Genomic DNA, 487587 nt, shown 5'->3' with positions numbered 1-487587 from the left:
CACACACACATACTTTTTATCATCTTGTTCATCTTTATACAGGAAGAACTTACAACATAAGGAGGGGTATAAGAGTTCAGTTTTAGTGGAGTTGGACTTTCCCTGTATTGGAAGCCTCCACCTGGGACTTGGCTTTCAGCCCCCTCTATCCTCACAAGCTTCAAGTACGTAGGCCCAGTAACTTCAGCTCTCTTGCATGAGAGGAGATCTGGATTAGAATAACACCCTGGGCTCAGCTCTGATGGGCAAGGTGGGAGTACACAGGAAAGTATACTTGCTGCTCATTGCTATATGTGTATGTGTGTGTTGGGGATCTGAGGACTGGATAGTGGGTGGGCTCCAGTCCCTTGAACGTGGGTTAATGTATCTTCAAGTTTGAGTTCAGTCTTCCTATAGGTAAGAGTAATGAAGGAGTTGTTTTCTTTATTAGTTGGCTTTATAAATCAGCACAGTTTTCAAAGATAGACATTATTTTTTCTTGGACAAGTCTTAGTGTGAACTAAGATTGCTATTTGCCTGCTAACATGATTCTGATTCTGCCTTTAGAAACAATAGTTCTCATCATTATACTGAGCTGCTTTTGTTTCTTTCACCTTTGCCCCTTGGGGAAACAGTAGCACTTAGGAGGACCTTTCCTGACTGCTCTCTGCCTCCTCCTGCCCCAGACACCAATCTTTCCAAAAGTATCTTGAGTCAAAGGCTTTCCCTTTTACTTAAAGGGGATAGGGAAGGCTGCAGTTGAATTTGCCAGGTGTGGCAGTCTTAAGAATGGGAGAAATAGCCTAGAAGCTTCTCACCTCATGGTTTGCATTGATTTGTCTTAAGAATAAAGTGGGGGAAAGCCTGCCAATCACAATCTGATTTCCTAAACTTAGGCACTACTACTAGGAGTTTAAGCAAAAACTTTTTAATGGATTATTGATTATATAAGTGTTGAAATTAAGACAACTGAGATGCAATTTTGGTTGTTTTCCTTTGATTTCCCCGTGGTGCCCCACATCAGGATAGATACCCAGAAGGCATTCCCAGCACTGGCTTGGAGGTGACGCTAAGACAGAACTTTCAGTCTCTCTCTTACGGTTACCAGATTCTTGCTTCCAAATATTTACTGGCTTTACTTCCAAATTTGAGCCAGCAACTATGAAATATTGCCTCACCTGGCAATGCTGAGAATATAAAATGTTTTAGGGAATAAACATACTTCATAAATATTTACTAAGTACTTTAGTTATTCATTTGGTTTTTATGAACATAGCTACAATTGAATATATATAAATGTTGGACTATATATATGCATATATACATATTTATTTCAGGTTATTTAACTCTTGAATTTTTAAGTGCTCCATTCAAGTACATACTTGATTGGCTAGCAAATATTTTGGCTTTTCAATATTTGCCATTGAAAATTTCCATATATTTCATTGATTTCAAGATAGCTATTGAATTTTAAATAGTACATTAAAATTGTGTCCAACAGAGAGATGAAAATTGTTGCTTGTTATTCACATAAACTAAGAGGTAAATATATAAAATGCCCTAGCAATGAAAGTACCATCTTTATCTCTTAAAGGCACAACTATTAAAACATATTTTTCTTCCTTAATACTTTGTAGCTTCATTAGGGCTAATGGAAAGTCTAAACAACCTTGAGCAGTTTGGAACAGTGCTTTTAAATAACCTGTTTATCTTTCACAGAATAAACACTCCAAAGTCCTGCTACTTCTTTCCCTAAGCCAATGCATTCTGGAAAGAATTATGTCATGAAAATCCATTATCTCTAATTCCAGAAAGTAAGCATTGATGTTTTAGAAGAAGATATTTTTCTAAAATTTCTAAATTTGTCAAAAACATTTAAAATTAATACATAGCATTTATCCTATGCATAAAATTATAAACTATAAGTTTACTGTTAATCTGTTTTATTATTAAACTAGTAATTCTCAAGTTCATATTATGTAAATAAGCCCTTGAGAGGAAGAAAATTACTGAGGATATCAGGAATTGATATATACCACTTTTATGTCATAGTAATTATTGTGATAGTTTACATATTCTTATAGTTAAAATACTCACATGAGCAGCATGTATATGTACATATTAAACACAAACAAAATTATAAAAGTAATATGATTAAAATTAGTAATGTTATGCTAAAATTAAAGGGCATATGCCGAGGTTAATTGTTAGATTTAGTCACCTTTTTATTTGCTTTTTAAAAAATTTTAAGCACAGTAGATTATCATTTGAATCATTATTATTTACATAGATGGTTTTATTTATTTAGATTTTAAAAATGACTTCAGCTGGCATGCTAATGAATTTAATTGTTCATTCCACCCCCCCAAAAGAGTGAAAATCTAACTGAAAGCCCTCACTGTATATTTACTTTTACACACACTGCTTATATGCTAGGGCAAGTTGGTAGATCAGAAGACATAATCAAAGCAACACTTCTTATTGTGATACTAATTGAGAACTGGTTGGATGGGCTGGACAGGTTGTTTCGACTCATGAGTGTCTTTTGAATAACCTATCCTGTGGAAACTCCTGACCTGCCACAACTCTCTATTCCAACTACTGTGAAATCTTTCTTTGCCAGCAAACTGAAGTAGTATTTGTCATATTTGACTCCACTGAAACTTTTTCATGTTTGAGCTCCCCTGATGTACTCAATAAAATAATGATTAATTTTTCTACACTGTCTTCACAACATCAAACCAAATCTTTATTTACTAAATAAAGTTTTTTTTTTTTTTTTTCTTGAAGTACTAGGGGTTGAACCCAGGGCCTCACACATGCTAGGCAAGTGCTCTCCACTGAGCCACACCTCCAGTCCTACTTATTAAATACCTTAAGAAATTAAAGGTTTATTTGTGAGAATATCTTGTAATTAAAAATTATGACTTCAAGAGAAAAACTAGTTATTTCTTTATAACTGTTGGGGGGAAATTTGAATTGAGATTTGGATTTTCCAAATCCATGATGGTAGTGCAGGGTGATGGTTGACATTTTTGACTTTAAAACCTGCAAATCAAAGAGCAACTAGACATGGTTATCAATACATTGCAAGCCAAATCATGTCATTTCAGATGATCACATGACACTAATAGGATTGGTGTCACATGAAATGTCTTGCACTGAAGCTAAATGGAATTGTTTGGAAACAACCTTTCAACTGAAACAGGATATGCTTGTTATTAAACTTTTAAAGTTTACCATAAAAAAAAGAAGGAAAAGTGAAAAAAACTGGAAATTATAATATAATGAAGGGGACCCATCAATGTGTTGGAGAAGTCCTGGATTCAATCATATAAATGAAATTGTTTTGAAAATTATAATGTGTTCTACAATTGTCAATATCATTATTAGGAAGCAAATATAATTGAAAAAAATATGGTTTTAGTATGTTGTAAATAAGATTAGATTATGTTTACACAGCAGACAGAAAATTCCCCCAGTGAAGGTCATTAATCAGAGTTTGTAGAAAAGCAGCTGCTCCTATCATTCCACTGGAGAAAGCACAAAACAATTCAATCCCTTCATGAATGTTCTTGGGGGAAGATTGACCTTGGTTCTAAGAGTTGCTTGTGTGGCTTATGTACGTCTATGGATTAGGGAAGAGGTGGTATTAAGTTGGGGAGGAAAGGACTTCATCCCTGGGAAAGAGGCTGGAGCACTTGATTTGGGGCCCATTGCCTGGGGTCTCATGGGGGCAGAGTGGCCTAGAAAAGAGAACAGTAGGTGAGAAGCCTGTCCCAAGTACCTACTCCACTGCTTCTGAGTCACTGACCTAAAATATTTAAACTCATAAGAAAAAAGCATATTCCTCCTAGAAAGATGAAGTTTTTGCCACATGAACCCTGGTTGATGGATAATGTTTTATTGTTCAAAGGGAAGAAAATGCCAGAGAGGTGATCCCACATGTTACTTCCTTTCCTTTGTGTCCTTAGGGAAGCCCTCAACATTGATTCTGAAGTGTTTGATCCTGAAGTGTTTGATCAGTAGAGTAAGGTAGATTCATTTTTCATTCCTTGACTTCCATTTTCTGAAATGTTAAGATCATTTTCCAGTGGAGAATGCTAACTTTTGGACATGATTATCAATCAGTTAGTCAAGCTGGAGTGAAATCTTGGCATCACAGTAGGATCATATTTACACCTACTTCAGTTTCCAAAAATCAGCCAACTGAGAGAAAATATTTTGATCAGGAATTTCAATGGGAAAGCCAAAATCTAGAGTGAAAACACATCTTCTGTGGAGGATTACATCAGAAGGCATATGAGAGCCCATCTGGAATTAGAGATAAAAATAAAAGAGTTCAATTCAGTTCAGCGGACAGCTACAGAGTGCCTGTTCTGTGCCAGGGACTGGGTGGAGGCTGGGAGGCAGGAGCACAAAAATGGATGAGGATAGTCTTCTTGGTTTCAAGCTGCTCACAATCTAATAATCACTCTCATATTGAAAATTGAAACACTCTGAGTAGTTTGAACCTAAATAGAGAACAAATGTTTCTAGGATCTTACTGGCCCCATGTGAAATTACCGATTCACTTTAGAAGTTCTCATTTAGCAGGTTATATGGACGGTGCACTGGAAAATATCATCAATTATAAAGCATAAAATAAAATTGTATTTGAGGATAGTTTCTTGCTTATTTAGATTTGTGTGTGTGTGTGTGTGTGTGTGTGTGTGTGTGTGCATGTTGCTGTCAATTGAACCCTGCATCTTCTGCATGTCAGGCAAGTGCTCTACTGCTGAGACACCAACAGCCACTTAGGTCTTTTCTTAAGCTTTTTCCAAATCATGCCTTTAAACATAAATAAGGTGATTTTAGGTAGATAGGTCTTGCACAGTGGATTTAAGTCTGGCTTAAATTTAAATAGAGGAAGAATAAAAAGGGACATTCTATCAAATTGTTAGGCACTAAATGGATTTTGTGTTTGCTAGAAGTAGGTATTTCTTATAATCTTACCATGCTCTGAGCTGGCATGAATAATTGGTACTGTAATAAAATAAACTCTGTCAAAGAGTTAGTCTGAAATGTCTCATGCTACGGTGCCTGTGACAATTATCTACAAATGATAAGTATTGCTCATAACTATGGGTATTTAAAATTATTTTGCACAGCTAAATCAAGGTCACAATTTTTTTATTGTATTCTTTTTTAGTCTCCATGTCTATAAATAGGCCCAAGAATGAATAGTTTTGCTGTATACCGTGTTCAGGGTGATTTCACCTCACCCTCCCTCACTATATGAGTAATCTCAAAGCCAAGATATTGGATTAAACCTCATATGATTTCCATACAATACTCTCCTGCCCTAGGCCCAGTCTTAAGAGTCTGTGATCATCTCTACATTATGCTACCCCAAGTGAGAAGACTTGATTAGTACATCCAATTTCTTCCTATCACCACACCTTCTAAATGCGTCTGAGATGCTGAGAAGCTCCAGGTAGGACAAACTACCTGGGAGGTTTAAGTGACCTCCTATCAGGTCATTAAAACTAAGGGAATTTCATTGGCAAGTGAGGGTAAGAATTTAGGTAAGGGAAGTAAGTGACTCTCAGTGAAACAAACCTTTGGATCTTGACACCTAAGGGGCTTAGAGACAAGGAAGATAGGCAAGGAGGAGTGTGGGGAGCCATCCTTATTTAGCAGAAACAGATGAGGTTCAGCCATGGGACACAGAGGCCTGACTTCTAGGAACTGGCAGCCATGGAGGTCTGTCCCAGATTTCTAGGAAGTCTGTGGTGCTGTGTGGGAGTGTTCCTTTTCTAGTTCTGATAGTTTCCCTGAAAAAATGGCTCCCCTAACTCCACCCCATCCTGTTCATCACAGAAGCAGTTCCTGCCCGTCTTGGCCCCCTCTACCCCTGTGACTATAAATAATGGAGTGGTAGGCTACTCCATGTTGTTAGAGGTCAGATTTGGTATGGCCCGATCCCATCACATCCCCTCTCATTTAAAAAGAGTATTGGCTCTTGTGTGTTTATTGATTAGATAAGTTTATGGATAACTGGTTGATTTACAGTCAACATCATCCTCTGGCAGTTAACCCTTTTCTCATCCATGTGGGACATGGCTGAGAAACCCCCACAGAGGAGGATCTGTGTCATCAGGGAGAGGTCCCATCACAGACCTTGGACAAAAGTGGCAGGGGACCTCATGAGTATAAAGTTTGCATCTCAGGAAACCTCCTCACCCAACCTTCAGCAGTCCATGCTTTGAGATCTCAGTTCCTATTTTAGTCAGCTTTTTCACTGCTGTGACTAAATGATCTGACCAACACAATTATAGAAAAGGTTTATTTGAGGGCTCACAGTTTCAGAAGTCTCAGTCCACAGAAGGCTGGTTGCATTCCTTGGGGCTCGAGCTGAGGCAGAACATCATGGTAGAAGAGTTTGGCAGAAGGAAGCAGCTCACATCATCAGGAAGAGGAGAGGTAGAGGCAGAGGGGGAGGAGGAGGGGGAGAGGGTCACAGGAGAGACAGCACTCTCAAAACAGGCTAATTCAAGGACGGTTTTTGCAGACATTATTTACAAAGGCACAGGAGCAGGGAATAACAAGTAATCAATGGTGCATCAAGGAGGGCTTACTAGAAGTATATCACTGTCTCTCTGGATGACAGAAGAGATTTGTTACCTGACCCATAATGAGAGGGTCATTTGGGACTCAGCCACCTTTAGAAGAGCAATGACAAGTTGAGGGACACAGGTAACCTTGTTGGGAGGCAGTTATGAGAATAAGCACACTGATTTCCTTTCCCTCTCTCCTCCGCATCTCCTTTTGGGACTCCTGACTAAACCTAAATGTAAGCAGCACAGAAAACTATTTAAATATTCCATTTAAGACAGGATCAGAGAACAGGAGAGAGGACTAAAGTGCTTTTAGGTGGGGAGTGGGAAATGAAAAATACCCAGTGCATACATATCTTCTCTCACAACTTGCTTTTTTATGTTTTTTTAAATATTTATCTATGTTAAAGTGTTCATTTAATTGTAGTTTGTTCATTTTCACTATTTGGTTTTTTAAAATATTTCACTGTGTGAATAGACCATAACTTATTTACCCATTTTTCTGTTGATGGATCGTTTCCAGTGTTTTACTATTTTGATGTTGCCATGAATATTCTTGTTAATGTTTTTCATATCTATGCACAAAAATTTCTCTGGAGGATGTATGGTACTTAAGAGTAAAATTACTGTACATGGATAAAGAGCTATATACCTTTAAATTTATCATGTGATATCATTCTTTCAAAGTAGTTGTATCAATTAATACTTCTACCTGCAGCATATGAGTCTTATTGACAATCCATATTTTTTTGTCCCTCTGGTGAGTGTACAATGCTATTCCACCATGATTTTAATTTGAATTTACCTAATTGCCAGTATGGTTGAACATATTCTCCTATGTTCATTGTTCATTTTTATTTCTCTGTTGTTAAATACCTGTTAAAGCTCCCCCATTATTGTATTAATTTTTTAAAATTTTGATTATGTTCTGATACTAATCCTGTGATACTTATATCCTTCTCCATTTTGTAGATCATTAGAAATATATCTATACATATTTAAAACTTATTAATTTTAATGTAGTTAAAATTATCAATCTCTTTTAATCTGGGCTTTTAAAAAACATGGCCAAAATATACATACCACAAAATTTACCACTTCACTCAATTCTAAGTGTATAGTGGCATTAAATACATTCAAACTATTGTGCAGTCATCACTCTCATACATCTCAGTACTGTGTGTCCTTTTTCTGAAAATTTATTTAAAATTTTTTTTTAGTTGTAGATGGACACAATGCCTTTATTTTTATTTATTTATCTTTTTATGTGGTGCTGAGGATCAAACCCAGGGCCTCACACGTGCTAGGCAAGTGCTCTACCACTGAGCTACGAACCCAGCCCTTAAATTTTCTTTTAAATGGGATTTTGCTGTTGCCCAGGCTGGCCTCCAACTCCAGCCCAAACCATCCTCCTGCCTCAATCTCCAAGTAGTTGAGACTACAGGTGAGTGCCACTGTGCCTGACCATTTATGTTTTGTTTCAGAAATTCTTTGCTATATCAAGAATGTAAAGACCATCTATATATTTATTCTAAATTCTTAATATTTTTACCTTTCATGTGTAAGGCTTTAATCATCTGAAATTTATTTTTTTATGTATAGTGAAATGGAGTGAATGAAGTTCACCCCCACATGGATAGCCAGTCATTCCAGTATCATTTAGAATTGTCCATCTTTTTTACATGGATTTGTACAATGGATCTGTCATATACTGGGCTTCTTCATGGGGCCATTCCTGGATTCTCTGTTCTGTTCCACTGATTTGTTTATTCCTGTACCACGAATAAATACTATGGAATTATAAGAAGCCCTTCATCCACCTGAATGCTATTTTTCTAAAGATACATGTGAATAAATCTAAAAATTTCTGGTTTCTGCTTCATGGTCACATTCTTAGTCTTTCCTGGATACTCTTTCTAAAATTTCAATGCTTCCTCCAAAAACTTTATAGCCTTCGTCTCTGGTTGATTTTTCTGCTTAGCAGTTATTACATAGTAATGTGTATTTTTATCTTGTTTATTGTTTCTCTTTCTCACTAGAATGTAAGGTTTCTAAGGACAGGAATTTGGGGTCTTTCATCACTTTTGTGTTTCCAGAATAGAAAACATTGCTTGGTACTTAGTAGGTGTTCAATTAACATTTCTGGAATAAATCAAATGATGTGGATATATGGACGTTTAATCCTCCCTCCCACATGAGAGTATGGTTTCTTCTAGCTTTCTTGCTTATTGCTTTAAGATTAATAAATCTAAAACAAAATGAGAAAGAATGAGATAAATGCTCTTTCTTTCCTAACCAACTCCTAGAGGTGGGTAGTGAAGTGGGGAGGTGATGGGACTACAGGTTTGCATTAGCTTTTATGGGTCCACTATTCTGCTAGAAGGGCTTCCTCTTCCTCTGCTTTCCATGGCAAGCAAGGCTGGCTGGATCTAGAGTTCATAGCATGCTCACTTAGTAAAGAAATTTACCACACCCCTGTTTTTTAGGGCAACACACCCTGCACAAGGGAAGAATGAACACTCACTTTGATTTACCAACCATGGCAACTAACCTCTTAACTGTGTGACACATTATGGGACAGAAGTCCAGGGATCTGGAGTCATCTAAGGGTGAAAGCTCTGTGAACCATTCTGTCTATAGCTGGTATTACCCAGGGCAGGCACTGAATTGAGCAATTATGATTCATGAAAATTCTGCCAGAAAAGGTACTCTGTGCTTTATTATAGGCTAAAGTTAGGAGCCAAGTCATTCTGGAAGGAATGTGTATGAAATTTTCAGATGAGGACTTGAAGTTTTTTAGGATGGAGTCACATTTGATTCAAACCATCTGTTTAATGTGAAGCTGAACTTAGCAGGTTTTAAAAATACATCTCACAGCATTTATAAAGTCCATTTCATAAATATTTGTTGAAGGCCCATGGAGTGCTAGGAACAGGGGTTACAAAAATGAATGCCATACTCATTCCTGTTTTTGAGATAATTATGGTTTATTGGAAGTAAAATTTTATGTTTTCTTCCTTTTGATTGTGAGGTATCTGTAATTTATAAGAATTTGGTTTCCAGGACTGAGAATTGTATCAACCCATTTTTGATTTTGAAATGACTACATGAAAGCCCTAACAGTGATTACTTAAAATGTCTACTGAAATGTATAACATTATTTTGCATTACTGCTGATGTGATATGTAGATTCATATTGAAATTGCCCCTGGATACAGAAAATACTTTTCAGTCAGGTAGTGATCAAAACAATGGTTTTACAAAATAATAAAGATTTTGGGATAGTTGACAGACTTGGGCTATTTTGTTCCCTGAGATTTAAAATAGATTTTTAATATAATGGAAAGGCAACTATTAATGTGACATGGTAAAAAGTTGTTAATGTTAAATATGAACATATTTTCCAGTTCTTTTTGCATTGGTCATAAAAATGACATTAGTTACTTCATCTTTTAATTTGGAAGATATTATGGTATGCACTTTAAGGATCACAAAGATAAACAAAAGGATCTGCCAGAAAAAGAGCTTAAAATCAAGTAGTGCTAGTATTTTTAATGAATTGCACATAGTGATCATAAAGTTTTTGAGACAGCGTACAAACTTGGTGTGTTGGTGAATTTTTCTAAAGGAGACAGATTGCCAAATTGTTGAGTAGCTCATGTTTCCAAAAGATTCAGACCTTCTGTGGTAGAGGAATAATATGATGAGAAAAAAATGACATTGTATGGGAGTCATAAATAGCCTCAGGGACTTAAATGAGCAACACAGATAGCCACATTGAGCATTTTCATTGTAAAAGTTTTCCTGCTTTTGCTGGGGAAAATTTCTTTGCTGCCAATGAAAATGTTTACTTTTCCTACTTTATTATTACTTTGTTTTTTTTCTTTCCCATTTCCAGGTTGTTATCTTGAATTTTTCTTTCAATTTGATTTAAGTTCTTTGTATCCTAATAGTCTGATAGTATTATCCTTTTTGACAATGTATTTATGGTAAGCTTTTGATGACTACACAATAGTTATGTGACCTTTAGAGATGTATAATTTTATATTTTCATGGTTAAATCTTTAGACTTTTTTCTTAGATTACTTCCCTACCCACAGATAAGATACTCTCCATAAACGTTCTTATGGTCTGTGCTCCAGATTATATATATATATATATATATATATTTTTTTTTTTTTTTTTTTTTTTTTTTTCAGGCAGTTCATATGTTCTAAGGTGTCTTTGGGTCAGGTGATGTTTAATATTAAACCTGACACAGAAAGGAAGGAAATTAGGGGAACCTCTGCTGTCACACTAGTGGAATTAGGACAGTGAGATAGTTTGCACAGTGGTGCCTGGATAGTCCTGTTCTTCAGTTTATCTGTAAAATGGGGTAACATTAGAACCTACCTTAAGTGATTTTGAGAATAAAAATCATTATGTAAAACTATTAAGAACAGGTCCTGGCACAAAGGACATTCACAGTTTAGTCCATACTGGGTAGGTGCTTTGAATCTTGATACTGCATCAATATACTGTGCATACCTAAAAATTTGATCTTTTCAAAGGGTTCTTCACCTCCAGCGATTACTTTTTCCAGAGCTGCCCGGCGCCAAAAGTAAGGGAGACACGCCTCCTAGGGGCCAAACGCGAAGTTAACTGCCAGCTCTTGAAAACCCTGGACCGCTGTCGGAGAGCCAGTGTGGCTTTAATGCGTTTCCACATTTGTTAAGGAAAGGACGCATCCCTTTGCTCCACATCGCTTCCACTTCTTCCACCCTACTTCCCTCCGAGGCTGATCTGTCCTAATTCCCGTGGATTTCTGCGAATAAGCGCTCATTCACTCATTCTAGTCCATTCCACAGACATTATGTGCAAGGTGTTGTGGGGAGTGTCCTATGAACGTGGAACCTGCCCACATGGGGCTTGTAGCCCCAAAGAAAAACCAAAATACGTATCCTAGGTAGACGGGCACACTAACAATTACTTTTCGCTTCTGCTTTCTCATTGCAAAATGGGGTAAATGATCGTTGAAAGATTAAACAAGGGGAAAAAGTACCCCTGTGAGCCAGAAGCAAAGAGGAGCTCACCGTCTGTTCGTTCTTCATTCCTACCCTCGTTAAGAAGTGATGAATGCCATCCCTGCGGTTAAAACGCCACATATCCCTCAATTAATGGGACCGTCGTCCGTGTCTGCAAAGTTATAATCGTCTGTGTGGTCACTTTTGCCGCTGGCATTATCATTACATCCCAGTTTTAACTGCCAAAAATCTACAACCGCACATACCGGAGTAGCGTCTTAAGAGTTTGGTGGGAGGAACTCCCAAACACTTATATTCAAGAAATTTTAACCAAAAGGACGAGCTACTCTTCGCCAGCTGCGCCCCACTGAGCACGCGCACGGTCGGAGCGGGGTGGGCGGGCCGTGGGGGGCGGGAATTCTGCACCAGCGACTTCCGCTTCCGGTCTCAAATGAAATCTCCCGCCACCCGGGAAAAGTGGTTGTCAGCGTTTGTGTTTTCTCGAGTTTGGGCGTTTGCAGGTAAAAGAAACTCCCGGGATTGATTTAGCACGGAGAGTAGTCTTGTTGTAGAGGTTTGCAAGTCGAGGAAAAAAAGGAGATCACTTTTCTGACTGTGGGAGCAGAAGATTGTGGGGTTGTTTAGGGCGAGAAGGGGTGCAGGAGGGGAGTTGGGGAAATCGGGGGTGGGAACTTTTATAAAGCACCTTTGAATGCATCCTAAAAGGATTTCCCAAAGACTGGATCAAAAAGACAGTTGTTCTGTTTTCCCAGGGTCATAGTATAGAAAGTTAATAGGACATAGTCCTTTACGTCTCTGATCTAGCGAGAATCTACCGCGCTTTCCTCGGACTTTAAGATTGCAGTCCGCTTACACCCTCATCTTAAGTCTTGGGATTGCAGATATCTAAGGGCAGTGACACAAAGACCACAGCGAGCAGGTTACATCACCTAATTTTAATTTTGCTTAAAGTTAGGACCACCACCTGCATCTTCCATTAGTACACCTCCCCCCACCATTACAAAAATTATTACAGGTGTATGTATAAAATCTGGAAAATACATCACTCAGGGATAACCACTGTTAACATTTTGTGCCTGCCTTCAGTTTCAGTATTCATTATGTGGAATGTATTCATTATATTCAGTATGTGGAATCGTTTTTTGGTGTGTTTTGTTTGTTGTTTTCTTTTCAATTCCATTTTCCATTTTTCTGTGCGTCTTTCCAAAGGCGATCCAAGATGCAGTTTTCTGGAGGAAGGAGGAAGAAGCTGGGGTTGGCAGGAGACCAAAGGAATGCTTGTTACCCTCATAGCCTTCAGTTTTACTTGCAGCCACCTACTGAAAACATCTCTTTGATAGAGTTTGAAAACTTGGCTATCGATAGAGTTAAATGTAAGTGCTATTTAAATTAGATTGTGTATATCATAATTTGTGGGAATGATTCAAATTAATTTATCTCCCTCATTCAGCAATCTGTTCAACAAATGTTTATTGAGGATTTTCATTGAGGGCTTGGTATTTATTTATAAATGCATATTTATTGAGTATCTTTGTATTCTAGGTGGCAGGAAGTTTGAAGTGAATACTGTAATTTGTATCTTTGTTGAAGCTGCATTCTAGAACGTAGAGAGAGACCTAAAATAATAGTCATAAATCAGCATTTTTACTGCTTTAGTAAAAGTAAATAGTGCTATTGAAGCATAGAAGTGGGAGTAACTGATTTAGTCTGATTAAGTAAGTCTTCTTAGAGAAGTATAGGGTGGATGGAGAAGTGTGGATAACCAAGGGCCTTTGTGTCATGCTGATGGTATGGTATTGCAGTGCAGGGAGACGTGCCCACACTACTAGGGCCTGCTTATCCTCTGTGTGTTGATGAAGAAAGGAATGAGTTAGACATGAACTGAAACAGATGTTAGTACTGTCTTCAGATTTGATGTTACATGATAATCTGTGGCAAAATCAGAAAGAGGGTTGAGATACTGTCATTCATACTTAGAGGAGCAGGGTATGAAATGCTAATATTGAGATGAGGGCACTAATTATCTGTTTGATGAATGTGAGAGTGAAAGCAAGGGAGAAAAAGTTTTAGAAAGCTTAGTCATGTCAGATGATTCCTAGTGATTGAGATGATAATAAATGCATTCATTGGGTTTGGCACTTAAGAGATGAAATGGTAAGGCCCTGAACTGAAGTAATGACAATGGCATTGATAGAAAGGGAAAGATTTAAGGGATAATAAGGAGATGATACTATTTTTTTTGTGTCTGGTGAGAGACACAAGGGCCTTATGCATGCTAAGCATGTGCTTTACCACTGAGCTATACCCTAGCCCCCAAAGAAAGTATTATTGAGAGGATTTGGTGGTTGTCTGGATATGAGGAGTGAGGGAGCAGGTGTAGGGTAGCTGAAAATCCATCTTGGATGATCTAGTGGATAGAAACTCTGCTAATGTAGCTGGGAATGGCAAGAGGAGGAGCAGGACTAAGGGGAAGATAATTTGGTCTGGAAATCATAATAAGGAGCTACCCACAGAACATGGGTTCAGGAGATAATTTACAAGATTTTCATTCTTGAATTAAAAAATGCCTCAAGAGAAGAATCCATCTGAGGAAGGATTGATAAGGGACTTTAAAGGCTCTTTGAACAGTATGTGACATCTATTTAGAATGGTTCATTGGTTATGATGGTCCTGCTTCCTCACTGTTGTCTTCCCCTTCTCTGTTTCATCAGGAAAGGAACGCCTGGGCCTGTTTTTTTTTTTTTAATTTTTTTATTTTATTTTAAATGATGAGTCTTGCTGAGTAAATGAAGCAGATTGCCAAACAGCCAGCTCCACATGAAGAATGCAAGCAAGGGTGCTTGGTTTATTTTCCATACTAATATAATTTTCCATTCCTCAACAATAGTGGCTTAGTACAACTGGGATTATCCTTTATCCTCTCTCCCCTGGTTGAGATTCTCTGGCATGTTAGACTTTGCTGTGGAATATGAATATTTTCTGCATGTAGTTGGAGATAATCTTCCTAGAAGCATGTAAAGAAAATAAAACTGTTATTTTGTTATGTTCTAAAAACAAGCAATTAGGAAGTTGCTGTCCACAGTTTTGGTGTTGAATTTTAGTTTTAAAAATTTATCTTACATGTTTATTTTTTTGTTTTTTTCTCTTTTTCAGTGCTAAAAGCAGTTGAAAATCTTGGTGTAAGCTATGTGAAAGGAACTGAGCAGTATCAGAGTAAGCTGGAGACTGAGATTCGAAGGCTTAAATTTTCCTACAGAGTAAGTAAAAGAGGGAAAAACTTCTTTCATCATGTTTGTGTTCATAATATTTTATAAGTTACGGGAAAGGTCTTAATATTAAGCACAGGCTTTTATAAAGACTTATGTAGCATAGGCTGCACAAAAGTACCTAGGTCTACTGGGGTAATGGACATGCAGTCATATGATTATAATATGTTGGAATTTCTCAACCTCAGAATTATCATTATTTTGTTCCTAGTAATTCCTTGTTAAAGGAACTGTCCTGTGCATTGCAGGATGCTCAGTAGCATGTCTAACTTCTACCCACACTCACTGTATGTCTCCAGACATTGTCAAATGTATCTGTGTAATACAAGATGATGAATGTGGTTGTTAGAAGTGTGTTCAGGAACTTCAAGAGCACGGATGATGACCCAGCTCAAACTGAGGATTTTTGGGAAAGCTTTCCAGAGGAGGTGGTGCTGGAACTGCATCCTGAAAGATGTGAAGATGTGCTAAGATTTTTATTTTGGGAAGATGAGTGCCAAGAGCAGATTGATAGGGTCCTGTCACTCGGGAGTAAAAACAGGAGACTGCAAATAATAAGAGTTGAATTAATGAGAAAAGGGGACTGATTGAATAGATATTAAGGAGGTAGAATTAAAAGATTTTCATAACTTATTATAGGGGAAAGCAGAGAGAAAAGTTAAGAGTTACACACAAGTTCCCCCCTCCCCCAATCCCTATGGTATTGGGGATTGAACCCAGGGTCTTATGTATGGTAGGCAAATGCTATACCACGGAGCTACATCCCCAACCTTTTTTAAAATTTATTTTGAGTCAGGGTTTTGCTAAGTTGCTGAGGCTGGCCTCAAATTCACAATCTTCCTGCTTCACCCTCTTGAGTAACTGGGATTACAGGCATGTGCCACTGTGCCTGGCTGACGTATAGGTTTTTGATTTAGACAATTAGGTGGATGGTGGTGATATTTTGAGATGTGGGATCCAAAAAGAAAGATGAGTCTTAGAACTAGGATGTTGCATTTAGTTCTGGACATAACTTTGAGGTGCCTGTGGCAAATTTAGGTGGACAATTGGATATACAAATCTGGACTTAGAAGACATCTTTAGTGGGAGTGCAGGTTTAGGGGAGGTTTGGAATCATAAGGAGTAGGTGAGAATATCCTAGGGAGGTAATTTAAAAAGAGAAGATGATGTAGGATATGGTGTGAAGAATGCCAATATTTAAGGTTAAGTGGAATTGGGGGAGTCTGGGGAGAAGATTGAGAAAGAGCTTTCTGAGAAGTAAGAGATGAATCTGGATAGTAGTGTCATAGAAGCCAAGGAATGCTAGGATTTCAACAATAGTTGTCATATTATAATGATAATATAGAAGTAATAACAGCAGATAGTTGTATTATGCTTACTATGTACCAGATTTTGTTCTAAGTATATTTATATTAACCCATGTAATCCAGACAATAGTCTTTTTGCATAGGTACTATTGTTGTCCCTATTTTACAGATGAGGAAACTATGTTATTTACTGATGGGCTAACTAACTTGCCCAAGCCTTTAGGATGGTAAGTGGTGGAGCCAAGGTTCTGATCTGGGCATTTTGTGTCTATGGTGGTACTCTTAACCACAGCAGTCTCAGATGCTTAAGATAGATCTTATAAGGTGAATAGTAGAGTGTCCATTAGATTTAATAGCTGGATGGACCCTCATAGGAGCAGATTCAGGATGGTGGTTGGAAGAGAGAGGTGAGAGGTGGAGACGTGGGTATGAAATATGATCTCTTCTAAGATGTTTAGCCAAAAAAATAGGAGAGAAATAGGGTAGAACTTAGATGTTTCACAGAAAAGAGAAGTTGTACACATACACTCACATGTACATGTAAATGGTGTGTGCATATATACGTTTATGTACATAAATGTAATATATACATTTATGTAAATATATACATGTATGTACATATATATACACATGACAAGAGATACTTAAACATGTTTATAAGTTGAAAAGAAAGATCTACAATAGAAAGGAGGGGAGCTTGATACTTTGATAGAACATTAGGTAAATCAAGGTCATCCTTTAGAGGCAAGAGCAAATGAGTTAGAGGATTTGGGTGTAGGGATTAGTTTTAGGTACAAAGAAGGAGAGGTGCTGTGCCCATGGAGATGACAGGGAAAGTAACCCAACAGGTGGATGCAGAAACTTGGAGCTGAAGGGGTTTGCCTGATGACCTGGTGAAGTCATCTGTTCAGAGAGAAAGGAAAGGGACTGTGGTAGGGACCTTAGAACAACTGGTGAAGATGAAACAGTCTTTCTAAGAAATGAGGAAGGAGACAATTATGTGTCAAATTGTCACATTGCTGGCAATATGTAACTGCTGCTTAAGCTTTGTACTATAATTTGGATCTGGAATGTTGTCCCTGGGCACATGTATTAAAGTCTTGATCCTCAGCTTGGTGCTATTTGAATGTAATTCAAACTTTAAGAGGTGGGACCTAGTGGGAGTTTGTAGACAATGGAGGGTATGCCCTTGAAGGAGATTGTGGAGGCCTGGTCTTTTCCTATCTTTTTGTTTTCCTGGTCTTCACAAGGTGAGCAGCTTTGCTTTGCCATAGATTCCCTGCCGTGATGTTCTACCTTGATGTAGGACCAAAAGCAGTGGAGCCAAATGACAGTGGACTGAAATCTCTGAAACCATGAGCCAAAATCAACCTTTCTTCTTTTTAAGTTGATTGTCACAGGTACTTTGTTACTGTAACAGAAAGGTGACCCTGAACAAGCTATATAACCTTAAAGTGCCTTAGTTCTTTAAAATAAGGGTATAGTAGTACCTACTTCCTAGTTTATTATTTTTTTTTAAAGATTAAATGAGTTGCTACGTTAAAAATGCTTAGAACAGTGCCTGGTACCTAGTGTGTGCCTGAAATGTGTTTGATCTTACTATTTTGGTCTTAAATAAAGATTTGTTGGCCTTGGTAAGGGTCTACTTGAGTTTGGAGGCCATCAATTTTTATATTCTAAATTCCTGAAGTTGTGTATGTTGTTTCCCCAGAAATTCTCAGCATTTTGAACATAGGCCTGCAGACTGTAGCTACAGATTAATTTTGAATTTTGGTTTTGCCAAATGGTTGGAATTAAAGAAGTTGAGGATTGGTCTAAGAAATGGTTGAAGCAGTGAGTAAGTACCATAGGTGTAGACTGGATAAGAAAGAAAGCTAAGAGAAAATAGTTGAGTCCAAACCTGGAAAGTTTTGATGAGATCAGTTCAGTTCTTAGTTTCAGTTGGTTGTGCCTTAAGTAAAATGATAATTATTCCAGAAAGCATATTAAGAAATGTGTTTTTGAAACTTTTTTACCTTACCTTGACTTTTGCTGTCTCAATAGTTCTTTATACTTCTTTTCATTCTCATGCATTAATTTTATTCATGTGCCATTATTTTTAAGGAAAACTTAGAAGATGAATATGAACCACGAAGAAGAGATCATATCTCTCATTTTATTTTGCGCCTTGCTTATTGCCAGTCGTGAGTATACATTTGTACTCTCACAAATTTGAAATCTTGGGTTATAAATTGGTACATGGGAAGCTGCATATACTGAACATAGGAGAACTCAGAATAACTTCAGGAACTGATGTGTCATGGTTTGAACACTGTTGTGAATTGTTCAGAATTGTCTGAAACAAGTTGCTTTCTAAAAAATGCTGAAAATTTCTATTGCAAATTTTTTCCTGATGAAATAGTTTTTAACTTTATGAGAGACATTCTTCATTTGGAATTTAAACTAGAAGGGATTTCATTAGGTAGAAGATCTTTTGATACTTTTCCAGAAAATAAGTTGGAAATATTCATAAGAAACAGTGAATCAAACACACACTTGAGTTTGATACAGTTTTTTGGAATTTGAGATATATGGGCCTATTAGACTAGATATTTTCAGTTGGTACTTGGTTTCTTATAAATCAACAGTGCCACCCAGAGGGAGAAGGAGTTAGCTGCTTTTTAAAAAAATCTATTTTTTTCCTCTCCTACCAGTTTTGGCCAAATAATATAGTTATGGTTGTTTTTTTTTTTTTTTTTTTTAAATTAGTAGTCCTATCCAGAACAAATCTTGCATTGCTTCTTATCCCAAGATCATATTTGAGAAATTTCTAACCAGCTTTGGTTCTAGAGTTTTTCTTTTTATAAAAAAGCCTATGTAGTTTATGTAATTTGTATAGTGGATAAATTGCTGAAAGTCTGTAAAAGCAAAAAAATGAAATTGTGTTTTACATGCAGTAGGATAATTATTCTATAATGTTAAAATAAAGATCTATCTGCCTTAGAAGGCATGCTGTATCTGCCTTACAACTGAATTTATTTTCATGTTGGCTTTGAAATATTTAAGTCTTGTACATATTAAATTTTGTGAAATTATAATCTGCAAAGCTTATAGTTTGGTTTGTAAAATGTACATAGATCATAATCTGTTTAAAGATAAAGCTGCCTTTAAAAATTTCATTTATTGGTAGTAGGCACTGAATTAGAGCAAAATGTATTCCATGCTTGTATAATTATGTCAAAATGAACTCTAATCTTATGTATAACTAAAATGAACTATTAAAAAGTTTAAAAACCTTTATTTATTTGGCTTTTATGAAACCAACTCAGACCAAAGGAGTACCCTGTTTTCAAATGTAAATGAATAGTTACAGTAAATGCAGTGTGCTATTTCCTTTTTGTTATTCAGTAATAATGCAGGTAGACTTAAAGTATTCCTTTTTTTTATTTTTTAAATTTTTTTAATTTTAGTACCAGGTATTGAACGCAGGGGCACTTAACCACTGAGCCATATCCCTAGCCCCTTTTTTATATTTTATTACAGACAGGGTCTCTCTGAGTTGCTGAGGCTGGCTTTGAACTTGGTATCTTTCTGCTTCAGCCCCCCGAGTTGCTGGGATTACAGGCATGTGCCACTGTGCCTGACTTGAAGTATTCTTTATTTTAATCTTTTATGTTCATTATACCCCTTGACCTCATACCCAACATATCCCTGGAAGAGTGTGGTTTGAAGTATTGGTATTCCGTTTATCACAGTAGAAGACACATCTGCTTTTAACTGCTGTCTATTACCACCTTGCTCATCTTTGAATATTGTTTCATAAAAAATTCTCGTATTTAATATTCATTGAATTTTTAATTTATACTCATAATTTTGTTTCCATTTCAGTGAAGATCTTAGACGCTGGTTCATTCAACAAGAAATGGATCTCCTTCGATTTCGATTCAATATTTTACCCAAAGACAAAATTCAGAATTTCTTAAAGGATAGCCATTTGCAATTTGAAGCTGTAAGTATTTTTGTAGTTTTTTTCCCAGTTATTTTCACTATTTATCCTTCCCTTTTGCCTTAAGTGCTGGTAGTAATGTGAGGAGTTCATTCTCTTTACATTCTGAAGCTCCTGCATAAAAGACTAGCAATAGCTTTGCACATAAGTGATATTTAATTTGCAGTAGTGAAGTTTGGAGGAGGTAGTGATTTATTTAAGTCAGTTGTCAGTAGACTCTACCTGGTTGAATAGTTCTAAAAAATAATTTTTGTAGGTAAATCTGAGTAATTATATAAATATAATTATGTATTATAATTATGTAAAAAGAAATGTGTGGGATATTTAGCAGGGATAAGTATTGTAAGAGAATTTATATCTAGATAGATCCATGCTTTGGTGGACAGTAAAAATTCTTTTTGTAAGATCTAGAGTAGTCAAATCGTAGTGGGATTGGGTTGGACCCTATTTTGCTCTTGGAATGGGTGGCTTAGGCCGAATATAATAAAAGTAAAAGTTGGAGTAGGTGAAAGACATTTGTCCTGTCTGACATATCCTGTCTGAGGACATACTCACTATAGCAAGGAACAGTATTATTATATGAGTTGGGAGAAAGAGATTGCATGAAGGGGAGGGGACATTTAGTGGACATTTGGTGTCTATTATGTATTAAAGAGGAACTTTTCAATAATTCTGTCATTTACTTCTTAAAAGTACCTCTTCTGAGGTCTCTAAATAACCTACTTAGACATAGTCAAGTGTTGTGTACAGACCATGTGACCGAAACCTATTGCTTCTCCTCTTTGCTTTTAGCTTTGATCCTTGGTAAAGCTCATTGTTGCTATTATCTATTCCAGTTAATTTATCCTTTCATGTTAGAAATAGTATTTTATTTTATTTTGCTGTTGTTTATATTACTGATTTTTATTAGATCATATAAAAATGTCCTTGGAAAGATCCATTCTTTATAATAGAATGTCTGAACACATTGCCATGTATAGTTTTTTTTTTTTAAATAATGCATCTATTGAAGTAGAATTTACATATCTTGAAATTCACACTTTTAAAACATACAGTTCATTGATTTTTAAGTATAATTCCAGAGTTATGAAACCTTTACCAATATCTAATTTGGGGACATTTTCATCACCCTAAAACGAAACCTTGTACCCATTAGTAGCCACTTCTTGTTCCTTCTCCCAGTTCTTGACAACCACTAATCTACTCTCTGTTTCTGTGAATGTGCCTGTTCTGGCATTTCATATGAATGGAATCATAAAATATGTGGTCTTTTGTGAATGACTTCCTCCACTGAGCATAATATTTTCAGATTTTTATCCATGTTGTCACATGTATCGGTACTTAATTCCTTTTTTTGCCAAATATTTTATTTATGTATGTGGCTGTTCATGGACATTTGAGTTGTGTTCACATTTTAACCATTGTGAATAATGCTGCAGTAATACTCATGTACAAGGTTTTATATGGATATATGTTCATTTCTCTTAAGTATATACCTAGGAGTGGAATTTCTAGGTCATAGTACAAGTCTGTATTTAAATTTCTGAGGATCTGTCAAAATGTTTTCCAAAGTGACTTCATACAACATCTTCTTTTTGGTACCAGAGATTGAATCCAGGGGAGCTTCACCACTAAGCCACATCCCCAGTCCTTTTTTATATTTTATTTAGAGATGGGTCTTGGTAAGTTGCTTAGGGCCTCACTAAGTTGCTGAGACTGGGTTTGAACTCATGCTCCTTCTGACACAGGCTTCTGGGGTGCTGGGATTATAGGTGTGCACCACTGGGCCCAGCTACCATCAAACATCTTACTAGCAGTGTATGAGGGTTCTAGTTTTTCTATATCCTTACCAACATTTGTTATTATCTTTTTTTAAAAAATATAGTTATCATGGTGGGCATGAAGTGATGTCAGTATGGTTTTTTTTTTTTTTTTTTTTGGTGGGGGGATTGAAACCAGGGGTGCACTCCCACTAAGGTACATCCTCAGTCCTTTCTACTTTTTATTTTGAGACAGGGTTTTGCTGAGTTGCCTAGGCTGACCTTGAACATGCTTGTCTCATCCTCCTGAGTTGCTGATATTATAGCTGTTTGTCACTGTGCCTGGCCTTGATGTGGTTTTGATTTGTGTTTTTATTGATGTTGGACATCTTTTTGTGTACTAATTGTCCTTTGTATATCTTCTCTAGGGAAATGTTTACTTAAATTCTTTGTCCATTTTTTTTCCTTTTTCTTTTGGTGGTCCTGAGGATTGAACCCAGGGCTTTGTGCATGCTAGGCAGTTGCTCTACCATTGAGTTACACACTCGACCCTTTTTGCCAATTTTTAAATTCAGTTACATTTCTTTTTATTGTTGAGTTCTTCATATATTTCTCATACAAGTCCATTATCAGATTATAAATATTTTCTCCCATTTTCCTCATGGAAAGAGAGAATATGGCTCTGGAGATTGAACACTGTGGCGTGGGTTCTACCACAGCCTTCTCTTAGGCACTGACACACAAGCTGTTCTGGGGCATGAGTTTTCATGTGTTGCTTCAGGTAATCTTTCCGTTTAAATGTTTTCTGGCATACTTCACATGATATTTCCTCATTGTGGGTTTCTCTCACTTGTTTTAGAAGTTCTGTCCATGTTTTTGCCACAAAGTAACATCCCTTTTGACATACATAGCCTGAATGGGGGCTCATTGGTATGTTTGCACTGATGGACTTTCAGTTGCTGATGTTTCTTAAAGGTATTCTTGCAACCTTTGAAATTACATACATACTGTTTTTGCTGATTTTCATGTTTGTGTTCAAAATGTTTCTTCAAGTTTGATTTTGTGTTGAATTTCTGATCACAACCATTAGCTGTACAAATAAACGGTTTTTCTCCAGTATGAATCAGGATGTGGTGACTCAGATGGTAGTCAGACGAAGGCCTTGCCACAACCTTCGTAGTCACAAGCAAATGGTCTCCTCCTTGTGCTTGCACAGGTGTGCGTGCAAGCTTCCAGGCCTTGTTGTAACTGGCGCTGCGGGAAGGATAAACCGCCTAGGGAGTGCGCGGGGTGGCGCGGGTGGTGCTGGGCTTGGGCAATGGTCAAGGATGACACCAGCACACCTAGGCCCAGGTGGCTGCTCCAGGGCTTTCAGGTCCCTGACAGGCACAGGGCCAGGTGCCACGAACCTGAGGGCCGTGGAACGCTTGGGACACCCCACCCACTGCCTGGAGCAGTTCCTCTCCATGGTCCATTTTGAGTTAATTTCTATACATGTTGTAAAGTAGGGGTCTGTTTTACCTGTTTTGTAATTCTACAAAAGAATACCTAAGACTGGTTAATTTATAATAGAAAGAAAGCTATTTGGCTTATAATTCCAGAGGCTGGGAAGTCCAAGAACATGGTACCTGCATCTGATGAAGGTTGTTGTGATACATTGCAATATGGTGGAAGGTCATCAATGTTAAGAGAGGGTCAGAACCTGAAAGCAAGAGGGAGCTGAAATCTCTTTATAACAACCTACTCTCCAATAACCTACTTCTGTGATAGTGGCATTAATCTCTCATGACCTAATCACCTCTTGTGAGGCCCAATACTGTTGCGTTGGGAATTAAATATATGACACATAAACTTCATTCTTTTACATGTGAATAACCAGTTCCACCCCATTTGTTGAAATGGTGAAATGTCTTTGGTACTTGAAGACTCTTAGTTTTATTTCATTGATCCTTAAGTCTATCCTTATACTTGTACTACATGAACTTGTGTTTTGGTTACTGCATCTATGTAGCAAGGTTTTAATTTGGGAAGTATGAGTCTTTCAAGTTTTTTTTTTTTTTGTCCTATCCTAGGTTTCCTGTATTTTCTTTTAAATTTTGTGTTCAATTTGTCAGTTTCTCCCAAGAAACCAACTATGATTCATATTGGGATTGCATTTAATCTGTAGGTCAATGTGGGGAGTATTGCCCTCTTAAAAATATATTGTTAAGCCATCTAATCTATGAACATGGAATGACTATTTATTTGGGCCTTTCATTTTTTTAAACAAAATCTTGTACTTATTAAATTTATATCCAAGTACTTTATACTTTAATGTCATTGTAAGTGGAATTGTTTTCTTTACTTCATTATTGGTATGTTCCTTGCTTGTGTATAGAGATTCAATTGATTTTTTTAATATTAATCTTATTTCTTGCAACATTGTTGAATTTTTTTTTTTTTAGTTCTAATACTTTTATAGTGAAATAATTCTTTTTTTTGTTGTAAACAAATGGGATACATGTTGTTTCTCTGTTTGTACATGGTGTAAAGGCATACCATTTGTGTAATCATAAATTTACATAGGGTAATGCTGTTTGATTCATTCTGTTATTTTTTCCCTTCCATCCCACCCCTCCCACCCCTCTTTTCCCTCTATACAGTCCTTCCTTCCTCCATTCTTGCCCCCCTCCCTAACCCTAACTCTAACCCTAACACTAACCCCTCCCACCCCTCATATGTGTCATCATCCACTTATTAGCGATATCATTTGTCCTTTGTTTTTTTGAGATTGGCTTATCTCACTTAGCATGATATTCTCCAATTTCATCCATTTGCCTGCAAATGCCATAATTTATCATTCTTTATGGCTGAGTAATATTCCATTGTATATATATGCCACAGTTTCTTTATCCATTCATCAATTGAAGGACATCTAGGTTGATTCCACAATCTGGCTATTGTGAACTGAGCAGCTATGAACATTGATGTGGCTGTATCTCTGTAATATGCTGATTTTAAGTCCTTTGGGTATAGGCCAAGGAGTGGGATAGCTGGGTCAAATGGTGGTTCCATTCCAAGTTTTCTAAGGAATCTCCACACTGCTTTATAGTGGAATAATTCTGAGATCATCTCATATAGACAGATATAATCTTATTCCTTAATTTCCAATTTGAATTTTTAAATTAGCTTTTCTTAATTGCCCTATCTGGAATTTCCTGTCCAATGTTGAATAGAAGTGGTAGTGGTCATTCTGATCTTAAAGGGAGAACATTCAATCTTTGACTATGATATACGATGTTAGCTTGAGTTTTTTTTTTTAATAGATGACTTTTATCATATTGAAGAAAATTTCTTCTAATTTAGCTTGACCATTTTCATCATGAATGATGCTGTATTTTGTTTATCTACATTTACTGAGATGAAGTTTTTTTGGTCCTTTATTAATATTGTATGTGACATTAATTTGTAGAATTTTAATCAACCTTGCATTCCTGGTATAAATTCCCTTTGGCTGTAGTATATAATCCTTTTTTATATATTGTTGGATTTAACTCGCTAGTAGTTTGCTGAGGGTTTTGCATCTTTATAGATAGGGATATTGGTTTATAATTTTTTTGGTTTTGTTGTTTTTTCCTATTTTTTTCTTTTCTTGACTTTATTAAATAATTTCTTTTCAAATCTATTATCTGCTTTTACTTGCTTTGGATTTATTTTATTCTTCTTTTCTAGTTTCTGAAGGTAGAAGTTTAAGTTGATTTGAGATTTTTTTTTTACATGTAGATGTTTACAGTTCCAGTTTCCCTCTGAGTACTGCCTTACATCATCATGAATTTGGGTATATTGTGTTCTCATTTTCATTTATTTTATTCCTTATATCTTTATATTGGTTATTTGGAGTGTTGTTTAATTTTCATATATTCTTGAATTTCCCAGACTTCTTTCTGGTACTGGTTTTGACTTTATTTCATTTTAGTCTGAGAACATATTTTTTATGGCTTCCATTTTTAAAAATTTATTGAGCATTATTTTGTGACCTAGCATCTAATCTTTTCTGGAGAATGTTCCATGTGTACCTGTGAAGAATTTGCTTCTAGTGTTCTTGGCTGGAGTGTACTTTATGTGGTTTGTTAGGTCTAGTTGATTTATATTGCATTTTCAAATCTTCTGTTTCCTTGTTGATCCTTTCCCTGTTCTATCCATTATTGAAAGTCATATACTGAAATCTTCAACTTTGATCATTGAATTATTTATTTCCATCTTTAATTATGTCAGTTTTTGGTTTATGTATTTTGGGACTCAGTTGTTAGGTGTATATGCATTTATAATTGTTAAATTTTCTTGATGGAGTGAACCTCTTATTATTAAGAAATGTTTCTCTTTATCTCTAGATCATTTTTTGTTTTAAGATGGATCTGTTTTGTCTGATAGTAGTATAGATATTTCAGATCTTTTATAGTTGATGTTTGCATAGTATGTCTTTCCCTTCCTTTTACTTTCATCCTATTTGTGTGTTTGACTATAAAGACATCATATAATTGAATTGCATTTTAAAAAATATTCATTCTGCCATATCTGTCTTTTGATTGGGATATTTTATCCATTTACATTTAATGCAGTTTCTATAAGGTAGGATTTACATCTGCCATCTTGTTATTTATTTAATGTATGTCTCATTTTTTTTATTTATCCTTTTCTGCCTTTTTCATGTTAAATGGATATTTTCTAGTGTGTCATTTTAATTTCCTTTTATTTTCCTATTTTTTTGAATTATTTTCTTACTAGGAATTATAGTCACCATTTTATCATAAAAATATAGTTGGGATTAACCTTAAATTAATTCAAGAGTGTCAAAAAACTTTGCTCCTAAAGTCTGTTCTCTCCCCTAACATTGTACTATTATTATCATATAAATTACATCTTTATACATTAACAGAGAAATTTATACTTTAACTCAGAAGATTTTGAGTTCGAGTTATGGAAAATGTCTTTATTATACTGGAGTTAATTTTGCTTTATTGTGATGTCTTTATTATGTGGGACTTAAGTTTGCCTTGGCATACAATTCAAGGTTGGGAATAATTTTTCATTAGGATTTTGAAGGTATTGTTATGTGTACATTTTAGCTTTGAAAGTTGTTTTTGAGAAACTTGATTCTACTTTGATTTCTGGTTCTTTGCATCTAACTTTGTGTACTTTGCTATTCTCACTCCCTCCCTCTTGTGGAATTTCATAATGTCAGACTTTTTTTCCTTTGGGATGGAAATGTAGTGGGCCCTTTTTATCTAAAGATTTGGGTTTTCCAGTTTAGGAAATATTTTTTGTTATTGCTTTGCTAATTCTCTTTCATCTATTTTCTACATTCTCTCCTTATTATCTCTTGTTAGTTGTAATTTGAGCCTCCTGGGTTGGTCCTTTTCTGATCTCTTGTGCAGTGACATTTAATCATACCTTTTTGTTTTATTTTCTGGGGAATCTCTTCAACCCAGATTTTCCACGTTTGTTTACATGTTTTCAACCCAAATTTTTCCACATGTTTATTTACATTTTTCCCCCCCTCTCTCCTGTTTTTAATTTCTAACGTTCTTTTCTGGGTCTCTTTTTATAGTCTTTTGCCTTTGTTTCATGAATATACTATCTTCTGTTTCCTTTTGAAGGTTATTTATTTTAGCATTCTTCAACTTCTTTCATTGTGTTCTTTTCATTTAGTTATTTAGTTCATCTTTACTAAATAGCCTTTCATATTCATTATTTCCCTCAAATATCTAATTCTTGTCTGTTTGTTCATGTTTAATGTTAACATACTGAAAAGGCGGATTGGAAGATAGAGGTTTGTGTGCACGTGTGGGTGCATAAGACATTTACTTACTATTATACCTTGATCAGTCACTTAAAATTTTTTTAAATTATTGAATGACCCCTGCTAAAGATTCAGAGAGGAAACCTCCCATATCCTACCATGAACTATGTCTTAATGCTGACATTCTTATACCAGTCTATGGTGATTTTTCTTAATTACTTATTGTTTTGCATTCCATAACTCACATCTTTCATCTTCCGTATTTGATACTTGTAATTTGTGAAAGTTTCTGGTGCACTTAGAGATTATATCAGCTCCCTTCTTTTCTCAGGGACTTAGGTTGTAGCTTCCTCTTCTGAGTCAGTTAACACACTTTCCAAAACCTGTTGCCTCTCTATTCCACTATTTTATTTCTGTGTGTTTTAGAATCTCTTTTTATTGTTATTTTTATTGGATTTTAGAGGTGGTGGAAATAAATATTTCTGTTCAGTTTGCCATGGTTAATTATGGTTAACCAGACATCTCAATGACCTCAGTAATCACAGTTTTGAATTTAGGAAACATAGTTAAAATTTTGGAATGTGTTTTATTAACCACTGTTAACCCATCAGGCTTTGCTGCTGTATTGCTGTGTTTGATTCCTCCCTCTAGTGTGTATCAATGTTAATATAGATTCCTCCATAGATTTCTTGTGCTCCTACACATCTTGCTATGTATGTCAAGACTCTGGTCCAAACTGCTCTTCACTCAGGCCATTTCTTAGGTGATTTTAGTAAGCACCTTTGAAAGATGAGGTAATATCTTCCTTTGCCATATAGAGGAGGCTTACTGCTTGGTATAAAAACTACCAATTGCCAGTGTTCCTTAGCTGTAGTGCAGACCTACTGCACAGGGAGATCCATCTGTGCTATATTATGTTACCCCCCCATGGGTCTCGGGGTCAAGGAGAGTGACCAAACTTACTGGTTCTCTTGCTGCTTCCTGTGATGTCAATACTAAAGTTCTTTGACTTTTTATAGCTTCCCATAGGTAGTATAGGCTAGCATATTGGCTAGGTGTCTTAGTTCTTTGTTCTATTGCTGTAACAGAATATTGGAGACTGGGTGGTTAATAGAGAAAAGAGGTTTATTTACCTCTCGGTTCTGGAGGCTGGGAAGTTCAAGATTAAGCTGCAACTTCTGGTGTGGGTCTTATGTTGTGTCTTAACATGGCAAAAAAAAAAAAAATGAGTCATATGCAAAGAGAGGGGACACAAAGGGCATCCTAGCTTTGTAACAGCTTGCACTTGTAGTTAACTAATTTGATCCTCTGAGAGTGAAAAATCACTCCCATTAGACTCCATTAATTTATTCACAAGGGCTCCACCCTCATGACCTAATCACATCCAATACTGCTTCACTGAGGAATTGAACTACAATATAAGTTTTGATGGGGACAAACCATAGTCAAACTGTAGCATGAAATTAAATCTTAGACTTAACAATTAATTTTGAGTAAATTTTCTAATCTGTACTTTTTTCATCATCTTTAAGATGGGTATAATAACAATCCTCACCTCACGGATATTTGAGGTTTAAAAAAGATAATGTGTAAGAGTATTTAGTATTGTGCCTGGATTGTATATTAACTGGTCATATTATGGAGAAGACAGAAGAGCAAATGCCTGTATGATGAAGTTTGGAGTCAGTTATATTGGTATATTTTGCTGCAATTAAAAAAAAACTATTTTGGATCTTTTATTTTAGGAAACTGGAATTTATGAGAAGTACATGCAAAATTTTAACAAGTATGTTGGCAGTTAGTATCATGATTTTTAATATTACTCTAGTTGCTTCTTGTCTGTTTGCTATGATTTATCTTTTATTTACTTATATATTTATATCCTGTTTCACTCTGTAGTTCATTGAGGTATGTTAGAATAAACATAAAACTTTAAAATAAGGTAAGAAACATGAATAAAATTGAAAGGTTGACTGAAGGGAAAATTAATATCTACATTTTACATACTAGGCAATCTTACACAATTTCTCTAGGGAACAGTAATTTTGGCTTCTTGTGTGACTGTTTTGTTTTTTCTGGTTCAGTGATCCTCAGTGGGGAAATAGGATAAGAAGGTATTCCTTTTAGTGGGTACATCAGAAACTGGGTGGAGGTTTGTAGAATATGGGAAACATTATGCCTTATGCTTTTGAAATTTAAACTAAAGAATGTACATTTTGATCAAGTGTATATAGTTGGTGGGGATTCATGGAAGCCAGAGCGAGAGACTGTTGCGGGAGGCCTGACAGAAAAGCCATTCCTGTGGTAGGCTGCAATCATTTCCCCATGATAGAACTTTTTTCCCCACTTCTTCTATGTGCTCTCTCCCATGGTATCTGATACTAGTAATTAAGGCACTCGAATTTGGGTGCTGTTGATTAGCTTTGAAGTAGGTGCTGTAAGAGTTCTTCCCGCTTCATTTTAGTTTTTCCTAACTTTTACCGTTTCAGTAATAGGAACACACATATTTTCTTCATTTTAGTTTGTATTTGAAAACTATTATATCAAAACAGGTATTAGTGATGCATTTAGACTCAGAACAAAGCAAGGGTTGGGCAAGTTATTAGCATTTGTCACATGAGATAGTCTCTGATATGTGACCTGCTGCCTGTTGTCCAGACAGAAGGAAATAGTGGGGGTTGGAGAGCCATGGTGCCATCTTGTTTTCATGTCCCAGAAGCTGGATTATTGGCACACATGTTTTAGAGTTTACCTGGACTTAAAGTGCTGGTATACTGTTTGGGCACATGTCTTTGTCTTTTCAGTTTCTTTAATGCTACAATGATTTTTATATAATCTTCTTATGTAAAATAAATATTTTTACATTATGAGGAGTTGCAATATTATAATTAAGTTGCATTGTGTTTGCTTTGATGGAGAAATATGTATAGAAAAAAGATCATTTATTCCTTTGCATAGATTTTACTCTTAAATTTTATTTACACATTCCTGTGGCTTCTGTGCTTTTACTGGACAACAATTTGCAAAATATAAACGAACCCAGTTATCAGATCTGGAACTATGTTCTACTATAGACTCAGGCTGTGTGTCTGTACTTTAGCTTTTTTAGTCTATACTTGAATTTGTAGAGGATAGTAGATCTTTATGACATATGAGAGAAAAATGTCCAAAAGGAAAAACTGATATTTTTCATTCTTTGTCTTTTATGTAAATAACTTGGATTTTAAATATGAAGTTTCTATGAAGGGTTAGAAATGAGGGAATATTGCCATGTGTGGAGAGTATTTTGGATCACTTATTACTGAGTTGATTGAGTTGCGAGAAAGGTGAATTGGTATGGTTAAACAGATTCTATTTAGGTTTCTTCAGTTGGTCAGTTAGGAAAAGGTCAGGCTTTGACAGCTGTCAGCCATGTAGACAAAGGGTTTCTGTACTGTTGCTGTCCAGAGTCTGATAGCAACTTATAATTTACTTGGATGCTTTTTGAAACTTGCTTAGAGCAGTCAAAACTATTTTTTTTTTAATTTTTTATTTGAAATACCAGTAGATCTAATGGCAGGATACTTTTCATTAGAGTACTGTGGAACGGCAGGGACAGGAAAAATTCGGAGAGTATTCTGTGTTCCAAATGGAAACTACATTGCATATTAAAAAGAATTAGCATCGTTCAATTGCCTTTATGTTCAAGGAAGTGAATTTTTTAGTAAAGGCAAGTAAGGTTGGCAACTTTATGCTTGACTCTGTGCAACCAAGTTCATGTAAAACTTTGAATTTTTTATTTTTGCTTATTTTAAAATAGTTTCTTATTCTGAACCTAGCATTTAACATTTCTTATCCTTTGTAGTTTGAAAACTTAATTTCTTCTGTCCTAGAAAATATTTCATGTCATTCTTGGCCGGTAACTTCTTTTCAATGACCATGAATTAAAGTTTAATTTGTCATTTATTACTGAAAATGTCAATCATCAATTTATTAGGAACTTTTAGATGCTTTTTTCCAGTTAACATTGGAACATTGATTTAATTTTTACAGGTGTGTAATCTTAAAAGTTGTTTTGGTATTCACTTGTTAATCATTATTTCATAGATATTTGCAAAATGGCCTTGAGACAGTCATGGGTTTCTGACCATTTTGGCCCTTATTATTGTTGTTTTCATTGTTAATTGGGTTGTTATAGCTCTTTGGGAATGTGTGTTCATCATTGCTATCTATTCCATTTCTGTTGCTTAAAATATGAAAATGCATTCACCTGATATACACAACTTTTATACCTACCATTGGGGTCTCTAGTTATTATAAGCCTATTCATAAGTTGCCAAGTGATTTTAGTGTGGTGGTTGCAAATTGGTAAGATATGTGTTCCTTTTATCTTTAAAAAATTTTTTTAGTTATAGATGGATGCAGTACCTTTATTTTATTTATTTATTTTTATGTGGTGCTGAGGATGGAAGTGCTATACCACTGAGCCTGATCTTTATATCTTTTGATCTAATAAATTTCAGCCAATAAGGGATCTGGTGATATAGCTGAGGCAGTACATGCAGATGTGAGAGTAGAGCAGGCTAAAGAACAAGTATGTTTGATGAGTCTGGAAACTCTTCATAGTATCCTGTTAAGCTGCTGGCTGTGAGAGGTGTAGAAACGGAGACTGGTGAAGAGGGAGACTGGTGAAGAGTGAAACGGGATATTAAGACACACTCTTTGAATACTCTTTATGGCAGTTTCAGACATAAAAGAACTGAAGGGGAAAGGATTAATATCAGATGAAGGATATTAAAGAAAAAATGTTATTCATGACACTTATCAAAGATTAAGTAGGGAAGACTTTATTCAAGTGTTGTGGGGGACTATGGTAGGGTTTTGTAGTATGGGAGATAAATGAGCTGAACACTCAATATCATAAAAAGAATAGAACTTCATAGCCAAGGAGTTGGGTGGTGGGTAGCGTAGGCAGATGGGAAGTGAGGAAGAGATAGGACAACTTTTTGCTAATCTGACTTTAGGATTTTTTGCTAAGGGTGGACAAAGGTGATAAAATGTTGAGGGTGATCAGAGCAAGGGTGAAGGATTTTTCCCAAAATGACTGTGTAGGATTCTTTTTAAAACGGATAAATATGTCCTAGTCAAAAGGAGATACATGAGCCTGACTAGAATTAGGTCAAGAAGAGAATCCTTGTCAAACATCAAACTTGTCTTCCGAGTGGGGAAGTAAATTGTTTTATATTCCAAGGCTGTGCAGTAAGTTAGTTTGATAGTTCCAGACATAGTGCACTGAGAAATTTAATTTTGAGTTAATTTCTCAAGAAAATAGTAGTAACATTGCAAAGATTTGCCTGTTTTGTGAATATTAGATGTCTTAAAGATGGGTATAAGTAACATGGAATTCTTATCCTTTTTCAAGGCTAAATATTAGATGATAGAAATATAATGTTATATATAAAATAAGCTTTTTTTCATTGAGTTGGTTTTAAGAAATTATATTGTTTAGCAAACTTCAACCTGTTTTGTATATAAATAGAATAATTTATGATTTAGACAGAACTCTTTCTGCATTTGTTACAATTGCATAGCTTTGACTTCTTTCCAAATGATTAAATGAAAATATTCACAGAGGATTCCTTTTTATAAGTATATTCAACAAACCTAATACTATTGTTCTCATAGTGGTTTTTGACATCAAAAATTATAGAATCCACTCATATTATTTTGTTTGTTTATTGTGTGGCTATAGTTAAAATATTAGTAAATTTTATATAGAGAGAATAGGAAAACATTCATTGAACTTTTAGTTAATTGAGGCCTAACTATGTAACTGTGTATAGCTGAAAAAAAAAAAATGGCAGATGGTCTTTAGTGATAATATTTTAGAGTTCACAGAATTTGGATTTTCCTGCTCATTATAAGATAGTTTAAACCTAGAGATACTATGGTTAAGTGTGAAACTTCAAATCGAATTACCCTTGAAGGCTAAAATTAACATGCAAAAATTTTCAAAATAACTTGTGAAAATCATTTCTCTTTTTTAAAGTTTTCATGTGGCTTTTATATATATATAATATATTCTGATTGTTTGATGGCTATGCCTATGACTTTGCCCTTGAAAAAAGTATGACTTTAAATTAGTTCCCTATAGAGAGTTTTGTCCTAAATGTCTTACAATGTTCTGTGTACATACATATACATACATGCATATATTTAGATCCTAAAAGAATGAAACTAATTTTACTATATATGGTCTATAGTGGTTAAGTATTCTCTGTAATTAAACAATAAAATTGTGAAGTGTTATTCATGTTTTTTGAAGATGTTCTGAAAAAGATCCTGAGCTTTTGTATATAGACATTATTTTTTTCATTCCATAATCTTCCTAACCTTTTCCTCTTGCCTCCAGGTTCCCTTGAAATTTAATCGTTTTTGGTTAAATTCCTGTGTCATGGACTAGTTCAGTTCTTGGTCAGATTGCCTTAACATAGGTCTTTTGCATGAGAATGAGAATCAGGCATGTGGAGAACTAATGGAGTTGTACAAAATAGTACTTTTGTGTTCTTAATCATTAGCTAAAGTCCGAGTTATAATTACAGAACAACAACTATCCTAGTAGCCCAGGCCCTATGTATATACCATTCTGCTACTTCCCACCCTTTAGAAAGTGTAGAAGGAACATGGACTTTCTCCATTTATTCTTTGTGTGTGTGTATGTGTGTGTGTGTGTGGTGCTGGGGATTGAACCCAGGGCCTTGTGCTTGTGAGGCAAGCACTCCTCTATCAACTGAGCTATATCCCCAGCCCTCTCCATTTATTCTTTACCTGCTGCTGGTTGCTAATCTCACTGGCTTTCAAGAAATTAGTGCCATCCTTCGCCTATTGATATCTGTTTTTGTTTGCTTTGTATCCTGTTCATCTCTGGTCAGAGGATGTGTCTCCATTCCCATGAAGCTTTTGGGCAAAATATTTCTTCTGTAATCTCTATTGAAGCTTAATAGCCACATATATTTTAACTCCCTTTTAGTTGATTCACGGCTTAAAACTGCAATATGAATATTAGAAAACCCAGTGGATTGACTCCAAACTTGCATGGGGTCCTTGTTTCCTTACGAAGGATTATTTATTGATGACTGAATAAAGAGTGGATTTATTAAGGTCTGGATTTGCCCAGTGATGTAAGGAGGCTGGAGAGAAGTTAATCACTAGTAGCTAACCTTCCATATATGTTTACTGAGTATGAGACACTTGGCTCAGTGCTTTATATAGATTACATAATTGAATCCTTGCAATAGCTCCAGGAGGAACTTGAAGAGCAGAGAGGTTAAGTAACTTCCCCCCTAACCCAGACTTCTAGATATTTTGATACGTGTAAATTACAAAGTATGTTACTAAATATATGAGCAGATTTCTTCACAGCTAATACTTCACTAGCACTGAGATGAAGTGGGATAAATGCTGACATTTAAGGTGACAGGACTCATCAGAAGGGATATACAAACACAGGTGTGAGTTTAGAGATTTACATTAATGTAGAAAATTAAAGCATTAACTGTAATTTTACTGATGTTTTATTTTAACTGACAGTTCTTGGCAAAGCTGGAAACTAAATACATTAAATATACCATAAGTAGTTTTCCCAGTATGATGTGTGTGCTGACTCTAGGGAAAACATTATATTCATACAACTTAGTTGTTGAGGGATTTGTTACCTTGCCCCTGACTTTTCTACATTCTTAGCTTTTCTTCTCTAGTACCGTTTACCCCTTTAAGAATCTTTTGGTGTTATATTGTATGTTTCAGTTCATGATCAACAACTGATGCTTATCAAAGATCATTGTAAACCAAATTTTGGTCATTAAATTCTGTGCTTGAGGTAGGATAATTCAATCACTTAGGAAAAGATAGTTAGGGACTTGTAGGTTTTCTTCTTAATACACAAGAAAGAACATCAAGGGAGTCCTACTGATTGTTTTAAACTGAGCCTTTCGAGAGGATGGTTTAGTCAAGGGGTTCTGGATCATAGGGGATATAGCTTCCCTACTAGTATTCTAGACATCTTTGTGGTACTTTTGATGGTGATAACCATGATTGGCAGGTATTACAGGCATTTAGGAGACAGGAGACAGGAGTGTTGGGATGCCTACAGTGAAGGCACTGGATATAGTTCTGTATAAGAATGCATTTTCTCATGTCTTGCTTAACTTTTCACATTTATGTGGTCAAACACGGCCAAACGGTTTGTAATCATCTGCATATGAAATCAAACATTGTTTTATAAATCCACATAAATTGTTTTTTCCCTCTTTTTTGTATACCTTGATTGTTCTTGGAATTAAAATGTCTTATGAACTGATAGAAGATAATACTTGGTTTTGTTCTGAAAATTTCTGTGAATTGTTTACCTTTTTTTTTTTTTTTTTGAAAAAAAGTAACAACACCCATGCTATACCATTTTGTGCTGGTAGGTGGCTTCCATTAATGAATATAATATCAAACTTACTCCACACATGTCCTTGAGTGCTTTTATTTACTTTGCCTTTTTTATATTTAATTATGGAGTTCTATTGATTTAAAAAATATCTCTGAATTTTATCTTGGGTAGTAAAGTAAGTATTGTAGCATATTTTAAACACTAAAATATTAAAGGGTAGCATTGTGAACCACTAATTTCATCCAAGCTTTGCAGATCCCCAAGTTTGATTCTATTAGACCCTTAACTATAGTATTATAAAAACTGGCCATAGCATGTTTCTTATTTTTCTTTTCGGAAGATTTAGGTAGTTTTGGCCTACAGTTATACTTTTTTTTTTTTTTTTGAGATTTCTCCTTCTTTTTAAAAATAATCTTATCATTTACCTCACTAATGCTAAGTAGTTATCATCCCAGACACATTGTGTATATAATTAAAGTTATATCTGGTTGTTTTCCTATTTCTTGTGAAAAATAATCTTAAATTATTATTATCATCCCAGACACATTGTATGTATAACTAAAGTTAAATCTAGTTGTTTTCTTATTTCTTGTGAAAAATAAGCTTAAATTAAGCCCTCAATATCACATACTGTCAGTACCCATAAGCACTGTGAGCACAGCAGATGAAGGAGAGAGCCAAAAGCAGCATGACAATAATACTTCTTTGTAGTCTCCTTCATAAAGAGTTCAGAGCTCTTCATCTATTGTGAATGTAGAGTGTCCCAGAATCCCAGTGGAATAGGGCGAGCAAATTCTCAGCTAGGAAAGAATGAGGCTGGTAGTCTGCTCACAGAGCCTGTGGAGGGACATCCAGTTTAGTCTGTTCCCCTTGGTGGTGTCTTCATAGAGCATTAATTAAGATGCCTTATTCTTGGGATTGTGCCATTTATATAGTAAGGTTTCTAGTCTTTGTATCACTTTTGTAAAGGTTCCTAAAAATCATCTGTTTATAATTGTGATTTAAAATAGCCAGTCTTGAAGACAAGAATTTCAAATTAATTTTATTTATTTCCATTTTAATTGAGGATGACAATAGTGTAACAGGAAAGAATTTCACACATTCTGAACCATAGAGAAAACTTTGCCTTTGGACTAGGGAACTTCTGAGAATTAATTTGCCAGTCTAAGTTCCTGAAGATAAATATGAAGAAGGCCGAAGGATGGTTTGGGATGAGCTGGTTGGGTTAGGGTGATCTCTTTGTCTTGCTCCTTTGAGAAGACTCACTGGTGCCAGGGTGAGCTTGTGATGGAGGGGCCTTGATTCCTTCCTTTCTTTGTCCAGCAATAGCAAAACCTGTTTTTCCTGAGTACAGTGTAGTTTTCTCCTTTTTCGAGGTTGAACACAGACATAGTTCTATCATCTCATCTTTTTCCTAACCATAGTATAACCCCATCTCTCTGGAGGTCTCCTCCTTGTCATATACTTTATTTAACATTATTTTAATGACATCTTCACCTTTTTTATTTAAAGGAAATACATTCATGTGTTTTCCATGTTAGTGGGTTGTGGTTGTACATTTTTATAAGCAAGTTTGTCAGTAAATTATGGAAAAGAGTCAGGGATGAGGTTAGCTAGATAGAAGAAGTGCAGGAGGGAATTGAGAGGTTTTGAGTAAAGGGATGTGTTGTAATTTACCATGATGAAGATAACTGCAGCAGCAGAGTGAATAAGGAAATGAAGGGTTGAGACCTAAGTTGAGATCTAAAAAAGTAACAGAATTTTGACGAGACAGAGTTCTCAGGAGGATAGTGCCAGTGTCTGTGTTAATGTTAAGAATTGTTTGCTGAGTGAATGTCTGATCAAATGAAGGACTGAATGAGGGTCTGAACTATAGCAGTGGCCATACGAAAGGGAAGAAGTGAGTTGATATGGCAGACATTATGGAAGAAGTCTGAAGAATGATGACTAATGGAATGTGAAGTGAGAGTGACGCCAAGCTATGTGATGGAAGGCAAGAGTTGTGTAATATTCGTGATGAAAGGGAACATAAAAATAGGAATATGTTTTTGGGCTAGGCTCATACATTTGGTTGTGAAAATGGTGACTTTGAGTCCTGGGGGCCAATAGAGATAGGCAATAGACAATTCAAAAAGACTGAGTTTAGGAGGTTATGGTTGGAAATATATAATCAAAATATCACATAAAATACTATTTGAAACTGTTGAAGTTTGCTAAGGGAAAGAGTGGGAGTGAGAAGATTTGGGAAAATTGATCTAGTGGATTTCTTATGCCCCTAAGTTACCTAACTTTTCAATGCCTCATTTTCTTTGACCACAAAATGGGGAAAATCATGGAATTGTTGTGAAATGTAATGAAATCATCTCTGTAAATTACATAGTGTATGGAAAGCATGTAGTAAATGCTCACTAAAACTTAGCTAAGTTGTTGTTATTATTTTGGTACCAGAGATTGAACCTTAACCACTGAACCACATCCCACCCTATCATGTTTCCCTGCCGGCAGAGAGACACGACACGTATCCTGGTTCAAGGCTTTATTGTTAAAAGGAGTCCATCCTACTTCTTCTATTCTCCTTTGTTTTCTTCCTCCTCTCTAAGGGCTACAGCGAAGCATATATACACAACATCAGCCAATCAGAGCACTGTCCATGAGGGAAAAGCATGGACGATATAGTAAGTTACCTGGGGCACAAGGTGATCATGCACAGAGCATGCATAGGTACAAACCAATCATAGAAACTTCCATATATGATGCCATTTGTTTTTCACAATAGAGCCTTACTGGAACCTTACTGGCAACTTGCCAGCCGCCATCATTAATGAACAGCCTAAAAAGGGTCTGGGGTCCCGGATACCCCGACACCACCCCTTTTTATTTTTTTAATTTTGAGACAGGGCCTTGCTAAATTGCTGAGGCTGTCTTTTTTTTTTGTTTTTGGGTGCTGGGGATCGAACCCAGGGCCTTGTGCTTGCAAGGCAAGCACTGTACTGACTGAGCTATCTCCCCAGCCCCAGCTGAGGCTGTCTTTGAACTTGTGATCCTCCTGCCTCGGCCTCCTGAGCCTCTGTGATTACAGGTGTGTGGCACTGTGCCTGGCAGCTGTCTTATTGTTTATTAAGTTCTTTGGCTCTGCGTATGAAGTTGAACTGATTCTAATACTTCTAATTCTAGAAGTTGTATTGAATGTTTAAAATTACAAGTAATCTTATTAGCAGTGATTTTTATTTCTCAAATTAGAACATTTTAACTTTTGCAGGTGTGGACAGTAATAATCTTGGATTTTTTTTGATAAATATGTGATTCACTTTTAGGTATTTTTACATAAAACCCTTTTCTTGACATTTAATACCTCTTGGGACTGTAGTTTCACCTTCACTTTTCTAGATAAACTCTCAGAATATCAATAGGACAACTAAAATGTAAATATAAAAAAGTTTAAATACTAGGTATATCTGTGCTTATTAGCACTTATTTCTATTCATTTACTATTAACAAATCCCTGTACTCATTTATTATTAAAGCAAAAGAAACACACAAAATATTATTATATTTTTTGGATTAGGTGGGGAGCAGAATAAATGAGAGGTGATGATATTAAAACTGATCTAGTACTAGACAGATTTCTTCCAATGAGGATGAGCTACAAGGAGCCCCTTTGCATTTGGTATCAGCGTATCAGCTTTTTTTTTTTTTTTTTTTTTCCTCTCGTGTCCAGTTTACTATGCTCTAGAAGTGTCGTTTGGGGGAGCCAAAGTACTGTACTTCAACTTCCAATAGTCCATTCAGTGTAGAAGGGGGAAAAAGTTCTCCTTTTTTCAGTGTTTGTGTGTTTCTTTTGCTTTAATAATAAATGAGTACAGGGATTTGTTAATAGTAAATGAATAGAAATAAGTGCTAATAAGCACAGATATACCTAGTATTTAAACTTTTTTATATTTACATTTTAGTTGTCCTATTGATATTTTAAGAGTTAAGAGAAATTAGTATTTTTAGTTGAATATGTGTCATATCACTTCAGAACTGTAGTAGCTCCAACTTAGATCATTGATTCCTTACCTGATTGAGACTGACATTGAAATGCCTAAAAAGAAAGCAGCTTTTGGAGTTTTCCAGGCAGTGAATCCACTAATATTTTCTGAGTGTCTGTAGGTGCAAAGCACTGTAAATTACATTAAAAATATTACCACTTGAATAAGTCCTTAAAGAAACAATTTTGGAACTGTTTGATTAGTATACATCAGAACTATTGTTTGGGCTCTATAGATAGAGGTTGCTCAGGGATGTAATAGAATCTACATACAAATAGATGAGAGTTTGAATTTAGAAAGGATAGCTTTCTTATTCTATCTGTCCTGGTTTTCATTTAGTTCATTGTATATTATTTAAAATTGTTGTATATTATTTCTTTTTAGTATAACTTTGGCATGATTATTTTTCTTTTCTTTTTACCATTCCCTTTGCAATGCAGGTGCATGTTCATGCCCACACACAAAAGAAGATCCATAATTTAGATAGTATTTATAGCAGGATAGACACACGATTTATTTAAAGTTTTTAGTAGGTTGCTACCTCTGGTCATGAGAAAAGTCTATTTTTGAATTCCCCTCCCTCCCTCTCTCTCTCTCTCTCTCAATTGGATTCTAGAACAGAGGACCTGTCTCCAAGACCATTTCTTTATCAGCAACTGTGGTTAAATATATCTTAGAAAAGGTAGGAGAGAAAGAAAAGATACTTTCTCAACCATCTCTTAAGGTTTTGCTATTTATTACCTGACTTTTGTTTGTAAGTTCCAGCATTACTTTCATTTTGTTAGTGAATAGGGATGTTTTGGGCAGGCTGAGAAGGAAATCCTTTTTAAAAAGTCAGCATCATTCTTTGTGAGAGAGAAAGTAATCAACTAGCTTAGCATGTTATAATGGCAGCTTTGCTACTTTGTCCTCTGCTTTCTCTCTTTGTCTAACAAAGAAAATTGACAGGCTGCTTACATCTCTGTGAGTGCTTTTCCTTAAAACTGTGTGATTGAATGCCTGGTGAATACAACCCTGGCTTCTGTAGCACCAAGTGGCAGAAGTGGAAAGAGGCTCTTTTTGCCCTCCCTCCGCCCCTCCCTTTTCCCTTCCTTCTTTTCTTTTTCTTAAAAAATGCTACTTGATTGTAGCATGGGTGAAGTTGACCTCTGGGAAGTTACTAAAAACTGAAATAAATTATTTTTCTTCTCTTCTGAGTTTCATATTTAATTTTCCCCAAATGCAGAATTAGCCTAAATGTTGCTAAATGCTAGTTTTCAGCAAATGAAGTTCAACTGAATTTATATTTCTTTATTTTTACTGTATATGTGATAAAATTAGATAATTAATAAAGGTTTAAAGGAATTCTAACTGACAAATTCACCCTGTTTCACCTTCTTAAACCTAAGAAGCATAATTTGCCTAAATTATGCAAATGCTAATTAAAAGGTTTAATTTGCTAATCATCTCAGTTTGATTAGAGGCAGATGCTGATTATCTGCACAAGCCTAAATGGACCTTTCAGAGATGGCTTTCATTATTTAAAATCAACTTGTCAAACTAATTAAGACATAAATTTAAGAAATAACAAATATCAGTTTTCTGTATACTTTCAGTATGTTGTAGGGCAGGGTAAATCACAAATGCCATACACCAAAGACTTGTATACAACGTCATCAAGAATTCCAGTATTCCAAAGTTTAAGGGATGAACATTGGCCTTTTTTTTTTTTTTTTTAAATACTGAGCTCATTAGATTCCACAGTCATACCTTTGTTAGTCCTGTGGGTCTTTGATTTTTTTTCCCTCACTTTTTTTATTCCTGCTGTGGGTTAAAACTACAAGGGAGCAGAGAATTGTGTATGTGCATTCAAACCATGCATAGAAATTTACAGAATGTATCGGACAGGTATGCCCGTCTTCCCTTACAGGTGATCAGACCTTCCTCACAAAGCTGAGATGGAGCAGGAAACAGACATCAGGTCACTGTTAATGCAAGGAGACAAGAGGATCTTCTTAGTTAGGATTCCTTTAAACCTTTTTTAAAGATCACCTTAGTTTAGTAATTGACAAGCAATTGGGTCCTTGCACTTAGCTTTTGTATTCTTCCTGGATTGTCTTTTCTTTCTTTTCCAGTATTGGGGATTACACCTAGGGGCACTCTACCACTGAGCTACATGTCCACCCCTTTTTATTTTATATTTTGAGGCAAGGTCTCTCTAAGTTGCTGAGACTGTTCTTGAACTTGCAGTCCTCCTGCCTCAGTCTCCCATGTAGTCGGGATTACAGGTGTGTGTCACTGCACCTGGCTTCTCCCACCTGCTCCTTAGAACAAAGAAAACTATAAATTGGTCAAGTGCCTATGCCTGATTAAGGTCAAGACTAGGGAAGCAGAGGAAGAAATTGCATTACCCCTAATCTGAGTCAGATATACATGGCTCAGTATCAGAAAATGTTTAGGGTTTTGTGTTTGAGATTCAGGGTATTAGAAGATCTGAGGTATAGACAAATGAATTCTGCTTTGAACTGCACCAGGATCAAGGGTAGTATGATGAAGTAGCATACTGTCTAAAAGGGGATAATCCAGAGTTAGTGTATTCTCATGCGAAGAGCACAGGCTCTGCTGTTATGCTACATGGGTGTGTTGATTAGCTTGTCATCACTGTCATAAAAATGCCTGACAAGAACAATTTAGAGGGGGGAAGTTTGTTTTGGCACATGGTTTCAGAAATTGAGTCTCCGATGGGAAGACTCCATTGCTATGGGCTCAAGGTGAGACAGAGCATCATGGTGGAAGGGCATGGTACAGGAGTGCTGCTCCACTCATATTGGCTAACAAGGAGAGAGAGCGAAGGGGGAAGGCACTTCAGGGAAGATAAACCCTTCCAGGACTTATCCCTAGTGACCCACTTCCTTTAGTTATGCCCCTACCTGCCTACATTACCACACAGACATTCCATTCAAACTAGGATGGACTGATTAGGTTACAGCTCTCACAGTTTAATCCTTTCACCTCTTAATACTCCTGCATTAACACAGGAGCTTTTGGGGTACATTTCATATGCACATGATAACACTTGGGTTGAACGCTGGCACTGCCACTTACTAGTTGTTTTTCCTCTTTGATTTGGTTTTCCTATCTGCAAAATAAAGAATAGAGGTACTTACTACCTTATACTCACAAGGTTGGAAGGCATTGATAAGTTAATATATTTTATAAAACATTTAGAATAGTGTCTGGCACTTAGTAAACACATAATAAATGTTAACCTTTGTTCATTATTTTTATTTGTTACCGTTACAACTTTTGCACAGATTTGCAAAATGATTGTATGTGTGTGTGTGTATGTTTGAGTGTGTGTGAGTGTGCATGTGTGCATATGTGGAGAACATTGATGGAATCCGGTACCTACTTGAGTCATTTAAAAGTGCTCCAAATTATGTACAATAATAAGAAATTATGAGAACTTCAGTTATATAAGCTAATAGAATTTGAAATACTAGTGTCTTATTAAAATGAGTAAGAACAGATTTTAGTCCAAATCTTGCTTCTTTCTGTGTAGTGTGGGCAGGTTAGGTTATGTATAGATAAACGTGTTGATGCTAGATCAACAGCTGAACGATTGGGGAGCTTGATCATGAGTCCTTTTTGCATTTGAATTTTAAGTGTAAAAGGGAGGTTCGTTTAAATTCAGTTATTTCTCCCTAGAAATGGTTTGGCCTTTTGAGTATTCATTATAAAGTTTAAATATTCAGCAGTTTGTTCTTTGGGCCTAAGTTTGTGCTAATAGTCATATAAAATGAGTGGATCAAGAGATACTGTGAATTAGCAAACTAGATCTAAAACTCAAGATTTGAATCACTTTTTTTTTTTGCTAATTATATACTTAGGGAAATCAGATTGATTTTGTTGCATTAAAACTTATCAGGCAAGACTTGAGGAGGAGGATGAAAATAGACAGTGGAGAAGGTAAAGAATGGAAAAAATGTGCAGATTGATAAGATTTCCAAGAATCATATGTGCTCTATCTTTCAAGTTCAAAAGCTTTCTAGAAGGTTGCTTGTTTGCTGGATTTCAGAACAGGAAGAATGTTTCCAGTTAACACCCAGCCCAGCTGCAAACTAGATTGTCTAGAGTTTGCAAAGTAGGTTTTTCAATTATATCTCATCTTGAAGCTTTCATGTGGGTTTAACAGTTTCTCAGTGTGACTGAAGTAAATGCTGCCAAAATTGCATATTATTTTTTAAGTATTAAGAATGAAAAATAGTTTCTGTCAGAAAGGGTGAGTATGGTAATATTCCATATTCAGTATTGTATTAAAATTTATTTATAACCTGGTAGCCAAGTATCCTATAGATAATGGAGATATTTAGGAGGGAGTATTTATGCTTTTTGATTTTTGCTTATGTTTTATTATTATTTTTTAATGAGTCTTACTAATGAATATTTTGCCTTCCAAGATGTCTCCTCAGCTGGTGTAGTGTTAAAGATGTAGTTGGGCTAGGGATATGGCTCAGTGGTAGAGCACTTGCATAGCATGCTCCAGGCCCTGTAGCACACATGAAGCCCTGAGTTTGATCCCTAGCACAGGAAAAAATACAACAAAAGATGGCCACAAATTATTTAATAAATTTTCACTAACAGGTGGGATCTATGTCACCTGTCCTTGAATCTGAGGGTTTTTTTCCCCCCTTTTATATTTTGGTTCAATATCCATAACATAATATATACCAGAAGTATATTCACAGTGTTATGCCACTCACCTTTCTCTATTTCTAGAACTTTCTCATCTTCTCCAAATGGAACTCAGTATCTAATAAGTATGTTCTATTCTCCTCTTACAACCCCTTGGCTTGAGTGTGTTTGCAACTGCTTTGACTAATAAAATATTGGGAAAGTGTCGTTTTAACAGTTTCTGGATAGAGAACTTAAGAAAATGGTATTTTCCATTTCCTGTCTATGCAGCACTTTCCTTTTGGAGTCCTAGTAAAAATCTTAACTAGATCTGCTCAGACAGATTGCTGGAGAGGTCAGTTCTGAAACCCAGAATAAACCAGCAGCTGCCGTGTTGGAGGGGCCATGTCCACAGTTCTAGTTGAGCTCAGCCTTTTAGCTGAGTTAGGCTAACATTTCCACTGGGTTAGGGTGGACTTAACTGGGACTCCTGTACAGTTCCAACTGAGCCCAAGCCTTTTAGCTATTCTCACCAAGGTATGATACATGGAGCCATTTTAGATTCTTCAGACCAGTTTGGTCAGTGGCTCAGTACTTCTACTAAGCATTTTTGATGTCACATACAGTTCTTTTTGAATACCTGCCTTACCAACAAAATTGGGATCTTTAAAAAATGGTTTTTGTTTTAAACTGCTAAATTTTGGATTAGGGGCTGGGGAGATAGCTCAGCTGGTAGAGTGCTTGCCTCGAAAGCACAAGGCCCCGAGTTTGATCCCTAGTACCACAAAAAAAAAAAAAAAAAAAAAAAAAAAATGGATTAGTTTGTTATTCAGTAATAGGTAATTGGAGTTGATAGCTAAGTTAGAGGCTTTTGGCTTCTTGAATTTGAGCTGAAAACAAAACAAATATTGTACACCGAGTACTCCCAAACAACACTACCATAATTTGGAAAGACTTTATGAAATGTAATGAAGTTAATATAACTCAAGACTACTAGTAGTATGGATAGTGAAATTTCAGTAATGAGAATGGAAAAAATAACTCTGAGGGAGCTCAGATTAGAAGGGACAGAAATGGGATAAATGTTGATAAATGCTTTTCACCTTTCAGAAATTTGATGGGTGAAGATGCTTAAAAACAATGAGCTGAAAAGTTTATGGCTTTTTTATTTGAAGAAGAGATTTGCCAGGAGTCTTTAAAATCTTTTGAGGTCTTTACTTCTAAAGACTGTTTTGTATGTTTAAGGACTCTGGAAAGTGAGGTAATAAGGTATGAAGCATAAGGTATAAGTATGAGATAATATAATTTATGTTTTAATATGATACTTTTAGCCCTTCAGAGTTTGACAGAATTTAAGGTGAACCAAATTAATGAGCTTATTTCATAGCATAGGTTACAGATGGTCCTTTCTTCTTGCTAAACTCAATTCAATTAAGAAATGGTGCATACACAGTATGTTCAGCATACTGTGTAGGTGCTATGGGGAATTTAAAAAGTGTTTTTGTAAATAGAAAGGAATATAAATAAATTAATAAAAACAATGATAAGTTACTGTTGACACCACATCATACAAGCTTCTAAATATTTGTGTCCCCTTTTGAAATAGTTGTAGATTTTTATCCTATTTTCATTTTTATCATTAAATGCTTTCAGTTGGTTCTTTTCTTTTGGTATTGGGGATCTAACCCAGGGGCACTTTACCACTGAGCTTTATCCTCAGCCTTTTTTATTTTTTATTTTGAGACAGTCTCACTAAGTTGCTGAGGCTGGCCTTGAACTTGTGATCCTCCTGTCTCAGTCTCCTGAGTTGCTGGGATTACAGGTGGTGCCACCATACCCAGCTTTCAGTTGTTTCTTGATGTATGGAGTTTGTATTGTGGTAGGTAAGGGGGAGATTTTGATTCATATGGAAAATCTGTAGAAATTATTTCTTGTTGAAAATACATACATACACATGCACACATACACAACAAAACAAAACAAAAAAACCTCCCAAAACAAAAGCCAACTAAACCTACTTTGTAAGTCTATAGGAAAGCAGGACAGTTAGGCCTAATAAAACCCTTTTATGTTGGCAGACACTTTCCCTACCATTATGATACTTTGCATAAGGAACAAGAGAATCATGGGTGAATGCAAACACATACGCAGCTGTTTGAATTTGCTGCTCAGCTTTCTGGATTCCTTAAGCTATATCACTTTTGGGTTGTAATGATCTTACTGGAGGCAAGATACAAAGCGAAAAAGATGCAGCATAAAAATTCTCTTTTAAGTGTTCAAGACTGCTCTTGTTTATTTCTACAAAATAGAAATAAAAATACTGCCTGTTCTTTTTTTTTTTGGTAACTCAAAACTAACAATAGGAAGGAAAGAACAGATAAGATATAAGTGACTGTTATTTTCAGAAAGAAATCAAGGTCAAGATCATTATAGAGAACAAAATAATGGATCCAGGGTGAATAAATTCAGTATTTTCTCTTTGCATTTTTGGAGACAGAAATAAAATGGCCACATTTAGGTAGGTTAGGGGGACAGACTTTGGAAGGAGGAGGTATTTTTCTTACAGTGAAAATAAAATACATATTTAGAACATTACAAGAATGATGGCTGGTACAGGGAAGTTTACAGTATTATTATAGGCTACTCTGGGTTGATATGAGCACTTAGCCTTCTTACCCAGGGGCACTTTACCAGTGAGCTATATTCCGAGCCCTTTATTTATTTTTTATTTTGAGAAAGGATCTTGGTAAGTTGTTGAAACTGACCTTGCACTTTCTATCCTTCTACCTCAGCCTCCTGAGTTGCTGGCATTACAGGCGTGCGCCACCACGCCCAGCTCATGTTTTTGATGATGAAGCGTAAAGCAGGGCTGGGTCTGAAGAGCATAGAAGGGTGGCCCCTGGGAGGTGCAGGTAGTGCTGCTTCCTGTCACAATTTAGAGTTGTAGCACTTGAGAACTGGATGCCTCTGAGTACCACTGTCCTTTCTGAGTGGCATCATGACTTCTTTCTGAAATTTGTGTCTTAAGCACAGATAAAGCTGTTAAACATCATAGGACTCTAATTAGGGTTAGAACTGTAACCTGGGATAGTGGTATAACCAAGAGGAAGAAGCTGGTTTTGAACTTTGAAGTAGCATAAATGTGTGAAGAGCCTCTTTCTCCTCCTTGATTCAGGGTGCATGAATGAAATGGTGAGGTAACACTTTTAAAAGTCCCTTTTAGTATCAAGAAGTGACTTGGAGGGGGCTTTAATCTATCAACTCCTTCCCTATTGAGTTACTCCAAATTAACTCAAAATTTATAGAAAGTGTGCTTGCTGTTAAATGTATTTTTAAGATAGGTCCCCTAGCAGAATCCCAACTACATCCTACATAGAAATCCTCAATCCACTGTTGTCCTTTATATTACTTTATGACTGATATTTAAGAAATACTTTATATGTACACAGCAATATGTTGCATGTGATAGAAGATTTACATTAAAATGTTTAGTTTGGGAGAGCAGGAAAAGAGTGGTTTTTAGGAAACAGAACAAGGTAAAATGATAGAGTGGTAGAGTGTTTGATATGGTGTATAAAAGTTATGAAAAAGAAAAGAAGGTATTGCTATGTGTTGGATTCATCTAGAAAAGCAGAATTGAGCTGACAGTATTTGAACTGCATCTTACAAGATAAGAAGGCTGAAAGGAGGTAACAGATATTCTGAGGGATGGAATATTGTGTGTCAAATGCAACTTCAAATGTCTGAATAATTTTCTGAAGAACTGAAAGATTGAATTGGGTTAACATATAGGACTCCTTTGTCAAAGCCATAAAGCTGACTTCTAATATTTTTAGTTACAAATGTATGTATTTGAACATCTTCTTATCCATTTATCCCAGGCACAAAAAATAACTAGTATTCTGTTCATCTAAATTTGAAATATACAATGGAAATATAAATTTACTAACATCTTTCTTATTCAAACTTAATTCCCAAATATTTGATTTCTCAGTTTATAGAGAAAATCATAACAAATCAATTAAAATTTCTCATCTTATTTTTCTTACTATTTTCTTTTATGCTCTATTGGCTTGAATAAACATGACTATACCACTGACCTGTTTTGACTGTAAGCAGGTTTCTACCTTTCCTCCCTAGCTAAGTAAAGCCCTGTTTTTGTCATATGCTACTGATAGATGCTTGACTTGGAAGACTCCAGTCTTTATCATATCTTTCATGAATCAGAGTTTGGCTGCCTCTCTTCTAGTGATCTTGAAAATGACCAAGGTGCTGCTACATAGTTTAAAAACTTAGAGCCAAGTGAAGCTGAACGATTTTCTACTGGGCTGCATTGTAAAAATGGGGAAAGAAAATTACTTTCTCTCTTATTTGTTTATTTATTTTTTGGAAGACATTTGCCAGTTGGAGCTTTAAAGAAGATTGAGTTTGGGAGACCTTTAATTGTGCACCAAAAGGTTATTGCAGGAGATAACATAAGGGAGATGTCATAAAGAGGAAAATTTGAAGCTCAGTAAAAGAAAACTGAAGAAATCAGCATTCTGCCAATTAACTGAGTACTTGAAATAAATAGTTTGGAATTAAATAGTTTCAGATTTCAAAGACTTGTTAACTTCGTTCATAGGGAAACTGGGCGGGTATGGGGAACAAACTAGGTAACTTTGGTTGTAAAGCATACTTACCATTCATTAAAGTTTTACTTTTAAATATTTACTAATTATAATTCTTAGTGCTAGAAAATTGGAGTCTTATTTTATGTTAAACCATTAAAATAATGTTCTACGAATATTTGGATAAAAATGAATTATTATCATAGGAGTTCAGTGTTTAACCATTGACCATCATCAGTCAATAATTATTTCCCAATCTGGATAAAGCGTACACGTGACTATGTAGAAGGAAACTCTAACAATGAATATAAGTGGTCTATTACCCTTGGGTTTTTCTGCATCTGTCAAAAGAACCATGGCACAATTATATAGATAACCAATTAGTAAATGTAAAGATGTGTTTATGAATACTGGTATAAAGGAGATATTCAGGAATACATTAAATCTTTCCATAAATATCCAGTTATTCTTAAGTTGCATTAGTTTGAAGTGAATTTTTAGATTTTATTACTATACATTTAAAAAAATTGATTAAAATTTCCCATTCACCCCAAATCAAAAACAAGGAAAGAGACTGCACTGGTTATTGGAGATATTTTTGTTGAATGTAGAATGCTATGTTGGCTGGTAATTTCTTTTAGCACGTTAAGTTATGTCATTCTGCTCCCTTCTGTCTTTCATTCTTGCTACAGAGAAGTCAGCTGTTAGTCTCACTGTAGCTCCTTTGAAGGTCAGATAGCCAGCCTCTTTGCTCCTAAGCTTCTGTTAAGATATTCTATTTGATTCACTTCTCTTTGACTTCAGTCATTCTCGGATCATATGGGAGTTTTATTCTTTTCATTCATTCTGCTTGGGTTTCATTAGGCTTCTTAAATTGTAGATTGTTGTCTTGTATTAATTCTGAAAAATTCTCAGCTGTAATTGCTTTTAAACTTCCTTTCTCCTCTGTGTCTGGGATACCAGTCAAATATGTTAAGGATCTTCTTAGTGTTTCCCATCTCATTGTCAGGTCTGTATTTTGTTTTGTTCTTTCTCTGCTGAATCACAGATTTTTTCTCTAGAACTATTTCCCAGTTTGGTATTTCTTTATTCTCTTTTTTCCATTCTATACTCCTTCCATCCCCATTCTTTGTGGTGTTGGAAGCCCAGAGCCTTACATATGCTAGGCAAGTATTTTGCCACTGAACTGTACCCTCAGCTCCCACTGGGTTTTTAATTTTGGTTATTGTAATTCTTAGAAGTTTTTTTTTGGTTCCTTTTCATTTCTGCTTTGTTATTTTTTTATGGATTCCTTGCAAATATTTAAAAAAAAATTTTGTAGTTGTAGATGGACAGTATGCCTTTATTTTATTTGTTCATTTTTATGTGGTGCTGAGGATCAAACCCAGTGCCTCATATGTACTAGTCAAGTGCCACTGAGCTGCAACCCCAACCCTCCTTGCAGATGTTTTAATGTTTGTTATTCTTTCTCGAATTTATTGTAGGTTGCTTCTTAATTCGAAATTCAAAGATTTAAAATCTTTGTAGTCTGGTCTTGCTGTTGTTTGTGGGTTTTTTTTTGTCTTAGGGACAGGGTCTTGCTATGTTGCCCTGGCTGGCCTCAAACTCCTAGACTCAATTCCCCAAGTCAGCCTCTTGAGTTGCTGGGGCTATTGATGGAGTCCATCTTACCCTGTGTCTGTTTATGCTTTTCCTCTTTCATGTTTGCCTGATACCTTGTGTGTCTGGTTATCTTTGACCAGTAGTTGCCCTCTTGCAGGTTTGTGTGTGTGTGTGTGTGTGTGTGTGTGTGTGTATGTTTCCAGAATGAATGTGTTCATGTGTTCTCCTCTGACAGGTTCTTTGTTTGCTTCTGTGAGGCTTCTGGAGTGGGGGGTTATTACCCGTCAGGGATCTTAAAAACTGTATTTAGTATTGTGATTCCCTGGTCCATTCATACCATATATTGTTGGGAGTGACTGCAGTTTTTCAGAATCTTTGTTCTTCCTTTGTTGTTCCTTTCCTGCTTTCCTCATTGTCAAGACAACCTGCTTTTCTCTCTCATGTGGTTGGGAGAGAGATGGTGGGCCAATTCTGGTTCATTCCAACCTAAGGAGGTCATCTTTTGTGGGCTCAACTTCCTGTATGTGGGGTCTCCTATAGACTACCTGTATTGGCACTCCCTAATCTTTGTCTTTGTTCACCTTGTCCCATGAGGCTAAAGATCTGAGGTACAAGTGGATGGTATTGGCTAATGTCTTCAGGGCAAAAGTGACTTTTGTTCCCCTTAGTTCAGGTTTGCCTCAAAATTTGACTTGACAGTTCTACTGTTTTATATTTTTAATACTGTTAAATGAATATATTTTTTGAATGGTTCGTTTTGTGCTTTTTATTGTTTGCAGTGAGACATAGATCTGAGTAACTTAAGAGTTCAGGAACAACTCATGGCCCCAGCGCCAGAGCCCATTGGTTTCTGCACTCCTGGAGATGCTGTTGCATACTGTTCTTCTTTCCCCACAACCTATTATTTTTTGAAAGCTAGACTTCTAAGCTGGAGAAAGGATGGTCTTAAGATTAACAAAACAAAACAAACAAACTTAAGGTAAAATACTTACTTAAATTGATATATCAAGTAAATAGAAAATAATAGTTTAATTTGTCTAAATATCTATGTGCTCATCTAGAGAAATTGTGAAGGAAAATGATTTTTATTAAAGATATTGCTAGCTAGTCTTACATTGACCCAGACCCAGGTGTGTGATTTTTGTCATCCGTAACTTTCTCTTTTTTTTTGATGGTGCTGGGGATTGAACTCAGGGCCTTTTTTCATGTTACGTAGGCACTCTACCACCTGAACTATATCCTCAGCTCCTGATGTCATCTGTAACTTTCTGTTGGCATATTATAGTAACTTTTTAAGTGCTCTTTAATTACTAGCAGAATTGAATATCATTTTGCATATATGAACTTTTGTGTCATGTGAATTAATCTCTTTTTATCTTTTGATGGATTATATCTTATATCAATCCATTGATAATTTTTAATCTATTGGGATTTTATTATACAGATTATTTTTTCTCTTATGTATTTTTTCATTTATTCAGGTTGAATATTGTTATCTTAGTTTGTACATGTTAGTCAATAGACATTTGGTCATGTATTGTACTAAAAACTGGGAATATAAGTATAACATATCTGTTTAGGTTCATATTCTAGTGAAGGAGGCAAATTCTTTATAGTGCATGAACACTATAATACATATGTTCAAGGATACACAATATGTACAAGCATAAAGAGAAAGTAGTGATGATTGAGGAAAGTTGGGGAAACTTTGCAGAGATAATATGTTGGCAGAAATTTTCTAGTAGAAACACAAGGTATGGAAGGATATTTCAGATATGAGAAATATGTCTAAAATCAGAGGTCAAGTCATGGTCTGCTACAGGAAGTGCAGATAGGTTGGTGTAATTGGAGGACAAATATTCTGGGGGAAGCAAATTAAAACTAGGAAGAATTTAAAGTTCTGAGGAGAAAAGGAACTTTGATGAATCCAGAGAGCCTGTGTATTGGGGTAATGGAGTGGGCGAGCAGGCAGTATAAGGAGATCTGGTAAGGGAGAATATGTGGGTAGCAGGGTGCTCATGGGTTGTGCTGTGACTATGGGAATGGATGCCGAAGTTAGGGTGAGTGGGGCAGCGTGTGCCAGGAACTGTCAAACTAGTGCTGACTGCATCATCCATATGAATGTCCCAGTCACCATGGGCAGGGGCAAGAAGGTGGATGTTACAGTGTTGACAAGGTTTAGATTTGAACGATGTCTGTCCTGGTTTTAGCTCTGGAGGTCCTTCCTCCTGAGAAGCCTGTAGTCCTGGCAACCTGGGATGGTTAGTTGTTGTAGTGTCAGAGGGCTTAATGAGTTGGAGGCATTGAATGTAGGAGTGCAATAATCTCTAAGAAAGGAGGGGTTGCCCAGAGTGGAGGGATAAAGGAATGAATAAGTTTATGTTAATTTATGCCAGGGACGCGTCCTCACAAGATACTAAGGAGGCAGAGAAGCATTTAGAAAAGAGTTTGAACATGTGTGAGTAGGGGTTGGTTAGTAGAGGACAAAGTAGAATATACTTTGGAATGAGATCAGCAGAAGGAGTATGCAAATGAGCAAAGTGGTAGGTGAGGGTTGTGGCTGAAATAATGTGAATGAATGTAGGAGCAATGCCATTCTCCAAAGTCAAGGATGAAAGATATGGATGGAAATATCTGAACAAAGTATTCATTGAGAACTTTGGTATAAAGTTGCTTCAGTTCTTAATCCAAGAAACCTATCAGACTCTCCGCTTCCTGTTTGGCATGGAATGACACAAGGACTATATTCTAGTCTTTCCCCTCTACCCACATTTATTTTTCTAAGATTTGATACTTTCTTTCATATTTAGCCCATTGTCTTTTGTAATAATTTTTTCATTTGGTCCAGGAATAGGTCTAAGTTTTTAAATATGTTAAATATCCTTTTTTTTAATTAAAAAAATTTTTTTAGAGGTTGATAGACCTTTGTTTTTTTGATTTGTTTAGATGTGGTGCTGAGAATTGAACCCAGTGCTTCACACTTACTAGGCAAGTGCTTTAGCACTGATCCACAACCCCAACCCCTAAATATTCTTAATATTGATGTCATTCAGTATAATTTATTATATAATAGTTTGTTCACTCATTGTTACTTTATATATTGTTGTAAATTATGGCATTTTTCTAGGATATTATCTGTCTAGGAGTGACTCAGCCCATAAATTGAAGAGAGGGCATTGAAGAGGGAAGAGGAGGGAGGGAGAGGGAGAGGGACAGGGAAAGGGAGAGGATAATAATTGAGAGTTATAATTATAGATATATTGGATGATTGGAAATTACTTACGTTTTCAGAGCCTCACATGGGCTTTCTAGCTTCCTGGGCTGCTGGGGAGGCATCGAGCTATTCTCAGTAAATCTTACTTTGTAATGCTGCCTTACTATCCCTGAATGGTGCTGTTCTTAAGTCTCAGCCAAAGCCACTTACCTTAGCACACCCATGGTGACTTTTCACCTCTTTTTAGCTACAATTTGAGCAGTCTCTGAGCTGGTTTCTCGAATTAGGTTCCTGGGATGAATCACCTTGTTCTCTCTTTATTGCATTGAGTATGCTTTCCTTTATCCTTCTTATCTGTAGTTCACGTAAGCAAGGCTAAGCGCCAGGCCAAGGGGCATTCTGACACTTCCTTGGTCTGTTTTGATGGTTTTCTCCCTACTTGTCTTGGAAAGTCTTAGTAATGTGCTCTCTTTCTCTCCTTGTATTCTCTCCAGTGCTGATGAACATTTAGAGAGCTTTGCTCTTCTTCATTTGCATAAAGAAAACCGGGCATTTCCCTCTTATGAGTGTTCAGTTCTTTCAGATTTTAATATTAGTGGAGTCAACTTGTTTTATTTTCTTAGCTTTTGTTAAGGTTAAATAATATCGTAGTCAATTTATAAGGTAGCGTCTCACTTTTGTGTTACCTGTGAGTATAAACCTGGCTCACAGTGATGCTAAAGGAGCATATGCTGAATGGTTAGAATGGAATGTGTATTTTATGTGTCTAGTCAGATTGTGTGGTTCTAACATTTATCTGGTCCTAGTGCTATTTTGATTTCTTTAGGAGATTTTTAACTGTTTTTTTTTTTTTTTTTTTTGTATAAATTACCCATTTAAAAAATTTTTTTTCCCGTAGAAGAGAAGAATTATGTTTGAATAAAAGTATTTAGTCCTTTCCTTTTTTGCAGGGTGGGATGTGCTGGGAATGGAACTCAGGGGCCCTAGACCACTGAGCCACATCCTCAGCCCTTTTTTTGTGTTTTATTTAGAGACAGGGTCTCACTGAATTTCTTAGTGCCTCACTTTTGCCGAGGCTAGCTTTGAACTCCTGATCCTCCTGCCTCAGCCTTCTGAGCCACTGGGATTACAGGCGTGTGCCTCTGCGCCTGGCTAGTCTTTTCTTTTTAGTGTAAATTTTGATATACTCCAAATGTGCCTGTGCTGGTAAGAAAAAGCAGTAATATCTGAGAGACTCGGGAGATTGAGGCAGGAGAATCTCAGGTTTGAAGCCAGACTCAGCAACTTAGTGAGATTGTAAGCAAGCTAGTGAGACCCTGACTCAAAATTAAAAATGAAAAGAGCTGGGGATGTGACTTAGTGATTAAGTGCCCCTGAGTTCAATCTGGTACAAAAAAAAAAAAAAAAAAAGGCAGTAATAAAGTAACCATGCAATTAATTTTTACATAGATCAACTTGGTAGTGCTATTGAGACAGCAACATACTAGATGTAATGTCAGGATATATGTCACTCATTTTCTAATTTTTAATATTTTGGGTAATCATAAATGACAAAAATTTGTGAGTGAAGTATTTCATCCTATCAATTTTAGTTAATTAATATGTCCATCCACATAGTGGTAATTATTTCCGTTTTTATTTTGTTTTTGTGTGTTTGCCAAAGATTTTCTGATTACATTTTTTCCTATTGTATGACTTTCTTTTTCACATTTGAAGAAAACATGTTTTATTGATTGAATTATAAATAGAAAAATGTTTAAAACTAACTTTTTACTTTAGGTTTATAAGAGTTCTATTTATTTATTTATTTCTATGTCACAACCACTCCCAAACCTAAAGTAGCAGTTCCAGAAACTTAACACCTAATCTTAAAACCAAAACTTAACCCTAAAATGTAAACTGATACTAATTTATCATATCTCATAATTTTGAGTTTCAGGGATTCAGTTTGGGTTCAGCTACACATAGGGTCTCTTGGTTAGTTGGTTAGCAACTCTTGTCCAAGAGCTTCATTCACATGCCTGGTGCTTAGATGAGGACTTCTAGAAGGCTGGACTCTATTGGGACCCTTTCCACATGATTCCTCAAACAGGTTGATTGAATTTCATACTTGGTGATCATGGATGCAAACAAAAGTCTTTGGAAGGACAGTCAGTCATCTCAAAGAGCAGTCTGTGACTGGCGTGGTATCACTTGTGCCTGGTCAAAGCAGTAACAGGCCAGCCAGATTCAGGAGGAGGTCAGATAGATCTCAACTTTCAATGAGAGAATTGTCAAAGAATTTGATCTCTTTTTGATCCCCACAATAAGATGAATGACCAGGTTACATTGCATTTGAGAAACGAATTGTCCTTTATGGATCACCAGTATAGAGTACATATTTACTAGAAGTAACAAAAGCAATATTATAAAATCATATTTGCTTTTAGCATTTGCTTCATCTATGCATTCTAATTTTATTATAAAAGATATGAGGTCATAGTTGTTTGACTGTACATCAAATGTCTTAAACAGTCTTCACATAAATAATTTAGTCATAATTTTAATATTGTTGAATTGGTTATGTGCCTTCTTATTTACCTTTGTGGCTGTGTTTCACTTTAAGAAAAACTGATACTTAAAATCCTTTATTTTATTTATGTCTTAATCCCTTGCACAAAAGATTCAAGGCAGCTTATAGCAAGACACATATGACAAATCTGTTTAGAAGTAAAATATGAATAGCAGTGGATCATCAGAATCCAGAAAACAATGGCATTACCATCTACCCTGTGACTTAAGCCCCAAGCTTGGGAATCTCTCTCATCCTTCATTTGCAATTCATCAGTCTCTATACCTCTAAAATGTATCCTAAATCTGGTCACTTTTGTTTTTTCACCAATGCTTTTCTAGTTCAGACCACCATCATCATCTTTTCGCTAAACTATCAGTTTAACCTCTTAAGTAGGTCTCTTTCTTTCATTTTAATCTCTCCCATGACTCACACTTCATTCAGATAGCAGGCATTTTTTTAGTGTAGTCAGGCATGCCTGTAATCTCAGTGACCCTGGAGACTGAGACAAGAAGATTACAAGTTTGAGGCCAGCCTCAAAAACTTGGTGAGGCCCTAAGCAACTTAGTGAGACCTTATCTCAAAATAAAAAACTAAAAAGGGCTGTAGGTGTGGCACAGTGGTAACCCCCATCCCACCCTGGGTTCAATCCCCTATTTAAAAAAGAAAAAATAACTGCGTAAATCAAATCAAATTTTAGCTTTCCCCTAAAAGCTCTGTTTAAGGCTCCTTTCCTCTCGTTTCTCTCCTCCTGCGTACTACCTGCCACTGTCCTCTGTTGACCTTTCTTTTCTTCCAACCTGCCAGCTCTTTTCTTGGACCTTAATGCTCTTACCTCTGCTTGGGATGCTCTCACTTCAGGTTTTCTTTGAAGTTTCCATTTAAATGGCACTTCTTCAGAGAGCCTTTAACTGACCACCCAACTGAAAGTATAACTCTGTCCATTCTTAGCACTGCCGCCATTTTATTTCCATCATGGATTTATCGTAGATTGCTGCTCGATGCTTCCTTTTTTCCAGCTTATTACCTGTGTCACTCCATAAATGTAAACTTCATGAGAGCAGGGTTTTTTTCCTTATTGTTGTTTATGGATGAATCCCATCTGCCTGTGGGTACATAGTAGGTCCTTAGTATTTTAGAAGGAATACAGGAGTTCTAATAAAAAAAAAATCAAATGCTAGAAAAGATGCAGGTATTTGCAGAAAATCACGAGCTTCTTTTAGAAAAGAGGATTCTTTTTCTGGGATGTGCTCTTTAGATCAGTGATTGATATGTACAGTCAAAATCACTCCTGGACCTTTTAAAAAAGCATACACCTCAAGGCTTCAAACTGTAGGTGTGGTGGTACTAGGAATCCATAATTTTAAAATATTCTACTGGTAAATACAGTACACATACTTGTTTAAAGACCAGGACCTGAGAGGGAGAGCTGTGTAGATTCAAATAGAAAATTCCTGGCCAAATTATTTTAAACATGATTGAATATTGATGATTTGAAGCTTATAGAAACCTGCATTTCCAGGAAACCTTATGTTTAATCATTACAGTCCAGTGTAATAAACTAGTTGTTCCAAAGTGGTGTGCCCAAGGTGATCATTTTGGGGTGTGTAAAGGAAATACAATGTGTATGTTTTAGATCTCTACCCTTTCACATTTTGGGGGGTAGGCATGTTTTAAATACATAATATACAGTAATTTATAAATGCACATGTACCGGGCATATGTGCTCAAAACACTTTATTGATGAGAATGTGTGATGCAAACCAAGTGGAGATCACTATTTCAGCTGGTATGTACTCTTTATTGGTAACACACGGCCCTCAAACCTCAGGGACTTATGAAAAGGCTTGTTTCTTGTTCATGTTCTGTGACTTCTGTTGGCCATCTACAGCCCTGCTATGTCATTTTGATACTGGGACTCAGGTTTATGGAGTAACCTTTATATGTTGGAACATTACCAGTTGCTGTGGCCGGAGGAGAGTGAACTGGGTAAAGCACTGGTTCATAAAACTTTGAGGGTGACACATGTCTCTTCTGCTGAAATTTTACTGGCCAAAGAAAGTTGCATGACTATGCCTGAGTTGAACAGGTAAGGAATGTATGATCCTCCCTGGACTGAGGGACTCTGCCCAACTTGAGGAGCAATACAGTTTACTCAGCTAGCTTCTTTCTATTTACTGTGCAGAATGTTTGCCTTCTTGATCCCCCGTCAGAGTTTCTGGCAGTGACATTGCTCTCTTAATTCCTGATTTGATGAAGAATATGAAAAGTGAAAAGATACACATTGAATCCTTCATTTTATTATACAAGGCAGCATGTAAAACAAAATAATTATAAAATATTGAATTATTACTTTACTAAAACATTTAAAGCTCAGTGTGGTTTTTGCTTGACTTAAATGTTGTACCATTATATGAATAGCATTGAAATGTTCTGGTACTGACCCTTGAGTAGGTGAGTGTGAACAGAAGGAACTGATGTGTGGGGAATTGTGAACAGTGGGGACAAGAGCAGAACTTCAGATCTCAAATATTCAGGGTCTTTATCATTGAAAAGTAATTAAAGTGAAGGTTCTGCATCTCTGGAATAGCGGAGTAAGTTACTCAAGTAATGTGATTCCATTTACCTTTTTTCAGGAAGATGTTTGTTTTGTGAAGCATAATAACATTTACTGTGAGATGCTTCAGTGATAGCTTGCTTTTTTATGTTTTTTGAATATCCCGTAAAGACCAACTCCTGTGTTAGTTTAACTAATAAGATGGCAAGTTTGTAGAAACTGGAGTTTTTGCTATAAACATTTCCCTTTGTTACCTAATAAAAAAGTCTAGACAACAGAAACGTATCAAAATGTATATTACAGATAATAATAATGAATATTTACCATTTATTAAGGGAATGCTATTTGGTAGATCTATGGTGGATACCTTACATACTGTATTTTATGTAATCCTGACAAAAGCTACATGAAATATATATTAGTTTCTTCATTTTGCCAATAAGAAACTGTAGCATGAAAAGTTAATTAACTTATTTAAAATTTAAAGGCGGGTTGCTGTGATTTTAAAAACCATATACTTTCTACTTTATTACTTTACTTTTATATAATTGTTCCACTGTCTGTTTTACTCTCATGTGATTCTCTGTTAGTAGAAGCAGGAAGACTTTTAATCTTGTCTTGGTTGTTCAAAGGATGAGTATATTTTAGGCATGAATCTAGGAGAACCTGAGCAAATGAAAAATGTTCATATTTTCTCTAATAGTTTTTAAGGAGAAAGTAGGTGAAAAGAGAACACTCAAGATTATTTTAGGAATTTAGAATAATTAAGTTGATAGCATTTTAATTAGTAAAGTTTTAGGTGGTCATTCTGCATTTTTCAGTGAAAATTTTCTTACTCTGGCCGTTTAAATTTTGGTTATAACTAAATGGATGAATGAAGATTTTGAATGTGTGTGAAAAATGAATGAACTTTTTAATTCACCAAGGAAAGATATAATATTTACTCACAAGCTATAATGTAGGGAATAACATGAATTTTAGATCGGATGTGCATGATATGTATTTTATTTGGTTATTTTGGGAATATTGAAATTCTTTAGAATTTCAAACACATTGAATTTCTCAGAATTTTATTCATAATTTCTAATCTAAGCAAGACTGTATAACTTCTTTCCCCTCTTTATTTGGAAGGTAGATTTCAGTGATAGGAAATCTTATTACATTCTTTAATAACCTCTAGTTTTTATTTAAGTTTTTGAGGTTTTGTTTGCTTTTTAAAAATTCTATCTGGACTGTATTTCTAAGACAGAAGACTGAACACATAAAGTCTCTTGCAACTAGAGTGTTCTGTTGTATGGCAGTTGAATTATTGTGTGCTTCCCTAGTATTTACTTGGTAAGTGGCTAATTGCTTAGAAATAATCATGATTTTCTTAATACAACCGTTTGAAATTAGGGAAAGATACTATATTGCACTAGGTGAAGTATTAGTGATACTTATATATTGATGTAGGATTGTTTAGTTAGAACCTAAAATATTAGGACAAACACCTGTATGTTCGAAGATACTGATACTAATTTTTTGGTGCAGTAACAAGTGATTTAAAATGTCTGTGACAAGTTAACACATTTGGCCTTAAATTCTGTCTTGCCAGATTCAATTAAAATTAATCTGGCAAAGAGTAATACGTGCAATTAGTTATTCTCATTAATGGTAGGGAGCACAGACATGCATATTAAAATTTCACTTAATTTCAAATAAATAAGTGAGAAAATTTAAGTTGGATATTCACTTAACAAATGAGAGATTGCTGTTAAAACATGAAGATTCTTTCTCCTTTTGCCCTATCTTCTTGATTATTTTCTTCCATTGTCAATTGCTATTTGAAATTTATAGCTTGGTTCAAAAATTGGTCCTATAACATAGCTACCTCCTCTTAGATATTCTCTGCAGTGTGCATCTTGTTGTATATTTGAGTTTCAAAGGATTTCCTGTATGGAATGCAAAGTAAGAGGTAAATAGTCAATTAAGTAGAGAAGTTACTGTCAACAGAAATATATGTAAACAAAACAAATGCTGAAGCAGAATAATCTGATGTTAGCTCTTAGAGAAATATTTGCTATTGCTAAACGTTAATTTAAACACTTCAGAATGAGTGGTGATTATATGTAATTTGTGCACTGACACCTTTTAAGTTTTATCTATAAGATTTTTCATGTCATCTAATTGTATTACATTTTCAGTTTCTGATTCTTTATCTTATTCATTACCAACATGAGGTGAGGTAAAAATTTTCAGTTGGTGATCTTGTCTTTGATTGCTTTTTATGTTACAAATTCGTTCAATTCTCTTGCAAAGTGAAATCTTTATTTTTTAAAAAAATTTGGAGATCTGTGGCATCATGGGTTTTAGGGTCAGAAATACTTTGATTAGTAATCTAGTTTGATTTTATTCATATTAATTAGCTGTAAAACTAAGATAACACCTACCTCATAGGGTCTTTGGTAGGATTAGATGAGATAGTATAAGTAAAATAGTTAGGATAGTAACTAGCAGGTAGTATGTGTAGATTTCAACCTTCATTGACCTAGAATGTGCAGATTGACACACCTAAACTCCTCCGTGCTCTATTTCAACTATCATATAACAACAGTGAGAGACATTTTGAACGAGTGCACAGTGGTGAGATAGCTATCATCCATTCACCTCTTCTGTTTCTGTAGCACTGCCATCCTTCTTTCTGTGTAGTTTCTTACCTCTTCCCCCCCACCCCCACCCCCCGACTGTTCTTTTGGGAAAGGCACAGAAAGAACAGGGATGGAGAGGTGGTTGGTGGAGTGGGCAGTGCATTCATTCAGAATAGGTTTTTTGTTTTCGTTTTCCTTTGAGGGAAGGTGTTTGCTCCTAGAAAATACATTTAAAAATCAATTTTCCATTGGATCTTTACCTGTGCAAACACAGAGAAAGAATTCTGTAGTTAAGTGACAAGAAATATAGTCTTAGACTCAATAGGTTTGGACAAATGTTGAAATTATTAGATAAGCATGACAGTAATGTCCGTATCTTACTGGATTTAAGTTGGTAACCAGGATCTTTAATTTTGAGCTAATAGAACAAAATTTTAAAAATATGCAAGAAAGTAGCAATTTGAAATTGAAATAAGTATATAACAATATCCAGATCATGACATATCTAATGGGTAAATTTAATATAATATATACGTATATAAAGGAAAATAAAACTTATCTGTAATCTCTTTTCCTAGGCAGTTGTATTTTATTTTGGGTTTTCCCCCGAGTATAAGCTCACATGCATACATAGACACTTTCTTTCTCTCTCTTAAAGATTTTATTTATATGTTTTTGGTTGGTGCTGAGGATTGAAACCCTCCAGGATCTAGAGCCTCATGCATGCTAGGAAAGTATTCTACCCTAGTGCTATGTCCCCAACCCCTCAAAGATTTATTTTAATTTACCATCACCTATTTACCTGTGCCTAACAATATTTTTTGAATATCTGTGATAGTAATCATAAATCTCCTTAATTTTAAAAATAATTTTATTGACTGTATAATATTCCATTACAACACAATTCATTTCCTTTTATTTCATTTTTTAACCTTTTAAAAATGATTAAGTATAATACATGTCCAGAAAATGAGATAAAACAAAAGCATATTGTTTAGTTGAGGACTAAGTGAATATCAGACTGTCATCCAGGTGAGGAAATAAAGCATTGCTGTCACCCACAAACTGTCCTGTGCTTTCCTTCTCTGTCTGCTAGAGAAGACCACTACTCTAACTTAATGCAATCACTTTTTTACCCCCTGCTTTATTTGACTAGTTGAGTATCCATCTCTAAACAATATGGTTTTCCTAATTGAAACAAAGTTTTATATAAATGGAATAATTCAGTGTGTTTTGTGTCTGTATTATTCTGCCTAATGTATTTTCAAGATTTTTGTGCATTGTGTGGGGTTTTAGTTTGTTTATTTTTGTTACTGTACTTTATTCCACACTATGAATATACCATATTTATTCATTCTACTTTTGATGTACATTTGGGTCCCCACTTTTGGCTATTTTATATAATGTTGCTCTATGGTTATATGACTAATGCTTCTTCATGTCATGATGTCTGAAATGTATGTTTTCCTAGGACTGTTGTTCAAGAACTGCAACATTCCCATCACTTGGAAACTTGTTAGAAATGCAATTTCCAGGACCCACCCTAGACTTTATGTATCAAAAACTCCAGGAAGATGCCCAGCAATTTTATGTTGTAACAAGCTTTCTGAGTGATGCTCAGGAATGTTGCAGTTTTAAGTCCATTGCTCTAGAGCAGAGGCTAGCATAATACTGTCCACTGTTTTTACATGGTTCACAGAGAATGGTATTTATATTTTTAAGCAGTTGAAAAAAATTAAATAACATTTCTTGACTTGGAAAATTATATGAAACGTAACTTTCAGAGTCCATAAATGAAGTTTTAGTATAACATAACTGTCTTCATTTGTTTGTGTATTGACTATGACTATTTTTTGCTACACTGGTAAGCTATTGCTTGTGACAGAGACTGTACAGCTCACAAAGCTTAAGACTTTAGCTATTTGGTCTTTTCTAGGAAGTTTGCTATCTCGGCTTCAGAGTATATGCTTAGAATTAAAATTGCCAGGGGCTGCGGTTGTGGCTCATTGGTAGTGTGCGCTTGCCTAGTGAGGCACTGGTTTCGATCCTCAGCACCACATAAAAATAAAATAAAGGTATTGTGCCCATCTATAAATAAAACAAATAAATAAATATGTATATATAATTATATATATAAAATTTTATATATATGTAAAATTGCCTATAACCTATCATATATATATATATATATATATAAAACCTATCATATATATATAAATATATATATAAAATTGCCAGGTTATAGGGTTTTATATATGATAGGGTTTTAAACCCTATATATTATAGGGTTTTATATATGATAGTTTATATATATATATATATATATATATATATATATAAAATTGCCAGGTTATAGGGTATGTTCCTTCAACTCCTGAGATAATTTCTAATTTCTAAAGTGGTTATACTAATTTCCACCCCTGTCAGTAGTGCCTGAGAGTTCTAATTGCTCTGTATTCTCATCTGTATTGGTGGGTGTGTGGTAGTGTCTTTATTGTGTTACTTTGCCCTCAAAATTGAAAATGAAAAATTTAAAACTTACAGAAAAGTTGCAAAAGTCTCTAAAAGTGAAAATCTACATCCTACCTTTTACAATTTACTTTTTACTGTAGTATTTGTTTTATCGTGTATTATCCATCGTGCTATCAACCCCTCAGTTCATTTCAAGATAAGTTGCAGAAGCCAGTATACTTGCCATGGAGTACTACAGCAGGCATTTCATTAACCAGAGTTCCATATTTAGCATTCTCTTTATTGAAAGTAAAATATACATACTGTGAAGTGCACAGATGTTAAGTGTATTCGTTTATGAATTTTGACAAATGAATCAACTTGTGCAACTCAAACTTATTACCAAGACACAGAACATTGCCATTACCCTGCAAAGTCTCCTCCTGTTCCATTTGTAGAGTGGGATTAGTAAATACAAAAATGGGCTTTAAATGCAGAGCTTTCCTGTTGGTCTGGCAATTCTGAGTGAACAGAGAACTTCGATGCTTTGTTTTACCTACCAATCCACAGTCTGAAATCTAAGGTGTTTCTTTATGATTTCATTCAGTTTCATTTTTACTCCTGAAATTTTTATTTGTTTTAAAAAAGTTTGTTCTTTCTCTTCATCTCTCTTTTTAAAAACAAATCACTTTTTACAGTTTCATCTTCATACAGTTACCACTGGGTTTGTCTTTTATTTCTTTATACATAGTAGCATAGTTATAATTTTTATGTTTTATGAATCTTTTTTCCTTAGTTTTTTCTCATGAAATGTAGTTTTATTATGAGCTTTGTTATAAAATACAATGTGCTTAACATTGTATTTCAGAATTTATTTGTAGGAATGCTTTAGGGCATACTGTAAAGTTGCTTTCTTCCAGAGAGGATTTGAATTTGCTTCTGCCAGGCGCCTAGAATGTTTGAACTGGGCACTACCTTATAACAAGTTGAAGGCCTGGGCCGTGACCCACAGCATTTGAACATGATGGTCTCTTGTTAGGTACCCTACTTTGTATAATAACCTTCTGTGTTGTTAAAAAGACATTTTTTAATTTTCAGAGTTTTTTGATTGTTTTCTGTAAGAGGTTGACCTAAATAACTTGGCTGCTTTACTGAAACAGCAAGTTCAACTACAATATATTTAATTAGATACTTCTTGTTGGACATTTAGTCTTTTTTCTAATTATAAATAACATGGTAATGAAGAAACATTATTCCTATTTATATACTTGTCCTGTTATTAAGATTAATCTGAAAATTAAATCATTAGGGTCTTCATTTTTTAAAGACTTTTTGATATATATTGTTAATCTGCCATGCACAAAGATTGTATATTCTAAATATTTCTAACTTTTGTCGTTTCATTGGTAAATTATTTTTGCACATATAATATAATATTGACTGTTTGCGTTTTACTGTTTTTGGGTTACTGACTACTACTTACAGAGAGGATCTCAGATGTTAGATGATGTAACGGGTTCCCTCAATTTGTCATTTATATTTCATTTTTTATTTATGGATTTTCTGGGTATTGAAGTTTGAGGTTTTTGTTTAGTAGATGTATCAATCTTTTCTTTTATAAAGCTATAAGAAGTCTCAGATAATAGATTTGCAGTTATTCCTAGAAAAAATAGTGTTTCAAGTTTGGATTGTTTTATATGACTAGAAAACTGAGAAATAATTAAACCACTCTTAACCTTAAATAGGCATTTTAACAAATTATCATAACTCTTGAATTGAAATAATACTCATTTTTAGTGTATTTTAACCTCAGTTTTTATTATAGTTCCTTTCCTTTTGTTGTAATACTTCGTTTCTCTGCTATTGTTCTTGTGATATACATCTTCAGAAATTGGCAGATAAAAAATTTAAAGATTATTGAGTTTAGATTCTTCCATATTTTTGCCTTCGTTAGTGATAATCATGATTCTGTAATCATATTACAAATGCTTTGAAATATTAGGATATTAAATTTTTTATAAAAGTATAGGATATTCATTAGAACAGGAGAACATTTTGTTTTAATTGAAAAAGGCTTAATTTTTAAAAATGGTATAAAATATGTTTCCTTTTAGATAAGCGATGAAGAGAAGAGTCTTCGAGAAGAGGAAATTATTACCTCTTCAAGTTTAAATGAGGCTCAGTGGGAGATGGAGTCAGTATATAAAGTATGTAAATATTTAAAGTGTGTTCTAGCATTTGTTAAATATGTTACTTTGAGCTTTGTGCATGTTTAATTAATACATTTGTATAGCACCTCATCACCACCTCTGCTCCCTCTCCTGCACAGATCTTGTCTTCACTGCACTAAGGCTGTGCCAACATTCCCCACCAGACTGTTGACTTACACAGATATCCTCCTAACTGCTGGAGCCAGACCACCACTACAGGCCATTCTTTTAAAGGAATAAACTCCTTGCATTGATTGGGTTCCTGTACCCACAAAGCTCCTGCAGAATACCCTCATGTCTTATTTGGCTCTAACACTCTATTCAAATCTCTGCCTTGCATGGAAGCCCTCTTTGCTGCTTTGGGCTTTGACACCATGCTTCCTTATGTGGTCTCTACTGTATTCTGCTTGGACTGTGATACTGTAAGCTACCTGCTCTCCTTCCTTAACCTACTCAGATTCCTGCTTCCTGTGCTAGGTCCCCTTGGCTTCCCCAGCCCCTCAGCATAGATACTGTGTATGAAACTACCAGATAGCTTTTGGCTTGAATAGTTCTGAAGGGGAAGAGGAGAGAGCTGAAATTCAGTTTAAAATTTGATAACTCTAACCTCACAATTTCCTTTGAAAAGACTATGCTGTTTATCATTGAGAGTGCTAGTAGTTTAAATCCTTCCTCTGCATTAGCTCCTCATTCTAGCCTCCCTGTTGCTAACTGTTGGACCATCATTTAGTCGGCCTTTCACACTGGGAGTATGGGGGTCACTTTTCCTCCCACATCATATATTTCCCATTACTCTGCCTTTATATCATCTTACACTTCTGCCTGGACATTTTTATTTCCTCTGTGACCACCTTAATAAGCTTGAATCATGGAATGTTATTGCTAAAGAACCTCTAAGTATCATTTAGCTCTTCTCTTTCTCCTCTCTCCCAGTTTCACAGATCTGAATGCTGCATTTGAGAAGCATATATAAAGTTAACCAATCTTGTCACTAGGAGACTTGACAAGATTCTAGACTTAGATTAGAACTGTTATTTCCAAACTTCTGTCTCCTTTTCTCACCTGTTATTGTGTTAAATCCTCTTACCTGTTCCTCTCCTGTGTCCTGTTGAACCACGTGTTTGATGCAGTATCACACATGATACCACCATGTAGAGCTATTTGGCTTTTCAAGTATTTGTCTCTTGCTGTTCTCAGTTATGTGATGAACTCCTTGAGGACAAGGACAATTGTAGTAATAGAAATTGGTACATGTATCAAAAGCTATTTGGTTAAAAATCATGTGACCTGTTTATAGCATGAGGTGTCATCAGACACATGGAATTGTAGGCATATAGATTTCACTCTTCTAGAACTTGGGTGAGTAGACATGTTTGGGGATCAATTTTCACCTAATTTTTTAATCTTATTATAAAAAGAAGAAAAATGATATTGGAGAGTGAGGATGGTTTTCATAGTTAACTAATACCATATTCTACTTACCTATTAAAATTTCAGGATAGTTCATAGGATCTAAAAAACCTAGAGTATTATTTTTAAGTAGTTAAGACATTTATTTTAATAACTAAACTGAACACTTATTATTATTTCCATTTCTTAGTGTGAAGTTTAGCTTTTCCAATGTATTTCTCCGGGGAAAGAATAGCTGAAGAAATTTGAAATTACTTTGCTTACAAGTAATTTTCAGTGCCGAATTTGGTGTATACAAGTTAGGATTTTTGGGGGGACAGAATAAAATGTGGGATGTATCCTGTGAGGTGAATGTAACATGCTAAGAGATCTTGAATCAGAAGTTTGAAATCCTGAGCATTATAATTCGTTAATACATAAGTTATGAATAAAAGAAAATATTCTAATTTGCCTCTTTCTTATTGTTAATATTATTTTTTGAAGCATTTGTTCTGAAACAAATTATTTTTATACTGCTGTTCCTTTTAATGATAATTGTTTGGTTGTAAGGAATATAAATTCATCTTTTTGTTTTTGTTTTGGATCTGCTAAGACTAATGAATTTCTCTGTTTAGACCTAATATTTGTAAAGACTTCGAGGATTTCTAATGACAGGCACTGACTATTTTTTCCTGTGTCACCCTAAATTCAGATCCCTTTTGCTGATGCTCTAGATTTGTTCCGAGGAAGGAAAGTCTACTTAGAAGATGGCTTTGCTTATGTGCCACTTAAGGACATTGTGGCAATCATCCTGAATGAATTTAGAGCCAAACTGTCCAAGGCTTTGGCAGTAAGTGTTTCACTTCATTTCTGTATTTGATGTGCTCACATTTTAAATCATACACCCTTGGTAGTTTTGTTTTGTGCTCCTTTAGGGAGTAAGTTAATTTAATTTTCATAATGCTGTTTAAATTGCTTATGACGTTATACTGTTCATTCCAGAACCCCCAGGTTTTTATTGGTTACTACCCACAGTTGGTTTTCTTTTTTTTTCTTCTGTGAGTACTGATGGCGAGCTTATTAATTTCATGAGTGGCCTCTGGATTTCTTTAGGGTTGTGGCTTTTTACCTTGATGATGAACTTCATATATGATTCTTGGTAGATATAACCCCTGGATTTCTGTTCCAAATTAGTGTTTTGTATCAGTAGAGGGCAATTTAAAAGATAGTTTTTTTTGTTTATTTATTTGCAGTGCTGGGGATTGAACCCAGTGCTGTGTGCATTCTAGGCAAGCACTCTACGGCTGAACTAAATCTCCAGCCTAGAAGGAACTCCTTATGTAATGTATTAAAAACTCTTGTGCCATGTGCTAGTGCTGCAATAACAGTCCAGTGCTGGATGCAGCCAGAGGTACTGTACAGAACAAATGACAGAATTAGTGTGTTTAAAGTAGTTTGCTGAAAGCATGGCACTTGAGGTGACATCTTAAAATTGTACACGTTTTGCATTATTGTTGTCTTCTAATGTAGGTCCAGTCTTTGAATTTTTTTTTTTTTGATACTTAATATGTAAGAGGGAGAACTTCACAGTATAAAGATGAGACTCTTTTAAGCTATCCTGATTACTTATAAATATATACTAAGCTCTCCTTTTCAGTTAAAAATCATAGCATTTCTGGTATAAATAAGTTTTATTATTGACTCTCTGGGGTTGCCTAAATATGTATCATTGGCACTTGGGAAGACTGAAGTATTAACTTTACTTTTATTAAATGAGATAATTTATGAAAACACCTTGTAGATTTTAAACTTGTATGTGTGGTGTGTTTGTGATGCTGTGTGTGTGTGTGTGTGTGTGTGTGTGTGTGTGTGTGTGAGTTTGTGGTGCTGGGAATTGAACCCAGGGTCTTGTGTGTATCAGCAATTTCTACCACTTAGCTACGTTCTCACCCTTGATTAAGTGTTTATTAAAATTCTTTTTTGATCCCTAATCCTATGTTACTTTTTTACCTTATTCTTGTTGCTGATAAATTATTTCTTCTCTTGTCTGAAACAGTAGTTAGTACTACTTATAGTCTCTTTATAGGTAAGAATAGTGTCTTTCACCACTGAGATCATCTGTGGAAGACACGAATATTAGTCTATTAGATGGATGTTCCCCCTCTTTTATTATTCTTGGTTTTGCCTATTTTTTCTTTGTTGACATTTTGGATAGCACTTCTTTGGGTAAATCAGCCATATGTTTTTTAGGACATTAGCTAAATGTCATCCACTAAATGCCTATAGTGACCCCTAGTCTCCATGACGATCATAGATATCACCATACATTTCAGGAAGTTTCCAGGGTATTAGTACCACCTTCAGGCCAATTACGATGACTCCTCCCTCAATATTTGGTCCATGTATTTGACATAGTGTAGTTCTGACTGAATAATATATGAAGTTGTTTGGGTTTTCTGCAAAAAAATCTTCTTGCTAAAAAATGGGCACATGGGATGAAATAGTCCTTTTTTTCTCTTCTGAATAGTATTATAACTGAATGTGATACCTATAACTGCTGCAGCCAGCTTGAGATAAGGCAGATGACTATTGAGGATAGCCCAGTTTGCAGGATAGACTTGTAGAAAGGTGGAAAGAATCTGAGGGCTTACTGATGCCATTGAATAGCTGAATTCACCAGCTGTGGAACCACTAAGATTTCTTATTATGGGATAATGATGTTTCAATTTTTAAGTAGCTAATTTAGGAATTCATATTTGAGTGGAATTGTGTTTCTGGCAGCAGAAAACCTCTTGACACTAGCTTAATGTCCCCATTAGGTAGTTTTTTTTGGTTTTTTTTTTTTTTTTAAACCCCAGTTGCAGGTAACAGAAAACCAGCCCGGGCTACCTTAATCAGTAAATGGTAGCTCATGGAATTGAGCAGTCCAGATGTAGTAGTGGGAGTTTCATACATAGCTTGACTGGTGTTCTAGCTTTTTCTTTGCAGTTGCCTTTTCCCCTATGCACATGCTTTGTTCCTTGATTGGGCTTCTCTAATGGTAGCAAAAGTGACTGTTGTTGGGTCAGACTTTATGTATAGCATATCATCCAAAAAAAATTGTCCCAGAATTTCTATCCTTAGTCTTAATATTTACTGTGCTTCTAATGACTTAAGTCATATGATGTAGTAGCTTCCTAAGACTGTCATAGCAAAGTACCACACACTGATGTCTTAAAACAATAGAAATTTATTGTCTCTTGTTTGGAATCTTTGCATCAATGATTTTTCCCTGCCTAGAATGAACTTTTCTCTATATTTGTGCAGCCGACTCTTTCATGTCATTTATAATATTGATGTGGGTGCTAGAGAAGGGTGTATTTTGGGTGTCTTTTCTAACTTCTGGTAGTTTCTTGGCTTGTGACAGTATAACTCCAGTCTTCACATGGCATTCCATCTGTGTAGCACACATTTCTACTTATTACGAAGATACTAGTCATATTGGATTAGAGGCTCTCTTACTCTGGTGTGACCTGTTTTTAATTAAGTATATCTGCAGTGACTCTATTTCAAAATGAGGTCATACATTCTGAAGTACTAGGGGTTAGAGCTTCAACATATGAAATTTGGGGGGACACAATTCAGCTATCATCTTCCTAACACTTAATCAGTTATTGTAGTCAAAGAAATTGCCTGGCCTAAGGTCATGGATCTGCTCCATTAGTCGTTGTTAGTTGGTGGATAATGGGTCCTGACAGCATATTCCTGAAACTACAATATTCCCAAAAGATGTGGAAGACTGACTGCTAGTAATGGGGAGAGGGGAGAATGATAACGGGGAGGCACACAACCTCTGTCTGCTATGTATTGGACACTTAATGTGTATTAAATGTAATTCGTAATTTCTGTATAAGCCAAGCTGTGTAATGCCTAATTTACTCATAACTGTGGAAATGAATCTGAAATTCTTTTACTTTTGGGGCTTCAAACATTTCTGATTTTGTGTATTGCCATGTTTAAATAAATTTTTAATAAATTTTAACTTTATTTTATAATTTTGTCTTAAACTCTTTTTTTTTGCATTTGCTGTACATTTTTCTTTCAGATAATTCAAGACATTTTACATATATTTGCTATCCAGTTTGTCTTTCTAATAATCCAGTGTAGAAAGAAGGATATGTGGCAGGTTTTCACAAAATTTTACAATTTTTTTCTACTTTCTGGGTAGAAGATAGGGGATCTAAGAATACTGAGAGAAAAGAAAAAATTTAGGGCCTGCACTGTAGCTAAGTGGTACAGCACTTGCCTAACACATGCACAATGCCCTGGATTTAATCACTGGTACCAAAAAAAACAAAACGAAACAAAAAACAAAAAGATAAAATTCTATGAAATCCTAAGTGTGTAATACAATCATTTTTCAGCAAGTTGTACTTAAACTTTATATTTTTTGGATAAGAAATACAGCATATGAACTTTGAATTCCTTTCTTCTTCCCATCCTGCTGCTCATTCTTCCCCTTCCAGCATCCTTTTTTTTTCAGATTTAAAAAATTGGTTCTTTTTAGATATATATGACTGTAGTGTATTTTGACACATTAAACATACATGGAGTAAAATGCATTCTAATTAGGATCCCATGTGTGTGTTTGTATGATGTGGAATTTTACTGGTGGTGTATCCATTTATGAACTTAAGAAGGTTATATCTGATTCATTCTACTATCTTTCCTATTCCCATTACCCCTCCCTTCCCTTCCTTCCTCTTTGTCTAATCCACTAAACTTCTTTTCTCCCTGCCCCCACTTTGTTGCGTGTTAACTTCCACATATCAGAGAGAACTTTGGTTCTTTGGGATTGTCTTATTTCACTTAGCATGATAGTCTCCAGATTCATCCATTTACCAGCAAAATGTCATAAAGTCATTCTTTTTTATGGCTGAGTAATATTCCATTGTGTATATATACCACATTTCTTTATCCCTTAATCTGTTGAGGTGCACCTAGGTTGGTTCTATAGTTTAGCTACTGTGAATGGAGCTGCTATAAACATTGATGTGGTTGCATCACTATAGTATGCTGATTTTAAGTCTTTTGAGTATAAACCAAGGAGTGGCTTAGCTGGATCAAATGGTGGTTCCATTCCAAGTTTTCTGAGGAATCTCTGCTTTCCAGAGTGGTTACACCAGTTTGCAGTCCCACCAACATATATGAGCCCAACATTAATTCCTAAATTTAATTTTTTAAAATTTGAAAAAATCACAAATTTACAGAAAAGTTTCAAGTAAAAAAACAGTAACTTTTTCTCTAAACTATTTGAGGCTAAGTTCCCATTCTGATTCCTTGTCACTGCTGATACTTTTTAGTGTGATTCCTATAAATGGGACATTTCTTCCCATAATCCCAAAATCAACTGTAAAAATAAGGAAATTAATATCAGTATGTTAATATATTCTAATCCTCAGACTCCATTCAAGTTTCACTAGTTGTCTCAATCATGTCCTTTATTGTAAAAGGATCTAACCTACATTACATGTGCCGTTTAGTTGTCATATGCCTCTTTAGTGCCCTTCAGGCTGGAACAAATTCCTAGGTTCTTCTTCACTTTCATGGATTTTGTTGATTTTTAAATTTTTAAATTTTTTGGTAACAGGGATTGAACCCAGGGACACTACCGCTGAGCCACATCCCCAGCCCTTTTAATTTTTTTTTTTTTTATCTGGAGACAGGGTCTTGCTAAGTTGCTGAGGCTGGCTTTGAATTTGCGATCCTCCTGCCTCAGGGTCCTGAGCCCTTGGGATTGCAGGTGTGGGCCACTGTGCCTGGTGACTTTGTTGCTTTTGAAGATTATAAACTAATTATGTTGTTGAACATCCTCCAGTTTGTGTGATGTTTCCATGTGTTTAGATTCAAGTTATAAATTTTCAGAGTATCATAGAAGAGAAACTGATTCATTGCATTCTGTCAGATGGCATGATTCTGATTCATCCTAATTCTGATTGATTTTGTCAAAATTTATTTGCTCATCCTATTGTTGATAGGCATTTGGATTTTCTTTTCTTTTTGGTTATTATTAATACTGCTCTGAATATTCTAGTACATCTTTTGACAAGCACATTTCTGTTGGTTATGTGCCTTGGAGTGAAATTGTACATGTGTGTTTAGTTTTAGTGGATTCAGATTTACTTTAAATGAATTTGTCCTGATTAATGGTGGGTTGTGCAGAGTTTTGGCCTCAGTGTCTTGACTTGATTGAGGAGGGACAGAGACCTGCTGTCTTAGGCAGTGCTTATCTTTCACTTGTGTGTCAGGGCCTGGCCTCGTTAAGAGGAAATCCAGAGAACCCTTTGCCTTATCCTTCAGGAGAATGGATAGAGTGTATTGCTTGGGAACCTGTCCTGACAACTGTGGAGGGGGACAGCAAAGAGGAGGAGGAGTTTCTTTTAGAGCTGTTGGTGCAGTAGAAATCTAAAACTGTTGCTATGTTCTCTGTATTACTGTCCTTTCCAGTGAGGGAGGTTTTGACCTTGGAGTATGTAATTGAAAAATTTCAACTTTATAAATGGAAATATTCTTGTAGGATGAGAAAAAGTGCCCTAAAGTAGATTTAAAAGGCATTTTAATTCATGGTAGAGGATGAAATAAATGGTTTTGGGGAAAGTTGTAAATTGATTGAAGAGTTTTACCCCAGGTGATATCTGAAAACTTGTTCTTAACTTGGATCATGTGATTTTTATAATATAACTAATCTGGCTTTTAAATTGCTTTAGGACTGGTAAAATTTTGGCAGTGCCTTCTCCTTTGATATGAACTCTTTTTTTACCCTATAGAACCATATAATTCAACTGTGACTCTGCCTCCTCTGGGAGCCCAGAGGAAGTGTTTCCTTTGTGCTCTGCATGCCACCAAACTATGAGAGAATCATTTTCATTATGTGTTTTTCTCCTCAACTAAAATGCAAGCTCTTAATTCAGATTTTCTTTCTAGTGTAACATCTCACACATGTGGTCAGTGCTCAGTGAAATTCTATTGAACTGATAGACACTATGAGAATAAAGTCCTCCTGGGTTCATAGATTATTGTTGGTGCATATGTCAGTTGATCCTCATTACAAGTTTCTGAGATAGGCAGGGATTGTAATCTGCATTATACACATGAGGATAATGTAGCTCAGAGAGACTAAGTCATTTGTCCCAGGTTACATTGGCCAGTAATTGCTGGAGCCATGGCTGGATCTCAGATTTTCTGTTTATAATTTTTAGGACCTTTTGATGACAAATGTTTGTGTAAGTTTGTGTTTGTGTAAGTTATATAATTAGGGGATTTAGATATCCAAACTCAGAAAATATTGAAAGGTACAGTTTTAAAGTAGGCAAAAAGGGTGAATTTGGATTTATGATACACTAGATTGGTAACCAGGTAGGGAAAACAATGAGAGAAAAGTGTATTTCTTTGCTTCACATAACAGTTTTAGGAACTGTGACCAGTTCTTTCATTTAGTGGTTTACTTCTTATTTGTTCAACCATACATCATATACAGGGGATATAGTACTTAAGATAGATGCAGTTTCTTCTATTGTAAAGCTTATATTCTAGTAGAAAGTAGATAATCATCAAAGAAATAAATAATTACAATATTATATATGACATGAAAGAGTCAGCCAAACAAATATAGAGAAAAGTTCATGCTAGGCAGGGAAAAGTCATTGATGCAGGGTTCCAAAGAGGGAAACTTGACATTTTTATTTAGAAGAAAGAAGGCCAGTTTGCTCCAACATGGTGTGCTTGAGTTTGGTTTTTTTCAGCTTAATGTAGCAGAAAGCCATTAGTTGCTTTTCAGTAAAAGAGTGATGGGATCTGATTTCTATTTTAAATAGATTCCTGGGGCTGGTGCTTGAAAACCATTTTGGAGGGTCAGGAAAGAATGGAAGCAGGACGACTGGGTTGGAAGTAATCTGGATTGTGACTTGCAATGAGTGACTGCTAGTAACCACTGAGAAGTCAATGGATTGCAGTTACATTTCTGAAGTATTGTTGACATGGTGGATTGGTATGAGAGAAAAAGAAGAATCAGATTGATAGTGATGATGATAATGATTATTTAAACTCAATAACAATTTGATATTTGCCAAGTGCTGTTCTAAATGATCTACATGAATTAAGACATCTAGTGTATATAGTAGCCCCATGGTGGGTGCTATTCTCACTCTGAATTTTACCATATCCTTGCACAGGTAGTGATGAACAGAGGCAGAGTTTGAGTTTATATAGCCTGGTCTCAGAGACTGTTCCTTATTATTGTTAGTGACTAAAGTTTTGGCTTGAAAAAAATCAGTATTCAGTTTAGTTCCTTGGTGCCTGGGATTGAACTCAGGGTCTCCTGAATGCTGAGCACATGCAGTACCACTGTGTGCATAACTATACTGTGTGCATAACCTCCCCTGCCCCCCGTAGCTTGTAATTCTCTTGAATGCTTGCTTACTTTGGATTAATATAGGAGTTTCTGCATCTTATTTTTGTCTGCCTAGTTGACTTCTTGTCTAACTACTTGAGTTTTTGTTGCTTAGTATATCTTTTCTAAAATTACTTCCTGATTATTTCATGTCACTTTAAAATGGATTGCTGTGAACCAGTGTTGCAGCTGATTGATAATCAATAGGCAAGGAGTAAGAAACACCTTCACCTCCACCATTAATGTCAGGCACCATTTGTTCTCATGGTAATGATCTGTAGGGAAATGCAGTTAAAAACTATGAAATCATTCATTTTGGAAGAAAAAAGGTAAACATATTCTCTTTTGACTTCGACATGTTTATTGACTGAATATGCTAAGCTGAACTTGATCATTGTTCTAGTTGTGAGATACTGGTTTTTAAAGTTCTATGTAAGGTCCACTAAATAATTTGCTATCCGTCCAACAAATTTCTTTAGCAGGTATCAGGCTTGTGCATAGTGGCTGGGTAATACTGGGAAATGGAACAGGAGCGTGACCCTCAAGAACTCTCTCTTCTAGTAGAGGGAGGTAAGACGTATGTAAAGGACTCAGTGAATATGTAGAAAGAGAGGAGCGTCTGCAAGTGGTCACCACTTAATCTCAGGGAATTTTGAGACAGATAAAATTGATGCTGGCTTCAAATGACTTGGCTATAGGAGATGAACAGCTTGCTGAGAGTAGTAGAAGTTAGTTGCTGGACTTTTTTGGAAATTGATAGTCGTGTGTCTGTAAAGAGTCACAGGAAATAAAAATTGGAACAGTGGTTGTACCAAGCTAATGAGTTTGAGTTTTAGTGTATTTCCTTCATTGAAAAAAAATCAGTGATTTATATGAAGGTGCTTTGAAATTTCCAAAGTGCTATGTACATTAGATGTTCATTTGAAGGGACTGCTTCATGGGAAGAATAATGTTTTAAGAGGTTTTGATTTTTCTTTTTATTTCTCTCTATGGTGCTTTGCACGGTTATGTATTTTGTAATTATGGAAATGACTTGAGACAAGAATTTTAATGATTGCCTCATTTCAAGTTCTGTCTGCTTTCTGGCTGCCAGCAAATGTAAGTATTAGACATAGAAGTTTTATAGCAGGAAAGGATTTTAGAGTTGTATGGTAATCATTTATGTACCATCTTGTCCTTTTCCTTGACAACTAGAATACAAAGTTTAGTTTTGTAGATATGTGTTAGTTCAGACTCCTCTAACAAATGACCATAAACTGTAAGATCTAACAACAAATATTTATTTCTCTGTTCTGGAGGCTGGAAGACCCAAGACCAAAGTGCTTGCAGATCTAGTATCTGATGAGGGCTTGCCTGTATCCTGATTTGCAGGTGACTGTCTTCCCCTGGTATCCTCACATGATAGAGAACAGAGAGAAAGGGAGCAAATTCTCTTCTTGTCTTTTGTTTTTTTTTTGGGGGGGGGGGAGCCAGGGATTGAACTCAGGCACTTGACCACTGAGTCATGTCCTCAGCCCTATTTTATATTTTATTTAGAGACAGGGTCTCACCGAGTTGCTTAGCACCTCACTTTAGCTGAGGATGGCTTTGAATTTGTGGTCCTTCTCCCTTAGCCTCTCAAGCTGCTGGGATTACAAGTGTGTGCCACTGTGCCTGACTTCTTCATGTCTTTGAAAAGGACAAAATGCCTGGTGTGGCGGCTCACACCTGTTTTCCCAGTGACTTGGGAGGCCAAGATAGAAAGATTGCAAGTTGGAGGCCAGCCTCAGCAATTTAGGGAGAACCTGTCTCAAAAATAAAAAGGATTGGGAATGTAGCTTAGTGATAAAGCACCTGACTTCAGTGTCCAGTACCAAAGTAACTAACTAACTAAATAAAATTTCACTAAGTTCATTCATGAGGTCTCCACTTTTTTTGTGACCTAATTATCTCCCAAAGGCTATTGGATATGCTCATACCTATCATGTATGATAATTCTGCTTTCTGTTTTACAAGGCTCTCTCTAAAACTTGCCACTCAGGCTTCTTCATTTTGTCCATGAAAATTTAACCCCAGATAGGTTGGATAGCTTACCAAAACTCACCCAGCTAATTAGTGAAGGACTCAGGTCCTTCATTATGTCTCCTGGAACTCCTTGAGTTCTGTGCCCTTTTTGCTATAGTTTTGCTATAGTTTCTTGCTTCTCTCCAGGTCTAATCAAATACCTCTCTCCTACACTGCTTTCTGGTATTCACCTTCAGGCAGGTGTTTCTTTGCCTATTTTAAATTGAAGCAGTTCCAGGGTAGCAATTGTGCCAGATTCCACTTAATTTTCTCTGATACCTACTACATACTCCTTTGTGAAGAGTAGGTGCTCAGGTTCCGAGGAATTACTGTGTGAGAGCTGCATGTTGGCATTCTTCTGATTTGTTGAGAAAATAGGTCACACATTAGTATACTGTCTGTAAAAGGAAAGAGCGAAGTACCCAGTAATATGTGCCAAGTGCTGTATGTGCAGAATATTTCTGAAATCTTAATTGCAAATATTTATGACCTCAGAGTACTTCTGAAGCTCTATCCAGGTTGGCTATAGTACTTAAAATTGTTACTCTTTTGACAGTTTTTCTCTGGAGTATGTATGACTTGAATTTTTTATTTTGCTTTGAAACTATATCGTAGCATAAACCAGGTTTAAACTGTAGCTACCTTGAGAATAACAGCTTCATTCTTCATGGTTGAACTCTCCAGAGTAATCCTTCAGTAACTACTTTTGTGTTCACCATTGTGATCTCTCCCATTCACAGAAAAGATAAGATCCCCCCTTTTTTGTAAAGACTCTTGTTTTCCAGATCATTTATCATATTTAAGAATTGTAATTACCCATTTTAAAACCTCAGCCTAGATAGGCTAGAAAATACTTAATAGTTTTACACGTTATTTATGCTCTATTTTTTTTAACCTTCATTGACTCAGAATGCACTGAGACACAGATTTTTATCCCTATTGCCTATCTGTGATGAGAAAATAGCAGATTCCGTTGCTAGGAAACAGCTGAATACTGAAATAGTTTTGTGAGGGGGTACTTGTAAATTCAGTTCTTTGACAGTTCTACTCACATAGAGCAAAAATTTATTCAGTTACTACAAAGAAAGATGTATCACCTGTTAGTTTTCCAATTTAAAAATTTTGCACAGGGGGAGCTAGGAATGTGAAAAATGTTATAGGATTGATTAAGTGTTGAGAATATAATTTTTAACTGTGACTGGACATTGAAAAGTAATGATTATGTACAAATATTCCTTTGAGTTTTCAGTTTTGTTCAAGTTTTCTGATTTATCATTAATGAGAAAAAACTAGATTGATACACACTACATACACATGACACATTGGAACTTCAACTAAAGTAAAATTCTGTATTGATTAAATCAATTTTATCTCATAGAAATAGGAATGGTTATTACCCTGTGTTGGCTATTTTGTGTATGATGTTTGATAATACATTCCAGAGAGAGAATACATATTAAAGTGTTCGGTTATTCTCAGTTTGGCTTTCCTTTTAAACTGATAGTCATTTGATTTTGTCATAATTGTAGTATAAAAAATTTTATTCACATTCAATTAAGTAATTTTTCTTGAGTATTTACTATGTGCCAGGCGAAAAAATTGGGAACACAGATTTGATTAAGCTTTCAGGGTGCACAAAATGTGTGAGAAGAGATAGCCATGGGGGAGAGATGTGAATGGTTGTCCTATTTTGTGGTCAATTAAGAGTGTACCAGGTAGAGAGGAAGCACAGAGTAGATAGTGGCAAACTTGATCTGAGAGTTGCAGAGAGCTTCCAAGATGTCAGCTTTGGGTTTTGCAAGGCTCTTTGTTAGATCTAAGCTATCTCTTGACCTTGACTTTTTGGGAGAGTTAAGGAGTGGGGACCAAGACCGCTTATTATTTTTTTCTGTATTTTAAAGTTCTCTTCTTGTTTATTCCTTGTTCATACTGTTGGCTGGTAATGAGCCTTGGCATTTATCTTCCTGCTTGCTCCATTTAGTCAGGTGAGTGCAGTTCATGTACCAGTTTCTAATTCGGTACCTTCAAATTTTACTGCTTGTCTATTTAATTGCACATATACATTTAGGAATTTGTCAGCGAGTGCAGAATCTATCTTCTGATTTGCATGCATTGAGAATCTTGTGTCTTAGAAATAAAAATCCTATTAAGGCTTTATGTCTTTATCCAAGTGACAGAATCTTGTGAACTTATGTTCGCAGCCTTATATATTAAAGTTGCAGTGATGTAGGAAAAAAGTATCTGAAATGTTCTCGAGAGTAATGTGTGATTTTAAACTAAATATAAAAACAATGAAAATTATCTAAGATTAGTTGATACTAGAAATAATGAAGGAATAATAGAACTGAGAATTACCAAATGTGTAGACTTGATTTTTCTTAATATTTATAGAGGCACTATGTAGAAGTAAATTATTTATGAAATTTGCTGTTTTGTATAAATATTTTTATTTTTTATAATTTTATTTTTTATGGTATGTTTTAAAATGTGATATTAGGTGAGTTTCATTGTTGTCATATGTTCATTGTAAAATAGAAGTGTATAATACATTCATAAGATTTTAGAAATATTATGGAAGTACTTAAGCTCTGGTTTAAAAAATTATGATTGCATTTTGTGAACTATGTTTTGTTCATATACAAGATTATATTTGTTGAGTTGCAAAACAGCCAGGTGAACAATGTCAATGAGCTTACCAAATTGAAGTGTGAATGGGGTAATGATCTAGAAAATAGAGAATTGTACCTGGAAGAAGATATAGAAGACAGATTACTTGCTCATCAATTTGAAACAGAATAGTAGACAAGACTGGTAACTGGAATATTATCTTCTATAACTGTTCCATCAGAAATCCAGAGTTATCACATTGACTATTAAGTGATAAAATAAGAAAACAAAATAATATTCAATCTTTGAGGAAAAAACAAACTAATATAGCTTTAGATTTTGACAGGGTAGCTATAATCCTAAAGAAGGAGAATAAAAATTTGCATTTATAGTCTTTGCCTCCAAGTAGCTTAAAGCTTCATAAGTACATTTTCATTAATCCTTTAGACTACTTTCAAAATTCATTTAAAATATTAAGAAGGAAATCATGTCTACTTTTTGAAGACTGAATAAAATGACAAATCAAAGTCAGAAATTATTTCTTCTTGACTCCAGTGTTTTCTTTGTTATTCCTAAACACTTTGACTAAGGAATTGTTTTATCCTTCAGCAAATGTTTGTCAGGTACATATTATGACTTAGGTCTGAAGCAGTACACACACATTTACACACACACACACACACATATATATATATATATACACACACACAGGGGTGAGGGGATATGAATTTGAAACTATACTTTTCTTTGTTAGTTTATGTGGTGTTGAATTGTTCTTTTGAGGCCTGGAGCCTCTGAACTTTACTTATTTTAGTTGAAGAATTGGCTTTCTGGTTGATTGTGGTAGAAGGAATTGTTAGTTTTTAAATATTATGTGCCAGAGGCTATTGAATCTATTATATGGATGGCCAATTTAATTCTGTGAGCAACACTATGAAATGGTTGTTTGCATGACTTTTGTATATAAGTAAACTGTGCAAGGATAAGTAACCTGTCCAAGGTCATAGTTTTAGTTGCTGAATTCTAGTCCATTGCACCTGAACCCATGGTTTCTCTGCTTATGATCCTTAATGATCTTTCTTTTTGTGCGAAGTCGCATCCAATAAGATTCCTTTTTTTTTCTTTGATCAGTGTTGGGAAGCATAAATACATGAATCAGTCCCTTTGGAATTTTACCAGTTAGGCATATCTTAAACAAATAGTTTAATGGTGACTTAAAAAAGTAGGAGTCATTTTTCTTTTTGAACTTGAGATAGGTACTGCTCAACAGTGTCAGGATGTGTCTCTTAAATCCTTTATAAATTTCTCATTGTTGCCTCTCAGTTGCAATAATAAGGACACATGACTACTTAACTTCAGTTATCATGCTCACCTTAGAAAAATCAGCTGTCTCTTCTGTTTGGCTGTCCTACCACATTTTGTATTGGGACTCTATATTGCATTAATTTGTTTTTACATGTCTGTTTCATCTCACACTTACTTCATGTCCTTAGTGCTTCTTAGTATAGTATTTGGTGTGTAGGAGGTACTTGAAGAGTGTTTCTTGACCCGGACATTCACTTCCCAGGTTTTCTAAATTATTTCTTGAATTTTCCTTGAATGATATGTTAATATTATGCAGTGTAATAAATAGTAAGCATTAATATATGAATAAATTATATCAATAAGTATATTATTACTTATAAAATAACATTAGTAAGCATCTCATTAATTTCCTTTGAAAGATATTAATATTATGCAAGGTAATAAACTAAATATTAATATATTAAATTATATCAACAAATATATCATTACTTATATAATAATATATATTAGTAAGCATCTCATTAATATTTCCTGAAAGAATTATCAATATTATATGACTGACCCTGAAAGAGTGATGAGTGTTTCTTGACAGTTTAAGTTTGGCACAATAAAGTGTGCAATTTATAAGGTGTTAATAAAGAGGTGTCATTACAGATAAATTGTATAATAAATACTATGAGAAGGTAAATTCAAGGTATGGAGTAAATTGACAAGTCAGAAGTTTTTGTTGTACTTTTGTAAAGGCATGTAGGGAGAAGGTAAGTCATACCTTACAATCCCATATATATTTAAAATTATTTGAAGATGCAATTGACTTTTGAAAACATTGTAGTCTTGTAAGTGGGGAAATCACACCTGCTTTTGATTTTCATAGGAGGTGAGTGTCTGATAAGGAGAGCTTCTGAGTAATGATTTGCATCTGTGGAAACCCATTTGGTTTTTTTTTTTTTTTTTTTTCTGTTTCTCTTGATAAAATAGTTGTAATTTTTTATTACTTGGTCTTATCTTTTATTAACTTTATGGTATTTTTTGTGGTTCAGTGATTCATGGTGCCTCCGGTTCAGATTATAATTCCTGCCTGTACCATTGCTAAAAGTATGTAATTCATAAGCAATTTTAGGAAAATTTGCATGCTACTGGGTATTGAACTAGAAAGCAATTTGACATTTATTTTTCCTTGTTAAGTTCTCAACTTGTGGGAATACCATATATTTCAGTCAGCTTTGTGTTGGTGTGACCAAAAGATCTGAATAGAACAAAGAGGAGGAAAAATTCATTTTGGCTCATGGTTTTAAAGGCTTAGTCTACCACTGGCCGACTCTATAGCTCTGGGCCCAAGATGAGGCAGAACATCATGGTCAAAGAGCATGGCTGAGGAAAGCAGCTCAGTATATGGCAACCAGAAAGCAGGGGCAAAATATAAAGTCCAAAGTATGCCCCAGTGACCTGCTTCCTCCAGGTACACCACACCTGCTTACTGTTACTGCACAGATTAGTCCACTGATCAGGTTACAGTTTTCATACTCTGATCATTTCACTTCTGAACATTCTTGCATTTTCTCATAAGTGAGCTTTTGGGGAACACCTCGTACATAAACTTTAAATAGCATAAATAATACCATATATTTGAATCCATCACTTTTTTTTTCTTGAGGTGCTGGTGATGGAACCCAGAGCCTCTTGTATGTTAGGCAAGTGCTCCAGCACTGAGCTATACCCCAGTCCAAACCCATCATTTTTAAGAAAGAAAAATCAGTGTTCAATAGGATATTGTGAGTATCTTTTAAAAAATAAGATCATGGGACTTCAGAGTTTCATATTAGTGTCATAAATTTCTTCACTATGTTCTTCATTCTTGATTATGTGACTAGACTATTTCAACATAGTTCAGACTTCATAATTCAGTATGTTTTGGACACAAATCCATATATAAGTGTGAATGCATATGTACAAATACAGTTTCCAATTTTGGTTTTTAACTCTTACCCAATGACACTGCTGGTTCATCACAGTACTGTAGATAAAAAAGCATAAGATACATCTAGGCAATAATAGGTAACAAGTTAAAGTAGCTTAGAAGACAGGATTTGTCTTCAGTTTAGATAATACCTGAGTTTATGTAAATATGTATGTTTTCACTGAAATAATCCAAATGTAGATTATATTTTACTTTGTGGTTGAGAACACTTTAAGAGTTATGAAAAATTTGGATGCCAGAGTTCAAATTCTCTCTCTTGTTGATTTTACTATAAGCTTTGTTAATCGAAAGGTGTTCTGCCCTTTGTATGTATTGTAGGCTATTCTGTTCTTTCCTTCGGAAATTATTAAAGCTCTAATTCCCAGTTGTCTGCGACTGTGTGTATGTGTGTGAACAATGGAATAAGGAACAATGTCTGTTATCTTCTTATTAGTCTGTTTGCTTTGACTGTGCTTAGTGTTTCTCTTTAAGGCCATGCTTGGTATCTGAGACATTGAAACTGACATTTTGTTAAGAAATGCCTCACAATGGGGCCTTCTTTTCAAAAGCAGCTAGCCCCAATTCACTTAAGAATCCCTCACTCCTGGTTTCACAATCTGGTTCCTTAAGGACCAGATATACTCTTCCCATGACTAGCAAACAAGCCATCAAACAGAATAGAAGCTATTTGAAATAAGAGTAGATACTTTTTTACTTGTTATAGATTTGCAGAATTTCCTTAGTGAATAAGTAAGTATAGTGAAGATTAAAATTGCACATGACCACATTATTCCTTAGATGAGTAACATATTTAGGTTATTTAAAAAAATGTTTATTTGCTTTGTTTTTCCTTTTTAATAATAGTTCTTCCTGTTCTCTTTTTATAATATGAGCACTGAATATGCTTTTTATTAGTATCGTGTTATCGAATTTTATTTATTTATTATTTAGTGGTGCTAGGCATCAAACCCAGGGCTTCTTAAATGTTAGGCAGGCATTCTATCACTGAGCTGCATCCCCAGCTCCTATATTTGTGAATTTTACTTTACTTTTTTTATATTTTGACATGAGGACTCACTATCTTGCCTGGGCTTGGCTTGAACTTGTGATCCTCCTCTCTCAACCTACGGAGCAACTGGCATTACAGGTATAAGCCCGAGTGTCTAATGTGATTTTGAACTTTATAATCATCTTTATTAAAGTGTAAGTTTCATACAATAAAATTCACTGATTTTAAGTGTAGAGTTGGGTGAGTTTTGACATGTGTATATAACTGTGTAAGCACAACCATGGTTAAGATTTATTTCCATCATCCCCCAAATTCTCTTAAGCTATTTAGCAGTTAGTCTTTTCCCTCCCCCCTGATCCTAGGCAGGCACTCATTTGCTTTCTGTCATGATAATTTTGATTTTTTTAGACTTTCATATAAATTGAATCTCCTGGTATATATTTTCTGTTTGTCTTATTCTGAGCTGTGGTATTTTTGATATTCCCATATGTTGTTTCCTGTGTTGGTAGTTCATTCCCTTTTCTTGTTGTGTTGAATTCCATTCAATGAATGTACCACAATTTGTTTATCCAATTTTTACGTGATGGATATTTAAATTGTTTATAGTTTTTGGTTCTTATGAGTAAAACTGCTTTGAACAATTGGATAAATGCCCACGAGTAAGATTGCTGGGTTGTAGTGGGAAGTATATTTAAAGTAGGGGTAACTTTATGAGAAATTGCCAGATTATTTCCAAAGCAGCAAGACCCTTTTAGATGCCCAGCATTAGTGTTTGCATTCGGTAGCTTTACAGTCTTGCCAATGGTTGGTATTGCTAGAGTTTTAAATTTTAATCATTTTAGTGTGTGATGATACCTTCTTGTTTTAATTTCCATATCCCTAATGACTGATGATGTTGAATGTCTTTTCCATCCTTATTCATATGTCTTCATTGTTAGTCTGTTCATATCCTTTGCCTCTTTAAAATCTTGAGTTATCTTCTTGTTATTGGTTTTTGAGTTCTATCTGTAGTCTATAGATGAGTCGCTATGTTTGTATAAACATACATACACACATGTATATATACATATAAAGATGAATGTATGTGTATGGGTTTCACAAATATTTTCTCCCAGTGTGTGATGTGACTTTTCATTGTTTTAACATCTTCTGAAGAACAAAGGTTGTAATTGATTGCCCATTTTATCCATTTTTCCCCCTCTGTGGTTCACTTTCCATCTAAGAGGTATTTGCCTAAGAGTACAAATATTTTCTCCAGTATTATCTTTTTAGGAATTTTATAGTTTTAACTGTTATTTTTAGCTCTATGATCCATTTTCAGTTGATTTTTAAATACAGTGTGAGAGAAAGGTCAGTTTTTTTTTTGCATATTGATTTTTAGTTGTTTCATCACTAGATGAAAGAAGTTTTCTTTTCCCATAGGATTTCTCATTTTTTTGCATTGTCAAGTCATTTGATATTTACATAGTTATGTTTCTATATTTCGTACTATTTTATTGATGTATGTCTGTCCTGATAATACCATTCTATCTTGGTTTTATTTCTTCCTAATAAGTTTTGAAATTAGGTATTGTATTTCAACTTTGATTTTTCACAATTTTTTTGACTTTCTGAGGTCTTTGTTTTTCCATACATATTTTAGAATCAACTTGCTAATTCCTATGTAGGGGCCTGACAGAATTTTGAAGAGGAGTGCCTTAAATGTGTAGATGAATTTGGAGAGAATTGACATCTTAGCAATAATGAGTATTTTGGTATATAAGCATGATATATATGTAATTTATTTAGTTATTTAAAATTTTTTTTCAGTAATGTGTGATAGTTTTCAATGTAGGGGTTTTTCATTTTCTTTTTTGGTGGTACCGAGGTTCTTAGATAAGGCCTTGTGTTTGATCGGTAGACAAATGCTTTGTCACTGAGCTATATTCCCAGCCCATACATATATTTTGTTTACTTCTAAATATTTTATGTTTTTTATACTTAAATAGTATTTAAAAATTTTCATTGTTATTTTTTTATTGCTAGTATCTTGAAATAGGATTGATTTTTAAAAGATTTACTTTGTATCTTAGAACTATGCTAAACTCATTTACTTATTTTAGTAGCCTCTTGGTAAATTCTTTGGTATGTCCTACATATATGCCTTGTAGTCTGAATGAAGACAATTTTACCTCTTCCTTCCAATGTGTATGCCTTCTATTTTTCTTGCAGCGTGCAGTGTTCTACAGTGAAGAATAGAAGTAGTGAGAGTATGCACCTTAGCCTTGTTCCTGATCTTAGGGGTGGGGTGGGGATACATTTAGTGATTCAATATTAAGTATGGTATTAGCTATACATTTTCCCAAGATTCCCTTTTATCAGCTTAAGGAAACTGCCTTCTTCCCAGTTTGTTTAGTTTTTTTGTTTTGTTTTGATTTGGGAGGGGGAGATTATGAATGGACATTGAATGTTTTCTATTGCTTTTCTTTATTCATCTGTTAAGATGATCATGTGGCTTAAAAATTTTTTATTTTGTTAATGTGTTGAAGATATTGATTAAAAATATTACTCTTACATTCCTGGAATAAACTTACTATGTAAAAATATATTATAATTTTTATAGTTGTTGAATTTTTACGTTATTGCTCAAGGGAGAGGTTGGCCTAGAATTTTCCTATAATATGTCTACTTTTGATATCAGGTTAATGCTAGCCTCATCAGGAATTAAGAAGAGTTTCCTCTTTTCTATGCTGTTTATATAGTAGTGTTTTAAAAAAATTGTACAGTTTAATCATTTTATATATGGAATTGTGTATGCTGTTATTTTTCTCTTTCTCCCCTTAAATAGTTCTTAATCAGGTCTGTTACATGCTTGTTTAATATTTTACAATTAAAAACTAATATTTTTAACATTAAGATAGTTTTGAGAGTATAGGGGAAAAAACTAATTAAAAAATAAATTGGGTGTGGTGACGAACGCCTGTAATCCCAGCCACTTGGGAGACTGAGGCAGGAGGGTTGAGTGTTCAAAGTCAGCCTCAGCAAGAGCGAGATAGTAAGCAGCTCAGTGAAACCCTGTCTTTAAATAAAATAAAAAATAGGGCTGAGGATGTGGCTCAGTGGTTGAGTGCCCTTGAGTTCAGTCTCCAGGTACAAATAAAAAAAAAGTTTGCTACTAATTTTAAGACTGGGTCTTGTGGGAAATTTGTAAAGTGTAGGTATGTGTGAAGACAAAATTATATAGTTTACATTATTGAGATAATATGGTATTTAACATTTGGAATTCCTCTTAATATTCTTTTCACAAATGTTTTTCAAAATATTATAATTTTTATTAATAGCATTTAATACCAACATCTATTGTGTAGGTTTATCATAATTTGCTTATTTATCTCATTGATATTGGAGTTTTACCCTGTTTGTAATTTTTTTGCAATCATGTATAATGTTGCGATGTGTGCACCTCTTATGTGAGCCTTTTTTTTTTTATTTCTGATGTTTTTTTTTTTTTTTTTTTTTTCAGATGAACTTAAAAATTAAATTATTGGATTGGGGTTTTAAATATGTTAAAGATCTTGATTCATATGTGGAATTGTTTTTATATATACTACTTCAGTCTCTGTTTTCCCAAGCAGTGTATGAAATTGTCTGGTTTAACTCTTCAACTGTACAGGATTTTATTATTAAAATTCTTGACTAACATGATAGGTAAAGGTAGTATCTTATTGCTTTTAATTTTCCTTTCTTTAATGGGAAATAATTTTAGAAATCTTTTGAAGGCTTTAAAACTAGAAGAGTTATGCAAGAGAAGTATTAAGAAAAGTAAATATTTGGGAAAACAAATTTTGGGGTAAAAGAAAAATAAAGATGGAAAGCTATATAATTTGCTATGTCATAAGGAGTTTATATATCATAAAGAAAGAGAAAGGAGTTTTAGCTTGTCTTAAATGATCTTATTTCTTTACTGGGAAGTTGAGTAGATTGATATAGATTCTAAGAGTCATGGGCCTTATGTTCTGATTTCTTGGAAAATATTCTAGCACTTAATAAACTTAGTGAAGGAACCTCAATATTTGTAAATTTGCATTTTATGACATGTCATTTACAAAAACTTTTGGGGAAGAGCTACCTGTTATCTAAAAATAGTTATCAGCAACATGAAGAGAGACCTCATTCAGCTTTACACCTATGATAATTGATCTGTGTAAAAGGAGTCATTGGAAAGAAGTGACAGAAAATAGTGAAACTCAAAATACATGAAGCCTTAGACAGAAAATTTGGCTTTTATAGTGAGTTTGATAGACACAGTACTATTTAAGATCATGGAAAACTGACAAAAACAGGGGAGAAGGAAAAAAGGAGGGGAATGTTTGAATAGAAGTGTCTTTCAGTGGATAAAAGAAAGTTATGAACTTTTAAATAGAAACTTGGTGTGTCTTTTCCATAGTAGGTTAATTCATTTAAAATTTTTTTTTATTCAAACTCAAGGTGTTTATTGAACCCACACAAGAACTTATGTGAACTGTGAGATGAAAACATGAGCAGAACACACAGAGGCTGAATATAGGTCATCCCTGGACATCCTTGTGGATTGATTTGGGGACACCCATCCTCATCCCCTGAAGATATCCTAATCTGTGGGTGCTCAAGTTTCTTAAATAAGATGGCATAGAATTTGTATATGACCTATCCTCTCCTGCAAGTATTTTAAATTATCTCTAGGGTACTTACAATGCTTAATACAATGTAAATGCCATATAAATAGTTTGCCATTAAGAAATAATGGCAAAAAAACCCCATTTACATGTTCAGTATAGATGCAACTTTTTTTCCCCAAATATATTTGATTAGTAATTTCTTTTTTAAAAATGTATTGGTTCTTTTTAGTTATATGTGACAGCAGAATCCCTTTTGATATATTCACAAAAGCATGGAATATATCTTCTTCTAGTTAAGACCCATTCTTGTGTACATACCTGGTGGTGGGATTCACTGATGTTTTCATATATGTATATAGGAAAATTTTGTCAGAGTCATTCCGTTGTCTTTCCTCTTCCTATCCCTTCTCCCTTCTCTCTATTCTCTACTGTCTAATCTACTAATATTCTCTTCTTTCCCTTTTACCCCCACTATACTGTGGGTTAGCTACTACCTCTCAGAGAAAACATCCGACCTTTGACTTTTTGGTACTGGCTTATTTTACTTAGCATGAAAGTCTCCAGATCAATCCATTTGCAGGCAAGTGTCAAAGTCATTCTTCTTTATGGCTGAGTAGTATTCCATTGTACATGTATATATATATACACACACATATATATACATACATACATATATATATGTATATGTATATATATATACCACATTTTCCTTATTCATTCATTTGTTGAAGGGTACCTAGGTTGGTTCTATAGCTTAGCTATTGTGAATTGAGCTGCTATAAACATTGATGTGCCTGTGTCACATGCTGACTTTAAATCCTGTAGATACATACCAAGGAGTGGGATAGCTAGGTCAAATGGTAACTCCATTCCTAGTTTTCTGAGTAATCTCCATCCTGCTTTCCAGAGTGGCTGAACCAATTTGCAACTCCACCAGCAATGTATGAGTGTACCTTTTTGCCCACATCCACGCCAATATCTATTATTGCTTGTGTTTTTGATAATAGCCATTCTAATTGGAGTAAGATGAAATCTTAGAGTTGATTTAATTTGCATTTCTCTAATTACTAGAGATGTTTAACACTTTATCATTTATTTGCTAATTGCCTGTATATCTTCTGCTGTAAAGTGTCTGTCCAGTTCCTTGGCCCATTTATTGATTGGTTTCTTTGTATTTTTGGTGTAAAGTTTGTAAGTTCTTTATAAATTTTTGAGATTAGTGCTCTATGTGAAGCACGTGTGGAAAAGATTTTCTCCCACTCTGTAGGCTCTTTTTTCACATTATTTATTGCTGAGTAAAAGCTTTTTAGTTTGAATCTATCCCATTTATTGGTCCTTGGTTTTATTTCTTGCGCTTTAGTAGTCTTATTAAGGTTGTCTGGTCATGAGGCAACATGATGAAGATTCAGGCCTACTTTTTCTTCTCTTTGGTGCAGGGTCTCGGTCTAATTCCTAGGTCCTGGATCCATTTTGACTTGAGTTTTGTGCAGGGTGAGAGATAGAGATTTAATTTCATTTTATTACATATTGATTTCCAGTTTTGCCAGCACCATTTGTTGAACAGGCTGTCTTTTCTCCATTGTATGTTTTTGACTCCTTTGTCTAGTGTGAGGTAACTGTATTTACGTGGGTTTGTCTCTGTGTCTTCTATTTTATACCATTGGTCTACCTATTTTGGTGCCAGTACCATGCCGCTTTTGTTACTATTGCTCTATAGTAGAGTTTAAGGTCTGGTATTGTGATACCTCCTGCATCACTCTTCCTACCGTGGATTGCTTTGGCTATTCTGGGTCTTTTGTTCTTCCAGATGAATTTCAAAACTGCTTTCTCTATTTCTATGAGGAATGTCATTGGGATTTTAATTGGAATTGTGTTAAATCTCTATAGTGCCTTTGGTAGTATGGGCATTTTGACAATATTATTTCTGCCTATCCAAGAACATGGAAGATCTTTCCATCTTCTGAGGTTTTCATTAATTTCTTCCTTTACTGTTCTGTAGTCTTCATTGTAGAGGTTTTTTACCTCTTTTGTTAGATTGATTTCCAAGTATTTTACTTTTTTTGAGGCTATTATGAATGGAGTGGTTTTCCTAATTTCTTTTTCAGAGGATACAGCACTTATGAATAGAAGTGCATTAGATATACATGTATTGATTTTATATCCTGCAACTTTGCTGAACTCATTTATTAGTTCTAGAAGTTTTCTGTTATAGTTTTGTGGATCCTCTAAATATAGAATCATGTCATCAGCAAATAATGATAGCTTGAGTTCCTCTTTTCTTATTTGTGTACATTTAATTTCTTTGGTCTGTCTAATTACTCTGGCTAGTGTTTCAAGGACGACGTTGAATAGAAGGGGTGAAAGAGGGCATCCCTGTCTTGTTCCAGTTTTTAGAGGGAATGCTTTCAGTTTTTCTCCATTTAGAATGATGTTGGTTTTGAGCTTAGCAGAGTCTTTACAAATATTGAGGTATGTTCCTACTGTCCCTATTTTTCTACTGTTTTGAGCATGAAGGGTTTCTGTATTTTATCAAATGCTTTCTCAGCATATATTGAAATAATCATATGATTCTTAACTTTAAATCTATTGATGTGATAAATTACATTTATTGATTTCTAGATGTTGAACCAACCTTGCATCGCTGGGATAAACCCCACTTGATCATGGTGCACTATCTTTTTAATATGTTTTTGTATGCTGTTTGCCAGGATTTTGTTAAGGATTTTGTGTCTATGTTCATCAGGGATATTGGTCTAAAGTTTTCTTTCCTTGATGTGTCCTTGTTTAGTTTTGGTATCAGAGTGATACTAGCGTCATAGAATGAGTTTGGAAGGGCTCCCTCCTTTTCTGTTTCCTGGAATACTTTGAGGAGTATTGGTATTAGTTCTTATTTAAAGGTCTTGTAGAACTCAACTGAGAATCCATCTGGTCCTGGGCTTTTCTTGGTTGGTAGGCTGTTGATGGCTTCTTCTATTTTGTTGCTTGAAATCGATCTGTTTAAATTGTGTATGTCGTCCTGATTCAGTTTGAGAGGATAATGTGTCTCTAGAATCCTATCAATGTCTTCGATATTTTCTATTTTGTTGGAGTATAGATTTTCAAAGTAGCTTCTAATTATGTTATGTATTTCAGTGGTGTCTGTCGTGATCTTTTTTCATCATGAATTCTAGTAGTTTTGAGTTTTCTCTCTCCTCTTAGTGTGGTTAAGGGCTTATCAATTTTGTTTATTTTTTTCAAAGAACTAACTTTTTGTTTTGTCAGTTTTTTAAATTGTTTCTTTTGTTTCAGTTTCATTGATTTTTAGCTCTGATTTTAATTGTTTACTACTACTTTTGCTGTTGATCTGTTCTTTTTCTAGGACTCTGAGATGTAATGTTAGGTTATTTAGTTGTTGACTTTTTATTCTTTTAATGTATGAGATCAATGCAATGAACTTTCCTTTTTTAGTCCTACTTTCAGTGTGTCCCAGAGATTTTGATATGTTGTATTGTTGTTCTTGTTTACCTCTAAGAATTTTTAAATTTCCTCCTTGATGCCTTCTCTTATCATTGCATTATTCAATAGCATATTATTTAGTCTCCAGGTGTTGGAGTAGTTTTTATTTTTTATTTTATAATTGATTTCTAGTTACATTCTATTATGATCTGATAGAATACAAGGTAGTATCTCTACTTTTTGTGTTTACTGATGGCTGTTTTGTGGCATACCATATGGTCTATTTTGGAGAAGGATCCATGAACTGCTGAGAAAAAAGTGTATTTGCTCAATGATTAAGTCTAAATCATTGATTGTATTATTTAATTCTATAGTTTCTTTGTTTAGTTTTTGTTTGGAGTATCTATCTAGTGGTGGGAGTGGTGTGTTAAAGTCATCCAGTATTATTGTGTTGTGATCTGTTTGTTCCCTGAAATTGAGAAGGATATGTTTGATGTACATAGATGTGCCATTGGGGCATAAATATTTATGATTGTTATGTCTTGCTGGTTGATGGTTCCTTTAAGCAGTATGAAATGTCCTTCTTTATCCTTTCTGACTAATTTAGGTTTGAAGTTCACTTTATCTGATATGAAGATGGAGACCCCTACTTTTTTACTGAGTCCATGTGCATGGTATGTTTTTCCCCTCCCTTTCACCTTTAGTCTGTGGATATCTTTTTCTAGAGATGAGTCTCTTAAAGGCAGCATATTGTTGGGTCTTTCTTTTTAATCCAATCTGCCTGTCTGTGTCTTTTGATTGAGTTTAGGCCATTAACATTCAGGGCTATTATTGAGGTATTATTTGTATACCTGGTCTTTTGACTTATTTTTGATTTTTAACTTGACCTTGTTTTTCCTTTGATTGGCTATTCCTTTAGGGTAGTTCCTCCCTTTGCTGACTTACATTGTTGTTTTTCACTTCCTCCTCATGAAATATTTTGCCAAGAATGTTCTGTAGTGCAGGCTTTCTATTTGTAAATTCTTTTAACTTTTGTTTATCGTGGAAAGATTTTATTTCATCATGAAATCTGAAGGTTATTCTTGTTGGGTATAAGATTCTTTGTTGGTATCCATGTTCCAGGCCCTTCTAGCTTTTATGGTCTGGGCTGAGAAATCTGCTGATATCTGTATTACTTTCCCCTTATATGTAATCTGATGCTTTTCTCTTGCAACCTTTAAAATCCTATCTTTACTTTGGATATTAGGCATTTTCATTATATTGTGCCTTGGTGTGGATCTCTTGTAATTTTTTGCATTTGGTGTTCTGTAAGCCTCTTGTATTTGATTTTCCATTTCATTCTTCAGGTTTGGGAAGTTTTCTGATATTATTTCTTTGAATAGATTGTTCATTCCTTTGGTTTGTATCTCTGTGCCTTCTTCAATCCCAATAATTCTTAAATTTGGTCTTTTCATGTTATCCCACAATTCTTGGAGGTTCTGTTCATGATATCTTACCATCTTCTCAGTTTGGTCAACTTTATTTTCAAGATTAAATATTTCATCTTCACTGTCTGAGATTCTGTCTTCCATGTGATCTATTCTGTTGGTTATAATTTCTGTTGAGTTTTTAAATTTGGTTTATTGTTTCCTTCAATTCAAGAATTTCTGTTTTTTTCAGAATTTCTATCTCCTTATTGAAATTCTCTTTTGCTTCCTGCATTTGCTCTTTTAACTGTTTATTGGAGTGATCATACATTGCCTGCATTTGCTCTCTTATCTCATCTTTTGCTTCATGGATCATTTTAATTATGTACATTCTAAACTCCTTTTCTGACATTTCTACTGCCATCAAAACAGCATCTTGGTTTGTTAGGGATACTTTCTTCCTGTTTTTTCTTGTTGTTCCTGTATTTTCCCCTCTAGCAGTGAGAGCCTGAGGTATTGCAGTTTCCCCCCTATAGGCTTATTGTGACCCTGCAGGTTTCCAATACCTCTCCTTTGAGGGGGAGATCAATATTAGCACACCCAATATAAGCAACATGCATCCCTAAACCAGATAGCCACTATAAAGATGTTAGCAGTATTGTAATAACAGATAGGATGAGTTTGATTATTATCTACAGTATAACCAGTAGTCTTAGAATGAACTCTACAATTTCTAATGGTGGATCAAGAAGATGGGGAGGGTTGCAGGATGTAACTCTTAATGGAATAAGAAAAGAGTATATAGAGGTACTAGATCATGGGAAGTGTAAGAGTGGGATCAAAAAGAAGTTGGTTGTTAGCATGAGAAAAAGAGAAAGAAGAAACTCGGAAGAAACAAATAAAAGGAAAATAGAGAAAAAAAGAATAAAAAATAAAAAATTAAAACAAAAATCTATGGTACAACAGGCATCTACCACTCAAACCTCCCAGTTCTCAATATCCAGATGCAAGCAAGGTACCTGTCAAAGTGCCTCCAGTCTCCAGCAGGCATCTCAGGATAGTAACTGCCCCACCTAAAGAGGGCAGCCTCCCCCTCAGGGATAATTCAAGATGGCTGCACCAGCCTACAGACATGCTGGGAATCTGCAGCCTGGGCATCAAGTCCGTGTGGGGCACAGGTGTGGTCCGGGATCCAGAAGTGGCACGTGGTCCAAATTCATTTATTACCTGTTTATTTCCATAAAACTCAGACAGCTTACAGTAAAATAAATTGATTACATAGCAGAAGAAATAGAAAATTAAAACTAACGAGCAAACCTTAAGTGTTGAATGGGCTTCATACTTGGCCAAAAGCTCTGTGGGATTAAAAGCAAAAAAGGAAACCAGTCATTTATATAGAAAGGAGGGACTTACACCAGTTTCTGAATTCTAACACTTAAGAACTGTGCTGTACTAGTGCAAAAAATTGTTTCTGAGAGAGGAAATATAAATGAATATAAAAGGCAGTAAACACCAAATGGTCAAATCTTTTATATGGAGACAAGTCTTTCATTCTTTTTTTTTTTTTGGTACCAGGCCTTGAACCTACAGATACTTAACCACTGATCCACATCCCCTGCCCTTTTAATTGTTTATTTATTATTTTGAGACTGGGCCTCATTAAGTTACTTAGGACCTCATTAAGTTGCAGGCTGATTTTGGACTTGGGATCCTCCTGTCTCATCTTCCCAAGTTGCTGGTTTTACAGGCATGTATCTCTGTGCCTGACTGAGACAAATCTTTGTGAATACTGTAGTAGATACATGTAGTTTTGACTCTTATGTATCTGTCTAGGTATTTATGTATTTGTCTGATCTGTGTAGTGTTCATTGAGCAGTTACTATACATACTCAGCATTGTTTTCATGGCTTTAAGAATACAGATGCACTTAATGTTGTTTCTCTTTTGAAATCTAAATGCTAGACAGAAGTCAAATGAGCAGTAGTAAAAAGGCAATAATTAATATAAGGTGAAGGTATTTAAATACATTGATGTGGACTATGCATAATACTTGATGTGTGTCTGTAAGCATTTGGTTAAATGCAGAGTAAGTGTTACTGGCTAGGGAGAAGCTCTTTTGGAGTTCTTCAGGGAGAATTGAGGTTTATCTGAGCTTCATCTTTTAATTCAGTTCACTGCCCAAATAACATCAGAGCAGAGGATGTTAGAAAGCCACTTTTCGGGCTGGGGAGATAGCTCAGTCGATAGAGTGCTTGCCTTGCAAACACAAGGCCCTGGGTTCGGTCCCCAGCACCAAAAAAAAAAAAAAAAAAAAAAAAAGAAAGCCACTTTTCATATACTCTGCAAAGGATAATCATAAATGATACCTGTTTGAAGGACATGAATAGTTGAGAAACATAGGCCCAAAGGAATAAGTCGTTTTTCTATCTTGGATTTTCAGTGTTTACCATACTGCAATGCATATTATAAAGGTTTAGGAAATGTCTACTGAACCAACAACTAAAATGAGAAAGTGGGAGAGAAATATTCTATAGTGGTTTGTAAGTTAAATAAAATATCAAGTATAAAACAGAAACCTGGGAGTTTTAAGAAAAAAATGGAGTGTTTTTTTTTTATTTCTAATGTTGGTATGGTGACAACTTGTCAGTAGTGTTTTCATTAGAATCCAGTTTATCTTCATTGTTTAAGTGAAACGATATTAACTTGTTGGAAGTTATATGTGTTTACAGAATTATCCCATATATTGAGTCATTTGTCACTAACCTGGTAAAGAAACCATAGATTTTAAATAACTGGATGGTAATAGTTGGTGAAGCATTGTTTCTTAATATCAGAATTCATTGATTGCCTTATTTATTGCCAGTCAGTCTCCTGGGACTGTTCTATGTTTGATATTTCTGGCATCTAGCCTAGTATCCCATTCAGTATTTGTGGGATGTGTGAACAAACATTTTGTGTTTTATACATATGAGGTGCAGAATAGAAGCATTTTAATCAGGATTCTTGATATGTAGCTTATATACTCATCTGCTTGACAGGAAGAGATAATAATTAGTATAATATAATAAAAACATCATTCAGAAGCCAAGAGCTGGGCCAGTTCAGAGAGGGAAACGATCTCTGATGTTAAACACTGTGAGAGCAACACTGATTCATCTTTAAACAGAGATAGGAATTCACTAATTTATTCAATCACTTTTTGCTGGTTAAAGAAAGGGAATTACACATTTCCCTTCATTTGACAAGTATGTGTACGGTCACCTAGATCCTTACTAATCTGTTAGAACACAAGGATTACAAATCATTATTTTAACAGGAATTTATCCTCATTGCAAATAATATGAGTATTTGTAGCCAGAAGGTTGCTGTAGGGCAGCTCTGAGGAAAATTGTTGTGTAAGATAAATGCCTCACAAAAAAATGCCTCAGCAAACAAAGGAGAATAGGAGGTGTTCATAAATAGAAAGACTTGAAGTGGCAATGTACAGTTACCATAATTGTAAAATTGAATGGGGAAAATAACTAGGCAGAGGACTATAAAAGGTGGGAGAATTTTATGGAGAAAACTCGGGTAGGGTAAATTTATATTAGTCAAAAGTGATTTTTAAAAAAAGAAACTTAGGACTGAATTAAAAAGATAAAGGATGATTAAGGACATATTTAAGGATGATAAATTTAGGGATAGTGATGGGGTAAGGTCATATTTCCTATGAATTTTTTTTTGGTTACTGGGGATTGAACCCAGGGTGCTTTGCCTTTTAACCACACACCCAACCCTTTTTATTTTTTATTTTGAGACAGGATCTTGTTAACTTTCTTAGGGCCTCACTAAGTTACTGAGGCTGGCCTTGAACATGAGCTCCTTCTGCCTCAGTCTCCTGAGTCACTGAGATTGTGGGCATGTGCCACTGTGCCCAGCTGTTTTTGTGTTCTTATTAATTCATTAAATATTTCATGATTTCCTCCTTCGTCCAAAGTCTGTAAGGAGGAATTTAGGAAACGTTTTTCATGTTTTAGTTTTGTTATGTTAGTCAGAAAGGAGTTAATGTTTTTTGCTTGCCACACCTGAGTATCTTTCAGATCTCTAAGTTGCACTCATTGTATAAAAGTGATTAGGATGATGAAGAACCAATTGTAGATACCCTTTCTTCTAGGAATGTACTTTAGAAAACAAGATTTAATGATTTTGTAGTGTTTTCCATACTGTTTTTGGTATTTACTTTTTTTTTTTTTTTTTTTTTAGGTTCACTAAATTTATTTTAAAAATCATAAAACGTTTCTTACAAAAGAGCATTACATTCTGCACACTGCTTTGAACAGATGCCAGGGACATGTGGACTATTGTTACTTTCCTCCCTGTCCCACCCCCCAAAATGTTTACAGTGACCACAAAGCAAAGTGCTCACAATAATTACATGGGGGAATTTTTTTTAAACCACCAAAAATGAACAAAAAATAAAATTCACTCACTCTGCTGCTGTTTCAAAATTTCAATGTTAGTTTTTGCACGCCCTTCCCCCCCCCAACCCTGTTTGTACGGAACTAAAACATTACATCTGGTGAACAGCAAAGATTTCACTACACCTCAAATGCACAACACCTATGATTGTTGAACCTAGACTTACTTTAGGTTAGTTTTGGTGTCTTAGAGGGTTCACTTTGGTGACAAGAGTTTCTCATTACTGCTGGTGCTTGATGTCTGAAGTGGCATCATTGTAAGTTTTGGTGATCTGCCTTGTGTGGAAGAGGAAGGAGTTATGGTATTAGTCTTAGAAGCAAGGTGTAGTCTCCCAGGGTGTGGTGGCTGGCACTACTCAGACAGGCATGTGATGTGGGCTACCAGCTGGGTCCAGTTCCAACAAATATATTGACATGTATTTACTAAACTGGTAGAATCTTAGATTCATTATAAGCAAGGCATGTAGTAATGGTAACAGTACTTGCATTCGTATTTAACTGTCAGCTTTTGAGTAGTCATTTATATGTGGGAAAATTTTCCTAATGTAAGTTTAGTCTTGGTAATAATATATAGGAGTCAGTCTCACCAATATAGAAGGTAGTCCTCAAAATCTTATCTTTTGTAGCCAGGTTGAAGGCATAGAGTTTGACTTCACAGGACTTTGATTTGGAACTGAAGAAAATAACCTACATAAAGTTTCCATTTTTGGTGGTAGCGGTGGTTTTTTGCCCTTGGTGGCAGCAGTGTCTTCCCCTTCATTGCAAGATTGAGTTCTAAGAAGCAGCAGGGCTGCTTTTCTTTGGCTCCCTGTCAGATGCTAAACAGCATTGATGGTCATTTTCTAGTTAGTCCTGTTTTGTGACATGGTCTGTGACATGGAAACTTAACTTTGAGTAAGTTCTTCATCTTCCCAAAATTTCTGTGAGAGGCCCAATAGCCTTTTAATAAACCCTCTTCTGCCAATCAGCCAGGGATAGCTTCTTTGCTGTTCAGATGATACCCCTAATTGGTCCTGGGTTGGTTAGGAAATAAGGCAGCAAATGAAGGTGAGACTTTTGGGTGCTTGCTTGGCTTTATCAGAGTTCACTTAAGTGGCTTCAGCTGAGTCTCCTGGTGTTCAACATCCAGTGCTTACTGCTAAGTGCACTGAGAGTGAAGATGGCAAGAGATCCAAGATTCACAGGAACTTGCTGTGAGATTGTATTTTGAGGTGAATTGGAGGAGAAAAGGAAAATAACTGTGGTGACAATAGGCCTGTTTGGATGTGGGAGTTATGGAACAGTGGTTTTAGATTTGGACATGTTTAGTTTGAGGTGCCATAGAAATATTCACCTGTGAGATGCCCAGCATGTAATTAAAATGCAATTGTAACATTCAGAAAATAGTTTGGAGGTAGAAGGGGCAGGTTTTGAAAACTGAGATGAAGTTGGATGAGGATGATGATAAATGGGGAGAGAGGACGTTGAGGAACCATCTCTTAGGGGATATTCATAATTAGGGGGCAGATGAAGGAAGGAGAAAGTGAAGAAATCTGAAAAGGAAAGCCCTAAAAGAATGACAAGAGCTCAGAGAGCTTAGGAGTATTCCAAGGAGCAGATAGTCAGAGATGTGAAATTCTACCAAGGAGGGTGAGGACTGAGAAGAGACCATTGCATTTTTGTGACTTTGCATAAGAGAGCTGAACAGTAGGAAAAAACAAACAAACAAACAAGGGTACAATAGTAGAGCAAAGGACCAAAGTGATACCTGCAACAAAAGAGATTAATTGGATATTCTGGTCAAATATTATTAGACTGATTTGGAACCTAAATCATAAAATAAAGTCAGAAAGCAGAGTACAACCCTTATCATTTTCCTTAACAGAATTTTTATCAGTCTAGTTGCTAAGTTTGTCTGTTTGAATAACTGCACTGATGTATCAGATTCTTGTGTTTTAATGAGATGACAGATCACTAGTGTGGAAAAGTTGGGAAAGTATTTTGCTTTACAATTTTAGTGTTCATTAAGCATTATTATGTAAGCTGTAAGCAAGTATTAGAAAATTTAAACATTTGTGACATCTGTTTTTATTGTGATGTGAAAAGTTTTCTTAAGTATTCTAATGATCCTTGTTAACAGTTTGACTTTGCATTCCAGTTTTGCCAGACTATTCAGCAACAATATTTGTATTCTGTCTTTCCTTCCTTTTATTCTAGCCTTTCCAATAAACAGTGACTTCCTTATTGCTACTGAGAAGCTTGACTGCTGGTGGTTAGAGCTCCTGCCACTCAAGATTTTCATTTTTCTGTGTTTTGAAGTGCTGTCTTTACATTTTCACTTTTTCTGTTTAAAGAGCTGTCTCTTTACATTTCATTGTCTGATAAGATTTATCTGTTCAAAATGAAAAGTCTGGGCTCCTTGAATTCTGGCTTCAAAATAATCATCTAAAGTAGATATGAGATACCAGAGCAAGATGAAAGATGCAAAGATGCCAGTCTTAATTTACAAGAGTTTATTATCAACAAGACTGGATCTTGACTTGTACTAGTCTTAAAAATATATCTAGCATTATAATTTGAGCTATGGTGTTTCATCAGCCAGTTTAAATTTATAGAACTCTATTTTTTGCATTAATTTATGTAGACAAATAGAAGATATTAAATTCAAAAAGTGTTTCTTAAAAATGTTTATATTTTCTGTAATTATTTTTGTGTAGTGTTTTAAAATTAATAGCATTGAACCAGACATGGTAGTGTACACCTGTAATCCCATTTACTCAGGAGGCTGAGGCAGGATGATTGCAAGTTCAAGGCCAGCCTGAGCAATTTAGCATGACCCAATCTCAAATTAAAAAAAAAAAAAAGGACTAGGAATGTAGCTCAGTGGTAGAGTGCCCCTGAGTTCAATCCCAGTACTTAAAGTAATAAATAAGATAGTGATTTTCTTTTAATTTGTGGAAAATCTGACTATTAATAAGTATCACAGAACTTTAAGGATATTTCAATGTTCATCTCTTTCAGAACCTAACCCCCTCATAAATTATTCTTTTATGTAGATGAAAGTTTAAAGCATCTCTGTATAATCTGATTTGATCCTAATGGTAGATCCTACCCTCATCCCAGTGATGAGGAAAACGAGGCTCATTGAGTGACCTGCGTCTCCTCAGATGTCTTCTGAAGACTGGATGTATACTAGGGATTTGGTGTTCTTATCCCGACCTTTGTTTTGTTTTATTAAATAAATTTAACAGAGGTATTTATATTTCACATAGTCTAAAAATTAAATCTTTTTTCATTAGCTGACTACTGAAATTTGTAATTACTTAGAGACCAAGTTGCTACATGAAAAAGGACTCTGGAATAACTTTATTAGAATTTATATGTTAGAATTTCAATGGCAGTAATGCTGTTTACATTTTTCTTAATAGAATTATTTTTTCCATGTTGTATGGCCATTATACAAGTGACAGTGCTTTATGCTAAAAAGGTTTTTTCCTAGATGCAGCAGAACTGTGTTTACACGGTGACCTTTCAGAATAAATTGGCAAGCATGTCAGATGCTAAGAGCTAAGAAGGGATGGAAAAAAATGTATTTTACAGGTAAATCTTTGGGATGCCCCATTTACTTGAAATTTCAAACAGTGAGATAAAAGACTTTATGTTAGAGTGTGAATGTTTCAAAATGATGATTAATGAGGAACTAGTCACTTGGAATTCACTTCAGGTACTGTTTCCAGTGTTAGCCCAAAGTAATTCCTTGTAACACAAATGGATGATTTTTATAATATGCACACACAAGGTTAGTGCTGTTTGGTAATAACAGCATTTCCTATAAAAATCTAGTGTCCTTTTTTCACTTGGAGGTTGACTTGTTAACCTATCAGAGTGCTTATTTTCATTTCTTTATTAATATTTTACCTTGATATTTTCCTAATAATTTATGACCCTTAAAAAAGAAAAATCTGGGAATTTCTGGTTTTAGGGGCATGCTTTAATAGACTTTAATGTACTTTCAGATAGCTCCTTATTTTTTTTTTCACTTTTCAAATAAGCACGTATGTAAAATTCATTTTAGGCTAGTAACCTTCACAGTTGGAGTGATGTGAATGCAGTGGATAAGACTATGGCAAATTCAGGAAGCTTGGGAGAAGTGGGATTAGTAATAAGTCAGCAGTGACTAGGCAGTAGGATTTAAGTTAAAGATTTAAGACCTGCGATATGGTCATTGTCAAGTCCTCTGAGGTAAGTATTTTGAAGGAACAAACTGAACTTGGTGTATGCAAACCAAGGGAAGCTTCATGTTGCCTTAATAAACATTCCGGATTAATTTAATATTGAAGGACCCAGAGCTGACTAGTGGGCACAGCCACTAGAGTAGTACTCATGGTTATTAAAGGGTACATGTCAGTTCAAGAACTGATCCCCAAGAGGCAGCGAATCATCCACTCAGGGCAGGAATTTTAGGAAAGTATGTCTGAAGGTGGACTTACTCCTGAAGCTCCTAGTGTGTGCCTGCATATATGGTGGTGTTTGCCTGTTGCAGGTGTGTGTGTAAGTATGTATCTCAGGGTTTCTGTTTGACTAAAGCCCAGTTACCATATGTTCAAGAAACTAGGTTCCAAATACTTTCTTTTTAAGACTGTCTTTTAGAAGTGGCATGCTTGCTTTTGACTGACAAGGAATCTTTGTGAGGATGGTGGTGGGTAGAGAGGAAGGAATGGGTACCATTGAGCCAGCAAGGGTTGTGAAAAGGCACATTTATTTTAATAAATTATGAGAAAAACAAAACAAGGATTTAATTTAAATATTAGATAACCCTAGAAAGTAGTGATTCTTTGTTTATTCACACTTGGTTAGCTATCCATGTTTAACTCAAAAAACTGAGATAAGTTAAATTCTTGCTTGTCACAATTGTATCTTATAGTACTTGAAGTAATAATGTACTTTATTAATTTATTAAAATGGTAAATTTCTAGCCAAAGTAGAGGATGTAAAAAAGAGTTTGTTAGGCCACATCAAAGAGGAGATTAAATAAAATTAAGAGTCTGGGCAAAGAAAAGTAGATTTTAATTATTTATTAAATTTTGTAAGAACAGATGCAAAATATATGAGTAAGTGCCTGATTCTACAAGATAACATGAGTGCTAGAATAATGATAATTAAACTTGCCTAATTTTTGGTAAACAGTATATCAAGGATAAAAATCTTTGCAGTAATTCTATTAAAAACTGTCAAATTTGAGGAGGTCTTATGTTAAGGAGATTAAATTACTATTAAGTCATATAAATGCTTAAAAATAATACTAGGCTGTAGTTTAAGGGTATCTTTGTGCAGAATAATACATTCAGGTTGGGTAATTTGAATGGAAGAGATTAGAACATGCATTTAGACTTTAGTTATTTCACTGAAACAAGACATGCCTTTTTTGATCAGCAAAGTCTTTACAAAGAAATTATTATTAATTGTAATGCAATGTAATTTGAGACAACTAAAATATTACTATTAAATGAATAGGAGTAACGAAGATCTTGTATACTTATGCAAATGACAAAACAGCTTAAAAATTTTGATGTTTTTTCTTAAGTATAGGGTAGAGGAAGAACAAAGAGTGAAATGGGTAAACATACATACATATAACATTTTTTTTCTTAAGTAGGTAGCTATAGAATATTTTCACTTAGAAATAGCTTTGAGTTTTCAAGTTTTCCTCACTTAAAATATGTACTATGTGTTGTTTTTGTTGTGTAATTGTGCCTTTAAACTTTGTTTTCAGTTCCTTTTCTTTTTAAATAAGTAAGATTTGTTCATTTGATTTGGAGTCTAAGCACATTTTTTCCAGGAATTGTTTACATTATTTTACAGAATTATTAGACCATATTTAATATGGTCTAATTTATAACACCAGTAGATATTTGAAATATTACTCAGAGATCAGAAATCTCCTTCAAGCATATAAAACAGTTGGTCAACCTAAGTTTAATGACCTCTTTAAAGAGCAGATAAATAATTGTCAGAAGCCAGAAATCATTAATAGTTTGAATAACAATGAGGGTCATATTAGAAGTATAATTTCAAGGTGGTCTGATGAGGCCAAGGATCTGAGGGACAGAGTGGCAGAGACAGAGGTAATCATACCTCTCAGAAATAGTATCTCTTGTTGTAATTCATTTCCTCCTTAGTGGTCAGATAAAGTTTTGTAAAATAAGTGGAAATTCAGAATGACAAAGTCTTTTAGTCAAATGTAACCTCTTCATGCCCAGAAGGGACTCTGAACAGACTTCAAGATTGGTTAGTTTCCAGTTATGATGGTGTTTTAAAAAGCTTAAGTATATATGGACAACTAATAATTCAGTATTTCTTTTCTGGCAAGAAATGTAATTCACATATGATGTTCAAGAAATGTAAAGTAACTCATGTACTCTTTACTCCAGTATACGTTACATATACTAAACTGCAGATTTTAAATGCACAGATCTATATATTTGGCAAAGTATACACTTTATGTAACTATTAGACAAAACAAGATATAGAACATTTTCATCTTTTCCAAAAGTAACCTTGTGTTCTTTGTAATCATCCTTCTTCAACTCTATCAATGGTAAACAGTGGGTGAGTTTTAATATTATAGATTGGTTTTGCCTATTTTAAGGATTTATATAAACAGAACTATATACTATGTACATTTTTTGTCTAGTTTTTTTTCTTAGCCACATATGTATATGGTTCATTTTTTGTTGCATCTTGTCCTTTTTTATTTGAGTAGTGTTTTATTACACAAATATGCCAGAGAAGGAAGAGATTTGAACAGATATTTCAGAAAGGCATGCTAGTGCCTTTAAGTTTGTAAAAAAGATTCTCAGCATGATTAGTCATCACAGAAATGCAAATTAAAGCCATAAGTGAGATACAACTCTACACTTAGGTTGACCAAAATTAAAACTCTTAATATCAAGTGCTGGTCATCAAGTTGTACTCTCATGGACTGCTGCTGGAGGTGTAGAATTGTGTAGCCACTTTGCAAAATAACTTGACAATTTCTTATAAAGTTTAATATATACTTACCATATGATGCAGTAGTCCTATTCCTAGATATTTACCCCAAACAAATGAAAACATCTTTTCCTAGAATTGTTTATCAGAATTCATAATAGCTGCATTTATAGTAATCCCAAACTGGAAGCAACCCAAATGTCCATCAATATTGGAATAGGTAAAAACATTCTGATTTACAAAAAATAATTATGAGTTTTCTCCTATATGGCTAATGTAGAAATGTGTATGAGTTTTGGAATTTTTGATATGGAAGATTTCTTGAAAAAAAAATGGCTAGATTTTTGTTAAATCCAAACCCATAATAGAATCCTACTTCATTTTATATCTAATACCTTAAAAAGCAATGAATTTTCTACATGTAATGTAGAATATACTTGTAGAACTTGACTGAAAATATGGCCCATCCCTGTTTTGCTCATGTGAAAATAGCTGCCTGCCAGAGTTTTCTCTTGGGCTGTAAGTGAATCATCTAGAAAATAGAATGGACTTCTGTATCACCCTGGCACAAACTGGCATAAATAGCAAAGCAATTTGTTTAGATTCCTCCAAGATTCTTTCATTCTCAGTTTTTATGTTCTAAGTTTTCTTGCTTTCCAAATTTCCTAAGTATTTAATGAGATTTTGGGAGTCCGAAACTGTTACCCAGTTTTTATTTTAAGCTATAGAGTTTTCCAGAATTGTATTTTAACTGTTTTACTCAGTTCTCAACCTCACTATTGTTTGTATCATAATCATAATTTTGGAGTGGTTTGTGGCTTATTTATAAATGTGACTAAGCTGTACTGTATGAACGTGTTAAGGATGATGAATCAAGTGACTTATTAGGAAGACTTACTGAGATGATAGAAAATTGATCAGTTCAGAAGTCAAAATTTCTGGATCCTTTACTCATGGATTATGTATTGTAATGCTGCTTTTTCTTGAAATAAGAATACTATAAGTTTGAACCTTATTCTTATAGATGAAACTTTGAAGATTAAATGAAAGTTTCAAGCTGTTTCAAATTAATTTAAATTTGGGTGGAAAACTCAGATAGTGATTATTTCCTAAGGGAACTCTAGGAATCCTGTGGCTACATTTATATAGGAGAGAAGATAGATTAAACATGAACTTTAAAAATAAGAATTACAATAGGCATGTGGCTTAATTTTAGGCATTTAGAAATTTTTTTCCTTTAAAAAAATCCACAGTTTAGTTATACCCTGGAAAGTAGCTTAAAAAAATTTTTTTAAACTTACAAGAAATATGCTAAGCTTATTGTTGAGTTATTGCTAAAGCAAAATCATTTTTGAGGCAATTCTCAAAAAATTGAGTATAAATCAGTATCAGAATGTAAAATTGTTACTTTCCCCTTCTATCTTACTTCATTATTTTCAAAATTAAATCTAGGGAAAATAAAATTAACAAACAAATTAGTGTGAAATTGCTTTTTAAATTGAGGTCTATTTATTTTAAGGTGAATTATTCAAATCCTCATGTAATGATACTTTGAAGAAAGAAATAATAAAACTTGATAATCTTTTCGCCTGAAACATTGATTCTGAAATACTTTCTACTATGTCCACCTATTCAGGTTTTCTCAACCTTTTGACAGCATACTCAGAAGTATTGCATACCCAGTATATGAGTGTTTGAAGACATCCTACTATTATAATTGTCTTGTTTTGGTGCTTGACTGGAGGGAGGGAACTGTGCCTGTTAGCATAGTCTCTAAATAAGGTTCTTTAAGCTTCTCCCACAGATTCTGTGAACTATGGAGATTTTTTCTGGTTTTTTATTTGGAAATGATATTAGGCTCACATAGAAATTGCAAAAATGGTACAGAAAATTTCCATTGTACCATTTATTCAGCTTTCCTCAATAGCATCTTACATAACCTTAGTGCTATTGTTAACTATGTGCCTTATTCAGATTTCACCCATTTTCACATGTATTCTTTGTATGTGTTTATGCTCTATGAAATTTTGCCATATGCAGCAATACTTGTAACCACCCCCACAATCAAAATATAGAACTTTTCTGTTACTTAAAAGACGTTTGCCTATGCTATTCCTTCATAGTAATACCCTTTTTTCAACCATAGCAATCATTAATTTATTTTCCATCACTATAATTTTATCATACCATGTATATAAATGGATCATATTGTTAAAGAAAAAACAATTCAGTCTCTTTCCAAAGGCAGTAAGGCAGACTTTATTCAGAGTTGCTACTACACTGGGATTTTGCATTAGGAGAGATCAGTCTCAACTCTAAATCTAACCATGGTAAGTGGTTAGAACTCTTTCTAGACCAACTCAAGAGGATTCATGCTAAAGGCAATTCATGGTGCTAAGATGCTTGATGGCAGTAGATTTTCGTGAACTGACTTAGCAGAGGAGTCTTGCTAAATTGGACTAAGTGGGCCGGGGACAGAGCCCAAGATTGGGACCTACTCAGGAAGATGACTCAGGGAACCCTATCAAGCTTGACCAAAGAAAGGTTTTTTTGTCACTGTTATGGACTGAATGTGACCCCCCAATCCATATGTTGAATTTCTAGCATTCACTTTTCTAAAATGTGACTGTTTAGAAATAGGGCCTTTACTGTCATCAAGAATACAAAGAACATACGCTGGCAAAGATGTGGAGAATGGAGGGGAAGGAGCCCTTATGTACTGTCAGTGGGAAGAATATCATTTAATATAGCCACTGTGAAAATCAGTGTGGAGGTTCCTAAGAAAGCAAAAAGCAGAACTACCATATGACCTAGCTATACCACTCACTCCTTAGTATTTATCCAAGATAGTTAACATCAGCATAGTTGAGAGATGTATGCATACCTATGTTTATTATAGCACAATTCACAATAGCCAAGATACGTCTGTTGGTGTTTGTCAACAGATGAATATGCTGCATAAAGAAAATGTGGTATATATACACAATGGAGTTTATTCATCCATAAAGAAGAATAAAATTACATTATTTTCCAGGAAAATGAATGGAACTGGAGATCATAATTTTGAACAAAAAAAGGTCAGACTCAGAAAAGTATGGTTTTTTCACATGTGGAAACTAGAGGGGGGAAAAACAGGGAGAAAAAGGGATGACAGGAAAGTAGAGGGTGACCATTAGAGGAGGTGGGGGGGGTGGGGGAATGGGCAGGGAATGGTGAGAGATATTGGAGGGGTAAATTGATTGAATTGTGTTTTTATATATGTTTGAATGCTCCACAATGAAACCCATATCTGTATAATGAAAATGTACCAATAAAAATAAAACAAGAAACAAGAAATTTAAAGAGTTGATTAAGCTTACAGTGAGGTTGTTAGGAGTGGTTCCTAATTCAATCAGATTGTTTTTCCTATAAGAAGAAGAAATCAGGATACCCGGAGACACACCAGGGCTGCATGCTTGGAGGAAAGACCATATGAGGTCATAATGAGAAGGCAAGTATCTTAGTCTATTTGGGCTGCTGTAATAGAAAAATCTCATAAGCCAGGTAGCTTATAAACAACTTTGGAATCTGGGAAATCCATGTTCTGGTGCTAGTAGATTTGGTGTCTGGTGAGGGCCTGTTTTCAATTTCAGACAGGGCCTTCTTGTTGCTGTGTCCAATTGGTTGAAGGAGTGAGGGCTGTCTCTGGGATCTTTCTTTTGTAAGAGCACAGACCCTATTCATGCTTGTTCCATGCTCATGACTTAGTTACATCCCAAGTACTCCACCTTCTAATCCCAGCCAGCATCTTGGGGTTTATTAGAATTTCATCATAGAAAAAAAATTTTGTAGGGGCATGCATTCAGTCTATTGCAGAAGCCAACAAGAGAGGCCTCAGAGGAAAACAAACATCTGACACCTTGATCTTGGGCTTTAACCACCTGCCAAACTGTGTTGTTTTAGCTACCCAGTTTGTGGTATTTTATCATGGCAGTGTGTAATCTTTTATGAATATTTTATAAACTTACCATAATTCTCCATCCAATAGTGTATCAGTAGTTTGTTTTTCTTTATTGAGTAGCTTTCCACTTTCTGAATTTATCACTGTGTAGATGTCTGTATTTATTTTCTCATTAAAGGACGTGTAGATTGTTTCTAGTTTTGGGCTTTCATGAATAGAGCTGCCTTGAACATTCATGTACAGGTTTTTGTGTGAACATTAGTATTTATTTCTCAAGGCAAATGCTGAAAATAAAATGGTTCAGTGATATGTCAGGTGTGTGTTTAGCTTTATAAGAAATTGTCAAGCTGGTTTCTAGAATAGATGAATCATTTTACATATGTATTGACAATATGTGAGTCCCAGTTAACCTGCATTCCTGACAATACTTAGTATTAACAGTATTTTTATTAGAGTTATTCTAATAAGTGTATGTGATCATGGTGGTATCTCATCATAACTTTAATGTACATTTCCCTAATGACTAATGCTGTTGAACATCTTTTCATTTGTTCATACACCATTGCTGTTTCCTTTATTGGTGAAGTAATTGTTTCTTATTGTTGTTCAGTTTTAGAGCATCACAAACTGTTTTAGTCAGCTTTTTTGCTACTGTGACTAAATGATCTGATCAACACAATTATAGAGGAGGAACAGTTTATTTAGGGGCTCAGTTTCAGAGACCTTAGTCCATAGAAGACTGGCTATGTTCCTCAGGGCTTGAGGTGAGGCAGAACATCATGGTGCAAGAGTGTGGAAGAAGGAAGCAGCTCATATCATCAGGAAGTAGAGAGAGACTCCACTCGCAAGATACAAATATATACACAGAGCCACACCCAGTTCCCACCACACTCTACCACACCCTACCACTTCAGTTACCACTCAGTTAATCCCCATTAGGGGATTAAATCACCGATTGGGTTAAGACTCTTACAACCCAATCATTTGTCCTCTGAACCTTCTTGTATTATTTCACATGTGAGCTTTTGGAGGATACCTCATATCTAAACCATAATACAAGCTTAGAACCTGGGCCAGAAAATTGAAATGGGAATGGAAATAAAGGTCATTTGGCATTAGGGGAGTGAGAAACTTCAGGAAGTGGTAAGCTCTTAGTTTGACCACAAATAGCCCTTCAAATCAAGTTCTGCAGTTGGGGGTCTGCCCTCGATATTGTGATAAGAAAAACCAGTGTTTGAGTAAACTATACATTTTGCCATAGGCTGTTTGTAAGAAAAATGCAGCTCAGCTCAGGTCCCAAGGCAGCTCAGACCCTTAAATCCAGGGGAGCAGGCACTATGGGTGCCTGGTCTGAGTCACGGTCCAGTGACAGCACCTGGAAAGCCACTCCGGACATGGGAACTCACACCAGAGATTTTATTAGGTGGACAACTAGAGCTTCCACTGGGGGCTGGAAAGAAAGGAAAAGAGAAAGAATGGGCAGGAGCTTCTCATAAATATTGGAATCCCGTGGGCTAATAAGGAACCAGTAACTGAGGAGGAGACTTGCAGGCTGACTGATGAACCAGTAGCTAGCTGGGATGTTCACAGACTGACAAGCTAGTTGTAAGATGGGAGGTGGGAAAATGGCTGCAGCGTAAGGGGGAGCAGCTTTATATTACTGTTAAAATGCTAGGATGTTACTCATGAAAGGTAATAGATAAACTAATTTCTACCCCTTTACACATTTGCTTATTGTATTCTATGGGTTAAATGGTAAGTAGCTGGTAAAGACGAGAATTCTAAAGATACTACATTAAATGCTGAGTCTATAGATAAGTAATGGAAAACAGAAAGCTATTTATATGAAATGTTAGCTTTGTTTAAGAGTATCTCAAATCTTGAACAGCTACTACTGATAGAAACTAATGAAGCCAAAGGACTCTAAGTAATACATATAAATAATTCCTTTAATGTAGGTTTTGTAGATTATTTGATAATGAGTAATTTTTAAGTATATCCTTTGCTGACTTCAGGCATTTTCTTCAAATAATTTTATCTTAGTTTTAATAAGAATGGTTGCAAAAAACCAAAACAGAAAAGCTTTTGCATATCTTAAAGATATATCATCATTTCATATCAGACCACTTTCACACAGCATTTATAACTGTGTGTGAATTTGTAGATGGCAGTTTCAGAATTTTAAGAACAAATGTGCATGCACGTGCACACGCACACACACACAGGCAGTCCTCATTCAGTTCTGTTTTCTTTCTTTTTTTGTTTGGGTTTGACATTTCTCCTCATCTTTTTTAATGTGTTCACATAGAAACCTGTAAAGTGCAATTCTTAGGACTTTGTAATCAGTAACACCATGGAGAGCAAAACTCAGAGAAGTATTGACTTTTCTTAGGTGCCATATAACCAGATCATCCATCCCCACTTTGTATAAAACTGTGAACAACCTCAGTTCTGTTAAGTAGACTTCTTAAAGACCACCTAACACTTGTCTCTTTCATCTTTGATGAACTGGACTGTCTTGACATGTTTTTAAAGACAATTTGAGCTGTTCATTTTTGAGAGATAAATCTAGCAATTGTTAGTCATGATGCGCACCTAATGATACTTTCACAGAGGAACTGCTAAATATATGCTGGCATTGTGACCCAGATGTAGCTTTGAAAATGTCACTGTGCTTATCGCTCTTCCTTTACTCATGAACATAATGTTGTTTTTTTATTCTTGGAAGATTTCTTAAAGGAATGAGTATTTATTATCTGAAGTTTTTGGACCCAGAAATGTTTCAGATTTCAGAGTTTTTTGACTTTGAAATATTTGTATAGACTTCACAGGTTGAGCATCCCTAATTTGAAAATCTGAAATCTGAAATGCTCTAAAACTTTTGAGCACTGACATAGTACTCAGTAAGTTTCAGATTTCAGAACATTTTGGATTTTCAGATTAGGGATGCTCAACTTACATCTTGTGTGTATGTGCATGTTTTATGTTTATATGTATTTTAGACTTCATAGAAATTGATGAGTAGCTGTGGCTAAAATGCAACAAGACTGAAGCCATCTTCTTAGACCACTTTGGTATTTGGGTGTACTATAGGAATTGTAAGATACCCAAAACATTTATTTTTTTCCTTAATAGAAATGTAGTCTATTCCAAGTAATGTCTATTTTTCACCTTAGCCCTTGTACAAGTAAGATGAATGAAATACTGGCATTTGAATTTCTTTTTCTGTGAAAAGGAGAGGGATAAGATTATACATCTGTCAACTATTGGACCAAATGGACTTTAAAATGAGAAAAGTTACGTTTTGGGGGTGGTATAGATTATATATAATTGCTTTTGTGAAAGAAATTAGTTTAGATTCTACTTACTCTGGCAAAGTAGAAAAATTTCAAAACTTATGATTTGTCTATTAAAATACCAAGAATTGTATTTGTCCACACACACCATACACACATACACACACACAATGCATATATATATATATATACACACACACATATATATATATATATATATTTTTTTTTTTTTGCAAAGCAGATCTAAAGAGAGTGGACGTTTTAGTTTTTAAACAAAAGAAAACCTGTTTGCCTTGACTTTTAACCAATTAGCAGGCATTTTAAAAAGCTCCATAAATAAGAAAGGAGGGCTCTCTTATGCTGTTGGTAGGAATGTAAATTAGTGTAACTAGTATGGAAAATAGTATGGAGGGCTCTCAAAAAACTAGAAACAGAATTTTCATTTGCTCCATCAATTCTACTTGTGGGTATATATCCAGAGGGGATGTAATCAGTACGTTGAAGAGACATCTTCACTCCTGTGTCTGTTGTAGCACTATTGCCAAGACATGGAAACAACCCAGATGTCCATCAATGGATGAATTGATAAAGAAAATGTTGTATATATGAATCCCACTATTATGTATAACTATAAGGCACCAATAAAAAAGAAACTGCAGTGTACACACACACACACACACACACACATGCGCGTGATTTACATACAGTGCAATATTATTTAGCTACGAAAGAATGAAATTCTGTCATTTGCAGCAACATGGGTTTGTGGGGGTCTTTATCCCCCTTGCTCCTCTCGACCAGCGACAAGGGAAGGGAGCGCTCCCCAGCAAGGCCAGACGGGGAAAGGGAGGGCCAACTGACCGCCACACCCAACCCTCCGGGCGGAGGACAATCAGACTGGATAGGGAGACCAGTCACAGCAGGAACTCATTTATTGAGGAAGTCATACAGCTTTTATGTAGGGTGGAGGCTAGGCGGGAACCAATCAGCCTAAAGGTCAGCAAGGCACGGGGTTCACGCAGGCGAAGAGTCCCATAGGACTATATGGCAAGCAGGAGCTGATCACATTCGGGGAACTGTTGTTAACCAATCCCTGACGGTGGTCTGCTTTTTTGAAACCGCCTTTGAGGCCTTGATCTTGCTCACTCGCCATGGAGTAAGGAGTCAGCCTGAATTAGTTAAAGTGTCATTAGTCCCAACATGGGTTGAACTGGAGGACATTTTGTTAAGTGAAATAAATCAGTCACAGAAAGCCAAATAAAGCATATTCTCATTTACATGTCTAAGCTAAAAAGTTGATTCCTTGGAAGTAAGAGTAGAATAGTGGTTACCAGAGGCCTTCTACACAAAGAGTGTGTAGGAAGGGGGGATGGAGAGAAGATGGTTAACAGGTACAGAGGAGCATTTGGATAGGAGCAATAACCTCTACTATTCTGTAACACAGTAGGAAAAGCATGGTTGACAATAAGTAATTATGTATTTCAAAATAGCTAGTAGGAAGGATTTTGAATGTTCCCAACACAAAGAAGTGATAAATGATTGATGCAATGGATATGCTAATTACCTCAAATTGATCATTACACACTGTATACATTTATTGAAATGTCACACCATACCTCAGAAGTGTGTAAAACATGTCAATTAAAAATAAGGAAATTTAAAATCTCCATAAATAGTGTTATAATGACATTAAATTTTTCCAGTTTATTCTTATGCATGACAGTTAAAATTAGTCTAGAGAAGAATTTCGGTAATTCACAGGTGCATATAACAATGTTTTCAGTCTTCTTTTTAAAAGAACCTCATATTATGTGCCTCATTTTAAAATTCCTGTAGAACTTTATAAAGAAGTGAGTAGGCCTTTGTTGTGTTTATAGCAAGAAATCAGATACTTGTTCCCTGATTTGAAAAACTATAATTTTGCTGTAGCTTAGCAGTGTTAGCAAAATACTTAGAAGAATACTCCTTACCACATTATAACCTAAACAGGAACATGTACTACAAGTAGTTAGGAATTTTAGTTGACAATATAAGTAATACAGCTTTTCCTAAATTCCTCTACCATACCTGCTAAATCTGGAGTTGGCGCATAGACTGAAATCCCACAGGCTAAATATAGCCAACCGCTCATTTTGTAAGTAAAGTTTTATTGGAAGACAGTCATGCCTATTTGTTACATGTTATGGCTTCAGTGGCAGAGTTAAATAGTTGTGACAGAGACCTTGTGACCTTTACATCCCAAAGTATTTACTCTTGGACTATTGATCCCATGTTAAATGATGGCATGAAAAATGTATATAAATCTTCATTCTGTTTTAAATTTTGTCGAAACACTAAGACACTTTCCTGCTTAAAAGTGTCAGACTGTTGCTTTATATGGAAATGAGCAAGACCTATCTGTTGTCAACTTTTGGAATTCTGTGTAGGGCAATTAATTCTCTGAGTATGAAGCAGAAGTTATCAAATGAAATTTACTTTAACTTGAAGGTATGTATATTCTTGAACCAGTTACCAGAAGTTTTAGTGGTTAAATAAAGGTGGTCAGAAATTTTGATGGTTGTGTAAAGATGGCCAATGGGTGTCTCTAGAAAAGCTCATATTTAAAGTAGACATGACACACAAAGCAGGTGTTAGGACCATCTCTTTACTTTTTCCTTTTTTGTGTGGTGCTGGGATTGATCCAAGGCCTCACACATGCTGGGCAAGTGCTTTACCCTGAGCTATACCTCGGCCCCTCTTTTCATATATCATTTCATTTGCTTCACAGTCTATAATAAATTTTCTCATTTATGTTTTATAATAATGTAAAAATCAATTTTAACTTTTACCAAAGGTTGAGGGGGTCCATTATGTGGCATGTCTAGAGAGACTTGGGTATGAATCTACTTTCTCCACTTACTAGTTATGTGGGCCAGTAAGTTAACTTCTCTGTGTCCTAGTTTTCTTATCTGTAAAATGTATAAGACCTTTGTCATAGAGTTGTTAATACATGTAAATCACTTAGTTTGGTGCCTTGTTTACTCTAAATGCTTGGTATATGTTACTGTCAGTATGGTTTGCTTTTATCATACTTTATTGAAGTTCCTTGAGTCACAAGATGGCAGTCTCTGTTATTGAAAGCCATGGACTTGGATGAAAGTAAAAGAAAATATCACAAGAATTCTGCAACCCTAGCTTTTATATAATAGAAATAACTGACAAATGGTACTGCTCATATGAGATACTGGAGTTGAAAACCAATTAAGGAAGTAACCAATCCTGAAGTAACATGGTGATTACCTATATAGTACAGTCAGTTTTAACTATTGAGTAACAATGAATAGAAGCATGTATTTCTTTCATTCCTTTATTTATTTATTTTTAAACAATTTTTTAAGTATAGATGGACACAAATACCTTTATTTTATTTATTTATTTTTATGAGGTGCTGAGGATCAAACACAGTGCCTCACACATGCTAGGCAGGTGCTCTACCACTGAGCTACAACCCCAGCCCATGATTTATTTTGTTTTCCTTTCCATTGTCTGCCTTCTGCCTTTCTCCACTAGCCTTGACTTCTCAAAGTGTGGTGTATTTAATATATCAGACACCTGGGTCTGTGTTCTTATAGTTCTGAATCAAAAATTTCTGGGAATGGAGCCTAAGTGATCTTAGGCATACTGAAATCTGAGAACCAGGTATGGGAAATAATTAATGATTTGAAATGCAAACCATTGAATTCTCTGACTTTTGCAGTATCTTTGGTAAGTGACCTGATTATGGAGGAGATGGAAACTATTGATAGAAAATAGATTTTGGTCAACATCACAGAATTTGCCAAGATTGAGTAGGTGCTGTGGAGTGAGAACATTCAGAAGAGATGGGATGTCTGAACTGTGTGACTGTCTTCCTTCTTTTTTTTTTTTTGCTATTTTTTCCTGGGACTTCCATCTCTTGCTTGGATTATTCTGTCTTTTTTAAGCCCTACCCTAATCTTATTTATACTGAACCCCACCTATTAAAAATGACCTGATAGGGGCTGGTGGTATTGCTCAATAGTAGAGTGTGCTTAGCATGCACTAGACCCTGGATTTGATTCTCAGCACCAAAATAACAAGTATACAATAAAGGCAACCTGATAATTCCAGAAGAACTTCTGAAACTAAGAAAAAAACAATGAGTGAAGAAACACTATATGCTTTTGACACATGGGCTTCTGCTCCTAAGAATCCTAATACAGGAACTGTCTGTTGCCATACCATGCTGAATGTGCTCATTCTTGTTTATCTCAGAAGCTAATTCAGGGACTGAAGAAGTTTATTGAGCTTCAGATCCCTTTCTTAAAGCACTTGATGAGCTGGTATAATTTAGATGACTGAACTTTGCCTCCTATCTTCATTTCAAACTTACCTTCTTATTTATTGCCACATTAATGGCACTTACTGCCAAGATAAGCACTGCCAGGCATTAAAGTGATGCAAATAGATTTTATTCAGTAACTACTGAAGGTAGAGGAAAGATCTCCATTCTGATTTGTGCAGAAGTAGATTGAGCATTTAATGGACATTTATTCGTTTAGAGCATCAATAGGGCTACACCTTTGAGTACAGTTACTGATCATTTTAAATTTAGAATTGTTTGAAGCTGCTGGTTGATTCTCCTTGTCAGTACTTGGCAAATTACATTCAGATTCTAACAAAATTATTCTATTTTCTTTTCATTAATGAAATTAGTCCTAAATTTAGCCTGTGACCTTTAAATACTTATCCTCCTATCTTCTCTTGTTCTGTCCTCATCTTCTCTGTTTATCTCTTCTTTGGATTCACTCTCTCATGTGTTAGAATAAAGAATCTAATGTTAGATCTCAAGGCTTTTGCTGAGTTTGCCAACAGTGGTATTGACTGGGTTGTAATTTTTAAAAACCATAGGGACAGCTTTATTTTGGTTGAGGAGGACTTGAATGAATAAAGGTGTGAGCAGTCTACATCATATCTTATAAATCCTTATAAGGTGCCTAAGCATCTTTCAGAACATAATGTGATTTGTCATTTGTCACCCTTTGTGAATCATTAATCTTGAGAAAGAAAAATTTCTATTTAAATATTTGAGCATTTATCTTCAGAAAATGTGATTTTTCAACTTTTTTAGAGTCACAAACCTTATAAAGCAATAATGAGTTGGATTCCCATTGGCAGTACTGACCACTGGGGAATGTTCATGAGTGAAATACAGGCTGACTTGACTTAGATTAGATGCTGCTTACATAGCTCTTGGGGCTTTTGAGTTGTGCATTAGGTTTGAGTGTTGATGTGCAAGAACTGGTAATGAAATATATTTCTGTTTGGTGCATTTCATGCAAAGGTTTGACCCTTTTTGTTGTTGTGATAAGTAGATTTATTTTGCCATTGACCAAGCACTTGAATGAAAGAATAAAAATGGGTATTCCCCCCTAGATTATTTAATTTAATTTAATTTCACAAGTCCTTTGAGATTCATGGGTAAGTGTAGTTAATAAAAAGCATTATTTTGTGGATTGACTTTGAATTACTTTAAGATTCTATATTTCTCATTTTTGTAGTGTTTGTAAAAAAATGATTAAACACTTTATAAAGAGACTAGATATTTTATTTTTTTGCTTAGAGGTAAGGTTGGAAATGCTGTCATAGTCCCCCCACACCTTTATTCACTTATTCTTTGGTGTCTTAGATTTCTGTTTTCACCTGGTTGACTCTTATGTGCTCTTGTTCAAGCTTTTCCTCCTAGAAACTTTTTGCCTAGCATAGAGGTAGAATAACAGACACATAAAGCTAGAATGACAGATGTACGAGTGGTAAAGTGACAGACGGGAAAATTTGGGGGGTGGAAGGGGAGGGATAAGACCTAAATTTCATTTTTAGTGTAAAATTTTATGAGATCAAATAGATGAACAAAATTGATTTTATTTACATTAGCAACGAACAAACAACCTGAGGGGTTTTTTGGTTTTGTTTTGTTTTTGGTGCTAGAAATTGAATATTGGGAAGGATTTTTAAGTACATCCTTCTCCTGATTCCTTTCCCATTTAAATGGTATTGTTGATCACTAAAAAAAGGGATTTTAATTTTTCATAGTAGTGTTTTAAAATTGGCTAAAATTATAGTTTTCAATTTTGAAATATCTTTTGTATAGTTTTGGTTTAAAACAGTCAGTCAAAATTCCGTTATTTCTCAAATGTATGGTTTGTTCTTTAAGGTTTTTTCAAAACCCCAAAGAATCCAAGACTCACTTTTTAATAGTATATCAGAGATGAGCTTTCCCTGCAGAAATGCTTAGCTTTACAAACTTTGTTTTTAATACAAAAAATTACTTCAAGGAAGGCTTATTGTTTGGGGCTGGGTTCAAATACCCCTGAATATTAGAGACAGAATGAAGAGAAAAGAGAAGGAAAACTGTTGCTAAAAGTAACATAAAAAATATTTTACTGGCTCTTACACTATAATAGAGTGGATTGGAGATGGTCTCTGAAATTAGCAACACAATGAATGTGAGCATATTTTAAAATTAAGATATTTCAGGAATCATCCTAAATCTGGATATTGGTAATTAGAAGTTATATTGCTTCAAGTACTAAGGGAAATGGAATACACTTAGCTGTGTAGTTTCAAATGATCAGCTTCTGAAACTTGGAGAATTTTATGAAGTCTGTTTAAAGGCAATGTTCATTTATGTGGGCAGAAAATGATACTAATATTATCTCTGGGAGAGGGTGTCTCTGACTTTCTTGGTTTATTCCCCAAATTAATGAACTGTGCATTTTATTTTTGAGCTTTTTAAGGAAACATTGTATCTCAGGACCAAAATCACTTAGTCACTTAGTCATTTTTTTAAGGGAGTTCACAAGCAAGCCATAATTTGAATTTATTATGTTGTTTAGATCAGGCTCTTAATTATTTAAAAGAAAAAATAGTCATGACTACTTTGACTTTGAATTTGTGGTTGAAGGCTTTAGATTTTTGTCTTTTCAATGGAATTGGCAATACTGTATGGAAAAATAACATTTCTTTTCTTTTTTATTTAATTGAGTTTTAATTAGGCAAATGTTGTTATTTGTCAAAATTCTCTCCATCTTGACCAGTAGTCCAGATTAATCTACTAACTTTGTCTTATGGTGAGAATGAGGTGGCCATGAATGTTGAATATAAGTACTCTTTTTTTTTATTGTGAAAATTTATGTAAATTCTGTCACTTTATATGTTTTATTTCAGATTATGTAAAATATACTTAGAACAAATGCCAAAATTTTTGTTTTTATGCATTAAATATTGGAGTTGGCTTTCAGAATTTGTTAAAGCTTTTAATTTTTTTTAAAGCAGATATCTAGGTAATTCAAAATTCAGGCTGATTTCCTAAATTGTTTTGAAAATGGAAGACTTTGGAGTAGTTACTACTTATTCTAAAATATGTAAATTTTAATTTATAATAAAAATTAAATATGAAATATATAAAATATTTTAAATTATATATGTACTTGTTTCTGATGACTAGAATAATATATTTTCCCTTTGGAAATTTTAGAAAATATTGAAAATCTCCAATAAGAAAATTTCCATCACATAGAAATAATCACAATTTGCATTGTGATAAATAACTTTTCATTATTTTTTCTAGCTCAAATTGTATTTAATCTTTAGGAGAACCTTCTAAATCCACACTTGCAACCAAGGATCCTGTAAACAGTCTGGATTATTCATTGACTTTAAGGGAGAATGTAAGAAAAGGGACTAGAGATAGGTTCTTGGTTTAGGATCTTTCTCTTCCCCTTAAGTCCCTCTTGAAAAACGGACTGTAGTTGTTTGTAGATGGTTGATTTCCTTTGAAGCATACACATGCGTACATTTCTTTGTGCCCTTGATTCAAAAGAGTTTTCTCTGGGTTTCAGGATATCCAGTTCTGACTAAACCAGTCTTCATGAACTCTCCTGACATTGAGGGAGTACCTTTGACTTTTGACTGGCATCACTTTGACTGATTCCATCAAACTAACAAGGTTTTACCGTAACTATATTTGTTGACCAAATTAAATTGCTTCCCAGTAGCCTTGTTTGTTCATTTTTTGTGAAGCTCACTGTCTAAATCTTCTCCCTATAGAAATTCTTGCAGAAAAATCTTATAGTAAGACCTTTCTATTTGTCATTTAAAGCAAAATTTAGATAATGCCCCTGTGCAAAATTAAATACAGCAGAAAAGATATCCTACTGGTTTGGCATAAATAACATCAGGGCCCCTCAAATCAGTATCAAGGAATATCTGCATCTCTGACTTAGCATCTCTGTGAAAGCTACCAGAATTATAGGTTACTATTACTGTTTGCTGAAGCGGAGTGCATTGCCATTTAATAAGAGTGATATTGTGCTCATTGTAGCTGACTAGGTCCCTATACTCATCAATCCCTGTATTTGTATTTTTTTCATATCTCTCTGCACTCTTTCATTCTCAAGCATAATTTAAAGAAAAGCCCCAGCCAACTGCCAGAGCTGTACAGCTCTCCTCTGTGAGTTGTTCATTTCTGCCAGACTTAATGGTCAACACCTTTTTTCCCTAGCATTTTTTATTTTACTAGGGAAATTGTAATAAACTCAATGGGAGGAAATGAACCCAAACATTAAAGTTTCTTATTTTGTTTTTCCACACTGAAAACATTCTAAAGAAGGCAACAGCACATGAAATATGCAAATGGTTGCATAAATAGACCCGCCATTATTCTGTACACGTTTTTTTTTTTTTGGGTGCTGGGAATCGAACCCAGGGCCTTGTGCTTATAAAGCAAGCTCTCTACCAACTGAGCTATCTCCCCAGCCCCTGGTTTTTGCTTTTGTAAGTGTTAAATTGTAATTTTCAGAAAGGTAAAATCATGTGTCAGATTTTATTTAGCTTATTTAATTAATGAAAAGATCAGTAAGATGTTATGACTGGTTCAATGAACATTTAAGAATTTAGACATATGTAAGCAACGTAACAAAGAAATGTATTCTGAGTTAGCAAGATTGGTCAATGCCTAACAGAGCCATTGCTTTTTATGGTTGTCTGTTCCATCAGACAGATATTATTTACATCTCAATTGGCTAAAAATCTCAAAGTTAGCAAATGCCTTCACTAAGTATGGGACTTCAGTTAATAAACAGTGAGTTACATGGCTAGTTGTGCTTCTAGTGAGTACCTTTTGCTTCCCCACATAATACTAGACTGACATGCCTAGCTATTTTCCATATTTGCAAGTCTCAGATATTTTTTTCTGATATAAGCAAGAAAAGAAAAAAAATAGGACATGATGTTTGCTTTACAAACAAGAAAACAAAAGAAAAGGAAAAAGATTAGGCTTTACAGATGGATTAGACAAGGCATTTTTACTTTGGCAATGTTTCATGTAAAAAATCACCCACATTTTGTATTATTTCTGTAAAAACAACTTCCCTTTTTCTCCTGGTCTATAGTGTAGGTGCTTCTCCAAAAACCAACATGAAAACTTACCTTTGTTGAATTCCGGTCCCATGGCCTATGCTTGTCTTATAACCAAGTGGAATGGAGTCTTGGTAGAACCATGACATAGTTAGCAGTTCAGTAGTTTACTTAGTCATTTTACATTTTGATTCATTTGTGAGACACAACACTTTTGGATGTTGAAAGTATGGAAAATGGCCATGTAGTTTCACTAATAATGCTAAATAAACTATTTACTCTGTGATGTAGAATTGTAGACTTTTAGAACTGGGAAGGACTTCACAAGTCATTTCTTTTTATGGATGGAGAACCTGAGTCCCAGAGAAGATAAGTGACTTATTAGACTAATTCTAGGAAGAATAGAACTGAAATCCATGTTTCTTACTTCTGAACCACTGTGACCTCTTTAATGCATGCATGATTGTGAAGAATAGCATTTAGAAAACTGTAATCCTTTTTTAATATTTACTGTGAGCCTATTATTTTGGTAACTGTGCAAGGTATTTAAACTACAAAAAGATAATACACAGTTCCTATTGTTGAAGGGCTCAAGACCTAGCTGAAGAGACTGAATTTTATTCTTGTATTTCTAAGAACTCACAACACGAGGAAAGATTAGTGGGAATAAGTACTGTAGGAATTGACAAGAGCAAGTGATCTGTGATGAAGATGCTAAAAAATGTAAATAATCATGCAAAACAGCATACAGTTAAAGGTCTACCAGAGGGCAGAGAATCATGTTTGAAAAACATTTGTTTTTTTCCCAGAAGGAAACATTATATGCAGTACCAAGTCTATTATTGCCAGATCATTTAATCCTGGCGGTATCATTTTGGTTTTTCTATGGGTGTAATGATTTTACTTGGTGGTGTTACCTAACATTAATTTAAACTGGATTTTGGTTGTGTTATTCATATATTTAGAATTTTGGGGTGACCCAATCTACCAGAGTGTATTTGTTGATAATGTTTGGGGTGGTGGCTGTACACAATCCTGTCTATATGGTCAGTAAGCGCTACTTAAATATGTATTTCCTTAGAAAATCATTGAGTAAAATAGGAATTATAGTCTAATTCTACATTTGTTTCTTGTGGGATTAGCAAAGTTGTAAAAAAGCAGCAGAAGAGTTCAGAGATAAACACTCATTTTATAAGGGCATTTTGTATATCAGTTTTAGCAGAAAGGTTAACATTTTGATTGATGTATTTTGTCAAGGGTAAAAGAAGCAAAAGCTGAAATTAATATTTCACAATTCTAATTGCTTTTGCTTGGCTCCTCTCCACATGTATGTATTATGTTTTTTAAATATTTAAAATTTCATCTCTTCTGGTGTGAAATGGAAGTGAAATAATTTAGGGTGGTAGAGTTTTATCAATGATTATCCCCTGTAACCCCTTGTAAAAGCAAGGTAAAGTTTATGTTGTCTTTCTAGTTTTAAGCAAAATTATTTGTTGAGGTGACAATTTCTGCAAGTACTAACAACATCTGGAGAGTGAACATTTATGTGTTCCTTTTGTTCTGTGATAGATATAATTGATATTTGGCTTTCTCATCAAATATCTAATGTCTAACTGTTATATATGTCTTTTTAAAGTTTTTTTTTTTTTTTTTTTTTGGTGGTGAGTGGGTGGGATTGAGGAAAGCCAGATATCTTTGTGCCAACAACCTAATGTCATAGTGGTTTGTGAGAGGTACAAGTGATTTAGAAGGATTCTAAGTTATACCTTCATTTTTGAAACTGACAAATCTGAGATCCTATCCAGGAACAGAGTTAGGAGATAGAACACAGGTGCGTGTGCATGTATACACACACACACACACACACACACACTCACACACTCACACACACACACTTCTGAGAGAGAGAGAGAGAGAGACAGAGACAGAGAAAGTGAGCGCACGTTTAGTAGAACCATGAGTTCATGCTGATACCTTCAGTTCTATTCTAGCATCTTGGAGTTGTTTGCAAATACCTTCTCTGGCAGTGTGTGTGTGTGTGTGTGGCGGGGAAACAACACCTATTGTCCTCAATATATTTTCCTTTTGCTCAGTCAGAAATAATTTACTGTATGTAGATTTCCCAGTCACACTGCTGTCTTTGCTGCTTACCACCTCTAGAACCTGCTATCACTGTGCCTTTTGCTTCTGATCCTGCATTGAACTCCAGCTAGCTGCCCTGTGTCCTTAGCCACCTCAGCCACTATGCTGACTCCTCCATGCTGGCAACAAAGAGGAAGGCAAGCAGGAAAAGGAAGCAAGGGCGGGTTATAATTCTTCAATCACTCACATGGACCTCTCCCAGCCCTATCATATTTTCTTGAGAATTTTTTAAATTTTATTTTTTAGTTTCCTCTCAATGTAGTAGCCTGAGTATCCCCAGCTGCTTACTGATTCCTAGAATTGTTCTGGGTACTGTTTTTATAGAGGGACATAAAGATGTGATTATTTATCAAAGAGGTTGTGTTCCCTGCAGCTCAGTGCAAACACTGTTCACTAGAGAGAACAGGGCTCTCCTAACAGCCTGAAATACCACAATGTATGTATGCCCTGTCACCACTGGTCCAGCATATATTTCAAATGGTGGACTGAGGGTCAGCCATGGTCTTTCAGCTCTTTAGTTAGAGCTTCTTCATAGTGCACAGGCACAAAAAGTCATTTCTTGGTATTCATTCCCTCAGAACCAGGGACTTATAGCCCTAATAGCATTATGTCTGAAAATACCCCCTGTAAAACTTCAGCATCCTGGCTCTTGAGGATGGAGTACTTTTTTTTTTTAAACCTATGGTCTTATTCTTTTTTTGCCTCAGGATGATAAATGTTGCAGGTGTAGAAAATTTGCCTCAGAGTAGCTTAAACAAGAACAGTTTTGAGGTTCAGAGTAGAGTGGTCAGAGGAGGGAGTTCAAAAGAATGCATGTTGTTCTGATGACACTTAAAGATGCATTGTTAACTTGGCATTATGCTAAAAGATTTTAAAAATCTTTAAATTAAATTGAACTTTATGTTTTCATTTTGATCAATAGGGATTAATTTGGAAACAATAATGGGCTGATATCCATGTAAATTTCTAACCTAAAGATGACTGTTTAGCCCTTAGGTATTGAATTTGTATCGAAGAATTATTATCAAATAATTTCTCATTAAATTGGCAAACATTTGCTAGGAAATGTCTTTAAACAATTCTCTTGAACAATTAAAATTACTTTATTGGTTTTCTTATGTTTGACTCTAAACTTGAGAAATTAAATCTTCTCATTGCAAGGAGAATAAAATGACAAAATGTGTCAGTTAGGATTATTCAATTATTTTATGTAAATACAAACCCATTTACTCTGAGGAGAACCATCATACCTTTTAAAATGAGATCAATCAACACCTTTCTTAGAAATGCTTTCATTGAACTAATGAATAGATATTTTTATTCTTGAAATATTGCATTTTTATTCTCCGTATTAATGGCCCTTCCCTGTGTATGAGTAAATAAATCATTGGGCTGCTAGGAGTTCTAAGTGCTTTTCAAAGAGCATTTAAGTGCTTGTAATCACTAAACAAAGGAGTACTATAGATTAAATGTGTTGTAAACTACACATGAAAGCAATGTCTTTTTTATTATCTGTAACTTTAATGGAAAGAAAATGTTAATTTAGGGTAATGAAATAGACCTCCAAGTATGATCGGTGAATAGACCATTAGGTTAATTAAAATGAGGATATGTATCACTGCTGTGGTGGAACTACCATTGTGGAGGAGACAGATTCATTTAGTGCTTGAATAGTAAAATTCAGAATGCATCACTCCCAACCTAGATTTACTACAGAGAGAACAAGATTAATGACAAGGGTAATTCAGTTTTGTCTCATTTACTTTTACCTGTCACATTACTTGTCATTCTAGCGAGATTGTCACTTAAAGGTGAAAATTTATCCCATCTTTTAAAAATCAATTAAGGGTAAATTTTGTTACTTTCTATCTATCCATCATCCAAGATGAATTAACTACAAAACAAGATTAAGTAATAGTGAAATATGCAGATTTTGTAACATAATATTTAAATAGCTGGTGACTTAAAATTTATTGATCTGTAAAAATAGTTTTGAAATGACCACTGCAACTTCTTAGTTATTATTTCTTTGTCTACTTACAAACCTGTTGGAAACTAATGTTGTAGTTTACTATCCACTTAGCCAATTTCCTGTTTGAATTTACTGAAGAATTTAGTGTTTTACTATTGTATGTAGTTTAGAAAAGATATTTTGAGTGCTTTTTGATTCTTCTTTATGAAGTCTTAGCATAGTGCCAGCCATGAAGTAGCTTTTCCATAAGTGCTTCCTATTTTGATTAAAAAGTCTTGGCATGTGTTTAAACATTAATTTCAATATGCTCTTGAGCTATTGACTTTCTCCCAGCATATGCCTAATTTAACGTATTAATTTCTCTTCAGATCTTAGCTCTAATATTACAGCATCTGGCCTAATAGTCAACCAGTCTAATCATTAATGTTAGCTCTTTTGTATGCCATCTAAAGGATGAACACATGTGCCGAGTGATTTATAATGCAAAAGATGATAAACCTAATGATTTATATGATCCATCAGTCAACCAAATATTTATCAAATTCTAGTTCTGAGCTCAGTCTTATAGTAGGCACTTTCATGTGCATAAAGTTTTCCTTGGGAGGTTGAATAGGATCAGCATCTGTTTATAAGAGCAGCAGCTTCTCTTAACTTTCCAAATAGGAAAACTATTTTAGGATGGTAAGAATCTCTTTCTTTTGTTGTAACATCTTGGTTCTGGGAAGGTCATTTCATATTCTTATTCTGCTTCTCATTTTTCTGAAATTGCCCTAGATGATAGGAGGAGATATTTAGTGAATTTATATATATATATCCATACATATATCCATATATAAATACTTAATTTTTTTATACATGTGAACATTATCTTAACTAAATTTGATGTAGTAAAATTTTAGGGCTTATATTAGAAAGGGAATCTTTACTCCGTAAAAATTCCATAGAATTTTTCTAAATAATTTACTTAGAACATTTAGCAGGACTCGTTTTGTCTCACTTTTTTCATTTAAGACTCATTTGATCTCTTTAAAGAAAAAGGAATTGTTAAGATTCATTCAACCTGAACTGGGCCACAAAGCTATAGCAATGAAGGCAGGCAGCTCTAGATTTGGAAACTTACCATGTATTCATGGTCTTTCCTGATATGTGTTGTTTCTTTCTTTATGTTTTCTCTTTTATTTTCTAACTGCATATCACCTTCTTTATTTTTTACTTTGTCTTGCTGTTTTTTTTTTCCCTCATAGTTTCTGTTTACTCATAATTCAGTTTTGGTTTCTCTTAAAGAGTTTTAGATTCAATTTTGGCATTTATCACCTTGCCGATTATCTAGTTGTTTTCTCTGAGTTCACATTCCTGGAGAAATGAATCTGATCAATTTGTGTACCAGTCAAAAGAAGGTAATTTAGCCAGCTGTGGTGGTGTACACCAGTAATCCCAGCCAGTTGGGAGGCTGCAGGAGAATTGCAAGTTTGAGGCTAGCCTGGCCAATTTAGTGAGACCCTAAACAAAAATAATAATACACACATATATTTTTAAAGGGCTGTAACTCAGTACAGTGCACCCCTGGACTCCAGCACCAGGATTGCAAAAGAAAACAAAACAAAAACAAAACAAATACCTAATTTATGATATAGTAACAGAAATGACTCACATACCTATTTCTCATTCATGCTACATATTCTTTATAGGTTAGGGGGCTCTGTTCTGTACTCTCTACATTCTAGAATCCTGACTGCTTTCATGATTTGAAGTGCTGCCAGGAGAAACAAAAGTGGTGGAGAGTTCAGTCATATGCTGACTTATACAGTTTTTACCCATAAATGACATATTGCATTGATTCATATTCCATAGACCAAAGCAAATTAACTATCCATTAATGGGATAGGAAATTCAATCCTTCTGTGTGTCCTGGAAGGGAACTATAGTTATTTGGTGGAGAGCACTAATGAACACTTCACTTTTTCCTGTACATGGAATACATACTGTTTCTTCAAAGGAGACAATTTAAAAATCTTCTTGGAGGAATTACATATTCACTCTCTTAGCCATGTTGACTTCTGGTAATTTCTAGTAGTAGAGTGTACCTCTTCCCCCAAGGAAAGTCTTGGTCACATAACTTGCACTGGCTAATGGCACATGGGTAGGTTTGATGTGTGCCAACTTTTAGTAGAACTTGAAATGTAGTTCTTGTGCTTTGGTTTGAATTCTTGCATTTTTACCCACCACTGAGAGAAGAACGTATCCCAGACAGGGATTGTTCCTTCAGCTTGAATCCCAGAATGAGAAGACATGCAGACTTGCCTCATTGAGCAGAGCTTTACTCAGCCCTTAACTTTTATTTAATGTGAATAAAAAAAAAATAAATATTTTATGTCTTAAGTCACTGAGATTTGGAGTTTTTATTAACAGCAACTGACTTGATACAATGAACTGTGGATCAAGCTAACCTGGACTCGTGTGTTAACTCTGCTAGTTTTGTGATTTGGGATAAGTTAAGTTTTTCTGAAACTGGGTTGTTTTGTCTTTAAAATTAAGATAATAATGCCTATCACACATTCTGATGTGAGGATTAAATTGGATGACTTTTGTAAAATGCTTAGCATGACACTCAACACGTGAGAACAGTTCACTTTACTTTCTATCTAGCTGTCCCTTTTAGAATCATTCAGGTGAACTTTTTTTTTTATTGTAAACAACTGGGGTACAACTTGTTTCTCTGTTTGTACGTTAAGTAGAGGCATACCATTTGTGTAATCATACATTTACATAGGTTAAGGGTGTTTGATTTATTCTGTTATTCCCCCCCACCCTTCCCACCCCTCTTTTCCCTCTATACAGTCCCTCCTTCCTCCATTCTTGCCCCCCTACCACACCCCATTATGTGTCATCATCCGCTTATTGGTGAGATCATTTGTCCTTTGGTTTTTTGAGATTGGCTTATCTCACTTAGCATGATAGTCTCCAATTTCATTCATTTGCCTGCAAATGCCATAATTTTATTCTTCTTTATGGCTGAGTAATATTCTAGTGTGTGTGTGTGTGTGTGTATATATATATATATATATACATATATATATATATATATATCACAGTTTCTTTTTCCATTCATCAGTTGAGGGGCATCTAGGTTGGTTCCACAATCTGACTTTGTGAATTAAGCAGCTATGAACATTGATGTGGCTATATCACTGTAGTATGCTGATTTTAAGTGCTTTGGGTATAGGCCAAGGAGTGGGATAGCTGGGTCAAATGGTGGTTCCATTCCAAGTTTTCTAAGGAATCTCCACACTGCTTTCCAGAGTGGCTGCACTAATTTGCAACTCCACTAGCAATGTATGAGTGTACCTTTTTCCCCCACATTCTCGCCAACACCTATTGTTGCTTGTATTCTTGATAATTGCCATTGTAATTGGAGTGAAAAGGAATCTTAGGGTAGTTTTGATTTGCATTTCTCTTATTACTAGAGATGTTGAACATTTTTTCATATATCTGTTGATTGCTTGTAGATCTTCTTCTGTGAAGTGTCTGTTCATTTCCTTAGCCCATTTGTTGATTGGATTATTTGTGTTCTTGGTATAGAGTTTTTCAGGTGGACTCTTACTTGCAAAAAATCTCAGACAGGAATTAATTGTGAAATTAGGGATTATATAATATGGTCTTTTTAGATAAACCTTTTTAGCACAAAATTAAGAATTTCCTTTCAACGAGAATCTAAGATAGTTTTACCTGATCTTTTCCACAAATGATAGATTACTGTACAGTGGTAAGTCAACCGGTTTTTAGCTGAGCTAAGTAGGCCCCACTACAACATACCTACCAAACTTTTAATCCCTCTAGGAAAGCCTAGAATAGTTACCTATCAATTAGTTGGGCTTAAGAACCTTACTATCACCAATAGTCTCATCAATGGATGTTGACTTTACAGCTCTGGAACCAAGAACAGTTAATATAATAACTGATCAGTGACCTGTGATTTGCCCTAGCTCTAGAAGATGAGATACTTGTGGTGAGATCATATACCTAGTGAACTTGTACTGGTGGGGGAAGAAAGAAAACAGAACACTAATAGTGCATATGTTGGCTGTTGTTAAAAAAAAAAAAAAAAGGTTATCTGTCCAGTTCACAAGTAGGAATGAAAAAAATATACAGAGGACTGGAGGTATATAGCTCAGTAGTAGAGCACCTGTGTGAGACCCTAGATTCAAAAAAGGAAAAAAAAGAAAAAAGTACTTGGAGTATCTTCAAATTTAGAGATTTGAGGGTAGTAAGAGACAAAGTTTTTATCAGTCCCTAAAGTAAAGATAAATCTGAAAGGAATAATGACCAATCAAAGCACAGTCTTGTGGCAGGGTCAAATCAAAGAGTATGATTTTTTACCTATGGTAGCTCTATAATATGTCTAAAAATTTGATATGGTTTCCTTCAAAAGATAAAACTAATTCCCCTCAACTAGAGTTATATCTATTAATTTGAGTTTAATGAACTGAAGTGTGACTTCTACCACCAGATCATAGTTGGCATTGTGTTGCCCTCTTGTTCTTACTCTTGTTCTTGGATTGGTCACTGAAGAACTGACTGCCATGTTGTAAGGATGCTCAAGCCAACCTGTGGAAACATGTGAGGAAGAACTGAGGCCACCTGTCATTAATTGGGAGGAACTGAGGGTACTAGCTGATGTGAATGAGAAACTTGGACACAGGTCTTCATACCTCTCTTTCCTACTTAGATCTTCAGATGATCTCAGCCCTTGACACCACCATCTACATGCAACATAATGAAAGATCCTGAGCCAGAACACCTAGCAAAGCTGTAGTTGAATTCTTGACCCTCAGAAATTGTTTGAGATCATAAATTTTAAAGTAATTTATTGCATGGCAATAGATAACTAATACTCATGGAAATCTCTGACTATTTTAAAGAATCTTTTCAGTGACCCCAATGTATCCTTTCACTTAAATGACATGACTACAAAAAACTTGTCACATCTATAATTTATGTTTCATTTGTTCCTGGTTAATATGATATTTTTAGTAAAATGATAAAAGTGTTTATAAGGATGAAAAAATGTGACCAAATTTGAAAACTATAAGGTGCTCTGTATTTTCCTCATCTGAATATTATTTTTAATTGTTGATGTTTCTTCTCTTTTGATTTTTCTGCCCCATTTATTTTCCTAATAGTTCCTGAGCCTGCTACCTAAAACAGGCTGTGTCAGTTAGTGTTTGTAGAGAAAAAGAACCAATAGGAGATATATATGGGGCAGTGGGTGGTGGGAGAGTCAGTTTAAGGCATTGGCTCATATAATTGGGAGTACTGTCAGGTGTGCAATCTGTAGGGCCAGCTGGAGACTCAAGTAAGAGTTGAAGTTGCCATCTTGAGTCTGGGATTTGTTAGGAATGTCTCCTTGCTGGAAACTCAGGCAGGATTTCTATAATACAATCTTGAAGCAGAATTCCTTCTTGAAGAAACTTGCTTATGCTCTTAAGGCCTTCAACTTATTGGATGTGGCTTACCCACATTATTGAGGGTCTCTCCATAAAGTCAACTGACTATAAGTGCTAATCAGATTAGATCTACAAAATACCTTCACAGCAACATTTAGATTAGTTAGGGTTTAACCCAATAGCCAGGCACCATAGCCTTACTAAGCTGAAGTATAAAATTGATCATCCCACAAGGGGAAAGGGATTACCTGCTGCAGAAGTGTGCGAGAGGCACACAGACCCAGAGATCCAGTTGTATAGCTTTGATGGTTGTGGCAGCCTTATTCTCTGTGCCTTTCAGTATATTTGGTGCTTTCTAGTTGGGGGAGGAACAAATAAACCAATGGGAATGACATTTGTTGTGATCTGCGCGCACATGCACACACACATACGCACACACACACACACCGCTGAAAGAAAAGTAGAATGTTTTGTTGTTCATAATTAGAACTACAGGTGACTTTTTAGATCTCAGAAGGAGGATGGGGGTAGAAAAGATTTTCTGCTGCTGGCTAGTTGTTACCAACAGAAAAGTCAGAAACACGTTTAATTTCTTGGCGTGCTTAATTTAGTGATAGTTGTTGGTGAGCTTTTGCAGAGCTTTTCTAGGGATTCAAGATTATACTTGAGTCTCAGGAAGCTGCTCCTTTGAGAATTGAACAGTCTCTGCAATTTCACAGATGGCAATACTTCTGCAAACCATTAAGAGGATATTATTCTGTAATGCTCGTTAAGTTCTGTCTTCTTTAGCAGGTTAAATACAATATCTACTGGATTTTATACTTCTGTCAGTTTTAAAGAGTCTTTTAAGTGTTTATTAATTTAAGTATTTTGATAGACCAGTCTTATGACTGTTGGTCTGATTTTAATTTTGTTTTATAAACAAAAATGCCAAGTTAAACTTTACAATTAAGTTTAAGTTCCGTGTGTAACTTCTAAAACCTCTCTATGGGTTTGATTTACTGTAAAAATGTTATTATTAATTTTATAAGACTGTTCCTCAGCTGTGTTTTCCTTGCTTTTGGATTTTCACAATGAAAAATGAAGGAGGACTCCTTAAACCAAGTTTTATTGGGGGTAAGATCAATTTTATGAAGCCTGACGACTTCTTATTCTGAATTTTACTTGAGCAATGTTCCAGCTTAACTGAATGGCTCATAATATTGAGTGACTCTCTCGTCAGCTCCTTTATTGATTAATGACACAGATAAGAAAAATGTACCTGGTAGCAGGGGGATTAGAATCAAGGAAACTGGTAGTCCCTCATCTCAAGTCAGCTGAAAGTCTGTATTTAAGGATGACATGATCCATGAAAGAGAAGAAAAGTCAGGGTTTAGTTAAGCAATGTGCAGAGGAGAGGAGAGGAAAGGGAAAGAGCAAGCCCATGCAGTGATACAGTTTTGAAAATAACTTGTGGGAAAGGGAGGGGCAGTCAGCAAAACATTATATGAAACCTTGGTAAGTAAGTGGCTTTGCTGACATAGTAGAAAGATGAGCGCTGTTACTGATTGTCTTGTTGTTTAGCTGTCAGAGAAAATTGTGCTGCTTCCTGCATCTGCCCTCACATGCTACTTCACCTGCTCCTTCTTACTGAGATGGATAAACCTTGTAGTTTAGGACTGTCAAGGGCACTGTAATTAGTACTAAATCATTCTCGCTCTGACAGGTTCTGGCAACAGGAGCTTCTGGCAGATGTGTAAGTGCATTTTCAGTTTTTCTGAATATCTGAGTGGTATAGTAGAGCTCTTAGTATGCTGGGTAGCTTAATCTGATAGTGAATTCAGTGTGAGTCAGCTTTCAAGAGAGAAGATATACTAGAAACCAGGATGGGCTATTCTTTTGCTAATTATGATCAATTTTGGTTAATTTTGAAAGTACATACATTTAATAAAAGAACAGGGAAATTCTTGTTTCTTTGAGACTCGAAATAGAATTTGAATATAAAAAGTGATATACTTCAGTTACAGTCAGTGCCTGCTTTTCTCTTGTCACTGGATTGAATTAGCTAGTACTAGAATGGCAGATAAATGATAGTAATAAGAATCAATCACAAAGAATAGTAGCTGGAAAATAGGAAAAAATACCTGGGGAATTAAAACATTAAAAATTAAAAAATGCCAATCTGACATGAAAGACAGCTATAATGCAATGGTTAAAAGTTTTGGCTTTGGGACCAGGCTAGATAGATTCAGATACTCTCTCCTTTATTATTTAAAGCACTGCAGACCATCATTTCTTTTTCTGTATCCTAGGGAAGGTGGAAGGATTGTTGAATGGGATATTAGGTAAAAAGGTGCTTGACACATGCCTGTTGACTGCATGTTATTTGTCTTCCTGATGGTCATGAAGAGATGATTTCTGTTCTGTGTGCTCAAATAAGTAAAAAAAGTGCAGCAAGGTGAATAACATGGATTGTTGGTGACTATTTGGCCCAAAACGAGAGGTAAAAGATTAAAATAAAACCAGGGAGGTATGAAAAGATGAAAGTAGCTGGGTGTGATGATGTACACCTGCAATCCCAGCAGCTTGAGAGGCTGAGGCAGAAGGATCGCAAGTTCAAAACCAGCCCCAGCAACAGAGTCACTGAGAAACTCAGTGAGACCCTGTCTCTATTTAAAATATAAAAAAGGGCTGGGGATGTGGCTCAGTGGTTGAGTGCCCCTGAGTTCAATCCCCTGTAACCCCCCCACCAAAAAAAAGGGAGTAGAAAAAAATTCTCTAAGAAAATTGAAGGAATGACGAAAAATAATTTGTAGACTTTTAAAACAATTGATTTGTTAGCTTTTTCATACTGTTTGAATATGGTTTTGGATTCACTCGACCATTATCCTGAAATCTTTGAATTAATGAAATAAGTTTACATGTATGTTTTATCCTGTTTGACAAGAGGTCGAAGACCTTCATGGACATAAGAAAAATGATATTCACTAGCCTCTTGGTTCCCAGTTATCAGAACTACAAGTATTTCTTTTCTATGTGTGGCCCAACCTTGCTGTAGGATTTGCCCAGGGAATCTGTGGGGGTTTCTTGCCTAGTTTTGTTCTCCCTGACTTGCTTCTGACCCTAGTCTTTGACCTCCATAGGCTGCTGCAGCAGGAGAAGACCTCTGTCTTGTCACTTAAAAGAACACCACATCTCCCTGCAGCTGCCAACCTCATCGAGATGTCTTTCTGTGTTGGGGTTAATGTAAAATAGTCACTCAGCTTCCAGTAGAAGTTTTTATTCTCTCTTTATCTCGCTCTAAACAAAAAACCTGTGTCAGTCCTTTGCTTATCATGTGATTCCTCTTGAAAGTGGAGTCTTTTAACAAAAAAAGGAGTAAGTTAATCAAGATTTAACTACTTTGGAGAAAAGCTGACAGCTGTTAAACAAATGTAGTCTGACATCCCCTGCTAGGTGCTACTCTTTAGTTTCTGGTTCATTATGTTGCATGTTAGTATTGTTTATATCAAAGCAGCCTGGTGCTCAGCAGTGAGAAGTGCACCATCTTCCTCAATGTTTTCAGGCAGGTTTGGCCTCTGGGCAGCTTAAAGAGATGGACTCTTCTGAGTGGCAGATTGAATTTGTAGAACTGAGTTGTAGTTCTGGGTTAGTCAGTGATTACAAAGTGATTTCTTCAACTAGAAAGTGCAGGAGATTAAGCTCAATATGTCTCTAATTCTTTTTTAAAATCTATCCTTCTTTGGCTCTATGATTCAAAACACGTTTTTAGACAATAGAGGGCATAAGTGCTACCAAATGTTTTTAAAGCATCTTCAGAGGTTTTAAAACTGTTCAGGCCTTCTTCACCTCCATGCTCTGAAACATATGGGAATTCTAGGTATTGACAACCTCTTAATCCCACACAGGCTTTCTTCCATACAGGGAGGTAGTGATGATGATGGTGTTGGCTGGTTAAAGAGAAATATGGAGCTGTTGCCTCCCTTGGTGTTGGCTCAGGGTCGCTTAAGTGATTTGGGAGTCTCTTCATAATCTGGTTCCTGCCTTCTTTTTAGTCACACTGACCTTTTTGGTTGCTGGAATGCAGATTCCCTGCTTCTGACACAAGGTCTTTTTTATGCTTGCTACTCTCTCTGCCAAAAATGCTTTTTTTTGGGGGTATACTCTTTTTATTTTTGGTACAGGGGGATGAACCCAGGGGCACTTAATCACTGAGCCACATCCCAGCCCCTTTTTTATATTTTTATTTAGAAACAAGGTCTCACTGATTTGCTTAGGGCTTCACTAAGTTGCAGAGCCTTTGAACTCATGATCCTTCTGCTTCAGCCTCTAGAGCTGGGGGGATTACAGTCATGTACCACCTTACCCGGCTCAAGAATGTTCTTTCCTGTTCCACTTCCCTCGGTGGAATGCTCTATGACTGGCTTACCTCTCTGTTCACTCTCCAGGCTTTCCTTCAAGCATGATTTAAATAGGATCACTCCCCTGGCCTGCCTGGTCATTTGTCCTTGGTATACATGCTTATGGTACATGTACCTTTCCCTTGAGCACTTGTCACAATTACAATATCACATTTATTATGTGGTTGTTTGGTTAATTACTCCCTTCCCCCCTAAGCTCCGTGAGAATATAGATCATGTGCATTTTTTGCTTTTATGTTTCTAGTGCCAATTTCAGTGACAGAAACACAGTAGGTACTAAGTATATATTTATTGAACAAATGATTGAACCAAAGCCTACCAGAAACTTTTGACTTGGAATATATAATGATAATAGCAAGAAGAGCCACAATAACGGCAGCTATTTAATATGTACTTTCTGTGTGCCAACCACGCTTCTCCTGCTCGTTTCCTTCTGCACCATCAACATTATCACTGCCAGCACTTTTTGAGTAATTAATATGTACCAAATATGTGCAAAGTACTTCATTTATTTAATGTGTTATTTCATTTGACTTTAATAGTGGACATGTGAGCCCCGTGTCTTTTGGGTCCTTGCTGCAGTCATATGCCAATAGAAATTCCAAAACAGTGTTAGAGTCGAACAAAAAGGAACTTAATTGAATTGTACAAATCAGTGACTTCCCAAGTTCACTGAGGACACAGGGTTGTTGACTTTTTGGGATTTTAGGCTACTCAGGGGAGGGAGATTCCCAAGGGAAGGAATAAGGGACAAGCTGTAGGGGAGAGCTTATTATGTGTTCTCATGTTTTCTAGAACATAGGGCCCAAGTTCTCGGGGTAGAGATTTTAGCAGTAGTCAAGTGGGCTGTGCATTTGGTTTCACTGTTTGGAAGGGTGTTCTTTTTTATTTTACTGTTCATGCTCTCTCGTTTCAACTAGAGCAGAGGTCATGGTCAGTGCCTTCCACCTTAACTGTTTATTAGGTTAAGCAAACGAAGGCCATCACTGCAAGAGGTTAGTGAAGCTGAAATGACAAGAATACAAGAAATAGGTGTGATGACCTTGACTCTCGGGGCTCCTCCATCCCTTCTGGTACTGTAGCTATCCTAATTTATCAGCTAAGGAAATTGAGGTTCAGGGAAGTTTAATAACTGACCTGTTATTTTTAACCCAGGTTTGGACTCTATGCTCTACATCCTCAGCAACTCTGCTTCCAGTTGGAAATTTTATAGGAAAAGATCAAAAGTTTACTGTAGCATTTGTTACTCTGACCTGTGTAACACAATGTGACATTGATCAATTCACTACTGCCATCCAAGTATAGTGGATGTCTTGTCACTTATTTTGACCACCAGGCATCTAATCCTGTGTGTGGAAATCTTCCCTTTGCCCCACCAGGGCAGAGCCTACTTGCTATTACATAAGCAGAAAATGTCAGATGCTTACTTTCTCAGCTTTTCTTGTAGCTAGGAAATGGGCAAATGATGCATTTGTCCCAGTTTCTGAATCAGAAGCTATGACACAAAGAAGAAAGTACCAGGGAGAATCCATTTAGCTGAGCATCAAGCAGGAGCTGTAGCTGCACCATTTCTGGAAACAAGATCCAGGGCCCAGTGTGGTCTGTGTTGGTGGTGCAGACTATGCTGTCTGTACCCAGAAACAGGAGTTCCCTCAGATGCAAAATAGGAAGTAACAACATGTACCTCATAGTGTTGTAGTGAGGATTAGATGAGTAAACCTAAGACTTTCAGAATAGTCTCTGACTTATTTATTATAATAGTGCTTTCTATTGCTTTACTTTAACTCTCTAGATATTGTGTAAGTACATATTTTTTAACAATTATTTTCTGATCAAATCTATCAATTGGCATGTATCACTTAAACAGCTAAAATATACAACACATACTTACTGAATGAGAATGATGTGTAGGGTATGGCACAATCATGGTTTTGGGGCTGGGGTTACACCTTATTGGTAGAGAGCACTTGCCCAGCATGGGTAAGGCCCTAGGTTTGATTGTCCCAGGATTACAGAACAGACTACAGACAAATATTGTGGTATAATGGGTTTCTTTTGATGAGAATCATTTCCTTATGTATGTCCAAAGTTAAGGCACATGGTATTTTTATTCAAACCATTAACTCTTTACTGTCTGCTTTCTTTTGTATTCACTTAGTCTTTCAAGACCTCAGTCTTTTGACTCCAGGCCTATTGCATTATTTATTCATGAATCCTGAAGCAAAGATGAAATAGTCTGGAGGAGAGCTTTTCCTGTGAGGATGTGCTGGCTGGTGTGTGGCAATGATTTCGTGATCATCACCATTGAGATTATGCCAGCATACATTTATTGCTGGTAATTGGTGTTCTCTATCAAGAGTCTATTTAACTCACTTCTCATCCCAAAGTGAAGGGCCATCCAGAGCCCGAGTTCCCTCTGGAACGCTCTCTATCTTGCTGAGGAGCACAGTGCCTCCTGGCACATTAGCTTTCAGTCTGTGAAAGCAGATACTTTCAAATGGGAAAATGTCATGCAAGGTGAACTATTGATATTTTCACAGCAGGCAAATTCTTACCATCCTCAGAAAAAAAATACTACTGAATCACATTTATGGTTTTGTCACCATTACAATGAGAACAGACAGTGACATTTAAATCTAGGAAAAATCCAACCCCTGATATTGACTGTTAATATGGAAAACTTGAAGAAACTGGTAGAACGCTGTGACCTTATGATGTGAATTCTCTAATCAGAGTGTACAGATCAGTCAAATATTTGACTTACTGATTTTTGGAGAACCAAACTGTTTTGTATGCAGAGTATGAAAATAGTACGAGTTTTTGCCCTTGATTCTGAATAAGCAGTAAGAGTCAAGGTCTTATGTAGTAGATTTGAATTTATGTTAAGTAGTATACTTTTAATATTTTAATATATATTAGCAGAAGGAATAATTAGTTTTTTCATGTACTTATAGCTATATATTTAAAACAGTACTATTTGCATTTATGTATTAATTTATGTTTTGAAGCAGTATTAATTTATTAATTAAGATCCTAGTGTCCTATTTGAAATTTTAAAAAGACCCAACTGTACAAGATTATAAATGTCCCCTGCCCACATTTGGACATACTTCTTTTCTGTACTCTGATCTCTCTAAACTTTGCTCTTTTTTGTAAAATTACCCATCTACAGCTTTTCCTCTCCATTTCTGCTACTTTGGAGGCTAAAAATACCGTAGATTGAATTACCCTGACCTGTTAAAAGAGCCTTTTCAAGTGTTCAATAAATTCTGCTTTGTAAAACAATAAAATAGGAAGATTCGTTTTTGAGCAGTTGTGGTGTTTTATCAGAACTATTTCAGTTTTCCCCTGATCTCTTCAATCATATCCTTCGGTGTTTGAAAACACTGATTTCCTGACTCTGGATAACCCTTTTGTCCTCTGGACCTGGTTTTCTTCTTCACACTGTGTTCTGTAGCTGGATCTTCATTTAAATCCCATCACAGATTAGTTGGATTTTAGTGTGTTAGTTGCTTTAAATAAAACAAAGGGGTAGTTTTTCTTCTGATATATATATATATATTTGGCAAAGGGTAATCTTCAGGCCATCTCTGACCAAACTTACGATGGGAACATTGCTGTATTGCTGTTTTGGTAGAATAATGTGTAGAGAGGGATTAGAAACTGCCATATTTCAGAATGATGTTGAGAAAACTCAAATCCCAGAGTTCTGCTTTAATCTTTAAGTGCTACTGAGATTTACACTGAAAAGGTAATTATTAAATAATTATATGTAGCCTTTTGCTAAAGGATATTAACTCTATTCGGTAGGATTAATATACATTGCATTTTTAAAGTTGGTGTATTATATTTATACACAATAGTGGATTCATTATGCCATATTCATACATGCATGTTATATAATTTGATCAGTTTCACTCCCCAGTATCTTCCCTTTCCTTTCCCTTCTCCCTCCCTCTTCTGCTTGCTCTACTAGCTGATCTATTCTTACTCTATTGATGTATTATATTATTGCTGTTATTTTAATTGGTGCATTATAATTGTGTGTGTGTGTGTGTGTGTGTGTGTGTTTGAGTGTTTGCGATTCATTGTGGTGTATTCATACATACATGCACATACCATAATTTGGTAGATTTCATTCCCTAGTACTTCCCTATGCCTTCCCTTCTTTCTCTCTCTATCCCCTTCCTCTGCTCTGTTGGTTTTCCTTCTGTTTTTATGAGATCTCCCATTTTAAATTATTATTAATTATTCTTTTATTTTCTCTCTTCTGCACATATACATTGCCTTTTTTTTTTTTTTTTTTTGTTCCAGGGGTGCTTAACTACCGAGTCACTTTTTTATATTTTACGTAGAGACAGGATCTCACTAAGTTTGTTAGGGTCTCTCTAAGTTGCTGCTGGCTTTGAACTTGTGATCCTCCTGCCCTCGCCTCCCAGGCCTCTGGGATTAGAGGCGTGTGCCACTGCGCCCAGCTACATTGTGTTTTGAAAGCTTACTAGATTTCAGTTACAATTAGCTTCAGTGACAGTCTGTTATCTTGTGTTTTCATTTTTATGGTTTAAGTAGTGCCTGGGTTCTGGATTTTCATGAAGACCACACTATCTTCTTAGTGTTTGGCACTTTAGTTACTCCTTTTTTGCTAACTACCTTTTCCTCGTGTAAACTTCAAATATTAAATAAGAGGAAGTCAGAATGAATCCCAGTAATATATATGAAGGCACACCTACAAAAATGACTAAAGCTACCTATATAATCCTGTAGGATCAAAATCTAATTAATCTCTGTTCAACTTTTGAAAAAAGTATTGGTGGGAAATCATAGAAATAGGTGAGTTGGCCCAGTGTGACACAGATATATAGTGTAAGATATTAGGGAAATTATTATTATTATTTTTCCATTCAGACTAGTTTTTTTAGTCCCTAGGAATTTTAGATCTTGCCTCTTTCCAGGGAGTACCTGATTTGGGAAAGGTACATGGCTTTAGGCTTCGTCATTAAACAAATAGTGAAGAGAGATGCTCAGAGCAGGAGAGTCGGGGGAGGGGGATAGTAGGGCAAGAAGAAAACAAGTGGGGTAGTTGGTGGAGAAGGGAGCATAGAGAAGAAGAGGAGGAGGTTGGGAGAGGGAGACTCTAAAGAAAAGTGGTGAAAATAGAATGGAAGAAGAATGGTTTCAAAGTAAAGCAGAAAAACTAGTACTAAAAGTGGTTAAATGAAAGTAGGAGGTTCAGAGTATGGGAAAGTGAGAAAAGTAAGATTAGAAAGGTGGCAGAAGAGAAGGAAGAGATTGACCCATCTAGTGTTCTGCTAAGGTTGGCAGTAGTCATTCATTGGGAATGACTGCTGGTCAGTTCATGGTGAAAGTGAAATCCTAGCAGTGTAGGGTAGGTCAAGTGGTTGTTTACTGCTTCACAGTTCCTGGAAACAAAAGAGATAAACATTGAATGATTTGTATTCCTTTATTTTTTCAGAGTCAGAGTTAAACCAGACTAGGTGAATCATCAGACGACCTTATTTTTCTTTGAAAAAAATTAAGCATACTCTTTGGTAAGGTAGTTTCTTTGTGTAACAGTCATGGCTCATGACATACATGAAGTGTTAAATTTTACCTATGTCATTCAAGAAATGAGAGAAAGGAAACTTAAGCTGAAACTTTAAAAATTGTAAAATATTAAAAAACCCCTTTTGGTAGCATTTATTGTGGAGTGCTTATTTTGAGATATGCTTGTTTTCTGGAGAACTCATTATTGATCAGGTTTAAAATTGGAAACAGGTACTTTTAAAAATTAAAAAAAAATTCTTTTAAAACATGGAGTCAGCGGCCATCTGGATAACTTTGATGAGGGTAGAGCAAGAGAGACCTCAAGGATATACTTGGAGCAGCAGGTGTGAATTTGACCAAGGTGGCAGAGTCCCTTGAAGAGATCCTTTGTGTGGAGAGCAGAGTTCTGCCTAGGGCTGGCCCTTTCTGCCTAAGGGAGGTCTGATGTGGAATAGAGATTGCCTTCCTGTTCCAGTCAGTTAGTTACCTTTTGCTGAGTTCTAGCAGGATACCCATCAATGCTTGCACATGGTAAAAATGGTGTCTTTCATATCCTTCTTGATTTTATTTTAATGTTGGCGCAATTTTACCACCTAATCTGTCATTCTGTTCAGGGAATGGAGGAATTTAATCAGTGTGAAATCTTGGAATGTTCAAATCTCAGAGTAACTAATTAAATATATAATAGGCAAATGTGAAAGTTTGGCCCTACTATCTTATTACATTGAATATAAAAAGGGGCTGCTGAAGAATAATTATCTTCCTAAAATAAAAGCATACTTTTAAAATTTTGCTTTGGAAAACAGAAAGCAATTGTATTCTAAGTATGTGTAATTATCTGCTTTCCTTTCTAACCTCTTTGGGATCGAATTGGTTTTCTCCAGGAAAGGCAATTATATGCGGGAGGCCACTTTTTGTTGAATTACTGTATGTTCCATGCAGCGCATCCTACAAACCTGAAATCAGAGATGTACTGCTATGATTTATAATACCCATTAATTACAGCTTTGTATTAAAGGCTTTTAGTTTTCTGCTTCAGTAAACCTAAATTCTCTTTTTGAAGAATTGCTTACATTAGATCTTATGCTAACTAGTGAATCCTGTCTTTTAGAATCTCATCAAAGGTACTTGATGCAGCTGGAACTTCTCGGTTGGCTTTAAAAATGCTTTACAGGCACTGTTTTAACATTGCATTGTGATGAGATAACTGGAAGAGATTTGGTCTTGTGATGGGAATACAGCCCAGGACATGGTTCACAGTGTTAATCAAAAAGTATTTATCCACTGATGTTTGTCATCTTTAGAGCCCCATGCAGGGCTTATACTGTACCTGGTATCAAATCTTTCCAACTAGTTCAGCACCAGCTATTCTTTAGTTTCAGCTGAGGTGCTTTAAAAAAATCCTCTGGTTCTAGCCCTTAATAATTCAGTACTACTCACAGATTTGGGGTGGGGTGGGGCTTGGGTACTAGGGATTGAACCAGAGGCACTTTACCACTGAGTTACATCCCCCATCCTTTTTATTTTTTATTTTGAGACAGGGTCTTGCTAAGTTGCCTAGGACCTGAGGCTGGCCTCGAACTTTTGATTCTCCTGCCTCAGCCTGTAGAGTCCCTGGGATTCCAGGCATGTGCCACCACATCTAGTTTGGATTGTTTTTTTAAAGGAAGCTTGTTGAATCTAATATATAGCCCAAACTGACAGCACAAGTCTCTTCAATCCTTCTTGGTGGCTTTTCACTTGAAAAGTTAGATTTCTTCTTCTTCCCTTTGTTTTTAGTTTCGTATTTCTTCCAGAAGTAAATAATGTGACCAAGAAAAACAAGTGAACAAAACCAGGTTGCATTATTTTCTCTTGGGTTTCTGTGATAGTCTCATTCTATATTTTGGGACCAATAATTCCTTGGCAACTCCCTTAAATTTTGTAAATTCACCCTGCCCCCATTGGAAATATGTCTAGATTAAAAGTTTCTTTGCTAAATTTTTCATGTAACATAATTTGATCAATTTCTTTCCTCAGTATATTCCCTTCCCTTTCCCTTCTCCCTCTCTCTTCTGCTTTTCCAAAGTCGAATACTAAATTTTACTGTTTTATAACCTTGTCAAAGACCTGCTTGTCAGTGGAATTTTGCCATTCCCCCTTCTGTGAATATTTAAAATCATGTTTTGAAAAGTTTTCAAATTAGAATAATGGTATTTTTCAGTACATATTTCTTGCATTACTCATTTTGTTTAGATTTCATATGCTTGAGAAATTTATAAGTATTATCCATCCATTTTATAAGGAAGGAGATATATTAGGTATAGATTCATCTTATGAAGATTTAGGTTGTCTTTTTGAAAGTGGGTTTAGTGTTTGCTCACTGCTTCTGATAGTATGTTACCTTTTATATGAGTATATTTGGAAACAATAGTCTACTTGTAGCAGGTGTTCCTAAATGAAGATGTAAAAAGTTAAGAAGGAATGATAATACTGCTGTGGTTGGAGCGAGTTTTCTCCAACATTCAGATGTTGCCAGTGTGATATATGAAGAGGTGGGACCTTTAGAGTTGATGAGGCCACGAGGGCTCCTGCCTTGCTACTGGGATTAGGTCCCTTTAGGGGCTTGACGGAGGCTAGAGTAGGTCTTCTCTGTCCTTTCACCATATTGAGCTGGCAGCCTCCTTCCCCTCCTCAGGTTTCAGATCTCTATGAGGCACAAAGTGCAGGCACCTTGATCCTGGACTTTCCAGTCTCCAGAACTGTGAGAAATATGTTTCTGTTCTTTATAAAGTACCCAGTCTCCATTATTTTGTTGTAGCAGCACAAAATGGATTGAGACAGTGACTAATACTAGAATAACAGTTAAAGTTTTTTCAAAGCTTACTTGGTGCTATCAGTTATAAGGGTGCTTCACATGCTTTGGTCAGTTGAAGCCTCACACTTATCTTATGAGGTGTGCGTACCATTATATTCCATTTTTTAGAAGAGAAGAAAATGGAAGCTAGCTAGTGTGTCAAAGAGCCCAAATTTGCCAGCCACCAAAACTGAGCCTTTGACCTGTGCTGCTCAGCCTTTTCTCCTACCTCTCTATACTTTATTGCTGAAACACTAGAGCATAGAACTCCTGCTAGCATGCCCTTCCCTTCCAGAGGAACTCATTAACTTGATTTGTCTCAGCCTCTGTTTTCTTGCCTCTCAACCTCAAGCATCAAGTAATCAGGTGCTCAGGAAGTCTTTATTCACAGGTAGTGAACTAGGCACCAGGGGAATGCAAGCGTGCTTTGGAATCTGGCAGAGTAAAGGGAGAATCAGAGGGCTGTGGAGCACATTTAATATATTTCTTTCACAGATGTAAATAGTTTGATTGGTGACCATATTCCCTCCTCACCTTTACCTTTTCTCCTACCCTCTCCTTTTTTGTTTGCTACCAGCTTTGAAATATAATTCATGTCCTGTTCATCCACTTAAAGTGTATAATTCAGTGATTTTTTTTTATATTCAGAGTTGTGCAGTTATCACCTCCAGTCAATTATAGGACATTTTCTTTCATCACACTCAATAGAAACCCTGTATCTTTGAGTTTTTACCCATTTTCCCCAGGCTTAGGCAAACACTGACCTATTTTCTTACCATATAGATTTGTGTATTCTGGACATCTCATATAATACGTGATGGTCTTTCATGCAGCATCATGTTTTAAAGGTTCGACCATATTGTGTCATCTATCAATATTCCATTTTTATTGTTCAGTTACATTCTATTCCATGTATATACTGTATATACTGTATATACTACAGTGGTGACACTCTGTCCCCTACCTCTCACGGCTCTAATTCTCAGCCTTGTGTTGACTACCACAACCAAGAATGTGAAGAATTTTCCAAAGTCGAATGGCTCGATAGGGGTAAAATGTAACCGTTTATTCTTTTGCACATTTATTGCATTTATAAGCAAAGTCAGGTTCAGTGGAAGGAGGAAATTATTTCTATTTTTGATTTGTGGCTACCAGTTCTATTGGCTCCTAGGTCAGTGGTGGGTATGTGTTTAATCATTATCTTACCCCAGACTGACTTTGGACCTTTTAGATTTGTGTTATATTCAACAAGTTTCTTCCTGACCCTACAACCTTGAATTTAAGTATTTAAATATTATTTTTTGGATTTTTTTTTTTAGTTTAAAACTAGTAGATATTAAAAATCTGTTAGAATATTGAAAGTCATAGGTCATAATAGATTTAAAAACTTAGTGCCACTACCAGATTATATGGAAATATTCAGAAATGGTAGATGAATTTACTTGCCAAAAATGCACAGTGATTATATTCTATTTAATTCTGCTGGAATTTAAGTTAAGGCAGGCTTAATGAATGGCAGACCTTGTAGCTTCTGATAAAGTGTTACATTAAATACCAGTTGCAGCCTCTTGAGTGAACTATAGATCTACAAGAGAAATTCTCTTCAGGATATTTGAAACACCATTCATCTGCTTCAATTAGATATTAGGTGGCATGTCATACTTTGCTATTTTGTTATATAAAATTATTTATAATAATGTAACAACCTTTGTATTTGCAATATAACATGATTAACTGAGAAAGATTATTCTTCAATTGTATACTTTAGTATTCTTTGCTAAAAACTGGGCAGTCTGGATTCACTGGTTGAAGTATATATATTAAGTAATTTGATTATGTGATTTCAAACATTAAGATAAACTGTAAGAAACTGGGAAAAGATTTTATTTTCAAATTTGTGAATAATTTGGATTTTAAGAATTTTGTAAGCTGAGTGCCAAGGTGTGTCTGTAGTCCTAAGTCAGCTTGAGCTGAGGAGTTCAAGGCCAGCTTGGTCAGCATAGTGAGAATCCTCCCCTCCTCCTCAAAAGGTGAAATTCCTTGGGGTGGTTTTTTTTTTAATTTATTTTTTTTTATTTTGGAAGATGATAAGTTAGATGTGCTCAATAGTTACAGTTTAGGGTATATATACTTATTTATAAATTAATAACATAGGTATAGAAATGTCATACTAAAACTCGAAATCCATAGAAAATACTGTTCCTTTCACTTATCAAAGAAAACTAAAATGCCTTCCACTTGTTAAGCATTTGTTGCTTAAAACTTTAAATGAGTGGTTTTTATGTCACACCCACATATAATTCTTTCACACTCACGTTTCTCCAGACTGTGGGCTATGACTAGTAGCAATTCCAGCTGGTTGCTATGTTAGTATTAAAAGACTGTGGGTCTTTAAGGGTAGGCTGACAGACAGGAAGCAATAAGAAGGGGAGTAAGTGGTGATAGGGGTTGGACATTCTAATGAGGAAGGACATATTTGTTTAAAGCCAGATTATAGCCTCTGTGGAACATTAAGGCAAGTAGAGAGTGTATGTGATAAGCAGTATTTTTTTTTTAAAGTATCATAAACCCCAGTATTTCCGTGGTTTTATTACTTTTTCTTGTACTATCTTAGTAAAGAGAATCAATTAAAACTTTCTGCATCTTATATAGCATGTCATACCTTGCACATAGTAAACAATCCATGTGTCATTGACTGTTTAGAATCTTAAACTAAAATAAAAATACATAATAATAATAGTAATAGCCTAACATTGATCATTTACTATGTTTAGTATGTATGTATATTTAACAGTAATAGTCTCATCAAAGGTAGGGATTTCTCATTTTTCTAATGAAGAAAATGAGTGAAAAGACATTAAGTTTGTGAAAGTTTACTTAAATTTGACCAATTCCATTTTCTGTGTTCTTGATCATTGTTATATTCCCCCACCCTTTTAATTCTGTTGGAGGTCTGGAGATGTAGCTTAGTGGTAGAGCACTTGCCTAGAATGTATGAGACTCTGGTTTCAATTCCCTAGCACCACCAAAACTAAAGGATTCCTTTTTGTGAATTATGAAATATTTGTTGGTAACAAGTCAAACTAAAGGCATATTATCTTTTACCTGTACATTTCTTGATACCTACAAAAACACAGGAGAGATTAACATACCCTATTAATTTCATTTAATTTTGACATTGTAAAAATGTACTTTTTAAAGCTGGAAATTTACAAATGTATTTCAGTTGACAGTGTGCTAGAATTTATATCAATTTTGGATGAACTGGGTTTCAATTTTTGGCCTGCCAACCTACTGTGTTCTCTTGGGTAAGCTCCTTAATAGTTCTGAGCCCAAATTTCCTCATCTGTTAAGTAGTTATTAGTATTTCTTTGGTTCTATTTCTAGAATTGATTAAACTGTATTCCAGGTTAAACATTTATTATAGTCTTTCCTATAATTTTTAGTTACTGGTCTGAAAATAGGAAGGAATCCTCATGAATTAAGAATAGATCATTTAAACAGTTTTATTTGAATGTTGATAATTCAGAGAATTTACTGATGTCTCTTTTATACAGTAATGCACTTGAAATTGATTGGCCATAATTAGTTGGTTAATGTGTTGTGAACTGCTCAAAAAAAATGAGCTACAATTTAAAATAATTCTTTCAAGAGTAGCAGGAATAGGGAAAGTTGCTTAAAGACTGCTTTTTATTCAGTCTTTTCATGATTCATCTTGTTTCTCAGGTCTTAACTTGAGCAGAGAACTAATGATTTTTTTCCTATGTGAGTAGAGTATAATTTGCAGCTGTTCCTTGGAGATTTTTTAAAGGCACATTTTTTAAGTATAATCCAAAATGTTCTTATTACTGTTTTACGAGGGTAGAGGAGCTTTTCTTCTGCCTCTCTCTTGCAGCTGGATATATTGTCCAATATACATGTGGCCAAGGAACATTTTAGTGCATCACTGTCCTAATTATGGGACTCATATAACTGAGGAAATGGTAGATAAAGAGCTGGCAACATATTTAAGGGCGTGTGGGTGGTGTCTCCCCCCAACCCCGGTTTTTTGATTCATAAAACACTTTCCCAGTATGTTTCAGAGGATCATCACTTAGATGGTAGATCAGGTAAGAAGACTATATATGGAGATCCATGAAGCCAAAACGGATGTTAAAACAAGTAACTACAGTATCAGACAGAATATGTTAATATCCATTAAAGAGTAAGTATATGTGGTATTCAGAGGAAGGAGAGAGAATACCTGGATGAAAAAGGCAGAGAAGGTTAGTTATGGCAGAGGAAGCAATTTGGAATGTACCTGAGGAATATATAGGATTTCTTGAGATGGAATGGGGCGGAAAGAGTTCATTAAACAGGTAGAGAGAACCATGTAGGTATCATAAATGGCAAGTTGGAGTCATAAATGAATGATGTGTATTTGGGATGTGAGGAAAGAAGGTGAAGAGTAGGGGACAGTGAGAGGACTTTAAAATCTCAGTACATTTGTACTTATGCTGTAGAAAAACATGACTTTTTAAATTGCTTTTTTCCCCTTCATCTTTTTATTTTAAAAATGTCTTATTGTGAAATAATTGTACATACACAGGAAGTTGAAAAAGAAATGTACTGAGGAGTCTTGTGTATCCTTCACCAGTTTCCCCCACTGGAACACATCTTGTATAACTATAAAACAAGATCAAAATTGGGAAATTAATATAGGTGCAATCCACAGAGCCATTCATATTTCATCAGTTTTACATGCATGTGTTTGTGTATGAATTTTGAAATTTTTCATATATGTTGATTTGTGTAACATTATCACAAAGCTTTCCCTTTATCTGTCACTCCACCACTCACCCCCACATCCTAGAGCCACTAATCTCTATTCCATTTCTGTGATTTTGGTATTTTGTAAAAGTTAGATAAGTGGAATTGCACAATATTCTGAAATAATCATAGATTTATAGGAATTTGCACATATAGTACAGAGGTCCCTCCCATAAATTCTTCATTCAGTCTTCTCCAATGATTGCATCTTATATAACTATGATATAGAAAAGCAGAAAGCTGACACTGGTAGAGCATGTGTACATTTAATTTTGTGCTGTCCTGTCACGTGTGCAGACTTGTGTAACCACCACTGCAGTGAAGATGCAGAACTGTTGCATCACTGCAGATTTCCCCCATTCAACCTAGGTAGTCATCTCCTCCTGCCATCCCTAATTCCTAAACCCTGGCAACAACTTATCTGTTTTCCTTGTAATTTTATCATTCCAAGGATGTTATCTACCTGGACTCAAATAGTATGTGACCTTTCAAGATTGGCTTTTTGTTGTTGTTGTTCAGCATAATTCCCTCGAGTTCCATCCAAGTTGTTGTATATGTTGATAATTTGCTCCTTTTTATCACTAAATAGTATTTGTTTGCTTAACCATTCACCTGACATTTGAATTGTCTTCGGTTTTTGGCTGTTATGAATAAAGTTGCTATCAGCACTTGTGTACATGTTTTTGTATTAATATTGGGTTTTAAAAAAATCTGTGATAAATGCCCAAGACTACAATTGCTGGGTACCATGTCAATTGCGTATTCAGTTTAAGGAACCGCCAAAGTACTTTGCACAGTGGCTGAACCATTTATATTCTTACAAGTGACATGTGATTGATCCAGTTTTTCTGCATTCTTCCTCACATCCTATAGAAGCTTGAGGAAGAATGCAGGTATTGATGTCACTACCATTTTTTTTTTTTCTATTCTGATAGGTGTGTAGTGATATCTCATTATGGTTTTAATTTGCTTTTCCCTAATGGCTAATGATGTTGAACATTTTTTGCCACTTAAGTCTGGGTTAGAACAGATAGTTTCAGGACGGATTCCACCCTTCTCCCCATCCCTGACTTGGAGAGATGAAGAGAAAAATTGGAGATAAATTAATTTGGAAGCTACCGAATAAGTGGGAACCTTTGAAGACTTATTGGGTGATCAAAGTAAGAATAGAAAGAACAGAACTGGTGCTGTAGCTCAGTGGTAGAGCACTTGCCTACCATTTGTGAGGCACTGGGTTCCATCCTCAGAACCACATAAAAAATAAATAAATAAAATAAAGGTATTGTGTTCATCTGCAACTTAAAAAAAAAAAACCAGTGGATGTCTGCATGGATGTGGATGGGAAGGATACTGGAGAGAAAATATGAAAATTTAGATATTAATATTGGATTCTGTTGACAAAATAAATCAGAATTTCTTTCTAATTTAGGGGAAAATGATAAGTTTGGTTTATATTATGATCATTTTGAGTGCAGACAGATTATTTGGATTAAGGGGTCCAGAAAGAAGTTATAAATCTGAATCTGTAGCTTAGAGAGTTTAGAACTTGAATTTATCTGAAAATCAGATATGAAGAGATGATAATTTCATTTTGCTGGGATATGGGTAACAGTAAGCCAAGGAAATATGTGCTGCAGATTTAGAGGAAAACCTAAGAGGGAACCAGTTTAATAGACATTGGTGGCCTTCACAGTCACATCCTATAGAAGCTTGAGGAAGAAAAGGATAGAAGAAATGTGTTGAAGACTAAGTTCAAAGGCCACATCTCAAGCGACTGAGGTGTAAATATGAAAAGTAAATTTGGAGAACTTCTTTTTAACACATGAAAAATAAGCATGTTATACAAAGAGAAAAAAGGAACCAATAGAACCATGAAAGATTAAAGATGCATGTGAGAGCGAATCATCTCAAATCTGCAGAGTAGAAATAATAGAAAGAAGCAAGATGTAAGGGGCATGGTAAGGAAAGTATTGAGGCAGGAGAAGGCATCAGCATTGTCAAGATTAAATACATGTTTCATGAACCCAAGAGGGAAGAAAAAGAAAGTTGTGCTAAACAGATTTTTTTTTTTTTTTTTTTTTTTTTGAAGAGGGAGGTCAGGGACGAGTATAGAAGACCTCTTTGAACCTCTTATTAAAAAAAAAAAAAGTAGATTGTTTTTTATAAGATGTTTTGGATGATACCAGATTATTTTGAAAACTTTGACTTCGATTTTAGCCTTAGGATTTGAGCATAACACAGTATTTCATTAAAATGTTTAAACAGCAGCAGCAATAAAAAGAAATGCCAGCAGCATAAACACTATGTCTAATAGTCCTGTCAGTGGTCTTGTTTTAAAAAGGACACACGTGTCTATCTTGCCAGAAAAATATTGTGTTTTAAAAGATATTATGGTAAACATGAAAATACAAGTCACATAATGATGCATACTTTTAAAAAATAAAAGTCCCACACAAACCAAAATCTATGTCTTGGAGAACTTGGAAGCATGTGTCATTAGTGATGCAGAGTAGATGAAAGCATCACTGTGCAAAGTGTTGTTGATATTGGCTATTAATTCATCGCAGATAATGAAGTGAGAGAAGAGAAGACATGCAGCAGGAAAAGAATGGCAATGGGGAAGGAAGATGTCATTTGTTGCATTTCAAGTTGGGTTTTCAGTGAGGAGAGGGCATGGTTGCTACCATTGATGTAGTGTCATTCATCACTGACTTGGTATTTCATCCAACAAAAGTACCCTTGTAAAATGCAATTTTTATTTTCTTACATAACACCTAACATAACACGTAATTAAATGTGAGCCAGTATTAGTCTAAATTAAGCAGAGATAGAAGACATTTTGTTGTTATGTAAAAGTAGTTAAAGTAACCTGAGTTTGATTTAGAAATGATTAAGGCATTAAATCATTCTAATGTCATTCTTTAAAATAGCATGAGGCTTTATATCATTTTATTCACTGATTTAATAATACCATTTGTGATTTTGAATACTTGGTCCGATGATTTTGGTTACAGTTGATAGTAAAAATCTATTTTCTTCATTGAACTTGTTCACAAGTTTTTGACTTGATTTTGAGCTTCATAGATTTAAAACCTTTAGTACATGGAAAATTAAAATCATGTTTTTCACTTGGATAATTGCATGAGATTTTTTTAACAGGTTCTAAACCAGATGCACGAATATTTACACAGATTTTCAAAAAGTAAATAAAAATGGAGAAAAGATAGCCTCTTCAACAAATGGTGCTGGGAAAACTGGAAAACTATATGCAATAGAATGAAACTAAACCCCTATCTCTCACCCTACACAAAACTCAACTCAAAATGGATCAAGGACCTCGGAATCAGACCAGAGACCCTGCATCTTATAGAAGAAAAAGTAGGTCCAAATCTTCAACTTGTTGGCTCAGGATCAGATTTCCTTAACAGGACTCCCATAGCACAAGAAATAAAAGCAAGAATAAACAACTGGGATAGATTCAAACTAAAAAGCTTTCTCTCAGCAAAGGAAACTATCAGAAATGTGAAGAGAGAGCCTACAGAGTGGGAGAATATCTTTGCCAACCATACCTCAGATAGAGCGCTAATTTCCAGAATCTATAAAGAACTCAAAAAACTCTACACTAAGAATACAAATAATCCAATCAACAAATGGGCTAAGGAAATGAACAGACACTTCACAGAAGAAGATGTACAAGTAATCAACAGATATATGAAAAAATGTTCAACATCCCTAGTAATAAGGGAAATGCAAATCAAAACCACCCTAAGATTTCATCTCACCCCAATTAGAATGGCGATTATCAAGAATACAAGCAACAATAGGTGTTGGCGAGGATGTGGTGAAAAAGGAACACTCATACATTGCTGGTGGGGTTGCAAATTAGTGCAACCACTCTGGAAAGCAGTGTGGAGATTCCTCAGAAAGCTTGGAATGGAAACACCATTTGACCCAGCTATCCCACTCCTTGGCCTATACCCAAAGGACTTAAAATCAGCATACTACAGAGATACAGCCACATCAATGTTCATTGCTGCTCAATTCACCATAGCCAGATTGTGGAACCAACCTAGATGCCCTTCAGTTGATGAATGGATAAAGAAACTGTGGCATATTTATACAATGGAATATTACTCCGCAATGAAGAATGATAAAATTATGGCATTTGTAGGCAAATGGTCGAAATTGGAGAATATCATGCTAAGTGAGATAAGCCAATCTCAAAAAACTAAAGGACAAATGATCTCGCTGATAAGCGGATGAGGACATATAATGGGGGGTGGGAGGGGCTAGCATTAGGTTTAGGGTTAGGTTTAGAGTTAGGCTATGGAGAGCAGTAAGAATGAAGGAAAGAAGGACTGTGTAGAGGGAAAAGAGGGGTGGGAGGGGTGGGAGGGGTGGGAGGGGTGGGGGGGAGGGGAAAAATATAATAAACATCATTACCCTATGTAAACGTAAAAAAAATAAAAAAAAAATTAAAAAAAAAAAAAAAAAAAAAAAAGTAAATAAAGGAGGTTGGGATTGTTGTAGGGATTATGTGTTAGTCAGCTTTTTACTGCTGTCACTGAAATGCCTGACAAAAACAACTTAAAGGAAGAAAGCTTTATTTTGGCTCATGGTTTCAGAAGATTTTAGTCCATGGCTGACTCCAGTGCAGAAACATGGTGGAAGGGTGTAGCTGGGGGAAAGCTGCTCAGCACATGGCAATCAGTAAGTTGGGGAGGAGAGACAGGAAGGGTCCAGGGACAGACAGAGTCCACATGGTCATGCGCCGCCCCCATACCCTCTAGTGTACTTCCTCCATCCGTGCTCCACCTGCTTACAGTTACCACCCAGTAGTCCATTTAAATTATTAGCCAATCAAATGGATTATTGTACTGATGATGTTACAGTTCTCACAATCTAATTATTGCTAACACATGAACTTTTGGGGGGTCATTCCAGATCCAGATCATAGCAGATTATGTTGTATTAGCCATTGCAGTTACTTTCTTTTGTCTCCCAGAGTATTAAGAAGGGCCAGACTTAAATTTCAACTGAAAGTAGTTTGCTTGGAATAAGAAGAAATGCACATGATGTTTTCTTGTATTCAGAATTTAAAAAGTCCCAATTCTAAACCAAGATCCAAAGGCATACTCTGGTTCCTGTCTAATTTCATTTTTTAAAATCACTATTTTTTTCACTTTCCTAGATGTGCCATTTTATTCTTGTTCCAAGGTCTTTGCATTTGTTCTTTTTTCCCTGTGGACCATTTCCTTCCCCAGTTTTCTGTGGCCCCTTGAACACTGATACTTCAGGCCCTTTGTGTTTGCTTTTTCTTCTTGCAATGCCCCCTGCCCCCATATTTGCATAGTTTGTGCTCATATTTAATTCAGATCACTCTCCTTTGATGATATCTTCTCAGAGAATTAGAATTTTCTTCCTATCTAAAATAGCCTTCCCCTCACCAGATTGTATTCATTTGTAGTACTTAATTGTGCCTAACATTAAGTTTTGTATATGTTTTCACCATTAGAAAGCAGACTGCTCTATTCATATCTCTACCCTTAACACCAGAAGCAGTGATGTTAGGGACTAGGTACTAAAATAGGAACTGATGATACTTAAGTAAATTGTAGACAGGTTATTGTAGACCTTGTATTTTGGAGGTATTTGGATAGTGGGTTAGGTGATTAGGAGAGGGCTAAATATTCATGTTCTGTGAACATGTGTCATAGTACAGGGGAAAAATACTTACATTCTTATAGCCACAGTGCTTAGTCTAGAATATCTTGACACAAAATGAGTCAGTGGGCAGAACCTGGCTTTGTTCTGTGAGGTTCTGCTGTCGCCCTGCTTACTGTAACATCCTTAGATTCTGTGAACTTTTCCAGTCTGGATCCCTTTTAGCAATTGCTGTTCTCCCTCCTGGGTGGTTAAGTTTGGTCTTTTTTCCTTGTCCCTGTTAAGAATTCTGCTTAATACCAACAGGCAGAGATGGGTCCTGTGAATTAGTTCAGAATTTACAATTTTCTTATTTGAGAATTCATTAAATGTACTGTTACAGTAATTGTCTCACTGGTAAGCATATTAGTTCTATGTGAAGTCCAGTCAGCTGATTTGAAATAGTACAAGTGATAGTAATCATGGTAGTGGTATTTTTAATAGTGGTTAGTACTAGCAGCAGCTACTAACTCTTAGTACAGAGAATGTTGTTTTGCATAATACTTATTTGCTGAATATATTGTTGAAGGCATATTATCTCTTTCATTTATTATTTTTAGTTCTTACAGTTACCATACAAATTAGGGACCAGAACCCTCACTTGACAGATGAGGAAATTGAAGCTCTAAGGAATTACTATTTCAAGGTCATATAGCTATTAAGGGCTAGGATTTGAATCTAGGAATGCCTGACTTTGAGGTTTATGTAGTGTGTTACTATGTTCGTTCCACCTAATTTTTGACTTTAAGTCTTACATATGTTGAAATACTAATGTATAACCCATGTCTACCATTAGACCATGCACAGTTTTGATTTTCATATTGGAAATAGTTGGAAAAGTATAATCACACTAGAACGAGGCCAACAATGATATAGGGTTTGCCAGTGGTGCAGCTTTTCCTGTCTTTCTCTCACACCCTCATCATCTGCACTGTAATGTGCACCAGGGAAAACGTAGAGTTTATACAGTAGGGTTTTAAAGCTGTGTTCAAAAGTAGAATATCATTTAAACGCTCGAGTTCACTGATACATTTGTGATTCTGAGAATGCTTTTGTACTTGTAAAGCATGTAAGACCCCTTACCACCTTTGGGGGAGGAGCACCCTCATGTGGAGGACAGCAAGGAGCATAGCAGTTCTTACTGCCAGGAACAGCAGTCCCAGGATGACAACTCACTGCATAGTTTGTAGGTGTTGGAGTTGTCAAGATTGGCAAAACTGACATAGGCACTGGATGGAACAATGCTTTGTGCACAGAGGAAAAGAAGCAAAATTGGCTTGAGAGCATCAGTCTCCCATGGCCAGCAGGTCTTGCACTGCAGTCATGAAGGGAAATGATCTGCATGTGCCCTGCTTATTCTGCAGGTGAAGGACCCTCTTCCCACCCTGCCAGTTACAGTAGTGAGGTTGACCAAGTACCATATGATGCATGTGTATAAGCTGAACAAAGAAATAGATGTTAATTCTAGAATAGGGAAAGATAGTTCATAAGAGTTATGTCCAGCACAGGGTGTGAAAGCTGTTAGTCCCTTTGAAAGGAAATATTGGAGGTTCAAGTAATATAGGAATATTCTTATGAGGCTGAGCAAGGAGGGTGAAGTTGCACTTAATTGCTCTTTCCAATAGTACTTAAATCGTCTCTGAAACATCTAGTGGTTAGGAGTTGTATAGCAGAGTTTACTCCATTTTAAGACCCCCATCCCCAACCCTGGCCCCTTAGTGGTTCTGGGGATTGAACCTAGGGCCTTGCCTGTGCTAGGCAAACACTCTACCACTGCTCCTTCAGAGGTATTCTTAATTATTGGTATTGGTCGAACAATTGGATTAGAGAGTTTATATTTTCAAGTGTGTGTGGGGGGTGTTTCAGAAGTATTATACTCAGTGTCATCAATAAAATCCTCTACTTTGCCTGTTTCCTAAACTGTAGTTCAGGGAGTTATTTGAGATTCTGTCAAGATGGAGAGTTATTGTGGGCTCTTGACTCCTTCTCCCAAAACCATGGAGAAACTACAGAAGTAAGAGGAAAACATGGATCTAAAGAAGTACCTAAAATAACTGTGAAAAGTTGTAGTGACTTAGGTTGTTGTGAATAGATGTGCATGTGTAGGTAGTTTAGCCTAGGGTACAGGGTGACCTGAGGCATCAGGAGAAGATAAATTGTTCTAAGCTGTTTTTCTTTTTAGTTTTGTTTTTGACCTGACTTTCGCCAGCTACCTTGAGATAATAATTGCTTGCCCCACTGCTACAGAAATTGATGTCATTAGGGTCGTGTCAGGGTAACATGTAAGGTCTGCTGGGGTGAGGAGCTGATGAAATCAGATATAACCAACCAGCCACCCCAGGGCACTCACTCCTCCTAGAGTTTGCAGATTATACCCCACAGAGCTTGCCTTCTCCCAGTGTTGCTGCTTTATAACTTCCCTCAAAGGAGTTACCTGGTGGATTATTTGGTGCTTGTGACTGATCCCTCCAGCCTCAAATTCACCTAGAGTGACAGTACAGATCTGTGTTTTGGCCATGCAAATTTATAGAAATTTTCTTACACATTTTTAGTAGTTGATAGCTTTTGGTGAATTTGACCTTACAAGCCAAAATCATGATAGGGAGAGCACAGCCACCGTTGAAAACAAAGAGAAAACAAACAATACAGAAGTACCCCCTTATTCATGGATTCCCTGTCTATGGTTTCAATTACTCACTGTCAGTCATGATTTGAAGTGATTGAGTGAAAGATTCCAGAAATAATTCGTTAATTTTTAATTGTGCACCATTCTGTTCTGAGTGGCATGATGAGATCTTGTACCATTTTGTTCCCCCCGACCTGGGATGTTAATCATCCCTTTATCCAGTGCACTCACACTGTATACATGCCATTCTTCCATTAGTCATTTAGTAGTGATTTCAATTTTCATATTGATTGCAGAGGTTATCACCATTACTTGGACTCAAGTGATCCTTATTTTACTTAATAACGATCCCAAAGTACAAGAGTAATAATGCTGACAGTTTTATTACAGTATATTGTTTAATCGTTCTATTTTATTATTTTTTAGTCTTTTAGGGTATTTAATTTATAAATTGAATTTTACCATAGGTATGCATGTATAGGTAAAGTATACAAATAATAATGAACCCTGTGTATACTAATTTCAGGCATCCACTGGGGGTCTTGGAATGTATCTCCTATAGATACATCTCCTATGTAGTGTAGACCTCATAAAGCAGAATTATTAGAACAGAGGGATCAGTAATTTAAACATAAGAAATGTACTTATGATAAAGAACAATAGTAGTAATATTAAGGAACAAGAAATTATAAAAGAACAAAAGAGAAAAGCAGATATGACAAATATAGTTGAAGTAAAGAACTTTATAAGACATAATTAGAATGGATATCGGTAAAAATGTATTATTGAGCTTGAATATCATATTGTTGAACTCTGAAGGCAGAAAGAAAAGTAGTGGTAGAAAATATTGAAGAAAGCTAAGAAATTTGGAGGAGAGAGATGCTGCATGCAAATAATGGACTTCTGGGAAGTGAGGAGAGATTTGAGAGAGAAATATTCAAAGAAATGATGATGTTAAATTACTCAGAATTCAGAAAGAACAAAGACATCATAATGAAAGGGCTAATACTACACAGGGAAGATGAGAACACCCACATCTTGATAGATGATATAAAGTTTAAGAATCTCAAAAGGAAAGAAGTCTAAAAACATTTAGAATAAAAGAATAGATTATCTGCAAAGGAACATGAGTCGACCAAATTATATTTTCAGCCCTGAGGTTCTCAATCATTCTGCATATTTGCAGTGAGGGAAATCATCTATATAATGTATAATTCAACACTTATGAAATAAATTCATAAATTCATGTTCCATTTGATAAAGTATTTCTCAATGTTACCTGAGATATATTTTCTTTCTAACTTTCCTGACAGCTGAAAGCTATAGGGCAACTGGTTATAAAATGTGGTTTTATAATTTCATATAAATATTTGGGAGAAGTTGCTGTTATTTTCATTGAAGAGGTACGTCTCTCCTTACTTTTGGGGGGCAAGGAAAGGAATGTGCTGATTTTTTTTTTTTTTTTTAATCTCATTTTGGAGCACGTATTTTTAAAAAAACTTTTTTTTGCAGCCATAGATGTAAAATAGATGATTTTCTGTTTCTAACAATAACACAAACCTTCTTTATTTTTAAAAAAATGGTACTGGGTTTGAACTCAGTGCTTTGTGCGTGCTGAGCAAGTGTTGTACCACTGAATCACACGCCCAGTTCACAAGTGATTTGTTTTTTTTTTTAATTCTCCCTTCTTCATGCTCCTTCATTTAAATAGTGTGTTATTACAGCTTGTGTACCAGAATGAAGTCCCATTTATCATTGGTTCAGAAATCCCCTGTTCAACAGAAATATAATGTAAACCATATTTGTAATTTAAAAATTTTCTAGTATTCACATTTAAAAACTTGTGAAAGGATGAAATTAATTTTAATCTATTTGATTTAACTCAGTATATGCAAAATGTTATCCTTTGAATATGTCAGTATACAAAATTATTTTTGAAATCTTTTCTCTGTAGAAAGTCTGAAATTTGGTATAAATTTTATAGCATATCTCAGTTTGGACTGGCAACATTTCAAGAACTCAGTGGTCACGTGTGGTTAGTACATACCATTTTTTCTGTACGTTCCTAAAGCAAATAATTGTTCACTCATATGAGAATTGTTGATCTAGTTAGGAGCTGCCTTTAAGACCTTCATTTTATTAAGGGTCTTGGAACTGTGTAGTTCTGTAGCTAGTGATACTATTATTCATTAATTGTAGCTAATTACATAAAGGAGCTCTAAGGCTGCAAGATATTATTTAATTACTCTAGTTTTCAGGGTAGAAATTGCAGTAAAGCACAAAAATCTATGGAATGTTCTGAGACTGATTTGATTTTTATGATTTTATTTAAGTCCAGATAATTCTGCCTGAATGTCTAACAGGCAGTTCAGACTTAACCTTGGCATCTAATCTTTCCTTCCAGAATTGTGCTTATTTATATTGGTGAACAGGATCTTCATTTTATCTTTGCACAGGCACCAACAAAATTATCTCTGACTTCTAGTTAATGTTGGTGAAAAGTCAGTCTGCAAATGTCAATTTCCTTAAGTCCTTTGTTGTCCATATATTTACTATGATGTGCATTTAATTAAATACATCTTCTGAACTTTTAGGTAATAATGCCATTAAAAAAAGTTAGTGTTGATTTATGGTTTTGGGTAGTTGACTTTAAAATTTTGTCTAATGGATAATTCACATGACAACCTTGTTGAAGTATCTTAGGACACAGTTCATGATGACATTCATTTACATTTGAATAAAATGAATAAACTGAGGGGGAAATAAATGAGGCACTAATAGAACAGGAAAAGTTAAGCTTTACATTTGGTATACTGTGCTTTTGTCCAGGGCATCTTATGACCCATTCATTCAAAATATTTTATTAGAGAAAGCAAAATTTAATGAAGAATTGCACGATTCAAGTTTTTCTCTTTTTCTAATTTTATAACTGTTGATGATTCTTTAGTGCCCACCCCCTAAACAAAAAGAGGTCATGGCTTCAAAGTAGACAATTTGGAGCTTTCTGTATGTGGTGAGATCTTTTGGAACTAGTATTGCCTATGGGTTTTTGTTCCCTCTTTTCCTAATATATCTAATAAAACATGAAGATGTCAAATATAAAGGATGGCGATTGCTCAGACTTGTCCTTTGCTTGTCTGGTTATCCATCAAACACTATCAACCCGATTGTGCCAAAAAGTATGAAATAATGTCATTGGAAAGCAATCAGTCAAATATATGTCAAGGTCTTTTAAAAGTCTCAACTAGCTGTTCTGATATCAAAGAATGTTTTACAAATAAGCTGAAATGTTTACTCTTAGGAAGTGTATCTCAAAACATGTTTTATTATCCCCACCGTCGATTTCATATGTTGGTGCTTTGGGCTGGTAGGGGTAGGTGCAAATAATAATAATAGTATTTCTATAATCTACACTTATTCTGCTGGCAGGAATATACCAGTTAGGGTGCATTCCATCATTAAAATGGCAGCTCATAATTTTGTGTAGTTAACAATAGATGGTTGTTGAAATAGTAAGTGAGTTTTTAAAAACCTATGCAAGTAGGTAAGCATTTTTTCACTTTTCAGACTGGTGTCCTTTCTTTACCATGGAATCTAGTTATTATATCACCTAAAAATTAAAAGAAAAAGAGATAACCAGAAAGTTAGTAAAGAATAAGAAAATATCTACTTTTCCTATGAGAATGAAATTTTGCATACCATTTTGATTTGTAAAATGTTCCAGATTAGCTTATTTTGTTGGAGTTAGTACATTAAATTCAGTGGCTTGGGTATGTGTTTTAAAAGAGATCATATACTATTTGGAATTTCTAGGAGTTTAGAAATGAGAAGACATCAAGTGGTCCAGGTTGCTACTTATGATATAGGTTGAACATTCAAAATCTTAAAATGCTTCAAAATCTGAAACTTTTCGAGCATCATGTTGGCATTCAAAAAGTTTCAGATTTGGATTAGAGATCCTCAACTGATAAAATCTGTACAGCGATCCCCAAATCCAAAAAAACTGAAATCTGAAAACACTGGTGATCTCAAGCATCTAAGATAAGGGATATTCAATCTTTAATTCTTAATTTGGAAAAAAAAAATGGTGAAGAAGAAGGAAAAGGATTTGAGAAACCCTGATATGTTTTTGGAACATTCAAAATACATCTATTTCCTTTTCCTTCTTATTCTGCAGTCATCTTAAGTGACTTTTGGTTCTAAATTTGTGATTGGAAAAAAAAAAACTTGAAAATGCATTTTATATACTGTTACATCAGAATTCTGAAAGGTCTAGATGGCATTATTTATGTCCTTAACACAGTAAAGGCATTATACTTTGATATTTTCATTTCATAATGAATGGTTATTTTTACAAGACCAGAGGCACTTTACCACTGGCCCGTATCCCCAGCTCTTTTTATTTTTTATTTTGAGGTGAGATCTCACTAAGTTACTGAGGCTGGCCTCAAACTTTCAATCCTCCTGCTTTAGTTTCCTGAGTTGCTGGAATGATAGGCATGCATCACTGTGCCCGGCCTGATTTGTCTTAAATCAGAAAAAAATTTAGAATTAATCACAAGATTCTAGTTTTAGTAAGCAAAATGTGTGTGTGTGTGTGTGTATGTGTGTGTGTGTGTGTTTGAAATATGGTCCAATATTTTAAAAAGCTCCTGTTTCAAAAGATCTTTTAAAAAGAAATTCTTTGGTAGAAGAACTAAAGTATAGCCTCCTTTATTTTTAAAGAAAAATTGTAGAGCTCCTTCATGAGCAATAATATAGCTTAAATTTCAGCTAAACCAAATGAATCCAAAACCTGCAATATCCGATTATTTCAGGTCAGGGAAATAAACTGACATGTGAGACTCATTGGGCTGTTTCACACTTAAAAACATTTCTACACTTTCAAAGGTCTCTATCAAGAAAGACGTCATTGTGCTTTGGGACAGCAGGGAAAATTAAGTCACACAGACAGGGAAAAGTAGCTGAAGTACTAAGCAAATGAGTACTTCGTGCAGCATCTGTTAACAAACATTAGAAGTATGTTGTTAGCCATCTGGGGCTGCTATCCTTGAATTATACATTTGGAACATTGGTTTGAGGGTTAGCTGTTGGGGAAATGGAAATCTCTGTGTATCCTTGTTGATTACTTGTTTTTAATCACCTAGGGCCCTCTAGTCCTTCAAGAGCATTTCCAAGGACTATGTAATGTTACCTAACATATCACTATCTTCCAGGCATGAATAAAAATCTCATCCACCTACTTTGTTCCATTCTCCATTATTCTACCTCTACTCCAAGTGTTAATAAAAGTTCAAGTTATCGGAAAGAGAGCTCCTACTGAAAGATGAAAGTGTGTATTTATTCATACATAGCTCTTCTGTGTCTCTTCACTTGGGTAATTAAATGAAATGGTGGGTTCTGTGATATTAATTCTGGATTATTTAATAAATGATATTCAAATGTAGTATAGAATAGATTGTTTAAAGTTCCCAACATTGAAAGTAGTACACTGTTTATTCCTATTTAGAAAAGGGATAAAATTGCCAGTGAATGGGCAGTTTACATGTCTGACATTTCTTATGGGAAAACAGACTCAGCAGGGAGTTAAAGGAGTTGTGGACTATCCGTGAAGAACGCTGTTCTGTTTGCGAACTTTCTTAAACCTTTTCTGGAAGCCTGCAGATACTGTTGGCAACTCCAGTGCACAGAGTAGAATTGATGTGCATATTAAGGAAGTTTTGTGAGAAATTCCCACATAATAAGATTTTTTTTCTTTTTTTTAAATTTATTTTTATTGTAAACAAATGGGGTTCAACTTGTTTCTCTGTACATGAAGTAGAGGCATACCATTTGTGTAATCATACATTTACATAGGGTAATGGTGTTTGATTCATTCTGTTATTTTTTCCTTCCCCCCACCCCTCCCATCCCTCTTTTCCCTCTATACAGTCCCTTCTTCCTCCATTCTTGCCTCCTTCCCATCCCCCATTATGTGTCATCATCCACTTATCAGCAAGATCATTCATCCTTTGGTTTTTTGAGATTGGCTTATCTCACTTAGCATGACATTCTCCAGTTTCATTCATTTGCCTGCCAATGCCATAATTTTATTCTTCTTTATGGCTGAGTAATATTCCATTATTTATATATATACCACAGTTTCTTTATCCATTCATCAGTTGAGGGGCATCTAGGTTGGTTCCACAATCTGGCTATTGTGAATTGAGCAGCTATGAACTTTGATGTGGCTGTATCTATGTAGTATGCTGATTTAAAGCCCTTTGGGTATAGGCCAAGGAGTGGGATAGCTGGGTCAAATGGTGGTTCCATTCCAAGTTTTCTAAGGAATCTCCACACTGCTTTCCAGAGTGGCTGCACTAATTTGCAACCCCACTAGCAATGTATGAGTGTACCTTTTTCCCCACATCTTCGCCAACACCTATTGTTGCTTGTATTTTTGATAATTACCACGGCCCCTGTGCATGCTAGGCGAGCGCTCTCCAATGTGAGCTATTTCTTCAGCTCCACATAATAAGATTTTGCTCAAGATTTGTGCTTAAGGAAATTTTGATTCTGGAAAACCCACATAAGTTTTTTTTTTTTTTTTCCTTTAAGAAATTGATAAATGTATCTTTAAGTATGGTATAGGACATTTGGGGAGATTGAAATGATGAATGAAAATACAATAATAATGGATAAGAACCCTAGAATAATAGTTAATACCTCACAAATTTATTAAATAAAAAATCTAGAACTTTTAAATGATTTTTAGAGTCTCTGTATGTAATGATTTATGACTGAAACAGATGTCAGGTTTACCTCTGTAATTGTGGTAAACGCGTGAAGGACACAGTGAAGTACCAAGACCCAGAATTGTTTCAGCCAACTCCAAATGCCTAACATGCCATCAGAGACTTTTTTCTGGGACTTACAAGTACTAAAAATGTAGTGCTGTTTTCTAAAGTAATAAGATGGCCAAAATGTGTTGGGCTAAGTATACTAGAGAGTAACTATATAGAGCCATTTTACTCCGTGGTAAAATAATTAAACATTGTTTTTGTAGTAAAACCAAGAACATGTTCTAGAGTCTAAGACAAATTTTGTGTACATTTTTAAGATACTTTATGAAACTAAAGGCAGCTGATGCTTAGCGCATTAAAGTTCACTTATTCACTCTCCCTGGATGTTTCAAGTACCTTTGGTTCATTAGTTCAAAATAATATCATGGATAGGGATTCTGTGAGGATCGAAGTCTACGTAGAACTCGGAGCAGAGTGCCCTGCCTGTAGTAAAAACACTAGAAGTGCTGTCAGTTTCTTATTTTGCAAGAGCAATCCTTATGCCAACTTAATAAACAACACAAGTTGAATTCCACTTGCCGGATCCTTGTTAATGAGAAGTCTAATTGTGAAACTATTTGCTGTAGCTTAATTCTGAACTCAAATTATCAGAGTATTCTAAAAGTAAAATGATTTTATGGGGGTTTTACTATGAGGAGAAAATTCAGTGATCCCTGTGCATCATTACTATGTATCTCTTACACTTTTTTCCCCCCTTGCTTAAACATTTTTAAATGATGTAGAGCTTTAGTAAGGTGCTTAGGTTGGGCTTTGAATAATAAGCTGCTTCTCACACCATAGGTTTCATGATCAAAAATCAGCACTGGGATATCTGCTTGTACTATTCCCAGGTTTGCTCCCCTCAGTTCTTCATATCATCCAACCCCTTGAACTGGAAATATCTTGTTAACTCTGCACTGTTTAATATTCTTTGGAAATTAAACTACTTGGCATGTTTAGAGCTCAAATGGAATATATGCGTTTTGCTTGACAAGATCGTTGGGTGCTTTTTAGAGCTTACATATTGAAAATCATGTTTGTGGCCAGCTGATAGAGAAATTTTCATGTACTGAAGCGGTGTACTGATGAAATCACCTCTGTTTTGAAGATTAAGTGAGATAATGTGCGCGGGAGCCCTGTGAAAACCAAAAAGTTCTGTGGGTATCTGAGCACTAGACTGTTACCATTAGTGATGAACGGCATCCCAGCCTGCCAAGGGAGAACATGAAACTGGAGAAAAAATTTGGTTCCAAGAGCAAAGGGAAATGTAATGTGGAATTTCACAGTTTGGGGTTTGTAATTGGGATCTGTTGCTATTATAAGAAAACGTAGTTCAAAAAGACACAGGATTTTCTGTTGTTAAAATCAATGAAGTTAAAAGAGCAGCTGCTTGTAAAAGTTAATTTTATTTGACATCTGCCTTGGTCCCCGTAATAAAAGTGATAGTTCTGTTGAACAACCTGTTCTCTTTAAAGCTATATTTTCTGTTACTATGAGGTCTGTTATAAAAGTTCTTGCCTTTTGGTTTAAAAAATTTTCTAAATCTATGAATTATATTTCTTAGTGAATATATATGTGTACACACACACAACATACCACACATCTTTCAGTAGAAAAGAGTTGGCATTCTAGATTTCAACTTTGCTCTTAGGAAGTTATAAGATAATAGTAGGGCTATTTCAGATCCTGTAGGAAATAAGAATGTCAAGGTAATTTGAAAAATATTTCCTATTTGTTTTTACTTTTTAAAATCTAAATTTGAATCTTTTTGTTACTTGGAAATATATATATATATATATTTATATATATATACACACACACACACATACATATATATGCACCACTGTCCTAATATCACTGATAGAGAATACTATTCTGCTTATTTGAATAGAACTCTGCTATACGGAGAAAGAAGTGCCTAATTTGTGCTGATTACCTGTCTTGGATTTCTTTTAAGATACAACTTTGATATCAGTGGATATTGTCATTCTGCTTGAGTTTTGTGAGGGAGCGGAAGTGAGTTGGTAGAGGGTAAAAACACCAGAGAACAAAATTGAGCAATATTTTCCAAGTGAGCATTGTTTTCCTGTCATTTTTATGTGTTTTAATTTAGCCAGTGTTGGGTGAGCAGTTCAGAGGGAAGGGATTTATTATTTTCAAATGAAGCCACCCTCTTGTTCTTCATTTTCAACTGATTGAACCACCTTTGTTTTCAAAATGTTTATTGACTAAGAACTGTTCACCCTATATGCCCAGTATTTACTTCCTTGTTTATTTGTGTTCCCTCCCTTCATGCCCATCATTTGGAGAGGAAAATCATGAAAAAGATTTTCTTCCTATAGTCCCCTATCTGCTCCTTTAAAAAAAATTCTGTTGCAAAATAGCAACTGGCTGACAGCAAAAACTCCTTTAGGGTTTTAAGAGCAATAGTGAACCTCACGGTGGGAGGCAGAGTGCTTTCCTGGGGGAATATTTTTTCACAAACTAGAATGCATTTATTCCAGGTGTGCAACATAAGAGTTAAGTTAAAGGACATGCTGGTTGTGTTCCTAAATAAAGCTATAATTACTTAAAATAAGTGTTAGAAAAGTTTTAAGTCTTATTTACAAAATTGCTTATTCTTGTATCTTGCTCCAACTAAGGATAGTAAATACCTAGCAGATATCTCTAATTGCCTATTCCACATCTAGAACAGACACTGGTAATCAATCCTGTATTGTTTTCTGGGTATAGCTAGAACTGATGGGGTTCAGGATGTACTACCCCCAAATATGGCACCTTGGTGTTTGGGGAAACAACAGAAGCAGGAAGATCACTCTCACCATCTTGATCCTTCTCCCCTGAAGCAGACCATGAAATCTTCACTGTAGAATTGTCTGCCTCCAAGTCCCTGATTCCCAGAAGAAAGGAGTGTCCTTAACTCCAAAGGCACCAGAACACAGAAGAATCTGAATGAATGGGCCTTGTGATGAGTCCCCCTCAGTTTATCACCAATTAGATCATGCCTTTTTGCCTCAATCACACTTCTGCACATCTGTCCATAAAAATAGACAGGTTTCCCTAGCTCTTTGGGTGTTCATTTCTGAAGAATCCTTTTGTCATAGAAACTTACATTAAATAAATTTGTATACTTTTCTCTTGTTGCGGGAAACACTTGTTGAGAAGCAGCAAGCAGAACTTGGAGAGGAGGAGAACTCTGAACTCTTTCATGCCAGCAGGCCCAGAGGAAAACAAAACTCCAAATTCTGAGACCCCATCCAGTTTCTTACAGCATTTTATAGGTTATTTGGCATCATCTTAGACCCATCCTATCACTAGGGCTTTTTTTCCCCTCTTTTAAAAAAATTCCTAATCTCAGTGACTGAAGCCTTGTGCAGGATCTCTAACATAAAGCATGTTTACAGAAACAGTTAAGAAGAAATGACTCTTTTCACAGGCATCTGTTACATTTTAAGAGGGTCAGACTTCTAGGACAGTTATTTACAATCCAAAAGGTAAGGGACCCATGGTTAAATAGGCTTCCTGGAGAAAGACTGAGAGAGGGGAGGGGAATTGACCCTTTCCCCAGGCATTGGTTTCTTACCCTAATGTTTTTATAATTTCATTTCACAACCAGGTCTAGTTTTGCTGTCACATTGTTAGTCTGTCTTTGGTTGTAAGCATCTCAATCTGAATTTAGCAATAGGAAAGAAAGACATTACTTTTTTCCCTTCAGAATGAACCCTCAACACAGTGCTCCAATAAGCTACTTGTAGGGAATGATGGCTGGACATCCCTGCTCCATGCATTCTGTATGGGAGATTTAGGTAGTTCTTGGCTTTTCCTGCTTCACGTTTGCTGGTAACATTTAAATCTTTAGCCCCATTTCCTCTTCTTGGCTCTAGATCCATGTTATATTCAGTTGCCTCTTAGATACTAAAAAAATCTCAAACTTACCTTGCCTAAAACTCATAATTACCCTTCTTTCCCAACCTCCTCTTCCATTGCCCCTATTTTGCCATTAATTCAACTCTCTACCTAGATGGATGTCCTCCAGATTTTCTCTTTTAGTCCCTGAGTTCTATGGAGTATACCTCATTCATATTCCTCATGTTCATGTCCTCCTTTCTACCACTTCTGCCTTTGCCATACACTTTTCATCTCGGATCTCCAGATTGCTGCATGTGCCATTGTTTCGTTCTTTTTCCCTTTGTCCTATCGATCTCTGCCTCTGCACTCCTCCATGCCATTCTTCATACTGCTCTCCAACTATTTCAAACACAATCATATGCAAAATGTATAACAAACACCTCTGTTTTTACCTCCAGGAATTAAGAAAGGTTAACATATTGTCATATTTGCTTCAGAACTTCCTTCCTTTGAATGTAAGGAAAAGGAGAGAATATCTCTAAGAAAATTGAAACTTTAGTTATTTTCAGTCTTGTTTGCCCCCTTGCTTTTCCTAGATGCAACCAACGTTGTGTCTTACCCAGAATTTTTTTGAAGGTGCTATTGAGTAGAGAGCATAATTCTAAAAATTACTTTTTCCATATGGATCAAGTTTATTTTTAGCTACATCAGAGATCTAATTTACATGAAAAGTCAAAGAAGAAAATATTTTCTTTGTTCACTTTACTCTTGAAAAGACATAAGAGTCAAGCATGCTTTAGATCCAGATTTACCCAACCTTGAGGAGATTAATCTTCTAATTACAATTTGGATTTCAATTTTCAGAAAATTTAGTCCTTTTGGGGTAGGGTTATTTCGAGAGAAATATTTTAGATTCCCTTTCAAAGTAACTTATCTATCAAAAATTGCAACCCATGTATTTAGCAATAATACCTTGAAAGCTATTTAAATACACACTTTAATTTTAGCATTGTGACCTAAATGACAAAGTCTGGTTCTTTACAGTGAATGAATGAATTCATTGTAATGATCTAAATGAATCTTATTTGAATATAGTCACATTTACACTATCTGTCCCTCATTCACTTTCTGTAAGTTAATCACTTTCTGTCAGTCTGTTTTGGCAGATTTTTTTTTTTAATGTTCGTTTTAAGACTTTGAACTTTGTATATTTTAAATTAATAATGTTGGAAAAATATGTTTGTGATTGCTATTTGTTTTATTTGTAGCTATCATTTAGTGATCAAAAACTTGGAAAGAACTATGTTACAGTTACTTTTTTGGTTGTACCTCCATATTCTGTGTCCATATTTTGAGTTCATAGGTACTCAAGTAAACTCATTGAGTTTATGTCTATATGTTTATCCATTATTTGAGTTTTGAACTGTTAGTTTTGGGCTTCTTTTCTGTGAATCAGGGAGTCATACTTTCAACTGTGAACCACTTGCTCTCCTTCTAAAGAACTTTAGACTTTCCATTTAGTGGGAAATGAAAGGAGAAATGTGTGTGTTCCTTCTAGTTGATACCTCATGTCGTTAATGAAGACATTAGAAATGTAAGACCAAGAGGACCAGTGTTTAGGGCAGGGCACTTTTTAAAACTCATGCTTCTGTTGGAAATATTTGAGAGGGGGGAACCTCTTATTCACTCTGTAGCATTTATGGATTGCCTACTGCTTACTGTACCACATGTTGTTCTAAGCAATGGGGGAAAGTGGTAGACCAGGTAGACAAGACAAAATGTTCCTGCCTGATGCAACTATGTTCTTGTGGGGAGAGAGTGACACAAATGAGAAAATAAGATAATTTCAGGTAATGATAAATGTTATGAGATACCGGAGTACTAGAATACCTGTGGGAGGAGTGCTGCTTTACCAAGGGTGGTTAGAGAGTACTCTGAGTAGATGATGTTTCCCAAATGATGTGAAGGAACCTTTTAAGCAAAAATTAGGTTATCTTCAAGACTGCAAATCCATAGGTGAAGTAAATCTTGAACACCAACCCACTTTGAGAAATGAGGGATTAAGAGGATACGGAAACACCTGGGGTCAGTCAAAGGATCCTGACCAGCTGGCATGCAAAATGTGGAGTGCTATGAACGGTGGTGTCACAAAGGAAAGTGCCTGTACTGTGTGTCCTAGCACAGACTTGGTTCACATGCTACAACTAGCCATCTGTGGCACGAGGAACCCCATTTCCTGTTATGTGAAATGGCAAGATTGGAACCAGGTAACTCCGGACTTTCTTATAAGACCTTTTTTTTTTTTTTAAATAAATTTTTATTTGGAAATTTTTATTTGTTCTTTTTAGTTATACACAACAGTAGAATGTATTTTGACTTATCATACATACTTGGAGTACAACTTACCGTTCTCTTACAAGAGTTATGTTAAGACTCAATTACCTGTCAAATTTATCTATAAAAGACACAGACCTTGTTTTGGCTAATTAAGTGTGCCAGATATATTAATTATGACAGGTCATTTGAACTCACTTCTAACCTTCCACCAATAATGAGAAATAGGCTGTTAATTATGCCACCTTTTATGATGGCTCCCACAAAGTAACCCCAACTCAAACAGACCTTCCAGTTTGGGCTATCTTTCTCTTTGGTTCTTGGTGATTTACAAGTCAAGGACCTTGTTGTGTTTTGTATTTAAAAATCAAAAGCAAACTAAAATAAATATGGAAACCATATTTAGATATTTATTTCAAGTTGTTAGAGAAATACTAAAAATCTCTAATGCTAAAAAATCTTGTTATGATAGCATATTGCTTTCTTGAAAGGCTAATGATTACAATTTGGTTTAGTTTTGATTTAGATTTAATTTTGCTCAAAGCAGAAATTTGAAAAACTTTAATGAAATGTAGAGAGAGATACTTTCATTTTATCAATTAATGGATTTGCATAGTTGTAGGTTCTTAGATTTGTCACACATTTAATAAATACTTATTAGACTTGCTATGTCGCAAGTACTAGGGATGCAGTGCCCCTCATGGTGGAGTGATGTGGGTAGTAACTACACAAGCATAGAAAGGAGTTTCAAAAGAAATGAAGGGACTGTAGTCTCTAAAGTTTATTTTCTGTTAACAAAAGGTCAGCAGATGCATTTACTGCGTTAAAGAGCTTTAAAATAGCTTTGTTGCCTCATTTCCTTAAGATGAAGAGGTATCCTATTTTAAAGATGCAAATTGTTTTAAAAGTTGGAAGGAAAACCATCGGAAGACATTTTACTCAGCATTGATTCTGGTTTGGAAATCATTTTTGTTTGAGATTCAGAGTTGAAAATAAGTTGAAAGGGTAAGGAACTGATAGGGTGAGGTGCTCAAATCATTGAGCTCCAGAAACTGGAGCTATGATAGATTCCTACCTGGCATTTTCCCATGTCTCTTGTGGAGCTGACTGAGTGTAACCAGTCATTTATTCTATGCTTGGTGTTTTGTAATGTGGCCCAAAAGGAAAATATTAAGAAAACATTTGATGAAAGTTCATTGTAATAACTTTAGCCTGAGAGCCTAAGGGAATTATTAGATGATTTTAATTAGGGGAGAGGTTAACTTTCAATCTGAAAATTTCACTGCGACCTTGACTGAAGAATAAATTATGGAAGAGGCAACAATGGAGGCAGACATAAGAGCGACTGGAGATATTAACACTTCAGGAAAAAGGAAATGAAAGCTGAGATTAAGATAAAGGGATAGATTTGAGAAATGTTTCCTGTATGGAATGGACAGGTGTCTGAAAAGTCTTGCAGTATTTTGGTGAGATGTTTGCTTGTTTGCTTTGTTTAGAAAAGACAGCTTAATTAGAAAGTATGCTATATAGTTGATAGATCTCACTGAAAAAGCTCTGTCTGCCTGCTCTGTTTTCAGAGAATTGACTTTTGAAATATCTAGATAAACCATTTAAATATTTTAGAGCATAATTTTGGTTCTGAGACATGAAATATCTTGAACAATGAAAATGACATTTTGTAGAGGGGTTTGACATTAACAGATACAGGATGTATTAAAGTGTTTTGTTTATAGAACTCAATAACCTTGATAACATTTATATGTCATGAAATACTACTGAAAGTGTTAGTTGTGCCAAAATTGCAGTATGTTAATTGGCTTACATTGTCTTTTAAATTAAATCAATAACTTTGTTGATATTTCCTTTATATGATTTAATAAAATGATGTGGCATTTTTGTCAAATTTTCAAAAATGTTTTTTAAAGAGATCATTTCATTTTTGTTTGCATAATATCACAAATTGGGTTTGAGGAATTAAATTTCTGTTTTCCATTTTGAGAAAATTTTAATGTATGAAAAAATCAGAATGAGGATATCCTAAATAATACCATTGACTATCTTTCAGTTTGTTACTTGTCTTAAGGTTCTCTTCTGTGAGTTAGTAAATAAATGTTTTATTAGTAGAATCTAAGAATTACTGATTATTATTAAATCAAAGAGTTATCTTCTAATTTTGCTTTGTTTTATTAGGCTTGGTTCAAGCTGATTACTTTGAATGTCTTTAAATTCTTTGTGACAATTTCTTAGGACAGAAGACAAAAATAGAGATACATAGAAATGTAACTAATATTTCAATAAAAAACAAATCAGAAGTTTATGCTTCCTTGATATACTGTTAGCTTAATGCATAGTATTTAAGACTGTAGTTCTCACCATTTCCTAGATTAATTTGAGATCATATTTCAATATTAAATGCTTTCAGTTATTCTTGTATACTTAAAAGATATTCTTGGTTCCTTATAGTAATATGATTGTCCAAATGAAGGAATGCATAGTAGAGTGAGTATATGATACACACTTCTGCAAATTACCAGTTTCATAGTGGCTTAGCTATAAATCAAAATTCCCCTTCTCAATGTCACCATTGCAGGATTTAGTACCATAAGATTGGTTGTTACACATATTAACATTTAAGAGTTTTATTTACGCAGGAAATATTTTCGTGAGTAGATGCTTTTTCATGAACTCAAATGCTCAAATAGGTGCTATCTCTTACTCTTTTTTTTTTTTTTTTTGAGTTCTAAACTTGGTAACATATTCTGTATCCTTAGAGTCATGTGGTTGTCTTTAATCACATAATGTATCTGCCTTTTATATAATTCCTTGATTTTAAAAAAGAGAAACATTTCTTCACATTTTATGTACTGCCTCCCTGGTCTGCTCTTCCTGACCCCATTTTGCATTTAGTGTTCATGTCTGTCCGGCCTTTGCTATTTTCATTAACTTTGTCTTCTTTTCTCAGTTAACAGCCAGGTCCTTGCCTGCTGTGCAGTCAGATGAGAGACTTCAGCCCCTGCTCAACCACCTCAGGTAATGGAAGGCACAGCCTTGCTATGCTTTGAAATGCAAGTGCACTAATGTGGGTGAAGTATGTTAAAGTGGTTAATAATGCTTTCAATTATTGAAACTTAAATGTTTTTTTCTTGTTTTACTCTGTTAATCAAATGGAAGTTCTTAATATCATGTACTTGTTACCCTCGACTTTAGGGTACTATAGAAAGCTCTTTTAATAAAAATATGTAGAACTACTTGATAAGTTTAAGTTAAAATGAGTAGAGATTACTAATTGTACAGAAAGATCTAAAATGAATGTACTATTTCTTTCACCATAAGGCTAAGGCATACTGTTGATTGATGGCAATAGATTAAATTAGTGGGGTTTGTTTTCTAAACACAAACATGGTATTTTAAAAATAAACTTAGAAAATGCAGGAAGAGAAAAAAACCATCATTACTAATCAGAAATAATTCCCCCCAATGCTGTTTAAAAACCCAGCATTTAAATTACACTTCTATAAAATTGTGTTTTTTCCATTCTTTTTATGAACATGAGATTTTTTCTTATTAAAATAATTATAAAAATATCCTTTTTAGTTACTATGATTTTTCTTATATGACTTTATTATAGTACATTTACATTTATCTCCCTTAGGGAGGCATGTGGGACCATTTCTGATTCTTTTCCCTACTGTAAATAATGCTGTATTCGAACTTTATATTTTAGTTCATTTCCTTAGGGTAAATTTTGAGAAGTAAAATTACTTTGTCAGAGTGTGAGCCATTAAAAAATTTAAGAATATAAGTATTTCTTTTTCATTTTTAAACCTTATTCTATTTATATTCTCATATTGTACAAGACTGCCCCTTTTACTATATCCTGAATAAGATGGGGAAGCCAAAATTGTTACCAATTTAATAGCTTAATAATAGACATGAGGTTGTTGTCAAATGCATTCAGTTATTATGAAAAGTGACTGACATTTTATTCATTATTTTGTTGTGAGATTAAGGATCTGTCTTTGTTCACTTATTAATAGCATTTCCTGTTTTTATTTGTTCTTTTTTTTGGTACTGGGGATTGAATTCAGGGGCACTTAACCACTGAACTACTTCCCTAGCCCCTTTGTTTGTATTTTATTTAGAGACAGGGTCTCACAGAGTTGCTTAGCACTTTGCTAAGTTGCTGAGGCTGCCTTTGAATTCTTGATCCTCCTGCCTCGGCTTCCTGAGCTGCTGGGATTACAGGTGTGCACTGCTGTGCCTGGCTTTTGGTTTGATCTTATGTGCTTTAGATATAATGAATAGTAATTTATATTTGCTATAAACTTAAAAAAGTTATTTTCTGTTATTCAACATACTTGTATTTACAAGTTTTATTTAGTCAAGCACCAATAATGTTTTCTAGTTTTTTTTTTTTACTCTTTTTAAACTTAGAATATCACTTTTCATTTGGAAGTTTTAATAGATTTTACTCTCATATCTTTGTTTTCCTTATTTTTCCTTTTTCCCTTTTCTTTCCTGTCCTTTTATTCTTCTCTGTTAGCTATTCTTTACAGGCAGGTAGTTTTTTAACCTTCTATATAACTGTTTTGTTGGAATAGAAGAGAGGGAGGGGATCAAGATTACTATTTTAGCAGGGACTGAATAGCATGCATATTATACGCAGTTGTTTAATTTTCTAGATCTCTGTTAAACCCAGAAATCATGTTTAAGTCTTTTGCCTAATCCTCACTCCTACCCATCCAAGTCTGTTGCTGATTTTTGTCTCCTCAATTTCTCTCTTAATGTGGTAGCCCATTGTCTGTTCTCCTTGATGCCTGCTTTCCCATCTAATGTATTTCATATCACTACCGTATGTGGTCATATTATCCCTTGACTTAAAATCCTTCTCTGCCTCTCCAGTTTAATTCTGGTTGAAACCTGAACTCCTTAGCTTGGCATATGAAACTCTACTGATAAGGGCTTACATCTGTCTCTCTCTTTGAACTCTTCTTTCAGTACTGGGACCCTCACTTCTAGTCCCATTCAATGGCATGAAGTTGCTCTAACACAACATTCTTTTGTGAACCTCTATGCCTTTGTAGATACTTTCCCTCCTGCTACTTCTGTTTATACATGTGAATTTATATACATATATAATCTTAAAATACATTTTAAAATGAATTTCACATGTAATATGTATTTTAAAACTTAATTTATATACATATATTTATATATACAAATGTATTTGCGCTTTACCCATTTCTACAACTTGCCTAAAACTTTTGCTTTTTTGCTTATCCTTTAAGACTCAGCTCAGGTGTCACCTCCTCTAAGTTTTCTCTCATTTAGTTCTCTTCCCCTTAGTCTGAATCAGATGCCTTTTGTTGGTATTTTCATAATATCCCAGGACCACATTTGTATTACAGAATTTGATACTGTTACTGTTTACTGTCTGATTTCCTCATTATCGCATGAGCTACTTGGCTTTGAACTCACAAATTCTTTTGTATTTATATTCCCAATATCTGGGCCAATGATATATATTAGGTGTTTTGTTGAATGAATGCAAATTATGTCAGTGATGTTTTATTGTTTTCTTCTGTGTGAGTTTTTGTATTTTATAAATCTTATTGTCAAAAATTCTTTCCTAAAAACCACTGCTTCAAAAGATATAAGCCTAGAGGGTTGAATCTCACCTCTAGTTAATGCCTGATTCTATGAGATAATGATGGATTCCCCTTCTTCCAACTCAGTATGGTGATTTTGTACTAGAATTTAGATTAACTACTGACACATCTCTTTGAGTCCTTGAAACTTGCACAAACTGTACTTTCGTTTAGGGCTTTTATTCTCAGTGGACTTCACTCATGATTGGTTGCTAGGCAACCAGGACTAGATGCTACAAGTAATATGCACCAACTGATGTTGCCTTTTTTATTATTATTAAACCAAATGTTTTTCTATTTTATCACCATGTTAGTGACATCTGTATGTAGGGTGGCAGCTGATGTGTGTAGTTTGACACTTCCTGTTCTATAAAGTGACCTTGTGATATGCCTTTGAAGCATATTGATTGCCGTTTTGACTATTCACATGTAATGTTTTTCTTATATCATTTTTTGTGTGTGTGTATGTGAAGAGAGGAAAGGATACTATTTGATCTCAGAGAGTCTAATGATAATCTTGTTAGGAAAAAATAATTATCATTGATTTGCATGAGCTATATAATTTAAATGTTACCTAGAGGGGATGGACATTAGAAGGTTGAGACTGAGATCATTATTAGGTGTAATTTTGTTTAGTGCCTCTAATGATCAAAGAGGAATGATGAATAGCATTTTAATTAAATTTGTCAATAAAACTAATTTGGGAGCTGATACAAATATCTGTAAACATTGAAGGAGCAATATAGAAAAATTTTCAAATTATTTTGCAGGACTTAGACACTCAAAGAGAATTAGTGTAATACTTTGCCAGTCTGATAATCCGGGATATTGCTTAACAATATGTGTTATTGAGACTTTTACAGTGATATGTCCATTTTTATTTTTAGTCAAACCTAATTCTCTAGTAAAAATTTAAATTATGCACAAAAAACATTTTGCTTCAATAGCTTATGGAAATATGATGTTATTTTGATTTAATAGTAACATCTACCCATTCATTATTTGCTGAATGCCCATTATGTACTTGCAATAAAAATAAAGATACAATCTGTTATCAAGGACCTTAAGAAATGGGACCATGACTTGTTTTGGTTTTTGTGCTTTCTAACATGGTAGTGGCTTATGTTGGATGCTCAGTGGGCTAAACTTTAATCTTACTTGGGGAATGTTTTCATTAACTAAGAAGAATAAAGGAAGACAAGGGGATTAGGGAATGGATATGGTTGCTGAGATGATAAGTTCAGTAGTTCCAGACATTTTAAGCTTGAAATGCCTGTGGGACATATATGGGGATGTGTAGTAGTAAGTAGCAGAATATAAACTCATAGTTTAAGAGCAAGGTTTATATCTCAGAGACTTGCTAATCATTGTTGTGTAGGTGGTTCTTAAAATCAGGAGACTGACTGAGATAACTAAAGTAGAGAGTGTATAGAGACACACACAGAGACACATGGAAATGGCAGGAATAGAACTCCCAAATATCAGTGTTAAAGTGACTTGTGATGGGCAGCAGTGGAGATGGGGAGTTGATTTAGAAACCATTAAATAGACTGGGGAGGAATCTTGAGTGAAAAAGGAACACAGCAAAAGATAGTAGTATCAAAGATGCTAAGGGAAATTTTTCAAAAAAGGATGGTAAACACTATCAAATGCATTAGGGAAGTCAGGTCAGAACTATACTGGTTTTATTAGGCACCTGGGAGCCACCAGAGACCTAGCCACAACATTGTAATAGCACAGGTATGAATCTGAGTTTTGGGAGAAGTCAAGGAATAAATGAGAAATGAGGTTATGGAGACATAGGGAGTGTAGACTACTCTTGTTAGAGCTTAATTCTGAGGGCATAGAACAAAAGACAACTGTGTCCTTGAACTTTACAGTTGAAGAAAGTGTTTTATTTGTTCTTTAAGATTGAAAAGATGAGTATTTACAGGTTAAGGGAGAAAGGAGACTGTGGGAGTGAGGGAGTAATCGAAGGGCAAGATTTTAGAAGTTATTGGAGTAGGACTAAGAAATCAACTGGTTGGTATTTACAAAGTACCTTCCAACCTAGATTTTTATTTCATACTCAGAAGAACCCAGTGAGGATAGTAGATGTTCATTTATCATTTATTGAAAATGTTTCAATTTTAAAGGTTAACAAGAACGTCAGGAAGTTCTCATTATGAAAGTCTAATTTTTCTAATAAAAAATACTGCACTTTCTTCTCCTCTAAAGAGATGAATGCTCAACACAGTGGGATATACCTGTAGTCCTGGCTACTTGGAAGCTTGAGGCGGAAGGAAGACTTGAGCCTAGGGATTCAAGAATAGCCTGCAACATAGCAAGACCTGTTTTAATTCATTCATCTGTTTTCTTTTTTCTTTTTAATTTTATAAGATGTTGCCATTTTTAAAATTGACACCAGGAAATCTTCAATTAGAAAAAATAAACTTGCTTATTAGATTTACAAAAATGTAAAATTCCAGAATGCCAGAAATTTTTATGAATCATTATTTCTGCTTTCCCTCAGTTATGTATCATTAGATATGTCATCTAGTAACCTACATCTCCCACTGGGACTCAACTCTCATCCTCATGGTTACATGTCACTGGATTTTAAAGGGTGAATTACTCCTCATTGTACTGATATTCTTTCTTTCTTTCTTTCTTTTTTTTTTTGGAGCTATATAAAGTTCTTTCAGATGTGTTCTCATGAATATAGAGTTTTATTGTAAACAAGTATTTTTGCTACCCTAACAGTAGTACCCATGGGATAAAATATATAAAATTGAATTAGGCTAGTAAGGGTGTGTGTTAAAGATTGTTATTTTTACTTATCTCACTTATAAATGTAAAGTATAAACAGATAAGACTAGAGAGGAAATCTTGCAGCCCATATTATACATGTGATAACTTTGGTTTTGTAATCAAAAAATTTTTTTTCCTTAAAAATAATGCCTCTGTCCATAGTGTTAATGTATTTCTCCTTCATTCCTCTACTTCAAGATATGGGGTGGGAGACAGCATGTTACAGATCACTTTAATGGTTGCTCTTATTTAACTTTTGGTCTTTAAAGAGTGTCTAATTTTAAAAATGTATCTGACACAATTTCTTCTAATTTTATCAGCATCCTTCAGCCCAACAATGAATTAGAAATCAAATAAAGATAAAATATGATAACAAAGAGTATTACTGAATCCATAGACTGTTTCACATAGCTGAACTTGTAGTGCATCTTGAATTTGTAAGGAGATGCTTATATTGACCTTTCTTTTAAAAATCATTTAAAACAATGAAAGCATCACCCTTCATTTAGTATTATTACAGACTAATTTCATAAGATTCCTTTTCCTAATGCAGTCCACTTGCCTAATATTGGCATGTTTCTGTTTATTCCATTTAAGAATATGCTGTCACAAATTTTATTTCAGGATGCAACTTCTGTAAGAAAACTTTTCCTAGTAACCATGGTACAGTGGTACAGTGGTACAGTGAAGTATTTTCTTTTTGAATTAGTTCTCATTTTTAATCAGAAAATTATGTGAACATTCATGTGTCTATGTGGCAAATATTATATGTTGGGGCTTCCACCAGTTGTTGGGGCTTCCACCAGTTGAGAACTGACATGAAAGCCTCATTAATGTGGGACACATGCTTGAGTTGTTTGCTAGTTCTTTCTCAGCACCTGTTTCCAGTCTCTGGCTGTGCCTTGAACTATTTTCTTTTCTACGTACAGCAGCACAAGGTTTTAGTTCACTGATTATTATGAAGGTTTTCCAGCTACCATGTAAAATATTAATAAATTAGAACATTGTTTTCCCTTATCAAATTATAATATTTTTCATGCCAGTATGAAAACCATTCATGTATTCTAAGAGATATATTTGCCAAGAGTGTGCATTTTGCTAGAATCAACCTATTGTGTTAAGAACCCTATAATAGATACTGATTATAAAGGAACTAGTATATGCAGTCCCTTAACTCAAGAAGTTTATGTTTTCAAAGGGAAAAAAGTCCAAATTTATGAACAGGAATACACACACACACATACACACACACACACACACACACACACCCCTACCTAGGATTGCTCTGGAATAGTGCTACAGCTTACTCAAACAGAATAAGAAAAAGATGTGAAGTCTTATGAGTGGCAGTATAGATTACAAATTTAATGTGATTTAGTGTTAACAGGTAAAATATATAGTCTGAATATATAAAATTTGGGAGGGGGAACAAAATTCATCTCCTTAATACAACTACTGGTTAGTCTCTTGTTCTAATCTATACATTTTTTTTGTAATTTTAATTTAAAGAGGATAAACTTTTAAACAGTTCTTTCACTTAACTAGGTGATAAAGTAGACAATTTTCGTGACTCTAAGCATCTGTGTAATATTCAGTTGAGGTTAGCTATATCTGTTTTTACTTAACCAAGCCATTTTATTGGATACTTAGGCTCCTCTGCTCCCTGAATAAACCTGTAAAGAAAAATTACATAATGGTAACTGTTTTTTATCAGACAAGGAGAAGCCTACTGGGGAGCACAAGTGCTGTTATGATTTCATGAGGAAGGAATTGCAGAATAGATGCTTTCCAGCAGATGGAGTTATGAACAAAGAACAGCAAACTAGGTGTCTCATAGCTTTGAAGGCTCAGGAGCATTGTTTAGTCTAAAGGTGTCAGATTGCCCAGATGAAAAAGTGTTAGCCTAAGGAAAACAACTCACTTGAAACAATGGAATTCAGAAAGTTAAATTTAAACTTTACTAGTATGTCTAGACTAGAACCTTTATACCCATCTTATCAACCGTCCTTTAGAAATTTAAAAAATCACACACAGTTTTAAAGTGTGTCTATGTAAGTACAATAAATATATGTGTGTATATTTAGAAATGACACTAGGATTTTAGATATGATTAAAATAAAACCTGGTAAGTTAATTAGTTTTCTAATACAGCCATAATAGATTACAACAAATTTAGTGGATTAAAATAATGCCCTTTTACTATCTTATAGTTTTATAAGTTAAAAAACTGATATGGGTCTCTCCAGGCTAAAGTCAAGGTATCTGAGGACTGTGCTCCTTACTGGAGGCCCTGGGGAAGACTATACTTACAAGCTTATTCATGTTCCTGGCTGAATGTAGTTCCTTGCAGTTGTGACACTAAGGTCCCCCCCACACTTTTTTTTTTTTTTTTTTTTTTTTTGCTTCTGGAGGCTGCCCATATTCCTTCTCCTTAAACCCATTTTCCAATAGCTCCTCGAGGCCTTTGTTTTGGGATCCCATCTCAGAATCTTCTCATGCTTTAAGTCTAACTTCTTTTGCTATATCCCTTTGCCCCCAACTTGAGTGTTTTCTGCTTTTAAAGACCTTTGTGATTATATCAACCTGCAGAATGCCCAGGATGATCTCTTCATCTCAAAACCTTGACCCTTAATTATTCTGGCAAAGCCTTTTCTCCATGTAATCTAATGCATTCATAGGTTCCAGGGAGTAAAGTATAAACATACTTGGGGCATATTATATCTAGTATTATAGTGAGGGGTTTTGGGAGGGAGTGGGAAGTGAAACAACTTTTTTGTATCACTTTTGATCAGTTTAACAAGTAATTCTCACTCTTAATTTATTTGGAATACTGAATTTTCTTAGATTTTTGTAGTTAGGTTAAATCAGTCTTAAAATTTAAAAATGGGGTAAAATGATTTTTTACAGAAATAGAAATAAGTTACTAATTTGCTTTTTAATAATATGCAAGATAGAAAAATCTTTCCTGTCTCTTCAACTGACTACTTAGTCAAGGCAAATATATACTTTGTAAGTAAATGACTTTGTGATGAAGTTGTACATAGTGGCTGTGACTTAATGGCAGTACTTAGTGTGAGAGCCATTTGGTAATACTTGCTTACATAACTTTTAGCATTCCAAGAGTTTATTTTTTAAACATATGTTAAGGGAACTCCTAACAGCATATGTATTTATTTCTGTCTTTGTAAGAATTAATGTATATAGGACAGAAATTTTAATTAAAGTCATTAGAACAAATCATGATGACTATTATTATATTATGATCCTTTGGGAGCACATAGCATCATGGAAATTACAAATCTTTGAATGTCACAGTGGTCTTGAAGCTTCTCTCCAACTAGACATTTTAGATTTCTCTTAGTCCTGTGACTCCAGAGTTTGTTAGGAATTTCTGGGTTATCAATGCTGGCAATTTTCCTGGAAAGCAAAATTTGTGATTTCCTATGCTTTTCAAGTAGTTTTATTATCTATAGTCATTAAGTTTCCTATTCAATCATTGGGTTTCTTTAAAACATTTGATTACCTTCTCATTAAATAATAAGGAAAATTAGTTGTTTTACACTGTTAGTCATAAAGCACTAATTCTAAAATGATAATGATGTTATGGGAAATAACTTTCTTAAAAGGCCTGAGAAAGCACTATGGTAGTTACTGTGATATTTTTGCAACAACCAAGTAACTTGTTAAGTGCCTGCAATTGAACTCTCTGTGGAGATGGGAATGTTGTATACCTGTGCTGTTTAATACAGGAGCCAATAGTTATTGAATGACTGAAATATGATGCATACAACTTAAGGACTGAATTTTAAATTTTATTTAGTTTTAATTAAAATTTAAATTTGCACCAATTTGCAACTCCACCAGCAATGTAAAAGTGTGCCTTTTTCCCCACATACATGCCAATATCTATTATTGCTTGTGTTCTTGAAAATAGCCATTCTAATTGGAGTAAGATGAAATCTTAGAGTTGTTTTAATTTGCATTTCTCTAATTACTAGAGATGTTGAACACTTTTTTATATATTTATTAATTACCTGTGTGTCTTCTTCTGTAAAGTGTCTATCTATATTGTGTACACCCATAGAAACAAAATGATGTACCCCATTTGTGTACAATGAATTAAAATGCAGTCTGTAAAAAATCAAAAGATAAATTAAATTTGAATCACCAGTTATAGCTAATGGTTATTGGATTGAACAATACTGTTCCATGTATATTTGAAATACATTTTGGTGATAAATCATGAAGTTTTTTTAATATCAAAAATTTGGGGCCCAGAGCTCCAAAACTGAGGTGGCCATGGAGAAACTGTATGATGGAATTGTTATAAGATGTCGTGGCTACAGAGGCTCATGAGGCTCCTAAACCAGGGTAGCTTTCTTACCTTATATGGATTTTGCCTCTTTGCACTTGAGCTATTTGCATTTCCGGAGGGCTATAGCAAAGACTCCACAGAGGAGGAAAACTTAAAGCTGCCCAACTGGTGAGCTGATTGTGTCTGAAATCTTTCAGATTGGACTGTTGCCACACGTGGCCTGTGATATTCATGTGCATGTACATGTAGAGTTAGCCTGAAAACTCCCTGTAGCATTCCAGAACCAATTAACCTGCATTCACTCCATGAAAACAGAATTCAATAAATTGGGCTGAGATAAAACAGACTACCAAGCCTCACCTAAGGTGTAATGCCCTCTCAGTTGTTTCTAATTGCTATTAGAAACTAGTGCTAGGAAAGATAATACAAGTTAAATAAAAAAGCCTACTTTTAAAAGTGCTACCTTGGTTCTTCACTTATTGCATGCATATGGTCCATTGGAGGACACTAGGAACAGTTATCAAATATGTACAGTAGTGTATTTCCTCAGAGCTTATTGAGGTGAGCTCCTAATCATCTAGTGTAAAATCACTTCCAAAATGCTTTGTCTCACTATATTTTCTAAATAGCAACATCAGTAGTTGTGTGATCATTTTTATACATTTGTTTATTTGCTTCGAAAAAGCAAATAATTTGTCCATTTTCTTTACCACTATCTCACCATTAATTATAAAAATGGCTGGAATAACAAGACCTTAGTAAGCACTTGACTGGATAAATGAATGTGTAATAGAAAACATTTAGGCTTTAAAAATTTACCATTTATTTAGTTTTTTTAAATTGCCAAGTGTTGATACTAAATACAATGCTAATTTGGACAAAAATTTGTTGAATTTTCTGATATTTCCAAGGGCAAGCTCCCAAAGAAAAACTCTTTACCTTTGCAGAAATTCAATGTTGGTTTTGGGACTTGGGACTAGTTTTGGGACTTGGAACCCTTTTTCATGGAATCAGGAATAGTCATGGAGGACAGAGAATGACTTCTATTCTTCTGTGACTTCAGAAGAGAAGCATATTTTCTTTTTTCCTTCCCAAAGATGTACTCAAATTGTGAAAACTTTTATTTAAAAACAAAAGCAAAACTATTATATACCTTGCTATTTTGATCTATGATACAAAATCCTTGAATATTTTGAGGCCCTTAGCATATGAGGCTTGCATATGAGACTGAAGGGTGATATATGAAGAAAGTGTATAATGTGATTTCTGGACTGTGACTTTTAGTAATAATCCTCATTGACTGCCCATCATTCCCTTCCATACCAACCAGCTACCACCAACAGAAAGCCCAAACTCCCAAAACATTATGTCCCTAGTGCTCTCCTATTTGGAGGAAACTGATATGAGGGGATAATACTAAAATGCCGTAAACCTGATAACTATTCTCAGAAGCATTGCACACTCTGTAAATTATTTGTGGGAGATTGATAAAATAATGTCAATCAGTTCAATGTGTTGATTCTGCTGGATATTAACAGTTTATTCCTCTGGTCCCTCACTTTTTTGTTACCACCCTCTCAGGCATCTCTTCTATATTAATCCATTTAACTCTCTTGGACCCAAACCTACAATGAAACAACCTCTATTAGAGAATTATTGTATTTCCAGTATGTACACTACAAATATAGAATAAAGAAATATAAAGAATTTCCTTATGAAAATAGAGATATTTGTTGGGGGACTTAAATGTGTAAGGTGAAAATACCTATGTTTGGCTATTGTTTGAATATAAACTATAGGAGTGAGTATACTTTACTTTTAAAATCAATTTTATAGAGGCTTACTTTACATGCAAAGAAATCCATTTTAAGGGTACTATTCAATGACTTCTGATGTGTAAGGTGCATATATTTTTGACACAGAAACATGAAATGCACCTTTAGGTCTATTTTGTTCATTAGATTGTTGTGGTTATAGATTGGAATAAATTAAAAATATGGACCACATGGGGGAAGATGAGACCAACCTAAAATAAAGTAGCAGTTTTACCATTTATAGTTCTTAACTAATATGGAAACTCTTATGGTCATGATTTTTATTGGATATGTGAGCCTCTTGGAATCACAGTTTCTCCCAGTTATACAGAAATATAGATTATTATATTGCATACTGCCTGATGGGAGTTTTCTGCGGAGATTTAAAAAAACAGAACTGAGTAAAATTCATGCTTGTGGAAAAATAATTTACATTCAATTTAAAGCAGAATTTTATTGATTGTGTTCTCATTTGGAATAACTGCAGGGAAAATCACCTGGACCTACACAAGTTTGGTATCATTTACTAGACTTAGCTGTAAAAAGAAAGTCATTTCTCAGTGGTGATGACTGTTGAGCGAATTTTCTTGTGGTATCCTTCACTGCAGGTAATGATAGATTATAGTTTTGGATTCCATGATTTCCTGCCCACCCAACATCCAAACTACAGGGATTATGCATTCTCAGTGTTTGAATGGCCTAACTTATGTGGACAGAGTATTTTTTTTTTAATGTCCAAGATGTTTAAAATTGATTGCAAAAGTGACCTATATGGGTGATGTACAGAGCCTTTGTTTTCCTCTTCTTGAAATTGTTTTTCCATTTGTGCCATGATTTCACCTGGCTTTATTCAAAGGGCCAGGTATGGAGCTTGGTATGTTTTTAAAGAGTGATGTAGGAGATTGCATTTTATTTTGAAAGGTGTCTTAGCTAATTTTAATGGTTCAAATAAATGTGTTTCTTTGACGCAGAGATCAGTTTTGATAACTTGTGCTGCTTTCTTGACTGCTTTGTTTTATACTAGTTTTAAAAATATGGATAAACTATAGCCTTCCAGATAGAAAGGAGTAAATAGTGTTAACCTTTTTAGATTCAAGAGTACTGGGAAATGCTTGACAAAGAAAGGAAATGTGTTTTGTATGTTATTGTTTTATAAACCTCAGAATCTCTATTTGTTGGTGGGGAAGGAGGTCATAGAGGCACTTCTCCAGGATGAGAGAGGAAATCTTTTTGCTGTTGCTTAGGATCTTGCTCTAATCCATATTTGCATCCCACCTTGCATGAAATGAATAAGAGAAGGGACAGGTGCAATTAGATGTTGAGGTGAATAAAGCAGCCCCAAAGACATTCAGATAGGAAAATGTCACAGCTTTTTTCCCCCCAAAGAAAACATTTAGGTATCTCCAAACTAATGAGAATTCAAGATTACTTCCCTAATGATACAAATGGCCAAGTATAGCTAAGTTAAATGCTTGATTCCCAAGTAAAAGGTTATGAAAATAAACATTATTTGCAGTAGACTTGAAGTGCTCTCTGTAGGACCCAGTGCCAGTTTTTATCTGTTTATGGCGGGCCGAGATTGATCTTAATTGGCAAACAGGAGTCAGGGTAAGAAGAGTGGACTGCTCTGTGCTGTACTAGTCCTTCAGAGAATCATTTGATTGTCTCATGTCATTATGTCCTCATTGTACAACAGTGCTGTCCAGTGGAAATTTGAGAACAACCAGTGTGAGCCACATATGTAATTTTCAATTACCCAAGTGAAATTAATTTTTATACCACATCTTATTGAACTTGTATCCAAAATACCATTTTGATAATGTAATTGATATGATTTATGTATATAGTGGTGCTGAGGATTGAACCCAGGGCCTCACACATGCAAGGCAGAGCATTCTGCTACAGAGAACTTGATATGATAAGCTGTTAATGAAGTACTTTACAATCCTTTTTCATATTAAGTCATATATTATGCATATTGAACATCTCAATTCAGACTAAGGGATATTTCTAGGATGCAATAGTTACTAGTGGATACTATAACAGCGCAGATCTACAAAACTGAATTTCACTTAAATCTTTCGTGTATAAGGTTAAATTTTTGCACTTGGCAAACTTCTGACAGGGGTAAGTATAGACTATAATGATAGACTCAAACTCTTTCAGATAATCAGGTTATTACAAGGACATTTATGTCCTGTCCTCCTATTTCAAGGTTAAGTATTTTATATTACAGTATCAAGAAAGTAGATAAATTATTATTTACTGGAATTTATGGGAAGAAATTGGTGAATAATTAAGAATAGAGAAAAGCAACAAAAATGTGTTTAAGTGTCATAAATTTAGGCCTGGATGAAAATGATGATGCTTACAATTATAATTTGAGTGAAAAATACAGTGATAAACTTTACAGACATCTTAATTTGATCTTCACAAGAGCCATTTGATGGTAGTAGTTTTATAATCCCTTTTATGATCCCTATTTACCCATGATTAAACTGAAAGAGATGAAATTTTATAAGAGTCCTACAGACAGCGAGTGCATGCAAACCCAGGACTATTGGTTTCTGTAACCTAAGCTCTTAATCATTCTTCTTTGTTACTTCCTTGTTCATTTATGCCTCCATGATTGTCTTGGACAAACTGAACTTGGAGAAGTTACATAAGTGAAGAATTGCGACTAATTCCTAAACCATTGCCGCAATTCTACTTCTTCTGTTTACTCCCTCAAGTTTTCATCAGTAGTCTGAAAAAGAGAAAATGATTGGAGATGTAATCACCCTTGAAAAGCTGACTTTTGCCCTCTCATTTTGTCAGTTATGCCTTGTGGCATTTATGTCACAGTAGTGGAGCTTGTGAATACCACTCTTGGAGCTGAGGTGTGATGACCCATCTTCTGTTAACGATCAGTGCCTCAGCATGAAAAGATTATTTTTTTTCTTAACCAGCTAATCTTGCCGTGAGACCCACAAATCCACTTTCGTATAATTTCTGCTTTTTGTTTTCAACTCTTGGTTTCAACACTCAAAAACAATTCCCTGTTGAGTGCTTCAGTGCTCATATTGATATTTGTGGTACATTGAACAGGACTTAAATTTCTTCTGTTTCTATAAAGTCCCGGAGTAGGTCTGCTTTTCACTTAGGATTCACAGATCAGACGTGTGCAGATATATCTGTTTCAGATTTATCTTTTTATATATCCACAGTATTTTTATTCTGTAAATTAGACATTTGTGTGATTGTGTGTGGGAAAACTCTGGTTCAGTGTGAATGTGATGAATTTTACCTTCTTGTTTGATCATCACTCAACCCCAGCATCCCACATTATTGGATTGATGTGATCAGGTTAAAAATAGATTTTTGTAAATTTGTTTACATAAATAGGCTTTGGATATTTTGGGTGTTATATCTTTCACCTGTGAACTTTAAATTATAAAAATTGTTAACTTTATAATTTTATGTTTACTGTGTTTTTAAGCTGTATTGGAAAACTGTGCTTACCTCGTACTGGTTAATAAGCCAGACAATAAGGGAGGAACAACTTCCTCAGGTGTGACTGAGTTTTAATTAAGTTGTATGCAAGTTTATTGAACAAATGCTACAGTAAAATTGTTTTTATATCATATTATAGATTAGGTACTTTATGACCATCACTTCAAAACAAAACCAAAAAATAGTAACAAATATTGAATTACTTCTGAGCAAAACATTTGTTATTAACCATTGCAATTCTGTTTTCTTAAAAAATACTATTATGCTTACTTTTAGTATTTACAACTTGATACAGCTTCAATTTTTCATTAAAACGGACTTAGCACTAAGTTATTACAAAAGGAAATAGGATAAAAGTTTGTTTCTTATTTTAATGGTTTTTGTTTACAGACCTATCTCACTGACTACCTCGTTTCCTATCTACCTAATCTGTTATTTTCTGCCCCCTTGCCTTTCTTCTCTTTTTGTCTGAACTAACCCCTTCATCTGTAAGTTGTGATTTAGAAATTTCCTTGGCTTTGCTTATTATCTCTTTCTGCCCATCCATCTACTAAATGGTAGCCCTTCAAATCCTAAGAAAAATAGACCTTTTTATTTTTTCGAAATGCTATCTCCTTATCACATGCTTCCTTTAAAACCCAACTTTCATAAAATAAAATTGCATACTTTTATGAACTTGGCCAAAGTTCAGAATGTTTTAATGGATACAGAATTTTTAAGCTACAAATGCTAAAATACTAAAACACCAGACATTTGAGTTGTTTGCAATCATATCCTACTTCAAAGTCTTGAAACTTAACATTATTTTCTGACTGCAGTCTCTAATTCTTCCACCTCACTCCCCAGTCCCTCAGTCCCGCTTATTATTGTCTTTCATCTTAGCCCTGAGTCAGTCTCCCAGATCACCTTGCCCTTCTGCCTTAGCATGCTTCCCAATTCAACCTAGACCAGTGTCAGTCATTTCAGCAACATTCCTAAAAGCATTCTAGAATCCTGTAGTCTGTTTCTAAAACTAACTCTATGCTCAGAACCCTTTGATGCTGCACATGGCTTATGTTTTTCTCCCTTCATTTTTAAAGAGACATCTCTGAGGATTTCAGAACAATTGTTTTGAACATTATTATGGCAGTTATCACATTGTGTTCCGTGGATCCTTTATCGATTGGACCTTTCCTTGATCAGAATGGTGCTTCATGAGTATATGCTGAGAGGTCTAGGACTCTTGACACTGTTTGTTGTTGTTGCGTTTAGAAAGTGTTACATCCAGTTAAGGACAACCAGGGTGTGAGTGTATGTGTTGCAGAAGACTGGGTGGGGAGAATCTGTTAGAGTCCGACAGTCTAATAGCATTAAAAATAAAAGCTTATTCTAGGTTTTACAGTTGGTTCTGTTTGGGCAGTGAAGGTGTTTGTTTTGCAGATACAATGCAATAAATGTTACATTTTAGCAAAAGTACACTATATCCTTTTTACAACCCATTGTCTTCAGATAGTATTCTTATGTATTTGAATAATCATTGAACCTTATCTTTATTATTTCTGCTACTTTTCTATAACTTGAGAAAACTCTGACATTTCACCCTTAGTGTGTTTTACCAATGTTCTAGTAAATAAAAGATCAATCATGCATAGAACTTGCAAGTAAATCCATGCAGTTCCTAATCCCTTACCATCCATAGTTATGAACAAAACAAGTTGGTGCATAGATTGACTTGCCTTTTTCCTTTTATACTTGTGGCAAATTAGTGGCTAACCTGAGAATTATGAAGATCCAATCCTGATTTTTTCAAGATTCTCTGATTAGCTAATCAAACATTCCTTTATATAGTCAGTAAAATAGTGATTAGGCAAATAATTTGAAATTTTTTTGACCCATAAACTTTTTTGGTGCACTGTGTTAAAAAATGACATTCATGATATATCTTACTTTATTCTTTTATGAAAGTTTAGGAGTAGAAAAGCTTTTATGTTTATTGAAATCCCCCATGTTAAAAAATAACAAAAAAATTCCACATTGGCAATGAGTTGTCCTCCAAATAAAGCTGAAATTATTTTAAATGGACAGAAACATTATTTTCTCCTGGGTTTATATGTTGGTATCTAGTTATAAATTTTTGTTGTTGTTGTTAAAATGTATTAGTACTGGACTGGGGTTCTAACTCAGTGGTAGAGCACTTGCCTAGCATGTGTGAGGCACTGGGTTACATTCTCAGCACCACATATAAATAAATAAAATAAAAGTCCACTGACAACTAAAAGAAATTTTTTAAAAAAATTGTACTAGTACAGTTTTATTTCTCCAATATAATCACCAAGAAATACCCATTTGTAAAATTGATCTATTTTTAAAGTCATGAAATAAGAATATTCCTTAAAGAAGAATTTAAGCTGTCACTATTTGGTGATGGCATGATTCTCTATTTAGAGGATCCAAAAAACTGCTCCAGAAAACTTCTAGACCTCATAAATGAATTCAGCAAAATAGCAGGTTATAAAATCAATCACATAAATCTAAAGCATTTTTATACATAAGTGATGAAACATCTTAAAGGGAAATGAGGAAAACAATTCTATTCACAATAGCCTCAAAAAAAAAAAAAAAAAAAAAAACAACCTTGGGAATCAATCTAACCAAAGAGGTAAAAGATCTCTACAATGAAAACTACAAAACATTGAAGAAAGAAATTGAGGAAGACCTTAGAAGATAGAAAGATCTCCCATGTTCTTGGATAGACAGAATTAATATTATCAAAATGGCCATAATTCCAAAGGCGCTATACAGATTTAACGCAATTCCAATTAAAATCCCCATGACATTTCTCATAGAAACAGAAAAAGCAATCATGAAATTCATCTGGAAGAACAAAAGACCCAGAATAGCCAAAACACTCCTAGGTGATGCAGGAGGTATCACTATACCAGACCTTAAACTCTGCTATAAAGCAATAGTAACAAAAACAGCATGGTATTGGCACCAAAATAGACAGGTATATCAATGGTACAGGATAGAAGACACGAAGACATACCCACATAAGTACAGTTATCTCATACCAGACAAATGTGCCAAAAACTTATAATGGAGAAAAGATAGCTTCTTCAACAAATGGTGTTGGGAAAACTGGAAATCCATATGCAGCACAATGAAACTCAACCCCTATCTCTCGCCCTGCACAAAATTCAACTCAAAATGGATCAAGGGTCTAGGAATTAAACCTGAGACCCTTCACCAAATAGAAGAAAAAGTAGGCCTGAATCTCCATCATGTTGGCTTAGGACCAGACTTCCTTAACAAGATCCCCACAGTGCAAGAAATAAAAGTAAGAATCAATAAATGGGATAGATTTAAACTAAATTTTTTTTTCTCAGCACAGGAAACAATCAAAAGAGAGCCTACAGAGTAGGAGAAAATCTTTTCTACACACACTTCAGAGCACTCACCTCCAAAGTTTATAAAGAACTTAAAAAACCTTACACCCAAAATACAAAGAACTCAATCAATAAATGGGCTAAGGAAATGGACAGACACTTCACAGAACAAGATATACAGGTATTCAACAAATATATGCAAAAGTGCTCATCATCCCTAGTAATTAGAGAAATGCAAATTAAAACTACCCTAAGATTTCATCTAACTTCAATTAGAATGGCTGTTATCAAGAACACAAGCAATAATAAGTGTTGATGTGGATGTGGGGAAAAAGGCACACTCATACATTGCTGGTGGAGTTGCAAATTGGTGCAACCACTGTGGAAAGCAGTATGGAGATTCCTCAGAAAACTTGGAATGGACCCACCATTTGACCCAGCTGTTTGGTTTAGAGCCAGTGGACTTAAAATCAGCATACTACAGTGATGCAGCCACATAGTGTTCATAGCAGCTCAGTTCACAATAGCTAGATTGTGGAACCAACTTAGATGCCCTTCAGTTGATGAATGGATAAAGAAACTGTGGTATATATACACAATGGAATATTACTCAGCCATAAAGAAGAAAAATTATGGCATTTGCTGGTAAATGGATGAAGTTGGAAAATATCATGCTAAGTGAAATACGCCAAGCCCAAAAAACCAAAGGCGGAATGTTTGATAAGTGCATGACAATATATAACGATGGGGAATGGCAGGGGTAATGAAGGAACTTTGGATGGTGTAGAGGAAAAAGGGGTGGGAGTGGGTGGGAATGGAAAAAAAAAAGAATATTCTTTTACCATTCATTAATGTAGCATGTATGTTCATTTGGAAACATGTTATATAAAACTGACAACTCTGAATGTAGCAGAGAGATTCCTCACTTTTCTTGGTCATCTGTTACAAATTTGTTTTAGAAACACCCATTGGCACCTCCAAATAAAAGCCAAAGATGCAGTTTGATTAGCTAACATGAATTGCTAAGGATTTAAAAAAAATTTTTAAAATTTGTTCCAATTAGTTATACGGGACAGTAGAAAGCATTTATGTACTTTGCTATATATCTTACATAAATGGGGTATAATTTCTCATTTTTCCGATTGTCATGTTGTAGAATCACATTTTTCATGCAAGTCGTCATATATGTTCATAAGGTAATAAAGGATTTTTAATTCTTCAATAACAACATTATTTGTTCCATTATCTTCTGAATTTTGAGCTTCTCCTCAATATTTATTATCACGAGGAAAAACAGTTCTCCTGGAAACAGCCTAATGACTTAAGAGATATTTGTTATTTCAATTTGTATTGAAGTTTTAAATCTAGTGAAATGGGTTTTATCCCTTGGAAAGTGAAATGGTATCTTAAGAGCACTCTGTTACTCAGCTAGAAACTTCAGTGTTGCTCTTACTGCTTTACCTCTTGCATCACATTGTATCCATTCTTAAAAAAGCTTTATGATGTAGTTCAGAGATGGAGTGCTTACCAAGCATTTGCAAAAATCTGAATGTATCTGTTGCCACTACTTTGCTTGAGGCCCTCAACTTTTCTTGCCTGATATAATATTGTTAAAAATATTCTTCCAATTTATTTTCCTTGCCCTTTCCTCTCCATTTTAGTCATTTTCCCATATTGTTTTCTTTCTTAAATGTAAACTTTTTATGTTAGCTTTCACCTCAAATATTTTCATGGTTTCTCATTTCTGGTAGAGAGAGCATGGGACACGAAGCTTCTCATGACCTTTAGGTATTTTATGTTGTGTGTGACAACCGCCCTCCAACCCTTCAGCTACTTCTTTCCATTACTAGTTAAAATAGCTGTTAAATAACTCTGATATTTATTAATTATTAACTACTCTAATCAAGACATAAGTAAATCCTTCTGATCATAGACGAGAAGAGAAATCCCATTCCTAATTCAAACATTTTGTACTTTCATTCAGGCAAATGTGTATTTCTTTATATGTCTTTTTTTACTTAGTATATTGCAGTAATCTAGGCCAACAACAACTTCCTTCTGGAATAGGAATCATTTGACTCCATTTCCACAATAACTATAAGCATGATAGTACATCATTTTACCATTACAGGGAATTTTTGTATTTATTTGTTTTCTCTGAATAATTCTGTTAAACATTATAAACACCACCTTCAGTTTATAGACAAGGAGCTGAGGCTTTACAAGTGTCAATGGCATTGCCTAGTACCTCCCAGCTGGGTCATGGTTCCTCTACAGGATCATGCAGTTCCCCCCTTATGTCCCATTATTTCTGTACTTAATTGTCAAGACTACAGTTGCTCTGTGTACTAGAAAATACTTTACCAATCTTAATTAGCACTTCAAATAAATTATTTCATTTGTTTTCCCCAACATACTTCTCTTTGTTAGATAGGTCTGACCTTTGTTTTGTTCTTTCTCTTTTCTTTTTTGGTCACACTGGGGATTGAATCCAGGGCTTTGTGCATGCTTGGTAAGCACTCTCACCAAACTATATCATAATCCTTTTTTAAGCTTTGTTTTGAGACAGGTCTCATGAAATTATTCAGGCTGACCTTGAATTTGCAATCCTCCTGCCTCAACCTCCCGAGTAGCTGAGATTATAGACATGTGCTACAACCCCAGCATGCCTGACGTTATTAATGCCGTTTTACAAATACGGATCATGCAGATCAGGATGATCAAATGACTTGCCCTAGTTTGTGTAGCAAAAACAAGAATGGTTTTCAGACTCCTTGCTTACTGCTCTTTCCTTTTTCCTATGCTGCTTGTTTGTTCCACTGTAATATACATTGGAAGGTGGAGTTCTTTTTTTTTTTTTTGCAGTGCTGGGGATTGAACCCAGGGCCCTGTGCTTGCAAGGCAAGCACTTTACCAACTGAGCTATCTTCCCAGCCCCTGGAGTTCATTTTTATTCTTGGGATTCCACTGAAATAATTTTCTGGTTATGCTCTGTGTTAAAATGTAGAATGTTAAAGTTAAATGACAGGTATTGGTTTAACTTAGTATGAGTTTTGTATCTTAGTACTACTCTAATGGAATAAATCAAATCATATGATACATTAGTTGACAGAAATTTGTTACTCAAGGGAGAACTCATACAAGAGAAAAGAGGTGTTTTAGGACATGAGATTGCAGAGAAAGAATAATTTTTTGTTCAATCCTTATAGGTTCTCAGTTGAATGAGATTCCTATAACAAAAGATAGATTAACAAGAGAAAAACAAACAGAAGTTTATTAACATGTATATGTCATATGTACATGGGAGACATCCAGGGAATGAATAGTTTTCAGAGAGGTGACTTTGAATTCCAGCTTTTATAGTATCTTCAACAAAGGGCAGTACATTTGTAGAGAAATGGCAAAACAAAGGAAAAGACCTTTGAGTAGCAAGGGGTAATGACATGTAAGAAGGCAGATAGGGTAGTTAGTAAAGTCTCTTCATGTAGATTCCTCTGGGACCATCTGTAGATGACAAGGGCCTGAAGTTGTCTTCGGTCGGTAACTTTTGTTGTGCCTGGTAGATGAGGGGCAGGACAACTTTTTTCTTTGTAATTCTGTATCCGGTTTTTAGGAAAATGGGAGAGATCTTTCCTAATTCTGATTTTTCTTTAATTATCTTCAGTTCACTGTCCTTCATATTTTGGGGCTGCATATTCTGGTTTCCCTCATTCTGCTCTCAGAGTAAGTCTCAGGCCCTTCTTAGCCCACAGACAGAGGACAATGGGAAGGGAATTCTCTACTTATTTCTGATAGTCCCCTAGCTCCTTGCCTGCAGCATCCAGACACACTACTGTAGTTTGCTTCATAATCCATATCCTTTGTTTCATCATTAAAATGAATTGTGGAAAACGGAACTTTTGTCTAGAGCATCATGAGTGTATAGGTGGTTCAGGAGGAAAAATCTGTACTGAGCAGGCAGAGAGCCTGGCATTCTTTATAATCATAATGATACTTCACTCCAGGATTTTCCTTTAGTTGTAGTGTCTGTAGAAACCATGGCTTGATTGTGGTTTTCTGTGTACTCTATGAGCTGTTTTTTTGCCTTGACACACCTGAATGTACCTGACTCTGTGTTCATGGAGTTGGCCATGAATAATATATTATGTCAAGGAGATGAAAAATTACAAAGGTGGATGGCTTTAGGTAGTGTATTTCAAGTTATATTTCCTAATTCATCAACAGTACCTTTACTTACACATTTAGTATAGGGAACAGGATGGCGTGGCATAATGAGGAAATGGGAAATTAGAAGTCAAAAGGTTTAGTTCCCACTGCCCTGCTGACTTATGTTCTCATCTTAACAAGTTTCTAACTCCTCTGAGCCTCCATTTCCTCATTTGTCAAATGTGAATAAAAACATTCTCTCAGGATGATTGTAATGATTTAGAGAATGTTGATGAAATCTCCTTGAACATAAAGAGCTATCAAAATATTATTTAATAAGAAATTGTTCGTTGGGCCCTTTAACAAAAATGATTTCAATGCAGATCTCCTGTCAGTCCTGAAAGCAGACTTGTCTCTATTCCACAGATAGGAACCTGGAATGGAGTGTCTCAGTAGCTGGTCTGGGCCTGCTGTTTCTGTTTTGCTGTGTTGCTTTGTTATAATAAGGGAGAAGTAGCAGAGGTTTGAATTTTAACAGCAATTTGGGTTATGCTTCTGAAAAATGGAAGTAGTGCTCTACACTGGGAATCAGGGAATCCAGACTGTTAGAATATTTTTGTGTTATTTTTAGATGTTACTTAAATGTGTTTTAGTAAATGCATTTAAAGCACTGTATTTCTGCTATGGAATATATGTAAAGTGTTTTCTTATCAGGACTTTATTAATCTTTATTAGAAAGAAAAATTTCCTTTGAAGTGATCAAAAGTATTTCAGAAATCCTATCTTAACACTTTGTTCCTTTTGTTTTTTCAGTCATTCCTACACTGGTCAAGATTACAGTACACAGGGAAATACTGGGAAGATTTCTTTAGATCAGATTGATTCGGTAAGCATCATATCCTTTCAAACTCACACCTTTGTTAAAAACACAGATTTTTCTCAACCAAAGATTTTTGGGTGGGAAGATGGGAAAGAATGTTCTTTCATTGCTTACTGGAAACTTTTAAAGAAAATCTCATGCATATGTATATGATTTTTCTTTTAACCATTGGAAAACCAGTTAATGAAAAAGTTGTTTAGAGTTTAATGAGCAATTTGAATCAGAGTTGACACAATTATTCCAAAATGGAATTTTAAAAAATAATGATAACTAAGTGGCATTTATGTGTTAATATTTAAATACCATATACACTTAGGAAAGGAAAAATGGGAAACATTAGGTGAATAACCAGCTGGAGCAAAAGATTCCTATTGACATAGTAATAAACTGAGCCCCTCCTCCCAGTGTGTGCTTCCATGGCATTTGATTTATGCCCTAGTTAGAGTCCTTATTATATAATTTTTTAATGAGTTTTATATGAGTTCAACTTAGAATATAATTTTTGATGTCTTTTTTCTTAACTGAATTAAAGGGGAAATGATATCTTATTCATCTTCCTGTTTTCTAAAATACTACATAAATATTCTGTTACATATAATCAAAAAGTGATTAGTTGTCAGACTTTGAGGGGATCTTGCATGTTTATACTAAGGATATTGAATATTCATTTTTTTTTAATTAGGACACTGGTTAAGAAAAAATAATTACAAAATAAATAGTATAAAGGGTCAAAAACGGCGATGTGAAAATGTCCTGAAAGGCTTTCCGGTGGTCCTGCCAGGGAGGATAGAGGTCTGAATGAACCAAGTTGGGGATAAAAATTATAATAATTAGAATCTTTTTCAAAGGTTGAAGAAAAATGGGATGTTCACTAGAGGGAGCAGCAAAATCAAACAAAGTGAGCCCTGCTCTTCCTCACAAAATGAACTTGCTGAGGAATATGAGAGCAGTTAGAATTCAAGTGTAGGGGGAAGGATATTTCAGGAAGTCAGAATGCAATTGAGATCATAAGTTGAAACAGTTGAATTAAAAATGGGTAGTGATATTTCATTCTGACACTGAAGGAAAGATCTGCAGTTTTTTATAACTATTGATTTTTTTAACACATTGATTTGAATTTTCCTTTTGAGAATGATTTCTCTTATTTTTGTGTTATACTCTATATTTATTTTATGAATTCATCTATTACCTAGTAGTTGTACTTTTGAACATTTATTTCAGGGAAATGATTTCTTGTGTTCACACTTCTTCAAGAATGTTCATAACAAGTGTATTTGAAATAAAAAACCAGAAATACCCAAATGTTCAGTGAGTGAATGGTTAAATAAATTGTGGTATATCTATACCATGGAATACCACTTGGTAAAAAACAAAGAATGAGCATAGATTTAACAGATTAGATACATCTTAAGGGGATTATGCAGATTGAAAAAGCCAATTCTCAAACATTATGTATTATGTAATTCTATTTATGTAATACCCTTAAAATAGCAAAATTATAGATGTGGAGATCAGATTAGTGGTTGCCAAGGATTATGGAACTGGGGAGGAGGTGGCAGAGCAGAGTGTAGAAAGCAGGTGGGGTGGTTATAAAAGGGAAACTTGAAAGATTCTGATGGAGATGGAATTATTCTGTACCTTGGTTGTGGGAGTGGATGCATGAACACACACATGTGGATAAAACTGCATAAAATTAAATACCCATACAACTGAGGAAATCTTAAAGACTAGTGGATTATGTCAGTGTCAGCATTCTGGTTGTGACTACAGTTTTATAAGATTTTATCATTGAGGGAAACTGGGCACATGATATCTCTTTGTATTATTTCTTATAGCTGCATGCAAATATGTAGTTGTCCCTGTAAAGTTTAATTTAAAATTTCAGGAAGAAATATGTGAAATTAATTTCTTAAAATATAGTTAATAATTTTTGTTTAACTCAATATAGTCAATGCTATCTTTTTTTTTTATTTTTATATTTCTGATACTGGGCTTTGAACACAGGGGCACGCTACCACTGAACTACATCCCCAACCCTTTTTTAATTTTGCTAAATTGCTGAGGCAGGCCTCAAACTCAGAATTCTCCTTCTTCAGCCTCTCAAATTTCTGGGATTACAGGTATATGCCACTAAGCCTGGTCCAAAATCAGTAATTTATAAGAAAAGTTTGTCTATGATCACAGTAATACAGTAATACTTTATGATTTTTGATGTTATCCGATTAGACTGAATTTACAATCACAATAAATATTATGGGGGACCGGGTATGTCTTCCACATAACCAAATATCTTCCGCATAACCAAACACTATTTTTTCTTACAGCTTTCTACCAAATCATTCCCACCTTGTATGCGTCAGTTACATAAGGCCTTGCGGGAAAATCACCATCTACGTCATGGAGGTCGAATGCAATATGGCCTCTTTCTGAAGGGCATTGGTTTAACATTGGAACAGGCATTGCAGTTTTGGAAGCAAGAATTTATCAGAGGAAAGATGGATCCAGATAAGGTAATTTTGAAAAAATTAGAGTGGTAATTGAAATTTTAATTTGGTCTGAAAACTAACAGGTCTGTTTTTTTGTTTTGTTTTGTTTTGTTTTAAATGTGCTCCTTGAAATGTACTTGAAAATTCTGAAAGTTATATTTGTATACAGTTTAGTAGTTAGGTAAAAAGGAACTCACATATTAATCTAATCTAATATATACTAAACAAAAGATCGGGAAAGCTGTCATCTCATTTGGAGGTATGCCACCAGTAGTCACTATAAGAATAAAATTGCTTTGAGTTTAAAAAAATGTTTTTTTTTTTTTTTATTTTTTTTATTTTTTAGTTGGACACAATGCCTTTATTTTATTTACTCGTTTTATGTGGTGCTGAATATCGAACCCAGCACCTCACATGTGCAAGGCAAGTGCTGTACCACTGAACCAGGATCCTAACCCATTGAATTATATTTTTGTAGAAATGTTTACATATACCCCAAAGAGACAGAGAGAGAATGTCCTTTTGAGGACTAGAAAATATTATAAACAAATGAAGCAAAAGCAATTAAAATTTTTTCTCCCGTACTATACAGAATCTTTAATAGATAATTGTTAGCTAGTAATCACTATAAACCTGAGCATCTGCTTTTAAACCTGTGCCTAGTACTCAGATTCTCATTCCTATTCCTTATTTCTTTTTCCAAAGTACTAGCTAGTAAAATTTTGCTAAGAAATGTGATTTCTTGCCCCTTTTATGCCATGTGCTTTGGTATAAAGTATATTTTAAATTCTTTGTTTCTTCCTGAAAATCTGTTAATTATAGAAAAAAGAATATTTACCAAGTAAATTTTATACTAAACATTTTATTATGCCTTGTATTAGTTTGCTAGGGTTGCCATAACAAAATTCCAAAGACTTAATGGCTTATACAACAGATATTTATTTCCTCACAGTTCCAGGATCAGGAGATTCAAAGTCAAGATGTTGGCAGGTTTGGTTTCTCCTGAGGCCTCCCTCTCTCCTTGACTGGCAGATGCACGGTCTTCACATGGTCTTTCTCTCTGTGCGTGAATCTCTGGTGGTGCCCCTGCTTCTTTTAAGGACACTAGTCATATTGAATTAGGGCTACACCCTAAGATCTAATTTAACCATTTTAGTTGGACACAATACCTTTATTTTTATTTACTCGTTTTATGTGGTGCTGAGTATCGAACCCAGCGCCTCACGCGTGCAAGGCAAGTGCTGTACCACTGAACCAGGATCCCAACCCATTGAATTATATATTATTGCCCCTTTTAAAGATCCTTTCTCTAAATATAGTCACAATTGGGGTTAAGACCTGAACATAAGAATTTTAGGATAACACAATTCAGTCCATAATGTGTCTTTATGTACTGTACTTTAAAACATCTGAACCTTTTAATTATGTTACAAAAAAATTCCACAGTTTTTAGAGATTTACTTTTAAAAATTGCCCTCATTGGTAATTATCTACAGTATCCTAAACAAGTGATTTCAGAGGGATTTCTTTTAAAAGTTTTGGATACTATTTCTTAGACTTGTGTTCTATTTCTCATATTTTAAAAGCAATATTCTGATTATAGAAAATATGAAAAATATACAGAAAATTTACCTTTTATCTCCCCATTCAGAAAAGACTGTCAATGTTTAATCCTTTCTCTTTAGTTTAGGAAACTTTCTCCAGTTTTAGTCGGCTTCTTCACTGTTGTCACCAAAAGACCTGATAAGAACAATTAGAGGAGGAAGTTTATTTTGGGACTCATGGTTTCAGAAGTCTCAGTCTATAGATGGCTCTGTTGTCACGTAAGGCAGGACATCATGGCAGAAGTGTGTGGTGGAGGAAAGCAGCTCAGGACATGGCACCAGGAAACAGAGACAGCTTCCCTCACCAGGGGCAAAACATGTACCCCAAAGGCACACCCTCAGTGACCCACCTCCTCCACCCACACCATACCTGCCTAAAGCTAACACCCAGTGAATTAAAGCACTGATTAGGTAAAACTCTCATAACCCAATCATTTCTCCTCTAAATGTCTTGCATTGTCTCACACATGAGCTTTTTGGGGATACCTCATATGTAAACCATAATACCCCCATTTTAGAAATTGACATTGTTTTATCATAACTTCATCATGTTGTTGAGTAATCTTTGAAAATGTCATTTTAATTAATTGCATAATATTATATCTTTGAGATGTTAATATAGCTTGGTGGTAGAGTGCTTGACTAGCTTGTGTGGGACCCTGGGTTGGACCCCCCAGTACTGCACACACACAAAGATGCAAATGTGTGTGAATATACACACAAAAATATATATACAAACACACATTTACCTCCTTTGAGAGTGACATAATTTGATTAATCATTACCATATTGTTGGACATTTGGTTGTGTCTAACTTGACTTGTCAAAAATGTTTTTCTAGGCAGTATCTGGAAGAAATAAAATATTGATTGTAGTTCTGATTATGTCCTTTGTCTATATTCACCAGACATAAATACTACTTGATAAGGATCTATAGATTTAAAGTTTTGATACATCATGACATGACTTAAGAATAAATTTTAAATTAGACCTTTGTCAAGCTACGTGAGTTGCTGTAATTATATATTTTTATTTTAAAATATTTTTGTTTTTAATTAGAAATTTGATACTTTTAGTAGGTAAGTGCATTAGGAATCTCCAGAGAAATGAAAATGTATGTGTGTACACATAAATTTATCATAGGAAATTGGCTTTACATGATCTTGGGACATGGCCTCTTGAGTTAGCAAACTGGAGACCCAGATGACCTTATATAGTATAGCTCTAGTGTGAATCCAAAGGTCTGCAAAAACAGAGAACCAATGATACAGGTCAGTTTAAATGACAGCAGTCTAAGGACCCCAGAAGAGTCCATGTCTATTCAACTCTGAAGGCAAGGGGAAATGAATCTCCAGTTCAAGGCAGACCACAAAAAATTTCTTCTTAAAAGAGAGTTAGCCTTTTTGTTCCCTTGGGTCTTTATTCAACTGATTGGATGAGACCCACCCTAGTTATGGAGTGCAATCTTCTTTCCTGCAACCACCAATTCAGATGTTAATCTCATCCAGAAACACCCTCACAGAATAATGTTTGAGCAAATATCTGGCACTTCACATCCTGGTCAAGTTGACTCAAAAATTAACCATCACAGCAGGTAAATATTTGTGAGCTGGGGAGAAAGTTAGGCAGTGTTTTTAAAGTGAAAGAGAAGTTGAACTGGCATTTTAACTTGGTAGGTGTTGTAAATTAAGAAGAAAGCACGCAGTGTGGACTTTTGCTGTGAATACTAGGTCTGTGGCTTGGATACCTGTTTTCTTATCTGCCTTCTTTTGTATATATCTCGGATGCCTGTGTATCAGTGTCATAAGATTTGGGTTTTTTTTTACAATGTAAATTTTAAAAATTATTGTAAAATAATATTTTAGCTTTCTAGGTAATATATACTAGTGTATATTTTCATTAGCTTATTGATTTTAGCAAATGTTATTTTGACTAGAAGATTATCAATTAGACTTTAATTTACTGTGAATAGTATTCTACATAGTCTAAAAGTAAATGATCATGTTTCTCTCAATTATATCCTAGTTTAAAGGTAGAAAGTATTATGGTAATGTGAAGTAAGAAAGTTATGGTGGATCATAATAGAGATTGATCAATTTGAGGGAAATGAATGGCATATGGATTAGTAGAGAGACAACTAAGAACAAGAATACACAGTGAACAAGGAGTAAGGGGAAAGTAGGCAAAATATTGTTCCCTCTTGAGTTTTTTTGCATTTTTCTGTTCATTCACTGTGGCTTTTTTGTTAGTTGTTTTGGGGATCATTGTGGATTTGGTTGTTGTCATTTAAAAATCTCTGCTTTCAGACTTCTCCTTGGATTTCCTTTCTCTGTATATTTGAATGCTGTTTTATTTGAATGCATATTTTACTAGGGAATAAGGGATTTTAGTTCTAAAACACCAATGATTTACAAGAGAACCTTCTGTTATAAAAGATCTTATAATGAACCAATTGCTTTATGGTATACCTAACTCCAAAAATATTAGTTTCATAATGCAGGGTTTTTATTCTGAGATTTAATTGTGTTGTGTATGAATATTTATGAAATATTAAAAATTTAAAAATAAAGTCCTTTGTGTTCACTCTTGTCAGTGTGGGGCGGAGACATCTGAAAATTGCACTTGATTGAATGTTCCACAAGAGGCATTTGAAGTTTTGAATGTCTTATTCCTTAAATAATTTCTTAGATTCCTGAAATAAATGCACCTATGCTTTATGCAAATAAAATATTTTAATTAATCATAAGTTTTATGCACATTTTCTTAGCTGCAATTATAATTTATATGCCAGAATGATATTGCAGATTTTAGACATTTTTTATAGAAGAATATTTTGTATTTTGTATAGAAGAAGCCTCACCCTGTATAAAGAGATTAATCAGACCTTTATTTAAAGCATAACAAAATGCCATGAAAATTTTCTTTCACTTGGACTTGGATTTTAAATCACTTTAACCAGTAGAATTAAACTGGATAATTGAACTAGATAATTCTTCCAATAAATACAAAGCAGTGTGTCCTTTCAGTCAGATTGCTTACAGTGTTGTTATTATGAATTGCTTTAACCTGGCTCTTTTGGATATTAAGTACAACATACATCATGTACATTTTTTACATCTGAAATTCCTGTCCCTGATGATAGCATACTTAAGGTTCACTACATGTTGTTATAATTATGTCAAGGAACATTTGGCACTGTTTAAAAGCTTAACTTTTTTTTGTCCCAGAATCCAGCTTGCATCATGTCTTAGACTTACGTTGTTAAAACTGACTAGCAAAGAAGTAAATATTTGGCTTATGAGGTTTGAGTATATGAAGCATATTTTTGCTAGATTTCTTTTTTTTTAAGATCATCGAACGTGGCATAGCATCATTTTGAAATTTGTTAGAAATGCAAATTCTTTGAATCAAACTCTGGGGACAGGGCCCACAATTTGTGGTTTAAACTTTTCACATGAAATTGATGTGTACTAAGGACTGAGAAAATATTACCCTTATTGAAATCTAAATTGGTTATTGGCTTATCCTAAGAATAGGCATTGAAATTCTTTAGCTCTTACTTGTTCTTTTGTCTGCTTCTGTTGGTAATTTGAATGTAATATGTTGCTCTTTGTCAATGACCCACACATATATTTTAATTCCTGCTATATGCCATGTCCTAGGAAATAATAAATGAATATGTACAGCAGGGGTTTTCAGCTGATGTACTGCTAATGAATTTCCAATATACTCCAGTATTGATCCCATGAATCCTTGACTAGGCTGGGCCTGGAGTACTCAAAGCCAGTTGCCTTCAACTGAGAAGCTTCTTCCCTTTCTCCTGGAGTGAGAAATATTTTTATACATGTTCAATGACATGAAAAAGGTTAGAAAGAACTAATAGAGTGTAGTCTTGGAGTCAGGCAAAGTTCAGATTTGGTTCTGCTGTATTCAAACTGTGTGACCTCAGGCAAATTACCTGACTTGTGTCCTCATCTATATAGTGTGGACAGTAGTATTTACAGATATAGATATGTCTACATATCTATTACCTGTGCTTATGGAATTAAGGTGAGGAATCAAGAAGGGCTTAGTATGGATCTGACATACAGTAAGTGGTCGCTATTCTCATTGCAAGTCTTCATAGGGAAAGAGAAGTTAGGTTAGTATGGATGATCAGTAAAGTTCCTACAAGTAGAATAAACTGTGCAGGCTTATTAAGTGGTTCCATGTAACCTAAAATGGAGAAGACCGGTACAAAGATGAAAACTAGAGTCTGAATTTCAAGAGTTCATTGTAAGAATGGTTCAAGGAATGCAGTTTTTGGGAATGGCTATCAGGCCATCTTCTCATGAGATCTTTGATTTCACATCAGAGGCCACAGGAACTTACGTAAGGTTGGAATTGAGTTGTGTGGTTTCTGGCCTCCCTTTAGCAAGTGTAATTTGTGCCATCTCCTTTTATATGTTGCGATTTCTGTGTAAGATTTCACATAAAAGTGGATTTTGCTGCTTAAAAATGTTTATGAAATACTATTCTAGTGTATTTGTAGTGCTGAATTTTAGGAAGTAGGAGATGAGTAGGGAGGAGAACAATAGTGCCACAATATAAACAAACTTTAAATGATCTTTATCTTTTTTTTTAATTTTTTTTTATTTTTTTTTATTTATTTTTTTAATTTTTTTACGTTTACATAGGGTAATGATGTTTATTTTATTTTTCCCCTCCCCCCCACCCCTCCCACCCCTCCCACCCCTCTTTTCCCTCTACACAGTCCTTCTTTCCTTCATTCTTACCGCTCTCCTTAGCCTAACTCTAAACCTAACCCTAAACCTAATGCTAGCCCGTCCCACCCCCCATTATATGTCCTCATCCGCTTATCAGCGAGGATCTTTATCTTTTAGTTCAGAAAAAGCCATTAGTGAACTGTATACCAAGGGAGGATTATGTTTTCAGAAGATTAATATGGAACTAGTATTCAGAATTTAAATGGGAAGATACTAGTAATGGGATAAATAGTTGATCAGGTTAAGTCTTCTTGTGTTATATAAGAACAGCATAGAAAGGATAGATTAAAGAAATGTTTGCAGCAACAATTTATAAAACAGCAAGAGAAAAGCATTAGTAACCCAGGCAATCATCCTAAGTCCTATTGAAAGTTTGAGACTCAATTAGCACTGGTAGTGGGCAGGGAGTAGTTTTAGGTGTAAACTTGAAATTCAACAAGTAGACAGTTGATTGTTGACTGACTCCTTCCTTCTTTCCTTCCTTCCTGAGCTCTCACATTGTGAAAACATGGAGATGTAGATGTGAGAGTTATTCAAATAAAAATGGGAGAAAAGTTTTTTTGGAGCTAAATAAGTTGGTAGATAAGAGTATAGAAAGTTAGAGAAGACTAAACTTTAAGAAATACCTAGTTTAGAACAGAGATTCAAAAAAAAAAAAAAAAAAAACCTACAGTGAAAACAGAATTAGCAGAAAAATCAAGAGTAGAAGAGAGAGAACTGCAGTTGGGGTTCTTGGGCACTAAGAAAAGAGAATTTCAAAAGTAGAGGGCACTTAGTACTTTCAGAACTGAGAAAGGTATTATTTTTAGGAAGTCATTTCTAAGAAAAGGACAGAGCAGGAGCCAGATATCCTGGTCTTACTGATCGCATAAGGAAATGGAGATAATAGCAACATTTTTTTCCCTAGAAGTTTAAGAAGTCAGGAAGGAAAGAAATAGAGCATATTAGCCAGGCATGGTAGCACATGCCTGTTATCCCATAGACTCAGGAGGCTGAGGCAGGAGGATTGCAAGTTTGAGGCCGGTCTCAGCAACTTAGCAAGACCCTATCTCGAAATTTAAAAAAATATTTTAAAAAGGGCTGGGACTGTAGCTCAGTGGTAAAGTACTCCTACATTCAATCCCCAATTCCAAAACTAAAACAATGCAAATAACAGTATGTATGGAAGGCAACGGTGCCAAGGAAAGCTTGTTTTCACTCTGGGATGGGCAGAAGCAGAGAAACTCGTAAAAATGTAGTATGTGCTGGGACTACTTGAGATAGGACATGAGGAGATGGAAAGATGATTTTAAACATGTATTTATAATGTGATTATATATAGTGTGAATCTACCCTTCCTCTACAATACTTCCTGGATGAAGGGAGTGATTCTGTCTTACCATCACAGTTAACCACAGTACTTGAGAGATCATAGATATTCAGTAAAATTTGTTGAATGAATGAATTGCATAAGGAGATCAGTGAGCATCTCTAGTTGTCTGACAGTTGAAAGATGTATAAGAGATTTTAAATTGGTAAAGAAGTGTTTCAGGGAAAAAAGAAGCTCTGTGGAAAATCGTGCCTACTGTCCATCTTGCTGATAAGGTAGACAAGGAGATTTGGTACCACTAGGACTTAAGGAAATGTGAAGAGAATATGAAACAACATCTTCTAGAAATACACTAAGGAGTTAAATAATAAAAAATAAAAAGATTGCTAAACTACAGAGCAGTTACATCTTAACTACTAGCAGATGCCTAGCAAATGCCAGGCACTATATTTATAATTTACATATACATATTATGTAATCCTTAAAACAGTATTAGATGAGACTATTTGATTGTAGTTTACTAATGAAAAAACAGTATCAGGGCATATATTTGTGATTTTCTAAGTCAGCACTATTTCGTTCTATCAGTGTTTTATGGACTTAGTGCAAAGGCAGAGAGGGTGGAAGGTTAAAATGTATTTAGGATTAGGAGCAGGCATGCTGCTTTAAATCATTCCCATGTTTCTTGTTTAATTCAATCTCACAACACATCACGAGGTAAATATCATTCTCCTTTTACGAAGAGTTTAATGAGTTTTCCACAGGCAGGAATGTGGTTCATGATCACACATGCGTTAGAATCCAAGCCTATTTTATTCCAAACCCTGTATTTTCCCCAGCACTTTCAAAGGAAGGTGAAGCATGTCATTTAGTTCAATGCATTGTGATAACTATCTAAACCTAGGAGGACACAATTTGGAAGAGAAGTTTTCAGTTCTATATTTAGTCACCAGAGTATCCACAAACTTGTCATTAAAATGGGGGATAATAGTAATGCCTCATAAAGGTTGCAAAGAATTAAATATATATGTCAAGTACTTGAACCAGTAAAGGTGGATAAAAGCATTGTTCTAAAATCATCCACATTTAGTCTATATTTACAAACATATTGGCTTGTAGAGACAAACGGTTATTAACTGACTAATTGTTTATATTTTGTTTTTTCTTTCAAAGAAAACTTTGTTTTGCTTGAAAGTTCATATTAGAGATATCCTAGGAAAGTAATTTGAATGTAATAAAAATAGTTTTGTGCAAAAATAGTCTAATCTTTGTCAGTATTGTTGAGCAGAATTTAAGGCATCCGTAACAGTTACCAAGTATTCTAGAAAATGTGTATTTTTTAATTTTTAATTTTTTCCCCAGTACTAGGGATCAAATCCAGGACCTTACACATGCTGGACAAGTGGTCTAGCACTGAGCTACATCCTAATCCCTCTCTGAAATATTTTAATGTATGATAAAGATATGTGTATGTTAAGGGTTTATTTCCATCCCTTCTGCCATTTAGAATGCTAATTCTAGACAGCACAATATAAGAGTTCATATTTAAACATTGACTTGAGTAGATTGGACTTGCTTTCATGGATAGTTAAGAAACTAGCCAGTCAGATTTTCAATTAAACTATATATTGGGCTAAGCACATCATTAGAATAATAACAGATGCTATTATCCCCCTCCCAACACTATCCCATTAAAACTTAGCTTTAGTAAATCTAATTGCCTTTGGTCTTCTACTGTTAATGCCTTTTGATTCTTAAGTTATGGAAATAAGATGAAAAGTAGAATAATTCATCTCTTTCTGTGTGTGTGAGTGGGACGTGCTGCATATTGAACCTAGGATCTCACACGTGCTAGGCAAGTGTTCTACCATGAGCGATACCCAGCTCATAAACTGTAATCATTCATTTATATATGTCACTTATGGATTATACTGATATATGAAAATAACATTTTATTTAACTTTTTAAATGATGCAGGTTTTTGTCAATACTTGTGCTGCTCTTAGGGTAAAATGATAGAATATTTAGGTTCTTAAGAAGGCACCAGTTTAAGTTTTCAGAGTTTGTCTTAATTAACTATGACCTGGTGGTATATTGTCTTAGGATAAATTGGTAATGTAAAAGTTCCAAAATGGGTGAGACTTAGGATGCCAAGGATGTTTCTTTAGAAGATTTATTAAAGTTAGGTATCTCAGGAACTTGAGGTATGGGGAAGTCTTGTCTTTCTTTAACAACCCATTATGTATTTGTCACTCATCATTTACCTATAAACCTTTACTGAATTTTGTTTTGCTTTTTAAAAAAAAATTATTTTGATTCATTCTTCTAGTTTACTTCTGTATAAAGTTGGATTTCATTTTATTTTAAAAACAACCAGTTGTTTTGCACTTGTCTATTGTGTTTTTATAATTAAAGAATATGAGTTTCCATGATTGTGGGGATTCAGAAAATGGTTGTGTTTTGATGGTGCAGTTGTTGTATGCAGCTCAATCAGAATAGGATTCCTAATCTGGTAAGCTACAGGGATGCTTACTCAAGGAGAAGTGCAGATGGCTCCTATTTTGGAGTAATACAAATGTCAGCTTTTAAGTGAAGTAAGCTGTTTGAGAATCCATACAGAGAAGAATGAAAAGCAGAAACTTCGGTCAAAAAATTTTGTGAAGATGATGTTTATGAGGCACTCTAAGAAGTACAATAAATCACCTTTTGACTTAGGTTCCCTAAAATGATCTTGTTATTTTCTTTTGTACTGTAATGGACACACCCGAACCAAGTTGTTAGCTTTAAAAATGTATTTCATTTAAACATTTAGCTAGTATTTTTTGAGTATCTATCATATCCTAAGCCTTTTTCTAGACACTAAAGGTACCGCAGTGCGTATCAAATGGAGCTTACATTCTCTTGGGGGAGAGATAATAAACTAGTAAGTAAAATGATAGATTACTTGGTAATAAGTGCTATGGAGAAAATTTTTCAGGGGGAATGTAGGGAATGCTGAATAGAACATGGATATAGGGGTTTTTTTGGAGGCAAGGGTACTGATAATTGAACCACTGAGTTTTACCCCTAGTCCTTTTTATCTTGAGACAAGATCTCATCACATTGCTAGGGGTTTTGCTAAGTTGCTGAGGCTGTCCTCGAACTTGGGATCCTCCTGCTTCAGCCTCCCATGTCTTTGGGATTATAGGTGTGCACCACCATGCCTAGTTTGGATATAGTTTTAAATAGAATAGTCAAGTCTGAAACAAAAACATGTTTTAAACGCAGTTTGAGTTTTGCACAAGAACTCTAAGCTTCATGCTGTGTTACCAGTTTTAGTGGGATATCCTTCAGCAGATATCACCGCTGCTTTACAATGAAAAAAACTTGAGGCAAGGTAAAAACTGACTATGATGATTGATTTTAGGTGTCAACTTTTCTGGTTTAAGAAATAACCTAGAGAACTGTTAAACCATTGTTTCTGGAAATGACTATGAGGGTGTTTTCAGAGATTAGCATACGAATGGGTGGACTGAGTAGGGAAGATCTGCCCTCAACGAGGGTAGGTACTATCTAATCACTCAGAGATCTGGATAGAGCAAAAATGTCAGAGAAAAAATGATGTCCTCTGTTATTCCTGGAGCCAGGATACTTGCCTTCTCCTGCCCTTAGATTTCAGAACTACAGAGTCTCTGGCCTTTAGACCCAGGAGTTATACCAGCAGCCCCAGGTTCTCAGGCGTTGGGCCTCAGACTAAGAATTATTCCATCAGCTTCCCTGATGCAGTGGTTTTTAGACTTGGACTAACTAAGCCACATACTGGCACCTAGGATCTCCATACTGCAGATGTCTCATTGTGGAACTTCCCAACCTCCATAATCACATGAGCCAAAAATGTATATTAGGAAAACATAATTTTAGGACATAGTCATTTTTATTAGTTTATTTGACTATAACATTCACCAACAAGAATGATCTCACTCAAGGTAATTCACTAAGAGATCATGATATCTTTTCCTGGAAATCCCTCCCCCCCACCACATTTTACTCCTACATTTAAAGGTAGACCTGGATCCTCTTTATGGCTAATGTTATATGTACTTTAGTTGACTTTTTTTTTTTTTTTTTTTTTGCAGTGCTGGGAGTTGAACCCTGTAGGGCCTTATTCTTGCTAGGCAAGCACTATACCACTGAGCCATATCCCTAACCCTAACTGATCTTTCCTCTTGCATCATGGTATGCCTGCTTTTAATTCACCATTAAAAACCTTGAGTCTCCATTACTGCTTTGAGATTTTATATTCTTATTCTGTAGCAATACTGTGACTACAGAAACATTCCAGCCTGGTCCTTGGAGTTTCAAAGGTATTATAGCACTTAAGTCCACTTTTTCTCCCCCAGTTCTTGGGTTCTTAGCCCTTGCAAAGCTTTGTCTTGGTACACAGGAGGTTAGATAGTATATTTCTGTAGCTCACAAATTCTTATGCCTTTTCAAAGAGTAATTGATTTCCAAAAACTATCTTATGTAAAACATTCTGTTTCTTACTGTTGTTATTCTATTTATGGACATTCTAGGGGCAGTACAAAGATGTCTGTCTTTATTAATAGGCTCTTTTCTGATAAGTCAACGCTTAAACATTATTTTAACACAATTGTATGGTGATTATTATCTGCTACAGTTTTATGTATTTTAATTATTAACTTATTGATTATGCCTTGAGGCCTTTCACACACAGGATGCAATTTGAATAATCCTGTGGTAAAGCTGTTTAATATGTTTACAACTGTCTTGTTTTATTTCAACTAGAAATAACTCCTTTCTATGGGTAGCACAAAATATGTTGTTTACATGCAAATATTGTTTTAAAAACTACGTCTTGTTAAACTTAGATTTTCACATTCAAGGTCATTCATAAAGCAGTATGTGGTATTTTTAAAGATAATTTAAATCCGTTTACAGCATGTATAGATCTACTACATAGAAAAAAAGGAAGAAGTCATACTTTTTGATGAGGGAGAAAATTCTGAATTTCAAGAGGCAGCTAGATGGAATTCATTTTGGGTACTCTGAAATTAATGAACTAGATTTAGTTGAAGCAACTATTGGTAAGAGCTAAAGAACACTTCCATAAGGATGCTTATTCCATAAGGCCCACTCCTTTAATTCTTCTTTGAATATCTCAGCCAGCAGTGACTTATCTCCTTGTCACCCCTGTCAGTCTCAAACAGATTTTGAGTGTCTAAGTAGCCAGAACTCTCTCTTAAAGAATTCTTGGTACCTAGTCTCCACAGTATGCATTCCTTGATTGAAAATGACCTAAGTCTGTCAACCCATTCATTTTCTTTATTAAAATTTCCAGAATGTGCTACTGTTTTTCTTTCTTTTATATTTGAAACTTACTATTATAATGAACATACTTTTTATTTAAAGAGTGCAATTGATTAGGAATGTGTTGTCATCTTTCAGGAAATTCTCCCAGAAAGTTTATTTGATCTTCGGTTACTTACAAAGTAGTTTGTCCTTGGTGCAAGTGGACTGTGATACTGTGCTTTGTGTTTTCTGTTTTAGAAAGAAAAATCAAAATTCTAAAAGAGCAATTTTTTTTTAAACTGTTTGTAGGGTTTATCTACAGTGAAGGAAAGAACACCTGTCAGAATGGGATTAAATATTTGGGGTTATAGATGGAGGCAAAGGAGCTAAAATGTTTTTTTCTTTTCTTTTCTTTTCTTTTTTTTTTTTTTTTTAAGAAACAGTATTTAAATGACTTTTAGAAAAGATGGTTGATTTTAAACTTGTTATCTTCTGGTATTATGCCATTTGGTATAATTTATAAGAGTAGAGAATGCCAACATTGATTGAGTCCTACAGTATGAACTTTAACTTTAAAGTTCTTATTTAAACATTCTTATTTAAGCTTCAGGAACTTATCATAGGAGAGTGTGTATCATCATTATCTGAATTTTGCAAAAATATTACTTGAAAAGCAATGAATTTCCTAGTAAATAGAATCTCTGGAATTCACTTGATCATTCCATTGGTCAATCCATATAACGTACACTAGATAGGCTTTCATGCTGTTGTCTTTGTGAGTTACAAAGATTAAAAATAAAAACAGAATATGGAAAGAAACAGAAATGGATATTGCTGATTACCTACCTAAGTTAATTATTCTACCTGAGAACTAACTCTACCTAAGAGGTAAAAAGCCTACAATCCTTATTTTTAGAAAGAAGTACAGTTTTATAGAATTAGAAGAGCTTAAATATTAACCAGACACATACTCTCCTTGGTGAACTTATCCTTTTTAATGACTTGAAATACATTTGTAAGTTGATGACTAATTATATAGTTCTAGTTTGGCTTTCTTCCTGAACCCCAGATCCAGATATCCAAGTACCTACTTTGATCTATGTTCTAGATCATAAAAACACAATAATAATGTGCATGAGGCATCTTAATGTAAAGTTTCTAAAACCGAGTTTATGGTCCACCATAGTGCCCTAAACTAACTCCCTCTTTAGTCTTTCCCATCTCAAATAATGACAATTTCATTGTTTTGGTTAACTCAGATCAAAAACCTTGATGTGTGTAGTGTTTGATTACTTTCTCTTATACCCACGCTATCAGCAAATTCTTTTGATTTAACCTTGAATGTATATTGCTGCTGTAACTTGGATCTGAAGTATTCATAAAGTTCCATGTGTTGTTTGGTCCCTAGTACTGGCAGTATTGGGAGGTGGCAGAAACTTTAAGTTGGCCAGCAGGAGGTCTTCAGGTTATTGGTGGCATGTCCTCCAAGGGGATAGTGGAAACCTGCCCCTTGCTCTTTTGCTCTCCAGCTCAAATGAGGTGCAACTTTGTTCCACCATACTCTTCCTTCCATGATTACTGCCTCATCTTAGGCCAAGAAGCAATGGGGCCAATTGGTCTTGGATTGGTACTGCCAAACTGTGAGCCAGAATAAATCTTTTTTCTTTATAAATTATCCCAGGTATTTGATATAGTAACAGAAAGCTGATGAATTCAGTTACTTCTCACCCTCGGTTCCTATAGCCAAAGTGCTGGTCTTTACTATTGCCGTTTCTCATCTGCATTATTGTATTAACTTCCTAACTTCTCTCCTAGCTTCTATCTCAGCCACTGTTTGGGCCAATATTTTCCCCATCAAAGGGATTTAAAATTTCTTCAAGCCCTACAATAGAACCTCTAGTAATATTCCCTAGAGTATCATGCCCCCAGTTTTGAGAGAGGTGATTATTTGCCTCATCTATAGTCAATTGACCATAATGTAAGAGCTTTTCTGTAAGCCCCTGTGAATTTCTGGTTTTGAGTGTAACAGCCTCTTGATGGACAGTTGCCCTATATATCCTAAATATTTCACTAATCTTAAAATAATGAGAATATAATGAAGTGCACTCACTGCTGAAAGTATACTGAACATAATGTCATCTTCCTTTTAATGATTTAGAATGAAGTTCAAGATTTGAAACTGCTTTAGGCTGATCATTAGGAACATCAATTATCATTGCATAGTAAAGGAAATGCTGGTTAGTAGAGATTTCCAGTTGAGTTAGTGTCAGAAGGCAGATTTCTCTCTTCTAAAATTAAGCATAGTTTGTTAAGCCTTTCTAGTTATTTTTTTCTCTGAAATTTGTGGCATAAGGTCACCTACTGATACTATGATAATATATTTTCATACTGGCAATGATGGTTGACCGGGGGGTTTTGTTTAGTACTTAAAAAATAAAGTTCTGCCACTGAATTTTCCAAGCATTTTATTTGAGTTGTATATGCTTTACCTTTTTTATTTTATGTTTACTTCCCAACCATGTAGACATGAGACCCTTTCTGGTTTAGAGGCAAAGTAAAAGATACTAATGAGAATGTCTCTGGGACATAATTATGTAGATTTAAAGGAGTGATGTAGTTTTAATTATGCCCTTTAGCTAGTGTACTTGCATATTAAACTCATTCATGTCTGTGTGTATTTCCCTCAGAAACTCTGCTTTTTCTCAGGCCTTAAATAACTAGTGAGCTCATGGGTACGCCCGAAGGTTATATAAGTTAAGTTGAAGTCTGCCAAAGAATGTGTTTCAACTATTAATTCAAAACATACCGACATGTGTGGTTGGAAAAAAATGGTCCCTGGGTTTACAATGTGCTTTGTTGGGTTGATATGAAGCAAATTCCAGCCTTTATGTGCATATATGTTTCTTCCTCCTTCCCTGACCAAGTAAAAACACTCCTTGGTTATAATGTGTTGGAATATATAATATATTACTTCTCTCAAAGTATTTTATTAAACTCAGGGAATTTGAAATAAAGTAATGGTAATATAAAATTATAATTTTTTAAAAATTTTTGTTACTACCTTTTACCTCTGCTCTTTTGACTTGTTTACTTTCATTATAGGTTTCTAGGTTTAGCAAAAAGTACCTTGAAGCTATGAAATAATTTGTTTATGTTAGTGAAAAAACAGAGTCTACCAAACCCCACTTTATGAGTGGTTTTGTTATTTTTGAGAAGCTAGACCAGGGAAAATCATTGGTACATTTTAAAAAGAAAAGGTCTAAATAATCTTTTGAGACTAACTTTTCTCTCAAACAGTAAACAAGTAGGACGCAGAATAAGAGTCAGTAAACTTTCTTCAAATGACCATATCGTAATTATTTTTGGCTTTGTGGATCATATGCTTTCCACTGCACTTACTCTCCTGCTGTAGCATGAAAGCAACTGTAGACGGTATCCACCCAAACTGATGTGGCTCTGTTATTGACAAACCAGGCAGCTGTCTTGATCTGGCCTGTGGAGCTGGCTGTAGTTTTCTGACTCCTAATGTAGAAGATGGATTCCTTGATTTGTTTTCACTTTTCAAACTTATATTTTTCAAGTTCCAGATATGTACTTTAGCTTTCTTTGTCTGCTTTTTATCAGTGATCATCACAACACCTTATGAAACCGGTGGAGATACTACTTCTTAAAATATTAATATTATGAAAAGTCTCAAATATACAAACACAAATCTGCATACATCCATCAATATATTAAGCAATTATCATCATTTTTCTCATTTATTATCCCTTTTTTATTCTTTGTGCTGTTGCTGAGTGTCTTAAAGCAAGTTTTAGACTGTCATGTGATGCTATATTCATGTGATGCTACTATATTCAGGGTTCTTCTGAGAACCAAAATCAACCAATCTCCTCACCCCCAATCCCTGTTGCATGTGTGTGACAGACAGACATGCGCGCGCACACACACACACACACACACACACACACACACTGAGGAATTTATTATTATGAATTGCCTCATGTAATCAGAGAGACCAGGAAATCCCACAATCTGTCCTGCTTGCAAGCGGAGACTCAGGAAAGCTAGTGGCATAGTTTAGTCAGCACCAGGTAGCCAGAGAACCAGTGTAGCTGGTGGTGCAAATCCCAGTTCAAGGGCGTTAGAAGACCAGTGTCTAGCTCAGGCAGTCAGGCAGAGCGTGAGTTCTTGCCTCCTTTATCTGTTGTTCTACTTAGGCTCTCAACAGATTAGATGATGCCTGCCCATATTGGGGAGGGCAGTTTACTTTACTGAGCCTCCTTGTTCAAATGCTTTCTCATCTAGAAACTCAGACACACCTGGGATTAATATTTAGATAAATATTGGACACCCTGTGTTCTAGTCAAGTTGAACCCTAAAATTAACCATCACAGATGCCTATGTACTTCATTGTGCCTTCTAAAATTATGGAGACATTTTACGTTTTCTAAATATTGACGTCTATTTTACCATTTGGCAAAATTTACAATAGTTTTTGGTAACATTTAATATACAGGCCACAATCATATTTTCCCAGTTACCTAAAAAGTGTTCTGTTTTCATTTTTCAAACCACAGTACACTGATGCATTGTTTTAGAGGCAATTAATATTTTCGTTATCACATCTGCCATCAAAAAACCTGGTGTACCCCTGCAGTTATTGGTTTCTCATTCTTCTCAGTGAAGTGTAATTTTCTTATTGCTACTTGATTTTTGTTTGCTATAACAAATGGCATTTTCTGACTGCTGATTGTTGACATAATGAATTCTGTACTTATACAACCATATGGTTTACAAATAAATGAAATCTTTCTTTCAATAAATTTACTTATTTTGAAAAATTTCGGTTTGTTTTTACATCTGGTTTATTGGAATCAGCATTTATATTGGGTCATATGTTTGGCTGTTGTCTTATAAATTTTTTAGAAATCCCTTACTTCCTGTTTCCTTTCTTATTTTTGTTTTTCAGTCTACTAACTTGTTGACGAAATGAGTGAGCTGTTCTATAGTTCACATTCTGTATTTGTTTCCTTTCGTGTGGTATCATTTAGTTTTATTATATTTCCATTTTTCCCATAAATGGTGCCATCTCTAAAGACTTATGTACAGTCAGATTTAACATTTTGACCAAAATCCTTCATCAGAGAGTCCTTCTTTATTTTTTCACTTTGTATCACATCCTAAGGCATATTAGGGTAGCAGTAGCTTAAAGCATCAACTTTCATTAAATGATTTTTTTTCCATTGATTTTTCCAAAGTCAATTTGTTATTTTTATTTCCAAATTTATTAGCTGAAATTCTTTTATAAAGAATATTTATATTTATATTTCCCTGCAAATATAATATTTTTAAATCTTGTTTTATAGCTTTAGTTTGAATTACCTTGTGGCCTTTATAGCTCAGAATCAAATTCTGATTTTTTTATACCATTTCTAGTTATTTCAAATGCAGTGTCAATGGGAATCATCATAGCAAGTTCTTCTTTGTTGCTTTATAACTTCATAAGTTAAAGGGTGAGAAACAGGATGAGTTAGGTGACATCTTTTTCTCTTTAGTTTTGTTTTCTGAATAAATTCAGGAATTATAACTAAGTAGTTTATATGATAAACTATAGAGTTTTTTTTTTTTTTTAAATTTTCCCAGAACAACTGAGTGCTTATAAATCAGACAACTTGGATTTAAATTCCTGCAGTATCACATAGCAGCTGTAATCTGACTTTTGGCAAATTATCTAACCTTTCCATGCTTTAGTTTCCTGATCTATACAATGAGGATCCTAATAGTATTTAATTTAAAGGCTTGTTGTGAGGAATAAATGAAGTTTGTAGAAATATTGTAGTAGTTGTTAGGAAAACAGTATTATTTTGTACTGATTATGTTGGTGCTAAAAGTGAGGCTAGGTCTGTAATCAGTTGATCTTATACAGAAACATAAAATGTAGCATCAGTCTAGAGAATGAAAAGCTGTAGATACTACATTTGACCAATAGTTGTAATTGCAGAGAGGCAATGTTTTAAGTTTTTAGTTATATACCTTGGATTAGTTACTAGTGAACTTATGGATAGTGTTTGAAACCAGGTATGGAATCTGAATATTTTTTATTTTAAATATTTTATGTTTGAATTTCTTACAGTGAAGAATGCTTTTTGGCATTTTAAAGCTTTCCCTCTGCACAGTAGGAAAGCTATCAAATGTATTGCCATATATTCAACAGGATACAAAATGCTTTATCCTGTAGTATGTGGTAAAAGAAAATGCCCTCTTTCCTTTCTTCCTGTTTTCCATTACTTACTTGCTAGAGTCAGATGATATCCCTTCATTTAAATTATGTTTACAATCATTATCTTGATCAAAATATGATTTTGGCATATTTTAAAAGGAACCTTTAGCAGGGTATTTTGCATTGCTTTATAAAGCAAGGGTAATCATAGTTGTATTTTTCCAGATGTATAGCAGTGAATTCTGCTTATAATTTTACATTGTTTTCTTATTGTTGACATCTTCAGGTATGATTGAAAGTATATGTATGCATTTGATTTGATAGTAGACTTTTTCAGTTTATTCACTTGCATTTCTTCTGATCCATTGCGCAGTATTACAAAAGGCTTTTCATTATACTTTTCTTGATTGTCAGGTATGTTTGAGTCACAATCAAAAGGGCAGTCATGTTATAGAACATGATCTCTGTAACTTAAGTTTTTTTCTGAGTATTTAAAAGAACTCTGTATTTGTCCATGTGAATCAGAGTGGGTACATTGAACCCAATTTTCTAGATTTATAGGTAGGCAAATGCAGTGAATAATTTGGTTTTGCTCCTGTAAAGATCCTAACCATTTGTTCTTTATCAGTCTTCCTCCCTCATTATTTATGTGAGATTATATCACCTAGCCTGAGAAAGGAAAAGATATTGTGTGTAGAACTGCAGATTTGCAGGCCTCTGTGTTAATATTTTATGAAAGAAAACTATTTACTCCTTAAACCAGCTTTTCAGTATTATTTGTTCACCACATCCCCCAATATTTATGTATTTGCAAATGAAACAATTGTAAAATTTTGATAGACTAAAATTAGAACAGTAATTAGAGCTTTTTCATTTCAACATTGTGTGTGTGTGTGTGTGTGTGTGTGTGTGTGTGTGTGTGCAGTAAAGGAAAATGCATATAAAATTCTATGCTTATGAAGATACGAGAGGAGTAATGAAAATGGTGAGTATGTGATTTAATGTGAAGATCTGAGAGCTATCAAAGTCTTCGGGGCCTCTATCTGTTCAGGTACTTTGCTACAGACACATTTCCTTTAGGTACTTCCGTACTGACAAAGCCTGGGGTCTGAAAGGGCTCTGGGGCTGAAGGTCACAGCCCAGGCCCTTGTGTCCACCTTGTCCTTAACAAAATAAAGGAAATGACATGAGCTTTTTTATAAGGATCAGGAGTTCAGTTTCTGAAGGTAGAAGTTCTTTCTAAAATTCAAGTTGCTCTTGCTCCTAATTTAGGATGAGATATATCAATTATGAGGGAGCACAGTAATCATTGTTTGGGTCTGTCAAGATTTGTTCATTTTGTGATCTTGGTCAATGTATTTGTCTTCACCATAGTGTAGCTCATGTTCCAGTTTTTGTAGGAGAATAATCATCTTTATTTTGTGTGGGTTCTTAGGAAGAGCAGGGATATGACTGTCAAGTGTCTATCTAGCACACTACTGTATAAGTACATTGTTCATAGTAGCTGTTATTTACTTTTAAACTATTATTGATTGTTAACAAGTACTCAATTTGTGCAAATTAAAGTTAAAGAAAATAAATACACCCTTTTAATGGAAGAAGGAAGTTGTAAACATTAACAATGGGTAGCATTTGTGAAGAGCATCATTTTCTAATAATTTTTTAAAGGTAAGGGATTTATTGAAAAATCAGTGTTGCAAAATTTAGTAAGCAATATTATTCTTTTCATGTTTTTTATTGGTACATTACAATAGTGGGATTCATTGTTACATATTTTTCCGTGCACACTTTATTTTTGTTACTGAAGCTTTGATAAGAAAATTCTAAGCCCAGATTTTATTTATACTTAGGAACTTTCCTTTCTCCCTGAGTGCTATCATCTCCTTAGAAGGTTTATTGTTCAGACTTTTTGAAAATAGAATTTGAACATAAATTTGTACAAGTTTAAGTATAATTGAATGAGGAAAACTTACATTTACATAAGTTCATATTTTGCCTGTGAATTCCAAGGTGAATTCACCAGTCTTCAGTTTTCTTCTCAGTTCTCACTCTTTGCTTTAGTTCACTCTATTAGTTATTCTTGCCCATTATTGTCTTGTGGTTGTGGAAATGGGTTGTGTGAAATGGGTTGCATGAGAAACCATCTTTTTAGTTCGTTAACTCATCACGGCAGCTGCCCAGCCATGGCAACATCTTTTAACAAAGGTAATAGAAATTCTTGTCTGGGAAAATGTTCGAAATCAAAGTTAACTGATGTGAAAGAGCTGTGTATAAGCTTCTAAAAATTTCTATGGTTTCATGTAGCTTTATAATAAAAGCTAAATGGTGTTGTTTCAACTCCGGTTGGATGCCTTGTGAGTATCATACAACAGGAAACAATTTTTACCATTTCTTCTGTCACCACCAGATTAGCAAATGTCTTTAATTTCCTTTCAGAATACATGAACTTGATCATGTTATCTCTCTCACTGTCAATCTCTGGCTATCAGTTTTCTGTATTTTGCTCTTTCTCTTATTACCTAAAAACGGCATTGTTTTTCTACCATTAAGCTAATTTTCCTGATTATATGTGTTGTAAAATACTGGAGTACTTAACATTGAAAATATGGATTCTTTTCAGGGGATTCAAATGAAAAGGCATTTGGTGACTTTTCAACATGTTTTAGATGAATTCACAGGCTCTTATCAACCTTGTGCCTATAAAACTGCAAGTTGGGGGAAAATAAACTGTACCATTTAAGGTATTTTCAGGAATTAAATTGCATGATTAAAATTAAAGCAGTGAGATTTTTGTTCAAAAAATATCATGTCTTATGTCATAATGAAGAGCTAGGTTTGCCACCATGACTATATTTCATATTCTGTAATTCACAATAGGTACTTAATGTATTCTCATAATGTCAAATCTCATGACAATTTTAACAGATTTTTGTGCAATTTTGTTGGTATATCTGTTAGCAAAATTGATTTAATTATTTACTTACGTAAAGTAAATCTAATCTTACAACCAGACAGACAATTTCTGGTATAGTTATTCCTGCTGTATATATAATGCATATTTCAGATCAGTTAGTGTGATCTAAGAAACAAATAAGTGACCATGATATCTACTTTTCAGTCTGAGAAAAGAAGAACAGTCATACTTTGAAAAAATTGTTAGGTGCTGCTTAAATTTTAAATTTCAGCTTTGGGACACATTCATTTGATTAAAAATACAACATTTTTTTTTCACAGCAAATACTTAGGAGATACACCTAAATTCAGACCTCAGTTTTACTTCTCACATGTAGTACATGTTTAAATAAGAAACTTGCTTAATTTCTCTGAGCTCAGTTTTGTTATCTATGAAATGGGAAGAAGCTGTCTTCAAAGTGTTGTTAGAGATTAAGCAAAATCAAAATTATACAGTAGCAATATATGTAAAATAGTGTCCAGAACAGAGTAAGCACTTAATAAATAGCAGGGTTATTTTGTTGTTGTTGTTTTTGGTACCAGGGATTGAACGCAGGGGCACTAGACCACTGAGCCACATGTCCCCAACCCTATTTTGTATTTTATTTAGAGACAGCGTCTCACTGCATTGCTTAGTGCTTTGCTTTTGCTGAGGCTGGCTTTGAACTTGAGATCTTGAGATCCTCCTGAGCTGCTGGGGTTACAGGACTGTGCCCAGCTAAATAGCTGTTTTTATGGTTAGAAAATAACTTTGCAAGAAAGTAAGCCACAACTTTGAATTGTGAATCAAGATTGTTTAATTTGAATTTTGATATCACTATTTTAATGGCTGCTGAGAAGATATATTCCCATTGGTCAAACTTTTTGTGAGAGACTTTAGGAAAATGTTTAAAGTTTCTTAATTTTCAGGTTATAAAGATGAAGATCATTTTTTTACTGAAGTTACCATCAGATTGGTATCATGCCTACAATTTTTTTCCCCAAGATATGTACATTGGCAGTTTACACATAGAATTTTATTGGAGAAAATCGATTCACTTTACATAATGATGAAACAATAAAGAACGCCTGTGTTTCTTTAGTTCCCTCATATTGAGGTACAAAAAACTCAAATCAAAAATACATGAAAAGTACTTTTTGCTTTTGAATCATTTCCCTTTAGAGTAACTGTCATTTCCGTCAAAAGATTTTGCATAAACTTAGAATTTTATTGCATTATTATTTTGAGTTTTAAGTTGGCAAAATTAGAAATGACATATCTTCTTCAAAGTATTATCAAAGCAAAGGTTTCTACATATTAATAAGGTAATGAATAAGAATCATGTTTTTCCCCATGATCTCCCTACCCTGCTTATTATTAAAGAGAACTAAAACAGCAGCAAATACATTCTCTTCTTATGTGAAAAACACAATGGAAGTCGGTTTCACAAAACCAAATACTGCTTTTGAGGGTTCCAGCAAATTTAGCAAATATATTAATTAGGTTCATAGTCTCTGAAGACTGAAATTCTTAACTGCATTGTTTTAGTTGGTGAGAGAAAAATGGGCAATGAACATGAACTCTAAATAGAGCTGTCTCAATTCTTGTAGAATCTGTGGGAGGAACCCCCAGGAACCCCTGGTCCTGCCTCTGTTGCTAACCACTGTTAAGTGTTAAATTCTTACCGTTTTACTTTGTTGAAATGTTTCTTTGTGTTCACTTTATCACTCATGAATACTTTCTCTCTTCAGAGAGAATTTTTAGATTCTAGATTCAAAACAAAACAAAATAAAACAAAAAAACTCATACCTTTTACTTCTTGCCTTCCTTCTCCAATATCCCGTATAATACTCTGCAGTCATTTCTTCAAGGAAAAAGAAAAGTTTAATTAATGAACAAGATGCTGTCAGTGTTGTATAGCAAAAGGAGAAGAAAAGACAGATTAAAGCTCCTTTTTATTTTGCTTTGTTCAATCCCCAATTGAACTAAATAGTGTTGAGCAGCAGCCAAAACCATGGAATTTAAGATTACTTGCTTCAATATTGAATGAAGGCTCAGCTGAGAAAGATGGGTTTTAGTGCATTTTTTCCCTTAGTAGAATTAAGGTGACTTTTCTTTGCACGTTGTGTCACCTCAATTTAGGAGCTAAACAGCTTGTGCTTGTTCGTTGGGTAACTTAACTTCGCAGGTTTGTGGGACATGATGTTTTTATAACAGAAGGAAAGAGTAGATAATGATCCTCTCAATCTTTATAAATACATGCATTATAAATACATGCAATTTTGTGTGCATACCTATGGAATATAATTCATAACTTTTCAAGCTCTTCACTATCTAGGACAGTGAGCATAGGCAGAGAGACTTTAGGGAAACAGATGTCCCTGTACCACAGTTCATTGTCTAGATTGTATTTAATATAAGGAAGAGAAACCTAAAACACATGATGGGTAGATTCATTGCATAATACAAGTCCAAGCAGCAAATTTTGTGAAATGTGAATTGTTTGGCCTCATAAGAGGAAACAAAATCTTCAGCATTTATGTAAATCATCTATCATGGTAGCTGCTGGTGAAAGGGCTCTCATTTTCTACTACTAAATTTTCATAAATGATATTGTGTTTTTATTTCTTTAGAAGCAAGTTGCTTTGGGGATTATTAGTATTCAACAAATTACTCTTTTAAACTGCACATCAAAATATTATTATTCCTATAATTTTATGTGTATTGTGGTTCTGCTCATTTGTTTCCCATATCAGATATCAGAGGCAGCTTTGGAATTTTAAAGAAAATTAATCTACATATGAAGTGGCTAAGTAGACTTGTGATCCTAGAAACTATCATATCAGAGTGCCATGCTTAGATTTGCATAGCTTTGTTTTTGTTAGTATCTCACCACTTAAATAATTAAATTTGAATTAATATAAAGAATTCTTATATTAGGAACAGCTTTTCTTTGTAAAATAGCATGGAAAATAATTTCTAGTTTATGACATGATAACCAAAAAATGAAAGATAGCTAATACAAAAATTTTCTATTGCAATGTGGTAATTCGAAGCATTACTCAAATACATATTCATGCATACACACACGCTTATGTATATGGAGAGATTGTTGTGTGTGTTTCAGGAAAAGAGGTGTTTTGCATGGTAATGTATTCAGATAAACAATTCCAGTAAAATTATAAAAAAATTACATTTTTCTTTGAAAGTTTGTAAATGTGAAGTAGCATAGAAAAATGAATGGGGGAACCCTTAATGTAATTAAATATTATGAAAGCATACATATATATATATATATATATATATATATATATATATATATATATTTCTATGTAGTTGGTGATAGAATCGCCTTAAATGAACTCAGCATAAAACTGAACTTGGAGACTTAGAGAAATAATCCTCCTTTTATTAAACTAATTTAGCTATGTGATTGTAGTATTGAGAAACGTATTGCAAATGCATTTAATTCAACTGCTTGTTATAATTTACAAGTGACTGCTGTTGGTTTCCTAATAGTTACTTAGATATCAGGAAAAGGTATTTCTGCCATCATCACTACCAACAATACATGTATGCACTAGGCAGAAAAGTAGACTAAGACCATAGAGATCTGAAAAGGAACAAGTACCAGTTCCGGTCTCCCTACTCATCTGCTCTTTTCTTTTTCTAGAAAGATAGCAATTTTCATTCAGTAGGTTTTAGGTAGAATCATATGAAATTGCTATTTGTGTAGATGAAAAACCGTGGCAATTTTATGTGGTCCTAATATTTATTGAGCTAGAGGTATATGCTAGGCATCATTGTAAGTGATAAAGGCACAAAATTTAACAAAATAGACAAAAATCCCTGACTTCATGAGGTTTGCATTCTCATGTAGTCTCTAGCCAGACCTCTTTCCTTATTCTGGACCTGGGTATATCCAGCAGCCTACTCCATATCTCTCCTGAGATTCTCAATAGACTTTTCAAATTTGATATGCACCAAACCATGCTCCTACTGGAAAAATAGTACACCTGTATTTTCCCTGCCTTATAATAGCAATCAGGGCTGAAGAACTATGAACGTATGACCTAGCTCAGCATTTCTCTTTCTCTTTCTCTCCTCCCTCTCCTTCCCTCATCCCCTCACTCCTCTCTCCATAATAGAGCCAATAAATAAGACAATAATTTCGATAGCACGAAATGGTGATTTTTATCTTTTGAATTTTAAAATGTACCTATACTTGAAAATGGTGTCTGCTAGTCTGATAAACGTAACTATGATGTATTTGGTCTTTCTAATATATCTCGACAAGCTTTTCTGTATCCTTCAGTACACATGGTAAATAGCTGTGATGTGTTGTTATTCAGTGAATGAGCTTTGGATAAGGAAATCAGCAGACCTAGGTTGAAGTTTCAGATTTGCTCTTGAGGAGCTCTGTTACTTAGATATCTATCAGCAAATATAAATAAGTTAACTCCTTCTACATATAGTTGGCACCACATAATGACATTTTACTCAGTGATGGACCGCATGTGCAATGCAGTCTCTTAAAATTATAATGGTGGTGGAAGATCTCTATCACCTGGTGACATTGTAGGTGCCCTGACATCTTAATGTAATGCATTACTCACATGTTTGTAGTTGCCAGTTGTATAAGAGCACATCAGTGCAATTATATACAATACATAAAAATAAATGACTATGTTACTGATTTGAGTATTTACTATACTTTTTATTATTACTTTAGAGTATACTCCTGCTTATAAAACAAATTTATAGGACTGTGGGTGTAGTTCTGCAGTAGAATGCTTGCCTGGCGTGTGCAAGGACCTGGGTTTGATCCTCAGTACTGTGGGGGAACAAAAGGGTTTTTGTTTGTTTTTGATTTTTTTTAATAGCATGCCTGTGATACCAGCAGCAGTCTTATGTATACTTTAATCTTTATCATGTCTCTTGATTGCATCAAGAGGCCATGTTGAACACTTGATCCAAACCATCTAGTTTGTGTTACGTACACACTATGATGCTCGCACAGTATGAAATGGCCTACCGGTGCATGACTCAGAATGTATCCCCATTGTTAAGCAACACAAGACTGCATATCAATGATATTATGAAAGTAATAACTATTATAAATAAATGAAATAATAATTATCAAGTGGTTTGAAAATTAGCTTTTGGATGATGAGAATTGATAAATAAAATGTAGATTGTTTTAATGTTGATAGCTTGATACATCTTTTTTGTTTGAATTTTGTTTTTGTTTATTAAGGTATGCCAGTTCTCAAAACTGATGTTTATACTTTGTGAAGTATATCTAGTTGTCTGATTTAGTGTGTGCTCAGCAAGCAGCTTCTTTTTTTCTGACTGTTATTTTGGGTATGTTCATGTTTGACCAATACCATTGATATTTTATATTAAATTCCTATGAATGAATATGTGAGAGTTTTAAAGCACCATCTGACATGAAATAATATGTACTTTTAAAAATTGGGTTGGTAGAATTGGGAAAAAAGTTTGCATTTTCCTGGTTTGTCTTGTCATCTTTTCCTGTTTGCACGCTCCCATTATATAGTTCATTTGAGAAAATAACATGGCAACATAAATTCAGTGTCTTAATGAGGAATCACATTGAAGTTGATAAGCAAATAGATAACCTGAAGCCAGAAAATGAAATTTACATAGCCCTCCCTTGGTAGAGCCATTTTCCTGCATTGTTGAGAATGTAGTCCATCAATAATTTAATTCAGTTACATTTGGTTATAAACAAAAACACTTAGGGGGCTTTAATTCTGATTCTTTATCATAATTTACATAATAAAGTAATCTATCATTACTGTGGTGCCACTAGCATATCAACAAAAGGGAATGGGGGAAGTATTTCTCTTCTGTCATGAACATTTTATTTTTTCAGATATTTCTCTGGGATTTGATAAGCTGCTCTTTTGTATCGAATCATATTTATATGTTTATATAGGTAAGTAGTGTAATGTTGTGAGCTGTACAGGGAAAAATCCATTAAATTTTGAAAATTAAGTTTTCTGTACTAGATATCTTTGAAATATATAATAAAACACCCACGCCTGCTGAAGCTAAATGACCTATGTTACAAATCAACCTTTCTTATGCTTCTTACTGGGAAGCATTACAGTGTTTCATAAGTTGTATAGTTCTTCAAGACTTGCTGGATGTTACAGGGAATTAAAATGACTTTACTTAAATATACAGTAATTTGCTTCATTCTGTAAGATGGAAAACCGTTTATGTTTCCCCAGTACCATATGTTTTAGACAAACTGAAAATTGCCACTTGGCGCTGAAAATTGCTTCTGCTGTTTTTAGCATTGCTGGCACTTTAAAGTTTTACTATAATTTCAGAAGAGGTCACCTATGTTTCTTGAGCAAATAAATGCATATGAATGTGTTCATCATAACATGGTAGAAAGAACACATACTTTGAACAAGCCACAACAAGGTTTCAGTCCTAATAACTGCATCTTACAAGTGCATGTGAACATTCACTTAATTTTTTCCAAGTCTTACCTTCCGAAGCTGTAAATTAGGGATAATTATACCAAATTTGTTGTTAGGAGAATCAAATGTAGTAGTCTATTTTGTGCTAGCTTATTGTTGGTATAAACTTTTTATTTGGAAAAAAATTTACAATTTCAGAAAAGTTGCAAAAATCACATAAAGAATTTTATAACTCTTTACCTGACTTGCCCCAATATTGGCATCTTGCTTGAATAATTTTTTGCATGAATATTATACAGTCATCAGAATCAACAAATTATCATTGGCACAATACTATTAACTGGAGACTTTATTCATGTTTCACCCGTTTTCTTACTGATAACTTATTACTTATTTGAAGATTGTATTGATGATTTCACATGTGTTTAGTTGCCATTTCTCATTAATCTCTTTTAGTCTGGACAGTTTTCACTCTTTGATTTTTTTTTCATGACCTTAGTACTTTTGAAGGATCTTGGTTAGTGTTTTGTGGACTGCCCCTCACTTTTGATTTTTCTGATATTTTTCTCATGATCAGATTGAGGATATGCATTTTGGGTAAGAATACCACAGGAATGTTGTTCTCTTGATCACATCAGGGGCATGTGATACCAACACAACTTATTACCATGACCACTCAGTCAAGGTGGTATCTTCTAGATTTCTCCACTATAATATTCTCCTCCAAATATCTTAGAAGATATCTTTAGACTATGTAAACATACTATTTATTTACCCACTAAGTTTAGTATTCCTTGTGTGCAACTGTTATTATTAGGGTGTTCTAAGAGATATTTGTTTTCTTTATTCATTCTACACTATTAGACATATAAAGAGAGTTGTTTCTTCCATAATTACTCATTTCATTGTACATGTATGGACTTGTATTTCATTTTATGGGTTATAATTCAGTGCTAGTGTTACTTTTGTTCAAATTATTCTAGTTTTAATCATTGTGAGCTCTCAGATGATTCCTTTGCCCTTTGAAACAGCCTCATTCTCTTTGAACAGTCTCTGACACAACAAGATGCTTCCGATTTATCTCTTATTTTTTTCTGCCTCAGTCCTAGAATCATTCACTGCTCCAAAAAGCCTTGTAAATTCATTTAAAAAAATAACCATCAGTCACTTAATGTAGCTTTTTCTAATTCTTGATAGAATTGTTTTATTCATTTCTTTTTCAGTATTTCAAATTTAATCTTACCAGGTATGAACTATTGGCTTCTAAACTTTAGCAAAGAAATAAACACTTGCCTACAATAGGAGCCTACAGATCCATATTCATTTGTTCTTTGTCCCTGAGATTGTATTCGAACAATATGGATTGTCACTATAAATTAAAACCATTTGTCATTTAGGTCATGACATATTCTTTTAGCATTTATTGTTAACGTTAAAAATTGTGTGTGTGTGTATATATATATCAGTATGGATATATATGTGTGTGTATATATATATCGGTATGGATTATATATGTATATATGTATATTTGGTCATCTGTTAGGTAGCTAAGCTTAAGTACTAGATAATAACATGCAATGAAATAAATGAAATATGTGACTTTGGGAAAATTATTTAATCCTTCTAGCAGTTCAATTTTAGGTATTTTAGAACTAATTTTATGATTATGATGGAAGTAAAAGTGTGCTACAGATCTTGGCTTTTTTTTTAGAGTCTGATTCGTTTGGGACATTATTAGGAATATGTATTTTAATGTGTGAGTAACCTCTAGAGGGTGATTCTGGGTAACCAGTTTCCCTTTGCTAATTTTATTTTCATGGTGTCCTGACACAAAGATTGAAAATAAAGGTAGGGGTTTGTGGGAATGAGAAAGTAGCAGATACCAGAAAATGGAATAAAAAAGAAAACTGGAATGACAATGTCATACAAAATGTATTGTAAGAAGAAAAGTATTAAGCTGGATGGTTGTATTTTTATGACAGAAGGTATAGTTTAGGATTATAAGACAATTCTGAACATTTATGCACCTAGAAACATATAATTGAAACATATCAATATATTGCAATAATTTAATGTTTACATAAAATATTAGATATTTAACATTTATAGGATTAGGAAGTTTTATTTTAGAATCATTTTGGTATCCCTTCACAACCTTGTATGGAATATTTTTTACCAGATTATAAGTAGGGGAGAAAAATATTTTCTCATCCATCACTAGGTTCATGGCTGAGGTCCTATAACAGTAAAAGAAGGAAAAAAATACAAATTAAGTTTTATATACATTCCTAAGGAAATGAGAATCCAAAGAAACAGGGAAAACTGTATTTTTATGCTTAGGTTTGATGAAGAGTGGACAGCCTTGTGGAAGTGTGATTGCATAAAGTAGATATAATATAATGGTAATAAACTAGGGCAAATTTACCTACTCCTGTTAGTTTAGGTTCTTCCCTACAATCTCTGTGTCTTCAGAGATAAGCACATTTCTTTCCTCCAGGTAGAAGAGGCTGGGCATCTCTAGAATTAAGGTCTTTTTCAGAGGGAGTCAGAATTCTTTCTAGACCTATGGCTTGCTTTAGGACTGGGAAACATCTTCCTGCTTTTGCTGTTTCCTTAAATGCCTATATGCTGTATTTGGGATAGCATGTCCTGAATCACATCAGTAATATCTGAAGACATTTTTTTTTTTTTTCTGCGGTGCTGGGGATTGAACCTAGGGCCTTGTGCTTGTGAGGCAGGCACTCTACCAACTGAGCTATATCCCCAGCCCCTGAAGACATCTTTTTGATAATCAAGGTAAATTTTAAGAAAATTTATTATACTAGAAAGTTTTCTAGAAAACACTCATTGTACAATAAAGCAACCAGATAAAGGAAACTAGAAAGCAAACTATGGTAGAAATGTGGACAGAAAATAAATGTGAGAAAATAGACAGGATGAAATGAATCTAGTAGAAGTTATATAAGTTTACATTTAATTCTTGTTATTTTAAATCATAATTTTTGTGTCTTTGAAGCAGAGGGAGCTCCTCTCTCTTGGCAACTGGAAGCTCTGATAAACTAACTTTTGTGCAGTCTGTGATTGTAGATTTGGATGATGTTTTCGATTTGTTTTTCTTATTTCCAATGAGTGAAAAGACCAGTTTTTTTTAAAACCCAGCCAACTCACCTTGGACAAGTGCATTCCACATCAGTTGGTCTGTTCTTATAGTTTTCTGGTGATATTTGCTTTATCTTGACCGTTTTTCCACCAGTGAGGTAGACTAAAATTGACCACCTCCACAGGGTTACTAAATTTAGTCTTCTCATCTGTATGTATATTGTTCAGTAAATGTTTCACTTTGGTGAATGAAGGGTCATTTGTGGTTTCTGTCTGCAAATTTTGACAAATTATATTTGGAATGTTAGTATATTTTCCTTACTGTTAATGTCAGTGGCATTCATATCAATGAATATAAGAGGCATTCCAGGAAAGATGTTGAAAAGTCTATCATTAATCTGTCCTTTCTTTACCATCAAGCATACCTGTCTGAAACATAGTCTGAAGTCACCTGCTCCACACGTCCTGCCCCAGACCATTTCCTCCAGATTGAATAATTTAAATAATATGTTAAGTTTTAGGAGTTTGCTAAATTTCTTTTGTTATTGAAAAGTTGACAGAGAAATAAATCTTAAGATTAGTGTTTAGTCCTCTGGTAGGATTGATTCTATGAACGTATAGAACAAAAGAGATGCTTAACAATTCAACCAAGTTCACTGAGCAACTGCTATTTGCTATTCACAGGGTTTACAGAAGTAAATGAGAGGCTCATGAAGTAAGCAGTGGAGGGATTTAGCTTCTTTCCCTAATTCACTCTGCAGTTTAGGATTAGACCCTTTGTCCTTGTTTTGCTGTTTAGGAATGACTGCACTAATTCTAACTAGTAGGGAAACTAACTTTGCTAAAGCTCTCCATTAGGTTGGCAGTTTGATAAGCAACCATGTGTTCTGCATCTTTCCTTTTTCTTTTTTCATTTTTTTGCCTTTTCTCTCATTTTGTACTCCAGTTCCTCTTATGTCCCCAGCTAGAATATTATATGAGGAGGAAGCTGAAGAAAACTGGTTAGGTAAATGCATACTGAAATACTATTCTGTATTTCTTCATTTCAGACTTTTAACTTCCCAGTTTGCTATGCTTTATTCTAAAATACTAATAAATTAGAAATCAAATTAATGAGATAGACATTTTTCTCTGATATCCACTGGAATCAAACATTTTATTTACCTGTGATTCAGTGTGACTTTTAGATGACCCTGAAGCAATTGAGTGACAGATACATTTCAGTGTTTGCCTATGATTACTACACGTTGGCTGGTATGTATTTATTATTTTCCTCCATTTATAATTTGTTTTTTCTCAAAAGTGGAAGACTATGATTTTAATTTCAGCTTTTCTGATAAGTAATGAAATAACTATTCATTTGATCTCTGGAAACTTTAGTTTCTCATTTATAAAATTTGAATACCTAACTTACATATCTCATAAGTAGTCAAGGGTTAGGGAAGAATCATCTTGTTAAACACTAAAGATCTATAGAAGTGTCAGCTGTTGTTATTGAAACATCACTAAACCTTACCCTGTTTTTTAAAATTAACAACAGTAGTGCTTTCGTATTAAGTTAGCCATTGAGGAGCTTAGAAATGATGTTCTTTAATACATTACTGGATAGAGTTAGATGTAGATCACATAGCCACAGATGACCCTCAAATCTTATTTTCTGGGTCTGTTTGACTAGAAGATGAAAAAGACAAACCAACTCACTAGCCCACATATGACCTGCTTTACTGAACAGATAGCTCCCCATCGTCCTCCATTGATTATGGCAGGGTTTTTAGATACACATGTCACCTTTCTTTTGATCTATTGATATCACTGAAAGGGGTCTGATTAATCAACTGCTTTGTCACACTACTTGGGATCATTCATTTAATACACAGTCTATGGATTTTTGGTTATTTCACTACTTACTTTTCATTTTTCTGACAATAACATGGTCAATTAAAATTTAAAAACTTTAGCTTGACCCTGCCCCTAGGGAAATTTGAAGAAAGAAAATCTGCACACTGGGATCTAGGACTAAAAATGTTTCCCATGGCTTCAGTGGAAGGGATTAGGACATGAAAATGAAGAATTTATGTACTACTTTTCCAGATTGGATTTTTTTTTTTTTTTTTTTCCTGTTACCAGGGATTGAACCCAGGGGCACTTAACCACTGAGCCACATCCCCAGCCCTTTTTTATATTTTATTAAAGACAGTTTCTCGCTTAGTTGGTAATGGCCTCACTAAGTTGCCGAGGCTGGCTTTGAACTCGCCATCCTCCTGCCTCAGCCTCCTGAGTCTCTGGGATTACAGGTGTGCACCACCACACCCAGCTCAGATTGAATTTTTGCAATCTGTGGTTAACACTTTTTCAAGAGAACTCCTAGGAGTTTTCAGAGATATTTGAATATAAAATGAAACTTTTTTTTTAATTTCACCTTTCAAAGGGGCATAAACTAGTTTGTGCAAATTTTATGCAAATTCCTGTAGCACACAATCATAACATACTTAGCATTTTATGGTTTACAAAGTGCTTTTACACAGACTACAGGTCAGGAGTCATTATTATAATTTAAAGATGAAAAAAAGACTGAGGTAATTTATAATTGCCCAACATTGTTCAGCTAGTAGGTGGTAAAACCAAAATATGTTATCTCTGTAACACCTTGCTGCTTCATAAACCTGTGAAAAATTCTCACCAATAAGAAGTGAATTAACTCTTACAGAAGAAATATTTAGTACATCACAGGATGTAATTTGCTGAATTACAGTAATACCAGCAATGTCTTCCAGCCATGTCACAAACTTTAAATTGCTTAGTTGATTTTTTTTAAAGGTCCCTGTAAATTATAGGGAGTAACTAGATTCATGTTTTCTGATGAGGAAGCTGAAGGCAAAGCATGAGTAATTTAATGTTAATCAATACAACAGATCTGACCCATTCGAGATAGCCTTTTCTTATTAATAGTAAAACTGACAACCTTTATAATGATAATAACCTTTAAGTATTGAATGCTTACTATTTTAAAAGGAAACCAGAGTTGGATAGTAAAGTGATAAAAACATTTTATTTAGAGACTATTGTAATATGGATAGAGACCTTGATGTATTACTGTGCTTGATTCCAAATTCAGCATGGACAAGTGGAATTTACAGCTAAGGAGTTGGGTGGTGGTCAGTGGATGGAAAATTACTAAGAGAAAAGAAACATCGGGTAGAGGGGTTCTGGTTAATCAGACCTAATAGGATTCTGGCTGAAGGCAAGGGTAGTGGATGAGGAATTTGACCAGATACTGAGGATGATCAGATATCAAAGATGAATAGATATTGAGGGTGAAGGGATCACTCTAAACTGACAACTGGGTAATGTAGAGAACACAGAAATGTTGAGTCCTAGTTGAGAAGAGAATTCAGAGGTGCCTGACTAAAGTTTGGTCAAGGAGAGTGTCTGGTCAATCCTCTTCTTATTTAGGAACATAAGAGGCATTCTTCTTTTTTGTGAGCTATTTTAAGACCGTTTCTTATTCATGAAGGACCAACTGAAACATCTGTTGAGTCTTGTTGATCGTTGCTAACTCCTGTACTGTGTGACCCTTGTGATGTTTAAGGAAGATTAACAGAAAGGTTAAGATCAGAGGCTGCATCATCTGTATATTCAAGTTCCTAGACCTTCAGGATTCACCGGAAGTTTTCTAGGACTGTTTTTCCTTGATGGTGTCATATAGCAGTGATATGAAGAATTTTTTTGTTTGCCTTTTGAACCTGTTTATGGCAAAGACATTAGCTATATTGCCTGGGACAAAGTCATAGCAATTGCTTCCAACCAGTGTGGAAGTACCTCCTCTTGTGAACAGGATCATACCAAGGGCACTGTGGTCACATGGAACACTAGGCCAGGTTTCTCATGATTGGCAACTCAGTGTTCAGGCCAGTGGTGGTGATGTATAGGGATGATGTGAATTGCTTCAGCAGTGAGTAGATGACTCTGTTTTTGAGTCAAACTCTTTAGCCACTTGATTCCTGGGACTAGTACCCAATAGGTGGGAAATGTTTCTTGAAAAGTAGTGAGGTTGTGGGTGGAAACATAGGCCCATTTCTGTAGCTGTTCTTTCTGTATCACCTCCTGAGAAACTGAGATCACCTACAAGGGAACCTGTGATGTCCTGAACACTACCTCCTGATAGAACAAGATGAACTGGAGGAAATGGGTAATTATTTCAGAGATAGTTTTAAAAGAGAAGAAAATTGTAGGGATTCAAGTATGATGAAGGGATTTGGTAAAATTAGTAAGGTAACAAAGATCTGGTGCAATTGTACAGCAATAGTTAATAGGCTTGGGTTCCACGGACAAAATAATCACTGGTAGCATCTAGGAGTTGTAAAGTAATTGTCTTATGGCTGAGGGTGACTAAAGAATGAAAATATTGATGGCAAAAGGATTTGTTGGAGGCAGTTCATGTATGGTTGGGTGAATCTGAGAAATTACGCAGTGGGGCATTTCCATTTTTATGAGGGATGTCAGGGAACCAATAGTGGATTTGATCCTTTATGTTGGATTAGTGACAACTAGGCAAGTGTAATGAAAAATGCTCATTCCTAGAAAGGACCTGATAATAAAATTGTGATGAAAACAGATATGATAGACAGAAAAGACTGAGGAGTTTTGTCACATGGCTATTGGTCCAACTTAAAATGGTAGAGGGAAAGAGGAATGGTTATAGTAAAGTAGGCATTTTGATTGATCAGTGGAATGCAGGAAATACTAGATGTGCCCACAGAAAAAGGAGCATAATACCAGAAGTCTATAGCTCTATGGAAAGGAGGCTACTTCAGCTAAGGCTTGCTAGAGGTTCTCTGTGTGAAAAGACTTGCTGGAGGTTCTGTGCATGAAAAGTTTTGCTGAGAGGTAGGGAAAGGAGGGAGGAGTAGGAGCCCCTAAATTTAGGGACCAATATGAAGAAGACTAATTTCAGGTGAAGAAAAGTCATCATGAAGGCAGTCAGTAATTGGAAAGTCCAGCAGTAGAATGGAGAGCCCTTAAAATTTTTGAAAGCATCTTTGGATAAGGGGATCCTAGACTAATGTGTATGGGGAATGACTTTCTGATCATGATATGAGGGGAGAGGCAATTGGAGAAAAATTAGGTACTCACATCCCACAAGATCTCAAAATTGTCAGTTGTCATTTTGTTTTAGGCAGAAGAAAATATTGAACACTAGAAGCTTAATGTGTGAAGATTGTTCTACATGAGCTGAAATAACATGACCCAGATATTAAACACACAATGAGTGCAACTGAATTTTGTCTCTAACTCACTCTTGCTAATGCCTTAACAAGGTATTTAGTTTCCAAGAAGTTGCCAAACTGTCAGAACACATAAAGAGATGATCTACATACTGGATTGAAGTGGAGTCTCATGGGAATTTTAAGTCTATCCAATTGGCATTTAGAGTACTCAAGAAGTATAGAAGGCCTTAATAAATCTTTGGGAACATAGCAGTCAGGGTAAATTGCTGATTTTTCCCAGGTGAAACCAAACTAGTATTGAGATTCCTTATAAAGAAATGCTTACACACACACACACACACACACACACACACACATTGATTACTATGAAATATTGCATATTGGAAGAGATAGCAGACAGGATAGTATGAGGATTAAGCACTAACCAGCTAATGATATCCTTCCCTATTTGACTTTTTAGTGGTGAAAATAATACTATTGCATGGAGTAGAAGTGGGGTAACATATTCTACTCATGTTTTTTGTCTAATCTTACTCTACCAGGGCAGCCTTTCAAGTCCTGATCTTAAATGATATTAGGGAATACTGGGGAAGGGCATGGAAAGATCTACTTTTATCTTATTTGAGTTCTGTATCCTATACATCTAATATCTTTTTCACCATGAAGAAGAGGGGATTCTAATAGTTGATTTAAGTCTATAATTAAATGGGTGATAGGTTGAAAGGAGGAAAGAAACTCCAGCCCCCTTGGGGGAAGTCAGACAAAGCCATTAGGGAACTAGTTGTGAAGGGAAGGAGTCAGGGACCTATAGAAGGAATCCTATATTTTTATACCCTAATTCTGAGAAGATCCCTTCCCAACAAGTTTACTGGGATAGAGCTGAGGAGAAAGTTGTACGGTGTTTTCAGAGGTTCCACAGAAATAGAGGCAGATAATAAGGTAAATCATCAAAATTCACAGCTGGTGAAATTTGGACTCTGAGGAAGACAGGAATTAAAGGTAGTGGTATCAAAGAAGAATGTGTTGCTGCACTATCAATGAGAAATGTGACAGGGTGTCCTTCAACTTGTAGGGTTATTTTCCCTTGTGAATTTAGTAGTAGTTGAGGGCATTGGATATTTACTTCCCTAGAGGAGAGTCAGTAATTCTCTGGTAAGCAGGGGGCTTGGACTTTTGCCCTCGTTTTGAGAACCAGGTAGTTCCATGTCCAGTGTCCTTTTTTCTTAACATGGATGTATTTTCAGATCAGAGGGAACCCTGAATTGTGGAGCTTACATTGTATATTTTCCAGTTTTTTGAAATTCTGTCTTCATAATGCTGGGCTAATATCTGGATCTCAGGTAATATATGCATTTTCCAGTTAATACATTTTTCTGTAATGTCATGGAGTTTTGACCTGAGACTATTTACAAAGCTTGTGTGGTCATAGCAGAAACTATTTGAGAAGTCAGTTCCTGCCTAAATGGTCTTTCCATGTTGTACCTGATTGATGATGATAACTGCAGTTTCATTCCTTTGTTGTTTACAGTTTTGGACATGTAACCAGTCCGTTTTTGGTGGGAGAGACCTGAGGGAAGGTTCCTAGTAATTTTTTCTTCCTTGAGTCTTCAGTAGAAATCAGGAGTACCCTGAGATCCATGAAGGACTTTAGAAATGATGATTCATTTGACCTTTGCAAACCAAAGGGAGGCATCTCCAGACCCAATTAATGGGAGGATGAGTCATGTGAATTGGGAAATCCTGCAGAGTATACTCCTAGAACCTTCCCTTTCTTTTCTGGATTTAGGAAGATTTTTGGTGATGACATATAATTTAAATGCCAACACTTCATTGGCCTTGCATGGGAACCTGTATTGACTACAGCCGAGGCTTCATCTTCAGGAGATGGGAATCTAGAGTTGAGGAGCTGGAGGTGCAGATGGTGGAGAACATTCTGAGAGAGAAGTCTATAAAGGAGAGTTGGGAGGGGACAGGAATTTGGGGGTAGAGTAGAAAGCTTTTGGACGTTTACTTGGTTGGAAATTTTTTTCTGAAGTCATTGCAAACCTCGCTAATTTGAGAATTGAATTAACCATTTTTCAGCCTCTTCATACAAGGTAAAATGGGCAGAACACTGTGCATCTGAAAATTTTGTTCCTTTTTGCTCTAGGACCTTCTCTTAGGTGGACTAGTATGGGGATAACTTAGAGACCCAAAGGGGCTGTAACTGAAGAGAGTTTTTAGTAAAATGTTGCCAGTAAGAAAGAAAGCAGACAGTTTATGGGCTGCAGTGGTGAAGCACATTGTCAGGAGGGGTGTGAGAAGGAGAATTTCAGTTGACCTAAGTTCCCATGGGAGAAGCAGGATTAAATAGAGAAGCCTAGTAAAGAGCCAGGAGAAGAATTCCAACTGAGGAGTTAGGGAGTGGATTCTCACTTGAAGCAGAGTTGGGGGGAAATTCCCCATTCTATGACTCAGGAAAACAAAGTCTGGGCATCCAACCCAGTTTTAGACAGTATACAGGTTGCCCCCATATTCACCATGGTTTGACTTAAAAATTTTTAGTGTTAGATGATGTGAAAATAATACACATCCAGTAGGAATCTTACTTTTAGTTTTGAATTTTGATCTGCTGGGCTAGGGATTTGTAGTATGATCTCCTTTGGAAAAACTGGGCAGGATCAGCAAGCCATGGCTTCCTGTCAGCCATGTGTTCATGAGAGTAAACAACTGAGACTATCCTGTGTTACTAAACTGATATTTGGTAGTAGGTAGTAGCTTTTCATCACTGTGACAAAATACCTAAGAAAAACGAACCTAAAAAGAGGAGAGATTTGTTTTGGCTCAGTTTCAGAGGTATCAGTCCATGTAAGCTGGCTTCATTACTTTGAAAAAGCCTGTGGCAAGGCAGGAACATCATGGCAAAAGGGAGTGGCTGAGGAAAGCTGCTCACCTCATGGCAGTCAGGGAGTGGAGAGAGGGAAGAAGGGTCTGGGGACAAGATGTAGTTCCCAGGTCCATGTCCCTAAGGACTTACCCCTTTCAATTAACTTCTACTTCCTACAGTTTTCACCAACTCCCAATAGTCCTTTCCACTATGAATCCACTGAAATATTAATCCATTTATGAGATGATCCATTACTTCCCAAAAGCCCCACCTCTGGCCCAACCTCTGAAAATTGCTGTCTGAGTCTTTGGAGGACATTTCACATCCATACTATAGCAGTAGGTTAGGCGTATCAATTGTATTTTGACTTGGGATATTTTCAGTTTATGAGTTTACCGAAACATTGAAGTTCAGGAGCATTGCTAGAATCTTAAGAATCAAAATCTGCCCTCACCATTCTTCAGTGGACATTTATTTGACAATCAAGCAGGCAGACTGGAGACAAAAGTCTCAAAGTGTGTTGAGGATTGGTTGTTACATCTGAGGGTCTAATGATGGTGGTTGGATCAGATGTGAATTAAAGCACCAAAAACTGGTAAAGAAAAAGACAGAGCTGGACAGTAGTTAAAACAGTACAAATAGATTTTTATTCAGGAACTACTGGAATATTGGGGAAAGAACTGGGCTCAGTTCCAAATACAGCATGGACAAGGAGGGATTTACAGCCAAAAAGTAGACTGAGAGTCGGTGAATGGGAAATTTCTAAAAGGAAATAAACATGAGGACTACGACATAGATGAGGAAAATTGAGAACGGAAGTCATGCCTTTAATCAGTGACCAGGCTGGGGAATTTTTAACCCCCTTACATCTTACAAACTCCAAAGCCTGGGATTTCCAACAGCCCTGCTGATGTGTTGCTGTTAGTCTGAACTTAGAGAAAAACAGCCAAGGACAACTCTGCCAGCTGAGGTGCACTTAAAATAACTCAAAATAATCAGAGTTTTATTCCTATCTACATAATAATACTTTTTATTGTTATGTGTAGTAATTTTAAATATGAAATTTTGCTGAAGAATTCATTCTCTAAGCTTTCTAGAGTGTCCATTTTGTAAGTTAAAGAATCATGGAAGTAAAAACTGTAACCTCTTTATAGCCACTTCACTCTGATTCTTAGATTCAGAACCTTGAAGATTTTGCCCTTTGAAAATAACTTGCTACTTGGGCAAGTATTGCTTAACGTGTCATGTAGGAACATTTGATGTGCTTTATAAACCACTCACAGCTACTGATAATTCTGGTTTTGATAGCTTGAGAGATCACTGAGTAGTGAAAGCAGGGTGCAAGTCTTAAGAGTATACTCCTGTGAAAATGTGCCAACATTTTTCTCTCAAAGTTTGTATGTTTTTGGAGTAGAAGATAATTTTTTGACTAAATCTTTTATTTGCCATAATCTAAAATTCATTTTAGAAGCTTGGTTACAGGTCTTATACTTTTTGCCCAAATGATAACTTGACATAAGATACTTACCTTAACCCCCATTTCCTTCCCAGGAAAGTTAGATTTTTGTCTTAAGATTCTACCAATGTTCACCATTGGCTCCTGTCAAACATTTTGTCAAAGGCACACTGCCTTTGTTTGTCCAATGGGGTATGGATGTCACCTAATAGTGGAATTAGAAAACCAACCAGCCATCAGACCCTGGAGAATATTTAATGGAAGCAGAATAGTGGGACAGTACCCTTTCAGATGCTGTGGTAGTACCAAAGAGTTCTTCCACATTCACTTAGTTCATTTTTTTCTTGCATGATGGTACTGAGCGGGGTCCAAAGATTTAAGTAGCAGATTTTACCTCAAGGAGCTAATGGTCAGGAACAGTTAATCACCTATGTAAATAGGCGATTGATAGAAAATAGAGGATGTAGTGTGTTATAAGAGAATTACAATTAAGTGTCATAAAAATCAAATATGTAATGAAGATGAATCCTCTAGAGCAGTATAGGTAGATACAGGGAGAATATTACTGAAGTTTGGAGGCAGAGATTACTTCTGACTTTGTGCTCTGAGATGAAGTATCATCTAAAAGAAAGAAGTTGCATCCTAAAAAGATTTCATTGGAACCTATGATTTTTAAATACCTTATTATTGAGAAAGTGCACTATTATGGAAAGAACATGGGCTTTGGAATCAAACTTACCTACACATGATTTTCAACTCTGCCATTTATTTAATAGCTGTATTATATCACATTGCTTCATTTCTTTGAACTTCAATTTTCTCATGTGTAACATCACAGGTGAACTGTGACGATTTAAATGATTAAATGGGATTACAGTTTTAAAAGCACCTAGCAAAATGCCTGGCGGTACCTAATTGCATTTCGATAAATGTTAGTTCCTTTTTTTCCTCTTATCTTGCTCATTTCAAAGTCCCTTCCATACCATTAGCTTATTTTATGAACACGGAGGCAGGTATTCCAGGTAGGAAGCAATTGCAGTAGTTCGCTCATTCATCAGGCACTTGCTGACTACTTGCTTTATATAGTGCAAATGCAGAGGAAGACCTTAATTATTTGAAAAGGCATTTCAGAAGTAGAATGGGTAAATGCGGGAATTAAGAAACAACTAGGGGAAGAAAGACAGAGGAGAGGGTAAATAATTAATCTAATATAATCTCTGGAATCAAACTATTCACAAAACATTTATATTAGGTATTATAAGTAATCTGTAGATGACTTGAAGTATATAGGAAGATATAGCAGATTATATGCAAATATTGCATAATTTTATCTGTGGTACTCCAGCACTCACAGATTTTGGTATGGGAGGTGGGCAGGTTTGGTGTCCTGGAATCAATCTGCATGGATAATAAGGGATAATTCTAAGTAACATTAGCTGTCTTCTACTTGAGAAATTATTTATGAGTCTTATTTTTGTTTTTAAAGGAAGTATTTGTATCATAAAAGATGCAGTGAATCTATCTGGCATCAATATACCTTTGTCCATGAATACCGAATTTATTATAGAAAATATCACTTTGTATACATGATTCTAGCTGGCATTACAACATCACTAGTATAGTATTGACTGAACTTGTCCTTTTCTTTTTCTCTCAACCAGTTTGACAGAGGTTACTCTTATAATATCCGTCATAGCTTCGGAAAGGAAGGCAAGAGGACAGACTATACACCTTTTAGTTGTTTGAAGATTATTCTGACTAATCCACCAAGTCAAGGAGACTATCATGGTAAGTGCTTTCAGTGGATATGCTGGAAAGTACAGAAGCCCAGATTTGTAGGAAACACAGAAACAATGTCATGGCTTTCTTACATTACTGACAGGACCCAGTTTGTAGCTTATGTCAGTCATGGGTGTCAGGCTAGAGCGCCATTACTCTAACCGTGATTTGTCTTATTACTGAACTAGGTCAGGGAAGAGAAATTCAGCTGTACTTCATTTTGTGCTGGACTGGGCTTTTCAGTCCTCGATTTACCCCCTTCTGCTGTTTCCTTTCTCATGTTTTTTGCAAGTGTCTTAGAAGACTCATAAAAGTGTTTCAAAGTTTTTTGAAATTGAAATACTCTATTTTGGAATATTAGATTCATGAATTTTCAGAAAGATTACTGAGGAGGAGTGTGTTTTATTTTCATTACTGTTACCTGATTAACTAACAAATAGTAAGCAATTTTATAATTCATGGTATCAAATGTACCTATCAATTTGCCTGAGTTGTTAGTTAAAAAGTTCATGTCAAACTATATTCTGAAGACTGCTAAATTCAGTTTTTTTCTAAAGCAATTGCCTAAGCATACATGGAAAAATTTATCATTTGTCTGATGTGTCAAGCAATGATTTAATAGTTTATATTAATAATTTTTAGATGACCAAAGCATTGCTATAGTATATGTCAAAACTATTTTTTTTTTTTTTTTGGTTTTAGAATCTTAAGTGAAATAGTTTTACCAGATCGCATACTTTTAGGCTGTTAAAAGTTAAATAATCACAAATAATATTTTTAGAAAGATTCCATGTGTCCAAAACAGTATGAAATGCTTGTACATTGATTATTTAATAGATGAAGAAGTGGCTAGTGCTTTTGATGTGCAGTGAGTGATTTTAATCACTTGTGTTAGAATCCCTAAAGATACCTGTGGAAATGCAGATTGTTCAGTTCCCACCCTCAGACATAAAAAAATAGATTTTATTTTCATTTCCTTGTGTAGTTTTTATGTCTCCTAAAGTTTGAAAATCATTGACCCTGATAATTCTATTGAGGAAGCCAGAAACTTCTGTTAGCCTAGCAGCTATACCAAGCTGTGAACTCAGAACTGAACTCGCGGCCAACTAAACTCCTAAGGATTCTTTGTGTGAATTTCCAGGTCTTACCATTCATCACTTATGTAATTGATTTTTATTAGGAAAAATGTAGAACTTTATATTTTTTTATTCCTGTTAAATCCTACTTATTTATTTCAGAGCATTTTTATTATATTTTGTTTCTAATTTAGACTCTTTCATTCAAGAATAACAGTGGTAAAGCTTATCTGTAGTGGATTTGTTCAAAGAACCCCAGTGGGTGCTTGAAACTACAAATAGTACTGAACCCTGTGTATACTATTTTTTCCTATACATATGTACCTATGATCAAATTTGGTATATAAACTAGACACAGTTAAGTAATTAATAACAAATAATAAGTACAATAATATGCCATAAATAAAGCTATGTAAATGTTATCTTTCTCCAAATATCTTATTGCCCTGTACTTACTCTTCGTATGATGTGAGATGATACAGTGCCTATGTAATGAGATGAAGCAAGGTGATTGACATAAGCCTTATGATGTAGCATTAGGCTACTGTTACAAGAAGGATCATGTTGGCTGATCTTGTGTCAGTGAGCCATTCTGATATCAGTGGTCAGATGTCAGGAGCAGATGATGTCAATGCTTGGAGATCTTCAATAATTGGAACTTTTTTTTTTTTTCCCTGAAATGTTTTAGAGGATCTTGTAACTGAAAATTGTTTTTGATTTTTTCTTAACTCAAGTGTTGCTACAGAGGTTGTGCTCCTTTAATGATCATAAGGTGACTTTACTGCTACATTTTATCTGAGGATTGTGTTCTATAATTTGTCCCTTAATGTTTGTGCAATTAGAAACATGTTAGGAAATTTTAGTAACATTCACATTGCTGGTTCTGCTTCATTTTCTTCTTCATCTTCCTCTTCATCTATGGATAATAAGTTCTTCCAGTTACTCATTTAACACTTCTTAATGGCCTTTCGTATGTTCTTCCCCTTCTTCATCAAGTATATCAGAAAACCCTCCACCAATTTGTCTTGCTGCATAAATGATTTTCCTTGTCTCTCAGTCCCTGGGAAACCTTAAAATCATCACAACTTCACTCCATAAGTTCTTTCAACAGGCATTCACAATTTCTGATTTTAACTTATCCACTTAAGTTTTAATGAATGTTATGGCATCAGCAATAGTGAATCATTTCCAACACTGTATTATGTCCAGATTAGGGTCTACATCAGTTGCTGATTAAATGAAATCAAATACCAAGTGGGCATAAGTGGCTTTGGCAAATCAAATGATGCCCAGGTTAAGGGAAGCAATGAAGGTTATGTTTGGGGGTTAAAATACAACCTTACCATTTTTATTTTCATAGCAAAAAGATTCAGAATAGTGAGGTGCATGGTTATTAATGCTATTATTAGTAACATCCCTTCCTGTTCTAAGTATGTTTTCATTTCTTGGTGAAGCAATGGTAGAATCATTCCATAAATAAGATGGGTGTCACCAATACTTTTTGATTCTGTTGGCAGAAGATGGGCAGATAATTATTGTTTTTGAGAGCACGTGGACTCTTCATTCTGTTCACTATATACCTAGCTTCATCATATGCCCTGTAGAGGTGCTGTTTTTGGAGTCCTAGGCCAGGGACCCAATGGATCCTGGCAAATCAGGACTAAAAACCAAACAGAAAAAACAGTGGTAAAAAGCGGGAAAGGTACTTCAGTCAATATGACCATATTGGGAGATGAGTGAGAATAAGCATCTCAGTCCTGTCTTTAAGGGTACTGACATGAACTGTAGGTTTACTGGAGCACAGGGTAAGAAGTATGCATGATTAAGCAGTCTTGGTCAAACCGGGTCTGGTTGATTATTATCTCAGTTCTGACTCTTTGAGGTAGCTCTTGAGAAGTCAGGAATCCTTTTTACTTGAAGGGACAGTTCCCATAGTTTTTTTTTGCAGTATCTTTATCACCCTTGTGATCCTAAAAGGGGGTAATTCAGTTCCCATGAGATGATTGATCCTACTTAGGTGAGTAGTCTCTTCATGGGGTGATCTGCTTGGAAGGCTCCACTGTTCCTGGAAGGTACAGGGTAATAACTGAAATTTTGTTGCCATTCCAGAGATCTGGATCAGGACTTTTATAAGAGCTGGAAATTCACTTGTCCCTGCAAATCTTGGTCTTGTCTTGGTGTCCTCAGCCTTGAAGTTGGTAGATTACCAGCTTTGGATGAACACTCCTTAAGTGATTAACTTGCCTGTGTGCAGAGTTGAGCAAGAATCTGACCAAAAGTAAGGCAAAGGGGACAGGTACAAAACGAAATCAGAGATGACAAACCTTTGTCATTCTTTTAATTAATCATCAGACATCAGCAGACCCAAATTAAGAATTGGTGCTATTATCAAAAACAGCATTTAAATCCGTTATAATGCTACATAGTACAAGTTAATCTGTCCTTCTGTGTTTTATGCCCTAATGCCTTCTTTGCACTTTTATGAGCTTCTATTGAACATCTTCTTCCAGAAGAGTGGTTTCTTTGCAATTAAAAATTTACTTTGGATGTCATCTTTTTTCCTTAATCAACTTCTTTAGCTCTGCAGGAGGTGTGATAACAGCAGCTTTTTCCACAGATTTAGCCTCTCCAGTAATTATGTTTTTTGTTCCAAGTCTATTCCTGAATCTGTGTAATCTCTTACTTGGAGTAAATGGCTTGATGTCACACATTTCAAGGGACCCTTGCTAAAGTCTTTGTATAGTTTCAGTGCTTTCTGGAGCACCTCGATCATATTTTCTGTTCATGTCTTCTACCCACAAATTTAATGCTTTTTCCAACTTAACTAGGCACTTGTCATATATCATGCTTCTAACTTGTGCAGCTTGAGTTGGATAGCAGAACTAGCATGAATTTCTTTTTCCTTCTTCACCATTTCATGGATAAAAAATTTCTTCTTACCACAGATCTTAGTCATCTCAGCATTGTATTTTTCTTTCCTTAATTAGTTGAGAACTTTCACCTTTTCACCTCTCTTTGGCATATCCAAATCGCCAGCATCAATACTCTTGTACCTTGAGGCCATTATGAAGTTAAAAAAAAATTTATTTGAACTTAAGCATTGTGGTACCATGACAGTTGTGATACCAGACAGCTACTAAGTGGCTTAATGGGTAGATAGTATATACAGCATGGATACACTGGGCAAAGGGGTGAGGTGGGAAAAAAACAAGATTTCATCACACTACTCAGAATGGTTTGCAATATAAAACTTTTGAATTGCTTTTTTTCTGGAATTTTTAATTTAATACTTTTGGACTGGGGTTGACCTTTCATATGTGAAACCACAGAAAGTGAAACCTCAGATAAGGGTGGACCCTGTTCTGTACTTAGAAAACACTTACCTCATATTTTCAGGACACATTTACTTATTCCCCCTTTTAAAAATAAGCGTGATTATTTTTTAGAGCTGTTTCAGGTTCACAGCAAAATTGAGCAGAAAATACAGAGTTCCCATGTATCTTATGCCATTACACATGCACAACATCCCCCATCATCAACATTCCCATATCAGTGTTATATATCAGTTGTAAAAATCAACAATGATACATCATTATCACCCAAAGCCCATATTTTATATTAGGATTTATATTAGGATTTGCTCTTGGTGTGGTATATTCTATGGTAATGGAATTTTATATGCCATATATCCATCATTGTTGACAATAGTTTCACTCTCTTAAAAAATCCTCTGTGCTCTGCCTGTTCATCCCTCCTTCCCCTTAATCCCTGGCAACCACATCTTTTTAACTAACTTCATAGTTTTGCCTTTTACATAATGTCATATAGTTGGAGTCTGTATGTATATAGAGTCATACTATATACAGCCTTTTGAGATTGTCTTCTATCACTTAGCAAAATGTGTTTAAATTTCTTCCCTGTCTTTTCATGTCTTGATAGCTCATTTCTTTTTAGCATGAATAATATTCCATTGTCTGAATGTACTGTAGACTATTTATCCACTTATCCTCATTTACTGAGGGACATCGTAGTTGCTTCTAAGCTTTGGCAATTATAAATATAGCTGTTATAAAACTGTGCATATGCACGTGAGCGTGCACGCGTACACACATTTTTTCTAATATTGATTGTGAGAAACTACTAGAGTGTCTGGAGGTAAAGCTTACAAAAGTTGTGAGAACCTGCTGACTCGGCCCACACTGAGTCTCCAGCATTTTACCTATAACAAGTGGGCTTTCCTGTTGACACTGCTTCCCCTACAGGTTCTGCTCATGGGTTTCTGCTTCAGTCAGGTGTGATTCTCTGTTTTTACCTGTCTCTCCAATTTGAGGGGTAAGGGACAAAGTTTTTCTTTTGACCTCACTTTACTATTGGATTTGCGAAGTGTTGATTTATTGATTTGTTTTGCTTTTTTCTCGTTGAGGTTGCAGTGGTGACTTCTATCATCCTTAAACAAAACTGGAAGTCTATCCTCCTTCATTTTATGTTATTTCAAAATTGTTTAGTTCTCTAGGATGACATTATTTCATCAACCAATGCCACTTAGAATAGTTGTTCAACCAGTTATAAATCAACATAAGCATATATTCTGACTTGTTTTTATCCATGTCCTTCAAAAATATGTATTGAGTAGTCTTATCTATGATTAGTGTTAGTTACTGCACCTGTTAACTTGTTAGTGCATCCCTGGAGATCATTCTATTTTATGTGGAAGACAGGAACAAAGTAGGTGTTTATATCACCAGCTTCTCCAAACAATAGTTTGTTTCTTGTAGTTAGCATAACTTCAAAAGACCTTTCTATGGTCATTAGTACTTCAACAATAAACAATCTTCAGTTTTTTGGCTTTGTTCTTTTAGACCTTTCATACAGGTCTAGTTATCATTTCAAATGTAAATTGGATAATTTTGTGTAGCCTGTCTCCTTATTTTTGTGCCATTTCATCATTCTGTGACTAAAAAATTCCCCATACACCCTCATTTCTTTTTCATTGGTATGTCTTGTAATTTTTTTTTTGATACTTCAAGAATAATAGCTTGCACATTTTGAGGGCTTTCTATATATATGCCAAGAGCATATAAGAGTTTATATTCCATTCGTATGGTAGATTTTTGAGATGGATATTATTATTTCCTTCAAACTGAGTTAATAAGAAGATATTTGTCTAAATACCCAACTAGTAAGTGGTGAACTGAGTTTAAATTCCAGGCAACATATCTCTAGACTCTTCACAACGTATTATACACTTTCTCAAAATATTTCCTTGTAATTAATATTTGTTGTCTTCTGAATGAAGGATAAACTATACATTTTGAAAGTTACAGTGTAGTTTGTAGGGGTCCATGGCATTTAGTGGATGTTTTGTTTATAGTTATTTATTTATTTATTATGGTACCAGGGATTAAACCCAGGGGTGCTTAACCACTGGGCCACATTCCCAGCCCTTTTTTGTAGTTTATTTAGAGACAGGGTCTCATAGAGTTGCTTAGCACTTTGTGAAGTTGCTGAGGCTGGCTTTGAACTCATGATCTTCCTGCCTCAGCCTCCCGAGTTGCTGGGATTACAGGCGTGTGCTACCATGCCTGGCTGTTCATAGTTATATTTCTTTTTTTCATACCTCTTTTTTTAAAATTTATTTTTATTGTAAACCAATGCGATACATGAAGTAGAGGCATACCATTTGTGTAATCATACATTTACCTAGGGTAATAGTTTTTGGTTCATTCTGTTATTTCCCCTCCACCCCTCCCACCCCTCTTTTCCCTCTATATAGTCCCTCCTTCCTCCATTCTTGCCCCCCTAACACCCCACATTATGTGTCATCTTCCGCTTATCAGCAAGATCATTCATCCTTTGGTTTTTTTTGAGATTGGCTTATCTCTCTTAGCATGATATTCTTCAATTTCATCCATTTGCCTGCAAATGCCATTATTTTCTTATTCTTTATGACTGAGTAATATTCTATTGTGTATGTATAATACCACAGTTTCTTTATCCATTCATCAACTGAAGGACATCTAGGTTGGTTCCACAATCTAGCTATTGTGAATTGAGCAGCTTTAAACATTGATGTGGCTGCATCTCTGTAGTATGCTGATTTTAAGTCCTTTGGATATAGGCGAAGGAGTGGGATAGCTGGGTCAAATGGTGGTTCCATTCCAAGCTTTCTGAGGATCTCCATACTGCTTTCCAGAGTGGCTGCACTAATTTGCAGCCCCACCGGCAATGTATGAGTGTACCTTTATGCCCACATCCTCTCCAACACCTATTGTTGCTTGTATTCTTGGTAATTGCCATTCTGATTGGGGTGAGATGGAATCTTAGGGTGGTTTTGATTTGCATTTCTCTTATTACTAGAGATGTTGAACATTTTTCCATATGTTTGTTGATTGCTTGTAGATCTTCTTCTGTGAGGTGTCTATTCATTTCCTTAGCCCATTTGTTGATTGGATTATTTGATTCGATTATTTGTATTTTTGGTGTAGAGTTTTTTGAGTTCTTTATAGATTCTGGAGATTAGTGCTCTATCTGAAGTATGATTGGCAAAGATTTTCTCCCACTCTGTAGGCTCTTTCTTCGCATTGCTGATAGTTTCCTTTGCTGAGAGAAAGCTATTTAGTTTGAATCTATCCCAGTTATTGATTCTTGCTTTTATTTCTTGTGCTTTGGGAGTCCTGTTAAGGACATCTGATTCTAAACTGCCTTGTTGAAGATTTGGACCTCTTTTTTCTTCTACAGGATGGATGGTCTCTGGTCTGATTTCAAGGTCCTTGATCCATTTTGAGTTAATTTTTGTGCAGGGTGAGAGATAGGGGTTTAGTTTCATTTCGTTGCATATGGATTTCCAGTTTTCCCAGCACCATTTGTTGAAGAGGCTATCTTTTCTCCATTGCATATTTTGGCACCTTTGTCTAGTATGAGAAAATTGTATTTATTTGGGTTTGTGTCCATGTCCTCTATTCTGTACCATTGATCTACCTTTCTATTTTGGTGCCAATATCATGCCGTTTTTGTTATATTGCTTTGTAGTAGAGTTGAAGATCTGGTATTGTGATACCCCCTGCTTCACTCTTTCTGCTAAGGATTGCTTTAGCTATTCTGGGTTTCTTATTCTTCCAGATGAATTTCATGATTGCTTGCTCTATTTCTGTAAGGTACATCATTGGGATTTTAATTGGAATTGCATTGAATCTGTATAGAACTTTTGGTAGTATGGCCATTTTGACAATATTAATTCTTCCTATCCAAGAACATGGGAGATCTTTCCATCTTCTAAGGTTTTCTTGAATTTCTTTCTTTAGTGTTCTGTAGTTCTCATTGTACAGGTCTTTCACCTCTTTTGTGAGATTGATTCCCAAGTATTTTATTTTTTTCAAAGCTGTTGTGAATGGGGTAGTTTTCCTACTTTCTCTTTCTGAAGATTCATCACTTATGTATAAAAATGCATTGGATTTATGAGCATTGATCTTATATCCTGCTACTTTACTGAATTCACTTATAGGTTCTAAAAGTTTTTCTGGTGGAATTCCCTGGTTCCTCTAAATATATAATCATATCATCAGCAAATAGGAATAGTTTGAGTTCTTCTTTTCCTATTCGTATCCCTGTAATTTCCTTGGTCTGTCTAATTGCTCTGGCTAGAGTTTCGAGGACAAGGTTGAATAGAAGTGGTAAAAGAGGGCATCCCTGCCTTGTTCCAGTTTTTAGGGGGAATGCTTTCAGTTTTTCACCATTTAGAATGATATTGGCCATGGACTTAGCATGGATGGCCTTTACAATGTTAAGGAATGTTCCCACTATCCCAATTTTTTCTAGTGTTTTGAGCTTGAAGGGATGTTGTATTTTATCCAATGCTTTTTCTGCATCTATCGCAATAATCATGTGATTCTTGACTTTAAGTGTGTTGATATATTTATTGATTTCCGAATGTTGAACCAACCTTGCATCCCTGGGATAAAACCCACTTGATCGTGGTGCACTATCTTTTTAATATATTTTTGTATGCGATTTGCTAAGATTTTGTTGAGAATTTTTGCATCAATGTTCATTAAGGATATTGGTCTGAAATTTTCTTTCCTTGATGTGTCTCTGTCAGGTTTAGGTATAAGGGTGATGATATTGGCTTCATAGAATGGGTTTGGGAGGGTTCCTCCTCTTCTATTTCATGAAATACTTTGAGAAGTATTGGAATGAGCTCTTCTTTAAAGGTTTTGTAGAACTCGGCTGAGAACCCATCTGGTCCTGAACTTTTCTTTGTTGGTAGGCTTTTGATGACTTCTATTTCATTACTTGAAATTGATCTATTTTATTTTATTTATTTATTTATTTATTATTTTTTAATTATTATTGTATACAAATGGGATACATGTTGTTTCTCTATTTGTACATGGAGTCAAGGCATACCATTTGTGTAATCGTACATTTACGTAGGGCAATGATGTCTGATTCATTATTTTTTTTCCCCCCCCCCCCACGCTCCCACCCCTCTTTTCCCTCTATACAGTCCTTCTTTCCTTCATTCTTACCGCACTCCTTATCCCTAACCCTAAACCTCACCCTAAACCTAATGCTAACCCTTCCCACCCCCCAATATATGTCCTCATCCACTTATCAGCAAGATCATTCGTCCTTTAGTTTTTCGAGATTGGCTTATCTCACTTAGCATGATATTCTCCAATTTCATCCATTTGCCTGCAAATGCCATAATTTTATCATTCTTCATTGCGGAGTAATATTCCATTGTATATATATGCCACAGTTTCTTTATCCATTCATCAACTGAAGGGCATCTAGGTTGGTTCCACAATCTGGCTATGGTGAATTGAGCAGCAATGAACATTGATGTGGCTGTATCTCTGTACTATGCTGATTTTAAGTCCTTTGGGTATAGGCCAAGGAGTGGGATAGCTGGGTCAAATGGCGTTTCCATTCCAAGCTTTCTGAGGAATCTCCATACTGCTTTCCAAAGTGGCTGCACTAATTTGCAACCCCACCAGCAATGTATGAGTGTTCCTTTTAAATTGCGCATGTCCTCCTGGTTCTGTTCAGGTAATTCATAGATCTCTAGAAAGCTGTTGATGTCTTTGAGATTTTCTATTTTGTTGGAGTATAGATTTTCAAAATAGCTTCTAATTATGTTTTGTATTTTACTCATCTCTGTTGTGATGTTTCCTTGTTCATTCCGAATTTTAGTAATTTGGGTTTTCTCTCTCCTTCTCTTTGTTAGTGTGGCTAAGGGTTTATCAATTTTGTTTTCAAAAACTCAACTATTTATTTTGTCATTTTTTTCTGTTGTTTCTTTTTGTTTCAATTTCATTGATTTCAGCTCTGATTTTAACTATTTCCTGTCTTCTACTACTTTTGGTGTTGCTCTGTTCTTTTTCTAGGGCTTTGAGCTGTGGTGTTAGGTCGTTTATTTGTTGATTTTTTTTTCTTTTATTGAATGCTCTCCGTGAAATAAATTTTCCTCTAAGTACTGCTTTCTTAGTGTCCCAGAGATTTTGATATGATGTGTCTTTGTTCTCATTTACCTCTAAGAATTTTTTAATTTCCTTCCTGATGTCTTCTGTTATCCATTCATCATACAATAGCATATTATGTAATCTCCAAGTGTTGGAGTAGTTTGTTTTTAACTCTGTCATTTTTTTTCTAATTTCAATCCATTATGATCTGATAGAATACAAGGTAGTGTCTCTATCTTCTTGTATTTGCTAACATTATCTTTGTGGCATAAAATATGGTCTATTTTAGAGAAGGATCCATGTGCTGCTGAGAAGAAAGTGTATTCGCTCTTGGTTGGATGGTATATTCTATAAATGTCCGTTAAGTCTAAATTATTGATTGTGTTTTTGAGATCTGTGGTTTCTTTGTTCAATTTTTCTTTGGAGGATCTGTCCAGTGGTAAGAGAGGTGTGTTGAAATCACCTAGTATTATTGTGTTGTGGTCTATTTGATTTCTGGAATTGAGAAGGATTTGTTTGACGTATATGGATGAGCCACTGTTTGGGGCATAGATATTTATGATTGTTATGTCTTGCTGATTTATGGTTCCCTTAAGCAGTATGAAATGTCCTTCTTTATCCCTTCTGACTAACTTTGGCTTGAAGTCCACATTATCTGATATGAGGATGGATATTCCAGCTTTTTTGCTATGTCCATGTGCATGGTATGTTTTTTTCCCATCCTTTCACCTTTAGTCTGTGGGTATCTCTTTCTATGAGATGAGTCTCTTGCAGGCAGCAAATTGTTGGATCTTTCTTTTTAATCCAATCTGCCAGTCTGTGTCTTTTGTTTGATGAGTTCAGGCCATTAACATTCAGGGTTATTATTGAGATGTGATTTGTATTCCCGATCATTTGGCTCTTTTTTTTTTTTTTTTTTGATTTCTCCTTTTTTGACTGTTCCTTTAGGGTAATTTCTCCCTTTCTGATTTCCATCATTGTGTTTCATCTCTTTCTCATGGAATATTTTCCTGAGAATGTTCTGTAACTTTCTTTTTGTAAATTCTTTTAGCTTTTATTTATCATGAAAGGATTTTATTTTGTCATCAAATCTGAAGGTAAGTTTTGCTGGGCATAAGATTCTTGTTTGGCATCTGTTGTCTTTCAGTGCTTGAAAAATGTTCCAGGCCCTTCTAGATTTTAGGGTCTGGATTGAAAAATCTGCTTATGTTCATATTGGTTTCCCCCTGAATTTAATTTGATTCTTTTCTCTCACAGACTTTAAAATTATGTCTTTATTTTGTATGTTAGGTATTTTCCTAATAATGTGCCTTGGTGTGTGTCTGTTGTAATTTTGTGTATTCGAAGTCATATAAGCCTCTTGTACTTGATTTTCCATTTCATTCTTCAGATTTGAGAAATTTTCTGCTATAATTTCATTGAATAGATTGTTCATTCCTTTGGTTTGTTTCTCTAAGCCTTCCTCAATCCCGATGATTCTTAAATTTGACCTTTTCATGATATCCCATAGTTCTTGTAGATTCTGTTCATTATTTCTTACCGTCTTCTCTGTTTGGTCAACTTTGTTTTCAAGATTAAATATTTTGTCTTTGATATCTGAGGTTCTGTCTTCCAGGTGTTCTATCCTATTGGTTATGCTTTCTATGGAGTTTTTAATTTGGTTTATTGTTTCCTTCATTTCAAGGATTTCTGTTTGGTTTTTTTTTTTTCAATATCTCTAACACTTTATTGAAATGATCTTTTGCTTCCTGTATTTGCTCTTTTAACTGTCAATTGGTGTGATCATTCGATGCCTGCATTTGCTCTTTCATCTCCTCATTTGCTTCCCTGATCATTTTAATTATGTACATTCTGAACTCCCTTTCTGTCATTTCTTCTGCCATGCTGTCGTTGGATTTTATTGCTATACCATCTAGGTTTGTTTGGGACATTTTCTTCCCTTGTTTTCTCATATTGTTCAGGTATCTACCCCTCTAATAGTGGAACTCTGGGATATTGCAGATTTCCTCTATTGACTAATATTTTCTCTGTAGATTTCCAACAACTCACCTCTTAGCCTTCAGTAGCCTGAAGTCTTGGAGGAAGTTGATAATGCGGTGCTCCACTAGGAAGCTGGCCTTCTAGGGGTGGTGGCCTTCAGGTGGGGTATATTCCCTGTCAGTGGACAAAGGCCCCTCTACTTGTTGACCTGTGGTCAGCCAAAGGGGGACTAGACTGCAGACTGGGGCATGTCTGATCTTGGTCTGTGTCTCTGGTTCTACTGCCCTGGTTGGGACGTTTCTCTGGACAGCTCTCTTCCGAGAAGTTCCCTTCGGTCCAGAACTACCACCTGGACTGGGAAGCCCTTCTCTGTGATGTTCCCAGGTTCTTGATCTGCCCCCTGGGCTGGGGAACCTGGCCCTGCGAGAGACTCCCTCGCTGAGCAACCCTCCTCTGCTACATTCCCTGGGGACTGGAGCTACCACCTGGGCCTCAGATCCTCACTCTGTCGAAGCCTCTCACTCTGCGGCCCTCCTCTGCAATGCTCCTGGTTGACTGGGTTCTCAGCTCCAGCAGGGGAGTCTCACTGGGCCACTCTACTCCACAAATTTTCTTGCAATCCTGGACTACTGCTCCATCCAGGGAACCCGCCCAGTGGGAGAGACTCACCCGGTGTCTCTGAGTTGTTCCCAAGTCTCTCAATACCTCCTCTTCTTGACTCCTCAGTCTTGTCAAAGGTCCTCCAGTCTCCTGTAGGTGTCTCAGGAAGGGAGCTGCCCTTCCAATGATGATGGCCATGCCCTCAGGAATAATTCAAAATGCCTGCACCAGCCTATAAAGAAGCCTCTGGCTAGCTCCGCAATATAGGTGGGCTGGCTTGTCTGCCGGCTTGCTTGGTGATGGTGACAGACCTTGGTGTGGTAGTCGGGCGCATAGTTATGTTTTTGATAAATACATTTGTGTTTGCCATCCTGACTTGTTTACATATCTTCTCATCAACTGGTTTCCTGTTTATTTCATTAAAAACAATGGGTTCCTAATTAACTTAAAATCCATTATATATATGATTTAAAAAATCAGACTTTCCTGTATTAATTTTTCAAGTAAGTATTTTATTTACCACTGGTGTGTCTTATTAGGATATCTACAGTTTACTAGATTTTGGCCTAATACATTAGCTTTTAATTATAATCCTTCTATGCTCTTATTTATGCAAGTATTTCTAGTGGTCCATCTTTTTTTCTCATGAAATAACATAGAGATGACATACTATAAGTTGTCTATATCATCTCCTTCCATGATTCCTCTAAATTTATTTGGATTCTCTTCTATGGGAAATGTATTAGATTTTTATATTTCTCAATTTTTACATTTTACTTTTTGTTTACATTGTCTATTTTCTTCTCCCATATGCCTGTTATGTAATTTATTTATACTAGAAAAGTATGAGATTACATAAAGGTTTTTTTTTTTTTAAGGCAAACTGTTATAGCTGCTTTGTGATTATCTGTACTTGCTAGCAAGTAGCAAAATTGAAGCTATTTTCCTCATCATGTACATCTTAGCTTGAGAATGCTGTAATGTTCTATGTAACTCTTAAGTCTGTAGTACCCTGATAACCGTACAGCTAAGTTGTCATTTAGATAAAGAGAGGAAAGCAGTTGCACCCATGAGCAATTAGCTTTTTTATTAATAAGCTGTTAGACAATTAAAGGGAGCTTAGAGAGTCTCTTGAGAGTGGTATTATACCAAGTCCCGGGTAAATAACCCTGTTGGTGTGCTGGTTTGTTTTCTGTTGTCAGGGTGCCCATTTCGTCACAGTGATCCAGAGCTGCTGAAACAGAAGTTGCAGTCATACAAAATCTCTCCCGGAGGGATAAACCAGGTAAGTCAGATTCTGTTCTGTATCCTTCAGGTTTATTTAATGTTCTTGCAATAAAACTGTGTTCTGTTTGTCAGGTCTCACTCTAGGTACCCTATCTTGTAGATGAAATCAACTAAAACCTTGACTTTTCTGGTTTAGTTTCCTTGGAAATTCCAGTTCTTCTGTCTGGTACTCTCTATTTTTATTTTTCTTGGTTGTAAAGGAAAATGAACCCCCTACCCCTTTATTCCTTCTCAGTTTGATTCGCTCTATCAATTGAGGACCACATTTAAAAATAATTAAGAGTAATATGTTGAAGTTTATCAGTGAAACTGAAAATTAATGATAGCATATTTTATTTTGGAAAATTGTTTCTTGAGCACACAATAATGTAGTGTGTACTGACTGAATGGTCTGTTAGGCATCAGTTGTTGCTTTGTTTAATCTTTATTTCTGATTGTAGTTCTAGTTCTAATAATTTTTTAAAATACTTTGTCTTCTGAACAATATAAATAAAAAGGAAATGCTCAAATTGTCAAAATAAGAGTACATCTTTTAATTTGCCTTTTTAAAGAAATAAATCTTTGACAATGCAAAACCTGTTATTTATAGTGTGCTTCTGAGTTGAATTGGATTTTTGAAAGAATTGCTTCTTTAGCTTTGGAAGAACAATGTGTGTTTTAGAGCTGTAATATCTAAATTATTATGCCTCTCTAAATTACTTGTGTCCAAAGTTCTGATTGAGTTTAGTTAATTCAGTTTGAATCTTATAATGTGGACTACGCAAAGAAGAATAAGATATTAATCCTGCTCCCACAGAAAAGGGTCTAGATGAAAATGTAAGTCAGGTGTTACAAGAGAGTTTTGGGTAATGAAGGAGGGTCTGTAACCAGCTGTGGAGGCAGGGAATACTTCCTGGAAGAGATGCTCTTTGAGGCCTTGAAGGAAGTTTGGGAGTTATGAAGAGAGAATTCATGGATAAAAGGAGAAAGTATATTTTATTATTAGGGTGTCAAGTTTAGGATAATCATGGCACCAATATAAACATTAATGTATGAACATTAATAGGCAGCTTAAAGGAAGTAGATGGTTTGGGAGATCAGTTTTAGAGGTGGAACATTTAAATGTAGACAGATTGTAGATTTGTAGCATATTAGAGACTTTAGAACTAGAAATCAGATGCTCTTTCTGGTTAAAATTGTGGGACTGTGAGACTGGGAAGAACATCAGAAAGTTTGTTTTTTTTTTTTTTTTCCTTAATGGAATTCTATGTGACATGCCACATACTATTGTGCATCCCTAGTAAATCAGTGGTAGAAATGGAAATTGAAACCAGCCCTTCTAATTCCAAGATATTTTTCCTTAACCCCACTCTACTTTAGAGCCAATTATCATGATTTTGCTGTGGGAAAGAAGAGGTAGGGAGTCGAAAAAACCATGGCTCAGAATGGAATCTTGGCTAAAACTTTTATCAGGCATTAAAAAAAAGTGGAATTAGTCAACACTAAACAAGAATGGAGGAGATAAGGGGAAAATATATAGGAAGGAAGTAAGGTTCACTAAGTCCCTTTTAGTAGAGAAACTGTTTAAGGTGAAGACTGCATGTGCTGAGTGGGTGACTCAGCTTTGACTTTGGTAAAAAGTGTTAATACAATGGTGGAAACAAAAAGCAAGAACACATTTATTTAAAAGACAAATGAATAAAAAACAGTGGATATGATATTTTCAGAAACTGTACTCATGAGGGATGTCAGAATTGTATTAGTCTAATCATCATAGGATGGTGTATTTGTAGGTATAAGACTAAAGGAAAGGGTTTGGGGTGTAATTTGGTGGTAGAGTACTTGCCTAGCATGTACGAAGCCCTGGGTTCCATCTCCAACACTGCAAAAAAATAAAAATAATATGGACTGAAGGAGACCTAAGCTTGTTTGTAGGAAGAGAAGAAAGAAAAATTAGACAGTGGGCTTGATGAACATACAAAATAAAGAATATCTATCTCTAACCAATCAGAGGTAAGCTCTCTTTTCCTTTATGCCATGACTGTATATGATGCCCTTAGCAATTGTTACGTTAAATTTTAATCATTCATTTGCCTGTTCATCTTTCCCACTAGTTTGTGAGTTTCCTAAAGAAAGAACTGGATTTTTATTTAGCTTTCTGTCTCATAATAACTCAGTGACTTAAACGTAGTAGGTTCTGTAAAAATGTTGGAAGAGTAAGTGGGCATTCTTATGTATGAATTGGATCCTAGAGTGTGCTTGGTGTGTGCAGAGAGAGGCAGATAGGAGCTCAAGAACACAAGTGAAAAAAGTAACTTGTTGAAAAAGTGAGGATATTTACTTGGACAAAAGGATAGAGACAGAAAGGTATGTCCCTCAGCCCATGTGGAAAATAAGAGTTTAAGATAGAGCAAAGGGAAGTTAGTGGAACATATCAGCTGGCCTTACTCTTCTTTGTAAAGTAAAAGATCTGGTCATCAACAGAGAGTAAAGACGTTAGGAATGGTGTTCTAGATTTAGGAAAGATTTGAAACTGCCATTAACAAATTTGATTAATAAAATCTTGAAGAGAATTAGAAACCTTTTTACAAGTCTTAAAGAAATTACCTTTAAAAATGCTGTTAACATATCTGTATTAACTTAATCTGTTGAGAAGATTAATGTTTATATTTCATAGTAGTGACTATTTGTACGCTCTTTGCCATTGACTCCACTCTCTCTCTCTGCTTGACCTCAATCCATAAGTATATCCCTTACTTTGATGAAGCTGTTGAATAATTTCCACATCATCCTTTGGACCTGCATTGTAACCTTTTATCTGAGATGAACGCAAATCTATGCATGTGGGCAAACTGTAAATAATATTTTGCTTTTATGTGATGTCTTTATTGAGTGGATTGCAGTAGAGGGAAGCAACTGTTGGACTGTATTCCAAAGGGCAGAAAGTTGATGAATGAAAAATCCATGTAAAACATTTGATAAATGCTTAGTTGCAGGTTGACATGAGTGCAGATTAGATCTTGAAAACTTCAAGTGCACATTAAAATAGTGAATGCAACTCAAGAAAAATACCATTAAAATGTGTAAGATAAAACTCAATGTAGCTTTTATTTCAGAAAAATAAAAACTATTTGAAAAATAAGCCTCAAATTATAGGAAATACCTAGATGTTTTAGATCAAAATTTTGATCAGAAGAGAGATCACTGAGATTTGGCAGACCTTGCCTACTTTTTTTAAAAGCATGCTTCTAGGATCACATTTCATTTTTTTTGTGATTAGCCTTAATATTGTTAAATCACTGTAAAAGTCACTAAAAATTAATAAGCTTAGTATCCAGCTTAATAGCAATTGAACAACAGAATATGACCAAAGAAATTTGGGATCCGTACATTTATTCCCTCTCCCACCCCTCAAATAGAAAAACATGGTGCTCAGTTCACCAAGACAAAAATTCCTCATGTTTATACCCCATATTTACAACATGGTTCCTAAAGTGAAGGTAAAAATAGTCAAAACTGAAAGGATAATGAGACAAAACCATGATTCTACTTGGAGATTTCAGCACTCCTTTCTCAGTAGTTAATAGAACAAATAGAAAATCACTTAAGGATATTTAAATCTTGAACAACACTCTCATCTGACTGACTTGACTAACTGATATCTATAGAACACTACCCAACACAGGAAAATACACATTCTTTTTTTATTGTGTAGCTGAAACAGTATCCCAGATAGATCATAATCAGGATCTTTAAAAATCTATTACAAATTTAAATGAATCAAAATTGTACAAAGTAGGTTCTGTAATCATTATAATAAAGCAAGGGGAGAAAAGAAGAAGAAATGAAAAAAAACTTTATTCACAAATGATATTATCTCCAGTAACAACAACAAAACTCAAAGAACCTACCAAAATACTACTATACATATAAGGTGAAATGATACTAAGTCAATATACAAAAACAAATCATATTTCTTAAAATGAGCAACTTTCCTGGAAATTAAACATTTTTCAAAGTACCATGAACTGAACTGAGAAGACAAAATACATGCAAGATTGTTATGCTAAAACACTGATGAAAATAATCAAAGAACAAAATTGGATGCACATACTACCTGACTTCAAGTCTTAACTATAGAGCTACTAATAATTAAGATAGTACATTATTTGGGAAATGATAGAATCAATTGAACATATAGCCCACATATTAACTGGTAGCTGATTTTTTAAACAAAGGTGCCAGGACAATTAAATAGGGAAAATGATGGTCTTTCCAATAAATTGTTCTGGAAGAACTGGATGTCTATATGCAAAAAGACAAAAACACCAACCTGGACAGTTGTTTCAGTAAGCTTTTTCACTGCCGTGACCAAAAGACCTGACAAGAGCAATTTTAGAGGAGGAAAAGTTTATTTGGGGCTCACAGTTTCAGAGGTCTCAGTACATAAATAACTGATTTCATTGCTCTGGGCGCTAAGTGAGGCAGAACATCATGGCCAAGGGTGTAGCAGAGGAAGGTAGCCTCAGACATCACACCAGGAAGCAAAGAGAACTCTGCTCACTAAGAACAAAATATATACCCTAAAGTACTCCCTTACCCCCAATGACCTACCTCTTCCAGTCATACCCTACCTGCCTACAGTTCCTACCCAGTTAATTCCTATTAGGGGATTAACACACTGATTATGTTAAAGCTCTCATAACCCAATTATTTCACCTCTTTCTTGCATTGTCTTACACATGAGCTTTTAGGGGACTCCTCATATCTAAACCATAACAAAAGTTCTTGCTTTATATAAAAATAAATTTGAAATGGGTCTTAACTATAAATCTAACTATAAATGTAAAACTTCTCAAAGAAAACATAAAATCTGTTTGTATTTGGCATATTCCATGAATGAAAATAGTGATACATAGATTAATCTTTATTAAAAAGTTCAAATTTTTACTTTATAAAAGAGGTGTTAAGAGAATAAGGTAAGCCACAGATTGGAAGAAAATGTTTGCAAATCATATATTTTATTAAAAAATACTTCTATTGAAAACATACAAAGAACTCTGAAAACTCAATCAGAAAAAAGTTTTTAAAATGTATAAAACATTTGAATAGATATTACCCCAAAGAAAATATGTGAATGATAAACACATGACAAAATTCATTATTGAAGGTTTATTGTAGTTGGTCTAATAAAAGTCTGGCAGTACCAACTAAAAATAGAGAAGATGTAATGCTACACAGTCTCATACCTTGCTGGAGGAAATGCAAGTGATAAACCACTTTGAAAAGGGATTTGACGGTTTCTTATAAACTTACACATGCATAAACTTACCCAAAATTTAAACAAAAGGTGTTAACTTCACAGTAGCATATATTACAATATTTGTGTACTAATATCGTAAAAACTAGAGTCTAGGGAATCAGTCTTTTATAATGGACAGTAAGGAAGCCTTTAATTCAGAAGAAGGCACTCTGTCTTCCAATGTCTGTTATATTTACGTCCCTGAAAATATGGTCTGGAACAAAGGCCAGTGTTGCCTCTGATTGTGAAATGTTAGAAACTTGAAACTCGTGAGAAATGCTCTCAACAGTATGTAGCTGTTGACCAATGAATAAATAATATATAAGTCTAGAAATTATATTGGTTAAATTTTTATGAACACTTTAGCTTTTTCCCTTTAAAATATTGGTGTGCATTTAATGTTAATTCACTTTCATTAACATTTCTTAAAATTTTCCAATAGTTGATAATCCCATCAATGTTGTGTTAATTTTAGTTAAACATGTCTATCAATACTACTTATATTAGATGCCTGAATTTTTTCCAATTATTCTAAGACACTTATTTGGGGTTTCAGTTTTCCTTTTATTTTTCAGATTTTCATTAAAAACTGCAATTTTATGATGGAAATACTATAGTTTTAGATTTAGAAAATTCAAGGCTTAAAATATTGAGAATAAAATCTGTAGTGTGGAGCACATTTATTTCTCTGAAGAGATTTTTTTCCTATTGTGAAAATAGATATATGGAACTTTCAAATTGTTGTTTTATTACCAGTGCCCATAACAGTGTGCTGTGTTATATTTTACTAGGAAAATTGTTTGCTATACTAAATCATATATAATATATATTGGATTCTAACAGTTTAATCAACAAGCAACAATTGTTGGTCATAGACTAATATTATAATATATGCCACAATGAGGTTAACACCTTTTATTTTAATCCCTGAATGCTTTTTTACACCTTAGTATTTTTTCTTATTTTAATATTTCATGGTGTGCTTGAAAATTTCATGGTGTGCTAGAAACAGTAATTTGAAAGCACTGTACTTTATTTTTACTTTTTGGCATACTTTGTCAAGTACTATATCTCTTTTGATTCTGACCACAATATTATCCCTATTTTATAGATGAAACCATTGAGCTAATGTTTAGTAAGTCCAGGATTCACACCTGTACCTTTCACTGAAGATCATGTCCGCTGCCTTCTACTACATTGTTCTACTTCTCTATAGCATTTATTTAAAAATTCAATTGAAATTCTTTTAGGTTTCTTCTTTCATGAAAAGCTACTACTGTGAAGTGAATAGTAATTTTTATGTGCCTAAATTTAGCAATGTGTATGTTGTATTATTTAAACATTTGCAAATATAAAGATGAAACTGACTCACAAAATGCAAATTATAGGTGATAACAGGGTTTCAAAAGATCTAGTTGCTTTTATTGCAGTGAATTTGACATATCATTTTAAAGTATACAATTTAGCACATTTAGTACATTCATAATGCTGTATTAATGAACATTGTCAAGTTCAAAAATATTTTCAACACATCTATAGAAAACCCAGTACCCATTAAACAATCAATCCCCAGCTCCAGATAAAACAACAGTCTGCCTTAAATCTCTATGGATGTATCTATTTTGGTATTTCCTTTAAGTGTACTCATAGACCATGTGGCCTTTAGTTTCTGCCTTGTTTCATATAGTTTGTTTTCAAAGTCACCCATGTTTTGTATGTTTCAATCTTTTTATTGGCTGAATAATATTATATTCTTATAGCTACATCCTATTTTATGTATCCATTCATCCACTGATGAACCCTGGATTGCCTCTTTTTGGCAATTGTGAATAGTGCTTCTGTGAACATGCATGTACAAGTACTTGAGAAACTGCTTTTAGTTCTCTTGGGTTATACCTAGGAACACACTTGAGTCATATGGTAGTTCTTTAATTCATTGAGGAGCTATCAAACGGATTTCCACAGAGGCTATACCTGCACATTTTACCTTCTCAGCAGCAATGTACAAGGATCCCAATCTCTCCACCTTCTCTCCAATTATTTTCATTTTTAAAATATATATTTATGTATTTGCATTAGTTTCTTAGGGCTGGTGTAACAAACTAGGTATCTAGTTTGTCTCAAAACTAGGTATCTAGGTATCAAATTGTCTCAATTCTGGAGGCTAGAGTCTGATATCAAGGTGTTGGCAGTGTTGGCTCCTTCTGAAGGCTGTGAAGTACTGTTAGATGAATTACTCCTGCTTCTACCTTTATTTCCACATGACATTCTCCCTATGTGTCTTCTTACTACTTTTGCTCTGTGCATTCTGTGTCTAGTTTCTCCTTTTAAGGATATCAGTAATACTGAATGAGGGCTCCTCACAGCGACCTTATTTTAATTACCTCTATAACTATCCTATTTCCAATAAGATCATGTTATGACATTCTGAGGTAGTGAGAATGAGGATTTCAATTTATTTTATTTTTTGAGGCACACAGTTCAACACATAGTACCATCCTAATAGGTATGAAGTAATCTCTCACTGTGATTTTGATTTGCATCTCAAATGATTAATTATGCAGAATTTCCCTTTATGTGCTTGTTATCCATTGTGTATCTTCTTTAAAGAAATGTCTATCCAATTCCTTTGCTCCTTTTTGAACTGAGCTGTCAAGTTTAAAGTTCTTTATATATTCTGTATGAGACCCTTATCAGATATCTGATTTTCAAATGTTTTTCTTTAGTAGTAATGGTATCTTTTGATGGAAAATGGATTTTCATTTTGATGAAGTTCAGTATGCTTTTTTTAATTCATGCTTTTGATGTCATATCTAAAAACCAATTGCCAATTTCAACATCATGAAGATTGACATTTATTAGTGCATATTAATTATACAGAATAATGAGCTTTATAGTGGCATATTTGCATGTAACTTAATGATTAGTTTTATTCCCAGTACTTCACCTTGCCCTCCCACCCTCTCTTCCCAGGTCCCTTCCACTTCCTCATAGTCTCCCTTCTACTTTTGTGGCATCTATTCCCCACCTTCTTCTAGCTTCCACATGGAAGAAAAAAAAAAAAGATCAGATAATTGTCTTTCTGACTTATTTGCTTAAACATCATACTCTTCCAGTTCCATCTCTTTTCCTGCAAATGACATTGTTTCATTCTTTATGACTGAATACAACTCCATTGTGTATATATACACCACATTTTCTTTATCCATTCATTTGTTGACAGATATCTAGGTTGGTTTTGTAGTTTGACTATTGTGAATTACGCCGATAAACCTGGGAATGCCTGTATCTCTAAAGTATACTGACTTTAATTCTTTCATGGTATACCTGGATCATATGGTAATTCTATTTTTAGTTTTTTTTTTTTTTTGAGAAGCCTCCATATTGATTTCCATAATAGCTAAAACAATTTTCATTCCTGTCAACAATGAATACGAATTCTTTTTCCCCATATCCATACCTGCATTTATTGCTGTTTATATACTTGATGATTACAATTCTAACTGAGGTGAGATGGGAACTCAATGTAGTTTTGACTTGATTTGCATGTGCCTGTTGGCTAAAGATGTTGAACATTTTTATATGATTGATGGCCATTTGTACTTATTTTGAAAAATGTGTTTAGTTCATTTGCCCATTTACTAAAAGAGTTTCCTGGGTTTTTTTTTTTTTTTTTTTTTTTTTTTTGGTGTTGCATTTCTTGAGTTTTTTATGTATTATGGATAATAATTTTATATCAGAAGAGGAGCTGGCAAAGATTTTCTTCCATTCTGTGGGTTGTCTCTTCACACTGTTAATTTTTAGCCTTGCTGTACAGAAACTTTAATTTGATGCCATCCCATTTATCAATATTTGGTTTTATTTACTGAGCTATAGGAGTCCTGTTCTGGAAGTCATTGCTTGTGGTTACATATTGAAATGTTGCCCCTCTGTTTTCTTTTAGTAATTATAAGTTTCTGGTCTTATATCTAGGTCTTTGATCCACTTTGAATTGACTTTGTATAAGAGAGGGGGATCTAGTTTGGTTCTTCTAGATATGGATATCCAGTTTTCCCAGCACCATTTGTCAAAGAAACTGTTCTCCCCCACCACACCCCACAGGAATTTTTGGCAGCTTTGTTAAGAATAAGATGATTGTAGCTGTATGGGTTTGTCTCTCTTTTTTTCTATCCTATTGATCTATGTTTTTGTGCCAGTACTATATTGTTTTTGTTACTATGGCTCTGTAGTATAATTTGAAATCAGGTATTGCGATGCCTCTAGCATTGCTCTTTTTTGCCAGGGTTGCTGTAACTATTCTGGGTCTTTTGTTCCTCTATGTGACTATTAGGATTGTTTTTTCTAGTTTTGTGAAGAATATCATTGACATTTTAATGAGGATTGCATTGAACCTGTATATTGCTTTTGGTAATATGGCCATTTTAACAATATTAATTCTGCCTATTCATGAATATGGGAGATATTTCCATATGCTAGTGTCTTCTATTTCTCAATGTTCTATAATTTTTTTTAGAGGTCTTTCACCTCCTTGGTTAGATTTATTCCTGGGCATTTTATCTTGGTTTAGTTTGTATGGAATTGTTTCCTAATTTCTTTCTCAACGAATTCATTATTACTGTATAGGCTGTTGATTTTATATTTTGCTACTTTACTGAATTTGTTGATCAGCTCTAGAAGTCTTCTGGTGGAACTTTTAGGATTTTGTAAGATTGGGATCATATTATCTGCAAATAGGGATAATTGACTTGTTTACTATTTAGATCCCATTAATTTGCTTGAATGCTAAAATTTTAAGTACTACACTGAATAGGAGTTATAAGTGCGAACATCCTTGTCTTATTCTTGATTATAGATGAAATGCTTTGTTTTTCCCTACTTAGTGTGATGTTGGGTTTGGGTGTAAAATGTACAGCTTTATTATGTTGAAGTACATTTCTTCTATCCCTAGTTTCTGTAGGGTTTTTATCATGAAAGGTGTTGAATTTTGTCAAAGGCCTTTTCTACATCTATTAAGATGATCATGTGACTTTTGTTGTGGATTCTATTTACGTGATATTTTACATTTATTGATTTGTGTATATTGAAGCATCCTTGGAATGGAACTGTCTTGATCACAGTGTATGATCTTTTTAGTGTAGTATTGAATTTAGTTTGCAAGAATTTTTGCATTTATATTCATCAAGGATATTGGTTTTTAATTTTTTATTTGATGTGTCCTTATCCAACTTTGGAGTCAGAATGATACTGACTTCTTAGAATGAGTTTAGAGGTACTTTTGCCCTTTCAATTTCATGGAATAACTTGAGAAATGTTGGTGTTCAACAAAGATCTGGTAAAATTCAGCTGTGAATTCATTGGTCCATGAATGAATTCATGGGAGGTGTGACTTTTGATTACTGATTCAGCCTTATTGTTTCTTATTGGTGTGTATAAATTTTCTATATCCTCTTGGCTCAATTTTGGTAGGTCATGTGTTTTTTGAAATTTATCCATCTTCTAGATTTTCCAACTTATTGGGGTATAAATTCCAAAATATTCCCTGAAGATTCTCTGGATTTCAGTGGTATCTCTTGTAATATCCCTTTTTCATCTCTAAATTTGTCATTTGTGTCTTATCTCTTTCCTTTTGTTAGTTTTGCTAAGGGCTTATCAATTTTGTTTTTCTTTACAAAGAACCAAATCTTTGATTTGCTGATCCTTGGAATTGTTCTTTTTCTATATTTCTTCGATTTTATCTCTGATCTTTATGATTCTTTTCCTAATATGGGTTTTGGATTTGGTTTGTTATTATTTTTCTAAGACCTTGAAATTCATCATTAGATTATTTGAGATCTAATTTTTTTAATGTAGGTACTCATATCTATAAACTTCCCTCTTAGAACTCCCTTGACTATACCCCTAGGTTTGGATATGTTGTTTTCATTACCCAAAAGTTTTTGCTCATTCTTCATGTATTTTTGTAGTTTCTATAATTTTTTGTGCTGTTGATTTTTATTTTCATTCCATTATGATCTAATAAGATGTAAGGAATTAATTCACTTTTTTATTTCTAAGATTGACTTTATGGCCCAATATGTGATCTATTTTGGAGAAAGTCCATGAGTAGCTGAAATAAAGTGTCTTCAGCTATTGAATGAAATATTTTATAGGTCTCAATTAAGTCCATTTGATCTAGTTTAACTTTGATCCAGTTTTATCTTTGTAAATTTTATTTTATTTTTTGGTACGGGTGACCAATGAGAGTGTATTAAAGTCACCCACATTATTGTATTGGGGTTTTTCTGTCCCTGCATGTCAACTTGGATGCATTGACATTCAGGGAATAAATATTTACATTCATTGTATCTTCTTGATTGATTGTTACCTTTGCCAGTATGTAGTGACTTTCTTTGTTTCTTCTAATTTTGGCTTCAAGTCTGCTTTGTCAGATATGAAAATAGCTACTTCTTGTGTTCAGACTTCATTTGCATGGAATATTTTCCATCCTTTCATTTTCAGTCTCTGCATGTCTTTGCCAGTGAGGTGTGATTCTTGTGGACAACATAAAGTTGGGTCTTGTTTTTTAATACAGTCAGCCATTCCAGTTCTTCTGATTAAAGAATTAAGACCATTTACATTTAGTGTTGTTAAAGAGAGATGTTTTATTTCCTGTCATTTTGTTTTATTCTAATGTTTAATTCATTCCTAATTTTGATTCGCTTATCTATTCTTCTAATGAGATTCCTTCTTTCCCCTGCCCTTTTATCATCAGTGTATGTGTGTGTGTGTGTGTGTGTGTGTGTGTGTATAGGATTCCTTTAAATATGTTCTACAGCGCTGACTTAATGTTCATGAATTCCTTTAGTTTCTGCTTATCTTGAAAGGTTTTTATTCCTTCTTTAATTCTGAATGGTAGTTTCTTTGGATATAATAATCCAGGTTGGTAGTTATTTTCATTTAAGGTTTGAAATATATCACTCCAGGTCCTCTCGGGCTTTAGGGTTTTGCTGGGAAGTTAGCTGTTCTACTGGGTTTGCTTTTATAAATGACTGGACGCTTCTCCCTTAAAATCTTTAGAATTTTTTCCTTTGTTCTGAATTCGTAATTTTAATTGTGTTGTAGAGAAGTTGTTTTCTAGTCATGTCTATTTGGAGTTCTAGTGGTCTCCAGTACCTGCGTATTACAAAGGTTAAGGAAATTTTCTATTATTTCCTTCAACTAACTTTCTATGCCATTAGTCTGAATCTTCACTCCTCCCTCTATGACTCATGAATTTGATATTTAATGTTTGTCTCAAAGCTCTTATATTTTCTGCTCATAGTTGGGTTCCCTCCCTCTTTATTACTGAGTGTTCTAGTTCATCCATCTTATTTTGAACCCTAATGTTCTTTTACCTGCTTGATATCTAGTCTGTTGGTGAGCCTCACTGAATTTTAAAATGCAGTTTATTGCTTTTTTTTGTTTGATTCTTTTTTATAATCTCCATTTATTGAAGTCCTCCTTTGTATTATCTCCTTTAGTTCATTCCTTAGTTCTTCTTTTAATACACTGATTATTTTGACAACTTTTTGAATTTTTTTTTCCTTTGGTACTAGGGATTAAACCCAGGGTGCTTAACCACTGAGCCATATCCCCAAGCCTTTTGAAAATTTTGAGACAGGGTCCAGGTTGCTGAGATTGAGGCTGTCTTTAAGTTTGCCATCCTCCTGCCTCAGCCTCCTGACCTGTTGGGATTACACTGTACCTGGCACTTTTTGAATTCTTTATCTGGTATTTCTTCTGCTTTGCCCTCTATGGATTCAGTTATTGCAGTTATGAAAGGTGTTTTATTATCTCATTTTCTCATGCTTCCTGTGTGTCCATATTAAGATTTGTACATGTGGTGGGATAGATATCTCTTGTACTGTATGAGGAAGTCATTTTAGTGACCTGCTTTTTCTTTACTATGTTTCCCATGCTGGTGGTATATCCCAGTGTGTTCATTGTGCTGTTTTCAGTTCCTAGTACTACTTTGAAAAGAGGAAAAACTACCAGTGGGCAATGAAAATTTGAAAGCAAATCTTAAACTAACATAATAAAAACTTATTTAAAATGTTCTCTCAACTTCAGTTAATAAGCAGAAGAAAACTGGAGTAATAATATAGAATAGAAAAATTAAGCAATAAGGAATATAAAATTGATACTATATAAAACAGGAAAAGGAAAAGAAGGAAAGACAAGAGATGGAAAAAATGGGGGAATGAAGATAAATGAGATGAGGAAGAAAGACAATAGAAGGGTGAGTACAAAAAATGAGAAAAAAGAATAAATCTAATTAATGAGCTAATTTTTAATAGGAGAAAAAATACCACAAAATTCTATAAAACTATGTGAAGCAAATGATAAGGGAATTTGAAACAAACCAACCCAGAAGACAATACCAAAACTTACATTTTCTACACAGTGACTCAGGCCCTGTAATCCCAGCTGCTTGGGAGGCTAAGGCAGGAGGATCACAAGTTCAAGGCCAGTCCCAGCAATTCAACATGAACCTGTCTCAAAATTAAAAAGGACTGGGGATGTAACCCAGTGTTAGAGCACCCCTGGTTTCAATCCCCAATACCTCCAAAACCCCTAAAATTTTCTCCCTACTGAGGTTTTTAAGGTGCAGGGGCTTTCAGGTTTGCAGTGCTCAGGTGTTTAGAGTATGGTAAATGGTCAAGCCTTGGCAGTGTGTCCCTTGAAGGTCTCTGGGCCTGGAGGGGGTGACAAACTCAGTCAGCACTGTGCTGGGGTGGAGCTGTATATTTGCTTTTACCCACATGTAGATCAGCATCGTCATTAAAAATTAAATAGTGCCCTGCAATTCAGGCTCCAGAGCCTGTCTTCACAGTCTTCACCCTGTCCAACTTTGGGCACACCTGTGAAGTTTAGTTAGCATTATGTTGGCCTGGGCACTGGTGTGTTCTCCAGTGGCACAAGGGGACGTACATCTCTTGAGTATCTACAGGCCTGTGCCTAGATTGCTCTGGTATGGGTGACTGCTTTGTGTGCTCCCAAGCCACAGGTCGAGACTATTACCACAGTCTTCAACGCACCCTTCTCTGATGCTGTTAGGGTGGCCCTATAAGCTGTGCTATGGACTGGTCACATAGTGGCAGGTTTAGGATTGATGAACTCTTTCTGGCTCTATTCTGATCACCAGAATCTGAATCTCTCCAAACCTTTCAGTCTAATATTGAACCTCAGCATATTCCTTACCCACCTCACTCCATAACTATTCTCCAGCTGTTTGATTCTGAATTGTTGAGGAGTTAGAAATTACAGCATGCTTCTACTCTAACATCTTGATCACCCTGATATATATACTTTTAAGAGTTTTGTAGTTTTGTTCTTAAATTTTTTTTTTATTGTAAACAAATGGGGTACATCTTGTTTCTCTGTTTGTACATGAAGTAGAGGTGTACCATTTGTGTAATCATACATATACGTAGGGTAATGGTGTTTGATTCATTCTGTTATTTTTTCTTAATTTTAAATCATCGATCCATTTTGAGTTAATTTTTGTATATGATGTGATGCTGGGGGTCCAGCCTCATATTTGTGTGTGGTTATGTGGTTTTCCAAGCACTATTTGTTCAAAAGATGATTTCCTCATTAGTAGTCTTGTATCCTTGTGAAAAATTATTTGGACATAGACATATGGAGTGATTTCTGTATTATCAATTTTACTGTATTGGTCTCTATGTCTGTTCCTCATACCAGTACCACACTGTTTTGATTACTGTAGTTGTTTTGTTTTTTTCCTCAGCTTCTTATTTTTTTACAGTTTCGGGAAAAGTTACCAAGTACAGTCATCCTTCATTATCTGAGGAAATCTGTTCTAGGACACGTACATTCTCACCCCAGGATACTACAATTTTCCACTGCTCAAGTCCCATATATAAAATGGTGTAGTACTGCATATAACCTACATCTCTAGATGGTTTATGATTTTGAAGACAACATAAATGCTATATGAATAACTTATGCTGCATTGGTTAGGGAATAATGACAAGAAAAAAAGTCTGTGTTTAGTACATACGCAATTTTTTTCAGCTGAACGTGATAGCTCACACTAGTAATCCCAGCAGCTCGGAAGGCTGAGGCAAGAGGATTGCAAGTTAAAAACCAGCCTCAGCAACTTAGTGAGACACTGTCTCTAAATAAAAAATAAAAAGGGCTTGGGGTGTGGCTCAATGGTTAAGCACCCTCAGGTTCAATCCCTGGTACCAAAAAAAGTTTTTCATCCACAGTTGGTTAGATCCAAACCTTAGATGTAGGACATCAAATATGTGTCCTCTTTGCTGACAAGTGAAATTTTTATCTGCCTGTCAGTCAGATATTCATTTAGTGATTCAACATGTATTTAATTTCATCCTGTGCCAGCTTCTCAGGGCTGCTGTAGCTGAGTTAGTTCAAATAAGACAGTTGTTCTTTCACAGTTCTGGAAGCCAGGACACTGAAATTCAAGGTGTGTGCGCACGCACACACACCCACACACGCACACTTGTGTGTGCTCTCTGACAGGTCTAGTATGGTCTATGCCTTTCTCTCACCTTCTCTTATTGCTGGCAATCCTGGAATTCCTTGGGTTACAGACACCTCCTTCCTATCTCTGACCTGTGGGTGCATGCACTCTCCTCATCCAACTTGATTACTGTTACTTGTGAGTGAGTTTAAAAATCAGGAATTATGAATCCTCCAATATTATTTTTTCAATATTGGTTCAGCTATTTAAAACCTCTTATAATTCCATATGAATTTAAGGATTGGTTTTATTCCTTCAAAAAAAAGTCATTAGATCTTTGGGTTAGGATTGCACTTAGTCTGTTTAGTGTAATAATGACATTTTAGCAGTATTATCTTCCACTCTCTAATATGGGCTGTCTTTCCACGTATTTAGATCTTTTAATTTCTTTCTCCCATTTTTTTTCCAGTTTTCAGCACACGTTTTTCACCTTGTAGGCTAAATTTATTCCTAGATTTATTATTCCTTTGAAATCTGTTGTAAATGGAATCATCTTCTTAATCTCCTTGTCTGATCTTTTATTACTGGTGTTAGAAATACAACTGATTTTTGTGTGTAATTCATTTATCCTGGTACTTTGCTAGATTAATTTATTAGTTCTAATAGATTTTTTGTGTGTGTTCCTCAGGATTTTTCTGTGTGTACAACCATATTATCTGGAATAGGAGTAGTTGTACTTCTTTGTTTCCATTTGGATGCCTTTTATTTTTTATGCAATTGATGTGTCTGGAATTTCCAGTATAGTGTTGAATAGCAGCAGTGAAAACAGGGCTTATTTTGACCCTGATATTAGAGGGAAGGTTCTTAGCCTTTCACCATTGAGTGTGATGTTACTGGACTTTTTCATAACTGCCCTTTATAATTTTAAGTAAGTCTCCTTCTATGCCTGGTTTAACTGGGATTGTTTTTGTTTTAATCACAAAAGGATATTGGATATCAAATGCTTTTCTGCTTCAATTGAGATGATTATATATTTTTCCTTTATTTTATATTTATAATATATACATATATATTATATATTTTATATTTAATATATTACACCAATTGATTTTCAGATTTTAAACCACCTGGCATTAATAGGATAAATCCCAATGGTTGTGGTTTCTAATCCTTTAAATGGGTTTGCTTTGCTAGTTTTTCATTGAGGATTTTTGTGTCTATTATGCATCTAGACTAAGGAATACTAGTCTATCTTTTTCTTGAGATGTCTATTCGACTTTGTTCTCAGGATGATACTATTCTCAGAATGAGTTCAATAGTGTTGACTTTATTTTTTTTTAAATAAGAATTTGAGAAAGATTGGTATTCTTTAAATGAGTAGTAGATTTCAGCAGTGATACATCTGGTCCTAGGCTTCTCTTTGTTGGGAGGTTTTTAAATTCAGATTCAGTCTTTTTACTTCTTCCAGATTTATTCAGATTATGCATGGGATTTGTCCATTCCACCAAGGTTGTGACACTTCTTTTTTTTTTTTTTTTTTTAAATTGTAAACAAATGGGATACATGTTGTTTCTCTGTCTGTACATGGCGTAAAGGCATACCATTTGTGTAATCATAAATTTACATAGGGTAATGTTGTTTGATTCATTCTGCCATTTTTCCCCTCCCCCCCACCCCTCCCACCCCTCCCCTCCATCTATACAGTCCTTCCTTCCTCCATTCCTGCCCCCCTCCCTAAACCCAACTCCAACCCCAACACTAACCCTTCCCACCCCCCATTATGTGTCATCATCCACTTATTAGCGATATCATTCTTCCTTTGGTTTTTTGAGATTGGCTTATCTCACTTAGCATGATATTCTCCAGTTTCATCCATTTGCCTGCAAATGCCATAATTTTATCATTCTTTATGGCTGAGTAATATTCCATTGTATATATATACCACAGTTTCTTTATCCATTCATCAATTGAAGGACATCTAGGTTGGTTCCACAATCTGCTATTGTGAACTGAGCAGCTATGAACATTGATGTGGCTGTATCTCTGTAATATGCTGATTTTAAGTCCTTTGGGTATAGGCCAAGGAGTGGGATAGCTGGGTCAAATGGTGGTTCCATTCCAAGTTTTCTAAGGAATCTCCACACTGCTTTCCAGAGTGGCTGCACTAATTTGCAGCCCCACCAGCAATGTAAGAGTGTACCTTTCTCCCCACATCCTCGCCAACACCTGCTGTTGCTTGTATTCTTGATAATCGCCATTCTAATTGGGGTGAGATGGAATCTTAGGGTGGTTTTGATTTGCATTTCTCTTATTACTAGAGATGTTGAACATTTTTCCATATGTTTGTTGATTGCTTGTAGATCTTCTTCTGTGAAGTGTCTATTCATTTCCTTAGCCCATTTGTCAATTGGATTACTTGCATTCTTGGTGTAGAGTTTTTTGAGTTCTTTATAGATTCTGGAGATTAGCGCTCTATCTGAAGTATGATTGGCAAAGATTTTCTCCCACTCTGTAGGCTTTTTCTTCGCATTGCTGATACTTTCCTTTGCTGAGAGAAAGCTTTTTAGTTTGAATCTATCCCAGTTATTAATTCTTGCTTTTATTTCTTGTGCTATGGGAGTCCTGTTGAGGAAGTCTGGTCCTAAACCGACATGTTGAAGCTCTGGACCTACTTTTTCTTCTATAAGATGCAAGGTCTCTGGTCTGATTCCGAGATCCTTAATCCATTTTGAGTTTAGTTTCGTGCATGGTGAGAGATATGGGTTTAGTTTCATTCTGTTGCATATGGATTTCCAATTTTCCCAGCACCATTTGTTGAAGAGGCTATCTTTTCTCCATTGCATATTTTTGGCCCCTTTGTCTAGTATGAGAAAATTGTATTTATTTGGGTTTGTGTCCGTGTCCTCTATTCTGTACCATTGATCCACCTTTCTATTTTGGTACCAATACCATGCCGTTTTTGTTACTATTGCTTTGTAGTAGAGTTGAAGATCTGGTATTGCGATACCCCCTGCTTCACTCTTTCTGCCAAGGATTGCTTTAGCTATTCTGGGTTTTTTATTCTTCCAGATGAATTTCATAATTGCTTGCTCTATTTCTGTAAGGTACATCATTGGGATTTTAATTGGAATTGCATTGAATCTGTATAGCACTTTTGGTAGTATAGCCATTTTGACAATATTAATTCTTCCTATCCAAGAACATGGAAGATCTTTCCATCTTCTAAGGTTTTCTTGAATTTCTTTCTTTAGTGTTCTGTAGTTCTCATTGTAGAGGTCTTTCACCTCTTTTGTGAGATTGATTCCCAAATACTTTATTTTTTTCGAAGCTATTGTGAATGGGGTAGTTTTCCTAATTTCTCTTTCTGAAGATTCATCGCTTATGTATAAAAATGCCTTAGATTTATGTGCATTGATCTTATATCCCGCTACTTTACTGAATTCACTTATGAGATCTAAAAGTTTTCTGGTGGAATTTCCTGGTTCCTCTAAGTATACCATCATATCATCAGCAAATAGGGATAGTTTGAGTTCTTCTTTTCCTATTCGTATCCCTTTAATTTCTTTGGTCTGTCTAATTGCTCTGGCTAGAGTTTCAAGGGCAATATTGAATAGACGTGGTGAAAGAGGGCATCCCTGCCTTGTTCCAGTTTTTAGAGGGAATGCTTTCAGTTTTTCACCATTTAGAATGATATTAGCCATGGGTTTAGCGTAGATGGCCTTTACAATGTTAAGGAATGTTCCCACTATCCCTATTTTTTCTAGTGTTTTGAGCATGAAGGGGTGCTGTATTTTATCAAATGCTTTTTCTGCATCTATCGAAATAATTATGTGATTCTTGACTTTAAGTCTATTGATATGGTGAATTACATTTATTGATTTCCTGATGTTGAAGCAACCTTGCATCTCTGGGATGAAACCCACTTGATCATGGTGCACTATCTTTTTAATATGTTTTTGTATGCGATTTGCTAAAATTTTGTTGAGAATTTTTGCGTCGATGTTCATTAAGGATATTGGTCTGAAATTTTCTTTCCTTGATGTGTCTCTGTCTGGTTTAGGAATCAGGGTAATATTGGCTTCATAGAATGGGTTTGGGAGAGTTCTCTCCTCTTCTATTTTATGGAATACTTTGAGAAGTATTGGAATGAGCTCTTCTTTAAAAGTTTTGTAGAACTCGGCTGAGAACCCATCTGGTCCTGGACTTTTCTTTGTTGGAAGGCTTTTGATGACTTCTTCTATTTCATTACTTGAAATTGGTCTATTTAAATTGTGTATGTCCTCCTCGTTCAGTTTAGGCAATTCATATGTCTCTAGAAACCTGTTTATGTCTTCAAAATTTTCTATTTTGTTGGAGTATAGATTTTCAAAACAGCTTCTAATTATGTTTTGTATTTCAGTCGTGTCTGTTGTGATATTTCCTTGTTCATTCTGAATTTTAGTGATTTGGGTTTTCTCTCGTCTTCTCTTTGTTAGTGTGGCTAAAGGTTTATCAATTTTGTTTATTTTTTCGAAGAACCAACTATTTATTTTGTCAATTTTTTGTATTGTTTTTTTCGTTTCAATTTCGTTGATTTCAGCTGACACTTCTTAATTGCTATTTCTCTGTGTTATGGCATCATTCTTTTGGTTTCTTTTACCATTTCTCTACTTTCCTTAGCTCTTTGAACATTTAAGACAGTCGATTTAAGGTCTTTGTCTGTGCAAGTACATGTCTTTCTCAGGGACAGTTTGTGTTTATTTCGCCTGTGAATAGGTCAGGCTTTGGTGTTTTGGATGTTTTATATTGTTTTCTATGAAACAAGACATTTTGTATTATAAATTGCTAACTGAATGACCTGTCTGCACCATCCAATTTAGTAACCACTAGCTACAAGTGACTGTTTAGCATCAAAATGTGGTTGATCTAAACTGAGATGTCTTGAAGGGACTGATATATTGATAAGCCAGTTCTTTGGAGGAAAATTTTTAAAAATCTGCGATGTATGTCATTACTGATTTCTGTTGTATAAATATTCCTACTATGGCTATTGTCAAATTAACAGTGTGATGGTACTAAACCCTTTTGGAAACAGTTGCGAGTAGCTGTGCGCAGTCAGCTCTCACAAACCAGTTGGAGTAGGCTCTAGTGTACCACTTGCTGTCAGTGGAAAATGTATGCCAGGTTTCAGAAAATTAGCATGGGAGCAAGGCATTTTAAAATATCTCAGTAGCGATATTTTTACATTGTTTACATGTTAAATATTTTGAATGCATTGGTTTAATGTATTAATAGTAATTTCATCTGTTTTTAATACTGGCTATTGAAAATTTTAAATTACAGATGTGTCATATTGTATTGTTGGAGAGGACTGCTCTAAGTAGTTGAGCCTGTGACTAATGAGCATTTGAAACTATCAAATGTTAGAGTACGTGGTTTCTGTGCCCACATTGTACTTCAATGTTTGCTCCTAGTGTTCTGACTTATTACAACCAACACTTGTACATGTCGACCCACAAGTGAATATAAGGCATTTTTCAAATTTATTAATTGGAGTGATGTGTTATTTACAAATGTATTTCTATCCTAGTGTTTCTGAAAATTTAAATTGTTTTCATTTTAGTGGTTTTTTAAAAAATGTAATGAAGTTATTTTAGAATTTTTACTTAGCATAACCATTAGTTTGAAGCAAATCTAATTGGTGGTTTCAGAAAACAATAGTGATATTAAAATTTTGAATATGAAATAAAGTATCTTCTTTATACTTTTTTGGTGATTCCAGGAATTGAACCCAAGACCTTACAAATGCTATGCAAGTACTCTACAATTGAATTACACCTATTTTTATGTGTTTTTTTTTTTTTTTTAATGCTTTATTTTGAAACAGGGTCTTGCTAAATTGCTCAGACTGGCCTCAAATTTGCAATCCTCCTGTCTCAGCTTCCTGAATAACTGGGATTATAGGGATGTGACACTGAGCCAAACTCTTTATATTTCTTGAGAGGTCGGTTAACCTGTTATTCATAATCCAAAAATTCTCAGGAAGTTAGTGACCATATTAAATCTAAAACTGGCAAATGCCTTTTAATGAAGAAATCCTTCAAAAGAGACAGTTTGAAAGACTTAAAAGTAACTCTATGTCAAAAAGGTTTTATAGCAAAGATAAATCTCAATGACTCCTTACTCAATGTGAATATAAATCTGAACTACCTAAAAACTCCTATGATTTCCTTAGGTAAGGAGTACTTATCAATGGACGGTGATATTCAGTCTGTCCATTACTGTACAAACAGTAACTGCTTTTAAGAGCAGCTTTGTGTCTGTTTCATCTCCAGGAACACCTCTTCTGAGTTATGAGAACAGTACTTTGATTGCTGTACTTGGCTTTGTTTTTCTTAGTGTTGTGGTTGCAAATGTGTACATTGTTCTTGGGAAACCTCAGAACTGCATTAAGGAAAAGATTGGAAGTTGAGCAGGAATTGATAGCAGGCCAGGATTGTATTTTGGCTTTAACAGAAAAATCACTAAACATCTGACTTGATTTTTGTGTATATTCTTCCTTTAAAAAAAAAAAAAAAAAAAAACAGGTTACAGATAAATTACTTGAAAATTATTTTATGTTGATCAAGGCAGTTCAAAGAAATCACTTTGAAAGTCAAATGACATGCCATTTTAATTAAAACAATCACTAAAATTGCTTTAAAATGGGAAATGTATTCTTTTGTAAAAACCAGCACTCTATAGTTTTGCAACTTTACATAGTTAATTTTTTATTACATGAGAAACTGCTGATAGCAACAGAGGAATTTCATTCAATGACATATGATCTGTCACTTGATAGGACACACATAAAATCCAGCCTATCTGCATATAGCAGATAACCTTATTTCATAAAGCAGGTATTTCCAATTTTTGTTCTGTTGAGTTTAAGCCATTTTAGACTTGATGCTATTTACCATCGATTTACAATGTATTTCTTATTAAAATTTCTATATCTTTTGGCCATCTATTGGTGTGTATTAATTATAGAGAATAGTGGGTTTCTTTGTGGCATATTTACACATTCTCTAGCCCTTGGAAAAATCTTTAAGTGACAGATTTTAAGTTTTGCTCCTATTTCCAATAGCATATCTAAGAGATATGATACATCTCTTTTTATAAGATCTTTTAGAATAATTATTACATCAGAATAAATATTTTTACTACTTCTATAAAGATCATAGAGCTTGTGATTGTGAACTGCCTTACTTTTCTTATATATCGGCACCCCCCCCCAAAAAAAAAAAAAAAAAAGGAATGCCCAAGTCATAGTAATAATTAGTAACTGAACCATGGAAATCAGGTTTGGCAATACTTTCCTTCTTATCTCAACACAGACTTTTTGCATGTATTCTCATTTATCCTTCCCTCCAAGTTCACTCAGTTGTTGATGTTCCCTAAAAGTTTTAATTCTTTAACCTAAAAATGTTGATATTAATCTGCACTGAGAAATTTAATATTTGGGGTAGCAGTTTAAGATGCTCATCAGAATTCTTTTCTTGGTACCTGTTTATGATAGAGTATGATAAGCACATTACAAAAAAATGTATTTAAAGTGTTAGTTGTAGAATCCGAGGGGAAAGGTCTTCTATTAAGGGAGCAAGAGGGCATGCTTCACATAGGGAGTAATATTTGAATTGGGCTTGAAAGAGATTCTCTGGCGGCAGGAAGGAAGGAAGGCATATTAGGCAAAAGGAACAACATTCATCTGACATCAACAAATAATAATTGGGTAAAGGCCATATTCCAGTTACTGCTGAAGGCACTGGGAATATAGAGATGAATAAAACTAATGAGACTTCTGCTTTCAGGTAGCTGATATTCCAGTAAGGGAGACAAATAAGTAAGTGTGACAAAAAAAAAAAAAAAACTACACCAGGATAAGGGAATAGAATGAGACTTGCAGGAGGCAAGCATGTTGAAGTCATGGGGTGTGTTTTTAGGAACCTTTGTCCTGGGAGATGTATGAAAATTGGCTTCTGGGGACTAACACTGTCCTTACAAACCCTGCCATAAAGAAATAGATAATTCTGGATTAAACCAAATCAAACAGTGTGTTAAAGACTCTCCAAGAAGTCATCACTAGAATTTTATGAACTAAAATTCCACACAACACATTGTGGAGAAAGCCAGATGTGTGGGCAGAGGGGAGCCCAGAGAGGGAGACCGAGACCTGAGGAGAAAGAGCTGTAAATTGTAATGAATAGTATGTGCCCCATCCTCCACTTAGAGCCAACAATGCTAGGTAAAACTAGGCTTGGCTTTTAGGAAAGTTACTCTGGTGGCAGGTACAAGCTGTTTTGAGTGAGGAAAGGATAAATCAAGAAGCTTTGCAATAAAAAGAGAAGGATGAGGAAAAGGTAGAATCTACTCAATCAGATAACTATGTTTACAGACAATAAAGAGTGAGTCAGAAAAATTCTTGACATATAATGTTGTAAGCGAATGAAAGTGCATCTTCAAGAGAGGGAAACTTGGCCCTGATCTGACAGTAAGTGAAGGTCACAGCAGAGCAACCAGGCTATGCCGATTATGGGAGAAAATCGGAGCAAAGTAATGTATTTGAAAGTGTTCCAGTCTCGACATCATGACCACATTTTATTTCACCTTTGAAATAAGGAAAGGTTAGAAATGGAGTGGGAAAATACCAGTTTGATGTAGTTTTGAAACAGGGAGTCTTTCAGAAGAAGCAAGGTTGTTATTGCTTCTACATAAAACAGAACGTGACCTTGAATTAGAGATAGATTAGCTGCATGTCTAATTGGTGATCACAGCTTACCTAGCTGTGTAGCACGCATCTCACCAAAGCCAACGGTGGGCAGGTGGGCACATTCTGCTGCCAGGTAATCATCTGAACCCCTTTGGCAGGCACTGAAGCAAAGGCAGAGAGGAAGTTGCACCTGGCATGAAATATTAGGGAGTATTAGGAAGAAAGAAGCTCAGAGTTATAAAATGTTATGTATTTCTATGAGTTCTATTGTGTCTATGGCATTTCCCAGCAGTGTTGATGAACATAGCACATGTATTCAGATCATAACAATCAGAAAAATAACTACCTATTTGCTCTTCAGTGCTCAAATGTAGTAATATCTTGGTTAGCCACCATATTAGAATTCTCTGTGAGGGAAAAAAACAACAGTAAATTGCCTGGGGATCAAACATAGATGAAGTATAATTAATGTTTTTACCAAACTTAACAAGTACAAATACAATGAACTCTTTTGTGAAGATGAAAAACTGCATTGCTTTATATTTAAAAATTGAACATTCTTCTAGGTGGACTTTGGTTAACTCATAGAAAAAAAGAGAGAGAGAGAAAAGGTAGAGAATCTGAATTACCTTAATATATAGTTTGGTATCATTACTGTTCAACTTTTCTTAGCCTTTTGATTACTAGTGAAATATGCTGGAACAGTAAATCAACTATTATGCAACTTTTTGTGTTTTAGTCTGGAAATATTGGTATTAAAAACTAAAAATCATTGCCATTTGAGCAGTATTTTTAGATCTTCACAGAAATTTGTCTTTAACAATTTTGTTTTCAAATAAGCCTGTATTTGATATGATTGTTTAATTATATGTTTCTAAGCAGAATTAGGCACCTTCTAGCCCAGGCATCAGAGTTGGCCCTCAATTTAGTTTCCTCTGACCTTTACAGAACTGTTCTTTGGAATTAATACTATATGCAGGTAGGAAATCTTGTTGTCCTTTGGTCCTTTTTGAATGGAATATGAAAACTGCAGGGTTAGTGCGGTTGCTCAGTGAAACACATATTGTAAGTTGTGGGTTACACTTTGATGTTTATAAGCTGCATAAATAACAAGCTGTGGACTCCATTTCATTTATCTCATCTTTGTATTTCCACATTTTTTTCCCCACTTGGTTTGTTCATCTCCCTGTTTGTTTCCTTATATTTTATCTTCTTTCTCCTCTTCATATTTCTTTCTCTCAGTGAGTTTCCACCTCTGTGTTGTTTGTTTTCTCGATCAGTCGTATTTCTGACCCTCACTCTGGGCCAGCCTCTGCCTGCCAGCCTTGGGAATGTCTTGAGTGTGTCCCTCAAAGACTCATGAACTGGAAATTTAGACCTCCATGTGACAATGTTGAAAGGTGATGGAACCTTTAAGAAGTGAGGCCTAATGAAAGTATTTACGTTCAACTTCAGAAGGGATTAATACAGTTCCCATGAGCGGATTAGTATCAAAAGAAGCAGCCTGGGCTGCTTCTCTCCAGCTTCCCATGTGATCTCTTATGCATGTGGCTCTTTTCCCTCCCATGTTGTGACCAGAGGCCAAACAAATGAGACTGCCAAATTGTGGACTTTCAGCCTCCCAAACTGTGAGCTAATAAAACATATATAAAGTGTCCAGTATTTCGTTATAGCAACAGAAAATGGCCTGATACAGGAGCCATTATTTTATGGAGGTCTGGGTCTTCAGAAGCTATGCTGGGACAACTGAACTGTGTCAAAAAGTACTGTTGCCTGGCTACATGATCTTTTTCCCTTCTTTCCCTTTTGGAGTATTTTAATTCTGACCCCAAATTATTTTTCCACAGAATCTGTCTCAGACCATCTGTCCTTCTTAGATTATGGCATTTGCCAAATTTCTAAGTTCGTCTCTATCAAAAACTGAATTTTAAGTATCTTGCTCAAACCTTAATTTTCCTTTCCTTTCTATTTTTAGCTTTGTGTTTCCTGCCTTGGAATCTTCCAACTCACCAGCAAGTTATATTGGTGCCATCCTCAAAATAGACATACCTGCAGAATATTTTAATATAGTGTTTACTGGTGATATTCATATCAGAAAAATCAATAAAATCAAATGCAAAAAAATATGAAGTTGCACTCCATATACAAAAGGTAGAACATCAGAATCACTTGGGCAGATTTTGAAGTCAGCAAAGCAGGCATGCATCTGAGATGTTACTAACACGAAGACTTTGGATATCACATGTTATACTCTGTTGATCACATTGTGTAGTGACTAGTAGGTATTTTTGGTATTTAACATTTATGCTATATGTAAATGCCAATATGTGAGACAGTTTTAAAATTCACTTTATTTATTCATTCATTTTATAATTAATTTCCTAAATAACTATTCAATTTTTTCCTAAATAAAATCCCTCTCTAGGAGATCATTCAATTTCTAAATAAAGGAGGGAAAGAGGAGTGTTATATAATACATTATTTAAAAACTTTGGAGAACAAGTTCCTGTTGAGCATTTTCATGCAGATTATATCCTTTGCAGAAACAGTTTATAACCATTAGTGGGAAGTGCTTCTGTCTCTAAATCTGACCACTTACCACTACTGCTGTTTCCACCCTGGTCCAGGGATCCATCAGCTAGTCCTTGGATTCATGTAATGAACTCCTGTTCTATGCCTGCCCTTTCCAGTCAGTTCCCAGCCCAGCACACAGAAAGGATCTGTTAAAAATGTCAATTCTCTCTCCTCTGTGCCCAGAACATTATGGTGTCTTCCCATCTCACTCAAAGAAAAAGACAAACACCATTCATTGGTCCACAAGAACTTCTTTGTCTTTTACTATATCTTTATAATACAGATCATAATCTGAAATTATATTTTTATTAGTTGGATTTTTTGAGCAATGACACAGAGTTCCTGTTTTAATTTTAAAAACATGTAAGTTTTTAATGTTCCTTTTAAGGAAGGCAAGATCATTAAGTTGCACATGACTTTTTAATTTTTTTTAAATTTACTGTCCCTCATGAGACACAGACACCCCTGTGTTAAGAGGATAAATATGTTCGTCTCTGAATTGTGAATAATATCTACCAATAATGCCTACTTGCCTCAAAGCAGTCTTTCTCATTGGCTCATTTTTTTGTCTCTATCTCTGTTCCTCATTGGTTTTTTCCTCCACTGACTCATTCCCTTAGGCCTATATTTATCTGTCTTAGAATAGTTTTCTTAGCCAATGGGGTCGAGGTTATTGTCTTCATTATCATCACATCTTTATACATATATCAGATCTTTCCATCACCTCATAATGCTATGACCTGATTGGTGAAGTTGTAAGAATATGATTGGCCAGGTGAGGTGGTATGCACCTGTAATCCCAGTGACTCGTGAGGCTGAGACAGGAAGACTGCAAGTTAGAGACCAGCCTCAGCAACTTAGCAAGACCCTGTCTCAATAAAAGGGCTGGAGATGTAGCTTGATGGTAGACTGCCCTTTGGTTTAATCCCCAGTACAGGGGGATTTAAAAAAAAAAAAAAAAAAAAGATGGTATGGATTTGCAAGTGAATTTCAAATAAAACAAGTCTCCTTTTGTCACATTCTGTGGCTTATGTCAGTTTTTCTTATTAACTTTTTAAATACGTGTATATCACCTGCTAAATGTTTGTGTTCATGATTCAAGTATGTCTTCATAGGCTATTTCCCAAACATGTTTTATATTATATGTACATAATGTTAGGTATTTAAATGTATTTCTAATTTATAAACATTTGAACAGAAATGTTTATATATAGAATAAAATGTGGAATTTATTGCTTTTTACATAAAAAAGGAACCTATCTACCACATGGTTGAGCTTTCTTTCTATAAATTCATTTTTGTAGTGAAACTAAATTGATTCAATACAATTTAGTCTCATTATTTCATCTCTAATAATTCAAGAACTATAAGTCAAATTGGTAGACTGGATCCTGGGCTCTGATTAGCTGGCATTTACACAAGCCTTTCATATAAGATTTAATAAAAGGTGACATGAAATTCAGAAATGTAATCTATAAGACAACCAGAGAAACAGTCTTTTAAGCACATTCTTGTCAGTTTTGCATCATGCCTCCTCTGCAACTGTAATTTTCTTGTGTTTCTGTCAAAAGATGTAAAGTTATATTCAATAATAAGGATAGCAGCAATTTGAGATTTCACGTTCACTTCTTATTGTGACAGGAAGGTCAGCCTTTTGAAAGGGAGTAGAAATTAACATTCCTGCAGAATTACATTTCCCTTCATTTGAGGTTATTTCTTAATTCCAGCATTTTACTGCGTTTGATAAATAGGCCAAATATACATTTTACGTATTTGTTAATGGGCAGGGAGGCAACAAAACTTTCCAACTTTCAACTGGCATTGCAGTCTGCTGATAAGGATGGGAGTTGGCACCACTCTGAAGAGATTATGTGAAGTAGAATTGAACAGCAAATTGTATTTACAAAAGATAGGATGATGTTCCTAATAGGTGTTCAGAATAGACTGTTCACTCTCACATTCTGCTGGGCTTTACTAGAAATAACTTCATTTTAAAAAGGACAAATCTGATTGAATGTAGAAGGACTCCCCTTCACAGATAGTTGTCCAAAGGGTTTATATTAAATTTTCCTGATGGGCACACAGCAGTATTTTATTCTGTATCTGTATAAACAAGTAATGTGGGAAATAAAGATCTAAATAGTATACTTGATTGCTTCATGCACCAACCATTAGATTACTAGATTTATATCTACAAATTTTGGAAGAGATGTTGCAATATGATATTCTGACAATAACTGTCAGAGTCATAATGCCAGGATCTATTTTCATCTTGTTCTCAAGGTAAAGTTATTAAAATTCACAGTTGGTAGGTCAGAAAGATCACTTACTATCACTTGTCATCTGTGGTCTAATGCTGACCCAAATAGCTACTATATAATGTCAAAATTATCACAGCGTCCAGACTGCAGAAGTACAACATGCTATATGATTTATTGCATTTCCTGTCTGGAATGAAGATTATGAAAAGGCCAATACCTGCGAACTACTGTGGTTAAGAAGAAACTTAACTTGTGATTTTTTCTTTCTCTTTTTCCTCATTCATCTTAGATTTTGGATTTGGTAAAGGGGACACACTACCAGGTAGCCTGTCAGAAGTACTTTGAGATGATACATAACGTAAGTAAATTTTTTACTTTATAGCCTAATTCTTTGTCATTTCTGTATTTCATCCCTCATTTTTTAGTTCCAGCAGTGGAAACCCTTCTAGCAATTTTTTAGGAATTTATGACATAGTATTAGGTAAATTACAAAATTTATTAAAGGACCAGAGAACTAGGCTTGGGTGCTGGAGAACCAAGAATATTACAGCTAGGAGAAGCCACATTATGAGAAAATCCTTCTTTAAGGCAGCTGTTACCTACTACCCCATATCCAAGGATAAGGCTAAGAAGTAAACTTTTTATAATCTAGCTACAGAAAAAGTTTAGGTTTTATGGTCCATATCATTTCTGTCATTACTCAATTCTGCCACTAAAATGCAAAAGCTGTCTTAGAAAATATATAAATGAAACATGACTAGAACCAATAGAACTTTATTTATAAAAATAGGTGGTGGGCTAGATTTGATCTTCAGGCCTTAGCATGTCAACCCTGCTAGGTTAGACCGACAACCTTTGCCAGAGCTTGCCAGAAGAACCAAAGACTTGTTCCATCTTTCATTACAAAAATGTGTTTGTGGTTGCCAAGTCACATTATTCATATACTTCCCAAGTCTCATTTATCTGCATGGCAGAAACTAGGTTACATGTAGACTCCTAATTGCAAGAAAACCAGAGAAATGTGTTTGGTTTTTATTTTGCAAACCTCCTCAGTACAAAAAGGCATGCAAGGTAACTTCAGTGAGTGCCGAGTGACTCAGTGTGTCACACAGTAAGATCTGAAATGTGGAAAGCAAACTCAGAAGTCAGGCAAATAAGCCAAAAAACAGAAGCTGACTGAGACTATAATCAGATAGTGTGGTGGAAATCATGTGGAACACTGAAGAACTTCTGTCCTGTTAGAAGTATACACATGGGCAAGCCAACAGAACATAGCTGCATTCAGTTTCAGCCCATTGACGACCAGATCACAAATGCTGATCCTGAGCATGAATTCCTAACCTGGTACAGACATGCAGCAATGGACTTCAGAGGTTCATTCACCTCTTCAGTTTGTCTCCAAGTGTGTATGTGCATTTCGGTGGAGTCTGTGGTATTTACCTGGTTTCACAGGGACCCAAATAGATGATGCATTCATTGAATCCATCATCAGCTACCATACTAAGTCTTACAATTATTTTCCTGTTTTCTGTTGAGTTGTCACAAAATATTTCTATTGTTTTATATAATTGCAGGATTTTTTATAAGCCTTCAGAGGAAAGATATCTCCTCTGATATTACTGACAACTATAATAATAATACCAGAAAACATCTATAAAACTCTCAATGCGTGCCAGTTCTTTTGATACATTAGCTCCTTCAATCTACACCACAGCTGGAGTGAAACACCATTTAGGAGTGAAACTTAGAGAAGCTGAGCAACCTGTTGAAGGTCATGCTGCTTACAGGGATGAACTTAGACTTGAACCCAGGCTAGATAATATAAGACTTGTGAACTAATCATAGCTGTGCTGTTCCATGATATCTGATACTGGATTTGTAATAACTGCTGAGGCAATAAGAATTGTACCTAGAATTGTAGAATAGCCAACATGGAGAGACTTTGAGGTCATCTGATCCAACCTTCATGGTTTATGTGCCAAAAAAATGGACCTAACGATTCTAAGTGACTTGTCCAACCTATGTATAGAAGATGTGGAGCTAGAACCTGGTCTGCAGTAGGTCCAGTTCTCTTGCTTCTATTCCTAACTTTAGAAAATATTATTGAAAAACATTTTTACAAAATTTAAAAGATTAAACATAAAAAAGCAACAAATTATCTTTAGTTTCATCAGAATAATCTCACCAGATAAGCCACATGTTTGCTATTTTCAGCACCAGTTTTGTATGACTCATACCCTCAAAGACTGCATTCCCTAATTTGCCTGCTATACTTGATAGTTTTAATTTTATATGTGTTCTCAATCATTTGTGGACCCTTTTAGAACTTTCACAAATTGAGGTCTATTATCCAACCTCTTTACTTTTTAAACAATAAAATATGCAGTTAAACATTGAGTTTGTGACATAGTCACTAAAAGGAGTGTTTTTTTTTTTTTTTAGTTCTGAAATATGCTTTTGTAGTATCTCTCCTATTGATTATTCCCACAAGAGTGTTGCTAGTATTGCCGATTTTTAAAACTTGCCTTAGATGAATGAAGATATTGAAAAGACATGTATCTAAATCCTCACATACAGCAATAGTCTAACTTAAACTGCATATAAATCAATGAAATAAAAAGGCTATTTGTATTCACTAGATCTCTCATTATAGATTTTTAGATGTGAATATCTCCCTTCATTTATTATTTTTTCCAATTAAATTTAAAAATAGAATCTGTTTTTATTGTCAGGTTTCTGCCATACTTTCCCCCTCCCAATAAAATCCTAGGTTTATTTTCCTGAGGCCTCTGTGATCAAATTGACTTAAATGAAAGTTTTGAAAATGAACCAGTTAATTGATACCATTTGCAGCAGCACTATGATAGTTCCATATGGCTTTTTTGGTAATACCAGCTGCCTCATTATAAGCTGTCATTGCAAAACCTCTTGATTAAAACCCAAATATCCCATAGGTAAAACAATATTGCTTCCATTCCTTCAAAATCTACATTTACTGTGGCAGAAATATGAGACCTATGTTTGTGTGAAGGTCATTGTATGCAGCATGTGTTGATTCCAAGCAAATGCTTGAGAGATATTCATTTAGAATATGTCAAAAGCTAGCCTGCTAGAAACCTGTTTTCCTCAGTATTTTTAGGGAGTGATGTTTAAAATTTTATACTGTAGTGTATTCTTTATTTTCTTCCTGCTTTCTGTATAAATGAAAACACTAGACCTTGTGTAAATTAGTCTGAATTTTAATTGAAAACAGTTTCTTTAGAAATAGACTTCTTTGACCATTGAGTAATTCTGGAGACTTATATTTCCATATAGCTGAGCATATTTTTTCCTCATTATATAAGTCTCTACAGAAATCTTGTTAAAACCTATCATATTTTCCTGCAATCTAAAACAGCACATGTGAAATATACTTAAGTCTTTTTATAATAACTCAGGGTCATCATTTTAGATACCAATTAGAATTCTGGGCTAGAAGCCACTCTCATCTCTCACTTGGAACCCTGGAATAGCTTCCTAACTCATTTCCCAGAATCTACAGATGCCCCCTTCCAATTCTTCCTCCTCCACACAGCTGTTGGAGTGATCAACAAAAGGAATTTGATCATTTCAATACCCTGCTTTAAAAATCCTTTAATGGAGCTGGGCTTAGTGGTGCACGCCTGTAATCTCAGTAGCTGGGGGTGCTGAAGCAGGAGGATTGTGAGTTCAAAGCCAGCCTCAACAAAAGCAAGGTGCTAAGCAACTTAGCAAGACCCTGTCTCTAAATAAAATACAAAATAGGGCTGGGGATGTGGCTTAGTGTTGAGTGCCCCTGAGTTCAATCCCCGGTAAACACCCACCCCCTGCACAAAAATCCTTCAGTGGCTCCCATTTCTCTAAACATAGAATCAAAAGCTTATAACCAGCCAAACTGATCTTATTTTAGAATCTTGACAGTACTTTGGACCTTCCAAGTTAGTATGTGCTACAATTTGGATCTTGAATGTCCCTCAAAGGCCCATGTGTTGAAGTCTGCTTTCCAGCCCATGGTGCTATTGGGAGGTGGTGGGATGTAGTAGAAGGAAGTCCGGTCATTGAGATTATGCCCTTAGAGGGAATATTGGGACCCTGGCTGTGTCCCAGTTGCCTTGAGGTAAGCAACTTTGTTCCATTATGGGTCCCCACCATTTCATACTGCCTTGCCAAAGGCTTAAAAGCAATAGAGTCAACCTGTCATGGACAGAAGCCTCTGAAATTATGAGCCAAAGTAAACCTTTTCTTCTAAGTTGTTCATCTTGGGTATTTTGGCAGAGTGACTCAAAGCTATCACAGTATGGTAGAATGAAATGAATCAGAATTTCCATCTCTCACTGTCTAACAAAAAGTATAAAACATAATCAGAAATCACTGACCACCAATAGCAACCAAGCAAGAAAAGGGGCAAGGAACAGAAGATTCACAGAAAACAATCATGAAAATACTCAATACATGTTTCCAAATCTAGAATGAAGCAAATGGCATGTTCCTTTATTTTCTTATGAGAAGGAAAATAACTGCTGACTCTTGAGCAGAAATAAATTAAATGAGGGATTAGGATAAGCCTCCCTCTTTATTCTTAAAAAAAAAAACAAAAAAAAAAACAATCAAAGTAAGATCTATTTTCATTTTGTGTGGTTTATGCTTCTCCCCTCCCCTTAAAAAGTTTTCTTGAGCAAGATAATAAAAAGCTTATTTTCCTGAGCAAGATGAAAGGAAGCCAAATGGCAACCGTATGCACTTCCTCCAAATATAAAAGTGAAATACTGAAAATACGAAAAAAAAGCCAAGAAAATAATTCAGTAAAAAGGAAACTGTAATGTCCTTCATGTTATCAAGCAACTTAATAGACCATAACAAGCTTTAAAAAATGAGTGAAGAATGGCAAATGCATTCCTAAAACAAAGTTGAGAAACACACCAAACAGAACCATAGTGCAAACCCTCATTCCAAGGCCCTAAGCACTGTTTTAAATGGTTAATAAAACACACAAACGCATGCACACACACATGGAGATTCATAAAAAAATAACATTCCTGAAATATATTTTAAAATTAAGACATTTAAATGTTCTTTATTTGCTAATCTTTTGGTGTGAGGACAAGACCTTTTGAATATTGGTTTTGTAATTGAAATTTAATTTCATCTTTCTTTCATACTTATGCACTATCAACAATTTCCAGTTTGGGTTTTCTTAAACTGCAGAGCAACTTGATATATACAAAGCAAGGTCTTCCTTATCCTTCTGAGAATTCTACTTCAAGTGACTTACCTCTCTTGATTCTGTTTAATTTATATTTCATAGAATAAACAACTCTTTTTGCATTCATATTCCCTTGATTTCCCCCATCCTAACTCTGTTACATAGCACTATTATCACCATCTCCCTTTCATAGATTAGGAGACTTATAAAGATCACATTTCATTTTGTCCACTTTGAAGTCTAATAATTCCATTTAATCTGGGGAGTCAGTCCTGTTAGGTTTATTGAAAAATTTAACAACTTGAAGCAAGGTATAGAAAATTTCCGGGCTAGGGAGATAGCTCAGTTGGTAGCGTGCTTGCCTTGCATGCACAAGGCCCTGGGTTCGATCCCCAGCACTGCAAAAAAAAAAAAAAAAAAAAAAAAGAAAATTTCCAGTATGTTATGTTACAGCAGGAATCAGATTCTTTTTTTCAGGTTTTTTATTTTTATTTTTATTTATTTTTTTTTTTGGAGGGGTGGGGATAAAATACCATTGACAGTTTATTTGACTTTGCCTAAAACCTTTTAACACAGATTTCAGACTGATGTAAATGATCTAATCAAAAGGCCTAAATTTTAATTTGGGCAAATCCAATTATGGTTCTATGACTGAGTAAACCATATTATCTCTTTAGACACCAGTTTCCTAGTCTGTATTTGTAGAGAGTTGAATTTAAAGCATCTCCAGGGCCATTCTAATTTCTAATTTTCTCTATTTGTAAAATGTAAGGCCTTCTAATTGAAATGTGTTAGGCAGTAAACTTTTCATGAAACACTTTGCAGATGCAACATTTATATTGATCTCCCAGTTATTAATGAATTGAGTGAAATTAAATATAAAAAAGTACACAAATGACTCCATTGTTAATAAAAATTATAGATATATCACATCAATAAGAAACACATTCAAGAAACATTTTGAAATCAAGCATCCAATATTTTAAAAAGCCAAGATTTTGTTTCTTAGTGATCTGTGTAATAACTCATAAAGCCAGTGTGTATACTGTCAGTCTGTTACACAGTGAAATAACTAAAATTATTGACCCAATAGTCACAACTAACTAAAGAGAATCAGAGACTCTTGAGGTGCTCACATATTACCAACAAGAGACCTTGCTTGTTTGGTGGTTCACCCATCAGGAAGGTTCTTTCTGAACCATCACAGCAGCTCCTTTCCCTTGCCAATCCCTTTTAACCTGCCATAAGATTATGCATCGCTCTGATCACACCACTTTCCTTCTTAAGGATTTTTAGTGACTCCCTGTTGTCTAGTGAATTAGGTCTAGACTATTTACCCTGGTTTTCAAGACTCTCTTAGGTCTGGTCCCTGCTAGTATATCCAAACTCATTTCCCATTATCCCCTTTATGTACTTTTCACACCAGGCCATGTGAACTACTTGCTTTCCCAGACATTCCCTCTCCTCCTGGCTCATGTTGTCCTGCTGCTCATATTGCCTTTTCACTCATTGCAGATTTTCACCTTCTCCATATTTCTAGACCCAACTCAGACAGCACTTCCTTAAAAAGCTTTCCTCCTTCCTTGATCTCCACCGAAGTCACTCTCCACTGTGGAGTGTAACAGGCTTTTTTCCTGACCTTTATCACTTCTCCATTTTTGAAAACTTTTTTAAGCATATGGAATTTCTTTAGTCTTAGTCAAATACATTCTCATATGCTGAAACATTGCTAGCTCATAATATGACCTTGTGCATGGTAGGTGTTCAATTAATGTATGAAATGTATACACTGGCTAGTTCTGGGCGCAAGTATTTTTTTTTAGAACCTGCTATGTGCAAGTCACTTTAGTACAAAGAGTGATACACAAAAAGATTGGCAAATAAGACAGATGAGGAAAAGAGTACAGTTTCTAAGTTTCCAAAAACATGAAGTGAAAGTACCTTTAATAAAAAAAAGTAACTCACTCAAGCATAGATGGTATTTTGTTGTCAACTCCCTGCAGATGAGAAGGCAGGGATTTGAGTTAGGTTGGGTGTTACATGGGATCAACTCAGTCATACAAACGGGTTGAATGTGAAGAAAGTGACTTGAAGGTTCACAGAAGCTTCACACTTCAAACTTGTGTTAGCTTGCTCTTATGTTAAGCAGGATGTTGAGTTTTTAAGCTCGAATAGCTGTATAGATGTTGAGTAGGAGTTGGATAGGAAAGTGGAGCTAGGTGCAGAAGTTTGACTTGGACATACAAATTGGGAGCCATTAATGTTTGGGGAGTGGTTAAAGTTCCCTCTGAATGACATGGGATAAGTAGTAATTGAGTGTTATAAGAACAACTGGGATTCATGTTGCAGATATTAAGTTTTAAGTGAGGGCTAAGACAGTTTTTGAAGCCCCTTTATACCTTTGCTATGAATTGATGTGATATAAATTTGTTCTTTATACAGGTAGATGATTGTGGTTTTTCTTTGAGTCATCCTAATCAGTTTTTTTTGGAGAGTCAACGGCTTCTAAATGGTGGTAAAGACAACAAGAAGGAATCCACCCAACCAGAAACTCCTCAACCTAAACCAAGTGTCCAGAAACTCAAGGATGCATCATCTGCTCTGGCCTCTTTAAATTCCTCCCTGGAAATGGATATGGAGGGATTAGAAGATTATTTCAGTACATGATTCTTAGGCAGTTATGTAATCCTTTCCCCCACCAACCATTATTTCTTATATTTTTAAGATTTTGTCCATTTCTTTAACCTTTATATATTTTTTAACTTCTCTCTCCACCCCATTTCATGTAGACATACATGTATGCACATTTATTAGCAAAGTAAGCTTGCAGGCATAAACATAGACCTTCACTGTATTTTGCTTTGACAGAATAGAAAGTGAAAAGATTCTGTTTAAATCTGGCTCTTGAATATTATGATTTAAGTCCTGGGTTAGAAAATCAAAATAGCCTTCTGGACTATTGAAGTCTCTCAGAAACTATGCAGCTAAACAACCTTTATTTTAATTACTCTCATTTTGTAATTTTCACCCAATTCTTTTCTGGACCATTTGTGCTAATAAATATCAAAATGTATGTGACTATGTCTGTGTGTAATTGGGAGTCTTATTTCATGACCTCAGTGTTCAAGTAATGTTTGGAATATTCAGTTCCACTGCCAGTCACCAGTGAAGATCTTTAAAAAATAAATTTTAAGAAGTTTGAGCAAAGCAAGGAGAACTTTGACCCCTTTGAATGATAGCAAACTTCTGAAATCACTTGTGACTTGAGAATTAAGAGAAACAATTTATATAGCCAGTTATATTTATCAAAGAATAGGATTATTATATAAATAATGGCATTCCTTATCTGCTGTCATTTTCCATGTACTTTGGAGGCAGGTTAAGGAAGAATGGACAGTTCCTAAACTGTCCATTAAACAAGAAGGTTTTAAGTCTAAAGTATATTTTCCACCCTCCAGCTTCCATACCTTACTATTTTGTGGTTGTTGTAAATTACCAAATAGGTAAATTCATTAACTTCAGTAATGAAAATTCTGATATAATAGTAATCCCTGCCTTTCATTGCCATTAGTGAAATTTAGCAAACACTGTGGATAATTACAGATACACTGGCTCAGCCCTGCTCCATCCCTGGCAAGGTAGTAAGATGGACTAGACTCTCCCTGGTAATTCATGCATTGTCTCATAGATGCCCTTATCTAACTGATCTCCTCCCTGGGTTCTTTACTGACTCACCCAGAGGACTTGGGCTCTAAGAAATCTAACAGTTTGAAATGTAACTCTTATTACCTTGGATTATATTTACCCTGAAAAAATATTAAGTCTATTTCAGTTCTGTTTTTAGAAGAGAAAGGTTATTTATCCTCAAGTCAGATGCTAACTAAATTGAAAAGAGGACATTGTACTTAAAAAAAACTCTACTTGTTAGGAACACCTCATTTTTTTTTTATCTTGGTGATGAACTGCATCAATATGAAAAGGATTCAAACTAAAAGTGTCAGCTGATCTGGTTTTTATTTTAGGCTTCTGAGTCAAAAGACTTCTGGAAATATTTAGTAACCTATAATTAAATGAGATACTATCTGAACTATTGCTTGTCTTTGTGAATTATTATTACCTAGTTCAGAAAATAACATTATTCCACTACAAATTACTTCCATAAATCTCTCCCTTCTGAAACCATCTGCTACACCTTTCATCATTTATAGTTCTCAACAGGAATCCAATGACTGTCTACCATGAACTGCAGAACCACAAGTCTTTTTTTTAAATATTATGAACAAGAGCTGTTTTTAACCACAAAATTAAGTTAGCTTTAAAAGGCTGAGCATAGAAACTTAGGTCTCTGCTGTGTTGAAAGAAGGGAGGTATTAGAAGAGCCTCATCACTGTAGTTACATGAGAAATCTTAGACAGGGTGTTTCTTCTCTGGCAGCACTTTGCAAGGTCATTATTTTCTACTGCCTCATGTTCTCCTTTTATGAAGCACGTGCTCGCACCAGCTAAAAGGACAGGGCCATTAATAGCATGGTAGATGTGTCTTAGTAGAACATTTATTTTATGCTGGCAGCCCCAAGAATTTGTATCATCCTGCTTGAATGTTTTATATGCATCTAGTTCAACTCCAGAATGACACTTGTTTAAATATTAGTTGTATTTACAAGTTCAATTTCTTAGTAATAGGGTTTGATCTCCTGTCATGTAGATCATGTTTTATACAGAAGAATATATAAACATTTTGTGAAGTCTGCCGATTAGAGGATAGGGGTTAGAGGCTTATGTAAGAAGATAGAAATTAATGCCTTTCTGGTGCTTTTGGAGTTGGCAAAAGCAATTTATTTTTCATGCTTCACAGGTCTTGACAATTTTGATTTGTTTTCTTTGAAAGCAAACCTGTTTGCATCGAATGATGTGGGAAGAACCCAAAAAGAAAAAAAGCTAGCAGCCTCTTCAAACAGTAGCCAATGAAAAATATGAGTCTTCCAGATCTTTTAACTTCTAGCTTTTATTACCTCTTCAATGAAAAGAGGCTGCATGATTATCATAGAGGAAAGAAACTAGGTTGCAATTTGTAGCTGGTTGAAGCAGTGCATTGTTAGTGGAGACATGATCATACTTGTTTTTCTATATTTTTCACCATGCCCATACAAGACTCTTAATTACCATGTGCACAAAAGGACATTAGGAAGAGTGCAAGTAAACTTTTTAGGACTACTTATAACATTATAGTCATGAACGTGAATAGTTTTAGATTTTGAATGAACTGGTAATGGATTAAAGCACATGGGAAGATCTTTAATTCATATCGAATTATAATAAGCTGAGGGATTTCTTCTCTCAAAGCAGTCAGGGTGTTTTGCTTGTTACACTCTACTCTCTTTCTGATACTCAGGGTCTTTGCAAGCAAACTTCTGTAATTCTTTGCAAAGAAGAAAAGAAACTTGTGAGATTTAAGCTTGAAAGTCGAAATGAGACAACTCAAGTTCTGGTTCGGTTAGATCCTACTGTTTGCAAATTTAATCAAGGTCTTCCACAGGCATCAGCTTGACATTAAATTTAAGTGCCCATTAAAGTAAGAGTTTGACAGCAGCTCTGAATGTGAAGCTCAGTCTGAGGACATCTTTACAGCTGGAAGGGAAAAGAAGTTGAGAAGCCTCAAACCACTGTGGTAATTAGATCCATTTGTTAACTTCTTCTCTAATGTTGGCAGAGGAAGGGGAAGGAAAGGTTGACAGGCTGCAGCCAGGCAGGCAGTCCAGTGGTTTCTACAGAAACAGGCAGGCACAGGGTCCTGTGCTGCAGAATAGTAAATACCCCTCTGGTAATATGGAGAAGACTTCAGGAGCAACATTTGCCTTCTTTTCAACACAGAACCACAGCATGTGGTGGTTCTTTTTGGAACAGGTGTGCAGTTTGTAATGCCCTTTGAAAGATGTACAGCATCATTTTGGATCTCCAGTTATACAATGTTGGCATGAAGAGTTAATATATCTTACAAGGGTACCTAACTTACATTCAGGTAATCACTTATTTACCCAGAGCATCTGGCCTTCTTTTCAATGTTGAGTTCCTTTTTGGCCAGCATTCATCCTAGTTCTAAGGCTTCTCACCATAACTGGCATTATGGACAGTTAGCTTGGTGACAGTATGGAAATCGTGTCACCTGTGGGAAACTGTCTTCCCACTTCATCTGACCTTCCTGTCAAAAGTGATATTATTTCCTATTATTGGATTTGCTTTCTATCCTGTAAGCTCTTTTTGTCCATTGCTTAATGACATTTTATTTTTTCCAAGAGTTATCACTGCAGAACCTTATCAAAGGCTAAAGAATATGTCTCTCTATAAAGCTCCTTTATTTCCCCTGAGCCTTCAACTCAGTACTGTTTTCCAACATTGATGACAAAGTAGTGAAATGACATTGCTAATAAATGCATGATGGATTTTTCAATTCAACCCTGCATTTCTAGGTATTCATTTACCATAATAGAACTATGAGGCTCTTTATAAGGTTAGGTTGTGTTTTAGTTTTGCACTGAAAGCATCAAGAAAATAAACTCAACAAATATTGCATTTAAGATTCTCCATAATGAGGAAACAAACCATCTCAAGCACATATTTCTGACTAGCACTCCCATGCACAGTTAAAAAACAAATTTTGCTTATACTTTGATAACAGAGAATATCAAGATTTTTTTCTTTTTTAAAAGGATAGTAATGCAAGCTTCTCATATTTTTTCTTTCAATGTATTGAATCAATTTAATAATTCTCTGTCATCCTTAACTCCTGCCTGGACCTCGTCTCATTCTACTCCACTGGTCTCTCTGAGTGTCCTCCACTCCCATGCCACTACTTCCCATCTATGTACAAATAATTCCCAGATCTTGTCTCCAACTGAAATCTCTACTCTGAACATGGACTGATCCAACTACCTGTTGGGCCTCTTCATTAGACTATCCCACATGTATCTCACACTTTGTGTATCCAAAATCCAACCTGTTCTCTTTGTTTCCACATCTACTTCTCTATTTTTCAACTCTTTTGTCATCGTCAAAATCTTGAAGTTATCCGTGACTATTCGCTCACTTTCACTACACATCCAAGTTCAATTAATTCTGTTTTATTAACAGTATGTCTAAACCAGTGGACAAAAAGTGGGGACATTTTTGCCCTAAGCAGCCATTTGGCTATGTCTGGAAATATTTTTGGTTCTCACAGATGGAGGGGACCTGCCCCTGGCATTTAGGGATAAAGGCCAAAGCTGCTTCTAAGTGTCCTACAAGACAGCCCTTCATAACAAATAGCTGGCCCAAAATGTTAGTGGTGCTGAGGTTGAGAGGCTCTGTTCTCAACCATTTCCTCTCTTCCCTTCCCTGCTTGGACTACATTAGATTTCTATGGCTAGAAGTGATAAGAGAATCATCTCTTAGCATCATCTCCACTTGCCTACCCTATACTCCACCTCACAGCCTTCCTCAAAATGTAACCCAATTGTTTCCACCCCTGCCCCAGAGTATGTGTCTACTTAAGCAAATATGGCTCTCTATTACCTTTATGAGAAAGTCTACCTGCCTGTCATTTTGTGCATGAGGTCCCCTGTGGCCTACCCTTGCTTCCTTCTCCAGCTCTGTCTCTGGCCATTCATCTCATCCTACAATCAATCCTGTTACTGAGCCCTTCTGAGCAAGCTTTCCTGATATGTACCTTGTGCTCCATCTCCTCTGTTACCCTTGTTAATACTTCCTGCCTAGAACACCCTTCCATTCCTTGTTCTGCTTGGTGAACTCTCTGATGATCCCAGTATGAGATCATTGTCCCTTGTAGGCCATCTAACATGTTATACACACACACACACACACACACACACACACACACACACACACACATATATATCAGTTATACTTACAAAATCACTACTTGTCATACATATAATCATCTATTTACCTTTATGTTCTCCTTCATTGAACTGCAAAATTCTTGAGAATAGGAAACAAGATCATTTTCATATTTGGATTCATAATAATTAGCATTGTATTTAGTTTGTAGCATGATGCATAACATATCATAAGCATATGTATAGTAAATGAATGGTTATTATCCCACAGCAATCTTAAATTCACTATTTCCAAAATGTACAAATGAGGGATAGAATGGACTCTGGGCCCCATACTGGAGCCATCATTTACTTTGTAACCTTGGACAATTTCCCTAACTTTCCCATACTACTTTTGCCTTACCTATGAAATGGGGATAATAACTCTACTTCACAGATTATTCTATTTGGCAGTATTATATCTATTATATATACCACACTCAGAACACAGTCTGGCACATGGAACCAGTAACTGTTAGATGTTATTTGACAATAAACCTTTCCAACAAATGTTATACATGGACCTTCCCTGTTTTGAGGGACATCCATCTGAAGATCTCTTACCTGGAGTGATCCCCTTATATAGACTATGCTATGATGGGTAATAGGGGGTGGGGTGGCTATCAATTGTCAAGGTTTTAATCAAAAACTTGGTTAAAACCACTCCTCAGTGGATCCAGAGTGAAATTTCCACATCTTTGATGCTTTTGTGGCCTGAGAGAGTAGAGGCAGAATTGCAAATGATGAAACTGATAGATTTCCTAATAGTGCCATGCACTGTTTCATGAAAAGTTGCTCAAACAGGGTTAGAGAGAATGGAGGCAACCTGAGCTTTAGTGTGTAGAATGCTTGTTAAAATTTTCTCTTAGGGTTGAGATTTATCGGTGGACTTACATATGATTCCCTGTGAAACTAATGGCTGTGTGGTACCCAGGTTCCAAGGACTTAAATAGTACTTAAATGGGTTGGTCCCTGAACTAGCTCATCAACATTTCAGGCACTGTGACTCTTGTGGCCCACACACTTTCTTCTCCATCACTAATCTCACACCAAGGGCCTTAGGACTGGTCTCTTTGTCAAGACACCCAAACTGTAGCTCTTCCTCAACTAGACCAATTGACTTTGATTATCTTTGACTAGTTAATCTTTTTGCTTCAGTTTCTTCATTTATAAAATTGGGATATTAGTATATGAAGAGAATTGGTGTGAAATTTAATTATATAGCTGGTATCAATTTTTTTATATATTCTGATACAGGATCTAAACTGTTAGCTATTATTAAAGAATTCTCCTGAATTTCTTTTGAGGAGCTTATCCAAATAAAGTTTGGAAACTACAAAAAATATAATATTTTGTGTATTAAAGGACAAGGTTTATTTATTTATGTTTTAATGGTACTGGGGACTGAACTCAGGGGTACTTTACCACTGAGCAACATCCCCAGGCCCCCCACCTTTGAGACAGGATCTCACTAAGTTGCTGAGGCTGGCCTCAAACTTGCAATTATTCTGCCTCAGCCTCCCAAGTCATTGGGATTACAGCTGTGTGCCACTGTGTCTGGCTTGTTTTAATTTTGTCCCACAGAACAAAAATTCCAGAGCCCTTACTTAGCTAGCTCTTCAGATAAAACAATCTATAGAAAGAATTATAAGAAGTTTTTACTACCAACCTTCCTAACAGTGGTTTCCCTGGTGTCATGAAGTAATCTAGACCTGGCAAACAAACATATGAGGGAGCCCGAGTTGTCTCGTCTTTCAATACTAGTTAACATCACCTCTTGCCTTTGTCAGAGGAATACACTGTTATTCTCTTGTCTGCACCATGGCATCTTCCCTATTATCTCAATTCAGTCCCTCTCTCTGAACACAAAAACCTGTCTTCCATAAGATGTGACCTGGGTGATGAATCACTGAAATCAAAGAGATAACCTTTAGCTTTCTGTTCTTATGGTACCCCACCTAACTCTCTGTGCTATTAAGGTGAATGGCCCCTGTCCCTAGCCCTGTTAAGAACCTAGAAGCTTTGAAGCACAGCCAGCTTCTTGGTACTAAGCATGCCTCTTAAATCTAAGTGATATAAATTAAGGACAAATTAAGTTATCCTTAGTAACTGGATCTGCACATCAAAATATATTAAGTGTGGGGTTATATATACAGCTTCTATCCAAATCATATTGCAGAATGTAAATGCATCAAAGCAGAAGAGAATACAGAACATCTTGGGGTGACCTTGCCCTTACTGAAGAAAAGCAGCCTGTTTGTGAAGCTGTTAATTATTTAGGAGAACAAAGTTGATGAGAAAGACTATTTGCAGATTTCTGCCACTTAATCTGGGAGAATACAGCAGACCCCAAGCCCACTTGTATAGTCTCTTATTTCAAGCCTAACTAATAGCAGGTACTTTATTTTTAAAATATTTTTAGTTGTAGATGGACACAATACCTTTATTTTATTTATTTTTATATGGTGCTGAGGATCGAACCCAGTACCTCATGAATGCAAGGCAAGCACTCCACTGCTAAGCCACAGCCCCAGCCCGACAGCAGGCACTTTAGAGGTTTGCTAATTCAGTCTTGAAACCAATATGTAATTATTAAACTTGTTGGCCCTACTGTCTCTATTGCAACCACTCTGTTGAGTGAAAAGCCATATCCAACACATACAGAAATGAATGTAGCTCAATTTGGCCTGAAATGGGCCAGATTTGACCTTTGAACGATAGTTTGTCAACCCCCATGTCCTAGGTGAAAGAGCAAAATCTTTGATGGATACAAATTATCAGAAATGACTGAAAACAAAAACAGTTGAATATCCTTGCATTAATTAAAAATAGAAAGTGTGGGTTGGAGTTGTAGTTCAGTGGTAGAGTGCTTGCCTAGTATGTGTGAGGCACTAGGTTTGATTCTCAGCACCACATGTAAATAAATGAATAAAATAAAGGTCTATCAACATTTAAGAAGTATTAAAAAAATAGAATGTGTAACTTAAAATTTTCCTGCAAGAAATAGATTCAGATGGTTTTACTGACAAATCCAGCACATTATAGAAAAAAATAATGCCAAGTCTACACAAACTATTTCAGAAATAAAAGGAGGACAGTACACTTTCCAGTTATGGGTTTTGAGGCTGCCATTGCCTTGACTGAAGGCAATCACATTACAAGAAAAGAAAATTGCAGATCCGTAAGCCTCTCGAACATAGAAGTAGTAATCTTCAACAAAATCTTAGCTATTAAAATCCAGGAATATACTGAAAAAGAATAACATATCATGACCAAGTGGGGTTTATTATGCGATTGTTAAAACCAGTTTAAGTTTCAGTAATCACACAATGCAATCTACCATACTGAAAAAAGATCATTTCAAAAAAAATGATCATTTCAATAGATGCATTTGATAAAATGTAACATCTGTTAATTTTCAAAATTCTCAGTAAATAAGCAATAAAGTGGAATTTCTTTGATCCAGGTGCATCTATTAAAAAAAAACCCAAAGGTAACAAAATAATTGTAAAAGGCAAAACACTTTCCTTTTAGGATATGGAACAAGAAAGACAAGTTTGTCCATTCTCGCCACTTCTCATCAACATTGTACTTGGTATCCTAGCTAGTGTAATAAGACAAGAAAAAGAAATGGAAGCCATGCAGTTTGGAAAAGATAAGAGAAAGCTGTTTTTATTCATTGATGACATGATTATATATTCTAAAAATCCTCTGATGGTGCCAGAATGAAGAAGTGCTTTAGTAAAACTCACAGGAGACAATGTGTAAAAATAGTTTTATATACTAGAAGCAATTAGAAATTGAAAAAAATATTTTAAACACCATTTGTAATAGCATCTAAAACATAAGTTAGAAATAAAATTAGCATAGCATGTGTAAAATCTATACACTGCATACTATATAGCACAGTTAAATGAAATAAGGAAGAAGTAGAGTAAGACGTCAACAGAGTAAGCTGCTCCAGGAATTGTCTCTCCACAGAAACATTAATTTGCACAGCTATTTGTAGATCAAATTACCTTCATAAGAGCTAAGGGAAACAGGTGAGAGATCACATTGGTTTTAACATACTAATAAGAAAAGATGCATCAAAGAAGGAAGGAAGGAAAGGGTTGCCCATTCAACCCCTTCTCAATTCCAAGCAATTCAGCATGGAGAGAGATGCCTCCTGCTTGTAGAGAGGGAGAAAGAATTAAATGCAGGCCTTGGACTTGAAACCCAATATGGCCCTCCACAGTAAAACCCAGTGCTGGGCAGAGCCCCACAAACTCTGACCCCAGTCCAGTGTCCATAGAGCTTCTGAGCCCATGATAGCATGATATCTAAGAGACTACCTCTGTCATCCCTCATCCAACCTACGACAGCACAATATGAAGAAAGAATCCATCCACTGGGCACTGGGAGGTAGTTTAGAGAAGTAAGCACAGAAATTTGTCTTGGAATTCAGTGCTGGGCCTACAGTGAAACTCAACATTAGCAGAACCCAGTGTCCTCTGTCCCTTGGCTAGTGCCCAGGATCAGGACTTCAGCACTTGACTTGGGGCACCTATAGTGGGGACAGACTTGTATTTTGGTGCCTTACTTCTGCTGACTATGGCAGTCATGGACTATGAATACCCTGTCGCATCGGGCAGGCTATAGCAATGGGAGCCTTGGACCTCCTGCTGAGCTCCAAATGTCTTGGACTGTGGGTCCTGGCTGTGACCTAGCATTGTAGCACTGGTGGCCAAAAGAGTGCCCCACCTTTCCCCTCCCACAAATGTAATAAGCAAAACATGGACAATCAATGTCCACTTGTGGGAAGAAGCAGAGGTAGGTATAAATTTCTCTGGTGCCTAGAGCCATACCTTCCACAGTGAGGCTCCAATATAAGGCAGAATCCCACAGAGCCTGACCACAGGCTGGTGACTGCCAACCAAGTGTTTGGGGCTATCCCAGTGCCAGGCAGAGCCTTATGGGGATGGGTTATCCTTTTTAGGCACTTTTGCAGTCCCTCTTGAACAAAACATCAATCAGATTTGTGACAAATCACCCTCTAGTGAAAAAACAGTGACCCCACACCAACTACAGATTCAAGGCAAACTTGGCCTTGAGCGCCATCTAGTGCTAAAAGAATCACAGTGACCACCAGTTCAGAGAAAAGGAGCAACCTGCTTAGAATTTCTGGAAGGACACACACACACACACACACACACACACACACACACAATGTGCAAACATAGTCCCATGCCAACAAGCATCACAAACTTGCAGGGAACCATGACCTTACCTAATGGGCAAAATAAGGTGCCAAAAACTAAACATAACTCAATTGATACACCTGAAATCTCAGGGGATTTAAAATAGCTGTTTTATGGAATCAAAATTAATTTTAAGAAAACAAACAATTTAGTACCCTATGAGATAAATTAACAGAGATAAAAGTAACTTAAAAAAGAAGCAAAGGTCCTCGTACTGAAAGACACGATAAATGAAAATAAAAAAACACGAGAGAAGAAAGGCATCAATAACAAAATAGCTCAAACAGAAGAATCAGTGAATTCAAGGACAAGCTATTTGAAAACACACAACTGGAGAAGAAGAAAAAAGGAATGAAGAAAGCTTGTGAGAACTTAGAGAGAGAGAGACAGAGAAAGAGAGAGAGAGAGAGAGAGAGAGAGAGAGAGAGAGAGAGAGAGAGAGAACGAACATTAAAAGAAAAAAAAAAACATTAAATATTCAGTTTCATGAGGTTCAAGGGAACTTGAGAATACCAAATGGGTAGAAAGATAATTCCAGGAGAGAACAACAGATTTTCCAGGAGAAGTCTAGAGAAAGATACAAATATTCAGGTACAGAAAAGTTAAAAGATCATTATGAGATTCAACACAACCAAGTCTAACCCCAAGACACACTGTAACCAAGCTCTTAAATGTCACAGAAAAAGAGGACTCTCAAAGTGGCAAGAGAAAACACACAGGGTTGTCCCATCTACCTGACAGCAGACTTCCAGCAGAAACTTTGTAGGCCAGAAGGGAGTGGGATGAGATAGTCACAGTACTGAAGGCAAAAAGCACCAATCAAGAGTACTCTACCAGCAAAGCTGCTCTTTAGAAATGAAGGAGAGGAAAAGATTTCCCAGACAAACTAAAGCTGAGAGAATTTATCACCACCAGACTCTGACCTACAAGAAACCACAAAGGGAATTCTTCAAACTGAAACAGACAGATAAGTAAGTAGCAATCTTTGGGAGGTATAAAACTCACTGCTAAGAGAAATTATATAGACAAATTGAGAAACATGGTATGTAAAGAATTTATAACTTTACAGTCTAAAAACATTTTAAAATAGCTAATATATATTTAGAGATAATACAAAAAATATAAAATGGGACATCTAAAATTCAAAATATGAGAAGAAATGGAGTACAATTTTAGATCTTCTTGTTTTTCTTCAGTGCTGGTTCAAATCCAGGACCTTGCACAAGCTGAGCAAGCATTCTGTCACTGAGCTACACCCCAGCCCCTGTCGGATTATTTTTAAAGTTAGTATTTCTTGATGTTCATTAAGGATATTGGTCTGAAATTTTCTTTCCTCGATGTGTGAGAGACCCCCTTGAATTGCAGAACTTAGGAAGTTCCAGCAGCAGTAGTAATATATAGTCATACTTAGAATTCTCTAATGCTTTAAATGTAGTATGTACACCAATTTATCATTATTCTGACAGTTAAAAGACAAAACTATTAAAAACAACTGTAGTTATAATAAATTGTTAAGGGATACAAATCATTTTTAGAAATCTCATAAATTTTGACATAAAATCATAAATCAGTATGGAGGAGGGAGTGAAAGTATAGTTTCTGTATTGATTAAAGTTGTCATCAGCTTAAAGTAGCCTGTTGTAAGGATATGATATTTTTATGCACGCCTTGTGGTAACTGCGAAGTAAAAGCCTAGGGTAGTGGTATAGACTACAAAAATGCAGGCATTCAAAGCACACCATCATAGAAAACTACCCAATCACAAGGAAGACAGCAAGAGAGAAACAGGGAACTACAAAGCAGTCAGGAGATGAATAAGAAAATGGCAGTAGCTAGTCCTTAACTGTCAATTATTACCTTGATTGTAAATGGATTAAATTCCCTAATAAAAAGACAAGAGTAGCTGAGTGGATAAATATTTTTAAAAGATCCAATTATATTGCCCCACAATAGACTTGACTCACCTTTAAAGACACACTGAGAGTGAAGGAATGGATGGAAAGATTCCACACAAGACAGTAGGGAGCTATACATAGGTAAAACAGACTTTAAGTTGAAATCTGCAGAGAGACAAAGCCAGGCACAATGGTGCACTCCTGTAATCCCAGCTACTCAGGAGGCTGAGGCAAGAGGATTGCAAATTTGAAGCCAGCCTGGGCAGCTTCATGAGACCCTGACTCAGCATGGAATAAAGGTCTCGGGATGTAGCTCTGTAATATTGCTTGCCTACATGTGCGAGGCCCTAGGTCCCATCTGCACTACTACTAAAAACAAGACAAAGAAGATCATTTTATAATGATAAAGGAGTTAATTTACCAAAGGACATAACAATTATAAATCATTAAAAGATCTAAAGGGAGAGACATTATACTATTACTGTAGTAGGGGACTTCAGTACCCCAGTCAATGATGGATGAATGATCTAGACAGGAAGTTAATAAGCAAACCTTGGACTAGAATTGCACTTTAGCCCAAGTGGGTCTAACAGACATATACAGAACATTCCATGTAATAGTAGCATAATATACATTTTTCTCAAGTACACATGGGACATTCTCCACAGCATGTTAGGCTACAAAACAAATATTAAACAATTTAAGAAGACTGAAATGAAATCAAGTATCTTATCAGATCATAATGACATGAAACTAGAAATCAATACAAGAAATATTGGAAAATATACCAAGAGGTAGAAATCAAACAACCTGCTCCTAAATAAACAATGAGTCACAGAAGAAATAAAAAGGGAAATGAAAAAAAATGCCTTGAGACAGACAAAAATGAACACATGACACACCAAAACTTAAGGGACATAGCAAAAGCAAGCCTAAAAGGGAAATTTATAGTGATAAAAACCTATTTCAAAACAGAAAGATCTCAAACAAACAATCTAACATTATAACTTCAGGGAACTAGGGGAATAAAAGAGCAAACTAAACTCACAGTAAGCAGAAGAAAGGAAATAACAAAAATGAGGACAGAAATAAATGAAAGACTAGACAAAAACAGTAGAAAGAGCAACAAAACTAAGAGTTGTATTTTTTTAAAGATAAAATCGACAAACAATTAGACAAAGGAAGAAAAAAAGAGATTCAAATAAGATCAGAAATGAAAGAGGAAAAATTACAATTGATACTACAGAAATAAAAGGGATCATAAGAAACTACTATGAACAAGTAAGAGTCTATCACATTGGATGATCTAAAAGAAACTGATAAATTTGTAGGCACAGATGAACTACGAAGACTGAATCATGAATAGAAAATTTGAACAAACCAAAAATGACTGAAGAGATTGAATTAGTAATTAAAGTCTCCCTCTCAAAGAAAAGCCCAGGACTGAATAGTTTCATTGCTGAATTCTCTCAAATATTTGAAGATCTAATATAAATAAAACTCATTTACAAAGTCTGAATTACCTACGCCAAAGACACTACACAAAGAGAAAATTACAAGTCAATATAAAAATTGAATATAAAAATGTTACACATTAGCAAACCAAAAATATAAAAAATATATCAGCAAAAATATAAAAATATTAGCAAACCAAACTCAATAATATGTTACAGGAATTATTTACCAGGACCAAGTGGGATTTATCCCTGGGACACAAGGATAGTTCAACATATGCAAATCAATAAATTTGATTAGTTATGTTAACAAAATGAAAAATAAAAACCATATGATCATCTCAATAGATGCAGGAAAAGCATTTGACAAATTTGACACCTTTTCAAGATAAAAAGTCTCAGCAGATGAGGTGTAGAGGGATTGTACCTTGACAACAATAAAGGCCATATGAAAGCAAAGGCATCCTAATAGGAAAGGAAGAAGTGAAATTGTCTATTTACTGACAACATAATTTTATAGATATAAAACTAAAGACTCCACAAAAAAAAACTGATAAAATTTATAAACAAATTAAGTGGTGGATATAAAATCAATAAAAATCAGTACTGTTTCACTATACTCTTCATAAATCATTTCAAAAGGAAACTAAGAAAACAATTTCATGAGCAACAAAAAGTTTAAATACTTCAGTGTTAATTTAACCAAAGAAGTAAAAGACTTGTGTACTGAAAACTATAGAACACTAATAATAGGTATTGAGTGAAACACAAATAAATGAAATTCATGTTCATGGATTGAAAGAATAGTATGAAGATGCCCATATTGCCCAAAGCAATCTACAGATCTAGTGCAATCCTTATCAAAACTACAAAGTCATTTTCTAGAGAAACTGAAAAAAAAAAAATTCTTAAATACCTGTAGAACCATAGATGACCATAAACAGTAAAATAGTTTTGAGCAGAAAAAACAAAACTGGAAGTACCACAATTCCTAATTCTGAAACAAATCACAAAACAACTGTAATCAAAAGAGCACATTCTGTTCTGGCATTTACTGACATAAAAACAGACACACTAACCAAAGGAACAGAGTAGAGTTCACAGAAATAAACCCATACTTCTACAATCAATTTATTTTGAAAAAAAAAAACAACCCAAGAAGGACAGTCTCTTCCACAAATGGTATCCACATGCACATAATGAAATTTAGATCCCTATCTCATGCCTTATGAAAGGAATCAACTACAGATGGATTAAAGACTTAAATGTAAGACCTGAAGCTGTAGAAGGAAAGCTCTACTGCATTTGTTTGGGGATATGTATATCTATGACAATCCATAGAATGGGATATTTGCAAACCAAACATCTGATAAGAGCTTAATATGCAAAATATACAAGGAACTCAACACCCAATAGAAAGAAAACAACCTGATTAGAAAATGGTCAAAGGACCTGAGCCGACATTTCTAAACAAAAGTGAAACAAACAAACAAACAAAAAAGACATACACATGGCCAATAGGCATATGAAAAAATGCAAAGTATCACTCATTATTAGAGAAAATTCACATTAAACCACAATATCATTCATATTTGTTAGAATAGTTATTAGATTAAAAAAAGATAAAGGCTAACAAGTGTTTGTGAGGATGTGGAGGAAAGGGAACTCTTACGCATTGTGGTAGGAATGTAAATTAATATGGCCATTATGGAAAACTATATGGAACGTCCTGTGAAATTAAAAATAGTTCTACCATATGGTTCAGTAATCCCTTATGGGTATAGATCTAAAAGAACTGAAGTAAATATGTTGAAGGGACATCTACATTCCCCATTTCAGTGGAAATGGGGCCTTTAGGAGGTAATTTGGCCTTAAAGTGGAATCCTCATGAATGTCAATAGAATCATTTTAAGAGGAAAAATGAGACAGATGATCTATCTCCATCAATCTCTCTGCACTATATGGTGTTACAGTCAGAAGGCAGTCATCTGCAAACCAAGAAGAGAGCTCCCACTGAACTCCAAATCTATTGGTACCTTGCTCTTGGACTTCCCATCCTCCAGAACTATTAGAACCAAATATTTGCTCTTTCATTCACCCAGTCTATGATATTTTATTATAGTAGTCTAAACTAAGACAAATGAGTACTGAGTTTCAGTTTTGCAAGATGAAAAAGTTCTGGAGTTTGCACAATGGGAACACAACTAAAACCATTGAAATTTACCCATATATATGGTTAAGATGATACATTTGTGTATTTTATCACAAAGATTTCAAAAAATCTGGGTTTTCAATTTTCTATATCACAGTGAAGATGTAATTTCATTGTCTTCTGGCTTTCAGTTTTTCTTTGAAAAGTCATTGTTTCTTACAATTTCTACTTTGAAGGTATTTCTCACTCCTTCTCTGATTTTTCTTTGTCTTTGATTTTCAATAGTTTGATAGTTTTCTAACTCTATGGGTAGCATGTGCTACTTGTGGAAACTAAAACTTGATGTTTGTTTTGGGAAAGTTTTGAACAGGCATTATCTGTTCAAATATTGCTTCTTCCCTATTTTCTCTCTCTTCTTCTGAGAACATTTTAAATCTGTTATTTAGTTCACATATTTTTCTTGGAGAACAATTTTCCATGACATTTCCTTCATTTTTTTTTAATTTTTTTATTTTATTTATTTATTTATTTATTTATTTTTATTGTAAACAAATGGGATACATGTTGTTTCTCTGTTTGTACATGGCGTAAAGGCATACCATTTGTGTAATCATAAATTTACATAGGGTAATGTTGTTTGATTCATTCTGCCATTTTGTCCCTTCCCCCCTCCCCTCCCACCCTTCCCCTCCATCTATACAGTCCTTCCTTCCTCCATTCCTGCCCCCCTCCCTAAACCCAACTCCAACCCCAACACTAACCCTTCCCACCCCCCATTATGTGTCATCATCCACTTATTAGCGATATCATTCTTCCTTTGGTTTTTTGAGATTGGCTTATCTCACTTAGCATGATATTCTCCAATTTCATCCATTTGCGTGCAAATGCCATAATTTTATCATTCTTTATGGCTGAGTAATATTCCATTGTATATATATACCACAGTTTCTTTATCCATTCATCAATTGAAGGACATCTAGGTTGGTTCCACAATCTGCTATTGTGAACTGAGCAGCTATGAACATTGATGTGGCTGTATCTCTGTAATATGCTGATTTTAAGTCCTTTGGGTATAGGCCAAGGAGTGGGATAGCTGGGTCAAATGGTGGTTCCATTCCAAGTTTTCTAAGGAATCTCCACACTGCTTTCCAGAGTGGCTGCACTAATTTGCAGCCCCACCAGCAATGTAAGAGTGTACCTTTCTCCCCACATCCTCGCCAACACCTGCTGTTGCTTGTATTCTTGATAATCGCCATTCTAATTGGGGTGAGATGGAATCTTAGGGTGGTTTTGATTTGCATTTCTCTTATTACTAGAGATGTTGAACATTTTTCCATATGTTTGTTGATTGCTTGTAGATCTTCTTCTGTGAAGTGTCTATTCATTTCCTTAGCCATTTGTCGATTGGATTATTTGCATTCTTGGTGTAGAGTTTTTTGAGTTCTTTATAGATTCTGGAAATTAGTGCTCTATCTGAAGTATGATTGGCGAAGATTTTCTCCCACTCTGTAGGCTCTTTCTTTGCATTGCTGATAGTTTCCTTTGCTGAGAGAAAGCTTTTTAGTTTGAATCTATCCCAGTTATTGATTCTTGCTTTTATTTCTTGTGCTATGGGAGTCCTGTTGAGGAAGTCTGGTCCTAAGCCGACATGTTGAAGATCTGGACCTACTTTTCTTCTATAAGATGCACGGTCTCTGGTCTGATTCCGAGGTCCTTAATCCATTTTGAGTTTAGTTTCGTGCACGGTGAGAGATATGGGTTTAGTTTCATTCTGTTGCATATGGATTTCCAATTTTCCCAGCACCATTTGTTGAAGAGGCTATCTTTTCTCCATTGCATATTTTTGGCCCCTTTGTCTAGTATGAGAAATTTGTATTTATTTGAGTTTGTGTCCATGTCCTCTATTCTGTACCATTGATCCACCTTTCTATTTTGGTACCAATACCATGCCGTTTTTGTTACTATTGCTTTGTAGTAGAGTTGAAGTTCTGGTATTGCGATACCCCCTGCTTTACTCTTTCTACTGAGGATTGCTTTAGATATTCTGGGTTTTTTATTCTTCCAGATGAATTTCATAATTGCTTGCTCTATTTCTGTAAGGTACATCATTGGGATTTTAATTGGAATTGCATTGAATCTGTATAGAACTTTTGGTAGTATGGTCATTTTGACAATTTTAATTCTTCCTATCCAAGAACATGGGAGATCTTTCCATCTTCTGAGGTTTTCTTTAATTTCTTTCTTTAGTGTTCTGTAGTTCTCACTGTAGACGTCTTTCACCTCTTTTGTGAGATTGATTCCCAAGTATTTTATTTTTTTCGATGCTACTGTGAATGGGGTAGTTTTCCTAATTTCTCTTTCTGAAGATTCATCACTTATGTATAAAAATGCCTTAGATTTATGTGCATTGATCTTATATCCTGCTACTTTACTGAATTCACTTATGAGATCTAAAAGTTTTCAGGTGGAGTTTCCTGGTTCCTCTAAGTATATAATCATATCATCAGCAAATAGGGATAGTTTGAGTTCTTCTTTTCCTATTCGTATCCCTTTAATTTCTTTGGTCTGTCTAATTGCTCTGGCTAGAGTTTCAAGGACGATATTGAATAGGAGTGGTGAAAGAGGGCATTCCTGCCTTGTTCCAGATTTTAGGGGGAATGCTTTCAGTTTTTCACCATTTAGAATGATATTAGCCATGGGCTTAGCATAGATGGCCTTTACAATGTTAAGGAATGTTCCCACTATCCCTATTTTTTCTAGTGTTTTGAGCATGAAGGGGTGCTGTATTTTATGAAATGCTTTTTCTGCATCTATTGAAATAATCATGTGATCCTTGACTTTAAGTCTGTTGATATGGTGAATTACATTTATTGATTTACTGATGTTGAAGCAACCTTGCATCCCTGGGATGAAACCCACTTGATCATGGTGCACTATCTTTTTAATATGTTTTTGTATACGATTTGCTAAAATTTTGTTGAGAATATTTGCGTCGATGTTCATTAAGGATATTGGTCTGAAATTTTCTTTCCTCAATGTGTCTCTGTCTGGTTTAGGTATCAGGGTGATATTGGCTTCATAGAACGAGTTTGGGAGGGTTCCCTCCTGTTCTATTTCATGGAATACTTTGAGAAGTATTGGAATGAGCTCTTCTTTAAAGGTTTTGTAGAACTCGGCTGAGAACCCATCAGGTCCTGGACTTTTCTTTGTTGGTAGGATTTTGATGACTTCATCTATTTCATTACTTGAAATTGGTCTATTTAAATTGTGTATGTCCTCCTCGTTTAGTTTAGGCAATTCATATGTCTCTAGAAACCTGTTGATGTCTTCGAAATTTTCTATTTTGTTGGAGTATAGATTTTCAAAATAGCTTCTAATTATGTTTTGTATTTCAGTCGTGTCTGTTGTGATATTTCCTTGTTCATTCCGAATTTTAGTAATTTGAGTTTTCTCTCGTCTTCTCTTTGTTAGTGTGGCTAAATGTTTATCAATTTTGTTTATTTTTTTGAAGAACCAACTATTTATTTTGTCAATTTTTTATATTGTTTCTTTTGTTTCAATTTCATTGATTTCAGCTCTGAGTTTAACTATTTCCTGTCTTCTATTACTTTTTGTGTTGGTCTGTTCTTCTTTTTCTAGGGCTTTGAGATGTAGTGTTAGGTTGTTTATTTGTTCAGTTTTACTTCTTTTATTAAATGCGCTCCATGAAATAAATCTTCCTCTAAGTACTGCTTTCATAGTGTCCCAGAGATTTTGATATGATGTTTCTTTGTTCTCATTTACCTCTAAGAATTTTTAAATTTCCTTCCTAATATCTTCTGTTATCCATTCATCATATAATAGCATATTATTTAATCTCCAGGTGTTGGAGTAGTTTCTGTTTTTTACTCTTTCATTTACTTCTAATTTCAATCCATTATGATCTGATAGAATACAAGGTAGTGTCTCTATCTTCTTGTATTTGCTAACATTAGCTTTGTGGCATAATATATGGTCTATTTTAGAGAAGGATTCATGTGCTGCTGAGAAGAAAGTGTATTCGCTCTTGGTTGGATGGTATATTCTATAAATGTCTGTTAAGTCTAAATTATTGATTGTGTTATTGAGATCTATGGTTTCTTTTTGGAAGAAAAGAATTTTCTTTTGGAAAATTTTTGTTTGGAAGATCTGTCCAGTGGTGAGAGAGGCGTGTTAAAATCACCTAGTATTATTGTGTTACAGTCTATTTGGTTTCTAAAATTGAGAAGGATTTGTTTGAAATACATGGATGAGCCACTGTTTGGGGCATGGATATTTATGATTGTTATATCTTGCTGATTTATGCTTCCCTTAAGCAGTATGAAATGTCCTTCTTTATCCCTTCTGACTAACATTGGCTTGAAGTCCACATTATCTGAAATGAGGATGGATACCCCAGCTTTTTTGCTGAGTACATGTGCATGGTATGTTTTTCCCCATCCTTTCACCTTTAGTCTATGGGTATCCTTTCTATGAGGTGAGTCTCTTGCTGGCAACATATTGTTGGATCTTTCTTTTTAATCCAATCTGCCAGTCTATGTCTTTTGATTGATGAATCCAGGCCATTAACATTCAGGGTTATTATTGAGATATGATTTGTATTCTTGGTCATTTGGTTCATATTTAAAATTTTATTTATTTATATATTTATTTATTTATTTATTTATTTATTTATTTATTTATTTATTTTTTGACACATCTTGTTTCCTCCTTTATTTGACAGTTCCTTTAGGATAATTCCTCCCTTTGCTGATTTGCTTCTTTGTTTTCCATCTCTTCCTCATGGAATATTTTGCTGAGAATGTTCTGTAATGCTGGCTTTCTTTTTGTAAATTCTTTTAGCTTTTGTTTATCATGGAATGATTTTATTTCATCGTCAAATTTGAAGGTAAGTTTTGCTGGGTATAAGATTCTTGGTTGGCATCCATTTTCTTTCAGAGCTTGAAAAATGTTGTTCTAGGCCCTTCTAGCTTTTAGGGTCTGGATTGAAAAATCTGCTGATATCCGTATTGGTTTCCCCCTGAATGTAATTTTGTTCTTTTCTCTCACAGCCTTTAAAATTCTGTCTTTATTTTGTATGTTAGGTATTTTCATTATAATGTGCCTTGGTGTGGGTCTGTTGTAATTTTGTGTATTTGGAGTCCTATAAGCCTCTTGAACTTGATTTTCCATTTCATTCTTCAGATTTGGGAAATTTTCTGATATTATTTCATTGAATAGATTGTTCATTCCTTTGGTTTGTTTCTCTAAGCCTTCCTCAATCCCAATAATTCTCAAATTTGGCCTTTTCATGATATCCCATAGTTCTTGCAGATTCTGTTCATGATTTCTTACCATCTTCTCTGTTTGTTCAACTTTGTTTTCGAGGTTAAATATTTTGTCTTCAATATCTGAAGTTCTGTCTTCCAGGTGTTCTATCCTATTGGTTGTGCTTTCTATGGAGTTCTTAATTTGGTTTATTGTTTCCTTCATTTCAAGGATTTCTGTTTGTTTTTTTTTCAATATCTCTAACTCTTTATTGAAATGATCTTTTGCTTCCTGAATTTGCTCTGTTAACTGTCGATTGGTGCTATCATTCAATGCCTGCATTTGCTCTTTCATCTCATCGTTTGCTTCCCTGATCATTTTAATTATGTACATTTTGAACTCCCTTTCTGTCATTTCTTCTGCCATGCTGTCATTGGATTTTATTGATGTAACATCTAGATTTGTTTGGGGCATTTTCTTCCCTTGTTTTCTCATATTGTTCAGGAATCAGTGGGTCATTAAGATATTGCAGATTTCCTCTATTGACTTATAATGTCCCTGAAGATTGCTAGTATATCCCCTCTTATCCTTCAGTAGCCTGAAGTCTTGGAGGAAGTTGATAATGTGGAGCTCCAGGAAGAAGCTGCCTCTCTAGGGGTGGTGACCCTCAGGTGGGGTATATTCCCTGCTAGTGGGCAGAGGTGCCTCCACTTGTTGACCAATGGTCATCCAAAGGGGAACTAGGCTGCGGGTTGAGGCAAGGCCTGTTTGTGCCTGTGTCTCTGGTTTTACCGTCCCTGTGGGAAAACCTCACCCGGCAGGGAAGACTCACCCGGTGGGGAGGTCTCGCTGGTCAGTTCCCCTCCTAGAGGTTCCCCTCAATCTACAACTACTGCCTGGGCTGGGCTGTCTTCCTCTGCAATGTTCCCAGGGGCCCGGACCTACCTACTGGGCCTGGGAGCCTTACCCTTCACAGAGGAGTCTCCTTAGGTCGCCCCTCCTCAGAGAATCTGCCCGCAGTTCTGGAAACTTTGCTCCGCCCCTAGGCGTGTCTCTGTGCGGCTCTTCTACCAAGAAGTCGGTCCTGGGACCCTGCTCTGCACCTAATCGCCTGGCTATGCGGCCCCTCTTCTAAGCCACCACCTGGAGCCCCGTACAATAGCTCCGAGACCCAGAGACCCGCCACACACCTCCTCCTCCGGACAGCGGCTGGGTTTCCGACGCAGTCACTAGGAGTCCAAGCAACTCACTTCGCGTCTCCTCCTCCTGCCAACCGCCCGTAGCCCTAGGCAGTTACTCCAAGTCCAACTGACCCATCCTGTTCCTCCTCCTCCTCCTCGGGGTAGCCCCCCGAGTGTTCAGGAGCGGTGGCTCCGAGACCAAGGGACCCACCTCGCTCCTCCTCCAGGCAGGCCACCGGTGTTCAGGGGCGGTCGCTTTTAGTCCAATCAACTCACCACTCGCCTCCTCCTCTGGCAACTGCCTGTGGCTCTGATGCAGTCACTCCTAGACCAAGCGACCCACCACGCTCCTCCTCTTCCTCTGGGCAACCCCCCGGTATTCAGGAGCGGTCGTTCTGAGTTCAAACAGCTCACCACGCAGCTCCTCCTCTGGCAACAACCTGTGGCTCTGATGCAGTCACTCCTAGGCCAAGCGACCCACCGCGCTTCTCCTCTTCCTCCGGGCAACCTCCCGGTGTTCAGAAGCGATCGCTCTGGGTCTAAACAGCTCGCCACGCAGCTCCTCCTCTAGCAGCCGCCCGGAGCCCCAGTGCTTGCTCCGAGTCCAAGCGCTGTGCTGAGCCTCCTCCTCTACGATGATCCCAGTGGTCCGTGTTTACCGCTCCAGCGGGGGGAGGGGCGTCTCGCCGAGCAACTCTACTTCACAAAGTTCCCTGCGTTCCGGGGCTACCGCCCCATCCGGGACACCTCCCCAACGGGAGAGACTCACCCGGCGGCTTTGAGTTGGTCCCAAGTCTCTCAGTATCTCCTCTTTTGAATCTTGCGTCCTGGAGCAATGTGAAATGCAGCCGCCCTCTAGTCCGCCATCTTGAAAAAAACCTTCCTTCATTTTTGTAAGAGCTAGTCAGCAATGTTTGTATAGCAAACAGCCTTGGGAGATAGAAATAGTGTTTCCTTTCAGGATGTAGGATGTTTTTGCTTACTCATCAGCATAAGAAATATGTTTCCCTTTTGAACAAATATCAGGCAGATTTGGTAAATGCCTTTATAAGTTTAAGGGTTTCATAATGTAGGGGTTCCTCACCTGTGGCACAGATCTATTAAGTTCACAGCTTCCACTCAGGTCCAACCTCTATCATCCCTATGGGATTGGGGCTTGAGGTAGATTAAAGGAGAGCTGATGCAAACATGAAGGCCTGAGCTATGATAGCTTGTGTTTCTGATCCAGAAGTCTCATGTCTTCTTCTGGATTCTATGAAATGGTGACTCTACCTTGTTAACTTGAAAGTAGTGTAAAATCTCAGAACCTTCAAAGTTCATGATAATCATTTACTGACCCATATTTTTGCTCACAAATGCTCTTTATCATGTGTCTAATCTATTGTTAAACCTATCTATTGAGAATTAAATTTCTGTTACTCTATTGTCTAGTTCTGGAATATCCACTGGATTATTTTGTATTGTTTCCAATACTCTATTCTTCTACTTTCCAATTTTTTTAGACATAACTTTTACATTTATTTTAAAGTCACTGCTTGTTAACTTCAATAATCTAGATTGTGAGTCTATTTCTATTGTTTGATTTTTCCTTGGTCTTCATATTTGCCTCAATTTTTAAGTAAATTTCAGAATAGTGTTTGAAAAAATTGTAGAGATAATCTAAGACTGTGGATGATGTTATCTTTTAGAAATGATTTACTTTTGCTTCTGTCAGAAAGTTAGGTAATAGAACATCATCCCAATCTAATCAAAGATTGAGGTGATAAAACGCATGGTCTCAGTCTTTTTGCAGACCTATTTTTTTTACTACCACAATCCAAATGGTGATGGGTATCATTTAAAGTTAGGTTTTAGTCTTCGTGACAACTAACCATTTCCTGGTTTACTTTTTTTTAAGGCATATCTTTTGAGGAGTTTGAAATGAAAGAAAAGAATATTTAAGAGGACCATTTTCCTTGTTGTACCTTGAAAGGTTGACCATCTTGCTCCAGTTGGTCTGGACTTTTCCAGTTTTAATACTAAAATCCTGAAACCTGAGAACTCTTTAGACTGAAGAAAACTGGTCATAGAACCTTAAACTCCAATTATTATTTCATTATTATTTCTGATGGAAGAAAGCTCTCATGAGTTTCTCAGTCTTTTGGCTGAGTTGACAAATGCCTAGCAGATTAAAAGGATGCCCAGTAACTCCACATACATCAATTTCATTGCAATTGCAAATTATTTGAATTCACTTTCTCTTTCCCTTACATAGTCTTCTACTAAATCTTCCTATAACTGTCATCATTCATGGTTCAGCTTAAATATTATCTCTTAAGAACAACTTATAAAAAATTGACCCATTCTCAGGGGACTTTCTGCTCCAATTCTCCATTGTATGTTCTTTCTAGCCATTACTTTATCACTGTGTTGAGTTATTCATTGGTTTGTGTGTTTCTGGTTTGTCATACCCTAATCTAAGCATATGTTCAAGGAAATAAGCTCTGTAAGACCAAGGACTTTGCATACCTAGTTCTTTCTCAACATGTACCTAGAAAAGTTTTTGGAGTTTAGTAGTTCCTTGAGAAATCATTGATAAATGTATCCTATTGAGTTGAATTTCCCAAATTTCCCAGAATCTTGGCAAGATGATAGCTAAGAAATAACGTCTTGTAGTTGTCTCCCCATAGGCATACCACCTTGAATAATTATTCATGAACCAAAATACCCTCACAGGAGTGAAGGAAACCATCTGAGAGACCACAGTGCCTGCTTTTAATATAGAAAATGAAAAGATGTTGAAGAAGGCAGGAAGGAAAGAGTTGCCTGTGTCACCTCTTACCAAAACTCAAGCACCATAACCTGGAGAGATATTCCCATTTGGGGTGTCGGAGAGAAAATTAAGTTCAGGTCTTGATATTGAAACATAGTACCAGGCCTGTCACAGTGAAACCTAGTGCTGAGAAAGTCCCTACTTCCTTTATCACAAGACCAATTCCCAAAAACCGAGTCACTGGAATTGTGTTAGGTCACAGGGATACCTTCCTCCACTGTCTTAATTCCAACCTTGGTTGGCAGAACATAGAGCAAGACTCTACAACTGGGGAACAGGGTATGAAAGTCAGGGCTTTGTCTTGGTCTTCAGGCATGGCACAGAGAGACCCAGAACCTGGTAGGAACTGAAGGTGCCGTATACTGACCAGAGTTCACTGACAGAGTTTCTAGACTCTCCTGGCTTCAGGTGGAGATCTGTGCACCAGTGAGACAGAATTGAGTTTTGGCCAGAATCATTTCCAACCTTGGAGTTGTCCTCCCTCCAAATCTTTGCATCCCCTGCAACCAACAAGTTCTTCAAGCTTAGGAAGCATAACTATTGTAAGGCCAGTGCTCACAGATAGAGCTCTATGACTGTCCCAGCACCAGACTAGGATTAATTAGACTCATGTGAAAGTCTGCATAACTGCCAGCTGCAGCATTGGCTTCAATGTATCCCTGGTCCTTGGAGCTGTGAGACTCAGGAATGACCCAACTTTGTGTCAGCCCAAGTCACCAAGGGACTGTTTCCACCAGGACCATCCTAACTTCAGGCAGAATAATGTAGAAGGAGATCCCATTTGCTGGGGATAGGGCAGATAGCAAGAACAAGGTTTTGTCCTGTAATTTAGTGCTGGTCTGATGAAACATAACACAGAACAAATCGTAATGACCCTCATCCCAAGGTCTGCCTATCATGCAACCCCTGGAACAATCTAGTGCCGGCGAAAGACAGAGGAAACCCATCTATCAGAGTTCATTACCTGTGACTGATTACAATGACAGATAGCATCACCTGTGACTGGTTACAGTGGTCTTCAGCCATGAGTCCACCTCAGTAATAGGTAGCCCACAGAAGTGTGGGCTTGTGTTGTACTAGTCTGGGCAGGTTGTGGACTCAGGCATGACATAGTTTGGTGGCATTTGTGGTCATAGTGTGAAGTACAAACCTTGGGATAGCTCATCTATAATGTCTCCAGGAAGAATTTCAGAGTGACTGACCACAGGTCAGTAACTGTGGACAAGGATTTGGGGCCTGTTCTAGCCCCAGGGAGAGACTTGTAAAGATAGATCAATATTTCTAGGTACTCTCCTTGTTCTTTCTCAATGACACACCAACAGTGTATCTGGCATAAACCTGACTTGAATTGCCTTGTAATACTGAAACAGTGACCATGATCCAACTCCCAGCATATCTAGTCCTGTGTGCCACCCAGTGCTGCAATAGTGGGAGTGACAATGAGCTCAGAGGAAATAAGCAGTCTTCTTAGAATTTCTAGAAAGAAGTCACAAACAAAGCCAGACTGAGGAAAGTAGAATAAATACCCAATTCTTCAATGTTCAGATGATGTTGCAGATCAATACACATCAAAATCTTCCAGGAAACTATGACCTCAGCTAGTGCTCAAAATATAGTGCCAGAAGTAGACAAGATAGTCATCAGTATGGGAGAATTATCAGAATTTAAAACAGTTGTACTAAGGAAACTCAAAAAACTGGAAAATACAGAGAAATATTTCAGTACCCTGAGATGGAAGCATTTAAAAAATGGTATAATACTTTAACTGAAAAAAAAGCCAAGGAAAATTAGAAGTGTGATAGATTGAGAAGAATAATTATCTTGAAGGCAGGTCATTTGCAAACATGGAGTCAGACTAAAAGCATAAAAAAGAGAAATTAAAGTCTCTGGGAACTTTGGGACAGAATAAAAAGAGCAATATTTGGGTTACTGGGGTCAAGAAAGACTTGAAAATGTCTAAGGGATAGGAAACATTCATAGAAATAATAACAGAAACTTTCCACGCCTAGAGAAGAATATGAGTATCCAGGTACTGGAAGATCAAAGGTCATTTGTTACATCAAACTCAGTAAAGTCTACCCCAAGACATCTTATAGTTAACCTCTCAAAGGTCAAAGGTGAAGGTTATCAAATCTACAATCGAAACAAGTAACTTAAAGGGGTGTCTCAATTTTCCAGACCATGAACTTTTGACCAGAGAACTTACAGCCTAGGAAACAGTGGCATAAAGTTTTCACAATTCTGAAGGAGGAAAAAAATCCTATCATCCAAGGATATTATACCCAGTGAAGATATCATTTAGAAATGCAAAAGGGATAAAGACTTTCCCAAACAAACAAAAAGAGTGTATCTCCATCAGGCCTGGTCTACAAGAAATGCTAAAGGAAGTTCTTTGAACTCAAAGAAAGAGACATCAATGAGTATAAAGAAAACGTGAGAAGTCATAAAACTTCTCACTGATAAGAGTAATCATACAAATTCAGAATGACCTAATATGGTAAGCATGGTGTATAAACCATGCTTAGGCTTATAAACAAAACCTAAAAATGAAAGAGTAATAATTACTAAATTAATATATTAAGAATTAAGTGAGAGGTTCTCAAGATGGCAGACTAGAGGGCGGCTGCATTTCATGTTGCTCCAGGACTCAGGATTCAAGAAAAGGAGATATTGAGAGACTTGGGACCAACTCAAAGCCGCCGGGTGAGTCTCTCCCGTTGGGGAGGCGTCCTGGATGGGGCGGTAGCCCCGGAACGCAGGGAACTTTGTGAAGTAGAGCTGCCCAATGAGACACCCCTCCCCCTGCTGGAGCAGTGAACTTGGACAGCTGGGAGCATCATAGAGGAGGCCGCTCAGCACAGCGCTTGGACTTGGAGCAACCCACTGGGAGGCTGCCCAGAGGAGGAGGTGTGCGGCGAGCTGTTTGGACTCAGAGCGACTGCTCCTGAACAACGGGGGGCTGCCCGGAGGAGGAGGAGAAGTGCGGCGGGCCGCTTGGACTCGGAGTGACTGCACCAGGGCTACGGGTGGCTGTCGGGAGGAGGAGGTGTGCAGTGAGTTGCTTGGACTCCTAGCGACTGCACCAGAACACGGGATGGCTGCCTGGAGGAAGAGGTGTGCGGTGGGTTGCTGGGACTCGAAGTGACTGTACGGGGCTCCAGGTGGCTGCTCAGAGGAGGGGCTGCATAACCAGGCAATTAAGTGCAGAGCAGGGTCCCAGGACCTAGGAGGCTTCTTGGTGGAAGAGACACACAGAGACAAGCTGAGGGGCAGAGCAAAGGCTCCAGGACTGCGGGCAGCTTCTCTGAGGAAAGGCAGCCTAAGGAGACTTGTCTGTGAAGGGCGAGGCTCCCAGACCCAGGAGGTAGGACGGGTCCCTGGGAATATTGCAGAGGAAGGCAGCCCAGCCCAGGCGGTAGTTGTGGATTGAGGGGAACCTCTAGGAGAGGAACTGACCAGCGAGACCTCCCCACCGGGTGAGTCCTCCCTGCCGGGTGAGGTTTTCCCACAAGGAAGGTAAAACCAGAGACACAGGCCCAAACAGGCCTTGCCTCAGCCTGCAGCCTAGTTCCCCTTTGGATGAACATTGGTCAACAAGTGGAGGCACCTCTGCCCACTAGCAGGGAATATACCCCACCTGAAGGCCACCACCCCTAGAGAGGCAGCTTCTTCCTGGAGCTCCGCATTATCAACTTCCTCCAAGACTGCAGGCTACTGTAGGATAAGAGGGGATATACTAGCAATCTTCAGGGACATTATAAGTCAATAGAGGAAATCTGCAATATCTTAATGACCCACTTATACCTGAACAATATGAGAAACAAGGGAAGAAAATGCCACAAACAAATCTAGATGTTACATCAATAAAATCCAATGACAGCATGGCAGAAGAAATGACAGAAAGGGAGTTCAAAATGTACATAATTAAATGATCAGGGAAGCAAACGATGAGATGAAAGAGCAAATGCAGGCATTGAATGATAGCACCAATCGACAGTTAAAAGAGCAAATACAGGAAGCAAAAGATCATTTCAATAAAGAGTTAGAGATATTGAAAAAAAAAACAAACAGAAATCCTTGAAATGAAGGAAACAATAAACCAAATTAAGAACTCCATAGAAAGCATAACCAATAGGATAGAACACCTGGAAGACAGAACCTCAGAGATTGAAGACAAAATATTTAACCTTGAAAACAAAGGTGAACAGAGAAGATGGTAAGAGATCATGAACAGAGTCTCCAAGAACTATGGGATATCATGAAAAGGCCAAATTTGAGAATTATTGGGATTGAGGAAGGCTTAGAGAAACAAACCAAAGGAATGAACAATCTATTCAATGAAATAATATCAGAAAATTTCCCAAATCTGAAGAATGAAATGGAAAATCAAGTTCAAGAGGCTTATAGGACTCCAAATACACAAAATTACAACAGACCCACACCAAGGCACATTACAATGAAAATACCTAACATACAAAATAAAGACAGAATTTTAAAGGCTGTGAGAGAAAAGAACAAAATTACATTCAGGGGGAAACCAGTATGGATATCAGCAGACTTTTCAATCCAGACCCTAAAAGTAGAAGGGCCTAGAACAACATTTTTCAAGCTCTGAAAGAAAATGGATGCCAACAAGGAATCTTATACCCAGCAAAACTTACCTTCAAATTTGACGATGCAATAAAATCATTCCATGATAAACAAAAACAAAAGAATTTACAAAAAGAAAGCCAGCATTACAGAACATTCTCAGCAAAATATTCCATGAGGAAGAGATGGAAAACAAAGAAGCAAATCAGCAAAGGGAGGAACTATCCTAAAGGAACTGTCAAATAAAGGAGGAACCAAGTCGTGTCAAAAAAAAAAAAATAAATAAATGAATAAATTAAAAAAATGAGCCAAATGACTGGGAATACAAATCATATCTCAATAATAACCCTGAATATTAATGGCCTGAATTCATCAATCAAAAGACATAGACTGGCAGATTGAATTAAAAAGAAAGATCCAACAAAGTTGCCTTCAAGAGACTCACCTCATAGAAAGGATACCCATAGACTAAAGGTGAAAGGATGGGAAAAACATACCATGCACATAGACTCAGCAAAAAAGCTGGGGTATCCATCCTCATTTCAGATAATGTGGACTTCAAGCCAATGTTAGTCAGAAGGGATAAAGAAGGACATTTCATACTGCTTAAGGGAAGCATAAATCAGCAAGACATAACAATCATAAATATCTATGCCCCAAACAGTGGCACATCCATGTATGTCGAACAAATCCTTCTCAATCTCAGAAATCAAATAGACCATAACACAATAATACTAGGTGATTTTAACACGCCTCTCTCACCACTGGACAGATCTTCCAAACAAAAATTGAACAAAGAAACCATACATCTCAATAACACAATCAATAATTTAGACTTAACAGACATTTATAGAATATACCATCCAACCAAGAGCGAATACACTTTCTTCTCAGCAGCACATGAATCCTTCTCTAAAATAGACCATATATTATGCCACAAAGCTAATGTTAGCAAATACAAGAAGATAGAGACACTACCTTGTATTCTATCAGATCAGAATGGATTGAAATTAGAAGTAAATGAAAGAGTAAAAAACAGAAACTACTCCAACACCTGGAGATTAAACAATATGCTATTATATGATGAGTGGATAACAGAAGATATTAGGAAGGAAATTTAAAAATTCTTAGAGGTAAATGAGAACAAAGAAACATCAAAATCTCTGGGACACTATGAAAGCAGTACTTAGAGGAAAATTTGTTTCATGGAGCACATTTAATAAAAGAAGTAAAACTCAACAAATAAACGACCTAACACTACAGCTCAAAGCCCTAGAAAAAGAAGAACAGAACAACACCAAAAGTAGTAGAAGACAGGAAATAGTTAAACTCAGAGCTGAAATCAACAAAATTGAAACAAAAGAAACAATACAAAAAATTGACAAAATAAATAGTTGGTTCTTCGAAAAAATAAACAAAATTGATAACCCCTTAGCCACACTAACAACGAGAAGATGAGAGAAAACCCAAATCACTAAAATTCGAAATGAACAAGGAAATATCACAACAGACACGATTGAAATACAAAACATAATTAGAAGCTATTTTGAAAATCTATACTCCAACAAAATAGAAAATTTTGAAGACATAAACAGGTTTCTAGAGACATATGAATTGCCTAAACTGAATGAGGAGGACATACACAATTTAAATAGACCAATTTCAAGTAATGAAATAGAAGAGGTCAACAAAAGCCTACCAACAAAAAAAGTCCAGGAACAGATGGGTTCTCAGTTGAGTTCTACAGAACTTTTAAAGAAGAGCTCATTCCAATACTTCCCAAAGTATTCCATGAAATATAACAGGAGGGAACCCTCCCAAACTCATTCTATGAAACCAATATTACCCTGATACCTAAACCAGACAGAGACACATCAAGGAAAGAAAATTTCAGACCAATATCCTTAATGAACATCGACGCAAAAATTCTCAACAAAATTTTAGCAAATCGCATACAAAAACATATTAAAAAGATAGTGCACCATGATCAGGTGGGTTTTATCCCAGGGATGCAAGGCTGGTTCTACATCCGGAAATCAATAAATGTAATTCACCATATCAATAGACTTAAAGTCAAGAATCACATGATTATTTCAATAGATGCAGAAAAAGCATTTCATAAAATACAGCACCCCTTTATGCTCAAAACACTAGAAAAAATAGGGATAGTGGGAACATTCCTTAACATTGTAAAGGCCATCTATGCTAAGCCCATGGCTAATATCATTCTAAATGGTGAAAAACTGAAAGCGTTCCCCCTAAAAACTGGAACAAGGCAGGGATGCCCCCTTTCACCATTTCTATTCAATATTGCCCTTGAAACTCTAGCCAGAGCAATTAGACAGACCAAAGAAATTAAAGGGATACAAATGGGAAAAGAAGAACTCAAACTATCCCTATTTGCTGATGATATGATTATATATTTAGAGGAACCAGGAAACTCCACCTGAAAACTTTTAGATCTCATAAGTGAATTCAGTAAAGTAGCAGAATATAAGATCAATGCTCATAAATCTAACGCATTTTTATACATAAGTGATGAATCTCTGGAAGGAAAAATTAGGAAAACTACTCCATTCACAACAGCTTCGAAAAAAATAAAATACTTGGGAATCAATCTCACAAAAGAGGTGAAAGACTGCTAGAATGAGAACTACAGAACACTAAAGAAAGAAATTAAAGAAAACCTTAGAAGATGGAAAGATCTCCCATGTTCTTGGATAGGAAGAATTAATATTGTCAAAATGGCCATACTACCAAAAGTTCTATACAGATTCAATGCAATTCCAATTAAAATCCCAATGACGTACCTTACAGAAGTAGAGCAAGCAATCATAAAATTCATCTGGAAGAATAAGAAACCCAGAATAGCTAAAGCAATCCTTCACAGGAAAAATGAAGCTGGGTGTATCGCAATACCAGAACTTCAACTCTACTACAAAGCAATAGTAACAAAAATGGCATTGTATTTGTACCAAAATAGAAAGGTGGATCAATGGTACAGAATAGAGGACACGGACACAAACCCAAATAAATACAATTTGCTCATACTAGACAAAGGGGCCAAAAATATGCAATGGAGAAAAGATAGCCTCTTCAACAAATGGTGCTGGGAGAATTGGAAATCCATATGCAACAGAATGAAACTAAACCCATATCTCTCACCATGCATGAAACCAAACTCAAAATGGATTAAGGACCTCAGAATCAGACCAGAGACCCTGCAGATTATAGAAGAAAAAGTAGGTCCAGAGCCTCAACATGTCGACTTAGGACCAGACTCCCTCAACAGGACTCCCATAGCACAAGAAATAAAAGCAAGAATCAATAACTGGGATAGATTCAAACTAAAAAGCTTTCTCTCAGCAAAGGAAACTATCAGCAATGCCAAAAAAGAGCCTACAGAGTGGGAGAAAATCTTTGCCAATCATACTTCAGATAGAGCATTAATCTCCAGAATCTATAAATAACTCAAAAACTGAACACGAAGAATACAAATAACCCAATTGACAAATGTTCTAAGGAAATGAACAGACACTTCACAGAAGAAGATCTACAAGCAATCAACAAACATATGGAAAAATGTTCAACATCTCTAGTAATAAGAGAAATGCAAATCAAAACCACCCTAAGATTCCATCTCACCCCAATTAGAATGGCGATTATCAAGAATACAAGCAACAACAGGTGTTGGCGAGGATGTGGGGAGAAAGGTACACTCATACATTGCTGGTGGGGCTGCAAATTAGTGCAGCCACTCTGGAAAGCAGTGTGGAGACTCCTTAGAAAACTTGGAATGGAACCACCATTTGACCCAGCTATCCCACTCCTTGGCCTATACCCAAAGGACTTAAAATCAGCATACTACAGAGATACAGCCACATCAATGTTCATAGCTGCTCAATTCACAATAGCCAGATTGTGGAACCAACCTAGATGTCCTTCAATTGATGAATGGATAAAGAAACTGTGGTATATGTATACAATGGAATATTACTCAGCCATAAAGAATGATAAAATTATGGCATTTGCAGGCAAATGGATGAAATTGGAGAATATCATGCTAAGTGAGATAAGCCAATCTCAAAAAACCAAAGGAAGAATGATCTCGCTGATATGTGGATGATGACACATAATGGGGAGTGGGAGGTGTTAGTGTTAGGGTTAGAGTTAGGATTAGGGAGGGGGTCAAGAATGGAGGAAGGAAGGACTGTATAGATGGAAAAGAGGGGTTGGAGGGGTGGGGGGAAGGGAAAAATAACAGAATGAGTCAAACAACATTAACCTATGTAAATTTATGATTACACAAATGGTATGCCTTTACTCCATGTACAGAGAAATAATATGTATCCCATTTGTTTACAATAAAAAAAAGAATTAAGTGATATAGAAAGATATAAAATGGGATATCAAAAATTCAAAATGTTGAGAGAAATGGAGAAAAGGTGGAGTTTTCTTGTTAGTATACGTCTCTTATTTTTCTTGTTTCTGTTATCTTTATGATCATGTTAAGTTGCTATAATTTCAACACAGCTTGTTTTAATCAAAAGATTTTTTGTAGGCTTCATGGTAAACACAAAACAAAAATCTACAATAGATAAATCAAAAATAATAAAGAATAAAAACACACATAGATTTATCAATTAACCATGAAGAAAGATTGAAAGAGAGGGAAAGAAACTGTAGAAAAAACAGGAAACAAGTTACATGATGGCTGTAGTAAAACCTTACCTACCAAAGACTAACTTGAATGTAAAAGAATTTAATTCTCCAATTAAAATCACAAGGTGAGTACTGGATAAAAACAAAACAAAAGCAAAACACACACACCCATACACAAGACCCAGCTACATGTTGTTTATAAGAAACACTTCACCTATAAGGACACATAAAAAATGAAGGATAAATTAAGACATTCCATGCAAATGGAAGCCAAAAGAAAGCATGAGTAGCTATACCTATATCACACACAATAGAATTTAAGTCAAAAGCAGTAAATAGAGAAAAAGGAGACCATTATATAATGATACAAGGCTTACTTCAGCAAGAGGAAATAACAATTCTAAATATATATATACCCAATATTGGAGTACAAAAGTATATAAAGTAAATATTAATAGATCCAAAATGAAAGATACATTCTAGTATGGTAATAGGAATTTTAACACCTCACTTTCAATAATGGATAAACCATCTACACTGGAAATCAAGAAAGAAAAAGCAGAGTTAAGTTGTACTCTAGATCAAATGAACCTAACAAATATCTACAGAACCTTTTGGAAAATATACGTTTTTCTCAGTATATAAAAGATTATCTAAGTCAGATCATATAACAGGGAAAAACCAAGTCTTGAAAAATTTGGAATATTCAAATCATGTCAACTATCTTTTATGACTATAAGGCAATAAAACTAGAAATCAGTAATAGAAAAAACATTGGATCAGTGCACTATACAAATCCATGGAAATTAAGCAACATTTGGACCACCTATGGAACAAGGAGAAATTCAGAAGGAACTTTAAAAATTTTCTTGAAACAAATTACAATGGAGATACAACATACCCAAACCTAAAGGATACAACAAAAATAGTACTAAGAGGAAAATTTATAGCAATGTTCACATCAAAAAAAGTAGGAAGATCTCAAAACACCTATTGCTGAATCTCAAAAACTAAAGAACAAGAACAAACCAAATCCTAAGTAATAAAGATCAAAGAAGAAATAAATGGAGACTTAAAAAATAGAAAAGATCAATGAAACAAAGAGCTGGTTCTTGAAAAACATTAGGAAGAAAGAGACCCTTAGCTAGAGTAAGATAAAGAGAGAAGACTCAAAATCAGAGATGGAAAAGGAGCCATTACAATTGACATAGCAAAAATGCAAATGATCACTAGAGATTGTTATGAAAAATTATTATGCCAATGAATTTGATAACCTACAAGAAACAGATAAATTCCTAGCCACATATATTTTATCAAGAATGAATCATGAAGAATTAGAAAACCTGAATTGATCAATAACAAATAATGAGATTGAATCAATCCACAAAAAGCCTGTTATAGTTTGGATATGAGATGTCCCCCCAAAGATCCCGTGTTAATGCAGGAAAATTTAGAGGTGAAATGATTAGGTTATGAGAACTGTAAGTTAACAGTTAATCCTAGTTTGAACAGATTAACTGGGTAACTGTAGGTAGGTGGGGTGTGTCTGGAGGAGATGGATCACTGCAGGTGTGCCCTGGTAGGGTTCATCTTCCCTGCGGCCCTTTCCCCTTGATCTCTGTGCTTCCTGTCCACCATGCCCTTTTGCCATGATGTTCAGCCTCACCTTGGGTCCATAGCGATGGAGTCAGCCAAACGTGAGCTAAGTCTCTGAAACTGTGGGCCAAAATAAATTTTTCCTCCTCAAAGTTGTTGTCAGGAATTTTGGTCATAGTGATAAAAGGCTGAATAACATAAAGCCTCCCACCAAAGAAAGGCTTAGGTCCGGATGGCTTAATATTAATTCTCCTTGTTAAAACCTAGAAGCAAAAGAATTCTTTCAAATACATTCTATAAGGCCAGAACTCACCCAGAACCCTGATACTAAAACCAGATGAGGACATAACAGAAAAACAACAAAAAGACAAAAAACAAAGAATATCACAGACCAACATCTTCGATGAACACAGATGCAAAAATTTTCAGCGAAACACTAGCAAACTGAATCTAGCAACACTTAAAAAGATTGTTCATCATGAACAAGTGGGATTCATTCCAGGGATACAAGGATTGTTCAATGCACATAAAAGAATAAATGTGATGTAACACATCAATAGAATGAACAAAAACCATATGATCAGATTCATTCCACTGTCTTTCCTCTCCTCCTTCCCTTTCAGGATCCTTTGTCTATTTCACTGATCTTTTGTTTTTTTTTTTTTTTTTTTAATCCCCTCCCCTTATTTTGGATCAACTTCTGCATACCACAGTGAATCTCACTATCATATATTTCCATAAGACACTAATTTTAAAAAACATAAGAAAATAGCAGAATGATCAGTAGAGCAAAAGGAACAGGGGAACGGAGAAGGAAAGAGGAAGGGGAAGTATTGTGAACTGAATAAAACAAATTATATTCCATGCTTTTATAATTTTGTCAAAATGAATCCTATTGTTATGTATAACTAAAAAGAGGGGAAAAAAAACCCACATGGTCATTTCAATAGACATAGAAAAAGCATCTGATAAAATGCAAAATCCCTTCCAATAAAAATACTGAACAAATCAGGTATAGGAGGAACTATAGCCATCTCAACAGTCACCAAGGCCACCCCTAAATAAACCAATTTAAAAATGGACAAAAGATCTAAATAGACATTTCTTAAAAGAAGAAAAAGAAATGGGCAAGAGGGACACAAAAAGAAAACAAGTTACATTTCTAATTGCCAGGGAAATACAAATCAAAACCACAGTGATATATCACTTTACACCAGTAAAAATGGTTATTACCAAAAAGAGGATGTGGAGCAAAGAGAATGCTTGTATACTGCTGATATTCACTACAGCCTTACTCACAAAAACCAAGAAATGGAAACAATCTAAGTGTCCATCAACTGATAAATGGATAAAAAAAAAATGTGATACATATACACAAGGGAATATTATTCAGCCATAAAAACAGTCACATCTTGTTATTTGAGACAATATGGTTGGAACTGAAGATCATCAGATGACGTGAAATATGCAAGGCACAAACAAACACACAAAAAAATCCCCAGCATGATCTTGCTCATATGTGGAATATTTAAAAGTTAATCTCATGGAAGTTAAGAATAGAATGGTGGTAACCAGAAAGTTAAATAAAAGTATGTCGAAAGTTTTCACCATAAAGCAATGATAAGTGTTAAGATATGTATATCCAACCTGATTAAGCATTATGCAATGTGTAAATGTATTGAAACCTAAAATGGTACTCCATTAATATAATTTTATGCTTTTATATGGCAGTTAAAAAGTATAAAAATAAAAATGAAAAAGAAACAAAGTTTCTAAAGACCTTAGGGTTGCCTCACTGCGGCGGCAAGTTACATCACAGTTAATAATTCCCTGACTATTTGGGGCCCCTCTTCAGTAAATTGAAATTGAGTTGTTTTACAGGGCTCACTTATTCAATTGGTTTTTCATTTAAACCAAGGAGCACACTACAAGACCCCAAAGTTTAACTTAGAATAATTTAAATTCTCTAAGAATACACAGCTTAACAGCCCATGAACATCTTCATAAGTCCTTCAGAAAGTCATGCAGCAGTGGCTTTATGTTAATGATCAGTCTGTCAAAGCAAAATGCAAATGATTATGAGTCACTCTGTTGAGTGCGAGTGCTGGTGCTGTGGACTATTGATGAGGCCAAAAGACGAGTTCACGCACTGGGGAGTTCACTGTGCCGGAGATTGTCATCCGAGAGCTCTTACCAGCCGACGGAACTCTAAAGGAAAAATTAAGAAAACCAGAACTGGAAGTCGACTGAGAGGATGATTGTGCTGCTATTGGGATAACATTTTATGATAAGATGAAATTCCTAAGCCACAATTTCCTTGGGATACATTTCCTTGGGATATATTATTTAAGGTGGAGGGTATCTCAATCACCTATGGAACCGTGATATGGGGATCTGATGTTGGGCCACGCACTTATCATTGCCTACTTAATGAAATCAGGTTAATGAGATGTAAAACATGATTAATTATTCAAAAAAATAGTAGTAACCACTTATTGGTGAACCAAAGTCCTTGAAGTCATCCTCAGTTCCTTTTCTCCTCACATCCTATATTCATTTCTCTGCAAATCTTATTACTTCTACCATCAAAACACATTTGCAATGTGACCATTTTCCTGCGTCATATATTTGTCCAACACTGAACTCTTACTCTCTTCTGGACCCACAGACCTGCCTCACGACAGCCATCGCCATCTCATTACGAAAGCTCCACCCCCTTGTCTCTCAGGCTAAAACTCTTAGCACTGGCTCTGTTGCCACCCTGTCCCAAGGTCTTATCAATTCTTGCCTGAATTATTGCAATAAACTTTAATTGGTATAGTCCATTCCTAAATTATTTGAATAATCTATGCCAAAACCCAGTATGTTTTATTTATTCACGAATTGTAAGGCACACAAAATTGAAAGAGTTATTTTTTAAGCTTTTATAAGGAAGGGAAATTCAGATGAGGGTATGGATAGGGTAAAGGCAAACTACAGCCAGTTGTCCAAATCCAATCTGCTGCCTGTTTTTATCAAGTTTTACTGGACTACAACTATACCTGTTCATGTATGTATTATCTATGGTTTTTTTGTGCTACAATGGCAGGACTGAGTAGTCAAAACAAAAAACTATTATATCTACAGAGCTTTAAATGATTACTATTTGTCCTGTTAAGAAAAAAACTTGGCAATTACAGAACTATAGATGATATCTTATGTTCCTGTAAACACCATACTGTGTTTGCTTTCCTTATGTCTTGACAATACAGTTTTGTATGTATTATTCTTAGCTTTCTAGAATAGTTGTGCAAAAATCTTTTATCAAAAGTGAAACTCTGATAAAATTGTCTTTCCTAACACGACTCTAGTTTTCCCAGGAAATATAGAGCTCAGTTCTAATGATGGAGAAACCAGTGTCCTATCAATTGAAGTGACTGAAAATCTTCTGTCCACCATAATTTAAAATTAGTGCTTGGGCTAAAGTGTCACAAATATTCTATGATGTTACTCTGTCTTTGGTGTTTACTAGTTATATTTGATTTCCCCCCTTTCACTGAAACAGACCAATTATTGAAAGAACATTAGTCCATTCTGGAAACTTCCTAGAAGGCACATGTTTACTGAATGATGTTGAGTTGCTTATTAATAGGCTACCTATTTTCCCAAGGCATTAAATATAATATACAAACAATATATTCTAATAGACCTCAACTTACATCAGCCCCTTCTTCTCACTTGGCATTTTCCTGCGTCATATATTTGTCCAACACTGAACTCTTACTCTCTTCTGGACCCATAGACCTGCTTCACGGCAGCCATCGCCATCTCATTACGACAGCTCCACCCCCTTGTCTCTCAGGCTAAAACTCTTGACTCACTCTTTGACTTCTCTCTCAAATAGTCTATCTAAGCTATCCAATGGAATACATCCAGAATATTCGCATCCCATCATCACCTGGATTATTTCACTTTTCTCTCTGCTCCTGCTTTTGTCCCTTACAGTTTAATCTGAACACAACAGTCAGAGTGATCCTGTCAAAACTCAGGTCCAATCCTGTTGCTCATTTGCTCTAAACCCTGGGATGACACCTGACTTGCTCCTAGTAAAATCGGAAGTCTCCACAGTGACCTGGAAGGTCCAGGTCTCCCTCTCTTCTGTGTCTTCTCTCCTCACTCCTGCCTTGCCTATTCCAGGGTAGACACTAGGCCTCTTGATTATTTCTGAAGCATGGTAAACTCCTCCCTCCTTGTACTTGCCCTCCCTCCTCCTGGGACAGGCTTCCCCAGGTAACCCACATAGCTTACTCCCTCAACTTACTTCAGGTCTCTACTCAAACATCACTTTATCCAAAAAGACTTTGCTGATCACTCCATAGAAGAACCTTCCTGTCCCACTCTCACTCTATCTAGAATCTCTATCCTTTGTTCTGGTACCTAATATAGGTTTTTTCATCTTTAGGGTCTCTGAATAGAGGCTTTGTCCTTTTCACTACTGTAAACCTTGTATAGTGCTTAGAACACAGGAGATTCTGAATACATTTTTGCATGAATGGGTACTTACCTATGTTCTAGACTCTGTGTGAAATTCTTTAAATGCATTTTCTTACTGACTTCTCACAGGCAAAACATGGGTCTATGTTACCACCTCGTTTTAACACTGATAGTGACTTTCTCAAAGTCACACAGTACATGCACCAAGATGTGCTGACTTTGAGTCACTAAGCTGTTACTTTGTATGAGATGCTTAGGAGAAACATAAAAAGATCACTAATGTTAAAATCAAACCACTACTATTCTTCAAATATGGAATGGAGATGGATGCTAGTAATAAGAATAGTTAATTTCCATCTTAGATGTGCCTGAGAATCTGAGACACCAGATACTGACTACTTTGACATACCAAACTCTGCAGCACCAGCAAATTGATGTATAGAGAAGAGTTTGCAGACTTTTAGTGATTCCTTCATAGTGAGGGAGTTAAAGGGTTGATGTTAAGTTGACCAAGGGGTTGGAGATTAGAGGAAGTTTCCTTTATTACTATTTTTTGTTAGTGCTTCATTATGATCCATATTGTGGGGTTCATTGTGACCTGTTCATGCCTTCATGTAATTTATTCCATTGCATTTCCCCCTACTCCCTTTTCCTTCCCTCCTCCCTTTTCCTTCCCTCCTCCCTCCCTCTGTTCCCTTTCTTCTATTCTACCCATCGTCCTTCTATTTATTTTTAATGGTGCACTGTAATTACACATAAAAGTGAATTCATTGCATTGTCTTAATACATGCACACAGTACAATTTGGTTGATCTCAGTTCCTGGTACCTCCCTTTGCCTCCCCTTGATTGCCTTTCTACTCTACTGTTCTTCCTTCTATTTTCACAAGCTCCGTTTCTGAAACTCCCTTTTTTTTCCTCCCCTAACTTCCAATTATGAGAGAAAACATCCAACCCTCTGACTTTGAGTCATGCTATTTTACTTAGCATGATGTTCTAGGAGGGAATGTCTTTATAGCAATTCAGTGCCTGCCATAGTAGGAGTGGGCAGATTTTTTCCTCAAGATTAATGAGAGAGTTTAATAGAAGGACTATAAACAAAAGTGTGGGGAAGCACAGGGCATGCTGCAGTACCTTGGAACTAATATCAAGTGGGTGCTGTTACCTCTAGGACTGGAGAAGCAGGATGAAGCTGAAAAGTGAGTGTAAGACATCCAGTACAGCAGGAGAAGGCGGGACCCAGGTTTCCCAAGGATCCAGGTATGTTTAAATTGTAATGCTGTATAAGACCTGAGGTGGACACTATATTGCAAGCACCTGTGACTGTCTGTAGAGATTCTCTAGTCTCAGAAAGAAGCCTGGGCAGTTGTAGATCAGGCTGAAAATGACACCCCAGAAGCCATTTTCAACTCAAGACAGACACAAGTTGGTCCAGGTTCCTCCTTTTTTGGGTAGGACAACTCTGCAGCCTATTCTCTACCTTCTCCAGCTATTCCTGGCACGATTAAGTATAAGTAGCCTCCTCAGCAACTTGCTCAACACTCCCTCCAGTAATGACCAGGGGCTGCCATGGCCTTTTCTTCCTCTTCCATTTCCTTTTCTTCCTTCTTCTGTCTCTCTTTCTCGTTTTTTTTTTTCTTTTTTTCCTATCCTGAGTGGGAGGCTGAGGCAGGAAGATTGCAAGTTGGAGGCCAGCCTCAGCAACTTAGCAGACCCTAAGCAACCTAGTGAGAGCCTGTCTCAAAATAAAAAATTAAAAGGACAGGGGATGTGGCTCGGTGGTTATGTGCTCCTGGGTTCAATTCCTGGTACAAACACAAACAACAAAAACCCACCAAATAAAGTAACCTTTGCCTGCCCTCAAATCCTAATCTCAGAGTCCACTTTTAGGGATCTCAATCTAAGAAAAACCTCAAACCAGAAAAACAAAAAACAAAAAACCTGTGATAAGTTAGAATTCAGGAACAGTCAACATTTGTATACAGACAGTTGTACAAATAGACCACTGGCACAATTCTGGAACATATATAGACAAGGCAAATTTCCCTACTGATCTGTTCACTCACTTTCTGCACTGGAAGGAAAGAATAGGTGAGGAGCCCAGTAGAGCAAAATGCAGCAAACCAGGGGCTTTATGTCTCTGACTTTTTGAGTGTGTTGGGAAGTAGAGAAAGGAGAGGAAGGAGAAGCTACTAACTCTGGGGTTCCCAGGTGTCAGCGTCAGCCTGGGCACTCACAGATGGTCTTACCATCTGAGTGGAGTGACTGAAGAGCTTTCTCACAGACCCTTTGTATTCTCATTCACCTGAATGAGAGAAGAAGGTCGGAGGCGAGGCGCTTCACCTATGTTTAGGTAGAGTTCATTCACCCATTCGTTCACTGAATATTGACTGATCATGATAAAATGCCAGGCATTCTTATTATGTAAGCTGCATTCACTAACACCATTTTAGGAAATAAACTCATGAGAAGAATTAAGTTCAAATATGACAGGCTAGAAAAACACCACACTTAACCTGTTTATTTTTGAGGATGCTTTCTATAGGGTAATTATTCAGGAGAACTTCGAACTGCTAAGGCCAGTATATACATTATAGATGAACACAATTTTATTCTTAGAGATGGTATAAATGCATATATTCAAGAAGTTAAATTTTCTCTTTATTCAAATTTTATCAGTCTGTGAAACCATTCTGTAAAGACCAGAAATGTATCTATATATCACAATTTTTGTTAAACTTTGCCAAATCTTCATTGGATTCTTTATCATTATTCATCTTCTTACTTTATCTTCTGGTTAAAAAAAAAACAATTTTCAGCTTAGCTCTCAAAATTCTAAACTATCTTTCTTTTTCAACCATGGCAAATATGGTTCAGTAAAATCATATTGTACTTATCTCAGTATGTAAATTTTATGTACAGACGATTGCTTCTTAAACATGTTTTACTATCTCTTCTTAGATTTCCAATTATAAGTAGGTATTTGCCTAATTTGAAGAAACTAGGTTTCTCTCCAAAATATATTTCTTTATTATCTGAGCTCCCTAACTATCATTTTTTCAACATGACATTTTTTTTATTTTAGAAATGCATTTAAAGCACAAATTTCATCATAATTATAAAATTAAAATAACCTTTAAAATACATGCATATGTACTTCTCCCCCTCATAGAAAGTCAGTTCACTTCTGATATTAAATCTTTTTATATTTAATTTAATGAGGTATATTACTGAATTCCACACTAGATTTTAGTAAGCATATTGAGTACCTATGCCATTCTATTTAATATCTCAAAATTTTTATTTATATTTATGGATTTATATATAAATATGCATTTTTATACAGATAGCTATATAAACTATTTTAACTGTATTTTCAGTTGTTTCTCTCTGGTGTGCATTCTTTAAAAGTCCTCTTCCCCCTCACCTGTCTTAGGGTAGGTACACTTTATTTATGGGTTTGGCTCTTTCAGTTACCATTTGTAGGGCAGATATGTAATGTGTTACATTAATCTATTTAGGTAGTAATTGGATCACATCCTTCTAGGGAAGGTCAACTAGTGCTCCGTGGAGAAGATGCTGGTAATGTACAAGAGGCAGCAGTAGCACAAATTCTTAGTCCTATTCTGAAATGTAATTTACTCTGTTTTTGGCTAAGTTACTTCAGCTTTACTTGAAAATATAAAGCTGCCCAAGAATAGTTGAGGGCACATTATTGAGTTGTGCTTCTAGTTTTGCCACTGGAAATGACCTTGGGCAGGCAACTGAAAAACATCTCTCTACTTTGTTTTGTCAGTGTGAGAAATGAGAATAATAATGCTGCCCACTTTATAAGGAGAGCCTTAATGAATTTTTTTTTTTTTTTTTTTTTTTTTTTTTTTTTTTTTTGTAGAGCATTGTGAGGTCCTAAGGCAAGAGGGGCTGGGAGGGGCTGGACTGCTGTAAAAATCTAAAAATGCCATTACTCTTGGTATTTCAAAGCTATTCTCTTAGGATTAAAACATTTTTTTCACCACCAGGCATCTCAATTATTGTTATGAATAAGAAGTGGAATCTAGTAAGAAGAAACTGGAAATCTTGAGTTTTTTATCTTTGCCCCAGAGTCAAGATTCTTATATATTTATGGGATTCACTAAAGTTAATTAGCTTGCTTATTCCCCATAAAAATGAAAACAGCACTGGAGATGACATCCTAACAAAATAATGTATTAGCACCCAGATGTCCAGAGTTCAGATGAGGCCAGCAGTAGAGGGACGAGGACAATGGCAAAGTAGACATCCAGCTCTGGGAGGCTTCACTGCAGATGTAGGTTATCACAGGGACAGTGGCATACCATGAATCTCTGTTTAAAAACTGTCACTGTTGGCCCAGAGATTCAACTTAGTCCCAATAGAACTCCAGACAATCCTTTCTGTACTTCTGTATCTGAAGCAGATTGGACCACAAGGACACAACACAATGGACATGTACATATAATTTAGCCCCTATCCTGCCAATGGTGTGAGCTAGGATGAGCCTGTTATCTGCGCTGCAGGAACCTCTTTTCTGGTTTCTCTTCTGTCAGCTTTTCCTCAGGTTTTTCCATCCTTTCTTCTGTTGCCAGCATGCTTTCCTCCTGGATACTCATCTGAGTTTCTCACTCCTCCTCTCTCCTGCTTGAAAACCTCTCAACTCCCAGCTGTGACCCATAGGAGTCATTCCAAATTCCTTTGACAGGCATATAAAGCCATTGACCATTTGGCTTCAGCCTAATTCAGCCCTTTTATTTCTGGTCACTGTAATCCTATTCCTTACATTCCAGCTTCAGCAAGATTTTCAGCTTTTCTTTAAATAGCAGTGCCCCTGGCTCTGCCTTTACCCAAACTGTTTCCTTAACCTGAAAACATTTTCTGCCATGGTTATTTTGCAAATACTCATCCCTTTACACCTGCTCAAAGGTTTTACAGCCTTCCCTAGAACATCACTCCCTCTGGTCTCTCCAGCACTCTATGTACACTGCCTCTCTATCACTCACAGAATTGAATTTTCTGTGCTCTCCTGAGGGCAAGGACTGTGGTTTTCATCTTTTTACCCGCATTTCTAATCCTAGAGCTTGGCAACTGTACTTCTGAATGAGTGATTTATATTTCAGGTTTGCACTTTATAGGCATGGTATAAAACTTTGGGGAAATGAAGCTTACAAAACTGAGCTTGAGTAGAGCCTTGGTTTAAATGATAATCTCTGAGGTGAAACTCAGCTTTCATGAGGTCAGTTGCATTAAGACGAGACTCTGATCAGAAAACGCTCCACAATTGTAATTACAGGGTGTTAGAACTAGGAGACTCAAAGATGTTGCAAGCACAGATAAGGAAATTGGACTAGAAGAGTTTGGGCAATGCTAAAGGTAACACAACAAACTAATATCAGAGCTGAAATTTAGACCTCACCTCTCCCATACCCCAATGCAAGGTCACTACTCCTTACATCCAACCTTCACTCTTCTGTGGCACTTTCTCTTCCACTCAGCAAGCACAAGGGCAGCAGGTAAGGGATACAGAAATACCTAGGGTTTTGGCTTGTTCAACCAGGTAATTAGTACAACAACACTTACTGAGAGAATACAAGAGTTAAATTAGTTTGAGATGGGGCGATTATTTGGGTGAGTCCAATGTAAACATGAGGGTCCTTAAAAGTAGAAGGGGAAAGTAAATGAGAGAAAACCACAGAGAACTCAGAGTGAGAAGAACTTGATGTGGTATTTGTGGTATTCAAGGTAGAGGATTGAGGTCATGCGCCAAGGATGTCTCTAAAACTGGAAAATATAAGGAAGTGAATTCTAAGACCCCTATGAAGGAATAAAGACTTCCCAACAACTTGACTTGCATTCAGTGAGACCCATGTCAGACTTCTGACCTAGAAGATAATGTTACTAATTTCATACTAATTTGCTACAGTAGCAAAAGAAACAAATAGAGTTGTCTTCAAATGTTTTTGCTCAAATAATTCAAATTTAAAAAAATACTTATTCCACACATATTTTCCTACAAACATCTAAAAATTTCCATCATAAATAGTTGAAAATGGAAGGATTTTTTTGGAAAGAAAATTGTATGCACTTGTAAGAAAATTATACTTGAGGGTACAACATTACTTCAGTCATAAACAGCTCAAAACATAAACAAATATTGTTTTGAAAAATAAATTCAAATTGAGTGAAAATTCTACAAAATAATTATCCTGTAGTATTTTAGAAAAGCAAACACCTAAGGAAAGGAAATAAATGAAAATAGAAGAAATGTTCCAGATTAAATAAGTCTGAAAATACATTATAAGTAGATGTAAATAACTGACTTTGCATTTGTTCCTGAGCAAGGAAAAATAGCTCTAAGAAAATTGTTGAAACAACTAATGAAGTTTTAATATGACTCATGTTTGCTAGCTATAATATAGTTTATTCAGGAAAGACATGCTGATTGATTTAGGGGTCATGAAGCACAATCTCCAGCTTATACTCAAGTGGTTCAGAGAAATCATGAACAGAGGAGAGAAGAGTTATAAAACCAGGAAGATAAAACAAATGAGTAAAATGTTAACTACTGGTAAATCCCATCAAAGAGGATGTACTGTTAGTGCCTGGGGTCACACAAATAGGTCAACAGTGAGGTCAGAATTTAAAATCAAGAAGTCTGGCTATAGAGTATATGTATGTCCTTCAGCACTGTACTTATAGATGATAAAAAATTCATGTATTTTCATTTCAGCCCTATCAGGATTGTCATCCCTTATAAATTAAGGAGATGGCATGCAAAATAAAAAAAAAATGATTACTGATGGGCAATTAATGCACCTTTATGTAAATAAAACCCTTGATGATAAAAGCACATGGGATGATTTGGGTACATGAGAAAGAAATACCTCATATTTCCACATCTACAACATTTATTGTTTGATGAAACATGGTCTTACTTCATGGTTAGGTGATATTTCACTTACATATAAATTTAATTGGTGACATTTTCAAATACAAGGCTACAGAGGTTCTCTGTTAGGTTTCTTGAAGTGTACTTGGGTGCATATTCTGTGTATTCTGAAGCACTTGAACCACAGTAGGGAAGACTTTAAATGTACACATAAATTTCAAAATAAAACCAGTAAGAAGAATGAAAAAGAGTCACAAAAGCTTATAAACTTTATGGGACAGCATCAGAAGCATAAATATTTGCATTATAGGAGTTGAAGAAAAGGGTGACAAAGAGGTAGAACATGTATTTAAAGAAATTAAAGCAAAAGAAGTTTCCACATCTGGGAACAGATAAATATCCTGATAAGGAAGGCCTGGTATCAACAATCAGATTCAATCCAACCAAGAGTACACCAAGATATATTATAGTCAATAGTCAAAAACCAAAGACAAAAAATTATGAAATCAGCAGGAAAAAAGAAGCAAATCACAAATAAGGGAGTTCTAATAAGTCTAGCAATGAATTTCTCAGGAGAAACCTTACAGGCCAGGAGGGAAAGGATAACATGTCCAAAGTGCTGAATAAACAAACAAACTGTGAACCACAAGTACTAAACCCAGCAAAGCTATCCTTCACAAATGAAGGAGAGAAATATTTTAGTAGACAAAAGCTGAGGGAGCTCATCACCACCAGACTTGTCTTACAAGAAATGCTTCAAACTGTAATAAAATAATGTGAATTAGTAGTATAAAATATATAGAAGTATAAAACTCAATGACAAAAGTTCACAAATTAGTGACATCTCTGATTCAGTAAATCACTTATATCTTAAGTATGAAGATTAAAAGACAACAACTATTCAAAATAATAATAGATATACTACTTTTTAAAGGGGTATGTAATATAAAAGACATAATTGTGCTTGATGGGAAAAAGTCTCTTCAATAAATGTTTGGAAAAACTAGATGTATACATGAAAAATAAAACTAGACATTAATTTCACACCAGATACAACTCAAATCAACTCGAAATAAAGACTTAAATGTAAAACCTGAAAATGTGAAACTACTAAAAGAAAACAGGAAAACTACATGACATTAGTCTGGTATTAATTTTGGGGGGGTATGAATCTAAAAGCACAGGTAGCAAAAGCAAAAATAGGTATATGGGATTATATCAATCTAAAAAGCTTCTATATAAACAAGTAAACAATCAACTGGTGAAGACATAATGAGGTAAAATATTTCTTTTTTTCTTATTTATTTTTAAATTTTTTACATACTGTACCTTAATTCACTGTATACAAATGGGGCACATCACCTCGTCTCCATGGTTGTACACGATGTAGACTCACACCACCCGTGCAATCATACGTGTACACAGGGCAATGATGCCCATCTCATTCCACCATCCTTCATACCCCACTCCCTCTCATTTCCCTCTACACAATCCAAAGTTCCTCCATTCTTCTGAGGTAAAATATTTCTGAGCCATACATCTGATAAAGGTTAACATCAAATATATAAGACTCTCTATAAGAACATAAAAAATCCAATAAAAAAATGGAAGCAGAATTGAGTACACATTTCTCAAAAGAAGACATCCACATGCCATATATCTATGAGCTTACTATATGAAAAATGTTCAACATCATTGATAATCAGGGAAATGCAAACCAAACCCACAATGAGATATGACTTCACCCTAGTAAAAATGGCAATTATAAAAAGAGTAAAGATAGTAAATGCTGGCAAGGATGTGGAGGAAAGGGAACCCTTGCACATTGTTGGTGGGAAGGTAAATGCATATAGTCATTATGAAAATCAGTATGAAGGTTTCTCAAAATATTAAAAATAGAGCTAACATATGATCCAGCAATCATACTTTCAAGTACATATCCAAAGGAAATGAAATCAGTATGTCAGAGAGACACATGCAATCCCATGTACATTGCAACATTATTCACAATAGCTGAGAAATAGAAAAATGAAATGTCCATCAAGGAATGACTGGATAAAGAGAATGTGGTACATATAAATAAATACTAGTCGGCTTCAAGAAATACTGTCATTTGCAACAACATGCATAAATTTGTAGGACTTTGTGTTAAGTGAAATAAACCAGACACACACACATACACAAATGCAGCATGATCTCACTCATGCATGGAATTCAAAAGAGTTGAACTCATAGAAGCTGAGACTAGAATGGAGATTAAGAGGGGCTGGGGTTGGTTTAGGGATACCAACCTTGGTCACAGAATATAGAATGTCAGTGAGGAAAAATAAGTTCAAGAGATATATCCTACAATATAGTTAACTATGTTAATAACAATGTATTGTATTCTTGAAAATTGCTAAGAGCAGATTGTGTTTTCACTATAAAAAATAGGTATGTGAGATATGTTAATTATCTTGATTTAGACGGTCCACAACTTACAGATTTTGAAACACCATGTTATATGATACATACAATTTTTATTTGTTAATAAAAAATCAATAAATTGAGGGACAAGAAACTCTGCCATACCATTCTTTAAAATAAAAAAAATCTAACTTTCATAATGATTTGATACTCACCACCTATTGTAAGATACATATTTGAGCTCCTCTTTAACAAAAGAAACATTTTCATCATTGTGTTTTCTTCTGGAAGTAGTGTCATCATTCTAGTTTTCCTACAGAACTGTATCCTAATTTTATACTCAAACATCCTTGACATATTCTACCAATATTTGCTGCAATAAAAATAGAAGTGAAAATTTAATCTCTATAGATATTAACAAAACCTAGAAATTATTTTATGGGGATTGCATTGCCTTATGAGAAAGATTTTTTTCCTAATTAAGTCATCCATTCATAAATATCATTTATTGCTAGACTAAAATAGGATTCAGAATTACCTATATTCTCATTTTTATTTATGTTAAATGAGAGATATTATTTACATAATAATCAAGAAAATGGAGTAATCCTTATAACATCACTCAATTCTTTGAATATATAACTTGAAAGAATTTCTAATTCAGAAGAATGAAATTATGGCATTTGCTGGTAAATGGATGGAGTTGGAGAATATCATGCTAAGCAAAAGAAGTCAAACCCTCAAACCAAAGGCCGAATGTTTTCTCTGATATGCGAATGCTAATTCAGAATAAGGGGTGGGGGGGCACTAGGGAAGAATAGAGTTACTTTAAATTAGGTAGAGGGGAGTGAAGGGAGGGAAGGGGTATGGGGGTAGGAAGGAAACAGACATTATTACCTCATGTATGTATGTGAATACATGACTAATGTGATCCTACAGTACATGCAATCAGATAAATGAGAAATTATATTTATGTATGATTTATCAAAATGCATAAATGCATTCTACTGTCATGTGTAACTAATTAGAACAAATAAAAAATTTTTTAAAAAGTTAAAAAAATAGGTACTAAGCATTGTTATATATGCATTTATTTCTGTTAAGGTAAAAAATAGAAAAGTACCAAGGGATTTTTCTTAACTCTTAGATTAATTAACTTCCTCACTTTCTGGGAAATAACCAAGAAGGCTTTATGAAGGTTTATCAAGTGCCATCTGATAATACCTGCTATACTTTCATTTAGGGGCACCTTGTTATGGAACTAAGTCTGGATAACAATTAGTAAAAACTGAAGGAGGTGGAAACTTACAACTCTTCAGGGTAAAAGGGAAACTGAGGACTCTGACTTTTTGGAATTTCCCTTATCTGCCAAAGTTCCCCTGCCTGCCAAAAGTATCTGACAACCTCCCACGACCTGGCCCTGTTAAAACCTGGGAAACTCAGACCCTTGTTGTAGCCAGTCACCATTTTCCTCTTGAAAATGTGCCCCTCTGCTCCTTAATAAAGCATCACTGATCCATTGAAGTCTGTTTCTTTTCTTTCTTTTTTGTTTGGAATTAGCTTTTATTTGCTTTCATTTGGTACCAAAACCTGGGATAGGGTTTGGGGCTCCCAACCAGTCCCCCTCATCCTAATGAACCTCTATCATCTTTTCTTCTCTCTCCTCTGTTTCTTCCTTCTTTCTCCTAATACAAGGAGACCTGCCAAACTCTCTGAGTCCACTATAGCTAAACGGTGGCTGGTCCTGGACCCAAATTGACCCATTAGTGGGTGAGATTTTTGCTGCCTCACTGCCATGTGTATGGAGCAAGGACCTGTACAGGGTCCTTTAATGGTTTTGAAGGCAAACTCCTTCTAACCTTATCACTTTCAATTCCTTTCTTTCCTATACACTCAGGCCTCTGGATCAGGGGTCACTTTCTGACATTTTATTTCTACATGCAACATTGACTTTCTCATTCTTCAGAGTGATGATTCTCTCCAGTCTCTCCCAGAGGGGCTCTGAGACCTTCCACCTTTTAGCTTGTCTAGACACCAGGGGTCCTCTCCACTGAGATTGTGGAAGGGAATGCTCTCTCATTCTCTAGTGGAACTGTTCTGTCCAGTGACAGGAGACATCGAGGGATGCTTGATCTTGACTGCCACCCTGGCCAAATCTCTCCAACACGGGGGCTAACCAGTCATTTCCATGGAGCTCCCCCTCAGGTTGTCTCATTAAAATTTTAAAATCCTCCACTTCCAATCTGATCTCAAAAGTATGCCTTGTTTGGCTGAGTACTCAGATCGGGCCACAATATAAATTAGGCAACCTAAGTCAATGACCTGAATTTGGAATTTGGGAACTTTGACTCCCAAATCCTCCAAGACTTAGAGTTTCCCTCCAATGGAATAGCAAATGACCTGAGGTTCCTTACCTCCAAACTGTCTTTTACCTTTGCTCTAGGCCCTCATTATGCCAACCTTGCTCTGCTCTACAAATAATTCTTGCTGACTCCCTGCTCCATAAGCCCTTTAGATCAGGTCCTGATCCCAGCCCTCTTCTTCATTTAGTGCCCTCAAAATATCAGATGAACCCCCACCAAAAGTAAGTAAAGCTGGAGGCTATAATGGAAAATTTCTTAGATAGGACTCCCTGATAACTATCAAAGGGGAATATCACAAGCTTTCTTGAGTCAATTTGAGATGTATAAATCTTTCTAACCTCCTATATAGGTGGACTTGATTGTTTCTGTGTGCTACTCTGATTATCTAGACCCAATATTTATCCCTCGATATTGATCTAAAATATAATGTGGCACATAAAAGTCCTAACAAACTTTACCAAGAAAGCCCTATCTGACACAGATAAAGGGAGCTCTACTAAACAGAGGTAAATGCCAAAAGAAAGATATTTGCAAAAATCAAATGGCATTAGACATCTTAACTATAGTTCATGAAGGCATCTGTGACATTATAAAAGCTAACTCTTATTTTATGTTTCTAACCACTTGCTAATGTTTTGAAGCCTTGACTGGCCTCCACTCATGAATCAGTGGCATGTGGTTCCCCACCTAAATCTTTAATGAGTTACTTTCTTCATGGTTTTCAGAGACCAGTGGGTCATACTGATGGCTTTCATCTTAATTGTTTGCAAGAAAATAATGCTTGCTGTCTTTATTTATTGTTGCTCAGCATTTATTGCTGTCTCATTTATTGTTGTCCCTGCCCTATCTACATCTCATCCAGTCACCCACTGTCACCACGGACTCCTAGACTGTCCTGATGCTAAATACCCTTAACTCTCCATGCTCCATGTGATGGAGAACAAGGACTTTGGGTCACTTTACCCCAACTTTGCCCTCTCTCAGTAGAAAGTATCCTGATGAGAAAGTGTCCAAATACCCTAAAATAATTTAGGTATGAAAGTCCTTGAGAGGGGAAAATGCGGGGACAGATGGATATGAATAGTGGGAAACATGAGGTCAAGGGAATAATTCTATCAAATGTGCCCACTGTGCTGACCCCCACATGCTTTCTTTTTCAAGAAGCCTTTTACCTGTGGCTCTGTCTGACCTCTGAGGACAGGATATGTCACATTCCTTAGCAAAACTACCTGTTCACTGCAGGAGAAATGCATGCTCAAAATAATGTTGATAAGAGGAACCCAAGTTACCCTGAAGGGGGAGACTCTTGTGACCAGATTCTGAAACTCCTGGAGATAAGGATAGTTCCTCCAAACCATAAAATCTGTTCGACTATATTGTTAGAAATTCAATTAGAACCAGTCAGCATGGGCCAAGGTGACCTAGAGATGCCATGACTGTGGGGACTTGAAAGCTGATGTCACTCTGCTGTCAGTCAAAAGTCAAGAGGTGAGTTGGATCCCCCTTCACCCAGTGTTGGGAATGTCAGTCCTGACTTGCCTTCAGTTTCTTTCCTGTGGGAGAAATTTGGAGGGTGGGACAGAGAAAGGCTTGAGGCAACTGAAGGCTACTGATAGGGGTCACTACCTGATGCTGCATGAAGGCCTCATGTCCCAAGTCTGACCCTGACAGCCTTTAGGGGTACCACATATTGACCACTATCTGCCTCTCTGTTTCTGATTGACTTGGCCTAATGGTGGAAGGCACCATCACCTAATGAATCTTGGATCCTGAGATTAAATCTTAGTCTGATCTGAGGTCTTTGGGAAAGAGGTGACCCATTAATTCCCAGAGCATGAGCCAAGCAATCTCTCCCTCTTCAGAAATTCTTCTACCCCAATTCTGTCTATATTGTCTACCTTTTAAACAGGTACCCATTCTGAGAGATTCTCAAGATATAGCTCCTCTAGCTTTTAAAATTTGACTACCTTCTCTAGATTCTCATAAAATACCTTTTCTTCTGTACTCTCCTCATCTGGCAGGAAAAAGACCAGAAAATCTGTCTCACTTAATTAGAGTAAAAACTACCTTTCATCTGTCCGCTTCAGGAATCTGAATGATTTATTCTCTCTAGTGGAGACATCACCCAAAGCACTAACAGGCTTGCCTCCCACTTCAAATGAGGAGCATAGTATGAAATCATGGTCCTGTGAGTATGCAGACCCAAAAGGACAAAGGGAACATGTAAGAAATTTTAAGGGTACAACTAGATGGCAAATGTCCTACCTTAAATTAAATAGTTATCAAGAACTTAGTATCCTCCAATCTGAGTAAGGCCCAGACCAAAGGTCATGGAAGGAAAGGCAGAAACTGCTGTTTAGAGGTTCCAGGAGCTGGATGCTCAGTACCTCTATTTCTTCTGCTGTCAGGCCTGGGAAATGACCTAATCACAGTTAGAAAAAGGAGATGTCTCATAATTTTCTGTATCCAACCTGGTCTGAATACCAACTAGAGAAATGAAAAAGTCTCTGTAGGAAAAATAAGCTATAGGATCACACCTTAAGAGACTGATTTTACAAAGAAAAAATGGTTAAAATACCCTATGTATGAGGTTTTGCCTCTCAAACTCAAACAGTAGCTTCTTTCTCTTCCTTCTTAGCTTCTGCCAGATCTCTATCTCTCCAAGGCTTACAGAGCTTACAGAGTTTGGAGAACTTGTGAGACTTACAAGGCTTGCAGACGTGATTGCCCCAAACCAGTTTGAGACCAAAGAAAAAAGGTGTCACTTTTAAACTCAAGCTGCTGTGGGACTGAAATGACAGGCTATCTTATCTGCTCTTGCACTCTACCACCCTGCTTTCTTACCAAGTTCCTCCCTAAATGCTACAGCACAGGAAGGAAAATGGAATGATCTCATATGCAAAAAATGGAATGATCTCATACATACAGGTCTTCTTTACCTTGAGAATCTTTACCTGAGAATTTCAGGACTCTACATTCTTTGAATATCTGGATCAACTCTAATGACTCTGATCTGAATCTCCTTTACTAGAGTAATTATGGCCACATCATATTTTAGAATACCTGTTTTTTAAAATTCTATATTTTGAGCTCAGGAATCAAATTCACATTTGATCCTGCATGCCTAAATTAATATCCTTTTTTTTTTGTCAGACTTATTTTATCTAACTAGAGGTTTTTACACTCTGTCTTTGTTCAGAGGTCAAGGGTTAACTCTTTTCAAGGGTTAACTCTCAAATACTTTGGAAAAAATCTCCTTTCATAGAACCTAAAAGGACATAGACATGGTGATGTTGGGAATAAGTCTGATAGTCATCAAGGACAAGTGGCCATCTGAACCTTTGATTTCAGTGTCTACCATGCTGGTAGACTTTACACCTAGCATTTCCAACTATACAGGCCTGCACTTGTTTAAGTTTTAGTATAGAAGTCTCATAGACTCTATTTTAATTTCTAACAGTTTAAATCTAATATAGACCTTAATAAACATCAGTAGCATTGTTTTCTACCTGTGGAGTTCTACCTACAAAAAGTCACAAGATTTTTGTTTCCTGTTTTATATATGTGTGCATAGGTGTGTACTGCATTGTTGTGTCTATGTATGTGCTTGTGTCCGTGAACATGGTGTCAAAATTGGCATAAAAATGAGTGCTCATAAATTAAAATCTTAGAGAAATGGATCCAAATACCTTTTAGTTCATGTGACTTAAAAAAGATCCAGTTTAAATTAGGTAAACTGATGAGAGTAAAGATGTCTTTAAAATTACTAACAAGTTTTTCTAGGTGGTCAATTAGTAGAGTGTTGGTTTCTACAAAATGTCTAAATGTAATGTCCATTGTTTCTAGGATTTTTCTTCAACAGGGAAGAGTGGCTAATACTGTTAACTACACTTGTCTGATATCTTGGTTTTTACGGTTAAAAATGAAAAAATTAGATTTAACATCCATGGGATTAATCTTCATAAATGTGTTTGTTAGAGGAGACATTTGATTAATTAGCAAAGTTAAAGTGCTAAAACATCAACTGCTAAATATAAAATCAAGTACTCTTAACTTCTTAAATTCCATCATCTATTTAAACATTATGTGTGTTTTCATAAATTGGTAAATGGAAAAATGCTTAAGATTGCTTTGTTTCTGTGTTTCCCTAAAACAAGGTTACTAAGAATTAAGATTCTAATTTTATATACAAAGAGTACAAAATGTTTCAGTTGGGTTTCAATTAAAGTACTATACAAAGTATTTCATGTTATTAAAGTGAAGTAATTGTTTAAATTCAGGAATTTCACAAGGATTATTTCAGAATGTGAATTTACAAAGGGGTCAAAGTTGAAAGAGATTTAAGAAGGTTCTGGGTATGGAAATATGTTTTAGTATGGAAAGTAGAAGGAAAAAGAAATGTTTCTGGATGAGAAAGTCTTGTGTGGTAAAAAGTTGTAGAATGACTAAGTAAGTTGCAGATGATTGTGCAGGGTAAATTTCAAAAAGTTTGTGTGTAACTAAGTTTAGCTATAATTAGCACAGTTATTTAAGGCTTTTTCCTAAGGTCAATATTAAGTACTGATTATAAATCAAAGTTTAATCCTCTATGGGGTGAAGTGACAAGGATTTTTTAAAACATGAATCTACTCTTGTCTATCAAGATAATTTATTGTGTCTGTTAGGTTTTATTATTTAGAGAACTAGTTTTAAAGAATTAGGGTTTTTACAACTCTAGTTAAACAACAACTGTTATTTTAAAGTATTAAACTACATTACAGTGTCTGAATTTTTTCTTTAAAGCTAAATTTTGATTAATATAAGAACATTGGTGTAATTGTGATGCTGTTATTGGCTTCTTTGTATACTAGATGTATTCATATCTGCCAAGTATAAAAATCTTTTAAATATAAGTTTAGAAGAACATTTCACCAAGCTGGTATTCTTCAAACTAAGTTTAAAGCAAGATTTGGGATTATAAAAGTTGTTTCTTGGCTCATAGTTATTATACAAATTAAAATATGTTATTATTCTCGTTAATTTAATTTTGTAATTTCTTTGTAAATTTTACAACCATTGTCTGTTAATGCCTACAGAAGTACAACTTTTATACTAACAACTTGAGTTATTTGAGATAATAGAAGATCATTTACAGGGCAGTCAAGATGTAAGGCTGACTTCCAATACTAATGCTGACCCCAATGAATAGAAGGGGTAAAATAACTGGATAGTAATAGACATTAAAGTTAAACCCAGTACTCACTTTAAGACTGGTGAAACTGGCTTGCTGGATGTTTAAGATAAAAACTTAAACGACTAAAATGTTAAGGAAATGAAAGGGCCAGAAAGAAAAAATAAGCCAATATTTGACCTCCTGTTCCCCAAGGTCAGCTTGGACCCGGGAACAAGGGGACTTCTCTAAGGACTTTGCAACTCTAGGTCCCATGACCTCCTGATCAGGGGGATTACTGAGACCGTGGAGACAGAAAGCCGATCAGTACACATGCTGCAGAGAGGAGGGTTGTTGGCGAGGAAGCTGTCCCTAATGCTGCCAAGTGGAAGCCATGTGGTCAAAAAGACCCTGACTCATCCTGGCAGATGGCACTAGAGGAGCTGTTTTTTTTTTTTTTTCCCAAGAATGACCCCCCCAAGGGTACTCAGCTGATTCTTAGTGATAGATAGGAACAAGGTCAATTTAACCAGCTTCATCTTAACACCTAAGCAAAAACAGTAATAACAAAAGTACATTCATTCCTGGGCATTTAAAAGAAAAGATGATAGTTCTTTTAATGGAACCCAAGATGTACACTTGTGTCAGCCCCACAGCACTAGTGGCCCCCAATTATAAGGCATTTTTCCTTTGAAAGGCTCATGTTTACCACTGCCTACCAAAAATTGGACTGGCCTTTATATCTTGGTCTCCCTTACTCCTTAAATTGATGGTTTACCTAAAAACAAAAGTTTGCCTATCCCGATAATGGTGCACATCAGTCACAGCCCTTCAGTTTGTTCCCTTACTCATAGGGCTAGGGCTATCTGTTGGGATTGGCATGGGAGCAGTGGGGTTAGGAACCTCTATTCACTATTATAAAAAGTTGTCAGAACAGGTTATTGAAGGTATCCAACAGGTTGCTGATTTGGTACTGACTTTACAAATCAATTGAATTCTCTGGTGTCTGCCATTCTGCAAAATTGTGGGGGCCTAGATCTCCTTACTGCCAAATGAGGTAACCTCTGCCTCTTCCTCAGGGAAGAATGTTGCTTCTATGTCAGTCCATCAGGACTGGTAAGGGATAAGGTTTAACAACTACTGGACCAATTGAACAGTGGACAAGAACCAGCTGACTCCTAGTGGGCCTCATTGAGAGACCTAAAATGACAGACTTCCTGGCTTCTCCCTCTGTTAACCTCTCTAATTACTCATTATTCTGTAATAACATTTCTTCCCTACTTTCTTAACTTTATACAGAAGCAACTTCTTGACAAGTGAACTGTCTAGATCAGACCATCTCCCAAGAACATGTAAAAGCCATTCTCCTCCTTCACTCACCAACATGACTCTCCTGAGCCCCCAAAGGAAGGAATCACCCATGATGATGTTGAAGTTCCCTCCTTCCACACTCTCCTCAAGCCACAACCACCAGGACTGTATAGGAGCCTAAAATACCCCCTCTCCTCCTTATTCTTTTCCAGATCTCTGACAGGGATTCCCCAGCCCTCTTCCGCAAGAAGTAGCCAAATATAATAATATATGATACTAATAAGTATGGAACATACAAGAGGTGAATTAATAACTTTGACTATTTATAGTAAAATGAATAACATTTCTATTAAGTTAATCTAATAAGCAAAAGTGGGCAGAGGAGAGATTGACAGGGGAGGGGCTACAAACAGAGACTTGCATCTAAGAACAAGCAAATACAGACTCAAAGATACATTAGTAACAAGTTAATGAATTGTTCCTTTTACATGTCTGAATAAATATTGAAGATAATTAAAATGTAACTTATCTTTAATATTTGAAGTTGAAACACTAGTTGAGGAACTTTTTCAGCTTATCCTTAAAACATACACAGGTGCCCCAGATGAAGCCACAGCAGAATGGCATTATAACCATGTTCTTTTCACTTCACGCAGAGAAGGTGCGTCTCCTAGCTGACTGGATTTCCAGACATAGGTGACCACATATCTCAAACAATCTATCCTCAGAGAGAATGGTCAGCCAGAGAACCGTGCCTTGAGGTTGTCATCTGGGTGAGTAAAGCATCCCTGCCTTTGATATTTTTCCTGTTTTCTCACTTTTTACTTTCTTCCTGCCTTTGTTTAGGTGATGTGCTTTTAGCAGTAGTTCTGAAATGGAATTGGGTCAATTGTTCAATGAAATTGTCTTCACTCCTTTTGTTCCATTCTGCAAAACATCTGCATTCAGAGCATCCCAACTCTCTTAGTGTGGGTTCCCTCAGAGCAGAACCTGAGACAAATATTGCATGCTGCTAGCAGGGAGCTTGATGACTGAAGGAGGAAGAGGGAGAGCGGATAAAGAAGTCTTTACCAAGTTGGCTGCTGCTGCAGAAGATTGGCTGCAAACACCACACAATCACCTGAGAAGCCTAATGAAACGTGTCTCAGGACCATTCCTCAGTGAATAAAGAGGGAAACCCTTTTACCCATCTGCCACCATGGCTCCAGGATTGCCCCATGGAGTTAATGCTCCTCTCCTAATGGATTGCACCTGTGTGAGTCCTTGGCATTCTACAATATCAGAGAAAATGCACCAGGAGCGTCTATTTTGTTCCTGCATGAAGCTGGTCAAAACCTGTGCAGCACTGGACATGGGGATAAGAAGGGGATGGAGAGTTTTGGGAGATGATGGTGATGAAGAGTACACAGGATTTCTAGAGCCAAGTTGTGCCCCTACCTTAATTATAAGATGTGAAAGACCCAAGGTTCATCACTTGATTGATTCAAGAATTCTCTGCTCAGACTAAAATCTCAACTGTTTTTGGGCATTTGGAGGTTTTACATCCTAGGAAACTATATCTGAGTACAATTAGGATGAGGGAAAGAAGGTGATCATTAAAGAAAGAATTTTTCTTATGCCTGAATGCAAGTGTGTCCTCAGGTAACTTAGTTTTAGAAGTTCATGTGGGATTTGGGGCTCTGGAAATGATCTCCTGAAGAATTCTCTTGACAAAATATCCATTGCTCTCCTGGAGTTTACACAGCCACTTTTGAAGTGATGAGACCCAGGCCGAGTGATTAATCTTGAAGATGAAGAGGAGGCATTTCTCAGTCATTTTCAATATAGGCGGGTGCCAGAGGGTTTGTACCAACAGATTCTAGCTCTCAGGCTTGATGGCACGAATCTGCCACATCTCTGTTCATTTTCTCTCAGTCTTTTCTGCAGTATCCTCTTTGGTGTCTCCCCACTCAATGTGGCATTCCCGGGGTTTACTCCTGGTTCTCCTCTCTCCTTACTTTCCAGTATCTCTACTCAAGAAGGTCTCATTCCTTCCTGGCTTTAATTGCTAACTACACATGGATGAAAACCAAATGTTTATCTTTTGCCCTGAATTCCCTCCACCTGCGCTGTAGACCTATTTATCTGTCTCTCAGGGATATTCTCCTTAGGTCTCCAGTAAGACTGGAATTCAATAAGTATTAAATCTTTACCTTCCCTGCTACTCCCAAATATACACTTCTCTCCAGTCCTAATCATTATCCACCCATTCCAAGAAACCTGAAAGGCACCCTGGATTTATGTACTTTGTACACCAGAGCACTGTGGATTTTATTTCCCAAATACTTTTGCATTCATCTACTTTCCTCCATCCCAGACTCATTAGTTCAGTATGTCATTATGTCTTGCCAGGATCATTGTAAAAGCCTGAAAATTGGTTCCTACTTCATTCACTTACTACCCCTCTCCATTCTGCTCCCCAAGTTGCTCCCCAAGGGAGATTTCACTAAAATGCATATCAAATCATGTTACTCCCTTCCTTAAAATTCACTGACCTTTCTGTCACCAAGAGGATAAAATTTGAACTGCTTAGCATGACTTATAAGGTCCTTCACAATTTAACTATGACCACTAGTATTACCCAAAATAAGCAATTATGCAAATATAGTTTTCTCTACCTGGAATGCCCTTGTAAATATAATTGAGCCTCATTAATATCACACTGTTAAGGAGTTATTTATCTGGCTTGCCTCACTTAGGGAACAGAATTTTTTTTTTTTATTGTAAACAAATGGGATACATGTTGTTTCTCTGTTTGTACATAGCGTAAAGGCATACCATTTGTGTAATCATAAATTTACATAGGGTAATGTTGTTTGATTCATTCTGCCATTTTCCCCCTCCCCCCCACCCCTCCCACCCCTCCCCTCCATCTATACAGTCCTTCCTCCTCCATTCCTGCCCCCCTCCCTAAACCCAACTCCAACCCCAACACTAACCCTTCCCACCCCCCATTATGTGTCATCATCCACTTATTAGCGATATCATTCTTCCTTTGGTTTTTTGAGATTGGCTTATCTCACTTAGCATGATATTCTCCAATTCATCCATTTGCCTGCAAATGCCATAATTTTATCATTCCTTATGGCTGAGTAATATTCCATTGTATATATATGCCACAGTTTCTTTATCCATTCATCAATTGAAGGACATCTAGGTTGGTTCCACAATCTGGCTATGGTGAATTGAGCAGCAATGAACATTGATGTGGCTGTATCTCTGTAGTATGCTGATTGTAAGTCCTTTGGGTATAGGCCAAGGAGTGGGATAGCTGGGTCAAATGGTGGTTCCATTCCAAGTTTTCTAAGGAGTCTCCACACTGCTTTCCAGAGTGGCTGCACTAATTTGCAACCCCACCAGCAATGTATGAGTGTACCTTTCTCCCCACATCCTCGCCAACACCTGTTGTTGCTTGTATTCTTGATAATCGCCATTCTAATTGGGGTGAGATGGAATCTTAGGGTGGTTTTGATTTGCATTTCTCTTATTACTAGAGATGTTGAACATTTTTCCATATGTTTGTTGATTGCTTGTAGGTCTTCTTCTGTGAAGTGTCTGTTCATTTCCTTAGAACATTTGTCGATTGGGTTATTTGTAGTCTTGGTGTAGAGTTTTTTGAGTTCTTTATAGATTCTGGAGATTAGTGCTCTATCTGAAGTATGATTGGCAAAGATTTTCTCCCACTCTGTAGGCTCTTTTTTCGCATTGCTGATAGTTTCCTTTGCTGAGAGAAAGCTTTTTAGTTTGAATCTATCCCAGTTGTTGATTCTTGCTTTTATTTCTTGTGCTATGGGAGTCCTGTTGAGGAAGTCTGGTCCTAAACCGACATGTTGAAGCTCTGGACCTACTTTTCTTCTATAAGATGCACAGTCTCTGGTCTGATTCCGAGGTCCTTAATCCATTTTGAGTTTAGTTCGTGCATGGTGAGAGATATGGGTTTAGTTTCATTCTGTTGCATATGGATTTCCAATTTTCCCAGCACCATTTGTTGAAGAGGCTATCTTTTCTCCATTGCATGTTTTTGGCACCTTTGTCTAACATGAGAAAATTGTATTTATTTGGGTTTGTGTCCATGTCCTCTATTATGTACCATTGATCTACCTGTCCTATTTTGGTACCATACCATGCCGTTTTTGTTACTATTGCTTTGTAGTATAGTTGAAGTTCTGGTATTGGAATACCCCCTGCTTCATTTTTCCTGTGAAGGATTGCTTTAGCTATTCTGGGTTTCTTATTCTTCCAGATGAATTTCATAATTGCTTGTTCTATTTCTGTAAGGTATGTCGTTGGGATTTTAATTGGAATTGCATTGAATCTGTATAGCACTTTTGGTAGTATGGCCATTTTGACAATATTAATTCTGCCTATCCAGGAACATGGGAGATCTTTCCATCTTCTAAGGTGTTCTTTAATTTCTTTCTATAGTGTTCTGTAGTTCTCATTGTATAGGTCTTTCACCTCTTTTGTGAGATTGATTCCCAAGTATTTTATTTTTTTTGAGGCTATTATGAATGGGGTAGTTTTCCTAACTTCACTTTCTGAAGATTCATCACTTATGTATAAAAATGCATTAGATTTATAAGCATTGATCTTATATCCCGCTACTTTACTAAATTCACTTATGAGTTCTAAGAGTTTTCTGGTGGAATTCCCTGGTTCCTCTAAGTATATAATCATATCATCAGCAAATAGGAATAGTTTGAGTTCTTCTTTTCCTATTCATATCCCTTTAATTTCTTTGGTCTGTCTAATTGCTCTGGCTAGAGTTTCAAGGACGATATTGAATAGGAGTGGTGAAAGAGGGCATTCCTGCCTTGTTCCAGATTTTAGGGGGAATGCTTTCAGTTTTTCACCATTTAGAATGATATTAGCCATGGGCTTAGCATAGATGGCCTTTACAATGTTAAGGAATGTTCCCACTATCCCTATTTTTTCTAGTGTTTTGAGCATGAAGGGGTGCTGTATTTTATGAAATGCTTTTTCTGCATCTATTGAAATAATCATGTGATCCTTGACTTTAAGTCTGTTGATATGGTGAATTACATTTATTGATTTACTGATGTTGAATCAACCTTGCATCCCTGGGATGAAACCCACTTGATCATGGTGCACTATCTTTTTAATATGTTTTTGTATACGATTTGCTAAAATTTTGTTGAGAATTTTTGCGTCGATGTTCATTAAGGATATTGGTCTAAAATTTTCTTTCCTCGATGTGTCTCTCTCTAGTTTAGGTATCAGGGTGATATTGGCTTCATAGAATGAGTTTGGGAGAGTTCCCTCCTCTTCTATTTCATGAATACTTTGAAAAGTATTGGAATGAGCTCTTCTTTAAAGGTTTTGTAGAACTCGGCTGAGAACCCATCAGGTGCTGGACTTTTCTTTGTTGGTAGGCTTTTGATGACTTCTTCTATTTCATTACTTGAAATTGGTCTATTTAAATTGTGTATGTCCTCCTCGTTTAGTTTAGGCAATTCATATGTCTCTAGAAACCTGTTGATATCTTCGAAATTTTCAATTTTGTTGGAGTATAGATTTTCAAAATAGCTTCTAATTATGTTTTGTATTTCAGTCGTGTCTGTTGTGATATTTCCTTGTTCATTCCGAATTTTGGTGATTTGGGTTTTCTCTTGTCTTCTCTTTGTTAGTGTGGCTAAAGGTTTATCAATTTTGTTTATTTTTCAAAGAACAAACTATTTATTTTGTCAATTTTTTGTATTGTTTCTTTTGTTTCAATTTCGTTGATTTCAGCTCTGAGTTTAACTGTTTCCTCTCTTCTACTACTTTTGGTGTTAGTCTGTTCTTCTTTTTCTAGGGCTTTGAGCTGTAGTGTTAGGTTGTTTATTTGTTGAGTTTTACTTCTTTTATTGAATGCGCTCCATGAAATAAATTTTTCTCTAAGTACTGCTTTCATAGTGTCCCAGAGATTTTGATGTTTCTTTGTTCTCATTTACCTCTAAGAATTTTTTAATTTCCTTCCTAATATCTTCTGTTATCCATTCATCATATAATAGCATATTGTTTAATCTCCAGGTGTTGGAGTAGTTTCTGTTTTTTACTCTTTCATTTATTTCTAATTTCAATCCATTATGATCTGATAGAATACAAGGAAGTGTCTCTATCTTCTTGTATTTGCTAACATTAGCTTTGTGGCATAATATATGGTCTATTTTAGAGAAGGATCCATGTGCTGCTGAGAAGAAAGTATATTTGCTCGTGGTTGGATGGTATATTCCATAAATGTTCATTAAGTCTAAATTATTGATTGTGTTATTGAGATCTATGGTTTCTTTGTTCAATTTTTGTTTGGAAGATCTGTCCAGTGGTGAGAGGCATGTTAAAATCACCTAGTATTATTGTGTTATGGTCTATTTGGTTTCTGAGATTGAGAAGGATTTGTTTGACGTACATGGGTGAGCCACTGTTTGGGGCGTAGATATTTATGATTGTTATGTCTTGCTGATTTATGCTTCCCTTAAGAAGTATGAAATGTCCTTCTTTATCCCTTCTGACTAACTTTGGCTTGAAGTCCACATTATCTGAAATGAGGATGGCTACTCCAGCTTTTTTGCTGGGTCCATGTGCATGGTATGTTTTCCCCCATCCTTTCACCTTTAGTCTATGGGTATCTCTTTCTATGAGATGAGTCTCTTGCACGCAACATATTGTTGGATCTTTCCTTTTTATCCAATCTGCCATTCTATGTCTTTTGATTGATGAATTCAGGCCATTAATATTCAGGGTTATTATTGAGATATGATTTGTATTCCCGGTCATTTGACTCATTTTATTCATTTATTTGTTTATTTTTGACACGACTTGGTTCCTCTTTATTTGAGAGTTCCTTTAGGATAGCTCCTCCCTTTGCTGATTTGCTTCTTTGTTTTTCATCTCTTCCTCATGGAATATTTTGCTGAGAATGTTCTGTAATGCTGGCTTTCTTTCTGTATATTCTTTTAGCTTTTGTTCATCATGGAAGGATTTTATTTCATCGTCAAATCTGAAGGTAAATTTTGCTGGGTATAAAATTCTTGGTTGGCATCCATTTTCTTTTAGGGCTTAAAAAATGTTGTTCCAGGCCCTTCTAGCTTTTAAGGTCTGGATTGAAAAATCTGCTGATATCCGTATTGGTTTCCCCCTGAATGTAATTTGGTTCTTTTCTCTCACAGCCTTTAAAATTCTGTCTTTATTTTGTATGTTTGGTATTTTCATTATAATGTGCCTTGGTGTGGGTCTGTTGTAATTTTGTGTGTTTGGAGTCCTATAAGCCTCCTGAACTTGATTTTCCATTTCATTCTTCAAATTTGGGAAATTTTCTGATATTATTTCATTGAATAGATTGTTCATTCCTTTGGTTTGTTTCTCTAAGTCTTCCTCAATCCCAATAATTCTCAAATTTGGCCTTTTCATGATATCCCATAGTTCTTGCAGATTCTGTTCATGATTTCTTGCCATCTTCTCTGTTTGTTCAACTTTGTTTTCAAGGTTAAATATTTTGTCTTCAATATATGAGGTTCTGTCTTCCAGGTGTTCTATCCTATTGGTTGTGCTTTCTATGGAGTTCTTAATTTGGTTTATTGTTTCCTTCATTTCAAGGATTTCTGTTTGGTTTTTTTTTCAATATCTCTAACTCTTTATTGAAATGGTCTTTTGCTTCCTGTATTTGCTTTTTTAACTGTCAATCGGTGCGTTCATTCAATGCCTGCATTTGCTCTTTCATTTCATCATTTGCTTCCCTTATCATGTTAATTATGTACATTCTGAACTCCCTTTCTGACATTTCTTCTGCCATGCTGTCATTGGATTTTATTGATGTAACATCAAGATTTGTTTGGGGCATTTTCTTCCCTTGTTTTCTCATGTCGTTCAGGTATCAGTGGACTGCTGAGAAGTTGCAGATTTCCTCTATTGACTTATAATGTCCCTGAAGATTGCTAGTATATCCCCTCTTATCCTTCAGTAGCCTGAAGTCTTGGAGGAAGTTGAAAAATGCGGTGCTCCCCAAGGAAGCTGCCTCTCTAGGGGTGGTGGTCTTCAGGTGGGGTATTATTCCCTGCTAGTGGGCAATGGTGCCTCCACTTGTTGACCAATGGTCATCCAAAGGGGAACTAGGCTGCGGCTGAGGCAAGGCCTGATTGGGCCTGTGTCTCTGGTTTTACCTTCCTTGTGGGAAAACCTCACCCGGCAGGGAAGACTCACCCGGTGGGGAGGTCTCGCTGGTCAGTTCCCCTCCTAGAGGTTCCCCTCAATCCACAACTACCACCTGGGCAGAGCAGCCTTCCCAGGCAACGTTCCCAGGGGCCTGGACCTACATCCTGGGCCTAGGAGCCTCACCCTTCGCAGAGAAGTCTCCTTAGGTTGCCCCTCCTCAGAGAAGCTGCCCACAGTCCTGGAACCTTCGCTCCGCCCCTCAGCTTGTCTCTGTGTAGCTCTTTCACCAAAATGCGCCTAGGTCCCCGGACCGTGCTTTGCACCTAATCGCCTGGCTATGTGACCCCTCCTCTGAGCAGCCACCTGGAGCCTCGTACATATGCTCTGAGCCCCAGTGACCCACGGCTCGCCTCTTCTTCCAGGCAGCCACCTGGTGTTCTGTGTGGGCGTTTGGAGACCAAGCAACTCACTGCACACCTCCACCTCCTCAGGACAGCCCCTCTGTTGTTCAGGAGGATGCTCTGAGTCCAAACAGCTCGCTTCCCAGCTCTTCCTCTGGCAGCCGCCGGAGCCCCGGCAGGTTGCTCCGAAACCAAGCATTGTGCTGCGCGGCCTCCTCTGCAAAGTTCCCCGCTGTCCGTGTTTACTGCTCCAGCAGGGAGAAGTGTATCTTGCCGCCCGGGCAGGGTAGCCTTCCCAGGCAAAGTTCCCAGGGGCCCGGACCTACCTCCTGGTCCTGGGAGCCTCACCCTTGGCAGACGAATCTCCTTAGGCTGCCTCTCCTCAGAGAATCTGCCCGCAGTCCTGGAACCTTCGCTCCGGCCCTCAGCTTTTCTCTGCAGCTCTTCCACCGAAAAGCCACCTAGTATCTGGGACCCTGTTCTGCACCTAATCGCCTGCCTATGCAGCCCCTCTTCTGGGCAGCCGCCGAAGCCTGGCGGTTTACTCTGAAACCAAGCGCTGTGCTGAGCAGCTTCCTCTGCAAAGTTCCCAGTCCAGAATTTTTTTTTTATTATAAAGTATTCTAAAAGCAGGAAAGCAGAGGGGAATGCCAAAAAATACCATCAAGCTTTGTCAAATCTTAAATCCTTGACACATTCCTTTCAGATATATTTCCTTAAGAAATAAGTCATTTGATAAATTTGGAATGCCTCATTCTTCTCCTCCTATCCCTCTGCCCACAGAGGTAGCTACTCCACTGAATTTGGTGTTTATCATTTTATAATTTTACTGTATTTCTCATGCCCACCCAAATTATATATTTCATGGTGTTGCATGCTTTTAAACTTTATGTGAGTGGTATTATATGATTGAATCCTGCAACTTACTCATTTGCTCAACAGTTTTTGAGATTTACCCAAGTTGATACACAGGGCTTTAATTCTGAAGTTCCAGTTAGCATTCTAGCCTTGTGAACATAGCACAGTGTGTCTATCCATTCTTCCGTTGTTGGATATTTAGGTTATTTCCAAATTCTCTTTATTACAAATATAACTGCAATAATTTGTGTATGTCTCTCTGATGAACATGTGGGAGGGTTTTCTTAGGTTGTATACCTAGGGTTGAATCCCTAGAAGGAAAACATGCATATCTTAAATGTTAGTACCTATGTTTCTCCAAAATTATTTAGAAATATACTTGTATAAATCTTTCCCCAAAGGCAATAGACTCTTGATCTTCCTCATCAAGTCCAAGTACAAATCTAGTCCAAATATGAATATACATCTCTACTTAAGATGAGGTTCTTCATTACATGCAAGTTTGAATATAAAACAACAAACAAATCCCACCATTTTGTACTGCTATAATACACCAATAAAAATATGGAAAAATTAAAATTAAAAAGATATGGTCCTTAACTAGATAGAAACTTTGTAAAGTTTATAAGAGGATCTTATAAATGATTGTGTCTATATTCAATTATGAGATTTTTCACCTACTACATGGGAGTGTACATAGGTAAATTTTGCTTCTATAAGCAATAAAGGATTATGTGAACATGGTATCAGTCTCTAGCTCTTCTTTCTGAACAAACTGGTACTGATGACCTTCTGAAGAACTGGCTCTTTTCTAAGTGCCCAGGTGCTAAGAGCCATTTCTGATCAATTGTGCACTGGTCAATAACTATCTATTGTATGCCTACTATTGATTATTCTAGATGCTGGAGGCATACCAAGGATCCCAGCAGATGAAGTTCTGTCCCTTAAGAACTTATATTCTAGTGAGGATAGACAGACAAATAAACACACACATAACACATAATGTGCCGTGGGTAATTAATTAAGGGGATTGAGGAATAAGGGATAAGGGGCAAGAGTGGCTGTAGTAACAAGTGGTTATAGAAGACCTGATGTAAAGGTGATTTTAAATAGGTACAAAAAGGAAGTCAGGAAGGGATCCGTGTGATTCCCTGAGGGAAGAAGCTCTGAGGCAGAGGAAATAGTCAGTGCAAAGACTCTGAGTTGAGAGAGTGCCTGCCAGGTTTGAGGACTGGCCAGGAAGCCAGTGTGGGTGAGGAAGAACCAGCAGGGACTGGGCAAAGGTCATGGGGATGAGGTCAAAGGTGAGTACTGTTGGGAGAAAACTGTTGATTTTACTATGACCAGGGTGGTAAGGCATTATGGGATTGAGCAGGAAAATTCTATAAGCTAAGTTTTCGAACAACCACTCTGATTTTAAGAACAAAAACATTGAGACTCAAATATTCCAGGTGATTGTGGACTAGAATTTTGGCAAATAAAAGTGCTCTAAAGAGGCAGGTTCTGGATGAGTTTGAAAAGAGGAGCAAGAAGATTTGGTGTTGGATTGGTTGTGGGATATAAGTGAAAGCAAGGACTCATGGGTGACTCCAAGATTTCTGGCATGAATAATGCACAAGTGGAGAGGTTAGTAACTGAGATTGGGAAAATTCTGGTAGCAAAAGTCTGAGGGAGGATTGAGGAGTTTCTTTCAGGGTGTATTAAGGCTGATAGTAGACTTACAAGTCAAAATCGTTAGTAGGTACTGAGATACAAACTTGAAGTTCATGATTGAAGTCTGGGCCAGATGTATGAGATTCAGAGTTATAAACATATAAGCTCTTTTTAACAGTGTGAGACTGAATGAGATATCCTAGGAAGTTAGTTTGAATAGAGCAAAGAAGAGATCTGAAGGCCAAGTTCAGGGACTTTTTACATTTAGAGTGCAAAGAAATGAGGGGGAAACTGAAAGAAGAATATAGGCTTGGTGTTTGAGATAGGAACAGAACCAAGAGACCCTGGTGTTTCAGGAACCAAAGAAAGAAATTGTTTCCATCAAGAGGATGTCGTGCATTCCATTAAATACTGTTGGTAGATCAAATTTGTAAGAACTGAAAATTGACTTTGAATTCAGCAACAAAAAGATTGCTGGTGACCCTGGGAAAAAGTATTTTAACTAAGTGGTGAAATCAAATGTCTGTTTGGAGTAGGTTCAAGAGAAAATGTGAAGAGAAGAACTGAAAAAAAAAAAAAAAAAAAGAAATTCAGTAACTTTTTCATGGGAAGATTTTGTTGGGAAGTCTCTGTTAATGCTTAGGGTCTAAACTGAAAGGGTGCTCACAGTGGATAGGACGGTGACCCTGGCTATATACATTCTCTCCTATGTTCTTGGTACTTGGGTCATTGTGCTTCAGGTCTTCATTCCAATTGCTTCATTCTGTGTTGCCTAACTTATGTGCAAATTCATATTCATGCTCAAAATCACACTTTGTGTCTTTCATCTCTGTATACATGAATTCTTTTTGGCCTTTCAGACAAAACAAATCATACTGGACTTAGGATGATGGCACTGTAGTGTTATAATTTAACCCCTACTAGGCAGTAGCTTCATGAAAACAGGTGTTATAACTTTCTGGGATATTCAATACTACTCACAGTGTATGTAACAGAAAGATTATTTGTGACCCTGGCAAAAAGTATTTTAACTGAGTAGTGAAGTCAAATGCCTGTTTGGAATAGGTTAGGTTCAAGAGAAAATGTGAAGAGAAGAACAGAAGAAAAGAAAATCAATAACTCTTTTAAGGGAAAATTTTGTTGCAAACTGAGCACCTAGTACTGCTCAGCTACTCTTGGTTGAACTAAACTGGTTTATTTTAAAGACACATTGGGTCCAGTTTTTTCCTTCCATTTGCTAAGGGACAGCCATGTGCCCAGTCTTTCTCTATGGGAAGGAAGAACATTATTCATCTCCAGGTTAACCTGAAACTGAATTCTTGTGACATATTTAGCAAAGCTCTGTGTTTAAAATTCTTATTTTTCTTACCATGAGTCCTTTTAGTTGAAGCCAGAGGAGTCCTCACTGACATGTATAACCAAGGGGCCTGCCCAGTGTCTTTGATGTGTTCTGTCATGTTGATTTGTGGTGGCACTGAAGTGGGTGACCCTGCAATGTGCCTTTTCCCATGCACCATTAGTCCAAGCTGAGAGCTCTGTTAGCTTTTCACTTAGGCAACTGTATTTTCCTAATTCGTCTTTACCAAGTGCTGATGTTATTTTATTCCCAGAATCATTTCAGTTACATTCAAAACAGAATTATAACAAACTTTGGAAGTCTTTTGAGATGAAAATTATATATTCTTATATGCAATCAGCTGTACCTTTCTTTCATACCCAATTAGCTGTATGTTTCCTTCTTTGACTTTTCATAACTGAAAGACCGTATGTATTGTTTTGTGTGTTATATGGCCAAGAGAGCAGTTGTGTGAATTATAGCTCAGCATCATTCCTGAAGAATTTAATCCTTTTGCATTTACTCTGTGTATTCTTGGGTTTCTACTATTAATTAGCAAATTCATTTCCTGATAGCTACAATGAGGTTAGAATAAATGTGCCCAGCTAGTTATCCAGCAAGCCCAATGTATTCAGAGTGGTAACAAGAGACCAATTCTATTCTGATAAACACCATTAAAAGGAAAAGATAAATCAAATCTTATGGGCTTAGTCAGCAAGTTTTATCCCACAACAAGAATCTAAGCTGAACCACAGCTGTAATTTGGAGTCTTAGCTCAAAGTGACTGCTTATATTTTTCTCAAGGGTAGGAAGACTGAATCTGTATTCTGCTGGTCAGGCATGCCGTAAAGAGGGCCACCTTCACCTGGGTTGTTTGGAAGGCCCATAAGTCTTGGTAACTGGGTTGATTTTGATGCACAGCCGAGTTCCATGGGGCATTAATTCTGCTCCATTGCTTGTCCATTTGAACTAAAAAGTGTCGGTGAATACATTATACTTGGGGACCTCCAAATCCCACTTCAGTTCGTTGTCATTCTCAAGGTCATGGATCTCCTTTGCTATCATTATTTCAATATCCAGAGCACATTTGAAGTTTGCTGCTATTGTGCCTTTTGCTTTTATCTTTGACAATGGCATCAGCTCTTACTCTTGAAAAAATTAACATTGCCTTTTGTTCACAAGGCAAGATTATTTGGAAAGGTCAAGTATGCAGGACAGCATTCTATTTTATTTCTGCAGAGAATCATGTATGCTATATTTCAGTGATGCCCAGGGTTAAAGGCCTAGCTTGTTTATAGTGAATAATCATGTAGAAATAATCACTGTAAATTCATTTATTATTTGAAAGAAACTAGTTTCATTTAGATTTTACAATTGGCTCAACTAAAGGGAATATAACCAAAACAATTGCTACAGAGTTGGCTCTGTGGGGATTGTGGAAGCTCTGCCTTTCTTCATCTCATTGTCCTCAGGGTATCCTTCTTGAGTGGGAAAGTCTCTGCAGTCCACAAAGGGAGTTAGTCAAATATTCTTTCCACTTTTGTAGATATTGTCATTTTAATTTTGAGTTAAACCTTGATAAATCTATTGCATTTCCCTCTACTTTTTGTATTAATGGATATTATCTTATGCTATTGACATTACCAATATTCAGGCCAGAATATAAATTATGAAGGGTGGAATTTTCTAGCCAGGAAAAATGAAAAACATATTAGGAACTCATGAGAGTAGATCGAAGTATATAGAAGTGAAGTTGGAGGCTCTGTAGAATCATGTTTTCAGAAAAAAGCATTTGAATTATATCAGTAGGAGATCATCTGATCAAAAATGTTTGTCTGTAAGAGATGTGTGAATGTTTTATTGAAAACAATGATGGGTCAGTAAGAATAGACTTGGCATATACATAATAGATTCAAACCAATTATATAGACTTTATTAATATCTACTCCTACTTTCATTCTGTTAATAATCCTTCTTCATACTCTAGTTATATGATATAATTTTAGTAGAATTAAACTAAGCAGCTCAAACTTATAGAATTACTTACACTAACCTCAATTCCCATTGTTGGTTGACTAGACTCTTAATGGTTTGTGGTACAATTGCACAGGAAGGCAGGTTAGACCATATTAATCTGCTAGTTCATGAATGCTAGTGAATGTGAACAAAATTTCTTCTGTAGCACTCTTACGGAAGATGGTCTTTGTTTGGTCAACAAACATGGTAGGTACATAGTTTATCAACTAAATTAGGAGAATTTTGAGAGTAAGTGGGGCTACTAGTAATTAAACTGGGCGTAGTCAACCTCAGATATTTTATTAGAAATAAAATGTCTTCAAAATATTCCTGTTTGTGAAAAGATTTTACTTCTTGTAGAGTTTATAGTAGAAAATGAATTAACCTAGCAGGCTTGTCAAAAAAAGTGCCTTTATTGCCAGCAATGATAATAAACAATGACAACACACAAACAAAAAAAACTGGACAAGTTTTATTTAGGATCAATACATGTTTGGCCTATGGAAAGAAATATTTAAAAATTTATTTTTCTGGTCTAGTCCTATTAAGTTAGGTTGGAAGAAACAGATCTGCTTTTCCTACAAACACAACAGTGATTCTTAGGTATCATGAAGTGTGAAAGAAAAATTTGTGTATTTTGGGATGTAGGAAAAGCAGTACCAAGAGGAAAGTTTAAAGCAATAAGTGTCTACATTAAAAAGTAGACTCTTTCAGTTAAACAACAATGATGAAGCCCAAATAATTAGGAAAACAAGAACTAACCAAACCTAAAATTAGTAGAAATAAGAAATTAATAAATATCAGGGAGAAATAAAATCGAGACTAAAAAAACAACACAAGATCAATGAAACAAAAGTTATTTTTTTGAAAAAATAAAGTTGACACAACTTTAGACTAACTAGGAAAAAAAAGAAAAAAATTAAATAAATCAAATCAGAGATGAAAATTAAATTAAATGTAAAACATTAACTTGGAAATACAAAGGATCATTAGAAACCATTATGAACACAGCAAATTGAAAAAAACTAGAAGAAATAGATAAGTTCATGGACACATATGATTTACAAAGTTCAAACCATGAAGAAATAGAAAGCCTAGGCAGACCAATAACAAGCAACACAACTGAATCAGTAATATAAAAGAAAACCCAATAAAGAAAAAACCCAGGATCATAATATAAGTTTATTCATGAATTCTGCCAATCTTAAAGAAGAACTAATTAAAATCCTTGTCAAAGTATTCCAAAAATAAAAAGAGAGGGAATTCATTCAAATTTGCTCTATAAGACCAGCATTACTGATTCCAAAACCACACAAGGACATAATAAGAATGAAAGTTAAAGTCCAAAGTCCCTGATTAACATAGGTACAAAATTATCAAGATACTAGAAAACCAAAAACAACAGTACATTGGAAAGTTTATACCCTATGACTTATTCCAAAGATGCAAGATAGTTAAATGATGCAAATCAATAAAGATGATACATCACATTACCAGAATGAAGACAAGAAACATACTGTCATGTCAATCAGCACAGAAAAGGCATTTGATAAAAACTGAACATTCTTTCATGATAAAGACTCTCAAGAAATGTACGTAAACACAACTGAGGCCATATGTGACAAATTCGTAGCTAACATCCTACGCAGGGGAAAAGTTGAAAACATTTCCTCTAAGATCTGGAACAAGATGAAAAGACCTATTTTCACCACTCTTATTCAAGTATCTGCTAAAAGTCCTAGCCAGAGCATAAGGCAATGGAAAGGAAAAAAAAAAAAATCAAAATTAGAAAGGAGTAAGTCAAACTATCTCTGTAGACATCATTTCATATATAAGAAAAACAGGGGGCTGGGGAGATAGCTTAGTTGGTAGAGTGCTTGCCTTGTAAGCACAAGGCCCTGGGTTCGATCCCCAGCACCAAAAAACAAAAACAAAAACAAAAACAAAACAAAAAAAGAAACATAGACTTCATAAAAAGCTGTCGAACAGATAAGTAAATTCAGAAAAGTTGCAAGCTGTAAAATCAAAATACAAGAAACAGTAACATTTTTATATATCAATAATGACCTTGCTGGAAAAGAAATTAAGAAAGCAATCTCATTTACAATAGTTACAAAGAATAAAATATGTAGGAGTAAATTTAACAAGGATGTGAAAAACCTCTACAATGAATATTATAAAACATTGATAAAATAAATTTAAGTGGACACACAAAAAATGAAAAGACATCTAACGTTCATTAGTTGGAAGAAATAATAGTGTTAAAATGACCATATTCCTTAAAGTGATTTGCAGATTCAATGAAATTCCTATCAAAATACCAATGAATTCTCCACAGAAAGAGAAGAAAACCACTCCTAACATTCACATGGAGGCACACAAGACCCAGAATAGCCAAGGCAATCCTGAGTGAAAAAAAATTCTGGATAGATTCCAGTACTTGGCTTAAAAGTACACTACAAAGCTATGGTAACCCAAAGAGCATAGTACTGGCATAGTCAACATAAATACCACTATAACAGAATAAAGAACTTAGAAATTAATCCATGTACATATAGCCAATTGATTTTCAACAAAGTCACCAGAACATGCATTGGAGAAAGTCTTTTCAATAAGTGGTTTTGGTAAACAGGATGGCCACAGGTAGAAGAATGAAACTAGACCCCTCTTTCTCACTAGGCACAAAAGAAAACTAAAAATTATTAAATACATTAAAGGTAAAATCCCAACTTCTAAGTTACTAGAATAAACATAGAGGAAACAGTTTGGGACATTGGTCTGTGCAATATTCTTTGGAAAAAACTCAGGAGTTCTTGCCTGCTTTTAGCACAGGCAACAAAAGCAAAAAATGGCAAATGAGTTTATGTCAAACTAAAAAGCTTCTGTACAGCAAAGGAAACAGTCACCAGAGTGACAGGAGAGTCTACAGAATGAAACAAATATTTACAAACTTTTTATCTAACAAGATATTAGTATATAGAATATCCGAAGAACTCAATGTGATATATATATATATATATCATATATATGTGTGATATATATCTATATCTGTATCTATATCTATATCTATATCTATATATCTATATGATATATATATATATATTTATTTATATATATATATATGGGCAAAACATCTAAACAGACATACGAATATCCAAGAGGTATGAAAAAAATGCTCAATATCACTAACCACCAGGAAGTGCAACTCACAACACAATGAGATATCACCTCAACCCAGTAAAAATGGCTATTATCAAAGAGACAAAAAAATATCAAATGTTGACAAAGATACAGAAAAAGGGGAACTCTTGTGCATTGCTGGTGGGAATGTAAATGACTATAACCATTATGGAAAATGATATATGAGTTCTTTAAAAAATAGAATTAGAAGTAGAATATGCTCCAGCAATACTAATACTTGGTATGTATCCAAATGAAAGGATATCAATATGTCAAAGAGGCATCTGCATTCTCATGTTTATTGCAGCACTATTCACAATATAAGATCTATATAGATTCTATAAGATACAGACTCAACCAAGACATCTATCAATTGATGAATGAATAAAGAAAATGTTTACATATACCCAATAGAACTCCATTTAGCCATAAAAGAAAATGAAATCCTATAATTTGTGGTAACATGGTGGAACGGGAGGACATTATTTTAAGTGAAATACATCAGTACAGAATATTGCATCTCTTCATTTATATGGGGAAGTTAAAAAGTTGATCTCATAGAAATAGAGAATAGAATAGTGGTTACCAGTGTCTGGGAAGGGTGGAGGAGGTTGGAGGGAAGAGAGTAGGTGGAAGGGTATAGTTGGGTAGGAGGAATAACTTATAATGTTGTGAACACAGTAGCATAACTATAGTTGACAACAATTAACTGGGTATCCCAAAATAGCTAGTAAAGAGGATTTTCAACATTCCCAACAAAGCAGTGATAAAGGGTTGAATTGATGAATATGTCCCTTACCCTGATTGATTCATTATACACTGTATACATGTATTGAAATATCACATTGTACCACATAAATGTACACAATTTTTATGTGTCAATTACAAACAAACAAACAAACAAAAACTGGAGGGATTTTACCTAGGACTTGTAAATGATGGGTTATGGAAAGACACATTTGCCTTGATTTTATCTTAATAATAGGTTTAAGTTTTAACCTATTAAGTAGGTCAGTCTAAACCTATGAAGCAGATTGGAAGAAATAGATCTGCTTTTCCCTACTAACATGAAAGTGACTCAGAGCGCATCACAGAGAGGAGTGGGAAGAGATCTTCGTGGAAGTTTGACTGCAGAGACTTCAGGAGCTTGTCAATTCAGCAAAGAAAGAGCCTACAGCGAAAAAAAGCAAAAGTTGAACACAGGAAGGAGCATCAAGATGGCAACAGAGATAAACCATTTCTCCCCTGGGTTTTCTCTTGAAGACATGAAAGCATGTACAAAATTGACTTGCCTGCTTTTCTTAGATTTTGTCTGATTTTCTTGTTTATGGGGAAAGAGAACCCTACAGCACTTAACCTTTTATGGGTGGAAACACTGTATCTTTAATGTCTGTATTTTGTTTTATTGCTTCTAGAATTGAGTCATAGTTAAAAACTTTCCCCCTCTTCCAGGTAATAGAGTAATATACTTGTTGTGTCTTAGTCTAGTACTTCTGTACTTCTCACTTTTCACCTATCTATCTATCTATCTATCTATCTATCTATCTATCTATCTACATTTACATATTTTGATCTAATTTCATTTGGCACTTATCCTGGTGTATGTTGTGAAGTACAAATCCAATTATATATTTTTTCAAGTGATTATTTATTATTCTCAACATCATTCCTTATATTTTCATATTTCCCCCATTGATTGGAGATATCACCTTTGTTACAGAATACATTTATACATATGTACTTGCATCCATTCCTGAATGGTTTGTTTTGTCCCACTTTCTTTTTTTTTTTTTTTTTTTTTGTACCAGGTTTTGAACCCAGGTATGCTTAATTAACCAGTGAGCCACATCCTCAGCCCATTTTATTTTTTATTTTGAGACAGGGTCCAGCTAAGTTGCTTAGGACCTCCCTTAGCTGCTGAGGCTGGCCTTGAACTTTGCATCCTCCTGCCTCAGCCTCCCAGTCACTGGGATTACAGACCTGTGTCACTGCACCTGGCACCTGTCTTTCTGATACCATGTTTTTCTGGATGCCAAACAACTTTAAATAGATAGATATTATAATAATATATCTCTTTGGGTTTGCTCCTTTCATTTAAAATATTTTCAGGCTTTTCTTGTTTATTTATACTTGTTTATTTTTTGTAATGCATATATATTTATGGCAACTCAGTACATTTACAGGGAAAATTGGAAGTTACCTGTAATTTACATTTATTGATCATTCATTTCATGCCAGGCATTCAGCTAAGCACAAGCATATTATACTTGAAGAAAAGTACTGAAGTTCAGCATATTCAGTATTTCCAGTTCACCAGAGAAGTAACCCTTCAAAACAGAGGACCTACCTGTAATATTCTATGTGAATGCTTGGGAGGTGCTCATTATGGAGAGTTAGCCCTATATGGCTTCCTTTTAACTTTTAAAGTGATAAATGTGCAACATAAATTTACCATCACAACCACTTCAAAGTGTACAGTCTAGTGGTGTTAAATGTATTCACATTGTTGGACAGTGGATCTCTAGAACTTTTTCATGTTTCTTATTTATTTTTAAGTCTTTATATTAGCATATTGATGTCTGGGGAAAAATTTATTGGCATTTTTTTGAGACACAAGCAAAATCATAAATTAAGGAGTATTGATAACTTTATGAAGGTCATTTTCCTATAGAAAATATTGTCATTTCATTCAAGTCTCCTACTTTACATTTCAGAAGTAATATAAAATTTCTTTCTAAAAGTTTACACATCTCTTATAAACCTTACAACCAAGATTTTTCCTTTGGTGTTGATTCTGAAAATTGGCTTCTCTCTCATTATAACTTCAAAATGATTATTGTTTGTGTACATAAAAACACTGATTTTCAAATATTAATATTAGAGTTTCATTAATAAATTATCTTATTTTTAGTGTTTTTCCATTGATTCTCTTGGGTTTTCCATATATAAATTATGTCCTGTGCAAGTATACATCGTTTTAGTTTCTTTCTTTGAAAGTTTTATGTCCCTAATTGCTTCCTCCTGCTTGTTGCATCTTGCAGCTAGTGTGTGTGTGTGTGTGTGTGTGTGTGTGTGAGAGAGAGAGACACACAGAGAGAGAGAGAGAGAGAGAGAGAGAGAGAGAGAGAGAGAGAGAGAGAGATACTCAGGATGGTTTCCAGGGCCTTGTGTATGTTAAGTATCAATTCTACCTTTGAGCTACAGCTACAGCCCCTAATTTTTACCCAATACTTTAGGTCTGTCTTCTTTTTTAGATTCCACAAATTAGATACTACTATTATTTTATACATGAGACAGAGATGTTTGCATTTTGATCCATAGAACAAAGGATGTTCTTAGTCTATCTATTCTGTAGGTAACTATGCAGCGTCTTGTAGCACCACACCTATGATAACCACAGCCAACCACTTCACTCTGAAGGAGAAGAGAGCACTAAAGGCAAAAAATACCTATTGCACTGGACAATCATCCTAACCAAAATATTCTTTTTTTAATTATTATTTTAAAAACTCATTTTATTAATTAAAACTTTCTCATTTCCCAAGGCACTGCAGGAGCTTTCACAAAAATACAATTTTTTAAAAACCAGGTGAAGTATATGCTTTAAGAGTCCCATGGTAACATAATTAGAAAAGACAATTACACTGAACACCAAATATCTCCCAATAATGCTATGTTTATTCAGCTTCTGAGACAGTTTTATTTTCTGAGGAGCTACCTTCCTGAATTCAAACCGAATGACTCTTAAATAATTCTCATCAATATGATCCCACCACTGAAGGCCAACCATTAGCCTACCTGTGTTGTTTTTCACAACCCCAAAGTCACATGGCAAGATAATTGTCACCATGCAGGCAATAAAGCCACTACTTGAGTAATTCACAGAGAAGATATACTATAATGGCACTGACTTGGAAGAACAAATGGAAAAATGATGCCACTGGATGTCTGATTTTGGATTTTTTTGGTCTATTAGTTGTGTCTCCTTCTGATCAAACAAGGAAACATCTTTGGTATCATCATGCTGTCCCTGCAGGCAGGACCCCTAGCCACTGTCACCTTCTCTCTGTACCCACAGTCCTTGCCTTTGTTTTTTGGAGGGATTTTTATTATGCACACAATTCCAGAATAGTAGTTATTTTAGAAATATTTTATTTTCTTATACAGTTTCAGTTTTGCTATTGAGAAGTCTATTGTCAGCAGTTATTATTTCTTTGAGGTCCAGCCATTTTGTTTCTTTATGCTTTTTGTTGATTATTCATGTTGCTCTCTTACTTAGTATTATGGAAGTTGTTCTTCCTAAATCTTTGGATTATGTCTTTTAACAATTATAGGCAATTCTCAACTATTACCTCTATGTATATTATCTCTCCTTCTTTATTCTGTCCTTTTGAAAGACATGTTAAATGTAAATTAAAATTGCCCATTTTTAAAACCATTTTTCTCCTTGCTGAACTCTTCAGATCAATCTTCTGTTTCAGTAGCTCTCTTCTCAGCTATGTTTAATGTCATCTTTTCCATATGTACTGAATTTTTCGTTTTAATGGCTACAATTATAATTTCTTTATCATCTGACATTTTAATGTTTAATTATTCCATTGGTTACTTCACTTGACTCACATTTATTTCTGTATTTTAAAATTTGTATTTATGCCCATATTCACTATGATTTAATCTGTGGAAATTTGCAAGGTTCAGATTGAGAATTTCAATTTGTTTCTTCCAGGCATCCCAAGGGTGTTATAGGTCTGGGGCCACTTTAAATTTCTCATTTTGGAATTCCTACCCAAATATTGTCCCAACTTCCAAATCAAGGTGAAGTATGACTGTGTTATAAATTCTTAATTTCTGGTTCCCTTTAGGTTGATCCCTGATAATTTTCTTTTTTTCTTCTTACAATATCAGCTGGTTATTCATAAGAGGTTTTTTGTTTTTTTTTTTTTTTTTTTTTGTTTTTTTTTTTTTTTTTTGGTGCTGGGGATTGAACCCGTGGCCTTGTGCTTGCAAGGCAAGTACTCTACTGACTGAGCTATCTCCCCAGCCCAAGAATTTTTTTTTTGTTATCCAGCAATTATATTTTCTTTAACAAAACTATTTTAATAAAATTTTTAGCACTTAAATATGTGTACATCAGTTGTTGAAAAATTCATCATTTTCCCTTTCCTGGTGAATAGTAATACACACAACCAAGCTTGATGATATTCTATAACAATACGCCATGGAATTTTTACTGTTTTAGGTGAACAGAACTACATAAGACCTTGATTGTTTTAACTCCAGTAAATTGCAGAAGTAGATATGGTTTTTCATTATTCTTTAATACCAAAATTAAAGTTGGAAACTTGAAATCCTTTTTGACTCTATACTGTATTAAGTGATGAGAATAAAATTAATGACTGTATTTCTGTATTAGTCAGGGTTCTCTAGAGGAAGAGAATCAACAGGAAGTATGATTATAAAATGGGGATTTATTAGGTTGGCTTTCACGGCCAGAAGCTGGATAGTCCACAATGGCTGTCTGCAACTGGAGAGCTGGAAGAACCAGCAGCTGCAGAGTCCAAGATGCAGAAGCCCCAGAACAAGAATGATCAACAGTGCTACCCTAGTCTGAAACCAAGGCTTCTGGAAACTACCTGGAGAATCACTGGCAGAGTCCACTTTGGAATAGTGAAGAAGCGAGGGTTGGGTATCCTCAGACAATCTAAGCAGCAATCAAGAACCCACAAGAACCCGTTCAAGAAGAGCGGAGCTTGCGTCTGCATCAGCTTCCTTGTTCTTCCAGCTTTTATTCCATCCTATTGGGTGGTGCTGTCCATGCTTAGGGAGGGGCTCCTCTTCAGTTCCTAGCCCACATTCCAATCATTCCTAGACATGCCCTCATGGACACACCCAGAAGCCTCTTAATCATGGGCATCTCTTAATCCAATCAAGCTGACAATTCAAATTAACCATTACAACTTCTAAACTTTTTCAACTTTTCACCATGTATTGTTTCACTTTGCTCTGAATCTCTTCTTTTTGGGATGGGGCTGATCACTCTTCCAACATGATGCTTGTGGGAATCATCAGTGACAGTGCATATGACCCAGGCCTGGCCAAGAACATCTATTTTTCATCAGGGACTGAACCAAAAAGGGCAGGTGATCCAGGGAAGACCAGATTCATTTTTTAGGACTTGATTTGTGAACTCTGGGGAAGGAAGTTATCTCTCTCCTTTTGGGATCACAGATCTTAAGAGTGTGGACTTCCATAGGGTCAGCCTGAAAATGAAACCAGGAAACAGAGAAACAGGAGACAGGTAAAGATCCCTGGCAACATCATTTGTGGCCTGGCACTCGGCTGTGCCAATGGCAAATATAGTTTTGAGATTGTTATTTCAATTAATCAGTGCAAATAAAGCACTTCTCCAAGGAATCAAACACAATTTATTTTAGAACCAAATACGAAAGATTGAATAAGAAGAAGTTTTATCCTTAATTCTCCAGTACACATTTTATTGTCTGCCTCTTGTTTTTTTTGGCAATGCTGGGGATGGGACCCAGGGTATCACACATGCTAGGCAGGCACTCTACCACTGAGCTGCATCCCCAGCCCCAATAACTTTCTTCTGGTACTTGGCTCTGTGTTTAGGTTGTGTCAGTCATATCAGTGGTTTCCAGGGTTTACACGCTGCATAATTTGATTAAAGAGTCAAGACTGAAATTAATCTATTTTTTTGTGCTTTAGAAAAATTCTCAAAACACATTTATTATGCTTCCAGTCCATAATTGTTCAATTAAATCTTTCTTCTAAAAATAGCTTTGATCAAGAGAATTATTTACTTTATACATATTCAACAACAGAATTCATCCATTTTCTTCAGAGTTCCATAGAGGCAAAAACTGGTCCAACCTAACAGATGTAGCAAAAATTATGTTTCCTATTTTGGCTTCTGTATGATAATGACCAAAGAAAAGAAAAATCCTTTGTTGTCTTCATCTCGCTTTCAACATAATGTTATCAATGCCCTTTTCTTCCTCTGAATCCCCCCACCTGGTGGGGATGGTACCCAGGGTCTCATACATGACAGGCAAAAGCTCTATCACTGAGCCACACACAGTTCTAGCACTCTCCCTGTGAATCTTGATCTGGCATTTACTCCTCATAGTCTGACAGCCTGAGGATTCATCGATCTTACACTCCAAAAATGAATATTTCAAAGCTTTGCAGCATTCTTTCTTCAAACATTGCCAAGGAGATCTTCCTTTCCAACAAACGTTTAACCTACTGGGAGTTGGGGATAGCAGGGGAATTTCTTCTAAGCTTGCATGCTCCACCTCCAGGTGACTGATGGAGTTAGCAGGTAGCAGGTCAGAAAGCTGGAGCAGCAGTCTGGGTCCTCCTGCCCACTGCATGGGCTGCCCTATGGCTTACTTCGGTCTTGGGGTAATGAGGGTGCCTTGTACCTGCTGTGCCCTCGACCCCTTTTGTCCTCAATGGCTACGTTGTGTATGTTTTTTTTTTTTTAACAGGATTTCCCCACTGGATGCATAATCCACAAGTTGCCAGAAACAGAAACCTTGCAGGTAAACCCTTTAACATGTTTAAAGTTTTTTTAAGTGAATGTCCAAAGAAAATAAATAATACAAAGACTGTAGCATGTTTTTACTTTCCTCTTTAGCCTATTAAAAACCCTGTGATGTTTAGTCATGCTAAAGTTTGAGAATCAGCATTGTAAATGATCTAAAGAAGAAAACAGGTGGTGAAACCTCCCAGACTCTTCTTATCCCCTAAGTTTTAATTCTGAATACAAAACAGAGAAATGGAAGTACTTAAGAGTATGTACAGAAAAATAGAAGAGCTACAAATGAATTTGAATACCAAAATGGAATTTAAAAATAGTTATATACCTTCTCTGTATAAATATTTGTTTGGTTACTACCTAAATGAAGGGATTGCTACTGAATGCATCCTGATGACCTCAGCTCCATACATGGCTAAAAATTAAAATACCTAGCACTTTATAAAGGATGTTAAGGAAGTTAGAAGCTAAACAGAAAACATCCCATTACTATTTCATAGTATTTTCTCCAGAAATCTAGAAGACCGTGGTCATTTCTGACGCATTTCGAGAAGGATATGGTAGATTAAGATACAAAGATCAAAGATAACAGCCTTATAAAGATGATTGGGAAACTTCCGTCCAGAAAGCTGAGTAGGACATGGCTAAAATATATGAATTAAGCATTGGATAAGGTGACACGCAATTTTTGTCAAACTGAAGCAACAGTGGCATTCTTTAAAAATTTGAGAAATTTAGGTGAAATATTGGATTGTATTGTTCATTTTGATAATTAACATATTTTAAAGCTGAAGTTAGGGAATGAAAAAGTATTTGAAATAAATATCAAGAAAAACTATACTATAGTGTGGAACTTGAACTAAGTATTAAAGAATCTATAGTGGGAGACTAAAGAGTGAAGGTATTAAGATGTTTCAAGACAAATATTTGGGAAGGGGGGACAGGCAAGGGGACTGAAATTAGCCAGTTTGAGTAATAGGACCTTGTTTCTGTGTGATTACAGAATTGAAAACTTTCTGAGAGTTGGGATAGTTTAGTGCTTAAAAGATCAGGCTCTAACTACAGAGTGGGAGAAAATCTTTACCACAAGCACTTCAGATAGAGCCCTAATCTCCAGAATTTATAAAGAACTCGAAAAACTTAACAGTAAAAACAAATAACCCAATCAATAAATGGGCTAAGGAACTGAGCAGACACTTCACAGACGATATACAATCGATCAACAAATATATGAAAAAAATGATCGTCATCTCTATCAGTTAGAGAAATGCAAATCAAAACTAAGATTTCACCTCACTCCAATTAGAATGGCAATTATTAAGAATATAAGCAACAATAAGTGTTGGCAAGGATGTGGAGAAAAAGGTACACTTAAACATTACTGGTGGGATTGCAAATTGGTACAAACACTTTGGAAAGTAGTATGGAGATTCCTTAGAAAACTTGGAATAGAACCACCATCTGATCCAGTTATTCCACTCCTTGGCCTATACCCATAGGAGTTAAAATCAGTGTACTACAGTGATGCAGCCACGTCAATGTTTAAAGCAGTTCAATTCACAATAGCTAAATTGTGGAAACAACCTAGATGCCCTTCACTAGATGAATGGATAAAGAAACTATGGTATATATACACAATGGAATATTACTCAGCCTTAAAGAAGAATAAAATTATGGCATTTTCAGGTAAATGGATGGAGTTGGAGAATATCATGCTAAGTGAGATAAACCAATCCCAAAAAACCAAAGGCCAAATGTTTTCTCTGATAAGTGGATCCTGATACATAATGAAGGGAGGAAGAGTTAAGGGAAGAATAGAGGAACTTTGGATTGGGCAGAGGGGAATGAGGAGAGGATTGGGGGAAGGGGATGGGAAAGATGGTAGAATGGGAGGGACATCATTACTCTATGTACCTGTATGATTGCACTAATGGTGTGACTCTGCATCATGTACAACCAGATAAATGAAAAGTCATACTTCATTTGTGTACAGTGAAAGGAAATGCATTCTACTGTCATGTATAACTAAATAGAACAAATAAAAAATTAAAAAAAAAGATTAGATGCTAGACCAGGAATAGAAAGAGTATGTCAGCAATTTCTGTACTTTTGAATTTTCTCATAAAAGAGAAATAGGTGACATTACTTGTAATAATATGTATTTATAGAACCTAACATATCCAAAATATCATCAAAACATTGTAGGCAATATAAAAATTGTGAATGAGATATTTTATGTTCTTGTTTTTCATACCAGTTTTTCAAAAATTTGATGTATAATTTTATATTTATAACACATAACAATTTGAAAGCTAAATTTTTTTTGCAGAAATATTGTTCTATATTTAATTTTAATAAATTTACAGTTGAAGATATATTCACATACTTAATAACTGCATTGTTTTTAAAATTAAAATTAAATTAATAAATAAAGAAAAAAATTAATTCCTCAGTTGAATCAGCCATATTTCCAAGCTCAGTAGCTATTTGTCTATAGAACAGTGCAGCTCTAGAGACTAATTCTTCAAAACCTGTCTATGTCACTACTTTCTAGTGATTTGGACATACTCCATAACCTTGCTAAGTCTACTTATTTATAAAATAGGCTAATAATATTACCTAGTTAATGGTAAAATTTTGGAGGTCAAATCAGATAAGCCCTGTAATTCACATAACATGATACCCTGTGCATAGTGACTGCTCATGGTTATTATTTTGACAATTAGGAGTCTAGAGATGGGAATCAGGCAGGTCTTGGCAAGAATGAAAAATCTGTCTTAAACATGCTGGCTTTGCGGTGAAGATGGGGAATCTACCTGCAGAAGCGAACAGGGAGGATAATTTCTTGGGGACATTCTGATGGCTGCCGCAGCACTGAACATGCACTTTTCTCTTGGTCCCACCAGGCAGAACTGTTTGACATCTCCTAGTTGTGGCTGATACAGCTCAGGAACTGATTTGATTTTGAGGGCTTCGAATTGTATTTGCACATAGGTATTTAAGAAATCCTTACTGAATGAACAAATTGCCATCACCAAGGGACTAAATGTAACAAGAGGACAGAAAATAGAATAATTGAATATTTTAGAAGACTTTGGTCAATTACTACCTGAGCCTATGCTTTTAAAGTAACGACAGTTTGAATTAACACTTTGACATACTCTGATATACCTTTTGAAATGGATTAAAAACATCAATTTTGTGCTAAAAGTTTGGTATATTAAAGGTACTCTGAGATATTAAAAATTAAACCCTTTATTCTCAAAAGGGCATGGTGCTTTAATTCAAATTAATACAGTTTTTTATTTTGTTGCTTCTTATTATTCACATTTTCAGCCAATGTCTATGATTTTGAGAGTTTGAAAACGATGAAAGTCATATGAAAGGTACAGAAGAAATTACCCAGCACTTCTCCCTCCTAGAAAAATCATTCTCTCTCAACAGGTGCACCTTGGAGAATTCCATTAGCGCACAACAAAGAGTCAGTCTAGTTAGTGTGACGTCGCTTCCCCATTTGGTGACACTTTTCTATAGCATTCTTGAGGCTATCTCGTTTGACACTTTGGAACAGCTGCCAAGTCCTTTCCTGCTCCCTGTAAACAAGGCTGTCACTCACAGAGTGTTCCTCTTACCTTGGGTAGGGAATGGAGGTTAATGACTTTGGAAATGGAAAACAGAACAACCATCAAAAGGACTTTTAATACCAGGAGAATTATGGGAGAATAATTGAATCAAATAAATAAGAATATAAATAGACCGTGTTACAAGCTACATTTGTTAAAAGGTTTCATATCAGTTGAAGTTTTGTGTTACCTGGGAAGAGTAATAAAAAGGAATAAAATAGATTGAAAATGGTTACCCTTGAGAAGTTATTTCTGACTTTTTGGCAGGATTCCCCTGTGGCTGCTGATGCCCATATAGTGTATCTCATTCCTACTTTCTTTTCAACTTCAATTCTGCTTTACAAGTAAGACTTCTGATAGTTTTTTCCCTCTTAGAGTGTCTTTGATTTATCATTTAGTTTAGTGGTTAAAGAAATGAGACAAGCCTCTGTAACTGGGGAAATGCTGACATTTTTAGGCTTCTGATAGGTGGCCTTTTAAGGTCAAATACTCTAGGAGGAATCAAGAGCATTTACTTTTTTGGGCAGATACTGTTCAATCTGAATTAGAAGATACTAAAGGGGAATTTGAAGAGTAGGGAAGGACTTCTAAGAAAGAAACAACCTCATACACACATACACAAGCAAACTGCTGGGAGGATGGGAACAGATTTTGCATTATATTTAACAAACTTCTCAAAGGTGAGGCATACAGGTAACATATATACCTTTTGCAAAAGATTGGCCAGTTTGTTATAAAGATCTTTTGGTTTTGTAGTTTTAAACTGAATATTCTGGTTCCACGAGTCTCATATAGTATTATCATTATTAATCTCACAAATATTAATAAAGAATATATTCAGAGCATTGTGCTAGACACTGCATTTAGAATGAAAAAGATACTGTGGTTTGTTCATGGAGTTTACAGTCTAGTAAGGTGAGAAATAAAATAGACAATTGAATACATTTATTATTATTATAAACAAGAATTTATAAAGACAAAGAGAGTCATCAGGTCAGGAAATTAGATATTTCACCTCAACTAGAAAATATAATGAGAAACAGATCCAACAAAGAGCCTGGGGGGTGAGAGAAGGGCAAGGGCTCGTTGAAAATTGGGGAACTTTGTTATGTAGCACTAGATATCTAATATACATTGTCCTTTCTACTCTATGAGTTGTGTCTTATCTATGAGTTGTTAAATATTTAGTATTATAATAGTAATTATAAAGTTTCAAGTCAGGAAAGAACATGATACGGTTCAGGAATGAGAGATCCATGATTGTGGTTCACTTTTGTAGAGATTAGCACTGGATAAGGTTGGAGAGGTAGGAAGGGAGTTGTGAGCTTGTTACTGAGTTTGTTAAGTGTCATCTTTTTAGATGATTTTTTTTCTTTCTATTATGTGAGAGCTAGTACAGTATTACAAATGAAGAATGGCAGAAGCTCATATTATGTTGGTGGCATCAGACAGAGTTAAGTATATGGATTCAAGGTATATTTTGGAGGTAGATTCCAGAGGGCTTTCTGTTGGGTTACTATGGATGGAAATCAAGGAAGAAGAAGAGTAATTTGTGAATAGCATCTCAGTTAGTTTCAGGTTTGAGTATCCAGGTGGATGGGAATGACAAGGAGAATAATTTATTTGGGAATAAAGAGTTCTGTTGCAGACATATTAAGTTTAATTTGCATGTATAGCGAGTGAAGATCTCAAAGTGAGAGTCATGTATATAAATCTGGAGGCATAAATGTGGGATTCATTGAAATTACATGGGCTTTCATGTGTTGGATATATTTGGACAACTTGAGGGAGAGAGAAGAGATGTCATGTGACTGAGTCTTGAGAAATGTCAACATTTGAAAATAGGCAGAAAAGGAGCAGTTGGTAAAGGAGACCAAGTAGAAGCAGCCAGAAGAAAAGAAATATGATAGTGTGATATTGTAGGAGAACATTTCCTAATGGGAAAGGGTTACCTGACCAGATGTGAGACTGAGTAAAACAAAGGAAAGTGTCCACAGCAAATGGCAGAATATGTGCTTTTTGATAAGCATAATATTGACAGAATGATGGGGTTAAAACCCAACTGAAATGTGTGAGGACAAAAATGAAAGATGTAAAACAGAAATACAAAATCAACATCTACTGTGGGGTATTACCCAGGAAGGGGATCAGAGAAATGGGATTAAAGGAGGATATTTTCAGAAAGGTGGTATCATTTCAGATAGATGATATGATTTGGGGATTAATGTAAAGGGAGAGAGAGAAACTGATAATTCAAGAAAGACAGAATAGAAGGTATTGGAAATAAAATGCAACAAGCACACATGGAGGTTTTAACCATAGAAGCAGTAATGGCACTTCCAGTGCAGATTTGTTGGCAGGCTTGGTGGTAGAAAGTGAGGAGGTCCTTATCTGATTGCTTCTGTTTTCTTAGTGAGCTCAGTGGAAATATTCAAATACAATTTCCTGAATGTAACTCCATTTGGCCCTATGTGACCAGGTGTCCTCTGCCTTTGGGCTGTGAGTATATGTGATCAATAAAGTGCTGTCAATTTCATCTGTTCTGTGCTAGATGTTGTATATTGGGCTATCTCCATAACTCTAGGATGGGATTCCTCCCTTACAAAGGCAAAGAACAGGCAACTGAAACTGATAAATGATTTGCAAATATTTTCTTCAATTCTCTGTGTGGCTTTTCACTGTCTTGATAGTATCATTTGAAGCATGAAAGTTTTTAATTTTCATGAAATCCTGTTTATCTTGTTTTGTTTTGGTCACTTGCATTTTTGGTCCTATATCTGAGAAGGCTTTGCTTAACTTTGGGTCACAAAAATGCACACCTATGTGTTTATAAGATTTCATGGTTTTAGCTCTTACATTTAGGTCCATGATTCACTTGTAGTTAATTTTTATGTGTGGTGTAAAAAATGGTTCCAACTTTACTATTTTGCATGTGAATTGTTTAGCACCATTTATTGAAAAGAATGTTTCCCCATTAAGTTTTCTTGGCACATTTGTCAAAAATTGTCCATTACTTTTTATTTTTTTATATTTGGAGAAATTTCCATTTTTGAGTCCCACATTCCGATGTAAAGTCAAAACTTATTTATAGCCTCCTGTGAAGCTAAAATGTAGGCAGATATTCTAGGATTCATCCATAAGATGTATTTGTGACAGACTTTGATATATGAACAAATAGCTGTAGGTGACACCCCCTGCTTGCTGGTGCATGCAGTGTGGCAATGGCCACAGTGTTTCCTTTAGTCTTTGATGAGACCATAGAAGTACTGGTCTTTTTTTTTTTTTTTTTGTTCTGGCGATTGAATCTAGGGATGCTTAACCACTGAGCCATATGCCCAGTCCTTTTTATTTTTCATTCTGAGACAGGATCTCACTTAATTGCTCAGGGTCTTGCTAAGTTGCTGAGACTGGATTTGAACTTGTGATTCTCCTGCCTCACCTTCCTGAGCTTCTGGGATTACAGACATGTGCCAACACACCTGGCATGTTGATCATTTTTTAACCAGCTGCATCAAGGTTTTTGTCACTGTAACCAAACTCATTCTTGGGTCTGGTTCTTCAGGCCTCCAAGCAACACTTTTGTGTATTATTATTATTATTATTTTTTGGTTTTTTATTTTTGTTTGTTTTTTCATCAACTAGTGTCCACATCTGTTGCTTATAACCAAGAGCCTGACTAATAAACACCCTAAGGAGAGATAAGTAAAATTTCAGTCTCAGATTTGATTGTTTAATTGGACCTGGTTTGACTTATATTTCTTCCTTAAGGAATGGAACCCAGACCAACCTCTCTGGCTCTTGATATCTGAATCTTTATCATCCCTTTAGGACCTAATCTTTGACTCCAGATATCTTGTCAGGTTAAAGATTGAAATTGCCTAGCCAAACTCAATTCATTTTGTTTCAGTTCTCAGGGCTCAGGGGCATTCCAGTTATCGCAGGGAGTAGAGAGAAGTTGTATCTCATGGGAAACATGGAGGAAGTAGAACAACCACATTTGAGGAGAGATAACAGCTATAATGAACCAATTACAGTAGATGAGATAGCAGCAGATAGTCACCTGGCACTTACAGATCTCCCTTCCTCAATTCCTCTTAAGAGAGACCCTCAGTTCTACTCCCACTCTTTTCTTCAGAAAAAAAAAAAATTGGTTAACTAGATAAATGATTTTGTTTCTTCAAGGAGATGTAAAACCTTAAAATATACAGCCCACCGTTTGTTAACAAATTCCAATGTTTGAATTTTTTATGTTCTGTGAAGGGATTTGACTAAATAAATAGATGTCAACAAAACTTTCTATTCTCTAGAAGTTATATATTCCATATTTTCTACTTCTAGCCACTAAATTCACATTTGTGGGCTCTGGAACTACTTATATTGGTAACCCCAATATCTACAAAGAATACCTGGGGATACACTATAGGGGTGGGACAGCGAATTTCTCCAAGGGTCTTTTGAAGCTTCCAGGATTGTTTCCTTTGGCTGTTGCAGTGGTTGCTGGGTAATGCAACAGTGATGGTTCCTAAGGTGGAGATATATTGCATGTTCTCTATCTTGGCGAATTGAATTCTACTGTCGTTTTCTTTTTGCTTTATAGATGACCAGCTTAAATCTTTGCCCATGTTGTTAAAAACTAGAATCACCGTGAACAGAGTCATTGGGAAAAGTTAGACATTTTTGAGAGCATGAACCAAGAAAAATAGATTGGTAAGAGTAAAAGTAATGTGAAATGGTCTCTATCAAAGTTATTATGTTTGATAGGTTTTTCTAAGGCATTAACCTTACAGGTGTCTTCAAGAGATGCTTTCAAGATACAGCACTCTGATAAAAGAAGACAGCAGAGTCAGTGGGCTAAGAAATAGACTGGGAATAGAGGGACTTTATTTGAAATTCCATTTCACTACTGAATTTCTGAGGTATAGTGGTATTATGGCTTAGATATGGTATCCCCCAAAAGCTCACATGTGAGACAATGCCAGAAGTTTGGAGAAGAAATGATTGGGTTATGGATTTAACCTAATCAGTGAATTAATCCTAATGGGATTGGCTGAGTGGTAACTGGAGGCAGGTGGGGTGTGACTGGAGCAAGTGGTTCACTGGGGTGGGGCTATGGGGTTTATATTTTGTATCTGGCAAGTGGAGTCTCTCTCCCTCTCTCCCTGCTTTCTGATCATCATGTAAGCTGCTTCCCTCCACTATACTCTTCTGTCATGATGTCCTGCCTCACCTTGGGCCCTGAGGAATGGAGCCTACTGTCTGTGAATTGAGACCTCTGAAACTGTGAGTCTTCAAATAAACTTTTCCTCCTCTACAGTTGATCTGGTTAGTTTTAGCAAAAAAGCTGATTAAAACAAACGGCAAAGTCATGGAGTCCATCACTACTTCAGTTTTGCTCTCTGTAAATGGGAACAATAGTTTCTTCTATAGTTCAGTAAATTATAATTTCTTCCTATTATGGAAGCATTATACATTTATTCATGAAAAATGCAAATAGGAAGGAAGAGTGCAAAATTCATCTTCTGTCCTCCTTTCCCAACCTAGAGGTAATAATTACCTCACTTGGGTACTTATCCTTTGAGTCTTCCAGATTATTTTCTTTATATTCCCAGTTTCAAGAACCATCCTTTAGCAAAACCTGATACACATTGAAAATTCAATGGAAGTCCACATTTCACTGTCACCTACTCTCTTTTCTCCCTCTCTTTTCTTTGAGATAAGATGAATTTAATCATACCAAAAGATCAGTAAAATAGGCACAATATATAGACTTTGTTATTTCATCAAATTGTTGTTTTGTTCTATATGAAACAGGTGAAGTTTCAAACATAGGTATATATGCCTAGGAGAGTCATAATGACAGATATTGATCTTGCAGAACAAGATCTTGTGGAATATCCACACATAGTTATGGATATTAACAGTGCACAAGAGAATAATTGCCAATGGAATGACACGGCAAGGGGAGAGCAGGCCCCTTTGTGATGGAAAAGCCCTCCTGAGGTGGGAACCACAACTTAAGGACTGGGAAAGACCCTGATCTTTGTGTGATGCTGCATGAACCAGTCAGTGTTGGCTATGATGACCCCGTGCCCAGACAGGGACTGCTCAGTTTACTTAAGCCTTCATGGTCATCATGGGTTGATGTATTTTCCTAACATCCTCAGGGACTCAGGCTAGTTTAGGACCCTAACCCAGATGGTTAGGTTTGTTTGTAAGGGGTCTTATGGGGAGAAGAGTTGGTCATATTATTACATCGCCATCAAGAGGTAGGCCTAGATCTTCTGTGTTGCTTCCTCTCCATATTTCTGATTGTCCATGAATAGGACATTGGTTGCCTGGGGAAGAGGAATAGAAGGGGCATTTTACATAGTATATCTTCTTGTACATTTGATTTTTATGAAGGAAAATATCAGGCATTTCAGATATCTATTTCTTTTGGAAGCTTCAAAAGAATATAGGAGAGTATTTACATGCAGGTAATGCTACTTCCTATAATGTTCTGGACTAATGAAAAAAATCTAGAGGAGATGTTGCTCTTATTGCAGAGTGCATGCCAAAATAGGTGTTATACTACAGGATCTGAATCACCTTAATTCTACCTACTGATAAATATGATATGATATCCCCCATCTTAGCCATTAACTGTGTATACCACACTGCAGTCTTTTTCCATTAAATAAAATAACTTTTTTGTTATCTTCTGTACAATGATGAAACTTTTCTAGTCCTAACTATTTTGTTATTTTTTAACTTTATGATTTAGGACTAATGGGTAATTTTTGAAATAGGGAGAAAATTTATGTCTCTTGGTTCATTAAAGTTCACAATGGCATTTGAATGTCATTTCCTACACAAATAGGTAATTGATTCAATGTTTGCATGAAACATGCAACTTGTGATGCTAGATTGGGGTTTGTAATTCTTCCACATGGCAGGTCACACAGTGATAAGTGTGAATAAGCCATTAATGTGACTGCATGAAAATTAGTCTGTATTTATCCTATGACCCTGTATTTATTTTCCTTATTATTTTGTGCTTTAATATGATCAAAGAATGAGTCTGGCTGCTAGAAAACATGCTTAACACAGGTTATATTCTGTAAACTTTTCTTCATTTACAGATTTATTTTATAGTTTTGGAAAGTAAACATTTTAGTATTTTTACCTGCTCCTTTTATTGAGAAGTTATGAGGAGTTAGTAGCTACGAGATTGTCAATTGAAACTGTGTCTTGTTGATATTCAAGCGCAGATGTGTCCTTTTTTATCCAGTTTCTTAGCAATACTTGGTTGTGTATATTTCTGATTTCCTTTTCCATCTTTTCCTTTTCCTTTGTCCTGCCCCACTTGCTGAAGTGCTTCATCTCTCCTCCTCTTCTTGCCTTTGCTTCTGTGTTCCCCTGGGCCAACTACACCAACTGGAGCCTTGTAAACTGATAACTCAAGTAATATCTCAGTTCAATTAGAGGACACAGAGTTCTCAATCTCCTGATTTCTGCTTTTCTCTCCCAATTGTGGGTCTGATTAAATTATGCACTTTATGTTCTTAAAACAGAAGCATATTTAATAGGATGCAATAATCAAATAAAATTTCCCCTTTATTATCTTTTACTTTTCTGAGATATTTTTATGGTATAAATTGTGAACATGCAGCAAATTGTCTAAAACACAAATATACAGTTTAATAAATATTAAAAGGTAAAAGAGATTTCCCCATCATCCAGGTAAATAAGCAGGACATTGCCAGGACCTGAGAATATCCTAATGTTTTCTTTCCTCCCTTCCTCTCCACAAAGTAACCACTATCCTGATTTTATCTCTATAATTTTATTCCCTCCTTATGCACATTCTCTCAAACTCTAGTTAAGTATTCTCTATTTAAAAAAGCATTTAAATATGGTTTGTAAGTGAAGGGTCTGACTTGGTATAGATTGGGTTCCTGGAGGGAAGCAATAACATATTTAAAAGGAGAATTTAAAGGAGTTTCACAAAGAGATCATATACAAGTTGTGAACAAGATTAAAGGGTTAAAGATTGAAAGATCAAGAAGGGATACTACAGCACTCCAGGGCAGTGGGGGGTGGGGAGCCTTCACTATCTCTAGACCTTTAGGGTCCAGGGAAGGGACAAATAGCTACAGGAACCCTGTGCTTGCTATTACTGTGGGGGACACCCGATCAGTAGCAAAGGAATGTAGCTACCACGAACAATGCCCTGACAGCGAGCCCAAAGGGACAAATATTTTGACTTTTGATCTGCCTTTGATCTTCCTCTTGTTGTCTGTACCTGGTCAGAAACCAGAGTGTATGTCCCCCATTTGAAGAAGCCCATGCTGGCCAGGCCCCAGACACAGAAATGGGCAGAGAAGGGTAGAGAGTGGGCCTAGAGGTACAATGGATCTTGTCTGAAGAGGCTTCTTTTGCTTGACTTTATAAAATTTATTCACATTGTTTTATGTATTTTGTTTACTTTCACTGCTGTATAGTGCTATATTGCAGCAACATGTAATTATCCACCACTTTTATTGGTGATGGACAGGTGGGTTATACCTTGTTTTTGGATATCATAACTAATATATGTCTACTGAGGCACACAGGTATGTTTTCTATTGTGTGTGTAGCAAGGAGCTTCTAGAATTACTAGAAGATATAGTGTTTATATATTCAGATTTTAGTAAATAGTGCCAAAATATTCTCAAGTTGTTGCAACAATTTACATTCCCACCTGCAGTTCATGAGGTTTAATGTCCACAGCCTTACAAATTTTACATATTGCCAATCTTTTAAATTTTAGTCATATTCACGTCTGGTGTGGTATTGTTCAATGTTAATTTCCTTTATTGGTAATGAAGCCACACATTTTATTCTTTTATGGGGCACTTGGATAATCTTTATGCTCTAGTTCCTTTCCATTTTTTGTATTATTTATATGGGAGAAGATTTAACATATACATATATATATATTTATTTATATATGATTACTAGTTCTTGGTTGAATATGGGGACAAATTCATGTATTTACATATGTATATACATATGCATGTATATGTATACACATATCTTTCTCATTTTTGGTTTGTTTTCTCTGTCTTAATCGTGTACTTTGAGGGTCAGGGCATTTAAATTTATTATTGCCTAATTTATCTATCTTTTATAGTTAGTGCCTGTGTGTTCTATATAAAAAACAATTCCCTTTCATTTAGTTACATATTTGTAATTTCTCTTAATAGTGTTTTATGGTGTTTGGGGTAAAAGCCTTGTGTATCTTTTATTAGTTTTATTCCTAGGTATTTTTTATTTTTTATACTATTGCAAGTTGTATTTTTAAAAATCTAATTTCCTGATTGTCAGTGCTATAGTGAATTAAATTTATTTTTTGGTATATACCAGTTTATTTTCCAACCATGAAAATAGACTCTTTTAAACAGAAGGAATTTAATATAAGGTATTTATGACAGTTTTTAGAAGAACTGAGACAGGAAAGAGGGAAGATAAATTTGGGGGCATCTCAGAAGTTATAGAAGAGTAATAAGCTGTTTCTATTTTTAGACTGGAGGGGTAAAGTAAAGGGGCAGTGTTACTTGAAGCCAGAGACCAACATCACTCAGCAGAAATGGAACCACAAGGAGCAGCTGGAGCGAGAGTCCATAGTTACCTGAGATGTTACAAAAATAAAAACAAAACAGAGAAAGGAAGAGAAATACTCCACTATCCCTTATATTCACCCAACACCTTCCATTGGTTGAATGTATGTAGAAACCAGAGGCAAAGGCAGCTGTGAAATATTTTTCCCTGAATACAATGCAGAACAGGTGCAAAACACAGGACAGATCTCAGAGGCATAAATAGATAGCTGACTGGCCTATGTGTGACTTATTCTGATAATTTCTCCCTCCTCCACTATCTGTCTCTTTTTGGTATCTGAATATGCATGACTTATCTCCCATAAATAAAGACAGTTTTATTACTTTCTTTTCAACAACTTTAATTTTCCCTCTCTTAGTGTACTTTCTAGATAAAGGCGGATTTATAAACTCCCCAAATTACCAAAGCATTCTGAATTTCCCTGAAGTCTTCCTGGATCCATTTGCATTATCTTCTAGGACAGTTCAAGTTCATTTGCTAGGTCTTACATAGCCTTGTTCATTTGTGGAATCATAGATTAAGGAACTGGGAATGTGGCTTGGTTGGTAGAGCACTTACCTAGAATTATAGATTGACAGAATTTCAGAGTTAGAAGGAGTCTAAAAGGTCATCTAGCCAAGAAGTCAACAAACGATAGCCTGTGGACCAAACCTCTGCTGTTTCTATAGTTTTATTGTAACACAGTCACACTTCTTTGTTTATGTAATGTCCGTGGCTGCTTTTGTGTTACAGTGGCAGAGTTGAGTAGCTGGACAGAGACTGTGTGGTCCTCAAAGCCCCAGATCTTTATTATGTGGCTATATTTACAGAAGAAATTTGCCTGCCCCGATGGAGTCTGTCCTCTTTAATTGACAGAAGAAGAGTTTGGTTACTGTTCAAGGTCACAGGACTTTTTGTGATGAGTATGGATTAGACCACAGACTTCACATTCCCAGTTTTTATTTTATTTTTAATTTTTTCTTTTGCTGTACCATGTGATAAAAGCCTCTCCTCCCCAAGTCTGTTCACAGAATGGGACATATTCTGGAGGAGTATGGAGGTCTTAAAATGGTCAGGGACCCAGACAGATGAGAGGCCAGCTCAGACTCTGGAACAAGTTTTCTGTTTGTCATCACCTTTTTCTATCAAGGATAGGACCCTGAAAATAATAGCTTTCTTTTGTCCTTGAATGATAAAGGAAACAGTCATAAAGAATGATCTGCTTCTGTTCTTGTCCACTCCCCTCTCTTCCAGTACCAGTATGGTATTCTTATGTTCAGTGAAAGTACTAGACAATTTAAATTGTTAATTTCAGCTTGAAAGTATTGTGTTGCTGTTTACTTGAAGTTAAGATTTTCAAAGGACCTTGAATTATTATTTGCTGTCCTTGTTGCCATTATCGGTGGCTTCCTAAGCATAAAAACATTCAATTAAAAATTCAAGCAGTGCTGTTTAGAGATGGATACAGGAAGAATTTCTATTGAAAAAGGAATGACCTCGAATCTACTTTTTTCAATATTGAGGCTTCAACTTTCTTCTATTTGAAAAGGCATAAGCAATTATTAAAGAACATGTTAAATTATTTTACTTTTTTCATTCTCATGCTATTTATCTCCCACTTTCTCACTTTTTCTAATAAAACACAGGAGTCTTTAGATAGAAAAACTGATTCTCAGCTTTCAAACTTGTCCTTGTCCTCTTGTTTACCGCTGCATTGCTTCTGGTTGTTAAGTGCCAATTATCTTAAAAGAGTTTTTACCAACTAGATATTCCCACAAATGCGGACCTTTTAGTAAGTATGATAAGGAATTTAATTTGATTTCTATTAACATAAACTTGTCATTCTTCTTTTACTACTGTGGGGGATGATTCTTTTTTTTTTCAATTTTAAAATTTTTAATTTATTTTTTATTATTAAACTCTTGTTAAAATCTAGGACACGAACATGTACAGGAGTCTAGGCCTATTCAGGGTCAGGATCATTGGCATCCCTGTCTTCGCCTTCCACATCTTGTCCCACGGGAAGCTTCAGGGCAGTAACATGCATGGAGTCACCATCTCCTTTGGTAACAATGCCTTTTCCCGGATCATCTTGAGGTTCTTCTTCAGAACTGTCACTCATTTCAGAAATATGTTCATGGTATTTTGCTCACTTTGTTTCTTTTTTTTTTTTTATTGTAGACTTGTTTGTGAGCAACACAAAGCTTTCTGTGCTGGAATCCACATTTTAAAATCTTGTTAAGGACCTTGTTGAGGTCTGCAAAAGCCTCTGCTAAACTCTTCACTGTGACTTTTCTTTGGGGGTTCTTCTGTTTCTTCTTCTACAGTTTCCTTTTCTCTTGCCTCTCATGCACTAGGCCATAGGAAATTTTCAGCTCCATTATAATCTTAAGGGACCACTGTCACACATGCAAATCTGAACCGTCTTTGACCAAGACATTGTTATGTGGCACATGACTATACTTAATTATCAAATGACTGAATGAGTATATAATCATAATGTCTAACCCTTTGAAAGTGTTCTATAATTATTTGTTGAATCATTATTTACAATGTAATATAGAAATTAAGATTTCATTTCTAAGATTTCATTGAAATAGTCTCTTTTCTCTATGGCAATATAATAGCAAGAATAAAAGACCCATTTCAGGGTAAAGTGGATGTATCTTGGTTTCTACTTTTAAGTTTTATCCTAGCTGTTAACCCAGAACAGCTAGTCATTTGAGGACATATCTCCAGGGGATCAGACTTTCTTCTCCAATTTATTTGGGTTTGTAGCTGATCAGGAGTGACTGTGTGTAACTCTGCTTGATATGTACAATATTTCAGTGTTAAAAACTTTGACCCAATCCTAGCTATGTGATTATATTAGACAATTACATGCTTACCATTCTTTACCTCTTTCAACCCCCTTCTTTTGAACTGGACTGTACAGATAGCATCATTATCTGGGCTTGGCCTAAGAATGAGGATGATTCTGTTTTTAAAGTTCATTTCAAATTCTTCCTGTTTTGAATATCCTTGCAAAGCTCTGACTTCACAGTTAAATAAATAAAGTCTACTTTTTAAAAATTTATTTATAGAGTTAAGAAATTCTTTTTCTTTTTCTTCTTTTCGAAGGCCACTGAGGAAAGGGGCCAGGACAGCTGGTAATTGCAGTCATGAAAGTGGCAGGGGAAGGAGGAGTAAAGGAGATGAAGCCAAGAACAAGAATTCCAAAAACATTGAAATTGTGGAGGGAGAGAACTCCCCAAAGACCCTGGAGTACATCAGAGGTGAGTTCTTGTCTTTTCTAGAGGACAGGGAGGAGCCCCCAGTTACTGCAAACCCTGCCTGGAGACTCGCGCTGTTACACCATTCAAAAATGATCCACAGCAGTGGTGGGACTGCTTGGCATTGGCCCTCATGTGTCCTTCAGCCATTCCCAAAAGAGGTTTTCTTCTTTCTTTAGAATCAGAAACTGTCCAAGGATTACTTAGGCCTTGTTGAAGGTCCTTTTCTCAAGTTTCTTGCCAGGGACTTCAATCTCAGCTGGGTTCCCCACTGATTTTTCCCCATAGACTCTGCCAGGGAAGTTTGTTTCCATGCTTTTGGGAGGCTGTCATCTTGATTGGGCTTAAGAGGCTTTGACTTCCATAGTGGCTTCTTCCACCACTGAGTCTCTTCCATGGATATCTCAAACCCCCAGAACTTTCCTGGTTGTTTTCTTTCTCTGTCAATACTTTCTTTTAGCTTGGATCCATCTTTTCCCCTAGATGAGCTGCCGGGAAGTATCTTCTGCCTCATTTCATGGAACTCTCATTAGGTGACTTGACTGTCCTATGAACCATATTCTTCAGCTGTATTTCTCAAAGCAAGAAAAGACAATCTGGGTTACTTGCTTCATTATTGTTTTCTAACTAGAAGTTCCACATTATATAAGACTTTTCTTTATGTAATGGTTTCAAAAACAGGGTGAATTCTTATCTCAAAAGTAGAGAGGAGAGAAACAGGAAAAACTAATTTGAGCTTTAAATCTAGAGTCCTCATTTCTTTCTTTGGACATAAGTCCCCCAGAGCCAACAATGTGAATATTTAATTCCCTGTTTATACTTAGTTTTGCCCAACTGTTACTAAATGAAGCTAAGGTTATGGTAACATCCAAATATCAATCTCTTAAAGGTCTACCTCTTTGACCAAAGGGGGAAAAATATTTTCCCTCTAGAAGCCCTCCTTATTGATTTCCAAAAATCCTCAGGGGTTCATGTGTCTCCATAACTTAATTCTGGTTACCACCTGCTGCTGTCGAAGGAAGGTAAAAAGTCATGGTACTGCTCCCACAGAACTCACATGGACCCTTAGCCCTACATCTCTGTGTCATTCAGAGGTTTTCTTATCTTCCCAGTGTAGAATCTGCTTGTGCCTCAATCATCACTGAAACCAGACATCTAAAGAGCCCAATGTCACTTTGCCACTCAACTGAGGAACCAGAGATCTGCAAAGGCAACATGCAAAGGAAAAAGAACAATGTTCCTTTTATGCTGGGTACCCTCATCAGGCTATAATTCTCCCATTTGTCTCCATCTGGCTATTAGCTTTTGGGCAAGCAGTCCTAATTACGATCTTTTTGATTTCATGGAGGATCTTGGTCAGTTTGTTCATATGATTATGATAGTATAAGGGGAGAGAACATTCTTCCTTTCTGAGTGATGTTTGCTCAGAATCAAAGTTCTTAATGGTACAATTTTATCAATTCAATGTGTAAGTTGCCATTTCCTCATCCTGATCTCCCCACCCAGTGGGGTTACATGCATCCAGCGAGGCTGAGTAGAAGCAGGAGAAAGCATCAATAGCCTTAGAAAGGCATAAAACAAGTGAAATCTGGTGATGGGCGGGGCCAAAAGGCAGGGCTAGTGCCTTTGACTTAAAGCAAATTCTTAAAAGATGTGATCTTTGATTTCCCTCTCTCCATATCTCAAGACCCTAGGTTCCTGTTGATTCTTATCATGCCTTTCCGCCACAGTTTTAAAAGTGATTGTATTAACATGTCACCTTAAAAAGTGGTGTGACTTTTGGGGAATGTTCTCAGAGGGCAACTCCTGCCCTTTCTCACTATATTTTGACCACTTTGCTGTATTCAGAACAAACTTCCCTCTATTTCTCAGGCATGGTACTGAATCTGACTTTTAGACCAAATTTCTTTTTCTTGTATGGCTATAAGTTCTTAATTATTTTAATGCCATGGACTTCTTTGAGAGTTCAAAACCTATGAACTTTTCTAAGAATAATGTATTTAAATAGTAGAAAATACATGATTATAAAGGAGGCTAATTAGAAAGAAACACTTTTAATCAAATAGTTCTAAAAATTGCTTCTCTGCACATTTGATAACAAGATCCAGTGGTGGGTCTAATTACCAACTTTGAAATGATGATAAAATTGTATTTCGAATTAATTGCAGCAATTGTACTATGGTATGAACCTACCTGCATTTCCTATTGTTTACAAAGTCACAAATATTTCTAACACTAGTCTGGTTTGTAATAGAAGGAAATGCTACATTGCATTTGAAGATAAGTGAAAATAAAGATGTACTTCTTTTTTTCCTATCCAAGTTCATGGTGTCTCTAAATTTGGAATTCACAGACCTCTAGTTAATATGGTGAGCTCTGTGCAGGGTCCAGCCCTTCCTGAAATCAGGTCTTGGTCAGGGCTACTGCAGTCTATATGACATGCCGTGACACTTTTGTCCCTTGAAAAGATTCAGAGTGGCAGGTCTCTTAATTTAAGTAGAATTTTTAGACCCCTAGGAAATTCGAAGATGCTAATAGGTATGTGGAAAGGGGGCGCTGCTCAGTTACACTGCTGAGAAGTCTCCAACTCCCAAAGACAAAGTGGGGTTTGGGGCCAAGGGGAGGAGGGCTGTCAACTACTTTTCTCTCCAGTAGCATTGTAACCCAGCCCCTGTTGGGATTTTTGGCATTTTGGTACTTGTTTTAGGTTTATGGGGTAGACAGAGACTATTCCATTCTCCTTACGTAAACCCTGTGTCTCAACTAAACTAACTCTCTTGATGTTTTCTCACCCCTTTTGTGCTTCCCCATCCTGTGTCTTGGTGTATCCTGCCCCTTCTCCTGGCGTGTCCTCCTTTCTACCACTCTGTCTAAAATGTTTGGATCTATGGGGCCATTGGTGATTGTTTTTCCTTCCTTAAAATCCCCTCTTCCATAGAATGGCTTCCACTCGTGTTGTGAACATGCACTATTTTTGTTATGGGAAAATATACAACACTCATTTAAAAATGCCTTACCACTCATTTTGGGTCCCTGTCAAAGCCAACTATCTCCTTGAAGCCTGCTCTGATATTATCAGTGCCAAATGGAGCCCTTAGCTGAATTCTCATTGCCTCTTCTGTACATTTCATATTCTGTCCAGCATTAGTGAATGAATTGCTTATTGAATGAGTTCCTTATTGTCTTTTCTTCCAGATAATATAAGCTCTTTGAAAATACTACTCCTATGTTTATATATAACCACAGTGTCCCAGCATCCAGTCCAGTGTCTGGCATATAATATCCTATTTTATAATGTTCTAATTAGCTAATGAGTTAGTATGCCACATGATAAACACTTAAGGAAAAAACCACTTGTGGTCACATTTTGAATGTAAGAGACAATCAGTAATGCTTTGGTTGAATTAATATAAAGTTGTTTTGAAAAAGTTCACTCTTCACTGTAATAAGGGCTGTTAGGAGTGTAGCACTTCTATCCTTTCTACATCAGATTGCCCCAGTTCTTTCCTGGCTCTGTCCAACCAAGGAAGAATTCTTGTTATTCAGATTGTTTAGGTCATTTGTTTGGTTACATGCTAGAAAGGAAGGCATTCCTTTGATTCCTAGTCTTCTATTATAGTTTGCTTATAATATTCTCATTTTTATATTTTCTCAAAGAGGAGAGGTGAAGAAGGCAGGAACCTATTATTTCTGGATCTCTGACAAGGAGCCATAGATGCTGTCAGAATTTTATCAGAATCTCACTTACACGTCACAGAGGAAAACTACCATGTGAAATTGCCTTCCTCTGTTAAGTGCATAGGCAACTGTGTTTTCCTTATTTATTTAGGATTTTAGAACATCTTGGAAAATTGCCCAATTTTATCATCTTTTTTTTTATTATAAACAAATGGGATACATGTTGTTTCTCTGTACATGGCGTAAAGGCATACCATTTGTGTAATCATAAATTTACATAGGGTAATGTTGTTTGATTCATTCTGTTATTTTTTCCCTTCCCCCCACCCCTCCCACCCCTCTTTTCCCTCTATACAGTCCTTCCTTCCTCCATTCTTGCCCCCCTCCCTAACCCTAACTCTAACCCTAACACTAACCCCTCCCACCCCCCATTATGTGTCATCATCCACTTATCAGCGAGATCATTCGTCCTTTGGTTTTTTGAGATTGGCTTATCTCACTTAGCATGATATTTTCCAATTTCATCCATTTGCCTGCAAATGCCATAATCTTATCATTCTTTATGGCTGAGTAATATTCCATTATATATATATATATATATATATATATATATATATATATCACAGTTTCTTTATCCATTCATCAATTGAAGGACATCTAGGTTGGTTCCACAATCTGGCTATTGTGAATTGAGCAGCTATGAACATTGAAGTGGCTGTATCTCTGTAGTATGCTGATTTTTAAGTCCTTTGGGTATAGGCCAAGGAGTGGGATAGCTGGGTCAAATGGTGTTTCCATTCCAAGCTTTCTAAGGAATCTCCACACTGCTTTCCAGAGTGTCTGCACTAATTTACAGCCTCGCCAGCAATGTATGAGTGTACCTTTCTCCCCACATCCTCGCCAACACCTGTTGTTGCTTGTATTCTTGATAATCGCCATTCTAATTGGGGTGAGATGGAATCTTAGGGTGGTTTTGATTTGCATTTCTCTTATTACTAGAGATGTTGAACATTTTTTCATATGTTTGTTGATTGCTTGTAGATCTTCTTCTGTGAAGTGTCTATTCATTTCCTTAGCCCATTTGTCGATTGGATTATTTGCATTCTTGGTGTAGAGTTTTTTGAGTTCTTTATAGATTCTGGAGATTAGTGCTCTATCTGAAGTATGATTGGCAAAGATTTTCTCCCACTCTGTAGGCTCTTTCTTCGCATTGTTGCTAGTTTCCTTTGCTGAGAGAAAGCTTTTTAGTTTGAATCTCTCCCAGTTATTGTTTCTTGCTTTTATTTCTTGTGCTATGGAAGTCCTGTTGAGGAAGTCTGGTCCTAAACCGACATGTTGAAGATCTGGACCTACTTTTTCTTCTATAATCTGCAGGGACTCTGGTCTGATTCCGAGGTCCTTAATCCATTTTGAGTTTAGTTTCATGCACGGTGAGAGATATGGGTTTAGTTTCATTCTGTTGCATATGGATTTCCAATTCTCTCAGCACCATTTGTTGAAGAGGCTATCTTTTCTCCATTGCATATTTTTGGCCCCTTTGTCTAGTATGAGAAAATTGTATTTATTTGGGTTTGTGTCTGTGTCCTCTATTCTGTACCATTGATCTACCTGTCTATTTTGGTACCAATACCATGCCGTTTTTGTTACTATTGCTTTGTAGTAGAGTTGAAGATCTGGTATTGCGATACCCCCTGCTTCACTCTTAATTTTACCATCTTGATGGTAGGAGTGCTGGTTTTTGGCTCCAGACCCTAATTGCAGGTTTGGGCCAGATTTTGAGATGTGTGTGGTAAAAGATCCAAATGACATAAACATCTAAACATCTCATAGTGGCACATCTCTACCATGCTCACTAATGAAGAAGGAGAGCATGTTGGGCTCACCGGGGGGAGCTTTCTTCCCGCCCTGAAGTGAGAAGAAACCTTGAGAAGAGTTGTAAGTTCTTCCTCCAGCTCTATAGCGGGTGACCATGGGATCACTGTGGAGTCACCAGGTGCCACTGCCTTTGGTTTGCACCTCTCTTGCATGTAATAGACTCCGGTATTTCTCAGCTTATATTTTCCTTTGCTGAAGCTGTGACCTAGTTTAGCAACTTATCCCAGTGTGATATGAATGATAAGGATGAAAATCTATTCATGTTACAGTAAGTGAAAGTACAGTGCTCATGGCATGGCTTTGTAATCTCAAGTATTTACAACTTGAACTTTTTACACTTTGAACCACGGTTGAGCGTTTCCTGTCTTTGGAACACTACACTTTCAGCAGTAGTCAATAGTCATGGAAGTTGGCGGCCTATGTTAATCAGCTGGCATTTTCTAGAGATTAATTCAACAGATTTTTGAGGGAAAGTTTCTTACAGTTTATTAAATGTTTTATGAACTAATCATTTTTTTTTTGCCCAACAATGCATTGTAGGAGTTAAGTGAAACAGAAAAGAGATTGTGGTCAGTTGGAAAGAAGACATTCATCTCCAAAGACAATTTTCTTCTCCTATAATATTTTGTTTTAAAGTTGAAGAACCTTAAATAAATTTATGGGCCTTAAGACTTCTAGGGACAATATTTTGTTAAATTTCTGTTCTTATCATTTTCTTCCAACATGAAATTATAAGGGGTTTTCAGAACCCTGGTAAAACTTGTGAATCAAATGAAGTGCTGGAAATAAATAGACTTGGTTCTATGAACTATTGCATAGTAATGTTATTGGTCCATATTAGAAATGGAAAAGTAGTAAAAGAATTGAAATTTGGACTGAACTCTACAAAAAGTTAATTATAGAGTTGCAGATTTATATAGGTAATTGTCTTTTAATGTTCCTCCTGGACATCCCAACGGCATCACAACTCATCACACCAGCATCCAGACTTGTGGGGTCCTGCCTTAAACCTAGTTATCTTATCATGTTCCTCCCTTAGGGAATGGTACTACACTTTAGTGAAATAATGTATTGATATGTGGAATGGTGCTGCTTCTCCTCATACTTTTCTTACTCATTTATTTAAAAACAGTATCACTCTCTCATACAGTGAGAAGTTGCCCAGAGTGACTCCAAGCCTCAGGGATGCTGGCTGACCTTGGATTGTAGGGCTGGTCTTTGGAAATGGCCTAAGCAAGTTACAGAGAGAGGAGTTGAGGAAGGTTTTTGAGATCAGTAGAGAGGAAGGAGAGGATGCCAACTAGGAAGTAAAGAGATGTCTGAGAAGATCTCTGTAGGGGACCTGTGTGGTGCTTCCATGACTATGTCCCTAGGAGGTGGTGAGGGGGAATTTTCAAGGGGGATGGTTGCACTTGGCCTTATCAATAGTTCCTGTGATCTGGAAGTAGTAATACTTTAGGAGCCAAAGGGACAAAGGGGACTAGAGCAAAGGACCCTTGATGGTAATATTGGACAGATAACCATTGAACTGGGGGAGGTTGAACCAGAACTCCTTGAAATGAGACACACCCTGGAGAAGAGGTAGAGGGAGGCAGCCTTAGCAGCTTGGTAGGCTGAGATCTTAGAATTGGAATTTAATTTAATAAAGTCATAAATAGGATCTTTCTTATCCACTTGATTTGTGGAAAAATGTTCTTAACTTAAGCAAGCTAGAGTCCCTCTTAACATTTTTCTTACCTTTATACCTCTATCAAATTTGTGACTATAATTTGCATATTCTACTTCCTAGAGTCATTGACTTCTTTTCATCTTTACAGACATCAACCTAATCAAATTTTCCATAACATCAAGCCTTAACCATCTTTACTATAAATTTTATTTTGTATCAAATGCTGATCATCTTAATTGTAGACTTATGTCATTATACATTGCACATCGAACGTACAACACCAAGAGTGAGCTCTACGTGAACTACAGGTTTTGAATGATAAAGCTGTGACAATATAAGTCTCTCAGTTATGACAAATGTACCACTGTCATGGGCAATGTTGATAATGAGAAAGGCTAAAATGTGTGGGGCAGAACATATTTGGGAACTGTACTTTCTGCCCAATTTATCTGTGACCCTAAAACTGTTCTACAAAAGAAACTTTCTACAAAAGAAAGTCTACTATTCAAAAAATCATTTTGTATTCCTCCAGTTCTTATTTATCTTTTAAAAACACACATCTAATCATGCAAACTCTTGAATATTCCCAATGTTTTTAGAATGAAGGCCAAATTCGTTAACTGGGGTCATGAGTTTCTGTGTGGACTGCTCCCCAGCTGCTCAACTTCAGCAACTGGTAGTCCCATCACCTTTCATAGCCTGGGCCCCTGGGATGCTTATTCAAGTGTTTGTTGACTAGTTAATCCCTACCCAAGATCTCTCCCTGAGGAGAGTCTTCCCAACCTATCTAGTTGAGCTAAGTCTTTTACTATCTTACAATTAATGATATCACAACTTTCTTTATAGCACCTATAAGAATTGTATTTTATTTTACTGTATGATCATTTAATTCAAGTTTCTTAATCAAGTATCTTGTCAACTTTAGGAAGGCACAGACATTGCAAATCTAGCACTATCTCACAGCATGAACCTGGCAAACTATAAGTTCTGTGTTCAGGTGTCTCCAAGACCACCACCAGCTTTTAGGGATTGACTAGTAAAGCTCACTGGATTCAGTATATAATACTATACCTCTTATCATGTTTAGAAGAAATAAATCAAAATCAACTGAGGGAAAAGGCACACACAGCCAGGTCTAGAAAAAAAACAAGTACAGACTTCCAAGAGTCCTCTCTCAGTAGAGTCACACAGGGCTGCTCAATTCCTCTAACACTGACACATGTGAAGTGCCAACCTCAGCAACTTAGTGAGACCCTGTCTCAAAATAAAAAATAAAGAAGGGCTGAGGATGTGGCTCAGTGGTTGAGTGCCCCTGGGTTCAATCCCTGATATCAAAAAATGGGTTAAGTAGAGAGAAAAAGAAAGGGTTATTTTGGGCTCACGGTTTTAGAGTTTCCTTCAAGGTCATGCTTTTTTTGACCTAAAGACTTTTCACAAGACCCCCCCTCATCTTAAAGTTTTCACCACTTCTGAATAGCTCCATGCTGGAAACCAAGCCTTTGTCACTTGGACTTTGGAACCATGGCACATCTAAACTATAGCAGAACTTGTCTCAGGCTCCTTGCCTCTATTTCCCTGTTCTTTGCAGCAAGAGTTGCTTGATTCTTCCATATGCTCAACTCTGCCCTAGGTCTTAAGGGGAACGGGAGAATGTACTAAGTTGAGATGACTTAGGTCGATCACTTGCTCTTGTTCAGATACACACAGGTAGTAACATCTCAACTTCGGCCTCACTCCTGGGCCAGGCACTATGGTAAGCTACACAAGAATTTGTCCTCATCAAATTTTTGGTCTACAGTCTATCCAGAGAAACACAGAATGACTCATAATTACTGAATGATTTGTATGAACCAAACACTCTTCCAAGCACTTTGCTTATTTAATCTTGTTAGTGACCTTTTATGATACATGTATTAATATCTGACTTTAGCAGGTAATTGAAGCACAGACAGGTTAAGTAACTTGCCCCTAGTCATTACTATAGAATTTTTAGTCATATTAGATTCTTGTGACTGTTATCACAAATGACCACAGGCCTGGTGGCTTCAAATGACAGAAATCTGTACTCCTACAACTCTGGAGGCCAAAAGTTCAAAATCAGTATCAGTGGGCCAAAATCAAGGTGGCAGTAGGACTGCTTCCCTTCCAGGGGCTCTAAGGGAGAATCCCTTTCTTACCTCTACCTGTTTCTGGTGGCTCTTGGGATTCCTTGATTGGTGTCCATGTCATCTTTATTTCTGTTTCCTTGGTCACATTGCCTCTTATTCTCTCTGTGTAAAATCTCCTTTTGCCTCTCTTTTGCAAAGGATGCATGTCATTACATTTAGATCTTGCTCAGATAATCCAAGATAATTCAGGATAATCTGTCCATTATTAGGATAATCTGTTAATTTAGTCCCATCTGCAAAAAAACCTTCCCCATATCCTTTCCATAAACACAGCATTCACATTTTCCAGGGATTAGACTGTGGAATCCTGGGGGTGGGGAATTTTTCCATCTGCCAAAGAAGTGCTTTCCAAAATCTGGTTGTCCTCTTCTTCATAGGCAAATGGAGGACTGCACTTACCAGGCACCTCACAGTTAGAGGGAGTCATATGACTTTTACATGTAATAAAATGTGAGTGGAGGTGAGGTGCCTCTCTTCTGGCAGAGGCTGTGTGAAGGGCCTCTGCCATTTGCTCTTGCTTTTCTCTGGCAATCATGATGACCCCCTGTTGAGATGGAGGAGCCCCTGATGAAAGCTGGGTCACTGTACTGAAGACAGCAGACTAGGTGAGTGGACTTTATGAGAAAGAACAGACTTTTATCCTGTTCACTCACTGTACTTTTTCAGTTAGGTGCTGCCTCATGGCAAGACCTATCCTCATGAATACAGCATGTAACTATTAAATTCAGAGTTAGAATTCATACCCGACAGTCTGATTGTGGAAACAGACTCTAAAATATTCATAAATTTAATCAATTGCAATTCCATATTTTAATTATGGGGAGGATATGCCATAGGGCCTGAAATTGAAAGATGTGGATCAGCTTTCCCTCAGTTTTAAACTTGAAGGATGTAGGACTCGCCAGGGTAAAGGTGTGGTGGAAGTAGTAAGGGCCAGCACGTTCCAGGCAAAGGAAATGCTACTTGCAGATGACCTCGTTAAGGGTGTGTGAATGTAGGCCAGTGTAGCTGAAAAGAAAAGGCAGGGTGCAAAGTAAGAAGGAGAAGCAGGAAGAAAATTCTTGGTTCTAGGCCTGTACTGATAATCTGCTTAGCATACAAACTGCTTGCAACAAGAATGCTAGGTTGGTCTCATCAATTGTCCTCCCAGGGAAATTGTTCTTTGCCTATAATGGAATACCATGGGATCTTATTATCTACTCCTGTCCCCACAATCTGCCCCTCTTCTTCCTCCCTTCCTCCCATTTATTTATGAATGCCAAGGATTTATATTTACTGAGATCTGTCTGGGAAACAGTAGTATCAGGTTCTGACATTTAGTAATTTTGTGACTTTGGGTAAGCCACCTAATTAAGCTAAGCTTCACTTTACTTATTAGTAAAGGCAATACTAATAACTCCCCAAGAGAAATGTACTGTCCATGAAGCTCTTCATAAATGTCTGGCTCCATGCATGACAGTCATCGTTGTGGTTCACTGTGTTATCTGACAGGCAGTAGACACTGGGGATTCAGTAGTAAACAAGTCAGGATTCTTGATTTCTTGACACTTTCATGGTGTCTTTAACTTTCACCTCAGCTCCAACACCTTGGTCCCATGTGCCTGCTACCTGGGCTCTAATACACTTATTTCTGAATATGTGTATCCTTATGCTCTTATAATAAAGATTTCCAAAGAATGATAAATAGTTTATCATACATTTCATCATAAAAAGTTTTATTAAAGCAGGAGTAAATTTTTAATAGTTTCCAAAAAAGTTAACTGTGTTCTTTTTGTTATTATTGACATTTTCCATGAGACATGGATGTGACCTTTAAAAAGATTATGGTTGGAATATTTATACATTTTAAGGCTAAAAGTAGAAATAAACTAATTGGTAACTTATTGTCCACTGAGAAATGATGCTTGATTATTGATCATGATATGTGTATTGCTCTGTAAAATTTTTATTTAGTAATATTTGTAGATTGTATTTCCAGTTGACAACAAAAGAGCATCCATTGAGCTTGAAACAGAGGAAGACATTCATAGAGACAGGAATAATCACTGACATAGGCCATGTTGATGGGCTTTTTATTTCTTTATAAGAAGTATAATAGACCCAAGGTTCACTCTTATTTAGCCAAGTGAACAACTTTTCATGTGCTTATCTTCTTTGATACAGTATCTGTTTAAATGTTGTTTATTGGCTTGTTCATTTTTTATCATTGAGTTTTAAGGGTGCTTTATATATTACAGATATAAGACCTTAACAGATATGTATCTTATAATTATTTTCTCCCTGATTATAGATTTGTTCTCTTAAGAATGCCTTTGGGGGGAAAAAAAAAAACTATTCCTAATTTCAGTGGTCTAATTTATCTTTTTTTTTTTTTTTCTATTATCAGTCATGCTTTTGATATATCTAAGAAATCTTTACCTAATCCAAAGTCACAAAGATTTTTTTCCAGAAGTTTGTTCAGTTTTACATTTAGCTCTATGGTCCACTTGAAATCTTTGTATATAGTGAGATGTATGGATTGAAGTTCTTATTATTTTTCTACAAATATTAATCTATCTTTTCTATCTTGACACCAGACTCTCTTAATTATTGCTGTTTTAAATAAGTCCTAAGATCACATTAGTTTTCCAATTATGTTCTTCTTTTTTAGTCATTTTGGTTATTCTAGGCCCTTTGCATTGACTTTTATGGTAATATTTTATTTTAGTTTTTAAAACTTTATTTTAACTGATACATGATGGCATAAAAATTATAAGAGGGTACCATGTAATGCATTAATACATGTATACATTGCATAATGTTTAAATCAGGTTAAACATATCTATCTCCTTAAATTTTTTTTCATTTCTTTGTGGTGAAACTTTCAAAATTCTTTCTTCTAGCTTTTAAAAATATGTAGTACATTATTGTTATCTGTAGTGACCCTACTGTGCAACAGCACACCAACATTTTTTATATTTATCTAAATATAACTCAGTATCCATTAACCTTTCCCATTCCTTCCATCCTACTCTCCCTGGTCTCTGGTAACAACCAGTTTACTCTCAGTTTCTATGACATAAACTTTCCTTCGCACTGATTTTAACAGATGATTGTAAATATCTAGCAGACAGAGAAACTTGCTGGAATTTTGACTATGATTAGGTCAACTATAGACTGATTTATAGAGGATTAACATCTGAACAAAACAGTCTGATCTATAGACATGGTGCACCTCTCAATTTGTTTACAAAATCTTTAAAGAATTTCAGCAATATTTAGTCATTTTCAGAATGCAGATTTTCCATGTTTGACAGATTTATCCCTAATTATTTCATATTTTTGATGTTATAAATTGTATGGCTTATGATTTATAATTTCAACTTACTTATTGCTAGTATATGAAAATATAATTGATTTTTTTATATATTTATCTTAATCCTGCAAAATTGCTAAGCACTTAATAATTTTAACAGTTTTGCTATAGATTCCCTGGGATTTTTGCATAGACAATCATGTTGTCTATGAATATAATGAGCTCTATGTCTCCCTTTACAATCTAGATGCCCTATACTTCTTTTTCTTGCCTTACCTCAGTGACTATACTCTCTAGTACAGTTTTGAATAGAAATGGTAAGAATGGACATCCTTTCTTTGTCCATGATGTTATAAGGAAAGCAGTCTTTCATTATTGTGTGTGATGTCACCTGTATTTTATAAATGTCTTAGAATCCTAGAGGAGATTTTCTTCCATTTCTAATGTTCTAAGAGTTTTTTTTTTTTTTAATGAGGAATACATTTTGGATCTTGTTAAATGCTTTTGCTATATCTGTTGATAAAATCATACAGTTTTTAAAATTTTTATTTAATTTTTATTTTTTGGAGATAGGGTCTTGCTAAGTTCTTAGGGCCTTGCTAAGTTGCCAAGGTTGGTCTGGAGCTTGCTAATCATAGTGTTTTTTTTAAAAAAAGCTTTGTTAATATGAAAAGTACATTAATTGGCTTCTATAATATTTTTTATTAAGATTTTATTAAATCTTTAAAAATGAGGAGGATTAATATCTTCACAGAAATGTGTTCTTCAATTCATTTTATAACTTCTGCACATATCTTTCTTTGCTTCATTTATTTACTTTTGTGCACTTTAAGAGGAGGTTGCCTACATACCTATTTTAAAACATGTGAGGCATGGTCTTGACTGCAGCACACTGCCTGGGTGTTGGGGAAGTCCAAGGGCTGCAGCCAGAGCCTTGTGGCAGATTACAGTGAGGAGCAGTTCAACAAGTCCATTAGGATCAGAAAACCCACCCAGCATCACCATTATGGTGATATCTGAGACTGGAGAAAATGGTAAAACTGTCCAGACTATCTTCAAGTTCACATATAATACCCAGATGAAGCTCCCCTTTATGAAATATTCTCCCTGGAGAATCTAGAAGATAATGATGTCTCAGATCTCTCAAAATTGTTAACATTACAGGGTGAAGAAAATCTTGGTAGATTGATAATCTTTACTCCAGTGGCAGCTGTGTAAAAGGAATGAAATGAAATGGTAGATCAGATACAAACTAGAAGAGAGGAAGAAAAGAAACAAACTGAAAAAGAAGCAGAAAAATCAATGATTCCATGACAATCCTGTCACAATGGAGAATTTCTTAAGTTGGAGGGCCAAGTTTGATGCAGAACTCTTGGAAATTCAAAAGAAATGGATGAAAGAACAAGTAGGAAAAATAAGAGAGAAACAGCTATTTGAAATAGGTTATAATTTTAGCGCACCTGATACCCAGCTCTTGAAGGATGCTTGCTGGAGACGATGTGGAGGTGGATGAGTCTTAGTTACAGAAAAGTGGATGACTTGGAGCTTGAGGATTAGGAGGCTGATGCTGGCTATGATCCTGCTGCCCCAGGGCGTGGCCTGACAGGCCCAGTAACTTCCCCCATCTCAGAGAGACTTGCCAGTCACAGTACCTGTGACCATGCTGAGAGGGTTTTGATTTTCCTTCTTTTTTTTTTTTTCTAAGAAGAAATATTTTCTAAGAATATCAAGAGAATATTCTTCTGATAGCTTTCATCATCGAACTTAAAAACTGACTTTAGAGTTTAAAAAAAATTTACACACATTTTTGGCATTCCTTCCATCAAGGCAGCGTGTATGTCCTCTGTCCTTGAAACTGGATTGATGTTTGTGACTTGGTTGTACCCAGTGGAATGCAGCAGAAGTGGTGCTGTGTGGTTTTGGAGGCCAGGTCAGAAAAGGTCAGACCATGAACATTTTCTTTTAAAATTGGTATTTCAGCCTCTACCATGGTACCAGGGATTAATCTCTATGAAAATGTTTAAAATAATTTTTAAAACATTATCTCATAGTTTTAGAGACTTGAGAAGACTGTAAGTGACATGGTGAGGTGTAGGAGGGAGGAGAGGGAGTGGGAACAAACGTAGTGAAGAAAATAGTTTTATTCGAAGTATACATGTGGAAATAGGAAGGCCTACAGGAGTAATTTACTTGCCCATTTAACATGTTGGGCTGAAATTCAACCCCCTAAACCATATCGGGCTCTGATATTCTTGTTTCTTCTGCATTATGCTTCTTAGAAGCAGGCAGAGCACCTTGTCAAGGAGTATAGGACTAATATGGAGGATGGGGTAATTAATTTAAATGTCAAAATTTGCGTGATAACTTTGTTATAGTTTAGGTCTGGGTTGTCCCCTAAAGGTTCATGTGTTGAAGGTTAAGTCATCCCTAGTGCAGCAATGTTCAGAGGTGGGACTTTTGGGAAGTGACTGGATCATGAGGACTCTTGACTGCATCAGTGGACTGATGAATTCATTGCCCAATGGACTATTGGGAAGTGATGGAGACTGTAGAAGGTGGGACCTAGTTGAAGGGAATGGGAATGGAACCTTGGGGCTATATGTACTTGGGGACTATCTTGTCCCCAGTCCCTTCCTCCCCACCTCTTTCTCTTTTTATCTCTCTTCCTCATTCTCTCTCTCCCCCTCTCTCTGCTTCCCAGCTGCCCACGAATTGAGAAAAATTGCTTTTCTATACTCCTCTCTCATGATCTGCCTCACCATAGACCCTAAAAGTAATGGGGTCAGCTGACCATGGATTGAAACTTCTGAAACTATGAACCCAAACAAATCTTTCCTCCTTTAAATTGTTTTTCTCAGGTATTTTGTCACAGTGATAAAAAGCTAACACATGTATTATAGAATATAACAAATAATTTATCATCTTTTAAAAAGACTAATTAGGAGAATTCAAATAAATATCATTTCTGTAGCTGATTATTTTAATCCTGAGATTATCAAGTTGTGTACTCTACTTTGGAAGGAATTTTCAAAATTCATTGTGCTATTACTCCTGACCCAGGGGAACAATGAAGTACTTTCTATCATAATTTACAAGTCACTGATGCTACAATTCTGTGAATTAAAAATACTCTTATTTTTGGAGTATGCCAAGTATGTGCTTAGTACTCCTGCCTCATTTATACTTGGCAATATTCCTGAAAAGGAGGCTATTACATCATATTCTAGGGAGCCACCTGCACCTTAGTGAGGTTACCATTTGCCTGTGTTTTCACAGACAGAGCAAGGATTCAACAATAGGTCGGTTTGTTCCACAGACTGTGCTCTTAACCTCTAATTTTGTTAAGCAAAGGATTTCATCAACTGAAGCTCCTTGTGCAACTCCTGGGGGTGGGAATATCAGTTGTAGATGTGGACAATACCTGATTATGTGCAACGATGGCCTAATTCTGCATTCCAAAGTGGTTGAAAATGGGACCATTCTATACAAGTTGGATTTCTAATCTCCCTGGATAGAATTTATAATTGCCTCAGAGTGCAATTCTCAGCTCCTTCCTGATTGGCCAGTTGTCTGCAGCGAGGTATCATACCTATGTGCACATCTGCTCAGCCATCTGCAGTGCAAAATCTTGTCAATCATTCTTACCTCAGGGAAACCATGAGATTTTAGTTTTGGAAAAGTACTGTCCTATAGAAGGATAAGGCAGGATGCCAGTGGTAAAGCTATTTTAACAGCATCTCTTACTTTAGATGAATTCCTGGATATATGGATCGTAGACTTAGGATTTTAAAGTACATGCATAATCTCTCAGTTTATGAAGATAGTTCATTTTACGCCTGTAGGATTACTAGGTCATAAGTTCCCTTCCTAGCACAGGCTGTATTATCAAGTCTGACAGTGACGGTGTCTCAGACCAAATGAAACCCAAGTGTCATAGGGATATTAAAAATTGTTCAAATCCAATGTTAGGTGGTTGTGTGAGTTCTCTGTTTTTGGTAGTTTTGGAAGGAATGGTGGGTAGTAAAGAGGACCTAATGAGCCATATTCCTGCTGGCAATTCAGCAGTTTCTTAAAAAGGTCACCAGTTCTGTTATGTGGTAAGACTATTACTTAAATGATTTATTTTTTCAAAAATCCTGAAATTTACACATACCTTCAGCTTATACCCCCTTTCCTGTTACCAAGTGAATGTGCTTTGAATAACTTTACTTCCCTTGTGTATCTAATCCACAGAGACTGGCTTTTCAGTTGGACTTCAGTACCTACCACAAATCACCTTTGCACAAAGGTCCAGTGCGTGTGTCCAAGCAGACTTTATTATAACTTTCAGTGATGACTTAAGGGACAGGGTGGAGTCAGGACACCTGGAGGTATTTCTCCCTCCAGATTTGCAGTTTGGGCCCAGTTGAATGTATTTTTTATTATTTCCAGCTATTTTTGTTGACAGGATTCACAGATTGTGGTTCTATAAATAGTAATTACTTTTGGTGACATGATGTGACCTTTCTTCTCAAACCTGGCCCTTTTCCCAGTCTCAATGAATGGGGCTGTCATCTGCCCCGGGGCTTATGCCAGCAGCCTAGAAGTTGTCTTGAGACTTTTCATTGTCCCTGTTTACATCAAATCCCTTATCACGTCCTTTTGTTTAGTTCAGGAATAGCCCCTTAAAGAGCCTCCCTGTCCCCTCTTGCTGCCCACTCCAGTCAATATATCATTATAGCTGGAATGATATTCTCAAAAGTTATGTATTCATGTATTAATCTCACAAATGTTTTTAGTACCTACTCTGTGTAAAGGGCACAGTGGAGAACATGATAAATAAAATTCTCTTCTCATACCTCCCCTATTCATGTTAAAACTCTTTGGTAGATTTCTAACAGTTCTCAGGTTAAAATCTTTCCTATGTCTTTCATAATTGGGTCCTTACCCATTCTTATATCTTCACTTTCTATCACCATTTACTTCTCTCTAACCACCTCAGTCTTGTTTCTCTTCCTTAGTTATGCCATATGGCCTGCCACCTCAGGGCCTTTGCATGTATTGCAGTATTGACCCCAGAATGCTTTCAGACTCTGTCATCTCTCATTATTCCTCAGATATCAGTTCAAATGTGTCTACCTCAGGGAAGGCTTCCCAGAGCTGACAGATTAACCTATATCCTTGAATTCTATTCTCTCACAGCACTCTGAAAATTTCTTTTTTGTGGTAATCATCACAGGTAGTCTTGGGATTAACTGATTAATGATTTAGCTCCCACTAGTCCTTTAAAATATGGGCTTTTCCTTGCTACTTGCATCCCCAGAGGCTAACATAATTAATGGATAATAAATGCCTAAAATAATATACTTAAAAGAAGTGATTGAACAAATGGGCAGACAGGATCTTAGAGTGGGCCTTCTCTAGTTAACCAGATCTTGGATTGCCCACATACACTGATGGAGCTGAGAGCACAGGCTTTTGCATTATAAGGAGCAACTCCATGTCCTCCAGTTATCAACCAGTTATTAACCTGCTGCGGGCCACTGTCTGGCACCAATGTCATAAGGTTGTCATAAGGATTAATAATGACAAAAACCACTGGGCAAGCAGTAAGCACTCAGTGACTGATAGTCATAATAATAACAATAAAACCTCTTCATTCAACATGGCCTCTGTCTGCACTCACAAATAATAGGACTTGGTCTTCCCTGCAATCAATGAGTTATATGCAAATGAAGAGTTCTTTGGGAAGAAGGGCTTCAGCAGTTCTGTATCATTGTTCTTAATATTTGGGGCCCACTTCCATGGCAGGGGCTATTGACTGCTAGGACAGAGACTGCTGTGTCCTCCAATATCCATTCTCTTCTGTTGTAATATGGAATTCTTAAGGACAGACAGCTGCTCAGATAAAGGTCTACATTTGCCAATACTTATTGCACCCAAGCATGTGCATTTGACTAAACTCTGATTGATGGGATCATGTTTATGGCAGCTTTGGGAATGTTTTCCAGACTGGCACATACCCCTTGCCCATTTTTTTTTACTTTTCCTTTCCTTCTATATTTTGAGTGGAATGCTGGGATGATGTCTGGACCTGGAGCTACCATTTCAGACCATGAGGTAACAGCCATGGGAACAGAACCCGTGCACAGCAGAGCAGTAAGGAAGAGCCTGGATTCCCAAGGACTTCTTAGAAACCCGCTCTGCTTTTCTCACAGCTTTGGCATTAGAGAGGAGTAAATTGTCTCGTTCAAGGCATTGTCACAGGAAGTTTTATTCACATCCAAAGATTGGTACTATCCAAGACACGGAAGGAACACAAGTCTTCTTGCCTTCCTCCCAAGTCTTGCAAAGTAGTGATAATGCCTCGGTGGTTTTTTCTTCTTTTGAGACTCATGAGCAGAATGCACTGGTCATTCTTCAGCTCTGTGGGAGTCAGAAGTCTTCCTATACTTTTCTGCACCCAGACCTGAGTCAGTGTGTTACTTGGCCTATTAACCAAGTATTGGACATTAGTTTAGCATGCAGCGTGGAGTAGGTGCTATTCGAGGTTCTTGACATAGGTAAATGTCATGGTTTAGATATGAGTTGTCCCCCACAAAAGCTCAAATGTGAGACAATGCAAGAAGGTTCAGAGTGAAATGATTGGGTTATGAGAGTCTTAACCTAATCCCCTGATAGGGATTAACTGGGTGGTAATTATAGGCAAGTAGAGTGGTCATTGGGGGCATGCCTTTGGGGTTTGTATTTTGTCCTTGGAGAGTGGAGCTCTTCCTGGCGCCATGTCCTGAACTGCTTTCATCTTGCTCTTCTGCCATGATGTTCAGCCTCACCTTGAGCCCTGAAGAATGGAGTCAGCTGTCTACAGACTGAGACCTCAGAACTGTCAGCTCCTGAATACATTTTTCCTCCTAAAATTGTCCTTTTCAGGTCTTTTGGTCATAGCAATGAAAAAGCTGATTAAAGCAGTCAATAAGCTAAGCAGCAGAGCTATATTCAAATAGGTTTTTCCTAGTTTTGAGCACCTCTCTCTATGCAGGGAAGATGGTCATGTTTGGGAATTCTATCCTTGGTGGACAGACTAATATAGGAATTTCTATGGTTTCCAATGTTTGTAAAGAAAAATAAAAATTGGCTCTCTCATAACACTTTATGATCCTTAATGTGGTCATGAATAGGTCACAGATCCTTCATTAGCTCATCTGGAAGGCACTTCTTTCCATTCTTGTTAGAAAAGATGCTCTGGAATAAAGGGATGCAGCAGCCATATGTCATTACCAAGGTGACAGGTCACCCTCCCAAGGACACACAAGCCACATGGTTTTCCCTTCTTTAGGTCTATGTCCTGCTGTGCTCTTGATGATGCTGGAAGAATGTCCTTGAGAGAGGAACACTGCTTTCTCTTGCTTAGTCACTGTCACTGCACACCATCCCCAAAGAGGCCACACAGATCTCAGCATCTTCATACCCAGGGTTGGTCTGGGTAACTTGGTGTTCTTTGTTCTACTGAAGCCAAACTTTACTATTGATGCCGTCACTTGCTATTTATCTAGTGTCTAGGATTCAAGTATGGCTGTACGCTCAGATTTTTTTGTTTGCTTGTTTCCTTTCCTAATTCCAGCAGATAGTATGGATTTTTATTCCTTGCCTCAGGGAAGGTTTGTTTCAGAGGTTTCTTATATTGCTTTTGAAAAGCAAAAGACTATTGGAAAGATTAGAATTACTGGAGAGAGAGAGGTTGTGTGATTCCCCCCTGCACCTTGACCATACCCAAGATGTGGCAGGACCCAGGGAGGGGAGGGGGGCTGGCCTACCAGGGTCTCCGGGAACATGACCCTCTGGAGCATCAAGAAAGATGACCCCAAAGAGTACCCGGGAGTCTGTGTAAACCTTCTGTGTTCCTGAGCACTACAGAAGGAGCAGACCAGGGGACCTGAAAGGACCAAGTGAGTAGGTAGATGCAGGATGACTTAGAAGTGACCACTGTGGAGGGGTGACCAATGACAAGAGAGGCCTCACTAACGTTGATAGTAGGACTGACCCACGGCTAGAGTGCATGCATGAGGGAAGTTCTGAGAATGAACCTGTTTGGATGGGAGCTTGTAGTTGATATTAAGGTGAATGACAAAAAATCAAAGTATGTGTTTTTTATTGCACACTTATATCTGTGTCCTGGAGTGGAGTCTAGTGGATGAGCACTGGGGTCAGAACTGGCTTGTTTTGCTTATTGACTGTGTGACTTTGGGTGAATTAGTCATCAGTAGTAGCAGTGGGTTCTCAGTTATTTTATCTATGAAATGGGGCTGTTGTAGCATTTCCCTCATGTGTTCCTTGTGAGAATTGGTATTTAATCTTATAGGGCTTGGTATGCAGCAAGCATTCTCCAAATTAGTTGTTAACATCACCTGTTTACGGCTAATATGCTTTTGTCTGTTGGCTATATTCTTGTTTATGGATTTTTCAATATAGCTAAGAGGGAATATTTTAGAAAATATTTTAGAAAAGAAATTTAGAGCTACAATATTAGAACACTGATCAGTGAAAAGAAATAATAATGGAAGGTAATAATCTTTCAAGTGATTTGTCTTAAAAAACTTAAAAAATGACATTGCATTCATAGAAATTTGACATTTTCTTAGAAACCTGTTATTTGCTACAGGAAGAAGTACCTGAAGTAAATAATTGTGGGTTATAATATCTGTTTTAGTTTAATTTACTGCCAAATACTACATAGCTGCTCCCTCCTTCCTCTGCAAACCAACCCTCTCATGACCTCATTTCCATGGAGACCCCTTTTTTCTGGTGTTGGGGATTTTTAGGCAGAACCTAATGCCTGTATTTTGGATTACAGAATAAATAAATAAAATAAATAAATCCTTGGGGCTTGATTGATTATTCCTAAAATCTCTAAAGCAGTCAGAACAGTTCGATTGTGTTCTGCATTTTGGTTCTACACTTCCCAAGCCTAGTTCATAATTTTAAACACTTGTTTCCTATTTAGATTCTTGGTCTGATGCACTAGAACAGAGCATCTCAAAATCTGAACCATACATGAATCACCTGGGGGTCTTGTTATGGTGCAGATTTTGATTCAGTAGGTCTGGGTAGTACCTGAGATTCTGCATTTGTGAAAAGTTCTCAGATGAGGGACTGCACTTTGGGTAGCCAGGGCCTAGATCTGACAGGAAAAAGATATTGACGGCAGTGTTGTGAGCGGCTGGGACAGGCTGCCAAGGGACCTTGTTGATTCTCTTTCCCTAGAGAACATATGACATATGTATTGGGTAAGTAACAACCTGATAGGTATTTTTTAGATGCAGTGTTTTCGTTTTTATTTCTGGCTGACTAAATGATCTGACAGTTTACTATCTTCTCTATAGTTTTGTGATTAGATTCTGGAGCACTGTATGGTATAATACTCAATTTCATAGACATTCATGTACCCACAAGGAACACAGTATTCTACTAGCTTGTTGAATAAATTTTAGATTGACAGATTTCCAATTTGTAACTTTTTTTCTGTGATCACTGTGATATTACTGACTGAATAGGAGGTAAAAGACTTTTTCTTTGATTTTATTTGAAATAAAATTTATTTGACATTAAAATTTTACTTTACAGTAGTTAATAAAATGTTTTTAGATATAAAGTACCTGTGACATGTAGAGTATTGATGCATATCTACTTATTAGCATCATAGTTGATACAGAGGTAAGATGTCTGGAGTAGACTCTTGAAAATATCAAACAGAAACTGGCATGAAGTATACAAGAGTACCAGAGAATTAATAGTAGGGCAATATAGAGCTACTTCCCATAAGTTACTTCCAAATAGTTATCTTTATACTCCTCCAGCCTAATTCATTGAGAACCATGGTACTACAAAGAGCTGATAAAAGACAATTCTGGTTTTCATAATTAATGCAGAGTGTGAATGATGGAAGGGTATAGGGGATAGGAAGAAAGACACTAAAGAAAAAATCCTTTTCTTCCTTAGAAGTTTCAAATCCTGTTGGATAGAATATTTGCCTATGTAAAACCATTAGTGAACAATTCTAGATAATGCACTAGGACAATCCTCAAACTTTGATCAATGTGAGAATCTCTTGGGGTACTGGTAGAAACACAATGGCCCAGGTCTTTCCCACCTCCATGAACCCTCTGGTGGACTTCTGATAGCAGACCATGAACTACTGGCATAGTAAATATTTGGTGTATAAGGCATTTAACTTTCCAGAAGTGAAATAGGCTGGAATAATGGGACGAAATGCCATGGAAAAGATATGGGCTAAGGCAAGACTTAAAGTGAATGTGAAGAGAGATGGGGTGTCAGGGAAGGCTTATTTTGAGGAGGTATCATTAGTTAAGTGTTGAAGGGGGCAGTATGGGTAAGGCATGGAAGCAAGAAGAAGCCCTACTCACTGGTGGGATTTTTGGTTACATATTCATACATGCACATAATCTAACAATATAATTTAACTAATATCATTTTCCAGTATTTCCCCTTTCCTTCCCCTCTTCCCTACTCCTGGTTCCTTTGCTCTACTGATCTACTGATCTCCTTTCAATTTTCGTGAGATTTCCATTCCTCACCTTTCTTTCCCCCTTTCCTCTCTAGTTTCCACATATGGGAGAAAACATAAGACCTTTGACTTTCTGAGTTTAGCTCATTTCACTTAACATAATGTTCTCAAGTTCCATCTATTTTCTTGCAAATGACATAATTTCATTCTTCTTTATGGCTGAATAAAATTCCATCGTGTATATATACCTCATTTCCTTTATTCATTCATTCATTTACAGACAACTAGATGGGCCCCATAGTTTGACTATTGTAATTGTGCTGCTATAAACAAGGGTATTCATGTGTGGCTAAGATATGCGGACTAATTGTTTAAGATAAATACCAAGAAGTGGTATTGCTGTGTCGTATGGTAGTTCCATTCCTAGTTTTTTTGAGGAAATGTCATACTGATTCCATAGTGGTTGTACTATTTACAATTCCACCAACAGTGTAAAAGTTTCCCTTTTCTCCATAGCCTCTCCAGAATTTATTATTATTTGTATTTCGATGGCTGCCATTCTGGCTTGGGTAATGTGAAAACTCAGTGTAGTTTTGATTTGCATTTCCCTAATTGCTAGTGATGTTGAACATTTTTTCATATATTTATTGGCCATTTCTTCCTTTGAGAAATGTTGGTTTAGTTCATTTGCCCATTTATTAATTGGATTATTTGTTGTTTTAGTGTTATGCTTTTGGGGTACTTTCTATATTCTGGATCATAACTCTCTCAGAAGAGAAGCTAGTAAAGATTTTCTCCCATTTTGTAGGCTCTTGCTTCATGTTCTTTATGTTTTCCTTTGCTGTACAGAAGTTTTTAAATTTGATGCTATTCATTTATTAACTCTTGGTATTATTTCCTGAACTTTAGGAGTCCTATTGGGAAAGTTGTTGCCTGCACCAATATGTTGAAGTGTTGATCCTACATTTTCTTCTGAGGGTTTTATAGTTTCTAGTCTAGTTTCTAGATCTTTGATCCATTTTGAGTTGACTTTTTTGCAGAGTGATAGATAGGGATCTAGATTCATTCTCTTACATATTGTAGGGGTGCCAGGCTAGCTCAGGTACAGGTAAGGGCCACAGAGTCAAGACCCAGACTCTGGGAGTTGGTAGAAGCAGGCTTGTGGCGAGCAGCCTGCAAACTCCTTTATTGCAGGAACAGGTATACATTTTGTAAGTTTCTTGCCCAATCACAAAGTGCTACAGGGAATCAGACCACCAGGCTCCTATACAGGTTCCCTTGGTAACACTAGGTCAACTTGGGGCAGTTGTTTACATTCCTAGGTGGTCAGAGTGGAATGCTCCTCTCTGCAAGTTTACACACTTGAGATATTAACTGCTGCGAGCCAAGCACTAGGATTTCTCCCAACACATATTGATAACCAATTTTCCCAGTACCATTTGTTTGAAAAGTTGTTTCTTCTCCAGCATATGTTTTTGGTAACTTTGTCAATGATCAGATGACTGTATCTGTATGGGTTTGTCTCTGTGTCTTCTATTCTGTATTGGTCTATGTGTCTTGATGATAATATCATGCAGTTTTCATCTTTAATTTTATTAATTTGGATCTTCTCTATTTCTTTTTATTAGTTTGGCTAAGGGCTTATCAATCTTATTTATCTCTTAAAAGAACCAACTCTTCATTTCATTGATTCTTTGTGTTTTTAAAAAATTCTCAGTGTGACTAGTTTTGACTCTGATCTTAATTATTTCATTCTTTCACTGGTTTTCAAATTTATTCTTGCTTTTCAAGAGCCTTGAAATACATCGTTAGGTTGTTTATTTGAAATCTTCCTGATACTCTTATGTAGACACTCATAAATGTAAACTTTCCTCTTAGAGCTGCCTTTGTAGTGTACCAGAGATTCTGGAATGTTACATCATTATTCTAATTTGATTCTAAGAATTTTAAAATTTCTCCTCTGATTTCTTCTATTATGCATTCATCATTCAGAAGTTTATTGTTCAAGCCTCATGTGTTTATATAGTTTCTGGAGGAATTTTTGGTGTTGATTTCTAATTTCATTCCATTATGAGATATGCAAGGAATTATATTGAATTATTTTGTATTTGCTTAGAGTTGGTTTTTGATCTAAAGTATGGTCTGTTTTGGAGAAGTTTCCACAAGAAGCTGAGAATAAAGTATACTCAACTGTTGTTGGAAGAAATATTCTATAGATGTCTATTAAGTCCACTTGATTTATAGTACATTTTAGGTCCAAAGGATCTTTACTGAGTTTATGTCTGGGTGACCTATCTATTTAATATAGAGGTGTGTTGAAATCACTTGGTGTTATCTGAAGCTTTAATTTGAGTAGTGTGAATATGAAGTTTTAATTTGAGTGGTGTCTGTTTTAAGCAATTAGGTGCAATAACATTTGGTGCATATTTACTATTATTATACCTTCTTATTGAATTGTTCACTTTACCAATATGAAGTGACCTTCTTTGTCTCTTCTGATTAATTTTGACTTCAAGTCTGCTTTTTCAGATATAAGAGTAACTATTCCTGCTCGTTTGGGGGCTTCATTTGCATGATATTTCAATGTCTATCTTTTCACCTTCAGCTTGTGACTGTCTTTGCCTGTAAGGTAAGTCTTTTGCAAACAACATATAGCTGGGTCTTATTTTTAATCCATTTTGCCAACCTATGTCTTTCAAATGTAGATTTGAGTTCAGTTACATTCAGTGTTATCATAGAGAGCTGTTTATTCTCACATTTTATTTCTAATGTTTAATTTGGTTCCATTTTTCATTTGATACTCTTCAAATGAGATTTGTGCATTTGTGAGCTCTGGAATTTGTTTATTTCTTTAAGTATTTAAAGCTTAGTAGTCATGAATTCTTTTGTTTCTGCTTATCCTGGAAGGTTTTTATTTCTTATTCAATTCTGAAGGTTAGCTTTGCTGGAAACAACAAATTTGGTTGACAGTTATTTTCTTTCAGGACTTGCCACATATGATTCCAAGCCCTTCTGGAGTTTAGAGTTTGTGTTGACATATCAGAAGTAATTATGATTGTTTTGGCTGTAAATGTGTCCTGACGTTTTTCTCTTGAAACTTTAAAAATTCTATCCTTGTTTTTTATTTTAGATATTTTAATTATAATATTTCATGGCAAGGTTCTTTTTTTGATATTGTCTGTGGTTCAGAATGCATCCTGTATCTGGATATCCAACTCATTCTTAATGTTTAGAAATTTTTCTGTTATTATTTTCCTGAAAAGGTTATCCATGTAATTATCCCGTATCTCAAAATCCTTTTTAATTCCTGTGATTCTTAAACTTGGTCTCTTAATGTAGTCCCAGAGTTCTTAAATACTTTGGTCATAGCTACTTGTTTTCTTAATTGTCTGAATGTTCAAGACCAGTTAGTTTGTCTTCTAGCTTTGAGATTCTGTCTTCAGCATGGTCTACTCTATTAAAGAAACTTTCAACTAAACATTTTTTTTGTTTTTTATGTCTTTCATTTTCAAGATTGTTTGGTTCTTTTTAATATCTCTGTGTCCTTATTGAACTTCTCAATCATATCCTGTATTGATTTTTTAAAAATTTATTCAGTTATTTTTCTTTGATCTCTTGAAATTTATTGATCACTTTTTATAATCCTTTTTTTGAATTTTTTATCTGACATTTCATTGACTTCAATATCTTTGGAATCAGCTGCTGGTAAATTATGAACTCTGGAGATATTGTGCTACCTTTTTTCACATTTTTTGTATTTCTGTGTAGGTTTTATGCCTCTGTTGGGATGGGTTTCTCTTCCACTCTTATTTGGACCTTCTTAGGATACATATTTATCTTGCAAAAGTGTTTTAGGCTGATCTGGATTGAGACCCTCATGGTGTGGTATCCACAGACTTTGTGTTAATTTTGTTTTTGCTATTGGAGCAAATGTTCATAGTGAGGGACTTGAAGGTCCTCCTTAACTCTTCCTACTTGGGACATGGTCATTACTTTGGTGTTTTTATCTTTTCTATTCTTTGTCTTAAAATATTGCTGAAGTTTGAGTGTAGTTAATTTGTGTGAGTGTCTCTACCTTGTGAACTTGCATTGTTACCGTAGATCCCCAGAACCTCAAAGAAAAGAGGATACAAACAACAGCAACAACTGAAGTAAACAATAACAATTGTTTTAGTGCTTTAAAACAAATGCCCAGTGTCTACTATGACATTCACAAAACTAATACCATAAAATTTGGAATGGTGGGGTCATATTGGTGCCAATATGAAAAACAATAAATGACTGTAAAGTGGATCTTGTATTAAAATAAACGGAAGGTGCCAACTATGCCATACACAGTATTAATAACTTCAGCAACATGAATCATGGGGGCAGGAATTATATAAATAAATATTTCTAGCTGGGTGCAGTGGCACACACCTGTAATCCCACTGATTGGGAGGATGAGGCAGGAGGATCGCAAGTTCAAAACCAGCCTCAGCAACAATGAGGTGCTAAGCAACTCAGTGAGACCCTGTCTCTAAATAAAATACAAAATAGGGCTAGGGATGTGGCTCAGTGGTCAAGTGCTCCTGAGTTCAAACCCTGGTACCCCTCAACACCCCAAGAAAAAAGTTCAAAATATGGTAAGAATAAAATTCATCAAGAGAAATGTGATAGAAAAGAAAAAGAAAGTTTGGAATGTTCAAAATGTGAACATAATACAGAAGAGGTGTACCAAGTGATGTCTATAAAGAGCAAGAAAAAATAGAAAAAACAAAGTAAAGGGACAGAGAAATTTGGCTATTACTGGGAGAAGAAAGGAAAAATAAACATGAGAAATGGGCAAACCCAAACCAAATGAAACCAAAATCAACAAAAAACCCTAATCCTCAAAAGACATTTATAAAAAAATTCTAAACATGAAAGAAAAGAAACAAATATATACATGTATATATACCCATGAACCAATAGCACCGCAAGATCACACACACAGAGAAAAGGAAAAAAGATTCTGATTGAAAAAAATGAAAGAATTTTCTCCACTGAGGTGGGCAAAACTGTCAATGAGGATGGATTTTAACTGCCTCAGTCTAAATGTCCTTTTTCCCATGTCTTCCTGGGAGATACACACACAGAGAGAGAGAGAGAGAGAGAGAGAGAGAGAGAGAGAAGAGAACATAGGGGCCGGGGCTTGTTAACCCCTTCATTTTATTGTGTTGTTCACAGAGCTGCTAACTGAAATGGCACAAAACTGATGCTGGTTGGAATACCAGGTTTCCTATGCACCAGTGTAAGGTAGGATGGAATGGGAAGTACGCTCATTTGTAATTTTGTCCCAACAGGCCAGATCAGATGGATGCACTCCCAGAGGGAGGCTACAAAGAGGGCCTTAGGGACTTTGTTGGGTGTTATGTGCTCTGGAGAGATTAGATCAACACACCCATAGGGCCGGGTAGATGAAGAGCTCAGCTGAGTATCCAGATTTCGTGAGTCTCCCAAGAGTTCCACTTGTGGGGAAGGAGAACCAACTCTCCACAGGTCTCATGCACTCCACTGCCCAAGAATATAATCTTTCAATGCTTAGTCCCTGAGTGTATTCATGCTCATCTGTTCAGTTTCCCAACCTTCTTGCACAGGTCACATGGGTATCCAGGCTCAAAAGGAAAGTGAGTTTACTCCCCTGCATTATGAGAGTTATTTGTCCTTGTCTTTTCTTTTGAGGGTTAGAAATTTTTTGTTTGTTTGTTTATTCTTCTGGTTCCCTTCTTAAATGAATCCCCTGGGTACCATCTTCTCTGTTCTTGTTTCACTCATGTTCTGTTAGGTACACCCTTGGTCATATGGTAGGTGCTTCCCAGGACAGAATGATTGTTTGCTACAATCTCTGAGCTCCTGCAGTAGCAAACTGCAGTGTGGCCTCTTCAAGCTAGCTCCAGCCTCAGTTCTCCATTTGCTATTTGAGAAACAGCACTTTTCAAACACGAGTTTCCTGTGCATCCTCTGAATCAGCTGTTTCAGCTGCTCTTCTGATCTAAGGTTTTTCCATGCCCAATTTATTCACTGTGTTTCTCTCTAATTGTATTATTCCTCCCCTCTGTGGTGAGCTACCATCACCACTGCTGCTGCTGCTGCTGCAAGCGGCTTGCCTCCAAAGTACACTTTCTTGTTCTTTGTTCAATGTACCTGAATTTCTGAGTCTCTAAGAGACTCCCTCAATATTGCCTGTCAGTCATCTCCCTCTTTCACCCACTTTGCTGGGAAGCAGTACTCTTGCTGCTTGAATCCCAAGTCACCGAACAACTGAAAGGTCAGAATTCCTTTCATCGCCATCTTGGATCTCTGCAACAAGTTGGACTGGTGTCCTCCAGGGAAGGGGTGGAACCTCTGGGATCTCATACTCCTACCACCCACCCCCACTGTGGGTGGGAGGTGCATTCCCATCTGACGATGTGACTGAGGGAGGTACTGGCGGAATCTGCAGCCTATACCACAAAGCTACACTTCTTTTTCAATAATCTCATTAATTCCCAGCCCTATGATGTTAATCTATATAACCTCTATGTTGAGGATTTAGGAGACAGTCAGGTTTTAAACTTAAGTTCCTAATTGGCCTCTCTAGACCTGATCTCTAATTCCAGCACCGTTCGGCTATTTATTGACACTTAACTATATACCACAGGTTATGTTTTACTTGAAACCTTTCATTTAATCCTATTTATACAATGCATCTCTAGTCTTGTGATTCCTATTCTAACTACCTTGTTTTTCTAATTGTCTTGTTATGTGTGTCTAACAATTTATTGAGAATCTTTCTGTCACCTGCATCATAATTTCTTGGTCAGATGCTTGCTGGTCTTCTCATAAATTAATCCAATTCTAAATCAAGGGAAAGTGAAGAAAGAATTGAAGGAATACAGGCATTATGCTTCTATAAATTAATGTCAGCCAAATGCCTTATTTTATTTGGGAATATAGGCACTCAAGTAAGTATGCAAACAATTCTTTTCTTTTGCCTCCTCCCTTTCAATTTCTCTTAATACCAATAAAATAAGGGACATGCTTTAAGAATTTCACTCAAGGTTAAAGTGCTATTACATTTTAGAAATGTGTTCTTTGATTTCCATTTACAGAAATCATAGCAATGAACACTTCCAGACAATGCAATGTATTGCAGGGATTTCAATGAATTGCTAAGCTGGAAAAAATTCATTAACATCTCCTTTATCCAGCAAAAAATCATGTTTATATTCGCTCAAGAATTTAAAGGGGCTGGGAGCAGTGGCACACATCTGTAATCCTAGTGACTCGGGAGGCTGAGACGGGGAGGATTGTGAGTTCAAAGCCAGCCCTCAGCAACAAGCGAGGCGCTAAGCACCTCAATGAGACCCTGTCTCTAAGTCAAATACAAAATAGGGCTGGGGATGTGGCTCAGGTCAAGTGCCCCTACGTTCAATCCCCAATACCAAAAAAAAAAAAAAGAAAAGGAAAGAGACTAAGAGAATTTTGGAGAAAACCTATTGATTGTTGCTTAATAATACAAGGAAAATGAAAGGTAGTTACCAATATGAGTTTCTCTGGCAATTATGAAGGAATTAAAAAGAGGCACACCTGTACAATGTTGAAACATACCCAGTAGCTGTGATTGATTTATAAATGCAAATTCATATCAAAACTATTAGAAAATTTAGTTACTCTCTGACAGTTATTTTCTATGTATATTTTATAAACAAATAGCATTTCACTTAGCTTAGGAAATTAAGCAACTTCTGGCCTTGCAATAATAGCTCTTGTGTTTACCCAATTTTCTGGCTGGATTTTTGCTTAAAAACTAAAACAAATAAAAAAGTGTGAATCAGTTAGTTTTAAGTAGAAACATGTACAACCAACTTTTATGGCCAAATTTTTACTCTGACAAATGTCTAAGAGACAATTGCTGAAGGCTTTGCCATTGTTTCTCTATGAAATAGAGTTTTTATGAAGGATGTTGTTATTTGATGGATATGCAAGGGTTTTGGAAGTTATGTAGGACAAAAAGAGAGTAATATGGGTACTCATCTAAAAATGGTCACACTGAACTGATTTAGAAAGTCAATGGAGACCATAAGCAAACATAAGTCATACATACTGTATCAGTCTGATGTAAAAAAGATGAATGTTTTCTGCATGTATAACACTGTCAATTTGGTCTATTCAGTGTTCAGTATTTAAAAAAAGATCACAAAAGAAAACCAGGCAACTCACAACAAGCTGTAAATTAATCCAAGTATTTGATAAACTTTTAATTTTTTAATGAACCATTTAGTTAATCAATTTGTTTATGCTGTGTAGAGAAAATTTAAATAAATTCTCCAAATTTATGTTATGAGAAAACCAGGTTAAATATGCCAGTTTATTTCTTTACTCATGCATTTCCCACTGATTGTGTTTACTGCTGAGAGGATTTTCTTTTACATATAGAAATATGATGGAACTTTAACTACATATTTGCTTCTTTTGGGTAGATCACTTGTGGTTGATCAGATTCAGATCTAATATTCATTGTTTTCTTAATTCAAATTCTCTTGGAGGAGGAATTTAAACCTCTTATCACCTAATCACACAAATAGTGAATTTCCCTTTTCGTTGTAGGCTTGTAGTTCCTTCCTGCCAAATAGCTCAAATCTTTAACTCAATGACTCTAACGATCCCAGAAGTCCCTGAGTTTAGAAAACTTAATTTCTAAGCTAAAACAGAATTAGAATCTGGGTGATATTATGTGAAGACAACAGTGAACATCTGATGCTACTTTTTACCCCAGCTCCCACCTAAAAAGGAATTCTATCTTTATTAGCAGCTTGAGAAATGATTAGGGTTTAGGTGGACAGATGGACTAGAAACCTTCTACAGAGATACTTTGCATGATTATGCAACTATACTTGGTCATGCTTTAATTTCTAAATGGATTCTATGCATTATTTAAAAAAAATTCCAAACAACAAGAGAAACACCAAAAACACGTTCTGCTTGGTTGTTAAGAACAGAACTTCAGATCTGTCCGTCTTATCATGTTCTCTCACCCTACATTTCAGTGATGCAAGAGAGGGTGGTGAGGCAGAGATGGTGCAGATGTTTGAGATCTGAAAAAGGATTCGAATAGACAAGACTTCTTTGAGAGAAAAGAGAAAGTCTCCAAATAGACTCCCTCTGAGATTTTGATGAAGCACTATGTAGCTGTGCAGTGAGGTGGCTCCTGAGCAGAAACATGTTTTTGTTTTTTTTTTTTTTTTTTTTAAACCAGAGATGAGTCTAGGTACCACTGAAAATATTTCAATTATAAGATGCTTCAAACATAATAGTCTGTAGAAAGTTATTCAGTTGTTCATGTACTTATCATTAAGGTTACATACATATCTTCTTGCCAAATTTGCTTAATATTTGCTCAGTCTTTTATAAATAAATATTTTATATATTTGAATACAAATACATTCATATGTATATATATATACATATATTTATCTACATGTGTATAAGTATACACACACACACACACACACACACACACACACACATATATATATATATATATATATATATACACACCTGACTACGTCCCAGCCATGCTACCCTTTCTTTTGAAAACAGAGCCAAAATAATTTGCCGATCATTTGGATTTATAATGCAAAAGACTAGAAGGTCAAGGATGACTTCAGATTTCTGATCTGACTTTTTTCCTCTTTAGGTTACACTGTGTTATGTCTTATTTTCTCTTGAATAATTTGGTTTTGTCTTAAAGTCTATTCTTTTTAAAATTATTATTATTTTTATTTAGCTTTTAAATTTTTACAGACTGCATTTTGATTCATCGTACACAAATGGGGTACATCATTTCATTTCTATAGTTGAACACAATGTAGATTCATACCATTTGTGTAATCATACATGTACATAGGGTAATGATGTCTGTCTCATTCCACCATTTTTCATACCCCCTCCCTCTCATTTCCTTCTACATATTCTAAAGTTCCCCCATTATTCTCTCATTCCCCACCCCCCCACTGCCATTATATATCATTCTCTACTTATCAGGGAAAACATTCGGCCTCTGGTTTTTTGGGCTTGGCTTATTTCATTTAGCATGATATTCTCCAATTCCATCCATTTATTTACAAATGCCATAATATCATTCTTCTTTATGGCTAAATAGTATGCCATTGTGTATCTATACCAGAGTTTCTTTATCCATTCATCTGTTGAAGGGTGTCTATTCTTAATGATATTAATGCTGCTAAATATTTGCCTTTTGTTTTCAACTTTTCTGTGACTTCTCTTAATCAGCACATAGCTGACTTTCCTTTATTTAATCCTTACTAAAATCTTCTAAATTTTACTAGGTTAGCTCATTTATATTTAAAATTATTGATGTTAACTTATTTCTGTCACCTTATTTTGTGCCTTCTATGTATTATTCTTTTCTCTTGCATTTGCCCTCACCCCTTCAGCTGATCAATTCTTTATCCTCTCGTTTTTCCTTTAGTGTTTCAAAAGTTATTTATTTTATATTTATTCTTTTAATAGTTACCCTTCAGTTTGTAACACACTCTCCTTGACTTAACAAAGTCTTCTCTACTCCTCCCCAAACACATCAGAGCAGAAAATACTTGGATTCTAATCTTCCTTTCCATTTTATATTTTATTGTTTTCAGTATTTTATTTTAAGCTTTGAAAATGGAATTTTTCCACATGAACATAGAAAAAGTTAGAGTAAACCCTATGTACCCTTGACTCAGCTTTCATAATTTCCAGCACAATCCTGTTCTCTTTCATCTCTATCTCCTCACTCCTTCCCCGTGTAATTAGATATTTCAAACCAAACATTATAACAATTTAGTAGTAAATAATTGTGTATATTGTCTCAGAGAGAAATGGTTCATTATTTTAGTTCCAGCCTGTTTGTATTCACTCAAATTAGTTGCTTACTATTGTTTTACACAGTGATACCTTTTTAGATTTACCCATGTTTATCAATTTTATTACTTATCTTTACATTTTATACCCAATTCATTCATTTTGGCTTCAGTTTCTTTCTTCTTAAACTATGTATTTTTCTCAGTATTTGTTACAGCAAAAGTAAATGATTATGACTGTTTATGAATTCTTTTGGTCTTTTTCTGAAATTAAAAAAAAAATTGCGTTCCTGTTGAAAAACATTCTTCTTGGGGAATAAAATAATTGGTTGACAGCTATTTTCCATAACATTTTACAGTTATTTCTCCATTACCTTCCTATGTTTGCTCCTGCTTTTGTGTTTTCAGTGATCAGTCTAGTTATAGTCTCTGTCATGTTTAATCAATTCACTGCCATATATGTGGGCAGAACTTATGGTTGTAAGAATTCTCAAAAATTTTCACCTATTTTGAAATTGCTTCTCCTCATTCTTTCAATTTTTTTTCAAATTTCTATTTAAAGACTATTGTATGTTAATTTTATATCCTGCTACTTAGAATTCGTTTGTGAGTTCTAGAAGTTTCTGGTGGTTTTTTTTTCATTTTGGTCTTATAAATATAGAATCATGTCATCAGTACATAGGGAGAGTTTGAACCCTTCTTTTCCTATTTGTATTCCTTTAATTTCTTTCTTTTGTCTAACTACTCTGGCTAGGGTTTCAAGGACTATGTTGAATAATGGTGAAAGAGGGCATCCCTATCTTGTTGCAGTTTTTAGAGGGAATGCTTTCAATTTTTCTCCATTCAGAATGATGTTGGCCTTGGGTTTATAATCAATTGTGTTCCTATACTCCAAAGAGGAATCAACTGAAGAAGAAATTAGGAAAACTATTCCATTCACAATAGTCTCAAAAGAAAAAAACAAAACAAAAACAAAAAACTTGGGAATCAGTCTAACAAAAGAGATGAAAGACCTCTACAATGAAAATTATAGAACACTAAAGAAAAAAATTGAAGAAGACCTTAGAAGATGGAAAGATCTCCATGATCTTGGATAGGCAGAATTAATATTGTCAAAATGACCATACTGCCAAAAACTCTTTACAGATTTAATGCAAATCCAATGAAAATTCTAATGATGTTCTTAATGGAAATAGAAAAAGCAATCATAAAATTCATTCAGAAAAATAAAAGGCCCAGAATAGCCAAAGCAATCCTTAGTGAGAAAAGTGAAGCAGGAGGCATCACAATACCACACCTTAAATTATACTAAAGAGCTATAGTAACAAAAACAGCATAGTATCGGCACCAAAGAAGACATGAAGACCAATGGACAAGAACAGAAAACACAGAGACAAACCCACAAAAATACAGTTTTCTCATACTATACAAAGGTGCCATAAACATACATTGGAGAAAAGATAGCCTCTTCAACAAATGTTGCTGAGAAAACTGGAAATTCATTTATAGCAGAATAAAATCAAACCCCTATCTCACACCCTACACAAAAATCAACTCAAAGTGGATAAAGGACCTAGGCATTAGACCGGAGACCCTGCACCTACTAAAGAAAATATAGATCCAACTCTCCATCATGTTGGTTTAAGAACTTCCTCAACGAGACTCCTAAAGTGCAAGAAGTAAAATCAAGAATCAATAAATGGAGTGATATCAAACTAAAAAGCTTCTTCATCCAAAGAAAATAATCAAGAATGTGAAGAGAGCCTACAGAATAGGAAAAAATCTTTGCTGCCTTTGCCTCAGATAGAGCATAAATCTCCAGGACATATAAAGAACTCAAAAAACTTAACACCAAAAAGCAAATAACCCAATCAATAAGTGGGCAAAGAAGCTGAACAGATACTTCACAGAAGAAGGAATATGATCAGTTAATAAATATATGAAAAAATATTCAACATCTCTAGCAGTTTAGATAGATACAAATCAAAACCACACTATTCCGTCTCACTCCAGTCAGAATGGCAACTTTCAAAAATACAAGTAACAATAAATGTTGATGAGGATGTTGGGGAAATGGTTCACCCATAGATTTCTGGTGGGACTATAAATTGGTACAACCACCCTGGAATGCAGTATGTAGATTCCTCAGAAAACTTGGAATGGAACCACCATTTGACCTAGTTCCCCACTCCTCTGCATATACCCCAAAGACTTAAAATCAGCACAATACAGTCATTCAGGCACATCAATATTTATACAAGCTCAACTCACAATAGCCAAACTGTGGAACCAACGTAGGTGCCCTTCAACAGATGAATGGATAAAGAAACTGTGGTATATATACACAATGGAATATTACTCAGCCATAAAGAAGAATGAAATTATGGCATTTGCCAGTAAATGATGGAAATGGAGACTATCATTGTAAGAGAAATAAGTCAGTTCCCCCAAAACCAAAGGCTGGATGTTCTCTCTGATATGGGTATGCTAATGCACAATAAGTCAGGGGAGGGAAGAATAGAAGTTCATTGGATTAGGCAAAGGGCAATGAAAGGAAGGGAGGGAGGATGGGAATAGGAAAGACAGTAGAATGAATATGACATAAATTTCCTATGTTCGTATATGAATACACGACCAGTGTAACTCCACATCATCATCATGTACAACCACGAGAATGTGAAATCATAATCCATGTATGTATAATATGTCAAAACACATTCTACTGTCATATATATCTAAAATGAACAACAACAACAAGAAAACTATTGGATTTTCTTCACTGGTGTTTCATGATTCTTTTTTTTTTTTTTTCTCTAATTTTCCTTTCAACTGTAGATTTCATTTCTCAAAGTCCTATCAGTTTCCACACAGATACTGATTACCTCTTTATTTTCATAGTGTCTTAGTGTTTAAGGTAGGGTGATTAAATCCTTCTCTTCGCATTGAAACATGTCACTATTACATTCTCTTTCAGATTCTCTTTCAAATTCTCTTTCAGCTGTGGGTCATCCTTGGAGAAAAGAATGATAAAGCACCATATTCCTGAAATGCCCCTCTCCCTTCCCATGAATCCAGCCAAGTGAAGGAAACAATGAGAGCAAGTCTGGGACAGAATATACAGATAATTGTTTTCTTGGAGGATGTGGTTTCTTTCATGTATTCTGGGAATTAGGGCAAGTTACTGTTACCTGAAGAAAGCTGCATTTTTGTATGTATACCACGTTCCTTGGGATGCTGGTCATACAATGGAACAAAGCAAGCTGAGCTTGTGACATCACTGCTCTAAAGCCTGTCTTATAAAACCCCTCTGTGTGACTGATGCAGAACTGAGGACACCAGACTTGGACAAGACATCAAGAAGGATGGAGATGCTGTTCTCTGCAGTTATGTCATGAGATGGTCACATTACTGTGAGGCACTGTGATGATGGAGTGCTATCTGTCCAGCCTCTTGCCCCTGGACCATAAGCATTTTTCAGATAAAGTGTACGTCATGCACGCCGTCTCCAGGTACTTTCTTTTGTCTCTTGGCAATCTATCCCACTGTCCTTATGTATGAGCTGTGGATGATAAAAGTTTATACATGTTCTTGAAGCTCTAAGTCTCGTGTTTGTCTATTGACTCTCTCCCATAGCAGGTTTATCCCCAAGTGGCTGAGACATAGTTTTAGAGGAGATTCATTATTTGTGTGTGAAAATTGCCCCTTGGAGCCTGAGATGTGAAAGAGTTCATCCAGACCAATTTGCTATTTCCTCCTACCGCATGATCCAGAGACAATAGTGATCCAGGATGGATTTTTTTGTGGTAATTTATCAACTTAAACTTTTTTAGACCGGAAAGGGAGAAGAAATTAAGATTACAGATCTGTGTGACTTACAAACCTGGAGTTTAAATTTGTGAGGGAGTAGTACTTTGTTCCTTTACTCTGAGCTTTGCCAGAATTACATAAATTTCCCTGTTGTCTTCTGATCCATATTTTAAAATAAATGAATTTCTAGAATTCTTAAACTGTCATAATATGATACAAAAGATTATATTTATTAATAAATGTGGAAAGACTAGAAAGTCTACAATTAAAAAAAAAAGCAAAAATTACCTATTATCCTGCACTAGGCTCACAAGCACTTAAAACATTTCAGTATATTTGAAGTTCTATTTATGGTCTATGTATATATTTTTAAAAAATAATGAAATTTGACCACACAGTACATTTTATTTTATAACCATTTTTCAATTGGAAATCATTATTTTGAATAATGTTTTTATTTTTATATAATAATAATTATTAAAATATTTAACCCTTATTTCATTTAAAAATAATATTATAATGATGTTACATATCTTTAAATATTTTCTACAACAGTAGGTGGAGGCCAGGAATGGTGCCAAACATCTTAGGATATTCAGGATACCCCCCACGAAAAGAACAACTCAACGTGTCGATAACATCAAGCTCAACACCGTTTTAATGTGTACTCATAAGACTGGCCTTCTAACATCCTCTATTCTTACCATCGCAGCCTCAGTGATCAGAAACTTCAGGAAGTTGACTACAGAGTTAAGCAGTAGCATATGTTGTCTCAAAATGTTGATCACCCTTTATGTTGTTCAACAACTCCTTGTGCTCAGGATCTGTTTCTTTTCGTTGGTGACTAGTAGATCCTCAGTTCTTGTCTGATTGAATTGTGAAGATGAGCAGTGGTTCTGAAAACAGGAGTAAAAGCTTCCCTTTTGTAAAGAGGCAAGGTAGTGTATTGTAATGTGCTTGGATCTATCATCAAACTCAAGCTCTGTTCTTTAGTGGTATTTCCTGCCCTGGACTTAGGTCTCTCTAGCCTTTATTTCAATATCTATCTGTAATATGGGCATAATTGTACCTGGTTTGCATGGTTTTTGTTACAATTTGAGAGCAGGTGGGTAAAATGCTGGTACTACTAGGTAACTTGACAGAACGTGTGTGTTGGTGGACACCTATATGTCTTAATATTTAGCTCTTAACAGACCAGTCAGAGGCAGGCATTGTGGAGCCAGACTTCTCTAGTGTGTAAAGCAATTCCTTTGGAGTGAGTTATATTCTTCAGGGAATTGTAGTCCCTCCTTCAGACAAGTGGAACACTATTCAGTGCAATGAAGCAGTGATTGTCTAGTAGCCTGGAAGCAGTACTAAAGGAGTATTACATAGCAACATGTAATTTGAAATTTGAAGTTGTTCAGCAAGACGTCGTTGTGAGAATATCACTTATTGGGCCTGGCCTTGGGCAATAATGTGAAACAGGCCAGGTTGGCCTTTGTATCTCTCCTGCCATACCACTCAACGCCAAGTACTACATTCTCTCCCGGGCATCTGCCTCACACCTCGTTTCTGGAAAATATTTTTCTTTGCCAGTTGTCACAGTAAACATACCAGCTGATAAGAATTTCCTTTACGTGTTAGCTAACAGAAGTTCCAGTGATCGGAGCATTTTAATAGGAGACTCCTAAAGATCAAAAAGGCCTTAGAATTCAAAGGGGCTTTTAGGGGGAATTACATGTAATGGAGGAGATAGTAAAAGGGAGGAAAATCCTTCTAGTTCCTCCAAAATCATTTTATATAAGCTGCTGTTTTCTCATACGGCTTATTTGGCTTTTGAGATTTATGCAGAAATTCTGAGGATCACTTTTGCAAGACCTATATTTGTATTTTAACTTACTGAGTACTTCTCATGTCTGAGATACCACACTTCTTGGTTCTGTATATGTTAGTACCTCAGTGAGTACTCATATTTATCCTCTGCCATAGATGATCTTATTTATGGATAAGGTAAGCAGGAGATTGTATGAATGTACCACAGAAGTTGTGAATAAGCACATTTTCATACCATTCCTCTGAGGAGAATCACCACATATTCCTCTAGTAGCCCCCCAAACACCAGTGTCCTCTGTGGTGGTTTGTGGTGAATCATGAATGTAGTTTCTGGTACCTTTGTGTTTCAAGTTCCAAGGAAATCTGCCAAGACAAGCAGCTGTCAGCCCTGGGGGAATTATTATAGCTCATTTCATGCATTTCTATTGCTAGCTATTGCTACTCTAGTTCTGAAAAGGATGGATTATAAATATATATGTGTGGGTGTGCATAGATGTAGGTGTTTGTATGGACACATATGGATATGTATATGAATAATTGAATTGCGTTGGGTTTTGAAGAGTCCTTGTTGATTGAGTTCGGTGGCTCTTAACCTGTCCCAAGTGGCTTTAAAAATAGTTTGCATTGACTAAGAACATACAACATCTGGTCTATCTTATTTATCCTGTGTAAACATTGGATTCAGTATACTTTCACAGCTTTCCCTTCCACTTGACAAAGTTCATTAGGGCTTGTAAGATTTTATCTGATGGAATTTGAAGAGACTTCTAGAAAGATATTGAAAGACCCATTGCTCCTTGGCACATATTCCCTCAGAGAAAGTAAGAGCTTCAGAGTCAACACACTGGCAATGTGACCTTTCAGAATCCCATCTGAAAACTGTGAACCACAATATCTATATCTTTAGTGTCTGAAAATTGAAAATAGTATGTTTGAAGCATCTAAAATCATTCCTGGCACAGTGGGAGCTTAAACTCTTATCTGTTTATGCTTTCATCTTATAAATGAAATATTATATATTGAAGGCATGGAACACCATGTCCTGCATATAGTGCTCCATAATAATTTTTGTGGGAAGATACAAAAATTGTGTTTTACTCATTTGCTGTATATATTCACTCATGGTGTATAAGCGACAACTGTGAATACTGGTCCTTAAGTATAAGAAATTTACAGTGCTCCACTAAAAAAGGTTGCTACTTCTAGAACTTGTCCACAGTGCAGTGTCACAAAAGTCATCCAAAGAAAAAAATCCTTTTTCCTGTATGTGCAATATTTGTAAGGAGAAAACATTTGTGTTTGGTATTCAAAAATTGATATTATTTAATATCTTGAAAATTGGAATCATAGTTCAGAGAAAAGATACTTAAATTCCCCAAATGTTACATGCAATAATTTTCTTAATTTCTCTTAAGAGTACTTTGAAACTTTTGAGTAATATTTCTAAAGTTGGATAAAAGATGACCTATGTGGTGAGACATATTCTTCTTCTCTCTAGGCTTAGGACGAACCGTTTCCACATATTAAGTGAAACAAGATCTTGACTGATGCAGTCTGTTTCAAAAAAACAGGTCAAGGTTTCCTGACATTGCTCTGAGAGCAAGAGGAAGCAGACTGTCTTGAAAAAAAATTGAGATGTCAGTCTTCTCTCTTTTACATGGAAAAAATACAGCAAGTTTCTGTTTATTATCTCAAGCTCTGAAGACTCACAGGCAGTGTAGGAGAAATCTCTACTTTAGATGCTTCTACTGTCCCCCACTCTTTCAGGAGGAACACAGAATTCGGAACTCAGATCTTGACTGGTATATGAATAGGATGACATGCATTCTCGATTTTCACAGGGTCACTTTTATAGCTCAGTGCCTGTAGGGCAGAATACAAAATAGGATCTGAATGCCCTAGAAAAGACGTTCTTAAAATATCATTTTAAATGTTCCAAGGAAAAACTGTGTTTATAATGGAAATAAAATCTTTAGTAATGCTTACAAATAACACTAATTCAAATAGCATCAAATATAATATATCTTCCTATGGTTTATGGTAAACAGTGAGACCCAAGTGGAGCAGTACTAGGTCATAAAGTAGAGCCTACATCTCCTGCCCCATCATGGGGTCCTCCAAGGTAGGAGGCATGTACCTTTTAGCTTTGCACCACCTGTAGTAGTTCCAAGACTCTACTCTTCATGTGGTTGCACTCAATACTGTTTTGTTGATTGGACAAATGAAAGACACCAGTGACTACACTGACAGAGGACAGGCTCCAGGCTGTATTAATTATGCCTGTAAAATATGCCCTGTGGAGTTTTGAACAGATCTAACATCCCTGCCTCTTCACTCCCCAGGAGGGCAGGGCAGACATGGAGTAAATCTCGTGGCTAGGAGGTGTCAAAACACATAAGAGGGAAGGGGAAGGGAAGAATGGAGGAACATTGGATTGTGTAGAGGGAAATGAGGGGAGGGGAGGGCGCAGCAGGAAGGCAAGATGGTGGAATGAGACAGTCACCATTGCCCCATGTACATGTATGATTACACGAATGGTGTGACTCTGCACCATGTACAACCAGAGAAGTGAGAAGTTGTACTCCCTTTGTGTACAATGAAAAAAAAAAACAAAAAAAAAAAACCAAAACCAAGCAAACCACCACCACCACAACAAAACACTATAATATCACTTTAGGCTGAATTAAATTCCTAAAAGGAATGTACCAATCTGATTTTCTTTTGCCTAAAACTGAATGTATTATGCAACATCTAAATTGGTAATATATCAAACTTATTTTTATCTTGATACTTCTTGAAAGAAACTTCCTTGAAAATAACATCTGTGTTCTGTAATGGATTTAAAATGGACACTGGGTCACACTGAGTTAGAAGGTCAGGCTCTGCCAATTGCTATGCGATCATGGCAAGTTACATAATCTCTGTCTCGGTGTCCTCACCTGAAAAAAAATGCTATTAGAGGATTATCATGAGGTTGAAATAAAAGGTATGTGTATAAACCAACTAAAACAGTACTAAGCATGTGGTTAATTATCAGTAAGAGGTAGTTATTTGACAGAACCTTGTTCTTTTACTTTGCAATAGAATAGGAGAACAAAGATTTCTATTTAATGAACACCTATTCTATGCTTTCTTCTTTATTAACATTCATTATGAAGCAAAGTTTTTATGTAAAGCAGACATGTCTTGCCTCTATTGAAGGAGATCTATTTGTTATAGTGCTAAAGTACTTACTTGTATTAATTTTCAAAGCCTATTGTAACAAATTACCACACATTTAATGGTTCAAAAGAACAGAAAAGTACTGTCTCATAGTCCTGGAAGTCAGAAGTCTGCAATTAGTTTTACTGGGTTGAATTCAGGTGTGGACAGGACCACTGTCCCTTTGGGTGTTCTAGAGACAATCCATACCTTGACTCATCCAGTGTTTGGTGGCTGTCAACATTCCTTGACTTGCAGCTGCAGCTACACCAACTCTGTCTCACTAGCCATGTTACCGTCTCCTCTTCACTGTTTATAGTCTCTCTTTGCCTGGCCCTTATAGCGATACTTGTGATTACATTTAGGGTCCACCTAGATAATGCAGGAAAAACTCCCCATCTCCATTTCTTTGATTTAATCATATTGACAAAGACCAGGTTTTGTCATATAAGTTACCATTCCAGGGATTAGATTCCATGGACGTTTTCTGGAAGAACATTTCTCAGCTGGCCTCAATTCATCAGGATATTAGAATATAAATTCCAAGATTATAAAGAGACAATGCATTTATTAAACCCTCCTAGAAATAGGTATTAAATTGTGTCAATAATGATATACCTTGGCATTGAGTATTACTAAATTTAAATGAATCTTTATTCCTTTTTATTTTTACCCTTGCTTTTAAACTGAGTTTTTAAATTTTCTGATACCATTAACATAGCAATTAGATCAATCCTGGTGTTCTACCATTCATACTCCCTGCAATTCGCTGATGTTGACATGACTAATATTATCTTTATATTCTAAATGAGAAAACTGACATTTAGAAAAGGTAAATGGCTTATCCAAGATCAAAACTTTCAGTAGACTTGTGACACTGGCCAGTCTTGACTTCTAAGCAAATGTGCTTCATACCTCATCATGGTAGCAAATTGCCTTCTTAAAAAGTACTCCTGGTATTTTTAAAAAACATATATCTTAATTTTTTAAAGAATCTTTAAAATTATTTTAGAATCTTTTTGGTCTTTAAATGACCTTGGTTGACAAATCAGTTGTGGTACTATAGAAAGGTTGAATATTTAATAAAGGAGCGTTTTGGGGATTGTTCATTTTTTCTTTTTTTCTGCCTTTATTTTAACAGATTTATTTTTAATAAAATGTCTATTTGCTATTGAGTAACTCCTGAAGAGTTTTATCTGTATGAGAATCTATCTAATACTGGTTTGCTGAGCTTCCCATGTACATAAATACATACATTAAAACACTGACAAAGCTTGCTTAACATTGTTGAAAGACTGGAGTCAAATACTGGCAGTTGAAGGATGGATGGATGGAAAGAGCTAGGTGACTAAAGGAGAGGGTGCATTAGAAGATGAGTAAAAATTGGTGACTGGGCTAAGAGGCCCCGGGTCATCATTATCTTTGTCAATTTTTTGTTTTCTTTGTTTAACCTGTTCTCCCACTAGAGCTATAATTAGAATAGGTTATTTCCCATGGGTTTTTGTATTCTTTTTAGCCATAAAATAACTAAAACTATAGAAAAATTCCTGCAGATTATACTTTAATAAGTTGTCCATACAAAAGAGACGGTGAAGGAGGATCAAGTTATGACTTATCTTTACATATGGATTTTAAAAATCGTAACATGAAGTGAGGACACAGACAAATATAATAGAATTGCAGTAAAAATAAAAATAAATGCATTGTGAGGTTCAGTCTATTTACCATTATGTGAAGGAAATGGAATTTTCTCTAGCTATTTTGAAGATATAACATCAAATTGGAAAAGAATAACAAAATGAGGTGGAACAGGAAAATAATTATCCTAGATATTCCCTGGGTATCCCTACATCATGCATTGACTAGTAAGTGATTTTCTATTTTAAAAATCTATCTTGGGCCAATAGAGAACTAAAATAGCACGTGAATTCTCTAGTGAGAAAGGGTTTTATAAATGCCAGGAATACATATTCATTAGATATTATAAACATTCCTTAAGACAAAGAAAGTCCTCTGTCCATTGAATATTTTCTTACAACATAATCATAAATAGCCACATAAATGTGGCTCCTAAAAAAGTCAAAGAATATTTTTTACAAAGAATGAGGCAGACATTGTATCTACAGGTGCTATTGTTTTTTAAGACATAAACATATTCCAACACCACTTTTATTATTGGCTCTCTATTTCTTCTCTCTTTCTTTCCATCCATCCATCTTAGTTATTTTGAAATAGTCTTTGTGGCAAGGTTAGTAGCTTAGAATAATAGTCCAGAAGCTAAGGTACAATGGAAAACTCCAAATTTCACTAAATGGTTAAAGTTAAAGAGAAGTTATTGAAAGGCAGATCTCAGGTTGAGTCAATCAGCTTTTCAGCATAAAACCACCCCACCTCAGTAGCTCAAAATACCATTGCTTACTTTTGTCTTATCTGCATAGTGTGGTGTATGTGTCCATGTGTCTCTCTTCTCCTAACTGTTTTGTGTTCTTTTCATGGTGATGGTGGAAGCCAAAAAGAGCAAGCCCAAACATGTGAGTGAGTGCATTCCAAGTCTCTGTGTCAAATCTGCAGTGAGGAGAATTAGTGAAAGTGAGTCACATGACCCAGTGTCTTAATGAAATAAAGATACTTTTCTGACACACATAGTCCATAATCATTTCACTCTTCTTTGAGGCAATTTCGGCAGAGAGAGAGAGAGAGAGAGAGAGAGAGAGAGAGAGAGAGAGAGAGAGAGAACACTTGCCTTTAAAATCAAGAGCTCTCTGTGTGGAACCTGCCACCTGTGCTGGTACTTCCTGTGGTTTTTTCCTCCATCTCCACAATGAGGAGATTGGACTGCAGCCCCTAGAACTGTACCCAACACCATTAAATCTTTAGTAAAAATGTTTGTGTGAATGAACAGTTCCTATTTAAACTTTCATCAGGCTCTAAAATTCTATAGTAAGATTGAGGTAAGGCAGAGAAATAAGTGAAAGAAAAATTAAAAAATAATATGAATTAAATGTTATTTCTAAAATTGCTTTATCAGATTTCATATTCCTGATTATCAGAAAAATAATAATTTGAAGCAAATGAAATCCCCTGGAAAACATTTGCTGTGTGAAAAGATAGATGTAAACATGCTTTCCTTTTGAAGTAACTTGTGATTTCTATTTAACTACGAAAGCACAATCTATTCAGGCTGACGTCTTTAAAATTTCATCATGTTGACAAAAACCCCTACTATAGTCCAGACTCGGCACATTTAGTCTATCCCGATGAGTTATAGCTTTTATATGATAACTCAATGGACCTGTTGGATATTGAGTAACTTTCATGGATTCCCTATTGACTCTCAATGACAAAAATTCCTGTATCAACCAAAAATACATTTACCACTGAAATGCAGAAATGTTGCTGATTTTTTTTTCAAAAAAAAAAAAATCTGTAAACCTAGTATTGCTATAAAACTTGAAAGGAATATATCTATACATCTTGGTCTATTAAAGTGAGGAGAGATGGTGGAGACCAGAGTATTGTTGTGCTTTATTATGAATTCCCAGCAGATAATTTATGGACCTTTGGGACAGTGTTGCTGTTTTTATCACTCCCCTGGCACCAACTTACCCTGGGAAACATTTTTTTCCCTACTACCCTTAGGAAACCCTGAAGACTTTTTGAAGAGAAAAGGAAGGATGGAGTGTTTATTCTGTCTCTCTGGCCTCACTGTCCTGAGAAAACAGTTTAGCAGTTTCTTCCAGACCCACATGACATCTCTAGCTTTAGAAGCTGGATGTTTTAGGCACTGTCCTACCATGGTTAGAACTTGAAATCTGGAGCCAGAACTGCCTGTGTTTAAATCCTGGCTTCACCCCTTGGGCAATTTACCAGTCATTTTTATGGTTCAATTTCCTCATCTATAAGCTGGAAATTAGAATTACTCCTGTTGGGAAGATTAAATGGATTGGAGACAGTAAAGGTTTACAGTAGTGCCTGGCACTAGTAAGCATTATGCAATTATTTGCTATCATTACTATGTCAATAATATTTTTCGGGATTTATTGTTCTCTTCCTGTTGTTGGAGTCTGGATACTATTGTGGTTACAAGTGCATCAGCCTCTTTCCTTTTGCCTTTTTACCATTAATTCCATTTTTAGAAACATCCATTCGAATTTGGGGCAAAAGCAGTAAACTCTTTAATAAAAGAGTTCATCAGGCAGGGAGAAATTTCTAAGCTATTTAGAGCGGTTACTGTCTTTCTTCAGCTTTGGTGTGTTTTATGTTTTCCTTTGGGCAGCAAACTCATTTTGAAATTGTAAAAAAGAGTTGAGAAGCTCTGGTCTTGCATCAGAATGATTTTGGATGCATCCAATTTGCATGTTAAAAGTCATTTTTCCAGAAACACAAAGCCATCAGTTGGGGAAAATAACCATTTCTCTGATTCAGTGTCAGAGAAGAATTTCCGGCAGGAATGAAAGACAAGCTTAGAGGATGCATCTGATAAGAAAGGAAAAAAGAACGGATTTTATTTATAAGGGAATTCACAATGTATTAGGCACCTTTGTGGCATCATCGTGTTCTTTTCATTAGTTTCTCATGTGTTCTGCTGTCCTTCATTAAGATGTCTCATCTCTCTGCTTCTGGAGAATCAAAGCCCAAATGTAAACTTCCAGGGCATAACAATAAGCCACCTGTTGTACAGCTTCTTCATATTGTTGCTGTGCAAGTGCAGGTGGATAAAAAAAGATACAACATTTTAAAAAATTGAGGTGTTGCAAATTGGGTCAAATATTTGCCTTTAAAAGCTAATGTCTTAGAATGCAAATGACTTGTTTGAAAATCATCCTAGATGGCTTATTAGAATACAGTAAGTGGGATACAGATTGCCTAGACGTTTTGCTGAAGAGAACAGCTTGCTTCCCTTGCCAGAAAAAAATCACCTTGGATACAATTAATACATCCCTAGAATATCTATTAGGAGGCAGCCTGTGACCTTTGATAACATGTAGCAGGAATACTTAATGTTTGCAAATAATTTCCAGTTTGGCATCTGTGTTTGAAAACAAAGGCAAAATGGGTCTGGAAGGTGGGGGCTATTGCAGATCAAGAGCAGGTGGCCTACTTTGCAGGACGCTTCAGTGTTTAAAGACTATTAAACTAAAGGAATCCATTTTGAAAACACACACACACACACACACACACACACACACACACACACACATCATCCCCTTGAGTCTGATAGAGTTTAAAAATAATTCTGTTCTTATGTTTACTTATTCCTTTCCTTAAATTCAGGATGAAGGCAGAAAAATGGAGACACTATACAGTCTTCTTGCTATTAGGTACAATTCTTGTGACTTTTACTCATCTCTATGAATGAAATGCAGAAAGTGGGAAGAGTGAATTCTGTCTATTCTTGGGTAACATTTAGAAATATCTGTCACTTTCCCTCCCTTTTCACAATCAGATCCTAATCAACTTTTCTCTGGGCTCTGGTAAAGCTCCTGTGTCAGCCTCCTTGTGTGCTCCTTCTCTCAGTGCAGCAAAAATAATTGCTCTCTTAAGGGTCATTTTGAGCATGTCATTGCTCTATTTGAGTCTGGATTTGCCTCTCAATTGCTTTTTTTCTTTCTTTTCTTTTTTGACCAGGGGAAAAACTTCTGGGCTTATTTTTTAAAGTTGAAAAATACAATAAATCATGAAAAGCAAAACAAGACAAAAATTCCAAACTTAAATTCCCATAATCCCCGAACTGTTCCTAATATTGGTATGCATGTTTGACCTATGACTTGTAACAAAATACCCAACAGCTTAGTGACTTAAAAGAAAACCTGTCTTATCATATCTTATGATTTTGTGAATCAATAGTTCAGACAGTTCTTGACTGGGTGAACCTTCTGCTCCATGTAGTGTTGACCAAGGTTACTTGGTAGTATTTAACTGGTGGCTATCCTGGTCTGCAGAACCCAAGACAGCTTTATTCCTTTGCCTGATGTCTGGACCATAATGGCTCTTCTGGATCCCCTTCCTCCCCCAGATTGTCTCAGGGTCTCTCCACCTGGTCTCTCCAGCATATAGGGGGATCTTTACCTGGTGGCTCAGGACTCCAACAGTGAAGAAATAGGAAATGAGAACTGTCAGAGTCTCAGGGTTGAGGAAGTCAGTGTAGGGTTACTTTTGCTGTATTCCTTTGGTCACAGCAGTCAGAGTCGTCCCAGAATCTTAGAGAAGATGTCAGAGAATCATGGCTAGTTTTACTCTTCTGTAGTCCACCCTTGGGTCACAATTGACTTATATTCTTCTCACATGTCAACTGTCCCTGTTTAGATCACCAAAATCTTATCTCATTACATCAGGAGTTGGCAATCTATGCCCTCCTCCCTTTAAATTAAGTTTTATTGGAACACAACCATGCCTATTAAGGCTGATGTGGTGTATGACTGCTTTCTTGTTATTTCAGTAGAGTCAAGTAGTTATGACAGAGATCTTATAGCCTATAAATAAAAATATTTACTATCTGGCCCCCTCCTGCTCTCCACAAAGTATAGGATCTCCTTTCTAAATTAGGCCATGGTGCAGATTCAGTTTAAGTGCGGTTCATTGAGTACGGATGCTTTCTCTTGAAAGGCCTGTGATAATCCCACATATCCCCAATTTACAATGGCACCTCAGACATTGAATTACATTAATAGGCACTCCCTTTCATAAAGGACTGGCAGGCACATAGCAGTCACCAGTCCATAGCAATTCTAAAATCCAGCCAGGCACATTTTGGCAGTTCCTTGGTTATGGTCCATTCCTGCTCCTTGGGAAGACTTTTTTATGGTTCTTGGCTCTATCCTCTGAGCTTTCAGTTCTGCCAATATTATCTTTCCTCTTCTGTGTAGCTTTTCTGAAGCTGAGTAGTTTTCTGAGCCTGCTTTCTACCCATAGAAGGTTAAGAGCCAATGCTCTATTTATTCTGAACAGTCTCTGCCCTTTCAGAACAAGCTAATAAAGTTCCTTTATACACTTTTTGGGTTTCTTAGGTATCCATTTATAATACACTTGTTTATACAAAAGCCACACTAATATTTCTTTCTTAGGTTCTTCTCTCTCTCTCTTTTTTTTTTTTTTTTTTTTTTGGTACCAGGGGTTGAACACAGGGGTACTCAACCACTGAGTCACTACCCCAGCACTTTTTTTAAAAAATATTTTTTAGATGTTGATAGACCTTTATTTTTTATTCATTTTTATATGGGGTGCTGAGACTCGAACCCAGTGCCTCACACATGCTAGGCAAGTGCTGTATCACTTAGCTATAACCCCAGCCCAAGCCCCAGCCCTTTTCGATTTTTTTGTTGTTGTTGTTGATACAGGATCTCACTAAATTGCTTAGGGCCTCACTAAGTTGCTGAGGCTGGCTTTGAACTCGTGATCCTCCTACCTCAGCATCACGAGCTGCTGGGATTATAGGTCACCATGCCCAGTTCCTTCTCTGCCTTTGACAACCATCAAAGTTCTATGGGATAATGCCTTTAGGATTCTAAGAAGCCCTATTTCTTAACCGAGAAGGTCTGTGAAGCACACCTTTAAGATCCTTACAAGTCCTACTAGGCACACTCTTAAATTTTCTCAGTGGTCATACAGCCATGCCTTGAAATCTTTCCCTTGAAATTATGCTTTGCTGATGGCACCCTGGATTTGATTTGTGCCTTAGAGCTATTTCTTTGAGAAAATTTTGCTGAGAGAGAATGGGAATAAGAAACAACTTTTATTTTCAAATCAAGCACGTCCAGACTTCTTCACATTTTCTCTAAATTCTCCTGCAAAGCCTGATAGTTCTTTTTAAGTTCCTCAGTCTTTTCTAATGTGTTGTCATAGGCATCGAGGGGCAAGTTGGCACCTTCTGCATTCTGCTTGGCAATCTCCCCAGCCAGATCTGAGCTCATTAGGTATCCTTTCTACTTTGCATATGACCACTGGTGTCATTGTTGCCAAATCTCCACCACTGCATGATAATGTGTTCCTTGCCTCCTGCAAACCTTGCCAAGTCTCCCTAGGCCTATTGAGCTTCTGCTTATTGCCTAGTCTCAGAGCCAATGGTTCATATTCTAGATTTTTTGTTAAGGTGGCATCCCATTTACAGGTACTATATTATTATATATGTTATATGTTTAATGCATAATTACTGACCTCATTCCCCTTTGTCTATCCCTTACCACAACTTGTTGCACACACAAAAAATTAAAATTTTTTTCGTGCCTTATTCTGTCTCTGGGGTATTCTGCTTATGATACCATGTGTGGTGAATACTCTGACGGAGCTAAGATTTGTATGTTAAAGAATACCTAAGTCAAATAAAATTGTTTATACCTAAATTATTTCCTAGGATTGCCTGTTTCAATCCCTTTTTATGCTGTAACTTGAAAAAATTAAAAGAGTAAAACAAAAGAAATTTGAACAGAACATCATAGATAGTCACCTTTTCATCTTTGGTCTAGTTTAGGTAATACTTTAAGGAGTGTTTGGTAGTTAAGTGTATCATGATTAATAGCCATAACACAAACGACGGCCTTTGGGGTGGGACAGGGATGGGAGAATCCATTCCCTACATGTCTTCCGACTAATAGATGCACAAAGCTGAGAGATTAGATGGTAATTATGGGCTGTGTCCAAACAACGTGTTGTTTCTGGGTCGCAAATACTGTTTTGTTGCAATAAGTTTTGGGTTAATGGTCTGATTTACTGCCACCATTGTTCTCAGACCTATTAGAGTGGTGATTCTTGGGTAAATGGTGGGATGGAGATTGTAGAAAGGAAGGCAGAGGAGGGAAAGATAAAGGAGAAATATATATCACGAAAAAAATCACCTGGAAAACTTCCTGAAAATACCTGTGCCTAGAATTCCCAGTAGGAGTTGCTAGACGAGGAAGGTGGTGGTAGGTTTTTCCAGGGCCCTTCAAGATTTGGTAGTATCTTCATCCATTTGTCTTTCAGTTCTGTTTGATCAGATAATGCCCACTTGCTTCAAACAATACTTTTTTTTTCCCAGCTTATGACTGGGTATTGGATTTGTAGTCAGAACTTTTTAACACAGAGCTTTGAACAAGTTACTTCTTCATCTTTGAAGGTCTCATTTAGTACCCATCTTTCCTACCTTACAAAGGAATTTCAAGTGTTCGAATGGATGTGAAGTTCCTGAAAACTGTAAAGAGCCCTGAGAGTCCTTTCAAAGGGCTCTTGATATTCCTATGGCAGAGTCATCATCCTTGTTGTCTGTGTTCCCACAGGGCACATGATTTAAAACCAAAGTATCAACTTAATCCCCAAGTATGGGTGACAAGTTACTCTGCATTGGAGAGTAAGGTATTAAACCATTGTGAAAGACCAAGGAGGACAGTGTTCACAATTCAATCAGGCAACAATTAGCACCTCTCCCTAATCAAGGGTATAGAGCCTGGAAGATGATTTTTTTTTTTTTTTGGAGAGGCCCCTTATTGTATTTTGAGCCTCCCCAGTTTGTGGGGCAAAAGTAAAGTGGATGCCTTTTTCTCTTTCCAAGTTTAGGGAAAGGTCCTCTGTGGAGAGCTAGACTTTTCTTATACCTGTTGTCAGACTTATTCCTGAAAAATATCTATATGACTGAATAAGATGGCCATCCAGATGTGGCTCTGGGTAAAAGAGAGGTGGCTATGGTGGCAGTAACCTTCTCAGAAATTGGGATTTTGATGCTATTTGACCAGACCACAGCAATTTGCTTCTCCAGAGTTTGTCTAAGAGTGCATGAACATTTCCTCTGATCTGGATGAGGCTACATGGTAGGTCACACACCAGTTAGAGGAGGGTTGTCCTAGATCTTACCTAAAAGTGCCACAAGAGAAGGATACTATGTGACCAGTGAGAAATTCAATGAAGGTTGGATGTAAAGGAACTTCCCAGAATCTGCAAAGTATGCGGGAGAAAAGTCCAGCTTTAGATATTTGCCAAACTCACACAATACCAAAACTGTATGACCATGACAGTACTGATAAAAGGGGGTCTTTCCTCACTCTAACAGCCTCTACCTCCCCAACCCCAAAAGGAAGCAGAGGGAACATAGTGAGTGCTTTGGAGGTGACGTACCAGGTGGGGAAAGAGAAAACAAGACCACATCCCTCTTTCCTAAAAAGCTGCTGGCCCAGAGAGGTACAGGAGGAGAGAATCTTCAATGCAATTATAAGTTTATTCTTATTATCTTTGCACATTTATATATTTCTATCATATGGGGATTAAGAGAAAAGTCATAGGAACTTCTTGAGTCTTCATAGGGGAACAAATAGGAAAGAACCAGCTCTTCGACTGGGCTTAAAGGACAGTGGTGGGGAAAAAGTGACACTCTGTGGCACCTTAGGAGTCTCACTTTGTTCAGTGTGACGATTACCAAAGATGGTCTTAGGACCTAGGGCTGGAACTTGCAGGGCTTACTAGAAAGAAAACATTTGTAACCTCAGGAGCTATCCAAAAATATTTTTAATACTAGAATTTTCTTAATTATAAAAGCCATGATGGCTAAAAAATTAGCACTGAATGAATATACTATAAAAAATTTTCTTCACTCTCAGAGCTCATCAGTTTTTTTCCTTATTCTGCAAGATCCTTTTGGCTATGGCCAATGTTATTCTACATTATTTTATAACCCCACCTTCACAGATAACATCTCAGTTTAGCTATTAAAATGTTTCTTTTGTTTTCAGAAATATAGACAAAAGCTGGGAGCTGTATCATTTCAGAAAACCTATCAATTTTTGAGAGAGAGCATCATGTATAGATAATGAGGGCAGAATCTTTCCTTGTGCTATGGACCACATTTTAATTCCCAGAGAATGTCTTATTAATCTTCAAATGAAATATGTGAACAGTGACTGTGATAGATTTCTCATTTGGCACAACTGCCTAGAATCAGTGTCAAGGTAGCATTCCAACAAACTCATCAGAAACACAAGGTGATAACAGATTCCGTGGGAAGTACCTTTCTGAGATGCTGAGAAGTCTCTTAGTTTGTAAAGCTCTTCAGTGTTGCTATTTGCAGACACTGAGCACTGCAGAAGGTTTTCTGACTGAATTCAGTTGATGACTTGTAAAGAAGTCAGAGTAGAAAAAAAAGATGCAAAATTATTTTCCTTCTTAAAATTTTTTTAAGTCTGGGCTTTCTGAAAATAGTCTTGGGGCTTTTCCTTTAATTACATACATACAAGCTTTCCCCAAATGAAAGAGGAGTTGTGCTGATGTAAAAAAAATCAATATGGACACCACACTTTCCTCTATAGTCTTTTTAGCCGCTGGTGTTTTAGTTTATAATCTGGTCTTTAAAAAAAAAAAAATGAATTGCAGGAAAATTATTATTTCTCACTTTTGAAATAACCCTGGCTTACTAATTCTCTTCACAAATATGAACATAAGTTTGACTTGTTCTCTAACTTTATAGTCATTTAACAGAAACTTCACTCTAGTACATGTATTTTCAGGACCCAGCCCACAATCCTCCTTCCCCAGAGCTGCACGATCCACCCACCCCTATGAGCAGGCCTAAAACAGTGTTTGTGCGTGACTCTTCTCTTTGGCCATAGCAAATTAGACTAGTGGTAAACTTCTAATTAAGATAAGTCAATTTAGTCTTTTTACTCAGAATTTAAAACCGGGATTCAGAAATGATAGTTTTTTCAGTTGCCTTAATTCCTGAGCAGAGGCTGCTATGGTGGGGTGGCCATTCTGGGTCATACTATTTTGCAGAGAAAGAAAAATGAAGCCAACAGGCTGAGAGATAAAAGAGAAGAGTCACATGGATGAGAGCATGTGAGAGAGGCCAGAAGGTGGTAATCTTGGTCTCCATGGGTTTCCTCTGATGGTCCTGTCTTTGGTGGTGCAAATGGCGGGTTTTTGGTTTTATGAATGGACCTTGATGTCCTCATAACATTTTCTTCATTTTGCTTGCCCTTTGTCCCTTTTGGACATAGTGGATTTCTACTATTTGCAGTCAAAAAATAAAATTTACTGACAAAAATTACTTGAGCTATTGATTCAATTGCAAAACCAAATTTTGGTAGCATGACACACTGGTTGTGATTGCCGGTGGCTGACCACTGAGAGGCATGCTTTGGATGCCAAGTTGGCGATGTCAAAGAACATACAGTTTATATACTCTCATTTTCAGTTGTTGTTTCTTTGTCTTGAATCCTCTGTAAACACACTCCCTTAGTATTTACAATGACAGGAAAACTGACTTTCTCAAGAATAACATCATTATCCCGTATTACGCCTGTTATGGTTTAGATATGAGGAGTCTCCCCAAAGTTCATGTGAGAGACAATGCAAGAAAATTTAGAGGTGAAAAGATCGGGTTATGAGAGGCTTAACCTAATTAGTGCATTAATACACATGAATAGATTAAGTGGGTGGTAACCGTAGGCAGGTAGGTTGCAGATGGAGGAGGTAGGTCACTAAGAGCGTGCCTTTGGGGTATATATTTTGTCCTTGGTAAGCAGAGCTCTCTCTGCTTCCTGGTGGCCATGTCCTGAGCTGCTTTTCTCCTCCAGATCATTCTGCCATGATGTTCTGCCTCACCTTGTTGACTGGAGTAATGGAGTTGGCCATCTACAGATGGAGACCTCTGAAACCATGAGTGCCAGATAAAATTTTCTCCTCTAAAATTGTTCTTGTCAGATCATTTTGTCCCAGCAACAAAAAAAGCTGACTAAGACATTATGCTCGTCATTGAAATCAGGGCCCCTCTAGACTATGTCTTCTTTTGCCATCACCACAGCAGTCAGGAAGACTAAGATTCAAATCCCACCCCCTCCTACTGGCTGCGTGATTTGTAGCAAATTACTTAATATTGTTAAAGATTCAATACCTGCATATACAAAATAAGAATGAGAGACTAACATCAATTCTAGATTAATCTAATTTGGGAGGAAAATTCCTAATCATAGTAAAAGCAACTCTGTATAACCAAGCAACATATTGTCTGGTTTGCAGATTGGGGCAGATTCTGCAGGTAGAGCACTGATAATGCATTATCCCCTTCTTCCCTTAAATATAAGGTCTGTTTTATTTGTGGGCTGGTGATCAGCCAGCTGAAGACTACACTTCTCAGGCTCCCTTCTAATAAACTTGCTCTTAGTAGAACCAGGCACTATTTCAAGTGGGTTATATATATTACCTCAATTAATACTCAGTAACTCTATGAGGAAGGTAAATCCTCACAAGAACCACCTGAGATAGGGACTATTATTATCCTCATTTAAACACACAAACCAACACAATAATCTTTGCCAACAATGATAAGTGCTCTTAAAGGAACGAACAAAGTGAAAATATAGAAAGTAACAGAGGAAATCTAGTTCCTAGAATATTCATGGAAAGCTTCCCAGCAGAGGTAGCATTTCGGCCATGGTGGGAAAGCTAAGGAAAGAAACAAGGTGATCAGCCTCTGGACCAGGAAGTGGGAATTTCATGATTTGTGTTAATGGTGGAAAGAGTGGGACTCATCTGTATGGAAACCTGGGAAAAAGTTTGGTGTGTTAGCATAACCTAAGGAATGTCACTGTGGAATTCCATCATAACAAATATTTTTGCAAAACCCCTTTTACCATCCTGAAATGAAATTTATATATCTCACATAGATTGTTATAAAAAATCAATATGATGCCCTAACTGGAATACAAATGAGAAGAAAAAGGAAATAAATATATTATAAATTAATATGAGTTTTAATATGTGAACTCTTTCTTGGTCACAAAAATTCTAGAAGATATAACACAGTCATACCCAAGCATCAAAGCACTATGAATGCAATATGTGCATGAATCAGTCATATTGATTGGTAACTTACTTTCATGAAATGGGTTGCTGTTCATGACATGATATTATCATATGAACATGATAATATGGTGACATGATATTATCATATGGGTAAATTTCTGAACAAAATGAAAAATAACTTCCCTTGATTGACATAAAAGTTCATGTATATTAAAACTGTACAAAAAACAAATTTGTTTTCATTGATAAAACATAAGTTGGTTCAGGTAATAACAGACTTGAAAATGTTTTATCTTACATGAATGTCTACTGGGACATTCTAAAACTATATGAAGTGTAAGGAGTTTCTTCAACATGATAGCTCCATCCATTAAGTGTCCAGAGTGACCTCTAATTGTTGTCACAAACAAAAATTTATTTCCCGGGGATTGGACTATACCCTTGGGAACCAAGGGAGGTGAGCATCAGACTAATTGGTATAGATGCTCAAGGTGAGGTTGGAGGGATGGTCAGACTGGGTCATCCGGGAAGTCTACAATCCAATGAATGGTCAAAGGACTGCAGATTACTCCCTCAGGATCTCTTTAGTCTTTGTATAAACATTTTTAAAAAAACTTTTATTTATTTATTTTTTTCATTAACTTTTTTTTGACAGTGATAAATATTTTTTAAAAAATGCTTTTCACACATGTACATAGGGTAATAATGTCTGCCAATCTACTGTCCTTCCCATCACCACCTACTCCACCCCTCCCCTCACTCCCCTGTGTACAATCCAATGTTCCATCATTCTTCCCTACCCACCCCCACTATGGATCAGCATCTGCTTATCAGAGAAAACATTTGGGCTTTGGTTGAGATTGGATTATTTCACTTAGCATGATCTTCTTGCATAAACTTTTAAAATCTCAAAATTTTAATCTTTTAACTTTGTTTTAGAACAATTTCTTATAAATAACATCTTTTTTTCTTAATTGTTTTTGCATTTATGTTCAGAGAGACATTATCTAACTCTTGGGTCTCTAGATTTCAAAGCGCTACTAAAACGTACAACCAGAGCAGTGCTAGGAAACAGGGAGCTCAAAATGTACTTGAGAAGCAAAGAAATCGACTACTTCCTTTGCCTTCGTCCATGTTTTGGAAGTTATACATTTTGCAAGGGGGAGGTGCCAGGGATTGAACCTAAGTGTGCTTTCCCATTGAGCTATGTCCCCAGCCATTTGTATTTCAAGTCGAAGTCTTGATAAATTGCTAAAACTGACCTTAAACTTGTGATTTTCCTACCTCAGCCTCCTGAGTTACCACACCCAGCTGGAAGTTATACATCTTGCTTTTCATTTTATTGGTGGTTATTTTTATGTTTTACTAAACCATTCATTAACATTTCCCATCTTTGTCAAAATCAAGAATAAAACGGTTTATTTTGAGACCTAAGAGGATTTCTAGTTCTCAATCACTACTTCTCAGTCTTTGTTAATAAAGTCTTAGATGTACATTATAACTAAGACTTTTTTCATTAAGAAACCATCTCTTTTTGACATTTACCTCTCATTTCATAACCAGATTTGCAATTACTGGGATATCTCATTTTAATTGGTCTCCATGTTCACTGCCTATTCTTTTATTCTGACTCCTATTTTTGAACTGTTAATTAATTTTATACTTTGTGTTTGTCTTCAAATAATTTGTTCAAGAAGGGCACAAGTATTATCTCTTTCTCTATAGACCTTACATTTGGTCACTTTTAGTGAGACCACTTGGACAAGTACAGTTAGCTCTCCATATTTGCAGGTTCCACATTTGTGACTTTAACCAACCGTTTATCCTAGCACAAAGAAATAAAAAAAACCCAAATAACAAACCAACCTAACAAACCAGCCAACCAACTGTGGCTGTCTGTACTGAATATGCGGACTTTTTTCTTGTCATTATTCCTTAAAAGTATAATAACTTTATGGCATTTACATTGTATTAAGTATTATAGATATTCTTGGTATGATTTCAAGTCTATAGGAGGATGTGAATAGGTTATATGCAAATACCAAATCTATTTTGCATAAGGGACTTGAGGCTGTATGGATTTGGGTATGACGGGGGTCCTGGAACCAATCTCCTGGAGATGTTGAGGGACCACTATATTGAATTCTTTTGAATCCCTGGGTTTCAATCCTTGAATAATCAGTTCCTAAATATATGAGCATTGATTTGAATAATATGGCATTTTAAGGAACACCATTATTTATATTATCCTAAAATGTAAACAAAAAGATTATTTTTTTCATCTTTGTTATATGGAGCAACTTTGCTGCTAGTCATGAGGCACCCTCTCCTACTCCTCCCTTCAAATGTGGATACAGAAGACACAATAGAGTGTTTGGCAGTCATTATTCAACCAAGAATAAAACCAAGCATGTTTCATCTAGACTTTAATAGGTCATAGGGTTTTAGCTTATAAACACAAACCTAAAGAAGAGAAAGTCAAGATCCCTGACATTTGAGGAACTTATCTTGTTGGGGAGGCACAGAATCCATAGACATAACTGAGATGCCAAGTGTAAGGAGGCCCATCGGTAAAGTCATGAGACCAATGTTGTACGCCACAGGTGAAAAGCTCTTTTAATAACACACACACTCACACACACACTCACACACACACACACACACACACACACACACACACACAAACAAACACACATATGTATATATTTGTGTAAGAATCATGAAACTGTTTACTTAATTTTGATTTAATATGTGCCCATCTCTGTTTAGGGTGTCATAAATCTAGAGGTGATTGAAATCAAGTGAGGCACTTGGGAAACTTATGAAATGATGAGGAAGAGAATCAGCCATTAGCGAAGGCAGAGGAGAGTCTCAGCTGGAGTAGAACTGGACCACCCAGGCCTCTTGGAGGAGGCCTGCCTTGAGGCCACTTAGGATGTTATTTAAGTAGATACACAGTTGAACAGAGATGATGCAGACTTCAGGGTGAAGGTAAAATGCCACCGTATTTAATATTATTGTTTAATTCATCAGTGCAGAGGAAGTGTTGGTGCCCGCTACTGCATTTTTGCATATCTTTGGCACTCAAAGATATTGCTTCATTTGATTTTAACTCTAAAACCTGTTTTTGTGATAATAATATTTGGGAAATTTCTACTATGCTTGTCTTCAGAGAATATAATACAGAGATGGTAAAATTGGTAAGCTCTAAGCTAATGTGAATAAACCTAAAGATTTTGTAATGGTTAATTTTACATGTCAGCTTAACTAGAACATAGAGTGCTCAAATATTTAGTTAATCATTCTGTTTGTGTATTCTGTATAGATAAGATTGATATTTGAATTGGTAAACTGAGTAAAGCAGATTGTCCTCCCCCATGTGGGTGGGCCTGAACCAATCTGTTGAAGGTCCAGGTAGTGTAAAAGGATGAGGAAGAATTCATTCTCTCTGCTTCTCTTTGAGCTGGGCATCAGTCTTCCACTGCCTTTGAACTTGGATGTAGACTAGAATTTAGACCATAGCACTCTTTCTTCTCAGGTCTTTGGACTTGTACTGGAACAATCATTGACTCTCTTGGGTCTCCAAACTGTCCACTGCAGAATTTGGAACTGGTCAGTCAGCCTGAATAATTGTGTGATCCAGTTGTGTGATCCTTATTATAAATTAGAGAGACAGCAGTTCTGCTTCTCTGGAGAACCCTAATATGGATTTTGGTACTAAGAATGACTCCCGAGGAATAGAATCATGAAGATGAGTTTTCTGAATTGGTTCTGAGGTATCTGGAATTGGTTCTCTAATCCAATTAGATTTAAAGATGTTAATGATGACTTCCAGTAGTAATGAGAACATGAATAGTTTATGGCATGATCTGGCAATAGAAATATGCAGAATATCATCATTGGCTCCTCCTAATGAATCACTTATAAGAAGCAAAGATCCGGGTGACTGTATGTGATGCTTTCTAACATTTTAATTTCTTCTTTCTTTCTTTCTTTCTTTCTTTCTTTCTTTCTTTCTTTCTTTCTTTCTTTCTTTCTTCCTTCCTTCCTTCCTTCCTTCCTTCCTTCCTTCCTTCCTTCCTTCCTTTCTTTCTTTCTTTCTTTCTTTCTTTCTTTCTCTCTCTCTCTCTCTCTCTCTCTCTCTCTCTCTTTCTTTCTTTCTTTCTTTCTTTCTTTCTTTCTTTCTTAACAAATAATGAGTTAGGTGATATTGGTGGTTGTTTCTACCATCCTCATGCCAAGTGGGGAAAGAAAAGGATGAGCTGAAGGGTTCAAATTTGATAAGATCAGGAGCTCAGAGCCTGAACCTTAGATTATAAGAAGCCCCTAGCTGGTATCTATCTGAAGGGCTTCTTGTGCCAAGTGTCAACTGGCCAGGTGAGTAATTTGAGGAAATTGCTCCAGTATTGGGAAAAATAAAAAACATAGGACCATATCAAAAAGTAAGTTCAAGTAGAAGCTTTGTTCATCTTTGAAAATCTCACAACCATAGGGCTTGGTAGCATTTTACTAATATGTACTGAATAAAGGTAGGTTAAACTGGGCTACAGTCTTGATGACAGAGCCTTTCCCTCCCTGTTAAGGCTTTTCAATGGCAATAGGATTGTCTAATGGCTGAGTGCTAAGCTGCAATGTTCCAATGAACTAATAAAGTGAGTTTATTTGTGTCAATTTGCTTACTCCAAGGATAAACACTTCTTGGATGGAAGTTTTTATATTTTCATTTTTTTGTTTGGCAGCTGGCTGGACTATCAACAAGAAGCTCAGGCATGTGAATTCTAGCTTGGTGTTAACGCTGAGGATGGATGTGGTATCACTTTTTTCCTCCTCTTCATTTAAGTGAGATAATCACACCAACCAAATCATTAGACCGTTATGAGAAATATTTTAATAAAAATATGCCCATACCAAAGCATCCCTTTGGTGATGAATAAAAAGTTGGTATAATCTCTAGCTCAGTAGGAGGGAAAGAACTGCAACAGGAATTACTGAGATTCTTCAATCCCACCTGGGAACAATTAGAATAATACTCATAATAAGAACAATAATAGCAAAAAATTCAATAGTACTTTCCATTTATAATATGCCAGAGCTAGAAATTCTATATAAGCTTGATGGAAGGAGATGGGGAGGCTAAGAGACCTGTCTTGAGGTGGCTTTGGATAGCCATGTGCCTAAGATGGTCAGGGACAGGATCCACGCAAGGCGATGTGCAAGTGAGTGTGGGTGAGGAGTTGTGGGGCACCACGTAGAGCTGCTTCTCTGCCTCCCCTGGCTCCCCACAAGCTACTTCTTCAGGGTGATTCGTGGTGCTCTGTCTTTTGGAACTTAAAATAGGTCAAAAACACCTATTGCAGACATAACCCCTGTATAGTCTTGGTCCACATGTGTTTTGTTCTTTAATTTCTTTCTCATATCATTCTCTTACTGGGTTGTGGTAACCTTTGTCAGAACGAAAGGTCAAAGGAGTTAACTAACTCCACGGGAGTTAGTTAAATTCTTCTGTGAGTGCACTTCATGTCCCATGTGCAGTTGCCTACTACATGCACCAGATGTTTGAGTGACAAGGGGTTAATATGCTTCCATCTACATAAAAGTTCGAGGTTTTCTTATTAAGCATGGATAATCAGGGCATGATGATGAGAGTCTTGGCTTGACCAGGACATAAGTATTCTTTTTGTCCAACATCACATCAAGGATGGGCTTACTCTTGAACATCTTAAATGGTTTTGAACATCCTCAGTTATCATTCCATAGTAGAATATCCTCTACTATGTACATGAACACAGGAGAGCTTTCAGAGCTTTAATTAAATGTGCATGAAAGACAAGCAACACTTTCAACTCAATTCACAGCCTGATCTGTTTTATCAAGTTATCTGCAAAGGTTCTTCTGATTGGTGATTAAAAGTGGATTAACAATTTGAATTTCTTCCTTCAGGGTTATCGGTAAGATTCTTCTGCAGAGTATCTGAGCCATGCCTTGGGGCACATGCTCCAAGTTGCTAGATCCAGTTGTAAACTCCAGATTGAGTTTTACATATTAAACATGCACATTTGTTTTTGGATTCTTGAGCTTTGCCTGGGGCACCCTCTCTAATTAATCATCCCACAGGCTTAGAAAACTTTTGCCCAATCCTTTTGGATTTGTAAGAAAAGAGAGAAGGTTTTAGTTTGGAAAAGTCCTTATCTGATAAGTGTCACATCATATAGATTTTAACATTTAAATACACTTTCTTCTAAAATCCAGTGACTTTCCCAAACTAGAAGGGTGAAAAGTTTGCATATATCTACCATCCACCAACACTGTCAGACATAAAGCCTAATACAGTAAAGGAAAGGAATGGCTATTTAATAGTTCTTTTATTTTCCATTCAGATCACATACACTTTCACTGAAAGAGGCCTCACAGCACGGAGTCTGATATTATAGCAGTGTTTTCAGGAAGCAATAATTGAACACTCCTCATTAAAAAGGTTCATAAAAGAATCCTATTAAAACCAATACAAATAATAAACCTTGGAAATGCTGCTTTAAATTCCAGGAGGGTGGTGAAGATATGCTACAGTAACAGTCTGTTCATAGGGTGATTTTGAAAATCTTGTGGGCTGAATTTTTTCTTACTAAGCAGTCATCTCACTACCAGATGAAAGACCATGGAATGTTTTAAATGAATTCAATTCAAGTCTGTGCCTTTTATTGTCAGTGTTCTCTGAGATTTTATCCCTAATCCTGACAGGATATCCAACAGAAAGGCTAATTATCTTTAATCACTTAATTAATAGGTAATTATTACAAAGAGGCTAAACACCTGAACCCACTAAGTCCTCTTTGCATGGGCAGATCCAGCTGGTTTGATGCAACTAATTTCACTAAATGAAAATTTGGCCAAACTGTATGTTGTTACAAATAATAGTAAATGTATCCAGTTCAAAACTTGTATTGAGAAGGTTATTTTTTTGTTGTTCCCTTTCTAATCACAGATGGCTGTGAACGGCCCCAAATGCACAGGGCATATGGCTCCCCTTGCCACCCCAGATTGTGCAGCTGGCCCAGCCCCCACATCCACCCTGGCAGCCCTCACTTCTTGCCTGGTCCCTCACCCACCCTTCTTGGCTTTCCAACTGTGCTGCTGCTTTATGCTGGGCTTTCTTGACAATCTCCCTTTATTTTCTGTTGTCTCTCAGTGTTTTCTCTTCTCAGGTTTTTTTCCCCAAGATTCTTTCTCACTCCGATGCTCACACCTGTTTGTGGTTTGGCTTCTGAAGGAGATCAAAATTCATATGGACATCTATTTGTGCCTTGGCCAAGGTTTACTGATGCATTTCTTGACCACAGATCTTAGAGAAATGGAATGATATAGCTTAGATTTTTATACACTCTGGTTCAATGATTTCTCAGTTTTTCCAATCTAAAAAGTATAAGGGGGCTAAGCACTTTTTGTTTTACCTTTTATACTCTTGAGGATTGTTATTATTAATGCTTTAGTAATTGGATAAAAAATCTGAATGGTCACAGGAGTCTTCTTATTCATTACAATGAATGCTACACTTTGCTGTTGTTCTTGTAGATGTTCAGAGATGGGGGTCCGCTGAGGGTGAGGACGTACAATGTCTACCCCAGTGCACTCAGACATCGGAGATTGAGCTCTGAAGGCACAGATCTAATTTTACTTAGGGTTGTACAGGACATATATAGGCACATTATCCAAACAGGTAACATGCTCGTTAAAGCATAACAGAGTCAGCCTATAGGTGAGCTATATGTTGAGGGAATGTAAACAAACCAAGCATGCCTAAGCAATTCTGCCCAGCAACAGGTCTGAGACAAAGGACTAGGGGATAGAAAGCTCCTGCACACAGTATGAGGCAAGGCAGCGCAGGCAAGCTCACATCACAGCTTGCTGGGACGCTTGACAGAGCGAGGCCTTCCCTCAGCTCAAACAGCCTCAGCAGCTGTAAAGACCTTCAATCCGTGGCAAGCTTTACCATTACCTCAGTTTCTCTGTCCAGACTGTTTGGCTTACTTAGACCATGGTGTCAGCGACTGCTGTCAGATAAACTGGAGGAATGTTCCCTGCACATTACAATGAATGCTACGCTTTGCTGTTGTTCTTTCTTTTCACGAACGTTTCTTGCACTCTTTTATTACTCCTTAGTGTTTAGACTCTGAATTTGTGTTCTCAAACTTTATCTGAGAGAGAACACCTGAGAGCTGGACTCCCTACTCAGAATTTCTGATTTGGTAGGTCTGAGTGGACCAGGGAACTTGCATTTGCAACAAGTTCCCAGGTGATGCTGCTCTTGCTGGTCCAGGGAGAGCAGTTTAGGAACTGCTGCTCTATAGATAAGAAACACTAAAGAGGTTAAATGTTTTAGCTTGAGAGTCAGTTATAATCCCTGCTTCACTGCCTTTCCAGCTGGGTAGCTCCAAGCTGACGAAGCTCCCTAAACTTCAGTTTCTTCACTGTTATAATAAGTTTAACAAAATGTCCCTAGCATGGTTGTTAAGAGGAGGAAACGAGATAACATTTATTAAGCATGTGAAAGAAAAGTGTGGTGTATGTTTCTGTTGTTATTACATTTTATTTCCTTCCTAGAACTCAATTTTTAGGACTTCTAATTGAATCATAAAAGATCCTTTAAGGACCCAATTTGGTTAAGGCAAATGTTTAGAAAATAAGAAATAAGTGTTTCTTGAGAATATAAGAAAATAAAATGTCTTTTGGGAGGATTTTGACAAATAATAATTCTAAAATTTGCCTGGATAGGCACAGTAATAGTTAAGAGAGTTCAGAAAGCAGGCCTCTTTTTTGATTGGGGTCTCGCTTCAATCATCAAAACATACAAGATATCAAAATACATTATAAAGTTACAATAATTAAAATAGTGTGGGATTGGCTTAGGAAAAGTAAATCAATTAAAGGAACAGTAAAAATTTCTGAATCACACACAGTCACATATATACATGTATATTTATGTAAATATGAATCTGATTTCAAATTAATGAGGGAAATACAAACTATTAAATGACATGGGGAAAATTAGCTATTGATGTTTAAAAACATATTTTTCTCATATGCAAAAATAATTTCTGAGTGTCTTTTTAAAAACTAAAAAGTTTTGAAAGAAAATACAGTGTAATATGTCTATAAGCTTGGGGCATAAAAAGAAATAAAGGTAAAAATGTCAGATCAGAAATGACAGATTTTTAACTTCTGTATGAAGTAGAGGTTTATTACAAATAAAGTTGGAAGAAAATATTTGAATCAGATCATAGAAAAAGATTAATATCTGGATAATAAAACCACATTTTCAAAACTCTTAGAGAACAATATGTATACAATGCAATGAAGAACACAGGCAAAACCTATCAACAGCCAATTCAGAAGAGGAAGAAGAAAGATACCTGACTAATAGAGACTGATAAGGTTTAGTGTTGCTGAGGCTAGGGAAACCCAGTTCCTAACATCTGATGTTCATGGGTGTAATTAATCTACCCAGCTTTTTGGTGAGCAAACTAAAAATGCACATACTCTTTGAAAAAGTAGGTCTTCTTCTACAAAATGACTAATTATGTTCTAGTAATCTACATTATGGGATAGAAATATAAAAGGTAGGACTTGAACTTTCAGTGAAATGAAAATCAGGTTTCATGAAAGACCCTTTGTTGGATAAAATACAATGAACTTCCATTTGAAGGCATAGTTAAACTTGCATTAAATATTCAGAGATTAAAAAGAAGTCAAGTCCAAGAATACTCTGAGAGTTTTGTAGTGGGAATTGGAAATAGGGGATAGGTGACAAGTTCATGGGTCTATGTAGCATAGAGAGCTGGAACTGAATGAAATGAAGTTCGTGGTAGATCTCCAGTAATGAGAGTGAGTTTGAAATCTCCATCTGAGAGCAAAGACAATGTGCAAAAATGGAAATAATTTTTCTGTTATAGTTATCTGACTATAAATAATTTAAAGATTATCTTTAATATATATCACATTCTCAATTTTAAATAATTGTTTTTAGATTTATCTGAGAATCAAATTGAAAACCCTAAGAACTATAAGTACTGATTTGATAACTCAGAATCTAGATAAACTGTCTTCGGAACTCATAACTTGGAGTTACTAAGGTCTGAAGCAGTTAACTTGAAGCATCCCTAATTTTTGTTAGGGATAAAATGTATGCGGCAAATTTTGTAATTTAATTAATTTTTATGTAAATTTGAAATTATTTTAAAACTAAAACTCTAAAATATTAATTTACATGGATAAAACAATGAATACGGGCCCAAAACATAAAATATCCATCTGATGGCAAAAAGAGAATGTCTTGACATATAATTTAATAATTCTCACTTTTACTTTTTAAATCTTTGGTACATATTTTGAAATGGAAAAGACCCATTTTTTTCTGATCTGACTCCATGTATGCTTGCTTATAATGTTTTCTTTTCAGCCTCCTGAAGCTAGAGCTGTGTTGACAGTATGGTAGGACCTCCCTGCATCCCTGATTATGGTTCTGATATCTAACAAAATGACTCTGAAATATATAATCAAAACAATTCTCTCATATAATCAAAATATCTGTCTCAGCAGGGTCTTTTTGACCTACACATCCCTCAACTGTTCTTGTGGGTTTTTTTTTTTTTGATTTTTGCCTTTATAAACTCTGTCCTTCCAAAGTTCAGGCGTAGGGAGTTCTTTGAGGCATCAGCCTGCTCCCGACCACTGCTTGCCCGGCGTGCTCTTTAAAGAATCCTTTTTTTCCCTTTCAATTTGGCTCCGTATGTGTGGTGGTTTGTAATTCTCCCACACTCTAACAATTTATTTATGCTAACGTTTCTGTTAATGTTCTGTTTGGTGTTCCTCAGTCAGAAACAATGGAACCAGGAAGCTACACCTAACCGTATCTGGAGATTTTTTTTTCTAGTAAAAGCACCATTATTGTCACAGGTCAGCACTTGGTATTGACAAAAATCCAGAAGCTCTGCCCCAGCTCTTAAAGAACGGGAGATCTTTACCACTGAAGTAGCCCTAGGATCAATCTATTTGTGGTCATCACTGCAGGCTGCTCCTTCCACATCAGTTCTCCTTTGAGAACATTTAGTTGGGATAGCCTAGGACACTTGCCCACTCACTAGCAGCAAGGAGTATGAGAAATTTAGTATTTGAAATCTACTTTAAGACAGTAGAACACACTGTGTGAAACTATCAAGATGTTGAGGTGTTAAAATGCTGATTGCAAGGCATTCTGGCATGTTCTTGTAATCCCAGTGACTTGGGAGGCCAAGGCAGGAGGATTGCAAGTTTGAGGCCAGCCTCAGAAACTTAGTGAGGCCCTCAGCAACTTAAGGAGACCCTGTCTCAAAATAAAAGCTAAAAAGGGTTGAGGGTGTAGGTCAGTGGTAAAGTGCCCCTGGGTTCAATCCCCAGTACCAAAAAAAAAAAAAAAAAAAAAAAAAAAAATGCTGGTCAATCAAGACTACAGGTGAACATTGGACTTCTAATGTGGGAAATTCCTATTTCTATATTGTCCATAAAGGGACAGTATGATATGAACCAGAAGGACAACCTAGGATTGAACCCAAGATAAATTAGACTAGTGGTCCCCAAACTTGAGTGTGCCTCAGATTCATTTAACCATCTGTTAAAGCACAGATAATTTGGCCCAGCCCATAGTTTCTGATTGAGAAGGCCTGGGGTGCAATAGGAGACTCTACACATTCTAAAAAGCTCCCTGATGATCTTGATGATGGCTGTAGTACAATATTCAGAGAACTACCAAATGACTTAGACCACAAGTATTTCCTAAAATAACAGCTGGCTAAAGGTTTTACAAATTCAGTCCTGATGTTGGACTGAAAGTTGGTAGCAATTTGGAAAAAAGACTAGAATGTACTCCAAATGGATCATCTATTTTAGTGAACCCATGGTTTAATAGATTCTCTTTGCTGTCCACTGAAAGGGCCAAGATAGAGTGACATCTTGCAAGTATATGGTGGTTTCTTAACACAACTCCCAATATAAGGAACCAGGACTTCTTGGAGTATTGAATGATTTCAGTTCTTACGTGAGATAAACTTGGAACATCTTTTAGAAAGCAGAGAAGTGCTGTGAGAGTAATGGAACTGTTGCAAGAGTAGTGGGAAGAGGTCAAAAGAACACAGGAACAACTCCCTGACTTCCCAACCTTCAGAAAATATGAACATAAAAGAAAAAAGTAATGAAAAAGACATTTATACTCATCCAAAATTTAGGACATTTCCTAATACTATTCATCTGAACTCTTTCAAAGTTATCCCTGTCATGAAATATACACAAACCCAAAGACGGAATACAGGGTACTTCAAGTTAACTGCTTCAAATTTTTGTGGCTCTGAACTCTAAGAGTCCTGAGGACAGTATATTCAGATTCTGACTCAGTTGTCAGATCAATACTTATGGTCCTTAGGGTGTTTGATTTGATTTTTAGCTAAATATAAAAATGATTTAAAATTGAGAATATGATCTGTCAATATTCAATTCAATTTTAATTATTCACAGTCAAATAGTTGTGCCAGAAAAAATAGTTTCATTTTACATATTACCTTTGCTATCTGATGGAGATTTCTAGTTCATTCTTTTTTCACTGAACATCTACCATGAGAGGACTAAAGAGACATAAAGAACTGGATGAAATGAATAATTATTGATTGCATCTTGGATTTTAAAAACACAGAAAGGATGTCTTTGTAGACAATCAGGAAAATTTGAGTATGGAGTGTATATTGGACAATATTTTATAAATGTTAAATTTCTTGGGTGTGATAATAGTGTTGTGTTTATGTAAGAGAATGTTCCTGCTATTAAGAAGTGGGATGTAATTAGTGGTTAAGTGTAACGATTTCTAACTTACTTTCACATGGCTTCATCATAAAGCACACATGTCTATGTGTATGAGAAGTGTTATGGAGAGATAAAGCAAATTTGGGAAGACAACGAACAGTGAATATAGATAAAGGATAATAACTGTTCATTGAGATATTCTTTCAGTTTTCTATAGTTCTGAAATTTTTTCTAAATAAGGAGTAGAGTAATATAAGGTAAGTGATAAAAATTGACCATCAAATATATCATCATTTAAAGAGTATTTATAGGTCATACAGTTATCAAGTTTTTCATAAATTAAAGAAAATGTAGGAAATAAATATATAAGTCTATAAAGGAATGATGTCAGTAGAAACTGTTTGTCCCTTTACTTGCTGGATGAAGGCATGAATCCACGAATAAATGAACTCCTGTAAGGCCACACGCTAATATGTATAAGATTCCATTTCTGAGAGCTTTAAATGGCAACTGAATTGTCAAATATGGTCCTTTGAAAACTTGGAATTTTCTTTCCAGGCTTTTGACTTGAGGAAGTTCATTGTATTAAACTTTATCAGAAAGAAGAGACCTTTTGAGGATTTTGTTTTTCTCTTTACATTGGCTATATTTTTTTCACATTTCAGTAGGGGTTGAAATATCAGTAGGGATGCTTTCTGTTTCTTAACCCAGTTCTTCATAAACTGTTGAAGTGGTTGGAAGTCCCTTAGTTCTATTGAATAAGGTGATAGAGACGCTGAAAGGAACAACAAAGCAAGAGTGTTAAAACAGATTCTAGCCAAGACTTAATATTTTTAAAATGTGCATAATCCTCCTTTCCTTTCTGTTAGCAAGGACTCACTTTCCAATCATGGATTATGATATCATACCTCATTATCAGTATCCCTTATCTGGACAAAGGGAACTATGGGAATTACAGATCTTCTTACAGTACAGTTGGACTTCTGGGTGGGCATCTTGCTCTGCCCTTTACCGGTTGTGTGATTTTGGTAATTACTGAAACTCTCTGGCTTTAGTGTTCTCAGATGCAATATGGGAATAATAACAATATCTAATTAATAGATACTGTTAGATACAGTATCTAATTGATAATTAGATACAGTATCTAATTGAGAAGATTGAGTGAGAATGCTCATAGCCCAAGAAAACATAGAAAACATAGAAAACATAGTTATTTTTTATTAAGTTCTGTATCATCAATCAGACATTTCTCAAATGACTGGAAAGAACTTACAATGGTTTCTAATTGAAAGATCTCTCCAACCTTTCTATTTCCCATTTACATATATGATGATGTAAATATCATGATGACTTGATTATAAATTGTTGCTCACAAAAATCAGACTATTTTGTAATGAAAATATATTTAACAAAATAATTTCTGTATCAGCTGTCCTTGTGGGATTTTTATTTTTGCCACATGCAACAATATACATTTGTATACATTTCTATCCTATATATGATATCAAGAAATATAGCACACTCCTATGCACACACACATAATTTTTTTCAAACATGATAGATTAAAACTAGTGCCTAGGTGATGCTTTTATTTCACATATTTCTTTAGAGCAATTTTATATTCATTTGGCTTTTATAATGTGTTTAAGGATTTGGAGTTAAACATGGACATTAAGCAATGGAGATTTAGGGTTCAACAGAAATCTGTCTATCTAACCCAGACAAGTATTCTTACCTTTTCCCAGTTCTTTGCTCCATACCAAACCAAATTGTATGTTGACTCATTTTGTTACTTCTGTGAGCATTTATCAAATTCCAGCTATGCTTAGGGTTCAGAAAAACCAACCAATATAATTAGAAATATAAATCATACATGTGAATGAATGATAATGTATAAATTGCCAAAATGAGTGGTATAGGTAGGAGAGAATTAATGAAGCTAAGGTTGATCAGAAAGACTTCCCAGTTTATGTTGAATGATTGCCCTTTAAAGTATGGGTAGGAATTGACTGGAAAAGAAGGGAAAAGCATCCTATCTGATCAAAAGCTCAGAATGGAGACTTAGCTTATATATTATGGTCAAAAGGAAGAAATAAGAAGTAGTTTAGTGTTGGGTAGTTTTGGGAGAAGTCAGAAATATGTAATGTAGGGTGAGATCACAGAGCAATGTCATGTATTTGTCCTGAAGGAAACAGAAAGCTTTAGAGGATGTCCTGCAGTGGGGTAACTTGATAGGATATTTTACACAAATTTTAAAAGTATCAACATAACTGAAAATTTAAAATTATCAACATAACTGAGTATATTATGATGTATATATGAAAATCGAAAAGGGAGAAAAAAACTGGAAGGTGAGAAAACTAATAAAAATCATGTTCTGCATTTATTTTTTTCTAGGAAGAGAATGTTGGACACATGTTTACCAGAATAGTAGAAAACACACATGGTAATTCAGGGTTGAAGATAGAACTTTGACTCATCATGATTACGATGATGATTAAAGAGTTTAAAAAAAGATACAAACTGAATCCTAAGGACTGTTTTAGGCAAGGAATTGAGCCAAAAAAGACAACAGAAAAGGAGTGCTAAGAGTTAAGAGACTTTCATCATTAAAATGTAACTTTCTTATTGTATGCACTTGTGTTTTGCGTATTGAAGCTCTTTGGTATAACTGTTTGTTAGGTCCAAATACAGATGTAGTTTTGGCAAAGACCATATGATCATCTGTTGTACTTGATGACTCTGGATTAGAAAATATTTGATAAGGCATTGTGGGTACTCTCTAAGCTACTTAGAAGGATGTGTTCTCAATGTCATCACTGTGTGCTATTTTTTAACCTTGTGGATAAATATTATGGGAACTTATGATTATGCAAAATATGATATAACTAATGGGCATTTATGATCATGAAACATATTCTACTTTCAAATACAGAAACCACAGACTCTCTGTATTTGTGGCATATGGATTAATCAGGAATCAATGGAGGAAATAGTTGAAGCAGCTAATTTTTGTGGGTAAACTGATGATATCAAAGTTCATGTAGGGAGTGGAGTGTCCTAGAAAGGAGTTTGCCTTTTTTGAAGTCCAATTATGCACCGTAGTGTCCCACAACCCAGGTTTAAAGGTACACATTCTGGAATCCAGTGAAGCTTGAAGTGAAGACTTAGTAAGTTTGGCTCACATAACTGTATCGTAGCTGTGAACCAACATCCATGGCTCAGTGAGTTGAAGTCAAAAACAAATGATTACCTAAAAGGGGCATGGACATGGAACATAAAGGGAACATTGCCTCTTCTCAGTTGGCTTGGGAGCAGAGGAGAGGGTTGCCACCTGATTTGACTAGAAGACATTCCAAGTAGTGTGTTCTTTTGATAGCGTGGACAGTGAAACTCAGTGCACTCTTTGTTGGAACGTTTGGCGGCCCCTGGGAAGTTGCTTAGGCTTTGCTCTAGCCTTCATATCCCTGCCTTCTTATCTGTGATCTTTTGAATGCCTCCTTTCCTCTGAAGCAACGGTGGTAGGTTGCCCTTGGGAGATGTCAGTGGAGGTAGTGCTAGGTCCTTGGCCACATCTTTTTCTTGGCCTAACTTACCTCTGCTGTTCTTCTCAGTGCTTTATATACTTTTAAAACTACTAGGGAGTTATAATGAAAATACTTAGTAACTTCAATTAGGTCTTGAAGCTCACTAGGGACTTGGCTGACTTGGGAATGAATATTTATAGTGGGTTCAGGAAAAGAACAACATTGAGAAATTTGATTATAGCTAGGTATTTTTCTTTGCCTTAAGCTACTTAAATCAAATGGCTATGTGTTGAGTTCCCCTGAAGGTGCTAAACAGCCGAAGATGACCTCCAAGGCATGATTTTCTAATGAATATGGAACCTTGCCATATACAGCCTATCCCAATGGAAATACTGGTTTGTTGAGAGGGAAACTAAGAACTTATATCTTGGTGTGAAAGTCGGGATGATTTTTCTCTTGATACTTTGTTTCCTGACTTGAGAAAATATTTGTATATTTTGTATTTGCAAGGGGAATTACAAAAGAGGAACTAAAATTTATTTTCTCTAAGATTGCATTAGTATAATACCACTAAAATGCAAAGATATTGTTGTCTGATTACATTACCAAATATTTCTAGAAACCTCCATCTCAAAATAAGTCAATGCTTATCAAAATATATCTTTACAAAAGAGGAAAGAAGAGAAACAGATATCAGTGGAGTTTCTTAATTATTTCCTGGTGTGTGCATGTATTTGTATTCTCTAGACTTGCTCTTATTCCTTAACAAGAAATATTTTATTTGTTCCTCTGGGGTTTATTCTAGGGGGATGATGGAAGCAAATGGGAACATTTATGTGTGGCTCAAGTTGTTTATTTTGTTAAATGTTTACCTTTCTACCTATGAGTGCTACAAGAAAACAGAATGGACATTTTTAAAGAAAGGAATAAATTAGAATCAATGAATTTAGATGACCTAATTTTATTAAAAATTCAGAAATATAGGATAAATTATAAGCAGGACCGAGATAATTTAATTTTGTGGTCTACAATGTGAGAATATTTCATCCCTGATCTTACTGCTTTAGAAGGGTACTAAATACAGAGTGGAACTTTTGGGAAGCAGTTGCAAACCTGGATATCCCACTTCCTTGCCAATATTTTATGACCAAACAGATGTGTACGCAAATCACACCTGTTCTAATTCCAGAAGCTCTGCTTCAGTCAATCACTTTAAAATAACTTGTGTCTCTAAGACATAAAACGTACTAAAGAATCCTGAAGGCTGGACAATGAAGGTGTCAGCAGCTCCCTGACCAAGGGCACGACTGAAACATATGGTCACATTTTCCAAGCTTTCATGGGACTCCAGGGAGCACTCAATGACAAATCAATGAAAACTTCTCATAGAGGGGAAAGTGAGAAGCCCAGAGAATGTGTAAGGAAGACAATCAGGTGCATCTTGCTCTGTGGATCTTCTCTTTCGCTACTTTGTTCAGAAAAATTTTGAAGTGGTAATAGCCTTATGTGATATAATAACAGCAGATAAATTGGATTTTGAAAGTCAAATTTGTCCTCTGAGAAGGTGAAAGGTAAACTACTTTGGCATTAACTGTTTTGATCACTCAATATATTTTTTGCTTATCTGTCACAAACTGTGTATTATAATCCAGAAGAGCAGACTGACACGTATTCTATAATGACATGCTAATAAGGTAAGAATCTTCTGGTTCTATAATCTATATCCCCAAACACCACTGTTTGAGTTAAAGTCAGAGTATTAAAAAATTCGGAATTTTTTTTGTAGAAAAATAAATTAATTTTTTATCAGTGATGAGCATGGTATAAGCTAGGTTTTGACAGGTCCCTGTATTTTTTTTTTTTTTCTTAGCACACGGCCTCATGTTGTTTCTGTTTGGAAAAAGCAGGCTGTTTGGTATTTGGTCAGAATTTACTGTGCTATGTTTGAAGAGAGCACAATTATTTTTCATTGCATTCTTTGCAGACACTTGAAAGATTTATTGTTGCTGAGAACAACTGTCTCTCTTGTATCTACTCTTTTTAATCCATGGAAGCCACATTCATTGTCTTTTCATTCGTGAAAATTTGTGACATTCGCCATCATTTCAGTCACCCTCACCTGGCTGATTATCTCACCAGGAGTCTCAGTTCTTTTTCATTAAGTGTCGTATCTTTTTATTTTCAATTTTTCTTTCCTGTATCACTACTATTAAACTCTTTGATACAAACAGAGAGCATGCTTAGATCTCTTTTTTAAAAGAATTTTTATTTCTTTCTATTGACATGTGACACATGTAAAGAAAATTAAACATAGAGTAAGAATGAATACTCTTTGTAAAAATTCATATGAACACACCCAATTACTAGCATCCAGAGAGAAAAATGCAATGTTATCAGGAACATCTTTCAGGTTCTATCCCCAACTGTCCTAGATAACTACAGTACAGATTTCCAGAAGTCTTAGTTTTGCACATTTTGAGGTTTCTTTAAATATTTTATATACATATTGTTTGTAAGTAGTTCAGTTTGTTATTTCTTGTTTCTATATAATATTCCATTGCATAAACATGTTACAATGTTTTTATCCATTCTAGAGTTGGGCATTTATGTAGCTCTAATTTTTAGCTATTACAGATGAAGCTGTTCTGCACATTTTAGCTTATGCCATTTGGTGAACATATGATGCATTTCTTTTGGGTATACCTCTAGGAATGGAGTTGCTAGGTTATAGTATATGCTTGATTGTAGAATTGCCGGAAAGTAACTGATCAAATCAGTTTTTAAGAAAGGTCTTTCTCATAGCAATGAAAAGAGCAGATTAAAAGGTGGTAAGAAAAATTTGGGAGAGGATTGATAGGGTTTTGAACTAATAATGTCAGTGAGATCAAAATAAAGAAGTGAATATGAGAGGGAATATTTATGAGGGAAAATAATTAGACTTGATGGCCTAATTAGACATGGGGTGGGGAGGCCAGGATGACTTCCAGGCCTCTAGCTGAATGGATGTTAGTGCCATTCATAGAGATAGGGGTTATAGGAAACTCATTAAATAAGCATGAACATGCTTCCAGGAAGGTGTAGTTATATATTTTGGAGATGAGGAAATACTGATACAGATAATAGTTAATAAGTGTCTCATTTCCTCCAAAATGTTTTACCAAATCCATTTACAGGTCCTGGATTCATTTATCAATTGCCATGAATTTTAAGAATTGTATTCATTGACACAGAGAACTCAAGGAGATAAACCTGCTTTAATTCAACCTTGGTCTTTGGAAGTTTCATGGACTTAGGCTAGTTATTTAATGCCTCAGGTACTTTCTTTACTTGCAACACAGGATAATAATACACATTTTGCATGATTCAGTGAGAACAAATATACCTGGGACATAATAATTTTAAATGATAGCCACATTATTGTTACATTTAATTATTACATCTTAGTGAATATTTTTTAACCACTTATATTCTGAAATAAAGAAGATAGACCACCTTCATACTCTCTACTTCTCTGAACAGTTTAAAATCTGAGCCTTGGTTGTTAAGTAAAACTGGCATGTATTTAACAGCCTTAAACTAGATTCAGTCATTCCTACCAGGTAACCTCTGATTTACAACAAGAATGTAAGCATGCTTAGATCTTATTACAAATATATTCCAAATTTGTCGAACATGCTTGTCCTAATCTTTTATTGATAAGTATCCCAACATTACTTTTTTAGAACCTCAAAGTTCACAACCAAGAAAAAATCTCCATCAATATGATTCTAGAACATGTTCTTGAACTTTAAGATGTAAAACTCCAACTGCCTTGGAAAAAACTTTGTACAGAATGTAGTCTGAAAAAAACTACAACTTCATTTTTACAGTGTGGGGATTATTGTTATTCACTACATATACCTACATCTGCACAAGAAACGAAAAGATCCAGCATCACACCAGTTTCCAAATCCTGAAATATTTTGTAAGACTGTGGAAGCAATGATGTTCCTGCAATCCAACTACATCTGTTTTTTGTGCTGTCACATTCAGGGACAATGAACAAGACCAGGGTTTCCCTTGTCTTAGGTCCTTGGTGTTCAGATCTGCTGACCTTGCAACACAGGCTGGGGAGGAATTTTGAGGATGAAAACGTTGAACATATGTTGATTTAATCATTGCAACTGTTCAGAATTGCAGAGGGATGATTTTAGAGACTTTTTAGAATCTTCAGCTATTTGCTTTCAGGCAATCCACCTGTCTGTCTCTTCCCTACCTCTCTTTTTATATAAATCCTATATTGCTCCGTATTTATGTCACAATGTAATAAAATAAAAATACCATAGCAATTTCAGTTAATAATATTATAAAATAATGTTTATGACCTGTGTAAGCTGACGGCAATATGTGCCATTCATGATTTATTGATTTTTTTGACTTCTGCAAAGGATTTGGGATCAGATCTGTATTAGAACATGTCACTCATTGGCTATACTCTCTAGTTACCAGGCTACAGAAAATAGCATCATATAACTATGCTTTCAGCTCTGAAACACAGATGGAAAGGACATCCTTCTAAAAATATCTCAGAATGATTTGGGTGGTTTATTTTAGTGGGAGTTGAGGTAACTGAACAAAGATGGGAATGTTTTAAGAAGATGAACAGACCTTTACAAAAGACACCCCTGTTGATCACAGGGACTATCATGTGCAGGGTAGCTGCAGTGTATGTCTCATTATATTGAATTGAAGACTCAGTAGGAATGTTTTATTTGCTAAAACACCAGAAAAGATGAACACACACAAAAAAAGAGCATCAAAATGGTAACGGATGTTCAATGCAGTCTTTTCAGGTTGGATTTACTGGCAACAAGGGAAGGATTAGCCAGATACTGGTGGAAGGTGCTGGGGAGTAGGATGGAATCCAAGTCCACTGGTATGTTGCCACCATAATGGTTCATTTCCTGTGACTGCTGGCACTCCCCCCAGTGCAGGCCTCTGGAAATATTGCTATCCCACACCTGAGTGGTTGACCATAGCATTTGGGGACAGGGATTACAGGCATCAGGATTGTGGTGTGTCTGGTCAAGAAGAGTAAGTCAGCAGGAGCAAGCTTTATCAGTTAAGCATTGGGAATTTCTATTCTATCTTCTGTTCTGTTGCTTATCTGCCTACAGCAAACCCATGATTTCCCTCCACAAATCCACATTCTTAAAAAAATAATCAAGAAAAAGAGAAATTGAACATACAGCATTTACTTTATTTAACATTAGTTTTTAGAGATTCTGAGTTTAGTGTTTGTTTTTATTTGCTGTGCTGGTGTTTTGACTGGAATCTATTTCTTAGTTTTAAGCCTTTGCTTTATGTCTATTTTTCATTAAAATGTGGAAGGCAGAAATACATAGAACTTTTTTCCTTATGAGAGAATGGTAGAATAAATTCTCAAAAATTTGACAAGATACTATGGATCTGTGAGATTCAGTCCCTTTTAGTGGCATAGATGATGATGTGTTATTTGAATCGCTCTTTCCAAAGATACATTTCTTTTTCCTGCAAAAGGCCTGTCTTTATCAGGAATACCAGAAACATTCTTATTGTAAAACATGTGACTTGTATTTGTATATAAATTTCCTAAGGTTTTTTTGGTTATAGAATATTATTATTTGATATTTCCAGAACTCTCAGAAATACTTTTAACACGATAGATATTTTTACCTCAGTCATATTTATTTAACATTAATAATGTCATGTGATTTTTATATATGAAACTGAGGATATATGCATGAAATACGAAATTTGAAAGGTACAAAGAAAATTCAGCAAAGTGTTTACTGTTTTTGCAGCCACCAGATTCTCCTCCAAAACTTCTTAGTCATTTTTCTCTATGGTTTTACTAGAAAGAGAATTAAGAGTTTCCTGTTGCGATTCATTCTTTAGCTTGTTAGACAAAATTTAAATGAATACAAGAGAATTCTCATAGCAAGATTAAAATAATATCACTAAGATGCTATTTAACACTGAAATCCCTTGCCACTGCAAATCTCATTAGACCAACACCTCTATAGGCTCTGTCTCCAACAAAATAAGAATAGAAGGCATGGGTTATTTGCCTTTTACAAGCTGTATCAAAACTTTGAAAAAAAGTACAATTATAATAACAAACACTGGACAAAGACATCAAAACAATTTTCAGTTCTCCTGCAAATGTATGTCTTATTTCTGATAAGAAATCAAATGCATTATAACATGTGATTTTCTATTTTTTGAGTATTAGCCTAGGATCCTCTGAATTTTAATGTGGTTTGTGCTTATAATTTGTCATATATGTTAATAGTATCTTCAATTCTTTCTCATTAGGTGGGGTATCATGAAGAGATATTGTTTGCCAGGTGCACTGGCAGATGCCTGTAATCCTAGAGACTTGGGAGACTGAGACAAGAGGATTGCAATTTCAAAGCCAGCCTCAGAAACTTAAGAGAGGCCCTAAGCAACTTACTGAGACCCTATCTCAAAATAAAAAATAAAAAAGGGCTGGGGATGTGGGTCAGTGGTTAAGCACCCCTGGGTTTAATCCCCAGTACCGAAAAAGAAAAGAGCTATTGTTTAACACATATAAATATTTACACCAGTTCAATAACATGTTGATGAAAATACAATTTGCAGATCATAGCAATATTTCTTTTTCTAAAATTTCTTTCTGAAGTTCTCACATCAATAAATCTTGTATTTGGAAAATTTCATTAGCTAGAAACAGATCACATGTATAGACCCAACTGGTCGGGGAAATATGAGTTAACAAGGGATTTTTACTTTATAATGGTATAGGAAAAATTTTGCCCTAATATTCATGTTAAATATAACCTTGATGAAAAAAATTTTATAAGCAATAGCCATAATGTTAGGGCCCAGTGATTATGAAAAACCACAGTGGCTAAGAGAAGATAACCTTGACACTATAACATAAAATCCCTGAAGTGTAATGGATGACTATGTTGTGTAAATGTAACTTAGAAACATCCCCATGCTGAGATTTAATACTTGGGGGGTCAGTGCAGCGGTAAAGTTTGAAAAAATAAACATATCAACTAAACAACCTTCATTATTGTGTCCACCAGGGAGTCTCAGTATGAAATCTTTTCACATCAAGGATAATTTCACCACTGAGTCAAAAACCTAAAGCATGCAGGAGATGAACCATGCAGTGGCAAAATTCTTAAAGAGAAACATGAATTTCTAAGCTCGTATATGTAAAGTTTTACATATAATGTACTTTAAAAAATTAAAGAAATTTTTAATGTATGAAGATAAATATTCTTCAATCATTTATCTAAGTTTCAAAAAAGTTAAAATAACATTTTTTCCTTTAAAATCATTATTGTGTAAGATATACATAAAACTAAATTATTAAAAGATGTTAGACTCATTCTTTAATTTTATTTTTATATTAAAACAGCTTTTTTGGGTTATCATTAACATTCAAGAAACTCCATGTACTTACAGAACATTTTGGTAAATTTTGACATATGTGTATGCCTCTGTAAGTACCAACACAATCACAATGGCACACATTTTTGTCCCTTAGAAATCCCTTCCTGTGCCACCCATCCCAGTCCTCAGAAACCATTATTCTGCATGTCACTGTAGGTAAGTTGATATTTTCTAGAGTTTATATAAATGGGACCATGTTTATATATGGAATTATTTTTTCTTCTGTGCATGTTTTAAAAATCATCTATGTTGTGTTTATCAAAAGTTTCTTTTCTTTTATTACTGAGTGGTGTTCTGTGGTAAGGACATACAGTGTTTATACTCTGGTTATCCATTAACCTGTTGCTGTGGTTTGGATATGTGTCCCCTAAAGGCTCATGTTGTAATGACTGGCTCCCTAGCCTGTAGCTGCCTTGGGAGGTAGTGGAGACTTTGAGAGGTGGAGCCTATGTGGCAGAAGTTAGGTTACTGAGGAAGTGGGACTCAGTCTCTTCCTCTTTCTCTTTCACTTCTCAATTGCCACGAGCAATTTCCTCTGCTGCACACTCCCATCAGGATGTACTGCCTTGTCACAGACCCATAAGCAACTGGTCCAAATGACTGTGGATTGAAACCTGCAAAACTCTGAGCCACAAAAAACCTATCCTCATTTTAAGTTGATTATGTCGTAATAATTTTAGATGTTCTAATAGGTAGTTGATAATATTCAATAATAGCTTCAATTTACATTTCCCTATGACTGATTGATGTTGAATATCTTTGCATTTGCTTATTTACCATACACTTTCTTTGATGAAATATCTGTTAAAATCCACTGTCATTTTCATGTAGAGTTATTTATATTCCCGTCATTGAATTTTGAGGGGTTTTCTACATAGTATGAATTTAAGTCCTTCCTCAAAAATCTGATTGACAAATAATTTCTCCTAATTTGTTGTTTGTACTTTCATTCTCTGTGTCTTAAAATATTATGATTTCTATTCTTGCTATTTTGGGAACATAGAAAATATATTTAATCACTATTTCAATGTTCTTGTCTGAGAATTCTAACATTTGTGTTAATTTGGGCCAATTGGTTTTTATCATTATGGGTTGTTGTTTCCTACTTCTTTGCATGACTGGTAATCCTCATCTGGATGCCAGGCATTGTTCAGCATTTTTTAGCTGCTTTTAGAATTTCCTCATTATTCTTGGTATTGAGAAATTTAATTATGATGTGCTTTACTCTAGTTTTCTTAATGGTTCTTGTTCTTGGAGTTTGTTGAGGTTCTGAATCTGTGAGTTGATAGTTTTTATAAAATTTGAAAAGACTGTAGACATTATTTCTTTAAATACATTTTCTTTTTCTCTTCACTATTCTATTCTTATCGGACTCAAATTATATATGTATTAGACTATATGAAGTTGTACCAAGTTCACTGATTCTCTTCATTTTGCTTTTTTTTTTTTTTTTTTTTAAAGCTAGGGATTGAACCCAGAGGTGCTCTACCATTGAGTTACATCCTGAACTGTTTTTATTTTTTATATTGAGATGGTTTGGCTATATTGCCCAGGCTGGCTTCAAGCTTGTGACTCCTGCTTCAGCCTCCCAAGTAGCTGGGATTACAGGCATATGCCACAGGTCCAGCTTGTCTTATTTTTATAAATTGTTAGGTGGACCTTGATCGATGAGGCAAGATCCTTCTGAGTGTTCTTCTCAACATCCCATGAATAGGAGGTTTTGGGGTCTGGCCATTATGAACAGGTAATTTTTTAGTCATGTGTGAGTGGCCATCCTTGTTGCTTCTCACAATTTCCATTGATCTGGGCCAGTACCAGGATCTCAAAAGCACTGCCCATCAGTGCTTAGCCGAGTACTCCCAAGAACCCTGTGTAGAAGTGTGAGTTTCTCTTTCCATGAAGCTCTCTTCTGACTAGTATTCTGTCCCAAGAAGGTGTTCAGCAGGCTCAGCCTGGATTCCCTTTCCCTGAACCTGGTAACTCTTTCCAACAGTAAGCTGGGGCAATTGTAGGGCTTGTTTCATTAATTTCCTGTCTCTAAGGGATCACTGTCTTTCATTTCCTCATGTTCAGTGTCTTGAAATCTTGCTTCATCTATTTTGTCTGGGTTTTCTTTACTTTTACTTCTTTAATTTTTTTTTTTAAATTTTATTTTGCTGTTTTGATCTTGGTAGAACTGGAGGTCTACAAAAATTAATTTCCTAAATGGTTGCATTCTTTTTTTAAGTAATATTTTAAAAATGTACATAAAGAGAAAGGTGAATGTGACATTTATATTTACATAGGGAATTTATCCTGTGGTGCAATGTTAATAGTTTGAGCTTTTATTTTTTCTGATACTGAAATGATTATTATTTAATATACGTTAAGCCTTCTGGATATGGACACCGTAGTTCTATTGAAATTAATAAAATTCCTGCCTTGAGAAACTTGAAATCTAAAGGCACAATGATACATAATATTGGAACTCAAATATAGAATTAAAATACAAGAGGGTAGGGATAGCTAATGCGAAAGTGCACTAGGCTGTAACTTTAATCTTCCCTTTCTGAAACTTTCTTTAAGTGGAAAAGTTAAACTACAAAGTAATAATGAAAAAGAATGATTATTGAGAATTATAAGAGAATATAAATTATGTAAATTTCCACAATTAGAATTCTATAGACCATCGCACAGAAATAGAGGAGAATGAGAAGCACCATGTGACGACATCTTGCGGCAGTTGGGCAAGTATTATCTCGATTTTAAAGATAAGTAGAGTGAGGGCTTGTGAAAAAAAATAATGACTTCTTCAAATCATACCTTCTCTGAGCTCCAAGGGAGCTGATGGTGCTTCCACTGGTACCCCCAATTGTTCCTTTCTCATACAACCATGAGGCCACACTGTGCCTTAGTGATTGCGTTACATGGGTTATCTTCCTTACTACGAAATACATACATTTATCACATAGAAAAACATGTTTGGAGAGGTACAATTTGATCTGGAGGGGGTAGATAGCTCTGTGAGGTGGTACTCAAGAACTTATGTGTGTTTATACTTTTGAGTTCTATAACACAGTTGTAGTTTTGAAACCACATTGGACTTGATCCATCTTTGGATTTCCATTATTCAGCATAGCATCATACATGTGGTAAGTGGTGGGTAAATAATTGGGGAGTAAATGAATAAAGGGATACTCTGAATTTTAGGACCTTTAGAGCTAAAGTATACTAGGTTTAAACTTAAAACAGCACTATTTTTCTTAATTGCAACTTCCTGTGACTAAGTGGGATAGAGGTGAATATTTGTACCGGAAGGCAGGAGTCAGAGTTCCCTAATCTCTTATCTTCAGTGTGTAAAGGAGTAATAGAGGATTTATTGTTTTATTTACTATTTTTCTTTCCATCCACATCCCAACCACAAGCCAGTCTTCCCATCACCTTAATCCCTGTACCCTCTACTTAAAGCCACCCATGACCTCATTGACTCTCCGGAAAACGGTCTGCTGCTACTCTTGCCCTTCGACTGTTCATTACTTAGCAGCCAGAGTGATTTTTTTAAATTGTATTTTTTTTAATATTTGGGGGGTACCAGGGATTGAACTCAGGGGCACTCAACTACTGAGTCACATCCCTGGCCCTATTTTGTATTTTATTTAGAGAGAGGGTCTCACTGAATTAGACAGGGTCTTACTGAGTTGCTTAGTACCTCACTGTTGCTGAGGCTGGCTTTGAACCCTCGGTCCTCCTACCTCAGCCTCCTGAGCCGCTGGGACTACAGGCGTGTGCCACCGTGCCCCACCAGATCTATCTTATTATGCCTCTAGTTGAGAGTTTTCAGTGGCTTCCCATTAAACTGAAAACAAGTCCTAAATTCTCATGGCCTATCCTGCCCCACAGGTGTGCTACTATTGCAACCACTCTGCGTTCTTCTCCTCCTTCTCTCCACCTCTCGGTTTATACTGGCTTTGACTTTCTTTTTTTGGGGGGTGCTAGGGATCGAACCCAGGGCCTTGTGCTTACAAGGCAAGCACTCTACCGACTGAGCTATCTCCCCAGCCCCGACTTTCTTTCTCTCTTACTTGTGTTAACTTGTTTTCTCCTCTTCTTGGAATGTCTTGCCACGTTTTATCCCAAAGGGATTCAAATCATGGTATCTCTAATGAAGAAACATATACAGCTCTCAATGAACTCTGCTCAAGAACCACGAACATTTGAATTTGTAAGTTATATGTTTGTTGAAGAATCAGATTCAGTGACTTCTAGTTACAAAGCTTTTGGAAATAAAGATGGCTCACTCTCTGCACCAGGATGGTTTGTTGTTGAGGGGAAGCCTTTTCATGTATCAGTCTTGGAAGGTTGCGGTTACTGTCTGAACTGTGAGGTACCCAGCCTCTGTACTGGTAAAATAAGCAGCTCCCATTCTTTCTGTCTCCCTTAGTAGGTTGTCACCTCTACAGTCGGCATTTTCCAACTCAAAAGAGCAGCTTTAGGGATATAACACCTAACCTTCCCTCCAAGGTCAACTGCAGTTCAGTTGACAGGAACAGAGTTATTACAGCTATGTTACATAATTTGTTTTTTACTCTGATCCATTTTGTAGCATTAATATGGGCATTGCTCTTTTGCTAGAAAAAGGAGGCTATGTTCAGGGGGAAGGACATGAAAAACGACCTGAGAAGAAATGGAATCTTTCTAACAAAGAGATATATCAACGTAAAAACTTATTAAAAACATACCATTTATAATGCACAAATTGTAGTCATTGCAATTGCCATCATTGTTATTCTGAACTGCTCCTGCAGACTTTCATAGCAGACCTGTGTCCTCAGACAGTCTCTTTTGTCAATGATGGATTTTTCTTTTTATGTTGTAGTACTATCGGATTTGTTCCTCTGCTTAGTTCAAAGGGCTGCGCTTCTGTTCATCCCTGTTTTTACCAATTCTTCTTCCATCTTTCCTAAGCTGGTTACAGGAGTTAGGGATTGTCTTTTCGTTCTAAAAAGAAACAAAAATTACCTTTCTGCTTCAAGGAATTTAAAAATTGTACAAAAATATTAATAAAAATATTATTCCTGTAGAATCTCTGTAACAATCCATTTTGCTTCCTTTAGGAATACTTTAACACCTTGTGTTTTAATGTGTAAGTGCACTATGCACTTGTATGATATTCAGGACAAGGACAAATTCTACCTGAGGTGGACTTTTATACATCTGCATAAAGTATTTTCTTAAAAATAAATATTTGGCTTCTCTTTTTCAGGGTAGAAATAGCCAATGAGGTATCATTTGAAGCAGTTCAACCAACATGATGATATTTGTGAACAAACAGCACTAGACAAACTATACTGGTCTTTGGGAATCAGAAGTATTATTGTTTGATTTGAAGGAAGCAGTGTGATAGGCTTGGAAAACAGCAGTAAATGCAGAGAGGACAATATATGGTTGGGGAAAAAATAATGCTGCAATCTTTAATATATCCCCATAAACTAATTAAGTAATACAACTAGTGTCAGTACTCTTCAGTGAGGAATACATGATTCTCAGAGCTCAAATCAGGCAAAGTATTGGATGTGATTGGTAGACTGGGAATTTTTATGGACTGCATGTTTGTGTGCCTCCAAACTTCACATGCTGAAGTCCTAACCCCCAATGATATTACAAGTTGGGGCCTTTTGGCAGGTCTTTTGACTAAGTGACTAAGTCACTTAGGGTGAACTAAGGGTGAAGCTCTCATGAACAGGATTAGGACCCTATGAAAGAGGCCCAAGGGAACTTGTTTGCCCCTTCTTCAATGAGAGGTCATATCTAGAAAGTACCATCTAAAAACTCAGAAACCTGTCCTTACCAGACACCAAATTTTGTGACTCCTTGGTCATGCATGAACTTTTTACCAAAATCCACAACTATGGGAAACAAATTTCTGTTTATATAAAATACTCGGTCCAAGGTATTTCTGTTATAGTAACCTAACAGATATATTTGAGTTAAGCAAAGGTATCTTTCAATAAAAAGTAACCAAAGATCATGCTTTGGAGAGTGTGCTCTCCACCTCAAAAATCAATTATAATTTGGCCTACCTACATTTTAAGAAGGAAATGTTAAGTTGATAAAAATGCTTTCTAAGGAAATATGTGTGTGAAATTTCAATTTTTGAAAAATCTCTTTAATTTCTGAGAACTCATTACTCAGATTTTCTTGAGTTTTTGAAGACTACATATTCTTTTTAAAATGCAAAAGTAAAAGTTTTATGACATCTTTTCCTTCAGTCTTAATTAAAACAGCATTAACTTTTATTTTGCTCAGACATTCCCTTCTGGAATAGCATTTTACTCCTTGCCAAGTCATTTCTTTCATAGACCTTTATAAAAGCAAAGCATGAGAAACAAAATAGTTTGTTAGTCTGGCAATATTTAAAAAAACCCATGCATTTTATTGGTTAATAAAATCCCCACAATAGTTAAATACCCAGGTACCTATACTTCTAGTTCAATTTTTATTTTCTTTCTGTTTTTTTTTTCTATTCACTTGTTAAATATTTATTGAGTATTTACCACATGCCAAAATCAAGATGATGCTGTTTCTTCTTGTCTTCCTGCTGTTCATCTTCCTGTCTAGCATTTGTCACACTTTCAGTCTCATTTAAGTTTTATCAAGTAGGATAGTAAGGCTAGGGATAAAAAGGTTGAACAGACTCCAACTTTTATTTACAAGGAATTCATGGACTACACACTTTACATGCATGCATATGCAGGTACACTTATAATTTATTTTGTGGTCATGTGAAGTGTATTAGTTTTTAAATTGAAATAACTATATAATGCAATTGCAAGCAGAGATATTGAATATAAGAGTATGTGAAATTCTTGTCCTGTCTGGCAATATCACATTCTTTCTTTGCTTAGTTCTTATCGGAGAAAGAGAATTAATTCTCTCAATTGTAAGTGAATTTCAAAATTATTTATTTAAGTTAAAAGTTTCCTTTGAGTTTGATTTTTGCACTCAAAATAATGCCAGAGGTTCAAAGTCTCTATCTCTTAAAATATGTAAGAGAAAAAGGGATAATTGTAGCAAAGATCCTTGTACTTTTGTACAGTACAGTGAGATGACAAACACTGTGTTTGTGATCATCAAATATTGTTTTCATTTGTTTATTTAACTTTTATCTCTTGAAATATTCTGAGCTTATGCTGTAGACACTTTTGTAGTCAGTGGGACCTATTCCTTGACACCAATATGCTCATAGTTTAGAGAGCATGACCTCAGAAAGTAGACATTACATAAAGCCTTATAGGAGTTGATCTCAAGGTGAAACACCCACTACCAGCATTTAACTATAAGAATACTGGGGGACAAAGTTATACATTTTTAACTTTAAAGTAAAAATCATGCATTTATCATTTTAAAAAATATTTAAAAAGGCTCTGGATTACATTATAAACAAAATAATCCTGAGAAATGTTTTATTTTTTAAATGTTATTTTTGTCTGTTTCTAATTATTGAGTTTCTACCCCAAATGTCTTCATTATTGGCTGGTTATATTAGTTTTTACAACTTTGAATCAGAATGATATGTTGAAATTATAATTCTTCTTTGTACTAAGTGATCAGAGTACCAAAGGGACAATTTTTATATCTAGTTAAACCTATCAATTTAAAAACAGGTTAAATAGGGATTTTTCTTGAAGCTATTCAGTCACCATAATATACGATGCTATACTAAGAAATGTAAATATCTACATGAAATGAAATATTTTCAATGAATATGTATTGCCAATACTGAAATTAAAAGTACTGACAATTACTAGAAATGTCTTGGTAGGCATATTGGTAAGGTACTCAGAAGTTAACCCGTTAAAAAAAAAAACAAAAACACCTGATCCAGAAGAAATTAAGGAAAATTTGTTTTAAAATCAGGAAATCAGAAAACATATAACTTATATTATATGAACTGTTTAGAGCACAGAAAAAGATGGAAAGCTTTTCAATTTTGCAAGATTTGTGTATCAAAAATAAAATAGGATAGCACCAAAAAGTGAAAGTTACAGATTCATTTTATTTGTGAACATTAGGCATAAATAGTGAAATAATTTTAATGAATCAAATCTATCCATTATACTTAATGTTAAATATGATGAGCATCATTAAAATCAGACATTATCACTATTTACATTCATTGTACAGGTTATCCTAGCCAGGCAATATGATAATAAATAGGTCAATGACAAAAAGAAACAAAAAGTCTTGAGGATTAAAAAGGGGAAAATTATGAGTTCTTTCATATGTTATAATTTTCTGTCAAAAAAATCAACCAGGGCTGGGGGATATAGCTCAGTTGGTAGAGTGCTTGCCTTGCAAGTACAAGGTCCTGGGTTCAATCCCCAGCACCACACACACACACACACACACACAAAAAAAAATAAATAAATAAATAAATAAATAAATAAAAATAAAAATCAGACGAGTGCCATAATTAATAGAGAGCTCCCTTTATCATTTTTCATGTGAGGACCTAGTAAGACAGCCATCTATAAATCAGGAAGTGGGCACTCACCAGATAACAAATCTTGTGACTTAATCTTGTATTTCCCTGCTTCCAGAATGGTTAAAATTTTTTTTCTATTATCATTCAATCTGCACACAAAAATCAATAGACTTTAAAGACATCATCACTTAGAAATGCAATTTAGAAATGGATTTGACGAAAGGATATTCTTTTTTAAAGTTTTTTTTTAGTTGTTGATGGACCTTTATTTTACATATTTATTTTCAGTGCCAAGAATTGAACCCAGTATCTCACACATTCTAGGCAAGCACTCTACCACTGAGCCACAACCCTAGTCCAAAAGGATATTCCTTAAAACAGCCCAAAATCTTAAAATATCTGAGTAAATCTAACAAAAATTATGCAAGATCTGTGTATTAATTTCTTATTCTTGCTGTAATAAATTACTGCCAATTTAATGTTTTAAGACAACACAGTATGAAGATTACTCAGAAAACTTGGAATGGAACCACCATTTGATTCCAGTATCCCATTCCTTGGTTTATATCCAAAAGACTTAAAATCAGCTTAATACATTGACATAGCTACATCAATGTTTATAGCAGCTCAATTCACAATATCTAAGCTATGGAACCAACCTAGAAACATTTCAACAGATGAATGAATAAAGAAAATGTGGTACATAAACACAATGGAGTATTACTCAGACTTCAAGAAGAATGAAATTATGGCATTTTCAGGCAAATGGATGGAACTAGAGAGCATCAAGCTAAGTGAAATAAGCCAATACCCAAAAACCAAAGGCCAAATATTTTCTCTGATAAGTGGATGCTGATCCATAGTTGGGTGGGGGGTGGATAGGGAAGAATGAAGGAATTTTGGATTATGCAGAGGGGAGTGAGGGAAGGGGTGGGGCAGTAGGGATGGGAAGGATGGTAGAATGAGATGGACATTATTACCCTTTCTATATGTAGGATTACACTACTGGAGTGACTCTGTACCATGCATACCCCAAAGGATGAGCCGTTATGCTCTATTCGTGTACAATGTGCCAAAATGCATTCTACTATCATGTATAACCAATTAGAACAAATTACAAAAAACAACAACACAATTATTGCCTTATAGTTCTGGAGGTCAGAAGTCCAAAATGGGTTAATACATTCTTTGTGGAGACTATAGGGAAGAATATTTTTCATTAACCTTTCCAGTTTCTAGAGACTTCCTATATTCTTTGGCTCATGATCCCTTCCTCTGCCATTAAAGTCAACAATCTCATCACTTTAATCTCTACTTGTTTTCAAACTCTGTAATTCTTGCTTCCACTTTTTGAAGATTATGATTACATTGGACCCATTTAAATAATCCAGGATAATCTCCCATATCAAGATCCTTAATTTAATCACATCTATGAAATCCCTTTCACCGTGTAAAGGTTCTAGAGATTAAAAATAAAACTGTTTGGGAATCCATTATTTAACCTGCTATAATTATAGAAGAAAGTGGGCATATTATAATGATTAAGTTTTTTAGCTCTGATGTCAGACTACCTAAGGAGAGCCCCAATCTACTTCTTAGGTTTACCTGCTTTTCGATCTTTAGAAATTAACATTCATGTTAAACTTTTTCCTTTCTGTAAAATAATAACAATTTTTTTGTTCCTTAGAAAGTAATAGCAAGAAATGAGATAATCCTTGTAAAGAATTTGGCACAATTTGATAATTTAAGAAAACACTGAGCCCCCAAAGAAGAGTAGCAAACAATGAAAAAGAATATTTACAGACAATAAAGAATGCTTGGTAAATAAAGCTTCACATGAAGCTTTACTGAAAAATGAAAGAAAAATAAAGAAAGAATGTAAACTAAAGGCCGGGGACATAAAGAATAATTTTTAAAATTCCAAATCATAATTGGTTTTTAAGAAAGATAAAATAGAAAAAGTTCAGCAGAGAAATTTATAAAAGGACTAAAAGCATTCAGTTTCTTACAGTTAAAAGAGTGGTGTAGTTCTTCAGATGGATGAAGGCTATTGAATGTTATGTGAAATGAATGTATCTGGCATTTCATTGAAAATATTGGATGCTAGAAAGCAGCGGGACATAATGTTAAAAAATCTGACAGAAAAGTAATTTTAATCTAGACTTTTATACCTAGCCAAATTATCATTCAAATCATAGCAAATACATTTCCATACATACAAGGACACAGAAGACTTTCCTTCCATGTAATCTTTCTTAATGAAATAAAATGAGTGAAAGGACTAAAGAGAAGGATCTTAGATGTGAGAAATAAAAAAATCAACTAAACAGAGAAAATGCAGATAGGCTCAAAATGACAATTGAAGATAAAGCCTGGAGTTATCCCTCTAAATTAGATCAGTATAAAGATCTTGTCAGTTTATTATTTCTACTGTGTTCTTAATGACTAATATGAATGATCCAAAATGGTTTGCTACCATGTCTGAATTTCATCCAGTAGAAAGGGAAAGGAAATGTGGACAACCTCCTCTTGATTGCATGATTCAAATGTTACTCACATTATTTCTACCTGAATATTCTTGGTCAGAACCTAGTCAGACCGAGGTGGAAGAGAAGCTCAGACTCCAGGTCTATGATCTAAATGGTTTCATTATTCTTTCTTCTCTTATATATTATTTATTAAGTGATTATTATGTGTCAGACAGTATAATAAATTCTGAAATTGTCTTATTTGAAAAACAGTATCATGAGGTCTTATTCCCATTTGGTGAATAAAAAAATAAAGGATTCAGGAAGTTTGAATAAATTCCCCAAGTCACAAATAGTAAGGAGAAGAGTCAGGGCTATAACTTACATCTGTTTGACTTTTGTAATTCATATAAATTTTTTTGTACTGGGTATTGAACCCAAGAGCACTCTATCTCTGAGCTACAGTCCAATTCTTTTCATTTTATTTTGAGACAAAGTCTCACTAAGTTGTCCAGGCTGACCTCAAACTTGTGATCCCCCTGACTCAACTTCCTGAGTAGCTAGGATTACAGTAATGTGGAATCACACTTGGCAGTGTTCATAATCTTAATTACTCAACCTTATTGCCTTCATCACAGTTGTCAGCAGATGTGATGAGTTATGATTCTTGCCCACAGAGTGTTATGTTTAATGTTATAGCCCAGGACCTGCTGCCCATTGCCCTGTATTGTATATCTGGGAACTGTGGTCTCTTAAATGGATATAAAGAGACACTGATAGAAAGGTTCCTTCAGGTAAAGAGTTCTTTGTAGGATGCTTTGACAGAGATGGGAATGAGTCTCAGGCTGTCTGGGGTTTAATTGCAGTTTCAATCTCAGAGACACAAAGGTCTGGGTCCAT

The 487587-nt window shown here is 35.8% G+C and overlaps 1 protein-coding gene and 2 pseudogenes across 1 annotated transcript; 1 reads left to right on the top strand and 2 right to left on the bottom strand.

Annotated features, from left to right (window-relative positions):
* The first annotated feature begins 12029 nt into the window (after window positions 1–12029).
* On the top strand, window positions 12030–295356 carry Prim2 (DNA primase subunit 2). The gene is made up of 14 exons (XM_047558364.1): window positions 12030–12102; window positions 12812–12975; window positions 14756–14859; window positions 18279–18358; window positions 20043–20163; window positions 66526–66618; window positions 68723–68860; window positions 174356–174423; window positions 197777–197849; window positions 200168–200353; window positions 243221–243347; window positions 257658–257740; window positions 287344–287412; window positions 294718–295356. The coding sequence occupies exons 2-14, from the start codon at window positions 12822–12824 to the stop codon at window positions 294940–294942; spliced, it is 1521 nt and encodes a 506-aa protein (XP_047414320.1). The 5' UTR covers window positions 12030–12102; window positions 12812–12821; the 3' UTR covers window positions 294943–295356.
* LOC124988442 (transcription factor IIIA-like) lies at window positions 22555–23388 on the bottom strand (annotated as a pseudogene).
* Window positions 295357–374586: 79230 nt separating the features above from the next.
* LOC124989277 (Golgi apparatus membrane protein TVP23 homolog B-like) lies at window positions 374587–387033 on the bottom strand (annotated as a pseudogene).
* Between the last annotated feature and the right edge of the window lie 100554 nt (window positions 387034–487587).

This window comes from Sciurus carolinensis, chromosome 7 (assembly GCF_902686445.1).
Source record: "Sciurus carolinensis chromosome 7, mSciCar1.2, whole genome shotgun sequence".
NCBI lineage: Eukaryota > Metazoa > Chordata > Mammalia > Rodentia > Sciuridae > Sciurus > Sciurus carolinensis.
This window is presented reverse-complemented; position numbering and strand designations above follow the sequence as displayed.

Bases quoted from the DNA above. Each gene is read 5' to 3' on its own strand.
- Prim2 (XM_047558364.1), top strand. From the start codon at position 12,822: ATGCAGTTTTCTGGAGGAAGGAGGAAGAAGCTGGGGTTGGCAGGAGAC. The intron at 20,164-66,525 runs GTAAGTATTTTT...GTTTCCTTTTAG, and splicing joins GCCATTTGCAATTTGAAGCT to ATAAGCGATGAAGAGAAGAG. The intron at 287,413-294,717 runs GTAAGTAAATTT...TTCTTTATACAG, and splicing joins ACTTTGAGATGATACATAAC to GTAGATGATTGTGGTTTTTC.